The sequence below is a fragment of the Ictidomys tridecemlineatus genome, chromosome 4, assembly GCF_052094955.1.
Source record: "Ictidomys tridecemlineatus isolate mIctTri1 chromosome 4, mIctTri1.hap1, whole genome shotgun sequence".
NCBI classification, from domain to species: domain Eukaryota; kingdom Metazoa; phylum Chordata; class Mammalia; order Rodentia; family Sciuridae; genus Ictidomys; species Ictidomys tridecemlineatus.
Window position 1 is genome coordinate 176,832,721 of NC_135480.1, and position 497,491 is coordinate 177,330,211.

The window sequence follows — 497,491 nt, forward strand, 5'->3', positions numbered from 1 at the left end:
TTTCCTCATCTGTGAAATGAGTGCAATGCAATCCTTGATGGTAGAGCCCTTCTCAGTGACTGACACACAGAATAATTCTATGCTCAGAGACCATGTATTATTTGTTTTCGATGTGCTGGGCACTGCTAAATGCTTTATATGCACTTTTTCATTCAGTTTGCCCAATGACCCAATAAATTATTATCCCATTCTTCAGATTAAGAAGCTGAGATCTGCAGCTATTATGAAGACAAACAACAATAAGTGTTGGCGAGGATGTGGGGAAAATGGTACACTCATACACTGCTGGTGGGACAGCAAATTGGTGCAGCCAATATGGAAAGCAGTATGGAGATTCCTTGGAAAAGTGGGAATGGAACCACCATTTGACTCAGCTATCCCTCTCCTTGGTCTATACCCAAAGGACTTAAAAACAGCACACTACAGGGACACAGTCACATAAACAACATCAATGTTTATAGCAGCATAATTCACAATAATTAAACTGTGGAACCAACCTAGATGCCCTTCAATAGATGAATGGATTAAAAATGTGGCATATATACACAGTGGAATATTTCTTAACAATAAAAGAGAATATGGGGCTGGGGATGTGGCTCAAGCGGTAGCTCGATCACCTGGCATGCATGTGGCCCGGGTTCAATCCTCAGCACCACATACAAACAAAGATGTTGTGTCCGCAGATAACTAAAAAATAAATATTAAAAAATTCTCTCTCTCTCTCTCTCTCTCTCTCTCTCTCTCTCTCTCTCTCTCTTTAAAAAAAAAAAGAGAGAATAAAATCATGGCATTTGCAGGTAAATAGATGGAGTTAGAGAAAATAATGCTAAGTGAAGTAGCCAATCCCCAAAAAACAAATGCTGAAGATTTTCTCTGATATAAGGAGGCTGATTCAAAGTGGGGTAGGGAGGGGAAGCATGGGAGGAATATATGAACTCTAGATAGGGCAGAGGAGTGGGAAGGGGAGGGAGGGGGCATGAGGTTAAAAATGATGGTGGAATGTGATGATTATTATTATCCAAAGTACATGTATGAAGACACGAATTGGAGTGAATATACTATGCTACAAGCAGACACATGAAAAATTGTGCTCTACATGTGTAATCATCACATTCCACCATCATTTTATGTGTAATAAGAATTGTAATGCATTCTTCTGTCATATATAAATAAAAAAATTAATTAAAAAACAAAGAAGCTGAGATTTAAGAGGCTGAACCCAGTCTTATCTGTCCCAAAGTCTGTGCTCTTAACCATGATGCCACATTGGTTTTCAGAAGGCACACAAGCAATTGTCTTCCCCACCATGCCCACCTCTGGACTATCACAATTGCACGCCCCTTCTCTGTGTCCCCATAGCCTCTGTATATCCAGTGCCACTGTATGACCACAAAAGACACAGTGTCAGTTCTTTCCATATGTTTCTGTCTCTTCTAGCCCCCAGCATGGAATCTGACCCAGAGCTAGCATAGAGCACCTGTTGTGCAAATGGATTAATGAGTCATCTTGAGGTGGTTTTTTTTTTTTTTTTAAATAAGTGATCAGAGTATGATTTATATAATGAAATGACTTGGAGTCACACATGAAAAAGAGAGTCAGGACTGCCCCTTCCACTCCTCTCTCCCCTCCTCTCATGGCTGTATCTCAGCAGAAGCTACAGGCCCCATAGGAATCCAGCAACAGGCAGATGAAAACATCAAGGCCGCCCAGCTTCACGCCAGACCCTGGAATTTAATTTAACTGCTACAGTCAGTGGCGTTGACATGCTCCGGGGCTCCCAGAGCAGCCGGGGGACAGCTGGGAACGGCTGTGAAGGGTCTGATTCACATCTCCCGAGTCCCCAGGGAACCGCAGAGGCAGGGCCCTGGAAACCATTCCAGGCAACAGCTCTCAGCTTGGGAGGGTGGCTGTGGTCACCCAGGGAGCCCCTGTGGAGCCCGGGGATTCCCCCAAAGGCACAGGCCTTCCCCAGCTTTGATGAGCAGCCTTCAGGACGTTAGGGACACAAGTGACTGCTGCATTGGGGCTTGAGGGTGCCCTCTGCCCTCTTCCACTCCTCGGGGTGCAAAGCCACAGCTGAGGGGAGACAGGCAGCCAAGGGCTCCCCCCCCAGCTCCAGATACCGTCCCCACATTGTCATTTCTATATTAAATTCTGACTTTGTCATATTAAACCGTGACTATTTTTAGATTAAACTATGACTCTTCCATATTAAACTCTGATTCCGCCAGCAGATAGTTCAGTGACAAAAACAACTTTTAAAGCGAAACAAATACTGAACACGTTTTTTTTTTGTGATCTTTTTAATAATTTTCTATTAAAAGCTGAGTTTCGCCCTGACCTCATTTCATTCATCGATTAAAATTACACTTTCTAATTCACCATGCGTTTTGGTTTATAGGCCGAAGCACTTTGGAGCTTTTCTCTCTACCTCGGCCTGGGAATCACATTTTCTGTGCTTGCTTATTTGACAGCACAATGTACTCCCGTCAATTCGATGAAATGGAAAGACGTGTTTGTTTATTGAGTACTTATGGTAGCCAGGGCTCTAGGGTGAGTGATTCCTGGAGAAAGAGTTGTGTTAGGAAGAAAAGGTAGCCTCCAGTAACTCATGATTAACTAAAGAGTGAAATCATTAACAGATCATTAAAAACAAGGTTGTAAAAGGAAAAATAAGGAAAGGAAGAAGGAAAGAAAAGGTTTAACTGCATAAATATCTGAAATGTCAGGGAGGCAAAAGATATCATCAATAAAACTAAAGTGCAAATGACAAATTCGAGAAGAGCATTTTCCACATTTACTACGTATTAAAGGTTAATCGTGTTAGTGTATAAAGAACTTTCTACAACTCAATTAAAAAGGAAAAAAAAAACAACCTCGTGGTAAATGTGAAGACTTGAACTAGAAATTCCCTTAAAAGACACCATGCTGAAACTAACGAAGAAACACAGAGTAAGACAACAAGGATATATTTTCATTTATCAGATTAGCAAGATACTGCTAAAGATTAATAAAACTTAATGTTTTAAGGGAAATATATATTCACTTGGGAAGAGGGTAAATTGGGACACCGTTTTAAAGGCAATTTGGCAGACTCTTATCAAAGACTAAAATGTGAATTTCCATTGACCCAGACATTCCATTTCTAGAAATTTATTCTGCAGACTTTCTCATTAAACTGCACAAAGATACACGCGTTCAAGGTTGTTCGCTGCAGCTGTTTCTGCAAGTGGGAAATTTGAAACATATGTCCATTAAAAGATGTGCTAGATGAATTAAAATACAGTCATAAAAGGTAATGTGTCTATGTTAAGAAGGGCTGATATGGAAAGATAACAAAGTATATTAAGTGAAAAAGCAAGAAACGAGATAGTATGTATAACATACTCACAATTATGCAAAAAGCTGAGACATAGGTATACACATGCCTACGGAGGCATATGCATTTAGAAGGTCTGGAAGGACAGACACTATGACAGTGGTTGTTTTTGAGGAGCTACAATCTTGAATGGCTCTCAAGATTTACTATGTGCATCTCTTTTTTGTTTGAAGTCTTTATAATGAGAGGAATTACAAAAATTTTAAAGAATGTGCTCTAACTTGCTTTGCTGATTCCTGTCTCCTAAGCCTCTTCCCAAACACCATTTGGCTCACCAGGTTGATTTGCTGGGCAAAGACTGGTGGGTGCTGCCCCACGGTCCACTGGAAGACTCCTAGTTGTCTAGTTCATGTGATGAGCTGATTATGAAGATGGGGAACACAGGTGGAATTGTGGGGAGGGAGCTGGGAGGAGGAGTGTGGTCTGGGAGGAGCTCTTGGGAGTCCTCAGCTTGTAGGTGACCACTAAGGATGGAGGACAGAGAGGTATATACAGCAAGAGGAGAGGATGCCTCTTCATGGGTACTTTAGAGCCACACTGGCCATCTTTCTGTGCCTCCAATTCATCCAACTTAGGCATTTATATAATTTGAGACTTTATGTTTTTCGCATCCATTTTTCTTTTATCACTGGGTAATGACCACAGTTAACCCTAGTAGTGCTTTTGGCACTAATTTTGTCTAAATATCTATGCTGCCTTTCTTTTGGTCAATATTTGCCTAGAATCGATAGCATAGGGCCTACAATAATTTCAATCTAAGAATCTCTGTTGTCTCATCAGATAGTTCAGTCTATTTATATATACTGTTTCTATATATCCAAATATGTGAATTTATATTATCTTATTTAAGACTTTTTCTTAAAGCCTTTTCCATGAATTATTTTTCCTTCTACCCATGGAATTGAGTTTTCTTTTATTACATGTTTTCCTGTCACTCATTTGGAGATAACACATACTGTTTGTATTGGTAAACCTTGAATTTTTTTTTTTTTTTTTTTTGTACCAGGAATTGAACCCAGGGGCATTTAACCACTGAGCCACATTCCCAGTCCTATTTTGTAGTTTATTAGAGACAGGGTCTCACTGAGTTGCTTAGGGCCTTACTAAGTTGCTGATGCTGGCTTTGAACTCACGATTCTCCTGTCTCAGCCTCCCAAGCTGCTGTGCCTGGCTCCTTGATTTTTTAAAATATGCATATTGGATGAAATGAATCACTGTATCTTCTTTTCAGAACTTGGTTCTACCCTGCCCCTCCCATTTTATAGCTGTCTGGTATCTTAGGCACCTTATAAGAGGTACCTTATAAGGTGCTCCAGATTATAATTAGCATCGCATCCATTCAGTGCAGGGTTAGATTTAACTGCACATTTACTCTTTTGTTTCTGAAGCAGCTTCTTACATTCTACTTCTCTTTTCTGGGTTTGAATTTCTTTTTATTGAAATATATTCTAGCATAATTCTTGCAGAAAGGGTTTATTGGAAGTAACTCTTGGTGTTTCTCTGAAAATGCTTTTATTCCAACCTCTTTTGAAGTTTAATTAGTATTAGGTTTTGGGGAGATTTTTTTCTTTGTTTGTTTTTAGTGAATGGGTGAGTTACAGAATTGTAGAATGATCCCAGACAAACAGGAGTTGTGGGAGTTCATTACCACTAGATCTGCCTTACAAGAAATGCAACAGAATTCTTCAAGTAAAAAGAAAGGAGGCTGATTGACGACATGAAGACAGAGGAAAATATAAAACTCACTGCAAAGGTAAGAATGTAGTCAAACTCAGAATAATACCACAGGGGTGTTGCACACATTAAAAAAAAATCCTTTTAATAGTATAAATGCTAAAAGACAAAGGATTAAAAATAATTATAGCTATAATAATTTGTTAATGGATATGTGACGTACAAAAAGTATAAATTGTAATACCAAAACTAAAACATAATGGGGGGAGAGGAAGTAAAAACAGAGATTTTGGTCAAAATTAAGTGGTTGATAGCTTAAACTGTCAAAATTATAATATATTTATGTAAGTCTCGTGACACTCACAAGGAAAAAAAAAACCTATAGTAGATATGCAAAGGAAACAGAACCAAAACATACTTCTACAAAGAAAAATCATCAAATCATGAAAGAGGACAGCAGGAGAAGAAGGAGCAGAGAACTACCACAGTCAGAAAGCAACTAACAGATGTCAGTAATAAATTCTTACCTCTCAACAATTATTTTAAACATAAATGGGTTAAATTCTCAAATCAAAAGAAAAAGTGACTGACTGGTTAAAAAAAAAAAAAAAGCAAAGATCAAGATACAACTTCATGCTGCCTCAAGGGATTTACTTAACCCCCCCAATCCTGTGATTGGACCCAGGGCTTCACACAGGCTGCACAAGCACTCAACCACTGAGCTACATCCACAGCTGAGAGATTGACTTTAGATTTAAGGATGATCATAGGCTGAAAGTGAAGGTATAAAAAAAATTACTACATGCAAACAGTAATCATCAAAGAGAAGAGATGGCTATACTTTTTTTTTTATATCTTTATTTTATTTGTTCATTTTCATGTGGTGCTGGGGATCCAACCAAGTGTCTCATGCATGCTAGGCAAGTGCTCTGCCACTGAGCCACAGCCCCGGCCTAAGATGGCTATACTTATATTAGACAAAATAGACTTAAGTAAAAAACTGTCACAAGAGACAAAGAAGGTTATTATATGATGATAAAGGAAACGATTATCTAAAGGATATGGCAATATAAATAAATATGTACCCAAATATCAGAGCAAATATTAGCAGAACTGAAGGGAGAAATAGACAGTACTGCATTAGTTGTAGGGAACTTTAACATCTCACTTTCAAGAATGGACACATCCCCCAGACAGACTTGAACAACACACCACCCTGGCAGACACACACGGAGCTCTCCATCCAACGACAACAGAAGATCCGTTTTCTCTCTTGCACACACAAAACATGCTCCAGGATAGATCATATGTTAGGCCACAAAACAAGTCTTAGCAAAATTAAGAAAACTGAAATCACATCCAGTGTCTTTTTTTGATCACAATGATATAAAACGAGGAAAAATAGGGAAAAAGTGGAAAATTCCCAAGTGTGTAGGAATTAAGCCACATACCTCTGAACAACCCAATGGGTCAAAGAAAAAAAATCAAAAGGAAAATAAAAAGGTAACTTCAGACACCAAAGTTTATAGGATGCAGCAAAAACAATTTAAAGAGTGAAGTTTTTAGGGATAAAAGAAGGGAGCTGGAGGCATCCCACTATCAACTACAAAGCTACAGTTATCAAAACAGCATGACTGTGGCCCTAACAAACACATAGACCAAGGGTACAGAATAGAGAGTCCAGAAATAAATCCACACATTTCTGGTCAATTCATTTTTGACAAAGGTGTCAAGAGCCCACAATGGGGAAAGGGCAGTCTCTTCAATAAATGGTGTTGGAAAAACTGGATGCCCAAATGCAGAAGAGTAAAATTGAACCCTTAGCTCACATCATGTTAAAAAATAGATTCAAAATGGATTAGAGACTTAAATGTAAGGCCTGAAACTATAAAACTACCCAAAGAAAACTTCTTTTTTTCCGTGGGTTGGGGGGCAGGTACTGGAGATTGAACTCAGGAGTGCTTTACCACTGAGCCGCATCCTCAACCCTTTTTATTTTTTATTTTGAGACAGGGTCTTGCTAAGTTGCTGGGGCTGGCTTAGTGATGCTCTTGTCTCAGCCTCCAGAGAGACTGGGTTTACAGGTGTGCACCACCACACCCAGATAGAAAAAGACTCTTAACATTGTCTGGGAAATTATTTTTTGAATGGGAGCTCCAAAGCCCAGATAATAAAAATAAAAATGGGCAAATGGGACTAAATCAAACTAAAAAAAAAAACTTTTATACAGCAAAGAAAACTATTAACAGAGAGAGGAGACAACCCACTGGATGGGAAAAAATATTTGCAAATTATACATCATTAAGGAGTTGACATCCAAATATATATAAGAAACCCAGACAATTGAATAGCAAGGAAACAAATAACACCATTAAAGAGTGGGCAAGGGCCAGGCATGGTGGAACAAGCCTGTAATCCCAGCAACTCAGGAAGCTGAGACAGGGGGATCGCAAGTTCAAAGCCAGCCTCAGAAATGGCAAGGCACTAAGCAACTCAGTGAGACCCTGTCTCTAAATTAAATACAAAATAGGGCTGGGGATGTGGATCAGTGGTCAAGTGCTCCTGAGTTCAATCCCCGGTGCCAAAAAAAATTTTTAAAAGTGGGCAAAGGGCTGGGGTTGTGGCTCTGTGGTAGAGCACTGGCCTAGCACGTGTGAGGCACTGGGTTTGATCCTCAGCACCACATAAAAGTAAATAAATTAAAGGTATTGTGTCCACCTAAAACTGAAAAAAAAAAACAAAATAGAATAAGTGGACAAAGGACTTAAATCAAAAGACAGAGAGTGGCTCTAAAGAAGCCATACAAAGACCAACAGGCACATGAAAAAATGCTCAGCATCACTAACCATCAGGGACATGCAAATCAAGAGTACAATGAGGTGTCACCTCACACCTGTTAGAATGGCTGTTATCCAAAAAACGAAGATGACAGGTGTTAGTGAGGATGTGGAGAAAAGGGACCCTGGGACCCTGGGACTGCACTGAACCCACCTGGACAATCTCAGATAATCTTCCCTCTTTAAAGTCCTTAACCCTAACCACATCTGCAAAGTCCCTTTTGTCACATAAGGTAACAAGTTCCCAGGCTCCGCTGGGGATCAGAGTGTGGACCCCTGCCAGGGGCCATGCTCCCGCCCAGCTCAGTAAGTATTCTAGCCACTCAAATGAGTCCAGATAAAGTGCACGGGAGCGGTCAGGGGAGAAGGTCCAGGTGTTCCCCAGAAGGAAAGGGAGAGGAAAACCCAGAGCCAGATGCTGCCGGAGTGCATTTGGAGTATGCAAGCAGTTCGGGGGTGGGTGAACAAGGGGGTGGGGTTGAGATGAGGGCAAAGATGGTCTATAGGCATCTTAGGAGGGCCTTAACACCAGGTGCGGGCATTCTCTGTCTAGGCACAGGCTCTGAGCAGGCTGCAGGTGGGATGCGCACAATCCTGAAAAGGAAGCATGGCGGCGGGGGGGGGGGGTGGGGGTGGGGGGGGTGGGTGCCCGTGGTGCCTCGTGACACCGGTCAACCCACTGAATTGGGCTGTGAGGAGCTGGGGGCTAGGGCAAAAGTGGGCACACGCCAGCTTCTGTCCTTATGTTTTCTCTCTTCAGGTCTCTAAAGCCAACATTCCACAAGAGCCCCCTGGGCTGCATGCTGAGGGAAGCAGTGGTTGGAAAACAGAGTAGACCACTGTAGTAGGAGGAGTCTCAGTTTGCCCCTCCACCACAGGGGAAGAGAGCAGACCCCTGGCAGCCATGGCACTTGGCCATTGAGAACCCGAAAGTCGGGGACCGGGGATGTGGCTCAGAGGTAGCGCGCTTGCCTAGCACGCCTGAGGCACTGGGTTCAATCCTCAGCACCACATAAAAGTAAAATAAAGGTATTGCATCCACTAAAAAATAAAAACTAAGAACCAACGAGCCTGGAGGTCCCATGGGAAAAAAAACCAGCGAGGCTGCTGCGTCCTATTCCAGAATGTTTAGAAACCTTCTCAAGACGATGGGGGCAACACCTTGGAGGCTGGGGAAGTGGCCTTGGCTCTGGAGAATAACCTAGATCAAGCCATTCTGGATCTTTGTGCCTTGGATCCTACCCACACAGACCCACATCTCCGTGACTTTCTGGAGAACCACTTCCTTGAAGAGGAGGTGAAGCTCATCAGGAAGATGGGGGACCACTCGACTAACCTCCTAGTCTCTGGTGGGCCCCCAGCCTGGCCTGGGCGAGTGTCTCTTTGGAGGACTCATCCGCAAGTGTGACTAGAGGCCTGGGGCATAGTGGCCTTTGATGGGGCTCCTTTGCATCTACAGGCATCAGGACTTTGGCCTGAGCCTCTCCCTTTAACCCCTAAGCAGCTTTTTAACCACCGTGGAGCCCCTCCCAAGCCTTGGGCCTAATAAAAATAAAGCTTTATCCAGCAAAAATATAAATAAATAAATATTGAAAAAACCTGGGAGTCTGGGGCTGGGCTGTGGCTCAGTGATAGAGCACTTCCCTCCACCATGTGTGACACATTGGGTTCCATCCTTAGCACCACAATAAACAAAATAAAGGTGTTGTGTCCATCTACAAATTTTAAAAAAATCAAAAAAATAAAAGAACCTAGGAGTCTGCCTTCCAAGATTGGACCATATAATGATGAAGGTCATTGGCAGGGATCCATCCATGGACAGACATCCCTGGCCAGACTGAGACTGAGTCCTCTACCCTGCTTCATGACCTTCTTCAGCTGCTCCATGCCTGCTCGTTTTCCAAACACGTTCCTCTAGCTTCCCATTAATTCTGTAAACCCAATTATCCTTCCAATAGATTCTTTAAAATAGATTTTTGCTTGCAATGGGGGAACTCAGATGGAGTCGGTGACTCTTGCGATAAGCCTGAGCCAAACTAAAGAGTCCTCCCCAACTCCTAAAGGACCCAGATTCTCTAGTGAAGGACATGGGCACCAGCTGAGGGTGCAGACTGACTTCTAAGTTTCTCATCATCCAGAGACACTGGTTCTCATCAGCCCAGGTACCAACAAGGAAGATGTCCCTTCACCCCCTGCACCCAAGTCCTTGCTGGGGCATCTTGTTGCAAGATGCAGGCATGAGTTTGTGAATCAATGGCAAACAGCACCTGCACGAGTGTTATGGTTTAGATGTGAGGGGTCCCCCAAAAGCTCACATGTGAGAAGAAGCTTCAGAGGAGAAATGATTGGGTTATAAGACTCTTAACCCCGTTAGTGAATTAATCCCCAGATAGGGATCAACTCAGTGGCAACTGAAGTAATAGGGTGTGGGCTGGAGGAGGTGGACATTGGGGTGAGGCTTTGGGGTGTATATTTGTATCTGGCAAGTGGAGACCTCTCTCTCTGCTTCCTGGTCATGATGTGTGCTGCTTCCCCCCACCATACTCTTCCACCATGATGTTCAGCCTCAATTCGAGCCCCAAGGAATGAAGCCAGCCCTCTATGGACGAAGATCTCTGGCACCTGGAGCCCTTTACAGTTGTTCTGATCAGGTCTTTTAGTCACAGCAGCAAAAAAGCCGGCTAAAACAACAAGCCTTACTATAAGCCACTGGTAGACCTGAGACGGTCTAACGGTCGTCCTCTGCTCGGAGAATTGTCCCCAGGCCAGGCTTTCTGAGCCCATCTACCCTACAAAATGTGTGTTCTCTTCCAAGTTGGAGTCACGTGTCCTCATCTTTAGATGAGGCGTGTGCTTGGGCGGAGAGTATTGTCACCCCTGAGCCGCTCTAGTGACAAATAGTTCACCTTCCTGAGCCTCAGCATCCTCCTCCAGACGACAGGAGAAATAAAACTGTATCTCGAGGGGATTGTGACACTCAGATGATCTAATGCGTTTTTATTTTTTAAAAAAGAATTTTTGAAAAGAGTAAAGAGCTAATACAGGCACTTGAAAGTAAAAGTAAGCCATTCAGTGTTCTGCAATAGGAAACCAAATAACAAATTTTCCTTCTGTGACTTAGTTCGGGGTGAGGGGAACTATCGTTGCAAAAACAGTGATCCATGTGGTCCCCGCTCTCAGAAATGAAAGACGATAGCTCTGGTAGCCAGAGCTCCTTTATAGGCAGTGATGGAAACCCAAGTTGAAGTGGTGCAAGTCAGCAGGGGGATTTATTGGCTCATGCATCTGGGAGAGGGCAGGGGCCAGGCTGGGCTCAGCAGTGACGGGAGCCAGGGATCAATCCATCCATCGACACCTCTGTCACTCGGTCCTCCAGCTCTCGCCCTGTGTCTCTCTGCATATTGGTTTCGTTCTCTCCATCTGCAGAGGGTTTCTCTGAATGCTGGGGGAGGAGCGGGTCAGCGTTTCCAACTCTCCAGACTCTTCAGCTCAGTAACCGTAGAAGAAAAGGAATCTTCCCATCCAGCCAGCTGAAAACCAAAAACTCAGATTTGTCAGTCTAGATTTGATGTGTGACCGAGTGAAAATAGTCTCCTGATATCCATTCTCCCCTTCATGCTGGATCCTCTGTTTCTGAGATGGGCACCGTGTCATCCAGTTAACACATTCCCTGGGCTCTCTTGCAATTAGGTGTGGCCAACTCGTGTCCAAGTTCTGATCAATGAGATGTAAGTAAAAATATCCTGGAAACTCTTAAAAGGGAAAGACTGCTCTTTTCTCTTCTCTCTTACTTTGTTATTACTTGGCATGTGGATATGATGGCTAGAGCTCCAGCAGCTATCCTGTACCATGAAGTGGCTTTGATGATAGAGGCTACATATAGAGGAAGAACAAGACCAAACAAGCCTGGGTCCCTGATGCCATGTCTGTTCCCTACCAACCTTGAACTGCCTCCTCTATACAGCTTTATGTGAGAGAAAAAAATACTTTTATCTGGTTTATTGTGGAGTCTTTATTTGCAGCCAAATCTAATCTTAAGTGATAAACAAGTCAGGTTAGAGGGAGAATAACTTAGAAGAGGCCAGGGGAGAAAATGTCCCATGGAACACAAAATAATAGCTGTCGGATAGCCCAGTGCCTCCCTTTCTGCGGTGACTGAGGGTTTGCTCCATAGCTGTGGGAGTTTGCTGACCAGGCTCCCCGCAGCCTTGTTCTGAGATTTCCTCTTTTTCAATTCTTGGGTTAATGCCAGTCCTTACAGAAGTAGGCAGGGTGTAAAAAAAATCCACCTTTTCGATGATGTGCTGCAGGAAGCCCTGCTCCCCGGAGGGGCTCTGGTGGGAACCTGGACCTGTGGCCCTGAGTCGGGAAATGCTGCCTCCTCCCTTCTTCGAGACTCACAGGAGCACATTAAAGGCTCTGAGAAGTCATTCCATTAAAGAAACCTAATTCTTTCACACAACTTTTCCCATATCATTTTGCTATAGAAAACACCTTCCTCTTCCCTAACACCTATCCCACAGGGAAAGATGTTTTGGGAAATGCTGGATTAGGTCAGCCATGTAAAAGCAGTAGCCGTCACAGCGGATGATGGGTGGGAGCAGGTGACGTCACTCCACCCTCCAGCCCTGAGGACCCGCTTAGAGCCTTGGTGTCGGTTCTACCTGGAACGTGAAGTCCTAGCTGTGGCCACGGTGGGACGGTGACCTCTTTTGTCCTGGACCCTGTGTTCCAGTGTTCACCAAGACAGTCCACTTGCTTTGTCTTTTCATCTATGGGAAAGCTGGGGACCGTGCTGAGCTTGTTGTTCACAGGATGAGAACCATTTAACCTCAACCAAGAGAAAGGCCTCCCACTAGATGCTCCTGCAGACCCAGCCCAGGGTGGGGCTGAGGGAGGCAGACGGCCACCACCTAAGACCTGCGCATCATGTTCTCTGGGGTCTTGGCCAGACCGAAGCCAGAGCCCCCTGGATTATCATCTCCAACCACCACAGAAACGCCAGCCCTGCTTCGGGGTGGAGCGGCCGGCAGGCCATGGCTGTGCGTTACAGTGGGCACCAGCAGATGCCCTGGGCCTGCAGGGCTGGGGGTCCTGGGTCCTCGCCCTGCCAGCTGCTGGGAGGAGATTTCCAGCTCTGCTTTTCCCTGTCTGGGAGCACAACTCTGGCTGGAGCCTCCCCCACAAACTGACAGACCGAGGGCTGCCAAGGAGAGGGACTGAGGACCAAGTGAGGGAGAGAAATCCCCGAGGCCCGTCTGCGGGGAGAGCCCCCTTCCCTTCTGTCACGGAGACAGGCGGCAGCAGGCGCCTTCTGCTCTTCCTCCCAATCAAACTTCTCCTCCTGCTGCTCCCAGATATCCAGATCCTTGGGATCTGTCTCACTGTACCACGGACTGGCCTTAAAACCAGAAGGCCTGCCGAGGAGGGCCCTGGATTGTGGGCTGGTTGCAGGGAAGTCCCTTCCCCTCCTGGACCACGGGGGTGTGAGTTCTTAGGGGGAAATGGGTGAGAGCCAGTGGGGCACATGGCTGGGGGTGGGGCGGGGCTTACAGGCAAGTTTTAAAGGTCTCCCCCTCCCTCACTTCCAGCTTTTTTTAATTCTCCCAAAGCAACTTTCCGACCCCCAGGTCTTTCTTAAATATAACTTGATGCATCGAGCTATCGGGACTTTCCTGTTCTTTGGGGACACCGTGGGGACACGACGTCCACATCTAAAATGGAGCTTCACGTAAGCAGGACAGAATCCTGACGTAGGCAGTTCTGGAATCCATTTTTGTGAGTGCAAGAAGTCCATCCTCGGAGATGAGCTCTGTGATTTGTGCTTTGCAGGAGGACTAGGGAGTGGGTTTTGTTTTGTATTTTGTTTCTCCAGGAACCTGTTCCTATCATAGTTCTGTGAAAGATTATCCTGGACCAGGGACAAAATCCACTGCCTTTCGCTATGGGGATTACCGGAACAAAGAGAAGCCGATTCCCAAACTAGACTGACTTCATATGCTGCAGAGAGAGAGAGAGAGGAAGAGCCTAGAGAGAGCAAGGGAGGGAGGAGAGAGGGGGCGAGGGAGAGTGGGAGCCAGCCGGCGAGACTGAACCAACAGTGAGCGGGGAGGATGGGGAAGACAGAGTGATTGGTTTTCAGATCTGTCCTGAACCTCTAAATTTTATTCATAGAAATCAGAGCCAGTCTGGGCTGTGAACGCAGCAGGTCATAAAACCACCGGCTGGCTTTTCCTGAGCTCTTAGGCCGAGCAGGGCTCACAGGCTGTAGAGAGATCAAACCCTGTTTGCATACAAGGACTCGCTTTCTCCTTTCTTGGTAATAAAATCCAGAAACGGACTTGGAGTGGGTTTCAATATTCCTGTTGCCCAGGATGCCGACTGCTCTCAGCCTCTGGGGATCCCTCCTCCCCAGCACAGCACAGCCTAATTCCTCAAATGCAAATGTGACCAGAGGCCTGGGGATCAAAGCCTTGTCCCTCTGACTGCCACAGAAAGTGAATCCCACCCTTGAGCAAGGTTCCCTCTGTGCTTCTCAGCAGACCCAGAAGAGAGTGGCTATCTCTTTGGCCCAGTCCCCATCAGGAGGCCTCCTGGGAAGAAGGCCCCGAAACTTGAACGCAGCCAAATCCCTGACTGAGACACAACTTTAGGGGTCCCACGTGTGCTTATTCACCACCCCCCCCCATCTAAGCTGGAACATCCAGGCCCATCAGGAAACCCAGACAGGCCTGGACACTTTGAGGTCACTTAATGTTGGATGCATGTTACCATAGTAAAGGCTCTGAGGAGTCCTGCAGGGTACCGCACACTTCACATTGTTTAACTGAGTGATTTTTATGCTTAACTGACTCTGGGCCACTTTCCCATTATCCGTGAGTGGTGTTCACAGGGAAAGGGTGTGCTGGAAGCATCCCCTGCCATGCCCAGACCCAACAGGATTCCCAGAGGATCAAGGGAGTGTCTGATTCAGCTTTGGGTCCACAGAACTTACCCTGGACCTGGACAAGATTCATGTGGACTAATAAATGAACAAATCAATGAATAAATAAATGAATTAATGAAATCTCTCTCTCTTTTTTTTTTTTTTTTTTTGCCCAGGCTGAACCTGGCAATATTAACTGCATGCCACTCTTTTCCAGAGCAATGAAGTCTGTGGCCAAGGCACAGCCTTGTTAAGACCAAGCTCCTCCCCGCAGCATTTATACCAGTTATAACCTGGCAGGCCTTGAACCAGATCTGTCTAACATATGTGTTTGGCTTGGCCGGCACAGGGCTCATTGTTTCTCATGCCTGCTGCTGGGGCCTGGGCTCTGCTGCAGCCAGACTCAGCCTCTCCCTCACCTGTCCCAGCTTCCCTCCACATTCCCGTCACCTGCTAAGCTCCTGAAGGCTTTGAGTTTGCCATCCCATGTTTAAATCTTCTTGGGAAGCTGCTTTTTCAATACGATCATGAACATCTCTCAAGTTTATTTAGAAGTGGATTTTCTCAGGTGAGAAATCTTGCAGACCACTTGACACTTAACACCCATTTGCCATGAAATGTCTATGCGACCATGTGCGGCCCAGGTCCTGGTACATTTGAGGCCACCCCTGAGCCAATACGGAAAGCAGGGAAGCTGGTCTTGACCTTGAGTTCATCTTCCCAGAGCTTCTAAATGTTGGTGGGAGTCAGAGACACCAGGAGCTTGAGCAAAACCACACTTTGAGACCTGCTGCTTTACATTCACAACGCTCCTTCAGCATCATCATTATATTAGACCTCAGCAACCAACCTAGGAAGTGAACAGGGCAGGAATGATGGCTCTCAGGTGACAACTAAAGAGGTTAATTGATAACTCAAGGGCACACAGCTTGACATGAACAGAAGAGGTCTTCAAACTTCCTGCAGGTGAGGATGCAACTGAAAGATTGACTTGGGACCCAGGAATTGGACAGGTGACTCACAGAGCTAGCGTCTCAGGGTGCTACTGTCTGTAGAGAGAAGAGAGAAGCTGACAGCCTCCCTTGTCCCTCTCAGCTCTGGGACTCCACACTGCGGCTCCATGTGGACAAGAAGGGAGAGGGTCCAGAAGAGCCTATGCACAGCCCCCACCACCACCAGCTTTGGCCCCCATACTTGTCCCAGGCAAGGAAGGAGGGGAACAGAGTCCCGCTTCCTCAGAGCAAAGACGCCCCTCACTCCATTCTCCGTGTAGCTGCTGAGGAGGAGTGAGAGACGGGCACAGACTGCGGGATCTGGGAGGGAAGGGGGAGCACGGACCATATGGAGCAAGAGTGACAGAATTTGGCAGTGCAGCCTCCACAGATGGGCCTGCTTACGTCCAGACGCAAGCTGAGGCCAAGGCCTGAATCATCTCTCTAGCAATTTCTTGTTTCCAAACACGTCTTTTGAAGAATGCGGGGATGCTCTGTGCATGTATCAGAAACCCCTGCTGGGATCAGAAAGACAGACAGACAACAGAAAAGAAGGAAGGTGGGACAGAGGGGAACTTGAGTGGGGTGAAAGTCCCGGAAGCTGAGGGGGGTGCTGTGGTTGGGTAGCATGGAAGAGATGTGGCATCAAGGGCGTAACATATGCTTCTTGGGGGGGTCCTCACAGCCCTAGAATGGAGTCAGTGTCACCAGCCACTCCCATTTCCAGGAGGCAGGACTGAGATGACAGAGGTGAGGACTTACTCAAGGCTCCTGCCTGGTGAGTGGGACGTGACTCACACCCTGTGCCGAGAGCTAAGATCCTTGACCCAGTCCCCTGGGTGGTCCTTCTGCCCTAGCACCTCGCCATGGCCTTTTAGTAGGTTACTGGGACCCCGCAAGTGCTCCCCAGGATGCTCCTGCTTCACGATGAAGTCTGAGCGGCTCTACCTGACGTTCCAGGTCCTGCGAGCGAGGCTCTATCCCCCCTTCCACCCTCATATGCACCCCTCTCCCGAGGGCCCAAAACAGGAGAGTCACTGTCCCCGAGCATCTCAGTGCTGCCATGGCCATGGATGCCCTCCAGCCATGCCACCCTGTGGTTCTGCTATGTGGTCTTTTCTCGTACCTGTGTCTTCTCTCCTTGTTGAACGATCTGGTCCTCAAGGTCATGCTCTTCCTCCTCCGGGCCCTCCTCTGCTCTGTAAAGAATATCCTCACACATGACGTGGGTACCAGCTGGAGAGCGCTTCCCGTGGCCAGGCGTCATGGGGTGGAGACTAGCTCCATGCCAGACCAGCCCAGAGAAGGAAGGGGCCTGCCCAATATCACACATCTGGCTGTCACAGCAGCAGAGACTCAATCCAGGTTTCCAGCCCCCAGGTCTGGGTTCTTTCTGCTGTGTCCTGGCCCTTGTGAGGTGGGCAGAGCCAGCATTCACGGTGCCCGGCCCTCCAGCTGAGTCAGAACTGTAGTAAGAAGAGTATGAATCCGGAGGGCCATTTTGAGGGGGAGGTTTTGTTTCGGTTTTAAGTAGTCTACTATGTGCCAGGCACATGCTGGGCAATTCGAATTTTCCTCTAGTTCTCCCAATAGCCCCATTTTACAGATGAGAAAACCCAGGGCAGGCTGGTTTACTTGGCTTATCCCAGGCCACCTGGCCTATCCACTGAGAAGTCAGATGAGAACTGTGTTCCCCAAGCCCTTCACGGAGGTAGTCATAGTGACAAAAAATGCTTCCCATGGACACAGCAGTTTACAGAGCTCTTGCCCTCTGCTATTGTGTCTGACCGTCACTCAATCCCTTGGGCTGAGTGTTATTGTCCCATTTATACAGATGGGAACACGGAGAGTCGAGCAAGGAGTGGACCAGCTCACATCACAGGTGTGTGAATCTTCCGTTGCTGTGTACCCAATCACCCAAAGACTCGGTGGCTTCAAACACACATGTTTATTATGTTCCGGTTTCTGTAGCTCAGGGATCTGGCAGGACTTAGCTATATCTTCTGCTTTGTGGCCTCTCTGAGATTGTAATAAAGGTCAGTTGAGTCAGGGTTCATGTGATAGCTGGACTGGGAATCTGCTGCTCATGTCATTCGCATGATTGTTGCTAAGACGCAAGTCTTGGTGTGTTGCTGGGCTGGGCACGGTGCTGCATGCCTGTATAATCGCAGCAGCTCGGGAGGCTGAGGCAGGAGGATAGCAAGTTCAAAGTCAGCCTCAGCAATTTAACGAGGCCCTAAGCAACTCAGTGAGACCCTGTCTCTAATTAAAACATAAAAAAGGGCTGGGGATGTGGCTTGGTGGTTAAGCTCCCCTGGGTGAAAACAAGTCAGTAGGTCACACCCTGGACACCTCAGCATTCCAGCCCAGGGGAAGGAGTCACACGGCGCATGCTCCTAGCAGGTGGGGATTGCTGGGGACCTCTGTGGACAGCTGGCTGGAGCCATGGGTGTGCGTCTGAGTTGGGACCCTTCCTCCTGGTTCTGGGTAACGTGTGGCCCATGCACCAGTGCCCAGTTGGCGGTCAGCAATCTTGCCCTCCCAGCGTGCTCCAGGAAGGCTCTCAGGAAGGGCAATGGCTGTGTTTTAATCACAGTGCTGCCCCCAGGGAAGCCCGTGCTCTTCTCCGGTCGTCTTTCTCCCCCTTTCCTGCCAGTCCTGTCTGTAAATCAGAGCTGCTCTCTGTTCGAGGGCTCCCAGCCCCAGGCAGGAGGAGGATTTATGAGTGGGTGATCCGGAAATGTAATAGAAAGGATCAGGACCAGACATAATGTAAACGGGGAGGTCCTGGCAGGCGGGTGGCCAGGACCCTCTGACCTCTTAGGCCCGGCAGCCACCACAGCTCGTCCGTTATGAAAACCTTCCATCATCTTCCAATGCCTCCCCTGCCGTCCCCGCCGTCCCCGCTTCCCTTCGCCGTCCTCTGCCTCCCCACCCTCCTTTCTTGCTGCCTCCAGGGCAGCACCCACCTGCAGCCAGAGCCCTGGTCACCGCATCTCCCAGACCCGCCTTCCCAGAGCTGCTTCCGCCGTCCTCCTCCTCCCTCTCCAGGTCCTCCTGGGCTCGGGGCTGCATGGGTAAACTCCTACACCTCCGTCCAGCCTGTTTCATTGTCTTCAGTTCCCTGAGAGTGGGTTCCCTGATCCGTCACCCTGTCCCTGTCTCATGGCACTGGGCATTGTGGGTCTTAATGGCATCTCCCCCAGGCACGCCATTCTCCCCCATTAGCTGGAGACCTCTGAAGGACAGGGCTGCTTCTGGAAGCTGCCATGCTTCTGCCACCCCCTTGGCACGGGGCCAGTGCTCACTGGTGATGGAATGAGGGGTGGAGAGGGCCCTGGGGGAACGGCCCTTGAGGGGAAAGGACGGTGCTCCCCTTCACCCACCTTGTGAAGCTTGGTAGCTCCACATCTTGGCTCCCACCCACCACTGCCTCCTTCTCTTTTCCTGGAAGTCCCTCCCAGGTCAGCCTGGGTCTGCTGGGTCAGCACCTAGCCCTGCCACGTGCAGCATGCCCCAGGCACCTGCTCTAAGCCCCACGTGTGCTTGGGAGACCAGGAAGGACACAGAAGGCAACAGAGGCTTGCCCAGAGCGAAGCCATCGCCCTGACACACCCGGGACCACAGTAAAGGCCTCCTCACACTCTCCCGCTGTCTATCTGACCCAGCGTGGGTGGCCCTGGGGTCATCTCTGATGGCTTCTCCTTCAGCCTTTTGCCATCAGTGCCATGAGCCATGAGTTCTTCCATCTGTTGAAAGGAGTTTTCACATGCGCACACGTGTCCCCCTAACAGCCACTGCCCAGTCTGGCCACCAGATATCTCCTGCTGGAGTCCCTGCCTTCACCTCACCCGCTGATCCTATTCTCTGCTCCAGTGATCAGTGGCATCATCCTTATTAAAGTCACTCCCCTGTTCCAAAATACGTCCTGGCTCCCCATTGGGTAAGAGACCAAGGTCTCGCTCCTCAGCCCTGAGTCTACCATCCTGCGGGCCCCATTTCCCCAGCTGTCCACTGACACTCTGAGGGCCACTCACACAGGGTCCCCAGACCCAGAGTTGTTCCAGTCCTTTCCTGTTGGTCATGCGGTTTTCCACAGGGGACGATTTTCTCCCTCATCTCTGCCTGCCTAGACCACTGTCCTGCAGGACAGCTCGAAGGCCACCTCCTCCACGAAGCCCTTTCTGACCACCTTCCGGAAGGCCATGAACTCTGTCCTGCGAGCTGCCCCTCCCCTGGGCCAGGGCTGACTCAGCTTCCAGAGGCTGCTGAGGAAAGACGTCTCTGTCCAGCCACCCTCTCGGCCACCCCTCCCTCTCGAGGCTGCTTCCTGGGTGCAGGGACAGCCTCGGTTCCCTCTTCCAAGCCCACCTCCTGCTGCTGCTTTGCAGAGAAGACGAAGACAAAGGCGTCCCTGGGGGAGGGGAGGTGCCTGACAGCTCTGTCCCAGCAGGCTGCGCTCCAGGGAGGCGCTCACCAGAAGGCCCCTGCTGGGCCTGAGCCAGGGGGTGTTTGCAGGCCCAGGGGCGCGTGTGTATGTTGGGGGGCGGGGACTTGGCAGCCGCCTGTGTGGCTTCTGATAGCTCTAGTTCTGGTTCCCTGATGTCTTTGTTTGGAATCCCTGGGCCACTGCTCACCAGGAGACGGGGAGGGTGGGGCAGCTCAGAGACTGGGCAAAGGGGCCCCAGGAGACCCACTCCCTCCTTCACAGGGAAACCTGGGCAAAGGAAAGGGCCCTTTTGTGACAGTGCGTCCTCCACTAGGGGCACCGCTGGCCATGTCCCCTGGACCTGTCCACTCTAAGACCTCTAAGGCCTCTCGATCTGTGTTATTGTAACTCTTTATAGGAGCGGAAACCGAGGCTCCTTGGACTCTGGCGCCTGCTGGTCAGATTTTCCCTGTCCCTGGTCCTGCGTCCCCAGCCTCTCTGGCCCTCTGGACTGCTCCTTCTCTTCAAACAGTCCCCTGAAGTCCTCCTCCCCCTCCCTCCCATCCCTAGTGCTGTCCCCACCAAGGACATCCCCAGGGTGGAATTCAAAGCCCACAGCCCTCCTCCTGGGCACCCAGTCCCTGTCGTCCCTGCCAACCATTCCAATCTCTCACTTGTCCAGCTCCAAGGGACAGTCCAGGTTTCATTACCACCTCTGAGTGACTTTGGGCGTGACCTTTACCCCTAATCCACCTGAAATGAATGCAGTGGTATCTATCTCCCAGCAGGTAGGTAGGTGACTGATGAACCTAAGCCCTCACAGCAGGACCAGAAATGGGACAGATCCGCAGAATGTGGCTTGTACAAGAGGGCTACCCCGGCATCCGAGTAAGTGTCACAGCCACAGTGGCTTCTGCCCCACAAACCCTTCCTTGTGAGGACTCACCTTCCCAAGGCAGTCCTGCTGGGTCTCCTTGCCAGGATCCTCCTAAACACCATCCCCTAAATGCCACAGACCCCTCCCACCCCTCCTCTTGCTTAGGCATCTCAGCCACAGGTCAGCTTCTATAGCTTCATCCCAGGGCACCTCTCTGCTGGGCTCCACGGGCCCTTCTTGGTCCTCTCACACACCTCCACCCCATCCTCTCCAACAGCCCAGAGGCCAGAGGTGGCAAATTCCCAAAGGTCACCACCTGCATGATTCCATTTATGTAGCATCTTTGAAACGATGATGTTTTAGGGATGGGAAAGACATTAGTGGTTGCTGGGAAGAGTGCTGGGCCGGAGGTAGGGATCATTGTAAAAGGGTATATTCGTTTCCTATCGCTTCTTTAATGAATCAACACACACTTTAGTGTCTTAAGACAGCACAAATTTATTCTCTCACAGTTCTGGAGATCAGAAGTTCAAAATCGATCTCACTGGGCTAAGGGCAAGGTGTTGGCAGGGCTGGTTCCTTCTGGAAACTCCAGGGAGACCCCCCTTCAGCGCCTCTTCCAGCTTCTGGAGGCTGCCTGCATCCTGGTGGCCCTTCCCCGTCACTTAGGCTCTCATCACCTTCTTGCCTACCTCTTACATGAGCTCTCGTGAGCCAGGTGTGGTGGCACACGCCTGTAATCCCAGCGGCTCAGGAGGCTGAGACAGGAGGATCACGAGTTCAAAGCCAGCCTCAGCAACTCAGCAAGACCCTAACCCTACAAAAAATATAAAATAGAGCTAGGGCTGTGGCTCAGTGGCCAAGTTCAATTCCTGGTTAACCCTCCCCCCCCAAAAAAAAGAGCCCTCATGATCACATTCAGGTCTCACTTCCATAACCCAGGATAATCTCTCCATCTCAAGAATCCTTAATTTACTCACAACTGCAAAGTCCCTATTGCCATATAAAGTCACTCATAAATTCTAGCCGCTCGGACATGGCTCTCTAGTGGGATGGTGGTGGCTGTGTTATTTAGCCCACCATAAGGACAACACAGGGACTGTTGTGGTGTTGGAACAATTCGGTGTCTTTGGCTGTGGTGTGAGATACACAGACCTTCACGGGGGTACAAGTGTACAGAACTTAATATACACACTTGAGAACACATGAAACTGGTGAAATTTGAGTAAGAGTTAGTGGTTATATCAATATCAGTTATCCTGGTTGTGATATTGTGCTCTAGTTTCGAAAAACATCATTATGGGCGGGGGTGGGGGGCGGGGGTGGGGGGCGGGGGTGAGGGGAAACAGGGCCAAGCACTCTCTGTGCATTATTTCATGCAACTGGATGTAACTTGCAGCTATCTCAATAAACATTTCTATTATTAAGAAAGTGCTTAAGCAAGGCTATGGTAGACACCATGTGGTTCTCTCTCAATGCACCTTCCTTGGAGTCTCCTGCCCTGACCACGCTGGGAGGGCGGGCTCTCAGCGGCCAGGTGTTAGGACGTGAGCTTACTCTCTCGGCTGCAGGAGGCTGAGCTGGGAGCAGGTATTTGGCACCCCTTGGGTCCATTAGAGCTCATTTCAGAATTGGGACACCCTGTCGATGGCTATGGTTATGTCACACATAAACATGACACTTTGGGGGTCCATGTTCCAACCTGCAGAGGGAAGAGTGGAGGACACACAGTCACAGACAGGTGGTCACAGCCCCTGTGCAGATAGAAGCAGATGCGAGGGCTGGACTCAGCAAATGTCCAGCTTCCTGTCAGCTGTCCACAGCCTGCTTCAGTCCTCTCCGGGGGTATGAAATGATCCAGCCTTGGATTTCATGAGATTGTTTGCATCTTGGTACCAGATCCCGTCTCCTGTCCCCTAGCCTCCAACAGGTCAAGGAGATTTCTGTGATTTACAACCAGGACTCTGAGCCACACGCATTGTCCCAAACTCCATGTCCCTGTGCCATCCCTTTAGGGCTCAGAGGGGCCTGTCAGCTGCCCCAAAGGCTCTAAGCTTTTCTCCTTTTAACTAGCATCCCCCACGCCAGGCACACAGTAGGTGCTTGACACCTGTTGGTGGGACCGGGAGGAAGCTGTCCTGAGCATCCTTAATCTGGCCAAGGACAGTCTGAGAAAATTGAGTGAGCCCCAAAACCTGTCACATCTTAGAGAAAAGGAGAGTGAGAAGGGCCCACGTCAGCTCCCCCAGGCAACCAGGAAACAATTTGCAAGATGGAATTCAACAAGCAATGCCAACAAGATCATAATGACCATATTTATGGGAGACTGTGGAGGCCCGTCCGCGGGTTTTCATTATCATGTGTACAAATGTGATCGTCTCCGCGCAGCCCGCCTCCCGCTCCGGGCGGCAGCTGTTGGCTGGTGCATGGTAATTTGATGTAAATTGCCCCCAAATATGGTAATTCCCTCCTCTGCCAGGGGAGTTTGAAGTCACAGACCTGGAGAGGTTGGCAGCAGATGTTTTCTTACTGCTCTGCTGCCTGCTGGCCTGGTGGGAAGAGGGCAGCGGACCCAGAGACAGCCACTTCCCCTCCTCCGCCCTGCACGCCCATGGTCCACCTGCGCAGAGCACTGGCCTCTGGGAGCCTCTGGGAGCCACAGCTGTAAAATAGGCATCATGTCCTCCCTACTTTCTTTGAGGAAGTGGAGAAAATATGCCCAGAGCAGCCAGGACGGTGCTTTCATCAATATTATTCTTGGGGACCTCAATAGCACCAGTTATGGGGGCCGTTGTCAGTGACCAGCATCGTGCTGTGGTCCTCAATGATGGGCACAAAGCAGAAAGAATAAGATGATTACAATAAATAATAAAAGTGAATGGCTGGGAGGGAACATCTGACAGACAGACTAAGGTTTAATGTCCTTCGAGGCTGAGAGCTCATTGGAGTTTGTAACAAGAAACATCAATACCTCAATATGCAAATGAGGAAAAGGTACAGACAATTCATTCCAGGGTAAGACAAATAGTGCCCACAAGGAAAGATGTGTTTTTCTTTTTAAATCAATCGTGAAAGACATCACATTAAAACAACCTGAAGATGTCTTTTATTCCCACAAAACAGGAAAAAATATTACAAAGAGAATACCTGGTGCAGGACATGTTTCTAATGGAAACGAAATACCCTGGTAGTGGGGAGGCAGCCGCCTGGCATGGACATTTTCTAAGGCTAGCTAACAGCTTGTACCCAGACTCGAATCAAGGTAAGTGGGCCAGGCAGCTCACTATTGTGAATTTCTCCCAAGGAAAAGGCAAATGAACAAAGATGCCGTGAAGACATCTGAAAAACAGGGTAAGCCAAGTGTGATGGTGCAGGCCTGTCACCCCCGCAGCTTGGGAGGCTGAGGCAGGAGGATTGCAAGGTCAAAGTCAAGGGCAGACTCAGCAACTTAGTGAGGCCCTAGGCAATTTAGTGAGACCCTGTCTCAAAATAAAAAGTAAAATGGGCTGGGGATGTGCCCAGTGGTTAAGTGGTCTGGGTTCAGTCCCTGATACCAATAAATAAATAAAATTAAATAAAATTAAAATTAAAAGCATGTATCATCCATTAGTGGTGGGTGGTAAAGTGGTCATGGGGCTTCTACCTGAAATACTCCTGAGCCACTTGGAGGGGCTCACCACATGGAATCAGACTTATGGAATTTTTTGGTTTTTTTTTTTATTTAAAAAAGAGAGAAGAAAGGCTATTTATAACATGGTGGAGGCTGCCTGCCCGTGTGCCTTGTGTGAGACAAGGAGGGCGTCCATGCAAAGAGGAGACATGGGGAGCAGCAGAGTGTTCTGCACAGAGGGAGGCTCCCTGGAGCATGAGATTTCTGCCTCTTGGTCCCAAAAGGTCATCACAGAGCAGAAGCCCATGGCCTTCGAAGGACCCTGAAATGTGGGCCTAGGGTGTGGGGGAAACTCATCTCAGAGAAGCTTCTTCTTGTGCTCAGAGCCTTCAGGCCATGGCAGGGCTGGCTGGTGAGGCAGTGAGCTCCCAGGGTCTGGGGGTAGGCAAGCACAGGCTGGAGTGGAACGTGGCTGGGCAGTGGGAACAGATGTCACCTAAGATGGCAAGGTGACCCTGGTCGCAGGCCTACTCACATCAGCCCCTCTAGGCAAACATCCCCCCAAAGAGAAACAAGGCAAGTCTATTTATTCATGAGATTCAGAGAAAGAAAGAAGGAGGCAGAAGAGAAAGAAGGAAGGGGAGGTCAGGAAGTAGAGGATGGAAGGAGGAGGAGGGGGAGGGGCAGCAGGGCCTGTCACTGCTGAGCAGGGACCTAATCCCTCCGTAAACACTGGCAGGAACTTCTCTTCCTAATTGAAAAGCCCATGTGGGCTGATTAATCCAGTCCATGTTAATGAGACCAAAACACATTAAAGCAGGTATCGACTCCAGTCGTCCCTGCGCCAGGGCTGGGGACACCAGGCGGAGGTATTGACGGGAGTGCGGCTGGGGTCGATCCTGGCCCGTGGCTGGCATCTGGCTGCTCATGGGCTCAAACCCTTCCGTCCCAGTCCCAGTCACTCAGCGGGGTCTGCAGGAGTTTCATGGGGAATAGTGCACCCTCTGTCACTCCCAAGGCCAGGACCAGAGCAAGTGTGGCTGAGATCGAGTCACGCATGTTCCTTTTGCCTGTTTGATCACTTTGAAGAAATCACGACCAAACCCAAGCTGGGCCTTTTGCGGGGACAGGGGCCAGGCGATGCCCAACCAATTCTTGTCTCCTGCTTGTGACTCGTAACCCCTCCTACCAAAGGGAGAGCCTCTCATCCTCAGCCTTGCTCTTGACAGAAAGTCCCTGGTCACACAAGCCATGGAGGCCCCAGAGTCACACAGACCTTGTTGGGGCCTTACCGCCGTCACTCACCTGGAGACCTCACCTGGTGCCTCAGTTTCTCTGCCCCAGTATCATTGTGCCTCCTCACGGGCTTCCAGATATTCTTTCTCTTTTCTTTTTTTCTTTCTTTGTTTTTGTTGAGGGGTATACCTGGGATTGAACGCAGGGCACTGGACCACTGAACCACATCCCCAGCCCTATTTTGTGTTTTATTTAGAGACAGGGTCTGTGAGACCCTGCTTCGAGCCTTGCTGTTGCTGGGGCTGGCTTTGAACTCGTGATCCTCCTGCCTCAGCCTCCCGAGCCGCTGGGATTACAGAATATTCTTTCTAATATTCAGTCCTGGTCGGGTGAAAGAGCGGAGGCCCACGTGGCCCTCCTCTGCTCTTGCGGAAGAGATTTGCAGTGAGTTTGCTTTCAAGCCAGACACCTCGCCATGGCACGTTTTCAGGAGGCTGAAGGGGTGGAAATGTCTGTTTTCCCCAAGGCCAGTTGAAAGAGCCGGCCTCTGACAAGGTAGTAATACATCTGTGTTTACAAGAGAGATAAGGGGGATCTGGCAGCTCTGGGCCTCTGTGGCTGCCTCTCAAAGGTGTCACCTCCAAAGATGGTCAGAGGTGGAGCCTCAGAGGCCAGTAGCCTGCACCTGGCCACGGCCCTGGGTGCTGGGCTCTTCAGGATTCCATCTCTTGGGCCCCGACCTTGGCGTGTGTCACAGACTCTGGAAGGAGGCCTGGCCTGTTGAATGGTTGCTTCATGGATGAATCTCATTTCCTCTGGGCCTTTCTATGACGCTCAGCTGTCACAGAGACAGAACGTTTAACATGGACTTGCTGTTTCCATGTCCTGAATGACCATGTGGCCCTCCTCCTCCTCCTCCTCCTCCTCCTCCTCCTCTTTGAGACCTTTCCCTAGGCCCAACTTGCTAGTTTCATGTGTCCTGTTCCCACCCTCCTGCATTCCATGCAGATCCCAGATCAAAATTCCTGTTGTTCCCAAACAACAGGCTTCTTTGCTCTGAGCCTTTACCTAGAGTGTTCCTCTGGCAGAACGTCCCTCCCTGACCTTCCCTGCTTGTCCTGTACGATCCTGCCTCTTCCCTCTCTAGGCAGACAGAACTGGCACCTCCTCTCTGAGCAGCCTTTGAGGCCAGCACTTAAACCAGTGGAGGATGCCAACGTCTTTGTACATCTGTTTGCCTTATCGGGCTGTAAGGGCCCTGAGACGGGGCAGGGGCTCAGCCTAGTGCCCTTTGGGAGGGATGGTCAGGGAATGCTGGGTGGATCTCCAAGTCCGGCAGGGGGGAGACTTGATTCTCGCTTGCCGATGGTACAGAGGGAGAAGACAAAGCTGTCATTCTCCTGAGCGTGTCCCTTTTCCACACCACCTCCCATGCTCTCGGGTGACACCAGCCATGAGCCGTGTGGAGAGGCTCTGGCACGCAGCTGCCAGGGTGGGTTTGGAGGCCCTGTTCCCACAGTGTCATCAGCAAAGGTCCAGGGCTTGGTCCCCAGATGGCTTGGTCCAGGGCCTGTGTGGATAAGAAGATGGGAAGGAAGGAAGAATGCCAGCAGGAATCCCCAAGGCCCTGGGTTTTTATGGAAGTGGGAAAACACTGAAGGGCTCACGAGGGATTCCTTAGTCTGGATCTGTCTGTGGTTTACAGTTGGGCTCTGGGATGGCTGGTCCAGCCCCGTCCCCAGGTCTTAGGGCAGCAGGGACCCAACTCAGCCCGACACGCTGATCCCACCCCTTCCACCACCTTCCTCCAGCCCTGCTTGGGCTGCTTCTTCTGGAGGTAGGAAAGGCTGTCCACCCACACCACCTGCTGTGCAGCCAGGCAGAGGGGCAGGAGAGGACTCGGGGGACAGCACTTTCTAAGACAAAGCCCAGAGTTCCAGGGAAGGAGTGGGTTCAGATTTAATTAAGATGGATACAGACCCTGAGGGACGGCCGGGCACTTCCACAGAGCTTTTCCTTTCAGAGATGATGAAGATTTCATGAGAAAACTGAAGAACCCAAGAGGTCTGTCTCTGACGACGCCATTCTCTTCGTCCAACTGTCTCCTGAAGAGAAACAAATCCAGACCGAAGCCAAACTGAACCACCTGCAACAGGAAGCTGAAAATAGAGGGGAGATGAATTTGGAATCCAACCCTTATCCCTGGATGCATCCTCCACCATAATATGGGCCAGAAAGAAGGACCCTCTGTGCCCTGTGAAACCGTCCAGTCTCAGGACTCAGGTGCCATCTCCCCATTTAGAGGATCAGGAAAGCAAGGCTCAGAGAGTTGAAGTCACCTGCCCAAGGTCACACAGCCAGTGGCTGAATTGGGACTTAAATTAAGTCCATCTGGCTGATCACTGTGCTATTCAATCTCCGGCTGGCACTGGTCTGCTTGTAAGCATGTCCCCTGTAGTGGAGTCCCCCTTCAAGGGCAAGAGCTAGGAGGACTCGGCTCTGTGGCCGAGCTCAGGCACAGGGCAGAAGCTCAGGAAATGGTGGTGGGATGGAATTAACTGCATTTCCACCAGAGCCCACACGACTCTTGAAGTTGACGGACAGGTGATCCCCATTTGGGCCCTGGTGTGTATCATCTCAGCGGTGGCTCTTGGGGAGTTGGGCAGACAGGCAGAGTGTTTCAGTCCCAGCAGGAGGCAACAGGGCAGACTCTTAGAAGGAATTAATAATATCCAAGGAATTCCGCTGGAACAGTGGGGGGGAATAAAGGTTCTTCAAAGAGGGCCTAATAGCAAATTTTCTGGATTTTCCAGCTAATTTGAAGGTACCTACTTGGAACATTTTCTTGTCAAAAAAGATTTTAAAATACATTCATTCAGTGTGACATGATAATTGGGCCTGGCTGCCTGATGAATGCCTTTTATCTATTCCTGAGCTATTGTTCCCTGGGATCGAGCTGATGGGCTGGAACGGGCACTTTGTTAAATGCACAAATAGAGTCACTTGCAATGATTCCGGTCACAGGAGGCAGCCGGGTCTGGGAGGTGCAGGGAGGGGTGGTGATGATGAAGTGTCAGGGAAGGAAGGAACCTGGGAGGTCAGCAAAGGCAAGTTCCTCATTGTCCACCTGGGGAGACCCCGGTCCAAGGAGGAGCGGGGACCTGCCCAGTGTCGCTGAACATGGAGGTGGCAGAGGCGGGACTTGGACCTGCATGTCCTGAGTGGGCTCCATTCCTGTCCCCCGCCTCCTGAGGATTGTGAAGAGAGAGAGAGAGAGAGAGAGAGAGAGAGAGAGAGAGAGAGAGAGAGGACAGTGTAGTCCACACAAAGCCACCCACGCTCACAGGATCCTCCCGCGCCCTCTCCTCTGCTTCCTGGCAGGGCTTGGCTGGCAGACCGGGCTGCATTTCTGACATCTGACTCTTCTCAGCGATGCCGTGCTGCTATCAAATCAGCTCTTTTCATAGGCCCTTTTCTCTCTCTCGCCCCATTTTTTAATGTTTTCCTTTATTTTAATGCTTTTGTCTTATCAAAGGCAAATTTCCAGGGCTGGCCATCTGATAATCATTTGCAAAGGCTCCATCTTGCTTTATCTCCCTCTGAGAAGCAAGGACTTGTTTGGATTTATTATTCTTCAACTTTACATGATTTTTTGGTGGGGGGGGCTTATCTTGATTTTTCTATTGAAATTGCAACAGATTTTTTTTTTTTTAACAGATCTCTTTTAGAGTGGCTGGGAGCCTTCCATATGTTAATGAGGTGTTTGCAAAACTGTAGCTTAGGTTTTTCTGCTTTGTCGGAGCAGGGCTACTGTTTTTCTCTTAAGAGACCCCGTGTATTATCTGAAATGCCGTTCATTAACATTTAACGAATAAAACAGTTCCGTGGAGATTAAGAAGTTGACATTTCCATTGTTTTCCTTAGAAAACAACACAATGTTAATCATCCCTTTGGGGACTGCCTTTCCCACAAAAAGTGAGACAACAAAGGCCCAGGCTAGGAGAACATGTACGTGCACGTGTGTCGGTTGTTATGATGTGTCTGTCCGTCTGTCTTTTCACGCTTAGGTCTCTGTGTCTGAATGCGTATTTATGACACTGTACACGTGGCTGTGATCGTCTGCCAACGTGTAACTGGCCATATGCATGTCTGAGCGAATGGTCTGAGTGTGTGTGTGTGTGTGTGTGTGCGTGTGTGTGTGTGTATGTGAATCTGTGTGGATCTGTGTGTGCCTCTGAAGGAATCTACTGCATATGGCCATGTGACTGTGTTCATGAGTATGTTTGCCCACGTGCTAGTGTGTATATACACAGATACACAGATGTATGTGGGTGTACATGCTATGTGGGTGATTTGTGAGTTTGTGCTTGCCCCTGTGTCTGGATGTCAGCACCGAGTGTGGCTGTGTCTTTGTCCCTGTTTCTCTGCTTGTTTGCTGGCTCTGAAGATGCTCAGGTGTCAGCAGGCAAAGCCTCCTTCATAAACATGTACACAGCACCCTCCAGTGGACGTTGGTGGAAAGACTGCGGCAAACAAAACCAAACAAAACCAGCCGGGCTCTACGTGGCATGGGGTGAAATTCTCAGGTGGAGCAAGCAGGGAAGGGCCTTGCTTCTGCAGTCAGGCCCGCGCTCACAGAGAGCTCCAGCGGCAAGCAGTTGCCTCCTCTGGTTTGGAGACAGAATCACTGGGTTTCCACACAGCCAGGAAGGTGAGCTGCACACAATCAGACTGCAGACAGGAGCCACCCCACTCAGCGCCACGTTTCTGGGCCCCTAATTTCTCTATTGCCTCTGTTCTGTCCCATGCCCTTGTACCACACCAAGATCCCCTGGTCTGAGAACCAGGGCTCCTTCACCTGAGAAGCGGTGTTGGTCTCCTGTTCCTCTTGTAGCACAGACTGCCCTGACCTTAGTGGAAGTCTGACATCTCAAGTAGGTCTGCAGGGCTGGTGCCTCTGGAGGCTGTTTCCCATTCCCCTCATCATTCCGACCTCTGCTGTCCCCACACACCTCCTCCGACCCTCCTGATTCCCCCGTTCTAAGAACCCTCGGAATTATATCCGGCTCACCTGGACAATCCAGGATGATGTCCCCATCTCAAAATCCTTCCTTCGCTCCATCTGCAGCCTCTCTTGCCTTGGAGGGTAACCTGCACGGGGCTGGTTACTATGACTATATAATAAGTGAGACCAGTGCTAGAGTTTGGATCTCGAGTGCCTCCAAAGGCCCATGTGTTAAAGGTGTGGTCCCCAGGCCCTGGCACTTTGGGAGGTGGTGGGGCCTAGTGGAAGGAAGTTAGGTCATTGAGAGTGTGCCCTTAAGAGGAACATTGGGACCCTGGTCCCTTCCTTTCACTCTGTTTTGCATCTCAGTTGGCAAACAGGCCTCCTCTGCCATGTGCTCCCACCCTGATGTACGATGCTGCCACAGACCCAAAGCAACAGTAAACTTTTCCTCCTTTTAAGTTGATTATCTCAAATATTCTGTCACAGTGACAGAAAGCTAGCCCAGCCAGTAAGGTTAAATCATGTGCCCAAATCACACAGCTGGGAAGTGGAAAAGACAGACTTTTAACCCAGAATTTACAAACTTTGAAAACATATTCTTCTCCCCTAGAGGACATTTTTACAAGGACCAAATCCCCACTTTACAAATGGGAAAACTGAAACCTAGAGGCAGAACACTTGATGATAATTTGATATACATCCATCAATGTCTTGGGAAAAATGTGGGCTTAGGAAGAACCAAGTAGTCATGGATGATCCAGGTTATAAAAAGGTTTTAAAAGTCAGGTGTGTTGAGGTTTTCCACACCATAAAATGGGTGCCCAGTTCTGTGGCTGCTGCTACAGGTAGGAAACCGCATGTTTCCATCAGCTCCAGTGCTACCTCCAGACTCTTCAAACTCCTTCCTCCACCTCCCGCCTCTGCAATCTAGGCACATTTTATTCTTTTTAGTTTTGCTTTTCCTATTATGTCAAAAATGGAAGCATAGATGGCCTTTTAGTTCTTTTTTAATGGAGACATGATTTACATAAAATAAAACAGCCATCATTTACATATAATATTCACATATAATGCATGTGTGATAAATACATGCTTTGGGAGTGTAGAGTTCTGAGAGTCTTCACCCACGATCATGTAACCATCACCATAATCAAGACACAGAACTATCCTCGTTTTGGGCGGGGTGAGTGTGGGTACTGGGGATTGAACCCAGGAGAGCTTTACCACTGACCTACATCTTCAACCCTTTTTTTTTTGTTTTATTTTTTGAGATAGGGTCTCACTAAGTATCTCGGGGTCTTGCTAAGGTGCCCAGGCTGGGCTTGAACTTGTGACCCTCCTGCTTCCTGAGTCACTGGAATTACAGAGATGCACCTGGATTTTTTGAATTTTTTTTATTGGTCCATAATAATTACGCACAAAAGTGGGATACATTGTGCCGTGTTTGTACACGGACATAAGACCCGGGACTATTCTATCACCACAAGAAATTCTCTCTTACAGGGTTGCTCTGGGCACCCTTCTCATCCTGGCAAGCAAATGATCTGTTTTCTGTTCCTATAATTGCATCTTTCCAGGAGCCCACCTAGAGAAGATCACACAGTCAGTCCCTTTTTGAGTCTGCCTTCTCTCACTCTCCATAATGTATTTGAGACTTCGCCATGTCCTTGCCTCTCTATGGGTCATTCCTTTCTCTCCCAGAACAGTGTCCCATCACTTGAAAGCCCTGCAGTTTGTGTGTCTGCTTGAAAGACTGACTACTTCCCGATGTGGCAATTATGAGCTCTTTGCTGTATGCAGTGCTTTGATAATATTTTGCTAAGGATTTTTTGCATCTATATTCATGAGGAATTTTAGTAGTTTTCCCTTTTTTTTCTCTTTTGATATCAAGGAAGTATTGGGCTTCGAAAATGATTGAGAAGTATTTCCGCCTCTTCTATTTTCTGTAAAAGTTTGTGTGGAATTGGTATTATTTCTTCCTTAAATAACTTGGTGTTTGAATTCACAATGCAGCCGTCAAAGTCTGGGATTTCCTTTGTTGGAGGGTTTTCGGTTTGGAATTCAATTTATTTAACATGTATAGGGCGATTCTTGTTATTGACTTCTTGAGTGAAGCTTTGGTAGTTTGTGTCTTCCAAAGAATTTTTCTGTTTCATCTAAGCTATTAAATTCATGCTAACATTGAGGAGAAATCAGTGCTGGATTAACCAAACACATGAGTGAACGGCTCACCTAAGGAGATCACAGAGAGCAAAGAACAGAAATCCTGGGTTAGAAATGGTCAAAATGTCATGCAAAACCTTATGTTTTTTGAAAAGGTAGACCAGGGGCTGGGGATGTGGCTCAAGCGGTAGCGCGCTCGCCTGGCATGCGTGCGGCCTGGGTTCGATCCTCAGTACAACATACAAACAAAGATGTTGTGTTCGCCGAAAACTAAAAAAAAATAAATATTAAAAAATCTCTCTCTCTTTAAAAAAAATTTTAAAAAAATAAATAAATATTAAAATTCTCTCTCTTTAAAAAAAAAGAAAAGGTAGACCAAAAGATAGACCATAATTGAAAAGTACAATTATGCATGAAGATGGAAAGCAAATTCTTAATATAAAATATTGGAAATCACACAAGTGATCAAGTAAATATGGTATATTCACTTGATAGAATACCTATGATTTAAACAGTATAAAAATACGCATAGCAAAATCTAGGAAGAAATACAACAATAGTATAATAGTTATTTTTTGAGGCTTGAGTCTATCATATGGAGTACTTATCTTTTCACAATCCTTTAACTTTCCTGTGTAATATTTTTTAAAATATTTATTTATTTAGGTGTAGATGAACACAACCCAATGCCTTTATTTTTTTTATGTGGTGCTGAGGATCGAACCTGGGTCCCGCGCATGCTAGGGTCTCGCTCCACCACTGAGCCACAATTCCAGCCCCTCCTGTGTAATATTTTTAATGGGGAAAATCTATTAGGAAAAAAAAGCAATTTCTTCCACCTCTAATGGGACACATTAGAGTCCCTCTAAACAAGAAGCAATGGCCAGGCACGGTGGCACATGACTGGGATCCCAGTGACTCGGGACTCAGTATCACCTCTGGCCATTGACACTCTGCCCCTTTGGTCTTTTCTGGGGCTCCAACACCCCTCCCCACAGCCCACCACGAGCACTACCACCCACAGCTCCCTTCTTCTTGGAGACACCCCCCCCATGGGCATCCCCCTCCCAGGGTCGTCAACCCCTGGAAGAAAGGCTCTGTGACACTGCATTGTCCTCACCGGTGCCACCTCTAGGACTCAGGGCCTCTCTGGGTCACTAGACTAGACCCCTGGAGCTGGAACCCTGGCCAGGCCCTGACTGATCAGTGTGAATCAGGAGGGAGGAGGGGTGTGGGGGAGGGGATAGAGGGAGGGGAAGGGAAGAGGAAGGAGAGGAAGAGGAAAAGGGATGGGAGAGGAAGGAGAGGAAGAGAAGGAGGGGAAGCGGAAGGGGAGATGAGGAAGAAGGGGAGGCGGACAAAGGAGAGAAAGAGACTAGTGGGAGGAAGAAGAGGGAGGCAGGAGAAAGGAGGGTAAGGGACAGGAATGGTCCCTAGAGAGTTAGATGACGGGGCTCCCGTCCTTTCCCTGGGGCTGCAGGAGGCCCATCCACAGGAGATGTCTGGGCCTGGACTTCCTCCTAGGATTGTCCTTCGTCTCCAGAATCAGGCCCAGGACAGTTACATGCTCCTGAGCTCAAGTGTTCTCAGTGCCATAACGACAGTGCTGTCTCCAGCTGAGCCTGGCCCTGCACAGCAGTGGACACGGACTGGGCTTTACCATGACCTTGCTGCCTCACCTTTCATCCCGGGACAGAGTCACTGAAAAAGGCTCCTTGTCCTTTTACCTGGGCTATTTTTGCTAGAGACTGTTCCCCGTAGTGTGGAAACCAGGGGGTCTTGCTCACGGGGTGTCTCCTAATCCCCTGGCCTGGGCAGGGAGACCCCAACTCTGCATCCCCTGCTCCACGCCCTCCTGCTCCAGGGCCTCTAGGAGAGTTGGTTATATAATTTGCAGCGTCCTGAGCAAAATGAAAATGTGGCATCCCTCATGGAAAAAGTAGGAAAAGAAGTAGTTAAAGAAGCATTAAAAGCACTTTAAAAAGAGTAGAAAAGCACTATTGAAAAAGTACTAAAGTATAAAGTTTTCCTTTTAAAATATTTTATTTTGCTGGGCTGGGGTTGTGACTCAGTGGCAGAGCACTTGCCTAGCACTTGTGTGAGGCACTGGGTTCAATTCTCAGCACTGCATATAAATAAATGAAAAAAGGTCCATCAACAACTAAAAAAAATTTTTTTAAATATCTTATTTTTAATGTAATCTTTAAATGCAACCTATATGTAGAGTGAATATAAGTATTTAAATTAAACATGTAATTTATTTTGCATAACATAGTTATGTGTAATATTTAATTTACAATCTCTATAGAGAGAGCAGATGTGAATAGAAAGTCGGTTTATTTTTTTGTCGGTGGAATCAGGGATTGAACCCAGGGGCACTCTACTCACTGAATTTCATCCCCAACCCTTTTTTTTTTTTTTTTTTTTTTTTGAGATAGGGCCTTGCACTAAGTTGCTGAGTCCGGCCACAAACTTGTGATCCTCTTGCCTCAGTTTCCCAAGTCCCTGGGATTATTGGCATGCAACACTGTTCCACTGCCCCCTTCTAACTTGTTGATGCCCATTGGTCACCTTGATGATGCTTACCACCTTTATACCAGTGTGTGTGCTCTCTGACAACTGGGAGAACAGGGACCAACTCTATCCATCTTGCTCACTAATCAGATCCCAGCATTTGGCACAGAGCATGGGAGACAGTAGCCCATAGCATATATGGGTAGAGGAAATCGTAAATGAATGAATGAGTCAAATGAATTAATGCACTCCAGGCAGAGAGAAGGCTGGGCTGTCACACCTCCAGGCAGCCTCTGAGCCTCTCATCACCCAGATGCAGCTTCCCACATTTCCCAGCAGCTGTCAGGCCATCAAAACAGACTCCGGTTTTGAAAGAAGAGCAGGAAGTTGAATGTTGAAACTAAACAAAGCAGCAGTCTGAGCCAAACCTGTCTGGAAGCAAGCTGCTCTGCCCTGCCATCAGCCTGGCCCCTCAGAACCTGCAGCCAGGTCTGTCCCACAGCCAGCCCTCAGCTTCCAGAACTCACACCCAGCCGGGGGCTTCCGGACACTCACCATCCCCTTGACCCACATGGCTGGGGCAGATCACTCCACTAACACACTTGATCCTGGTCCTGAGAGTGGAGGTGGAGAGAAGTCTGCATTCAGCAGTGGAATGAGAGGAGGGAGGAAAGGAGACCCTGCCCTCTGGGCATCCATCAGGAGTCCAGGAGCATGGCTTAGTGCCACAGCACCTTACATGTGTCATCTTCCTTACAACTTACTAGAAATCTCAGAGGAGCCAGGCGCTGTGGCTCATGCCTATAATCCTAGTGTCTCAGGAGGCTGAGGCGGGAGGATCGTGAGTTCAAAGCCAGCCTCAACATCTTAGCAAGGCCCTAAGCAACTCAGTGAGACTGTCTCTAAATAAAATAGAAAAAGGGGCTGGGGATGTGGCTCAGTGGATAAGTGCCTCGGAGCTCAATCCCAGGAGAGAGAGAGAGAGAGAGAGAGAGAGAGAGAGAGAGAGAGAGAGAGAGAGAGAGAGAGAGACTCAGATAGATATGGAAAGTGAGGCTCAGAGAGGTTACTAATTTGCCAGGGCCACAAATGTGGCCTGTGGCAGAGCTGATTTGAACCCAGCACTGTCTGATTTCAGAGCAGAAGCCTCACCTCAAGCTGTGGAAAAGAGGCTTTCGGTCCCAACTCATCTCCCTCCCATATGAGAAAAGTTCTCTCCTCTCCTTCAGTGCACAGAGTACTTGTATCTGTAAGGTAGCATCAGTATCCAGGGAGCAGTGATGAGTTACTAGCTGTCTGCTCCTGGTGTGAACCGCTCCAGGCCATGGGCTCCCCCTCTGCAGCTTGGGCTGCCGTGCCTACAGCAGGTGGGGAGAGTGGTCATGTGGGATTCAGGGTCACTTCAGAGGCTTCCCTGAGTCACTGTGTTACCGAGCCATACCCCTAGCTCTTTTTTTGAATTAATTTAGAGACAGGATCTCCCTAAATTGCTTAGCACCTTGCTTTTAAGCTGAGGCTGGCTTTGAACTTGCAGTCCTGCCTCAGCCTCCTCAGCTCTGTTAAATACAGAGTCCTTACTGCCCAGCTTTGAGTGTGCAGATGGGGAAACTGAGTTCAAGAGCCAGAAGGGGAATGTCCAGGAGCCAGTTAGGAATGTAGCCAGAGTAACATCCGGCTTCAGGAACAAATGTGGTTCCCAGCACCACTGCAAGCACGTCTCACCAAGTTCCCCTGTGAAGTGAAGGTTAGGGCAAAGGGGAAGGCGGTGGGGGTGAGAGAGACAGGTTTTACAAGGAGCGGATCTTGCTAAAAGGTGCCATGGGCCACCCAGGATACAACTAACTGTCCTCATAAAGGAGGCACCACACGCCCATGTGTCCCCCGCACCCACCCACTATCTGGAGACCCTGCTGTAAGGAGTGTGGGCAATCTGACCCTACAGCAGGTGGCAGCCTTGTGCCTTCGATAGTTCATGTGCTCTCCCTGGTTCCAACCCTTGCTCGGCCACTGAGCTTGTGGACTTGTGAGTCCTCTTTTGTAAAATGGTGGTTTCTTTGTAGAGTTCATGACTATAATGCCTGCAGTACACCTAGACACAGCTCGTGCTCATGAAAGAAGAGCCTTTGGTCAGGACTGGAAATGGGCTTCTTGGTGCTCACTCCAGCCACCTCCCAGGGCTGAACTTGCCTCTGATTGGTCTGCACAGCAGAACACCCCCAGGTGGTTCTAGATTCCCAGATCTAGAACCCAGGAAACCTGGGTCAATTCCAAGTCTGTCTGACATGGGGCCCTCCAAAGAGTCTCTCCTGGAGGACCTCGGGGCAGAAGGGAGGAGGCTCATGGTGGGCACGGCGAGCCCTGGGCAGGCTTGCCAGTCTGTGACAGATTTGGGAAGGCACAGGACTGGGAAACCAAGGCGGCGGGGTGGGGGGCATGCCTCCTGACCTAGGTCACTGCCAGGAGAGGACTGGGGGGTTGGAAGGCCCAAGGAAGGCTGCTGAAGCAATGACGAGGGACAGAGGGGTCCCTTTGTGAGACTGCAGGTTCTGTGGGCACAGAAGTGAGCCTTGGGCTGAAGCTGGAACGCCTGGTTTTGATCCCTAGCTCTGTCTGGCGGGCACGGTGACCAGGGCAGATTCCTTTCTGTCTTTGGCTCTCCGTTTTTCCTCTTTGTAGACTGAGAGCAGATCTTGGAACTCCTCAAGGCTCTTCCCTGGGCCTGCAGCCTCCAGAGGTGGCCCATCCCACAGCAGGAGCCTGTGAAGTGCTTACAGAAAAGAGGGAAGCCTGAGCTGGAGGGTGGGGATTAGGGCCAGGCAGGGGGTCGGCTTAATGGAGTCACGCCCTGGGATCTAATGCTGATTAGGCTCCTGATTATCGTGTATTTACAGCCCTGTTTCTCTTCACCAGCAATTTGCAGACATTTATGAGTCAATCCTCCTGGTGTTCTGGGGAGGTAAATAAGGAGGGTGAGGCCTGTTTTACAAGCTTTGGGGGTGGGTATGTGGTGGGAGTGGAAACCCACAGACTGCAGTTGTCCGCCTGAGCTCTCCAGCCAGAGAGATGTCAGAGATGCCGAGAGTGCTCTGGGCTCATGGGCTGCTGGGTCATCTGAACTCTGTCCACTAGAGAGACTGGAAATGGATGGCCACAGAGAAACACTAAGGCCTGCAAAAGATGTTTAAAATTTTGTAGTTAATATTTAAACATGGAACAATTGGGAACAGTGAACTCGCACACAGCTTTGGGGGTGTAATGGATACACCTACCCCTGAAAGGGGTAGAAAATGCCGAAGGAACGCTGTCCAGCACTGGGCACATCAGCCACCCATGAAAGAATCCCCCATGATGCCGAGTAAAAGACTCAAGAAGCAATGCCCTGTGATTCCTGGTTGTAGACTCCCATTTATGAAAAGTGCAAAACCAGGCTTATCTAGTTCAAAGGCAGTCATAGAGCCGGGCGCTTGCTGCGCATGCCTGGAATCGCAGCACTTGGGAGGCTGAGGCAGGAGGATCCTGAGTTCAAAGCCAGACTCAGAAATTTAGTGAGGCCCTAAGTGACTTAGTGAGACTTTGTCTAAAAATAAAATACATAAAATAAAATTAAAACGGCAGCAATGGTTGCCCTGGGTGTGTGTGAGTGGGGGAGAGGGTGACCGGAAGGGCCCCTGGAGCAGGCAGGGGCTTCTGGCTTCTCCATTCTGTCTCCTGACCTGGATGCTGGTCTCACTAGCGTGTTCATCGCAGAAAAGTCCTTGAGCTACAGCTTATGATGCACTTTTCTCTATGTTCATCTCACTTCAATGAGAAATTTTTAAACAGCATGAGTGCTTATGGAGATACCTCAGAAAACTTGGAATGGAAACACCATTTGACCCAGCTATCCCACTCCTTGGTTTATACCCAAAAGACTTAAAAGAAATCAGCAAACTACAGTGATGCAACCACATCAATGTTTATAGCAGCTCAATTCACAATACCTAAACTATTAAACCAACCTAGATGCCCTTTACAGAGGAATGGATAACAGAAATGTGATAAATGTACACAATGGAATATTTCTCAGCCTTAAAGAAGAATGAAATGATTAGATTTGCAGGTAAATGGAGGGAACTAGAGAATATCATGCTAAGTGAAATAAGCCAATCCCCAAAACCCAAAAGCGGAATGTTTTCTCTGATAAGCGGATGCTGATCCATAATGGGGCAGGGGGACAGGGAAGAATGAAGGAACTTTGGTTTGAGGGGAGTCAGAGGAGGGGTAGGGTTTTGGGATGGGAAGGAGGGTAGAAAGAGACAGAGACATTATTACCCTATATACATGTATGATTACACTAGTGGAGTGACTCTGATCCATGTTCAGCCAGAGGAATGAGAGGTTATGCTCCATTTGTGTATAATGTGTCAAGTGCATTCTACTGCTAAATAAATAAATAAATAAATAGCCCTGATTTCTAACAACCCAGATGTCCTGCGTCTCTGGAGAGTAGGGAGTACTGCCCACACTGGCCTGGCTGTCTGCAGGAAGCATTCTTCCCTCTGAGAGGTCTGTGAGCTGTCTGCCAGCACCCCTCCTCCCCTCCTGTTACTAGGCTGGGGCTGGTGCTGTTGATCCTCCCAGTAGCACTGTTTTTCTCAGAGAAAAACTCTGAGAAAAACAGTGCTACTCTGCACCATCACATCTCTCAAAAACAGGGGGAAGGGCTGGGGTGTACTTAGTGGTAGAACCCTTGCCTTGCACATGTGAGGCCTGGTTTCCATCCTCAGCATGAAGGAAAAATAGGCCAAGAGGGCCACATTCTCCAAGAAACAATGAGAAAGATGATTCTCTTTTTTACCAGCTGGACTAGGTATCATCAACAAATAGAAGTTGTATATATCCAGGTATTGGATCCAACGTGTGATGTTTTGATATATGTATGTGTTGTGGAATGATCATCTCACTTCCCTTCCTCACATTGTTGTCCCTCCCCCCCAAAAAACACTTAAGATCTCCCCTCTTAGCAAATCCCTCCCTTTGTTTTTTTCTTCCCTCCCTCCCTCCCTTCCTTTCTCCCTTCCTTTTCTTTTTGCAGTGTTAAGGATTAAACCCAGGGCCTTGTGCTTGCCATATAACACTCTACCACTGATCTACCTCCCAGACCTATTCTTTTTAATTTTGCTAAGTTGTCCAGGCTGGACTTGACCTTGAGATCTTCCTACCTCAGCTTCCAGAGCTGCTACGATTACAGGTCTGTGCCACGGCACCTGGCTGTAGTTTCAAATATATAATACATTATTGTTAACTGCAAGCAGCTTGCTGTGCATCAGGTCTCCAGAACCTACTTATCTTTTTGTGTGTGTGTGTGTGGGGGGGGCGTGAACTCAGGGACACTTGACCACTGTGCCACATCCCTACCCCTATTTTGTATTTTATTTAGAGACAGGGTCTCACTGAGTTGCTTAGCGCCTTGCTTTTGCTGAAGCTGGCTTTGAACTCATGATCCTCCTGCCTCAGCCTCCTGAGCCACTGGGATTATGGGCATGCACCACTAAGCCTGGCTAGAATTTATTCATTTTGTAACTTCAAGTTTGGACCCTTTGACCAGTATCTCCCCACTTCTCCCACCCCATCCCCTGCTAACCACCCTTCTACTCTGTTTCTGTGAGTTCAACTTTTTCCACATATAAGGGAAATAACGCAGCATTTTTCTTTCTGTGTGATAGTGGATGAATAAAAATTGTGGGTATATATAAACACTAAAATATTATTCAGTTTTCAGGGAATTCTGGCATTTGGGACAACAGGGATGAACCAGGAGGACATTATGCCAAGTGAATTAAGCTGGAGAGAAGATCCTTATTTGCAGATGTAAAGAGCAGCCCCCTGATACACAAGCTCTTGTCACGACCAGCTCACCAGCCAGCCTCTGAACACACTTTGGTTTGCAACCTCTGTTCTACAGTATCCCTGCAGATGGTTTGTCCAGCTTTATTTACATGCTCCGAAGCCTGGGAGCTCATTCCCTCCCAAGGCAGTGTCTTCCCTCCAGGATGCTGGTTACAAATTACTTTCTCAAGCAGATTTGAAACTGAGGGATTCCTAGATGGTCAAAGACCAAAGACGGACAGGGCCTGGGAGACTTCCAAGCCCAGAAGTCTCACCCTGTTTATCCCCAGAGGCGCCTGTCATTACCCATTCCCTGGAGCTCCTTTCTGGAATTGATTTTGACTCTTAGGTTACATTTATTTCCTTCTCACCTGAGAGGACATATTTCTAAGTGACCGGATCTTCCAAAATGTCTCAACAGAGAACCACTGGTCTAGTCTGGTCCCCTGGCTTTAGCTGACATCTAGGGAGGAGAAGCTACACGTCCAAGGTCATATAGCAATTGTTTGGGGAAAAGCAGGTCTAGGCTGTATGAGAACCTGCAGCTGAAGGTCAAAGGTGGCACGAGACTCAAGAAGGAGGCTGACAGACCCAGGATTGCACAAAGCACAATTTCTTGGGGACTTAAAGAGAGAACAAGTCTTAGATGGTAGCACTCCAAGGCAGGGGTTTATGTGCTACGTTGGACAAAGGTGGGCTGTAGCCAACCAGAATATACCTAGCCCTTCTAAAACCTGTTAATAATCCATGTCAGTTAAGAAATGTTTAGTACAGTGTTCAGCACAACCCACTCAGGTGAGTGTCTTAATGATTTTGTCCCACAGGGCTTGGTAGGTGCGTCAAGGTCACCTGGTGGGCACCATGACTGCTATGACCAAGATGGCTTCAGTCATGTCAAGTTACATCCTCACAGTGACAAAACCTTAGCAGATATGAGCTCTCTGACTGGCACATCTGACAATTCCCCTCCTCGTCTGTCTCAGATTGTTCTCATGTCACCTAAACGTAGCTGACAGCAGATGGGGGAATGACAAGGCAGGGGTGAACTCTGACGGAGATGAGGAGAGAAAGGTGTCCAGGGCAGTCAGAGGCTCTCAGAGAGGACCAAGGGCAGGCAGGCCAGGTGCCCTGGGTGTGGTGTGGGGGGACAGATGTTGGATGGGGACTGAGTGGGCAGGCAAATAAAGGGACCATCACTCCTTCAAAAAAGCTCTCTAATAGGCACCGTGGTGCACACTTACAATCCCAGTGGCTCAGGAGGCTGAGACAGGAGGATGGAGAGTTCAAAGCCAGCCTCAGCAACTTTTGCAAGGCCCTAAGCAACTCAGTGAGACCCTGTCTCTAAATTACATACATATATAGACAGAGCTGGGGATGTGACTCAGTGGTTAAACACCATTGGGTTCAATCCTCGGGGCCAAAAAACCCCACAAAAACCTCTTCAATGCTGCCCATAACTACTGACCCCAACTGCCTGCCCTCCATACTCTCTCAGCTCTAATCACTCTTCTCTGCCTAAACCCCTCTTCCCGCCATCCCCTTCTCACCTCCAGGTCTTTTCTCCACTGTTCCTCTGGCTGATGTTCTGTCTGCCCCACCCCACACTGCCCCAACTCTTCTGCTACTCCTCCCATGTATCATCAGGGAACGCATTCTAAGCGGGTCTGTGACCTGTAATGTGCTGGTCACTTTTTAAAGCCGCGGACCTTTTCGTACTTATCATACCCCCCAAAATGACTCTTTTTATCCATGATTTGCAGACAAGGAAATGAAGGCTCAGAAAAAGTTTTAATAGATTTCAATTTTTTAAGATCACAAAATACAGTGAAGAAATAAGCCTCAGACCCCAAGTCATCAGGCTTTAAGTTCAAGGTTCTTTCAAATACACTTCAAGATCCTGCTTTTCTTTTGAAAAAAAAAAAAATATTCCCAACCAGAGGACCTCATATATTTGCAAGGAAAGCATAGCTGTAGGGAAAATGCACCCAAATAGGAAACCGTGGTTACCGCTGCATGATTTTTATTTTCCTCTTCACTGTAATTTTTTTTTCAGTGTAATCTAATTTTTCTACAACAAGCATGAATTACTTCTATAATTAAAGTATGCGGAATACCTCATTGAAAGAACTAAAAATTACAGATACTAGAAAAAATCAGGCTGAGAATATTAATTATATTTAATCATCTGTTGCTGCATAACAAATGATTCCAACTTAGCCCCTTTAAATAGCAGTCTCTGAGGTCAGGAATCTAGGCGTGGCTTGTCTGGGCAGAGCTGGCTGCTCCCTGGGGTTGTGAACAAGCTGTTGGTCAATACTGTAGCCACCTGAAGCCTCACCTGGGCTGGAGGATGCACTTCTGAGTTCACGGGAATGTCAGCAGCCTGGAAGGAGGTTTCAGCTTCTTGCCATGTGCCCCTCCAAAGTTCACATGGTATTCCTCATGTAATCTCAGATAGGACATGCCCCAACACCACGAGAGACAGAGGTGCTGTTAGTCCATTGCAACTGAACTCTTCTCAGAGCAGTCTCTGATCTCTTGTAAGCTTTTCCCAATAAACCATCTCTCTCTGGTACTGTCTTCAGGCACCTTCTTTGGCTTATCTGCAACCTACTCCACGGCTCTGGCACCACTGGGCTATGGACATGACACAAGTGTCCTTATAAAAAGATGCAGAGGAGGAGTTGACGCAGGTAAAGAAAGCAATGCTAAAGTCCAGCAAGACCCTGGGCTGCTGGCTTTGAAGATGGAGGAGGGAGCCAAAAGCAAAGGGATGCAAGAAAAGCAGCTCTAGACACTGAAAAAGGCAAGGAAACAGATCCTCCCACAAGCCCTGGGAAGGGGCAAGGTCCTGCTCACACCGTGATTTTGGCCCAATGGAAAGTATTTGAGGCTTCTGACTTCTAGACTATAAGGTAATAGATGTATGTGTGTTTTTTTAAAATTTTTATTGTTAGTAGTTCAAAACATTACACAGTTCTTAATATATCATATTTCACAGTTTGATTCAAGTGGGTTATGAACTCCCATTTTTACCCCGTATACAGATTGCTGTATCACATCAGTTACACTTCCATTGATTTACATATTGCCTTTCTAGTGTCTGATGTATTCTGCTGTCAGTCCTATTCTCTACTGTCCCCCCTCCCCTCCCCTCCCCTCCCCTCTTCTCTCTCTACCCCCTCTACTGTAAATCATTTCTTCCACTTGTATTATTCTTCTCTTACCCCTCCTTTCCTCTTATATGTAATTTTGTATAACCCTGAGGATCAACTTCCATTTTCTTGCAATTTCGCTTCTCTCTCCCTTTCCCTCCCACCTCTCATCCCTGTTTAATGTTAATCTTCTTCTCAAGCTCTTCATCCTTACCCTGTCCTTAGTTACTCCCCTTATATCAATGAAGTCATTTGGCATTTCAAAACCACCCTAAGATACCATCTCACTCCAGTAAGATTGGCAGCCATTAGGAAGTCAAACAACAACAAGTGCTGGAGAGGATGTGGGGAAAAGGGTACACTTGTTCATTGTTGGTGGGACTGCAAATTGGTGCAGCCAATTTGGAAAGCAGTATGGAGATTTCTTGGAAAGCTGGGAATGGAACCACCATTTGACCCAGCTATTCCTCTTCTCGGTCTATTCCCTAAAGACCTAATAAGAGCATGTTACAGGGACACTGCTACATCGATGTTCATAGCAGCACAATTCACGATAGCAAGATTGTGGAACCATCCTAGATGCCCTTCAATAGATGAATGGATAAAAAAAATGTGGCATTTATACACAATGGAGTATTACTCTGCATTAAGAAATGACAAAATCATAGAATTTGGAGGGAAATGGATGGCATTAGAGCAGATTATGCTAAGTGAAGCTAGCCAATCCTTAAAAAACAGATGTGTGTTGTTTTAAACCACAATCTGTGGTAATTTGCTACAGTGGCGATTGCAACAGGATTGCAAATGAATACACTGTTGCATCTACTTGGTACCATCAGCAAAATTTAAAGCAGGAAATAAATATCTCTGGTTCCAGAGTTGGACCTGCTAGAGATTTTGGGCTTCGTAAGTTTGTTTTGCTACTGAGGATTAAAACAGTAAGCTACTTCCCCAATTCTTTTTATTTTATTTTTTATTTTGAGACAGGATCTGGCCGAGTTGCTGAGGCTGGCCTTGAACTTGGATCCTCCTGTCTCAGGCTCTTGAGATGCTGGGATTACAGGCATGTACCATCATATCCAACAGAGCCCATGTTATTAAGGGAGAAAGTATGTAACAGCAGAGCTCCGGTTCTCTTGGGAGCATGATGAATTACACTGTTTCCAGTATGTTCAAGTGAGATCCAGTGGAGTTAGACCTCCTGCGGCAGAACCCACCACTTATTTGTGGTCTGAAGTGGAGCAAATTATGCAACCCCATCTTAACTCTGGCACACATCAGAATCACTGGGGCACTTTACATCATACCCACAGCCAGGTCCCAGACATTTCATTCACCACATCTGGATGGGACTTGGGGATCACTTCCCTCAGGTGATTCTAAAGTGCAGCTGGGAGAGCATCATCTGCACCTGTCTGAATCTGTTTCCTCCTCTATGCTGAACTGCTTGGGAGGTCCACTACCCATGGGTGCAATAAGCCTTAAAGGAGGTGATCTGTACAAGCCCTTAACACACAGTAAACCCTCAATAAACATGCATTACCGTTACATTTTAATCTGGACAAATGGATCATCTTTTTAGCAACCTCTGCTGTATGTTTTCTTAAGTTTCTCAGAATGAGTCAGATGGTTCAGTAGGTCATTGACATGGTGACATTTTCAGGCACACTGAAATCAAGCGTTTCAAACCCCAGGGGAACACAAGGCAGGGTCTAGTCAGGAGTCTGTATCCCCCTGGGCTTTGACATTGTGGTTCCAGAGCCAGACTCGAAGCACAGTGTAGGCCATGAGCCAATGTCACCTTGGCAGGTATCTTGCTCTTAAGTCACCTTAAGGTGGCAAGAAATGCCCCCAAGTGTATTCTGCAATGACAGGCAAACCAGCCTCTTAAAAATCCTCCCTCGGGGTTCTCACAGCTAAGAGCAGGAACTGAGTTTACTATAAACTCCACAGTTTCCTGAAGGGATGCCCTTGAGTTATTTTAAATAATTGCTTTCCTCTTCTATGCTCAGAGGCATCTCTGCTCCTCTGCTAGAGAGAGAGGGAGCTGCCTTGCTTCAGAGAGCTTTGGGAAGGGAACCCAGGGGACTTTGAGCCCAGAGAGCAGGAATCAGGGGAGTAGACAGGGCCAGACCCATGTTTTTAGGGGACTGAAGCCAGTACGATTGTGGGTGAGGCATTTTCTTCTGCACCCCATGCTTATGAAGTAGAGGATGGTAATAATAATTGTAAGAAGGTAATCATTATGCAGGTTTGCACACACCGGTGAAGGAACAGCCTAATACAGACCACTCGCTCCTTAGTCTCCCACCAGTCATCTGCGATCGTTTTGATGCACAGGATCTGAGACACCAGCCTCCACAGGCGCAGGACTGCCTGCTTCCTATCACCCCTCTTCTTTCCTTTCCCTTTTGCTGGAAAACAAGATGGAATGATCTTTTCTTTTTCTCTGGGTGTTGAGATTCAGGAAGGCTGTTCAATAAACACCTCTCTTAAAGGCGTTGATCTGTCCCGCAGGCAGATCAGGAACTGCACCTCCCAGACTGCAGATACCACAGCTTCCACTGAACCCTGCCCTCTGAGTCCCTCTGCCTTCCCAGGAGCCTCTTCTGCCCTGTACCAGCAGAACCCGAGTCATTGCCACACCCAACACCAGGAGAATAATAAATAAGACAGCAGTGAAAGTGGGCTTTCCCCGTGGGTCCCCTCCTGGATCACGGGGTCCTCCCTCCTCCCTGGGGGCTGTCATTCCCCTTTTCTTGGGGGATGTTATTTTTCATATCCTTGAATAGGCACGAGCCGCTGAGCCCAGCCTGAGGTCTTCTTGTAAAGGCAGCATGTTAAGGGGTGGGAGTGGGAAGGTATGTAGGAACGACATCAGTCTGGTGATTTCAAGGTGTCTGCTGGTGGTCTGGTCAGTCTCTGGGTCCTCAGACTGATGTGGTTGTCATTATTCAATTCATAAATAGCACTGAAAAGTCCCCTCAATTATAGGATCCTTAAAATATCATACCTCTTCTTGCTTAATCAATTTATTGCAGGGTTGATTCACAGTTATACACAGATTTCCCAGGAACTGGGGAGGCCTAGAGAGACTGGTTAGGGAATGACAGGCCTGCAAAAGTATGCAGCGCTTCTGAATTAAAAGCTCTTTCCTTGTCCTTCCTTTACGTCTCCTTTCTACCAATTTTTATCCCTTCAATCCTACCTCAGGGGAATCCTCTATAGATGGGCTGCTCACCTTGGATGACCCAGCAGGGATCTTGGGAACCTGATTTGGGGAAGAGACATGACACCACCTCAGTTTTCTCCACTAGCTTGCCTAGTACTCGAGAGCCTGGCATTGATGCCAAGTTTTGTAACCCTAGCAGCGCTACAGGTGAGCCAATCACAGTGTCCTTATCTGTTGATTAAAGCTGATAACCCTTGTTCTCACAGCAAAGTCCAACAGGTCAGTGGCAGAGCCTCCTAGTTATTCCCAGTGTGTTTTTCCACTGAGTCACAGAAATAGAAGCCCCAGTATTTTGGCCACCCAAAATAAGGACTACATTTCCCAGACTTCCCTGCAGCAATTTGTACCATGTGATTGAACTCTGGCCAATGGGATAAAAGTGAGTTTGGGGGCTCTTCCTTTGAAGCAGTGGACAATCCCACTTGGCTCTTTTCTCCACCCCTCGCTGCATCCTGCTGCCTAGAAGGTGGATGTGGTAGCTGTCATTTTGAAGCATCCCACTGCTAGGGATGAAAAGGAGAAACTGGAAAGTGTGTATATCCTTGAGAATCATGGAGCTAGCTCCCTCGACGGCTAAACTCTGGGTTTCTTGTACTTATTTAGAGAAATCAACTACCTTTTGCAGTAAGCTATTGCTATTGGGGTCTTAGGATATGAACCTAACCTTCACTCTCAGCCACGAGATTTCAGTGAAACCAAATGGTTCTCACCTAACTAAGCCACCCTCCTGCCTTAATATCCCTCTGGGTCTCCTCAGGGAAACAAACTTGTTAGCGTGACATACCAGGCCTTTGTGGTCTGCCCATCATGTACTACTCCAGTCCAGGCCCTCATGTTAGTCATGCCCCAGGCCCTGCCGGGAAGAGCTGCTCCCCGATTTCCAAGGCACCAAGCTTCCTCTCACTCCTGCCATCTGCACCTGCAGCTCTGTCTTCTAGAAATACCATTTCTCTCTCCCTCTTTCAGTTTTCTGAATGAATTCAGTTCCAGCCTCACCTCCTCCAGGGACCTTCGCCGACTGAGTTTTGGGGTTCATTTTGCTCCTTAGTCCCACTTCCTGTTCCCCTGCTCTCTTGGCACCGCTGGGCTTTCTCAAACTGTTGGAGAGAGAAACTTGCCAGGTTCCACGTCTGTCTGTCTGCCTCCCCAGTCTGTGAGCCTCCTGAGGCCCGTGTCTGCCTCATCTCGGGCCTGGCGCAGGGCCTGGCCTAGGCGGGTTGTCAGTCACAGGAGCTGAGTGGAGGCAGGCACTGTGGATGGCAGACGCTTGCTAATGTGGAAACTGCTGCCTGGTGAGGGACTGCGATGAGGAAACTGTCTTTGAACCTGATGGATCTGGCTAAAGACAGAGTGGAAGGCAAGGGTGTCCTCAGAGGCTACTAACTACCATTTTCCCCCTCTGGTCACCTTGACATCATCCCTGCTGGATCCCAGAGGCCCTGTGTGTTCCTTGGCAAATCTGCACTGCGTGTCATTAGCGGTGGGCAGCACTTCAAGTTGGCTCAATCAGCAAATGTGTGAAGATACACTGGGTCCCTGCCAACACTTTGTACTTCAACCAGCGCTTCCTAATGGCTCCTAACCAGCCGTGATAACAGGCTGGGAAAGTCAGTTAACTGAGTTTCACAAACAACGTGCATTCAGGGTCCAAAGTGTGTAGCTCAAGGTCTCTGCTAACAAAGAACATTATTTAACAGCTGGACTACAACTTTCTTGGGTCTGATCCTCCTGTAGCTCTTTGGTCCTTTTCATATTCCCCTCTTCTTACAATGCAAAGACCCAGCTTAGAGGGAGGAGGTCGCCCAAGGTCACACAGAGGGGCTGGAGTGGCGACTAGGATCCAGATGCTCTGACATCTAGCTTCCTGCCCTTTGTACTGTACCTGTCCATTGGGTCATTGCTGTTCAATAATTAACTTTGGATTTACATAATGACAAGGACCCCTTGAGCCCAATCATGATGGTTACAAAGCGGGGGAAATCCGTACAGAGCCTCTGAACCAGGAGGATGCATTCTACTCATTTGGAAACATCATCTTTTATTAAGCTTCTTATTATGAACAAGTTAAAATATACACACAAATAGGGAGAGGGTATAATGAATCCCTTTGTGCCCATCAGCTGCCAGCTTCAGTAATTAACAACACCTGCTGCTCTTGGTGCCATAACTTGGATTCTTATTGCCTCTTAGGAGCTAGAAGAGACATACACTGCAACCAAGTGACCTCTTCAAATTGCAAAGTGGGTATGTCACCCTCCCCTCCTTCCTCAAAGCTCTTTAGCAGGATGCTCTGCTCTTGGCATAAAGATAGAGCGGAGCACGCCCCCTCCTGCTTGCCACCTGGACAACTTACCTCTGAACTTCTAAGTGAGATAAAAATATTTTTTTTTCTCTGATTTAAGTGCATAATATTTGGAATTTTCTCTTGCATTGATAATTCTCAAACCTGGCTACACATTGAAATCCAAGGAGGAGCTTCAAACAAAACAACCAAATCATAAAACCAGGTTCCACACTGGGATCCCTGTTGACCTGGAGCAAGATCAGTTAAGGTTTCGATATGAGGTGTCACCTCAAACTCATTCCTGCTTGCTTCCATCAGGAATGTTCAGAGTTGAAATGACTAGATTATGAGGGCTGTAATCTAATCAGTGGATTAATCCATTTTATAGATCAATAACTCGAAAGGCCCACTACACTGGGCGGTAACTGTAGACAGGTGCAGAAGGCTGAAGGAAGTAGGTCACTGGGTGTGTGCCTGCCCTTGGGGTGGAGCTGTCTCTTGCTCTGCCTCCTGGCTGTCATGAAGTCAGCAGCTTTCCTCCACCATCTCCTTCTGCCATGAAGCCCTGCCTCACCTCCTTGGGCTAGAGCTACAGAATCAGCTACCATGGACTGAACCTCTGAAACCATGAGCCAAAAGAAACTCTGCCTCCTCTAAGTTGTTCTCGTCAGGTTTATTTGTCACCGAAGGGCAAAGCTGACTAATGCCTAGAGCTCAGGCACCTGAGTTACCTTTTTTTTTTTTTTTTCTTTTTTGATCCTGGGACTGAACTCAGGGGTCACTCTATCATTAAGTTACATCCTCATCCCTTCTTTAAAGTTGTTTTTAAATATGAGTCAGGGTCTCACCAAGTTGCTGGCCTCAAACTTGTGATCCTCCTGTCTCAGCCGCCTGAGTTGCTGGATTTCAGGGTGCACCACCACACCTGGCTCCCTGTGTTTCTAAAAGCTTCTCCAGGAGATACTAATGTGCAGTGCAGCTGAGAACCACTGCTCGATTGCATAATGTCTGAATTGATTCTGATGGATACATGGCTCAGCTGAAGGTCATCCTCTCCCAAAGGATTCAGGGAGGAACTCAGCACTTCCTCCTCTGCTTCCACAGCTTGGCGCTTGCTAACCTCTATCATTAGAAGGAGTCTGGCAGTTTATTGCAATCTTTTGGTTTGGGTCAGCTTCCCCACTGTCCTCTGAGCTCCTCCAGGGTGGAAGCCTGTGAGATTTATGCAAGGTGCCTGACCCACGAGTCAGAGCTCTTATCTGGCCTCTGCATGGTGTGGCCCTGCCTCTTCCATCATCCCTGGCCCCCTCATTCTTCTGGCTCCTGCCACCTTGTCTTCTTTCAGTTCCTTGCCTGTACCTCGCCCCTCCTGCCTCATGGCCTGTGCATGTGCTATCCTACCTGCCTTTTTGACCTCTACTTTTCCTTTAGATCTCGCCCTCTACTCATTTCTCAAAGCATGATCTGGACACCAGTAGCATTAGCTTCACTGGGGAATGGGCTGGAAATGCAGCACATAGCCAGGTGCCGTGGGGCATACCTGTAATCCCAGCAACTCTGGAGGCTGAGGTAGGAGGATCACAGTTTCAAGGTCAGCCTCAGCAACTTAGTGAGGCTTTAAGCAACCTAGTGAGACCCTGTCTCAAAATAAAAAATAATAAAAAAAAAAAAAGGGCTGGGGATGTGGCTCGGTAGTTAATCCCTGATACCAAAAAAAAAAAAAAAAAAAAAAGAAAGAAATGAAAAAGAAAAAAGCAGAACATAAGACAGTTACACATAGCAAGCTTTAACAAGTTCCCCAGAATATGCAGAATATCATGATAGGAAGTTCTCCCTCAAAAGTATGACTGGGGTGGAGGTAGGAGCAGTGAAGTACTATTTGCAGGGGAAAAGAAAAGGTGTGATGTTGGGCAAACAAAACAGAAGCTGTCCACTCTAATTATGGTGTGTCTACACAACAGAATGCTGCTGGCCACCCGTCCTGCCTGTGTAGACCAGGAGCTGCAAACTCAAATGCTTGCAAGGGCTATGAGTGAGTGAATTAGTGTTTTAGTTTCCTATTACTTAGTGGAACAGATGTTCACAAACTCTGACTTAAAACAATATGAATTAATTATTTTACAGTTCTGGAGTTCGGAAGTTTGAAATATGTCTCACTTGGCTGAAATCTGGGGGTTGGCAGAGCTATGCTCCTCCTGTAGACAGGGGGAGAATAGGTCCCCTAGCCTTTTCCAGATGTTCACATTCTTTGGCTTGTGGCTGCATCACTGCAACCTCATCTTCTATCACCACATCTCCCGATTCCCGATTCCCTTTGATCAGTACCCTTGGGACTATATTGGGCCTCCCATATACTCCAGAATAACCCCCCACTTCAAAATCACTGGTTGCAAGGTCCCTTTTGCCATGTAAAGTAACATATTGATAGGTATCGTGAAACCAGGCATCAGGGCTTTGGTATCTTGAGGAGGCCATTATTCTGTCTACCACAATCTTGAACGTGATGTGAAGCCAAAGGGAGAGGCCCGTGGGGGACTGGAGAGTGAAGGCCTTATCTAAAGGGGGCAGCTGTTACCCACGTCCCTAACTGACCAGTTCATATGGGAGGGTAGACCTAGTAGGCCAGGTCTTCCAAATTTTCATGGAAAATTAGGAATATAAATTTTTAATGTAAATATCTCGATGTTTAGCCTTAGAAAGCATAGAAGGGAAAACAGTAACGACAAAACCCCCACAACTCTGCGGGGACAGACAGAGCCTGTGAGCTGGCCAGATGCTCGGGAGGCAGCTGCAGCCTCTGATCTGGAGTTTCCTCATTGGGACAGTAGAGGCATCGCTGACCTATCCTGTGCTGCTCGTCGGCGGCGGGAGAAATGACTGGCCTACGGGAAGCCCAGGCCTCCCAGGCCCCCAGGGCAGGGTTGGCATTTCCCCTCTGTGTACTGCCCATGGTCTTCCCTTTATAATTTCTCCCTCTGACCTCTACCCAAGTTCCCTCAAACTCCACCCTGTCCTTCCTCCAGGATGGAATGTCCCAGGCCACGTGTGGCACACTCTCCCTCTAGGACTCAGTTCATGTGTGTGTAGCTTTTGTCCTTGACCCTAATGGGAAGAGGGGAGCCACCATCAGGGCAGATCTGTCATGGCTGGGACATCAGCTCTGCTAGGCCAATCTCCAGCTGTGCTGTAGGGATGGATGCTTCGTAGTATGTAAACACTCAAGCCCTTGCGGCCCCCCACCACCCCATTATGTCAGCTGGGTCTTCACAGTCTCAATGGTTGTGTGATCAGGAAAACTGAAGCTGCTGTAGGTGTTCTGAGCAGGAAGAGATTTAATACAGGGAATTAGACTTACAGAGGGCTGGAAGCCATTTTCAGGAAATCTAGAAATGCTGGGATTTATGGGGGAGCCTCCACCAGTGTTCTGCCTATAGCCCGGAACTGGAGGCTTCTTATCTGTAGAAACCCAGCTGTACAGATGCCCACACACCTGCCACGGGTCCTGCATCCCTGCTTTGTGTGCTTGTGCAAGGAGCTGGCTCCTAATCTGAACTGGATTCTAATATCCAGTGTGACCTTGGGCAGATCCCTTTCCCTTTCTGGGTCATAGTCTTCTCAGCTATAAAATGGGGTACAGAAGGAGAAAAGAGGAAGACGGGTAGAAAGGGAACAGAGTTTGTAGCCAACACGCAGGGCTGGTTTTGTCGACAACATCCAGACTTTGGTCATTTTTAGATGGTGTCGGCTTCCCTCAGGAGCTGAGGAAACAAACATACATTTAGGTTTGGTTTTAAATTCATCTTTACTTTTTGATGCCCAATTCCCTGCAAATCTAGCCAAGTGCATAGTGCTGTGTGACCTTCTTCCATCTTCAGTTCAAATAGAGAGAATGATTATACTCAGTGTACAATAAATAGGACAGTTCACATTTTTTTTTTTGAATCTGGCTGATCTGTTCATCATTCTCAGAGATGGAATTTTCTTCAGCAATTTCCTAGACATATAAGGTTCTAAAATGCTGAGGAAGAGAAGTAGTTTCCCTTCCCCCACCAGCCTAGTGTAATCACACCCCTGCTACACTGACGGGTTATCTCACTCTTTCCCCTTCAAGCTTTCTATTTAAACACCCACAGTGGCTCCAGCCCCAATATCCATTACAGAGGTTCTGATTTTTTTTTTCCTCCCTAATTAAAAAGCTGAATCCAACACATTCCTGAAAAATAGTCAACACTCTGCATCACGATGGAGTCCTAGAATCCCCAAAGACCGCTTCCCAAATATGGTTGCACATCAGATGCACATAGGGAATTTTTTTTTAATCCCCAGGCTCTAACCCATACCTAATAATGGCTGAGGGTAGGGCCCAGGTGATGGTTATTCTTCCTTAAAGCTCTCCATGCTATTCGGATGCACAGCTAAATTTGAGAGCCACCTATATAGTCCAGTCCTTATGTGATACTCCCCTCCACCGTCTTCTGCCAAATGGTTTCCTACCCCTCTTTGTCCTCCTCCATCGATGAAGGGCTCCTTTCCTTTCAAGGCAGCCCTCCTGTCCTTAGCCAGCTCTGCTCTGCCAGGAAGTTTTCTCTCTGCTTCACTGTAACTCTACCTCACTGATCTGGTTTTGCCTTCTAGGATCCCACAAATCCTGTCTGGTTTTGTCCTTCACAGAGGGTACACCTTGTCCCTCGCGTTGTAAAGGGCCAACACCCCAGGTTCTTCTGCTGTTCCTCACAGACACAGCCCCCAGCCTTCCACCGTGGGGGCCACTTCCTGTCTGCCACTGGCCTCTCAGGCCTACTGCTTTCCAATGCAGTCTGACCACACCAGGATTGATGCTTGACTTGTCATGAACTCACCTCCCTCCATCAATAAAGCCTGTCAATGATTGTCCAACTAATCATTAAGTCAATTCACCCCGGAGTGCCTCCGTGCCAAGTGCCCAAGGAGTGTTGACTGTCCATGTGCTATGGGGAAGAGAAAAAGGGCTTTGCAAGAGGGTGACATGATTGCTGGGGACCCTCTCCACAAAGGCATGGATATCAAGGTGACAAGATACAAAACATAGGGCCTTAATGAAGGGCTCAGTTCTGCAGCAAGCGCTGTGAATGTCCTGAGGAGGACATGGAAATAAGGATTCCATAGTGATGTAGCTTAATGAAAGAACTGTGGGAGTTAGGTTCAGCGGGTAAATGTCCTGAGCACTCTAAACACAGTATGTGGAGTCGTGGGGATTTAAAACAGGGAATTGGTGGAAGGGCCAGAGGAAGACCAGGACTGACCTCCAGAACACCTTGGAGGAGACCTGAAAACCTCATTACTATCTGAGGCTCCCTGGGGTTATTTGAGCAAGATACACTCCTGATTCAACCCAGGGGTCAAAGAGCTGAAGCCACAGCTGCCACTCCAGAAACCCAGGGAAAAGACAGGAATTCTCCTGCAGAAAATCCTTACCTTTCTAACATTCTGTGAGTGATGCCTTGAAGGGGCAGGACAATACCCTGCCTGTTCCGGATCCAGCAGTGCTGATTGGCAGCCCCTAGTCCACATCCAGAACTCTGAGGAGGTGGCTGAGAAACACAGCTGTTAGCTTTCTGACCTCTCCACCCAGAAGGTGGGTGTGTGGCTGTGGAGCGAGAGGCGCTCAGGTTGCCCATCTTAGCATCCTTTACAGCACTAAGATGGAGAGCAGCAGGCTTCAGAAACTTCACCCCTCCAGCAGAACTTTATGCCACCTAGCAGAGGATGGTGTCATCCGAAACAAGTGATAGGACAAAAGTTCGTGATACAGTGCTAAGATTGTTTTAAGCATTAGAATTCACTATATGATTTGATTTTTATTAAAATAATTGCTTTTAAAGATGCAGAGGGAGAAAGACTGGCAAGATGAACCCACCCAACCTTAAGAATGGCTACCTTTGGGTGAGAGGATTACAGGTGATTTCTTTCTTCTTTCATCCTTTTCTGTGTTTCCCAAGTTTTCTACAACCGTGTGTGTGTGTGTGTGTGTGTGTGTGGTCTTGGGACAAAGAAAATCGACGTTTAAAAAATGCGCAAATATAAAATCTTAAAGGAACCGGGGAAAGGGTAAAGAAAATGGAAGTCGCAGTCGCAGTCAGAAATCGGTGAACCCAGGGGGGCGGGGGGAAACAGGGAAGAGGCGAGGCAGAGGATTGTTAGGGAGAGGCTCGGGGTCGCCATCTAGCCAAGTGCACAGTGCTGGGTGACCTGGGGACGCCCCTCTCTCTCCAAGCTCTATCTTCCCTACCAGATGAGCACTTTGGGAACTGAGACGTGACAACGTGGCCGCCAACCCCCCGGAGAAGGAGCTAGGGAGCGCTGGAGTTGTGCGGGCTTCTCGGGGAAGGGAGGCTGGGAAAGGCGGGGCGCAGGCGAGCAGCAAACGGCTCAGCCCGGCTCCAGGGCGGAGCGGCCCCTGGCCAAGGCGAGCGCCCGGGGCGCGGGAGGAGCCTGTTTGCGGTGGAGAGTCATTGGCCGCCGAGCGGGGGCGCGGAGGCGGGGTCTGCAGCGCGTCCCTGAGGGGCGAGGTACCAGACTTTGGAGAGAGGTCTCATCTGAACCCGGAATTGGTCCTGAACCGGATCCCGAGCCTGTTGCAGGTAGTAAAGCCCTTCCTCCCTTAGCGCCCCGGGGCAAACCGCAGCTCCCTGCACCGGGGCTTCCCATCCTCGGCCCGGCCTTCCTGCTTGGCGCTCACTGCAGGACCCTCTTCCCGCCTTCTCTCCCTCTCCCTGTTCTCTGGTTGGAGCTGAACCGGAGGACACAGACCTTCCAAACCTTCCCTGTTACTACGACCCCAACACTCCCGCCCCCCAGGCTTACTCCAGCACAGGTCCTCTGGCCATAGCAAACTGGGACGCGCCCCACCCGCTTCCTCTAGAAGGGCTGAGTTAAGTGCTGCCTATGTCCCAGGAAGTCTTGGCCCTTAGCTCCGTGGGCGCTTAAATAGGATGATCTATAAGAAAACCCCTGCCTGTACTCGAGGAAATGCAAAGCTAGTCCTGCTCTGTGTCCTCAGTGAGTCCCTGAACCTCTCTGATCCCCAGCCTCTTCCAGTATGGGGATCAACATCTATCCGGATCGCCTAGGAGGTACAGGGAGGCTTGATGAATTTACAATGATAAGATGGGCTGGAAACTGTAAAATGAGCTGCACCTGTGAATAGTGAGCTTTCTATTTGGATCTGGAGTTAACTGGCATAGACTCCATCTAGGACCCCCGTGTGGGAATAGCCTTGGTGTGGACAAGAAGTAGTTTGCCAGCCTGATTAGTATCTCCAAGACCCCCTAGGATAATCCCCCTTTCCTCCCCCTCCCCACCTCCCCCTGGGATTCTCCCCTCCCATCGTTGCAAGTTTGCTTCTGTCTCAGTCTGTGGCAGAGCTCAGGGCCCAGGAACTTAGGTGCACCCCTGATAAGTGTGCTGTCTCAGCTGGCCCCCTTCCCACCCCACCAGGGAGGGCTTGCCCGGGTCAGCATTGTTTTTTATGGGTTTGGAGACCTGGCTGGAGCCTTGGTTTCCTGGATGAGTTCTTTGTTCCTTGCAGCTGCCAGTGGTGGAGATGGAGTGGGGTGGGGGTCAGGGGATTGCTCAATTGCTTCAACTAACCTAGGAACTTTAGACACTGTTTAATGTTTATTTAGTGACTCTTACATGCTGCTTAACTTTTATTGAAGTAGTTGTTTTAATAAAGTCTCCCTTGTTTTCAGAGTCATAGCCCAGAATACCCAGATTCTTCCTCCCAGCTGCTGCTTAACTGGCAGCACCCTTGGGCAAACTGAGGCTCCAACTGAGACCTGTGCTTGGGGGCTGGGCTAGGTTGGTTTTGGAGGCACTGACAGCTCTGATGTCCTGGGTGGAGTGTGTTGACTGTTTTATATGCAAGACCTCATTCCATATAACCTCGTGGGGCATTTCACATATGAGGTGACATGCAGCAAGTCACTCCCAGAAGGCAACTGTCTCCAAGTTCCTTTAGTTTCTACTAAAGTCTGAGGTCAATTCTTCAATGGCTTTTGTGGGAATTCCCCTGTGTCCTGAGTATATCACTCAGTGACCATCTGTTGAGCAGCTGAGCTGTTCTGTAGCAAGCATAATTCTAGAGATCAGGGACCCAGCCATGAATGGAACAATGACAAGCCCAAAGCCTTGTCTCATGGTGCAAGGGGGACAAAAAATAATAATAATAACATTACATATATAAATATAATGTTTGGCATGTGAGATGGAGAAATGCCAAGCAGGATGCAGGTATAGTGTGGGCTGGGAAGAGTCTCGGTTTTGTAAAGGCTGATCAGGGAAGGCCTTGCTAAGCAGATGATGGTATTTGAGCAGAAGAGGTGAGGGTGTGAGTCAGAAGAGAGGTGGGACATGATGGACCTGGACCAGAGTTCTTCAGGCCCTCGTCCCCCTTAGCAACCCATGTTTTCAGAGGCAGTACCCCTTTATGTTATAATCAGAATATCAGAATATGTGAATTGGTGGACCTTTGGGGTGTCCCCTTTGCCCCCTCCCACCTGCTTACCCCGGTTCCATCTGTCCCTCTGCAGAGTGGTCAGCATGCTGCGCTTCCTGGTTCCCCGGCTGCTTTGCCTCCAGGGCAGGACTGCCCGGTACTTCTCAGCAGCAGCCCTCCCAAGCCCAATCTCCAACCCAGACATCCGCTACAACCAGCTGTTCATCAACAACGAGTGGCAAGACGCAGTCAGCAAGAAGACCTTCCCCACTGTCAACCCCACCACCGGTGAGGTCATCGGGCACGTGGCTGAAGGGGACAGGGCCGATGTGGACAGGGCAGTGAAAGCAGCCCGTGAGGCCTTCCGCCTGGGGTCCCCGTGGCGCCGCATGGATGCATCTGAGCGGGGCCGGCTGTTGAACCGCCTGGCAGACCTAGTGGAGCGGGATCGTGTCTACTTGGCCTCCCTGGAGACCTTGGACAACGGGAAGCCTTTCCAAGAGTCTTACGCCTTGGACCTGGATGAGGTCATCAAGGTGTACCGCTACTTTGCCGGCTGGGCTGACAAGTGGCATGGCAAGACCATCCCCATGGATGGCGAGCACTTCTGCTTCACCCGGCACGAGCCTGTGGGCGTCTGTGGCCAGATAATACCCTGGAACTTCCCCTTGGTCATGCAAGGCTGGAAGCTGGCCCCGGCCCTGGCCACAGGCAACACCGTGGTCATGAAGGTTGCAGAGCAGACCCCCCTTTCTGCCCTGTACCTGGCCTCCCTCATCAAGGAGGCTGGCTTTCCCCCTGGGGTGGTGAACATCATCACGGGCTACGGCCCTACAGCAGGAGCCGCCATTGCTCAGCACATGGATGTTGACAAAGTTGCCTTCACCGGCTCCACGGAGGTGGGGCACCTGATCCAGAAGGCTGCCGGCGATTCCAACCTCAAGAGAGTCACCCTGGAGCTGGGTGGGAAGAGCCCCAGCATCGTGTTGGCCGATGCCGACATGGGTCACGCCGTGGACCAGTGTCACGAAGCCCTCTTCTTCAACATGGGCCAGTGCTGCTGCGCGGGGTCCCGGACCTTTGTCGAAGAATCCATCTACGATGAGTTTCTGGAGAGAACCGTGGAGAAGGCCAAGCAGAGGAAAGTTGGGAACCCCTTTGAGCTGGACACCCAGCAGGGGCCCCAGGTGGACAAGGAGCAGTTTGAACGAATCCTGGGCTACATCCGGCTGGGCCAGAAGGAGGGGGCAAAACTTCTTTGCGGTGGGGAGCGTTTTGGGGAGCGTGGTTTCTTCATCAAGCCTACAGTCTTCGGTGGGGTGCAGGATGACATGACGATTGCCAAGGAGGAGATCTTTGGGCCCGTGCAGCCCCTGTTCAAGTTCAAGAAGATCGAAGAGGTGATTGAGAGGGCCAACAACACCAGGTATGGCCTGGCTGCTGCCGTGTTCACCAGGGACCTGGACAAGGCCATGTACTTCACCCAGGCCCTGCAGGCCGGGACGGTGTGGGTGAACACCTACAACATCGTCACCTGCCACACACCCTTCGGAGGCTTTAAGGAATCTGGCAATGGGAGGGAGCTGGGGGAGGATGGGCTTAGAGCCTACACGGAGGTGAAGACTGTCACCATCAAGGTTCCTCAGAAAAACTCATGAGAATGGTCACCACCCAGACCCAGCCCAGCCCAGCCATGCTACAGCTATCTAGACTGGGCGCTTGCTTGCCAATTTTTTTTTTTTTTTGGCCCTGGATTCCCTTTATTTGTTCCAAATGAACTCTTAGAAGGGACTCCAACAAATAAAACAACTAAATCAGAGCTGTTCCTTTTAAAGCAGGCTGGAGGCTGGGTTCCATGTCCTTTGCCTCTGCTCCTCAGCCCCTGCACTCTTGGTGGCCCTTGCGTAACTTCTGGAGCCTCTGGAAGACATTAAAACCACTCATTGGGTGGACAGTCATTTTTGGTCATTCCTGCTGATCCAGGGACTTTCCAGTAGATGAATCGGTGGATTTGAAAATAGTCTTATCTCAGAGGATTTGAAGACAATAAGATTTTGACCTAGGTGGACAACAAGTCTTGGCCCTGTTTTTCATTGACTTAATCTCAAAATGAGGGATTTTTCTTTTCTAAGTTCCAATCCCTGGCTGCTTTGCTTGCTCTTCATTTTATTACTGATTTTCCTTCGTGTGAGGGAAAAGCGTAGGTGAGGAATGCATTTATATATAATCACACCTTTAAACTAAACTTGAACAACCCTAATGCCCATTAACTGATGAGTGGATAAACCAAAGGTTTCTATTCCTTTAACTATTCTCCAAACAAAGGAATGAGTGCCAGGCACGGTGGTACACTCCTGTAATCCCAGCTACTCTGGAGGCTGAGGCAGGACGATTGCAAGTGCAAGGTCAGCCTGGGCAACTCAGTGAGACCCTGCTTCAAAGTAAAAAATAAACAGGTTGTGGGACGTAGCTCAGCAGTAGAGCATTTGCCTCGCACATGCAAGGCCCTGGGTTCATCCCTAGTACCGCCCCCCACCCCAAATGAATTTCTGATACATGCTATAATATAAGTGAGCCTTGAAAACATCATGCTGAGTAAAAGAAGCCAGACATGCAAGATAACATGTTGTATGATTCCATTTATATGAAGTGTCCAGACCAGGCAAATCCCTAGAGATAGAAAGCAGATTAGTGGTTGGGTGGGGCTGGGGGAGGAGGGTTGGGGACTAATTGTTTGTGGATATGGGAATCTCTTTTTGGGAGGATTTGAAAATGTTCTGGAAATAGAAAGTGGTAATAATTGCCTAACTTTGAACATGAACTAGAAACAACTTAATTGTACACTTTTTAATTCCATTTAAAAATTAAAATAAATACATTCTATTTGCAAATCTTGTGTGTATTCGTGTGTGTGTGTGTGTGTGTGTGTGTGTGTGTGTGTGTGTGTATGGATGGATAGATAGATAGACAGATAGCTGTTGAATATTTTAGAGTCCTGGGGCCAGAAGGGACCCAGGTAGTTTTCTTGTCTACACCCTGTCAGGTGCCAAAGTCCATTCCACAGTGTTTCTTTCTCATTTTTCATTTTCTCTTGGCTGATGACAAATGTAAATTTGAGACCTATGAAGAAATTTCTCGTTCCTGCCCCGAGCAAGCCTATCTCATTTTGAGGCTTCCCTGACATTCTCCCCCAAACCCTCTGAAGCCCCACCCACCTCAACCCAAGTGCAGCACCAGGCCTGTTCCAACATGCTGGGGGTTTCCAGAGCTGGGAGCCTCAGAGTTCACTGTGAGGATTGCCAGTCTTGCTGCTTTTCTTCCCAAAGTGAGGAGTCAAGGTGGACCCAGCCAGCCAGGCCAAAGTCAGAAGCAGAAGGCTGAGCCTGTGTCCCCTTCCGTCTTCCTGGACCACGTTGCTCGGAGATCACCCCGTGTCGAAGTCCAGTCATTCTGTGTGCTGACACCCTGGCCCTGGCTTTAGCATCCTAGCCTCTGGGGGGCTTTATTTTAGTATCTTCATGTGGGTTTGGCCTGAAATGGCTTCTTGAGGGCTTAAGGTCTGTTGGATTCTCTCATCTCCCTTCCTAGGACCTCTTCCTATGTCACTTTAGGGTGAGGTGACCCTGACTCTCGGAAGTGCACCTTCCATTTGTTTCTCCTGGAGGCGGTTGGCACCTCTGCAGTACAGTATGGGGCTGTGGCTGAGGGAGGTTGGTGGGCATCTCTAATGGCTAACACGAAAGATTACACTGTTTAACAAATGCTTCCCTTATTTATTACTTCCAGACCAGGGAGGAACTTTGTAGAGGGTGTCCCATGAGAGGGTGGGATTAGGAAAAGACAATCTTTAAGAACCCTAATTTCAAGCCCTGAAATTCTTTATACTTTTTTTTTCTTTCTTTTTAAAGTCTTTTTATTCTTTTAAATTATACATGACTGTAGAATGTATTTTGACATATTATATATACATGGAGTATAATTTCCCATTTTTGTGGTTGTACATGATGTGGAATTACACTGATCGTGTATTCATATATGAACATAGGAATGTAATGTCTGATTCATTCCACTGTCTTTTCCATTCCCATCTCCCTCCCTTTCCCCCATCACCCCTCCCCGCTTTTAATCTGGTAAAACACCCCCCCCCCCACCTATTATGAGTTTGCATCCACATATCAGAACATCCACCCTTTGGTTTTTGAGGATTGGCTTATTTTGCATAGCATGATAGTGTCCAGTTCCATCCATGTACTGGCAAATGCCATAATTCATTCTTCTTTATGGCTGAGTTTGAGGCTGAGTAATATTTCCATTGTGTATATGTACCACATTTTATTAATCCATTTATCTGTTGAAGGGCATCTAGGTGGTTTCATAGCTTAGCTATTATGAATTGAGTTGCCATAAACATTGATGTGGCTGCGTCACTGTAGTATGCTGATTTTAAGTCCTTTGGGTATATCTCTGAGAGTGGGATACCTGGGTTAACTGGTGGTTCCCTTCTAAGTTTTCTGAGGAAGCTTCATACAGCTTTCCAGAGTGGTGGCACAAATTTCAGTCCCACTAGCCATGTATAAGTGTACCCTTTTCCCTCACATCCTTGCCAACATTTATTGTTGCTTATGTGCTTGATAATTGCCATTCACAGATTGCTGAGCCTGAGTCCCCTTCCGTCTTCCTGGACCACGTTGCTGGGAGATCACCCCGTGTTGAAGTCCAGTCATTCTGTGAGCTGACACCTGGCCCTGGCTTTAACATCCTAGCCTCTGGGGGGCTTTATTTATTTATTCTGACTAGAATGAGATAAAATCTCATTGTAGATTTAATTTGCATTTCTCTAATTGCTAGAGATGTTGAACATTTTTTCATATTATTTATTGACCAATTGTACTTTTTTTCCTGTGAAATGTCTGTTCAGTTTCTTAGCCCATTTATTGATTAGGTTATTCATTTTTTTTTTGGTGCTAAGTCTTTGAGTTCTTTATATATCTTAGAGATTAATGTTCCGAGGTGCAGGTGGCATAGATTTTTGTCCCATTCTGTAGGCTCTCTATTCATGTTCTTGTTTCCTTTGCTGTGAAGAAACTTTTTAGTTTGATACCATCCCATTTATTGATTCTTGATTTTACTTCTTATGCTTTAGGAGCCTTGTTGAGGAATTCAGTTTGTAAGCTGACATGATGGAGAAGTGGGCCTACGTCTCCTTCTAGCAGGTTCAGGGTCTGTGGTCTAATGCCTAGATCCTTGATCCACTTTGAGTTGAGTTTTGGGTGAAACATAGAGGTCTAATTTCATTTTGTTATATATGGATTTCCAGTTTTCCCAGCGCCATTTGTTGAAGAGGCTATCTTTTCTCCAATGTGTGTTTATGGTGCCTTTGTCTAATATGAGGTAACTGTATTTATGTGGGTTTGTCTCTGTATCTTCTATTCTGTACTATTGGTCTTCATATCTGTTTTTGGGTCAATACCATGCCATTTTTGTTACTATAGCTTTATAGTATGGTTTAAGGTCTATTGTTTGTTACTATAGCTTTATAGTATGGTTTAAGGTTTATTGTGATGCCTCCTGTTTTACTTTTCTCAGTTCGGATTGCTTTCACTATTCTGGGCTTCTTGCCAAATGAGTTTCATGATTGTCAAGCCCTGAAATTCTTATTCTGTGGATTCAGATAGATCCCATCTTACTCATTTTTACCACTGCTCTGAATGCAGACTTGTGAACTGAACTGGGGGGTTTAACTGGGCATCATCATTCAGCAGGACATGGCTCAGCTCTGGGCCATCCATCCTTTGACACACTTTCCCCAAGCTTTCACTCGGTCCAGCACTGTGCTAGGCAATTCACTTTTATACACCATTGGGACCGAAGTCTGGCTTGGCACAAATCAGGAGCCACTTGTCAAAAAGAAACTAACTTTATTTTTAGAACTACAAACGCCAAACAAAACAGCTCCAGGGAAAAACCCTCAGAGCCCAACTGCCACCACCGGCTTCCACAAGCCTCTCTCCCCCACACCAGCCTCTCAACCTCCCACAATCCTCCTCTCTTGAGGCCGATTGGCTGGGTTGCGTGGGCAGAGCCAAAGAAGTCACCCAATGAGCAGCTCCGTGGAGGAGCCAATCAGCTAGATGTTGCTGGGGCCGCTGTGAGCCAATCATCAGCTGGCAGTCTGAAGGGCAGGGAAACAGCCCAATGAACATCACCACAGAGGAGCCAATCAGCTAGATGTTGCTGGGGCAGTCTGAAGCTTGCTGGCAGCTGGAAGTTTGCTAGGGCCCCTTTGGCTGTGGCTCTCAACATCTCCCCCTCTCTGTTTAAACAACAAGCATGTGGCTTAGGGACCGTGCCTGCCTTAGGTTGTCTAATACATATGGTCCTTACCCGTCTTCGGATGAGCTGACCTCAGGGCGTCAGCCTCCTGTCTTAGGTTGGTACCATTGTAATTGGATCTTACCCGTCATTGACTACCGGTCCAGTATACAGCCACACCTGTGGAGAGGTCTCAGCGGGGGGGGGGGGGGGTGGTGAGGTTCTTTGCCTCACCTCTGTTGACCCCCAAATTTTAGCTGAATGATCATGACAAGCAGAAGGGAGGAAGATATACCAAGTCAATTGACGGCTCCTTTTGGGAAAATTGTACCACCGATGATATCATCAGCAAAAATACCCCAACACTACCACAAGTCGCTGCACCAACAGATAGTTCACAATGCATACAAGTGACACATAGTTCTGTAAGCAGTTCAGTGTAAGTTCTGTAAGCAGTTCAGTGATGGCTATTGCAGAAACTGTAGATTAGTTTTATCTTTGTCTTCACCGGCACAGGGATGAAGATAGGAATTCTGGCAATAATGACTAAAGAAAAAATTAGGTAACATTCCAGAAGACACTAAAAGAAAACAATTTTCTTAACAATTTATATTATCTTCATCGGCACTGGGATGAAGATAGAAATTCTGGCAATAATGGCTAAAGAAAAAATTAGGTAACATTCCAGAAGGCACTAAAAGAAAACAATTTTCTTAAAAGAAAACAATTTTCTTAACAATTTACATTATAGTGAAGAGAATTATTAAATATAATGAAAACGAAAGGTGAGAGTAAACAAACAGAACCTCCTTTTTTGTTTACATATTAAAACAATTCTTAACAGTTATTTACCCAATTTAAATTAAACCATTTAAATCACGTGAATAAAAAAAAAATATTTGGATCCATCTTTTCATGAGCGCTCATCATATATGATATATAGAAATACGTACATAGGACATACGTACATTCAAACATATAACACAAAACACAAGTGTGCACACATAATATAATACATACAACACATAACACAATAGTAAAGGCCTTATAACTTTTTACAGGTAAAATCTCTATTGCAATGTTTAAAAACTCTATAGTCAAAAAAAAATAGAACTGATCAGCAAAACATTAACCTAGGTCTGTATGAGCTCAAAAAAATAAAATAGAACTTCATGATATGGGAAAGGGCAATAATAAAATAGATATTGAAAAAAGCATCCTGGTTCTGTCGCAGATGTAAGGATAGCCAAATTGGAGTTTTGGATATCAGCTATTATGGATTTGAGCTAAATCATCTTCTTTTTGGTCTGTAGAAATCGCTTTAGTTAATCTCTCTGGAATCCAAATCGGCTGCTGTTCTCCCTGTGGAAACACAAAAACAGACCCCCGACTCCAGACAATCACTGGGTCAGGATTTTAGTTAATCTCTCCGGAATCCAAATCAGCTGCTGTTCTGGGTCAGAACCTTGGTTAATCTCTCTGGAATCCAAATCGGCTGCTGTTCTTCCTGTGGAAACACACAAACAGACCCCCGATTCCAGACAATTACTGGGTCAGGACCTTTCCATTGTCCTGTTAGAATATCTTTCCAAAGTACCTTGGGCTTATGTACATTTTTTGGACACATATGCCTTTCTGCAGCACTAAGTCCTGATGAATCCAAATTTAAAAAGTTTAGAGTAAAAAGCGTTATTTTAAGTTTATCTTTGGGGAATATATACCCCTTCCCAATTCCATCTTTTTGCTTTAATAAGTACATTTTAATAGTTTGATGAGCTCTTTCAACTATGCCTTGACCCTGTGGATTGTATGGGATTCCTGTTATATGAGTAATGCCAAATGATGAGCAAAATTGTTTAAAAGAAGTAGACGTATAACCAGGGGCATTATCTGTTTTTAACTGTTTTGGAATGCCCACAGTGGCAAAATTTTGTAAGCAATGAGCTATAGCATCTTTAGTTTTTTCGCCGGCATGAAGGGAGCCCATCAAAAATCCAGAAGAAGTATCAACTGTAACATGCAAATATTTTAATTTTCCAAATTCTGGCAAGTGTGTGACGTCCATCTGCCAAATATGGTTAGGCATCAATCCTCTAGGATTGACTCCAAGATTAACTTGTGGTAAAAAGGTCACACAATTTTGACATTGTTTTATTATTTGTCTAGCTTGTTCCTTAGTTATTTTAAAACGCTTTTGTAAAGTATTAGCATTGACATGGAATCTTTCATGAAAATTTATAGCTTCTTCTAGTACAGAGAAAATATGTATGTCACGTGTAGTTTTATCTGCTAAATCATTGCCTAAACTAAGGGCTCCAGGCAATCCTGTATGTGCCCTGATATGTCCTATAAAGAATGGATCTTTTCTGTCCCAGATTAAACTTTGTATAGTGGAAAACAAAGAGAAAACAGTAGAAGAAGGGGAAATTCTACCAGCATCTTCAAGGGATACTATAGCATTAACTATATACTGGCTATCAGAAAATAAATTAAATACAGAATCTTTAAACATCACAAAAGTTTGTAATACTGCATTAAGCTCTACTTTTTGAGCTGATTGTTTGGGTACTAAAAATGTAAAAGTTTGATCAGGTGTAACTATTGCTGCTGTACCATTATTTGACCCATCAGTGAATATATTTGGAGCATTCATGATAGGTGTTTTTCTTGTCATTTTTGGAAAAATTACAGGATGCAATGACCAAAAAGACAATAAAGGATTAGATGGTAAGTGGTTATCAAATGAAACATTAGATTTGCACATTATTATTGCCCAAGTATTTAACTCATTAGCTAATTCATCAATTTGATTCATAGTATATGGAGTAATAATTTTATGGGGAGAAATTCCAAACACTGCCTTTGCTGTTTTTATTCCTTTGAGTATTAATTGTCCTACAGCCTCAGGATACCTAGTAAGAATAGTGTTAGGAGAATAAGATAAATGTATCCATAATAATGGACCTTCTTGCCAAAATACTCCTGTAGGAATATTTTTTGTTGGTAGTACAATAAATAATAAAGGCAAACTTATATCAATTCTATCCAAATGCATATTTTCCATATATGTTTCAATGATTTTTAATGCCTTTCTTGCTTCAGGCGTTAACATTCGGGGTGAATTTGGATCTGATGGACCTTTTAGGATATCAAATAAAGGTCCCAATTCTCCTGTTGGAATACCTAGATAAGGCCTTATCCAATTTATGTCTCCTAATAACTTTTGAAAGTCATTAAGTGATTTGAGTTGATCAACTCGTATTTGAATTTTTGGTGGACGGACCATGGTTGAGGATAATAGAACTCCTAAATAATTAATTGGAAAATTTAATTGTACTTTATCTATTGCTATCTCTAGATTATAATTTTTTAATAAGTTTGTAAGTGTGGCATAACATTCTAGCAATGTGTTTTTAGCTTTGTGTGCCAATAACACATCATCCATATAGTGAAATATTTGTAGTTCAGGATTTTGATTTCTAAGTGGCTGGATTACTTTGTTAACATAAATTTGACACATAGTTGGACTGTTAGCCATCCCTTGAGGGAGTACTTTCCATTCATATCTCTGATCAGGACCTTCATGATTTAGTGCAGGGATAGTAAATGCAAAACGTGGACTATCCTCAGGATGAATTGGAATTGAAAAAAAACAATCTTTAATATCTATAACTAAAACATACCAAGTTTTTGGCAAAGCAGACAATTGAGGAATCCCCGATTGAGCAGGTCCCATAATGACCATTTCATTGTTAATGGCTCTTAAATCTTGCAGTAATCTCCATTTACCAGATTTCTTTTTGATGACAAAAATGGGAGTATTATGGGGAGATACAGAAGGTTGTATATGTCCTTCCGCTAATTGTTGTTTGACCAGATCATGGGCTACTTGTGTCTTTTCTTTAGTCAAGGGCCACTGAGGAACCCATACTGGTCTTTCTGATTTCCATGTAATTTTTATTGTCTCAGTGGCCCTTTGTGAAAATCCAACCCATGTCTGTCTGTTCCTTGATCTATTTGTATTGGTGCTGCTATACATTGTTCTTGTCTTTCTAATCTTTTTCCTTTCCTAAAACCTTGTCTAGCCATAATAGTGGGTGCATTTTGATTGATATTATTTGTTAATGTCAAACCTAATTGATCTAAGACATCTCGTCCCCATAAATTTACGGGAAGATGATCCAATACATATGGCTGTATAGTTCCTTCACATCCTTCAGGATCCTTCCAATCTAATAGCATTGCACTTCTATCGGGATTAGTCGCCACTCCTAGGCCTCGAAGCGATTGAGTGGCTTGTTGTAATGGCCAATGTTTTGGCCATTCTTGACGAGAGATGATGCTAAGATCTGCACCTGTATCCAGTAGCCCATTAAATTCATGTCCTTGAATATTTAGTTTTAGCATGGGGCGAGAATCTAAATTTAAAGAAAGCATAGCCCAATCTACACCTGTGGAGCCTAATCCCTTGGAACCTCTTTCTACAACATGACTGGAAAATTTATCATGTAGGCTTGGTATTATTAGTAACTGTGCTATTCTATCTCCTGGTGAAATTACTGATATACCCTTTGGAGAACTGGCTATAATTTTTATTTCACCTTCATAATTGGAATCAATTACCCCAGGACTTATCAAAAGTCCTTTTAGAGTAGAAGAGCTGCGTCCCAATAATAAGCCTACTGTTCCTTTGGGAAGAGGTCCTTTTACCCCTGTGGGAATGATTTGAACTCCCATCTCTGGAGTTAGTACTGATTTGGTGGAGGCGCAGATGTCCAACCCTGCGCTCCCTCTGGTTTGTCTGATGAGGGATCTGATGTGCTGGGCACTACCCTGATGGGGTTGCTGGGGTTGCTGGGTTCCTCCAGTGCTCCGTATATTTGTGGTTTGGGGCCCCAGAGCATTGGGGCCCCCTGTCCATTTTTTGGCAACGGAGCCCGATGCCTTTGTCCACGATATTGTGGATAAACACCTTGTCCTTGTTCGTTTTTTGATAATGGAGTACCCTCTATGGTGGTTTGAGGACGGTATTCATTAGCCCAATATAATGGAGTACCCTCTATGGTGGTTTGAGAACGGCATTCATTAGCCCAATGTCTCCCTCTACGGCATCGTGGGCAAATACCCGGTATTCTACTTGTTTGATACCTAGTTTTGTTAAACCCTCCTCCTATGGGGCAATTCCTTTTAAAATGTCCTGTTTGTTGACAATTGTAGCATGTTCTTGGCCTGGCATCTAAAGCCTGTTTTACTGCAGCTGCCACAATTTGCCCTTGTTCATTAATGTCTCTGGCATCTAAAACCTGTTTTACTGCAGCTGCCACAATTTGCCCTTGTTCATTAATGTCTCTGGCATCTAAAGCCTGTTTTACTGCAGCTGCCACAATTTGCCCTTGTTCATTAATGTCTCTGGCATCTAAAGCTTGTTTTACTGCAGCTGCCACAATTTGCCCTTGTTCATTAATGTCTCTACATAATTTAATATATGTGTTTAAATCTTCATGTTTCCATGGTCTAATGATATCTCTACACCAACGATTCGCTTGGTCATAAGCCAGTTGTTTTATAAATGGCATTGCTTGTTCTGTATTCCCAAAAACTCTGGTAGCTGTTTGAATAAGCCTATCTACAAATTCAGCATAAGGTTCATTAGCTCCTTGTATTATCTTAGATAATTGACCTTGTAAACCTCCATGTTCTTGTAAAGTCTTCCATGCCCTAACTGCATCTACAGCAATTTGTAAATATACACCAGGATCATATGCAAGTTGTTGCTGCCGATCCTCATAAGATCCCTTTCCTAACAACATATCTAGATTTCTCTGAGGATAACCAGCTGCTGCATTTCGACTAGCCGTCTCTTTGCAAAATTCCTCATTGGCAACCTTCCATAACAGGTATTGTCCTCCATTTAGCACAGCTTTACACAAACTAGCCCAATCTGCTGGCGTCATGCTTAAGTTGGTAATGGATTCGACCAAGCTTACAGTGAAGGGTGCTTGAGGACCATAGGTTGCTACAGCCTCTTTTAGCTCCTTCACTGATTTGAAATTTAAACCCTGGTAAGTTCGCTGCCCTCCTACCTCAAATACAGGGCATACTTGAGATCCTGTCTCAGGATCCAAACTATCAACTGCGGGGGTTGGGAGTCTCTTAGCATATGGAGGTGGTGCTGTTGATTGGACACTTATGCCCTCTGGTGATAGAGTGCTGTTAGTAGCAGTCTCCTGTAGAGGTGGCGCTGTTGGTTGAACACTTATGCCCTCTGGTGATAGAATGCTATTAGTAGCAGTCTCCTGTAGAGGCGGTGCTGTTGGTTGGACACTTACGCTCTCTAATAAAAGGGTCTTATTAGCAGTCTCCTGTTTTAACTTTTCCCCTGATAGATTTTTCTGCTCTAAACTTTCTTCCTCTGTCTCACTATCTCGAAAGACCTTCTCTTTCACTTGAATCTTTTCCTCTTTCTGACTAACTTGAGAGACTTCCTCTTCTACTTGAATCAATATGTCTTCTTCTTCCTCTACCTCTGTCTGAACTGAAGGCTTTGGACTAAGCAAATCAGATATGTACGTCCACAATGTCAATGTGCCAACTGGCAGAGTCCCTGGGCTGTTCTTTTCTATTCTTTTTAAATCTTCACCATGATGGTTCCATTGTGATATATCTAACAACTCCTCCTTAAAAAGCCATGGGCTATATTCTTGTATTATATCAACGTATGCCCTGACTGCTCTTGATTTTACTGGGAAGCTTCCTTCCTTTAACAATTTACTTAACACTCTTTCGGTTTGTTTTTTACTAATTGCTGATCCCGTATTTCTATTATAATACAACCCAGCAAGATAACAGCAAATAAAACCGAGACAGAATCCAATAAAAAGGGAACCACACAAAATCATTATAACAGCCTTTCTATCCTCCTGACATATGTATCCGTCCTTTCTCCCTATCTGTTCCTCAAACGCAAATAGTTTTTCCTCAGATGTGAGTGGTTTTTCTTCCCTCTTACTCATCTCCAGGGACAGGAAAGTTAAAACAAAAACGAAGCAAAACAAAAGAGGAGACTTAGAATGGCTCCCCATCCTCTCGCCCTGCCCTCAGGGGCGAGCAGTTTACTTACCCTCAGTTGCTCCCCGTGCGAGCCACCAAATGCCGAAGTCTGGCTTGGCACAAATCAGGAGCCACTTGTCAAAAAGAAACTAACTTTATTTTTAGAACTACAAACGCCAAACAAAACAGCTCCAGGGAAAAACCCTCAGAGCCCAACTGCCACCACCGGCTTCCACAAGCCTCTCTCCCCCACACCAGCCTCTCAACCTCCCACAATCCTCCTCTCTTGAGGCCGATTGGCTGGGTTGCGTGGGCAGAGCCAAAGAAGTCACCCAATGAGCAGCTCCGTGGAGGAGCCAATCAGCTAGATGTTGCTGGGGCCGCTGTGAGCCAATCATCAGCTGGCAGTCTGAAGGGCAGGGAAACAGCCCAATGAACATCACCACAGAGGAGCCAATCAGCTAGATGTTGCTGGGGCAGTCTGAAGCTTGCTGGCAGCTGGAAGTTTGCTAGGGCCCCTTTGGCTGTGGCTCTCAACATTAGAGCTGTCCTGCAAAATCCTGGGTCACCTTCCCCGCTCTCCCCAGATGAGGAAATGGAAGCCAAGAGGTTTAGTAAGCAGCTTGGTTGGGGCCAATCTCCCATGAGCTTGCCCTGGGATCATCCAGAAGCGGGGCATGCTGAGGAGCCTATTGAACCAAATGGCTAAGCCCAAAAAACCCCAAAGACACTGAACAAGCCCAAATCATCTGGTTTCTTGCTGGATCCCTGAGGACTGCTGCTCAGTCACACCAATACCTTATCAGATCTGAGGCCACTTAGGAACTTTAATTTGAGTGGGCTCAATTCTGGGCATGAGGCTGACCTCTGGTGGTCACTCTGTTAATTGATTTGCTAAGATCATTTATTATTTAAGGGAAGAAAAGTAAATAAATAAATAAAAAGTCCTGGCTCTAGGTCAATTGTTGGGGGAAAGAGAATTGAATAAGACAATCTCTGCCCCGAGGGAGGCTCACAGTCCAGCAGGGGAGACGGTTCCAGAACAGGGTGAAAAGTATAAAGCCAAGTAGAAGTACAGGGGCCAGGAGGTCCTGAGAAAAAAAATACTATTCATTAAGCACCCACTTATTAGGCTACCCCACTTAATACCCCACTACTCTCAGGACACACAGGACTAACACTCTACACTTGGAGAACATCAAGCCCTGGAGATGCTTAGCTGATAATTGGACCAGGACTCCATCCAGGGTCCTTTGCTCCTCTCTGTTGCAGCCACAGATTGTCCCCATAGACCTGGGTAGAAGCAGTCTGTGTGCAGGGGCTGGGAACAGAGCCACATTGACTTAGTTGAGAGTCCCAAGCCACAGGGATCTGTCCATGAGTGAGGAAGACCTTCCAAGGAGACGGAGTCATGTGATAAGCCCCTTTGAAGGCCTCTAGCATGTCCTCACCTTGCCTAACCAGAGAGGTGGACAGAGTAAGTGTCCAAGTGTCCTACAAGTCCAGATAGGACCAGAACATGGCATGAATCACAGGCCTCTTGGCTCCTAACCAACCTATGTGTAATAGGTGCCATAACAAATGAACCCCGTCCCTTTGAGGGTTTCAACACGTCCATGGCTCTTTGTTGACACTCGAATGCAGAAATCTGTTCACACTGCAGTTTTCCTCTAGGTTCAGGGGCACAGCTTAACTTCCATCTTGTGGCTGTGCCCTCTGCACTGGGTCTTAACCATCGGTATGTGGCATGATCCTAGGAGAAGCTAATAAAAATGATACTTCTTCACCAGACGAAAATGCACATGGGCACATGCACCCCAAATTTTGTACACTTTCAAGGATTTCACAGAACGTGTGAATTCACGTCTAGCATCCCAAGCAACCTCTGGGGTTAAGAGGTTAAAAACTTCTCCTTAGGGCCACAGAAACCCATGTCAGCTGGGAGATGGAGAGGAAGGTACAGAAAAGGCACAGTGACTTCTTAGAAGGCCTGACCTCTGAACTCCAAACCTTAACTGACATTTCAGTGGCAAAAATGACGTGACCCAATGTCCTTGGCACCTGACAACACGAAGCTGTGTAGGGGTTCAGGTTCTGGGGGACAGCACACTGACGGCTCTGCTGCCTGTGGCCACTCTAGGCAGCTGTGTGGGACGGTGAAGGGATTCTCTCAGGACGCATTCACAGTCAGTCCTGTCGTGAGCCATCTGACACCCAGCCTTACCAGTGATGCTCCTTTTTCCTCCTTTTTTCATCTCCAAAATCAGTCTGTTTTCGCCTCCTCTAGGCCCTTTGTCTGATCTTCTCAATGAAGCTACCTCAGGCCTTTTGGACTCACAGTGGTCACTGGTCACCTGTCACTTGGTCTTGAACTTAGGCAGCTCTTGCTGGTTAGCATGCCATCAAATGGATCTATTATTATTTTTATATTATTATTATTATTATTTTGGTTTGGCCCAGTCCCCCTAGACTGTCTCTCACAGACTCCAAGCACGTCTAGTTTCTCTCCCTGCCCTCTGCCATCTCCTGCAGAATGTCAGGAGTCCTCAAAGCAGCAGGCCAGTGTAGTGATGCTGATCTCCATGGGCTGATGGGGAAACAGAAGCTCAGAGAGTCGAGGGAAGTGACCCAGACCCATAGGTCATGACAGTGCTCCACCTTGGCTCCAGGTCCTCCAACAAATGCCCATTCTTCCCAAGCCACCCTGCCCATACCTTCCGCACGCAGTACAGAGCTGGCTCCATGCTTGGTACCACAAGCATGTGGTACCCTGTGCCAGGGCTGAGGCTCTGGAGCATGCAGTGCCTGGGGCACAGCGGGTACTCTGCAAATGAGTTCGAAGGGTCAGTTCATTCAGGGGAAAAGAGGCTTCCGTCCCCTCCAATTTTCACTCTGCTCAACAGTCAACCTCTCTTTAATATCATGGGTGGGGGGAGATTTAGGCACAGGAAGAGTAGTGGCCGACAAGACAGGTGTCTCTATCTCCTGGTACCAGGCACTTCTCAGCCCTGGAGGCAGTCAACGGAACTCCAAGGCAGCCCTGACCATAAAGGAAAGAGAAGCCGGCCCCACTGAGCCAGCCATCCAGTCCTGCCCTGGGTGATGGGCTCCACGTCCTGAATTCATTAAACTGCAGACACCAGAGTACTGTGATTTCCCTTAATTAATTAAAATATCACATAATAACCATTCTCTGATTTAATGTTCAAGAGGCCCAGGCAAAGGCTGGGAATGAGGAAATTCATTAGAGGAGACTCTGCTGCCGACTGATTTGCTCTTTCTTATTCGTTGTCCCTATATCACCCATCCCTGGGGGAGAGGGGAGAGCAATGGTTTTTAAAGACATAGGAATTAATTTCACCCTGAAACCTGAAGGAAAAAATCCACCTTGACTAAAACACCAGCCGTTTTTTGGTTTAAGGTAAAAAGTGGGTACATTTGGGATCAAACACTCACTTAAGAATTATTGTAGACCCTCCTATCCTTACGAGAGTGGACACCCAAAACTATGGAGTGTACCAAAGCCTCCATATACTGTGGGTTCCCTCTATGTACAATATATGCCTACAATGTTGAATATAAATTAGGCACAGTAAGGATTAAAACAATAACATAATAAAATAGAACAATAGTGATGTGCTGTAATAAATGTTACATGAATGTTTGTTTTCTCTCAAAACATCTTACTGGGCAGCCAGGCAGCCAGCTTCAAAAAGGCTCTTGGTATGTCGTGGCCCACTGGCACTTGGGCATGTGCCCTCCCTGCCTGGCGTCTCACAGCCTCCAGGCTCCTGGAGAATGCTGCTCAGTGTGTACCTGGGAGTTGACAGAGTTCAGATCAGTGAATGAGCTGGGAGCGGTGGTGCACCCCTGTAATCCCAGCAGCTCGGGAGGCTGAGGCAGGAGGATCGCAAGTTCAAAGCCAGCCTCAACAACTGAGTGAGGCTCTAAGAAATTTAGTGAGACCCTGTCTCTAAATCAGAAAGTAAAAAGGGCTAGGGATGTGGCTCAGTGGCAAGTGTCCCTGGGTTCAATCCCTGATACAAAATCATCATAATAAAATTAACTTCAGTGAGTGAATGGAATATTAGAATGCTTGTATAGCTGGACATGCAAATTCAGGGGGCCTTAGAAGAATCCATAGTGTCAGGGGTTTAGGGCTGGTGAAAAATTGCAAGTAAGGGGGGCAGGTATGAAGTGTAAGGGGGGTTGGACTGAAGTAGCTGATGTAAGCAGGGAAAAATAGGACAAGATGCAGGAGAGATGGCCGAGAAGTGTCAGTGGGACCTGGAGTAAATCTACAGCCACATCCTAGGACAGAAACCGCAAAGACCATCCTTGAAAACATTTATTTTCAGGGTGCAGGAATTGGGACATCATGGCATCTATGAAAATATGGGTAGAAAACAGGCTTGACAGGAGGGCTGGGGGAGGGGATCATGCTTCATGTTCTAGGTCTGAGAAGAGGTTTGGGGCTCTCCCAGGTGACAAGCCATTAAGTTGGATAATCATATTAATCTGCTTTTTTTTGGGTCTTGGTGAAAATTTCAGACAATGCAGCATTTATTATTTTATTCATGTTTGCACGTAGATATACTGTTAAACCCAGCCCCATGCGGTCAGGATACTTGGCACTTCCACCATGGGGCTCCAGCCGCCCTATTTTCTGGGTCTACATCCTGCTGTCTAATTTTGACAAGGCAAATTTGAGGTGATTCTATATATTTTTTTTTTTGCATGGGACCATCTTGCTCTAAGATGGAAGGGCTAGAAGGGGCCCTGGTGAGTAGTATCTAGTCCAAATGTCACAATCACAGGTGGAGAGACCAAGGTCCAGAGAGGGGAAAGGACCTGTCCAGGTCATGCAGCAGGCCAAGGAGAGCCAAGGCCCTCTTCTCTCCTTCTGTATCACACACTAAGTCACAGAGTGCCCACTTATCAGTCACAGACTCATGAGGTAAAGAGTCACAGTGGACACATGCCTTGTTGTGAGCCCTTTAGAATGACAAATACTACGTGCTTTTCCCTGGGAGGGAACAGTTACAAAAGGATTCATTCCCAAAGTGTAAAAAAAGCTACATGCACCTCTGTTTCCCCACTGTCCGCCCTGCTAAAAACTACATCTGCATATGAATCTAGTTTGCATCCAATTTTAAAAAACATACAAAAGGGGTTATCTACAGACACAGTTTTTTCCTTAGTCTTCCCAAACAACAAGATCCGTGGCTGGACTTCTCCATCATCCCGTGATCAATGTCTTGGAGACCCTGGAAAGAAAAGGGGAGTGGGGATTAGAGAAAAGAAGACTGTTCTGTTACGACCAACCCTGTGTTTATTGGGAAGTGGAGGGAAATTATCTTTGAATTCAGTATCCTCAGCACAAAAGGTGCAGATGGAGGGACTGGGAGCCTGAGAAGGGCTTCGTGGGGCTGCCTACCTATCTATTAACTACCTATCTATTATCTGTGTATCTACCATGAATTGAACCCCAGGGCACTTAACCTCTGAGCTACATCCCAGCCCTTTTCATTTTTTATTTTGAGACAAGATCTCTCTCAGTTGCTCAGGGCCTCACTAAGTTGCTGAGGTTGACCTCAAACTCGTGATCCTCCTGCCTCAGCCTCCTGAGTTGCTGAGATTATGGGCGTGTGCCACTGCACCTGGCTCTGTGGGGCATGTTAGACCAATGGGTGGATTTTCCAGGGAGGTGACTCCAGCCTGATATGAGAGGAGACTTTTCAGCCAGTGGAAAATGCCAGGTGGTTGTCTGGTGAGAGTGAGCTCTGTGCTCCTGGAGGCCTGTGAGCAAGAGCTGCTCCATACAGCATGGTGTCAAGGAAACACAAAACCTCAAAATGAAACAATGTGTGTATTATCTATATGGCATATGTTATTACAATGCACAAAATAACCTATTTTATATAGATGGATAAAATAAAAAGTCAAGTATCAGGAAGGCCTGATTTCCTAACTCTTTGCTGAATTCTAACTTCTTGGTTACACTTGCACATCTTTTTAGCCATTTCTGGGACCTCTAACTGCCCACAGACACCTTCCCTTGAACCCTAAAGCACTTCCTTCCTTGTTTTCCCCCGTTCTGGATGTTTCTCCTGCCTCAAGCCCGCACAGCTCCCCTGTTCCCTTAGCACTCTTCCTGATACCATAATAATGTTCACTTTCCATTTTTCTTGCATCCCCTACAGACCTGATGTAAGGCCTTGCTCACAGAGTGGGTGCAACAGCAGAGGCCAAAGGCATCGTGTGGCTGAGGCCACAGCCAAATCCTTCTGCTCTTGTCCGTTTGGGTTTTGTTGGTACTGGGTATTCAACTTGGGGTGCTTGACTACTGAGCTCCATCCTCAGCCCTTTTTGCTTTTTATTTTGATATGGGGTTTTGCTAAGTTCCCCCAGCCAGCTTTGAACTTGTGATCCTCCTGCCTCAGCCTCCCAAGGCACTGGGACTATAGGCGAACACTACTGCACCCGGCAAAATCCTTCGGCTTTTAAGAAACATATCATACTTGTTTCTAATTTTTCCTGTTCTATCCAGACCCTGTTGGTCTGTCTTAGTGACGGAAGCTGTTCATGGCTCTTCTTCCATCCCTGGGAAGGGACCGTGCATCCCTGCCCATGGATTGTAAGGAGGCAGGATGTGTATCACATCTGAGCAGAAACTTCAAAGGAGATTGTGTGCCTGGCCCAGCTTCCTGCTCGTCCCTTCTCCTGGAGAGTGGACATATTACATGTTGGGGCTGCTCCTCCAGCTGAGTCCTGGGCGAGCAGACATGGGGTGGAGTCACAGCAAACCCGGATCAGTGGCATGGAACGTGAGCAAGAGCTAAATGTTTGTGGCTGTGAACCAGCCAGGTTTGGGAGTTGTTATATAGCAAAAGTGGGCTAATTAAAGTGATTCATTTCCCAAGTTCACAGTTGTCTGAAGGCAGGGGACAGATGTGACCCCAGCTGTCACCTGTGTGACTAGGAAGACTAAGCCACCTGGCCAAAAAGAGATGCAGCGATCCTGCCTCCCTTCCCCTTCCCCCTGAGAGCCGTTGCTAAGCAGCGTACAGTATTGGGGCCAGCAAGACAAGCCTGGAGCTGGAGGGCTGTCCCATAAAGTGTCCTGGGAAGAGACAAATGAAGCCTAGCAGCCTTCTCTGCAGGAATGTTTCCACCTGGATGCCGTCACAATGACACTGTCTGCCCTCTCTCAGGGCTCAGTGGAAGCATTCCCTCCAGCCTCAGAAACTGAAAGCACCAGGGCTTTTCCATCTCATGGACACCCATCGTGTTCATGGCTCTGGGCATTGCACACTGGGAAACTCAGAGAGAAACGTGTGTGGTACCTAACAGAGGGTCCGCCTGCTCATCTTCACACGGCCCTGCTTTCCTCTGCTCTCCCCACTTATGTACTGTTCTCTTTCCATTACACATCTAATGACTGCCTCCGATCCCTTAGACGTGGGTGTAGGGACATTCAATGACTGGAATGTATACATTACCCCATCACAGGAGGCCTGCTGGAGCCGGGGAGAGGGAGCTTCTGTATCTATTCAGATCCAGGACGGTCACTGTGCCGTGGGACCTGGCCTCCCCGACCATGTTGGTCGCATGACACTGGTACACTCCTTCGTCTTCCTTTTTCAGAGGGTTGATCTAGAAATACAACAGACATGTTTAGATAGTTGTATGTGGTAGACAAAAGTGACTTCCTTTTTTAGTTTTTTTTTTTTTGGGGGGGCAGGTACTGGGGATTGAACTCAGGGCTGCTTTAACACTAAGCCACATCTCCAGACCTTTTTATTATTTTGTTTTGAGACAGGATCTCACTAAGTTGCTGAGGCTGGCCTCAAAATTGCAATCCTCCTGCCTCAACCTCCCAAGTTGCTGGGATTATAGGCATGTGCTATTGCACATGGCTTCCCTTATTTAGTTCTTTTTTTTGGTACCAGGAATGGCACTCAGCCACATCCCCAGCCCTATTTGATGTTTTATTTAGAGACAATGTCTCACTGAGTTGCTTAGTGCCTTGCTTTTGCTGAGGCTGGCTTTGAACTTGCAATCCTCCTGCCTCAGCCTCCTGAGCACCTGGGATTGCAGGCATGCGCCAATGCGACCAGCCCTTATTTAGTTCTTAATGGTATGGCCAAACACTTGCTCCTCTTTAGAATAAGACCAAGCTATTTCTCTTTTGCTTTGGCTGCCGAAGAGCACACAGTGAAATTCCTTCTTAGGAACCCTCTTGAGGAGCATGCTCCCTATTGTGACTCTCATTTTAATGATTCCTTTGCATTCCTGCCTTTATGTATATAAGCTACTTGGCCCTTTTATTGAAGTTGACAGATACAGATTATGAGGAATATACTGCAAACAAAAAGAACAAAAATCTACTGTCCAAAGAAGGACCCCATAGCATGTTCCTTATGTGGGTGACCTTTACAAAACTCCACCAGATATAACCTTTCCCCATCTTTCCTTGTAAGAAAATGAGGGAATGCGCACTGCATTCTGAGTCCCTCAGCTGGGTGAAGCATCACCAAACCTCCCAGGACTAGGGAGGATAAGACTTCCTTGGGGAGTACCCCTAAGTGCTCACCACCAGATGTATAACCGGCTCTCTTCTCTTGTGCTTTCTCTTGCAGTCACCGCTTCTATCACTCGCAAAACAGGCTACGCATGCCATCCCCCTCTGAACACACCAGTTGAACATTTTCAGCAAGTATTCGGCCATACCATTAAGAACTAAATAAGGGCTGGTCGTGTTGGCACATGCCTGCAATCCCAGGTGCTCAGGAGGCTAAGGCAGGAGGATTACAAGTTCAAAGCCAGCCTCAGCAAAGGCAAGGCACCAAACAACTCAGTGAGACACTGTCTCTAAATAAAACTAGCATCATTTTCAGGCCTGCTAAGGTCACAAGAAACCGAGGCTCAGAGAGGATAACTGTGACTGCTCAACATGGACCCCTAGCTCCTTGCTCCATGAGCCTTTGAAACATATGACATTCTCTTATTTTGGCAAAAATGCTGCAAGTGACATAATAGAGCCCTGCAGGAGGACTTGAATGTGCCTCTTCCCTCTATCAGTCACATGGGTATATTCGTTTCTCAAGCCTGCTGTAACAAACCGTCCTGGGCTCCATGGTTTAAAGCTACGCAAATCCATCATCTATGGTTCTGGAAGTCAGCAGCCCAAAAGAGTCTCAGTGAGCTAAAATCAAGGTGTCAGCAGAATTCCTAAGGCCCTAGGGGACAATCTGCTTCTTTGCTTTGTATAGCTTCTAGAGGACAACAGTGCTCCTTGGTTTGGGGCCCATCCTCCGTCTGCAGGGCCAGCACTGGTGGGTACAGTCCTGCACATCACACCACCCTGACGCTGCCTCCCTCGTCCTCATTTAAAGTCTCACCTTTAAATTGGGCCCACTGGGTAATCTAGCTTACTCCCCTCCCCTTTGTTTTGGGGTTCTGGAGATTAAACCCAGAGCCTCCTGCATGCTAGGCAGGTGCTGCACCATTGAGTAATTCCCCCCTAGCTTTTTATTATTTTGAGATAGGGTCTCACTAAATTGCCCAGACTGGCCTTGAACTTGCAATTCTCCAACCTTTAACCTCTTGCGTTGCTGGGATGATGGGCATGCCCACTGCCCCTGGCTCCTCACCCCATCTTAAAGTTGGCCATTTAGCAACCCCTCCCCCTCCACAGGTTCTGCACTTTAGGACAAAGACATCTTTTGAGGGCCACAGCAGCCGACCTCTTGTGCTCTCAGGAGGTACACAACCTGCCCCACCCACCTCAGGGCCACTAGATGGTCTTGTGAGCAATGGATAGAAACAGCTTTTTTTTTTTTCTCAGCCCATATTAGGACTGATTTTTTTTAAGAGAGAGAGAGATGAGAGAGAGACAGAGAGAGAGAGAGAGAGAGAGAGCGAGCGAGAGAGAGAGAGAGAGAGAGAGAGAGAGAATTTTTTAATATTTATTTTTTAGTTTTCGGCAGACACAACATCTTTGTATGTGGCTCTGAGGATCGAACCCGGGCCGCACGCATGCCAGGCGAACATGCTACCGCTTGAGCCACATCCCCAGCCCCTAGAAACAGCTTTGAAAAGGGTAATGTGTTACCCAAGGATCAAGGGAGCTCCATAGGGTAAGTCAGTAGCACCCAATAATCCTAAACACTCACCAAAATCCAGGCTGTGGCCTCGTGGTTGGAAGCTCGCACCTGGACAGCTATATTGGCGTGGTCCCCAGGTAACTCCTCCAGCACCTCAGTACCATCAGGGGAGTGTGTGACCTATAGAGCACGCAGAAACCATGAGCAGTGTAGAGAGAGGACTTCTGGATCAGGACGCCTCTCAGACATCCTCGCCACCGGCACGCTCTCACTGTCTAAAAGGCTGAAACCCTAACACAGCTCATTCCTAAATGTGCGTAGAGACAGCACCCCCTGCTGGACATCACCACACATCACCACTAAGGCGGCCGCAGTGGCAGAAGGAATTCTGCTGGTCTTTACTAAGAGGGCTGCTGAGACAAGGGGACAGAAGACAAAGTTGACTGGTCTTCAGGAAGATTTGGGTTTGGAAGGGGATTGGGGCTTCTGCCATCAGCCAAGCCTGCCAACCATTTAGCTCCACAGTGAAGCAGTCTCTTGGGTCCTAGCAGCTCTTGTAGGATAGGTGACAGCAGAACTTTCTGGGCACCTGAGGGACCAAATGACACAGGAAGGATTGCAATCCCACTCCCTTCTCCGGGGAGAGTGCTGTGGTTTAAGTTTCTGAGGCAGAAAGTGACATACCAGGTACCTTTTCCTAATCCTCTGGCCCCCACACAAAGATAAGCACACAAACCACTTAAAGAAAAAATACTTCCCACCCACACCTGCCTGGCAGTTTCTGTCTCTGTCTCTCTCGCACAGACACCAACACACACACACACACACACACACACACACACACACACACACACACAATGACGCACAAGTCTTGGAGAGAAATACCTTCCTCCATGTGATGGCTGGGGTGGGCACGGCCCTCACCTCACAGGACAGGTATGCCTGCGCCCCGGTGACATTGTGAACACTCCGGGGTGGCAGGATGACTGCAGGAGCTGGGAGAAGAAGACAAGGGAACACACCCTTTACCCTGGCGGGCCCCAAGCACCCCACCTCCACCACCACCCTGCCTGCTGAGGGCCTGGCGGGGCCCTGCCCTGCGCGAGGGATCATAGATGGGTGCTCTCTTCAGACCGGGATGGTTCTGCTGCTCTTGTGATCTGCTGCCTTTGTTTCACCACCAGGAAACTGGCAAGTTCCCAAGCTCAGTGGCAGAGCCTGGGTCTCAGCATACCCCCTCCCTGGCTGCCATCTGCTTATTCAGTTACAGGATGGGGGTGGCGGACTCCAAGAGCACCCATGTCACATCACCGACGGCAGAGACTTCAAGCAGATGGGCGTTTCTGTTTCCATGTGCGGGGGTGTTCCAAAGGAGAATGCCATGCCCCGTGGCTGCCACACCCTGGAGCTGAGCCCTGCCGTCCATTCCAGATGCCACCGTCTGCACGGGCACCACATAGACACCATGGATTCCCAGGCCCCAAGTGCAGACCCAGAGGCCAAGGGAGCAGAGCCAGGGCTGCTCGGAAAATGGGGCAAATGCCACTCTAGGTTGCCGGGATATTACAGGGGGAGGGGGAGGGTGGGCTCTCTGGAGGGGACCCAGGAGCACACTGGCATCAAGTTAAAAACTGTTAGTTCATGCTCCCTGCCCTGCTTCCTCCTGCCCCTGGCTTCTGCCCCCACTGGGCTGTGTAATACCCAGTCCAGCCTCCTCAGCCTTCAGACCCCCATCCAGCCTCCCCCCAGTGCCCTGCTTTCCCTCCGATGGAATACAGCCACCCCCACAGCTCCCCGGGTGGGCATCTCCCCCAGCCCACAGGGCCTGGCTGGGAACTCTACACAGGACCAGGGGCTGCACCTCTTGGCTCTGCTGAGTCCAGGTGTATCTATGCAGTCTCACCTGTGCCGACGGCCAGCTCAGCACCCTGGCATCCAACCCAGGTGTCCTGGGCAAGGTGCAAGGCGGAGGCCTGGCCAGTGAAATGCTCTTGGCTCAGGCCTCCTCCTCTGTAAAACGGGGATAACAACCCTGCTCCCGGGCTGCTGAGTGGGTCTACCCATGGAATGAGTGACAGAGCGAGACACAGGGGACGGGGCTCAGGTCTGGCCAACTGAGGAGACTAGATGAAGAAATCCCTGGCAAAGAAAAGAACAAATTCGTTCACTCCAGGGCCATCAAACTACAGAGGCTTGGTGACTCCGAGTCAACCCTGCTCTGAGAGGGGAAGGTCTTGTGCAGTAAAAAAGGAGAACTCAGGGACAGAAAGAAGCAGGGAGGAGGCTGGGCTGGTGCAGAGATCACCGGAGACCACCTGCCCTCCTCGGAGGCTCTCCTGGTAAAAAAGCTCAGCCTTACCTGGAACTAAATCTGCGTCTCTGTAATGGCCACCTGCTGACCCCGGGACTGCCCTCCGGAGCCCACAGCCCCTGGGTGCCCCACAGCTCTCCAGGGACTCCCCTCCCCACTCAGGAGGCTCCCCGCCACTCCTCTGCCAGGCCCATCTGCCTACCCTGTGAAGGACCCCCCCAGCCCATGCTTACCCAGAAGCCATGGACTTCTAACCTGCCCGCAGCCACACAGAGCCCCACACCCAGGCTTGCTGGCAGGGACGCCATCTGCGATGACAAAGAGGCTAATTTATTCACATCCTCCTGCCAGCGCCTCCTCAGCCACACAGGCGCTGGGATGCCACCTTCACCAAAGCCCAAACCCGTCCCCAAATGTCTCACTGCGGGAACAATCAGAACCACCTCTTATTCCAGAGCCCCCGGTAGATTCCAAGGGGACGCTCGATCACCGCGTTTCACTTCCATTCATGTAAAGTCATAAATTTTAAATGAGATTTCATCACTCCCTTTCAGGCCTAAATGAATAAACCAGCAAATCACATTTCCTCTTCCTCTCTCCTCGTGCTTGACCCTCCCTCTCTCCAACAACGACAATTAAGGACGACTGCCTTGGCAATACTGGGTCTGCCTGGATTGCATGGCAGGAAACACTATTTCTTTTTACAAAAGAGACCCCGCTCAAAGGAACATTGAACAATTATTTATTTATAAATTTGCATGTACCGACAGGGCATTCTTCTTGGTGCGTGGTTCACAGTTTTGACAAAGGCAGATCCGCAACCATTCCATTATCTCAAAAAGCACCCTCATGCCGTGCTTTACCATGATCATCTGCTTTTAATTATAACATGGTTGGTTTTAAAACTGAAGACATTTTCATCTGTCGCAGCTCTTCATAGTCAATAATATTCTCAGTAACAATGGTAATGACTACCGGCTTAACGTGGCACTTGCTGTGTGCTGAGGGTCTTTCTTTTACAACCAAGCACTGAGCTGTTCATCTTTCCAAGAATCTTCTCGGTTGCCAGATGGGGGCACTGCTTAAGCTGCCCATATATGTATTTCTTTCCTTTTGCCGGGGGGGGGGTACTGGGGATTGAACCCAGGGCACTTAACCACTGAGCCATATCCCCATTTTTTTTATATTTTATTTTGAGATAGGGTCTCACTAAGTTGCTTAGTGCCTTTCTAAGTACCAAGGCTGGCTTTGAATCTGAGATCCCCCTGCCTCAGCTTTTTGAGCTGCTGGGATAACAGGCTTGTCCCATGCCATACTTTAAAGTGAAACATTTGTTATCTGTATGGACTCCATTCTACAATGAGAGATTAGTTATTTAGGGGTTGTGCTGGGGGTTCCAAAAAAGAATCCTCAGGTCCAAAGTTTTACTAGGAGGATTCCTAGGACTCAGCATATGGTCCTACGGATGGCTCTGATTGATTTCAGCCAAGCATAAAAAGCAGATCACCAAAGGGCAATGTTACGACGTGGGGGACCTATGCTCCTAAGAGCTCGTTCCTTGGGGTTGCACTGAACACAACCATAGACAGAGAAAATGCATATGATGCACTGTGTGCCTGAAAGCGCACAAGGGACTGTGCCCCTTGCTTGGACAGCCCAGTCCCCATTATTACCCTAAATATATGACATGGGGATGCTACCAGAGGCAGGAGGGACAGTGTGCTATCTGGGACAGAGGAATCCCGCTTTGAATTCTATCTGTACCATTTCCAGTGTCATGATTTGGCCCTTCCCCCTTTTTATTTATGTATTTGTTTGTTTGTTTGTTTATTTAGTAAGTACCAGGAATTGAACCCAGGGGTGTTTAACTACGGAGCCACACCCCCAGCCCTTGTATTTTTCATTTTGAGACAGGGCCTTGCTAAAAGTTGCTGAGGCTGGCCTCCAACTTGGGATTCTCCTGCCTCAGCTTCCGGAGCCACTGGGATTACAGCTTTCTTTAAAAAGGGCACAGGAGCCCCTTTATCCCCTTGCCCATTCCTCGTGGGCTGCTGTGAGAAGGAAGAGTTCCAAGACCTCCACAAGGTTACAGAGGGATCCAAAGTTGTGGCCGGCTGTCTTACCTCAGGGGCAGACTCTTCCATGGTGCCTGGCCTGACTGCAACCCTCTGCTGGCTTCTGGTGACAGAGCCCATCAGGGTTCTTCCTGGAGGCACCAGAGGCCATGACCCACACAGCCTTCACCCTGGCACCCACACATCTTCTCACCTTACCATTGCCAAAGCCTCCATAATCCCTGAAGAACCAGGTCTTTCCTTCCCACCTGCTTTTGTTAAGAATAACATGGCTCTTAGGAGGGAGACAGCACCTGGTCCGCCCAGCCTCTGTGCAAGCTTCATCTCTCTAGCTCCTCCTTGCTCAATGCTTCTGTCCTTCTGCTCGAGCCAACAATGGCCCTAGAAATAGAGAGGGCACAAATCCACCCACCGGAAGGCTAACCGGCAGGTCACATGGCTAGCCACCAGGTGCGCATGGTCACAGGAGGCAGTACCATAGTGTGGGCAAACAGAAGCGGAGGGAGACTCAAACACCTGGGGTCCAGGTGCTGAGCCTTCAGGACTGGGCAAGTTGCTAACCATTTCCTCCCTGTGTGCAAATGAAGAGAGTGTCCGCTGCCCCACCCTCTGGGGGGCAGGCAGATAATGGATGTGACCGTGGGGATCTGCAGAGATGAAAGGGATCAATATTATTATTATCGTGTGAGGTGATCGGTCTCCCTAGCCCGTCAATTAAATGGGTCCTCGATGGCTGGAATAAAAGATCTTCTCAAATGCCTCTGAGAGTTCTTTAAAGTTAATGGTGCTAGGGAAAGAGAGAATATCCAAAGTCATCCCCCAGGCCTCATCTGCTTGTATTAAGAAGTGCACAACCAAAGAGTTTAATAATCAACGCACTGAGCAGCCCCGGTAATTTATGCTAACAGTCACTCTATGACGTGGAACAGCTTAATCCCGCTCCCTGCAGCCCGTGCCTCAAATCCCCTCCCTTGGCAATGAAAGGCTTTTGAACATGAGGCCCCTTTCTTTGTCCCTCTCACAAAGTGGCATTTCGCTGCCTCTTCTGGTTACCTGGTAACACTGCGGTGCCTTGGGTTTCTAAGTGGAGCTGGAATTTCAACCAAGGTGAATTTTCTGAGATTCAGGATCTCAAGAGCTCACTGCCGCCACAGGGGCTTCATACACTGCAGGCAAGAGATGGATGGCAGGGAGCCACAAGGAGCCAGGCAAACCTGGGCTGCCTTCAGCTGGGGTGGCCAGGTGGCTCCCAGGAATTCCCTTCTGCATGCCTCAGTTTTCCCTTCTATTAAACGGGAGTGAGACTTCTCGGATGAAAACAAAATTATTTGCAAAAACCCAGTAAGAAGATGGGTGCAAAAAACAATGTCCAACAGTAAAGAATTATTTATACACGAGCCTTTAATCATTGTGTGGATCAAAGGATCACTGTCATTTTTAGGCAGTTTGGGGCATTTCAGAGCACAGAAGGAAAGAGCAGCATTTAAGTCCCCAAACTGTTTCCCACTGGCTCTCAGGGGCATGTGTCAGACACTTCTCTACACTGGGAGGAGCCTAATTAATACTTAATAACCCCTTGCTCTGGTCAAGTTAAGGGTGATTTTCTCACCAATATTAAAGCAGAACAGCTCAGCTCTGACTCCTGTTTTCCTTCAACCAGGGTCCCCAGGGGCATTGTTAAAAAGTGCTCCTGCTGTGTCTTCTGAATTAAAGATGGCTTTAGGGCAGCACAGAATGAGGTGTCATTGTGGCTAGGAAAAGGAAACATCTCCCTGTCTACACCTTCAGGCCTTACCAAGACACAGGCGGGGTGGGGGTGGGGGTGTCCCACAAGCAAGTCAGCACAGAAGGTGACAGGGCACGGGTGTCAGGTCTGACGGGTGTCAGGTCTGACGGGTGTCAGGTCTGACGGTGTATGACACAAATGCTGGTGGGAAGGACAGCTGAGCTGGGGAGCCAGGACGCCTGTCCCTGATAAGGTCATGAAAAGCAGCTTCTGAATTGCTTCCGTTTGGCCCCAAGTACATCTTTATTCCTGGGGACTGAGCCTGGGGAGGGCCTCAGAGCCCATAGATCAGAATTGAGAGGCTGTCACATTTACTTGTCATTTGGTAATTTTCAATGAATTAGGGGTCTGGGGTTTCCATCTGCCATCTGTCCTTACTCTGGTAACCATGACAACCACCATCTGCCTGACTATCAAGTCCTGTCCTGAAAGAGCACTGGATAGGGTATCCCTGGGAGCTAGTCAGCCTTCACTGGACATCCTGGACAAGTCCCCTGCCCTTGTTGGGCCTCAGTCTCCTCTGCATAATAGAAAATTTATTCTACATGTCTTTTAAAGTGTCTTTCTCTTAAGAACAGAATACCACTCTAGGGAGAAATGATCTGAGACCATCAGCACTGGGTGGATTCTGGGGGAACCAGGTCAGCATTTCTTACTTCTCCTGAATGTGGACTGTTACCTGTCTGCAGACAAAGAGAACTGCTGTCTGTGAATTTAATGCTGAGGAAAGCAGATTATTTAAAAAAAAAAAAAAAACCCAAGTGTTAGGCAAGGACAGGACCATTTAAGTGCCGCAGGACAGAAACAAGAGTTTGAGGGAGAAGGGACCTAAACAATAGCTCCCGGGGGCTGACCTGGCCAGAGAGGAGAAAGAAGGCCACTCAGAAAGCCCCCCAGCTCTGTCTTGCACTGGGAGCCCAAGGAGGAATAGCCATGGCCATTTCCTGTCAACTGCGACTGCACAGAGCGGCACATGGTCTTTGTTTCGCAGCCAGGAGACGTCCTGCCCCATTTCCAACAAGCCCTTGAATCTCCTGGACTTGAGTACATCTACCTGGAATACGTTGGAGAGGTAGGAATATCACAATATTAGATGCTTCTTAAGGCCTAGAAAAAGCTTCACCCAACCCTGAGGCTTCCATCTTGAAGCCTAAGTCATTACACTGACTTAGGCATTTAGCCTGTACTTGGTCTCCAGGTCCAGGCCAGAATTCCTCCCCAGAATTGAAGCCCAGGGTAAGCCACATTCCTGTGGACTCACCAGCCACAGACTTACTCGCCCTGAACTCTCCACTGCCCTCTCCAGGCAGAGTAGACATGAGCCGTTCTCCAAAACCTCATGGGTGGGTCATGTCGGCACTAAGGCAAAGTGGGCTAGCAGAGCAGGGTGCTTTGCTGGACATTCCTGTATACTAATGTTTTGGTTTATTTCTATTTGATTTTTAAGAATTACACAGAGAATTACACAGGCAATTATGGCACCCAGATATGGTTGTATTGCAATGTTAATGAAGTTTAAGTTTCTAAGTCCCTGGCAATTCATAATTTTCTATTCCTTTCCTTAAAGCAGGACTTTTCCAGTTGTATGTGTGTTAGACCCACAAAACCTGGGTCTGCCTCTGATTGTGCAATATCTTTTCAGAGCTTAGGTCTCCAAAGGGCTCAGCTGTTCTGGGTGGCAGCTCCCTTTCCTAAGGGAGCCTGGGCCTCCCACAAAACCAGGATCCCTGGTGTTCTGTCCTGACTACTCCCGAGTTCCTCCAAGGAGCTCCTGCTCGTCCAGTAGCCTCACCTCTTCTTCCTCTCCATTCAAACAATCCACCTGGCACAGGACACCTGGGAACACCCAATGAGAAACCCTCTCCTCAGTTCCCAGTTTCCCTGGGACAAAGAGGCCAGCCTGCAAATCACTGTATGAGCAGGCACCTAAGTACCAAAGAGGGCAGCAGGCTTATCAAAACTTCCTCTCTCTCCAGGGTTGGTGTCTCCAAGCACTTGATAAGCGAGCGCAGGATGTGAATTTCCACCCTGGTCTCCCCGAACAGCAGCAAAATGCGAAATACTGTTCCCCAAAAGGAAACTGAGGCCCCAGGCAGTCAGATCCACGGTTGTGCAGAAGGATCCTTTGCCCCCCATCCTTGAGAATTGGGGTCCCACTTTCTCTACCCGCCAGGGCCCTGGGACGCCAGAAGACTCACCAAGCTCGCAGGGGCCGTCGCGTGCCTTATGAAGGTGGCTGGAGTGCGCGCGGAGCGCGTGCCTGGCGCGCAGACGAAGCGCGCATACACTGGGGTAGGAGCGGCCGTCGGAGCCACAGACAGGACCGCGCTGAGCACACACGCAGAGCCCGGTGCCCTCGGGCGCCGCCCCTGCGGCCCGGCTGGCGCACACCAGGCCGGGGCCGCAGCGCGCGCCTGCCCGCCCCCCGCAGCTGGCGCCCTCCGCGCCCAGGCAGCGCACGCAGCAGCCGCACTCGTCGCGCGCAACGATCCCAGGCTCGGGGCAGCGCGCGGGCGCGGGGCAGTTCTCTGAGCGGCACGGACCGCACTCCGGGTGCCGACCGCCCGCGTCCCGGAGCCCGAGGCTGGGGACCAGCGGCGGCAGCATAAGCAGCAGCGGGAGTAGCGGCGACAAGCGCAGCATGGCCTGCTCCGAGACGGCAGTGGCGCCTCTGCTTCGCGCTCCGCTTCGTGCGTGCGGCGCAGCCACCCCGCCCGCCCCGCGGCCGCTGATTGGCCGGGTCTGCACCGCGGGGTGTCAGCCGGCTGCAGTCCGGACCCCGGACCCCAGCAGCGCTGTGGCCTCGCCGGCTGCCCGGGTCTTGGAGCCAAAGGCATATTGCAAGACCAGCTTTCCGACATCCGATTAAACTCTCAGGGAAACCAAGACCCAGTCCGAGCGGGAACTTTCCTGAGGCTGCTGGGGCATTGGATGCCCCGGCTTCAGCTGCAATGCTGGCTCCAAATTTTACATTACAGGAGGACGCGCTCTTTTATTTTACGTTCAGTATATTTTCAGAATTTTATTTTTAATAGGGAATATGTGGTTGAATTTTCAGATTTTACAAAAAGACGAATGATGAAAACAGGGTTTCTCTCTTATCTTGAATCCCACCCCCTATTCTGGTTTATAAAGGCCAGTCTTGCTATCAGGTTCTTAGATATATAATGTTTTGTGTCTATTAAAACATTTATGATTTATAAGCTCTCTCCTTTAAAATATTTCACAGCTTCCCCACCGTGTTTCATCTCTGAAATCCAGCTCTTGTACAATTGATGGCATGGTTTAATTGGTGGTGTGTGTTTCTTAATGCTACATAAATTCATGACGTATCTTATGGTCATGGGTGACTTCGTTTAGATGAGCTCCAGTGATATATTTTGGAGTTCAAGTGAAAGTAGCCTTTGGGCAGTTAAGTTTTGCAGTGTTTGGTTGCACACAATCGGAGTTATTGAAACTGGTTGTTTTCTGTTCTTTTGTTACTGCAAACAATGTTCCAATGAAGTCCTGGTGCACAAGTGTCAGGGTGCCTGAGGTCCCCTGGGGAAAGCATGTTGGAGAGATGCAGGTTCTTGCCGTCAGTTATTCCTGCTGCCCATAAACCTACTCTGATCTGGGCTCTGTACACCCCCTCTGGCCTTAAGGAAGTCTTGGCTGCTGGGATTTGAGGAGCAGCCAAGTTAAGATGCTGAACAGAGAGAGGAACTTGCTGGCCAGGCTCTCTGGGAAACTAGAAAATAGGTGGCTCCATAGGTAGTGAGCTCCCTGTCAATGGAAAAGTTCAAAGATGTCTTGCTACCTCATATTTGCCCTGGGCTGTCTTTTTGTTTGTCTTTTCCTTTCTTTCCTTTGCTGAGCTCCTAGAGTGGAGAAAGCCTCTGGTGCCTGGGAAGACCAGCTATAACACCGTTGGGTGGTGTCCAGTTTGCTCCCCAAGCCCAGTTCTTTCCGGGTTTGCAATTTTCCAGGGAGTGTTCATATTCTCAGAAAGGAGCTCCTTTGGAGGACACTTTTTGTGTTAGGCAGAGCAGAGCCACCTGGCCAGTCGACTCTAGTTCTTACCTCATAATCAGCCACCTAGAGTAGAGATGGTCAGGTGCCACAGGGGTGGGAGGAAGCAATGGTGAGGAATAAAGGTGACCATGTTGGTAAAGTGCCCGGCTCAGCTCTCAGTACTTACTAGTGGTTACTTTCCATCGCTGTCTTTACCTGGAATGGCCTTTTAACCGGTTCACATCCCTTGACTTTCTGTGCCCGTCTGCAAGTCTCTCCTTGGGAGATATTCATTCTGGGTGAAGATTTCCTCCTGGAGTTGGTCACTACAGCAAAAGCTGGAGCCAGGTGTGGTGATGCATGCCTGTAATCCCAGGAGTTTGGGAGACTGAGGCAGGAGGATGTCAAGCTCAAAGCCAGCCCCAGCAACAGTGAGACGCTAAGCAACTCAGTGAGACCCTGTCTCTAAATAAAATACAAAATAGGGTTGGGGATGTGGCTCAGTGGTCAAGTGCCCCTGAGTTCAATCCCTGGTACCCCCCCCAAAAGTTGAAACAACCTACCCGCGCACTGGCAGGCAATGATTAAATAAACTATGGATTATGCAGGCATTAAGGAAGGAGAGGAAGGAGAGGTAGGTTAGTTGGAATAAAAAGATGTCTATAGCATATCATTTAGTGAAATGGTAATTGTAAAGTGTACATCTGGTGTGGTAGCATATTTTTACATATGTGAATGTGTTTGTATGCAAAGAATTTTAAGATGGTTTAATGATGTAAAGGAAACACTTATAATGTTAGTGGAACAGAGCAGGACTGGGAAACAAAAAGATAAATCCTACACTGTATTTCAGGGACATCCTACCTGGTATGTTCAAACTTGAAAATGATTCATGATTGTCCAAAGAGAAAATAGGTGGCTCCATAGGTAGTGAGCTCCCTGTCAATGGAAAAGTTCAAGGATGTCTTGGCTAGAAGCATGGAAAGGGGGTCAAACCCTTAGGAGCTGAGCGGGATGATTTTTAGTCTCCTCAAACTAAACCACCATTCCCATAGTACAAACCCGACCTGAGAAATAGACCAGACAGAACGTGGCAAATGCATAGAGCAATGATTGGCCCCCTTTTTATGCAAATATTGAGGGAGCAGTAACTGAATGATGTTATTATTAAGAAATTAATGTATGCTTAATGCGAGTTGGAATATACAATCCCACAGCGGTACATTTACATACCATCTACATTCCTTTTAAATGGTAGGGAGAACATTATGTTTGCATAATGGCGCTGAGAATTAAAGCAAGACTCATTTTCCAACACTAAGCCTGGGGCATCAAAGTCTGAGTATCTGGGTGGAGAAAACATTCCAAAGCTTTGAAGGCAGATCTGCAGTGTCTGGTTTCTTTTTTAAATCACCCACAAACCTATTGCCATCAGATAGTTCTTTTCCTCCCCGAATCCCAAGGTACCTATTAACACTGTGGGCCACACCTGCGGTGCCCTGCAGGATGATGGGAAACAGAAGGGACAATTCTCCCAGCAGGGAAGTGGGTTGAGGTGCCCTATTGTCTGGCAGGTGGTAAGATCCCAGGCATGGGGGCGGGGCAGGGGTAGGGGGTGGAGGCTACTCTGCATGGAGGGTGTGACTTCCACCTCCTCTGCTTATGGTCTGGACACAAAGGACCCAGGGAAAACTAGTTAAAGCCCCACTTAGATGCGTGCACACCGTGTAGCTTCTGAAGCAAAAGTGAATGTCTCCATTCATTTCTCCAGTTTTGCATGGAGAGAAATGGCGGGAGCCTTTTATCCCTGTCCTTGGGGAGCTTCCAAGAGGAAGAGGACAGGAGTTCAAGTGAGCGGCCTCTCCATGAACAGGCCATGCCTTTGAATCTTAAGCTGAACAGACAGGCCACTCATAGAAGGCCCTGCTGCAGGCTGAGAGGCCATAAAAATCCATAAAAATCTTCAGGCCTCCCATGGGCCACTCCAGAGCAGGGGGAGAGGTGTGTTTCCAGAGGAAAGGCCCCTGAGTGATGGGCAGGGATTGTCAAGGGACAGATTTTGCTTCCATGCAGTGTACGAGGGACATGGCAAGATGCAGATGGGGAAGACAGGAATTCAGCTGCTGAGCAGCCAAAAAAGAATGACAGGGGACTTTCCCCCCTGCCATTAACAACTGTGAAATTGGATAAAATGAGTAACTCTACATGGGCAGGCACTGGACAGTGTTCCCACACAGGGCAGTGGTCCCTGAGAGGGAGGATGGGGCCACATTTCCTTGGGGTCACCCCTGGGGATGCCTTCTAGGCCACAGTGCAGGGAGGTGGGCAAGTGGTCCTCAGGGTCTGTCTTTACAGAGGCATCAGAGTTTTGGCTGGGGAACTGAGATTTGGGGGGTGTAAGACACAAAAGAGGGAGGAGCCACGGAGAGGTGGCACCAGAAGCTTAGACCTTCACTATCTCTGTATTGCACAAGTACTGGGTGACCTGGTAGGGAGTGGCTGCAGGGTCTGAGAGATTCTGGGGCTCACAGACTGCTGAGGGGATGCTGACAGTCAGGTCCACTCCAAATGGGCTGCCCCAGCCCCACAGGGTCCCTACTCCAAGTTCAAAAACACTCCTATAGGCCAAGTAGCAGACTCCTGCAAAGGTGTGTTTCAGCCCCAAGGACCCCTCCTATGGGCTTCCAAGTTTTAAAAATTTCAACTTTCCCTTTGTTCTAATCTTAGTGGTGGTGACTGTCTCTACAGTTGCTTACTAAGTTGATTCTTCTTTCTATTAAGCTGTGCGTGTTACCTAACTAGGCCCCGAGTGACATCTCTATGCCTACCAGAAGTGGTCCCGGGAAAGAACCCTCAAACAGGAGTCACCGTCAAATAACTGCAGAGCTCACCTAGAAATAAGCTCCCATGATAGTGTTAAGTTATTTATTTTTAAAAAATATAAGAATTATGTTTCTTGTAGCTGCAGGTCAGTATTCCTGAAAATGACAAATAGGATTTAAGTATGTGGGCTGCATGATTATAGCATAAGTTGAATTTACAGCCTTGCCAATCTGTTGGGACACTGATTAATGTTACAGAGTGAGATCCACCTCAGTGACCATGGGGGTCTGCATCCACTGGTTCTTGCAATCTTCCATGAAGAATTCATGAAAGTGAGTCACACATAGTAACAGCAGGAGTTCATTAGAAGAGAAAGGAAAAGGGATCCTCTCAAGGGAGAAAGAGAGTGCATCCTCTCAGAGGAGAGAGGGACAGTGTGCCTCTCCTGCCCTCCTGTTTCATCGGAGGTCCCAGGTCCCACTCAGGTCCACCTCTCCACTTTTGACTAACAGCAGGATTACATCAGACTTTCCAGTCCTCAGGGTGCATGGTGGCAGGGAGATTTTTTACCATTTTAATGACATGCTAAAGATCCAAGGCCCCTCTGGGTAACTTTGTCCCATGCCGACCAGTTCTAATTGGGACTTATTCTTACAGATTTTGTGGTTGGGGGACTTTGCTTCTAGTTATCTGGTCTCCTTGAGTCTTGGATCTGGTCTATGTAAAGGTCACAAAAGTCCCCCCCCCCCGCAGCCCCCCAGAGTAACTTATATTCTTCTTATTGGTACAGAGAATTCTTTGAATCCACATTTCTCCTACAGATAACATGTTGTTTGCTGAGGAATGTAACATATCCTAATGACTTCAGCCAGGTCAGGGCCAGAGTGGCCTCAGGTAAACTGATATGGAAAAGAAAGCATGTGGGGGTCAGCACAGTAGGCCCAGTCTATAGAGTCGTCCCCTTAACCTCTTGTTTCCACCTGTCGCATCTGTCTGCTCTCTGTCTTTAGGAAGGAGTGGGAGCCTGAGACTTGGAATGGGGATATCTGGGTGGATGAAGCTGAGGACCTTGAATCCTTGATTCATTCTGAGCATCCTTTGCCTTGGAACCAGCTTGGGCATCATGTCTGAGAAGATTCACTTTCCTTTGCCTAAGGACCCTGTAATAAGGTCACCCAGGCAGTTGCCTTGCAAGGAGTACCCTTTCTCCTCAACATCTACGTCTTGTGGCCACTAGATTCTCAAAGGGCATCAAATATGCTCGAGTAGCCTGACCTGAGAAGATAGAGCTTCTATGCCAGAAAGTGTGGCTACTGTAGAAGCCCAAGGAACATGTGCATGAATGGATTCCAATGGCCTTAGAGGGAGGAGGAGGGAATGCAACTCTGTATTAAATCAGATTTATGAATACAAGTGTCCCTTCCAGAAATTCAACATGGGAGCTCTGTAATTTATTTAACTCCTGGAATAAAACCAGGACTCAGTGATGACCCCCATGTAGTGATATTGAGATGCTAGAACTTTCTTGGTGTGTTGTACAGGAAGGAATATTAGGGCTTAAGTAGAAGTTAGGATTGATTTACTGTGGACAATCTGCACAGCCACCCACCCACTGTGTTCCCCAAGGGGTCACAGAAGATGTTCCCTTCACTGTGATACTGGGAAATCCACAAGTGAGAGGAGCACTAATATCCCTGAAAAGCTCCTGGTGGCCCCATGAGATAAGACTTCCACCACTGAGATGGGCTCTCTGACTCCACCACAGATGATGGGCTCCCGGAAGAGCAGGGGCCGAGTGGTAGCAAAATGTGCCAAGGACAGTGGGGCATGTATCCCATAATAGGCAGCAGGATCAGGTGGGCGTCCCAGTGTTTCGACTCACAGGGACCTTTGGCATTGACTAGTCGTCACCATATCCTTAAGAATGACATAGATGAGCATCCTACTGACGTGTCCCATGCTCCACATAACAGGAAAAACTGCAAGTCGGTGTCCACAAGTCAACTGGAATCACCACAGAGGACAGCGGGGGCCTCTCATCTGTTTTTCAGATCTAAACTGGCCCCCTTGCCTGAAAGGGAATCCAGATCCCCTTAAAGACAGACTCCGTATATTCTGTCAATCATCCCGTAAGCTCTTTCCAAGGGGACCACTGACATCTACTACAGTGAGCCTCCATCCAAGTTGGGGCTGATGGCACCCAGGGACTGAATTCAAATCCCAGTGACCCACCCTGTAGTTACTTCCCCAGCTCCTGAATATACAGACATACCTGGCAACCAGCAAAGTCTCAACGTGACTTTGACACACAACCTAAGGGCCGTTTTGAGAGGCAGGGCCTTGTGGAAGCTTCGACCGTTTTTGTTTTTTTTCCCCACAAATAATTGAATGAGATGTCATCTTGCCAGCAGGGGGATCCATTTTCTTAGAGGAGAGCCTTCTTTAGAGGGACCTGCCTCTTGGTGTGTTGTACAGGAAGGTAATAATGTGCCCTTGTTGTGCTAAGGAGCATCGGTGCTCTCCCCAGTCAGGCAAAACATTAGAGGTTTTTGGTTTTGTTTTTCTTATTCTCCACACATCTCCCCTGTTGGGGAGGAGAGCAGGACTCCATTCATATTTCTGCAGCACACATCTTAGTTTATAGACTCACTGATTCATGGACACATTCGTTCTTCATTCCTCAAACTTTTTGAGGCCCAGCCCTGTGTGCAAGGTGTGTGTTAGGCCCCGGGGATGTAGCACAGGGATAAACAGCTCTTGGTCAAGAAGAAAGAACAGAAACACACCAGCTCTATGATCAAACTAGTGGCATGAGGAAGCAATTTCAGTGCAGTCAATGTTGCCATAGAAAAATATGGAGGCGGGGGATGTGGTGGTGCACGCCTGTGATCCTAGCAGCTTGGGAGCCTGAAGCAGGAGGATTGGAAGTTCAAAGCCAGCCTCTCAACAACTTAGTGAGACCCTGTCTCTAAATAAAATACAAAAATGGGCTGAGGATGTGGCTCAGTGGTGCAGCACCCCTAGGTTCAATCCCTGGTATCAAAAATAAGTATGGGGGTGGGGTTGTCAAAGAAGGTCTGCAGAAGGAGATTTCTAAACTGAATCTCAAAGAGCTAAAAGGTGTTGGCCTGGAAAGAGAGTGGAGAGCCGTGTGCGGGAAGCCATGCAGTTCAGAGAGAGCACAGTGAAGTCGGGAAGCAGGAGAAAGGCACACAGCTGCAGTGGCCCAGGGAGTGGGGAGGAGTGGGGGCCAGGCTGGAAGGGTCAGTGAAGACAGGTCCCTAGCCTGGCCCCACCTGCTGGGAAACTTGGAAGTGGTGCAACCCCAATTTGGCCACAGTGCATCAGGTCTGTATTGCTGCTTGATAGACTGCCATTTTACAGGAGGGGGAAGGGGCAAGAGAGGATAGGCCTTTGCAAAAAGGTTTTCCTGCTGCTGCTTTCAGCATCTTCCTAGAACGTCAACCAAATAGCAGTGTCAGTCTTCTGTGGAAAGCGCCACCTTGTGTCCAATGTCAGAATTACAGATATGGGAATGGGTGTTCCTGAAACATCAATCCGGGCGTATTTCCTAATTATTAGGAGTCAGAGTATTGGGATAAACAGCTCTTGGTCAAGAAGAAAGAACAGAAACACATAGAGAAATTACAAAATTCTCAGAGGTATGAGTCTTTATGCAGCAGTGGAGTTGGCAGGGGAGGGGGATGTCTGAGGTTTCAGAGATGACAACTGAGCTGGCTCAGTAGGCAGAAGGATCTTCAAGGTCACCTGCTGACATCCTCACTAGACCAAGGGGGTAACTGCATCATGGAGTAGGAATGGAGTTGCTCAAGTTTGCTCTCTTAGTTTTCTGTAGCTATAACAGAATACCTGAGGCTGGGTAATTTATAGAGAAATGAAAGTTTATTTTGGTTCATGGCTCTGGGTCCAGGAAGTCCAAAAGCACAGTGCCAGCATCTTCTTAGCTTCTGTGAGGACCTTGTGCTGCTTCATGTATGGCAGGAAGTGGAAGTGTGAGTGAGTGTGTGTGAGAAAGGCAAATCATGAGAGGCACTTGCTTTATAACCAGCAGCTCTGACAGTAAGAAATCCAGTCCCAAGAGAGTGAAAACTCAAACGTATGAACCCCACTTAATGGTCTAATTGTCTCTTAAAGACCCCACTTCCCAACACCACCACAAAAGCTGAGTACCACACGTATATTGGAGGGGACATTTTATATTTAAACCTTAACACCACATAGCCCTTAGCAGAGTGGGGGCGAGGACCTAGGTTTCTGGGAGTCCCTGTCCAGAGCTCTTCTTCCTCACATGGTTGGCCTTCCTGTTCCTGGTGTGCTAGAAGTGGCCTTTGCAGGACCTGATCTTCTGCCCGTCTGTCCCCATGTGGCCCCATCACAGTGATTCGTCACTACCTGCATCCCAATACAGTTATCTCTTCCCTGTTCCCTGCAAAACACTAGTGTCTCCCCAGGGAGGACACTGCACACACCAGGCCATGGGCCTACCTGGGAAGAAGGGGCAGGCGAGACCCCAGAGCCTCTAACCTTAGGAGCTGGCCTAGTTCTTGGTGCATAGGTGCTTCCTACAGAGCAATGAAGGAGGAGAGGGGAGGTGGATGGGCCCTGAGTCCCAGTGTCTTTGTAGACTTTTCCAGAACTGAGCATTCTCTAGAATCATCTGGAAAGACAACCTGGGGCCAGATCACAAAGACACCGAATGCCCAGCTAAGGAGCTTGGCTTTATTCTTCCAAGAGGGAGGAGCTGAGCCTGCCTGTGTACAGAGAAGAGATGGGATGGGAATATAAATTAATTTGATTCTTTTTGATGGTTGTTCCTGACATTTATTTTTCTGGTTGTAAAACTTATACAGGAAGAACACTGGATTAGGTGAGCATGTTTTGAGCTCCATCTCTGCCACACATCACCTGTGGATTGTAGAACAGTCACTCCTCAGACAGTCCCACCCCTGACAACCACTGCACTGGGTCCTCTAGGATCTGGGCTCCGTTGTTTCTGAATTTAGTAACTGAGCCCTCTCTCTATAGGATAAATAGAGGCCATCCTGAGATAAACATCCAACATTCGGGAGACAAGCGGGGCCTTCATGAGGGGCTGTTGACTTTCCTTCTGTGGCACTGCCCACACTCTGAGCCCTGCTAAGTACAGGGGTCAAATATACTAACTTCCTAAACCGGTGTAGTTTGACATCTCTGCCAGCGGGTGGCACTCTTCCATAGCTCCTAGGAAGAGGTCTCTAGTGGAGGGCTGGAAGGCTCTGTTCTGCTCGGTGTCCTTTATCACCAAGCCAGGTGAAGTCAGAGTCTTCAAATGCCTCGGTCAAAAAATAGAATCAGTAAACATTGGTTAGAACAAGCAGGGTTCAAAAGGCTTGCATGGGTTTTCATGGGGGAGATAAATGAGATGTTGAAATGTTCTGGAGATAACAGATCAGATTCTGTTTGAATTCAACACTGAAATGCAAAAGCCTGGGAGAAGGAGGGAAATTCATCACGTCTGGAATTGTGCCGGGTCTCGTGTGGAGTGCGACAGCCCCTCAGCGCTGGGTCCTTATTACCACGGACGATATTTCCTTGAATGTCAGCATCTGAGAGTAAATGTCTTAGCTGTTCTCCATTTTAAAGTGACTGCCTTCCCAACCTCCCCGGGAGTTTGTGACAATCAATCATGACTCTTTGTTAATGGTGGAAAGAGAGGAATTGTAGGGTGCTGAGGAAGACCACGGTAATCACCCAAGACCTGAAAACATTTTGGGCGGCAGAGCCAGGAAGCATTGGCAGAAGGGTGCTCCGGGAAGAGAGAGCATCTCCCTGTGCCTAGGAGGAGAAGAGCTTCGGATTTTTTCTTCTGAGCGACGCAGCAGAAATGCACCATCAACGGACTCTCCGGGTGAAGCCGAGGGCCTGGGCTAGAGGAAGGAGTTCTGCTGCACTCAGTCTTCATGTCTCCTTTTCATCCTTCTTGCCTCATTTCACTTCGAGAAGAAGCATTTACAGAGCCTCTCCTGTGTCCCAGGTGTGCCGACTCACATCTGGTTGTGGCTTCCAAGTCACTAGGATCTGTCAGGGAGGCTGGGACTTGGATACTATCAGCTGTGATGTGACTATACACTCAGCATCCCAAGCTGTTCCTGGCACACAGGAGGTCCCCAAGAATAATAATGTTCCTGGAGTGCTTACCTGGGTGTCAATCACACTGCTGAGCATTTTGTGTCTTAGCTCATTTCAACGTTGCATGTTGTTAGGGTTTGGATTTGGAACATCCCCCCAAAGCTCATTTGTTGAAAGTGTGGTCCCCAAAACAGCAAGGTTCAGAGGTGGGGCTCTTAGGCAATGATTGGATACTGAGGGCTCTGACCTAATAATTTGGTGGATTAATCCATTAACAGCTGGATAAACTACTAGAAGGTGGAAGCAAGTGGAGGGAGTAGATCACTGGGGTCTTGACCTGGGAGCCCTCTCCCCATTTCCTGGCTGCCCTGAGCTGAGCCACTTTCCTCCACCACGCCCTTCCACCAGGACATTCTGCATCTCCTCAGGCCCAGAGCAATGGAGTCAGCCAATTGCACTGAAATCTTTGGAACCCTGAACCAAAATGAGCTTTTCTTCCTTTAAGCCGTTTATGACAGGTATTTTGGGCACAGTGACACATGCCCATGAAGTAAGTGTAACTCATCCCAGTTAAAACAGGGTCATGATGTAGCTTGCCTATAGTTGCACAATTAAGTCCACACTCTGAACCACTGCACCATAGTGATCTCCATAAATGTGTCTAAGTGAAAAAACCCAGAAGCCCTATATCCATGACACAAGAGGTGTGTAGACTAAGCCCAGATCACTGTATTGATCAGAAGACACTTCCAGGCAGTTACTATGTCAAGAGAAGACTCAATGAACAAAATTGGTGCTGACGATCAGGGTGGGTGGAGGTGTCTAGGCAGGGGTAAAGGAAGCAGGTGGGTGCCACAGATGGCCGGGCTTTGTCAGTTAGGGTATCTGTTCATTGTCTCCGAGGCCCTCTCCTGCTCCCTTGTAGCTGATTAGATCTGGGGTGTTATGGTCTGAATTGTGTCTGCTCCAAACTCACTTGCTGGAGTTTTAACTCCCATTACTCTAGAGCATGACCATATTTGGACATCGGATCATTAAAGAGTTATCTCAATTACAACAAGACCTTATTCTTAACATACAGGACCTGGACCACATGATGCTCACAAGTCCCCCATACTCTGTGCCACATTAAACAGCCCCATGAGCTATTGCAACAAATAAGCCCCCACATCGCTGGAGTATTACAAGAAGACTTTATTTCTTGCTCATGGGCTAGTCTATAGGAGGATGGTCCATAGAAGGCCATTTCCTCTACATGGTAAGTCAAGGACCCAGGCTCCTTCAATCTTATGATTTCACTTCCTGTACAGCCCTGGAGTCCGACCAGCAGATGGGGAAGGAGGAGGAAACCGAGAGCCTTGCTTCTTGACTACGTCCCAGTCCCTGGGTGAAACTTCGTCCTGTGCTGAGTAGGGTCCAGCCTGGGAAGGTCCCACCCAGCAGCAGCCTTATTTTCTGCACAGGGAGCAGGAAGGTCTGGCAGGCGAGCAGCTGGTCTGCATGCAGGTGAGGTTCAGTTTTGAACTATCTCCAGCTTCTTTTCCCAGCAAATGGGCTGCCTTGTTTCCAAGGGGAACCAGCAAGTCAGGGGGACGAGCTGCCCTGCTGTGAGGCAGATTCCTAGTCTATTGTCTATAATAATTTTCAAAGCTAGTCTAAGGGGCCACAGCTGCCGGACGAAGCTCTGACAACCGGAGGGCCAGGCGAGGGGGGTCCCGTAAGGGTCAGCAGCGAGGGGAGGAGAGGCTGCAGGAGAGCAGCTCCCTCTTTTGCAACATGAGAAGGAGAGGAAGAGCAGAAGGGTAGCCAGGGTGTTGTGAAACCAGGAAGAGGGCTGCTCACCTGCTTTCCTTTCTCAGGTAAATATTTGACTGGGTATTTGCCTGTTGGGTGCGGGGAAGAGACTTGGCGAGGACACCAGCCCAGAGGAAGCAGTCATAACCAGGAGCCCCAAGAACAATCCAGAGACACTTCGTCCGCTAGTGCATCGCCCACCCGGGCTTCAGGTGGCCCGTTACCAGCCAGATGTTCACTGCAAACGCAAGGTGAGTGCCAGGTAATGAGGCGGGACAACTGCATGTCCCAGGCACCTGTCTTCTGTGTTGATTGATGGAAACTGGGAGAAGGCAGGGGTTAGGTAATGTGCAGGCGGGCTGGTGTGGAGGAAAGAAGCAGGGGTCGGTTCCTGGGTCAATTCCTTTCATCTTTGGTTCAGAGCCACAAAGTGAGTGAACAGAGCCCAGACGTGGAATTAGAGGGTTCTGGGTTCAAATCCCAACTCTGCAGCTTCTGACCCCAGTTTGTTCATCTATTAATCAGGTGGAATAGCCCCCGTAACTGGTGCCCATGACCACTCTCTCCATCCCTGGGCTCCTTCTCCCAGGCTCTGGCAGACACTTCCTACCCTTTGCTGTGTATGAGATCAGCCTTTTTGGACTGTTGAGATGAATGATAATGAGCGTTTGCCTTTAAGTGTCTGGTTCCTTTTGCTTAACATGGTATCCTCCCCCGTCTTCTATGTTGTCTCATGTGACAGGACTGCCCTCTTTCCCTGTCCCGAATGTGTTGATGAACCACATTTCTCTACCTGTTCTTTGCTGTTGGACATTTAGGTCGATTCTCTATCTTGGCTCTTGTGAATAGTGTTGCCATCGGCATTGGCTTGCTGTATCTTTTTGACATAGCAATTTCATTTCTTTTGAATATATACCCAGTAAGTAGTGGGGTTGCTGAATCCTGTGGTTGTTCTATTTTTAATTTTTTTGAGGAACCTTCCTATTGTTTCCATAGTGGCTGTGCTGACTTACATTCCCACCAACTGGGTGTGAGTTCCTTTTCCTCTCTATCCTTGCCAATATTCGTTTTCTGTTGTCTTTGGTTATTGTTGTTGTTTTTGGTACCAGGGATTGAACTCAGGGACACTCAATCACTGAGCCACATCCCCAGCCCTATTTTGTAGTTTATTTAAAGACAGGGTCTCACTGTGTTGCTTAGGGCCTCCCTGTTGCTGAGGCTGGCTTTGAACTAGCAATCCTCCTGCCTCAGCCTCCCGAGTCACTGGGATTTCAGGTGTGCGCCACCGTGCCCGGCTCTGTTGTCTTTTTGTTACTAACTGTTCTAACAGGATCGAGGTTAGCCCCTGGCTTATGAACACCAAATGGGAAAGATTGGACATCTTCGAAGTCCTGCCCAGATGGTGGGAATCAAGAATTCTTACTCTAACAGGGAAATGTTTTAGATCTAAGAAGATATAACAACAACAACAACAACAAAGGACCATCACTGGTGTCATGGAATCTGCTTAGAATATTGGGGACATTTTGCCCTGTAGAGGACAAAAGAGAAAGAAGGAGCCGTGAACACCCAGCTTAAAAAAAGAAACCCCTTCAGTCCGATGACACTTAAAAAAGAGACCCCTTCCGTTCAGACACAATAAAGGAGGGAGAGAGCCCGAGAGGAGTGGGGGGAGAATAGCAAGGGGGTGATTCTTGAAGGACAGGTAGACAGAGAGCACTAAGTGTCCGCTGGAGGGGGGTGGGGGCTGCGGAGCAGAGAGTCTGAGGGGACCTGTCCCTTTCTCCTCTCTCTCCAGTGGTGCTCTGCAGCTGGGAGAGAAGGAGAAGCTGTGGGTGGAGCACAGGTGGGAGGTAGCAGGAGGGGCAGAAGGCCCCGGCAATAGTCTCATTGAAGAGGAAGGAGGCCTGGACTAAGGCGGAAGCTGTGAGTGTGGACAGATGGGACTGCATTTGGCAGGGAAGGAGGGGAGGTGACTCTGGGCCTCTTTTTGGACGGATGGGTATGTAGTGTGGCCCTCATGAGGCGGGGACTCCATAGGAGGAGCAGGCTGGTGGAGTATTTAATTGGGACAGGTTGGACTGGGGTACCTATGGGGTACCCCAAAAGATACCCAGGAGGCAGGCAGTTGACCCTGTGATCCGAGCCCAGAGACCTTTCCAGTTGTGCCCTCTGGGCCCTCAGCAGGCCTGAGAAGACAGAGCAGGTCCCCAAGAGCCTCCCTTCGTCCCTCCCAGGACCTCCTCACCATCATGGTCATCTCTCTGGACAAGGTCCCCGTGAGAGGTCCTTCTCATGGGGCAGCCTCGGGCCTGAGCGTGTTATTCAGATGGTTCTACCAGTTAAGAGTAGGGGACCCCTGAGGATCCCAGACACTAAGGCATTATCAGTATCTTCATGTACTTTTAGTGCGTAACGGGTTTCCTGTTTCGAAACTAGAAGAAGGGTTCCGATTCCAGCTCTGTCAGTCAGTCGGTAGCTGAGTGACTTTGGGCTTTCCTCAACCTGCCCAAAGCCTCAGTTTCCTCATCTGTGCAGTGGGGATAGGTGCTGCACAGGTTGTGAGAGGGCTCCGAGGGATAATAACTGGAAGAACCTGAGCCTAATATGCGGCACATGGCAAGCGTTATGTTTAGTCGGGGAAAAGAAATGAAAATAAGCGACACTCTATTTTACAGTTAAGGATGGTAGGGAGTATGATGGGGCTCACCTGTAATCTCAGTGATTGGGAGGCTGAGGCAGGAAGATCTCAAGTTCAAGGACAGCCTGGGCAACTTGGCAAGACCCTGTCTCAAAATAAAATAAAAAGGGCTGGGGTATAGCTGTGAAGTCATACCCAGGTTCCATTATATAAAAAGAAGAGGAGGAGGAGGAGGAGGAGGAGAGGAGGAGGAGAATGGTAGGTGAAAAATGGATTTTTGTCTTTTTCAAGCACCAATATTTTCTTTCATGGCAGCATTATCTGAGCCTTTTTTGGGAGCAAGGATTGAACTCAGGGGCACTTGACCACTGAGCCACATCCCCAGCATTATTTTGTATTTTATTTAGAGACAGGGTCTCACTGATTTGCTTAGTGCCTCACTTTTGCTGAGGCTGACTTCAGCATGAGCCTCCTGCCTCAGCCTCCCAAGCTGCTGGGATCACAGGCATGCGCCACCGCGTCCAGCTATCTGAGCTTTTTAAACACCAAATGAAAATACCCCATGCGTGTAGTCCAGAGGAGGGGCACCAACCCGGAGCCAACTGTGCCTCGATGTGCAGTTAACATGGGTGACAAGGTCAGAGCAAGGAGAAGAGAACAGAGATCTGGACACAGGGAGGGGAAAAGGAGGGGCTCTGGGAGGAGATGGGATAAAGACAGGGGGTGTGGGGGGCACTGCCATTTTCTCCCTGATTCCCAGAGTCACAGCAAATGACACCCACAGGGACAAACCAAGAAACAGAGCGACAGACTGAGAGTCACATAACAACCTGGGAGACCAAGAGGCAGACCTGAGGGGGAGGAAGGAACTGGAAAGAAAACAGAGAAGACTGTCTGCATTTTATGGTATTTCTGGGCTCCACTTTGTCGCATTTTAAAAACTCAAACTTTTCATTAGGGAAAAATCACACACGCATTTAAGAGAAGAGAGGATGGTGTGCTTGGTTACCCAGTTACACCTGGCCTGTTTGGTGACATCCCACGTCCCACTCCTTTCCCACCCCACTGTCCTGGCATCAGGGGCTTCATTATTTTTTATTTATTTTTTAGTTGTAGTTGGTCACAATACCTTTATTTTATTTATTATTTTACGTGGTGCTGAGGATCGAACCCCGGGCCTTCCCCGTGCTAGGCGAGCACTCTAGCGCTGAGCCCCAGCCCCAGCCCAGGGAATTCATTTTTGAAAGAAGGTCTGCTTTCTCCCGTGGATTCTCGCAGCTGTGCCCAGGTGACAGGGTGCACAAGTCACTCTGTCACCCCTTCTGCTGTTGTCTCATCTTTGTCCTGAGAGAGCTCAGACCACCTGTCCACAGGAGCTAGAAACTGAAGAGTCATGGAATCCCATGGCTGGAAGCCGAGGGAGTGTGCAGGTTGTCGGAGCTCAAAGTCTGCTCCCTCCCTTGCTAACTTGGACAGAGTTCTTTTCTTGGGTGCCTCGGTTTCCTCATCTGTGAAGTGAGGAGGTGAATAGTACCTTTCTCACAGAGCTGTTGAGGGGGTGAAATTAGTTAATAAACAACCCTTAAACCATAGCTGGAATCTCAGCACGCCATCTATCTGTTTAAGAAATAGCAGTGAGCCCTCTTCTGTGCCCAGGGGTTGGGCACCTGGAGATGAGGAGAAGTGTCCCAGCCTTCAAGGGGCTCCTCATCCAATGTGAGACACAGACCCTCACACAGTGGACTGACTGCTGTGACAGCCTGTCCCTCTCAATTCACCAGTGACCAAGCAAACCCAGGGTTTCCTGAGCCTAAGGAGGCACTGCATTGAATAACAGAGTTAGGACCCATTCAGTGCAGTTTTCCTGGCCTGGCCTCTTTGTCAGAGGCTCAGAGGAGGCCAGTGGATGGGGGCAGGGATCGGGCCATTCTGGGCAAAGGTATGGGAAGTGCGAGATTGGTCATGGGGCCAGGCGTGGGTCGTGCCTTTGGCTACTGGTTAACCAGGTGGGAGACTGCAATCCACTGCATGGTCAGGGGCCAAGAGCAGGGAGCCCCTGGCACTCCCAGGCCTGCTGGTCAGGACACACGCTGGGGGAGGCTGGGGAGGACAGGAAGGAAGACCGAGGAAGGGCAGAGGGTGCTCAGCCTGGAGAAGGGCCCGCAGGCTCTCAGGGGACACAGGTGCAGCCAGGTCTGCAGAGGCAGAAGCATAACTGGTGGTGTCTGCTTTCGGCTTCGCAAAGGGAGAAACACTTTTTTATTTTTTTGGTGAGAGCTGCCCACAAGCAGGGAGGACGGTGGGGAGAGAAGGATTGTGGTTCCTGTCAAGGTCACGAAGGGGCATGCGACTCTCCTTGTATCCAATCCTCCTGGCACCTTGAAGGGTGGCAGTGGACCCCTTTCCAGGAAGAGAAGAGCAAGGTCTAGAGAGGGCTCTCCCGGGGCCACACAGCAGCTGTGTGGTGGGACTTGCCTCAGGTCAGCCTAGCTCCAAAGCCAGCCCTTTCCCCACTGGGCCCCAAGGACCCAGTAACAGGAAGTTGGCCTTGGGAGGTCAAATGGGGCTTCCTGGCTGTCCCATGGGGGATAGGGGGTGCTCAGAGGCAGTCAAACCTCACAAGGGGTTGGATTCCAGAGCCCTGGATTCTGATCCTGTGAGCAGGAGCGGTTGGGGGTGTTTTACATCATGGTGGACGGGGGTGGGGTGGGGGCAGCTCAGCCACAGGCGTGCCATGTGCCTCTCCCTCGCCCTCCACCCTCTCCTTCCTCCTTCCCTCCCTCCCTTCCCTCCTTCTGCAAGCACTTGCCTGGATTTGTAATGTACTTTGACTCAAGTCAGAAGCCAGGGGTAGGGGTGGGTGGGGGATGATTCAAGTCCAATTTTGAATAAAACCTGCTTCTAGTTTTTGAAAAATCCCATGTCCTAAAGATGAGAGATGAGACACAGAAACCCCACATGTAACTTGAGGCAGAAGTGCTAATGCTGGAGAGGGGCTGGCAAAGGGGGGTGACCCTCCAATTCCCCAAGGAAAGGAGTGTCTCTGGTTGAGGGAGATGAGCCATGAGGCCTTGGCTCCAGTTCCAGAGAGAAAAGATAAGGCCAAGCTGAACTTTCCAAGTGACCTCACTTGCTATTTACACATCTGAGCAAGTCCTAGAGTTGGGGACCTGCAGTGCAGAGACACATGCTTGCTGAATGTGTCATGGAGTCAGAGGCCCTTGGGGATGGATGGGCCCCTAGCAGTCATCTGATCAGTTTCTTTCTGTCTTTTTTTTTTTTTTTTTCCAAATAGCTGGCTGCAACCAAAAGTGGGCTGTCGGGTGAATTCAGTGGTGAAACATTTTGCAAAATGAAATGGTCAGACCAGAAATGATTTGACTCAAATTAAAAATATCAGAGAGCACCAAGCATAGGAAGGACACTGTTTCATGAAAATTTATTATATATACACACATACCTGAACCGGGTCATCGCTATAATTGTGCGTTGTGTGTAACACATACGAATGTGACTTGTAGTCAAACAATTTAGAAAGCCCGACCTAGCCCAATCTGTTCATTTTACAGAGTACGGACTTGTACAATAAGGAGGAATGGCCCAAGAGGGAGGGCTGGCGCGGTGGCTTCCTCTGTCCTCCGCACCCTAAACTTGGCTTTCTCCTAATACATTCGTTAATATTGACCCCATCCTCCAGTTTTGGAAATCTCGTTCCCCTAGGCCATGCCCAAGGCCAAGATCACATCTGCCAGCGGTGTGCTGGGAAATGTGTCATATCGGACTCCCTGAAAGGAAGGGGGCATCCTTAGATGTAAGTTGATTGTAAGTCATATTTATACAGCAGATATGTCACACAATTCACAAATTATAATAAAATATGCCATGCTCTTTATTACATATTCCATCCCGCTGATTCATTTGCCCAGAATGCTTTCCATTGATTTTTGCCGTCCTCTCGTGCCTGTGGCCAGCCTATGTGACCACTGATAGATGAGGGTAGTTTTGACATGAACATTGGTTGACACTTTTATTTACATTAATGAGTAAGACAAGTGTGAAACAAGGAAGACGTCAGTCAGAATTTCACTTGTAGTTGACAGGAGCTGCTTCTTTGATGAGTGGGATAAAAGTTTTTGAGTCCTGAGGAATAAAAAATAGATAGTTTTTTGCTACTCACAGTGTAAAGGCTACAAACATAATATGTTTTAAAATCTGCATTATTAATAATTATAAAATTATTACAAAATTATTACTTTATAGACAATCTGCAAAACAACAGTCCAACCCCTGGTGGTAGTGACTGCCAGTTCTCATGGTGTAAGTCCTCCCACGTGACTCATGTCAGGCTGCATGATGCCCCTGAGTGTGGGAGAGAGGACACAGGCAGTCACCTACCCTGACACTGTGCTGCTCTCTGCTCCACACAATGTTGGTAAAGAGCCTCCAGTGCACAGGTGATAGGAAAAGGTAGAAAGTAATTGGGAAGGGATGAATTTGGAGTCTTTAGTACTTTTGTGTTTAATGTAATTGACTTAAATATAAGTTTCTATAATTTAATTTGGGGCAGTTGTGGTGATTAACCCCCTTGCGGAGTTCCTGATCGGGTGACAGTTGGTTCTTCCAATCTGGCTCCAGGCAGCCTCAGCACCACTTCCCAGCTCTGAGGTGGGATTCTGCAGGCTCCTGGGATTCACAAAGACGAGGAACCCCCAACACAGGGGGTGGGTTACCAGGCATCCCACAGATGCCTCATACACAGACATACAGACACACACACATAGATACACGCCCACACGGACACACACACACACACGTGGATGCACATACACATGCAGACACACTGTACCCACCTCTTCCTCCACCCCTGTCCCTCCTCTGTACCAAGCATCCTTTCTGCTACCCATGAGGTGGTCAGCACCCTGCCCACTGAGCCTGCTGACGGGAGCCTGAACTGGTCCTGGGCTGTGTGGCATTCCCTGGTCACTGCCTCTCTCTGGGCCTCAGCTTCCTGAGGGAAGTTTCCACAGAAACATAATAAACATTAATAAACATCTTCTCAGACTCTGCTTAATGGGCTCCAGACTAGACTCAGGGTCACTGAGGGGTCAACGGCTGCCTGGACGGCCAGGGAACTCTGGGAACTGGGGCAGGGAGGCGGGTGACTGCAGGGACACTGGCTCTAACCTCGCCTCCTCCTGGTTTTCAGTTCCTCATTTTAAAAAGGGGCTAATACAGCCTGCCCTGCAAGGTTCTTATAAAGATTAAATTAGTTAATACAGAGAGTGGAGTGCCTAGGACAGAGGGACACACAATAGAGTGACGTCAGTTGACGGAGGCTATCTATCATGGGTTTATCGCATTACTAGATGTCAGCACCGACGGAAGCAGGATTTTGGGGGACCCTCCACCCCCAGGAGACAATCCACGCTGGGGTGTTGGAGAGAGTGGATGGGAGTACAGGTGACTATGTTCTGGATTTACGAAGATACATGTCAATTCGCAGCCTGACCCCCCATAGCTTTATATTCAATTTCTTTAACTTTGATGAAAGATCTGTGCATTTTGCTCTGTCCTAGGACAAACCTTGCCCATGTCACATCACTTACCACAGATTTCACGGACAGTTTCCCTTCAGAATGGCCTTCCATTCTTTGGGACAGCATTCAGTCCTCCCCACTTGCAAATTCCACGTGTGTTCGTTGCTACCTGCTCTGTGCTACCCGCTGCTTTAAGCCCTGGGATACATACGCGGTCGTCGAGCAAAACATCTCTGTTGTATTTTAGGTGGAAAATTCAGAAAAGCATTAAGAAAAAGAAAGCAGAACGGCCTCCAATCCCACCACCAGAGATGACCACTCTCAACTGGGGAATGTTTTTTTTTTTTTTTTTATAATCTTTACATTTTTCTGGTGAACAGTGTCTCATAAGCACGTTTTTGTCATGCCACTCTCAGTGTTAGGCAGATCTTGTAGAGTGGCATTTGGCCACTGCCCAGTAACTTCCATAAGCCCACTGGAGCAACCCTGGGCTCACCAGGAAGCATATGAGAAATGGACTCAGGGGCCTTCTCCCTTGTGTCGACTCCAGCACGTGTGGATTCTGTGCACCACAGTGGCTGCTGGGCTGCGAGGTGAGTCAGGGGATCAGATTCTGCAGCTCTGGACTCCTGGAGAGCTACTTGTAGACCTCGCCTGAACAAACCAGGCGCTAAGATGCCACAAGTCTAACTCCTGACTTAGCCCCTCCACGCAGGAGACAGGCCCAGCCGCAAATCTGTCCAGGCAAGGTCACCCATCAAAAAGAATTAGATGAGTCTCTACATAGTGGCATGAATGATTTCCTTTATTTATTAAATGAAAAATCAAGTTTAGTCTGATTCTGGTTTTTTGCTTAAAAAACAAAGTAGGTTATAATCATAATTTTGGAAGGAGAAAAGATTTTTATTTACTACTTTATATACTTGCAAATATATTGAAGGTTTTGCAATGAGCATGTGTTACATTTAACATTTTATGCACACATATGAGAGAGGGAGGAAGAGAGAGCCCTCAGTCTTCCAGTTCATACCTTCAAACCCTTCTCAGATTATGTCCTTAGCTGATGTTTCTTAAAAGTAGAATTTCTGGAAATGGAATTGATGTTTCTTAAAGATTCTTGGTACATATTGCAAAACGAATCCTCAGAATGGCTAGACCAATGCACACTCTGACCCCCAGTAAATAAATACTAATTGTCTTAACTTTCAATATTGCTGGGTAACTATTTACAATAGTCCCCAATTTCATAGATCAGGTGGCATTTCATCTTAACTTTTTATTTCATGACTAGTTGAATTCTAGATACTTATTTATTTTTATTTTTTACTATTTAATTGACATATAATAATTGTAAGCATTTGTGGTACACAGTGGAATATTTCCATGCATGTACAATGTGTAGTGATAAATCAGGACAGATAAATCAGTCCCCTCAAACATTTATCAAATGTCTATCAAACATTTATCCTGTATGTTAGGAACATTCAAAATCCTCTCTTCTGGCAATTCTGAAATATCTAACAAATTATTGTTAGCTATAGTCACCCTTCTGTGCTATATAATACTAGAACGGATTCCTCCTATCCTACTGTACTTTTGCAGCCGTTAACCTATGTCTCTCTATCCACCTCTGCTTCTTAGACCTGAACGTCTATAAGTTCAGCTGCTTTAGCTTTCACATACAAATGGGATCATGAAGCATTGCTCTGTCTGTGCCTGACTTCTAACGTTCCCCAGGCTCATCCATGTTGCTGCAGATGGCAGGATTTCAGTCTTTTCTGTGGCTGGATGGTACTCCATTGTGTATATGCACCCTATTTTCTTTATCTATTCATCTGCCAGTGGACACCTGGGCTGCTTCCATATCTGGCCCATTTTGAACAACCGTGCAATGATCATGGGATTGCAGATGTCTCTTCCATACACTCTGAATTTCTTTCTTTATATTTTTGGTGCTGTGGTTGGGACCCAGGGCCTCGTGTGTGCTGGGTAAGTGCTCCACCACGGAGCTACATCCCCAGCCCTGCATTCCTTTCCTTTCCATGTGTCACCAGCAGTGGGGTTGCTGGGTCCCCTGAGAGTTCTGTATTAGTGTTTGGAGGAACCTGCTACTGTTTTCCCCTCTCAGCTGTACAAATGTGCATTTCCACCAACACCTTAAAGCCTTCTCTTTCCTCCTCATCCTCGCCAACATTTGTCATTTGTTGTCTTTTTGATCATAGCCATTCTAACGAGGGCGGCTAACACCCTTTGGAGAAATGACAATTCAGATCATTTGTCCATTTTAAATTTTAAGTATTTAAAAATATTTGTGGTTTTTCCCCTGTTGGTGGCTTACTCGTCTTTGGATCTTTTTGTCCTCATGGTGGGTCTCTGTTTATCTTCATTTTCTCCTCATCTTGGCCATTGGTTGGGAAGATTTAATTTTTCTCTCATACATACTTTTTAATATAATGGTTTACATTCTCTCTCTCTCTCTCTCTCTCTCTCTCTCTCTCTCTCTATATATATATATATATATATATATATATCCACTGAGCCACATCTCCAGGCCTTTTAAAAAATATTCTATTTAGAGACAGGGCCTCAATAATTTGCTTAAGGCCTCGCTAAATTGCTGAGGCTGGCTTTGAACTCAAGATCCTCCTGCATCAGCCTCCTAGCAGCTGGGATTACAGGAGTGCGCCATGGTGCCCTGCTGATAATTACTTATTTAGATCTTTAACAGTGTTTTACTAACTTCTTTGATGACGGTTGCCTTTAAATCCTTCTCCTTCCGCACAGATCCATTTTGCCTTGTTACCTGGGAATCCTGTCCTACTGCTGTCTTCAGAAGACCCCAATTCATCACTGTGCTCTGCTGCCGCCCCGTTCTGCTTCCCCCCATTGCTGTGGGCGTGGAGCCTTCCTGCGTGGCCCACGGTCTGTGGTCATGTTGGGTGGTGCCTTTTCTCTCTGCTAGAGTCCTAATTGCTCCCCACTGTTTTCTAGCAGTTTCTGTGTCCCTGGTAGATCCCTCTCTTGCTTGGAAACCTAACTGCCTGCCTGCCTGCCTGCCTGCCTGCCTGCCTTCCGCTTTGAGGGTTCACATGGAGTGGGGAGACTGGGGCATGGGCTCAGCTTACCTTCCTAAGAGCAGAAGTCCAATGATAGTTCCATTACATTTCCGACAGCTTGAGTCTCACCCACCTCCAACCCACCATTTACTGGATGTTTTAGAATTATGGGGACTCTTTCACATCATGGGATCCTGGAGAAGTGCTCTTCCCTGAGGCTTTGGAGGGGACAGTAGTCACTGCCAGAGAAGGAAGCCCAGGTGATGGCTGGGTGGATGCTGCAGGGGTCAGGGATGGCAGGAGTAAAGATGCAATAGAGTGGGCTTTGGGGGTGTTGTGAAGTCAGAGCAGCAGAACAGAGTATAGTGGGAACCCCAGGAAGGAGGGAATCCCTCTCACAAAGAAGCCATGAAGTTGAGTGCGTAGGTGCATGCCTGTAATCCTGTCTGCTCAGGAGGCTGCGGAGGGAAGATCTCAAGTTCAAGGCCAGCCTGGGCAAGTTAGGGAGATCCTTTCTAAAATAAAAAATTAAAAGGGCTGAGGAAGTAACTTAGTGGTAAAGCACCTCTGGGTTCGGTCTCCAGTACCAAAAAAGAAAAAGTCGTGCCACTGTGTCCATGTATCTCAGACATGAGCCCCACCACCCGTCCTGCTGACACTGGACCAGAGAGGTCAGTCTGTGGTGTAGTCCAATAGCCTCTCTCCTGCCCCAACAGCCCAGCTTGTGCTTCTTGACCTTGACCATGGAAAACCATGTCCACAAACAGATTTTCTGGGAAGCTAGTGATGATTCAGTCTCAGGTCTCCTTGTTTGTACACTTCCAGGCTCTGGGAAGGTGGAGGGACCCTAGTTAAGTTTCTATGTGGTCATATGTGAAAATGTAAGACCTTTTTGTAGTTATATTTTAAAAGAACACCCAGATTACATATTTTGGGGCTCACATAACCTGAATCTGTCCCTGTTTGTGTCATCAATAAAAGAAGGAATTCATTTCGGTTACCAGGGAAGTGGGGTAAATCATCAAGCTGGAGAAAGAAATATGAAAGAAAATTAATCCATTTAGGGAAGACACACCACAAAGGAGCAACCCTGACTCAGAGAAAGCAAAATTTTAAAAGATCAGGTGGTCTTCGTGGGCAACAAGCCAAACTCCTGTTGGGGATGTTCAAGGCTGAGGAGTCTGTAGCAGTGATTGACAATGTGGTTTTTGGCCCTTTTCAGGACCAGGCAGCTAAATGGCACCTGCAGCAGCTCAGTGGACATGGAGCTCTTTCTCCATTACTCCCTCATCCCATCAGTAAGTAAAGACCGGGGAGGGATGAAGCGGGGAGAGGAGTTGGGTGGCTGTGTGACACAGGCCCCCGGAGGGCTGACAGCTCAGGGGAGGGACATCAGCAGAGTTTCCTTCTAAAGCCTTCATTCAGTTTCTTACGTTATGCACCAAACTCATAGAAGAAAGATGTTAAGAATTCAACCGTCAGCAATACCAGACAGAAGACGGAGCCTGTGCAAAGGCCCTGTGGGGAGAGAGGAGATGGAGAGCATGAGGAGCTGAGAAGGCCAGGAGTGGGGAGCCCAGTGGAGGAGTCTGGGGAGCAGGGCAGGGCCCAGCCAGGCATGGCCCTGTGGGGCTCTCTGTTGAGTTCTGTTGTCAATCAGAGGACAAGGGAAATAAGTGAGGGGTTTTCAGAGTGAGGGTGGCATGGTCAGATCTGTGTTTTTAAAGCTCACTCTGGTTGCAATGTGGAGAGGAAGCTGGAAGAGCAATTAGGACTCATTGTGGGGGCTCAGGGAGGGCAGCTTAGGTCCTTCTATATGATGGTGGACAACTTGAGACGTTGGGAGTGAGAGGACCTGCTCATGGGTGAGGGAGGGAGGTTAGAATGAGCAGAGGTTGAGGATGACTCCTGGGTTTTACTTGCACGTCTGGAAGGGTGGTGGCAGCTGCCCTTCACTAGTTATGGAAAATTAGAAGAGATCCAGGTTTGGGGCGGATGAAACCACAAGGCAGGGAGAAGAATATCATGAGTTCCATTGAAGACCCACTGAATTTGAGATGCTTCTTACAAAGAAATACCGAATGTGTGATTGTTGTATAGTTATGAGCTTTGGAACATGAGAACATGTTCCATGTATGAGGACATGACCAAATCCACAGAGCAAATCCCTGACAGTCACCACTGCCTTTTCACAGATGAAGAGACCGAGGTTCAGGGAAGTCAAGTCTCCCTTCAAGCCAGTGTGTGGGAGAAACCAGGTTGGAACCCACATCTTCTCAGGGCAACACAAAAGAAAGCTCAGTGCAAAACATCTGGTAGCTCAGGGCCACAAAGTCAGACCCTTGACTCTGCAGTGTGAGGTGACAGGGACACTCTGCATGCTGGGCTCAGCCACACACCCTCTCTCAGTGGGGACACTGAGGCCCGGCTGAAGATGAACAGGTCCCACTGACTCTCCATCTTCTCTTCTACAGCTTTTCATCATTTTGGTCTTGTCCCTCCTACAAAGACGAGAGCACTGTAGACAGACAGAGGACACCTCCTACCTCCTGGGGAACCACTTTGGAATCATCGTGTGAGTTGAGTCGGGGTCAGCCCCTACAGCTGGGGGTACTCTCTAGTTGGAACCAACATCAACTTGAGGCCAGGTAGCTCCTAGGATCCATGCACACTCCTGGCGTGTCCCTTCCCCAATCCAAACAACACCTGAGAGATGAGAATCCACTTCTAAGCCATCGCAGCCCTGGGTGCTGAGATCTGCAGGGAGGAGACTAAGAGGACTCGGACTCCTGTGGAAAAGGCCTTCCCACATGGAAGGTGTGGCCACCTCGGGGAACAGGAGGAAGAGCGTTCCCTGTGACTGGGAGGGAGTCTTCCTGGCGGATGGTGCCATGAGTCATGTTCCAGATCTTGCTGCACCGGGGAGCTTCCTTTAATTTTCCCCCTCTGTATTTTTTTATTGGTGCATGGTGACTGTCCCTAATGGCGGGATTCATTGTTACATGCACAAAATATAACAACATGACTTGGCCAATATCATTCCCCCGTGTTGGAAGAGTCCACACCCAGTGCAGGTTTCCAGATGTGCAAGTTGTTGAATTGAATTGCATCGTAATCAAGACGCCCCTGGCAGTACGTACAAGCCACGTGAGACTCAGTTTCCCCATCTTTAACTCAGATGGACACCCCTAATCTGCTCATCACAGGGTCAATGTAGAGCAAATGAAGAATTGCTTTATAAGCTGTGAAGTGCTGCAGGCACAGGAAGGGTTATATTTCAGTAAATAACCCCTTTCCGCTACTCCACTGATCCCCCTTTGGTTTCCATGTGATTCCCACCTCCTTTGTTTTCCTGTTTCCTCTCTACCTTCCACACACCAGGGGAGCTTTCAGGTCCTTTCTAGTTCTGCCATTCTGAGTTGCTGTGTTCCTGATCATATTTTTTTCTTGAGTTCTATGTTGCCCCATTATCTCTAGTTATTACCATCACCATCACCATCACATCATCATCATCACCACCACCATCATAATCACCATCACCATTATAATCATTATCACCATCACCATCATCATCAACACCATTACCAACATCACCATCACCATTGTCACCATCACCATTGTCATCATCATCATCATCACTACCATCATCACCATTACCATCATCACCTCCACCACCATCATCATCACTACCACCATCATAACCATCACCACCGTCATTACCATCATCAACATCATCATCATCATCATCACCATCACCATCACCATCACCATCATCATCAACACCATTACCAACATCACCATCACCATTGTCACCATCACCATTGTCATCATCATCACTACCACCATCATAACCATCACCATCACCATTGTCGTCATCATCATCATCATCATCACTACCATCATCACCATTACCATCATCACCTCCACCACCATCATCATCACCACCACCATCATAACCATCACCATCGTCATTACCATCATCATCATCATCACCATCACCATCACCATCACCATCACCATCACCATCATCATCACTGTCATGCAGTTAACATTCATGGCACCCTGTTTGTGACCCGGGCCCTAAGCCACTTGCCTTGCATTAGTTTCCTAAATCCTCTTTTGCCAATATAGCGTCATGGAGGCCGTTGTCCTCACACCATGGATAAGAAAACTCAGACTCAGGTTAAATGACTTGCCCAAGGCCACAGAGATACAAGTGACAAGAGCTTTAACCCAGACTGGTTTGGTATTTTTTCCTTTCTCCCAGTGTCAACATGAGCAGGTTCAAGCTAGAGACACCCCAAGATCTCATCGCTGGGCTCTGGAGAAGGAAGAGAAAGCCAGAATTTCAGGACTGAGGCTGAGGTTGACTTGAGATGCAGAGAGGGAAAATCCAACCACCAAGTCCAAGGGCACTGCACACCAGCTCTGAGCAGCAGCTAGAGGAATTCTGGACTCCCTGGGACATTTGACCCCTCCCACAGCGCCAGGTGTAAGCCACACTGGTGGAGGCAAAGCTGAGGTTGATGGGTAAAGATCTCAGACCCCACCCCTGGCATGTGACATGAAGGGGCTGGTGCAGGACTTGATAAGAAGCAGGAATTCCACAGCAATTATATTAAACTTCTCTGAATTAAATTGACCAGGGCACATTTGAATTGCTCCTGGCCGCTTTCCCATCCTACTTCTTTTCATGATGTTTGCCTCCATCTTTACTGAACAGTAACTCCATGTGCGGTTGGCCCTCCACAGATTACCATTTGCTCTCCACAGTGGCACTCTAGTGAGCAGAATGGGGTGTCCATTCCTGTTTTAAAGATGGGGAAACTGACTCTCACATTGCTTATAAGTACTGTCAGTGGCATCTTGATTGGAATGCAAATCAGTTCAACAACATGCACATCTGAAAACCTGCACTGGGTATGGACCCTTCTCCAAGGTCCTGGGCTAGGTCCCGCCCCAGAGGAGTTGATAGTTTATAGCTGGAGTTGTTTACTCTGGTCTAGACCAAACTCTCCTGGCTGGAAGAGACAGACGTGCATTCAAGCTTTGTTTCAGGAAAAAAAAAAAAAGAAAAAAAATTGAAAATAAAAAAATCCACAGAAACCAGAGTGGCCTAATGAGAACTGGTCTCTAGAGCTGGGAACCTATAGGAGATTGACTCTTTGTCTTTTTGCCCCGTGTCACCAGGGCCCCTCAGCATTATTTTGCTGTGTTCCTCTCTGGTAGCTAGGATCTCTGACTTAGGATCTCTGTGTGGCATTGACTCTGATCCCAACTTGATGTGACTTTCCAAACTAGGACTTTAACAACCTACTTGCTCATAGCCCAAGGGCCACAAATCCAAATACAAGAACAGGCATCCACCCGGCTCATCCAAAGTCAGGCGGTGACCCTGTCCACGGTGGCCAGGAAGGCATGGTCGTATAGGGAAGGCAAATTTTTCTCTTTACCCTCTTAAGGTGATTCAGCTGGGTCCCAGAATTTAAGTTGACATAAAAGAGATCCACAGGACAAAAGCATGCACATTTATTTAACATAAATTTTACGTGACACAGGAGCCCTCCTAAGGAAATGAAGGTCCATAGAGACAGCTAAAGTGGAACATGGATATATTGGATTGGATCCAAAGTAACACATTGTGGAAAAGTAACTAAATGATGTGAAGATTAGAGTTATGTTAATTAGTTCTGTACAGAATTCTCCAATCTCAAATTCTTATCTTTATGAAAAGAATGCTATTTTCCTCCTATAGAGAGGGAAATTTCATGTGGGAATTTCACCTCCTGTGTTGAAGTAGCAACATGAAGGTCAGAGTTAATATTCTTGTACCTGCAGGTTTAAAAGTGTATTTAACTCAAAATAATTAATGGGCTAGAGTGGTAGAGGCTTAGTTCCTTCAATCACCTGGCACCAATGTGGCCAGAGATACCCAGACCCCATCAGATACACTGAAGAGAGAATTCTCATAGGACATATTTGGGTCCAGAGAAGGTTCCCCCAAACCCGTATAAGACACGTTTATTGTTCTACCATGTCAGTCATACAGTCTGTGTCTCCTAGACCACACGTGTCTCATTTTGCCTTATGTTGTGGCTACTAGTGTCCTTGCTGTGTCCTCTACTGAACTTGGAGCTCCTGTAGGAAAAGAATTTTGTCTTCCTCACTTCAATCTCTGGAGTCTGTGTCTAGCTCTGAGGGTTGCGTTTTGGTTATAATGAAGAGTTTACTCTCCAATCATCCCTCTTCCAGATGAGATGGCTACTTTGGAAACCGTCTGTGGGAGTGTCTCAGAGTCATCTTCTGTCCTCATGAGCTGCTTCTGTTGTCTGCAGGCCTCTGGACTTCGTGGGGACTTTCAGTAACCGGTGGTCCTATGGAATCGCCTTTGGGGCCACAGCCAATAAGATCATGTTCTTGTTCTCAGAAGGCTACCAGCCCCTGCAGGTCCCGCAGTGGGCTCAAGGTACAGGCCGCCTCACTCCTGCTGGGACTTCACCATGGACATTCCTGCTATCAGGGGCCACAGGGGTTCTCTGGGGACAGGGGGTTAACATTGTGAACTGCCATGTTCTTCCCGGCCTGTGACTCGCCCAGGGTCAAGACCTAGCCCACAAAGCCCTAAACCTGGTTTGTGGGGCTTTCCCCCAGCGAGGTTCAGAGACCCTTTAGACGTGAAGTAACAAGGGAGCAGGAAGGGGGATTGTCCTCCCCTACACCCGGCTGCTCTCCTGAGTCCCAGCCTCGCTGCCTCTGGTTATCAACAGGCCTGGGATTCCTCCTCAAAGCATAACGTTTGCTCCTTCGGCCACTGGCTCAGCTTCCCATCCACCCCTACCTCCCGCCTCCTGCTTCATCTGAAGGAGCGGGTCTAATTTACAGGTTCAGGGATTTCCTAGACAATTCCTGAACCTCTCTGCCCAGCCCATTTCCCTCTCGGGGACTCTAACTTAAAAGATCAAATGCCTACTAGGCTCTCGTCCATCTCAGAACCCAAACGGCATCTCACTGGACACCTATCAGAAGTACCCAATTTGAGTACCCAAGTTTTGACCAATATTTATTTATACCCATGAATCCAATGCCAAAATCAAGATAAGGGACCCCAGAAGTTTCCTTATTACCCTTTGTGACCTCTGATTCCCTGTGGCCTCCTGTCACTGCTCCATCTCCAAGAAGCCACCTACCTGCTTAGTTTGAATTTCCCAGGATTTTGTATATATGGAGTCATCTGGAATGCCCTTTCTTTTCTTTTTTTTGACCTGGCTTCCTTCACCTAGCATAATTATTTTGCAATTCATACATGTTTAGCGTTCATCAATAGTTCATCTTTTTATTTTTTATTGCTGAGCATATTTCACTACCTATCACAGTTGATCCACTGACCTGTTGATAAACATCTGATTTATTTGCACTTATTGGCTATTGCAAATAAAGCTGCTAACAAAACGTTTGTGTACAAGTCTTGGAATCTGTCCATGTTTCCATTTTCCTCAGGTAAATATCTATGAATGGAAGAGCTGGGTCATATAGATCATACAGTAGATCATGCTTTTTAAGAAACTATGTAACTGTTTTTCAAAGTCATTGTAACCATTTTTAGATGGCCACCATGGTATATTAATTGTAGAATTCCTACATCAGCACTTGGTATGGCCAATCTTTATTTTTAGCCATTCTGCTTGGTATGTAATGGCACCTCATGGTGGTACTCCTTTGAATTTTCATAGTAATGGTGCTGAGAGTATTTTCATGTGCCTATTTGCTGTTCTTATATCCTCTTTGATAAAGGTTTAATAACAATGATTCTGTCCAAGTCACTTACCTAGTTTTGAAAATTGGGATTTCTGTTTTCTTATTGAATTCAGGGAGTTCTTTATATATTCCAGGTATAAGTCTATTATACGATACATGAATTGAAAATGTTTTCTCCCATCTGTGGCTTGTACTCTCATCCTCCTAACAGACTTTTGAAAGGCTGACCCCTTTAATTTTGATGAAATCTAATAGACTCTGTTTTTCTTTTATGGTTCATACTTATGATGTCATTTAGGAAATTCTTGCCTAAACTAAGGTCATGTAGATTTCTTGTTTTTTTTTTTTTTTTTTAAACATTTGGAGCTTTGATACCTTTTCTTCTTATGTCCTCGGAGCCTCTCCCAGGATCAGCTCAGAATAGACACTTGGTACAGGCCCTCCTGCATGATTGGATTCTCCTAGATCCTGTTAGAACATCTCAGAGCTGGGGAGTGGCAGGACCCGTATGTAGAGGGCGTGCTGTAGTGTACATGCATGTCCCTCTGTGTTGCTACTGAGCGCTTGTGGTACTGTATTCTCGTAGTTTTTGTGAGTGTCTTTCTGTGGTCTGTCTCCACCTGACATACTGTGAGCTAATCACCTGCAGGGATCGAATCTTCTCCATCTTTTTAGAAAGCCCCCTGCCTGCCCAGAGCAGGACCAGGAAGGGCCTGTTGCAGGAATGACAGGCTCTGCTCCTCCTTGGGTGTAGCCTGGAGCTTCTCCACTTACCCCCACTTGAGGTCTGTACAAGCACCGCAGCTCCCGGGGGTGAGGAGGGGAGCTCACCGTCTCTGGCCTTTCCTCTGCCAGCCTTTGTGCTTCTGATCGGAGGCTTCGAGGTCGGCCTGTCCTTCTTCCCCTTCTTCGCCTGCCTCTCGTCCGAGTTCCGGCTGACCAGCTCCATCCTGGGCTTCTGCTACTCCCTGCTCTGGTAAGATGGACTCTGCCGCTCCCCTGCACCCCCTGACTCCTTAGGCTGGAGGTGATCTGAGTGCAACCCTTGAAGGACACCTTTGCCCAGAACTGGGACCCAGAGTGGGCAGGGGTGACCTGTCCAGGGTCCCATGAGACCCCCTTCTTGAGATGCACTTGAAACTTCCAAAGGTTAGAGCAGCATTCTGTCTGCCCCACCTAAGGCTGCTCATTATTAGAATATTCCTAGAAGTCGAGGACTTAAGCTACAAGAGTCCCCCTGGGGTAAACGAGAACCCCATTTGATGCTTCTCTTTAACACTATCATGGCTTGTCTCAGGATCCTCAGAGAAAGCGCATGTGCCCTTGCTTGGCATTTAAGGGCACCGAAGCTGGCCTCTTCCTCCCTCTGCAGTCCCCAGCAGTGTCTAGCACACACCTCCACCCCACGAGACCACACTCCTGCACTCCTGCACCGGCTCACCCAGCAACCACTCTTACATGCCCACCCTGAGCCAGGTGAAGCAAGACAGAGCCGTGGGCCCGTGTTCTGGCCCTTGGTCCGTGTGTTCCTGTTCCTGGTGTGGGTCATCTGCCCTCCACCGGGCTCAGGGGCAGGTATGAACTCCTGTCCATGCACAGTGGCTCCCGCCAGACACCCAGCTGTCTCACCTGCCTGTTGTGCTCCGTGCCCTCAGCACGGGGCACCAGACTGGCACAGAGCTGGCACCAGGGAACACTGTTGACTGAGTAACACCAAGAACGATTCTCCAGCTCCCAGGGGAAGGCTCATTTTCTTGCCTTCAAATCCCTCCAGAACTTGCTAGTGTTTTCTAGGGGGCAGGTCCTCAGTCCATCCGCCAGGGGTGGCTGGCAGGGCCTCACAGCAGCTGACACCAGTGGCCACAATCCCAAGTTTGTCAGTGACGTGCTTCTTAGAAATTTAAATTGAGAGCTTCCAGGGTTCGATGTGGAGCGCTATCCTCCATTAGCCGGTGACAAACCCTGGACAAGGAAACAGGAGCATGGGACTCACTCAGCAGCTTGGCTGCCATGGGCTGGGGCCCGACCTTGAACGTGACCAGGGCAGTGTGTTGAGCCAGGGTCACAGCTTCAGAGGGGGTTTACAGACAAGGCCACAGAGAGGCCAAAGAGCCTCAGCTGCCCAGTTAGGAGATCTGGGTCCGAGTCCTCGCTTGCCCCCGCATCCCTGTGCCCTGGATAGACCTTGTCAACTCTGGACGTCCACGTCCCACCTGAATGATGGGGGAAGGGAGGACGAGCTCCCCACATCTTCCAAACTGGGTGCCTGAGTGGGGAGGGACATGCACGGGATCCAGGCACCAGCCCTCCCCAGGGGGCAAGGAGCCGGAGGCAGGTCTGGGCTGGTGGGATCTGGGCTGTTTTCACTGGAGCTAGTGGTGGGGCTGGGCTCGGAGGGAACCCAGTGCCCTAAATCCTGTTTCTGTTCCTACAGGTTTGTTGTCACTGTTCTTCAAATCTCAGAGTGTCCTCATGGGCAGGTAAGCGTCTGCTGACCTTACCTGTCACATCATCATGGCCTACCTGCTGTGTGACCTTGGACAAGCCTCTGTCACTGTCTGGGCCTCAACTTCCTCATGTGCAAAAAAGGGGAGTTGGAACCACTCGTGATGCTTCCATTTGTGCAGCACCTTGTGTTCATTCACCAAGCGGTCATCAGGGTGCCTGTTCACAGGCAGGTAGGGGTCTCACAGCAGCCCCACCTGGTGGGGAAGTTCATCACACCTATTTTACAGGTGAGGAAACTGAGTCCCAGCACATTAAGTAACTCATAGGAACCTAGAGTTGGGAATTGAGGTCAGGCCTGGCTGACTCCAAACCCCATTTCTTTCCATTCCGTGTAACCTCAGTTTCTCTGTCTATAAAATGGGTGGATTCCACTAGGGCACCCTTCTGGCTTGGCCATGAGTTGTCCTTCCCAGAGTTGGTGGAAGTTGGTCTTTAGTCCTGGGGCCCAGAAATGGAGAAAGATGCAAGAGGCCTGCTAGGCCTCCCTCTCTCCTTCCCTGCTCCGGGGCTACTTCTCCCTCTCCCTCTCTTCCTTCCCACCTCGACCGTCCACCTGGCTAGCTGCCTCTCAGTCTCTCATATTTTTCAAAAAGAACATCTAATTTCCTAATCAGGAAAAACAAAAAAGCCACGCACACTGTTTTCATAAAAGAAAACGGGGATGGAAAGACCCGCAACCCGGGCTGCGGGACTCCAAGTTCAGGGCTTCCCGGAGCATCTCCTCGGGCGGGCGGGACCGCGGGGACTGGCCGCAGGGAGCGGGCGGGCCTTGGTGGGAGCTGCTGGGCCGGCCGAGCCCGCGTCACAGCGCCCCCTGGTGGCCAGGCCCTGCCCCGCTGCAGCCCGCGCCCTTGCTCTGCTTCCCTTGCAGTTTGTGGGGAGGTACGAGACCCTGCTCTTCTACTGGCCCTCGCTGCTGTGCCTGGCTTTCTTGCTGGGCCGCTTCCTGCACATGTTCGTCAAGGCTCTGAAGGCCCTCCTGGGCTGGGAGCCCCACGCGGTGAGTGTACTGGTTGTGTGCACCACAGGTTTAATCCTCACAGCAGCCCTGGGAGGTGGGTATCCTTATAACTTCTCACTTCCTGGATTCAAAAACTTGGACCCAGAGAGGTGAGGTGAGTTGCCTAAGGTAACCCAGCCAATATATGGCAGAGCCAGAATTGGAACCCAGTCTCTTAGCCCCTGTCATACACAGCCTCTCTGGCTTGGGGTAAATGTCTGTAGCCTGGGGTCATGCTGGGGTTAGATAGGTCCTCTTCTCTCCCCACACCTTCCTGTTGAATCAGAATTTGGGGTTTCTAGTGACACCTGGGACTCATTTGCTGCAGCTTTGGCCTTTGTCATCTCCTGAGTTTGAAGGAGTTGTGACTAGTTTGTTTTATTTAACTTGAAAATTTCTTGTCATTTGGTTATCTTTTCAAAAGGAATACATGGCAGTCAGGACAAGCTAGGTTATGCTGTAGTAACGAACAAGCCTCCAGATCTCAGTAGCTTAAAACAATAAGAGCTCACGTCTCACTATTGCTGCATGGCCATCAAAGGTGTGCTGGGGGCTTTCTCCCAAGTTCTCTTCTCTCTGTGACCCAGGATGATGGAAGAGCCATCACTGAGAATGCTACTGATTGGCACAGAGCAGGGAAAGAAAACATAGTGAAGAATGCACTAGCTTTTCAAGTCTCCACCATGATGTCACTTGTCATTCAGACATTTTTGGACAAAGCCACCCTTTGGTCGTGCACACCTTCAAGTGGGTGAGAAGACACAGCATTATGTATTGTATCTTGAAGGACGTAGAACCAGGGTGTTGGTGGATGGCCGCAAGACTCACGCATAGAGACCTGCAGCTGCCTAAAAATAGCACAAGAAAGAAAATGACATTAAGGTGCCCTGGCTATGACAAAGAGCTTCAGAATGTTTCATATTTGAATATGGAAGTTAGGTCTTCCTGGACTCCCCTCAAATACAGTTGCTGGTAGAGTGTTTTTTCCTAAAATATAAATTTTATCTAAACTTTTTTTTCTGTAGAGAAAAAAAAGGCCAATTTGGATGCTTTTGCTTAAAACTGGGGGGAAAAAAGGAATTTTTTTTTTCCTGAGAAAATAGCTGTCACTAGTTGGGGGCTTTTCCTGGACAGGCATTGTGCAAGTGCTTTGTAGAGAGTGTTTCCTGAGTCCCCACCATGACCTTCTGGAAGGTATTATTTTCTCCATTTGCTAGGGAGGGGCCCAAGAGCAGAGACGCGAAGCTTGTCTGAGGCACACAAATCCCGATCTCCAGTGGGATCCTAACCAGATCTTTTGGACTCTACCCCAAATCCTGGATATATAAGATCTCTCAAAGTACAGAAAACGTACACACTACTGTGGGAAGCTCACTGCCCTTGGAGAAAACATTTCAAACCAGACCACTAAAATTTCTTTTATTTAAATGCTGAAAAGGTAAGCAATGAGCCAGAGAATCTCCTTGTCATCAACAATGAGAGCGTTAGGATTTGGGGTGCATCTTTCTTAATTCAGGACTTGAACTATGATGGGAAATCGCCAGTGTCTCGGGAAGTCAGTCCTCTGACACAGTGACACAGTGGCTGGCAGTCAGGGGACAGCAGCGAGAGCCTGATCCACAGAAATGGTAGCTAAATTGCATTCCCAGAGTCCTGCCCTCAAAAGCGATAGCCCCTCAGAGTCCTAAACCCGAACCAGACAGGTGCCTTCCTGTGTCCTTTCCCACAGGAGGAAAAGCCCCTGCTGGAAGCTCACCAGGCCGAGCACGTCAAACAGCTCCTGAAGAAGGCCTGCCCACGGTAAGCCGGCTTCTGCCCTTCACCCCCAGGCTCACTGAGGAGATCCCTGGGGACAGGCCCTGGGACCCGTGGGATGGCGCTATAGGAGCCAGGGCTCTTGTTGGCTAATTACAGAAAACAACCTCAAGTGAACTATCTGTAAGAAAGGAAATGAGTGGGTTCACACGGCTAAGAAATCGGGAGGGACTCAAATCTAGGGGCGTATTGTTTTGTTTTGTTGGTACCAGGGATCGAACTCAGGGACACTCAACCACTGAGCCACATCCCCAGCCCTGTTCTGTATTTGATTTAGAGACAGGGTCTCACTGATTTGCTGAGTGCCTCACTTTTGCTGAGGCTGGCTTTGAACTTGTGATCCTCCTGCCTCAGCCGTCCACTGGGGATCACAGGTGTGCACTGCTGTGTGCGGCCCTCCAGGGACTTATTGATATCATCAGAACTAGGTCTCTTTCCCTCACTCCTCTCCCAGCTAGGCTTTCACTGTTTGGGCTTCACAGGTAGGTGGGCTTCCTCCACGTGATGCTCCCAGACTTTTAAGTTTATATCTTCCTGACTTGAGCTCAGAAGAAAGAAAAATTTTCCTTTCCAGTTATGCAGATAAAAGTCTCAAACTAACTGGGGATAGTGGCACACACCTGTAATTCCAGTGACTGGGCTGAGGCAGGAGGATCACAAGTTGGAGATCAGCCTCAGCAACTTAGTGAGACTTTGAGCAATTTAGCAAAATCCTGTCTTAAAATCAAAAATAAAAGGAGTTAAAAATGTTGTTCAGTGGTAAACTACCCCTGGTAGCCTCTCCAAAGTCCCCCTTCCCCATTCCCAATGCAACTTTTCAAATTGCATTGGCCTGAATTTAGTCTGATCACTCTTCACTGCCAAGAAGCTAGGAATTTGATCATTTAGCTTAATAAATTACTGCCCCCCACCCAGAAAACCCCTACAGTTTTTGTAAAGGTAAGGGATTATGGGGGCTGGGCTGTGGTTCAGTGGTAGAGCACTTGTCTAGCATGTGTGAGGCCTTGGGTTCAATTTTCAGCACCACATATAAATAAATGAATAAAATAAAGGTCCATCAACATCTAAAAAAACTTAAAAAAAGATAAGGGATTATGAAAACAGTAAAAACTACTAATGCTCTTTCTGTACCCTAAATTCCAAGACAAAGAGAAGATGGTACTGTTGGAAGAATCAGGTATTTCTTTACCTACGTCTCTTTTCTTGGTGTTTATTCATTCACAGAGAGAGAAAAAAGTCTTGGTTCCAAACCAGGGTATATGACTGGGACCCCTGTTTTCAATTCCCAAGCAGAATGGTTGGAACTATCGTGTTGGCTTTCATCTGCCTGTACCTCGTAAGTAGCTCTGTGAAAATCCTTTTTTATATTTTATAAATGGAGCAGGGCAGGGGCTGGGGTTATGGGGCCTTTGAGACATGGAATCTGTTGAATAGGTTCCTGAAAAGCTGGGTCAAAATCAAATCTTGGTAAGTCAAGGAAGTACAGGGCTTCAGTGCTACTATTTTGCTCCCAAAGGACATGTTTACCCACAGGGTGAATATCACTAAGAAAATGAATCCACACAAAATAAAACTGATATGCTTACAACTCCACGTGGTGAAATTTATCATTAACTAAGAATTAACGGAAGAAAAAATACATTTGAGACAATTTCATATACAATTTGACCCAGGAAAGTTGGTAGAGTTAATGATCCCTAAAGAAAACTTATAATTAGGGCTCAGGTTGTAGGTCGGTGGCAGAGTGCTTGCCTGGGATGCCCAGGGTCCTGGGTTCAATCCCCTGCACCACAAAAATGAAAATAAAAGAAAACATAATTATATAATCTAGTTAGTAAACTGTGCTGTTAACAAAATTCATATCAGTTAAATAGTAAATAATTGATCCTGCCAAATTATTAGTGAATTAAAAATAAAAGTGGATCGCTGGGTGCGGTGGCACATGCCTGTAATCCCAGCAGTTTGGGAGGCTGAGGCAAGAGGATCGTGAGTTCAAAGCCAGCCTCAGCAACTGCGAGGCATGAAGCAACTCAGTGAGACCCTGTGTCTAAGTAAAATACAAAATAGGGCTGGGGATGTGACTCAGTGGCCGAGTGCCCCTGAGTTCAATCCCTGGTAGCAATAAATAAATAAATATATAAAAGTGGATAAACTAGAATTGGTTTATGGTACTATATTTTTTAAATGGAACAAAATTTAAAAGTCCTATTTTAATTTGCTTTCTTGCCCCCCAATACTTTTTTAGTTGGAGATGGACACAACACCTTTATTTTATTATTTATTTTTATGTAGTGCCAAGGATTGAAATAAGAGCCTCACACATGCTAGGCAAGTGCTCTACCACTGAGCCACAGCCCAGCCCCTCACCCCAAATTTTTAAATGTTGACATGATTCTGATTTCGGTGTTTATTAACTATAGAATCAAAACTTGTGTGGTCAAAAGCATCTGAAGTAAAATGATAGTCAAGAGAGTGTCAAATAGAATAAAAATGGTAAAGGCCAATCATCTTTTGCTCGTCTCTACGTATAGGGATGATCCTTATTTAAATTAATCCTGTGATTAAGTTTTCAAGTGAGTGTATTAATTAGGTTGTGCTGAAGTCCAGTAATCCCCTAAATCTCAGTGGATCAACACTCTACGTTATTTGCCCATACAGCAGTGCTGAGGGGGTATTCAGAGGTAATTATGCACCATGTGGTCATTCAGGAACCCAGTAATCTTCCATCCTGTGTCCCTGCTTCCTGAGGACCTCATTATATCTGCATGCTGTCAACAGAAAGGAAGGAGCATGGAGAAATGCCTATGGGAGTTTTCTCTATTTTTTTTTTCTTTTGATAGCAGAAATTGAACCCAGGCTGCTTAACCATCAGGCCACATTCCCCAGAACTTTTCTTTCCTTTAATTTTGAGACGAGGTTTTGTTAAGTTTCTGAGGCTGGCCTCTAACTTGTAATCGTCCTGCCTCAGGCTCCTGATTTGCTGGGATTACAGGTGGGTGCCACTATGTTCAGCTTATAGGAAAATTTCATGGACTGGGTGGCAAGTATCACACGTCCCTTCTAGTCCTCTTCCATTGGCTAAAATTGGCCATGTAGCCACATCTAATATAAGAAGCTAGGAAATGTGGTCTAGCTTTGTACCCAAAGAAGGGAGAATGGATTTTCAGGGACACCTAGAGTTCTCTTCAATATTGAACAACTCCCTAGGAGTTACGGCATTTCTTAAGTGTTCATTGAGCATCAATTGTATGTTCAGCACTGTGCCAAGAATCTCATGTTCTGAGTGATGGATATAAGACATGGTACGGATATATAAGACATCTTATAGTCTAGGATAAAAAAGTGGATAAGATGAATGTGCTCTGGAAGTTCAGTGAATTCTTCTAAATTGAGATACTGCTTGTATGTGATAGCATTTGAGCTCCACTTTCAGAGACAAACATGATTTGGTTGGCAGAGAAAAACGGCAGCAGGAGCCATAGAAACAATGTGCGATGATAGGAAGGCAGACTGGTGGGTAAGCACATTTGTATGGAAACACCTTTTCCTCTATGGCTCCTGTCAGGATCAATGAAGGCTAGAGCAATGGGAGTGGTGGTTGTACCGGTCCCTAAGGCCAGCCCTTTGTCCTGCAGGGGCTCAGACCCTGGGAAACAGATTTGGCATCCATGCAGGTAAAAGAAAATGCAAGGTGCAGTTGGGATAGTAGGCATGCTCTACTTGGAGACAGCAGGAGCCTCTAGCCACCAGTCCTTCCATATGCATTTTTATATGCAGACCAAACAAAGAAGGCACATTGCCAGCAGGTTACATAAGTGCGTGCCCACAAGAAGACGTTTTTGATCTGAGCAAAAGTGCTGAATCGGGGTGTTTATGACCTTGACTACATGCTAAAACATAGCTGGCTGGAAGTCTCAGCGAGGGAGCTTAACTGTAGCCATCTGGGCTTGCCCTACACCCTCACTCAAAGTTAGCTATTCACTTCACGCTGATCCCATTAATGTTTGAGGAGTTCCTTGGGGCCCAGTCTTGTGTGCTATAAGGTGAGAACAGAGTGGAAAGTTTTCTATCAGCTCCTGTTTCATTCATTTTAAAGCAGCCAGGGTCACTTTTGGAAGCTGAAATGCCTGTAAGAGGCTGATTTCAAAACCAAAGGGAGTCCATATGCTATTCCCCTGCTGAGCCAAACTCAGGCAAGACCTTGAAACCTTTGCTCTGTGTCCCCAGTTCATCATCATTGAGTTCTGCATGTTCGTGTTCGTGAGAGACAAGCTGGATGTGTTTGAAGGCAAGCTGGAGAGTTATGTCGCCTTAATGAACGAGACGGGGACCCTGACCCCAGTCATCTTGCAGGTGAAGGAGCTGATCAGCGTCTCCAAAGGTAAGACCATCTGCTACCAACATTCCCGCCACCAGCATGGGAAAGCAAGGGAATTTTAAGTGTGGCAGTGCACACTTGTAGTAATATTGCTGTTAGTGTCGAGATCACCTGGCGGAGATGTCTGGCCTTGGAGCAAAATGTGCTAGAGTTGATTTGTGCCTCCCTGGGTCAACAGAAAGACACAGGGGTCGGGACACAGAACATTTTGTCAGGATCTGTTTGGGGCTGAATTGAATATGCCCTGAGAATTTTCTTATCTTAAATAGCCTATTTTTTTCAATTCCAGTGGGAAGAATTAAAATGTTCCTTTATTTTCCACTTGGAAAGTAAAATAAAACACCGAGTCTTCACTTTTCTTTAAGATAACATGAAAAGTTCATTAACATTTTTCAAAATTTGCCCGAAGGTCACTTTTTAAAATAGATCTCTTGTTATAAGTTGGAGGCCAGTGTAGGCAATTTGGTGAGACCCTGTCTCAAGATAAAATTTAAAAAGGCCCTGGATTCAATCCACAGTACCATACATGTACACACGCACACAAACAGACTCTTGAATTTATTTCTTTTGTCCCACTGAATTTTGTATCCTTAGATTAACAGCTCCCTGAGACCTTCCCTCTGCCACTGCCCACCTCTGATAACCTCCATTCTCTACTTCCTGCTTCTATGAATTCAACTTTTTAAGATTCCACATGTATGTGACACTATATGGTATTTGCCTTAATAGCCTCCAGGTTCATCCATGTTGTCTCAAATGACAGGATTTTCTTTTTTTTTATGGCTGAATAGTGTTCCATTGTGTACACAACTTTTTTTTTTTTAAATCCATTCATTAGCTGATGGACACTTAGGATGAGTCCATATCTTGGCTATTATATTATATTATTTATTATTATAAATAATACTGCCATGAACATGAGAGTGAAGCTATCTCTTTGACATACTGATTTTATTTTCTTTGAATATATACATAGTGGTGGCATTGCTAGATCATAAAGTAGTTGTAATTTAAATTTTTTTTGAAACGGCTTCCATACTGTTTCCCATAATGGTCGTTCTAATTTATGGACCAACGGATAGTATGCAGAATTTCCTGTGTCTCCACATCCTTCCCAGCACTTAAGTTATCTTTTTGATAATATTCATTCTAACAGGTATGAGATGATATCTCACTGTGATTTTAATTTACATTCCCTGATAACTAGTGATGAGCAGTTTTTACTATGACTATTGACCATTTATGTCTCCTTTTGAAAGTCCTTTGCCCCTTTATTGTGGGCGACAGAGAAGCCACGTCCTCTTATAAAAGCTTTCTTATAAAGAAAGCTTTCTTGGAAAATGATAGATCCTAATGACGTGCCCATTGTCTGTGGAGGAAGGAGAATTGTCTTCTATTTCCAAATGAGAAAGCACCTGGACAAGGCGTCAGGATAAACTTGTCCTTGCTGCAGGACAAGTTGGAACCCTTCTCTTGGCCTCGATTTCCTCATTCGCAGAGTGAGGCTTGTAGTGGCTTGCTAAATGGTTTGCAAAATCTTTTAGGACTCTGATATTTAATGGCTAATGTTCCCTAACTCATGAAACAGACGTGGCAAGTGACTCCCCCTCCCCCACTTAAGACTCATGAGCTGGGAGAGTATAAAACTTGGGGGAGGAGGGCCTTGATACGAATTACTCTTTTACACCCAGGTATGTCATGGACATTACCTTCCAGGTGATGCTGAGGCAGGTACTGCTCCTTCCATAGTCCCATAGTTTACTGTTGCCCTTGAACATTTCATTCATCTTCAGTGCAGATTTATGATCAGCATGGTGAGATCCTGGGCATAACACAGAGAGCATATGCTACCCTTTAATTCAGGAGTACCCATTCTAAGTCTTATTGGTGACAGTCCCCATTGTGTTGATAATAGATTGACCTATAAAGTATAATGGTTTATTTTTGATACTCAATTCTATTCCATTGATCCATTTGCTTATCTTTCTGCCAGTTCTATACTAACTTTATTACTGTAGTTTTGTACTAAGTTTGAAATTAGGAACAGTGAGTCCTGAAATTTTATTCTTTCTCAAGATTATATTGACTATTCTGGGTCTCTTAATTGTAAGTGATTTTTAGGATTAGCTTTGTTAATGCAAAATGGCATTTGGATTTTCAGTTTGAGTATGTAGATCAATTTGGAGAATATTGCTATAACAATTAATATCCTATATGTGAGCAAGAAATGTCTTTTCATTAATTTAGATCTTCTTTAATTTCTTTCAAAATCTTTTGTAATTTGCAGTATACAAGTTGTATATTCTTTCACTATGTTTATTCTTAAGTATGTTATGCTTTTTATACTATTATAAATGCAACAGTTTTCTTCATTTTCAGATTGTTCATTGTATTATTACTTAATGTATTATTGTAATAATACTTAATGTATTATTCTTATAACCTGAAAATTTTGCAGAACTCGCTTATTAGTTCTACTAATTTTTTGTGTGTATCCCCTAGGATTTCCTATATATAAGATCATGTCATTTGTGCATAGAGATGGTTTTACTTCTTCCTTTCCAACCAGGATGCATTTTCTTTTCTTTTTTTTTTTTGAATTTTTTAATATTTATTTTTTAGTTTTCAGCGGACACAACATCTTTGTTTGTATGTGGTGCTGAGGATCGAACCTGGGCCACACGCATGCCAGGCGAGTGCACTACCGCTTGAGCCACATCCCCAGCCTGCATTTTATTTTCTTTTTCTTGACTAATTGCACTGGCTACAACCTCCAGTACAATGCTGACTACAATTGACAAGAGCTGACATTGCTTATCTTGTGCCTGATGTTGAGGGAAACTTTCAGTCTTTCACCATAAAATCTGATACTTATTGTGGGTTTTCAGCAAATGCCCTTTATCAGGCTGAGGAAGTTCCCTGCTATTACTAGGTCACTGAGTGCTTTTAATCATAAAGAGATTTGGATTTGTCAAATGCTATTTTTTTCCTGCACCTATTGAGGATTAGCTTCTTCAGAACCTTTTAAACCAACAAGTCACCTTCCTCCCCTGATTCCTACATCCCTCCCTCATTAATGCATAGAATCTCTCTGAAAGCAAGTTATATTCTAAATATAAAAAACTTGATTAAGGGTGAATGAGTGAATAGCCAAGACCTCTTGATCCCCATTAATCCTTGTATCTGGTTGCTGTGTAACCAACGCACTCCCCAGAAGTGGCAATTGTAATTCAAACATTAATGATGTTTTCCATCTATGGAGGCTATCAATGATGTGTGTACTCCACAATTTTCCCTTCCTTTATTCACTACAGAGTGAAAAATATAACACTAAAGGAGAGAATTAGGAAGGAAATAAAGTGCATCAAGGGCATTTGTGGTTAAAATGAAACAGAAAAATGAGTAGAAGTTATCAAGAAATGTATGGATAAAGGAAATGTATAGATAAAGGAAGCATAATTTTGCTTAGACCTTTTGGGTATGAGATTCTGCTTCTTGAATATTCCATTCCAAGTTTATTTTTCAAGGCCTCTCATCTCCCTTTTCATATTCCAGGAGTCTGGGTGGCTACCATTTTGCCTGCATCTCTCACGAGTGTGAGCTATCTGTTCCATATTTTGGCTTGTTACAGGTAAGAGGACTCTGGGAGTCATTTGTGTGACTTTAGCCAGAATGTTATCACCGACTTCTCAGAACTCCGGGGCGGTACCTGCAATACCAATCTGTGTCTAGGAATTGAATACAATGTCCAGGGTAGCCACATCTTTTGATAGGAAGGAAGAAAAAATTCAACTATGGATTTGAACTTCTCTGATGAACAGGCATTAGGCTGAAATCCTCATTGAATGTCTCCATTTTTACGCTTTGAGAAAGCTGAGACTCAGCAATTAAATAATATGCCCAAGCAATTAGCAGATGGTTCAGTCTTTCTGGCCACAAGATGTTATCTGGCATTTCCATTGGGCATCAGACCTACTCAGCTATTTGAGGTTGATAACTGGGGGCTCCCAACAGGTAAATCTAGATCAAGGGACATCAGTGGAACTTGGGTCACGCGGACCAGGAGCATCAGTCTCAAGAATGACAGTGCAGGGGCAGCAGTGCACAGAGCAGGAGGAAGGGATGGCCTTAAACATGCACAAGCATTTACTTACAGGCGTCAGTTTTGGTGTAACTGCTACCTTGCTCCCCACAAACCCCACAGGCTCACAGAGATTACATCTCTGAAGCAGCGTATCTTAAGATTCTCCCCAATTGCCTGCCCAAAGAGACCCAATGGGCAGGTGTCTTGCAGGTGGAGCCCACAAGAATATTCTCCTGGCATGAAGGGACCCAGCTCTCCACCAGCCCTGCCTTGCTCCCTTTCTGTGGACCTGGTGGGTGGTCTACCTGTGGCTGGAGATATTCTGTGAGACCTCTGAGTGTAACCAAGGGCAACCACCCTGCAGAGAGGCTGATGGATTTGGAGGAGGGTGGCTCAAGAGGAGGGAGGAGAGGGTATCTGGAGAGAGGAGTCCAGGCGGCTCCTTGCCTTCCACCGGTCCTCCAGGACGACCTTGCCTTGCCTTCTTATCAGGACAGTGGGGCAGAGGAAATTATGGGTGAGGAACCCCCCTACCTACTTCAGGGCACTAGCACTGTGCCAGCATTTTAATTGCTCTTGGCATTAACCTAAGCTACATGTAGACACTTAAAAAAAAAGTATTATGAAGAACATTTAGTGTTAAAGTAAGTCTTCCTCACACTTGGGTTCCTAAGGTCTTACCCCCAGATATCTACTGTTAACTGTTTTCTGTGTATCTTTCCAGAAATTTCTTATGCACAGTGCAAATATATGCTGTGTTTGTGTGTGTGTGTGTGTGTGTGTGTGTGTGTGTGTGTGTGTGTTGGTGGTAGTGTATGACTCCAGTGCTACCAAAAAAAAAAAAAAGAAAAAGAAAGAAAAGAAAAGAAAAAGAAAGTCATACATGCAAATTTGAAATTTCTGGTATCACTATTAAAAAAGTAAAAAGAAACTAGTTACATCACATATTTAATAACACAGTTTATTTATCTCATTATAGCCTAAATATTCTCATTTAAAAATGTAATAAGTATGAGAATTATTGACGAGATTCTTATATTCTTTTTTTTATTCTAAGAGTTTCAAACTTAGTGATCATGAAAAGTGAAAAAAAAAAAAAAGTCCTGGAAAAATGCTGGAGGTAAAATGTTAAGTTAAAATAAGAAGCAAACGTGCCCTGGGACTGTGACGACGTCAGCCTGATCTCTATGTCCAGGGCCAAGGCCTAGAGAAGGGAAAGGAAGCAGTCTGTGCGGGTGGGTGGCGCGAGCCGCTGGGCTCTTGTTCCCCTCCGCACTGTTGTAAGGCCATCCCCACCACCGGTCTCTGTTTTCACCTGTTCTCTGAATCTCATCACCTAAGCAATAGATATTCCTGGTAGCAAAATACAACAGCGTAGAAAGCAAACTGAAGAAAATAAAAGCTACCCACAACGCATTGATCAGATTCAGTTGCCATTAGGACTCAGTCATTATAAAAATCATTTTTACAAAATACATTAAACTTGTAGGTTTGGAAGGCAGATCAGGTGGTGCTGTGAGCTGGTACTGAACACAGCGGACTCCAGGCCGCCTGCCCCCCACGTCCTCGGGCCTTTCTGTTTCTGCCCACGGAGGTCGTTCATGCAAAAGGAGCCGTGGTTATGGGCATCACTTAATTATTTCACACCTTTTCTCCAGAAAGCACATGAAGAGGCTGTGGGCAGGAGATAAACACTTTCTCCCTTTGCGGTTCCACAGTCCTTCCCCGTCCGAGAGTGTGGTGAGTCTGAGACTGAGCCTTGTACCCAAACCTGCCTCTTTGGGTTGTGGGGAACCTCTGAGACTGGTAAGGGGGTCAGAGGGCACGAAGGTTCTCTCCTGCTCTGAGGTCACTGTTTCCTTCTACATCTCAGGTGGCCATTGCAAGGTACTCCGGCTGGCAAATAGCTTATATTCTGTGGGGTAAGTGCCACCTGGGGCCTGTGCAACCCAACACATGTTTCCTGGGAGGGAGGAGAGGGGAGTGGGAAGCAGCCCTGCCCTCAAGGGACCTTCAGGATGGGGGAGAGACACACAGGTCCATCATCCTGTCACCCTCCCCGCCTGTCCTGAATGTTAAGATCACCAGAGGAGGAAGTGACTGACCCCAGCCAGGACAGGGCTCTGAGGCTCTCTAGGGGAGTCTGCAGGTGGGAAGAGAAGAGTGGGAAGACAGGGGAGGCCATGCCAGGCAGCAGGAATAGCATCAGCAACCATGCCAGGGCCTCGCGTGGACTGCCAGGAAGACATGGGGGCAGATCATGGCGACCCCCAAGTGAGCCTTACTCCCCTGTCCCCAGGCTACCTCATCATCCATGTGATGCAGAGCCTGTGTGGCCTGATGATCATGTATGGCCTGGTGCTTCCTGTCACCCACCACAGGGGCCTGGAGATGCTCCGAAGGCTGGGACTTGGGATGTAAGTGCTGAGTGGGTGGCCTGTCCTCCTTGAGTCCTGAGAGCCAATCCCTGGGCCCCTGATCTTGGGCTGTCACCTCAACTGACCAGGAAGGGAAACTTCCAGTTTGAAAAAAAGCTTTCTCTCTCACCGTTACAATGAGCCTTTATAACTCTGTGTGTGTGTGTGTGTGTGTGTGTGTGTGTGTGTGTGTGTGAGAGGGGGCGGGGAGAGAGGGAGAGAGAGAGATGATGTGCATTTTCCATCTGGGAAAACTGGGTTCTCAGGAGGTGAGGGAGAGACAGGACAGCATGATGGAAGGAGGCAGGGAATAATCCTGGCTAAATTTTTAGATGTGCTGTGTGACTTGGGGCAAATGCCTCCCCTTCTCTGAGCCTCAGTTTACCCATCTGGAAAACGGTGAATGCTGGTATCCTTGAGCATTTACTATGTGTCTTTCCTCATGTCAGCTCTGTGAGTTTGGTGCTTATGCACAGTCCAGAAAACAATCACCGAGCAACCAAGTGCTCTATCCAAAGAGAGGGAGGATACAGCATCGAGGGCCAGGCAATCTGAAACCAAAGGCTTCTTACCATGACCTCACACTGTCACTCAAGAGTGTCCACATTGCATGTGACACTCTGGGGACCTCCCTACCAGAGCCCCATGCGAGTCTGGGGTGGAGCCCACCTTGTGCACTTTCCCACAGCTTCTAAGGCTCTTCCCAAGCACCATTTATTTCTCTCATTCTCAAACTGTCAAGCCACTCACCGGCTGCCACTCCTGGTAAGAAGGGACATCGTTGAGAGCCATGGGTTATGATCTGGAGCCAGAAGCTCTGGCCATGGGGCCTTGGTAAAGCCACCTCCCACGTTTGAGCCTCTGTTCCTCACCTGCACAGTGGGCATAGGATGGCTCCCGAGCACGGAGCTCACACGCTGGGTGGCCAGCCTCTCCCTCCTCCCTATCTCTGGACATCTGAGATGAGCCTAGAAGAGCAGGGAAGGCCACCTCAGGTGCCTGCCCTGTGTTTCAGCCTCACCATCTCCATCATCCTGGGCCTCATGATCCTGCAGATGTGGATTGCCGCCAGCTTCTTCCTGCAGCCCAAGCTGGGCCCAGGGGACAAGCAGAAGCCCTTGGCTCTCAATAACAGGTGAGATGAAGACGAATGGGGACGTGGCTGGGCTTAGGCTGTCTCCCAGTCCTTCCCCTTCACCCTTGGCAGGTTCCAGGGCCTCTCTATACTCTGAGAGGTGATATAATGGGCAGGGCTGAGCTCTGGAGTCAGAATGCTTGGCCCCCAATCCCGGCTCACCCCTTAGGAGCCCTGTGACCTTGTGTGAGCTTACTAAACATCTATGAACCTCAGTTTCCCCCTTATAAATCATTTTGCATATCTTAACAACATGTTATAAGGTTGGAATGTGTTCAAGTATGGACTTAGAACAATAGTGCCCAGCTCCTGGTGACCCTTGCTGATTCTAATTGGGGAAACCTGGGCACTGAAGGGAAAGAGAGAATCCTGACACCACCTGCCTAGAAGCTAACAGCCCATCAGAACAGACAGGCACACAGACAGCAAGGGCAGCAGACCCCAGAGGGTGCAAAATGATCTCCAGAGAAACATGGTCAATGGAGGAGGAGAGGCGTAGGTGGAGGAGGAGGAGCTGGGGTTGAAGGGTGGGGAGAGGGTGGTAATTGCACTGCAGATGGGAAGTTTGAGTAGGATGGTAGAATTTCTGCACTTATAGTAGAGGACATGGCCAGCAGCTATCACAGCATGACTGTAGGCAGGGAGACCCCAAAAGTAGGGTGTGTTAGGAAACTGAGGATATAAAATTGTCACCATACAGGGGTCTTAGATGCTGTGCGACAGGAAGGAGACACAAAATGACAAGATCAAGAGATGTCCTCTCTGAGGGGGACCTGACACTCAGAATGCAAAATTTGGGTTTTATCTCAGAGACAACAGGAACCATGAGATCCAGCAACCCTCTAGGAGATTTCCTCTGGGGACTGGAAACAGCTCCAGCTGGGGCAGATCCTAGTTGCAACAGATGGGGGGGAAGCCCCACCAGCTGGGACAGCCCTTGCACCAGCTGTAGCACCATTGAGATTTCCTCAAACCCTAAGGATCACATAAAACAAGTATAGTCCCCCCAACATTTGTCCTGGATTCTGCCCTGTGTCCTCTGCACTGTCCAGGGCTGGGAGATGGGGACTTAGCTTCCCCTACAGCAGAGTGTGAGAGCACAAGGCTAGGAAGCAGAGTCATAGGGTTTGGTTTTTCAGTGCTGGAGATTGAACCCAGGGCTTCATGCATGCGAGGCAAGCGCTCTACCCCTAAGCTATGCCCCCAGCCCTCAGGGTTTGATGCTGGCTATGGAGGACTCCAGAGCCCGCCTGCCTAGCCATCTTGTTTCTGTGTGCAGGAAAGCCTTCCACAACTTCAACTACTTCCTATTCTTCTACAATGTGCTGCTGGGCCTGGGCGCCTGCCTCTCCAGGTTGCTCATCAGTTGCATCCTGGGCACGTGGCTGATTGCGCGCATCGACAGGACCATCATGCAGAGTGGCTATGAGGGAGCAGACATGGGTGAGTGACCAGCCCCTGCTGGTTACCTCCTTTGGGGAGGGCTGGACTTGCATCTTCCTGATGGCTGTCTGGAAAGACAAGACAGGTATGAGAAGCCTGGAGTGTGCACCTTCACTTATGCTCAGAGTTTATCCTCAGTGGAGACCATAAAACTGGAGCAATAGAAATACATGCTGCCCCATGGTCACAGGGAGTTCAAGGCTAGTCAATCCTGCCTCTTCAGCAGACATTTCCGGTATAAAGAAAAGGACGATAGTCAGAGATAGGCAAACTTCTTTCTGAAAGTGAGAAGTTTAATTTATGAATACACAGTCCTGAAGATTTTGAGAAAGTCCACATGTCAGAAACATTATTGTTGTTCTTCGGAACTTATTTAATGAAGAAAATGTTCTGTTCAGTCGGACACTCCCAAATCAAAGCCGTTCCTGAAGAAGCAAAGTTTTTGTTCTGCTTTTAGGCCAGATCACTCAGTCCCTCTGCCCTTCAGGGCCTGTAACCAAGGCTTTCTCAGTTGTAGCTAGGCTGCTGCTGGCCTCCTGGAGCTTCAAGTTCTCCATAAGGTGAAACAGATTAGGATATGATCTCAAAGCCTCCTTTCAGATGGTTATACCTCATTTTCTAAATTCTCAGCAAAGACTCAGGCACCCCTGGAGCTTATCATTAAAAGCACCAACTGGGCCATGCTGGGAGGTGTGGCCTGGCCTGATCTGCCACTGGGTTTCAGGGTTCAGCGCGTGGATCGGCATGCTCTATGTGGACCATTATCACACCAACCCCGTGCTCGTCAGCTTTTGCCACATCCTGATCACAGGCCACAGGGAGAGGAAGCAGCAGAAGGCCATCAAATACTGGTGCCTGGACCAATCAGCAGGTAATGTCTCCTGCTTGAACCTCACTGGGTTCAAGGAGCAGGAAATGAACCCCCAGAGGCTCCCTGAGATGCTCCAGGTTTTCTCTTTCCTGCCCCTTTTTCTCTGCACTCTGTGTCCTGGGTGTCCTTCATCCAGGGAGCTTGGGAGGCTTAGCCAACTAGGGGACCCACTCAAGCTTTATGTCCTTGTCCTGCTGAATGGCCTCCACTGTTGTTCCTGGAAGTGAGCTCTAGTTCTGCTAGTGGAGTCTTCCAGATCCCATTTGTTTGAGATTCCAACTCATATTCCAGGCTGCATGCCAGACGCCTGCCAAGATGGGCTTCAGTCTGGGTTATTCTGCTCTAGGGCGCCCCTGTATGTTCATTGCTACTCCAAACACTGTGGGGATCCAGGACCATGGGATGACTCACCTCCCTCATGTCCACACAAGTCCCAAACCAGCTCCTTTACCATATCTCTCACACTGAAGGCAACTCTTCCAAAACCCTTTGAGAACGGCAGAGGCAAACTTCCAACCAACCACCCCGCCTCCCATGCTGTGGTCCATCTGCTCTGATTCTATCCTAGGTCCCCGCATCTCAGCTAGGTCCAGGACGAGGTGGCGCCTGCTGCAGACCCTGATCAACAACCCCAGACTCATCATGCTCAGAAAATCAAAATCAGGACATGGTTCTCAGGAGTTTACCCAGATTCTGTTGACGTGCTCAGAGAGCTGACACTGGCTACTCACATCTGCTCCAAGGCCAGGTCAGGTCGTCTGCTCCTGAGAGAAGGCTCAGGCTAACCAGCAGCTGTTCCCTGTGATGGGAGGGGGTGGCACAGGCACTGTCCACGCACATGGCAGACAGCATTGTGGCATGGCCACCTGGACTGAGGGTCGAAGTTTCAGGACTATTTTGCTCTTTTATGAAAAAAAAAAAAAAGATAAAAAACTAAAGAAAAGGTTTTTGAGCAAACTTTATCCATGGATACTTCTACTATCCACCATTGTTAAGAAGCCCAAAGCTTGACTCCGAGGCAGAACTTTGTCACTGAAGAAGGTGGTAAAATGTTTACATCATAAAACTCTGATTTCCTAGAACAGAGTGTGGTCCTCAATTCTATGGGGTCCTCATGGCTTTCTTCTTTCCAGTCTTTAGGGTGGTGGGAGAGAAGGAAACCGAACACCTGGGAAGATGAGCAGGTACAGAGCACTCTGTCCCATGGCAGCTGGGGGTGAGGAGTGGATCAGAGCTGACCTGGGCCTTGCTTGCAGAGAAGATGCTCAGACTCTCTCTGACCAGGGTGGGATCACCTGGGTGAACCACCTGTCTGAGGAAGCAGAGACGGGGTAGGCAGGCATTTCAGGCAGGGGACACTAAGACCAAAGTGGTAATAAGCAGACATGCCCCAGCATGTGTGATGAGGGTGAACTTTGACGCATATGGGGGTACAGGGTGCCATGGGTTGGTTAGGACCACTCCAAGCACCCACAGATGCTGGGTCAGTAGGCTTGGACATTTGTTTTTGTGCAGAGTCCAGAACTTGCCCAAATTTTTAATGCTCAAGCATAAAGTATCTGATGACCCAAGATCTGTGTAAAGTTTGATCAACCATTCAAAGTCCCTCATGAGCCTGGGAAAGTGCCCTGAGGACCCCCCAACATTGTAGAGGAAAATCCCCATCCACCACATGAATCCCAGAGCAACTGTAATTTGGTTACCAGTATGAAGTACGTGGTGTAAACTTAGTCCTGTGGCTAGGTCTATTTGCCAGAGTTCTCTCTGTTAGCTTAATCTCCACAACCAAGCTTTGCCATTCTGCATTTAACAACAAAAAAACAAGGACTCCCATACCACACTTTGAAGCTGTTTGACATTGGCCAAATTACTTTGCCCTTCTCCATGTACTTTCCTTATCTATAAAAAGAAACCCCGTAAGATAATACCTCTAGCAGCCAAAATTATTTTAAGGATAAAGTGAGTTAATAAATATGAACACTCTGAAGCTAGTCTCTATCTTATCCTAAACTCTTAAAAGCAAAAGACTTGACTTTGTAGGTTGCTGTGACTTGAATATGGGTTGTGTCTCCTAAAGGTTCATGTATTAAAGCCTTGTTCTCCAGGGTGGCACCTTTGGTGAGGCCTAGTGGGAGATCCTTAGGTCATCTGGGGTGTGCCTTCAAGGGGACTGTGGGACCTGGGTCTCTTCTCTCTGTTTCTTACCAGATGGAGTGGGTGTCACCATTTGCTCCCACCATTTGTGCTGCTTCCTTGGAGGCCCAAGGCAGTGGGCCACTTGACTGTGGACTAGAACCTCCAAAAACACGAGCCAAAAGAAACCTCTGTTCTTTATAAGTTAATTATTTTAGATATTTTGTTACAGTAACAGGAAGCTGACTTAAACAGATGTCATTTTCACATAAAGATATCCAAGTGGCTAACAAGTACAAGAAAAGGTGCTTCACGTTATATTATAACACATCAGAAGACACAAATTAAAACCGTGCTGTTATACCACCACATAATGACTACGATGAAAACTGGTGACACTATCAAGTGTTGAGGAGGATTCAGAGCCACTGGTACTTTTGTGCACTGTGGTTGTGAAAACTGTTATAACCACTTTAAGAAATTCTTTAATGGTTTCTTCTAAAGATATACAGATACAGACTCTATGACCCAACAATTCCAATCTTAAGTATATGCCCAAGAGAAATACCTACATATGTTCACCATGCAAAAGAATGGTCAAAAACATTATAGATATAGTCCCAAATTGAAAAAAAAAAAAACCAATGTGGTTCAATACTAAAAAGGATAAATAAACAAAATGGATTATGTTTTCAAATAATGGAATACTACACAGAAATAAACTATACTCATATTTAAAAATGTATGGAATTCGGGTTGCTTCGCGTCTGCTCTGCAGGCGCCAGGGCGCGGGGCCATGGGCTTGGGGCTCTTGGTGCGTGCGCGTGTGCGACGCTGCGAGCCTCCGCCACCTGCAGCCGGCGTGCGCCCCGTGACACCGAGCGGGGGCAGGGGGCTGACCGCCATGACCCCCCGGAGCCCCGCGTGAGGGGCCAAGATGCAGAAGTCTGCCAGCATCTGCTGCAGCCTCCATCTGTGAGTTGCCCCATCTCTCCACACCCCTTGACGCCCCTGACACCACCGCTGGGCACCAAGTGGACCTTGTCCCTAGGGCGCCAGATGAAGAACATTGTCCACAACTACTCGGAGGCAGAGATGAAGGTCCGTGAGGCCACAAGCAATGATCCCTGGGGCCCGTCCAGCTCTCTTATGTCTGAGATCGCCGACCTCCCCTATAATGCTGTGGCCTTCTCGGAGATGATGAGCATGACCAGGGCAATAACTGGCGGCACGTTTACAAGGCCATGACCCTGATGGAGTACCTCATCAAGACGGGCTCAGAGCGTGTGTCCCAGCAGTGCAAGGAGAACATGTGTGAATGTGAGTGAGAAGGCCAAGCAGCTAGCTGGTGGCCCTGCTGCGTGATGAGGAGCGTGCCCACGCACTCGAGATGGAGGAGAAGCTTGCACAGAGCGCCACGGTCTCCTCAGCAGCAGTGGGCTCTGGGCCCCTGCCTGAGGCGGAGCAGGCCTGGCCGCAGAGCAGAGGGGAGGAAGAGCTGCAGCTCCAGCTGGCCCTGGCCATGAGCAAGGAGGAGGCTGACCAGCCCCGGTCCTGCGCCCCGAGGATGATGTCCAGCTCCAGCTGGCCCTTAGTTTGAGCCAAGAGGAGCACGATAAGGAAGAGAGAATCCATCGTGGGGACGACTTAAGGCTGCAGATGGCAATGGAGAAGAGCAAGAGGGAGACTGGAGGCAAGGAGGAGTCATGTCTCACGGATCTTGCTGATGTCTTCAGGGCCCGGCCTCTCCACCGGCTTCAGACCCATCAGGCACCCAGCACCCATGGCTGCCCCCATCCCCACTGCCCCCTGCCTCAGACCCCTGGGGGGGAACTGTTGTCCCTCCAGCTGCTGATCCTTGGGGTGGTCCAGCCCCCACACCAGTCTCTGGGGATCCCTGGAGGCCTGCTGCCCCTTCGGGACCCTCTGTTGACCCTTGGGGTGGGACCCCAGCCCCTGTAGCTGGAGAGAGCCCCATGCCTGTCCCTTGGGGAAGCTCTGATGGTGGATCACCAGCTTCTGATCCCTAGGCTCCTGCACCTGCATTCTCTAACCCCTGGGAGGAGGGGGGTCACTTGCAAAACCCAGCACCAATGGCACCGCAGCAGCTGGAGGCTTTGACCCAGAGCCTGATGAATTCTTAGACTTGGACTGACTCCCACAGCCCTGCCAGCCTCTGGGAGTAGCACGGAGGAGCTGGAGCTGCTTGCAGGAGAGGTGCCCGCCAGCAGCCCTGGGCGTCTGACATGAGTGGGGTTGGTGGGTCTCTGGCTGAGGCTGTGGGAAGTGCCCCACCTGCCACTGCCCCAACCCCCACATCCCCCACACGGAAGACGCCAGAATCCTTCCTGGGGCCCAATGCAGCCCTCATGGATCTGGACTTTTTGGTGAGCCAACCTGGCCCCACTCCTCCAAGAGCCAAGGCTTCCAATCCCTTCTCGCCAAGTGGAACCTCTCAGCCCGTGCCCCCAGCCCCTGGAGCACCACCCACCTACATCTCTCCCCTTGGTGGGGGCCCTGGTCTGCCCCCAATGATGCCCCCAGGTCCCCCAGCACCTAACACTAACCCCTTCCTCCTATAATCCAGGTCAGGAGGCAGACCTGGCCTGGCCGACTTCCCCCAACTCCTGTTCCCTGGGAGACAGTGTTATGAGTCCATGTGAAATGGGGGCACTCCCACCCCAGCGCCCTTCCACCCTTCTGTGGCCCACTCACACTATGCCCTCTTCCCACATCCCCAACCCATTTCCCCCAGAGAAACTGGACATGGGGGATAGGGAGGGGAGCCAGCCAGAGGAGGACCCCTTTCTGTGGCATTAAAAGAGGGAGGGACAGCTAGGGTCCCCCCACCAATCCCCCTCCCTCCAAATTCCTGACCCCTATCAGTGTTTGAGCCTCCTCATTCCCCCCTTTGCACCCCATGGTGAACTCTTGGGCAACTTCGGGAATAAATGGCAATTCTCACAAGTGTGGCTCCCATATTAAAAAAAAAAAAAGTATGGAATTCACAAACATAATGAAAGAAGTCCAACATAAAAGAATCTAATCTGTGTGATCTCATTTAAATAAACATTTTTAAAAAGAAAAACCAACTTGAGTTAAAGTATTTGATGGCATTGGGGAAGACAGGGAAATGACCTGAGAGGGTACTTAAGGGTGGCTGCTGGAGGGTTGGTAATGCTCTGTTTCTGAGGCTACTGGTTCCTTTCAGATAATTCACTGGGGTATACACATGAGTCCCATACTTTTAGGTATGTATGTTATGTTTGATAGGTGCAGGTTCCACCAGTTGGACACAAAACTTTTTTTTTTTTTTCTGGTTAGTCTCAAAGCCACATGGCATGGTGGTTAGTTCAAGATTTTTGAATTGCAGGGTCTAGATTCATATCTTGAATCCAACTTTTTGGTGCCTCAGAGATATAAGCCAACTTGCTAATCTGAGCATCTGATTCTTCATCTGTAAGATGGGTTAATGGTGGTATCCCCTCAGTTATTTGGGGAAATTGAATCTTCTCAATAAATATTAGCTCTTGGTGCCTCTGTTGTTCAGTTCCTTCTATACACTTCAGAAAAGATGGACAAGGGTAGAGGAAAGAGAAGGATGGGCTTCAACTCCAGAGACATTTTAAAGAGTTATTTTGTTATTTTATTTAATTGTTAATTGATACAATTTAATTGTTAATTATACAATTTATGGGGCACAGCGTGATATTTTGATATGTATATACAATATGTAGTGATCAAATTAGGGCAATTAGCATATTTTTATTACTTTATATTGGGAACATTCTCTCCTAGCTATTTTGAAGTATCAATACTATTTCACTATAATCACCCTACTTACTACATAGAACACTAGAATGTATTTCTCCTCTCTAACTATAATTTTGTACCCCAACCAACCTCAAAAGACATCTGTAAAATTAAGATTGAGAAGGGAAAAAATCAGAGATACAGAGTGGAGGTGCAAGAGAGTCCAGAGCCTCGGGCCAATTTTTCATTCCCTGTCTTTCCCTGGCCCATCCCTCAACACGAGAGGAGACTAAAAAGGTGATCTATAACTGGTTAGTTTTTCTGGCTAGGACATTGTGGAGTTGGAAGGAAACAGACATGCTATCCAAAAGCCAAGCACAAGCCTGAAGTGGTGGTGCATGCCTGTAATCCTAGTGACTCAGGAGTCTGAGGTAGGAGCATCACAAGTTCAAGGCCAACCCTGGCAACTTAGCAAGACTGTCTCAAAAAATAAGATGGCTAGAGATGTAGCTCAGTGGTATAGCACCCTTTCAATCCCCAGATCTGCAAAAAAGAAACAAACAAACAGCCACACACATATTTGTACATTTGATTCAAACACAAAACCAAAGGCCCAGAAATTTGGGAATAAAGTATGCTACATTCTTAGCAGTTAGATTATGGATTACTTTTGTTTGTTTGGATTTTCCCCCATTGAATTGTTTTCCATTTTTTTGCAATAAGTATATTGTTTAATCAGAGCAAAACACCACACATCATATATCCATGCCTATATATTTAAACCCATGACATTCTGTATAAAAAGGAATAAAGAAAACCAAAATTGCAGATGTGCCAGGAACCAGAACCTAGAATGTGTCTGGGCAGGGAAGACAGTGTGTTTCTGGTGTATAAGGCTCAAGCCAGCAGTGCCTCCTTGGATGGGAAGGAGAAGAGAGACTGCAAATGATTCCTGGACGCTTTCTATTTTATATCGTGTTTTCCACCCCTTCCCTCAATCATTGACATTTTTTCTTTTTTCAGCTCAAATGAATTCAATTTTTATTATAATATTTCACCTTGCTAAAATACCAGACCAAAGAATGAGAACAAAAGGGTTTTCTACTCACTGTTTCTTGATTTCTGGAGCTGGACTGGACAGAACAATCGCTTGCCCTGGGAAGTTGGCTTAGGGAATATCTATTAGCAGTCTGTGAGGGATCTCTGCCAAGGGAGGGTTTCTCTAAGAAGGAGCTGGGTATCCCATACACAGCCCAGGGGAAACTTTGACCACCCTTCGGTCCCAACCACGAATATTTTCAGTTCTGGCCAGGCAAGTTTGAGCCTTGAATTCTCTGAATTCTGGTTTTTGTTTTTTTATGTTTTTGTTTCTAGGAGGAGACAGATTGATCTTTCAGAATCTTTCAGATTTCTTCCCTGCAAAGATTGATTTTCAACCAAAGCAAGGAAGAAACGATGGATTTTCTTGACCATGATGGCTCAATGCCACCTCTCAGATACTTTTCAGGACGTTTGGTGTACTGCTCAGGACAGCTCTGGGGTATTCTCTTGTACGGAAGAGAGACTGGCGTTCAAAGAAGCAGTTGGTGAAGTTTCACGACTCCACTTCGGGCGCTCGGGTTGCTAAGGGCAACCCCTTTCCCCGCGAAAGGCAGCGAGCTGAGCCCGCCCTCCGCGTTGCCTTGGAGACCATGGGTGTCCCGCGGCAGCGGCGGCGGGACTCGCCCAGGCGGACCTCAGAGGTGCTTTCAGCAGGTGGGACGCGGCCAGCCCCGGGACAGGGCCTCTTTGCAATCTGGGCTCAGGGGGACGTTCAGGGGCTGCCCGGGCCGCTTGGGGGTCTCGGAAGGGGAGCGGGAGGACCCGGCTGGGTCTGGGCACGGAGTAGGCACCTAATTAGTGTGGCCAGAATCAGGCCTTTAGGTCACGGTCTCCGCGGCTCCTGGAGGCTAGGGTAGGGTCCTGGACCTAAGGACCCCTGGCTTTGGGGTTCCAGCCCCAGCAGACACCTTGGCGCGTTGACTTTTCCCAGAAAATCTCCGTAGGGTGAAGCGCAAGCTGTAACCCCGAACTTTTCTTGTCCCCAAAGTCCCTGTGGGATTGGCGCCTTGCGCTACTGGGAGCGTCTGGGCCCCTCATTGCCGCTCCTTGCCCCGTCCCCTCTCTGTTTTGTCTAAAATTTAAACCCCCGAGCTGCCCTCGACCCTCGAGGTGCGATCAGGACGTGCACTTGGGGCGGGCGTGAGTTCCCAACCTCGGGTGGGAGTTGACACCAAGCGCACGATTCCAGGACGACGGCTTCCGGGCAGGGGCGTCCCGCCAGCAGCCACCATGTCGTCAGTGGGGAAGGTGACCCAGGTTCAGAGCGGCAAAGTCTACCATCAGATCTTCCAGGCCGAGGTAGGACCTGCCCTTCCTCTTTTCACAGCCCTCTTCTCTCTGTTCCTCCAAACGTCCCTCTGCTCCCCTCCAAATTTCTCTTCCTTTAAGGGCTTTCCAGCTTGGGAGTCTAATGAATTAGGGCTTTGAAACAGATTTTTAAAAAAATTCTTATTGTATGCATGTATGCATGGGATATCTATTCTTGAAAAATTGGGAAAGATAAAAACAATAAAAACGTAAATTTAAATGACGAAGAAATATTCTGAATTAACTGTTTAGTACTCTGGAACCTTTTCTCATGCATAAAAGAATTTTATTTAGAGACTGGGATTCATTCTGTGTGAGTGTTTTGACACCTGCTTTCTCCGCAACAGTATCTCACAGACCGGTTCCCAAATCCAAGGCATTCCTGAACCTCAGTGGTTCCTAGAAGTTGCCTCACTACTCAGAAACCTCTCATATAGTGACAAAGTCAAGGCCTCTGGATGATGGCACCAGCTGACCAAATTGTGTGTCCTCTCCAATGCAATGCACAGACCAAACAAGACCTGAGGAGAAGCCCATAGACTTCCAACCCTTCCTTCAAAATTATTTAAATGGGATTTTCATTTCTAATTTGAGCCCTAAATGATGCTCTCTGTAGAACCTTTGTAAGTTACAGGTGTACAAAAAAAAAAACAAACAAACAAAAAACACTGCTCCCTGTAAGTGATATGCCATTCTTAACATGTGGCATCCTTCCTCCCACCTTGCCATTCATTTTTTTAAAAATATTTTTTAGTTTTCAATGGACCTTTATTTTATTTATTTATATGCAGAGCTGAGAATCAAACCCAGTGCCTCACATGTGAGAGGCAAGCGCTCTACCACTGAGCCACAACCCCTATTCATTTGAAATGCTATTCATTTTAAATGCTATTCACTTTAAAACTTGAAATCATGTAATTTGGTTATAATTTTAAATTTATGCTCTTAATTAATATGTTTAACTATAATCATCTCATAAGAATTTCCTAGTGTGACCAAAAAAATCCTAAGTCTTATCTTTAATAAACACCTAACAGTCCATCAAAGGGACATACCATATTTACTTAACCAGCTTAAGTAAATATGATTTAAAAAGGCTGAGATGTGCATCGTGGGCCTTATTTTAATTCCTTAAAGCGAGCCTTCCCTGAAGTGGCTGGGTGGCTATTGAGGAGGAGGAGAGCCCTCCTGTACAGGGTCTGCAGGGGTCTGGAGCCTCCAGGCCTTCCTTGTGGCAGTTCCCAGGGGTCCTTCTAAGGTAGGCACGGTCACCCTGATGGTGCTGAGGGGTCTGCAGCTCTGACTACTTCCCTCATCTGTGGGCTTCCATGGATTCAGGTGCAGCTGGTCCAGTCCCTGGCAGCCTCCAGAAAGCGGTCTGCGGAACGTTCTGCGACCCCTAAGAGTGGCTCGATACCCATGATGAAAAAGGTGGAGATTCCTGAAGGGGAGATGATGTCTTCTCGGCAGCGGAAGTGGGCGCACAGCCTTCCTAACGACGGGGTTACAGAAAACCCCGTTCTCTACAAGTAAGTCCTGCCTCTCAGGCCACACACACACACACACACACACACACACACTGGGGCACCCCATCTTCAAAGACTCAGGAAGAGCAAAATGAGTGATAGGGAGGAAGGAAGTCTCCAGTGCCTGTCTGAAGCAGGGAGGCATTAACACCTATTTGGAGGGATTGCTTCTTTCTTTCTTCCCCTGTAATGGTTGAGTGCCTAAGGCCAGGTGCTGGGGAGAAGGATCCCACCTTCATGGAAAGGGAGGCCACTACAGAAACAAATAAGTAAGATGGGAAAGCCTGCCCTCAGGACAGGTTCAGGAAAGCTCTCTGAGGAGGAGCCTCAGTTGAGACCAGAGGGTGAGGAAGGGGAAGGATGGGGGCAAGACACTGAAATGGATGGTCTCGACCCATTCTAGAAAGCAAAAGATGAGTGGACCTGGAGAGAGGGCAGAGGTGGGGCTGAGAGAGGCCTAGCTGGCCATGGTCCAGGTGTTGGATTTTATTGCAATGAGTAGCTGATTTTGTGCGTCCAAGGTCCCTTGGGCAGCATGTTGGGAGAAATTACAGGAAAGAGGCAGGGAGGCCAGAGAGGAAGGCCCATAGTTGTCCTTGTAACTTTGGTGGTGGTTGGGAGAGGGAGAATAGGGGTGGACTTCAGGTGTCTTTGGAGGCAGAACCCCAGGGGGCCTGATGATGGGTCTCTGGCCTGAGTGCTGGTGTGCAGGGAGGTGCAGGGAGGCACTGTAACCTGAGATGAGGGCAGTATGTGAGGCAGGGGCATCTCACATTCCTTGTGCAATTCCAAGTTCGGAAGTTAAACTTGAGATTCCTAAACATGTCATTTCTGTTAGCTAAGCTCGGACTTCTCCACTAGGGAAAAGAAGAAAGGAAGACTCCATCTTTCTCCTGGCTTCTTGGGAGAATGAAGCAGGAGCCTCCTCAGGCTTGGCATCAGCCATAAACACCTTCCCTGGCCTGGAACTCAGGCTGGACAGTCTGGTCTCCTCTACCTGCCTTTGTCTCTTTCACTCCCTGTAGGGCAAGTTCTCTGCCCTGACCTGAGCCTCAGCCACCTAACTACCTACAATGGGTGCTCTACTGGCCACTCAGGCCAATGCAAGAGGCCAGCCTCTTGCAGCCACATCCCCTGCCAGATGCCTTGGCAAAGATCCAGAGGCATAGGCATCTGGGACCTGTCCAAGCTCCACCTCTGCTCCCAGGAGGGCCATGTGGCATCCTCACTGTGACTCCAGCTCCCACAGGAGTCTCAGCTGACCTCATCTAGGACCAGGCGTCTTTTATACCTGCCTCTTTTTCCTCAGGGTTCTTTCTTCCCCAGGGTTCAGCCTAGGCTCACCTGTCGTCCCAGATACAACATCAGTCAGGAGCTCTTGGCACCTGCAGGGTGGTTTCAGAAAGGCACTTCTCATGGGGGTGCTGGCATTGTGCTGTGCTGGCTTCCTGGGACAGCCAGATAAGCCCAGCTCTGTCCTGGACACAGGACCACAGCACAGATCCCTGTAGCATGGGCAGGAACAGAGGATGGGTTTATAACTTGTCAAAAGGACTAGGGCCACCAACTCCACATTCCAGAGTCTCCCAGAGGTCACTTGTTCCCTGCCTCTAAGAAATGTTTCCCCCCCTCCCTCCTCCGTCCATATCTTCTGCCTTCACTTTCCCTGCAACCAGCTTGGCCTAGTGGCCAGCTCACCAGCTCACCTTCCCGAGCCTCATCCTTCTTCCCACCCAGCAAAGCTCCCACCCTTCTTCCTGAGCCAGAGCAGCAGGGGAAAAAAAAATCACCTGTCTGTTGGGAGGGCTCCCAGATACAGCAACCAGCTCACCTGGACCGTCTGGGCAGCCCAGAGACTCACAGCAGCTCTCCTGACCTGCCACACTCCCTCAGGTCCTCTTCCCTGCCACACCCTCCCACTGTTCTCCTTTTACCAGAGGCTGTCTTTCCTGGTCTCCTGGGCTGCCCCGGCTACCTCCCAGGAGCTGGAGAACAGATAGGGGAGCCTGGCTTCCTGCCATTATCCTCTCCAGCTTTCTCCCCGCCCCCCCCCACCATCAACCCCACAGTCTCTCACTGACCCTGGCACACAGTGTCCCCTTTACTAGAAGGGAAGCCTGTCTCAGCCACTGCTTCCCTCCTGTCCTCACTTGTCCCTGCCTCCCCCACCCTTCCCTGGAGGCCAAGTGTCTGGGAAGAGCCCCTGCTGCCCAGATATCCTCAGCCTATGGCAGTCCCGCTCTGGTCTTCCTCTAGCCACTCTTGCAGAGGTCACCTGGGTATTTCTGTCAACTCTTCTGGGTGATTCTTTGGCAGCCACTCTCTCCTCAGAAACCCCGGGTCTCTGGGCGACCCTCCCTGGTTGCTCCCACTCTTCCTATGAGTCAGGGCTCTCAGGCCTGTCCTGCCACCAGGGCCAATTCCTCTGGATACTCTTCAAGGATAACTGAGGCCAGACTCAGTTGAACTGCTGAGTGACAGAGCCGGGATGTCCCATCTTCCTCAAACCTCAGAGCAGGTGCTTGAAAACTGGGCCAGAGAAGGCCAGTCCACAGGGCTGCTCATTCAGCCTGGCAGGGCCCCAGGTTGGGTGGAGACCAACCCACGGTAGAGGGAACCACTAGTGTAAACCAAGCCCCAAGTCTCCAGGGCAGGAGGCTGAGAAGCCAGAGTTGACAGCAGCTCTTAGGGTCCTGTGGGCTCTTATGAGGCTGCTCTGGTCCCCCATCAGCTGCAGCCCGGGCCCCGTGGTTTTCCTCCCTGCCCGGGTCTGAATGAACACCATGGGAAGATGGATGGAAAATACTGAACCCATGGAGGCCACCAAGGGTAGCAGGGGTCACCGAGAACTTCAGGATCTCTGTGGTGCCTGCCCTGTAGATGGTACAATTAAGAATTTTTATTCCAAAGCTAATGTCACATCCAATCCTATCCTCCAGCTGAGCAAGCTGTCCAGCTCTCTCCTCAGGCCTAAGCCTGGGGGCCATGAGGTCATGGGGGTCAGCTCTAGAATACAGGATAAGGATTACTCCAGCTGGCCCAAAGGATGGGCTGCTCAAGGAGAAAATGATGCATACCACTCACACCCCTGCTGACCCCAGTTTCCTATGTGGAAAATGGCTCAGGTGCACCACCCACCCTTGTACCACCAGAGCTGAAGTAGGCTCTGGGTGGGACCCAGGTTCCCATGTCGAGTCCGACAACGTCTGCTGGCCAAAGGTACTTGGCACTTCTCAAGGAACTCTGGAATCAGGGTGGGCGTGGGCCATTGTCGCTGCCTGGGCTCCCTCTGAGGAGTCCCCCATGTGCCAGAGTTGTCCTGGGTGGGATCTGGCAGCGCCTACTCCTCCCCTCTGCTTGTCTCTCAGGGAAAAGGAAATAGCCAGGATGGAAAAAGTGCAAGAGAACGAGGGAGCCATGGCTGCCCGAGAGGTGCAGGGCCTCATGGACACCATCGGTGAGTCCCCGTTCACCTGGAGGGCAAGACAGAGTCCCTGGGCAGGGGGCGGCTCCTGGGAGCCCCTCTCTGGAAGCCCCTGGTGATCGCACTGTGGTCCTCTGCTCTGTCGCCCAGAGGGTATTTCCTGAGCATCTTCCCCAAGAGTTCTCCCTGGCTCTGGTGCGCACTTGCTGAGGAAAATCTGGGCTAAAGGAGGCACCTTGCTTGCTGTGATTTCATGGTAGCATGTCCCAAGCCGCATTTTCTTCCTCCCTACTCCATTGTTTTAATTTGACTCTATCTCAATATAGAAGCCCTTTGTCTTTGTGATTAAAAAAGTAACAGATGCTCACTGTAACAAAAAAAAAAAAAAAAGGAGGGAGATAAAGCAAAAAGTAAAAACTGCCCTTCCACAATAACACCCCTTCTGTACCCAGGAGAGCTCTCTGTCCTGTTAGCCCATTCCCAAGTAGATACAGGGCAGAGTGGAGCATGGGGTAGGAGTTCAGAAGGTCCGAGTCCAGATCCCTGCTCAACCCTTTACCCCCCATGCCTGAGTCTCCTGACTTGCAAATGGAGCCTAGTAATAGGACTTACCTCCTGGCTTCACTTCTAATCGAGTTAGATCTATGCCTGCTGTGCGGATGGTGCTCTTTGCATGTTTGGTATTATTATCTGTACAGACAATCCCTGATTTACTGTGGTTTACTTACAATGTTTCAATTTCTAGTAGTTCAGAAGCACACCCATACAACCATTCTGCTTTTCACTTTCAGTACAGATTTCAATAGATTAACTGAGATATTCAACACTTTATCATAAAAAAGGCTTTGTATTAGATGATTTCACCCAAGGCTAAGATAAAATGTTCTGAGCACATTTAAGGTAGGCCAGGTTAAGTCATGATATTCAGTATGCTAGATGTTTTAAATGCATCATTGACCTGGAATATTTTCAACATATGTAGGTTTCTCAGGATATAACCCCATTGAAATTTTTAAAAACATCTTATATGTATTTGTGCCTTTAAAACTTAAAAAAAATGGTACCTTATCATTTGGGAACTTTGCCAGATTATTTATTTATTTATTCATTCATTTATCTATCTATTTAGTGGTGCAGAGATCAAACCCAGGGCCTCATACCTGCTAGGCAGGCACTCTACCACTGAGCCACACTATAGAGTCATCATCTTGGGATGTCGTGGTCCCAGAGCCATCTCCACCCTCAGGAGCAACCCCAACCTGCTGTTTGGTTTTTCTAGCTGTCGCCTGTCCTCTTCCTCACCCGCCCCCAGGAAGCCTGAGACCTTGTTCCCTGAAGCATTCATGGATCCCCTTCATCTTTCTTCTTGCTTAAGCCTCAGCCGCACTGCTGGGCTGGCTTTGGGGTCCACCTTCTGAACCCAAGCCTGGCAGTGCAGGTGCTCAGTCTGCCTAGGAGCGCTTCCCTCTCCCTGGAGCTCTGAGGCAGTCTCCTCACCTCTGTTGTGGCTCCACAGTTTCTAAGGAGACCAGCACCGTCACCCTTCAAAGGCGACAGGCACAGAAAAAGAGGAACTATGAGAAGGCTCTGGCCAACTTTCAGGAGGAGATTGCAGAAATCACCAGGGTGAGACCCGGCACCCCCTCTCCTCTTCTGTTCCAGTGGCATTTCCTAGGCAGATATGACCTCCCTCCCCCTCCCCAGCTGGGAGGTCTTCAGTGGCTCAGCAAGACACAGAAGTAGATGGACTCATAGTGGCCATGGGTGAGTGACTTGGTAGGAGTGCCTGTTGTGAGCTCTCAACTCTTGGAAAATCCCCACTACTCCATTTTAAAGTAAAAGAGAGCTTGCATTACATAGCACATAAGGGACCAAATTGGAACTGCTCTCCAGGTCTGTGTTCACTTAGACCTGTTGATGACAGACCTGATTGGTGTGCCCCCACTGACAGCCCACCGCTGCTCGCCCCTGATACACTTCCACTCTGGGCTCCTGTTCCTCTCCAGACCACACTGGTGCCTGGAATGTTCCTGAAATGATCCCAGCCTTTGCCTCGCCCCCCTTTTTGGGTAGTATCAGGGATTGAACTCAAGAGCACTTGACCACTGAGCCACAACCCCAGCCCTATTTTGCATTTTATTTAAAGACAAGGTCTCACTGAGTTGCTTAGCACCTCACTTTTGCTGAGGCTGGCTTTGAACTCACGATCCTCCTGCCTCAGCCTCCCTAGCTGCTGGGATTACAGGCCTGTGACACCATGCCTGACACCTTTGCTCTTCTGATTCCTCTCTGAGCCCCGGGTTTTCACTCACTCCCATCTCCCTGAGTCTTCTCTGATTCATGTTACCCTATCCTGAATTCTGAATACTGACTGTCCCCAAAACACAAAAAATAGGCTCCCTCTTTCAGTCATCTTTTTCACTGCTGTGACTAAAAGACCCACAATTTTAGGGGAGGAAAAGTTGATTTAAGAGTTCATAGTTTTAGAGGTCTTAGTCCATAAAAGGGCAGCTCCTTTCCTTGTTGGCTCAGGGTGAGGCAGGATATCATGGTGGAAGAGTGTGACAGAGGAAAGCAGCTCACATGATGATCAGAAGCAGAGAGACTCCACTCTCCAGATACAAAATATATATGTACCCCACAGCCACGTCCTCAATGAACCATCTCCTCCAGCCACCCCCCACCTGCCTCCGGTCACCACTCAGTTAATCCCATCAGGGAATCGATTCACTGATTAGGTTAAGGCTATAACCAATTTCTCCTTCAAACCTTCTTGCATTATCTCACACGTGAGCTTTTGAGGAACACCACACCTCAACCATGACACTCCACCAGCCATGTTCTCAGAACAACCCACCTCGATGCCAGCGCTGCTTTCACCATGTGCTCCATGAGCCTTGGTTTCCCTGCTTGAAGTACATTTGGCATTCTCTCATTTGGTCCTTCCTCAGTTCATGTTTGGTGAGTGCCAGCCTTGGGCCAGGCCTGACGTCAGCACCCACCTCACCAGCCGTGATGAGAAGGTGGGCTGAGCACTGGCAGAGCGCCTGATGAACAGCGTGGTGCCATAGTCCTGTGTGCATGAGTTGATTATAACCCCCAACCCCTCAGGACCAGGCAGTCATGATCATTTGTGAGATGGGACTGTGCTTGGCACCCCCATTACAAGAATTGTCCTTTCATCCCTGGGGGATGATGATGCCGTCACCCTCCTGGCCTATTGCAGGAAATGGAACCTCAGATCTTAGAGACGGGGAAACTGTTTTTGAACAAGCTGTCCCAGTTTGACAAAAACATCAACCATCTCTTCAAAAAGATAGAAAATGACAACAGCCTTGAGGACTACACCATGCAAGTAGGGGTCCCTTTGTAGCTGGGTCTCCCCCTGCCCCACTCTGCAGCTCCCAGCCTGACTCAGCTCCTTGTGCAGACCCTGTTGGAACTGTGGGATGAGGTGGCCCACGTGTTCGTGCTCCAGAAACAGGAGATTAAGGCACTGGACAAAGTGCTGCTGTCCCTCGAAGTCTCTAGAGGCGATAAGGTAAGTTGGCAGCAAATAGGCTCCTTGGTGACACTCACTTGCAGGGTTTAAGGGCCGTCCTTCCCTTTTCTGTTAGTGCTCAGGGAAGTGGGAGTCACTAACTGGCACCTCGTCCTCCCCAGCTGAAGAGTGTGTTGAAGAAATATGTGGAAATCATAGAGAAAACGTCCTACCTCATGCAGCCCGACGTGTACAGGCTCATAGATCAGGAGGCCACGGTGAGTGGGTTTCCCAGGTGGAAACCAGCCCATGGGAGAAGGATCAGGACCCCAGCTCCCCAAGCTTTGTGCCTCAGGAGTGGTGGGGCTCTCATCTGTGACATTTCCAAGTCATGCTGCTTGCGATGGGAATTGAGGCTCTGTGATTGTAGGCACTTTCATGGAAACCTTTGCGAAGTACACTTTCTGTTTCCCTACCATCTTAAAGCAGGCACGCCTAACTTGGGCCATGATTTTGAGCTCTGAAGATTCTAGCTGGCACTTTCTGGGCCGAGTTTGAGCCACAGTGTGCAGTGGCATGGGGGCCACACGATGGAGTCATCATCTTGGGATGTCGTGGTCCCAGAGCCACCTCCACCCTCAGGAGCAACCCCAACCTGCTGTTTGGTTTTTCTAGCTGTCGCCTGTCCTCTTCCTCACCACCAGCAGTGTCTGTTGCTCAACCATGCCTACCTCTTAGCTCTGGCCCCTCACCCCCGGCGGCCTCAGCTGCTGCCCTTGGTGGTGGGAAATAAGCAATTCAGGGTTGTTCATGGTGTCTCCAAAGTCAGAGAAAAGCCCAAGGTCTCTTCTTCTGGCTGCCCAGAGGTACATTTTGCTACTGTGGGTTTCCTGGGCTTGCCAGATAACAGCCTCCCGGCAGCACAGCATCCTGAAGAGAGCCCTGTTCAGAATCACAGATGGGTCCAGCCTGGCTCCTATCTCTAGTGCCCTGGACAAAGCACAAGAGGAAGGGACACAGACTTCCCTCTCCACTGACCATTATGGAAGCTCCTGAAATGGCTCAGGCCCTGTGCCCAAAAGATCCTCATCCATAAAATGGGCATAACATTACTTAATGCCAGGACTTGGGGGATAATTACTTGGGATGCTGCAGGAGAGTTCAGTGGTGGTAGCTTTCTTTGATAAGTGAGCAGCTCCTAAATTTTAGATACTATGTGCGTCAGGAGAGTTGGAGTCTTCCGTGTCCAGATCATGCATGAGTTCCACTTTCCTGTGCTTGTTCTTCTCACTGTAACAGCCAGTGTCCGCTGCTTGCTCTGTATGCATTTATTTCATCTAATTTCACAAAATCCCCGTGCTGTAAATAGCTTCCTCCCCACAGCACAACTGCAGGCCTGGGGATGAGCTCCACCAAAAAGCAGCGATGGCTTTTGCCCATTGAGCCTGGTAGAGCCTCACCTCCCTAGAAGGCTTTGGGAAATGTGTGGCGGCATCTGGGATTCTAGTTGTGCCTGGGAGGAATGGGGGAAGCTACTCTCATTTGAGGGATAGGGCTGCCAAAGGGCTGAAGAGTGCCACATAGTGAAGGCTTGTCCCTACTCCCGTGCCAAGGCACTCAAGTGAGAGTCACTTGGAGAATCACCAAAGAACGTTCTGACTCCTGCTTCGTGGGTCCCTGTTCTCAAAGCAGCCACACATGGCTTGTTCCTGATGGCAAGAGCACTCTGCTTTTGGAACAAATTTGTAAAAAGCAGTGACCACTTACAGCCCACTAGAGCACCCACTCCTTCCACCTTCTTTAACAAACAACCCAATGTGTTCTGAAAGCTGGGTTGAAGTTCATGGTTAACACTTCAAGGAAGATCCCTGTCTCTTTCTGTGGCTGCTTCCTTGCCTGCTGACACCTTGGTGGTACTCAGACCCGCTCTGCCCCACTCAGGCCTGGCCTGCACCTCCCCGGTCCCCTCCCACCTCTCCCTGTCCCTTTAACTGAGACTTGCTCTGACCTGAGAGCGTTCCATCCCACCCGTGCCTTGCCTGCCTGTGACCACAGGTCATGAACTATGCCCTGCTGGGCAACCAGAGGGCCATCGCCCAACTGTCCCTGAACCTGATGGAGGCCACCCTGCAGAAGGAGCTTGATAGTCGCTACCGCTGGCAGTGCCTGGTGGACACCTGGAAGGCTCTCAAGAAGGAGACCCTGATGGAGAGCTTCAGGTTGGCGAAGCTGCTCTTCCCCAGCTCACAGGGGCCCACAGGCTGGCGGCAGCTCCCGCCCATTCTGTCATTGTTTAGAAGTGCTTCTCAAAAAGTTAAGAGTAAAGATATTAAGAAGAAATTTAAGCCCCCCTCCCCCACTAATCCTGCCCCACAGTGAGGAGCACAGCTCATACCTGGGCACAGTTTCTCCCAGCATTTTTAGACCCGTGTAGCATACGCAGCTTTAGAGCTTACTTTCTCGTGAACATTATTTTGCGAGCATTTTCTGAGCTCAGCACGAATTGTTGGAAAACATTCGCCCGATTTCTGTACACTTCCCAATTTTCCTTATTATTCATAACTTGGGATACTGGGCTTGGGACAGAGATGGGCAGGGACTTGCCCAAGGTCACAGAGCAGGCGGCAGCAGTCAGGATTCGCAACAGACAAGCTTGCTGATCCTATGCTGTTGGTGGCAGAACTTCAGTGGCATCCCTGCCCACCTTTCTCCTCCCACTGACTTCCTCCGCTCCTCAGTGTCCCAGAGAGGAGGCTGAGGTGGGCAGGGAAGGGCAGGGTGCTGGGCTCTGCGTGTTCTTGCCATGAGTCTCTTCCCTTCTCGCCCCTGGCCTCCCCTCCTCTCTCTCCTCTTCTCCACGGTGCCAACCTGTCTGGCTACCCAGAGAGTTCATGGCCAGTGAGGATATCCAGTCTCCTCCGGTGGTGAAGAAGGAGCTGGAGGAAATGCTGACCACCCAGGAGGTCCTGCAGCAAAAGCGGCTGAAACACCTCTGCACCATCTGGTAGAGCCTGGAGGGAGGGGTCACTTGGAATGGCACCTTTGGGTGTCCGGTGGGGAGATAGTGTGGTCCTTAGCCTGTCCTTAGCAGGTCCTCCAGAACAGGCCATTTCCTGGTTCTCTGGTACTGGCGCTGGATACTCAGCCTCATGGCAAGAGTGAACACAGCCTGTTTGCTGCAGAAAGCAACTCTGGGTGGCCATGCCAAAGAGCTTGACACAAGACAGTGTCCAGGAGTGAGGGAGGAGCAGGGCATGCAGGCCTGGGGAGCCAGGGTAATTGGTAGAACCTTGACCTGAGGCAGTTTGGAATCCTGGGTCAGAAGAGTCTTACACTGGAGGCCCTGGAAGTCAGTGAGGAGACTACAGCCATCAGATAGGGACCCATTAGAGGCTGTGGACACTCCCTCCAGATGTGGATCCACCAACTCTGATCCAATAATAAAGCTGTTCAGCTCACTGAATGTCCTAGATCCTAGAAGCCCACTATCCAGGGAGTCTGTAGCCTCTGCCATCAGAAGCAAGATGGAACTTGCAGGGTCCTGCAGAGTGGAGACTTTGATGTGGGGAAAAGGTTCCCCAGCTTCCTGGGCTCTTCAGTCACCCCTCCTGCTCTGGTAGTCATGGAACACAAGTTCTTCTAGTCTCCTCACCCTAGCTCCCAAGTTTCCTAGGACGTAAATGACTTTAGGACCGCACTGGGCTTGAGCCAGAGGATTTCCTCCAGGAAGATGGCTCCTGCCCCACGTGCAGCTACATTTTGATCCAGGTGTAAAGTCGATAAGGTGGATACAAATCCCAGAGCCAGCAAAAGTGATTGTGTTGTTTTCTATAATTTAACTTAGTTCTGATTCTGAGCCCTGCTTCTTTAAGTTAGGGAAAACTTGGTTTGGGGTCCCATCCCTTGAATTCTAGAATCTCGTGCAGTTCCAGGGCTAGTGTTGGGGTGAATGGTCCTCGGCCCAGGTCCCCCCAGATGCTGCTGGGCCCCTCCTGCCTCCAGACAGTTGGATTTTGCTGTCTCCTGAGCCCTCAAGCTCGGGCAGCTTTTCTCTCCAGGGCCTTGGGTCTTGAGGCTGTCCCCACATTGCCACCAGGTTGCCATTGCCAGGCACCCTTCAGCCCTGCTGTGCCTGCACTTGCCCCCTCCCTTTTCTGTTGAGTGGAGAAGACAGCTGGTTCCCAGCACAACCTTGTCCCCCTGGCTCACACCCCTCAAACACTTGTCCCATGTGTGGGCTCTCCTAAGAACTTAGGCATTCAAAAACAAAATCCAGCGAGATTTCCAGGCTGCTTCCCCCTCAGCCCTGCCAAACCTCTCCCACAGGCTGGCTACCTGTCTGGAGGGCAGAGATGGGGCCCAACACACGGGGGAAGAAGCATCCATGGACACTCCTGGCCATGTCTGCAGGTGGAACTGGGCTGCTTGACCTCGCCTGCAAGGAGTGGGGGCAACTCTGTAAATGAGATGCAGTGTGGGTGGTGGCAGGACCAAGTGGGTCCTTCACAGAGAGGGTACATAGACAAGTGAGGTCAGGACATGATTCAAGTGTCCAGAAGTGTGACAGCGAATGCCAGGCTTGAGCACACAAGTCTAAAGAAAGTGGCAAAGCCTTTGTCACAGAATCTCAGTGAACATCAGCAGGGAAGGCTTGGTTTGTGCTCCATCTGTGCAAGGGGGACTTGAAAGTAAACTGTAGATGACCCCTGTGCCCCCTACAGAAGATGTCCCAAGGAACTGCCTTGTAGGCAGCATGGAGAGTCCCAAACCCCATCCCAACCCATAGCTGCAGGCCCTTCCTCCAGAGCTCCCCATAGCCTGGGGTGAGGGGGTCCTCACCGCTGCACACACAGCCCTGGGGGAGGTATGTGGCCCTGATGACAGAGGGGGGACATCTAGCTGAGATTCTCCAGGGTCTCCAGAGGGAGTTGTCCAAAGGCCTGGGGGGAGCCCCATGGATTTTTTTGGCCCCAATAAAATACATGTGCATATTATTTAGAAATAATCATTCAAAAAAATAAAATTTGTATTTTGGAGTCATGTTAGCTTAACAGAAAAGTTACAATGACAGTGCACAGGATTTCTAATCCTTACTCACCAAGTTTCCCCTAAAGTTGTCACCACAGCAACAGAGGGCAAACATGGGTACAGCCCTTCCTCAGCCTCTTCCTGTTCTGTTTGCTGACCATCCCCATTGGCCAAAGCCAATCCAGACAGGCCCAGATTCCAGGGCTGCAGAAGAGGCTCCACCCCCCAAGGGGAGGAGCTAACAACATGGTGGGGAGGGGGGGAAGGGGGATTCAATCTGCCACACTGGCTTTAGACTTTACAGGAGGATTCACAGTTTTTTAGATGGTTTTCTACTGTTGAGTATGAAGTTTTTTTAGAAAAATCATTATTATAGGTTTTTATAAGTACTACTGTTTAATTGATGCAAAACTTAAGGCTTAATCTTAATGCATAAACTTTGTAGGTTTTTATATTGTCAGCCCACTTTAGGTTCCTAGAGGCGGGGGCTTCCTTGGTCAAGTCATGCGAACAGTTTTAGTTTTTTTTTTTTTTCCTCCCTCACTGGGAAAATTCAACTTCATTTTCTAAGAAAGAAACTCGTATTAACATTAAAAGACCTTTGTGTAAGTTAGGTTTTGGGTACCAGGAAGTCCCCAGCAGGTCCTTTGTCCCTTCAGTATTCAGTTGATAATACATCTTTCAAAGGCACTACCCATTGTGGCAGAAGGCCTTTTAGTGTGCAGGGCTGACTTGTCCTACCTTCCCTCGCCAGTGACCTCCTGCCCCCCAATTACAACATGGCTCAGCTGACTGAATGGCATTCTTCTCTCGACGCCCTGAACCAGGAACTCGGTGAGTGAAGTTTGTGGGAGTCTCTCAGGTCTCTCCGGAACTCTCTTCAACTAGTGGCTTTTTACTCTGTTCAACTAGTGGCTTTGTCGTAGCTCCACCACTCGGTCATTAATCTGAGAGGAAGTGGGTGGCACCTCCATCCTGGGAAGGAGGGAAGGGAATAGTGCACTCTGATGACCCGAAAGCCCCCTCCACCCCTCCCAGGACCTTCTGGACTCACTGCCCCGCCCACAGCCTCCATGCGCCACACTCTGACCCCTGGCCCCTGATCCAAACATGGAGAATAGAGATAGCTCCCATGATCACCTCTGACAGCAGCTAACACAGGGAGTGTTAGAAAGTGAGGCTAACGGCCAGCACTGCTCCATCCCAACTGTGTTCAGGAAGTCCAGGCCTCCTGTGTCCTCACGGTCCTCCTCTGTAAAATGGGAATTTTAAGAGGAATAATAATGGCCCCTCCCTCCTGGGGCTGACATCCAGTCGAGATTGGGTTCCTGGCAGACCCAGAGGGTACTCAACCATAAATGGGAATGTTCTAAAATGCCCTAGAACAAGAGTCACCACACTACAGCCCAAGGGCGAGCTGCCTGTTTCTTAATAAGTTTCACTGGGACACAGTCATGCTCTTTTGTCAGCTTGCTGTGTCTGACTGCTTTTGTGCCGTGACAGCAGAACCCTCAGAACGGCAGCAATAAAACTATTTACTCTCTAGTCATTTGTGGAAAAAGTTTGTCAAGCCTCACTGTAGATGATCTATAATAATTTGACCATTTCCTTTGAGGCTCACAGCAGCCCAGTGAGGTCAGCGGTGTCATTGTCCTCCAGTGATAGAGAAGGACTCTCTCGGTCACATGCATTCAGAACACATAGACATGAGCTCCTTATGTGAGGTCCTTATCCTAGGAACTCTTGAGGACAGAGATACCAGCCCCTGATCTGAATTGGGACCACCTGCCAATCTGCACCTAAATCAGCTTTACATAGGAGGCCTTTGTTGCAGAGAGCTGCCTCCCTGTGTGCGGAGGGGACTCTTTTCATTTCCCTCTTCCTCCTGGAAGAATGACTGACCTATTTTGTTTTCTGCACGTGGAGACAACTACCACATGGACCGCATGATGCGGATCCGCTTGCTGTACGAGAAGAGCTGGCAGGAGTGCCTGGCCTGTGTGCAGAAATGCAAGGTGGGCACCTCTTTCTGCAGCCCTGGGAAGAGGAACTACATGTGCTGATGCTGGTCCCTCCTTAGCCTTCTCACCCCTCCCCCACACCTTCAGCCTTGATCTAGACTCTTGTTCCTTCCTCCCAGTCCCAGGTACCCACTCACCTCTGAGCATTCTGATGCCATTCCCTCTGCCTGAACTCCCCAGCTGCCCCTGCCATCCCTTAGGGCTTAGCTTGGCGCCATCTTCTCCAGGAAGCCCATGTGAGCTGGAGTTGTGAGCTTTCAGGCCACCTCCTGCTTTACCCTTGACCGCGTCCCTAGTCGCACAAGATCTGTTCGTTATTGGAGGTTGCACCTTGGGGGTTATGGCAATGTCCCTTTCATAAGAGAGTGCTGCCCCGTCTTTTTCCCAGGCCACGCATACTTCAGGACAAGGTGAGACAGTGAGTTCACTCCCTAATCTCTCCAGGCCAGTGACTGGTTTTCTGAGGTAGGGGAAATATTTCGCAAAAATATCCCCTTCTTGAGTATCCTTTTATGCAACAGAATTTATTCCAAGCAGAGGAGATTGAAAGAAGTTTAAACTATAATCAGATAATTAAAAAGAACAATGGTTATTGAAGTTTGCATTTCGATGCCACCAACTCCAGGGAGCCGATACCTAAAGAATCTGAAAACATACGTTCTATTGTGAGAGGAACTGTTCTTGATCATTTCTCCTTGGAATTTCCATGTTTAAATGCTTTAAATAATCTAAATAGTAATCAATGGATCAGAAACAACAACAACAAAAATCCCCATCTTCCCTCCTTGGTAAGTTTAGGTGACAGAAAAGCTTAGTTATTTTGAAGAGCACCCACGCCCTGAGGACCCTACCTGCTGCCCCCTTTGCACCCCTGACAGTTTTTCTCTGTCACCCAACAGAGGGAGCCCACGTCTGATTTGCAGCCCATGGGGCCCCTGTAGGATGCAGTTCTGCCTGCTGGGGGGGGGGGCGGTCTGCGGCCCTAAGCCAGTCACCTTGATCTCCCTCACTCCAGAAGCAGCTGCTGCACTACAAGTCCTTCACCGAGGAAGAGGCGGAGAGCCTGGTGAACCCGACCTTCTTCCAGATGGTGGGAGAGCTCCAGAGCAAGGTGGAGAGGAAGCTGGAGCTCCTGGATGTGCGTGCCCCACAGGGACCAGGAGGTGGGGAGTGTCGCCCTGGGGCACCAGGCTGTAAGGAGAGTAGAAATCTGGGGACTTCCAACTGTGTGTCCCTGCTATGTCTGTTATAGAAGTCATAGGCCAGAGGCCAGACTCAGGGGTTCCAGTCATCCAGGTCCTGCCACTTGCCCCCTAAAACAAGCAAAATGGTAACAGTGAAAAGCAGGAAAGGAATTTTAATCAATATGGCCCCACTGGAAAGACAAAGTGAGATCGAGTGTCTTGGTTTTGTCTTCTGGCTGCTGACATGAGCTTCAGGTTTAAACAGAGAAAGAATTGTGGGGGGATGAGAGGTAATGCATAATTAAACAGTCAGGTCAGACTATGGTCTGATTGATCATTATCCCAGTTCTGGTTCTGTAAGGTGGCTCTGGAGAGGTCCTTATCACTTGAGGGGACTGTCTCCATTTGCTGCTCAAGAGGTTTATTGATCAGACCAGTGATCCTAGGACAATTCGGTTCCCATGGGATGGGTGCTCCTGCCAAGCGGGGCAGTCTCAGGGCAGGGTGATGTGTCTGCAAGGCTCCAGTGGCCCTGGAAGGTGTAGGGCAGTGACGGAAGGATTCTAGGCACCACTCCAGGGGTCTGGATCAAGATGCTGTAAATGTCCCTGCAAATCTTGAATTGGAAAAAATAGGTTAGGTAAGTTTAGGGCTAATAAAACTTGTATTACCAGTTGTTAGATGAATATTCCTTAAGCGACTAATATGCCTGCATGCAGAGCTGAGCAGGTCACAAAGTTGAAGTTAATACAGGAGAGAGATGCAGAATGAAGACAGAGATGCCAAGCTTTATCCTGCTTTTAGTTACCCATTGAACGTCTGTGGGCCTAAGTGTCACTGCTTTTAGCAAAGACAGCCTCTCTTTCGTCCCTATACATGTCCACTCCCTTGCCCTCCTCAGTCTTTCTCATAGCAGATCTCCTCCACTGGCCACTCCAGAAGTATCCCCTGGCCCCTCCCAGCTGCCCCTGACATGGGTGCTGCATAGACTCCAGGAAATGATCTCAGGCCATGAGTGCACCTGAGCCCTTGCTGACCCTGGGTGCTGGGAAGTGTGGAGGAGTAAGACATTCCCAGCCCCAAGACACTGACAGTCTTGAGCCGAGGTCAGCACATATTTTGTGTGTGTGTGTGTGTGTGTGTGTGTGTGTGTGTGTGTGTGTGTGTGTGAAGAACCAGATAGTGCCTGTCTTAGGCTTCGCAGGCCATCGGGTCTGTGTCACAGCTTGTAGATCCATAGCCCCAAGAGGTACACTACAGACATGACAATACAGACACGAATGAGCATGGCTGTGTTCTAAAAACTTTATTGATGGACACTGGGATTTGAATTTCTTAAAATTCTCACATCATTTTTTCTTTTGTTTTCATTTCTTTTGAACTTTTTCAACTATTTAAAGCTGGAAAATTTGTGCTTAGTTCACAGGTCCAAACAAAATAGATGGAGGGTGACACTCAGCATGCAGAAAATAATTTGCCAATCTGCAACCTGGATGGGTACCTAAGACATGAATATTATTTTTAAAGTGGGGTTGTTGGTGGTGGTGCATGGGGGTTGAGCAGCAGATATGGTGTTCAGTGCAGATGAGAACAGAGGTGCCCAGGCCCAGATGGGCATGGCAGGAGGGAAGTACCAGAACTCAGATGTGACCCAGATGTCAAACTTGAAGGATGGTACCCAGACAGTGATATCCCGTCCTAGGAGACATGGAGCTTCATGGACAGGCCTCTTTCTGGTCCTGGGCTAGTCAACCCGTAAGGCACCTTTTCTGGGTTCTTTCCCTGCAGAAATCCTTCGAGGCCCTGGCCAAACAGACCGAGTGGCAGAGCTCAGACCTCTTCAGGTATTTCCACGAGGCTGTACAGCTATGGGAGATGCACCAGAATATGCTGTCAGAGCAGGAGCTGGAACTTGAGAAGAATATGGAGCAGTATCGGGAGAAGCACAGCCTGGAAAACCAGGTGCTCCCAAGCCCGGGTAACCTCCAATGGGAATGAGAAATGGGACACACTGCCCCAGGCCAGGCCAGTAAACTCAGTCAGCATTAAGATGCAAAAAAAAGAAAACAAAAAAACCCACCACAAACAAAAATGAACTCAAAACAGATCCTAGACCCAAATGCAAACCCTTAAGTTATAAAATGGATGTGGATGGGGAAATGGAGGCTTACTTGGATCCTAGGACTAGATGGGAGGAACAAGGTTGCAGTTGTGTGATGGGTCTTCAGAACCAAGCCTGTCTGTACGAGAGTGTGCAAGGGAGAGACAAACAGGTAGAATCAGGAATACTCTCTGGATGACTAAAATAAGGCAATGATTAAAATATGATTTCATAAATCACAGTTTACTTTCATACAAAGATATTTTTGTCTGCTCACAGTGTTTGAAGAGGAGGAGAATAATGTGGAGGAACCATTGTGTGAATACACACAATAGACCAGGTTCATTCACTACTCTGTGAGTTCCAAAATTATTAACATCTAGTTGCCCAAGTCAGTGGAAGCAGGCCTCTGAGGGAAGTAAAGTCTAGTTGAAGGTTCTCCAAGGGGTTTCTTGGGAGAAACTTGCTTGACACCAACACAGCCGAGATGGTGGTTTCAAAGCTTCCAGGCCTGTGCAGCCTGAGTGCTCACAATGCAGCCCAACTCTTGGGTTATGTGCATTTTGAAGTCCAAGAGTTGAGGTCAGCAACTTACATGCACGGTCTGATAAGGTGTGATGTTAACTTTCCTGAGGGGTGGGGAGGGCTCCAATTCTCAAGCATGGTGTCTGATAAGACCTCACATCCTCTCACTGGGGCAAAATACAGCAAAATATATATCATTCACTGTCACATTCCCGGCGACAGAAACACTCAGGGTCACTCCAGGGGAACTGGGTCATGCAAAACAGCCACACAAGAGATGGAGATACCTTTTCCTTTGGGAGTCCTGTGATGGCTCCTCTGACCTTAAGGGTCCTCAGAAAGAGAGAGAGCCCGTGTTGTGCTGACCCCTTTTATTGAGGAGAAACCATTCAAATGAGGCAAGGGGTCAGGTTTCAAAGGGCTGAGTCTAGCTTCATGATATCTGCTGTCAGCAAGTTGACTGACATCTAGGAAGGCCACACCCAAGGGCAGAGCAAGAGAAGCGGACACACAAAGGGCATTTCCATGGAACATTCTATCCCAAACAGGGCAAGGGGTAATATCACAAAGGAACAGGTGAGCATAGCTCCACCCATGGGGCTGCAGGAAGGCACGCCTACGCATGAAGACACATTTTGTGACTTCCAAGATCAGGGCTGCCATCTAGGGCCACTTTGATGTGGCCAGATCACGGGAAGAGACAGACGAGTCTCAACCGATCAGGGAAGGAAAATGCTGGTCACATAGCGCGACGGCCTCCCACAATTCACATAGCAAATTCTGTACACGTTAGGTATCATTTCCAGGCTCTATTACATGGGAATGAAGTATGTGTGACAGTCTCTCTGACCCCCACAGATCAGTTGGTCCCTACCCCACTGCCCTCACAGTCTAGGAGGTGGTGGAGTGCAGGGGCTGGGGGACAGGATCAGCAAGTGATCTTGAATATGAATGATGACAAAAAGAGGGAGGAGAAGGCACTTGGGAATGTGTAGCCCAGACCTAACCACACTGGGTGGGGGTGAGGGAGATATTCCTGAAGAGTCCCACCTGAGCTGGGTCTTAGGGGAAATAAAATGGGCAAGAACATTTCAGGCACAGAGGGGAGGCCAGAGTCTGTAGCCGAGAGCCAGAGCAGTAACAGATCTGGTTCCCCTTTTGTGGACAAGAAGTCCAGGCCTTCCCCCGGCTGCCTAGACCTCAGTTCCAGGGGCAGGGGTTCTGGATGTCACTTACACTCTGGGAACTCATATTTGCTTCCTCTTGCTTTGGGGGAGGCTGCCAGGCCCAGGAGGCCAACCTTGATAAGCTCTTGGACCAACTGAGACAGCAAAACCATGAAGAAGCCTTGAAGTTATACCTGGAAAAGGCCAAAACTTTTCTGAAGAACATGAAATCGAGGTAGGTTGACCAGAATCCAGAAGACAGGTGGGGATGGCTTGGATTCACATTCAGGTCACAGGCAGCCTGAACAGGAGGCTGGGTGTGCCCAGCAAGTTTAAGATAAAAATTATAGTCGTATGCCAGGCGTGGTGATGCGTGCCTGTCGTCCCAGCAGCTCAGGAGGCTGAGGCAGGAGGATGGCAAGTTCAAAGCCAGCCTCAGCAACTTAGCCAGGCCCTAAGCAACTTGGTGAGACCCTGTCTCAAAATACAAAGTAATAAAAGGGCTGGGGATGTGGCTCAGTGATTAAGCGCCCCTGGGTTTAATCCTGTGGCTCCAGCATTGGAGATCATCATAGTCCTTTGTAGCTCTGCTTGAAACCAATACAGAAGCTTCCAGGGAGAGTCTTGGAAAGTTTGTGGAGAGAAGTTTCAAGGCAATGCAGTTTAAAGGTCAAGACCTTGGGCCCCTTTTTTAAAAATTTAAACATGCATGCTCTTTGTGAAAGGGAAAAGAAGTCAATGACTACAAACATAGATTTCTCCCTCATTCCCGCCCAACTTTTCCTTTATATGTGGATATATATGTGGTTATAGACATATTTTAAAAATAAAGAATGGATTATATTATGCAAATTGTTGTATAGTTGCAGATAAATTTCAATTTTTAAATGACCACAAGAAACTTATCACTACTGGTACTTTGTAATGATTTAACCATCTCACAATTGGTTAGCTCTTTTCAGTTGGTTCTGGTTTGTCAGTTCAGTATTACCAACAGTTTTTGTGAACTTCCTTATATCTTTGTGCTTTTGTACAACTAATTCTGTGTAAGGACTATTCACATAAATGAAATTGCACTCCCGTTGATTTCGGGACTTAGATCAAGAAGTATAACTTTGGGCAAGTCAGTGCCTGCTGAGCTTTGGTCTCCTTACCTGAGAAACATAAAATGCTGGGCCTTGGAATGTTTGAGGACTTGGTGGGATAATGTAGGTCAAGTCTGAGGTCAGAGAGAAGACAGTGGACAAGAAAAGGGGATCCACTGGACAAGCAGAAAACTCATTTATCTTCTATATTTTTCTACCAAGAGCATGTATTCCTTCCCCTTATGATCAGAAACATAGTAAAAGAAATCAAGGACTGTTTCTGTGAAAGGGATCCCCACACATATAACAGCTCTGTGCGGAGCTAATTGCCAGATCACTGCCCACCTTGTTGGGGTCAAGGGCATGGCTCCTGGCTAGGATCAGCCGAACTCCCCTTAGACCGTGGTCTCCCCTCCCTCTCTCCCTCCCAGGTATGAGTGTTTTCATGGCGTCCTGACCAAGGAAGTGATGGAGTACCCAGTGGTCGTACTGAAAGAACTCAACTCCTACAGCTCCACCCTCAGCCAACATTTCTTTGTTCGTGAAATCTTTGAGCAGGTATGGAGAGGGAAACGATACCCCTGGCCGCTCATGAAGAAGCAAGGGGAGAGGAAGCCTCTCAGTCTGGACTGCCCAACCTTTCGAAGTCATGCCTTACACTGCAGAGTGCAAATCCATGTCCAGAAGGCAAAGAGAGAGAGAGAGGCGGAAGGCGTCTCTACAGGGACCATCTCTTTCTGAGTTTAAAAGAGGTTGACAGGCTCCTGGGTTGCATGGACTTACAAAGAAAAGGCTAATTTATATGGCAGTCCCAACCTACTCACGCTGACCTCACCAACTCTGCAGACCCAGCTTACTATTCCTAGGTGACCAGGGACACCCTCTCCACCTTCCGCCCTGAATCCTACTGGCTCAGAAAACTCATCCCCCTCCTGCTTAAGCTCCCTGCTCACAGCCCTCTCTCTTCCTGCTCCCTGTGCTGGGATTTTCTGTCTCTTGGGTCCCAAACCCATCCCATACTCCCATTCCACTACCAGGGCAAGGATCCTACCTGCTCTCAACCAAACCCTGTCTCTCCTTGCTCCTGCACTGCCACCTCTTCTCCGAATTTGTTTATTCTTAGTTACTATTGGATCCAAGAGTGCGGAACACCCAATCAGAATGTGTTTCCTGAAGGGTGTGTTTTATTCAACTCTGATTTCCCCATAGCCCTGGGTCTTGCACATAATTTAGGCACAGTAAATGCTGCCGGTAAGCTCATACAGCCCTGGGAGGGGTTGTTTTGAATACTCCAGAGTGGCTTACCCCCCCCCCCCACATCCCCAGCCAGAGTCCTTCCTGGTCAGAGTGAAGCTAAACTTGGCTGAATGTTTCCCACAGGTATGGGGTACCCGGTTCTTCTGCAGAAGGGATGGATCCCTGTTCAGATTGCTAACAAATGTTCCCCACGTCACCTGGGTTGAGGCGGAGGCTCAGCCTGTAGGAGGGCAAGTTCATTGTCTGCCCTTTGAGACGGTTCTGTTGCCTGAGTAAAGGTGTGGACACCATTATGATCCCCATTTCACTGGAGAGGACACAGAGCCCACAGGGTTTAAGGCACTTGACCAAGGCCACTCTGTTTGTAAGGAGCTGGGATTCTAATCCAGACCTGCAAGCTCCACAGCTCACACCATCGTCCATAAAACAGCATGTCCACAGCTTCACCCAGAGTTTGTGAAACAGGAAATGGTAGGTTAACAATGAGACTCCCAGACCACGGAGACCAGGCCTATTCTGTCCGTCTCCATTCAGCTCCCAGAGCAGATTCTTTCTCCCTTGTTTGCACCCTTTGACTTACATTTTTCTTCCCTTTTCTCTAGATCACTACCAAAATATGTCAGGATGAGCTTTTATTTCATTACTTCCCAATGTGCACTGTAAAGGGTTGTTAGCCTGCATGAAATCAGGGGAAATCTTGTTCCCTGGGTTGGAAACGCCCTCATTACCCCAGTGAATGAAGCTGGTCAAGGCCTGCATCACACCTTGATGGGGAGGGGGAAAGAAGAATTGCTTTTACTTGAAAGAAAAGCGACACCCTTAGAAGTGGCACTCTGAAGAAAGGCTGTGCTGTTCCTTCAGTGACTCATGTTTTTTCCTTTTAGAACTTGGCTGGGGAAGTCATCTTCAAGTTCAGGAAACCAGGTAACACTTTTACATTTTGAGTCCAGTTCTCCCTGTGCTCCTGTGGGCTGGGAAACCCAGTCCAGCGACACCGCGTGACTCGTCTCTCCTTGTGCTTTGGTGTGGGACATCAACAGAAAAACACGAACTGTACTTCCTGAAGAAAATGAAGAAACTGAAGAAAAGACACAGGGCCCAAGTGGAAATGTACAGAAGTGAGGAGAGCCTAAGCAGAGGGCCAATTTCTATGGGGCCTGCAGAGGAGATGGAAGAAGAAAGAGGTCAGGACCGGGAGTCCTCCACAGAGGAGAGCGGGCTGAGCCAGCAGGACAGATCGGCATCGGGTGACCAGATGTACGAGTCCAGAGAGGACTCTCCGCAAGGGTTAGAAGAAATGAAGGTCGACAGGGAGAACTCCTCAAAACCCTCCCTGAACCAGGAAAGTGTGGGGGCCCAAGAAGAGGAGGAGGAGGAAGAGGAGGAAGAGGAAGCAGGGGAGATCGAGGAAGAGGAGGCAAAGGGAAAAGAGGAGGAGGAGGAGAACAAAGAGGAGGAGGAGAACAAAGCAGAGGAGGCGGCAAAGGAAGAACAAGAGAGATTGTCTGTGTGTGAGGTAGGCCAGCAGCTGGTTCTTTCTTGGGAAGGAGAAACTGTGCTGAGTTCACTCTGTGTGAACCTCTCATATAAACTGGGGTCCCCCTGACCTGGTCTCCATAGAGGTGCATGTAAATAACTAGAAAAGTTCTGGGCTGTACCACTATAATGCAATAATAATGATAATGATAATAATAATAATAGGTGGGGAGAATATATAAAACTAAAACAGAACTAAACAAAAATATGTGCTGGGCCAGGCACAGTGGTTCAAGCCTGTAATCCCAGCAGCTCTAGAGGCTGAAGAAGGAGGATTTCAAGTTCAAAGCCAGCTTTAGCAAAAGCAAGGTGCTAGGCATCTCAGTGAGACCCTGTCTCTAAATAAAATACAAAATAGGGCTGGGGATGTGGCTCAGTGGTCGAGTGCCCCTGAGTTCAATCCCCCCAAAACATAAATCCTTCAAAAAACATTAAGTGCTGGGCCCAGGGTTGCACACTTATAATCCCAGCGAATTGGGAGGCTGAGACTTGAGGCTGATTGCACGTTTGAGGCCAGCCTCAGCAATTTAGCAAGACTCTGTCTCAAAATACAAAATAAAAGGGACTGGGGATGTGGTTCAGTTGGTAAAACGCCACTGGATTCAAGTCCCAGTACTAAAACAAAACCAAACAAAACCCTACATATGTATTTTTTCCTTTTAATTGTTGTCAACAGGAATTCAATTCTTCAATCACAGCAATGATTTTTAAAAATGCACCTTCCTCTCCTACATCCCTGCAGCCCACTCTGAAGTCACCCTTGAACTTGGCTTTCTTCTTCCCTCCCTTGCTTCTGTCTTTCTCTGCCCTTCTGAGCTGTACAGGTGAACTCAGCCCTTCCTGCTCACCCCGGCGGTGTGCACAACCAGAGCAGCCTGGCGGAGACAGAGCAGTCATAGCTCCACCCGCCGGGGATGCTGGGTGGGCTTGGGCTCAGAGCTGACCTATTTCCTGATATTTGAAGAGAAATCAGGAACCCAGATTTTTATATGGAACTTCTCATTTTTAAAAGCACTCTGTGTACATTGGGGGGGTGGGCGGGAGGGTAGGCAATTATAGATATATTTGGCCCAAAGGTGTACAATCTTGCACGTCAGGTGATTGGCACCCTTAAGTCCCTTGGATGATGTGGATTCTGAAGTCTTGTTGCCTCTTTAGGGTGACGCCAAGGAAGACTATCTGGAGGAGTTCTCCTCCGAGGACATGGAGTCCTTCACAACCTCCAGTGGGAACAGATATTTTGTCTTCGTATCCCTGGAAGAAGAAGAAGAGGAGGGTTATAGGAGGCCCCATTCCACCTTCTCAACACCACGCTTTGACCACACTTTCTGCACTGAGCTCACAGAAAGAATGATAGTTCCGTCCACACTAATTTTAGAAATTAAGAAACAGTGAGTACAAAACTCTTTGATTCTCATTCTCTTGCTCAGAGATTTATTCACAGGTTAATATAAAAAAAATAGATTACCTTTAGCTGAAAAAAAATTAAATATAGGTAACTGAGGAAAACACAATAAAACATGATGAAAGTCCAGGAAATTATTTGCAGGCACAGACCTCCCAGGTGAGTGTGGTCCCCAACCCCTCCCAGGCTGCTCTGTGGGCCCGGGCCTCCTACGCAAAAACAGTTTTCCCTGAAAGTTGCTGCTGGGTTTCTGGTACATCTTCTTTTGTTTTAATTCTATAGATATAAACCATAGGTATGAATAGATCATGTATGGTATTTTACACTGATTCTTTGACAAACTCGTGGCAGAAAACAGAACAATGAAGAATAAGGAAATGATCCCTAATCCCCCCACTGAGGAGTGACCTCTTCTAAGTCCCAAGTTTCTGAGCCTTCGTACTAGAAGAACAACAAATCTGAAAGTATGGCAATCGTAGGTGTATCATTGAATGAATCAAAAGTGGAAATTTGCCTTTGGCTTTTGAATGGTACTTCCATTGTCCTTGCGCCTCCACCATGTCATAGGCGGGACTAATCAGCTCACGATCCCCCGCCTGGCCCACCTCCCATATTCACAGGTGGCAAGAGGCTGGAGATTGGGAGCAGGAGGAGGAAAGTCAGGCCTAAGGCTCTTTCTCCTGTACTTCAGGGTCACCTCATATCTAAAATGTCTCGACTCCAGTGTTATCCTGCCCACCACGGGTCTTCGCCTTGCCTCTCCAGAGCCCATACGACAAAGATCAACAGGGATCACTTGACAACTATTATTTACTGAGCATATTTAATTCCCTCAACAACTGTGAGAGAGGGACCGTAATGAACTCCGTTTTACAGATAAAAGTTAGTCATTTCGTCACGATCTCCATGATAGGAACCCAGTCAGATCCAAGACACAAATCTATACCCTATTAATTCCAGAGTCTGACACCAATCACTGTGCCATTTGACCTTGTAACTAACTAGGAAAAAGTTCTGTGTCCAACTGATGGAATCTGCATATTGAAGAATAATCAATCTGAAACTGTGGCAGTCATAAGTGTAGCATTTAATAAATTGTCCAATGACAGCACACGTGTTACCCAGAGCCCACAAGAAGCAGAACTGTTACCATCCCACTAGGATGCCATCAAATGGGCCCATTTCCAGTCCTGCCCTGTCTTTCCCAAGGATAAATATTTTAACTTCTGAGGTCATTTTACTTGCTTTGGAATTTTATGTAGGTGAAATCATTCAGAACTCATTTTTTTAAATGCCAGGCTTCTTTCTTTATGTTTATAAAAGTCATATAATATCTTTGAATGTGGCTAGAATCCACTTTGTATCTCTGTGTGGTATCCCATTATAAATGCAATTCATTTTAATCCATTTTATTTATCCAGTCCACTGATGCACATTTGGATCTTTTCCAATTTGAGGATATACCAATAATGCTGCTCTGAACATTCTCATTCAAGTCTTTTTGGTGACCATGTGTCTACATTTCCATTTATAACTCATAGAGAAAAGTCCTGAGTCATGGGGTATGTGTAGGTCCATCTTTAGGAGACATGGCCCAAAGGTTGCCATCAAGAGCTTTTGAAAGTGGTCCTAACAGTTTTACAATTTTAAACAAACAACATGTGAGAGTTCCACTTGCTGCACACCCTCAACAACAGTTGATATTGCCAGTGGTTTTTATTTTATTCCTTCTGGCATAATTGTAGTGGCATCTCATTGTTGGTTCAGTTTGCATTTTCCTGGTGAGTCATGATGTTATGCACCTTTTTGTACACTTGTTGGCCATCTGATTATTTTTTTTTATGAAATGCCTAATGAAATCTTGTTTATATTCTTTGTGATGGGTTGTCTGTCCTTTTTCTTATTAATTTATGGGAGTTTGTTAGATATCTCTGTATTTGTCTTTTATATAATTTCTTACTGTTTTTAAAGATGTATTTTTTTTTAAAAAAAATTCGTTTTAGTTGTAGTTGGACACAGTACCTTTATTTTATTTTTTATGTGGTGCTGAGGATCGAACTCAGGACCTCGCACATGCTAGGTGAACAGTCTACCTCTAAGACACAACTCTAGCCCCTAAAGGCATCTTTTGGTGAACAGAAATTCTTATCTTAAATAAAATCCAATTTATTCATTTTTTTATTAGTTTACCTTGGTCCTCTATGTGAGATCTTTGCTTGCCCCAAGGTCATGAAAAGATTCTCCAATGTTATAAACTAGAGATGTTATTATTTTAAACTTCCATATTTAGATCTAAAGTCTCTGGGAACTGATCTTTTTATGGTGCAGGAGTGGAAATTCTTTTCTTTCCCCTATGGAGAACCAGTTGACCCTGGTCCTTCGCAGAGAGACTGTGCTCTCCCCTACTGTCCACCATGCCTCTTCTCTATTTCTCTGTGTCTGTCTTTCCACAATGACTCCCAAACTGCCTGATTACTATAGCTTTATACGAGGTCTTAATATCTGGTAGCTTAAGTCCTCCAACTTTGTTCTGCTCCGAGGTTGTCTTCACAATTCTTGACCCTTCTATTTTTATATAAATTTTAGAATCAGCTCATCCGTTTCCATAAGAAGATACCTGCTGAGATTTTTTTTCTTGCTATTGCATTGAATCAGCAGATAAATTTTGGGAGAACTGGTATCTTAACGGTCTGTGTTCGAAAAAACACAGTACATTTTTTAAAGAAAAAATGATAAACTGAGAAACAATATTTATAATTCACATCACAGTGAACTGGCCTCACCTAGAAATTATTATTTTTTTAAAATAAAGAACAGCTACATAATAGAGAAATGAGCAAAAGATATGAAAGGATATCATACAGAAAAAGAAATGATGTCATCAAACTGCATAGACATATGCTCAGTCTCAATCAAACTATGACAAAATTGGTCAAATTCAGAATTTTGACAATACACACTGAGGCTGTGGAGAAACAGGAACTATTATTTCTTGCTGGTGGAAATACAGTTCAGCCATAGCAACCAGAACCACAAATGTATTTTAATCTCTGATCCAGCAATTCTAGTTCAGGGAATTTATCCTATAGAGTTGCCTCTTCACTTGACATATGTACAAGGTTATTCATCATCTGATAAGAACGAAAGGTTTGAAACCATCTGAAGTCCTCCAGCAACTGAGTAAATGATGGTGCCTCCACACACTGAGATAGGAGGTAATTGGGAAATAAAATGAGGGCAGCATCGGGTCTCCAAATGGAAAAGTCTCTTACTGGTCATGATGCTGGGAGGGCTGACCTTGCTGTTTGCTCCCTCAGACTTCGAACTGGCTTCTTTGAGCACCTAGAGAAGTGGTTTGATCAATGTGCCCTCAATGCCCGGGTCATCGTGGCCTCCAAGATTGATGAGTTGGATTCAGAGCTGGAGCTGCAACTGCACCTGCACCAGCCAAGACTCCAGCACATTGAGAAGGACATCCACAATGTCAGGGCAGGTGTGAACTGTCCCCAGACCCCTCTAGAGTGTCTGCTCTCCTGTGGCCCCGGGTTTGTTAACTGTCCCACTTTGCCCCATGTAACACTTAGGATGTTTCCTCACATCAGGGAAGACATGCATGGGGCCGTGGACCTCCCAGGCTTGAAAAGAAAGGGGGTGCTCAGAATCCCCCATTCAAGTTGATTTTTTCTCATTTGGGGGGACAGAACCCAGAGCCTATGTGCCCTGGGCAAGCATTCTACCACCGAGCTGCTCCCCCAGCCCCTCAAGATTTTTTTTATCATCTATTTCTTTCCCCCTCCCTCCCTTCCTTCCTTCCTTCCTTCCTTCCTTCCTTCCTTCCTTCCTTCCTTCCTTCCTTCCTTCCAAAGGGTATCAGAGGCTAAAATGAAGAGTGTTGTTCTGTTATAGCTCTTGGATTTCAGATCAGTTACACACCTGCATGGTGAATGTTCTAGAGACAAGTCCATAGCTTAGGAATTAGAATTCTTAGGGTCAATTTCCTTTGCCTGTGTGACTCTGGCCAGGTTACTTGACCTGTCTTCTCCCTCATCTGCAGAAAAGAGTGTTGGAGGTGGTAATTAAGCCTCCTAAAATGGTATAGCGAGGAGTTGTAAGCATGTTACAGCCTCCAAAATGTGGTGGCCCTTCTTTCCCCCTTATCATTTAACATACTTAAAAAGAAATGCCAGTTCTTTCTTATGTGGTGGACTTTTTAAATGGGGAAACACAATTCTAGTAGGATCCTTTAGTGAACCCTGATGGTTTTTCACTTGAATCATATTCCAAGGTTCACTATAGCCCTTCAGAGCTAGCAGAGATCCCTGACCCAATACCTTCCAAACCCTGCTGCCCAGAGGAGTGAAAGTCCAGTCCAGTTCTTCCTATTCCACCTTGGAGGCCAGTTTGAATTTGGACTGACTGGACTTGAGTATCCACTGGTGTCAAGGAACAAACCCAGACTGCCTGGCTTTGTATTGTGTTCCCTACAGACTCGCTCACCTAGAACAGTCCTCCATCCCCCTGTTGCCAGGATGCTCCTCGGGATCCTCCATCTCCCAGCCTTGTTCCCCCGAAGCTGGGAGCTCCCGTTTCCTGGCCCAGCAGAGCTCCTCTCCAGTGAGAGCTCCAGTGACCTCTCTGAGATCAGTGCCCATTTCCAGCCTGAACCCTGGTGAGGGCAACTGTGGCAGGGCAAGGGACCTAGATTGCCCTGGGAGAGGCAGCCTGTGGACACTGCTCCATGAAAGGAAAGCGAAGAGGTGGCTCAGGTCCCAGAGGACCCCATCCTCATCCTCATGTCCTCATCCTCTTGCAGCTGAGCTCTTGCTTCACCAAGAGCGGTTGGACAGACACTGCGCTGGAGTGACAGAGACGCTCAAGAAGGAGAGGCTGATGTTCTGCCAGTTCCAAGAAGAGCTAAACACGCGGAGCAAAAACTTCCGCCGCAAGATCTACGACATGGAGTACATCTTTTTGAATGCCACCAAAAGCCAAAAGTAAGGAGCTGTGATTCTCCCTCCCAGCTGCCTGGCTCTAGAAGCCCAGCCAGGCTGCTGCTTGAAAGGGGGCAGGAGGCACTCAGGGTCCTGCTTCTGAGCTGATCTCCTCCTAAGATTCAGAGTTGAACCCTGGACAACATCGGGTGGTGGGGGCAGTGAGCAGCCAGGGACAGGAGAGGCGCATACACACAGTAGCACGCCAGGTGCCGACACATGCCCTGAAATGTCAATGGCGGGAAAGACCATTACCCTGTGAGAGAGTCAGGGGCAGGAGGCACCCTGGCTTAGGATGGAAAAAGGGGGGAAGGGCTGAGTTCTCCAGAAAAGCAGCACTGGCCAGAAGTAGGGCTATGGTCAGGGCAGAGCAAGGGGCTCCAGGAAGGCCACTCGGGGATGTGAGACGGTGGCCTCAGTCAGATCACAGGAAGGACCTTGGCAGGTGTCTGAGCTGTCAAAGGGCAGTGAGTTCTGGTGGTTTTTATAAAGAGGACACCGGCGGGTTGGTCTTTTGAGAGAGCGTGGAGTAGGGGAGCCGTAAAGGAGCTGTGATAGAGCAGGTCAGAGAGTCGCTGGACTGGAAGGGCTGGGATTCTTTGACTGGTTTGCTGACAGAGGTCAGAGGGAAGAAGGGAAAGCCCTGTGCTCCCCAGAGTGACACGCTATGTCCTGCATACATGGGGCATTTGGGAATCCTTCCTAGCGCCCCTTTGTGAATCAGAGAAGCTGGGCGTGGTTTGGTGGCTCCACAGCTGGGCGCTGGGTGGAGCTCGAGCAGCATCCCAGGGTGCCCACCCACGCCCAGGACATCACCACATCTCCCAGGCTGGTCACCGTCTCCACCTGCCCCTTCTCTGTCCCCGCAGGCTGGCCATTCTCAACAGCACACTGCACCAGGAGCTGCTTAGCTATGTGGATGTCATCCAGGTGTCCCTGCGCAGCTTCCGGCAGTACTTGGAGGAGAGTCTGGGCAAACTCCGTTTCACCAACATTGACTACATCAAGCACTGCAGGTGGGAGCCAGCATCAGGGCCCCTGCTGGCCATCAGAGCTGCCCTGTGGGGAGGTGATCTTGTGACTCCCTTAACTTTTTAGCGTGCCAAAATATGTGTAACTTAAAGTTTGCCATGTTGACCATTTTAAAATGAACCTTCATTGGCATTAAATGCATTGTTGTGCAACTGTCACCACCAGCCACCTCTAGAACTTTTTACCTTCACAAGACTGAAACTCTGTTAGTCACAGTTTAAACATGAACTCCTCATTCCCTTCCCTGAACATTGGGCCACCAGCATTTGACCTTCCATTTCTGTTGATTTGACTACTCCAGGTACCTCATGTAAAGGGGAATCATGCAGTATGTGTCCTTTCGCGTCCGGTATATCTCACTAGCACACATAGCACCTTCAAGTTTTGCCTATGTTGTATCACATATCAAAATTTTCTTTTCAAGGTTGAATAATATTCCATTATGTATTTATGCCACATATTGTTTATCCGGTTGTTTATCAGTTGGAATTTGAGTTGTTTCTACCTCTTGGCTCTTGTGAATTAAGAATTTGAGGAACATTGGTGTACAATCTATTTGAAGTTCTGCTTTCCACCTTTTATATTTTGCCAGAAGTGGAACTACTGGATCAGATGGTAATTCCTTAATTTTTTTTTTAATTTCACGATTTTTAAAGGAATCATCATACTATTTTCCACAGCAGCTGCCCCATTTTACATTCCCACTAGTAATATACAAAGGCTCCAATTTCTCTACATCCTCACTAACACTTATGGGTATTTTTTTTATAGTAGATATTTTAATGGATATAAGGTAATATCACATTGTGGTTTTGATTGTATTTTCCTAATTATTATTCTTTCCCCATATTTTCCCCCATGATCTTAATTTGCTCCAATATGAAAATAATCCTGGATTTAGTCTTTGACATTTGTAGCTTGGTTATATTCTTTTTATAAAAAATCCTATTATTATTATGAAATTAAACATTTTTTACCCATTATAATATAATCAAACACAGAAGTGAAAAATGGAAGCCTTCCAAATATAAAATTTCTATGTGTTATACATAAGCAATGGTTGCTAGTTTTGTACAGAAATGGAATCAGAATCCTGGTACACATGCTGACTTGTGGTTCCCTTCCATTACAAACAAATCATGCAGGTGTCTTCCATGTTGGCATTTGCAAGATTGCATTTATTTAAATATTATTAACATTTTTATGAATATAAATATAGAGCTTTTAAAGAGAATTTGGAAAGTTGCAAAAACTAGAATTATCATTTGACATGTTATGCATCTCTATCCTGAGTAGCTTTATCACTCTTTTATAAAGCTTCATTCTTGCTTATTTCTTTTTAGTGTCCTTCCTATTCACTGATGCCCTCTATAACTGTGTTCAATCTCCTGATAAATGTTTTCACTGAGTTTTTAATTTTAATTAGTATAATTTCTACTTCTAGTTTTATTTGAGTCTTTTTTCAAAACTGGCAGCTCTCTGCTCATATTTTCAAGTTTCTCTTTTAAGGTCTTTAAAATCTTGCACTTAATTATTTATAATTTTGTAGGATAAATTCTAATATCTGAGGTCTTTGTGGGGAGTGTTTTCTGTTCTCTAATGTCTTTCTGGTTCTCATTTATGGCATCTTGTTTTCTTATAAGAGTACTCAATCTGACCAACCAACAAAAGTGGCAAGCCTGCTCCAGTCACAGGTGTCTCCTCCTGTGCTTGTGCCACCTGCATTTATTTTTTCATGATCTTGCACCTTTGATCTGAAACCTAGATTAAAAGTGTGTATTGGGCTGGGGTCATGGCTCAGTGATAGAATGCTCACCTAGCACATGTGAGGCACTGGGTTCTATCCTCAGCACCACATTAAAAAAAAATGAAATAAAGATACTGTATGTCCACTTACAACTAAAAAATAAATATTAAAAAAAGTGTGTATCTACCCCAGTGTTTGGGATGGGGTAGAACTTTCAGGTCTGATTGTTGGCTTTTATTTCTCTCCAATTATTTTCAGATTGTTTTCAGAGGGAGGCAACTTTTCCCCTGAGGAAATGAACTCACTGTGTAATTGTCTGGAGAAGGAAGCTGCCCGGATAGAATATGTCGAAAGTTTAATCATGGTCAACATGGAGAAGATGGAGAACGAGTACCTGGACCAGGTGGGGGAGCCCTGCCTACCCTCCAGATGGGCTTCCAGGACAGCCCATCACAGGTGTCACCTGTGAAGGAAGGGCTATGTTTCTGCCTAAGCAATAATTTAGCCTGTCCTCTCCTCTTCCAGAGTTCAAAGTTCCAGATTAACCAAGTCCCTGCTTTCTTTGTAGGCCAATGATATCATCAACAGATTTGAGAGTAAGTTCCATAACCTGTCTGTGGACCTTATTTTCATAGAGAAAATCCAGCGATTGATGACAAATCTGCAAGTGAACATCAAGTGCCAGGTAGGACAGATGTATTGTCCATGCAGTGGGTATCAATCGCACACACCTGCATGCTGAGCACTGCCCAGGTACGGGGAGGCCATGTGGTGTCAGTCCTATGGACTTGCATTTCGATTGAGAAGGCAGAAATGAAATCTTAGCCCCTACCATTCACTGAGTCATTGTGCACCATACATTGTGCTAATCGGCTCATTTTAATTAGCAGTGATAGTCTTCACAAAAACTCTTAGGAGGCAAGTGCTGTTTTTAATCCCCATTTTAGAGATAAAGCAGCTGAGGCATAGAGCAATTCCATCTTAGGCAGCAAGATGGAGCTCTTAATGGTGGAGCCAAGATGTGAACTCAGGTCTGACTGGCACCAGAGATTGTAGCCTTATGCTCTAAAGGGGAAAGACGGGTGTGGGAATTTAGAGGGGAGGATTGAACCTAATCTGGGAAAGTAGGGCTTCCTGAGACTTGAGGAAGCCAGACAGGAGAGTGGAGAACAGAATGTACTGGAGACATGATGGAAAAGTCCCCTGGCGTGCTGGTGCCAAGTGCAACCACAGTGAGATTGAACCAGGTGCAGTGGCACATGCCTGTAATCCCAGCAGCTCCGGAGGCTGAGGTAGGAGAATTGCAAGTTGAAAGTCAGCCTCAGCAACTTAGCGAGGCCCTAAGCAACCCAGTGAGACCCTGTCTCTAAATAAAATATGAAAAAAAGGCTGGGAATGTAGCTTAGGGGTGAAGTGCCCCTGAGTTCAATTCCCAGTACCAAAAAAAAAAAAAAAATGGAATTGAAAGGGAATAGAGAGCTGAGGCTGGAAAGATCAGCAGGTCAGCAGAGTCCTGGTCAGGCAAAGGGCCAAGGAGGGTTAGATGGGTCTGGGTGCTCAGGAACACATTTGAGGAAGGTCACCTGCCTGCTAGCTTCCCAAAGTTGGCAGTGAGCAGGTGTGAGGCAGGGGTATGAGGCTGAGACTGAGAATATCACTATCCTTGGCTGGATGAGGTATCAGCAGGAACATGCTCAATTCCAGAATTGAGAGGCTGTGGAAAAGGTGGGATATGGGTGAATTGGACATGAGGGGCCTGGACCAGCCACCTTGGTCAGCACACCATTCAGGGAACAGTGTTTGAGGACCCATTGGCTAGGACCAGCAGAGCTGAGAAGAACAGGCCTATCTTCTGGGAATGACAGGTGCATTCCAGTAAAAGAAGCAATGGCTGAGGTCTCAGGCTGTGAAGCAGTCCAGCCTCCTGTCCCTGTCACCCCAGGAGTGGGAATCATACAAGTAACTGGTAAGATTGTGGCCCCAGTAAATGAGCTAACGTCTGCAAAGCTCATGTTCCCTGGTGAAGAGTGAGTCTTCAGTGAAGTCAGGCCTTGGTGGAGGTCCCCCTGCCAGAAGTGGTGGAGAGGGTGCAGCTTTAGAGAACAGGACCAAGGGCCAGGGCACCCCTGCCCTGTTTAAGGGACACATTCCTAATGGACTTCCTGCTGGTGTTGGCACAGATTCCTTTTCTGAGCTGGTAATAGGCTGTTCACCATATGTGGGGCTTATGTTTTTAGTAACAAGTATCATAAGTAACATGCATTTCTACCATGCACAATATTAGAAATATAGAACAAATAAATACACCCAGGAGATGATAATTCCATAAGTCTACCACAGAGTCACAACTCCTGTTTAAAATTTGATTTATTGTTAAGACTCTTTCCTATGTGATAAGGTAGGGGTGTATCCAAGTTGGCTATTATACAACTTCATAAGCTGTGTACCCTTTAAAGGTCCCTCATAAACACCTTTTGAAGGGTTTCCCTCTTGTGGCTGTGCCGCCACTTTCCCTTGTGTATTTCTTTGGGGACTTGCATGGTGTTCCCTTTTTGTCAGGATGCCAGGACTGAGAGAGAGGCACTCTCCCAGGACACTCAGCCTGTGCCCTTGGGTGCCTCCTGCGAGTTGGAGCGTGGTGTCAGAACCTGGACATCCCAACGCTCTTTATGCCTTCTGCTGGTTTGTGCAGACTGGTGCTGCACTCTGGGGTTCCAGTTTCATTTAAGCCTTATCTTTTTGTTAGAAAAAAATTTTTTTAACAGGGCTGGGGCTATAGCTGGGTGGTAAAGTGCTTGCTTAGTGTGGGTTTGATTCTCAGCACTTCATAAAAACAAATAAATAAAATAAAGGTTAAACTCTTTAAAATTTTTTTAAATAAAAAATTTGTCTTGATCTGGTTTCTGGTATAACTGTCCATGGTTTCATATTTTTATATTTTATATTTTTGGTGCTTAATCAATTTCTCAGATATACTTTGCTGAACATTTTTTTCCAATCACAATATGTATTCTAGAAACAAAATCTTGGAACCTCTGTTCTTCTAGGTGGCAAAGTCCAATTTGCAAGCAGATGGATTAAATTCTTCTCTGAAACAGCTTCAACAACAAATAGAAACTTGTCGAGACCCAAAGGGAGATAAGGCAGTGAGTGCTCGCTAGATTCTACTTGGGAATATTCGAGGTGTTATGGTAGAGTCATAAATTTAAAAAAAAAATAAGCTTAAATCTGGGCACAGGATTTCTCTATTACAAGCAGGGTGTGGTGTGCTGAGTCTTCCTATCATCCCTGTGATGGAACCAAGGCAGGAGAAGAAGAGAATTCAGCTGGTATCCCCACCCATGACCAGCCAGGCACATGCACAGAGTCCAGTGGGAGCCTGTGTCTGGCTCTGTGGGCCCTGCTCCCCCTGTGGATGCCACCAAGCATCCATCTTTAGATTGAAGACTCAGCCTCGCCCCAAGTGAATGACAGAAGCAGGGCTCTGCCCTCCCATCAATATTTTTCATTTGAGCTTTCAATTTTTCTTTTGGTCACAGCTGATCCTCTTTATTTAAGCCACAAAAGTCTGAAAAAAAGCCAAGTTTAGCCCCAGTGTGGTTCTGAGATTCCCTTGGTCCCTAATCAGCAGGTCAGGTCTTTGGACACCTCCACGCTTGTCCTCCTTCCACAAGTGCCCCATTGCACATGTGCCCTGGTCATGCAAGGAACCTCATCTTGGCAGTTCCCCCAGATGCCACCAGAACCAGAGGCCCCCATGTCAGGATCCTGAGTGGGAGACTTCCTCCTCACCTTTTCCTGCCACTTTTCCTCTATCTCAGTGACTGGGAGTTGTGGTTCTGTTGTTGTTCCTACTGAAAGAACATTGATTTTTCTCTCTGTACTGCTTATTCTTGCACAGTCATGCATGAGCCTTAAGAAAAGTTCAAAAGTTCGAGCATACTGTGCAGGATAAATGTTCCTCTATTTTCACTTTCTATCAAGACCTCAACCCTGTTATGAACAATCACGCGTGTTTCTGCACATCTGCTGAGCTAACTTGCACTGCACAACCCACACGATGAGCTAAGTGAGCAAAGTGCTTCCTGTAGTTTGCCCAGGGCTTGCCTGGGCTTCCTTATAAGCCCACCCACTGAGGAGAACGGGTTAACCTGCCACGACCTTTCCACGGGTTCTTTAGGGCAAGCTCTGCCTCTCTGCAGAAAATGGTTTAGTCTCTCACATTTCCTCTCCTATCAGGGTGTCAAGGGGGTTTATCCAGCCTCCTGGCCAGGTGGAAAGAACAAGCTTGGGTGTGTAGGTGTTTCTGTGTTGATGGAGAAGTATCGTCTATGTAGCAGTAATTAGGAGTAGTTAGGAGGCCTTGGGTATGTAGTGAGGTGAAGATGGCTGAGGGCGCATCCCTGTGCACCTGCAGGGTGCTGCTTCAAGGGGGATGCCTGTTAGATGTTGCCATGGAGATGGCCAGTCTGCCCTCCTGCCCACTTCTACAACTGGACTAAATGTTTCCTTCTAAACATAGAACTGCAGAGCTAAAGGACACCCCAGAGAACATTCCATGACGTCCCTATCTTAGGTGGAGACTGAGTCAAGCAAGTTTAAATCCCTTGCCCAGAGTTGAACCTATGGCAGGGACAGAGCTCTCCAGGTCCCATCAGTAAAGGATTTGCTACCCCAGTGCAGCCACCTGAGAGCCCAGCCCAGCCCTGTCCCTGCGGTGCCAGTGGAACCCACCTGCCCTCCGCAGGCTGCCTCCTTAGAGCCTTGGTCTCCCGTGTTCCCTCTAGACGGTGACCGCCGAAGACCTCCTGGGTTTTGTCAGAACTTGGAAAGAACAACTGAGCCAGAGGATTAAGTACCTCAACTGCAGCCTGGCCATGGTGTCAGTGTCTCAGGACATCTATGTGGTAGGTGTGGCAGGGGGTGGTGGGGTGGTGAGCTGTCGTCCCAGTTCCCAGGAGCCCTGCAGGCCTTAATGGCACCTCCCAGACCTCCCCTGGATTTATAGGATGGTGTGGAAAGGTGACATGCCGTGAAGTCTGATAAGAGTTCCAGTACCAAATGGGTCACTTCCTTGCACTGGTGTCTTAGGAGACCCCTCACCTCCTGGCATCACCACCTATCTCTATCAGGCCCCTCAAATTAGCCTGTGCATAGGCTCTTGGGCCAGTCCCATGCCAGCCTCAGCCACTTCCTTTCAACCCACACCATGAACAGCTACCAGCTTCTCCAGTCTCACCCCACCATCTCATCCAAACCCCTGTCTTTTGCCCATCAGGCCAGACGTGTCCTCCCATATCCCCATATCATCCATTTCCTGACCTGCAACCAGACCAAACATCAGAAGAGCTGGTCTGCTGTGTCACTCCCCTGCCCTCAGAGTCAAGTCCATACCCTTTAACAGGATACACAGAACAGCCTCTGTGTCCCCTCCAACCCTCTCCCGTCCCCCCGCCTAGATATCACTTGCCATAAAATCTTCTCACCCTCTGATCTGGGTGGGGGGGTCTTCTGCCCTGTAACACCTTCCACTTCCCCATGAGCCCACAGAGCATGTGGCAAGGTCTCCAGGACAGGGGCTCTCTGCCTGAGACGGTAAGCTCTGTGATTGCAGAGCTTTTGCTCACCTCCCATGAGGATGTGACCCAAGGAGCACCCAGCCATCAGCCAGGGGAGGTCACAGAGCTGAATGCTGCAAGACCAGAGTGCCTCAGGGACTCACGCTGCCCAGCTCTGCCACCCTTCCATCCGTGGGAAGCTTTACTTACCCTGTGCTAACCATCCATTTGCTCTGTTACTGTGCCTGGCACGACAGAGGCTCCAAGGGTCCAGCCTGGGTCCTTCCTTCAGGGGGCTGGTGGGAGAGGAGATTTGGAGTAAAACGAAGAACAGAAGAACTGAGTGCTTGCAGGACTGGGGCTGGGGCTCAGAGGTAGAGCACTTGCCTAGCACGTATGAGGCCCTGGGTTCAAGCCTCAGCACCACTTAAAAATAAATAAATAAAATTTAAGGTATTAAAAAAAAAAGAACTGAGTGCTCGCTGTGGGTACTGCTTCCACCCTTGTTCTGAACTGGGCCCTGGATCAGCCTTGCCTTCTTTCACTTCCTCGCCCATTTGTTCCGCCAGCCATGCAGGTCGCACTCCATCTCACAGAAGATGCTAGAGCTTTTCCTACAGAGCACTGGTCCCAATTTTGACTAAGCATTTATTTGTCTTAAGTGTGCCTAAACTGTAAGCTCCATAAAGGCAGGACCCTTGGTGACTTTTGCACTTCTGTGTCCCCAGGATACTGGCAGAGCCTTGTGGAGAGCAGGCATTCAGAAAGCATTTCTAAAGGCATGAGTGAGTGAGTGAGTGAGGGAGGGACCACCACCCTTTGATAGGTGTGAAAACAGGCTCCAGGGGCCGCCAAGTTGCCTCCAGCCACCTCTTGGACCAGGTGGCAACAGTGTGAATCAGCCTGCTACCGCCATGGCACCCGGACTGGTCTCCACACACTCAGCCATTTTACTGGCCCACAGGACAGTGTCACGACCGACGCAGAGGAGGAGAGTGACTTCCAGATTTCAGAGATCCCAGAGGAGGAGGCCAAGTTGGGCCCGGTCGCCCCTGAATCCTTTGCACAGCCGAGCCGCTTAGGGAAGGCCATGATTGAAGACCCCGCTGTGATGGTGATCAAGAAGATCCTGCAGTGAGTGCCTATGCCACAGCCTCTGGCTCTGAGCTCCCAGGGGTTGTCTTGGGCTACTGAAGTCGGGGGTTCCCATGGGAGCTCACCCCTGGGAGCCTCATTTCCTCATCTGAACTCCTGAGCTCATGATGGAACCTATGGAGGACTGACTGGGGTGTTGCCAGAGCTGTCCTCTTGTCACTTGGAAAAGCTCATGTCATTTCCTTTGGTTTCAGAGTTCCTGACATAAAGTCAATTCACCAGTGTGAGAAAGATCGGTCACAGACAGGTAAAGGCAGACAGACCCGTGGGTCTTGGGACAGCTGGCGGAGGGGAAGCTGGTTGCATCTGTGGCCCATCTTCATCTCCTGTCCTCTGCTCTTGTTCTGGGCACTTGTCACCCAAAGTCTTGAAGCACCCTCGGTTCCAGCAGGAAAACTTTATAAAGAAGTCCTTGCACAGTGCCAGTGCCACCTCAGCAGCAAGGTAGGGACACAGCTGCCCGGAATCTTCCCTTCTCAGGCCCTCGTCTGAGCCCCCAGATAAAGGCCAGAGCCCATCCTGTCATTGTCCCAGACTCTTAGAACTTCCACTGGAGCTCATGCTCTGGGACACCATGGGTCCCGGCATGGACAGAAACTGTCCTGACACTGCCTTTGGTCAGACTTGAGTTCGCCCTGTAGAGGGAGACATGGCTCCCACACACCTCAAACCTAGAGAAATGTGTGGAGTTGGGTGGTAGGTGTCCATGGGACAGGGGCAGATTCTGGCCCTGCCATCATGCAGGGTCATAGTTAACAAGAGGGAAAGTCAGAGCCATGGCTACATAGTTTTCCTACAAAGGTGCAGGAATCCTAGGCCTTGGTACCTTGGCCATGTGCCCTGTCAATGAGACCCTGTAGTGTTCATTAGACTGAGTCTCTGACCACCAGCTCCCACACACAGACTTTTGAAAGGTGGATAACAGAAGCCAAGTGACTCAGCCAAATTTTTGGATCTTTTTTAAGCCCTGACTTCATCCTTGGCTTTGAGAAAGTGAGAGTTTTACCTTGACCTCAGACCCAAATTTCTGAGTCTTTATAAACTTGCATGGTGTCTGCAGTGTGTGGACAGACACCAAACAAGTGAGCACAGCAGAGGCTACTGTTGAGGAGCTGGCGACAGCAGGAACTGGCCACCGGCAAGTGCAACATGGCAGACTCAAGGGCAGCCAGGGGAGCCGGAAGCCTTACAGTGTAAAACAGGGAAGGCTGCACATGTGCCTGGCGGGGGGCTGTTGGCATAGAGAAGTCAGAAGCTGTCAGCAGAAAGCAGGGCGTCCTGGGTGTTTGGTCGGGTACAGATTTGGTCTTGGCCACTTGCGGCCTATTGTTATAGCAGGTATCGTTTAGCTTCCTGGGCTGTCACTGGAGATAGCACCCTGACTTGCTGCAATTCTGACTTGCAGCTGACCACCTTCGGGCTGTTTATTGTAGGCAAAGGGCTGATTTCCTGGGCAGGTTGCTGCAGCTATGGGTGGGTGAGAGATCCTTTTTTTTTTTTATATATATATGTGATCCAGCCATCATCTATTTGTATATTCAGTCTCTGAGAGGTTTTAAAATAAAGCCCATATGGGTGCAGAGCTTAATTTAAATTTCAGATCAATAATACTTAATTTTCAGTATGAGTATGTCACAAATATTGCATGGGACCTTACATATACTAAAAATTACTCGTTGCTTATATGAAACTCAAGTGTAACTAGCCATATCGTATATTTATGTGCTAACCTGAAGGTCTCACTGTGAGGCTCAACCTGTTTTTCTTTGGATTCTCACCTCAGGGAAGGGAGGATGCAAATTTCTGGGTCCATGACCCTTTGCCCCTTGCCTCTCTTAGTGGTCTTGCCTGGGCCTTATTGGTAAAGGCCTTGCCCCCAAATCAGGTTGTGTTCAGAGCAATTGAAAAGTAGAGAATTATCTTGAAAAGCTCAGCCCCAGAAATGAGCCAGCCTGCCCACAGGCTGGTCCAGCACTTCCAGCACCCCAGGAAGGGCTCCGGAGGCACAGACCTGCCTTTTGTCTGTCCCCAGACTGCAGACAACTCATGCACCTTTGTCCTACAGCATCAGCCGTCATTCCAAGCCCAACAGAAATGACAGAAAGTTCCTGGTGCTGGGGGACAGGTCTCCTCCATCAACCAAGTAAGTATTGACACAGTTCCCTTTAATTCCATTTAATTTGTCAGAGGAAAAGAAAAATAAGAAAGAGAAGGGGGAGGCCGATAAAAAGGAAGAGGAAGGGGAGGGGCCAGTTGAAGGTCAAGGTCAGTTTGTCTCAACCCATTCCCTGAAGTTTACTGAGAGACATGTCACCAAAATTTTACATTTTCCAGCTCAGCATTTTATGGTGGCCAGGCAGCAGACACCTTTCAGGTTTGGGGTATTTTTTAGTAATTTTTTCAATGCTACCCACCTCTTCTCCTTTCCTTTACTGTCATTGATTAAAACAACGGCTTCATTTCAAACAAAAACGAGCATATTATTAAGTTTGGAAAGTTAAAAGTCTTTAGAGAAATTCAAGCTCCACCCTGGAGCCTCTATCCCCCATGATCAGTATGGCACGGCCCACCTGTGTCAGCTCTTTCGCCCAGGGGACTGAAGCTGGCGAACCATGCAAAGAAGGATGCTGCTACACCAAGTGACCCAGGAACTGCCTGCAAGTCAGCTGCTAGAGCTGCCCTGTGCCCATACACCAAGGACATTTCTGTACCATTACAACCTTGACTCTCTGTCTTTTATAGATCTCTGTCATTTGATCACATGTATAGATTCCTGCACCCACCACCATCATCAAGACACAGAATTATTTCATCTGCACAAAGATCTCTTTCTTGCTACTCTTCATGTGCCACCCCTGACCCACTTCCCCTCACCGTCCCAACCCCAAGAACCAGGAATCTGTTCTCCATCCCTATAATTTTGTCACTTTACAGGATATCATATAAATAAATTTATGCAGCATTCAACCTTTTCAGAATGGCTTTTTGGCCTCAGCATAATGCCCTTGAGATATGTCTTGGTCCATTTGATTTGCTCTAACCGAATACCTGAGACTGGATAATTTATCAAGAACAGAGGTTTGCTTCTTACAGTTCTGGAGGTTGGGAAGTTCAAGGTTGACCTGATCTGGTGAGGGCCTTCTCACTGCATCATTCCATGGCAGGAGGTGGAAGGGCAAGAGAGTATAGGGAGCAGGAGTGAGAGAGGAGAGGAAGGGGACTGAAATAATTCTTTTCTCAGGAACCCATTCCTATGATAAGTAGCCCACTCCCACAATGCCACCATTAATCTATTCCAGAGGGCAGAGCCCTTATGACCTACTATCTCTTGATGGTCCCACTTCTCAGTACCATTGCACTGAGGATTAGGTTTCTAGCATATGAACTTTGGGAAATACATTCAATCCTCATCAAGACCCTTCCAAGTTGTCACATGTACCATACATAGTACATGTATGACCCAATAGTATTCCATAATATAAATACACTGCAGATTTTAAAAAATCCTAGGTCAAATAGAAAAAAATGAGTATTCATTAAGTCTCTAAAAATGGAGAGATTTCCCTGTCCTAGTACAATAGTCAGTTGTTCATAAAATAGAATCAGACTAATCCTGTTTGTATCCCCACACTAGGACCCTGGTTAAGTGACTTCTCCACAAGCTTCAGTCTTTCCAACCGCAGAGTAGGTAGAAGAGAACCCTCCTCTTAGAGCTGTGGATAAGAGCTAGTGAGTTCCCATGGGTCCCAGGCAGGGCTCCCTTCAGAAACACAGGATTGGCACCCTGAGAAGCACTAATAAAAATCTCAACATATGGGAAATTTGCCAAAGGAAAAAGAAAAGCAAATAAATACATCACCCTCTTCCCCTACCCCCAAGTAAATTGCTAAGGAAACCTCCGGAACTCAGTATGAGCTAGGCATATTGGCACATGCCTGTAATCCCAGTGACTCAGGAGGCTGAGGCAAGAGGATTACAAGTTCCAGGCCAGCCTCAGCATCTTAGTGAGACTCTATCTCAAAAAAAAAAAAAAAAAAAAGTAAAAAGCGCTGGGAATGTAGAGCACCCCAGGATTCAATGTTAAGTACCAAAGAAAGAGAGAGAGGGAGAATTCAGTAGGGATGAGGGTAGATTTGAAGATACCTGGCCCCAAAGAAGAAACAACTAGGAACAAACGTGAAGAAACACAGCCTCACTGGGATGCTAAGCAATGAAAGGGAAGCAAGTCCCCACACATCCCCACACATCAACTAGAGTTGCTAATACACAAATGGATTTTTGTGGAAGCTTCCAGGGGGTAAAGTGGTTCTTCCCTTGCACTGACGGTAGGGAGTCAACAGCACAGTATCTTTCCAGAAATCAATTTGGCAAAATCTAATGGAAGCCATTAAGACATGCCTTTATACAAATCTTCAGGCCTTTCTCCCAAGGAAATCATTCCACCATGAGGAGAAACTCCTTGCCTGAAGATATCTCATGCAGCATTTTTTTTTAGTTGTCAATGGACTTGATTTTTTTTATTTATTTGTGGTGCTGAGAATCGAACCCAGGGCCTCGCACATACTAGGCAACTACTCTACCACTGAGCCACAACCCAGCCCACATGCAGCATTTTTTTATGCCAATTGAAAAAGGGGGCGGAGCTAAAATTTCAAAATTAGAGGACTGCAAACTGTGATGCATATATACTTGGTGGTGTTCCACAGCCACTTAAGATGATTTCACAGAATGGGGACACTTACTGTTCAATAAGTGAACAGAACAGAATTTGAAACACTCATAAACCCAATTAGGACTGATTTTAAATAAAATCAGCCGAAGGAAATTCACTAAAATGTTGGGATGGATTTTCCCCTTGTTTTTCGATATATTTCTAATTTTCTTTAAGTATAATGAGTGGATTTTAAAATGAAAGATCAAATTACCCATATACTTATATTGTAGAAATTGGCAGTGATATATTCATACGTGTCACTATGACAACTTTATACAGATGAGAAACATTAGTGACCTGCAGTTACGTGTAATTCTAGTGCATCCATCCTTTATCTCACTTACTTTCACAATCGTTGACCTAACTGGGCAGGAACATCCATTGGGTCTGTGAAAATTTGCTTATAAAGCCCTGGTGTACACATGTGGGCCTAGTGACTAGAGAGAGCAGGTCAACATTTGGTCCTACAGGAAGTCCTGGTCATTTGATTACTATCTGTAAGTCATCATTCTTTCTTCTTTCAAGCAACACTGAGGCCCTGACAGGTGCAGGCACTGCCCTTGCACTGGGATTCCATGGTCAACAGAGACAGACAACCACAGTCCATGTTCTCTATCAAAAGATAAACTCAGACTCATTAAAATATTAACAGGTTTATTTGAACAGACAGCGATGCACAAATCGGGCAGCATCAGACTGCCGAGTGGTTCAGGGCTCCACCAAGGTGGGTGGCAGGGGAAAGCTTTTACAGGAGGCAAGGCAAAGAAAATATTTGATCAGCTAAACTTGATCATTCCCCCACCAGAAATGAGTAGGCTATTTCTGACTGATTAAACTTAGATTTTATTTTTCTAGACTATGTATGACTATTCTTACTGAGTTGGGTTGTGGCTTGCTAATGTAGGAACCCCAGATACTGAGCTTTTTCTGCCTAATAGCCTCTCAGTTCGTACTTTAAATGCCTAGTAGAATTCCCAGTCTGCTGGGAGAGATGGAATTCAATCAGCCAGACAAACAAATCAATCCTGAATCCACCTTCAGAACTGAAGCACACTCTGAAAGTATTAGCACTCGGGTTAGGAACTGGCACTGACCTGGGATCTGAGAAAGAACAGGAACAAATACGACCAAGAAGAAACATGCAGGTGCTCTTGGAGAGGAATCAGGAGAAGTTCCCAGGGCAGTAGTGATGAATTAATTGCAAGGAGGCCCAGGGCCCAAACAGAGCATTCCAAATGCTGTGCTGATTTGGTTCGTCCATGTTGGTATCTTTAGACAAGGAACCTCAGGGGTCTGCCTCTGTGTGTTGCAGGCATTTTAAAGGGATCATCCTGACCCTTCTCTGGGAGAGCAACCACTATCTGCTGACCGTTGTGGAGGTGAGGGCCACTGCTCACTACCTGGTGCCCATCCAGGAAGCGTGTCCCCAGCTGCCTTTGCCTTTTGCAGTCTGCTGATCGAAAGGAACTCAGGGGAAAATGACGAGAGGATTTCACCCTCCTCTTGACCTCCCCAGCTTCTGTAACCTCCTGGGTCCGACCCCCACCCAGGCCCATTTTCTGGAAGACAAATTTCATTTATTTGGCATTTATTTACTTAGTCACCAAACATTTCTTAGACATCATCTGCATGTCAGGCACTGGGTATGCCAAGAGAAACATGCCCCGCCTCTGTCCCTTAGGTGCCTAGCACCTAGCAGGAGTCCAGCGGACATGGCCGGGCACAGGGAGCCAGGGAAGCACTGGGAGCTGGCCCCTGCTCCCACAAACCCACACAGTGTGCTTGTGTTTTATCTTGGCTGTCCCCCACGGGGCAGGGAGTGGTGAAGGGCAGGGCCTCTGGCTCATCCCTCTCTGTGGCCCACAGTCAGGACCCAGCTGGGTGCTTCTAGTAAGTTCCCAACTCAGTCACAACTTGAGACTCCATTGATTTGGGTCTTGAAGGACAAACAGGATTTTGCCATTTACTCAGGAAGTAATGAGGGACAGTTATGGCCTCGAGTCACACTTTGGGATACAGAGGAAGTGACGGGGGCAGCAGGAAAGCACAACTAGGAGATGTGGAGATGAGGGTGGGCTGACTGGTGGAAGAGCCAGGACCAGAGTCCCACAGGGAGGGTCCTCGTCCACGCATGGTCACCTTTCTCTGGCAGGAATATTACCGCAAAGAGAGGCACCCAGTCACCAGACCTGACTGCATGTATGAAACCTTCGACCAGTGTGCCGACAGCATCGGCAGGAAGATCCTGGAGTACCAGAGCCAGACGAATGAGTACCACAACTCCTGCCTCATGGGTGCGTGTGGGCGAAGGGTGGGCAGGCTGGACGTGGGTATGACACCAACATACTGGGGTTGGGGGCTGGTCCTTGGCCCTGGCCCCTCTCACTTGGAGGTCACCAGGCAGAAGAGGAGCCTCCTGTGGAAGCCAGCCTCTTAGAATTAGGTGGAAACAATGATCAGATTTAACTGGGGTAAAACAACGCTAAAAAAAAAAAAAAAAAAAAAAAAGAATCGTTTTTCTATAGAAGGATGGTAATTTTTTTTAACCACTAAAAAATACTTTGTTCCTTCCACATTTCATTTTTTTTCTCTTTCTGCACTTTTTATTGGTGCATTATAGTTGTACATATTGATGTGATTTGTTGTTACAATTAACAATATAATTTGACCGATATGGCCCCCCAACATTTCCTCCCTCCCTCCCTTCTCCCACCCCAGGGTACCTTTCCTGTACTGATTTCCCTTTGATTTCTATAAGATCCTTGTACTACTCCTCACCTTTCTTCCCCTTTTTTCCTCTCTAGCTTTCACACATGAGAGAAAACATACAATCCTGACCTTTCAAGTTTGGATCATTTTGCTTAACATAAGGTCTTTAGTTCCATTCATTTTCTTGCAAATGACATAATTTCCTTTTTCTTTAGGTCTGAATAAAATTTCATATGTATCTATACCACATTTTATTTATTCATTCGTCTGCTGAAAGACACCTATACTGGTTCCCTAGTTTGGCTATTTTGAGATGTGCTGCTATTAACATGGGTATGCGTGTATCACTGTAGTAAGATGACTTTGATTCTTTAGGATAAATATCAAGGAATGGTGTAGCAGGTCATAGGGTCATGCCTAGTCTTTTGAGGCACCTCCATACTGATTTCCATAGTGGTTGTACTAATTTACAATTCCATCAACAGTGTAAAAGTGTTCTTTTTTCTCCATATTCTGTCTAAGATGTATTATTATTATTTGTATTCTTTATGACTGTCATTCTGAGTGGCATGAAATGAACTCTCAGTGTAGTTTCGATTTGAACATTTTTTCACGTGTGTATTGGCCATTTGTATGTTGTTGTTGTTTTTTTTTTTTTTTGAGAAGTGTCTGATTTATTTGCCCATTTATTAATTAGTTGTTTGGGTTTGGATGTTAAGTTTTTATGAGGTTTTTTTTTTTTTACAAATTCTAGATATAAATATCAGAAGAGTAGTTAGCAAAGATTTTCTCCCATTCTGTAATTTCACTCTTTATTTTTTAGTTTCCTTTGCTGTGCAGAAACTTTTTAATTAGATGCCATCCCATTTACTAGCTCTTGGAATTATTTCCTAAGCTTTAGGGAAGCTACTTCCCCTACTGAGGAAGTCCTTGCCTGTGTCTGTATGCTGGAATGTTGACCCTATGTTTCTTCTAGGAATTGCATAGTTTTGGGTCTAATTCCTAGGTCTTTGGTCCATTTTGAATTGATTTTCATGCAGGGTGAGAGATAAGGGTCTAGTTTCATTCTCTACATATGGTTAACTAGTTTTCCCAGCATCATTTGTTTAAAAGGTTGTTTTTTTCTCCAAAGTGTGGTTAGGTCACCTTTGTCAAGGATCACATGACTGTTAGTGTATGAGTTTGTCTCTGTGTCTTCTATTCTACCATTGGTCTTCGTGTCCAATTTTATGCCAGTATCATGCAGTTTTTGGACTACAGCACTGTAGTATAATTTGAAGTCAGGGATTCTGATGCCCCCAGCATTGCATTTTTGGCTTAGACTTGCTTTGACTATTTTAGGTGTTTTATTCTTCCAAATGAATTTTAAGATTGTTTTTTCTAGTTCTGTGAAGAATGTCATTGGTATTTTGATGGTGATTACATTGAATCTATATATTGCTTTGGTAGCATGGTCATTTTAACAATATTAATTCTGCCTATCCATGAACATGGGAAATCTTTCCATATTCTGAAGCCTTCTTCAATTTCTTTCTTCAATGTTCTATAGTTTTCATTGCAGAGATCTTTTACCTCCTTGCTTAGATTTATTTCTAGTTTTTTCTTTTTTTGTAGTTGTTTGGTTTTTTTTTTTTTAGGTTATTGTGAATGAAACTGTTTTCCTCATTTCTTCTTCAGCAGATTTTTTTGTTGGTAGGAAAGCTATTGATTTTTTTAAGTTGATTTTGTAGCCTGCTACTCTGCCAAATTTGTTTATTAGTTCTAGCAATTTTTTGGTGGAATTTTTTTTGGATCTTCTAAGTTAAGGATCATATCATCTACAGACTTCTTCCTTTCTTGATTTTATATTTTTATTTCCTATCCTTGCCTAATGGCTCTAGCTAAAATTTCTAGCACTATATTAAATAGGAGTGGTGAGATGAACATCCTTGTCTTGTTCTAGATTTTACAGGAAATGCTTTCAGATTTTCCCCATTTACTATGAGTTTGGCTTTGGATTTTTTATATATATATAGCTTTTATGATGTTGAGGCAGGCTTCTTTTATCCCTAGTTTCTTCAGTGTTTTTATCATGAAAGGGTGTTTAATTTTGTCAAATGCCTTCTCTATATCTATTGATACAATGATTAACTAGTTTTGCTGATTTGACAGCTAATATGACTAAGTGATTTTTGCCCTTAATTCTATTTATGTGATGAATTACATTTATTGATCTGTGTATGTTAAACCATCCTTGCATCTCTGGAATAAAGCCAATTTGGTCTTGATATACAATCTTTGTAATATGTTGTTGAACACAATTTGCTGATATTTTATTAAATATTTTTGTATGTAAACTCATTAGGGATATTGGACTATAGTTTTCTTTCCCTGATGTATCCTTGTCTGGTTTTAATATGAGTGTGATATTGACTTCATAGAATGAATTTGGTAGTGTTCCATTCATTTCTATTTCATGGAATAATTGGAGGAGCATTCGCATTAGTTCTTTAAAGCGCTGGTAGAATTGATCTGAGAATTAATCTGGTCCTGGGCTTTTCTTTGTTGGAAGGCATACAATTTTGGGGAGTATAAGTTTTCAAAATAGTCTCTCATGATCTGCTGGATTTCTGTGATGTCTATTGTGACTTCACCTTTTTCATTTGTAATTTTATTAATTTGGGTCTTCTCTCTTTCTTTTAGTTGGTTTGGCTAAGAGCATATCAATCTTGTTTATGTTTTCAAAGAACCAACTCTTCATTGATCCTTTATATTGCTTAATTCTCCATTTCATTGAATTTGGCTCTGATCTTAATTATTTCCTTCTTTATGCTGGTTTTGGAATTGATTTCTTCTTTTTCAAGGGTCTCAAGATGCATCATTGGGTTGTTTATTTGGGATCTTTCTGATTTTCTCATGTGGGCACTAATAGCTATAAACTTTCCTCTTAGAACTGCTTTCATAGTGTCCCAGAAGTTCTGGTATGTTGTATCATATCATATATTCTCATTTGAATATAAGAACTTTTAGTTTCTCCCTTGATTTTTTTCTACTGAATATTCTTTAGTCAAATGTGTACTGTTCAATTCTCATGTATTTATAAAGCTTCTATAGGATTTTGTTGTTGATTTCTAATTTTATTCCATTGCGATTTGATAAGATGCAAGGAATTATATCTTTTTTTTTGTATTTGTTAAGAGTTGTTTTGTGGCCTAAAATATGGTTTATTTTGTAGAAGTTTCCATGAGCTACTAAGAAAGTGTATTCAGCTGTTGTTGGATGAAATATTCTATAGATGTCTGTTAAACCCACTTAATTTATAATATTTTTCAGGTCCAAAGAGTCTTACTAAGTTTATGTCTGGATGATATATCTAATGGTGAGAGAGGTGTGTTGAAATTAGCCAGTATTATTATACTGGGGTCCATCTGAGGCTTCAATTTGAGTAGTTTCTCTTTTTATGTAATTAGTTTCACTGATGTTTGGGCTCTCATTTGTTTTTCCATCTTGAATCCTCCTGGGTACAGTCTTCTCTGTGCCTGTTTTCCTCATGTTCTGCTAGGTACAAGGTAGGTACTTGCCACATGGTAGGCACTTGCTGGGACAGTGTAGCAGTATTTGCTATGACCTGCAGTATGGCCACCTCAAGATGGCTCCTCCTCAGCTTTCCATGGCCAGCTGAGAAACACAGGGCACTTTTGAAATACCAGTTCACAGTGCAGCTTCTGGATCATCTAAGTTCAGGTTGCTTTTGGGTCTCAAGTTTTTCCATAACAAAATATTTCTGTTGTATTTCTCTCCATGTTTCCTCCCTCTATGGTGAATGTAAGAAATAAGTTCACCTGACCAAACCCAAAGAATGGACTAAGAGACATGAGATATTGCAGTAGTGAGGCTTTTTACTGACAATCTTGCAAGATTAGTGTCTGGGTGAGTAGGCACACTCAGAGCAGTTACAATCACATTTTATACCCTAGTACAGTGTCCCTTCCTCCACCTGTCCCTCATCCCTCATTGGCTGAGTACTAAGGGAGTCTTTCTTAGGTTTTGTTGTCTCCTATAAAGTCACCTAGGTCTTATCGTCTCTTATTGGGTCATTTAAAGAAACATACCTTTAGTTGTCCCCATCTCCCTTTGTTCTCCAGTGAAGGGAAGGCCCTTTGGGGGAGTGAGTGCATCATGGCCCATGCTGCAGTTTATCTCTGTTGAACAGGCTGGCCCCTTCCCTCTCACTTCCTGTTTGTCAAGGGACTGTGAATTTTTCACACTCTGGCATTAACTGCTTGTAACTTTCCATTCTGTTCTCCCCTACTGCTGCTTTTCTTACATCCCAATTTTACATTTAAAGCTAAATACCATATTTTTAAAATGAACCACTAGACTTTCTATTTCTCACAGTGAACCAGTGCTGCTACTGCTGCCTGTCTCAACCAATGGGGCTCCAATGTTGCCTTTCTTCTTCTTTTTTTTTTAAAGACAGAGAGAATTTTAATATATCTATATCTATATATATATATAGATATATATAGATATATTTAGTTTTCGGTGAACACAACATCTTTGTTGGTATGTGGTGCTGAGATTCGAACCCGGGCCACACACATGCCAGGGGAGTGGGCTACCTCTTGAGCCACATCCCCAGCCCTGCCTTTCTTCTTTAATACACAAATATCTGAGTCTCTAAGATATCCTGACTGTCCAATATTGAATTTTAGAGAAATCCTTTTTTTACCCACCTTGCTGAGAAGGAGGACTCCTGCTGCTTGAATCCTAAGCCATGAAACAACTAGGAATTCAGCCTTCCTCTAATCCGCCATCTTGATTCTCCTCCCTTCTGCCCTCATTTTTGACAGCTTTAGGGTATATTTCCTTACCAGTACAATTCATCCATGAAGTGTACGATTCAATGGTGTTTGGTTTACTTACAGAGTTGGCAATTGTCACCATCACTATCTCAGAACCCTCATCAGGCCATCCCCTCTTGAGTCCCTAAGCCATCAACAATTCACTTTCTTTTTTTCCCTTTGCTTTCTTTATTTGCCTATTTGGTGTGCTGGGTATTGAACCCAGAGGTGCTTTACCACTGTGCTATATCCCCAGCCATTTTTATTTTTTATTTGGAGATAGGGTCTTACTAAGTTGTTTAGGTCTTCATTAAATTGCTGAGGCTGGCCTTGAACTTGCAATCCTCCACCCTCAATCTCCTAAATCACTGGGATTACAGGTATGTGCTACCACGCCTGGTTCATTTTCTGTCTCTATGGAGTTCCTCTTCCTGTACTTTCATGTAAATAGGCCCACATGAACTTCTTTGTGACTGGCTTCTTTCAGTTTTTGTGGTATTTCCAAGGTTCACGCATGTCGTAAATTGTATCAATACTTCCCTTTGTCACTTTTAATGATATTTCACTGTACAGATCTACCACATTTGTTTTGCTTTGCTGTGTCATTCCAGAGGCAGTGTGGGTAGGAAGAGAGGATAACTGAGACCCAGCACTGCCATCTCCTAGCTGTGCTACTTTGGCCAAGTGATCTCACTTCTCTTAGCTTCAGTTCCCTTATCTGAAAGCTGGAGACAGTAACAGCACCCACTGTGAAAGAACTTTTTGAGGATTAATCCCTTGCATGGATTTACCATATATAGGGAGTGATCTATGGGAGCCCTTATCACTGTGCTTGTAGAATCACTGGAATTGAAAACTAAGACAGTATTTTGTTTCTCCACTCAGACTTTCCCCAAGTGAACTCTCCAAGATCCCATCCTACACTGAAAATGTGTCAAATGCTAGATAAAATATTTGGGGGACAAATGCACAAATGTAAAGTAAGACACACACAAATGAGCTAGTTGTAAGGTAAGAAACACAAAAGCCAAAAATTGAATGGAAATAAGAACTCTGCTTGATAAATTGAGCAGTAATTCTGTTCACTGCCTTAAAGCATTTGACGACTCCCAGGAAAACTTGAGCATTTTCATGACCTCCAGGGCATTAGGAACAGGAGACAAATCCACAGACTACCCAAGGAGGAAAGTACCATGTAAAACTGGAACTGCACAGGGCTCCACCTGCAGAATACAGTGAATGAGACAAACCAATCCCTTCTTCTAGCAACTAGAAAGAGATTGCATTATCAAAATCTTTGGTACTGGGGTTGGGTCTGTAGCTCAGCAGCAGAGTGCTTCCTAGCATGTGTGAGGCAGTGGGTTTGATCCTCAGCACCACATAATAATAATCAAATAAAATAAAGGCATTCTGTCCATCTACAATTACAAAAAAAAAATTTAAAAACTCCTTGGTACTGGTGAAGAAAAAAAAAAACCAAAACCAAAAAACCACCTGTGGAAATCCAGAACTGTGCCAGTCCTTATATGGCTTCTAAACCTGTATTCGTGCTTATTTAAACATGACTTCAATATTGTCTTTGTGGATCATTCAAAGGATCTTAACTTTATCTTAGAATCAAATTGAGCTTAATCTGGGTGCAGTGGCACACATCTATAATCCCAGCGGCTCCGGAGGCTGAGATAGGAGGATCGAATGTTCAAAGCCAGCTTCAGCAACTTAGTGAGGCCCTGAGCAAATCAGTGAGACCCTGTCTCTAAATAAAATACAAAAATAGGGCTGGGAATATTGCTCAGTGGTCGAGTGCCCCTGAGTTCAATCTCTGGTACCAAAAAAAAAAAAAAAAATGAGCTTAGAATGATCTTGAGTTGGTTATATCTAGAATTTGCTTGGTTGAGATTCCCACAACTAAAATTCCCAAAATAAGAGCTCACCATGATGAACAAACAACAATAACAAAACCCACACAAACACAAGGTCCTTGAGCAGGAAACACAGGAGGCCAGCAGAGACTTAAGTTATTGTACATATCAAACACAGGATATAAAATAATGTAGTTATTAGAGTTAAGTAAAAGAGGGAATTGTAAACATGAGCAAAGAGCAAGAGACTATTAACTGAGTAAATATAAAAGTGAATCAAATAGAACTTTTAAAAAGGAAAAATTTCAAGTTGAAATTTTATACTTGTAAATGATTTTGCCGCCAGGTTACATAGAGCTGAAAGTAAAATTGGTGACTGGAAGGTAGAACCAAAGAAAATACCCAGAATGCTACACAGAAAGACAAAGAGATGAGAAAAAGGGGAAGAGGTGAAGAGATGTGAATGACAGAGGAGGTCTGACATAGGCTGTTTTGAGGTATAGAAAGAGAGGGAAGAGCCCGGGGTCAAGGAGACATTTGAAGACATGATGGATAAGAACTTGTCAGATGGATGAAAGACAATGCATTTTAAATAGGTTGAGAAGTCCAAGGAATATAGAGGAGAGTCCTTTTGAACTTGTCTTACTAGTATTTTCTGTATTACCTTGACTGCAGGACCACATTGGAGACCAAGGTTTTCCCTTTGGGAAACTGCTTTGGGCCTTTGTAGAAAAAGATCACCTCAGCCACTTGGTTCTATGGTGTCCCCTCCCCTGACCCTCTATTCCCAATTCCTGCAGAATTACGAGTCCAGATGAGGAGATTTGAGGAGCTGCTGCCCCATGTGTGTTGGCTGGTGACAGAGGACTTCAAGGAGCAGCACTGGAAAAAGTTTTGCACCTCTGTGGAAAAGATCCAGAAACAATTTGAGGAGCAGAAAGAGCAGTTAGATAAAAGGAAGGTAAGGATCCTAGGACCAACCAGTCCTGTTCCAGAATCAGGAATGCTGGGAGTTCAAAATGGAGGCAGGTCACGGGCAGGGTCAAGCCCAAGGAAAGGAGGTGAGCTAGGTTTGGGATTATTGGATGGGGGCTGAGGGGCAGGAGGCATTGAAAAAAATAAGAATTGAGTCAACAACTTCTTCATGGAAGGTGTTCAGTAAATTCTGTGTTGGAGTAAAGGGAGGAGAGTCTGCTGGGCTTGGTGGAACCATGGTCTTGATCAGATCAACAATGACTCTCCACACTGTCCTTGGAGCCCTGGGACAGGATTGGTGCTGACTGTATTGGACTAAAGCCTTGACTCTGCTGGGGGATGTTCAATGCACCCTCTCTTCATGGCTTCATTCATGCTCCCATCTTGACCTCTCTGACACTGGCTCCTCTGCCCACCCATGGCCCCTCATACACCCAGATCATAGTTCACATTCGTCTTCCTATGGCCTTAATTGACAGAAGACCTAGGCCAGTGACTTCTTGGTCCTGACTTCAAGTCTGGGTCAAAAGCCCTGATGAATTCTGAATTGTTTGATCAAAGGATAGGAATGCCCAGAAGCTCAATCCAAATATTGGACACCCTGCACATTACCAAATAATGGAGTCTCTACACATACTAGAAGAAAAAAGACAGGAAGAGCTGGACCATGCAATCAAGAAGCACAAGGATAATCTTGAGGTCAGTGGTGCCCTTGACTCTCCAGTCCAGGGGCTGAGGGCCACACCAACCTCCAGGAAGATGGTGCCAATGGTCAGCAACAGCCGGTGCAGAGCATGGCCCTTGGTTGGCATGTGGGCCAGAGCAGGCATGAAAGTGGGTGGGTTTTGTAGGTGAAATGTCATTCCTGGGTGTTTCACTTTGCATTTCTTTGGTTTCTGAATTAGTTATTTATAAAATTAGTAACAGTAATTTTTTTTCATGATTCACGATCCATGTCTGGTTTTATTTCTTCTTCAGTGAATTGTCTACATGTGTCTCAGTCATTTCTGAATCATTTCTTATCCTCAAGCCCAAGCACCTCTTGAGGGAAGCCTTCTTGCTCAGACACCAGTTAACTCAGACACAGTGGGCACAGTGGCTTTAGGCTTGGCTCAGCAGCAGGATCCCCAAGGCTCCCTAGGTCCTCCTGCCGAGCCAGCCAGCCCTTCCTCAGCTGCCTTGGAGGGAAGTTCTTCTCCCTGCAGCTCTGCGCTCACCATGTTTCCTCCAGGAAGTCACCAGGAGTTGTGGCCACTTTTTCATAATGAGCTTGGCCTCCTTCACCGAGAAGTTCCTGCTGCAGCTGGACGAACTGATCACCATCGATGACATCCAGGTTGCAAGTAAGCGGCACCAACCTTGCATCTCCAGCCCTGGGGAGAGGGAGGGCTAGGCTGATGGGCACTGGGAAAGCTGCCTTCCCAGCTCCACCAAGGTGAAAATTTTCTCCATCAAGGGAATGGTTTGATTTTGTGTGTTCCTTTGTCTTCATTAAAAATAAACTTTTGACTAAAAAGGCCAAATGCCAGGTGGATCAAAGAATATATGTTAAAAATGAAACCCTAACAGGGAGTATTTTCATACTTTGGGGGTTAGGGACACCTTTTCTAAGCACAGTATGAGAACCAGAAGCCATGAAGAAAGCAGCTGGCCCTTCTCTCATGCCAAAACCAAAACAGAAAAGTGTCAAATAGGGAAAGATAAACCTCAAACTGGAAAACTAGTCCTCACAACCTATGAGTCAGGGAATGGGTAACTACCCACGTGGTACAAAGAACTCTCACAGGTCACATTTTTTAAAGAAGCCAAGAAACAAACACACGCATTTCCAAAGAGAAGCATTTCCTATGACCAGTGACAGTAAAAGGCGTGCCACCTCGCTGATGATGAAGAATGCAAACATGGACATTACTGAGATAGGTTTCTTACCAACAGGCTGCCAGAGGCTTAGCCAGCCCAGGGAGGGTGGTCGGAAGCAGAGGCACCACAGGGCCCTTAGTAGGAGCATTCGTTGATAACTGATCTCTTAAAGAACTCTTGTCACTTCCTGCCAAATCTTGCATGTGCATGCCTTTGACCTAGCGTTCCAATTCTAGGAATTTTCCTGACAAAAATATTTCACCCTTGTCCTAAGACACACATTCAAGAACATTCATCACAGCGCTCTTCAGACGGCAAAACAATTGGAAACAGCACTAGTGTCCATACATAGGGGATTGGAGGTGGGTGACGCTCTCTGCGAGGCTGTGACGGTGGGGTAGTAGGTCTGCACGTGCTAACGCCACAGGGCCCACAGGAGGACCTTTCTGGGATAAAATGAGGGACCAGGATATGCATATGAGTCCATGTTTGAAAAACATACATGATATCAACATGCATACTCTCAGGTATTTAAATAAATCTGTGTAAGAGAGACACAGAGAGTGAGAGACAGAGCCTGGGAGCTGGGCACAGTACTGCTGCTGAGGCTCTGCAGGGTGGGGCAGTGGGAAGCTCCTAACGTCTCTTTTAGTCCCCACGCTAGGTGACGATGTTTAAACTTTTTTTAATGTACATATTACTTTTATAATGATAAGATTACAATCATGTACTCAAATGTTATCCATTTATTGATAGTCTATACTTTTTAAATCCATTCTTTTTCTTTTTATTTATTTGTTTGTTTGTTTGTTTTGGTACCAGGGGCCCTCGACCACTGAGCCCCATCCCCAGCCCTATTCTGAATTTTATTTAGAGACAGGGTCTCACTGAGTTGCTCAGGGCCTCACTAAGTTGCTGGGGCTGGCTTTGAACTTGCAATCCTCTTGCCTCAGCCTTGAAAGCCACTGGAATTATAGGCTTTGCACCCCTCACCCAACTTTCTATTTTTAAAAATTATTACAGAGACAATAAGTGTTCTCTTCAGTAAAGTTAGAAATTCCATAAAAATTAAGAAGCAAGTGAAGAAATCAGGGCCCTTTGCCCTTGCTGTCCACCCTTCCAGGTCCCTCCTCCATGGGGGTGGGGATGGGTAGAGGGCCTATGAGATGTCCTGACTGAGTCCCTTCAGGTGGACCTTGGCCAGGCAATCCCTGCTTTTCTGCTTCAGCATGTTGGGTTGCTGCGCACTGTGATTTACTAAGCATCATCATGGACTAATTCATCCGCTGCTGTTGAACCTGCAATTTTTCATTGCTGCAATTATTCTAAAGAAAACTCCTGTATAGTGGCAGGACTCTGATGGAGTGACAGACTCTTGGCTTACATTTTCTGGGCCAAAATATATACAGCATTTTTGAGGTGCAGGCCACTTTTCAATATCAAAGGTGAGCCTCACCGGGGAAGGCAAGGACCCACAGAGACACTGAGGTTGAAGCCCCATGGAGAACAGGCAGATGAGCTGGCAGCAGACCCCCTAGTGGCACCTTGCACAGTACCACAGAGCTGGACAAAAACCCTGCACCAGGCCCCCAGGAGGTGCTTGCCTGCTCTTATCTAAGCGTTTTGACTTGGGTGGCCAGGTATAGACCTGTTACCATGGCAGATGAAGGTGCAGGTTAAAGAGGTGCCCACCTGCCAGCACACTCTCTCTCCACTGCCCACGTCCCCACCCCCACCTCCATACACACAGCCTTCTCTCCCTGTCAAGAATGCACATCCAGGGGCTGGAGATTTAGCTCAGTGGTAAAATGCTTGCCTTGCATGTATGAGGCCCTGGGTTCAATCCCCAGCACCACCAAAAAAAAAAAAAAAAAAAAAAAAAGAATGCACATCCAAAATGAGCCAAACATTTAATGGACAACCTTGAATGTGTTCTTTCTGGGGGTAGTGCTTAGTTCAGAGCTCATATGAGCTAGCATAAGTCAAAGAAGGCATTGCAAAGCATATTTTGGAACTCTTGGAAGCTGCAGGACAGTCAGAGCATCCAACTTAGGGATTTGGAGGTGAAACTGTCCAAACAGCTCCCCAGACTCCTCTTGCAATGACCCCTGCCACTGCCACTCTACTCAGCTGCATATCTGGTGCATTTAGTTTCTCTGTTTAGGCGGCTCTGCCTGTCACTCCAAGTGGGGAAGTAGAGAGTGAGCCCTACTATCTCTAAATATCGAGGGAGGAGACCCCTTGGTCTCATGCTGTTGGAGAGCCAATGGTTAGTAACCCTTCTCTTTCCTGCCAGGGACTGAGCCCTGCAAGCAGAAAACATCAATCCTCATCCGGAGGAAACTGGCCAGGATGTCCTTGGAGGAAGAGAGTGAGAAGCCCCTGATTGAACGAGGGAGCAGGTGAGAGCCCAGGGCAGCAGGTGGCACCATAAATGGCTGAATCTGCTGGGAGCTGGGCAGCGGAGTGATTAGGGGCACCAGCTGGGAACTTGGACAGACCTGCTAACCTTGGAAAGGCATTGTGTTCTGAACCTCATTCCTCTGTGAAATGAGCATGGCAGTATACCTCATGTGGCTTCATGAAGAGAAAATGAGACTGTTTGGTAGGAGTTCAAAGACACCAAAATGGCGGAGGCAGGGTACAAGAAAAAAACTGCTGGAGGACAAGACAGGGAGATGAGTCATTGTGTCCCTGTTTAGAGTGTCCCATTACTATGATGACTCCCACCACAGGCTTGGTATGGGAGCAAATAGGGTGAGGTCTTCAATCAGGTTCATATAGGGCAGAGACTGCCTCACAGCTCAGCATATAAGACACATATTTCCAGACATGGGGCCTTGAGTCTGCCTCTCTCTCTCTCTCTCTCTCTCTTCTCTCTCTCAGCCCACTCCAGTCTACCTTATGGACCTGGGCCCCAGTTGGACACCCCAACGATAATATGATGAAGTTGTCCATGAGTGCCCATGACACATACTGAGAGTTCAACAGCCACTAAAGTATCCCACAGAGGGAGGCCTGCCCCAGGGGCAGGGACATTCCCAGGTTGCTGCTGGCACCATGAACCACTCCAGCTGACTGTTGTGTGTGACATGAGCTGTTAAAGTGCCCGTCCCCTTTGCCCTGAGAACATGTCTCTGTGAAAGCAAAGAGCTGTGTTCTCAGCAGTGGCCTTTACAGCATAATAAGTGGGCCAGGAACCGCAGACGACCACCTGGCTGGCATACTGAGGAGGAATCTGAGGCCCAAGAAAGGGGAGTCACTGGAGATGTAGCATTCCTTCCCCACACAGGACCCAAGACCACACAGAACTGAAACAGAGAACTTAAAGAAGCACAATGTGAAATCCTCAGTCAGACTTTTCTTTTTCTTTTAATTCAGATATTTAAAACCATGATAGTTGTTGAACTCTTGCAACAGGGGTGGCGGCTAGGCTGGGAATGGTGAAGCCAAGTACTTTTGTTTGTAGGAAGTGGCCAGGAATCAAACCCACCGAAGTCACCATCCAAACCAAGATTCTTGATCGGAAAACATCCTCCATAACCACCTCTAAGACCACCCTGGGCCATCTGGCAGCCGTGGAAGCCCGAGATGCTGTGTACCTGGTGAGATGGGATGGGGTAGCTGTGTCCCAGGGAGCATGGGGCAGCTTAGTTTGGCTGCCTTGGAAAGGAGGGAATTCCCACCCTCAGGACACCCCAACATTTGGTCTGTGGAGTCAACAACCCACATCAGCAAGGCCAGAGCCACAGATCCCAATACCCATCAATATCCTTTGGCACATGACATGAGGGTCATGTCTAGTCTCAGTCCTAGCAGTGGTCTGAGGTGTAAGCCCTGGTGCTGTGGGACCCCACCACAGGACCTGTCACCCACACTGGGTGTGAGAAAGACTGCAGACGGACAGTAGAATCAGCTAGGGAACATGGCAGACAGGCACAGAGGTGACACGAGACCGTGGATCTGCAGTGGGGCATGGTAGCAACAGCACTCACAGCCACGGCTACCTTCTGTTCTTGGCATGAGGCATCTGACTGAATCCTCCTGGGAACCCATGAGGGTTAGTGTCCCCATCTCACTAAAAAGGACATTGATGCCTTAAAAGCACTTGCCCTTCTGTGCCACCGAGTGGCAGAGTCAGGATTTGAACCCAGTGCCTGTTAGACCCCTGTGGAGCTGGCCTGATGAGAAGCTGCTCCCAGAGCCCGGCTGCCATGCAAGCCCCAGACAGAGCAATGGCTGTGCCTGCTGAGTTCAGCGAGGGCTGGAGACCCAGAGGGCTCAGCCTCCTGAGGAAGCCAGGACCCCTGTGCTCCAGGGAGGCTCCCTTGCAGGTCAGAGTTTAGTAGGGTGCAGGGCCCAGAGCCAGAAAGACAGGTGTCCTAGTCCATGTTCCGCCCCTTCCTAGCTGAGTGACACCAGCCAAGTCCAGCCTCAGTCTTCTCATCTGTAAAACCAGGAAGACAATTGGACGTATCTGATGAGAGCTCTTTAGGAGCTGCTTGTCACAGGTGACAGTGTTGTCCCAGGGCTGGGAGTGCAGAATCCTCTCTCATGTGGCCACTCCTGCTGCTTTTTCCCCAGAAATATTTAGCATTGTTTGAGGCGGAGCTGAAAAGGATCCAGAATGACCACAACGTCCAGGTGGAGGAGGCCCAGCGCTGGAAGGAGAGCTGGAAGTGCTCCCTGCAAACCATCCACAGCCTCTACACCTGACACCCTCCCCCACCCCAAATAAAGCTTTATTCTGTGCTGGGCCGTGGCTACAGGAGTCAGTCACTTAAAATAGACACTAAGACTGTGAAGGAAATGACATCCAAAAGCATGCCTGGCACTTCTTTTCATTTCTCCTGAAAGGAGCTCTGCAAAGACAGGAACTAGCAGCCAGGGCATAAGGTATCAGGGGCCTGCCCGGCCAGGATTGCTGGAGAACACCAAATTCTGCCCCCCAGGTCAGGCCTTGAGGGGCACCTGCATGGGCCTACAGCCAGAGGAAAAAAAAATGAAATGAGAATTCAGAGCTCAGGATAAACATCTGGAGAGATGTGCTCCACCCAGCACTCACCTTCTCATCCTGCCAACTGTGGTCTTGGGCCATTGTACGTGACAGGCCTCCCAGGCCTGACAACCTCCTTCTGCGCAGGAAGGGCCCAGTCCTCATCCCCTGCCTCCCCCTGCCTACCAACCAACTTGCCCCTTGCAACCCACCAAGCGCAGTAAGAGGGAAGGGTATGGGGGTGCCCAGGTGAAATCACAGTTGTGGCCTGGATGGGCCTGTCCTGGGCTGCCCTATGTGGCCTTGAGGAACCTCTTGCCAAAGGAGTGAACCCTGAGCCAATGTTCTGCAGCAGTGGAAAAGACTCTCAATCTGGACTTTCCTGGGGCCAGAGTCTTGGAAAATGGAATATAACAGGAAAATCTCTCTCTCTCTTAAGGGTCTCTGCCTGAGTCAGCTGCATAGAGATCTGTCTCGAGACTGTGTGTTTCTGGTTGCCAGTGTTCTAAGTTCTGTTGGAGTTTATCACCAAGGAAGTGAGGTGACTTCAAGGTTCCATTATGTGGGCCCCTTCCTTCAATATGACCTACTCAAAGGCTTATCTGACTTTAAGGTGACAGACTCCTGGGTCAGTTTCTGGAGTATATACATTTTGACTGCTTACCCTCCTCCCCTGTGTCATCTCCTTAATGGGTCCATTTCACCACCACCGGGAGGATCTGCATGCACCCGAGGCCCCAGGGCTGAGCAGACAGAATTGGGTTTAAAACCTCTTTTTTCTTATGGGTTCATTGCCTCTCAGAGCCTCCCCAGTTTCCTAACCTGCACAGTGGGGATCATAGGAGCATCTGCTGCCTAGGGACATCATCAGGTATGTATAATACTTATAAAACCAAATGTGCAAACTTACAAATGGAAAAATTATAAGAATGGGTGGTGCACAGTGAGCAATCCAACTCAAAACCCGCCTGGGTTCTGCCAGTGTAATACTTGAGGCTACTTCCCCTCTGGGCATCACTTTCCATTCTGTGACATGAGGGGATAGAAAGGAAAGAAAATTCACATACTGTCCAATCAGACCATATGGCTCATCCCAGCCTGCATGGCGGGCAATTTCCACAACAGCTTATAATGCTCCCGCCTCCTGGTGTACCTCCATGTGTAACCACTAAGATGTTTGTGGCTCACTTCTGACAGATACAACATGGCAAAAAGTGATGGGATCCCACTCCTGTCTTGGTGAGCTTGGGCTGCTAGGTCAAGGTGCTGACATGGACTGGTTCTGATGAGGTCCCTCTTCTGGGTTGCAGACTGCCAACTTCTCCCTGAGTCTTCAGGTAGCAGAAAGAGAACAGAGCTCTCTGGAGTCCCTTTAAAAAGGTTGTGATTCACGAGGGCTCTATATCATAACTTAATTACCTCCTACAGGCCCCACCCAGCTCTTAATCCAGCGCCTTGGGGGTTAGGATTTCAATGTATGACCCTTGGGGGTGACATAAACAGTCTACTGCAACTTCCAAGATTTAATTACACACACACACACACACACACACACACACACACACACACACAGCTGCTGTTCCCTTGTACTTGCAACGCCCTATGTTCCTTTCTGCCTCTCCCCCTCTCACCTTCACCTACTCCCCCTCATCCCCTCCCTCCCCCCTTGTTTTTGCTTTGGCATTTTTTCTACTGAATTAATAAAAGGAAAGACTCCACCCTTGTGCTTTGTTTTTGATCAGCTTAGACTCTGGAGATGATACTTAATAATAGGAGGTGGAGGTTGGATCTGAGGCAGGAGAACATCCAGAATGACCTCAATGATTCTTCTTTCTCTGGCTCCAGTATGTCTCCAGTAAAAACCCAGGGGCACCAATAACACAGGATGCTTCACGCCCTCTGGTGGTTAGCATGAGCACTGCAGTCCCAGGCAGGAACACTGGGAGACAGTGCTCCTTCAGCTTCAGGGACAAAGGAGCTGTCTGAAGACTCCCAGGGCAGTGTGAGGGGCCTTGGAAGCCTCCCTTGTCCCCTCTTTGCCTACTCCCCTGATGTGTCCCATTCACGCATGAGGCATCCATACCTCCACTAGAACAATGATACCCCCACTTCTAAGTGGGATACCTCAAGGATCCAAAACGGACAGCTTTTATCCCTGAACCCAAGACTCAAGATCCAATGCTCTGGCATCTTCTTCCCTGTAGCAAATCTTCATCCATCCAAACTCCCAGGCCTCTTCTCTGAAGGACCTCCAAGGAGGGAAAAGCATTTTCCCAGGATCTGAGAACACGGTTGGCCAATGATGGAGAACTGGGGTGAACAGACACTTTCTGGGCATATGAAACACTTGGCCTTGCCCACTCCCACCATACCAACTTAACAGGAGGAAACGGGCTCTCTCGCCTGCAGCCCCATCCACGTTGTTGAGGTGGACTCATCCTACTTACAGCAGTCCAGAGCAATACACTGCAGGACCCCAGTGCTATCTTCTCAAGAGTGTCTGAGGACCTTAAGGGACCATAGGTTCCCTCTTTCCCATGCTCTGGGCCCCCAGGAATGTTGCTAGGAGACTGGATGCCACAGCCCTATTAGCAGAGTTGCTTCCAACCTCCTTCTTTCCTCATGGGAGAGGGTCGAGCACTGGCCTATGAAGCAGAGCCTTCTCTTATTGCCTGGACTCTGCGCATCTCCAATGGTGGAGGAAAGTCCCTGGCTCTTTCTGGAATTCGGTTTTCCAAATGTATAGTGAAGGGCTGGATGTGAAACCGCATGAGTGTGTGCTTGGTGAGGATTGGTGTTGGGCTCCATCAACAAGGAAGCGGTATTGGGTGAGATGCCCCAGGTGCACCTGGGTGCAGAAGTCTCTCTAACTCAGGCAGGTGCTGGGGGTCACCACTAGTAACATCCAGGCCTAGAGTCCATGGCCAGTCACACACAAGGGGCTTTGTTTCTGCATCAAGAAGAGAAGTGAGTTCCTGTCTCACCACACCTAGAAGCTCAATACCGAAAAGATCCACAGACAAGGTTGATCTCATGTAGCCGGCTCCACACTCCACACCTGCTGGATCCTGGGTCACAAGTTCACCCCTGGAGCCAGGAAGTGATGTAGGTCTCACTTAAGCCCTAGGACAGAGGGTGAGGAAGTAGTAGTTCCCCTGCAAAAATCTGAGGAGCTTTTCCCAATAGAAGAGGACTTGATGTTGGCCAGGCACCAGCACCAATCTCAGAATCATCTCCACATCTGCCTCTGCCACTGTATCCCAGAGAAAGGACCAGTCTTACCCAGGATTCCCTAGTGGCCAACTTAGGCTTAGGTTAGTACTAGATATGGTTACCCATCAGTCTTGTGTCACATGACAATGGGGACTGTTCTAAGGAATGTGTTAGGTGATTCCATCATTGTGTGACCATCATAGAGAACACTTAGACAAACCTAGATGGTATAGGTTACTTGCTTGATGTGGCGGATGATTCCTCCTCCTCCTCCCCTTCCTCCTCCTCCTCCTCCTCCTCCTCCTCCTCCTTCTTCTTCTTCTTCTTTGCTTGTAGTTATACATGACAATAGAATGTATTTTGGCAAATTATATATATACATAGATTATAACTTATTCTATTGAGGATCTTTTTCTCATGGTTATACATGAAATTACCCTGGTCATGCATTCAAAGACAAGGCCAGGAAAGTTATGTTCAATTAATTCTACTATCCTTCCTATTCCCTACCCCTTCCCTCCCCTTCATTCCCCTTTGTCTAATGCAATGGATTTCTATTCTTCCTCTCCTCACCCTCCCTTGTTTTGGGTTAGCATCCACATATCTGAGAGAACATTCAGTCTTTGGTTTTGGGGGACTGGCTTATTTCACATAGCATGATATTCTTCAGCTCCATCCATTTATCGGTAAAGGCCATTATTTCATTCTTCTTTAAGGCTGAGAAATATTATGTTGTGTATATATACAACCACATTTTCTTTATCTATTCATCTGTTGAAGGGCACATAGTTTTGTTCCATAGCTCCATACTGTTTTTCAGAGCGTTTGCACTAATTTGCAGCCCCACCAACAATGTATGAGAGTACCTTTCTTGCCGCATCTTCACCAACATTTATTGTTACTTGTATTCTTTATAATTGCCATTCTGACTAGAGTAAGATGTAATCTCAGTATAGTTTTAATTTGCATTTTTCTAATGGCTAGAGATGTGGAACATTTTTTCATATATTTTTTGACCATTTGTATTTCTTCCTCTGTGAAGTGTCTGTTCAGTTCCTTTTCCCTTTTATTGATTGAGTTGTTTGTTTTTCTGATATTAAGTTTTTGAGTTTTTGTATAACCTGGAGATTAATACCCTATTTGAGGTACAGGTGGTAAAATTTTTTCTCCCATTCTGTAGGATCACTGTTCACATTCTTGTTGTTTCCTTTGCTATGAAGAATATTTTCAGTTTGATATCATTCCCATTTACTGAAGAGTTGAATTCAAATTACCCCTATTTGCCAATGACATGATTTTATATTTAGAAGAACCAAAAACCTCTACTAGAAAACTTCTAGAACTTATAAATGAATTCAACAAAGTAGCAGGATATAAAATTAACACAAATTAATCAATTGCATTTTTTTATACATCGATGATATATCAGCTGAAAGAGAAATCAGGAAAACTATCCCCTTTACAATAGCCTCAAAAAAAATACTTGGGAATCAATCTGACAAAGACCTCTACAATGAAAACTACAGAATACTAAAGAAAGAAATTGAATAAGGCCTCAGAAAATGGTAAGATCTCCCATGTTCTTGGATAGGCAGAATTAATATTATCAAAATACTACCAAAAGCACTATACAGAATTGATGAAATTCACATTAAAATTCCAATGACATTCTTCATAGAAATAGAAAAAAGCAAACGTGAAATTCATTTGGAAAAAAATAAGAGGCCCAGAATAGCCAAAGCAATCCTCAATGAGAAAAGTGATGTAGGAAGCATCCCAATGCTAGACCTTAAATCATACGCCAGAGAATAGTAACAAAAACATGGCATTGGCACCAAAACAGACATGAAGACCAATGGAACAGAATAGAAGACAGAGACACCCACATAAACACAGTTATTTCATACTAGACAAAGGTGCCATAAACACACATTGGAAAAAAGGTAGCTTCTTCAACAAATGGTACTGGGAAGACTGGAAATCCATATATAAGAGGATGAAATTGAACTCTTATCTCTCACCCTACAAAAAAATCAAAGTGGATCAAAGACCTAAGCATTAGACCAGATACCTTGTGCTTACTAGAAAAAAAAAAAAAGGCCCAAATCTCCATCATGTTGGCTTAGGAACCACCTTCTCAATAAGACTCTTTGACGTAGCTTCTTGATGCAACCAAGAGATGAAGTAAACACAGGACGAATGAGCTGCTGTCTGTAACACTGCACACGGTTTTACGGTAAGCTTTTTTTCATGAGTTGAAGGAGTACAGTCTAAAATAATGATACAAAGGTGGGACAGTAAATATATAAATTAGTAACCGCCACTGATTATCAACATCAAGGATGAGGTACCGTACATGATTATATTGCTATACTTTTTGTAGGACGGGCAATGCAGGTTTGTTTATGCTACAATCACCACAAACATGGGGGTAATCTCTGTTGCACTAGGACATTACAATGCCTATGACATCACTAGATGATAGGAATATTTTTTTTTTGAGAGAGAGAGAGAGAGAGAGAATTTTTTAAGTATTTATTTTTTAGTTTTCAGTGGACACAACATCTTTATTTTATTTTTATGTAGTGCTGAAGATCGAACCCAGCGCCCCGTGCATGCCAGGCGAACGCAAAACCACTTGAGCCACATCCCCAGCCCATGATAGGAATTTTTCAGCTCCATTATGTAATCTTATGGGACCACTGTCATATATTGGTCCATTGTTGACCAAAACATTGTTATGCAATGCATAACTGTCTGAGAACCCCCAAAGTGAATGTGAGACCAAAAAAAAAAAAAAAGGTATTTCTTTCTTTTTCATATAAAAGAACTCGTGACAGGCAGACCAAACTGACCTTGACTAACCACTATGAAAGTTCACAGATTATCCTTCTGTTCTAGCATCTCAGTGTGTGGTTCCATCAACAACATGGTTGATGGAGCTGGTTCCTGGTTCCATCAAAAGTTGCTTGGACCAGTCACTGGAACCAGCCACCACATCTGCATTTCAGAGTACGGGCAGGGGAAATGGAGGCGGGGCAAAGGCAGCCCTCTCAAAGACACCAGTTCCCTCTGCACAGCCTCCTCCTAAGGCCCCCAGCATACTTCTTCCGGACACAGGCAGAAGCCAGAATCCAATCTGATTCCTCTTAGCTGTGAGAAGAGTTAGAAATTTTAAACTTTATTTTGGTGAATTGCTGCCCTGAATAAAACTGTGTCTCTGTATTTATGAATAAGGGGACAAAGAAAACTGTAGAAATCATCTCTCCCTACAGTAAACTCCAAGATGAAGAGGAGATGGAGATATTTTCAGAAGAATTGGGCCTTTGTTACCTAACAACAGCCTCTTTTTTCTTAGTTTTTGTTCATTTGTAGAGAGATGGAAACCAATCAACCAACCTGGTTCCAAATACATAAATGGGATCCCTGCAGCCAATTCCCAGGCAGAACTCATGGAACCACAGTGTCCTTCCTCTGCTCACACCTTGTGAGTAGAACTGAGAAATCCCTTCCTAGTTCATGAAGGGGACAGGGTCTGGAAGCAATGAAGCTTTCAGTCAAGCAGCATATTCTTAAAAAGCTGGTTCAACCTAAAGAGACACTTCTCAGAAGATGATGTACAATCAATCCACAAATACAAAGAAAAATGTTCATCATCATTAGCAATTAGAGAAATACAAATCAAAACCACTCTAAGATTCCCTCTCACTCCAGTCAGAATGGCAACTATTATAAACACAAACAACAATAAGTGTTGGCGAGGATGTGGGGAAAAAGGTACACATATACACTACTGGTGGGACTGCAAATTGGTGCAGCCAATATGGAGAGCAGTATGGAGATTTCTTGGATAACTGGGAGTGGAACCACCATTTGACCCAGCTATCCCTCTCCTCGGTCTATACCCAAAGGATTTAAAAACAGCATACTACAGGGACACAGCCACATCAATGTTTATAGCAGCACAATTCACAATAGCTAAACTGTGGAGCCAACCTAGATGCCCTTCAATAGATGAATGGATTAAAAAATGTGGCATTTATACACAATGGAATATTACTCAGCAATAAAAGAGAATAAAATTGTGGCATCTGCAGGTAAATGGATGGAGTTAGAGAAGATAATGCTAAGTGAAGTTAGCCAATCTCAAAAAACCAAATGCTGAATGTTTTCTTTGATATAAGGAGACTGATTCATAGTAGGATAGGGAGTGGGAGCATAGGAGGAATAGATGAACTCTAGATAGGGCAGAGGGATTGGAGGGGAAAGGAGGGGGCATGGGGTAATTAATGGTGGTGGAATGTGATGATCATTATTATCCAAAGTACAGGTAGGAAGACACAAATTGGTGTGAATATACTATGTATAAGAGATATGAAAAACTGCTCTATATGTGTAATAAGAATTGTAATGCATTCTGCTGTCATATATATATTTTTAAAAGCTGGTTCAAAATTGAATCTCTGTAAATCAAAGGAGGTCAATGCATTGACCCCTACCGTTTTGACTCCAAGGACTCTTTGTCCTTCATAGCAAAATAGTAAAATTAGTCTACCCCAAATAAACCTGTCTTATTTTCTACAGGCTGCTGTAACAAGGTAGCATAAATTGGGTTGCTTATAAACAATGGAAACATAGTTTTCACAGTTGTGGAAGCTGGAAAGTCCTAGATGAAGCACCAACAAATTCCCTGAGGGTTCACCTCCTAGTTCAAGGACAGCTATCTTCTCACAGCTGACTTCACATGACAGAGGGCCCAGAGGGAGCCTACTGAGGCCTTTTTTTATAAGGGCATGAATCCCACTCATCAGTCTTCCACCCTCACAACCTGATGGCCTTCCAAAGGCCCCACCTCCAATTACCATCACTAGGCTTCAACACATGAATTTGGGAGAAACACAAACATCCAATCCACAGCAACAACTGATAATGACTAAAAGTAGCAGTGCAAGAATTACCGATGGCTGACATTGAGGAAGAAATGTATTTGACATCTGACATGCATAAGTGGACCCAGGAAAACTGACTTGGTAGATAAAATGATCCCTAGAAGAATTGTGGTCGGTGGATTATAATGGAGACAAAAATTCAAATAATTAATATAAAAAATTGATACTGATAAAAATGATTTCAGTGAATCAAAAACAAAATGAGTAAACTAGAATAGGCTCACTCTGTGCTATGGCTGTGTGTGGCCCTCAAGGGTTCATGTGTTGGCAGCTCGATGCTTGGGGTGGCGATATTAAGAAATGGTAGGACCTTTAAGAGGTAGGCCGAGTGGAAGGTCCATTGGTCATTGAGGGTGTGCCCTCAGAAAGGATTAATGTAGCTTTTATAGAACTCCTGTTAGTACTCAGTTCCTCTCTCTAGCTTTCTCCTCATATGAGCTCCTGCCATGATGCCATCTGCCATGAAGTGACACAACCAGGAAGGTCATCATCAGGACTAGCATCACACTGTTTGAACTTCAGCCTCCAAAACTGTGAGCTAAGAAAACCCTTTTTTAATAAGTTATCCAGCCTCAGGTATTTTATTATAGTAATGGAAAATGGAGTAAGACACTGCACTTTGTTTTTCTTCCAATCTCATTTACTTTTTAAAAAATATTTTTAAAAAAAATATGGGGTTGTGGCTCAGTGGTAGAGTGCTCGCGTAGCATGTGCGAGGCCCTGGGTTGGATCCTCAGCACCACATAAAAATAAATAAACAAAATAAAGATATTGTGTCCAACTAAAAAAATAAATATTAAAAAATACTAAATATACTTAATTTTTGGAGCAGTTTTAGGTTTGTAGAAAAACTGAACAGATAGTACAGAACTTCCATACAACTCCTTACTCCCACACAGAGTTTACTCTATTGTTAACATCTTTCATTAGTGTGGTGTGTGCATTAAAGTTGATGGCTTTAATATTGGTATGTTATTAACAACTTAAGTCTGTAATTTATATTGGGGCTTGGTCTTCGTAATGTATAGTTCTATGAGTTTTGACAAATGCACAATGTCAATGAATCTAACATCACAGTATCTCATAGAAAAGTTTCACTGCCTTAAAAATCTCATGTGTTCCATCTACTCTTCCCCACAAGTTCCTGACAACCATTGATCTTTTTACATTCTTTATAGTTTCACCTTTATGCAAAGTAATATAGCTGCATTCCTATAGTATGCAACTTTTCAAGATGATTTCTTTTGCTCAGAAATATGTATTTAAAGTTCCTCCGTGTCTTTTATGGATGGATATCTCACTTCTTTTTATTTCTGAAATCATATTTTATTATATTAATGGTTAGCTTTCCATTATTATCTTAAATACCTGAGATAATCAACTTATTAGAAGAAAAGGTTTATTTTGGCTAATGGTTTCAGAGGTTCTAGTTCATCATCAGCTGGACCCTGCTTTTATTTACTTTTATTATTTATTTATTTAATTAATATTTTTTGCATTACAATTCTTAATACACCATCATACAATAATGTATCATATCTCTGATTATATATAAAGTATGTTGACACCAAATTCACATCTTCATACATGTATTTTGTATAATGATGAGGGTCTCCTTTCATCATCCGTATTATTCCCCTTCTCCCTCCCTTTCCCTCCCACCCCTATTCTCTATCTAGAGGTAATCTTCCTCCCTTGCTCTCCCTCCCAACCCCATTTTAAGTCACCCCCCTTATATCAGAGAAGACATTCAGCATTTGTTTTTTGGGGATTGGCTAACTTCACTTAGCATAATCTTCTCTAATGCCATCCATTTCCCTGCAAATGCATGATCCTATTCTTTTTTATTGCTGAGTAATATTCCATTGTGTATAAATGCCACATTTTTTTATCCATTCATCCACTAAAGGACATCTAGGTTGGCTCCACAGTTTAGCTATTGTGAATTGTGCTGCTATAAACATTGATGTGGCTGTGTCCCTGTAATATGCTGTTTTTAGGTCCTTTAGATATAGTCCGAGAAGAGGAATAGCTGGGTCAAATGGTGGTTCCATTCCCAGATTTCCAAGGAATCTCCAGCCTGCTTTCCAAATTGGCTGCACCAATTTGCAGTCCCACCAGCAATGTACAAGTGCACCTTTTTCCCCACATCCTCACCAGCACTTGTTGTTGTTTGTCTTCATAATGGCTGCCACTCTTACTGGAGTGAAATGTTATCTTAGAGTAGTTTTAATTTGCATTTCTCTGATTGCTAAAGATGATGAGCATTTTTTCGTATATTTGTTGATTAATTGTATATCCTCCTCTGAGAAGTGTCTGTTCAGGTCCTTGGCCCATTTATTGATTGGATTATTTGTTTTTGGGTGCTTATCTTGTTCAACTCTTTATATACCCTAAAGATTAGAGAGAGTTCTATCTGATTGTGTGAAGGATAAACATTTGTTCCCAGGATGTAGGCTCCCTATTCACCTCACATATTATTTCTTTTGCTGAGAAAAAAACTTTTTAGTTTGAATCCATTCCATTTGTTGTTCTTGTTTTTAATTCTTGTGCTATAGGCATCTTATTAAGGAAGTTGCAGCCTAGCCCCACTTGATGGAGATTGGGGCCTACTTTTTCTTCTATTAGATGCAGAGTCTCTGGTTTAATTCCTAGATCCTTGATCCATTTTGAGTTAACTTTTGTGCATGGTGAGAGGGATTCAATTTCATTTTGTTGCATATGGATTTCCAGTTTTCCCAGCACCATTTGTTGAAGATGCTATCCTTCCTCCAGTGCATGGTTTTTGGCACCTTTGTCTAATATAAGGTAGTTGTGATTTTGTAGGTTAGTCTCTGTGTGTCCTCTATTCTGTACCATTGGTATACCTGCCTGTTTTGGTGCCAGTACCATGCTGTTTTTGTTACTATTGCTCTGTAGTATAGTTTAAGGTCTGGTATCGCTATACTGCCTGATTCACTCTTCTTGCCTAGAATTGCTTTAGCTATTTCAGGTCTCTTATTTTTCCAGATGAATTTCATGATTGCTTTTTCTATTTCTATGAGGAATGCCATCGGGATTTTGATCAGAATTGCATTGAACCTGTATAGTGCTTTTGGTAGTATGGCCATTTTAATAATATTAATTCTACCTATCCATGAGCAAGGTAGATCTTTCCATCTTCTAAGGTCTTCTATTTTAGGGTTCTATAGTTTTCATTGTAAAGATCTTCTACCTCTTCTGTTAGGTTGATTCCTGAGTATTTTTTTTTTTTTTGAGGGTATTGTGAATGGGGTAGTTTTTCTCATTTCCTTTTCAGAGGATTTGTTACTGATGTACAGAAATGCTTTTGATTTATGGGTTGATTTTACATACTGCAACTTTGCTGAATTCATTTACTAGTTCTAGAAGTTTCTTGGTAGAGTTTTTTTGGGTCTTCTAGGTATAGAATCGTATCATCACCAAATAGTGCTAGTTTAAGTTCTTCTTTTCCTATAGTTATTCCTTTAATTTCTTTCATCTGTCTAATTGCTCTGTCCAGTGTTTCAAGAACTATATTGAATAGAAGTGGTGAGAGAGGGCATCCCTGTCTTGTTCTAGATTTTAGAGGAAATGCCTTCAGTTTTTCTCCATTTAGAATGATGTTGGCCTGAGGTTTAGCGTAGCTAGCTTTTACAATGTTGAGGTAAGTTCCTGTTATCCCTAGTTTTTCTAGTGTTTTGAACATAAAGGGGTGCTGTATTTTTGGACCCTGCTTTTAAACCTTTACTGAGGGTGCACATCAAGGCAGGAGTGCACAGTGGAGAAAAACCACTCCCCTCATGGCTGGAAGGTAACAGAGGAGAGGAGAAAGGGTTTGGATCACCTTTAAGAGCACACTCCAAGCTACCTGAAGACTTCCCTCTAGGTCCCTCCTCTTAGAGGTTCCACCACCTCCCAAGGGTGCCAAGACTTTACTACATGGACCTTTGGGAGATACATTAAGATTCAAACTACAGCAGATGTACCACATCTCATGTATCCATTCACTTATTGAAAGACATCTTGGTTGCTTCTGGTTTGGGGGCAACTGTGAAGACAGTGGTAAATATTTGTGTGTAGGTTTTTGTGCAGATATAAGTTTTCAAACTGGTTGGGTAAAAACCTAGTAGGACAATGGCTATATCACATCTTAAGACTATGTTTGGCTTTATACGTCACTTCTTCCAGAGTGACTGTATCATCTTGCATCCCCACTGGCAAGTGGAATCTCATTGTTTTAATTTGCAGTTCCTTAATGACATGATGTTGAACGTCTTTCTGTATGCTTATTTACCATCCATGTATCTTCTTCCATGAAGCCTCTGTCCAGATCTGATGGCCACTTTTCAATTGTGTCTTTGAATTCTTGTTGACCTTGCAAAGGTCTGTTTCATTAGTGGAACACTGTTGAGATATAGTTGCATAGTGTCATTTCCTTTGATAAGAAAGCGAGGGTCTCCAAAGCTGCAGAATGCCAAGGTTCTCTACCCAAGTCTGTTTCATCTTCTTCCTTCCCTTAGAACTTTATGTGTAAATGGATATGTTGATTTGCCTTCTTTGCTGAGGCGTCTGTCTATATCTTTTGCTTGTTTTCAAATTGAATTATTTTTATTATTGAGCGATAAGAGTTTTTTGTGTGTTTTCTTTCATAAGAGCTGTAGTTTTCCTCCCAGAGATCTTGAAAATATCTCTTTTTTCTTTTAAAGACCATTACATGGTTCTGTGGATGACTAATAACCTATATTCATTGGGGTTAATGCCACTACTTGATTCATTCAATTTAACACACATTGACATTTGAATTGGACCAGACAGGGCAAGTGAGAAGTTAACAGAAAGACAGGGGAAGTCATGTAAATGTGCCAAGGCAAGAAACTTAAGGGTCTTTGGGTAGGGAGGAGAGTATAAGGTAGACTTCAAGAACAGGTAACCCAGGATGGATCATGAAGTTTCTTGAGTGACCACCATCTCCCTTCTCCTGAAGAGTACCTTTTTGTCCACATGATGCAGAACCTCTGTGGCATGGCCATCATGTACAGTCTGGTGTTGCCTGTCATCTGCAACCAAAGCTGGGCACCTGTCTAAGTCCATTCAGGCTGCTGTAATGAAATAACATAGACTGGATAGCTTATAAACAATAGAAATTTATTTATTTCCATTCTGGAGATAGGAATGCCCACAAGCTAAGGCACCAACATATTCAGTGTCTGGTGAGAGCTAATTTCTTGGTTTATACTTGGGCAGCATGGTGGAGGGGAGAGAGAGTTGTTGGGGTTGCTGAGTTTATGATCTAATCACCTCCCAAAGGACCTACCTTCTAATACTATCACCACAGAGGTTAGGATTTTAGCATATGAATTTTGAGGGGGCACAATTGTTCAATCCATTGCAGAATCCTAAATTTATAATATTCCAGCTTGACACCAATTTAGCTTCAATAGTAATATAAAAACTGCTTCTCTATAGTTCAGTCTATATGCTATATAGAGAGAAAAGCTCTTTGGGGGGGTTAAATATTTGTATCATATAGATGGTATCCCACAGGCCCCTTAACCTCTGTTTACTTTTATTTATTCTTCTTTCTGCTTCTTAGACTGGATAATTTTCAGGTTCACAGATCATATTTTCAAGTTCACAGATCCTTTTCTTTTCACTTGCTCAAACCTGCTGCCAAATGCCTCCAGTGAAATTTTTATTTCAGTTAGTATTCAGTTTTGGAATTTTAATTTGTTTCCTTTTTATAATTTTTTGGCATATTTATATTCTTCGTTTATTTATATGTCATTTTAATGATTTCCTTTGGCTTTTTCTCCAGGTTTTTCTTTTTTATTTACATGTTTTAGGGTTGATTTAATGTCTTGGCCTAATAATTCCAATATCTGGACTTTCTCAGAGATGATTTCTGTCCAATTCTTTTTTTTTTTTTTTTGTAGGAGTGGATAAGGATTTTCTGTTTTGTTTTGTGTGTTTTTTTCATTCTTTGTTTAGAATTAGAGATTTTTAACTACTATGTTGTTGCAACTGGAAATACAATTCCCTCACACCTCACAGATTTATGATTTTTGAGGGCAAAAGTCATCCCTTTATGACTTTTCCAAACTGTTTTTTTTTTCAACATGTGTAGTGTCAATTCTGTGTGGTCACTGAAGTTATATTTTCTTTGTAGTCATTCAGTGACCCAAGAAAAATTTTCTTAAATGCCTGTCTCCCCAAGGTGGGAGGACATTTACCGTTTTTTGAAGTCCCCTGAAAGCTGCTTCAGTTCTTGGGACTGAAATAAATGTGTCAGCCCCTGTGTTGGCCCCTCAGAAACAAAAAGCAGAAATCAGTACTCAGACCACACAACTCAATATTTAGAGGATGAGATTCTTATTGCTTATCCTGCCCCTAGCAAATCATACTAGGAATGTAAGCTGTCACCCTAAGATTGCCTTCCACTGGGACGGACGTAGACTGTAGCCCAACTATACAAAAAGCTGAGATTCACCAAATTTTACCAGCCTCTTCATCAAGCCCTCCCATAAATACTGCAAATTTTGTTGGACTAGATTCCAGAGTTCCAAAATTGTTGTTTCAGACATTTTATGTACTTAATAGTTATTTCAACTTGTTATAGTCATTCAGGTGTAGTGATCTACTCTTGGAGATTCATACTCCACCATATTCCATGATGTAATTCTTGTTACTTTTTATATTGGCAATAGTTTATTATATTGATAACCCATATTTTGTTTATCTATTCAGTAGTTGATGGACATTTGACTTGAGTTATACATCATGCTATTATAACCATTCACAATAAGTTTTGGTGTGAAAGTTTTAATTTGTTTTAATCAGAAAATTACTCAAATATGTACCTAAAAAGTTCTTATGTTAGGGGCTGGGGTTGTGGCTCAGTGGTAGAGTGCTTGCCTAGCATGCATGAGTCCTGGATTCAATCCTCAGCACCACATAAAAATAAAATAAAGGTACTGTATCCACCTAAAACTAAAAAATAAATATGTTTTAAAAAGTTTTCATGTTAATAGTTCTTATATGATCCTTAAAAATAAGTTTAAAAATTAAATGTATGATTCCATTCAACAAGAACTTATTATTTATTCTGTGTTCTGTGTCCTGAAGAGTCATCTTTATGCAAGAAATAGATTAGGTGTTTGGCTTCTCCTGGCTTACATTGGCCACTAAGTGTTGAGACAGGCAATAAACAAGTAAGCAAACAGGTAGCTTTGGATGGTAATATGCTAACCAGAGGACACCAGTGGAAATTATATGGGCTGGATATGTACATATACATATCCTTACCTCACAGGACTGAGAATATTGAACAACAGGGTAATGGTTTAGTTAGAAAAATCTGTACAGAATTATAAAACAAATAAAATTGTCTGCATTTTCATTCTTTGTTGGTCTGACTTGATCTTGATGTTTGTGAACCACCATTACTTAAATTATTTTTCTTTTTGAACAAAAAATCCTTTTCACAACTGATCTACTATTGTGATGGACTAACCAACTCCATAACATATTCCAAAAAACATCACTGAAAAATACCACTAAAAATTTTCCTCTACTTACTACCCACTTACTATAAATTATTTATAGTGACACATGGAGGACCGAATTGGTACCAGGGCCACAATAAAAAATGAGCCCAGATCTACTACTGCTGATAGTAGCCACTTGGGCTGGTTGTGCTCATGTTATCATAGGACCATGTAGTTGCTTAGCCTTCTCATCATTTTTCGGTATTCAGCTACTATAAAACTTTCATTTATCCTAAATTCTGGGTTATTATTTGGGCTTCTCTGATATAAATGCATCATTAATATATTGATTCTTTATAAAAACATGTTAATTTTGCCTCTGTCATTAGCTCTTGACAAATTAGAATGCTTCTCCCTTGTGAATTATCATTTATGACTTATCTACAATGATATTTAATCGATTAAATAACTTAGAAAGTATAGAATTTTCCATGAATCTGCCTTCAACTATAAATTATCAGAAAGGAGAAATGGAAATTTTCCCTTTCACACTGACAAAATATTTCATAATAAGCAAAAATACAATTGCTGAGGGCTAGGCTGTAGTTCTGTGGCAAAGGGCCTACATGGCATGTATAAGGCCCTGGGTTCTACCCCCAATACCACACAGACACACACACACACACTTTGATTTTGACATTAGGATAGACCAAACCAACGACATCCAGACATACTTACCAGCCATTTAGTATTTAAGTGCTATCATCTTAGGTAACTATTTGTAGTTTTGACCTCATAAAAATAAAAGCAAATTCCAGCACTGAACTAACATGGCAACACTTCATTATTAAGTAGTCATCAATAAAATAGAAAACATGGTTATACTTATTCAGAAAAATCATCTAAATGAAAATGCAAATAATTTACATTCTTGTTGAGAACTCTCAGCCTCTTAAATAAATCCCAGGACACCAGTTTGCCCAACCCTAGCTGACTTCTATCAAGTCAGGACCACAGTCCAAAACAGCTTGCTAGTGAACGTTGCACAAAATTATAAAATCAACTTTGTAGTAACAGAGCTTTTGCAACTTGCCAAAGTCCCTGTCCACAAGATCAGAGTTTTAAATGAATACCTTTTGGCCTTCTCAGACATACTGGGTCAAGTTTGAAAGGGAACAATGACTAGAAATCATTCAAACTCATGCTTTTCTCAACCCCAAGGAAAGATCTTACCAATAGTTACCAATTCTGCTATTCAGAACATTCAGCCATTGTCTGAGTTACAAATACCTTCCAGGTAGGTCTTATTTATGTGCAAGGAAATGACCAAAACTACCATCTAGAATTTAGAAGTTTGCTCTGGGTTCCACTTTCAGGAAAGACTAACTAAAGCTTGCTCAAAAGATGAAAGCACAACTCTTAGCCAAAAGAAAATATTAGGAAGGCAGTGACATTTTCTCCAAATCCCAAGGGAGCCCCTCCATAGGGAGGAGTCTATTCTTCTTCAGCCCAGGAGTAAGAACAATGGCTCCAGGGGAAACACTCCAGTGGGAGTTTTTACAGCATTTGACATTCAGAGCGGCCTGCCCAATCAGCAAAGGGTTCACACACAAAGGGCAACTGCACCACTGAGACATAGTTTGTCTGTGCACAGGATCCACGTATTGGAAACAGTTCAGAAACGCTTTCTGCCTGGTTATTTGCCTGCCAATGGCAAAGGCATCTGGAGTGGTATCATTCACACTCCTGCAGCCTATTCTGCTGAACTTGGATGTGAATAGAGTGTCTGTTCAGCTTCCCCGGAGGGAAAGCATGAAGAGAGAAAACAGGAAGAACTGATTGGAAACTTTTGGAGATCTACCTAAAAAGAGAAACTCTATGGATCTAGAATGACAAAGTAAAGGTCAAGTCTCTGTCTGAACAATTGTGAGTTGTTATGGTCTGCGTGTTGGTGTCCCTCCCCTCAGATGTACATGTTGAAATCCTACCCCTCAGTGTGGTGGTGTTAGGGGGTGGGGCCTTTGGGAGACAACTTAGGCTCCACCTCATGAATGCCATTAGTGCTTTTATAAAAGAGACCTCAGAGAGCCCTCTAGCACTCTTGTCACTATGTGAGAATACAAGGAGGCCATGTTGAGGATACAATGAGAAGTCAGCAGTCTGCAAACCAGAAGAGGGCCCTCACCAGAACCCGACCATGCTGGCAACCTGACCTTGGACTTCCAGCCTCCAGAACTGTGAGAAATAAATTCCAGTTATTTATAAGAGACCCAGTCTGTGGTGCTTTGTTATAGCAGCCCAAAATGACAATGACATTAGCCTGCAACTGTTACTCAGATTTGGTACAAAATATTTGCTAACCTATATTATAGAATATGACTCTGCACAATTTTTTGTAGTGGAAAAAAAATATACTGCCCTTATGCTTTTTATACATTTTCCTGTGTTTATTTTTTTAAGTCTTTTATTACATTCATCAGATATAAAAAGAGACAAGCATGGTAGAGTAGAAAGGGGATGGACTTGAGCCTTTCACTCATTTTTTCATTCCATGCAAACATTTCTTGTAAGCCTTTGTGTGTCAAGAACTGGAGCACCACGGTCACCATGACAGGGAGATGTTGCAAGTACATATAGTGCCTTGTAAATAGGGCTCTATAATTGCAGTGATATTTACAAGCCATGTTATAGTTCAGCCTTCAAACACATGTTCAGGAACATGCTCTGTACAAAAGGAGGGGAAAGTCATGCTAGTTCTGAAGTACTATTTAGCTGTCAGATTAAGAACCACTTTCCAGGAGGAACTCACCTCAAGTGTTAGAATGTTCTAAGTGCCAACATAAGACATCCTGTTTTGAGGAAGTTGCTGCTGAAAGCAAGGACCCCCATTTTATGTTTTTCTTTTTTAAAAAAAAAGACTGTGAAGAGATGGTGAGAGAATTGGGAGGAAGGTGAGGCTGACTATCTCCTGTCCTTATTGTTGGAGAGATACAGTTTGGGGCTGCACAAACTCTAGGAATGCTCCCCAAAAGAATGACAGACCTAAAGTTGACAAAGGCTCTGTCTGAACAATTGTACATTGTTATGAACTGTGTCCTAACCCCCAGTGTGATGGTGCTTGGGGTTTTAACCACCTCAGCTGGTGTGAATGCTAGGGCACGTAAGGCAATTTTGTAATACAGTGATGCAGAATTCTAACAAAGATAAATACATGTATCCCTGTGTCTGTTGGGGAAAACTAGAATGTCTTGTTCAGCTTTTCTCTGGGAGGCGTTGGCTTTGGGGGCTTTCTAGCAGTAACATTCAAACCTAAATGACCTGCCATCTCCGACCTTTTATGGTAAATATTTTGTAACCCCTTTCATTTACTCTCCTGGAATAAAATTCAGAGAGAAAAAAAACATACCTAGAAAATTCATTGAAAATTTATGGGGGAGAAGTTATTATTTGTGTTTACTTATTTAAAAAAAAAGATTGGCTCTGATCTTTATGACAACCCAAAAATAACCTCATGTATGTCCAAAGTGTCCTGTGGGGTAGATATTGCTTCCCTAGAGCACCACTGATAAACAGGCATGGATCAAACAGCCCCATGAGAAGGCTCTTTTGTTGCTTATTGGATTAACTTTACACTGAAAAGGGAATCTGAGGCTGGAGCCAGAGCCAAGCACTCTGGAGTCAGTGCAACCTCTGAATTTAACAAAAGATCAAGGCCCAAGTAACTTACTAAAGATCAGTGACCATTCAGCCTGTAGAGTAGACTTCTGATCTGAACCCTCACTCCTTGAATACTATCTGCCTCTTCCATTTAGAGTTGGCAAAACTATGCTGAACCCCTGCTATGTATCTGTGTGGCTTCTTCTCACTGCTTCCCCATCCTTACCCCTAGCATCTTGTGCAGTATGATTTTTGTAGCAGTGTTTTTATCTACTGTTTTAGAATCAGTAATATTGTGGTTGATTGATTGCCTTGCATAATGTACTAGTTATTTCACCTCCCTACCCCACCCACAGCCGGCCTGTAAGTCACCTGACAACCTTGGAATCATCCTCATTTGGGGACCCTGTCTAAGGCCGAGCTCTATGACTAACTCACAGCCTGCAAGAGGGCAAAGAGGATCTCTGAGATGGCCAAGAGTCTACCCCATTGTTCTCTGCCCTTTCTCTATACAAAATCGCTTTAAGCTTTCACTGTCCTGTTTTCTACTGTTTGGTGGCTGTGTGGCCTCTAAAGCTTGGGTGATCAGTCCCTTCAGGGGATTAGTCCCTTTCAGCTGACTCACCTTAGAGGCCTTTGTGGGCAGATTAGGGGGTTTTGCTTGATCAGCACGCCTGTAGCTTTACCAGGGCCTGGACTTCAACAGGGCTCCGCAATCTCTCCCTTTTGTTTCATGTTTTGTTCTGTTTTTCCGTTTTTCCTTACTCAGTTAAAACAAATGCAGTTGTCTAGAAACATCTCTGTTTGTTCGTGAAGCAACAGCTGATGAGAGAGGGATGGACTAGGACATTAATGATTAACCAAAATTAGATCTGTCCAAAGATTTTTTTGTCATGGATCTATTTTTTCAGAACTTATGTAAGCAAAAAATAACCAATGCTGAGTTTCATCTGTATACACAACTTTGAGCCTGCTGTCAAGCTTCAGAAAGGAATATTGCTAAAATTCATTTGCAAGTAAGTATCTCTGAGAATAAAAATAATAAAATTTGAACTCTTTTCATACTGATAACCAGAGAGATGAGATGCAGAATCACTTGCTGTTTCCACTAAAACTGTATCTGAGGAACAAAGTTCTCTAGAAGCTCAGCTAAAGGAGCATCGTTTTGAGGTGGGGCTTCAAGGAAGGTTTCCTGGGAGAGTAACTGCCTGTGGCACAGAGTAATGCCACAACCAGTCCCTGTAGTTCTTTGGTGGCTCGGAAGCTTTACTTTTGGTTTGTTTTCTCTTTGGAGACAATATAGAGAAGAAATAGATTAATTTGGATGGGAAGTAAGATGACAGCACCTAGAGGTCTCTCAAATTGCTGCTTTAAATTTTGGAAGGAACGATTGCGGTCTCAGTTGTGACTGGAGAATGAAGATGGGAGTATATTACTGTGGCTGCTGTCTCCTCCTCATTTTGCTCACTGAACTAGGAGAAGGAAAAGGAGGACAGAGTGTCAACTCAACCATAAGCACTGGACCTGCCTTGGACTGGTGTCTTGGTGTTTTGCATCCATGTGGCTCTCTCCATATGAGCAGGGGCTCAAGGTGTGGATAAAATGAGTGAAGGGCTTCATATGAGATTTTCACACTGGAAATAGTTCCATTTTCTCATCCCAGTTAGGCTGGCAACAGGGCCATCTTCCTTCCCCACACCTGGGCCTTATTTTGCACCCTCTTTCCATCATAACCTCCATTGTGTGAAGTTTCTGGAAAGGCACAGATGATTTTTCAGGATGTTGCCTACTGCCACCATCCAAAGCCACCTGAGCAAAGAGCACTGAGGACCCTCTACAGCCTTGGGGAAGGGAAATCCATGCCCGCCTTTCCTGAAAGACAGACCCATGTACTCCCAGCATTTGCACCTATTGTTTGAAGATGAGCTTGGCCTTTGCTGAAGAGTAATGACTTTGACATGAGTTCTGTCAATTTTGAAAACTCTGCTTCTTGTCCCCAGATATATACTTTCCTCTGAGGCAGTATTCACAGTGGGCCCTTAAGGACTCGACCCTCTGTGAAATCATGTGCCAAATTTTGCATCTATATGTTGCTTTCATTCCCACACATGGATAAGAACCATTGTGCCTAAAGAGTAATCAATCTGTGTCATCTCTAATATCCGTTAATTCTCCTGAAATCCAATTATATACAAGGAATGGGAGTGAATTCTTGAACTCTCTGGGTCTTGGACCATTTGGCCAAAAAAAATAAATAAACACAACTTTTTAACCTGCCCTTACTAAAGGTCAGCCTCCCAGGGACTTTAAAGAATCTTCTGATATATCCTGGGCTAGAAATCTACCTGTACAATGAATACTTAACCCAGAACATATATGAAGGGCCAATACACACAAGATGGTCAATATCACTAGTCATAGAGAAATGCAAATTAAAGCTTCACTGTTATATCCCTATGCACTCTAATGTATAGGGATACATTGGCTAAAATCAAAAAGACCGACAATGCTAAATATTGGAGAGGATTTGTAGTAACTGCAACTCTTCTGTCTTGCTGAAGGTGGGGGCAGACAGAAGGAAGAGTCCAAAATAGTGCCACCCCTTTAAAAGTTTGTTTCTTATAAAGCATACACTTATCCTACAACCTGAAATTCTACTCCTAAGTGTTTATGCAGGAAAACCATCTGACCACACGAAGACCTGGGTGTGGTTTTTATAAAGCTTTGTTCATAATAGCCCCTAACTACAAATAATACAAATACATATCAAGTATGAATGGATAAACAGTGACATATCCATAAATACCACACAACAATAAAAAGGAACTGACTGCTTATAGGTAAATCAAGAGGGATGATTCATAAAAGCATTATGCTATGTGAAAGAAGCCAGATATGAAAGACTACCTACTATATGATTCCATTTATATGACATTATTCTAGAAAAAGCAGAGATATGGTAATAGAAATCAGATCAGTGGCTTCCAGGGGCTAGAGATAAGGGGAGAGAATTAAATGTTGAGGGTGTAGGGGAACTTTTTGGAATGATAAACTAGTCCTATATCTTGATTGTGGTGGTGGATATGCTATTAAATACATTTGTTAAAACTTGACAAACTGTGCACTTAAAATATTTGCCTTAAGGAAGCTATTTATCAATAAATAGCTGCAAATCATCATTTTCTTTTTCATATAAAGGACAGTCCAAACCTGGAACACCTTGCAAGGAAGGATAAAGGATCTCAGATTTGGCATCTGATTAATTTTGTATATTGAATGCTAGAGTTTTCTAATTTCCTATTCCCATTGGCACTCTTTCAATTCTCAGTGGCTATTTATATCTTTCCTATCTTAATGTGGAGCCAGGGTATGTAATGAGTACTGCAGAGTCTAAATTGGGAGCTGGTTGTATTTTAGGGTTATTAAATCCACTGCAAAGTTTGAAGTAGATCAGAGAGGAGAAAAAGGAGAAAGAGGTTTGAAATGGACTGAAATAGATTAGAGGGGATGCAGAGATGTTTCAGAGACATTTAGCCTTCATCTGGAATCACATTTGACAGTATGAAGAGAACAGTATTCAAAGAAGACCCCTATTCAAAGCCTTAGAACAGTTCTCCTGTGGCCTTTGGGGAAAAGCCCCAAAACTACTAAGCATGGGATATCAGAGTTTTTATGATTGACTTCCAATCTATTCATTGCCTACTGAATCTTTTCATTGAATCAAAAGCTCCTTAAGCACATGCTTGTGAGCATTGCATTAAGTTTTGTTAACAGCAAGTGATCAATATATAGTGGTTAAGTATCCATTCACCTGCTGAAGGATATTTATGTTGTTTCCAAATTTGCTTTCATATTTCTTGGGTAAATACTAGAAGTAGAACTGCTAGGTCATGTGGTAGATTTGCTACATTGATACAATGGAATACTACTAAGCAATAAAGATAAAATATTGGTACATGCAACAATGTGGACCAAACTCTAAAGGTATTTCTGCTGAATGAAAGAAGCCAGATCCTCCACTAGCCGCCAACAAAAAACAGTAACACTGTATGATTATATTTGTATATAAAAAAGCAAACAAATCTATAGCAACCAAAAGCAGATGAACAATTAGGGAGCAGGGGACAGGGAGGGACAGGAGGTAAGGATTACAAGGGACAGGAAGAAACTTGGGAGAGATGTATATGCTCATTATTTTGATGATGGTTTCACAGCTTTATACATGTCAAATTTATCAAACTACATTTTAAACATGTTCAGCTTACTATATGCCAGTTATACCTCAAGATGTAAAAGAAAATATGGGTTGATAGGCAGCAGGCTGTCCATAAAATGTACACAGAGCGATGCAGAAAAAGTTTTTAACGTTGGTTGAAGGAATGCAAACCAGGTGCTTGATAAGTTACTATGATTAATATACAAAAGCGATATGAATAAATATCAAATGTTCAATAATTTCAGAATGAATGAACAAATCTGATGAATATTTACTTAATGTTTATTATGTGCCAGGCTCAGGGATGGATTAGGAAACCAAGCAAAACTCCCCCTAATCAAATGAGCTTTAATTTTAGGATAGTAGAAAATTAAAACATAAATAAAACACATACAGTGTGCTAGATAGGTGGGAAGGAGAGGTAACAAGGCTGAGAAGTAGGATGGGGAGGTCAGGGAAGGAGGTTGACATTTTAAAGAGTGGCCAACCTCCTTGAAAAGTGATGCCTGAGGGAAAAGCTGGCATCTGAGCGGACAGGTGGAGATTTCTATCTAGAGGAATAAAAAGTAACTGTTCCAAGTGTTGAAGAAAAGGATGGGCGAGAGCAGAGTAACTTCAAGGTAGGAGAAGCTGGTAGCAGAAGAGCCAAGAGCTGGGGCACAGCCGCCACGCCTCCCAGCGGGATCCCGGGCCCTGCCGGCCGCGAGTACCTGCGCTGTCCCCGAGGAGGCGCGCCTGCGTCCGCCCCGCAGCCGTCTTCCGCCGCCGGACCATGCGTGGGCACGCGCAGAAACCGCTAGGCGGTGTCGGTTTCCCTTCCCACGCGCGGACGCCGGCGTGGGCCGACGCGACCGGGGCGCCCGCGCGTGCGCAGAGCCGAGCCGGGCTGCCCTGGGGGCGGGGCGGCGCGGCGCGGGGCGGGGCCGAACAGGGTGGGGCGGGGGCTTGAGGTGATTCCCGAGCCGCGGCGGCGGCTCCGGCCGTGCGGGAAACCGAAAGTGGGCGGCGGCCGCGGCTGGGCCCCGGCGGAGACGGCGGCAGGAGCCGAGCCCAGAAACGCGGAGACGGGCCGTGGGCCCCCGGGACGAGGTGAGCGTAGGTCCTGCCCGCGCTGGGCGCGACAGGTGCCGAGCGCCGGCGGTAGAGGTTTCGGGTGGGCGCGGCGCACCTGGGTCATCAGCGGGACTGAGGCCGGGCGGGGCTCCCGCAGGCCCGGGACCTCTTCCCTGCAGCCGCAGGGGTGCCCGGGTCAGACGCCCGGACAGCGAGCTGCGCGCTGGGGGAGTTGGAGTTCCAGAGCGTTGTGTTTCAAATCTCGGATGGGACCCTTTACCCCGGCCGCTCGGGGCTGGCGGGGCGCTCACCCGGGAGCCGGACGACCCTCCTGCCGGCTCGGGAGCTCGGTGCAGTGGGAAAATGCGGCACTGGGGGCGTGGACGAGGGCGGGAGATGCTGACCAGGAAGTGCTTCCAGTACCGGCGCGATGGGCCGCAGCTGCTCGCTCCTAGCCTCTGATCCCGGAGCTGCTGGTTCTTTGAACCCATGAATTTTACACCGCGGCTCTAAGTTTCTTAAAGTTGCCGACATCCTCAAGCATCTCTATAACTCACGAGACGAGCCCGTGCGGGCCGCTCAAGAAATGCAGGACACACACTATCCGTTCCTCTCAACCGTGAGCAACGGGTAGATACAAAGCACCAAGCCCCCGGAGAAAAGCATGGATCCGCGAATAAGTTGTCTCTTAACTTTCATCAACATTCCCCCAACAACTTGCTGGGTGGGAACTTGGAGCAGGCACATCTTCTCTTGCTCCCAACCATTTATGGGCTATAATATATTTCCATTAATTAAGAGTTACACTCCCAAATAATTTCAAAGAACAGGGAAGGTATATAACTGTTAGCAAAAGCCCCGTTCCGAAAGGATTCTGATAACCGTCCAATAAAATGAAACCAAAACCCCACTGATCTAGTAGTAAATTTACCGGCCACCAACACTATCCCGGTTGTGCAGATGGAAATACTGCAGAAAAGTGTTGCGCCTAGAGATCTGCACCAACCTAGTTGCAGAAGTGAAACTAAGACCTGAATTCTGGGCTACCTTGCTTTATAGGCATGACTATGTTGCATACTACAAATATGTTGCATTTTATAAATTTGTGTGTACTTTGCAGACCTGGATTGGAATCTGGTTTCTCTGCCTACTAGTAATGTGACAATGAATAAATTACATACTTTCTCTGGTTTACTATGTATCAAGGGGAAATATTTTACTTACTGAGGAAGATTTCTAGATAACCACTATACATCCTTTAGCTCATATTAATAGTCAAGCAGTGTTAACGTCGTTTTTTGCACTAATTGTTCATATTTTACATAATTGGATTTCAGTTTTTAAGTGTAGGGACACAAAATCTTTTAAGTTTTCTGTATTATATAAATTGACACATGGTGGAGAGATTTGCAATTCCACTCAACTGACATTCATTGAGCATCAGTTACATGTAGTGTACTTATGCTGGTTGTAGGGAATTCTCCCAGGGCCAGATGGGTTAGAACTCACATCTTCTATGCCTTGATTCAGGATTCTTTGGTGGCCCACAGCCTCTTTTTTGCTACTTAAAAACAGTGAGGCAGCAGTTGGCAGTACCTTTGGATTTCAGTCCCTGTAGGCTGGAAGTGAAAAGTAATCCCTGCTAATGCCCTTTTAAGTGCATTGGTTGAACATGGCTGAATGCACTATTGTATTTTGCATCAAGAGATTTAAATTCCTTGAAGTACTTCTCCTTTAAATTCACTGGGCAATGTAACCTATTTGGATACTTAATATTGAATGTAAAGAAAATATACTTAGAATCCAACTCTTTATATTTGATCCAGGGCTATTTGCAAGAACTGACATTTGATATGGAAAAGTGCATTGGATCTGGACCCTGTCATGGGATAGAAAGTTTCTTGGTGTTTGGAGTGATATTTAATTTCATATTTATGTTAATTGTTTTTTTTGTGCCAAACCTACTTTCTCTTCCACTACCACCTCTCTGCTTTTTAAAGCTTCATTCTTTTCATTATTTCCCCATAAGCCAAATATTTTTAAAAGTTTACCTTTCAAATAAACTAAAAATAATTAACTTTACAATTTTTAGTTGAAGGCATGTACAAATGCCAGTTAGAGCTTCTGATCAACCCACCATACCTGGCATGACTTCAAAGCAATTTTGGTATTTTTGGCTTGTGCTAAAATACAGGCTTTTGTCCTGAGTAAGCAAACCCTTGGTTTCCATTAGCTCTTTGGACCCATCTCAGTCTTGAAGGAAATCCAAAGAAATTGAGAATTTCACCTGTTACTCACCCTCTTTATCTTCCATGTGAAAAGAGACCTGAGGTAATTTGATTAAAGGGTAACAGGTAATTAGTAGCAAAACTAAAGTTAAGATGCAAACTCTAAGTCACTCTATTATCAGCTGTTTTTCCTCCAGTATGTAGATTTATAGAAATCCCTTATTTATACATTCATGCTATGCACTGAAAAAATGTACAAATAATTTGGAACTTGAAGTCACAAGAATAAAAAGGAAAACAGTTCCTTAAGAAAGCATACCACTCCTGGTGGATGTTAATTACTATCTTTCCTTTAAAAGGTGGTAGTAAGTAGACTGTAATTGAAAAAAGAAGATAGCATGTTTAACTGTTGCAAGATGAATAATCATTGGGTAAGGAACTTAGATAAAACCCTTTGTTCTCTATAAGATGAAGGGTTTGAGTTGGCTTAGATGATGTCTGAATCTTTTAGCACAGATGTTCTGGGACTTTAAGGTCCCGGCTAGTTGCTAAAATAATATCTTCAAGGAAAAAAGCAGCCAGCACCAGAAGTATATTCCCTAAAGAGATATTCAGATACTTCAAAGTTGAGCAGCTGAAGGTAAGAGAGCAACTAAAGAAGGTAAGAGAAATTATGTGTGATTTCACTTTACCCTAATAATTCTTAAGATGTATTCTGGGATTTAGTGTTAGCCTAAGGAAGTTGAGCCAAATAGTACAGTTGGAAAAAGTTGAGAAGAAAAAGCGTAGAAATTACTAGCTCCAGTAAAGGCCTTTGGGCACCATAGTTCTAGGACTGCCCAGGAAGGCTCAGTAGCAGGCATTTATCTAGGATACATCAAAACTAGATCCTTTAAAATGAGATTTTCTTAACCATTTTCAGGTGTGTTAAAGAGAAAAACTGAGTTTACAAAATACAGTTTTCAGATGTATTAAGAATTATGGTAGGCCATTTAAATCTTGTTTCCCTAAAAGTTGTTACTTGCTTCTACTCCCTGCCCTACTTCCTGTACATTAAAAGCATCTTGGGGCAGTCACAGTGAAAAGTAAAGAGAAAGGGTAAAGAATAAAAGGAATTGTCGGGTGTCATAATTGAATCTTTGTGATGATTGACAATTCTTTTGAATTTGGATGACACATCCTTCAATTAAAATATGGCAGGTCCCTTTTTCATGTTTTTAGGGCTAAACACTAAACATCCCTCCAGGTTGCTATTAGTGTTCTCTGTCAGCTTTGTACATTAGGAGCAATTGTCTGAAAAGAAGTCCTAGTTTGGGAAACAGAAGTTAGGGGTTCTTGTGATTCAGTTTCCTCACTTGTAAGCTGCAGAGTTTGGAGAAGACAGTGTTAAAAGTACCAACTAGTGTTTCATGCTTCCCCCAGCTCCCCATTTTAAAAAAAAATATTTATTTTTTGATTGTAGTTGGACACTTTCATTTTTATTTATTTATTTTTATGTGGTGCTGAGCATCGAACCCAGGGCCTCGCACTTGCTAGGCAAGCGCTCTACCACTTAACCACAATCCCAACCCTGAGCTCCCCATTTTTGAGATTGGGTTCTCAACCTTCCTTTGTCAGGCATAGAATTGTGGTCTAGCAGGGAACTCTATGCCAAGACTCTGTGCCAAAGCAGTAAGGAACTTTTTGCTTGTTAGGTGAGAAATCTTAGAGATCCACTGGCTTTCTAACAAACTTGGCAGTTCATAAGTGTGTTTATGGGGAAAAATAAGAAAATCTGGGAAAATTATGATATTTCAAATTTAATGGTGAACTAAAAACTTCTTTAGTATACTAGTGCTTCTGTCATTGCACTCTCAGCTATTTATTGCATATATTTACAGATCATTCCCCATCCACACAGTTCTTCTAGGAAATCATTTTATTAGGTAACTACACTGTGCATAAAATACATATACCACTCCTGATGCTTTTATTCAGAAAGAAAGACAAAGGAGGAGGAAAAAGTGAGAGGGAATGAAGTGAAGGACAAGTGCAATTTGCTGTGGCCAGTTCTTTAAGGTCTTTGCTTGCTGACTTTAGTCAGTTGAAATCAAAAGTGATATGATTTAATAATTCCCCAGACCTACTTCCAGTTTACGCTGCTGAATAGATCAAGTAGCCCCTGTGTTGTCTAGGAAAATCCTTAGAAATTTCAGCCTGAGACTCTGGTCTAAAATAGAGATGGCCACCCTCAGTTCTCCCAACCTAGCCAAACATGGTTACCAGGGCTTACATGACACGCTCAGTAAAAAGTGAAAATAATTTGAATTCTCTTACACCCCAAATTATATTTATCACAACATTTTTAGATGATAGAAATAATAGGAAATGGAATTGAAGTATTAAAATGAAAACTTTAAAAACTTGAGGAGCCACTTTAAGCAAACTTTTTGAACATTTTTTTGGGAGAGAGGGATGCCCAAGTTTGTTTTTGGAACACTAATAATTGAAATTCCCATGGCAAGCTTCCTTTTGTGCTTTTAATGGATGATGTCCAAGATAATACACTTGATTTTTATAACAAGAGTATAATTGTTGTCTTCAGCAAATCTCAAAAAATGCCATGACGACCAAGGATTTAACAAAACTCAAGAGCATTTAAAAAATAATATTTTTAAGCTTAACTTTCTTTTTATTCAGTGCCTAAAGTTACATACTAATGTAAGAATTGTAAACCAGACTGGAAGAGATTGACATGCATGAGAACAAGGCCTCCATCTGAGAGTCCTACTTACCCTGCTAGGTCTTGCTGCACTTAACTGCTTTTCACCAGCTTGAAGGTCCTCAGCTTACAGACTAATGGTCTGTAGGTCCCTCCAAAAAGTTGTTTCTAAATACAGAGTTATAGTAGCCCATGAATGATCATATACTTTGGAAAAAGGGTGAAGGAATTTAATTTACAGATTGCAGCCAGGCATTACTTCCCACTCTTCTCAAGAATAGGATTCTTTTGTCACTTTTTAAAAGCCTTTGTGAAACTTCATATGCTAGTATTTGTACTTCTAGTATTCATTGGTTGATGAAATATGTAACAAAAGCTTTGTGGATTTAGTAACAGTATGTATTTAATAACAGTATGTATGGATTTAACAAAGTATCTGCACACTGAAAGAGAAATCCGTGTAAGTGTGATATACTTAGCAGCATTTAAGCAGTGCTTACTGCTCAAAAGAATTTCTGGACTCCTTGTAGTGATGCTCTGGGCCTGGTAGGGGCTCCTCATTGTGAACTCTGGCTCTTGAATGGAAAGGCTTAGAAATAGATGGTTCTCCACTATAGTTTGGTGAGAGGAGCTATGTCATGGAATTTATAGCCATCATTAAAATTTTAAAAAACAATTGAAAGTTATCTTTCAGTAGTTTACATACATTATGCTATATCCAGCTGAGTAGGGGAGAAAAGAAGTAGCGCTAGGTAAATGGAGAATTTCTTATTTATTTAATGTATACTTATTGAGCTCTTGTTACAGGCTGGGCCTGGGGGTTCCACAGCAAACAACACAGATGCGAATCCCTGCTTTTGTGGAGGACTCAAACAGTAAAATTAAATAAAGAGGAGTGTTGAATGGTGATGATGAACACTAAGGAGAACAGTAAGGTAGGGTAGTGGAATCAAGAGTTCTGGGCAGCTGGCATAGCAGTTAGGATTTTTTAATAGGTCGGAGAGGGAAAGCCTTACTGAGAAAGTGACATCTGAGCAAATACCTGAAGGAGGTGAGATGGTGAGCCATGTGGACCTGTGGGGACAGACTTCCTAGTAGAGGTAATGGCCCTGAGGTGAGGCCATCCCAGGCGTATTGTGGGGGAAGTAGGGAGCCCATGGAGGATGGAATAGATTGAGTGGAAGGAAAAGGAAGGAAGAATTGAGGTCAGGCACAGATTGATGGGCAGGCACAGATTGTGAAGCCCTTAGGCCGCTATAAAGACTTCGGCTACTTTAAAGACTTCTTGTTTGAGACAGGAAGCATGAAAGGGTTTTGAGCAGAACAGTGATGTGATAGGATCTATAATATGAGAACATGACTCTGGCTGTTGAGTGTGGTGTGGAGAATAGATTCTAGGAGGCAAAGTGGAAGCAGAGGCTAGCTAGGAGGCAGATTCCCTAAGCCAGGCAAGAGATGTTGGTGAGGACCAAGACCATGGAGATGGTGAGTGTGGATATTAGCCTGTTCATTTTCATCGTGTCATTTAATAATGAGAGAAGAGGTGCGAGAACCACTAATACTGATTGCCCCCCATCTTATAGATAAGGAAACTGAGGCTTGGATGAAGGAGCTTGTTTCACAGTAGTGTTAAACTTGGGGCACAGAAGCAAAAGGAGGCACAGGCACAACCCTCTGCAGTCCCCTGTTTCTACCTCAAAACCAAATCAAAATATATTACCTATTTGTTAGCAACTTAACTATTAAAAGAAGTATTAAAATATGGACTTGAACTCTGATAATAAGTGCCTTAAAGGGAGTGTGAGAATGGGAAGAATGCGTGTGGCATGAGCCTTTCCAGTGTTAAGTCAGGGAATCTAATTTTTAAAAAATTCCCCAGAAGCCAAGATAGGCCAACATGAGATGTTGGATAGGGTGGGAAGGGAAAAATAATTGTACCGCGCAGATTAGCATGTTATTTAATTTCTTAGATACTCACTTGTAAGTGTATTCCTTATGTCTCCATGAAACTTAACCCAAGAACCTTGAGGCAAAAAGATAGGACAATTAGCTGGGGGCCATAGGATATTCGCTGTGTCTTGACAGAGTCTGTGGCCTAAAAAAAAGGAAATGTATTCAGAAAGGAAAAGATTAATGAAGCATTGGACACAGTTTCCCAGCTTTGACTGTGCTTTGTGACAGACAAGTGTGGATATGTGGCCTTCACTAACTCCCAAATTAATACTCTGGGAAATATCCTTGTCGGCCCCTGGTTCAGAGCAGAAATAAGAAAGCTAGAGAGGGCATTTCAGGAACAGTGATGAAAAACTGTTCTGAAGGTGAAAGGAGTAGACTTTCTTAAAGAGCCACCTGTAAGACAAGCTTCTGATTAGCTCTTAAGATGAAGTGAGGTGTGAGGCCTCTCTTTCCAAATCTTCCTCATATTGGGGGTTCTATTATGTTTTAATAATGGGATTTCCATTGATCAATGAGATGCATTTGGCAGAGATTTTCCCCCCATAAATAAAGTTGTTACAAATATTCATGCACATGTTTTTTCTTAATATTTATTTTTTAGTTGTATTTGGACACAGTACCTTTATTCCATTCATTTATTTTTATGTGGTGCTGAGAGTCGAACCCAGGGCCCCTGCACATGCTAGGCAAATGTTCTACCACTGAGCCACAATCCCAGGCCATGCATAGGTTTTTGGGGACACAAATAATCCTTTCTCTTAGGCAGTTACCTAGGAGTAGGATTGCTAGATCAAACTGCCAAACTATTTTTCAATGTACTGTTTTACACATTCACCAGAAATGTATCCGAATTCCAGTTATTCTGCACTGTCATCAGCATTTTATATTTTCAGTTGTTTACTATTCTAATATATGTGTAGCTATATAAAGTGACTTACTTGTAAATGATACTTCTATTACTTCATCCTGGATTTAATTTGTATTACTAATGGTTAATGCTGCTGGGCATCTTTTCATGTTTTTGTTTTTGTTGTTTTGACATCTGCCTCTGTACTTTAGTAAGTTATGTATTCAGATCTTTCACATTTTTAATTGGGCTTTTCGTTTTATTATCGAGTTTTGAGGGTTGTTTATATGTGCTGGTTTCCAGCCCTTTGCCAGATGTGTTATGAAAATATTTTCTCTCAGTCTGTGGCTTGTCTTCATTTTCTTAACAGCAGAAATTTGAAATTTTGTTGAGCTTCATTTTGTCAGTTCTTTTCTTCCGCAGTTCTAAAAAAATCTTTGTCTGACCCAGGGTCACAAAATTGATTCTTGTGTTCTTTTTTTTCCCTAGAAGTTTTACAGTATTAGACTTTTCATTTCTGGTCTAAGTGATTTTATTATATTTTGGTACTGGGAATTGCACTTTGAGGCACTTCACCACTAAGCCCCATCCCCAGATCTTTTTCTTTTTTTCTGAGATAGTGTCTCCCTAAGTTGCTGATGCTGGCCTTGAACTTGTAGTACTTTTGCCTCAGGCTCCAGAGTCACTAGGATTACAGGCGTGCACCACTATGCTTGGCTAAATTATTTTTAAGTCAATTTTTATGCGTGTTATGAGGTTCATTTTTTGCATATGGATGACTAATTATACTAGCACTATTCATTGAGTTTTCTCCATTGAATTTCCTTAGCACCTTTGCTAAAAATCAGTTGACATATATGGGTTATATGTATTCTAAATAATAATCTATTCCTGGATTATGTATTCTGTTCTATTGATCTGTGATTGTCCTTTTGACAATATCACACTATTTTGATTAATATAAATTTATAGTAAGTTTTAAAATCAGCTTTAAGGCATTGTCTAAGATAGGTGACCATGGACATTTCTTGCCCTGTTCTCAAAGAAAGCTTGACTATTTCATTGTTACATATTATATTAGTTGTGGAATTTTCCACAAATTATAATTATCAGGTTAAGAGTGTTTCCTTTTATTCTTATTTTCTGTGAATTTCTCATTGTAAATCAATTTTTAATTTTGTGAAATATATTTTTTTCACCAATTAATATGATATTGGGGTCTAGGTTTGATCCCCAATACTGAAATACCTCTTTTAAAATTTTTATTTAGTGGTTGCCATAGGATTTATAATGCATATATCCTTGTCACAGTCTTTATTGAAATAATATGCTTTAATCTCCTTTAGTCTGTGGATGTAGCAAATTACATTGATTGACTCATGAATATTGAGCCAACTTTTCATTATAGAATAAATCGTAACTGTTAACCCTTTTACTTATTTTTAGATTTGATTTGCTAATGTTTTGTTAGGAATTTTTGTATTCATATTCATGAGGAATATTGGTCTCTACTTTTCTTGTAGTGTCTTTGGTTTTAGTATAAGCATAATGCTAACCTCATAGAATAAGTTTAGAAATGTTCCCTTCACTCTCATTTCTGGAAGAGTGTGTTTAAGAGTGGTATTGATTCTTCAAAAATGGTGATTTGCCAGCATATCCATCCTGGATTTAAGTTTTCCTTGTGTGAAGATCTTTTTGAATATAAATTCAATTTGTCTAGTGGATATGGGATACTCATATTATCTATTTCTTCTTCAGTGTTCTTTGAAAGTTGTGTTTTTCAGTGAATTTTTCCATTTCACTTGTTACCAAATTTATTGGTATAACTTGTCATAATATTCCCTTTTTAATATCTGTAGGATCTGTTTTAATGACCCCCCTTTCAGTCCCACTAGTAGTAATTGATTCCCTCTCTTCTTTTCCCCTTAATTCATCTTCCTAGGAGTTCATCAGTTTTATTAATGCTTTCAAAGAATTAGTTTTGGTTTTATTATTTTTTTCCTATTTTAAAATTTCACTACTGATCTATTTCATCATTTCAGTATTGATTTCTGTTTTCATCTCTTATGCATGTTTTTGATATAATTGGTTCTTTTTTTCCCCTCAAAGTATATTTGGCTATTGATCTGGCACCTTTCTTCTTATTATAACAAAATGCATAATGCTATAAATTTCCCTTTAAATAATAATTTAATTATATATAGTTTATAATTTTTATATATAATGTTTTCATTTGTTTAAAACTGTCTTTTTCAGATAAGTGAGGAGCCTTCCTCTTTGACCATTGGTTATTAGAACTACATGTTGTTAGATTTGCAAATACATGAGATTTGTCCATTTATCTATTACTGATAACTAATTTTGTTTGGGTCACAAAATATTCTTTGTATAATTTTAATTATTTTAAATAAAATAAACATTGTTTTAAGTACCAAAATATATTCTGTTTTGGTGGTTATTCCATTCCATTTTGATGCTCTTGAAATGCATATATAATCTCCTATTGTTGGAGGAGGGTGTTCTATTGATATCAGTTGGGTCAGTTGAGTTGAAAGTGTTGTTCAGCTCTCCTGCATCCTTACTGACTTGTCTGCTGAATCACTGAATCACTAAGGAAGGCTTTTGAAGTGACCTACCATGGTTGTGAACTTATTATTTAATCTTTCATGTTTATGTGTTTTGAAGCTCTGTTGTATGGTGCAGCTGCGCTTAGGATTCTTAGTTGTTGTTGTGTAATGTGCCTTTTTAAATCACTGGTAATGCTCTTTATTCTGCTATTAATATAGTCAACATTTGCCTGGAACATCTTTTTCTCTATGTTTACTTTTAACCTATATACTTATTTTTTAAATAGGTTTTTTGAAGGTATATAGGTATGTCTTACTTTTATGTCCAGTCTGCCAGTCTCTGACTTTTTATTGGGCTATTTCAGTCATTTACATTTAATGTAAATATTGGTATGGATAGTGTTGAATGTACCACTTTTCTAGATATTTCCTATTTTCCCTGTCTTTTGTTGTTGCTTTTCCTTACATATATCTATTTTTTAAAACTTCTGCCTGCTTTTGAGTATTGTTTTATTTTTATTTATGAGTTTTATGGGGGTTTTCTTACCCTTTTTGTTTTATTTTTGTTTTTCAGTATTTGGAATCAAACCTAGACCCTTATGCATGCTAGGGAATTGCGTACTACCAATTTACATCCCCAACCGTTTTTATTTTGAGGCAGGTTCTTACTGAGATGCTCAGTTTGACCTCAAATTTGTGATCCTCTTGCCTCAGCCTCCTGAGTAGATGGGAATGAGTATTGTTTAATTCTGTTTTCTCTTCCCTACTGGCTTATTAGTTGTACCTCTTTTAAAATTTTTGTTTAGTGGTTGCCATAGGATTTATAATGCATAATCCTTGCCACAGTCTTTATTCAAATAATATACTTCTTCATGGGTAGTTTAAGAACCTTCCAAGGGCATTATTCCTATTCCCCTCTCTCCTGTTTTGTTTTACCATTGTTGTACATTTTGCTCATATATATTATGTACCCCACATGAGGGAACATTTTTGGTGATGGAAATAACTTTGCTTGTGGTGATAATTACATGGATATATATATCATTTTCAACATTCAAACACATAAAAAATTTACTTTAATAAATTAGCCTAAAGATTTGTATGTATATATGTGATTTCAAATATATGTAAAATCTGTGCATCTATTTCTCTGTGGAAAGAATATGAATATAAACCTAGTATAGGACTTTCCTAGACTGCTGTTGGTGACAATTTAAAAAGAGTTAATGTTTTTACTTCCATACATAATGAATGCTTGGATTTCCATTTGCTCTATAAGCCTTGCTATCATTTAAATATCATATTTCTAATTGAGAACCCCCCTCCAAAATGAGCTGATATTTTGTTTCCTTTTTTAAATGGACAAATGAGGAAATCCATAGAATTATATGCTGTTCTTCCTTTGTTTTCTAAGCCAGAGAAAGAGAAAAAAATCTGCTGGCCTGGAATTCTATGCTATTCAATACAGTAGCCACTAGCCACATTTAAATTAAATGAAAATTTTACCTCCTCAGTCATCTAATTGAGGTGCTGAGAACCACATGCCTAGGGCTACCTTATACAGCACAGATGCAAGGTGTTTCCTCATCACAGAAAGTTCTGTTGTACCCACTGTAGAAGGAAAATTAACAAGGCTTGCCTTCCTCTTTTCCTTAGTAAGAGGGTAAGCTGCTGAGCCATTTTTCCTGGCTACTTGTACTTTATTCTCTGAATATATCTTCATTCTGTTTTTCTCTGCAAGATGTAATCTTGCAAAGAAAACATAAGTGGTAAACCTTAAAAAATGTCTGCTACTGTCAAATAAAATTCCTTGCCAAGATCCACACTTTATTTCCTAGGTATCCAAATTCACTTTTTATTTTATTTATTTATTTATTGCTCAACTCCTATTCTGTTCATGACACATTTTAAAAATATATTTTTTACTTGTAGATGGACACAGTACCTTTGTTTATTTATCTTTATGTGGTCCTGAGGATCAAACCCAGGACCTCACGCATGCTAGGCAAGTGCTCCACCACTGAACCACAACCCCAGCCCTGTTCATGACACTTTTGAGCATGCCATTCTTCTTAACTTATTTCCCCCTGTATCTACAGGATTCCTCCTTTTATCTACATGACTTCCTCTTTTACTTTTTTCTCTCTGGTCCCTTTTTCTTGGTCTTTTATATGTTGTTCTTCACAGCCCAGCCTTTTCCTTCTGGCCTGGCTGATTCCTTCCTACCTGTCAGGACTCCATTTGGGCCTCCTTCCTTCTGGGAATGTTCCCTGCAGTATATGCTCCCAGGATCCTTTGTTCTTTCTGCCTGCCCTGTGTTCTCAGGTGGGCCGAGCTTTCCATCATAATCATACAAAAAGTACTCATTACTGATTTATGGTATACTCTGACAAGGTTGAGCTCTGAAATCTATTTGAATTCACAGACTAAGAAGCCTAATACAGTAACCTGCTATTGTGTTCTTTGTAGGTGAAGATGCTGGAGGCAGATCTGGTTTCAAAGATGCTACGAGCTGTTTTGCAGTCTCATAAGAACGGGATCGCATTACCCCGACTCCAAGGAGAGTACCGCTCCTTGACTGGAGACTGGATCCCCTTCAAACAGCTAGGTTACCCTACTCTGGAAGCCTATCTGAGAAGTGTGCCAGCAGTTGTCAGGATAGAGACCAGTAGATCTGGAGAGGTAAGAAAGCAATTGTGCATGTTAGAAGAATCCAACCAATTTGTAATGAATGACCTTCCCAGCACTTCCAATCCCATTCCTAACAGAAGTCAAAATGAAAAGTACTGGCTAAGGGCAGTAGTGATGAAGAGATCAGTGTCCAGATGCAGCATGGGTTCTGTGTCTTTTTTAACCCCTCCTTTCATTGTAGAAATGGAATTTTAACAACACCAAAAAAAAAAAAAAAAAAAAGTTTACCCAGTTTCAACATTTAAATAAATAGCTGTGCTGGGGCCTTTAACTGCCTAAACATAACATCTGCCCATTACAAACCTGTTGCAGCTGTTTTTGTCAAGGTCACTGATGACCTTTGCCACATCTCATAGGCAGGGTTTTTCCCCGTCTTTCAACATTAATAGGCAGTTGATAGTTGTAAGTTCTCATCCTTTGGCCTCACAGCGATACCTGCTATCTGGACCTAGGTCCTTCCCTAGTTGATCACTCATCACTTTATATTACAGGGGCCTCCCCGCCATTCTCCCTGACTGTCCCTTCCCTGTCCAGCTCATTCTTTCCTTTACTTTATTACAATCATTTTATTTTCCCACTTTAAATCCTTCCACTTCTCCAGAAGAAAATTATGTGTAGTATGGACTATGTGGCAACAGCAGATAAGTCTGCATTTTCACTCTGTCTCAATAATGTCACTTTTTTTAGAGAGAGAGAGAGAGAGAGAGAGAGAGAGAGAGAGAGAGAGAGAGAGAGAACTTTTTAACATTTATTTTTCAGTTTTCGGCGGACACAATATCTTTTTATTTTATTTTTATGTGGTTCCAACCCAGCGCCCCGCACTTGCCAGGCGAGCATTTTACAGCTTGAGCCTCATCCCCAGCCCAATAATGTCACTTCTTGCCCTTTGTACAGTATGATAGATGTGGACAGACACCACCCAAAAGACAAATACTCATCCCCAGTGCAATAATGTCACTTCTTGCCCTTTGTACAGTATGATAGATGTGGACAGACACCACCCAAAAGACAAATAAAAACGTCTGTATCTCTCGTCATTTGCTAGGTACATTTCTACATACATAAATATACAGAACAAGGCTAGTATGGTTCTCACACAAACTTACACATTGGTACTTCTTTTGGGGGGTGGGTGGGGGGCAGAGTGTGGAGGAAGAGGGAACCAGGATTAGGAGAGCCTTCAGAGGGGAAGTTTATCTATAGTAACTTTTATAAGAGAAAATATAACTTGGTTATATATTAATAATAAAATGTAGGGCTGGGGATGTGACTCAAGCAGTAGCGCGCTCGCCTGGCATGCGTGCGGCCCGGGTTCGATCCTCAGCACCACATACCAACAAAGATGTTGTGTCCGCCGATAACTAAAAAATAAATATTAAAAATTCTCTCTCTCTTTGTCTCCCTCTCTCTCTCTCACTCTCTCTTTTAAAATAAAATAAAATAAAATGTACTTTGGCTTCTTTAAGTCCTTTCTGTAGACTTACACCTTATATCATTACAACACGTGACACAATGTTTTCTATTTATATTCTTTGCCTTTCTCTTTTTCCTTCCTATGTCCTTGATAATGAAGGACTGGATTTTTTTGCTTCTCATAGTTGATTTGTAATATGTGTTGAATACATGAATGAATGATCATGTGTCAGGATTAATTAATAAATTCATCATGCTTCATATAGTTACTGTACTATAATTTACTTAACTCTTTGGAACCCCGTTTTAGACATTTCAAATGTTTCTAGTATTTGACTATTAAAATATCTCTCATTGCACATATTGGAGTAGATAGAATTTTTTCTTTTGAATTATGTTCTTGTAATATAGTCTCAGGAATAAAAATATTAGACTAAAGAGTAAGAACATGTTTTGGCTATGGTATAAAGTTTCATTTATTTTCCTGTTGTTGATTTCAATTCAAGAGTCCAAGCCTTATAAACTAAATGGGTCTTTAGAGATCATCTAAAGTCTCCATGCTTCAAATATTTCTCTGATATCCTATATATCATACCAAATTTTTTTATTATTATTGCTGTTGTTTTGGTGCTGAGCATTGAACCCAGGGTCACTCAACCACTGAGCCACATCCCTAGCCCTATTTTGTATTTTTTTTCCTTTGGTCAGATAATTTAATACATTTACATTAATCCATTTATATTTAAAGTGATTTTTTATAGGTACAGATTATTGCTGTTATTATATATATAAAGTTTTCTATTTTACAATTCCTTTTTTCCATTTTTTCTTTTTTTTGGCATTTTACATTTTTTAATGTGGGTATAAAATTTTACATATTGTAACCAAATTAGAAGTGACATTTGTGTTATAAGTTTGTTGAATATTTGACATGAGGCAATCTAACAATGTGACATTGGGAGATACCAAGTAGCCCTAAACAACTAAGTTTTTGAAAACAAATAGAGAAAATAATTCCATCCTCACATGATGGAGAGAACAGTGATTACATTAAATGAGGGTGTTCTGTGCACATGGATCACTTTTTTTTTTATCTTGACATATCATAAATTTGATTCAAATGGGGTATGAATTCTTATCTTTCCACGTGTACAGATTGCAGGATCACATTGGTTATATAGCCACATTTATACATACAGCCATACTAGTTTCTGTTGTATTCTGCTGCCGTTCCTATCCCCCCTCCCCTTCCCTCCCCTCCCCTCCCATCACCTCTCTCTGCCCAATCTACTGTGACACATTTCTCTTTTTTTTTCCTTCCCCCTCACACCATCTTATATGTAATTTTGTATAACAATGAGGGTCTCCTTCCATCTTCCGTGCAATTCCCCTTCTCCCTCCCTTTGCCTCCCACCTCTTGTCCCTGTTTAGTGGTAATCTTCTTCTCATGCTCTTCCTCCCTACTCTGTTTTGATTCACCCCCCTTATATCAAAGAAGACATTTGGCATTTGTTTTTTAGGGATTGGCTAACTTCACTTAGCATAATCTGCTTTAATGCCATCCATTTCTCTGCAAATGCTATGATTTTGTTATTTTTTAGTGCTGAGTAATATTCCATTGTGTATAAATGCCACTTTTTTAATCCATTCATCTATTGAAGGACATCTAGGTTGGTTCCACAGTCTAGCTTTTGTGAATTGTGCTGCTATGAACATTGATGTAGCTGTGTCCTTGTAGTATGCTCTTTTTAGGTCTTTTGGGTATAGTCTGAGAAGGGGAATAGCTGGGTCAAATGGTGGTTCCATACCCAGCTTTCTAAGGAATCTCCATACTGCTTTCCAAATTGGCTGTACCAATTTGCAGTCCCACCAGCAATGTACAAGTGTACCTTTTTCCCCACATCCTCGCCAGCAATTGTTGTTGTTTGTCTTCATAATGGCTGCCATTCTTACTGGAGTGAGATGGTATCTTAGAGTGGCCTTAATTTGTATTTCTCTGATTGCTAGAGATGGTGAGCATTTTTTCGTGTATTTGTTGATTGATTGTATATCCTCCTCTGAGAAGTGTCTGTTCAGATCCTTGGCCCACTTGTTGATTGAGTTATTTGCTTTCTTGTTGTTTAATTTTTTGAGTTCTTTGTATACTCTGGAGATTAGAGCTCTATCTGAAGTGTGAGGGGTAAAAATTTGTTCCCAGGATGTAGGCTCCCTATTTACCTCACTTATTATTTCTCTTGCTGAGAAAAAACTTTTTAGTTTGAATCCATCCCATTTGTTGATTCTTGATTTTAACTCTTGTGCAAATTCCTATTAAGGAATTTGGAGCCCAACCCCACGAGACGGAGATTAGGGCCAACTTTTTCTTCTATTAGACAAAGAGTCTCTGGTTTGATTCCTAGCTCCTTGATCCATTTTGAGTTATCTTTTGTGCATGGTAAGAGAAAGGGATTCAGTTTCATTTTGTTGCATATGGATTTCCAGTTCTCCCAGCACCATTTGTTGAAGATGCTATCCTTTCTCCATTGCATGCTTTTAGCACCTTTGTCTAATATAAGGTAGTTGTAATTTTGTAGATTGATTTCTGTGTCCTCTATTTTAAATTTAGATAGAGGGTCTCACTGAGTTGTTTAGCACCTCTCTTTTTGCTGAGGCTGACTTTGAACTCATGATTCTCCTGCCTTAGCCTCCCAAGTCTCTGGGATTACAAGCGTGCACCATAACAGTTGGCTCTCAGTTTTTTAAACAAAAGATCAGAAGCTGAGCCTCTATATTTTAAGCAGTTGTGGAGAGTCCAGGGACTCTATTTGTCCCGTTTTGCACTCACAGTGGCAGCCCCTGAAACCTTGGAATTCTGTGGCTTCATTGAATACAGTTTGAGAACCCTGGTTTATACTATCCTTGTTTACAGATGAGAATGCTGAAATTTATTCAAAATCACCCAGCTACTTTGTTGCAGGAGCAAGGCTAGGATTTAATGGTCTTGAGAGAAGTGATGCCATATAGTAGTTACAAGAACACACTTTGGAATCAAAAATTATGCCTTCTATATAACTTGGAAGGTGGTTTAACTTTCCTGAACTTCTGCTTGTAAAATGGGGACAGAGCATATCCTCATGGATTGTATGAGATAATAAATGTAGATCGTAGGTTTCTTTTAGATCAGTTATTAATCCCATAGTACCTACTATATTGTAGATGTCTAATAAATACTTGTTTGAATTTGAAGAAAGAATATTCATTGTACTAGTCTAGGCTTGAATCTTTTTGTAGAAAATATATTTTGTGCTGTTATTATCAAGGAGAGAGAGATGAGTTTTTGCATGAAGTTGAATTGGGACTGGTAGACTCAGTAAGACCCACTTTTACAAATTAGCCCCAAGGCAGCACTCACTCCTAAGAACTGTTTCTTTTCACTCTGCCCCTGTTGAATAGATTACCTGCTATGCCGTGGCCTGCACAGAAACTGCAAGGATTGCTCAGCTTGTGGCTCGTCAGAGAAGTTCTAAAAGGAAAACTGGGAGGCAGGTTAACTGTCAGATGAGAGTGAAGAAAGCCCTGCCATTTTTTCTAGAAGGTAGGACTTTTTTATGGTTAAAAATATTTAAGCCTTTCTATGAATATTTTTTCAAAAATAATTATGGAAATATTGCTTATATTCTTGATAACCACCTGTACTTTTTAACATCTGTACGTCAGGAGCTGGGATTTCCATTTGAAATGATTGAGTGATCAGGATGAGCATGACTTAGGAAGTCAATCAATTACTAACTGTATTGGCAAGGTGTAGTTTTATTCCTTTGGGTTATTTGAGGGAAAGCCTCATTCAGAATGTGGATAAACCAAGAACCTATGATTTAATGTCTTATTTAGCAAATTATGTCTTTGGTACAAGACCTCTATTTTCAGAAAAACATGAATTATATACTATGAAAAAGTGTCCTAGATCGTGCAGCCTGTGTTTACCACATTCGGTTCTAAAACTAAGTTCTCAATAAATAGTTGAACAATAATATGAAACAATAGATGACTAAATGCCAAAATGAGCATTTTGGACCAGGCAGCCTTCGCTGTGAGTAATGGCAGTGGAGGACTTTGTGGTGAAGGGGAGAAGAGCCCAGACTCGAGCAGTGGGTAGAGTTTGGATTGGTGGGGAAGAGATGGAAGGACCATGCTGTAGTTATGAGAATGTGAGGTGGCTGCCACAGAAGTGCCAAGGTGGTGGCTCGAGGGTGAATGAAGAGGCTGACCTGAGTACTTCTAATCCTCTATTTCTACTCCGTAACCCTCCGGGGCCCCTCCTCATGTTCTTACAGACTGTTCTGAGAATAGGGATCCACAGAAAACCTCTGGCCAGTGGAATGGCATGATGAAAGTAGGGTTTGAAAAACTGATGGATTCCATTATGTATAACTAACTTCACAGGAAAACCAAAAGCAACCCTCAGACAACCAGGATTTGCTTCGGATTTTTGTATCAGCAAAAAACCTAATCCAACACTGTTAAGAGACAAAGGAAATGCCCTTGGAGTTAAATCTGATGTTGAAATGCCACCTTATCAGATGCACACGACTCTTGGAAATGAAGTATTCAAAGACATTCCAGTGCAGAGGCATGTGACCATGTCCAACAGCAGGTATTTGAACTTTATCTGACTGAAAGGAGAAGTTTGATGAACCTAGGATCAAAAAGTGTTAAAAATATGCTCAGATTAAGAAAGACTTTCTGTCTTATATAATATAAATTCACATGTAGAGAAATTAATCCACTTTTCCTGGCTGCCTGCCGTTCTTTGAATGTATCTGTGTTCTGTGTTTTCTATGCACTGGGGGTAATCTCCTTGTAAAATTCATTTTAAAAGCTCTCACAAATTGTTCTAAAATGCTGTTTCAGTATAACTTACCTTTTTCTGAAAACCTTTCATTATAAATAATTTTGTAGGTAATTCTGAACAACTTTACATGCTCCACTTTGCTCCAATAATCATCCCCATTATTAAGCAGTTTCCCCAGGTGTCCATGCAGGAGAGGGCTGGACCAGCATTAACAAGATAATCTAGAAGCCTTAGTTTGGGTTTTGTCACTCGCTAGCTTGATAAAATAAATTATTTCATCTTTTGGATTTGTGGTTTCTCATTTGTCCAATGAAAACGTGAAATTAGATGATCTCAAAGTTTCTTTATGGCTCTAAATTTTGTGGTTTGAGGCAGCTCAGAGGTCAGCAAACTGCAGTGCACAGTTCAGGACACCTGTCTGTGTTTGTACATGCAGTTTTATAGAAGCGTGCCCATGTCTTCTTTACATATGGCATGTGGCTGCTTGTGCAGCACAGGGGCATGGTCCAGTGGTTGTGCAGAGCCTGGATAGTCTGTAAAGCCTAAAATAGCTACTGTAGTATCCTTCGCAGAAAAAGATTCTGCCTCTGATATAGATGAATCAACATCCCATCCTTCCATCCTTTTAATTTTAAAATTTTTGCCTTTTCACAATAAATATATTGTATTCTATCCCTTTAAACCAGTGTTGGAGAATTCCCATTTCAGGTAAAAGATAATTTCCCAGGAACCTTCCCCCTAGATGTTAGAATGTTTAGGAAGAATTAATTTAAAAAAAAAAGTTGTTGTAAAGAGTACTATATATTTTTGGAATCTTCTATTATTTACTTACATGTATTAATACCCAAATATGTTCTCCAAAGAACTGAATTTTTAGAGTCCTCCATACTGTTCAAAATTGGGAAATATGGGTATTGCTGAGCAAAATGCACTCATTGATTGAGTCATTCAGTCATTCTTCCAATGTCCAGTATGTTTTGTATGTACCATAAATAATTTAAATTCTTAGTGTCTAGTGGGGGAAGGAGACATGAACAAAAATGGAATTTGTGTGGGGATTTCTTTGTCCTCATATTTGGAAAATGTATATTCAATTCATATAAAATTATTTTGTTAAAGTGTATCAAGTAGGGATCTGTTTCTTTTTTTTTCAAATAGTTATTTGAACAATCCTTCCATTGTCTACTTTGAAATTCCACTTTTATCATGTGCTAAGAGAAAATATAAATTCAATGTTTGTAGTATTCTATTGTTTTATTTATCTGTCCAGTTATTTTAAATGTTTTAACTTTATAATGTATTTTGAAGTAGAAGTCCTTCATTTTCTGGTCATATTCTAGAATATTATTTGTATAGTTTTCTTCTGTTTTACTAGTCCTTTAAAGTTGATAATCTGGAACTCTTAACTACCATGTTCTCAAAAGAAGTTGTCAAAGGCCTAGTTTAAATTTAGCTTTTAACTTGGTTTTCTTGAGTTAAATGTAAAATATGAAAGATGAAGCTAGATTTCACTTTTCATTTTTTCCCCATTTTGGAGTGTGTTAATGACTTGTTTTGCTATTTGTGGAGATTTTAAGTGTTTAAAACTTGGTATTCTTTCACACCTTAGGTTTAGCCCAAAGGCATCCTTTCCACCACCTTTTCAGATGCATCCCTCAAGAACCTGTACTAAGGAAGTGAGTGGTATGTTTTCCAAACATCTTTGCGCGGTATATATTGGCTTCTGGAGCCTCTGGGCCCCAAGAAGAGTATCTGATGGTGGCTTTTGACACTTGTTCTCACCTTCCCCTACTTGGAATATGCCTCTTCCCCTTTTTTCTGAATCTTTTAAATCATGAATTCAGGTGATCTTAAGATAAAATAATACTTCCAAGGATGTTAACACTTGACTTCAGGCCTTCCTCATACCAGACCTTGTTTGTTTCATGTCCATGTGTCGTCTCCAGAGGTACTTGTGCCCCTCCTCACCCTCTCCCTCATTAGGGGTCAGGTCCCAAGACTTTGCTGTCTGAGACCTCACAGGAAATCCCTTGATCCAGATTTAAAGTACACAAATGTGGGATTTAAACTCATAAAAGAATTTCAGGTTTTTCTGCTGCTTAAAAGTTGGCACTGTAAACTGTGTGTAATGACCACTAAGCATCTAAATGTGAGTATAATTAATTCTTTAGCATATAAAATCCAGAAGTGCTGTTAAGAAAACAATAGGACACATAATAAAGTCATCCAAGTCACAAATTCATCCATTTGTCTTCTTGTCTTCTTCAACAATAAGGATTATAGTATTTTTGGAATCTGTGCTTATATATTGTAAGAAGCATCAATGTGATTTTTACATGATTTTCTGCTTTCAGTCTGATTGGTACTGAGTTGAAATTCTTTTTCTTCCCATAAGAACACAACTCCAGTGTTTTATGGAAATTGAACAATTTGATTTTTGTTTATTTGAATTATTTTCACAAATGTATTTTTCTAAACGATGGCCACTAAAAGTAAAGTCATAGTCTCTTTTAGAGTCTTAAATTAGTATAAGCTTATTCTGTGGAAATAAGAGGACTTGTTTCAGGAGGATTGCAGGTCATCCATCAGATTGAAATAGATACAAGTAAATACAACCTCCTCTCCTACCCACCGACAGCCTAGGGTTACTTCTTCATTTGTTTACCAACAGGTACAGATGATTCCAGTAGCCCCACAGAGCAGGTGTATTTTCAGGGTCAGCTGTCATTAAGGAGAGTCTGGCCAGTTTATTAGAAGCTGGTTGTTTTCTTCTTCCCAGTCCTTTATTGTTTGAAAAGAACCTAATTAATTAGCTACATTCCTAATAAGAAATATATAAGGACATCCTGAAACTTTGTTTTCCATGCCATTTCAGTCTGGGTCTTAATGGCCTCTGATGGGAAGAGCAGAGTCAATTTCTAAGCATCTTCAAGGATCAGCTCCCCCTTTGGCTTCCTGGCATCTTCAGAGGCTAGTGTCCCAATACCGGTCTTTGTGTATCTATTAGCCAATTTAAAACAAAATAAAAATTACTGGATCCTAGCGGAAATACTGTTTGATTAAAATATGAATCTATTTTGCACATAGATGGTAATTTTTAATAATCAGTGTCCCAGTGGAATTTTGAAGAGGTTTAGAACAAATTTTATAGTTCTTAAAATATCAGAGCTGTCAACTATAGTGAACTCTCAGATTTCTTTGCCTTAAGATGTCAAGTCAGGCATTCTGAGATTTAAATAAACGTGAGTAAGAAAGCTAGCCACAACTTTATAAATACAAACTTATGAAAGATGAATACTAAGGAAATAAAAACAATTCGGATATTTCTTATCTATGAGTTCAAATCTGTATTCATTTTTATAAATTGAAGCTAGTTTGATTGTTGTAGCTGGATCTGTTTTTGAACCTTGGTGTTTTGTGAAGTTGTTTTCATTGGTAAAGGAGAAGATTATAATCTTAAAATCAGGGCAACTTTTTATCTTCTGTAAATCCTTCTTTGAGCTTACTGTTAAGGCATAATTCTTAGGCTTTGTGAAATATAGTTTTAAAATCAGCATCGCATATATACCTATGTTCTAAAATTTTATCCTACATAGTTGCAGGAAGGAAGACAGTTGGTTAAATAATAAATTGTATTATTATTTACCTTCCAAGTTTGTCTTTATGTTTAAAGTGAACTATAAAGCATTCTTGCAAAATGGAGGGTCTGACATCCCCCATTGGGTATCTCTTGACCCCGCCTGTTATTTCAGGGATGGTAGAATGAGGTTGTCATGGTGCTACTGTGCTTAATCCTTACCCCATCTAAGATTCTTGACCCCCACAAGCCCACTGGAAAGCAAAGCCTGGAGGCATAAATGCTAGGTAATGGGGATAATCTAAACTGTTAAGTATTTTGGTTAATTCTATCATTTTTTTAATTTAAAGATAATTTTAATCAGACTGTTGAAAAACCAAATGTCACGCCTCCTGCCTCTTACACTTATAAAATGGATGAGGTTCAAAACCGCATAAAGGAAATACTAAACAAGCATAACAATGGCATTTGGATATCTAAGCTTCCACATTTTTACAAAGAGTTATATAAAGAAGACCTTAACCAAGGAATTTTACAACTGTTTGAACACTGGCCTCATATTTGCACGGTACGTTTTTCCTTATTCCTCCCTTCTGATGTCCTCCCTCCCAGCTTTCCAACATGAATTCTGGTCATCCCACCTTGTATCCAGGAAGCATGATGCGCTGCACATATGTTACCTTGTTAATCTTGATCTCCAAGATTAGCAGACGTCCATTCTTATTTATGTGAGAAGTGTGTCAAGGTTGAGGTCACTGTGTGTTATATTTGCTGCTGTTACATATTTGGTTTTAAGTTATTTTCAAAGTCCATTTAATGTTTGATAATATGTACCATATACCATTTTGTATTATTGAAATGCTACCATTGAACACCAAAAGCTTTGCCAATTTAATAACTTATTGGTAATAATTTTTATTAGCCTCAACTTTTATGTTCTTGTTTTTGAGCATTTTTAAAGACTTTAAGCTGAACAAATTTTGGTTATTTTGGTTAATTATGTATATAATACCTTATTTTTTATTTGGAAATTATATAATATTTAAATTTTTTACAAATTTTTACAAATTCAGAGTAAAAATTTTAAATGGAAAATGACTTATGAGTTTCCATACCTATTCATACTTGGGAGTTTATGATAATGGATCAGAATAGTTTATTAGAAAGTTCAACAAGAGATAGAGACAACACGTTTCTTAAATACAAGTAATTAACTTTTAGACATATATGTGCACCCCCACGCCCACTTCTTGGTGTTTCTAGTTATTTTATTCTCCATAACAATTACTAGTATTTGTGTAGCTTAATTTGTGACTTCTAGGGGATATTTTCATCCTTGCTACTCCGACTGCCCACAGAGTCCCAGAACATCTCTGACTGGCACTGGAGTTGAGGGGAGTACCTACCTCAAGGGTGAGACCTAAAATGCATTTCAATCTAAAACAACAAATTTTATTGTTGTTGCTTCTTTCATCACTTGAATTAATCTTTCTTGCATGATTATTTTCTACCAAGTCAGGGTGAACCATGAAACAGAAGTACAGTATACCTTTCCTCTCTGTATGCTATGTCTAGCTAAACTTTGGTAGGTTTTATATGGAACCACTAGTAGTTGTGAGGTGACAGTGATTTTTTTGTGTGTGAGCACTGTGTCTAGGATACTCCAAACTGCCAGTCACAGTGATGTCTACTGAGATTTTTCAGAACTGTTTTTTTTTTTTAATGAATATTTTTTGGCAGCCTACTGTTAAGTAGTTTTGAGCGGTTTTACCATGGTTCGTTCTTTTGAAAGAGCTTTAAATAGTTGCATCATGGTTATTTACCCCTTCTCCTAACTTGCTTTCTCCTTTCTGAAAAGCAGAAACATTGAGAGCATGGCTAGGGCCAATGTTATTCTGTAAGCAAAGCCAGACAGTCTCAAAGGCAGTGCAGAAAACAGGATAAGAAGAAACTTGGTAATGGGTGACTGTGTGGCTTGTCATAAACTGAAGAAGAAACCCAATTACAGTGTATTTCTTTTTTTAAAAAAAAAAGTATTGCTTTCAATCATATAAAACATTCTTTGTAAAAAGAAAAGAAGATTGAAAATTAAAATTATAAAGAAATTTTAAAATCTCCCATAGTTTAACCACCCAAAAATGACCACATGCAGGTATTTCCCTTTGAATGTCAGAGTGGGCAGCATCACTTTAGGGGCCAAATAGCAGCTCTGAATTTTTTCTTTCATGCATAAGCAGCATTCTAAGGATACTGGATGACATTTGCTGCAGGCAGAAATATGCTTTTAATCTGTTGTTCTTAACCTTTTGGATCTCTCAGAAAAATATGTACTGAGCATTTTTAAAGCTAAAGAGAATATAGAGTCATTAACGATGTTGAACCAGTTTTATGGTGTCCTAGGCAACTTGGGAGGGAAGAGGGCATTGTGCAAAAGCTGTCTTGGAAGCACAGAGCTCCCAAGGCCATAAGGCTACAGACCAAGAAAGCTGAAATCCAAATGTTCCCATTGGATCCTGGGGGAAGGACAGCCACACCTCCTGGCTGTTTCAGAGCTGTGGTCTTGTTAATTAGGTTCTTAACTGTTGTGTTAGGCTGGTGTTTATAAATGCCACCACTGACCTGAATGCTAGGGAGAAAACAGAAAACAAGACAGACATGGTCCTTGCCCTTAGGAAACTTTCTGTCTGGTGGGGAACAGAAGCACTAAGCAAATAATGATAAGCATATAGTTGTTGTTAGGGAGAAGAGGAGAGTGTGGAGGGAATGTGTAAACAGGACTTACTTAGTCTGCTGGGAGTGGGCAGGCCTGGTAAACTAAAGCCTGACAATTGGAGTAAACTAGGGAAGAAGATCCCAGACAAAAGAAATAGCTTGTGCCAGAGCCCTGAAGTTTTCAAGAAGCTGAAGGAAGTTCAAGAAGAGAGTGTCCCAGCTGCTCGGGAAGCTGAGGCAGGAGGATCGCAAGTTCAAAGCCAGCATCAGCAACTTAGCGAGGCCCTAAGCAACTCAGTAAGACCCTGTCTCTAAATAAAATATAAAAAATGCTGGGGGTATGGCTCAGGAGTTAAGCCCCCCTGGGTTAAATCCCCAGTACCCCCCCCCAAAAAAAAAAAAAACTGACAAGCAGGCAGAGGCCAACTTGTTTCGTTAGAGTCATCATTTGGTAGAAATGAGCAATTCCTGCCCTGAAGTCACCCAGGATCCTGGCCTCTGACTGACTTTGGTTTCTAATAAAATTCTTAAAGAAACTATGACTGTTGACTACTAGAGATTTGGTCAAAATTCTCTGAAACCTGAGTGGAGAGAGAAACTTCTCCTTTCCTATAGCCACCTGTCTTATGGAGAGCTGAGGGGCCCAGCTAAGAAGAGCTCCTGCCGTAGCTCTAAGACCTGCTGAGAGGCAGCTGCCAGACTGCCCCAGGAGGGTTCTAGGTTGGGCCCATGGCACACCAGGCATTAATCATACAACATGATATTTTGTGAATAGCAGCATAAAATTATAGAACATAAAATGTTATGAAGGGGGCAGATGCCTAATTAATTATTAGTAGCTACTATGAAGAGGTTTTAATATAAATTTTACTATTTACTTTTGTTATGTATCATTTTTTATCCATTTGGTGTCACTAGTTATAAGTTGTTTAGTACTCCTCAGATTTTTAAAAATTCCAATTCCATCCGTATAGCAACGTATTAAACATCAAAGGAAGCAACAGCAGGTCTGTCACTCACATAGGGATATTTTTATATTTTGTATGTTTAGGAATCTGTCTAAAGTTTAACTGTGATAATCAGTTGTATAAGATAATAAAGCACCTTTCAGCCCATGCAGAATGAATTGCCTTTAAAAAAAAAAAAACTGAATCTTTCTAGATTGATAGGAAACAACTCAGATTCCTGAGAAAGTGAAACATAAGTCAAGCAGTGGTGGACTCCTCACAGTCCCCAACAGTGCCAGCAGAAGCAGTGGTGGAAGATAAACTGAGGACTTGGAAGTATAGCCACATATTTTTAAGATGCAATCTGATTTCTTTTCCAAATTTTTACCAATAAAAAGAAATAGTTAATGAACGTGTTATTGGGTTGATGTTTAAATTGTGTTTCAGTGAACATCTGAATAGGAGAAAGGTGAAATAGCACTGTGGCAAAATCAGAGAAGTTGGTGTTGCTACTCTAGAATTTGAAGCAGAAACTACCCATAAGGCATTGAGTACAAAGAATGTGGGCTTTTAGATTTGCCCCTTACCATTTCTTAGCTGTATCACTTTCAGCATACCAACCATCTTCTCACAGCCACAGTCTACTCTAAAGTGTGAGTAGTTCTACCCATGTCATAGGGTGGTTGTGAGAATTAAAAAGATAAAATATAGAAAGCAGCATCATAAACAGAAGGTATTTAATAAAGGTAGCTGCTTTTGAGAGGCAGCCTAGCTTACAGCAGACCAAAACCAAAATGAATAGGGACGTGCCCAGCAAGTCTTACAGAGGATATCATCTCAGTGAAAACAGAGAAGCTAAAGAAAAAAGATTAAGTTTAAATTGAAAATAAATATGGAGGAGTGGATGAAATGAACTTGAGGAACTGATAGTTCAAGACAAATGTTTCTGTCATTGTAGGGACAGATTCCTCTCCTGTCCCCACCCTCACCAGAGGTAACAAGACCAGGGTAGGCCTCCAGTGAACCAGCAGGGATCAGGTACCAGCAGGGATCAGCCCAGAAAGCTCTGTACTTGCTTAATCAGAGGATTCCATCATCTTCCTGAAGGAACATGCAAGCAAGTGGCCTTACCTTGGGCCATGTGAAGGAAAATGGTTTGAAGTTCATTCTAATATAAATGGTCACACTGTGTGTCTGAAGAGGAGCGCATCAGTGAAAATTCTTTCTTAGGTGAAGGCATGGGAATGAGAGAGCATTGTCCTCAAAATATATAGAGTCTCTAAAATTACTCATTCAAGATGGTGGTGAAAGTTTCCCTGGGTAGATGGTTTGTAAACAATCAGGGTTACAATGGGAACTTTTTACATTCACCCTTGATTAAATCTGTGGAACGTACCACAGACTCTTACGCAGTCTTAAACAGAATTAACTGAAAAATTAAGCCAAGGCCATCTTGGGTTTATCAACTCAAAAGCCTCAGTGCTGCAGAGGTGAATGTGAATGTAGGTGGCATGAAACATCAAGTTGAATGATGTAGCTGCTATTTTCCTATGACACAGGATTACCATCCCCCGCCACTGCCTTTACATGCTTTGAATATGTACTTATCAGTTTGCCTTCCTTGTGACCCAGTGATGCCATTGGAGACCTCATCTCTTTCTTAATCCTCAACTTTCCCAGTATTTCTCAGATTGAGCACAAAAGCTACCTGTTAAGGAGTCCTTCAAACAATCACCTTTTCTGTAAATTGGCTAATCATAAGGTACAAGGCTCTGGTCGATGACTCTTCCAGGTTTTCTTTATTGCTGGTACCAGGAGGTCTTTTATTCATTACTGACATCAAATTGGCTTGATTTTGAGGGGGTTGTTTGTGTTATTTGATTTTTGAATTCGTAACCATTGCCAGTACCTAGAGTGCTGAAAAGCAGGTCTTCAGGTAAATGTGATTTTATTGCACTCAGTTTTCTGAGTGGTGACCATATAAATGAAATTTAGAATATAATTTAAAGCTTCAACAAAAAATGTCTACTCCGTGGAAACCAAACTGTGCTTCTTGATTTAGTTGGTTGATAAAAATTCTGTTATAGAATCCCAAAGAAAATTCTAATTCCATGGAGACGGTAAGCTCACCTTGGAAGCCCATGCTGCAGAATTAGCAGGTGAGCCTTCCGAGACTCAAAGGAGTTTGGCTTCAAGAGCTTTAAGTTTGCAGCACAGTAAACTATAAAGAGAGAAGCGAAGACCTTTTAGAGTTAAGGAGAAGAAAGTTTCTAGGCATGTAGGATGAAGACTTTTATTTGTTTGAACAAATAGATTCCTGAAGAAATTAATGTTTTAAGTCCTTAGCCTCATATCTATGAAATCTAAAGCAGCTACTTGAAACCAGACAGGTATGAGATTCCTGAGGAGGCAGAGATTAAGCTGAATATAATGAATTTGTGGGGACGGCAAGCTTAAGGCATATTTGATATTGAACCTTCTGATGATTACCATAGGAGGTGGCTTGTTTCCATGGCATATGCAGTTCATCTTTTATGTTACCTCTCTCCTGCTGGGAGGTGGGCATGGGAATCCATATGTAGTATATACATTGGATGTGGAATTACAGGTCATGATTGTTTGGGTGACATCCAAAGCCAGAGAAAAGATGTAGAGTTATAAAACAGAGTAAAACATGAAGGAGAAGGGCATGATTATGATCCTCAGTCTCACCTGAGTCAGTGAAGGAGGAAATCAAGGGGACTTGAGGAACTAAAAGCTGTGAAAGCCTCCTTTTCAGGGCTGGGACCTGTGGCACACTCCTGTAATCCCAGCAACTTGGTAGGCTGAGACAGGAGGATTGCAAGTTTGAGGCCATCCTCAGCCACTTAGCAAGACCTTCAACAACTTAGTGAGACCTTTTCTTAAAATAAAAAAATTTAAAAAAGGCTGAGGATGTAGAGTGCCCTGGGTTAGATTTCAAGTACCAAAAAAAAAAAAAAAAAAAAAGCCCCTCCTCTTCAGAGACCCATCTAAAATGGTTAGGAGCTGATTATCATACCAAGGAAATACTAAAAGCCATGTTGACTTATGTGACCATCTGTGAAAACCAGGAGGCAGCCTTTCTGTCTAGGGGGAGACAGGAGATGAACACGTGACACTTGTCAGATGCTTCAGAGCTCAGCAACATCACTTTGCCATACATAGAACAGCTCCTCTGTTCAAAGACTCTTGGAGGCTGGAGACAGAGCAGTAGGGTCTCTTTCCTAAGCCCATTATTAAACAATTAAAAAGAGATGACACATTCTAAGTGGGGGAGATGGCAGTCACAATAGGGTGCCTGGGAAAGCAAGTTTCCATTTGTATGAAAACTTTTAAACAAAAGAGTTTAAGGTTGGGGCTATGGTTCAGAGGTAGAGTGCTCACCTACCATCCATGAGGCACTGGGTTTGATCCCCAGCACCACATACAAATATGTGTCCACCTATAATTAAAAATATTTTTAAAAAGAGTTTAAGCTGGAAAAAGTCACATTTGTTTTAGGTTATATTTTTATATATAATATGTGTATTAGATTATACAAATCTATATATTTTTAACTCTAAATAATGTTTCATTAGTTTTTTTCCCTTTGAATTGAGAAACCCTTAAGTCATTCTCCAAAGATTGGTTAACCAAGTGTGTGGACCAGGCTTATTTTCCATAACACTAAATCCATCCATGAATATTTGTTTAAAGTGTTGAAGGATATCAGAATCAATTTAGTATCAGGTTTCATTCCTAATGTCAAATATGTATTTACTGCTCATTTTAGTAAAAATTGTCTGAATTTAAAGAGGCTAAAGCACTGGAGAATAAGTGGAATTTATGCACATAACCAACCCCTTTCCAGATAAAGAAGCCATTAAAAATTGGAAAGTGCCTACAATTCAAGGAGCTAGTCATTGGTGGGAATTATTATCTATCTTTTAAAAAAACTGCTGAAGAAAAAAATCTACCTTCTAGTTTAGATGATTATTTGGCTATTATTTTGGCTTTGGATGAATTTGGGATTACTGGTCAAAAATTTGCTTTGTAGGCTGATTGGTAAAGTTTGACTTAAGTGCTGCAGACATACCTGGAAGCTTATCAGCACTTCCAGTGGACTTTATCCTGGAATAAAGGCCAGAATAAACAGAATTCTGCTCCTACCCTGCACCAACACATATTAAGTGATCGTAGTGTTCTGTTGAAGACTGACTTCAAGCTGGGCACAGTGGCACACACCTTGTAATCCCTGCCACTCTGGTGGCTGAAAGACAGGAAGATCAGATTTGAGGCCAGCCTGGGCAACTTAGTGAGACTCTCTCTCAAAAATAAAAAGGGCTGGGGATGTAGCTGAGGGGTAGCGCAGCCCAGGGGGCACTAATAATAATAATAATAATAATAATAATAATAATAATAATAATCCTATTTGGAAGATCTTGTTGTACCGGTTATATTCAGAGATCATACTGAGAGGTTTGCTAAAGTTAAGCATTTTGTTAAGTCATTGGTCCTGATGACATCTGAGGCACAGATGGGAATTGAGGCTTTGAGACTGGAAGGGGGCAGACTGAATAAACACTGAGGCATCCCATATTCTTAGTTGACTCCTTGGAAAGAAAAAGAATCATTAAGCAGAAGAATCTTCTTATCCTCTTATGGGTTAGAAGAAGCCATATGGACAGTTGGGGGATGAGGCTTATGAAAGTCATTTAAGATGAATAAGATGGTCTGTCCCCCAAATTGGAATTAGCCTCTACTATCCACTCCAGAGAAAACCCTGAGAGGAGGTTGGGAGATGAGAACTGAAGTAAGAGTTTTAAGATGGGCCCTGCAGACTCACCTGGGGCTTTGGATACAGAGTGCTGCCATGTCTGGATCTCAAACTACACTCCTTGGGATTCTCTGCAAGTAAATCACTCACACAGGATTCGGTTTTCTTTATCATGTGGCAGGAGTTTGTTTTTCAAACCTCCTTTGGCTACCCAATCTAAATTCTTGTACCTTATCAAGCGCCTTAAAGCACAGAGCCTATTGGCATTTTTAGACTCTATATTTCAAGAAATGGACTAACCATGGAAAGAAGGATGAGCACACACCAAATGTCTGTGCTCTTGTGGCTAAACTTTAAGGACATAAATTAGTGACAGTTAAATGGCATACCATGCAGAGCTTGTGCCAGCAGGAGTCTACAAATGGTGGCAGGAAGTTCTTGCAGCTGGTAGAGGAGCCATAGAGCCCTTCTGCTGTCATTTTTGCTTTATGTTTTTCATGCAAGAACTTTTTTACTCATTCCTCAAAACTTAAGAAACACATTGGCAGAAGAATGAGGAGGGAAAACCTAATGTTTTACACTTGTATTAATATAATTTGCTTATGTATCATCTAGAATGTATAGTCAGACTGAATAAAGGGAATCTTTTAATATCAAGTTGTGCCTTTTGACCTATTAAAGCACTTTTCTGGTGACAAGGTGGTATCTTTCTTTGCACAGGCACATCTGTGTTCTTTGTAAGCTGTAAGGAGAAGTGAATGGTATCAGCATTTACTAAAAGTTTACTAAAAGTTGCCCACTCAGCATCCTTAAATACTCTTTTTTGGAGGGTGGGATTGCCCCTAGGTTTGTGTTATTACCCTGGTGGATCTTCCTCAGGGCTTAAACTGCAGCTAAGGAATAGCCGAATGGGACCTGATAAAATATGAATATTTCAGAAGGCAGTGAATATTAACTTCAGTCTAATGGCCTCCCTCATACAGGGTTTAAGAAACTGTTTTTATAGAGGGCCAGATAGTAACTGTCTTAGGCTTTTCAGGCTCTAGAATGTCTTAGAGCTGTGCAGCTATCACACATCATACAGGCTGTCACAACTGTTGTGCAGCTGTAGTGCAAAATACAGGTAATAGACCGATGGGCATGAGAGTGCTTCAGCAAGATTTCATGTACACTGAAATTCCTATCATTTTCACATCATCAAATAATTCTTCTTTTGATTTTTTTCAGCCTTTTAAAAATACAAAAATCAATGCTAGCCAAGCTGTAGTTTGTAGTTTGCCAGCCCCTGGACTAGCAGTAGAAAGGTCTAGAACTAAAACAATGAAGTCATATATCAGTTTCCTTATCTTTCTTACATAAAAAAAATGTATCAAGCTCTGCCCTCACACATGGTATGCACATAAAATTAGAAAATGGTTGGCATACAAATCACTTGTTCATTGTAGTGACAGCACTTTCAGCTAACTTTGTGTTACGCTACGGTGATTGTAAAAAATTGTACCTTGTCTTTGGGGCATCTTTTTCTAAATAATGAAAAGTTGAGGGTTGTCTTGGGATATTATAGAAAGAAGACAGAGAGCATTCCTATTTTGTCTTAATATTTCCTGATGTTCTTCCCAGTGGTTTAATCTGGACAGTGATGATACCTGTTCATAGCTTCGTTTCACCTTGGATTCAGTCCATTTTGTAAGCTGTTGCTTTAAATTTGGCAGAAAAGCCAAATGAGCAGAACACTTAAAACAGGGCAGAAGCACTCATGGTTTTCTAGGCAGTTGAAGACTGGATGCCTCATAAGGGAAGTTAATACTATTTTATTTTAATTGTTATTTACGGAACAGGGCTCATGTTATTTTCAGGAGAAGGCAATGCATTAAAATCATAGTAACTGAGAAGAATAAAATGCATGCTTTTATGTGTGATCTGATTGAAAACAACATTGCAAACAAATATAAAATGCACTAATGTGTTTCCAAATAGTTATAGTCATTGAAATGTCAGTCCTTTACTTTCTTTAAAATTTCAGGTGGAAAAACCTTGCAGTGGTGGTCAAGATTCACTTCTTTATCCAGCTAAGAGAAAGCAGCTTTTGAGAAGTGAACAGGACACTGAAAAAGTGCTTCCATCCCCACTACCTGCTCCCAAACACACACCACCATTGAAAGGAAGTGGAGCAGTCATGCCAATGGACATCAAAGAGAAAGTGGCGGAGCTGCTGGTGAAGTACACCAGTGGCCTTTGGGCTAGTGCACTCCCCAAAGCATTTGAGGACGTGTACAAAGTAAAATTCCCTGAGGATGCCTTAAAAAATCTTGCCTTGCTTTCTGATGTGTGTACCATAGACTACATTTCTGGAAATCCCCAGAAGGCCATTCTCTATGCTAAACTTCCATCACCCACCGGCCAGATCCTAAAGGATGAAGGGCAAGCACAAGGCGATTATGATATCAAGACTATGATTGAACAAGAATATTTGCAGTTAGAAAAAAACATTGCTGAAAGTTCCGAAACCTTCATGGAGGACATAACAGTCCCTCCTTTGGTGATTCCGACTGAGGCATCCCCGTCTGTGTTGGTGGTTGAACTGAGCAACACAAATGAAGTGGTCATCAGGCAAGTTGCATTTTCTGATTCTTTAGGATGCTTGTGTACTGTTGACTGTGCTTGTGGATGCCGGGGATCAGAGGAAAGAAAATGCATTCTTAGTTTTCTAGAGTTATAGTGAAGTATAATAACATATTTGTTAAATTTGAAAACATACAACTATTCTTATGAGAAATGATGACCAAACGTTTAAAAAATCAGGATGATAAAAATGAGCTTGAAAAAAATTCAATGTCAAAAGCATTTTAGTCCGTAGGAAAAGCAAACCCCACCCCCGACTGGGTAGTATCATTTCATCAGGGTCTATGGTATGTAGCATTTCCTAAAAGTCAGAATAGCTAAGCAGCACCATTAGCCCTTGAACCCAGAGGTGCTCTGGCAACATGAGCCTTTCAGTATCATTGCCAGGGAGGAGGAGTCAATCCCCAAGTGGCTGATGATAACTGGAATGACAAAAAAACAGCTCAGCTCCAGGCACTCACCTTGGACTTTGGAGAAACTGTACATACATGGAAAGTCTAGAGCAATTACAATTTTCAGTTTCCTGCTCAGGAAAAAGAATGGGAGCCTCTGTGGTGAAGCTCTGGAGCACCAGCCCAGGGTATAGCTTTGGCTGGCAGGTGAGGAAAAGGCTGAAGCAGAACAGAATCCAGGTTCCTTCAGCCCAAATGGCCCTGTGGTTTGAGCTGCCAGATACTCAGGGCCAAGCAGGAAAAGCTCAAAGAAAGACCACCAAAACCAAACTCCTTCAATAAAAGAAGAGCTAAAAATTATAAAAACTCTTGCTCTCTATGAATAATCTGAGTCTTGAGTCGATAATGGTGTGACCCAGTTTCTTGGAATGCTCAAACTAGAAGCAACTTTAGAGAGGGCTTGTTTTATACAGGGGTAGTGACCATATAAAGTGTTTATTCTGGGAGTGGTATGGCCTAATGATAAACATAGCTCAGGGAAGGCTAAGGAGTGCCATTATGGTCCACTAATAGATTGAGGTAAAGATGTCAAGGGGCAAATTGATAATGTTTACTATTTGATGTTGTAAAGAAAACTTAAACCTACTTACAACAGGGTTCTTTGGTATCTATTACCAGTAATCATTGGTGCCATTGTCAGAGATCATCCAGTGCTGGGCTGGTCAATTGTGATTTCTGACATTACTAAGGAAAGGTTGGCAGGAATCTGGATCAGTTCTAAGACATTAATTGAGGGTTCCAAACTATTCCAGGATTATTAGTTTCAGGGTCTTCAGATTTCTTAAACTTCTTTGTCCAATGTAAATTCAAATCCTGAAGTCTGTGTTCAGCAGGACAGCTGGCAACCAGCAAGCATTATAGGTCATATTTACTGTTAGGTTGACCCTAGGTCATTGGTCCCCCTCCTTAAGAGTTGGCAGACCCTGACCAGACTGTACCCTGTTGTACTCCATCTTCTTCACCTAGGCAGTCAGTAAGTAGGCCCTGAAAGATGGGCTTCTGGCTCATAAAGGTCCTCAAGGGGTGTTTTAGCAGAATCCCGAGGTCAAATATGGGAATCTTTGTCTCCAGTCTCAGAAATTAACTTTGTGAAACTTGTAAACAATTTGTAAAATTTGCCTATGTGCCTCCTTGCTCAGGTAATCTTGTCATTATTCATTCTCATTCTCTATCCTCACCCCAGCCATGTAGCTATCCTACTCTCCTCGCTGCCACAGAGAGCACCTGCATTTCTCCCTGCCTCCCTCTTCCCTACAGGAGCCTGTACCAGGCAGACTGCCACCTCAGGGCTGCAGCCCAGGCTCTGCCATTTGAGCTCCCAGGGCTGGAGCAGTGCTACCAAGGCCCTTGAGACTCCAGGAAATGGGTACTTAGGCAGAACTGCAGACCTCCCAGAGCTCAGGGTGTAGCTGCATTCCAGGCAGCACCTTAACATCTGCAAAGCTCAATAAATAAAAACTGGGAACAGTACAAAGAACTACGGTGTGGTGTGCCCCAGCCTCCTTTTGTGGTTAAAAGTCTCCATCTCCTGTCTGGGATAGCTCCTGTTTCATTATCCACATTGATTTTCTAGGTTTTATATCTTGGAACGAGGCCTTTAATGAAGGCAAGAAACAATAGCCTGCTTGTGGCAGAAAAGAAGCTAGTATGTTTTGAGACATAAACTGGGACAAGGTGACTGAAGTTGTCAATGCTGGAAAGCTGTAGAAAGGGCTAGAGCATGTCTGAAAATAATACTAGAAATAATTCTCAGAAAGTAGACCTTTTAGAGTATACACTCACCTCTTTTGAGAGTGTCAAAACTCAATATTTTGTTGTGATTTGTTCACTAAGTTGGGGGCAGTGTGTCATATTGTTGTGTTCAGTATGTTCAAGGCTGTGTGTTGGAGCCCAGGGACTAGCATGTGCTAGTTCCTACCATGGGCTTTTTTTTTCTTAGTAAAATTTCATTGCTTTGCAGAGCATGAGGTTCAGAGCCAGCCTTAGAGGGGGCAGAACTTTCTGGTAGATTCTCTTCTCAATATTGGACACAGATCCCCAGCACTCTTAGTGGAGCTCTGAGGGTGATCCCCACTTCCTTGGCTTCCCTTAGTATCTGTTTTCCACCTCTCTTCCTCCCTCAGATCTTTCCTCAGCCTTGTCCTCCCTGGGGCCTCTTCTGGGATGTTATATCCTCTGATTCTCTGGATGGTTGTGGAACATCTGCCCCATCGCATGGTGGGTTGGACCTCAGTTTTGTTTTGTGTGATCCCCATAATACTCTAAACTTGCTTTACCAGGGGATAAATGTTTCCTGCCTTGCCTCCACCATTGGTATAAACAAGTCTGAGACTGGAACCAATGATGGCAGTAGAAGAAGCAGAGTGACACTAAATGAATTCCTGAAGTTTTTCTCCCACTGAGTTGCTTCATTCATGTTCTCTTCCTTTTACTAATACAGGTATGTGGGCAAAGACTACTCTGCTGCTCAGGAGTTAATGGAAGATGAGATGAAGGAGTATTACAGTAAGAACCCTAATGTCACACCAGTCCAGGCCGTGCACGTTGGGCAGCTGCTGGCGGTCAATGCTGAGGAAGATGCTTGGTTACGTGCACAGATCATCTCAGTAGAGGAGAGCAAGCTAAAGGCAAGCACCGTCTGCTGTGTCATGGCATCACAGGGACACACACCTTATTCTGTTTCAGATATAAATGTTGCTTCTCATTTTATGTCCTTTCCAATCTAATCCTACATAGTTTTCACTGGAAGTTGAAAAAGTAATGTCAGTAAAAGATTATCCCTGTCAGCTTTTAAGTCAGTGGTAGGCATGTTATGTCTCAGGAGTTTGCTAACAAAACAAATAAATAAAGCACATGAAAAGGATACACAGAACCCACCATCTCATCAGGAAAAGGTGTGTATGCTCTCTCCTCATACTGACCCTCTCTGGGCAGCTCTTCAAGGAATGATCAGAGAGCTGCCACTCTTCCTCTCCCTCTTAGCAAGAACTCTTACAATTCTCAGGAGCTGCTCCTAGGGTCACCCTTTCAGTCCTCTTGGAAAGGTCAGAGGGCTCCTTCAGTGCCCTCCGCCATCAGCAGGCTCCTTAACTTCCAGCCTGGCCACATCTCGGGTCATCTCTGCCCCTTGCCTCTTCTCACTCTCAATGTAGGGTCAGAGAAACAGGACTCTCTCGCCCACAGTCCCAGTTTCCCTGAGGGATGTGGTGCCTCGGCCTCACAGCTCCCCATATAGTGTGCAGAGGAGCTTCGTGGGATCTCTGCTGTATCGTGATCACTGTCTGCTGTTTTTACTGTGTCATGTCTTCCTTTCTTGGTAAAAACTTTATTTGGAAATTATCCTTTGAATAGGGCTGCCTCCTGGATCTATCAGGCAGAGAGGCCTCTAAGTTCTGGAGAATCTGGAGGAGGAGAAGAGGACCTTTTCTTTCTTGATTGTTAAGATGTCTCCTTTTCGTTAAGCGAAAATGCACTTCAAGACTTCTGTGTGTCGCCGTGCTGCTTGAGAGCAGGAGCCCCTCGCCTCCCAGTCTCACAGTTCCTTCTGCTTGAGTGGAAGACTCTCAGGCTGTCAGGGGAATGTGTTTAGAGATCTTAGGGTTCTCTCTGGATTTGCAAACAGGAAAGCCCGCTTCTGTTTCAGCAACCCCTATTCCACAGTTTAAAACCAAATTCCATTTGCCATTTCACCCTCTGGCCATAATCCATGTGTACCATTGAGTGCAAACAGCCCACCCCAGAACCAGGCTCTGGTCCACCAATTACTCCCTGCTGCAACTCCTGCCCACACACAGCAGGAGGGCAGGGAGGGAAGCTTGGTGCTTCATACCCAGTTTGTTCCATAAGTAAGAGAGGCCTGGCCCTGTCCAGAAGTAAGGTCACCCAGCCAGTAGCCACATTCCCATTCATAGAGAAATTTAGAAAATTCCTTAATTGAATCTTTAGAGACACAACTTTTTAAGAAATTTGACTGACTTTAAAAATCTGAAACTATAACACTGATTGGCAATTGAAGACTTATCATATGACCTCTGAGCATTTGATAGAAGAGAGATGAAAACATGGGCCCACAAAAAGGCTTGTTATACAGTTTGCCACAGCTTTATTATTAATAATCTGGAACAACACCAACAGGTGAATATATAAACAAGTTATAAAGTTATAGTTAATTTATACAATGGAATACTATTTAACAATCAAAGGAATGATGGGCTGGGGATGTGGCTCAAGCAGTAGCGCACTCACCTGGCATGCGTGCGGCCCAGGTTCGATCCTCAGCACCACATACAAACAAATATTAAAAAAAAAAATTAAAAAAAAACAATTAAAGGAATGAAGCATTAATATTTATAATATTAATTATTTATAATGACATGGATAAATCTCGCATAAGTCCATGTAAGTGACATCTAAGAACAGGTCAGCTTCATCTACAGTGATAAAATCTGAACAGTGGTTGCTTGGGACCGAAATGGAAAGGAACTGGTTGCCAAGGGGAAGAGGGAGCCCTGTGGGGGCAGTGAGAAGAAGTATCTTGATTATGGTAGTGATTCTATGGACTGTTCATTGGTCAAATTAGACTACATACTTCCAATATCTTTTATTCAGTGTAAATTATACTTGGATCCAAGTTTTAAAAGAAAAATCTGGAAAAAGCTAAGGACCAAGTTGGTCACTGGACTAGAGAAAGCAAAGAGTTTATGTTTGTAGTATGGGCTCTTGCCTACCTGTATTTGTGTGCCCATGTCTGGGTCCCTCTATTCCTCTGGGTCTCTAGTTGATAAGGGGTAACCATCCCCAAACTTTGCTAGATAAGCTTATACCTCTGGCCATTTCTCTCCTCCTGTCCTTAGGGAGTTCAGTGGAAGCTAGTCCATGTTAAGGGATAGGGATTTCTTATGACGAGAAGAACTTTGCATAAGTCCTGGTGTCACATTAACAGTGCAACAGTATTTACAATAAACAATGCAGATATTCCACTAGGACATGCCCACTCTACAATCTACTGAGAGCGGATTGTTAGAAACAGGAAAAAGTAACTCTGTATTGGACAGTAGCATGCTCCAAGTCAGCGATGGTTGTAGCAAACCTGACTCATCTCATTCCCTACCTCCTGGTGGCGCTGACTGATTTCTCCCATTATCTGGAGAAGCCCTAACTATTTTACATGAACTTTGTTTCTCTGGAGCTACACTTGGCTTGGCAGCTCTTGGCTTGCTGTCTGACTGCGAGGTCCTTGGCGGATAGGAGGAACAGGACTCTCAAGTGGGGCTTTAAGACCTGTGGCCACTTGATGGTGCCAGAGAACCACAAACAGAGCCAGATACCTGAACTTTGTGAACTTGCTGGTGTTCCTCCCAGGGCATTAGAAACTGCAGAGCGCAGGATACAGGGCAGAGTGTGGTTACAGTCATGCAGGGCCATCCAGGGACAAGTGCTTTATAAACTGTGGCTGCCATACAAATACATGTTATCATGATTCAAATACAAGAAAGAGGGATGGAGCTGTAGCTCAGTGGCAGAGCACTTGCCTAGCATGTGTGAATCCTTAGGACCACAGAAAAATAAAGACATGGCACTACAATTTTTTTTAATATAAGAATGAAAAAAAGAAGCAAGCCACAGACATTACAGAAACACTCTGAAGAGTTTGGAGAAATCTTTTGCTGTGCCGAGAATACATCCTGAATTTCCCAGGAGTCATGCTCTCAAAAGTATGTCCTATAGTCAGACCACACTATCTCCATTTCAGTCTGGGAAGAACAGAATCCAAGTTGTGTGTGGCTGTAGCTATTAAAGGAAGTGAAAGCTGCCTGGCTCCTGAGGTCTATGAGAAGCAAGAACAGGTGCTAATTTAGAAGGGGAGAGATGAACTTGTACACTTAAATGGCTAGCCACCTGCTATGGCGACCCTGCCAGCAATCTGGGCCGTCAGCACTCTGGGCCCCCGGCAGCCTTGAATCAAGTGTGGACTCTAAGAAGCATTGCCACAGGGGACAGACCAGCCACAGCCCCACTTACCACATGGTCCAGGAAAGAGCAGTTTCTCCGCCTCCTCTCTTTTTCCTTAGACTCACTGCTGGAGAGAAGTTTTGATTTGTGCCATGATCTAGGTGCCAAGAAGCTAGCCTGTTCACTTTGTTTTCCTGCCAAGCCTCTGTCCCAGTTTTTGTTCTTTTGTTTTACTTATCTACGCATCTACTTTAATTGGAGAAGCTTGCTAGGTTTTCAACACTTTCAGATTCTTAGTTATCATTCTAAACCACAATTTAATATATCTAGATTTTTAAAAGGCTTTGTGTTTATGTGGGTCCTAGTCAACAGAAAGTTCTATATATACACTAAAAATAGCATTTAGGCTTTTACTGATCTATGCTGATTGTGAGGAGGAGTCCTGAAAACACAGAACTGTGGCAAATATGTACAACAAGCCTTGCTGAGCTGGATGAAGGTTGAACCCAGCTTCACATCCCTGAACCAAACAAGAATATATATTTTTCCAGTGTAGAATTTCATGTTGTCTGATCATGATATCATTGCTGTCACTGACAGAAACATCTCAGGCCCTGGAAGCACAGTGGCTGAGGCACTGAGTTCCATCCTCAGCACCACATAGAAATAAATTAATAAAGGTATTATATCCATTTACATAAAATCCCCCCCCAAGCCCAGGCTAAGTTTGGCTGCAGCCCTTTTGCAGGTTCTTGCATAGTCAATAAATCACTGTTCTTTTCTTTCCTCCTTATGGAAGCATAAAGGTGTATGTGTGAGTGACAGAGTAGGGTACACTTAAGGTCTGGAGAGCACATTGGTAAATAATGAGAGCAAAGCTGTCAAAAATACTGCTTTGGGGATCTAGACTCTGATGTGCTACCCTCTCTGGGAACAACTGCTGCTACCCAAGGAACAATAGGAAGACTAAGATTAAGCTAGCATTGGAACAAGAACGAAGGTGGGGGAAGGGAGGGCAGTAGATTTGGCAGAACCAGATAAGTGTGCTGCCGAGATACCAGTGTCAGCAAGGCCTGGAGTTGTCCATGTTCTTCCCATTGAGGAAGGGGCTAAGTAACAGACTGGGCCTGGAACCAAGAGCCCTGTATGTTAGTTAGCTTTCTGTTGCTATGGCAAAATACTTGAGATAATCAACGTAGAGGAAGGATCTATTTGGCTCATGGCTCCAAAAGTTTCAGTCCATAGTCACTTGGCCCTAATTGTTGTTCTGTGGTAAGGCATAGATCATTGCAGGATGTGGGTGGGCAAAGCTGTTCAACTTATGGCAGCAGGGAAGTAGAGAGAAAAAGAGAAGGTGCCAGGGACAAAATACCCTTCAAGGGTTCCTGCAATGACCTCCTTCCTCCAAGTAGGCTCCAACTCCTGAAGTTTTCACCACCCCCAATAGCCCATTAAGCTTTGAATCCATAAGTGGATTAATCCATTTATCAGGTCATAGTCCTCATGATCCAGTCATCTCCCAAAGGCCCTGCCTCTAAACACTGCTGTGGTGGAGACCAAGCCATCAACACATGTGCTTGGTGGGGGGTGGGTGCCATTCAAGATTAAAACTAGCAACCCAATGTCCTGGGCCCACTCGAGGCTTCTTTTTAGGGAGCAGCTGTCTGCAAACCACTTCCTGCTGATTGTGGCATAAAACGGACCCAGTTAAATGTATCAAAGTTTTGTTTTTGTTTTTAAGTAAGGATAAAGAACTTAGAACCTAAACATCATGGTGGTTGCTGTTTATCATTAGGTATGCTACGTTGACTATGGCTTTAGTGAAAATGTTGAAAAGAGCAAAGCATACAAATTGAACCCGAAGTTCTGTTCACTTGCATTCCAAGCTACAAAGTGTAAACTGGCAGGTAAGGTGCTTTCCATTTTGGTAGCTTATCACCACTACTTTTTGTTGTTGTTGTTGTTAAATGCTGAAATCATCTCTGTATCTCAAAGTGTTATAAAGTGTTATTTCTTGAAAGGTTTAAATGCACTCATGTTAATGTGTTATGTGTTTAAGATGTGATCATTATGAAAATATTATAATATTTTTATTTTATGATACATATAAAATCCACTGCATTGTATTTTTTTATTATATAACGTATTATACTATGTTTATTATTAGAATATTTGCTGGCCATCTGAAAGGGGTTTTTTGTCCTGATCACCTTAGTAATAACGAGGAGAGGCCCTATACCGTGGGGTTTGATCACTTTCAATCCCATTGCACCATGTGTCTTGAGGTGACCCTCAGCCCCTTTCCCAGGGAGATAGACTGTGGAGATGAGACCGCAAGAATGTGCCCCCCAAGCCCAGGCTGAGTTTGGCTGCAGCTCTTTTGCAGGTTCTTGCATAGTCAATAAATCACTGTTCTTTTCTTTCCTCCTTACGGAAGCATAGATGTATATGTGTGAGTGACAGAGTAGGGAACACTTAAGGTCTGGAGAGCACATTGGTAAGGTTAATGGAAATATATATTGTGCCAGGAAGGCTTGCACTCCATTGGAAAAGTGATCATAATTCTCTAAAGAAGTGCCCCTCCCGGCAAGGGTGGGTCCTTATATCACAGGATCCAGGTCTGACTCTGTGACACCAACCACAGTATCTTCAGGACCTGTGGAAAACCATATTAAGAGTGTAGGACAAGATGTAGGATGCTGAAGTGAAAGGTTTGAGTAAAGCTACAGTGTGTCTAGAAAATAGGAGAGTGAAGCACAGGAGGAACCTGTGAATTTTAGCTAATGGATTTAAAGGGGAAAATACAGAAATAGATATTATATTATAATTAGGGAAGTGATGAGATGATTAGTTTAATAGATGAACTTAAGTTGTCATATGTACACTATATTGAATTGCAGTTTTCAGAGAACTGGAAGAGCAATTGGACTACAACAAAATTCACCTAATACCTAAGTTATGTAAAACACTTAATTGTTCTTTGATAAATCTGAAGGGACTCTGTATCCTCAGGGTTATAATACTGTACAGGAATGAAAGAAGGAATGACGAGAGAGAATAATTATTGAATCAATTTCCAATAAATATGTCTTCATTTTATAAGAAAAAAGCAATTGTATTTATTTAACTAGAAAAATGGAAGAAATCAAGGGTAGACTTTTAGGAAGGACATTATACAAGTACGTGGAGATACATCGATAGCTTCCAATGTGCTCTAGTATCTGTTTTTTGTTTTGCTTTGTTTTGGCGAGAGGGCCACCGGGGATTTAACTCAGGGGCACTCGACCACTGAGCCACATCCCCAGCCCTATTTTGTATTTTATTTAGAGATGGGGTCTCACTGAGTTGCTTAGTGCCTCACTTTTGCTGAGGCTGGCTTTGAACTCAGCCTCCTCAGCTGCTGGGATTATAGGCGTGCACCACCACACCTGGCTACGTCTCTTTGTTTTAAATGTGTGTTTGTATATAAAGTGAAGGCTGTTTCCCCTAAAGGAGAAATTCTGATTGGTCATCAGTTTTTCATCTTGTTTTAAGATTGTCAGCCTTAGAGTATCAAAGGGTATTCACGTTGTACTTTTAAAAACCTATAGATGAGTAAGGTAAATAAGATTGTGAGGGCTGGGGTTGTGGTTCAGTGGTAGAGCACTTGCCTGGCATGTGTGAGGCACTGGGTTCCATCCTCAGCACCACATAGAAATAAATTAATAAAGGTATTATGTCCATTTACAACTAAAAAAATTTTTAAAAAAATAAGATTGTGAAACAAAGAATCCATATAAAATTTAACAATTCTGTGGTGGATTCATAATTCCAGTAGGTAATCCAAGCAGGCACAATCAGCTTCTCCATCTTAGATGATCCTGTTACAGCATTTGCTATTTTTCAGGACTGGAGGTTCTAAACGACGATTCTGATCTAGTGAAGGTGGTTGAATCTTTAACCTGTGGGAAGATCTTCGCAGTGGAGATACTTGACAAGGCAGATATTCCCCTGGTTGTTCTGTATGATACCTCAGGAGAAGATGATATCAACATCAATGCCACCTGCCTGAAGGCCATATGTGACAAGTCCCTAGAGGTTCACCTGCAGGTACTACCCTAACCACCCTTATCCTCTGAAACACATGCACCAGAGAGAAAATCATCAGAAAAAAATGTTACAGATTTTAGGCTAATGATTAATACAGACATAACATAAATATTGAGAAAAAAGAAGGGGGGACTGGAAGAGAAAAAACTGTCAATAGTAATTATTTCTTAGGAATGTGATTTTTTATTTTCCAGTTTCTACAGTGAGTATAAATTTTGTGTGAAATTACTCTGCACAAATAATGAAGGGAACTAATACAAAAAGGAAAAATTCAGTCCATGAAGATATTTATTATTATTTGCTTTAACATTTTTAAATGCATAGAACATCAGTGCCCCAAAAGAAAGAAACTTTTAAATAAATCCCAAAACATTTATCCTGAAGAAAAGTACAAGGTCTTTAAAATAATCATTGTAAAGACATCATAAAAACACTGGGGGAATGGTTTGAATAAGTAGAACTGAGAATTGTCTTCTTATTACAATTTGATGACAAACAACTAAAATTAAATCTTTACCTCAATTATAGTTTTTCAAATTGTTCAAGTTCACATGACCTGTGATCACTAGTTAGAGAGCAGGCTGGTCATGGGATTGGTTTTATGAGAGTTTTTTATTTTCATTTCTGTGAATGTTGCAAAAACATGGTTTATGGGATAATTCTTATTCTAAATAAGTGGGGAAAAAATAAACTAAAATTAACTACCTTTTTAGCCTTTCAGACAATGGAATGTGGTAATCTATGCAAAATGTCTTGTTTGTGCCTGACACAAGTATATTAGGTATTCCTTTTGGAAAGAAAAGGATCCAGTGTAATTAACTGTAGTTTTTTACATTTAATAATTTTATTTGATACTGTCATCTAAGTTAGATGATTTTAAAATACAAACTTTTAAATGGGATATTTAGGTAAATATCCCTTATGGAGAAAAGAACATTCTGTTCTGAAGCATTCTTGGTGTGCCTCTATCTGTTCCAGGTTGATGCCATGTACACAAATGTCAAAGTGACTAACATTTGCTCTGATGGAACACTGTACTGCCAGGTGCCTTGTAAGGGTCTGAACAAACTCAATGACCTTCTGCATAAGATAGAGGACTACTTCCACTGCAAGGTAATGTATAATATACACACACACACACACACACACACACACACACACACACACACATACATACTATTAGTCCTAAAATCACACATGTAAGTAGTTCACTAAACTGCAGAAATGGGAATAATTTTAATAGTTTGAGGTAGAATTTCTAGAAAGATAAGTAGGAGCCCCAGACTTCAGAGCTTTAAGAGAAAAACCCCACCATATTCTGCATTTTAAAATGGAGATAATGACAGTGTGTTCCTATGGGATTGTCCTGTGGATAGCTGCTTTACTGGTTAGTACAGTGCCTGGCATATAGTAAGACTTTGTTATTTATAACATGTAGTTGATGACCTAACAGTGCAGCTGCCCGAGACTCTGTTAGAGCAAAGGAAAAACCTTGGGATTTAGGACCATAAAACTCTGCCCTCAGGGGAGAGTTTTACATTCCTTCCCAGGCACCACTAACTAGGCTCTCTATGGTAAAAGCAGTTTTACAATTTAAATTTTACTAATAAGTTCCTTACCGTTTTATTCGTGTGTGTGTGTGTGTGTGTGTGTGTGTGTGTGTGTATTTATGAATCAGGATCAGTAGAGGTTTTAACTTCCAAAAGTTGTTTCCGCATATCCATTAGAACACTATAGTCAGAATATGCTGAGATTCCTAAGTAACTAAACCCTCTGGCCACTTTAGCCCTGTCCCCCTTGCCTTGGAAGTGAACCCTTACCTTCTAACTTATAAGGTGCATTGGGCAACTTGGAGCACTCTGTTCAGCTTTGTATTTTAGCTGTCCTTCTTGAGGGGAAGAGACTGTGCCTTGCCAGTTTTCTACATCCCCTACAGTACCTAATTTAGTAATGTATACATAAAATAAATATTTCCAAAATACTTGCTAAATCACATTAAATCTGTATTCAGATCACTATCCCCTCCTTCAGTGTTACAGATATCATTCGTGTGTGTGTGTGTGTGTGTGTGTGTGTGTGTGTGTGTGTGTGTGTAAAGCTATTTCAAGGTCATTACTTAAGTTTAATTGGCTAACGTGTCTTGGAGAAATCTGAGACCACCAGAGAGGCTGTCCCTGTTGACTCATTTGCATAATGTCCTATAACCTGTGGTGGTAAAAAGCACTCTTGACATTTTCTGGGCTCTGGTGAGCCACTGAAGGCATTTTCTTTGGAGAGAATAGAGGCACTCACCTGAATAGAAGGAGACATTCAAGCAGAAGAGGCAGATGAAGACCTACACGCCTAATTTGTTGGCATTTCATTGGCATGGGTAATACATATTTGTGTTGATAACATTTCTTTTGTTTTGGAATTAAATTCGTTGAGTCTTAATGTTAAAAGATGGAAAGAGGAGGCCTTATGGACAGCTGGCCCAGCCTCCTCACTTTTCATCCATCTGCTGTCCTACTCTTTGTGAGATTCAGCACCCATCTTAATGTGTTAAGTGATGGAGACAGAGCCTAAATGAATCATGCTGACCTCTCTGCTAACATGTTAACAGGGCTGATTTGTGAGCCTTGTACACTCAGGGAGAGTAAACCACTGTCATCAACAAACATGCAAATGACAAGACAGAAGTTCTTGTACCCCTTGTATGTTTGCTTTATCCACAAGGCTTATTCCTTGGAAGGAAAGGTCTCACAGGAAGTCTGGGTGAAACAGCTCCCCACCCCTTGGCAGTGTGTTTCTTCTAATGGTGTAGCAATGTGCTCTTTGCCAAGAGTAATGAAAGTATCTCATGTTTCTGTTTTGTAGCACATGACGTCTGAGTGCTTCGTCTCATTACCCTTCTGTGGGAAAATCTGCCTCTTCCATTGCAAAGGAAAGTGGTTACGAGTTGAGGTAAAATCATCACTTGACTTTTTAAAAACTTATTATGAAACATTTCACATATATACAAACATGATTTTAAAATAAAAGGAATAAGCCACATGGACTCATCACCAGTTTATGAAAGAAAAGACAACCGGAATGGTTCATCTCCTTATTTGCATTCCCTTTTTTCCTGCCCAAGAGAGATACCAGCTGATTTTGGTGTTTCTCATTCCTATTCATTCCTTTACATTTTTTTTTTTGAGAGAGAGAGAGAGAGAGAGAGAATTTTTATTTATTTTTTCAGTTTTTGGCGGACACAACATCTTTGTTGGTATGTGGTGCTGAGGATCCAACCCCGGCCGCACGCATGCCAGGCGAGCGCGCTACCGCTTGAGCCACATCCCCAACCCTTCTTTACACTTTTAATATATTTGTTTCTGTACATGTATACTTTACTATCTATGTTTAGTAGTTTGTTAACTAGTATAAACTATATAATTCTGTGGTTCTAGATACAAGAACTATATAATGAATATGTCTTTAGAATATGTAGTAAAAAATGAACGTGGCTAAATGAATAAATTTTAAAATTTTTCTGTAAATAGCAAAAAGTGTTGATTTTTCTAAAACATGTTTTTCACTTCCAGTGTTTGTGAGTTATTCACCCCTGTTGACGCATGCACCCCGGTCCATCTACATTCACACCGTATGATATAACAAAATGAATATGCCAGTATTATTATTTTCTTCTACTGATGATGAACATCTAGATTACTTGTCATTTTTTTGTTGTAAAAAGCACTGCTCTGAACTTTCCTACGCTTATCTTGCAGAGTATCTACCTAGAAGTAGTCTCTGGGTACAGGAAATGCATAGCTTCAGCTTTTACTAGATAATGCCTAGTTGTTCTCCAAAGTCTCTGTCCATGGATGGTGTAGCCCTTGAGAGATCTGGCTTGCTGGGGGAGTCTCAGACCCTTCTTTCCCCCTGCCCAGGTCTGAGGCCCTGTATTCACATATTCATCTATTTCCAGTCCCTGGCAATTTTAAGCTTAGTTACAAATTTGAAAGGAAGTTACATTTTATCATTTTTATATTTTTAAAAGGTGTGTCTTAGATTTTTGTAGTTGCTGATATTTTTTCTTGAATCTTCCTTTCTTCTTGCCCTTTTTTCCTCCCTTCCATATCTATTTTGCCCAATTACTAAAATCGAAAATCTCAACTTTATGTTATTTTTCTGTTTTTTTTCCTTGAGTACAGAGGTTCTTAACCTAGATGCAAGGACCTTTACTTTCAGTGTGGGGGTGGGATTCCTGAACCCTTCTGTAATTATATCCAAAGTTCATATGTGTGAACTCGTATTATATATTTGCAAAGGGAAGTATGCGTAATTTTATAAAATTCTCAAACCAACCCAAAAAAGATAAGAACCATTGCTCTATTCCTTTTTTTTAAATGCTGCACAGAAACATTTTAATAAATTAATTGATTTTACCTTTTAAGAAAACTCAGGCCTGTCTACATTAATTAAAGCAGTTTTAGAGTAATTACTGTCATTATTGTAAATGTGTCAGGAGGCCAAGCTCTGAAGTTATGTGACCAGGGCTTGTGTGCTATATGCTTAGCCATAAACTTCAAAAGCATGACTCACTAGAAAGAATGTGGCATTGTACATATCTTAAAGCTCTGTGTACAATATGTAAATATACAAATTCTTTATAAACTTTAAAAAAATAATTTCAGACTTTCTGAAGAATTGCAAAAATAGTACAAAAAGGCCCCATTTACCTTGTACTGTTCAACTGACATCTCACATGATCATCATATCATTTTAAAACCAGGAAGTTAACAGTGTTAGTACAGTGTTCTTAACTAACCTGCAGAACTTTTTGACATTTCCCAAGTTGTCTTACTAAAGGTGTTTTTCTGGTCCAGGATTCAAGTCAACATTCACACTGCGTGGTGGTTATGTCAACTCCCACCTGCAGTTGCTCAGTCTTTGTCATTCATGGCTTTACTAAACATAGCATCATTTTGTAAACTCTCTCTCAATTGGAGTGTCTTTGTTTAAATTCAGATTGTCCATGTGAGACAAAAACACTTTCTTAGTGTATGACTGTCTGGTGTTATGTGTATTGTTATCAAATTATGTATTGCCTACCTTTGAGGTAGGCAGAAGGTTTGAGTATTCTCTTAGCAATGTGTAGAAAGTTAGGGAGGAAGAAATTATGAGAAGCAGATCCTGTGTTAAATGATGTTTTTATTTTTGACAGTTACACAAATAATTACAAAGTAATTACTGTAGAAGTAATTGACTCTGTCATTTCTCCATTTTTTAAATTATTTGAAATTTGTTTTATCTCTCTAAAACTTTCTGAGTTTCAAAGGTTTTCAATTAGCAAAATGATAAAAATTAGGTTTTTCTGACAAAGCTATAAAAAGTGTCTTTAAAAATATACAGTATTAGGCTGGGGTGGTAGCTCAGTAGTAGAGTGCCTGCCTAGCACATGTGAGGCACTGGGTTCAATCCTCAGCACCACATAAAAATAAACAAATAAAATACAGTACTTATCCAATGCGAGTACAATTTTGTTTCTGAATTTCCTCCATTCTTTGTTTTCCTATTGCTAAAATATAGTAGTAAATTCCCTCACATTTTAATATCTTAGAGAACAGATTACATCTTCTAATCAGTAATATTTAGTAATGTATAAAGTCATTTTACAATAAATCACATATTGGAATTAGAAAATAGTAAACACCACTGTCCTTATGAATTTTACTGATGATTAGTTTATTGATTATTACTGATTAGGTGAATTAAAAACTAGATGTTGAAATCAATTTTGCTTTCAAAGAATACTTGATAAATAAATGCATTTTAAATTAGGAGGAAATATTAATAACATAGTTTTTGTTGTTTTTAATATGTAGTTTTGAATTATATAAAATGTAATTGCATGGAAATGTTGGTCTGTGGAGTATAATAAATCAGCCAGTACCTTTCTCATTTCAGATCACGAATGTGCACAGCAGCCGGGCTCTTGATGTTCAGTTCCTGGACTCTGGCAACGCAACGTCTGTAAAAGTGTCAGAGCTCAGAGAAATTCCACCTAGATTTCTCCATGAAATGATTGCAGTACCACCCCAGGTACAATATGTCTTAAGCCTGGAGATTTGCTGGAAGAGGTTTGGATGTGTTTGTGATCAGTTTATGAGATGCTTTCTCAGTTTTGATCTTGCCAATGATCAAAATCCTCATTTGTAAGAAAATTGAAATTTATCCAAATGTGGTTGTTTACCATTTCTGAAGTAAAACTTGGCTGACTTGGACAGAAAGCCCAGTCATACTTATACAGATTGTTTGATAAATGTTTGCATTTAGGTCCACTGAGGCTGTCCATTGGGCTGTGTTGTCCAGGTGGAGGTTCCATTTTAATTATTAGATGCCAATACCAATTCCTATAATTTCAGGATGTTCATACTTAATCATTTTCTATGACTTTTCCTCCATACATTTTAGTAAAAAGATTAATGACAGCCCTTTTTTCCTCTCTTATTGAACTTTTAAGTGATAAGAATTTTTAATTATCTTGAAAAATTGTTCAGGACTTTTTACTTTTTCGAGAAGTGGTGTATTTTGTATTAGAATTAGTATTTTTTTAAAGAGAGAGAGGAAAGAGAATTTTTAAAATATTTTTCAGTTTTCGGTGGACATAACATCTTTATTTTTTTTATTTTTATGTGGTGCTGAGGATCGAACCCAGCGCCCTGCGCATGCCAGGCAAGCATGTTACCGCTTGAGCCACATCCCCAGCCCTAAAATTAGTATTTTTTTAAATAGAACTATTTGGTATTCCGTAATTGCAAAATACCTTGACAGTGTTTTCTAGAAGACACCTCCTGCTCTCAGTATTCAGTGGATAAAACAGTAGCTGTGCAAACCTCACAGGGCTTGTAGCCTTTCTCTCACTCCGGCCTCCGTTGCCTTTTCTAGCAACAGCTATTACGCGGATGTTTAACTTTTATTCAAACCTGTTTTCAGAATCCTTTTTCTGAGTCCTTTTGCTCAGTTATAATATTGGAGGCAGACAGATCTTAAGTGCTGCTGTACTTTCGAACAGTTCTGGCCTCTTTATCTCCTTGGTGAAGCATTCATCCAGGGCTAGCCTTACCTCCAGGGGTTCCCTGCCTGGGAGGGAGGGCTGTGGCACACAGTAGTTTTTGTTATGCTGTAGCACCAACAGGTACTGAATGTTTTTTCTGTTAATCTTATCTGGATTTACTATTTAACATCTTTAAGACTACTGATAGGTCCTTAAAGGCTAGCTAACCCAAGCCTCTGGCTAACAGCATCTCCCCAAGAGGTTTAAGTCACAGTAGCAAACTAATGGTCTGTCAGCCAAAATTAATTCAAAATGTTGTGTTTTGGCTCTTGGCTCTTACCATAATTTAAACATGTAGGTTAGTTCCCAGGATTTAAAATTAAGATTTTTTTTTTCCACACAAAAGCCTACTTCTGTCTTTTCTTTTGGTAATACACAATATTGAGCCCTCTGCCCTATGGGCAGTGCCATGTTAGCCAACTTGCTGGCCCATTGGACCCCCCCATACTCCCCCCATTACTTGCCAGCCCCTGCAAATATTATAGTGCCCTCTCCCTCTGCTCTGAGTGACCCCTCCCCACCGCATGCAGCTGGCACTATGAGTGCTTGGACTGGAGGGAGGGGGAAGGACAAGAGAAGAAGGGGTTAGAGAGGAAAGGAGGAACCTGAGAGGTATAAAAAGGCTCACCTGAGGCTGAAGGGATCCCCAGGGTCACCTTTTGCTTCCTGCTGCAGTCATTCTACAGAAGCTTGGGAAATGGGGAAAGGCAGTAGTTTTGGAGTAAATGAGATGGCTGTGGATTTTAGGTTTCCCTGTCCCACCTAGTTCTTATCAAGGCATCCTTTAAAAAGTGAGCTCAAGTACGTGGTCCAACGAGTTACCCAGGAGATACTATAGAGCGCTGAAGCCTCTTGAAAGATCCTTGCAAAAGTTGTATTTTTTTCAAAAGATACTTCATTTTTAAGTCAAGCTTAGAGGGAAGGTCTGGATGTGTGTCCCAACCCTGTCTGCTCAGCTCTGTGGTCTTCCACAAGCTGGTTTCTCTGAGTTCTCACTGTCTATAAAATAGTGTCCCAGTGCCTGCCATGCAGAGGTGTTGTGGGACGGGAAGTGCCTGGTATAAGCAGGCCCTGGCTCATAAAAGAAATAAAGGTAGTAGTAGTGACATAAATAGAGCCAGGAACATAGGGACCGACACTCAAACCAAGAGCTCTTGCGGTCACTACCTGCAGTTGCTGTTGATGCCCTCTATCTGGACAGCAACTTTTTGTAGGAAAGTAATGCTGACATTACTCTTGGGTTCAAGTTAACTTTTCCATTGTGTTTTTTCCCCCCACAGGCTATAAAGTGCTGCTTAGCTGATCTTCCGCAATCTATTGGCATGTGGACACCAGATGCTGTGCTCTGGTTAAGAGATTCCGTTTTGAATTGCTCCGACTGTAGCATTAAGGTTAGTTATTTTACTGGTCCTGGTACTTCTAGAAAGGGATCTAGAGCCATTGATCAGAGGGCCACTAGTGGTTTGTGTGGAAGAATTTTGTTACTGTAAACTGGTGCTTTCACATTGGGCACATCTTTATGTTCAAAATATTGGTTACATGTGTAGCCCGTAAAATATCTCATGGATTAATTGTTTCTTATTTAAGAAGTTATCCTGTATGCCTGATATTACTTTTAAACCATTTATTTAATTTTTCCCATTATTAATAAGATAGCAGAGATGGTTCTCTATTTACACTTTTGTATTGTGATAAGGAATTAAGTCATCAACAAAAGGACATATCACTTGATAAATGTTTCTTATAATTGAAAATGTCCTTTTTTAAAAATTAGAATAGGTTATAATCATCTTTTGTTTATAACTTTGGTTATTTAAATTTCTTATTTCACTAGCTCTTGTTTCATTTTCTGCACTTTTGCATCTTAAAATGAAAAATCATGCTGGGCATGACAACACATGCCTGTAATCCCAGCAACTTAACTTGGAGGCTGAGGCAGGAGGATCACAAGTTGGAAATCAGCCTCAATAATTTAGCAAGATCCTGTCTCAAAAACAAAAAAGGACTGGGTGTATAGTTCAGTGGTAAAGCACCCCTGGATTCAATCCCAGTACCACAAAACAGAAAAGAAAAACCTTGTTCTTATTTCTAAGAGCAGAAATAAATGTAAGATGATGTTTTCTGTTATTAACTGATGCAGATATTGTTTTATATAAACATATAAACACACAATGCCCTCAAAAAATGTCTGCATGAAATCTCAGATTCACTCTAGCTAACACCATTCCCCTGTCTTTCTGTTCCCCTAGGGTTGCATTCCATGTGGCTGCATACTTAGTTCCACACTGTTGTATATTCTTCAGTTGTCATGTGACAATATTGTTTTCTCAGCTACTCATTTTTTTCTAAGCCACTTGTTAAACTCCTGAAGCTCTGGTATTTGATAGAAATTTTTAGTGTATCATTAATATCCAAACTAACTGATGGTCAGTATCTCATTAGTACCTCAAAACAAACTGATAGTCAGTATCTCTTTAGTACCTCAAAGGATGATTTTAAATGGAATCATCTCACTGGGAAAAAAACATTTTTTTAAGTAAAATACCTTACTGATGTTTCCCGCTCTCACTGCCTATATTCCTGCCTTTTCATTTCTAGCCCTGTCTGATAATTAGATGCAACTAGAAGTGTCTCACTACGATAAACCAGATAATGAAAGATAATGAAAGTCATTTACAGTCATCTAGCCTTTGGGACACATGGCAGTGTTGTCCCAGTTATCAGTACATGGTATTCCTGCACAGACACCCCTTAGCAGAAAGAGCAGAGGTGGCTGGGGAGTCAGAACGTCTTCTGGGAGAAGGTGCAAAACTGTGGTGGGGCTTTCTTTTCTTCTCTCCCCAGGTCTCTTCTCCATGTAGTAAGGATGAGGGGTGAGGACGTACAGTAGGCCAAACAAGGAATTGGACTCACGGGTGTGGGGATGTCCGAGCTTTTTCTTTTCCATTCCAGCAAGGGTATACCAGCCTGGAATGGTGACCAGGGCTTTTGCCATCCTCATGATTATGTAATTGTTGAAACTGGGTGATGGGAACTCACCATGCTATTCTATTTTTTTGGAATGTCATTAATTTAAAAGCTCTCATCATGACGTATGGAACCACTCTTCTCAGTGATAATGACCTCTGTCTAGCAAGTGGTAAGGTTTCCCCAAAGCTTTTCATTTCCATAAGACTGCTGCTGCTTTATAGATTATTTTGACTTGATTCTTTTTATTGCTAGGCTGTGACAGACAGTTCATCTTACCTTAAATAAAATGAATTTTAGCAGTATGTTTTGCAAAATGCTGTGCTTTCATATTTAAGATTAATATTATAACTGCCTCTCAAAATTCAATGTGAATTTGGATTTCTTATTGATCTTTGTATTTTCCAAAGGTTACAAAAGTGGATGAAAACAGGGGGATCACATATGTGTATTTATTTACTCCCAAGAACTTCCCTGATCCTCATCGAAGTATTAATCGGCAGATTACAAACGCAGACCTGTGGAAGCATCAGAAGGATGTGTTCTTGAGTGCCATATCCAATACAGTCAGCTCTCCCAGCAGCAAAAATGGTAACACACCCTTGTCAGGCCACACTGGAGAGAATTTCAGAAAGAGCTTCCCAGAAGTCATCAAAAAGCCCATGGCGGACCATACCAGCTCTTTCTCTATGGAAGAACTGCCACCTCCTGTCCACTTGTCGAAGCCAGGGGAGCACATGGATGTATATGTACCGGTGGCCTGTCACCCAGGCTACTTTGTCATCCAGCCTTGGCAGGAGATACATAAGCTGGAAGTGCTGATGGAAGAGATGATTCTGTATTACAGTGTGTCTGAGGAGCGCCACATAGCGGTGGAGAAAGACCAAGTGTATGCTGCAAAAGTGGAAAATAAGTAGGTCCTAGAACAAAGCTTTTTATTCCGCTCCTAAGAAAAATGTGTAGCATAATACCAGGGATTCTTAATCTCAACAGGGGTATTTTGAACCACACAAATGTATTTGGAATGTGAATTAAAATCAGTGAATTGTGCAGTTTTTCTAATAATTAAAATGTCATTTATCTAAAAATCTAGTTAACTATACTCCTGTTAAAGCCTAATTATATACCGAAAATGAAGGTTTAAATGTTTTCCCACAATACTTTTATCCAGAAAATGATTTTTCTCATTGACTTTTTTATTTTAAAAGTAAAATGTATGTTATACAAAATTTACAAAATATACAAAAGCATAAGAAACTAAAATTAGCTACCTAAACATAATAGTTGCTAAATTATTTATGTATTTTTCTGGTTTTATACGCATATTTATATATTGGTATATTATTATTATATAGAAATCTGTATCTGCTTTTCTTCCAACATTATGCTATGAACATTTTTCCATGTGGTAGAATTTCTTTAGTAATATTTTTCATGGCCAAATGATAATATGTCACATGGAGAAATCATAATTTTTCTCTTTTGTTATGTAGGATTTTTCTCTCAGATTTTTCACTATTATAAGTAATAATAGATTATTATTATAAACTATAAAGCTTTGCATCTCTGATGTTTATGGAATAGGTTCCTAGAAGAGAAATTAACCTGTTGAAATTACTTGTTGAATCTCAATATGTCTAGATCAATATACATTATACATTTCTCCCTAGCAGTGTGCCACCCTTTATAAGGAAGAACAGTGCATTACATCACTGTTCTTTGGCCTTGGGACTGTGAGAACCATACTTCTTACACATGTTTAACACTCAAGTCTGTTTTCCTATACTGTCACGCCTGGATCCACACTCTCCTCCCTGAGTCTCGTGGGATGTGCTGGTTCCATCCCAGTGGAGCCCAAGCTCTCCATTCTCCACTCTTCTGTCGGTGCATGCCATGAAGCCCTGGGAAATGGCACCTCAGCCCATCTTTTCCTCTTGTCATCCCTCTTAGGGGAACATACAAGCTTAACATTGATGCTGAACAAGAAGAGTTGTCTCCCCTCCTCAACACACACACACACACACACACACACACACACACACACACAGAGGGACCCCATGCTCAGGTTAAAAAGTCATACTGCTTATTTTTTAAGCATTTTAAAATATTAATTAATTTTTTAAGTATTAATTTTAAGAATTAATAAAATACTTTTATTCCTTAAGATAGAAAACATAGTCATGTATAAATGTCATTTTCATGGGAGAGAAAACCTAATTTGTAGCTCTCAAAAGTGAAAAGTATAATTATCATTTTGAAAAGCATACAACTCTACTTTTCACAAGGTTTTCATCTTCGAAAAATTATTTTTACTATGTCATATGTCATGTTATTTACAAACCATAAGCATAAATGGGTTTAATTCAGTTTGTGTAAGTTTGCCTTAATCAGAATTCTTTGCAATGTAATTTAAAAACAAACCATTGTTGACTATCATGAGGAGCAGATTAATGATGGCAGGGAGGTTCTACTTGGAGGAAAGGGGTTACCAGGGAAGGAGAACTGATAAACTGGAGGCCTGTAGTGTGGGCCCTCTGCCTCCCCACCCACCCTCTATGGATTTGAACAGTTCTGCCCAAGAACTCTTGGACTTTAACTAGTTAAGTTATTACCAGATAATCAAGGATTGTTTTTCTCTTTGTTTTTAGTACCGATACCAGGGATTCAATTCGGGCACTCAATCACTGAGCCACATCTCCGTCCTATTTTGTATTTTATTTATTTAGAGACGGTCTCACTGAGTTGTTTAGCTCCTTGCCATTGCTGAGGCTGGCTTTGAACTCGCGATTCTCCTGTCTCAGCCTCCTGAGCTGGTGGGATTACAGGCATGTGCCACTGTGCCCAGTTTTAAGTGTTGTTTTATAAATAAGAACAGATTATCCAATTTTTTTTAAAGCTTCGTGAACTGACAGTATCGTTAGAGTGTTTATCTTGCTTAAGAGTCAAGACTATTTACTACTATACCTTTTTCCCAACTATAGTAGGCTAAGACTTAGGAATTTTAGATATTTTTTTTTTATTAGAGTGGTTTCCAAATTGATTCCAATAAGAAGCACCTAGAAGCCCTATTTAAAATACAGATCTCCTTCATCACCCCAGGAATCCACCATCTCGGTGGTGGAGCCCCAGATCTGTGTTTTTAACAAACTCCAGGGGATGCCTTGCACTGAAGTTGGTGATCTAGTCAAAACGGAAGCCTTTATGAAGCTTCTAGTTTTGAGAATCAAAAGCTGAATAGAAATACATCACATTTGTTTTCTGAGGCTTTCTCCCCACTGCTCTGTACCTCTTTATTTATGGACTGAAAATACAGACCACCATCTTGTTGCCCTGTGCAATTTAAAGACAATGCTATTGGTAAAAATCAAATGTTTTTGTCTCTTTTTGCACTCACACAACTTAGCAACTTTTACAAAACTGGCATTTCTACATACTATGTCCTCTTCAATTTGATCAGAAATTTTTATTAATAGAGCTTATCTTCCAAATGATGGTTATTATAATGCCAAGTAATGCCCTAGGGACTGAGACTCATGCATTACTGCCTGTCACACTCTGAACCTGTCTGGAGGTTCCTTGGAGCTCCTCCAGTGGCCACCAGTCACAGAGAGTGCTTTAAAGTTGGCCTCTTTTTTGGTAGGTTCTTGCTGTCTACTAGGGCAGCTGAGTGGTTTGTAGACCCTTCTCGAAGTATTTGCTGGCCAGCCCCTGCCTAGCAGTATGTCACAGTAACAAGTCTGCCATTCCCTGGGCTTGGGGTTGGCAAACACATTCCAGAGAATGACTGGGCCTTCCACCTGAGGTGGAGTCCCTCTCTGACCATTCAGGTACTGAGACCACCTTCACAGACACTTTCATCTCAGCTGTTGCAAGGAGTGTTCCTTTCCTTAACTATAGGACTTCAAAATGGCACTTCATATTTTAACCTCCAAGTCTAGGTTTTTCCCATTTTATCAATGTCCCCAGGAGGGAAAAGTATTTTCATGTGAATTTCTTTTTGGTTCCTTGAATTCCAGATCTGAAACCAGGCTCCTATTGTTTCCCACCCTCTTGCCACATCCAGGTTCTTTATTTTAGGGATGAGTTGGGTTTTGTGCTTGGTTTTGGTTTTCAGTTTCCTCCCCTGGCATAAAATTATCAAGTTTTTGTTCAAAGCTTTTTTGATCTCTCCCCAGCCTCTGGTCTCAGGCTTTCTCCTCCATTCCCACACGCACCCCCTTCCACCGTGCCCTCCCTAGCCACCTGTGCTTTCATCTCAAGCATTTTCCACCTGTAGCTGGTCTGCACGCATCTCTCTTTTCACCTCCTAGACCATGGGCTACATACCAAATGTGTGGCTGTTCTCTGTCTCCCCAGGGTGAAGGGATCGCTGGTCTTGTCCTGACCGTCCTCCATGGCATGTTTCATTGTGCTTAAGGATGGTTGGTGGTTTATATATCAGTGTCCCTCATTAGCTCTGTGAGGCCCAGCAAAGTCTCCTGAATGAGCAGATTTCATCAGATGAGCCAGTGGCAAAGCCAAGAATCGCAACCTTTGGGAAAAGCAGCAGCAATGGCCTTAAAAACTTCTACAATTATATAGCTTCTATTTTGATAACCATTACTTACATTAGTTATTCTTTTTTAATATTTTTAGTTGTAGGTGGATACAATACCTTTATTTTTTTTTATTTTCATGTGATGCTGAGGATTGAACCCAGGCCCTCACACATGTTAGGCAAGCACTCTACCACTGAGCCACAACCCAGCCCTAATTATTCTTTTTCTCACAAAATGTTTACTTACCCCTAAAGCCATTGTTGACTTTGTGTGTTTTTTCTTTTTAATCCAATGTGAAACTAGGTGGCACAGGGTGCTTTTAAAAGGGATCCTGGCCAATGGACTGGTCTCCGTGTACGAGCTGGACTACGGCAAGCATGAGTTAGTCAACGTGAGGAAAGTACAGCCCCTGGTGGACATGTTCCGAAAGCTGCCATTCCAGGCAGTCACCGCTCAACTTGCAGGTAACTTCTGGAGAAGCTGAACTCCTGCTGCAACGTAGCTTACATTGTCCCTTTTATCCTGGGTACTTAGTTAAGTGCAGAGTCGTTGGCCCATTGAGTTTTTGGTGCTTTTTTCCTGTATTTTTTTTTAAACACTAACAACATCCTGACCATAGTGGAAATAATTTTAATGAACCTTTCAGTCAAGTTCTTCCATTATATCTACCGTTCCTAGTCTCTGTTTATGGTTTCGTGCATGAGTATATTTTTAAAGCTGCAAACCTAGTACAGGTGCATTATTGCATTCTGCTCTTCATTTTAGCATTTTGTTCCCTAATAGTTTGGGGGGGTGGTTATTTCATGGTTTTGCTCATTATTATTTTCCCCCCAGTACTGGAGATTGAACCCAGGGGCCTCATGTGTGCTATGCACACATTCTACCACTTAGCCACAGTCCTTGTTTATTTATTTTTGGCACTAGGGAGTGAACCCAGGGGGCACTTACCACTGAGCTATATCCTTAGCCCTTATTTTTAAATTATTTTTTTATTTTGAGACAGGATCTCACTAACCTACTAAGGCTGGCCTCAAATTTGTGATCCTCCTGCCTCAACCTCCCACATTGCTGGGATTATAGGCATGTACCAGCTGCGTCTAGGCCCTGCTATTAATTTTTAAGGTGTAAAATATTCCACTGAACTGACATTTCCCTGTTGTTGAATAATTAGGTCATTTACAGTTTTTACTGTAATATTAAGAAAAACTTTGCAGACATGTATACTAGCAAAAACAAAAACACAATTGAAGCAATCTAATAACCAAATGGAGACAATTTCATTATTATTATTATTGCACAAGTTTATTTGTTGCATAAATTATACTTTACCCAGTGAAGTATTACATAATCATAAGACACTGGTGGGTCATTTTCATGGCCAAGTGAGTTTCCAATTTGCATCACAACTGTCAGCATGCAATAGTATGAAATTTCGCCACATTCACACCTGCCTCTTGACATTAAAATGTGAGGTGCTAGGGCTGGGGGTGTGGCTTGGTAGCAGAGCACTTGCCTAGCACGCATGAGCTCCTTCCCCAGCACTGGAAAAAAAATTAAATCAAGGCTGGCCTCAAATTTGTGTACTAGATTTCATAACTGTTCAGTGATGCCTCTTCGCAGTCCCATCTAATGAGGTTCTTTGACCTTTTGTGAGAGCAGTGGAGATGTGGATGGCTCCCAGTGAGCTCCCACCATTAGAGAGCATGAGCTGTTGGACGGAGCTCAACCCGAAGGCCTGTCAGCATCAGCAGAGGACTTTGAGGCCAGGAGGCCTGAGGAGGGCAGACACAGGAGTCAGCTGGCTCTCTATGTCCTGCTGCACTGGGATAGGGGGCATTGTGACCATGACACAGTGCCATCCTGATTGATCCCTTTGCTACTGCCTGTAGTCCTCAGCCCCACTTAGCCCAATATGTATCACGGGGACAGAGTGATTTGATCTCAGAAAGAAATTATATCTTAGATTCTTATTTGTTAGAAAGCTACTTATTGCCTTATTTTGAAACATTTGACATTTTGTCTGTCTCTTTCTACTAGAATTCAAAGGACATTCTTGTGATAATGAGAACTAAAGCAAAAAATGATGCTTTGCACATGACTTGGTGCCAGTTAGTCAGCTTTGGACTCAAATCTCTTAAGTAGCTTTTTCAGATTTAATGGTTACTTGTTTCATTTTCACATTTAATGCTTAAGTTTTGCTAATTACACATTCTGTCAAACATGATCATCCAGCTGCCCAGAGAAGGAGTCCCTGTGAGGAATGAGTGCTTAAAACCATCATCCCCATCGCTGGCATGGCAACTAATGGTCCCTGTGCTTACTCCGTGCTAGGGACTCTGCAAGCCACTTAGATCTGTCTCCTCGTCTAGTATGTGCATCCCATGTTATAAAGTTCCCTCTAAGCACTGCTTGTGCTGCATCCCACAAATTCTGATATGCTGTATTTTCATTTTCATTTAACTCAAAATATTTTTAAATTTCTCTTGATATTTTTTGACTCATGTGTTATTCATTCTCCAAGTGTTTGAGCATTTTCCAGCTATCTTCTTGTGTTGATGTCTAATTTAACTCTGTTGTGGTCTGAGAGCAGACATTGTGTGATTTCTGTTCTTTTAAATGTGTTAAGGTGTTTTTTCTGTCCCAGAATGTGGTCTTTCTTGGTAAATGTTCTATGTGCTTGGAAAGAATTGTAGTTTGCTGCTGTTGGAAGAAGTAGCCAATAGATGTCACTTTTAGTAGTCAGAAGGAAGTAGTCTAGAGATGTCAGTGGATTTATAGTGCTGTTGAGTTCAATGTGTCCTTACTGACTTTCTGCCTGCTGATCTGTCCATTTCTGATAGGTGGCTGTTACAGTGTCTGACTGTGACATTGGATTCATCTGTATCTCCTTGCAGTTCTGTCCTTTTTTGCCTCATGTGTTGACATTCTTATGTTAGCTGCATGCCCATTAGGGATTGTTATATCTTCTTGAAGAACTGACCCCTTGACCATTATGTAATGCTTCTCTTTGTCTTGCACTGAAGTCCACTCTGTCTGAAATTATTACACCTATATCTGCTTTCTTTTGATTAATATCAGCATAGTATATCATTCTCCAGCCCTTTACTTTTCTTTATATTGTCTTTAAAATGGATTTATTTTTGATAACATATAAGTGAGTCAGTGTCTTGATCCACTCTGATAATCTCTTTTAATTTGTGTATTTAGACTAGTAACATTTAAAGTGATTATCAATATAGTTTGAGTGATACCTACCATATTTATTACTTTTTTCATTTGTAGTCTGTGTTCTGAGTTTGTTTGTTTATAGTACCAGAGATTGAATCCAGGGCCTCATGCTTGTTAGGCATAATTGGTCTTATTTTTGTCTTCCACATTTTCTGCTTTTCTTGATTTTAATTGAGCATTTTAAATGGTCCTATTTTTCTCCTTTCTTAATATATCAATCCTATTTCTTTTACTCTACTTTACTTTTTTTGGTGGTTGCCATAGAGTTTGACGTACACATTTAAAAGTAATCCAACTGGACTATTGTTTTCTTTTTTCTCTGGTGCTGGAAATTGAACCCAGGGTTTCACATATGCTAAGCAGACACTCTGTCACTGAGCCATATCCCCAACTCCAAAGTCTACTTTTTTATATATATTTATTTTTTAGGTGTAGTTGGACACAATACCTTTATTTCACTTATTTATTTTTATGTGGTGCTGAGGATCAAACTTGGGGTCTCGCATGTGTGAGGCGAGCACTTTACCGCTGAGCCACAACCCCAGCCCCCAAAATCTACTTTTAATAGTTATCCTGCTTCAAAGGTAGTACAACCTTGTAATAACAACCTTATAACCAAACAGTTCCTTCTTCCTGTCCTTGCCTTATTGCAGCTACTCATTTCACTTATTTGTACAGGCATATATAACCAAATATGCTGCTGTTGTTTTTATCTTGAACAAACAGTTATCTGTTAGATCAGTGGAGAATAAGAAAAATAAAATCTTACCTTCACTTATTCATTCTCTAATGCTTTTCCTTTCTTTATGTAGATCCAAGTTTACTTTTCCTTTCCTTTGCAGAGCTTCTTTTAACATCTCTTCCAAGGTGCCTACTGGTACCAGACTCCTTCAGTTTCCAGAGTTTGGCTTGGTTTTATTTTTTAGGTGGTCCCAGAGTCTGCACCTGGGCGCTCTCATCTGCTAGGTGAGCTCCACCCAGCCTCTCTCCTTCACTCTTGAAGGGTACTCTCACAGGTTGTGGGTTTCTTTCTCTCAGCACTCCACTCTCTTTGCTTGCATGGTTTCTGAGAAGGTAGATGTCATTCTTTTCTTTGTTCCTTTGTAGGTGAGGTGGTTTTCCCCTCTGCCTTCTTTTGAGATTTTTCTTTCTCTTTGATTTCCTAAAATTTCAACATGATATGCCTTGATGTTTTGGGGAGGACATTGAGCCTCCTTGGTGTTCTGAGTTTCCTGGACCTATGGTCTGGTATGTGACACTAATTTGAGGAAATTTTCAGTCATTTATTCAGATAGTTGCATTCCTTTCTCTTTCTTCTCCTTCAGTTTCCCGTCATACACATGGTGGCACCGTGTGTAGTTGTCCCCTGGTTCTTGGATATTCTGTTGCGGGTTTATTTCATCCTTTTTCTCTTTGCCTTTCAGTTTGGGAAGTTTCTATTGTCACATCCTCAAGAACAAAGATTTTTTTTCTCAGCTTGTCCAGTCTACACAGGCACCTACTAGAGAGACGAGTGACGTAGACGGGAGTTTCATGGGAGTCCCCTGTTGGGACAGGGGCATTTCAAGTGTTTTTGATCTCTTAATTTTTCTTCTTTGTTTTTTCTTAAAATTTACATCTTTCTGTCATCCATCGGGTGAGGCATAGGTTTCTTGGGTGTGAGTGCTGGAGCTGGAACCCAGGGCCTCACACACATTAAGCAACCACTGAGCTACCCGGAGCCCCAGCCCCGTGTCCTTACGCTGTCCACTTCATCCATTAAAGCCCTTAGCATATTAATCATAGTTCTTTTAAATTCCTGGTCTGATCTTTCCAGCATTCCTGTCATATCTGAGTCTGATTCTAATGCTTGTTCAAACTCTTCAAACCACGCTTTTTGCCTTTGGCATGACTTGTGAAAGGTGGACACAGTGTCCTGGGGAACGGGACTCTGGTAAACAGGCCTTTGGTAATGCCATGGCAAGGTGGTGTGGGGGTTGCAGTCCCATGTGTGGCTAGGGCTGAATCTGGTGAGCCTCTGCCCCAACTGTGAACTTGCCCAGAGCTTCTCAGGGTTTCCCCTTAGGTGGGGTAGGGTGGCTAGAGGAGAGAGGAGTTGGACAGTTCCCTTCTCCAGGTGGATTAGGCTCTAGTGGAACCCCAGCAGGTCACGTGCTATTAGAACCATTTTTTCCTGAGAACAGGGCTTATTAGGAGCCACCCCCTACTAGAAGCCCAAGGGGACTTTTCTCTGCTATTCACTGTGAGAGCCTGGAGAGAGGAGGTCATATTCTTGGAGGGAAAACTCTCAGACTTTTCTACAGGCCTCCAGCTGTTCATCATTCTGCCTCTTGGTCATTGGTTTGTGCTCCAGCAAGTTGTGACTCATAGTATCTGCCTGTCTCTCCAGTTTAGGGGGCAGAAGACTACTCTGTGACCCCACTTTTCAATGTTTTTAACATTTTACTTATTGTTAAAATGAAACAATAACTTCTGAATTTCTTGCACGCCGAGCCAAAACGCAGAAGTTCTGCCAGCCACTTCATTGGATTCTCCCTGTTAGGAGTCTTAGTCCTGTTACTGTGACTATAATGCAGATCAGGAAAGAGTAGCTGAGAGAAGTACCACCCCAGGGCCCAGAGCCTTGACCCTGCAGTCTGCCTCTCTGTGCTTGCCTTGTTTTACTGTGTGCTTCCTCCTCAGAGTGTAAGGTGTAGCAGACCTGGATTTGAGTCCCTTAACTGCTCAGCCTGTCCCCATAACAGTCAATCCCCATCCTCCTTGTGTCTCTGAATGTGTGGGTCGGTTGAGCAAGTGTGGATGAAATCAGCTTTGTAGACTAAAACTGCACAAACACATGTTTCTTTTACGCTTAACAGAAACTCGGTGCTGCTCTGGGGTCCCATCTCCAAGCCCAGTTCCTCTTCTAGGCTCACCTCTGCTAAGCCTTTCTTCCTACAGACTTGCTCTTAACTCTGAGCATCAGATGACTCACCTGAAGGGAGGAAAACAGCTAGAGTGGACGTGATGGATGTCTCTTACTCAAACGAAGGCACCCGCTAGAGAGAGTAGACTGGGAGTTTCATTGGAGTCACCTGTTGGGACATGGCCATTGACGTCATTACTTTGGTAGACTTGATTCACATCCACCCAAGTGAAATTTGGGAATACCCCTCTAACCAAATAATTCTGGAGCCTAAGTGGAATCCATAGGGTGTCCTGAGAGTATAAATGAGAGTACTTAAGGTTCTCTAGGGTCCTTGGGCCAAACCCCTTACCCACTCATAAAAGGGATCCCTGGGTGCTTACCTCCCAAGGCTCCCAATGAGTCATGGCTTCACTCTGTCTTTAAGGACAACATGACATCCTTTGCAGCAGTACTGCCTGGGTGTACATTCAGTTTCTGGATCATAAAGTAAAGGAGCCGCACTGTCGGGTCATTCCTTACCTTACTGATCAGGCTCTAAAAGGGTTACCTTTTTCCTTCTTAAATAACATGGTTCTAAAAAATTGTCAAAGCTGCTAAAGACAACGATGAGACTTCTAAACTTCTCGTGGGAAATTCTTAATAATCCAAGTCTTTAGCCCTTTTGCTATGTAGATAACAAGCCTTCTAAAATTATATCTAAAACCCCCAGACTTTCATTCCTTGGGACATAATTCATAGTTTGTCTAATCTAATATATGTGGTCTTAATTTATACTAATAGTTTCTTGAAAAATATTTTTTCTTATCTCAATTTTATTTTCAGATCTTACATAGAATTCTCTAACTTGATCTCAAGTTCAAAAGTCATAGAGATTTAAAGATGCACAGGGCTTAAAATTCATCTGGCAAACCAGTTTCTTTTGTGATAGGTAAACTGAGGCCTGAGAGAGGAGCCAAGTTGTTTAGGGTCATACCACTTGATAGAGGAAGGAGCTGGGAATAGTAACACATATCCTGACTTTGAATGCATGGTCTTTTCCATGGTGCTGGGTATAATTTTTAAAAACTATACTATAAATAGATCAGATATCAGTCTTTTCTATTTTAAACTATATTTGGTCCATCAGGGAAAAAACTTAGAAAAAAATTTTAATAATATCATTGACGTTTATTTCCCCTGGATATGTCAACTATTAGTTTAAATTTACATAGACTTTATGTATGGGAAATGTGTGTAATCTTTGTGGGGAGGGTACTGGGGATTAAACCCAGAGGTGCTTTACCACCAAGCACATTCTCAGCCCTTTTTATTTTTTATTTTGAGACAGGGTTTCACTTAGTTGCTTAGAGCCTCCCTAAGTTGCTAAGGCCTTGAACTTATGATCCTCCTGTCTCAGCCTCCTGAGAAGCATCTCAAAGTAAACTTGTGTTTGTAGGTAAAGCCTTATAGAAGTGGCTCCACTAGAGTAGAACTATAAGCTGGACGGGTTTATGATTGTTCTGCAAGCATCTTCTGGCGTAGACAGGTCTAATCTGGGATGCTCAAGTTACTCTGGAATTGACTGAATGTTTTTCCAGGATAATGGATCAAAGAAAGGCCGTTTGACACCTCACTGCTACCCTGCTCTCCCTGTCTTTCCCCTAGGAGTGAAGTGCAGCCAGTGGTCTGAGGAGGCTTCAATGGTGTTTCGAAATCATGTGGAGAAGAAACCTCTGGTGGCACTGGTGCAGACGGTTATTGAACATGCTAACCCTTGGGACCGGAAAGTAGTGGTCTATCTAGTGGACACATCGCTGCCAGACACTGATACCTGGATTCATGATTTTATGTCACAATATCTGGTAGAGCTTTCAAGAGTTAATTAATCACTGCTTCTGAGACCTTGATGACTAATTCAGATTTTTTTAGCAATAACAAAATGTAGTAGGCTTTAAAAACATCATATTTCTGCTACATGGCTCTGACTGTTGTGGGGGATTGAAACGAATATGCTTATGTTTGATGAAAGATATTTAACAAGTTTTGTTTTAACAGAGTTGACTTTTCAAAGAAAATTGCACTTGAATTATTACTATAATATTAGAATAAAAATGTTTATCAATATAAAAACTGACTACCTTGTAATTTCTAGGCTTTATGATCATAAGGTGAAAGTTTCCTTTTCTGTTCCTGCCTTCTTGCAGTGCTGAATTCCTCTCCAGTTAAACAGAATTTTATGACTTGACCATACCCTGATATGGTGGTGTATCCCAAAGCATGTGAAGATTTGTCCTGACTCATTAGCATATCAGCACTGTCACAGACCAGGCAAACTAGCACACACCCTTGACTCCAGACCTTCAGTGGCTTCTCATTGTCCACAGAATCCAGACCCAAGGACAGGCCTTCCACAGCCCCTGCCCAGACTTGTCCACACATCCTGCTTCAGCCACATTGAACCTTTATCTGGAACCTAACCTCACGCATTTTCATCCAGGACTGCTGACGTTCTACAGCAAGACTCGATACCCTCAAACCGTGTTTGTTTATTCCCACAACCTGCAGCTCATTGTCCCCATCTGTTTTCCATGCTTGACCCCCACGCTGACCACAAGCCCTCCCTGGTACCACTTTCTACTCCGTAATACTCTCCTGGTTCCCATATCTCAGTGCACTTCACGGTACACAACTAGTTATCTGTACCCACCACCTCAGGGAGGGGAGGGACAGGCTTAGTCATCTCTTTATCCAGCAGTTCTCTGTATAGTTTGACAGCTGGTCTGGCTGGTGAGAAGATGAGTCTTGATTTCTATTGTCAGACGGTTTGCTTGCTGTCTATACTCCCACCATTGTTGTTTTCTGGCTAATAATGTGACATCACTGGATGTGGAGTTAGGAAGGGAGGCACCTATATGGCTCTTATGGCCCTAGATGATGGACTCCAGCATACACTGTGTCATTGACAATGGACAGAATGGCATCTTCCCTAGTCAGGCACTTGTTATATGCTTGCTAACTGATGAGTAGATACAGGGGCTTTAACCCTGATGTAAAGATGGAGTGGAGAGGCCCCAGACTGAGTGGAGCAATGGAGACTGCTAAGGTAGCTCAGTGCTATTGTGCTTGCCTAGCATGCAGGAAGCCCTGGGGTCCAATACCCAGCACCAGAAGAAAAAAGAAAGAAAAATGTGATGGGAATGAAGGAAAAAATATTGAAATTTAATTTAGTTAGCTTAGGTAAGAAGACAAGAAAAAGTGAAGTCAGGTCTTAAGGACTAGGGTGATGATCCTTACCCAGTTTGAATGGAAGATTAATACTTTGGTTTTGCACAGACTGAATTTAAACCAACAGATCTCTGTGTGAAGATACATACAAATTATTAGAAATATGGGGTGAATTTAAGGGGAGAAAACCAGGCTGGAGATAACCACTCTTAAAGTCATTGGTGTTTACTCGAGAAAGTTTTTACTTGAGAAAACAAAAACAGAAAAGTAGAGACAAGATAACAGTAGAAATTATCTCTAGCTTTAAAAAAAAACATTTAATATTTACAATTAAAGTGGTTCAAAATCAAGAGTATTATGCCAATTGATTAAAATATTTATGATGAAATTTTAAAATTCTGATGTTTAAGTGAAATAAAATAGTGTGGATTTTTTTATAATGGTCTCTTTTCTTACCCCCCCCCCAAAAAGGCAAAAATTCTCAAATGTCTACAAGTAAGGAAGAAGTGGTTTCTACTTCACTGACTTTAGACAGTGTTTCCATTTTTAAAATCAATTAGTTGCTGATGTAAGTGTAAAATTAATCTGGTGTTAGGACAGTTTGATAAATTACTTGGCCTCTCCCTCATACCATATTCCTAAGTCAGTTCCAGGTGGATTGAAAACCTAAACAGTGAAAGCTAAGACAGAAAAACACCTTCAAAATTCAGGTCTAGGAAAGAATTCTTAAATGGAACACACAAAGTACTACCAATAAGGAAAAAAGATTGATACATTGTATTAAAACTAAGAGCACCTTTCCTGAAAAGACATTGTAAAGAAGGTGAGATAGCAAAGCAGAGTAGAGGATATCCCCCCTGAGAAGTATATTGAATGTTCAGTACAACTATTCAGAAGAATACATTTGAACAAATACCTCACAAAGGAGGAAATCCAACTGACCATATAAAAAGGCCACGGGGAAGGCAAGCTGGAACCTCAACTAGATACTATTACTCATGGACCAGAATGACTGTTTCAGTTTTCCTCAGTGGTATTGAAGATGTAAAACTGCTGTGTAAAACGGAACTTTGGAAGAGTTCAGGCTTCTCTCTTCTAAAGTTAAGGTTGGTCATATTCTGCAACCCTGTACTTCCAAAAGCAGTGTGTGCGCTGGTGCAGAATATATTGGCAAAAAAATGTTAACAGTAACACTTTTCATAGTAGTTACAGGACTCGATGTTCCTTAATAGTAAAATGGATTTTTTTCAACTAATGGTATATTCATATGATGGAAAACTCCACAGCAATAAGAACAAATTACAGGTACGTGAAACGTCATGGATTTATCTCACAGAGTTGAGCAAATAGAAACAAATTGTAGAGGCTCAGGAAATCAGGATAGATTACCCTAAGGGTCAAGAAGTTGAGCATCTTTGGGAGGGAGCTAAGACCAAGAAGCAACAGGCTGGTTTCTGGGCTTCTGACACGTCCTGACAGAGGATTGGTTTGCACAAATGTTCATGCCTTTAAAAGTCAGGAAATAGCCAGGCCAGATGGTGCACACCTGTAATCCCAGCAACTCAGGAGGCTGAGGCTGGAAGATCAAAAGTTCAAGGCCAGCCTCAGCAATTTAGGAGACCCTGTCTAGAAAAATCAAAAGGTGTGAGGATGTAGCTCAGTATTAAAAAAGAGGAGAGAATAGAAAAGAAAGATCAGGAAGCACATTTATGTTGTGTGCTCTTATATGTTTGAGACCACAACAAAAATGTTTATAAATAATCTGAAATATTAAATCACTGCTTTGTTTTAAAATATATGGCACATACGCCTTGAAAAGAGTCTTATACCTGTGAGTTTTATAATATAGAAATACATCTTTGTGAAAATATTTTTAAATGTTTTTTAAAGTGTTTCTCTCATTAGTAATCTATATTCCAGGATTAAAGAGCTTATTTTATTAGGGTTTCCTCCTTCAAAAACTTTTCCATAATAATCCAAATGGAGATGTGTCCCCACATCCCTACAAATTCCTTTGTATGAGCCATTTGTTTTGTTTATTATAATACTTAAAATTTCTGTTTGGGTTTAGGTGGTTTGTTCTGGAAAACACAGCCTTTTGAGAAAGTGGGACTTTTTGTGGTGGTTATTTTAAGACGTTCGTTGGACGCTCTATTCTCTCTCAGTAGAGTGGAGAGAATGATATTCGATTCTGTGTTGGAATTACACGTTCACCAAATGATAGTTATTAAAGCCTGGGCTCCTGCCAGACCTAGCTGCGCTGCTAAGATGGGATAGATCTCTACTTCAATGCAAGGAGAAGGTGCGGCAGCCGATGGGCTGGCCTTGCTCCGTCCACTGTGAGGACCTCTTAAAAATTCTAGACCCCGAGGGAATTAAAAATCTGCCCACCTTTTTCCAAACAACTCTACATCGCTTAAACTTCCTGGGGTAAGTGGGAAAGGGCAGATAACACATTCCCTCGGCTGCGGAGCCGGCATCCAAACCTTTTTTTTTTTTTTCCGCCCTGAGCTCCCACCCAGCGGGTGTCGTTCTGGGTCCCGGGACCTTGCGCTGAGCTCGGGCGACCCCGAGTTGGGGGTGGGGAGGGCGGCGGGCGGGGCGGGGCGCGGTGACAGCGCGGAGCCGGGCCCGCCCCTGGCTCCCACCCCCTGGAGCCCTCAGCGCCCGCCCGCCCCAGCTCGTCCAGCCCCGCGCTCCGCTCGCCCGCCTGCCGCCCGCGCTCGCCCCGCCGCCGCCCGCGCCCGCGCCCGCGCCGTCCTCGCCGCTCCGCGTCCCGGTAAGCCCCCCACCCTCCTAGGGTCCCTCTCGTGCTTGCGGGGCTCCCTGCCCCCGCGCCGGGGCCCCAGCCATATCTGGGCAAAATATTCAGCTGTCGCCGCCGCCGCCAAGAGGGACTGAGCGTGGCTCTCTCTATAAATAGCTGCCGCCTCGGATTGCCATCGGGACCGGGGAGCCCGGGTGTCGGGGTCCGGCGCCCCGCGCTCCGCTCCCCCGGCGCTCCGCTCCCAGCCGCCTGGCGCGCATGGCCCGGGCCAGGGCGCCCGCCCTCTGAGCCGCGCCTGTAAACGCCAGAAAGAGCCGGGGGCTCTGGCAGAGCAGCGCCGGGGCCCGGGGTCCTGGTGGAACGGACTCCCCGCCGCCGCTGGTCTCCGGTGCTGCCGGCCTGAGCGCCCGCGGGGCGCGCTGCTGGGTGCAGGTGCCCGCGGAGCCGGGCCCCGGGGCGCGGCCTCCTCCACCCGCGGAGAGTCTGGGGGTGGGAGTGGGAGCACGAGGCTCCGGGGACGCGGATCCCGGGTTCGCGCTGAACCGGCCTGTGGCAGGAAAAGTTTCCCAAACTGCGGGAGATGGCAAGGTTTAAAGCACCACCACACGCGCTTTACGCAGCCGGGCGGAGCGGGAATCAGCCTGGAGACAGGAGCCCCCTCGCTACGGTCAGCTAGTGGAGTGGCCCGGGTAGGGTCCTACCCTTCTCTGGACCTCGCTTTCCGGGTTTGCAGGGAGAGGTTAGGTCCCCGCAATGGAGCTAGGAGCGCGGCGGTGAGAGCGGCGGGGCGGGTTCGTGACCGCCTGCGCTCCCACCACCTGTTCACCAGCTCCAGGCCTGGGACACGCTGGGCACAGCCGCCCACATCAGGAGGGGTTGCAGAACTCAGAGACTGGTGGATCCCCGAATCGGGTGTATTCTAAAACCCACTAGAGCCCTCCAATACCCTGTGTCATACACTCCCGGGGGTGCTTACTGTCCGCTGGGTAGCCATCGCCTTGCAAAACAGCAAGGGACCCATACAGCTTTAGACCCAGTGAACTGGGCAGGGCCAAGGGTTCCAGTCCAGAGCTCCCTGGCCTCAGTTTCCCCGTCTGTAAAACACCTATGACATGCCCTCGGAGCTGCACCGCTCCCTCCTCTTGCCCACCCACCACTTCCGTTATCGGCCCTCTTTGAAGTGCTCATCTTTGCCCGCTCAGACTCTTGAAAACCACTTGGCCTAATATTAGGTGTCCACATCACACAGCCCGCCCCTGAACCCAGGTGCTAAGACCTCAGAGCACCCCGAGGGCTCCATCTTTCTCCCCAGGTGACGGCCATCTTGTCCCGAAGCGCCTCAGAGCCCCCTGCTCAAGGTCACGCTGCAGAACAGCAGGTCTGCAGGCTCCGCCTGTTTTTCCCCATCTCTTTCCGACCCTTCCCGCTGTGCAAGCAGGTCTTGGGACCCTCTGAGCACCTAGTCTATGCCCCTCTTTTGTGATCTGCTACTGAACAGGACTTTCCTTTGCTAGAGCAATGGTGCTGTCACCCTAGAAGGCTCAGTTTTGTTCCTAATGCCTCTATTACATTTTCTCCATAACCATCTCAAAGCCTCAGAGGTAAAATAATTAAGGAGAAATAGAGCCATGTAACAAGGTTCTCATCCATTCAAGCTGCACAATAAGCAGACAGATGAAAAACAAGGAGCACCATCCCTTTAGTGTGTTCTCTCTGGTGAGCTAGTCTTTTAAACCCACTTTTTCCTCAGTCATTGGCCCCTGGGTTCCTAGCAGCCTAAGTGGAAAGCCAGAGTCCTCTAAAAATAGCCTCCGCCCCATCTTATCAGGGTCTCACACCTTCTAGCTACTCTAGGGTAGGGTGGTTTCCTGCAGCTCAGCAAAATATGAAAACAGGGAGCAGGTAGTGGCAGCTGTGAGTATCAAGGGAGGTCTGGCCTGGGGGTCAGAATCCCTGGCTCCAGCCCCAGCTCTGCTGCCCACCCAGAGTGACCTTGAGCAATGAGGAGTGGCCAAATGGTCTCTAGTGGAGGGAATCAAGAGGGCTCAGACTCTCAATTGGAAGACTTTCCAGCATGAGGAACTTAAAGTGCCAGGCATGAAATCTGAGGCATTCCCTGGTGAGGAGAGGTTGGGAAAGAAGCAGCAGAAAGTGGCTTCCCAAAACCTCAAGAAAGAGAGAAGTGGGCAATAACATTTGTTTCAGAGAGAGAGGGTGGCGAGAGCTAGGGAAGGAATATTGGATTTGACAGAGGGCATGGGTGAATTTCACCAGGGCATTGCAGAGGATTCAAAAACACGATCTACCAGTGACCCTTGCCCAAACCTCAGTTTCCTGCTCCTAACAGTGGGGATAAGAACTTCATTCATTTCCTCCAGGTTTGCTGTGGGGATTGAGAGGATTCTGGGAAAGCCCTCAGCGCAGAGCTGGGCACCTCGTGATGGTATTATTATTGTTGGTGAGGGACAGAGGTGGGAGCTGAAATGGAAATAATTTCCAGCTCTTTTTAAAAGCTTAAATGTTGGAACAGGTGGCATATACCTGTAATCTCAGCAGCTCAGGAGGCTGAGACAGGAGGATCTTTATTTCAAAGCCAGCCTCAGCAACTTAATGTGGCCCTGAGCAACTCAGCAAGACCCTGTCTCTAAATAAAATATAAGAAAGGCTGGAGATGTGGCTCAGTGATTAAGCACTCTAGTGCCAAAAAAAAAAAAAAAAAAAAAAGCTTAGATAAGGAAGGGAGAAGGAAGGGGAAGGTGGTAGGAGCCAGGGACAGAGCACAGAGGGAGGAAGACTGTGATGGAGGAGAAGAACACAGGAGAGGGAAAGGCAATAATAGAAGAACCTAAGGGGTCAGAATTGAGGATCTTCCTTAATGACTTGCTAAATGTCACAGATCCCACAGGTGGTCTTCATCCTCTGGAACCAGGTTGAGCAAAAAAGGGTAAAAGAAGGCAGATTCTGGCTGGAGGCCCCTATGTCCCCTGGCAGATTTCAGTATCTGCAAAGGAGCTGGGTGATGGGCCATGAAGGGTGGCTTGACCTGCCCAGGGGCCTCCTGACCTTGGCTTGCTTATTTCTGAAATGACATCATCTATCAATGACTCCTACTGAGCCCAGTCATAATGGCCTTTTCCAGTCAATGTTTTGATTTTTCAGTCTTACTAATGGACCAGCCAGGCTGCCAACATTTCTAAAGATGCCTGCTCACTTTCCCTTAAAGCCAGAACACCAGATAGATCAATTATTTGGCTGCTAAGAGCCATTATCAGCTTAAAGCCACAGGCCTTCTACTATGGAGCAATGTGAGATAGCACAGTTCCGGGGTCACTTCCTCCCTTTACTTTTTTGGTTGATCGTGGTTGGACATGATTTGATTCTCTTTGCTTGTAATGATAATGAAAGAGTGAGCTCACTGGAGTCAACCTAGGACAAGGTCTGGACAGTTTTCTTGGTATTAGGAGGTGCTAGATCCTTCTCTGATCTGAAAAAATAAACAAACTCAAGCATTGTTTCCATTTCTCCTTCTCTAATGTCTTTTTGCAAAAAGGAGCTTTGTGAAAGAGCTGGACCTTACCTGGCCTGGGGAGAAAAGAGGGAGGGAGAGGGAGACGGACCTCACCCCTGTCTTATTTTATCTGCCCAGGGTCCCCAGCCCCAGCCACCCCTCACTCTGGGGTCAGTAGGATGGTGCCCCCAGGCTGGTCCTGGAGATGACTGTGGTGGGCGGTAGGTTATGACCACCAGATGTTTTGCCCAGAGGAAGCGTGGGAGCAGATATGTCTCTTGGCCTCCGTCAGCCTTCTTCATGGACTGGCTTTTTGCCTCTCCCTTCAAAGCTGGTGCCACTCATAGCCCTCCTCTCCTCCCAGCCCACACCCTCTCACAGTCTCATCCACTCCCATGATTCTGACCACCCTGTGATCCCGAGTTCTGTGTCGGCCTGGACCTCTGTCCTCAACTGCAGGCATCTGTAACTCCTGCCAGTTGGACAAGAGCAATAGGATGTCCCAAAGGCACTCCAGTCCAGCAGGCCAGACCCAGGCTCTTCCCCCGTCCTCTTCCTGTGTCCCCAGCTTAGTTGCCAACGACACCGTCCACCCAGCCACCAAGCCAGAAGCCTCCCTTTCCTTCCCCACCCTTACGTAAGGCCACCCAGTCCTGTCAGTTCTATCCACCACTCCAGTTGTCAGAAGATCTCTGTGAAGTGGAGCTGTGACCACCGTGTCACTTCCATTTCAAGGAGTCCCCTTTCCTCCTGCAGACCCGTTTCCTTACCATGGTCCCAATCTACTTCTTTGAAATCACACAGATTGGGGTAGACCCTCCTCCGAATCTGTGTGCCTTCTGATCATGGCCCAAGCCCACGGGGTCTTCCTGCTTCTGTTGTCCCTTCTGCCTGGAATGCCGTCATCCTTCAGAACAGAGCTCCTCGGTGCCACATCTGTGCTCCCACTGCCCTCGGCTCCAGTCACGGTGTGTTCTGACTGGCACCATCCACTGACCTGTCCATCTGTGGGGAGACTGAAACCCCCTTGAGCATGGGGTTTGTGGTTCATTTATTTCTGCCCCCCAGGGGTCTGCCTCATGGCTCAGCCGTTGACGTAGTGTGAGCACTTTAGGGCTGAATTAATGGCTGCCTGTTGGATGAATGAAGGAGTAAAGAACAAGCAAAACCAAGCTCTGTGATCTCCGCGACTGTCACTCAACACCAGCCAGCCCTTGCAGCAAGATTTCCTGTTCCAGCAGACCACCCGATCCATGAGGGCACATGCCACCCGTTCTGCTCCCTGCCAAGTCCCCAGTCCCTAAGGGCCCCCACACAGTGATAGCTAGTGAACCAATCCATGATTTCACTGAAACTCACAGGGAGAAACGGCAGGTATAACCACCCCCTTTATGTAACTGGACAGTGAACCCCATCAGGCATTGCTCCAGGTCATCTGGCTGGAGAGCAAATTCCAGAAAACTGAAGTGCTCTTTGGGGTTCCATCAGCTTGAGGGATGAGAGTCCTAATGTTGTGTCAGGACTTCCTAACTTTTTAATGTCCACTTTAGTTATTTGGGATCTCTTTAAAAAGAGCAAGTTCCGGTTCAACAGGTATAAGATGAGGCTTGAGATTCTGAATTTCTAATGAACTCCTTACTTCTAATAAGCACTAATATGTTTATTAGACAATAAGCCTCATTTCTCCTAACAAGCTCTAATAGTCATAATTAGGTGATACTGATCCTGCAGTCACAAGCCACCACAGGTTAAGCATCAAGGTGAGTGCCGGCCATTGATGTTCTCTTCTGCCTGTTGCATTTAAGATAGGGTTTTATAAAATCCACAAATGAATTTATCTAAGCCCTGGCTCAAAATCAAGGGCTCTTCCTGGCCAAGAAACTGCTTCCAAGTTTGATGTCTGTGAGCACAGGATGAATGTCTGGCCAGTACTGGGATGGGGACCCAAGACAGCTGACACTCTGAGACAGCAAAACCGCTCAGAAGTGAATACATGTGAAGGTGATGGAGAAGAGACAGGAAGAGACTTCCTCCATGCAAACTGGGGAAGATCTAAACGTTTGGACTGGATTGTGATATTGCACGCATCTGTTTATGGATTTTATATCAGGTTCCACCTAACCCCATTAAAAAGGCCTGAGATGGCTTAAAATAAAACCTATGCAGGCAATGTAACTGGTAAGAACAGGTCAATTTAAAAGGGCAGAAACCTTGAAGATGAGGATGGTGAAACTCTTTAAGGATCTAATTAGCACTGTGAACCCTTGCCCGGGAAAAGTGAACACATTCATACACACAACAGTAACCTTGTCATTTCAGTGGGCATGAGGGTCCCCCTGAAGTCCATTCAAAAGCAGGTTAAAGACACCAAACACAGGGAATAAGGAGAGAAAATCCTGCTGCATGCTGGCTGGAGACAGCCACTGTATTTGGACACTCAGATCAGCTCTGAGATGAGTCATGGAAGCCACGGGAAAAAGGAGTCAAGATGGATCGGAGGGCTCTTTATATCCAATAGAAGTTGGAACATCCATCTTTCAGAAGAGAGAAACGTTTCTGTTCTCCATATAGTATCAGGATAGGGCACTGGGTAGAAGGCAGTTTAGCAGAGTGGTTAAGAACATGGACTCTGCAGACCATCCCCATGGCTTCCAATCTCAGGTCTCTCAGTTACAGACTCTACACGCTGTGCTTTGGTTTCCCCATCGACAAAGTGGGGTGATTGTGGGGATTAAATTAGTCACGTGTAAAATGCTTAGGACAGCGCTTGGGACAGTGTCAGCGTTATGTAAGTGTGAGCTATTCTGGGAAGGGAGCAGGGATCACAGGTACAATCAGATTTCCTGCCTAGATTTGAATACGGCTCTGCTGCTGCTGAGCTTTCTGGATGGTCACTGGTGTCCTTGTAAGGAAGGTGAACACCCACACCGAGGAAGCCATGGAGGTAGGAATCAGAGCTCCAAGTGATGGGGCAGCAATCCCAGGAAAGCCAGGGCTTGCCAGCTCACCCGAAGCCAGGAGAGAGGAATAGGACTGATCCTCCTTTCCCTGATTCTCCCAGAAGGAGCAGGCCCTGCCAGACACCTCCATTTTAGATTTCTGGCCTTGTGAACTGTGACAGAATACATTTCTGTTGTGTTAAGCTGTCTCGCTTGTGGTCATTTGTTGTGGCAACCCTAGGATACCGACAAGAGTCCAGTTACTTCACTTCTCCACACTGAAATTTCTTCATCTATAAAATCGGGATGATAAAAGTTACTAAGCTTACATTAAATAGCCAGGCACAGTGGCGCACGCCTGTAATCCCAGCGGCTTGGGAGGCTGAGGCAGGAGCATCGAAAGTTTAAAGCCAGCCTCAGCAAACTTAGCAAAGCCCTAAGGAATTTAGGGAGACCCTGTCTCTAAATAAAAATTAAAAAGACTGAGGATGTGGCTCACTGGTTAAGCACCCCTGTGTTCAATCCCAGTACCCCACCCCACCACCCCCCAAAAATTACATGAAATAATGTACATAAGAGCTAAGCATGGTGCCTGGTGTGCAAGAATTATGGCAAGTGCTTGCTATAGAAGGTACAGTGACATAATGGTCAATTGCAGCCTGAAGGAGGGTGTGGGTGGTACTCCATTGCTTCTCTGTACTATAATTTATTTCTCCAAAATCCTGTTGATGAACTTCTATGGGGTTCCCAGGTTTCTTGCCGATACAGATTGTACCAGCCAATTTGGACGTTTATCTTTGTTCAATTCGGTGAGCAAACTAGTAGACTAAATTCCTAAAGTGGAATTGCTGAGTCCAAGGGTGTGAGGACCTTGACGGATGTGGCTTCTGTTGCGGTGAAGAGGCTACACCAGCATATACTCCAGTCCCTGGGAGACCGCAGATCTCCCCCTGGCTGGAACACTGGCAAGCGCCACGTCTTCTGTCTTTGTCATTCTGATAGATGAAGCTGATACTTCATTTTTGAATTTGCTTTTCTGTCATTCTGGGCCAGGTTTGTTACCTGTTCACATGTCCATTGGCCATTTGGACTTCTTTTTATGTGAATCACCTATTCCTTTCCTCTTCCCACGTTGCCCCAGGGCAGTTCTGTTTTTGTTGTTTGCTCTTGTAAGAACTCTCTGTCGAGTAAACAAATTAGCCTTTTGTTCTGTGTACAGCAAATATATATTTTTTTCCGATTTGCCATTTGCCTTTTGCCATTGTTCACGCTAATTTTCATATTGTTTGTTCAGAAAATACAAAAAAAAGTACGCTACCAGCTGCTGCGGGTTAAGGTGACAAGGTTTGCATTTATAAAACAAAGAATGAGAATAGGAGTGAGGCCCACAAGCTTTTCTACAAGTTCAAGTTTATTCTACCAGTGCTTTCTAGATTGTGGCTGTCAAATCCGATAATAATGCTGTGCATTCATTCATTCATTCATTCAATAAACAGCGCCTGATAGGTGTGGGGCTTTGTGCAGGCCCCTGGGACACGGAGATGCTTGCCCTCCAGCAGCTTTCAGTCTCAGGCGAGATGGGGTGCAGCAGGACAATGCAGTCCCCCCAAGGACCTCTGGCGGCCTCTGCCGTTTGTGCTATGATATTGGCTCCCTGGAACCCTCTCGAACTGGTGTGGAGGAAGGTGAAAGAGCTGGAGCTGAGCCTGGGGGAGCCAGGGGTGGCCTGGATGAGGGAAGCTGCAGAGAAGTGGGGGAAGGAGCCACCAAGAGGACGACAGCTGTTTCCAGGGCAGGTGGGCAGGCAGCTGGCACAGGGAGATGCTTTCAGAATCCTTTCCTGGAACTCTTGCTTACAATGACCCCTGTGGTGACTCAGACACTGCCTTGGCCCCAAGAGATGCAAAACAAAGATATGGGTTGCTTGCGCATATGCACACTCACACCCACACCCACACCTACCTTTCTAATTTAAACCATTTGACAGCTTCGACTCACTCACGCATGGACCTCCAAGGCTCACGGTGCTCTGGGATGGGGCTCACAGCAGCTGCAAAAATCGACAGAGTCAAACACTATGTTTAGTGTCCCTGCTTTTTTGGAAGGTGCTTTCCTGTATGACTAAGAGAATGAGCTCAGCCAGAGAAAATAAGGGCGGACAAGCCAGAAAAGAAGCCTTTTAACAAGAGCCGAGCCTCCTCTGTTCACTACGTCTTCCATGATAGTACCAGGCCTTACAGGGCCTTAAGTCTCATCTTGTCAGCTCCCCTATAGCCACCACCAGCCGAGGCACCTGCCCTCTCTGGAAGACTTCATCTAGTGCTCTGTCATCTCCTCAAGCCCATAGTGACAGGGCTCCCTCCCTCATGAGCCAGTCCAGTGCATCCCTGGGCATTATTATTGTTAGAAACTTCCTTAGGCTGATCTATGTCTTGGTGATCTCGGTGAATCCATGTCTTCTGCCCTCTGGGAAACCAAGACCATTTCAGTTACCTTTTCCCTGGGTCAGCCCAGTAGGGGTTACAGAGAGGGACCACGTTCCTCATGGTCTTTCTGCACACGACAGCTGCTCACCTTCTCTGTATCAGTCAGCATTACCCGAGAGAAGGCCACATGCACAGAAGAAGTCACCTATGTGGCCAGCGGACATATGAAATGTGAGCGCTCAGCATCCTTAGTCATCAGGGAAACAGTGAGGCACCCTACCTTCCACCAGAATGGCTAAGCTGAAAAGTACTGACAATACCAAGAGTTAGCAAGGACGTGGAGCAACTAGAACTCTCACACATTGCTGGTGGGAAAGTAAAATGGTACCATCACTTTAGAAAACTGACAATATCTACTGAAACTAAATATATGCCTACTCTATGACCCAGCATATCCTATTATGGGTACATAATCAAGAAAAAGTAAGTGGTTATTTCTACTGAAAAACAGACTCATAGCACTATTTCTAGTTTCCAAATATTAGAAATAACCTAAATGTCCATAACAGTAGAGCAAATACATCAATTATGGTACATTGCATATAATGGAATACTACAGAGGAATGAAAAAGAACAAACCATTGCTAAATGAAACAGCACAGATGAATCTCACAAACATAGGGTTGGGTGAAAGAAGCCAAGCCCAAGGACATACGATGTTCAACACAGTCAAAGCTAATCTGTGATTTTGAAGACCAAAATCATAGTTACCTGTAAGGGAGGTTGACTGGGAGGGCGGTATAAGAAAGTCTTCTGGGGTTAGAAATGTCCTGTATCTTCACCTGAGTTTTTCCATAAGTGTGTGTATATATATTGGTGAAAATTTGGTGAGTTTTACACTTAAGGCTTGTACTAGACTGTCTACAATCTATGCCTTGTGAAAAAAGAAAAAAATTCCCTCCCCAACAAAAGAGCAAAGGCCCAGAGTTGGGTTCTTGCACAAAAGCCAGCGACCGTGGCCCTTGTTTGACACCCTGCTTTCATCAGTACAGCTGAGATCTCCCCAGCTCTGGGGCCAACATGGCAATAGCGTGCCATGGACGGTCACTGAGAACCCCACGTCTTCCTCGTGGCTGCTGAGCCGTGTCTACCCATGCTGGGCTTGCAGGTGGCTTGTTGGGCCCAATCGGGGGACTGTGGGGAGGGGGAAGAGAGGAGTAATCTGAACTGCCGGGCCCCTTATCACGACCTCACACCCCCTGAGGAGAGCGTGCAGTCCAGGCTCCAAGCGCTGCTCTGTGAAGGCTGCTGTCAGAGGGGCGGGGCTGCTGTCAGAGGGCGGGGCTGCTGTCAGAGGGGCGGGGCTGCTGTCGGAGGGGCGGGGCTGCTGTCGGAGGGGCGGGGCTGCTGTCAGAGGGCGGGGCTGCTGTCGGAGAGGCGGGGCAGGGATCCTATTGCAGGTCCGAGGGAGCCCCAGGCCCAGGCTCATCTGTAACCAGGCTGACCCAAGGTGAGGTGTCTGTAAAGAGGGGCTCCTGGCTTAGCCCATCGCTCCCTCCTCCTCCAAGGGTGGTGGATGAAGAATTGGCACATGGGACACCATCCCAGAGAAATACAGCAACTGGCTCAAGATCACACCGCCAGTTTTCAACCCGAGTTAGGATTTGTAAGCAGGACCCCGACTCCTATCCAGTGCTCCCTCTGCCATTGTGCATTGACAGCTTCCTAATGCCCCCAGGGATTGGACATTTTAATGGGTTGAAAGTCACTAGGGAGGACTGGTCACAGCTGCAACAAGACTGAGTCTGGCTGTGAGACCTTCAGGGTGTGTGTCAGACCTAGGAACAGATTGCACACCTGTGCAGGTGCCCAGAACCCTGCTCTCAGAGGAACCTGGGCTTGGTTGAATGCTCAGCAGTCAATAACTTGAAATTATTAAGAATTTTTTATTTTTGAAGTTGAATTTTTTTTTTCTTGTACCGGGGGTGTCTAACCACCAAGCCACATCCCCAGCCTTTTTTTTATATTTTCTTTAGATTCAGGTTCTCCCTGAGTTGCTTAGGGCCTCACAAAGTTGCTGAGGGTGGCTTTGAACTTGCCATCCTCCTGTGCCAGCACCCTGAGCCTCTGGGATTACAGGTGTGTAATCCCTGCACCTGGCTCAAGTTGCATTTTTAAGGGGAAACCCGAGTGGACAATGGAGCATTCACCAGGGCTTCGAACCTCAGCTCACATAGGTTCCTCCTCCTGCTGCCTCTCTGCTTCCTGGCATGGGTTCATGGAGTCCCGCTCCCCTGTCACTGGACACTGTGGCCCTCCCCACTCCTGCCCAGCTGCCACTGGATCCCTCTGCATTCCTACCATGTGCATTCAGCTGGAAACCCTATAGGGCAAGCCTCTCAGCACCCCTTCCAGGTACCTAGTGTCTTGCCCAGAGGTTGCAAAACCCTCATTATATTGCAGCATCTGGTCCAAGACACTAGGGACCCAAGACAGGGATGGATGATGCTGGGGCAATGACCCGTGGGAAGGGAACTGACCTGGATTGACACCCCACTTCCAGGGCAGCCTGTGTCCATCCTGCATCTGCAGGAGGGGGAAACTGGCAGCCAGTGGACACCTGGGGCGGGGGGTCACAGCGTTAAATAATAACTAAAAAACACTTTGACAGATGGAGAGAGAGAAAATGAACAGAACAACCTCATAGTTTAGTATCTTCCCTTTTGAACAAAGGGCCCCACATTTTCATTTTGCACTGGACTCAGCAAATTCTGGGGGCCTCCCTGCCTGGGAGAGTTCTGCAAGGCAGGGTGAGAAGCTGGGCCACCTTAGGGAGGAGCTCCTGGGGGAAGCAAGCAGACATGGAACTTGGACCTTGGTGGTCCAGCTTAGTCCCCTCGTCCAGCTCTCTCCCTTTGCCTCTCCGCTCCCCATGCCTCTCCTCTGTCTGGACCCCATCATGGGTGACAACACACCCGGGGACATGGAACTGCAGCTGTAAAAGTGGTTGTTTTTATAAGCTGCAAAGCTCTCTGCACATGGGAAGGATGGCTATTGGCATAATTATCCAATCATATTTTATGACCTTGACCTCAACTCTGAACTCTGAGGAAGTGACACCAAACTTCCCTTACTCACTTGTCTACGCCTTAGACAGCCAGCCGAGTGCTGGCTGACTCTTCCCTTGCTGGTCTGCTGGCCTGGGGTAGGATTTGTTTGTTCGCTCTGTTCCCTGACAGTTCAGTTCAGTTTGCAAAAATCACACCTTTCTTCTGAGGCAGACCAGGGCTGAGATGTGGACAGGTGATCACGGCCCTCTCCTGGGCCCCACCTGTGGGCACAGAGAGGTGAGGGAGCCAGCGTCTCTTGCACTAGGCAGGGGAGCGCTGCTTCCATATGGCCACCCACAGAGGTTGTGCCAGGAGAGAGGGCTGGGAGCCTGTGTGGGGGAAGGAAGGCACTTTGAGGGCTTCCTGAGGCTTTGAGGGCACAGGGGTGGGGAGAGAACATTCCAGGCTATAGACCAGCATCAGCAGGACCTAGGGCTGGAATTCCAGGGATGCTCTGGGACAGGTAGTCTTTATAGTGCAAAGGGGAAGGCCTGCAGCGGGGTTAGGGGCTGGGAAGGCTCCAGAGGTCCCCAGGTCCCGAGGGTCTCAAACCCTAGGAGGGGAGGACGCTGTCAGTCTGCCCTAATGGAGAGCCATAGGGGCAGTTTGCCCCTGGGAACAGCATGGGAGTGACTTTCACCAAGATTATTCGGGGGCTAAGGTGAATGTGGCCAGGAAGGAAGGAGAGCTGAGGCAGAGTGACAGGCCAGGGTCCCAGGCACACCAGGCTACGATTCTACTCCTGTGAGCCCCATGCAGTCGTCCTAAGTTCACAGAGACAGGGAGGGACACAGTGGGTGCTGGGGGCAGGGCAGAGCAGGGAGTGGGCAGTGAGTGTGTAAGGGGCACAGGATTTCCTGTGGGATAGAGGAAAGCATTCCAGAATGCCCAGTGGTGATGGTCGCAATGATGGGAACGCGCTTCATGCTACAGAACTACACGCTGAAAATGGGGAAGGCTGGGGGTAGCGCAGAAGTGGAGGACTCCCGTAGTGTGCACAAGGCCCAGGGTCCCAGCTCCAGCTCCAAAACAAACATGGTAGAAAGTCTACGCGATGTGTGTTATTATCACAATTTAAAGAGAGAGAGAGAGAGAGAGAGAGACACTGTTAGACATGGGGATGGACAGAGGCGGGAGGCAGATGTTTGGCCTAGGTGGCTGAAGGCAACAGAGGTGCCAGAAGCCAGGTGTGGAGATGGGGACAAGGTGATCTGGGGGCAGTGGCTCAGGGCTAGCCACGTGGGGAGTGGGGGACTCTAGGAAGAAGTGCCTGGCAGGGAGCCATGACTCAGGAAGGCTGGAGAGCGGCCACCTAAGTCATCACCACCTGAACACTGGGAGCAGGGCATTGTCCAGGAGGGAGGAGGCAGGGTCACGAAGGAAGAGGGAAGCCATGGTTTGAGCTTGCCTTCTCGTTTAGCTGTAAGGAACAGAGACTCCTTCACGGTGTCTCGGTACAGCAAGGATGGCATGGGGACAGCGTGACCTTGTAAGGATTGTGGGAGGACAGGAGTCTGTGGAAACCAGACTTAAGCCATGGCCTTCCAGGCCTGAGGGAACAGGGGCCTGGTACCTGTAGGGCCCAGCCTTCGCCTTCTCTCAGGTTGCATGAACTGTCCCTCTCATGAGGACTATGGCCCCCTTGCCACATCACTTCCCACACAGCCTCAGTGTCCACACGGTCACTCCAGCCCCATGCTCTCTTTATGTCCCAGGTCAAGACTGTTAGAGGTTGAATTGTGTCCCCCTACTCCCACCAAGATGTACCTGTGAATGGGACTTTACTCAGAAATAGGGTCTTTGCAAAGGATCAAGTTAAGATTAAGGTTACTAGGGTGTCCCTAGTGCGGTCTGACTTACGTCTTTATAAAAAGGGGAAATGCTGACATCTACAGAGGGAACAGGACACAGGGCGCAGAGAATGTCAACTCTAGGCCTGAGGCTACCAGAGTGAGGAAAGAGGCCTGTAGCAGACTCTCCCTGGGGGCCCTCAGAAGGGCCCCCTGCCCACACCACCTGAGTTCCCTCCGCCAGGCTTCAGTGAAGCCACTCAGTTTGTGGAACTCTGTTAGGGCAGCCGCGAAACGAATACACAATCAAATGAAGAAGCTCACTGCCAACTCCCCTCCTTCCCCACTTTCCCCTTCTTTCCTTCCCAGTCCCCCCCATTCTCCTTCTTCTTCCCCCCCCACTTTGTCTTAGGCCAGCTCATAGGCCATAGACCAGCCAATCACTTGGCTGCTCTCCAGCCAGACACCCACTCTGTCCAATCAGCTGAGAGTAGAGGGTGTCCCATGATATAAAGTCTGGCTGCATGAGCCATGTTTCTTTTGGAGTTAGCTCTCTAGGGAGGGCAGGGGACATTACTAGCTCTCTCATGTCTCTGAAGCTAAAGTGGGAGCAGAGGGCAGAGAGCATAGTCCTGAGATGCAGGATTTAGGAATGAGGGATGGTGACATAAAATCCCTTTACCAAAGTGTGTTCCAAAAGAGACACCCATGCACCAGGAGATGTCTCTGAAGGGTCAAGTGGGGACCCAACCTTGCTTTGCCCATCTTCAAGATGTTCCCCAATGGAAATGAGAAGAGAGTGTAACTGGAAAATATTCTTTTGAACTTGTGACTCTGCTCTTCCTGCGCCTGGGGAAGTGCGGTCCATAAATCAAGACTCTTAAGTGACTCCTCCCAAAGCGTCCCCTCACAGAAGGTGCTGGAGGAACGCGGGCAGAAGTGAACGACGTGCTCACCTCCTGCGAGATGCAGGAGCACTGCGTACTAGGAGCACCCCCTTCTTAGAGCCTTCGCTTCTGCTGCTGCCCTGATGGATGGCCTCAGCCCTTGACCCATAATTTTTACTGTCCAATCTGCCAAGTTTTATTTCCTGGCACAGCTTGTAAATTCTATTTTTTATATTTAGCAGAGGCTTAAGGCTTCTGCCTTGGAGATGCAGGGTTGGCAGGATGAGCTGTAAGTATAAAATAGTCCACAGATTTGGAAGACTTACGTTTCACTTCATTGCGTTTTTAAATTTACCTAGCTGCCCGTTTCTTTTTCTCAAGAGCTTTTACTCAGGACCCAATTTATAAGGCAGGTGACAGAGGAGCTGTTCTGGCTCTGGAGGGTCATGCTTAGAGTCCCTGCCCCTTCATCATTCATACCCTTCCTGCTTGTCGCTCTGCTCTGGGATTCTCATCCCCCAACCCCAGGCCTGGTCCAATCCGTCCACAGTCCACATTAAAGATGGTAAATAGGATCTGAGAAGACCAGGAATTTTCCAGGGTCCCAAGGACCACAGACCAGAACCCAGGTGTCTGCATTTCCTGTACCTCTGGGCCAGACACAAGGCCAGGCCTCATTGTAATGACTGGCACTTGTTGAGACCAGGTGGACTGCGTACCAGCCACAGGCCCCGTCTCATCTGCTTAGGGACACTTAGCCCTGACGCATCCTATGGGATGAGCACTATTCTTCTCACAAGAAATCAGCCCAGTGACTTTTCAACTGTTTATTTGAGCTGCACAATTCTTTGTTCAAGAGAAATCTTAACCACAATCCCAAATAAAAATCAGGTAAAATTAGAGGTGGGCCCCCTCACTTAACCTTAAATCCCTACAGGGATCTGGAGGCACTTTCTCAGGGGTCTTCTGAGAGCTCAGTTTAAAAACTGCCCATGCCATCCAATTCTATCTATTCTAGAATTGGAGGCCCAGAGGAGGGGAGGAACTTAGTGTGGGTCACTCAGGGAATTTCTATTACAACTAGGCCTGCAACCAAAGTCCTGGGAACTTCAGTCCGTGTTCCATCCCTGACACCTCTTTTATTAGGAAACAGAGGCCTTATATTAACAGCTCTAACATGCAATCTCTTCCACGCTGTACTTTAAGCCTGGGCTTGCCGTGGGCTCTAGTAATGTGCTAGTTTCTTCTTCCCCCATTCCATGTCCTCCTTGCCTCTAGCTCTCCAGGCCACCAACCACAGGAGAATCCTACTTTCCAGAACCCACTGCTGGGAGCCAAGTGGATGAGCCATCGTTTACCTTCGGAGTCCTCCATTCTTCCCAGATTATTTAGTGCAATGCCTCATCGCTCTGTAATATTCACAGGACACTTGACACTAGAAAGGGCTTTTTAAATCCCATGAAATAGGGATTTTGAGTTCAGCCACACCTTGGGGTGTATAAATGGTTCTACCACTTCAACGCCACACTGGGGGCCAAGCTTCCAGTACAAGAACCTCTGGGAAACAAATCATTAACTCTCTTGGGTGCCATAAGAGGAAACTCAGGAAATTTGATGATCGCACCCCTGGGTGTGGCATCTCTGGGGGTGGCCTGCTGCCACTAGCAGACCCCGTATCCATCACCTCCTTTGCTCTCTGGCTCAGTCTTCAGTTCCTTCTGCCCCAGCTGGCTTTCCTATGGATTTCTTTCTCCCCGTTTCCTTGTCTTGGCTCACTCATTCCCAAGGGTCCCATCTATGATTCTTTATCTATGGTTTTATTGCCAGTCATCTAGAAAAGGAATTAGCTGACAAAGATATATATGATATATATACAAGCACAGGAAGCTCCTGGGGTCCTCAAACTGTTTGGTTTCCCTGGAGCTATATCCTGTCTGGTCCTGTCCCTGTAACACCCCTTCTTGGGTAGTTCTAAGAGGTTCCCTAGTATGTACCAGAGGTGACTGGGTTTTGTTTTGTTTTTCAAACTTTATTTCATGAGATTCCAATTCCGGGAGCAGTTTCTTAGAGACATGGTGACATGTCAAAAAGATTGGGGAACTCTGTTTGCAACCTACCCCTCTTGGAGACATCCATTGCAGAGTAGCATAAGAAAACTCAGAGAAGTGCTAAAGTCTAGATCTCGGAGAACCTGACACAACCTAAAACCTGTTCAAGAACTGTGTTAGCCTACTTTCTGTTGCTCGAACAAACTACCGGAGGCTGGGTACTTTATGAAGAAGTTTATTCAGCTCAATTTTGGAGGCTGAAGATCCCAGGTGAGGGCCCTCCTGGCCACGTCACAACATGATATATGACACGACGCTGGGAATGTATATGAGAGGAAGAAATCACATGGCAAGATAGGAAGCTGGAGAGTCGGGAGGGCCAGTCTTGCTTTTTTTATAACAACACCCTCTGGCAAGAACTAACTCCTTCCATAAAAGCAGCATTAATCCCTCCAAAGGGCAACACCTTCCATGACCCAATGACCTACTGCTCTGCCCCACTTTTTAAAGGTTCTACCACTTCAACGCCACCACACTGAGGGCCAAGTTTCCAGCACAAGAACCTCTGAGAGACAAATCATTAAAAAACTGTGTTTTGTAGTCCACGGGGTGCCAGTTTGGAGGCCCCTCCGGACATCTCTGTGAGTTGGTCTGGAAACCTCTGAGCCCTTCAGTAGGGTCCCTCTTGGCCTTAGGATAGAGATCACAGATCCTCCTTCTCTTCTGGCTTCACTTAGGAAAATCCAAATTAGGTTGCTTCCAAGGACCTCAAGGAAGGTTTTTCATCTATACCAAAGCATTGTCAGACAGCTGTGCTTTCTTTGGAAGAAAATGGAAATGGATCAAAGGGGGGCCCATTTATGGTCTGAACACTGCATTCTTGGGGTCTGGTCAAAGGAAGACGTCAGACCAGGCTGAGCCATTCTTAGAGGAAAGGATGGAGCTGGGGTTGCTGTATTTGGGAGGCAAGTCCTCCTTATCAAGCCGGCCGTCACGTCTTCAGATTTCTCCTAAAAATGTGCCCACACACGTGCAGACACACTAATAAAATGTACTCTCTCCTTGAAACGAAAACTCAGCTTTGCTTTTTTAGTTTATTTTAGGTTACTTTTAATTGCTTTCAATTAACAACCAATTCTAGGTTGTAGATCGGGTGGTTGTTTTCTTGTTTCATTTTTCTCTCCTGTGGAAAACTCCATTAGTCACTTCACAGCTGAGTCACAGGTTTTGTTTGTTTGTTTGTTTGTTTGCATGGGGGTCTGAATAAAGCTGCTGTGGAGATGGGGATAGCAATTATGTAAGTGTGCGAGGGCTGCTGGAACAAAGTGCCTCACACTGGGTGTCTGGAACAATAGGAATTTATTGTCTTGAAGTTCTGGAGGTTAGAAGTCCAAGGTCAAGGTGTTGGCAGAAATGGTTTCTTCTGAGGGCTGTGAAGAACAAGTTCAAGGCTTCTCCCCCAGCTTCTGGTGTTTTCTGGCTCTCCATAGCTCATAGAAACATTCTCCTGACTGTGCATCGTCACATAATGTCCTTCTCGTGTGTATGCCTCTGTCCGAATTTCCTCTATTAGGATACCAGTCACATTGGATTAGATGCTCATCCTACTCCTGTATGACCTTGCCTAAACTTGATTAATTATATCAGCAAAGACCCTATAAGGGTCACATTCTAAGTAAGGCTCCCTCCTTCCTTGTGTTACTGAGTCACTGAGGTACTGGGGGTTAGAACTACAACATATAAATTTGGAGGGGACACAGTTCAACCCATGGCACTGCTTCTGTCCCTCGGTACTTAAGGAACTTGCAAGCTGTTGCATCCCCCACCTACCCATCAGGAGAGATGGCTGGGGGCTCAGGACAGGTGGAGACAGATGCAGACGCAGAGATACAGCAGCTCTGCAGCAGGTTTACCTTTCCCAGGAGGAGACGGGCCCAGAGCCTCCTCCGGGCTGACTGATCAACAAAGGCAGGTAGGGGACTGGAATTGGGCTCAGTCCCATGAGAAACTTCTAGGGTGGGGAGCTCTGTGGGGACTCCCGATCCTGCCCATGGGAAGCCACGTGGGGGACATTCACAGGAGTTGCATGGAGAGGTGTGGGCCCAGTGCCAAGCCACGATGCACTTGGGTTTGTGAGGGGTCATCAAGGCTCCTCGGGGAGGTGAAGTACAAACTGGGATTCTCATGTTATTGGACAATTTTTGTCATGCTGATGGATAGAAGGACTCAATGCCCCATTGTCCCCCCAACTGCAAGAGACTGTGTGTGGTACAGTGGGAAGCACTCATGTACTGATATCAGGAGTCCCAAGTCAGGCCCCAGGCCATCCCTCCAGTTCTTCATGGATAAATGGCTTTAATTTAAAAATCTGGTTTACAGGATATGCTGAGAAGTTGGAAAGAGTTAACAGGGAAGGGAATCTCATGGCTCTAGAAAGTAGCAGACACAGAGTCTCAACACAGGAGCTGAGTTTCATCTGTGAAAAGGGAACCCAACGGCATCCCTCTCCAATGAGAGAGAACAGGCGCGGGCCCTGGCCTCCCTGGTTCCCATGAGCCAATCACTTCTTCCCTTTGGACCAACTCCCTCGAGAGTGAAATGAAGGGCCCAGGCTAGACAGTGTCCCCCGCCAGGACATTAAGTGACTCTATCAAAAATGTTTTGAGACAATACAGGCTTGAAAAGCCAACAGACTGAAGTAACAATTTGTACAATGTGATGTGGGTGACTCACTTAACCTAAGTCCAATGTCCCCGTCTCTGAAAGTGATGATAAATAGCCCTCATGGGTTAAGTTTGAAAATGTTCATGATGTGTTTAACATGTGGCTTGGCGTTTGGTAGTCAAAGTTAGCTCTTATAGAGCCTCTGTTTGGTCAGGATTGAATGAGTTGTGGTAGGTGAAGGGCCTGTCCACTGTAGGTCTTCAATGAATCACGGACACTGCATTTTCCCTTTAAAATGCAGTCTGGCGGAGCTGTCCCCATGATTCCCATTGGGGCCTCGGGTAGAGGGGGAGGGTTGCCTGGAAAAGAATGTGAACTATTTGAAGAATAAAATTGTTTTCAAGCCATTTCAATCACCCATTTGCTCATCATCAGTAGCTGTGCCCCTTACAACCAACGTGAACCCATTCAACCACCCACCTAGGGGTTCTACCTTGTTCAGTTTCTTAGAGAATTAGGCCCCAACCCAAAGAGCTATTTCCAGCATGATAATAATTATCCTGGCAATTCGTAAAACAGGACCAGGCCGCCTTGTGAGGGACAAGCATCCTTTCACTTGAGAACAAACCTAAGGAGAGTCTAAGATTTCTCTCTTTCCGGTAGGTCACAGATCACACAGAAACTCGAAGACAAAGGTAAATCCCACCACACCATGTCCTACAGACGAGAGCTAGAAAAATACCGTGACCTGGACGAAGACGAAATCCTTGGAGCCCTCACAGAGGAAGAGCTCAGGACGCTGGAAAATGAGCTGGACGAGCTGGACCCTGATGTGAGTGGACACTAGGGGAACATGCTGCCCCAGGTCAGGGGCCGCGCCCTCAGCACTGGGTGGGCAGGCGTGTCTTCCTCATTGCCACTGCCCTGTCCTTAAATGGCAGTGACACTGAATAATGATGTCTTTGTATGGTTTCTTAAAAAGTGCTGTTTAGAGTTCTCCAGGAAAACCAATCCGATGGGATAGGGGTAGATACAGATAGGTAAACAGAGGGTTACTATGAGCAGTTGGCTCAAATGATTTTGGAAATTGACAGATCTCAAGATCTGCAGAAGCTGGAGACAAGGAGAGCTGGGGTGCAGCTGGGGTCTACCTGCTGGTGAGCAGAAGGCCCGGGAAGAGGCAATGTTTTAGTTTGAGTCCAACGGCAGAAATCAGTGCCCCAACTTCAGGTGGCCAGACAGGAGGAAACAGGGCACCCTGACAGGAGGATTGGCTTCTTTGTTCTGTTTGAGCTTTGGACAGATTGGACTGGGCCCACCCCTGGGGGCAGCCTGCTGTCCTCAGTCTTCAGATGCAAATTGTAATCTCATCCAGACGAGCTCTCACAGATACAACCAGAATGAGGTTCCACCAAGTGTCTGGGAACTGTGGCCCGACAAGTTGGCTCATAAAACCAACCGCCACAAGTCCTCTTCTTGTCAACCTGGCATCTCTTTGAACCATAACTAATTTTCAAATAAAGGCAGTACCAGGTTGTACTTCTGCCTAACACGATACAACCAATCTGTGTACCACAGGGAACAAATGAACCTATTCCCCAGAAGGGGTGGTAAAGTTCTTGAATGCTGTTGACTCTTCTCCAAATTCTGTAACCTAAACATTATGATAGAAAATGAACAATACTTCATTACTATCAAATATAGTCAAGGGTGGTGGCATACATCCTGTAATCCTGGTGATTTGGGATTCTGAGGCAGGAGGATTGCAAGTTCAAGACCAGCCTGGGCAACTTAGCAAGAAATGAAAAATAAAAGGATTGGGAATATACCTCACTGGTAAAGTGCCCCTGGTTTCCCAGTATTCAGCGGGGGTGGGGGGGTATGGAACAAAACTCCACAATGGTGTAAAGTCAATAACAGCTTATGTTACATAATAATGAAATGAGAGGGGAAAACTAAAGATATTCACTACATATACACATTCATAAAACAAAGGAAATATTCATGATAATTATAGTCCTCATTCCTATAACTAGTCAGATGCAGGGCGGCTTGTATTTAAAATGACTTCTTTCTACCACCCGTTCTGTCATCCTGTTGCTTTTAGGAAGCACCTCAGCTGATTGAGGACTTTCATTCTGAAGGCTCTCAGCCGTGTGTAGTCCTCCTGGGGTGGGTGGTTGACTTTTCCATTGACCTTGATCACAGGGCATGGCGATACTGAGAGATGCCCACAGGACCTCCCATGTTCCAAGCTCAGGCTTTGTCCCCTCTACTGTGAACTGGGGGTACAGTTTCCACTTGGTGGCTGGGATCAGCCACCCCAGCCAGCACTGTGGCTGCCTTCTCAGCCTGTTGATTCCCAGGCACAAGGAGTCCAGGTAGCCAGGGGGAGGCCTTACCTTCCTGTCCAACGGAATCCTTATGCCTCCAGTGAGAGAAAGTATTCCTCTTGTTGCCCTGATACTTTTAGACAAGCAGAGCCTAAGGTCAAGAGAACAGGAAGCAAAAATGTTGCCAGGAGTCCCTGGGGACACTGTGAGTACTGCTACTCCCATTTCCAACCTTGACTCCTAAGCCTGTGAATCCTGCCTATGGCCATAAATTGGCCCCCTGATTCAGAGCATGCGCAGCCTCCTGGAGCACCTTGACTAGGGCCCTGCAGGCCACGGACACCTACCTGGCTGCTGCTGTCACTGGGTCTTCCAAGGGCCATTCAACTGTTCTGTCAAGTGCAGTGCTTTTGGATGGAGGGAAACATGCATTGTGGAATGAATTAGTTGAGAAATAAAGGACTAGAAGAATTCCTGTCACTTGTTTGATGTTTTATCATTGCATTTCATAGTTGGCACATTGAAGAAGTTTTAATTTAATGCTCAGAATTCACCTCTGTCGTCAGGATACCCAGTATTGATAAGCAGAAGGCTCCCTGGTAGTGTGTTCTTTGGCAAGCCATGCTGGAGTAAGGGGCAGGGTCTTCATGCTAAAATTATATCCCAGCACCCAGGTCTATGCTTAGCACAAAGAAGGCAGATAATGAATGCTACTGAATTTGGTGCATTTCTATTTGATGTATTTTTAATTAAAAATGGAATGTTTCATGCCTTTAAAAAATAGTCTTTGTTCAACTCTGGCCTAACAGTGATCTACCGAACAAACAATTTTTTTGAAAAAAGCACCTCACTATCGTTTCCCTAGCCCACAGATAATCTCACTGCTGATGTTTGGGGAGCACAGTACAGCAGGAGAAATGCAAAACTGGAGGTTAGAGGTCCCATTTCCACTCCTGTCTCTGATACCCAGTGTGACCCGGGGCCAGTTCCTGTCCTTCTCTAGGCATCAATGTCCCATCCATGACATGCTGGAGTTGGTTGGTCCCTTTCAGGACTAAGCTTCCATGAGCTTATCACCTGGTCTTATCCCCAGACTCCATGAAGTGGCTTCTTTCCAGATAACCCAGAATCCTCGACTAGGGTCTGGGACCCATGCCCCATGGGATGACAGATCCTTCCAGCAAAGTGTCCTCATCTTGCTTTTCGCAGCTTTCCCCTGCCCAGCCACGAGGAGACAATGCCCTGGAGAGGCAGCTTCTGCTGATCAGAAGGCAGTGTGGGTGGAGGGAGCTGAGGTTCCTCCGCCTTCCCGCCTGTCTCCTCCTGCTAGGCTGCACGGCTGCAGAAATGAGCAACAGAGGCCAGCAAAACAATCCAGCTTCCGCTTCTCTGCTGCAAAATTATTCTGTTCTAATTCTATCCTAGATTACTGTTCATAGAATTTCAAGAACAAACAGCTTTTGAAAGTTAGAACAAAAGGGGATGTAATGGCTGCTTCTAGTCAATTTGATAAATGTGACTCAGTTACCTGCCCAGCGCAGGGCCCTGTGTTGGGCACCAACAGGGATCCTGCCCTTCAGGACTTAGGGTGGTAAAAGCAGGTGTAATAATCAGGTCCTATGTGGGGCAGACAGGGGGCTCAGGATTACCTCTTGGTGGGAGGCTCCAGAGCAGGTGATATTGGAACTGGGCCCTAGATTTTCCAAAGTCAATAATTAAAAATGAAGAACTCCAGGTGAAGGCGTCTAGCACGGGCTGCGGAAGGGACGGTCCATGTGGGAAGAAACTGGGAGAGGGAGCCTTGGTGATTTCTGTGGAATGTTAGATGTGACTAGAAAGGGGTCAGGGGCTGGAGATGGGGCAGGGTGGCAAGGCAGACAAGAGTGGACTTCTCTCAGTAGCCTGGGGAGCCCTCAAGGAGCAGTGACTCCGTGTGCTTTAGTGACTTCAGGAGCTGACTCTCAGCACAGAGGGACTATAAGGGGTACCAGAAGGGACGGAGAGGGGGCTTGGGCGTGAGCCCCCGGTCCTGTCCACCTGTTAGTGGCAAGTGCTCTTGAAGGCAAGGAAGGGCCTGACCTTCTCCACAGCCCTTCCTGCAATGCCACAGAACACTTGCTATTCCCAGGGAGGAACCAGTGGACCCCCAGGGTCCCACAGGCCTGCTGTGACTGTCCTTTTGCCCTGTTGGAGTTTCCCTGAGCCACTGGGTGGGGATGTTAGGTGAGGCTGCAACTGTAAATAGGACATCTGATGACAAGGATCAGAGACCAGCATTCGTCCCAGGAGTGAGGAGGGGACAGGGGAAGGCGCCATCCCAGAACTGAGAGTGTAGCCCTAAGGACCAAGCCCAGGCCCCAGCTGGGAACCATGTCACTAACCTGGCAAAGATCCCCCACAGAGCCCCACGCCAAATATCAGGCTCTCCAGCCTCAGGGGCAAATTCCCAGGGCCTTGGTACCTCTTAGAAGCCAGCTCTGCTGTCCAGGTGACTAACAGGGATGGCTCTGCTGGTTCCCATGGAGGGAGGAGCATGGAGGCTCAGATTGCCACCAGCTTGCCTATACTCACACCACTAGAGTGACACCATGGGGCTCGGGCTCTGGGAGTCGGGTTGCAAGCAGGCTCCAGAGTGTGTACAGTCCACTCTGGCAGGAGGGGAGCCATTGTGCCAGTGGGTCTGGGAGTGGGCACAGGCCACCTGAGACCTGGCATTCTCAATTACTGGGGTTTCTAAAGAGACATTGTCAAACACCCCTTTCTCCCTCAGTGGAGGAAGAAACCAGAGCGAATGGGAGATAACAGGCCAAACCGGCTTTTTGTCCCCAACACACAATGGCCCCTTCACTTGGGATCATCTCTGTTACCTGATTTGCAAGACAGTATTCCTGTTTTGAAAGGCCTGGGGTAGGGGCTTCTTTCTGAGAGCTCAACATTCCAGCTCTAGTTTCCCCCTGCCTTGGCCCGCTCCAAAATCACAGCCCTGGGAGAGGCCAAAGTTATGTGGGCCGTGAGAGGACAGTCACCAGCGGGTATGCAACCCCCAACTCAGAGCAGGAGCCGAGCCCAGAGAGGGGAACAACCTGTCTTAGATCTGAGATGTCCAAACAGAACCAGAACAGAACCCAGGGGCCCTGATGCCCAGGCTGCTGCCCTCCTGTTGTACCCCATACTCCTCCTGTGTTGACTTTTGTGTCACACTTGGGACGTGCAGATGCTGTTCTGGGCACTTGGAATATGTAACTCAGCCATCACCCTAATCTTCTGAGGCAGGTGCTCTTCTCATCCCCGTTTTACAGATGAGGAAACCGAGCGGTGGGGGAACCTGTCCAAGGTCCCACAACTTGGCAGTGGCAGAGCCACGACATGGTTCTGGAGTTCACGTCTTAGCCACGCGGCCTGAGACTTCATGGGATCCTTTGGGTCCTGTCTCTATTCTGGCCTTGGGCACTTGCTTTTCCCTCTTTGGGTCTCAGTTCCCTTGACTGTCGATGGACATAGTTGGATAAAAGACCTCAGATGCCCCCTCCAGCTCTCCCAAGGACCGATCCAGCCCTTCCGGCTTGGACTCGGCAAGCCCTTCAGAGGGTGACGTTTTGGGTTATGCAATTAAGCCCCAGCATCACGTGACAGCATGGAGTACGAGAAGTTGGACAGCAGCTCTGTTTGCAGCAGAGGTTTCCAAACTTGAGCACATTAAAAAAAAAAAAAAAAAAAAAGTTCCCCAAACTTTCTCTCACTCTGGAAAAACTCGAGCTTATCATGAGATTGTTTTGGACTCCCGCGGGAAAGGAATGCTTCATGTGCTAAAAGTATCCGCTGTTGACTGGTTCCCCAGAGGATCTGCCCTTTCGCGTCTCTCTGGAGTTAAGTGGATGTTGCTCTGAAGCTGAGCCAACTCTGTCGTTCAGATCGCCTTTGTCCTGGGTAGAGGGGAAAATGGGCAGTGTGCAGAGCAGCGCTTCAGGGACTAGTCCCACACGGTGACTTGTGCCGGAAACAAGTTCTTATGTGATCAGTAGATACTTAACATTTACTGGGTAGAGCCCTGTTGGATTATCTCATTTAGTCCTCTGTGAGGGTTTGGTGTTTCGTCCATTTTAAAGGTTGGGAAACTGAGGCTTACAGAGAGGAGTAAACCTGCTCAGGATGCAACCTGGGTACTGCTGGGATTTCCACCTAGGCCTGAAACCTCTGCTACTAACCCTCACTCCTGTGAGCACTGTGGGACCGGACCTGGGGAACAGACCTCGGAATCACCAGCAATTTTTTTTTTCAATTTGATTTCCTTTGAAGATGTTATGTTATTTTCATCACAAATACTAATCTTTTTTCAAAAAAAAATAAATTAAGGCTCCACTAATACAAAGAAATTAACTATAAATATTGTTATTGAGGCTTTGGAGAAAAAGTAGAATATTTTAAAAATTCTCCCAGAAAAAGGATCAACGGATTTGCAGGAGAGTAGAGTAATCCCAACCTCATAAAAGAATTGGGGCCAATGGGTTGATTTGGCAGTCAGCTGTTGGGAATCTGTGATACAACATAACTACAAAAACAATAATGAGAAACATCAGGAAATCACAAGAGCTGCAATTCTCTGTCCAGGTGTTCTTGCACGCCGGGTCAGATGTTCCCATTTCATGGGCATCGTCCCAGGAAACCTCCAGAAGCACCCTAGGTTCATCTTCACAGGCTGGGGTCAATGCCATTCTGCAAGTAAAACTAGAGGCTACAAATACTGAGAGGATCACCTAGCTCTTAAGTGACAGATTCAACTCAGGCTGCCCCAGGTCTTCTACCCCTCATGCTAAGAGTCCTGAAAACAAGGAGCCATGAATTGCAGGAAGAAATGGTGGAGGTTAAATCCTGGAACTGTACTGCCCACCCATGCCCTGCATGAACATATCAAGTACATAGGTAAAAGACCCTGAGTGACAGTCTGTCCTGGACTCCTGTCCTTCACTTGGTACTTGGTGACTTTCACCAAATCCTCATACTGGTCCTATAGGTACTATTATTACCTGTTTAGTGGTGAAAAATCAGAACAATGATAAGACCCTACAATAGAGAGAGGGAAAAGGACTTGTTCAAGGTCACACAGAAGGTCATCAGTACCAGGGCAAGGGCCTGGGGCTTCCTGACCCACCGTGGGGCTCTTCATCAGGCTCCACACACTCCTACAACCCATCCTCCCTGTGCCCCAGAGCATATCCTATAAGGCAGAAGACACTCTTGGCCATCCTAGGAGCTGCCAAGTTTGGTCCACAGGGCCGTGGTTCTTCCTTGTAACACAAACCGGCAGAATCGCAAGCTCAGGACAGAAGTAAACAGTTGAAATGGAAAGAAATAAATCTCTTCTCTAAAAATAGGCACGCATCCTTAGAAACACTGCCGGCCGGCCTTGCGTGCCCAGGATGGGCCCGGTGGGGCAAGGGCGAATCAGGCCAGGCAGCGTGTCCCACTCTACCCTTGTCTTGTGGCCCTAGGACACTCACACCCACTCTTCTCTCCACCTCCTGTCTGCCCCCATGGCCCAAGAGACCTCTGGGACCTGAAGCCCTTCACTCCAGGTTGGCATCTCCCGCGTCTCCAGGACCAACTCCCGTCCCCTCCCATGGGATCCTTGCTGACTCCCCTCCAAACCCCAGCACAGCCTTGTCCACACTGCAGACCCTGACTCATCTTCCTTCCTGCACTGGGTTTGCCTCTCAGGCAGAAAGTGCTCAGAGGAGGAGATGCAGCTGCCCTGACAGTACCTCCAAAATGCAGGCTCTGTCTGGTTGAATGGAAGTAAACAATGAAGCCCTACGTGGTCACTCTGATGGGCAATAAGCTAATTTCATGTGGGGTTCAAACTTTTATTCTAAGGTTTCAGAATAAAAGGGTTTAGAGCCTCATTTTGCAGGGGGAACTCTAAAACCAGAGAGTACCAGTGACCTATCTGTGACCTTATGGCCCTGGGATGAGAATCCAGGGTGGTAGGCAAGGTTCAGCTTGGTTTCAAGCAACAAACTCAAAGTCACATGTGCTGTAGTTTGTTCATCCTTCAAGTGCAAGTTCAGAGGCAGGCAGTCTAGGCCTGGTGTGGAGCATACTCCCCAAGCTCTCCAGGACCCGGTGTCCAGCCAGCTCAGCCCCTGCCATGGCCAAGGTGTAGCCCTCATCCCCATGGTCTGTAGTGGGAGCCACAGCCCAGGCATCAGAATAGAGGGACAGAGAAGGAAAGGGAGGGGCGGAAGAGAAGGAGAAAAGCCAAAATTCAAGTGCCTTTTAAGGAAGATTACCAGTAATTGCCACTGTTTTCTCATATCACTGATCATGGCTTGACTTAGCTGCAAGGGATCCTGGGTAATGTAGTCTTTAACTCTGAGTAGCCAAGGGCTCAGCTTAAGAGTTGGGGTGTGTTTCTTACTAAAGAAGAGGAGAGAGCAACAGGGATAATTTAGAGTCCATCACCATGGGTTTGTCGGCTTGATGGCCTTATATTCTGCTCTGCCAAAAGCCCTGAGGTAAAATAAGAGATGTTGGCAAACATTTAAGCAAATTTCCCAAGTAAGACATCACAAAGAGCTCACTCTCTAGCTCAGCATTTCCCAAAATCCCTTTCAGAGAGCCCCAGTCCCATCACAGCCCCCACTCTAACAGCTTTCATGTGTCCCCTCCCCCAGACTTGCTCAGGGGCAGCAGTTGGGGTAGGCCTATGGGGTGTCCTAGAATACTGTCCTTTCCCCCACTGGAGAATTGGTGCTGTGTGAGTGACATGGATGATCCGACCCCACTCTCCTAGCACCCAGTGCTTGACGATGGATTCAGGAAAGACCAAAATATGTCCCAGCTGGCACTTGAGGGACACCCATTCTCCTTGGTGAGAGGGATATGGCTAAACATACTCTAGGACCACAGAGGGTGGGCAGTATATAAGAACTGGCAAGATACCAAGGGCAGTCTGGAAAGAGACTCACCAGGTCAATGTGGGTCACTGCAAAGACCTAACAGGGGTCCCAGGGAAAAGTCTGGAGAGGAATGCAGAGCAGCAGCAGGGTCAGCCCAGAACCAGACCCAGCCAAGGCATGGCAGTGTGCGAGACAGGGCAGAGCTGTGGAGCATGGAGGGGCAGAAGTGGCCAGAACCCAGACCACTCCCAGAGGGAAGAGGAGCAGGAGGCTGGAGAGTAGGAGCAGGTCGGGGTCAAATCCTGAAGCACTCTCTGCACCTGGCTTATGAATTTTGTCATGATTCTAGGTCAGTGAAGCTGCTGAGCCTCCAGGAGCACTTGGGGTCAGCACACATGTCACCAAGGTGTGGCCAGCTGCTGGAGGGGAATGGGGTGGAGGTGGAGAGAACTGAGCCTGGAGGACCAGCCAGGAGGTGGGTCTGATGGTCCTGGCAAGAGTTACAAGGCCTGAAGGAGGGTGGTGCCCATGAGATGGAGATGTTCAGAACACTCATTATCTCAGGTGGGACCGACCCAAGCTCCGGTGCAAGCCATGCTCCTGCCATTGGCCCAACCTCTGCCCATGCTGCACTTTCTGTCTTCCTATGGTCCCCACTCCCTCTCTTCACCTGGCCAAGGCCCAGGGAACCACTTCCTCCAGGAAGCTCAGGGCCGAGTAAGGTGACCATGCTGGGTGAGGTGCCTCCTCTCTGGCGGTGAGCAGGGATTGTGCACCCATTGTCTCAGGAGGCCCATGCCCAGCCCAATAGGGAACTTTTCTTTCTTGCATGAGGATTAGGAGAAAATAGGGCAGAGAAGCTTTCTATGCCATGAGCACCAGAGTCAGATGAAGTATGCTGCTATGTCCAGTAGGTCCTGCTGCAAACGAATACTGGCCTTGGGCCCTGGGGGCCTTCAGAGGCCAGCACTGATGTCTTATGAAGTTGATCATGGAAGGTGCGTTTCACCAGCCCTTCAGTAAGGTCAGGGTGGCTGAGCCAAAGGCCCAGCTCTTTCCAAAAAGAAACCAAAAACAGGAAGAGGTCCAGAATGTATGTGTCGGTGTGGGAGTATGTTTGGAGAGAAAGGGACCCTGAGAGGTTTCAGTCCTACTTGTCCCCTTTATCTATGACGTCAAGATTCTGCAGCTGGGGCATGAGCAAGCTCAGCCCTGCCTGTCCTGATATGGCCTGATGTGGCAGAGGGGAGACAGGAGGGCAAAAGCACAGGGCAAATTGTTTGAAATAGGACAAGCGGGAGATGTGGGTGGGAGTTTTGAGAACAGAAACTCCCACTGAGCCTCTGAGCCTCATTTTGTTCCCCTGTAGAGGGACATTAGCTCCATGAGGAAGAGCCCTGTCTTCTAACTTGGAGAGGGGACCTGGCTCTCACACAGGGCCACGCCCAGTTTCCAGCATCCTCTGCTAAGGGAAACAGTCAGTAGGGATGGAATGTCTGTCAAGGAATGAAGTCTACAGTCCTGGGTCAGGGTCCAGCATGTGACCTCAAGCAAGGCTCTGGCCCTCCCTGGCTCTTAGCTTCTCCCGGTGCCTAACACTGAGGTTGTGGCCCTCCTTCTCTTTTAAGGGGTCATGTGTGGTGCAGGCACAGAACAAGCACCCAGCACGCCTGGTGCTGGTTGAGGGAAGCACGGTTTACATCTCCTTGTTCTTAGACATGGTTGATTTATTTGGGAAAAGAGATCTAATCACTTTTTGGTTGTTGTGACTTTAAAGAATCGGGCTAAGTGATTTTTTTATTATTATTTTCATTGCTGGGAATGAAACATGGGACCTCAAAAATGCAGGGCAAGCCCTCTGCCACTGAGCTACATCCCCAGCCCAATAAGGGATATTTTATGTGTGACTAGCCACCAGTCTGAAAATAGCCATATTGACCCTTGAGCATACTAACTGCACACAGTGTCATCTGTTTGTAAAGTCAGGCTTCCTGGCTCTACGGCTATCAAACTGTGTGATTTCGGGCAAGTACTTCAGCTTTTTAAGCTCCAGTTTCCCCAAGTGAAAAAGTGAGAAACTTGGCTTAGAGGACCTCTTAGGGCTTTGTACCACCCAGCTACCAAGAGTCTATGATCCTTTTAAAACATTGCATGTGTGTGCACATGTGTGTGTGCTTGTGTGCGCATGCACAGTCGTTTGTGTGCATGTGTGCTCATGTGTGTGTGCATGTGTGCGTAAGTGTGTGCTTGTGTGCTTGAACACCTGAACAGGCCCACAGTTGTTCTAGCCAGGATGGCTTTTCACACATCCCTCACTATCTATAGCAGTGATATTTGTACAGGGACTTTTTCTTTAGCCATACTGGCTCTTGTTTGCAAGGGTGTGCAGGACCCTGACAGTACAGTTGAGGATGTGTCAAAGTTTCTGTTGTCCTTTGCTCAACTGGACTCCAGAGCATGGGTGTGAAAGTTAGACTAAGATTAATCTCTCCAACTGTAGTTGGAGTTTTAATGTGTTACAACATTGAAAAGGAGGTCACCATTTTAAAACCAGAAGTTGGGAACTACAGGAAGAGTTGCCGAACTTTTTTCCCCATGATCATTTCCAAGAACATATTTGAATTTTTGCTTCTTCATTTGTTTTTTTAATTTAAAAATTTCTTAGTTAAAAAATCATGCATAAACCAAACATGGTGGTGCACATCTATAATCCCAGCAGCTCAGGAGGCTGAGGCAGGAGGATTGCAAGTTCAAAGCCAGCCCCAACAACTTAGTGAGGCCCTAAGCAGCTTATCAGGACCCTTTCTCAAAATAAAAAGAATAAAAAATGGGCTAGGAATGTGGCTCAGTGGCTAAGCATCCCTGGGTTAAATCCCCAGCACAAAAAATAAAAAATTAAAAATAAATCATGTATACACGTCATTCTTCCTCTAGCCGGTGCCTGGAGAGGGTAGAACAGCCCATAGATGTTTGTGGAACAAGCAAATGACTATCTTGACCTCCTCAACATGGAATCTTAGTCTGATAGGACCCTAATGGCAGCACATGAGCTGAGTCTGGCTTGCAGTGTTTCATTTGGCCTGAACATTGTTTTGGAAATGTTTGGGCCACATGTCAATACTTTTAAATCAAGTGAGTTCACATAAAAACAAGCAGATCTAATAACACCATCCATGTTCCTACAGAACAACAATCACTGGTGCTGGGTAGTGTGGGGCACGAAAGCCCTACTGCACCGCAGTCCCCACTACCCCCAAGTGATAACAACTATAACTTTAGGCTAAGTTGTGAGCATCTGGGAATCCCTCCTCCTTAAAACACACACTAGGCTGCCTGTGGGGTGACAGGAAGATCACTTGGGCTTGAGTCACTGCATGTAATTGAGACTTTGCTCTAATTTACTTCACCTCCCCCATTCCCTCCCCCAGGACCTACCATTGCACATCCGAGAGCTTGGGTGTGGTCATGGCCATACCTCTTAGCACACTGTCTGGGCACAATACTTACCAGTAGATGTTTGTTGAACAAATAGGAAATAAAGAAATGAAAGAGACATTTCTACATATACACGATCATGAAATACCCTCCAGGTCAGAGCCAATGACAAAATACCTGTGAGAGCTCTTGGTGAGCCTGGGTCTGGTTAGGACCTCAGTGTGAGAAACCCCACTCGGGGTTCTCTCATCCATGGCTCCTCCATGGCTAATTTACAGACAGGCATGTCACACTGTAGATCAGGCACCATGGTCAGTGGGGGCTGCTCTAGCCCGCCAGACTCACCGTCACCCTTGGCCCTGGCACAGGAAGAGCCTTCTGTTCCCAGCATCCCATGACCATTCAGGTTAGTGATTGTATTAGCCATTTGGATAATTCTTTCCTAGATAACATACGACATTTTAAAAACAAGAGTTTTTCTGAAATATAATTCACACACCCTACAATTATTCCATCTGCAATGTACAATTCAGCTTTTTTTAGTATACTCAGAGTTGTACGATCATCAACACAGTCAGTTTTAGAACATTTTCAGCACTGCAGAAGAAACTTCATACCCATGAGCTGCTGCTCCCCATCCCCCTAAGTTCTACCAGCTCTCCTCCTCAGCTCAGGCTGCCATAGCAGAATACCACAGAATGTGGGGGCTTACTTCCTCACAGCTCAGGGGCTGGGAGGCCTCAGGTCAGGGCCCAGCAGGGTTGGTCTCTGGCAGAGAGTCTCTTCCCACTTTCTCACTCTGTTCTCTCATGGCAGGGGGCTGGGAGGGCCCACAGCAAGCTTTCAGGTTCTCTTCTATCAAGAACACTAATCCCATTGGCTCAGGGCTCCATCCCGGTGACCTCATCCATCCTTGCTTACCTCCATGTAGGCCCTATCTCCAAATATCGAAACATTGGGGGTTAAGACTTCAGCATGTGGATTTTGTAGGGTCAGAGTTCCATCCATAGCCCCAGCGACCCTCAATTTGCTTTCTGTCTCTATACATTCAACTATTCTGGACCCTTCATATACTGGAATCATATATTATGGACATTTTGTACCTGGCTTCTTTCACTTACTATGATGTTTTTAAGGTTCCTTTATGTTGTAGTACTTCATTCCTTTTTGTTGTTGTTGTTGTTGTTGTTATTGTTTCCTTTATAGTACTTAGGATTGAAGTCAAGGATGCTTTACCACTGATCTGTATCCTCAGCCCTTTTTGTTTTATTTTGGGAGAGGATTTTGCTAAGTTGCTGAGGCTGGCCTTGAACTTGTGGATCTTCATGCCTCAGCCCTTCCAGTTGCTAGGATTACAAGAGTGTAGTACCATGCCTATTTTTTTAATTTATTTGCCTTATGTCATTGAGTCATAAGAGAAATTTATGTATCCTGGCCACTAGGCTCTTATCAGATATACGATTCACAAATATTTTCTCCCAATCTGTCATTTCACTGATGTCTTTTGAAGCACAAGTGTTTTTAATTTTGTTGAAGTCCAAGACATATATTTTTTCTTTTGTTGTTTATTGTATTGTGTCATATCTAAGAAACTATTGCCTAATCCAGAGTCACAAAGATTTATGCATATGTTTTCTTCTAGGAGTTTAATAGTTTCAGCTCTTACATTTAGGTCTTTGATCCAATTTGAGTTAATATTTACATACAGTGTGAGGTCACATACTATTTTTGAAAACAAGCTAAAGTGATAATCAGGAATGTAACAACTATGCAGCTGTTATGGTTTCAGTTGAAAATCATAATTCTTTAAACATACATATTATTTAATGGAAAGAAAATAGACTTCAATTCCTAATGAGGCATATATGTTCAAATTTTATGTTTTATGTTCAATTTTGATATTTTTGTTTTTAAAAGTCAACTTCTTTCAATAAACATTTAAATAAAACAACTAAAATGTTTTTATTCCCTTGTTATAATTATATGTCTTCAGTTCAATGCAGTTGTTCTCAGCATTGGAGGACATCTCAGTATTTGGAGACATTTTTGGTTGTCAAGACGGGTGGGGGAGGGTGCTACTACTGGCATCTCTGAGGTAGAGACCAGAGAGGCTGCTGCAGTCTAGGTGTATAGCACAGCCTACACAAAAGAAGCATCTAGCTCAAAATGTTGATTGTGCTGAGGTTGAGAAAGCTAGCTGTCTGGATCGGTGGCATCCATCACAGAGATTTGGAAAGCTGTGCAAGTTAGCAAACCAGTTTCCAACTTTTTAAATTTCTTCCATCACAATACTGAGCCTTTGGGCAAGCCAGAATGTGTCCCAGCCCCTTACTGCCATCTTACCCTCGTGGCAATGACAATCTATGGGCATCCCCTTGAGATTTTTTGAGAAAACCCAAGCACCTGCTTTCAATCCTTAATTTGTTGTATATTTGCATGAAATCTCACATGCTCATATTCAAATATTTTGAACTTCAAATGTATTTGGATCATTAATTCTCTCTTAGCAACATATCTGGGTAACCAGTCTCCTGTCAAGATGTACTTGAACTGATGCTATAACAACAGCCCTAAGTCACACTTTGGGGGTGTTCATTACACCAGGCACCATGCTGAGCACTCTGCCTGCATTGTCTAATTTAACTTTCTCAACCCGCCTACAAGGGAGTCACTATCACTATTCACATTCTGCCGCCATAGAAACTGCAGCATTGAGCTTAGAGGCCAAGCCCCATCATATAGTTGGGTCATTGTTATTCTGAGTCAGCACTTGAGCCTTAGGTCGGGTCAATTGTGAAGTGCAGGCATGTCTCAGAACGGTTGGATGAATCATTTTGGACAAGCACATACAGACATTTGCAGGGCAGTGAGGTGGCCCTCAATCACACAGTAAGCCCCCTGCCATGGGACAGAAGGAACTAGCTGCAGGAAGTCCCCTCTAACCTTGCACCTGTCTGCGAAGCCTGGCTCTGCTGGGAGCCTGTCTGATGTGGCAGACAGTGTGTGAGAACTGCTGCTTCAGGGTGCAGTTGGCATCACACATTCCTGATGCTCTGTTAGGCTTGATTTTCTACCTATAGTCACCCTCTCACTACATCCTCCAGCTCCTAGACTCTCCCGACCTGTGGCCTTAATCTGTTTGCACCACCCTTGAGGCCCTTACCTGACCTCTGCTGTGCAGGCCTGCTCACCTATGCCCCCCCCCCCCAGGCAGTGATTCCCCCCTCCTCCCCCACCCCGTCTTGCAGCCTCTACTTTTGCTTACACATGGTGTGGTGGTAGACGGTGGTAAAACAACTTGCAAAAATTCCACGTCTGTTCAAGGTGGCCTCTCCTCCCAGCATCATCTCTCTGGGTGTCAGGCACGCAGCCATCTTTAAATGCCTCTTGTGCCCTTGTCAGAGGGGGATTTCAGGAGAGTTTGTGAGTGAGGGAAGATAAGTGGTACCAAGATTTGAGATGGAATGACTCCAATTTAGTGAATTTGTGGGTGCAGCAAGAAGTTGCACACCTGCACCTCAGGTGTCCTCCTCTAGCTCTCTGAATGAGTGCAAGGGGGTCAGAAGAATTAGAAATGCAGATGACCTCTAAGACGACTTTTGTTCTGATTTGTCCCTGAAATTCCTTGGGCAAATCTTTGCTTGTTCTGGAGGGAGGGGGATCTCTGAGCATCCTCACGGTTATTAACATCTTTGCCTCTCAAAGGTTTGGGGGGGTTGAATTAAAGGGAAGCCCATTGGGGTGATTGAAATCTACCCTAATGGGGAATCTGCTTCCATGGGAAGCCCATGCTTAATAGCCTGCCCATGTTTGAAAGAGAGCAAGCACCCAATTGGTGGATGCTATCTTTCTTGGAGACCCATCTCCAGGGGCAACGTTCAAAATATTTAACAACCAGCATGTCACAAGCACAGACCTGCTGGAGGCTGGAAGTAACCTATGGGAGAGCCACAGGCGCTACAGCCAGAGGCACCTTGAACTCCTCACAGCTCTGCTGGGCTTTTGGATTGCGTTTGGTGATTCTGCCTCTTTCCACCTGATTCTGCATTTGAGTCCTCCCTCAACCCCCTTTGGCTTCTCTTTCCAACACTTGAAACACAAACTGCTATTGTTCATACATCCAAACACAACTTAGTCTTATTTACTTCTTTTTAAAATTTTTTTTAATAGTTGTAGTTGGACATCATGCCTTTATTTATTTTTTAATGTGGTGCTGAGGATCAAACCCAGTGCCTCACACATGCTAGGCAAGTGCTCTGCCACTGAGCTACAGCCCCAGCCCAATCTTATTTACTTCTCTAGTGACACTCTGAACACTCCCTCTGGGCTCAGCCTATGTCAGTCACCCTGAACCCTCAGCCCTCACCTTCGGAAACTTTTGAGACAGGGAAACCAGAGAATTAAGAGATAGCCTTTGTCTGCCCTTCATCTGGGATGTGGATTGACCTTGGACAAGTCCCTGCTGCTCCTGGGCTTTCAGATTCTTTGCATGTAGAAAGAGAGACTTGGATGGAGTCTATAGCTCTGGGGTCCCCACTGGTCCAGGATGAGTTCCTAGAGATTTGCGAGTCTTCAGCAGCTGACTGCTCTCTCTCTCCTTCTCTCTCTTGCTCCCTCTCCTACCTCCACAACCTGCATCTAGAATGCTCTGCTGCCTGCAGGCCTGAGGCAAAAGGATCAGACCACCAAGGCGCCCACGGGCCCCTTTAGAAGAGAGGAGCTCTTGGATCACTTGGAAAAGCAAGCAAAGGAGTTTAAGGATCGAGAAGACCTGGTCCCCTACACGGGGGAGAAACGAGGTACTGAGTGATGTCATTCTTGTGCATACATCATTCCTAGGTGTGGCCGAGGGCCCACTATGTGCCAGGCCCCTCCCTGACTGGCCAGGAGACAAGTCCCAGTTCCTATGGCCCTGATGTATGGTGTGGATTTGGTTAAGTTTGGGGGTGAACAGAGGAAAGACACCCCACCTGGAGCAGCCACACTTCTCCCCTGGTCCCTTTTGGCTGGAGTGTCCTGGCCATTTTTCATCCAAACCTAGATCCCATTGAGAGTGAAAGAGGAAATCATTCCCAGGACGTGAGGCCTAACCAAGGACCACCCTGTGCATATGAGGAACCAGAGAGAGGGCCCCGGCCCTTCCCTCCCTTCATCTGTCTGTCCAGATGCTCCAGTCCAGGATGCATCTAGAAGTCCCCAGGGAGCAGAAAGGCTCTCCTGCCTGTGCGCCTTCCAGGGCCCCCATTGTGTATTTTGCCTGTAGATGCCATTGATATTTACTGTGAACAATTTAAAAAATAAAACAAAGCAAGTCAAAATAATTTCTGCCATTGAAAATAAGTTCTGGTCTCGTTTTAGTGAAGATCTTCCTGGACATTTCTCTATGTACTTCCTGCTCCCTCCCCACATCCACCCTGTGCTTCTGGCCCAAGTCACTATGATCTCTCACCTGGACTGTCACACCAACCCTGTGACCATCTCCCCACCTCCACTCTCTCTCCTCTTCAAGCTGTGCTTCATCAACAGCCCAAGTGAACAGGGTTGTTTCTTTTTTTCAATTGACGTAAAATTTACATGACATAAAATTAACCATTTTAAAGGCAAAAATTCAGTGCATTTAGTACACCCACAGTGTCACAACCACCACCCCTATCTAGACCCAAAACACTGTCATTTCTCCAGAACTAACCAGGTATCCCCTTTCCTCCACTACTCCACCCCATCTCCCCAGCCCCTGGCAAGTACTCTATGAACTATTTATTCTGGATATTTCCTATAAATGAAATCACACAGTACATGACTTTTTGTATCTGGTTTCTATCAACTAGTATAATATTCTACAACTCATGCATATTGTAGTATGTCTCAGTACTTGGTTTCTTTTTATGACTAAATGATATTCCATAATTTGTTTATCCATTCATCCACTGATTGATAGACATCTTGGTTGTTTTCACCTTTTGGCTATTGTGATTTCACCCTTTGGCTGCATTGAACATTCCTGTACAAGTATTTGTTTGAATGTCTGTTTTCAGTCCTTTGGGATATATACCTAAGAGTGGAATTGACGAATCATATGGTAACTCTATATTTAAATTTTGGGAACTCCCAACCTTGTTCTCCATAGCAACTGTTCCATTTTTCACTCCCACCAGCAATATATAAGGGATCCAACTTTCTACATCCTTGCCAACACTCATTTCCTGCTTTTTTTAGTCCTGCTCATGGGTGTAAAGTGGTTTCTCATTGTGGTTCCATTTGCATCTCCCTAATGAAGCATCTTTTCCTGGGCTCATTGGCCATATGTATATCCCCTTTGAAGAAATGTCTATTCCAGTCCTTCACTCATTTTTAAGTTGGGTTGTTTGTCTTTTCGTTGTTGGGTTGTAAAAGTTCTTTCTATATTCTGGGTACTAGACTCTTTATATATAGTTTGTGAATATTTAATTTCACTCTGTATGTTGTCTTTGTACTTTCTTGATAGTGTCCGTTAATGTGTAAAACTTAAATTTTGATGAAGTATGATCTTTTTTCCTTTTGTTGCTGGTAGTTTTGTTGTTGTATTTAAGTCTCCATTGCCAATCCTAAGATCATGAAGACTATCCTAAGATCATGCTTTTGCTTTCTGCTAAGAATGTTGTAGTTTTAGCTCTTATATTCAGGTCACTAATCCACTTTGAATTTGATTTTGTGTATGGTGTGAGGTAGGGGTCCAACTCTTCATTTGCATGTGAATATCCAGTTCTGCCAGAACTCAGAAATGATTCTTTCCAATTGAATGGATTTGGCACAGTTGTTGAAAGTCAATTTGCTATGGATGTTCAACTTTATTTCTGGACTTTCAATTTGATTTCATAGTCTATGTGTCTATCCTTACACGAGTATCACATTAGCTTTGTAGTTAAGTTTTGAAATTAATAAGTCTTCTAATTTTGTCTTTTTCAAGATTGTTTTGTCTATTTGTGGACCCCTGCAATTCCATATGCACTTAAGGATTGGCTTTTTCTTTTCTGCAAAAAAAGGTCATTGGGATTTTTGATAAGAATTCCATTGAATCTGTCTGTACATCATGTGGATCACACTGCCATCTTAATAATATTGTCTTTTAATCCATTAATTCAAGATATTTTTGCATTTATTTAGATCTTCTTTGATTTCTTTCAGCAATTTTTGTAGTTTTCAATGTAAGTTTATCCATAAGCACATGATTCTTTGGGTCCTATCGTAAATGCAAGTGTTTTCTTGAATTCCTCTTCAGATGGTTCGTTGTTGATGTGCAGAAACACCACTTATTTTTGTCCATTGATCTTATACCATGCAACATTCCTGAATTTATTAGTTTTTACAGATTTTTGTATGTGGAAATTCAAGGTTTTTCTCCATATAAGAATATGTCATATACAAACAGAAATAATTTTCCTTCTTTCTTCTCAGCTTGAATTCCATCTGTTTTTCTCGTGTCTTTACTCTGACTAGAGCTCCCAGGACAGGGTTGAATAGCAGCAGTCAAAGTGAGTCTCTTCATCTTGTCTCTCACCTCAGGGGCTCCTTTCCCCACTTCGGACAGGTCCCACATCACAGGCCGTCATCTCAGTGAAGTCTTCAAAATGACGATGCCACCTCCTCCGCCTTACACCTTGGCTTTTCCTAGTCCTTTGCCTGGCTGTGTCTTCCTGTGTTCATGATGCTTAATGCCACATGAGTGCTCATGTTTATTCTCTGTCTCCTTTCAATAACTTGTCAGCTATTGAAAGTCTTGGTCACTGCTGCTCATCAGTCCCTAGAAAGGTGTCTGGCACATAAGAAGCATTCTATTATTATTGCATGAAACACATACACACACACACACACACACACACACACACACACACGCACACACGCACACATGGGATTAGTTTTAGTCTCAGTCCATCTTCTAGAGCTATAATTGAATACCACAGACTGAATGGATAATTATGAAGAAGAGAAATTTATTTCTAGAGGCTCGAAGTCCATGAGCTGGTGAGGGCCTCCTGATTGCAGTGTAACATGGTGGAGGATATCACATGATGAGAGAGAGCAAGTGTGCTAGTTCAGGTCTCTTAAGAAGTCACTAACACCCAGGCACAGTGGTGCATACCTGTAATCCCAGTGGCGCAGGAGGCTGAGGCAGGAGGATCACAAGTTCAAAGCCAGCCTCAGCAAATTTAGCAAGACCCTGAGCAACTCAGCGAGACCCTGTCTCTAAATAAAAAATATAAAGGGCTGGGGATGTGGCTCAGAGGTCGAGCAACTCTGGGCTCAAACAGTACCAAAAAAAAAAAGAAGAAGTCACTAATACCACCATTAGGTCCCTCCCCTTGTGATTTCATCCACTCCTAATGACCTCCAAATACCATGAACACAGGAACTTGGGGATGAGGTTTCTAACGCTTGAACTTGGGGACACAAAGACCTTAACATGCTGTTTGTGAAATTTAATTCTTCACACACGTGTCTTGGGCATTTTCCTTCTTCATCCCAAGCAGCTACCCTCAGCACACTTTAAGAGCCCCTGGCACCCCTTGGGGGTGGGGCACCCTCACCTCTCCAACAGTGCTCACTAGTGGACCAGCAGCGGGCATTTGCACGTCTCCCACTTTACTCCCTCATTCTGTCATGAGCCTGACACTTTAAAAATAGAATGTCCCAAGAGGCAAGTGTGTATTTTTGCTCCCTTTTTGTGTTGTGTGAGTATGTGTGTGTGTGTTGCTGGGGACCAAATCCAGGGTCTCACACATGTTGGGCAAGCACCCTAACCCATAAGCTGCACCCCATCCCCCTTTTTGTCTTTCCACCATCTGAGTGTATTTTATTTATTTTGTTTAGGAATGTTTACAACTTTTTCTCTTACACGAGAGCCCTTAGTTAAGGCATCCCTATTTTATTCTATTATTTTCCCTTGTATTTTTTCTTGCTTGCAGGTGGTTTAAAGTCATGACTGATGCTTGAACAGAATGGTTTAGTTTGACCAAGTTATAAAACCCTTCTTTTCAAGTGCGAGTGAGGGGTGCCATGTTGGGATCCCTAGTCTCTGGGGAAGCTGTTTTCTGGAGGGAGAAGCCTAAAGGACCCCCTCTCCACGGCACTCTGCCATGGTCCACCAGGGCCAGTGTCAAAGGTGGTCTGAACATGGTCACACACCTTGACAGACACCATGTGTATTCACAGGAAAGATCTGGGTCCCCAAGCAGAAGCCCGTGGATCCCGTGCTGGAAAGCGTGACGCTAGAGCCCGAGCTGGAGGAGGCCTTGGCCAACGCCTCGGATGCGGAACTCTGTGACATTGCAGGTGAGGGGCCTTCCAGAAGCCTCCCAGTGCCTTCCAGAGGGTTTATTCACAGCTGCAGGGAGCCCTTGTTTGGTTCACTTTAACAGGACACCTTCTATTTCTACAAGGAGACCAAAGTGTTAAGATAAAACTCCTTTCTCAGGGTAGGGGTGGAGCCCAGGGGTGGAGCACTTTCTGACGGGTGCAAGGTCCTGGGTTCAATCCCCAGCACAGGAAGGGAGGGGGTGCATATCCATTATCAAGATGAGGGGGAGAGAGAAAACCATTTGAGCCCATCATATCACAGAGCCACTTGTTGCCATGAGACCCCCTCCCCCAGAGAGACAGGAATGTTTCCCAGAGAGGGCCAGTGCAGGGCCTTTCCCGGCCACTTGTATCACATCCTGTACAAGCCCCGGAAAGAAAGTAGAGGGAAACAAAGGGGGCCTGGCGTGACTGGTTTGGGAGACTCACAAAAGGATCAGAGTGAAGACACTTGGTTTTAAGTTTTGAGCAGGGCTGAGAGTGTCCCCCTTGTGTCTCATACTTCAGACATACCTCCAATGTGTGCCTCATTCCTCTGATGTGTGTTGCCATATCATCTTCACACACAGCCTGGAAAACTCCAGAAGGTGGCAGATGTCCAGAGTCCTTTGCTGCTCACCTTTCTACCTAGCTCCTGTTCCATCCCCACTGAGGGGTGGGCTTCTTCCTGAAGACTCTGGGGCTGCTAACCCTCACACAGGTGGTGGTGGGAAGAAGTCAGGGAGTGGAGATTCTGAGGGCAGAGGCAGGACAGAGGAAAGGAGGGGACCAACTGTAAGTGAGGTCCAGGGAAGAGTTGGCCCCAGAGACTAAGTGGCTTTTGGTGACTGTAATAAAGGAGGAACAGCAGTAAGGGAAACATTTCTGGCCTGTGACATTTCAGGTGCCTTGAGCCACCCAAAGGGGATAGTTGTCACAAAGTTCTGGAGTTCTGCAAGGAGTCCCTCTTTGGGACAAAGATCTGGGCATGATTAGTGTTGCCAAACTCCAAGAAGAGCAAATGGCAGATGGGGCCTGGGCTCTGGGGAGGCTTGTGCCAGGCTGGGGTAGGAGACTTTAGGGGCCAACCTAGCATGGTGGCATTAACCATAATGGGCTGGAAACCAGAGGCCAAGACAAGATGGGCAGACCTGACCCAAGAGCCAGGAGGCAGAAGGAGGGTTCAGGCCAGTGGAGAGTCTCTGAGGTACCAGGCCAGGGACTGGGTGGGGCAGCAGCTGTCCACCTCGTCGTGTCCACTGGTCTCTTGGCTTCTCCAGGATGCCTGTGCGTGACTCCTGAAGGCATTCCGGGCAGGGAAGGGAGCTGGGGAGGGCGCTCATCTGCAGCAGGGGGGCCATGGAAGGAGGGCAGCAACTTCAACTCTTCAAACACAGGCCAGGGTGACCCTGAGCAGTGGCAGGGGAAGCCAGGTTTCAGAGGCCTGAGGAGTGAAGGGAGAGAGCAGGTGTGTGGCCCTGAGTACAAGCAGCCCTTTCCTGAGGAGACAGGAAGTGTGCAGAAGGACCAAGGGCAGCAGCCAAAGGACATGGGCTGGGAGAGTGGCTTCCATTCACACTGCAGAGCAGGGAGACGGAGAGCTCTCCCCAGAGGGGAAGGGAACACTGAACTCAGGAACCTAGTTTGCTGTGCAGTTGAGAATTTGTTTTGTCAGAAGCTGCACAAGTCATATCAGATGGCCCGTGATGCCCATGTGTTCAACCAACCTCTCCCCAGCCGGGGTCCTCTTGAAGGAGCCCATGCAGAGGAGTGCTGATGCCCTGGTCCTGCAACCCCAGGCTGACTCGCCCTGGAGCTGTTTTTATCCTGGACTTTCTCCTGCAATCACCCTGCATGACATCACTCCACTCATTAGGCAGCTCCAGGGGATTATCAAATGACCGCTGTCAGAACCAGGGCTCCTGCCCATGCCTGAGCCAAAACAGATCCACAGCACTGGGTGAAGTTTCTGGGTTGCTTTCTTGAAGCTGTTTCTCTTTCCTTTTGTTGCTGCTGGGCTCGTTTTTATTATTTGCCCATGATACCATGCCCTTCTGATGTCTGTGAGGGAGCTGAGGCTGTGTATTCAGCCCAGTACTAACTGGATGTCCCCAGATTCTTGAAAGGTAGAAATGCCATTGGAAGGGAGGGATATTTGCTGAGCACCACCTGGGTCCCAGGTGCTGTGTGGGTCGCTCTCAGCCTTCTGTTGCTTCTAGTGATCACAACAATCCCATGAAGCAAATTCTGTCGTTGTCCCAGTTTCATACCAGAGACCAGTTGCTCCTAGCACTGGGTTGGAAGTTGGAGGGCCCAGATGATGCCAGGCTTGGTGGCTGGAGGCACCAAGAGCCATGGTGGTGTGGGTGTGGCTCCATTCTCAAGAAGGGTGTGGCTGAAGCCATTAGTGGGGTGACTCACCAAACGAAGAAACTAAGGGGACCCAGGGTCTAGAGGTCACCTCTAGTTCACTCCCAGGTAGGGATGGTACCTTCTATCATCCCAAGCTTTGGTCTCTCATGCACACAGTAAGCACTATGTTCCCAGGGCCTGCCTACCTACTATGTACCATGCCTCAAACTAGGCTCTGGTGAAATAATCCTAAGAGAACAGCCCGTTTCCTATCCTCATGGAGCGAACTTAAACAAGTACCTGGAAAATGTGATATGACAAATGAGGCCCACCCTCAGGCCACCTGCCCCCAAGGACAGTCAGCCAGCCCTAGCTCTGTGGCTCCTGGCCAGATCATCCCCTGGCTATTTTCATGCCCTCAGGCCCTTGTCCTAGACTCTCATAGTGGTGCTTATCTGGGCACTGAAGTCCTGGGCCAGAGCCACTTTCTCTCACCTGTTCCTAGGATGCAGGTGCACATCTTGCAGCTGTCCGCTGAAGCCATAGGCAGCTGGAGAAGCCGGGCATGTATGCGAGCTCACGCTGCATCACGAGTGGAATCACAAACGAGTGAGGCCTGCCAAGGCAGAGAGAGGAAGCAGAACTCAATGTTCTTTTTCTGAGTTCAAAAATAGTTCTTTTTGAGTTTTGAGGAAGATCTAGACTTAAAAAAAAACTAAAAAAGAAAGAAAGAAAGAAATCAAGTCCCCCAGTGCTAAATTCAGCTTTGCCGTAACTACAAAGAACAAAGCAGCAGACCGTGTGGAAGTGCTGTTTTCTTCCATTGCTCCCTCCTGGTGACATGGAGCACCCAGGACCAAGTGAGAGAGAAGGTCCCCATCTCCTACCTAGGGCTAGCTAAGGCAGCACTGGCTTCAGGACCACCAGGTGCCACATTGGACCCCTCTTCCTCCCTCCCTCCCTCTCTCCTCCTTCCCTCTTTCCTCTTTCCTTCCACCTTAATTTCTTCTGAGCTGCCAAATGGTTTTACCCCTCCTTAGGCCTGCTATTGACACATAGTACCTCCTAGCACATATGTGATGGGTCCTTAGAATTTCCTAGTAGAGCCGGGGTGCAATGGTGCTTGGGAGGCTGAGGAAGGAGGATGGTGAGTTCAAAGCCAGCCTCAGCAACATTGAGGCACTAAACAACTCAGTGAGATCCTGTCTTTAAATAAAATACAAGATAGAGCTGGGGATGTGGCTCAGTGATTAAGTGTCCCTGAGTTCAATCCCCAGTATCCGCCCCCTGCCTGTCCCCCACCCCCCAAAAAAAGAATTCCCAGGTTGAGGAGATGTTCTAGAACTCCAGGACTACTAGTGACCTCATAAGCAGAAATACTAACTTAGAAACCAGGAGAATCCTTGCCAAAAGGTCTTGGCAAACCATCTCCCTGGAAAGTGGAGGTGGGGGGTTTGACAGGGCCTGCCTGGATGTTTATTGTGAACAATCAAAACAGGAGAAACCAAGGGGAAGTGTTGTATGGCTGTTGACTGAGGCCCACGGGAAGGTAGGTGTTTAGCACTTACACACCTCCACTTTACAGATGAGAAAACTGAGTCCCAAAGGGGAAGCAACCTGTCCAGGGTTACCCAGGAAATTAGGACCAAGGCCCAGGCTGAAACCCAGGCCGCTTAGTCCCCTGCAACTTCCCTGCCTCTGCACCCCTCTCTAGACCATCCCAGGAAGCTGGCAACTGAGCTCCACATACTCTTTCCATTCTCCACCTCTGTCTATGTCCAGGGTGAGAGCAGGCACCATGTGAGGTTGCATCTTTCACAGGATTCCCCATAACCTTTGCAAACGGTGTTTCCAACCTGAAAACAGTCGCAGCCCAGAACACCATGAGCTGCTGCTGTGTGGGAGCCCTGAGCGCCAGCTCCAGGGGGTGCCTCGTGGTGATGTGACTCACCTGCCGCTGACTCAGGCCTCAGCTCCTGCTGCCCACGGAGATGCAGCCTAAATTAAAACCTGGAGAGCTCGAAAAACTGCAGCTGCCTCTCTCCCTATGGGTGCTCCTCAGTGATGAACAGGCAAGGATAATTTTAGGATGTGAGGAGCAGAAGGGACTCTCAGATCATTTCGTGTTGTGGTTCTTGGCTCCCCGGGGGCATCAGAATCACCCAAGGAGGTTAAAAAAATCTCTCTCCAGAGATTTGTATTGTCTGTCCAGGGTGAAGCTAGGCATTGCTGTTGTCTGAAAGCCTGCTAGGTGATTTGCAAGTGAGGCCATGATTGAGGAGGACTGGTCTTCTACTACCCCCTGGTTTGGCTGAGGAGACTGAAGCCCAGAGGGAGGAGGACTTTCCCAAGGTCACTCCAAGGGCATAATCAGGGCTGGAACTAGAGTCTCCTGGCTCTTCATCAAGGGCTCTCATGTTACCTCTTTAACTGGAAACCATATCTAATGAAATGGGTTTTGGATTTAAAAAAAAAATACCATCACCAAATGTTTACCAAATACCTACTATTTCTGGGAGGGATGCTAGAGAGACAAAGAATGTTCTTCCCTGACCTCTGGAAGCCCACAATCCAGCAGAAGAGCATGAATGTACTTGGATATCTCTCACAGTGGGTCATCTGTGGTGTAATAAGGACACCAGGCATTGGGAGAATGACAGAAGGAGAGGGAAGAATCCCAGAAAACTCCCTGGAAGAGGAAAGTTACCCCAAGTCTTCAAGGAGAGGGGGAGATAGAGAGGTTGAATAAAATACAGATGTCCATTGAATTTGAATGTCAGATAAACAATAAATAACTTTTTAATATGAGTATATCCCAAATATTGAATGGAACATACTTATAACACTAAGAGATCATTCCTTGTCTATCTGAAATCCCAATTTCTCTTGGTGTGGAGAATCACCAGCAGAAGGGACAGTGTTGGCAAAGGCAGGAGAAGCTACTGAGAGGTGATGAACAGTGCAGCGGGTAAGCAACGAGCTGTTGAGGCAGAGCCAGCCAGGGGGGCTGGTGTTTGGACTTGGCCATCACAAGCTACTGTCCTTCCATGGACAGCTGCACACCGAACTCACATCCATCACTCCCTCCATAGACCAGCTCATGCCCTGCTCAAGGCTTCACTGGCCTCCCCGTTCACACCAGGAAAAGACATCTAAACTCCTCATCTCAACCCAGAAGACCTTGTAAGATGCGGCCTTGCCCTTGTGAAGTAATTCTTCTCTAGAGGGTGGTTGTACAGATTAGTGTCAGACGATTGTTCTCAACCTCTGCTGTACCTTGAACCTTCTGGAAAGCTTTAAAAATGTTGCAGATGCCTGGGCCCCATCCCCCCAGAGAGTTTAGTTTAACAGGTCCAGGGTGGGCCTGGGCCTTGGGAGTTTCTAAAGAGTCCCTAGCCTTGCACCCTGCAACCAGCTTGACAATCACTGATCTAAGGCACCTTCCCTGGCCCAGAGCCCGTGGTGTTGCAGCCCTTGTTTTGACCACCGCAGGTCCCACTTCTGGCCCTCTCCTCTCACCTCCTTTACCCTCTAGCCCCACTGGCCTGCCTCGGCCTTTCCCATCCTCCATCCCTGTCTCCCTTCTCTCCACTTGGCCGACACAGTCACCCTTCCCTGCCCAAGCCCCCTTTGATGTTCTTCCCAAACACGCTGAACTTTCCAACACTTGTCACACCCCATGCTTATGTGTTTGAACGGTGTGGACACTCACTTGGTGTCCTTTCCCCCATCTGACCATCAACTACATGAGCAGAGACCCTGACCCTGCTATTCTCCCTGCCCTCTTCCCCAGCCGGGCCCTCAGCAGGTGTTCAATAAATGCTGAACAGTGATTGGGTGGAAGAATGGCCGAGCACGGGAGTGATGAGGTCCCACTGGCATTTCCAGAAAGATCTTTCTGGCTGCTCTGTGCTGAATGTTGGGAGGGAGAGGGTCAGAAGGATAGGACAACCATTGTGCCACAGCTGTGACAATACAGATGCTTCTGAATGAAAGATGGGGGGCATCCTGATAACCCTACTATATGTTGAAACAGGCTACATCAAAAATGTTAAAATGTAATGTTATCTTTACTTAATACCGGCCTTCCAGGCATCACGATACAGCACCCCGGAGAATCTTGGTTGTTTTCCCTTGTGATTGTGGGAGCTGGGGCTCACTGCCACTGCCCAGCTTCTTGAAAGAGTGTCCTCCCAAGTATGGCTAGCCTGGGAAAAATTCAAAATTCAAAGTCTGTTTTCTACTTGATGCATGTTTCTTTCATTCCATTGTAAATTCAAAAATCATAAATTGAACCTTTGTAAGTCGGGTACCATCTGTACAACCACGAAAGATAGGGCCTCAACCAGGACAGAGGAGATGGCTTGGGAGGTGAGACAACCAAGGCCTGGGGGGTGGAATGGGCTTGGGGGAGGGGGAGCCACGTGGCTGAGGTGTTGCACAAGGGAGAGGTCAGATGGCAAGTTGGAGAGAGATCCATAGGAAGATGGAGAGGCTGAGAAGGTTTCCTTCTATTAGGTCAAATTGGGTGGGGCATGCCAGTAGGAGCTTAGGGGGACCTGGGAAATCTGAAGGCAGTGGTCAGAGAAGTCTGGGAAGGATGGTGATCTGAGAGTCACTCACATGGAGGTGAGAGTAAAGATAACATTACATTTTAACATTTTTTGCACAAGTGTTTCTAGCCATTTCTGTGAACTAAGTTCCTGGGGTGGGGAAGGTGGGTTCAAGGGAGGTATCTCTGTCTGCAGGAACAGAGTCAGAGAACTTCCTCTGTCCCCACAGCTATCCTGGGCATGCACACGCTTATGAGCAACCAACAGTACTACCAAGCCCTGGGCAGCAGCTCCATTGTGAACAAGGAGGGACTCAACAGTGAGTACATGGCCCTGACTCCTGGTGGCTGTGCCCCTCGCCTGGCCCCCTTACCCCCTCACAGAGGGCACCTTGGAGGAGATGAGTCCTCCTGCATCTTGCCTCCTCTGCTCACTGATGCACTGACTCTTTGCAGAAGTTCTAAAATCTTGTGTAGCCAAAACTGTTCATCTTGTCCTTTGAATGTCCTGGAGTTTTCTGTTTTGTTTACAGAAAATGTCATAAAGTATTCTCCTACATTTTCTTCTCAGCATTTGGAGATTTACTTCTTATGTTCAACTTCTTAATCCACCTGGAGTTCACATTTTGTGTGTGGGATGGGATTAAACTTTCATTTTTTGAATGAATATCTAATTATATCACATCAGTGGTGACATTTATCCTCTCCCCACTGGTGTGAGGTCTTGCTTTTATCATCAGTCTCCACATACCCAAGCGGATCTGTTCCACTGATCCCTTTGTCCTTTCCTGGGACCATATCCCATTGTCTTAATTACTCCACCTCACTGTTCCAAGCTGACATTTGGACCCAAAGGGAAATAAAGGTGCCAGAAAAACAAGAACCCTTCCTTTGGGAAGATGTAGGCATTTCCTTTCTTCCCAGGCTTCATCGTGTCCTCACCAGAGTCCACTGAGATGAGCATGGCGAGGACTATCCCTACTTATGGAGGAGGGCTGGAGGGTCAGAGTTTGAGAGGTTCACCCAGTTCTTTCAGAAAGTCAAAGCCAGAGCCCCAGTCTCCTGGCTCCTTCACTGGGCTCCTTCTGGCACCCATGACGTACAGGCTCCCCAAGCCCCCAAACTGCTGATGCTCCCTTTCAGGGTGTCCTTGTGTTGAAAGAAAGTCGTCCCCGTCTTCCTGTGAGCCACCTCCCTCTCGCTGGTCACTCTAGGTGTGATTAAACCTACACAGTACAAGCCTGTGCCTGACGAAGAACCGAACTCGACAGACGTGGAGGAAACACTGGAGAGGATAAAGAACAACGACCCGGAACTTGAAGAGGTCAACCTCAATAACATCCGGGTAAAGTTCCTTTCTTTCACTTCACCTGTGTGTGCGTGGGGTGGGGGTTGTCCACGTCACCTAGATACCAACAGTCTAGGCCTGTTTAGACTCTGGATGTTTCTGAATCAGATGGCAGATGTCACAGATGGGAGCATCTAAGGGGCGGGAACAGTGTAAACAAGTGCATCCCACGGTCCTGGTTTCTTTCTGAGCACATCAGGCCCAGATGTTCACCGTGGGTCAACCCAGCTTCCATCTGGAAACCTGCCATGTTTTTCAAAATGTAGAGATTTTCTGAGATACAAACATTGAGTCAGACACACGCTTTAGCACATGATCTCGAGGCTGGCAGAGTCCAGGGCCCACAAGGTTCATGGGCCTGTCAAGCCCTGGGCAGGCCCTGCCCACAGCCATCACTCCTACCTCCTGCTGGCTCATGTTCAGACTCCCTCCAGCCTCGTTCTACAGCCACAGAAAGGAGCTGTTGGTCCAGTGTCCAAGGAAATAGCTGAGCTGTTTGCCCTCATCTTTGTGGACCTCTCCCCGGGTGGCCATCAGGGCAGAGGAGGGACAGGTGGACCAGGAGCCCCACCCTGGAAAAGGCTGTAGGAGGAATGCCGATGCGGGCACAGCTGCCCACCCACCTGCTCAGCCCCAGGCCAGCAGGATTAGTTTGGGGAGGTGGGGGTAAGACAAGAAGCCAGACCCCGCTCCAGGGTCCTCTTTCGTTCCTTCTCCACTTTCCAGTGTCGGCCAGCCCCCGGGCACAATCAGATTGGAAACCTGGGCCCCAGTGTTCTCCTCCACCTGGCTCCCCACTCTGCTCCCTTGGGAGCTTAAGTGACACTCACTCTGAAATGAGAGCTCAATAAAAATACAGCCAGGCACTCTGCCTCAGTTGTGTGCAGGTGTCCCAAAGGGACATTGGCACAACTCAGAGTCCTGCAATCTGGCAGCAAATGCCACTTGAGAGAGGCTGAGTGGCAGAGCTCCCTGGGAGGCCTCTGCTAAGGGCTCAGACTCCCTCCAGGCCTCAGTTTCCCTGATCTGGTCCAACTGCCTCATGACACAGTTTCGTCTGTGGTTTTCACCTGCGGACATTAAAAATATATGTACCAGCTAGGCGCAGTGGTGCATGCCTGTCATCCTAGAAATTTCCGAGCCTGAGGCAAGAGGATCCCAAGTTCAAGGCCAGCCTCAGCAACTAACAGAGAGCCTATCTCAAAATAAAAGGGCTGGGGGTGTGGCACAGTGGTAGAGCACCTCTGGGTTAAACCCCCAGTATTACACACACACAAACACACATACACACAAAAATGCCCAGATTCTGATTTTATTTGTTTGGGATAGGCTCTGTTATTAGCAATTTATAAATGCTCCCTAGAAATCGCCAATGTACCACCAGAGCTAAACCTTCTGTGTAGATGTCTCTGACAGAGCATCTAGTGCAGCCCCCACTTCTGATTTCTAGAAATAGGCCCAGAGAGGGGAAGGAAGTTCCCCAAAGTCACACAGAGAGTCAGACACACTGCCAGGGGCTAAGGCATAGACCAGGCTCAGCCCTGCCCCTCCCCACTGCACAATGCAATGCTGCTCTGTCTCTCTCTGTGTCTTGATTTTAGCTTCTTCTCTGACTTTCACATGCACAGAGGAGAGTTGTGGGTCCTGTCTGAAAATTCAGAGGTGATTTTCTCAATTTATGTGCCAAAAATTTCTCCCCAAATCTTTGCCTTCTGGGACAAAATCCATTTAGCCTTCTGGCTAGAGACATGTTGGGACTAGGATCCAGGCTGCTTATGTCAGAGGGTGACTGCCCCAGGTGCCTACCCACCTGTCCCAGGTGGAGACTGCTGGTCACCCTCTGCTGCCTTTCTCTCTGCAGAATATCCCTATACCTACCCTCAAGGCGTACGCAGAAGCCCTGAAAGAAAACTCCTATGTGAAGAAGTTCAGCATCGTGGGGACCCGGAGCAATGACCCTGTGGCTTTTGTATGTACCTCTTCATTCTGCTTCATTGAATTTGGGGGGGTCTGAGATGAGGGTTACGCTTGTGGCCTCAGGACCATCTGTATCCAGGTGAAAGAATGGCACTAGGAGCCAGAAGGGGACACGAGTGGGACCACCGTTGCCCAGTACTACCTGTCATCACCCCAGCCAATCCTCACGACCCCCCTGCTCTCAGAGGTGTGGGCCTCCCCACTCCACACCTGAAAAACTAGAGTGCAGAGAGGTCAAGCAGCTTGCTTTGTCCAAGTCACAGAATGAACGAGAGGCAGACATGAGACTCAAATGAAGTCACGGACCCATAAAGCCAGATCTGTCCACTCAGTACTTCACATTTGGGGCAAGGCTCTGCCCTCAATGGACCTGCTTCTCATTCCTAAACTCATTGTCTTCATCAGCGGGTCCCAATGACCAACTTTATTTTCCCACTTGTCCTGAAAGATATTGCTGATTAAATTATATATATTGGAAAATAACCATTAATTTAAAAAATATCTGATGCACATTTCCTGAGAGCCTCGATGTACTTAGCTTAGAATTAGGCTTTGGGAATTCAACTGTGACCGGTCTCAGCTCCTTTTTTTTTTTTTTTTTTTTTGGTGGTGCTAGGGATTAAGGGCCTTGTGCATGCAAGGCAAGCACTCTACCAACTGAGCTCTCCCTCCAGCCCCTCAGCTCCCATTTCATGTACATTCGGGTCCATTTGGCCACGCAGGCAACTAAAAGATAACAGCACAGTGTAACACCAGTAGCAGGTAAAAAGTGCAGGAATCAGCTTAATCCATTTAGTTGCAATAAGTTCTCTTCTGATTGTTAAAAAGAGGAGGGACAATTTTCTTCGCTATTTTTGAAATGATAAAAAGAGCTCACAGCATCCATGGCTGCCAGGAAGAACCTCTGGACTGATGACCTCTGAGTTCAGTGGGTCCTGAGTTTGTCTATGGTGACACAGCTGGCAAAGCCACACGCACCTTACACTACTAGGGCATGGATCAGAAACCAGGCATGTCCATGCTGGCACTCACCTCAATGCCACAAGTGTTTTTTGGGCACAGACTTTGTGCCAGACCGACAGCTGATATCAGCTTGTCTGTACCTGCAGACCCATTGTCGAATTCTGAAATGCCCCGTGCCAGTGGCTAAGCCAGGAATCCAGAGCCCTGTACGTGCCCTGCTGCCTGCCCTCGCTCTTCCCCTGTGCCCTTCACTGTGATCCAACATGCAAGGGGTTAATAAATGACATGACAGCCTCCAAGACCTACTCAGCCCAAGGTCTGGCCCCCCAGCCTAGTGCAGCTAATTACTTTGGTGATTAGGCCAGGCCAGGTCTTTCTGGGGAGCAGGGGCTGCTATAAGGACATAGATAGGGCCCCTCTGGAAGAGCTAGCCTCTTCAGAAAACAGGCATGGTCATAGAGAAAGCCACCACCCCATCCTGGGGACACACTAAAGTGTCATAGAGAAAGCCACCACCCCATCCTGGGGACACACTAGAGTATCACAGAGAAAGCCACCACCCCATCCTGGGGACACACTAAAATGTCATAGAGAAAGCCACCACCCCATCCTGGGGACACTCTAAAGTGTCATAGAGAAAGCCACCACCCCATCCTGGGGACACAACTAAAGTGTCACAGAGAAAGCCACCACCCCATCCTGGGGACACACTGAAGTGCCATGGGCAGGAAGGGGATGATTTTAGCATGGAAGATGTGCTGGGAGCTGAGCCTCTGCAGGGACAATGCCACACAGCAGGCGTTCCTGGCTCCGAGTGTCCCTTCAGGGCCCACTGATCACTGTGTCCCAGGCCTCTCAGCTGTTGGTGTCTTCTTTCCCCCATGACACATCGTTTCCACCAACTGCTAATTACCTCATTTCCTTCAGAGGCTCCGATTGCCATCTACAACCCTGGCTGGATCTCTCTGAAACGTGCTGAGGGCCACCTGAGCCCTCCTCCAGCTGGCCCTGCTCCTGCCTCATGGGGTGCTTTCCCAGCCTTCCTCTTCTGCTCCCTGGTGCTCGGAGAAAACAGTGGCTCTTTTCAACAGAGCAATAGAGGAGAAGCCGAGAGCACACAGGGGAGGCTGAGCCTGCAGTGGTCACCCAGCGAATGTTGCCTGAAGCCCTACTATGTGCTGGGCTCTTCATGGGCACTGTGGGCACCATGGGACACTGGGGCGCGTTTTCAGCCCAAGAGTCTGATGGCAGAGACACACGAGGATAGAAACAACTATGAACCTAGGGGCACAAGTTCCATGAGGGAGTTGTGGGTAAATCAAGAGGGCACTGAGCTCGCTGAGAGCCAGCAAAAGCTCTTACCGAAAGGGGCGTTGAGAATGGCCTTGAAGGACAGGCAGGGTTTGAGCGAGTGAAGCAGAAAGAACATTCCGGAGGCAGCGATGGCAGGTGAGGGAAATCAGTGGGAAAGCACTGAGCATGCGGGTCTGTGGGTGGCTCTGCTGGAAGAGGGCAGAGGAGGAGAGGCAGGCTGTGGAGACGGCGTAGATGTGACTCCACAGCATGTAGAGCTAGTAGAATGGGAAGTTACACTCCATGTATGTGTGATATGTCAAATTCACTCTACTGTCATGTGTATCTGAAAAGAACAAAGAAAAAAAGCCCCACTGGGTGAGGGGGGCGACTGAAGAAAACAGGGATGTTTGGAAGTGGCGATCGGAAGCCAGGGATGGTTGCAGGGGAGGAGAGACCCCTTCAGAGTCGTGTAGGTGAAGGAAGTTCCACAGATCATCTGGCCTGCACCCCGTGGAATTTGTGGATCCACCCACGAGGGGCTCCAGCCTACTGGGGTGATTCACAGGTGTCCCTGCTTTCCTCCTGTGGTCAAGGCCCTTGCTGAGATGCTGAAGGTGAACAAGGTCTTGAAGACGCTGAATGTGGAATCCAACTTCATCTCCGGAGCTGGGATCCTGCGCCTGGTGGAAGCCCTTCCACACAACACTTCTCTGGTGGAGCTGAAAATCGATAACCAGGTAAGACGGGCAGGTGTCCCCGTGCCCTTCAGTAAGCGCCCCTCGCCGATCTGCATTAGTCAGCCTGCAGCTGCGTGGAGCAGGTGACATTGATTATGGAAGCTCCAGGGCCCAGCTGTGGGGACTCCACAGTCCACTGGTCCACGTCCTCCACCCTGGGAATCTTCTCGCCCATTATTTCTACCACGTGCTCAGCCAGCTTCTCCTCGTAACCTCTTCTCGATGGGGAGCTCATTCCTTACCACCCTCGCCCTTCACTCTTAGGCTTCGAGAAGGTCCTTCCTTAGACTCAGACCAGCTGGCTGCCTTTCCATGCCCCGTTGTTGGATTTAGTTCTGTTCTCTGCTGCCCCCAGGCCATCTGATCACAGATCTCATAAACCACTAGATTAAACATCCCTGCTTTCTTGAGTCACCCCTCCCACCCAGTGGGGCTTTTTTTCTTCTTTTTCTTTGTTCTTTTAGATATACATAACAGTAGAATGTATTTTGAATATCATATATACATGGAATATAACTTCCCATTCTTGTAACCATTCTTGTGCATGATATAGAGTTACACTGGTGGTGTATTCATATATGAGCACTGGAAAGTTATGTCTGATTCATTCTATTGTCTTCCCCATTCCCATCCCCCTCCCTTCCCTCCATTCCCCTCCCAATCCAGTGAATCTCCCCCCCTGCCCCCCCCCGTCAGGCCACGCCCCCATGAGAGAACATTTGACCTTTGGTTTTGGAGATTGGCTTATTTCACTTAGTATAATAGTCTCCAATTGCATCTATCTCCAATTGCAAATGCCATAGTTTCATTCTTCTTTAAGGCTGAGTAATACTCCATTGTGTGTATATGTCATTTCTTTATCCATTCATCTGTTGAAAGGCATCCAGGTTGGTTCCATAGCTTAGCTATCGTGAATCGAGCTGCTATAAACATTGATGTGGCTGGTTCACTGTAGTATTCTGATATTAAGTCCTTTGGGTATAAGATGAAGAGTGGGATAACTGGGCCAACTGATGGAATCATTCCAAGTTTTCTGAGGTATCTTCATACTGCTTCCCAGAGGTTTGCACCAATTTGCAGTCCCACCAGCAATGTATAAATGCACCTTTCCCCCACATCCTTGCCAACATTTATTGTTGCTTATATTGTTCATAATTGCCATTCTGACTGGAGGGACATGGAATCTCAGTGTGGTTTTAACTTGCCTTTCTCTAATTGCTAGAGATGTTGAACATTTTTTCATATATTTGTTGACTGATCGTATTTCTTCTTCTGTGAAGTGCCTGTTCAGTTCCTTTGCCAGTGGGGCTTTTGATTGTCTTCACCATTCAAATTACTCCCTAGGCAGATCCTAGTTTGCTTTATAAAGTTACTGTTTCTATTGCCAAAAGATAAATGACTGTGGTTCCGTCATTTATCTTTTGGCAATTCTTACGATCCTGACTTTCTAAGAGGAGGTTAATAACAAAAGTCGAATGTAACAGTAGCTTGTACATGGTTGAGGGTCTGCTGCGGACAGCATCCACTGTCTATGATCTTCACAGCCCTGCAGGATGTGTGTATTACCAACCCCAGTCTGAAGAAAACTGCTCAGAGAGGGTTAGACAAGCAACTTCCTCAGGGTCTTAGTCAGGATTTGAACCCAGGCCTCTCTAACTCCAAAATCACACTTTATTCACTGCCACACCTGGCTTCCAACATTAAAATGCTTTTTTATAAACAGGGAACTCAGAGTTTTTTACTTTTTCTTTTTTTTTTTCTTTCTCTCTCTCTCTCTCTCTCTCTCTCTTTTTTAAGAGAGAGTGAGAGAGGAGGGAGAGAGAGAGAATTTTTCATATTTATTTTTTAGTTCTTGGCAGACACAACATCTTTGTTGGTATGTGGTGCTGAGGATCAAACCCGGGCCGCACGCATGCCAGGCGAGCACGCTACCGCTTGAGCCACATCCCCTGCCCTTGTTTTTGTTTTTGTTTTGTTTTGTTTTTGGTACCAGGGATTGAATTTAGGAGCACTCGACCACTGAGCCATGTCCTCAGCCCTATTATTTTATTTAGAGACAGGATCTCACTGAGTTGCTTAGCACCTCACTTTTGCTGAGGCTGGCTTTAAACTTGCAATCCTCCTGCCTCAGCCTCCAGAGCCCCTGGGATTACAGGCATGTACCACCACACCCGGCTTTTCTTTCTTTTCTACAAGAAACTTTTGAATGGATGTTGTGTAAATGGATACATAGGAAAAAGATTGGAAGGAAATATCACAAAATTATTAACAGTTGTTATTCCCAAGTAAGATTAGGGAGATTATCAGTACTTTAAACTTTTTTATTATAAAGTGTTGCAAACAGACAGAAAGTGCATAAAACATAAATACACCGCTTAACAAATCCTAACAACTGTGTGAACTCTATCCAGGCCAAGAACTAAACCTTGCCAGTTTCTAGAAGTCTTTGTCCACCTCTTCCCAGTCAGAGCCCTTTTTTTCCAAGCTCTTTGCAACTTGCTCCCACTTCTGTTCCTGCCTCCTGGAATGTTCTCTGACCCGTCTTCCTCGGCTTCAGCTAAAACCTCTCCTTTGCCCAAGTGATGTTCTAGAGCAGCTGGAATCAGCTGGCCAGGACTAACAAGCAAGTCTCCAGTTCATGATGGCACAGGGCATGTTGGTACCTTGAAATCACCCTGCTGGACACCACCTAGCAGGGTAATGGAGCACTGCCACCTTCTCTCAGCCTTCATATTTCCTCTGAGCCTCTGCTCTGGTGCTCCTCCTCTGTGTCCCGCTAGCACCTCAGCTTCCCTGTAAACTCTCAGAAGCTGAGCTATGTCTGAGCTATCTCCATATCCCAGTGCTCAGCCCAGGTCCTGGTCCTGTGGGGGTGCTTGGTAAGCAAGGTCGCCCTGGGTGGCTGTGTGGATTGTTCACTGCATAATGAGGTGGCGGGAAGAGCGAAACACAGTGCACAACCCACTCTCCAAGCTGGTGCCCCGGTCTAGGGCTTTGTTTATCCAGAGAGGGCACTTTTTTTTTTTTTTTTTTCTAATTCATATGAAGAGGCCACATAGGCCAGCAGCAGCCCTGCAGGATGAACTCCTTGCTTGGGACACCTGGCATCTCTCTGTCAAGCGTCCCAGCCCTCCCCCTCTCTACCCTTCCTGCCCCCTCCCTGATCACTGCTGACTCTGCTCTGTGAGGCAGGAGGGCCAGAGGGATGGAACAAAGGCATGCAGCGGACTTGGCAGAGGCCCCAGACCAGGCCCTGGGCATGAATGCTCATGTGACTCCAGGCCGGGCCAGGCAGGAGGCAGGGTCTTCCCAGAGTCAGCTGAAACCTGACTTCCAGGCAGAAAGTTAGCCCTCAGCTACAGGAGCACTGGCCTCCTGTCATTGAACTGCCCATCTTGCCTGACACTGCTGTCCCCCTAGAGCCCAAGACAGAGCCAGTGCTGACTGACCATTGCCCTCACCCCAGCTGAACACCCTGATTGCAAGAACATTTGCTTCCCTGAGCCTCAGTTTCCCGCCTTGGAAAATGAGAATAATAAGAATCTACTTCTAAGGAGATGAATTCTGGTAGCTTTTAAAATCATTCTAGGTGATCTAGGGAGTTCAGACATTATTCTAAGGGTTAATTTACCGAGCAGGCACTGCGTAAGCTCTTGGGAGCCATACTGAGCGCTTTGTATCCATCATCTCATTTAATGCTCACAATGGGTATCTGAGGCAACTGTGCCAGGCAGCCCTCCCCTGGGCCTGGGTCCCCAGAACCCCTCCTGAGATCCACTTCCACCTATTCCCTCTTGTCCCCCAGCAGCCCCGGTGTTAGCCAGGCCCCCCATCTTGGCAGCCATAACCCCTTCTGGTCTCCCAGGCCTCAGTGCCCCCTCTTACCCTAAGTCTCCCAGAAAATGTCTCCCAGGCCTGGGCAAAGCCGGCTCCCCTCAGGTGCCTCAGTCCTGGACTGGGGTGAGCAAGAAGTAGGACAAAGAGAAGGTGTTGAGTGGCCTCTGATTTATTCCTCATTCTCGGTTAGTCACTGAGGTCCTCAGAGGCCAGAGCTTTTGCCTCAGTCCTTGTGCTTGTAACCTGAGACTGTGTCCTTTTTCCTTATACGGCCAAAGAAAGGAACTTGGGGAGTTCCACCCAGGGTGACATGCAGCCCGGCAGGCTGGCTCACAGAAATGGGGAACTTGGATTCCGAGGCTGTTTGTTGACTCAACCGCATCTCCAACTGGCGATGTTGCCCTGACACCCGGAGAGGGTAGGAAGGGACTGAGCTAGGGCCAAAGAACACTGAGAAAATGTCCAGCCCACCTCCTTCTACAGGTAGGGAAACTGAGGCCCTGAGAAGGGATGGGACTTGCCTGAGGTCACAGATCAGGGGTATCCTGGCTGCATTTATGGACAAGAGAGACCCTGTCAGCCCCCAGGGATCAGACTCCCCGCCCAACTCATAGCCAAGTGGTGTTTCTATGTCCTTCCTGATTCACCCTCCTAACTCCCAACCCAGCTGCCCTTCAGAAGACGTCCTCAGAACAGACCAAGCCTGAAGGCATGACTCTCAAATGAGAAAATGTGTAAGGCTTAGGGGATATTAGCCAGGTTTCCCACTTCTCCTTTCAATATCTGACAAGGAAGGCTGTGCTTAACATTTTGAAGGGAAACTAAAGGAAATGGGTTATGTTTTCTTGCTTTTCCAGATCAGATAATTTGGTTTTGGCTTTTTTTTCCTCCTAACTAAACATTATTTGTAAATGTATCAGCTATCTATAGCTGTGTAACAAATTATCCCAAAATTTAATGACACAGCCCCAAAGTCCTGGCTTGAAACAAGAAACATGGATTAAGTCATAGCTTCTAAGGGCCAGGAATTCAGGGGCAGCTTGGCCACCTAACTTCTCCCAGAGAAAGTGATCCAAGACAAAGAAAGAAGAAAGCTTCGACCGTCTTTATGACCCAGCCTTGGAAGTCACACAGTCTCTTCTGTCATTTTCTGTTAGGAGGAAGTCATTAAGTACAACCTCTGCTTAAGGGCAGGGGAATTAGGCTCCACCTTTTGAAGGAAAGCTTATCAAAGAATTGTGCAGACATATTTTTAAGTCACCATAGTAAAAATCACTCTTACTTTGTGCTACAGGAGTCTGGCCAGAAAGCCCTTTCTTACCAGCAGAGTTATACAAGGTCAGAGCAGGATGTCTCAAAGGGGTGATAAGCTCCACTCCCTGGGAGTGTGTAAGCAGAGCAGAACAACTTGGAAGCTCAGAGATGGAGAGAAGTTTAATAACAGCTAGGGTTCAGAACTCTGGTGTTGGACAAGATAATTCCCAGAGCTACTTTCTTTATATTTTCAGGTATTTCCAGTTGTAAGTTATAAAGAAATGACGAGGATTTGGCCAATCAAATGTACAAAGTGAGATATATATATATATATATAGTAGAAGAATACAATATCTTTATTTTTATTTATTTATTTTTGTGTGGTGCTGAGGATTGAACCCAGGGCCTCATGCGTGCAAGGCAAGTGCTTTACCACTGAGCCACAACCCCAGCCCACAGAGTGAGCTTCTGGCCAGGTTGGGATCTCTCAGAGCCACCAGCACCAGGTCACGGCTCAAAAGATTTGAGGCATTAATCATATCCTCTGATGATGACCCTCAGCCATGGTAAAGGTGTGAGGATATGAGCTATCACACACACTGCCAAGAGCATGCCAACTTTCATAGGTTGTTTAGTTTTATTTTGGTTTTTGTTTTTAGCAACCAAGCACCAGTTTTATTGCAAAAGCAACAGTAACAGACTTCTCCAAAGAGAAGGGGCCCCTGCAGCTGGGAATCCCTTTCCCAGGCTATTGGCAGAGCCCTCACAAGTTTAATTCAAACCATGCCCACCTTTCATCCCAGCAATCCCAAATCTTTACAGCCAGACTGTGGAATACGCCCCCCCTCCCCTGCAAAGTCCAGTGCCACCTTGTAACACACACAAAGCAACCTAGGTGGCGGTGAGGGCTTCCCAGGAGGCAGTGAAAGGACTGAGGCAGGTGGCTACATACTAGATTTCCATCAAGTATTGAAGGAAACAGGCAAGTTGCAGAACAACAAATAAACTATGAATCCATTTAAAGAAAATGAACCAGTACAAGGAAACCATACCAACCCCTGCCTATTTGTGTCGGAAGTTTCCTGGCACAGAAACACACACCCCGCTGGCCATGGAGGGTGCTTCTGCAGAAAGTGGGTGGGGCTGGGAGGGAACGGTGTGACAGGGACTCATTTTACTCCAACTGCTGTAGAATCACTTGAGCTTTTAATGAGATTACATTTCTTCACAAGTGATTAATTCTCAAGCAAATCTGAAAGGAGGCAAGAGCTCTTCTCTGAAGGCCCTCTCCCTGGCCCTGCTGCCCAGAATCTGCTGTGGCCTATCCTGTCTGACCAGCCCTTGGTCTCTCCCCAGGGGCTTCTCAATGCCTTTCACCCACTGTCAAGGTCACCCTCCATTCTTTATGCCATCCAAGCAAGCTATTCATAGACTCACAGGACACAGGGCCCAGAGACCTTAAAGGTCATGAAACCTAAGTCTTCCCCATTCATGACAGTTTTAGGGAGACCCTTAACAGAGGTGGCTGCCTTCTAGTTACACACCTCCAGGGACAGGCAGCTTGCTCGCTTACCAGGCAACTCCGTCGGTGTATGCGCACTGGCAATGGTTGGACTGCAGTTCTGCACCAGAGACAGTCTCCATCTGCTACTGATTTCTCTGTCAGTCCTACTTCTGCCTTCTGAGATTTCTGAGGCCCAAAGTGGCCACTGGCACAGACTCTGAGCAAACTGTCCTCATTCAAATCCTTCTTCTACAGCTGACCAGTTCTGTGATTTCAGGAAAAAAAATGCTTAATATTTCTGTATGCCACTTTTCTGTAAAATGAAAATTGTAATCAAAAGGTTTCTATCTATATGTCGATAGTGAGGAGAAAATAGCTCATTTTCCCCTAAGTGCTTATGACATTGCTTGACACACAGCAATCACTAAATGGTGTTGAAAAATAAGCCAGAGAGCTGAGTGACATGAGTGAGTCCTTCCAGTGGCAGAGTCCCTGGGGTCTGAGAAAGAAGCAAGAAAGAAGCTTCTTTAAAATCTTATCACTTATTCTAAGAGGTATGCACATTTTCTATTTTATTCCTTAATACAAAAATGATGATCTGGGGAATGGGCAATGTTCTGGGTTCATTCTCTAGCTCCAAAACATAAAGGAAAGAAGGAAAGAAAGGAAGGGAGGGAGGAAGGAAGGAAAGAAGAAAGAAAGGAAGTTAAGTCAGTTCACGATTAACACTCCAAGAAGATTGACCATGATTATCTAATGGATTCTGTACCTTCTGAGACACTAATAGTCTGCATGTCCAGTATCCCTGAGATCAGGGATATTGGACATTAATTTGAGAATCTGGGGCCTCGAGGATCCTCTGCAGCCTTTCCACCCCCAAGTCAAGGTCAAACCCTGGGTTTGGCTTTAATAAACAGAGGGAGTGCGGTCCAGCTTCCATCCCAACATGGGCTCAACTTAATCACCTCTAAGATGGAGAGGCTGGGTCCTGCCTGCCTTGATTGCCTTCTAGGCTGCAGGTAGAGTGAGGTGATTTGTGTCAGAGTACCATGTATGCTTGGATGGAGCCGCACGGTGAGTGTCAGAGACAGCCTTTGCAGTCCCTGAGACTAGCCCATCCCAAGTTCCAGTAGCATCTTCCCAGCAAGTGACCTCGAGGACCGGCCAGTCTTACTGCTAGATGGGCTAGGTAGGGAGCTGCCAGTTCCTTCTTAGGACCTAGATGGTCACTATACCATCTGCCAGGCCACACCAGCCAGGGCCCACTCCTTGTGCTGAGTCTTCCAAGGATAGTCCCAAGCTCTTCCCAGCATTCTCAGGAGTGATGCCAGGCAGACTGGTGGAATTTCACCAGCATCTCTCCGCCCAGCGTGATCAGCTTTCCCGGCCCGCTCTGAACACAAACTAGCTCTGGTGGATTCAGAGGCCCCGGGAGATCTCTGGCAAGGGTTCAGCTGCAGATCACACTTGTCTGTTCAAATGCTGAGCTGCTGTGTCACTACGTGTGTTCCTCGTTCCTCCATCCACTCCAGTCCATCAGGTACTCTGTGCTGTCTGGAAGTCCCCTGTCCAGAGCAGCTCTGTCATGATGGGAATATTCTCTATCTGTGCTGAGCAGATATGATCGCCACTAGACTCTAGCCATTGAGCACTTGCAATGTGACTAGTGCCACAGTGGAACTGGATTTTAAATTCTATTTTAATTATTTAGATCTAAAGAGTCACATGTACCAAGTAGCTACACATAGGACAGTACAGTTCTGGTTGGAGAACACATAGGCAGGCAGGTGACCCAAGTAAGGTGGATGGACTGTGCTACACATAAAGAGGGATGTCCGATGTGTCCCTTGCATGTGGAATGGAAAGGGATCATTTCCAGGGGTCAGGATCAGGAAGGCTTCAAGAGGGAGGGGGAATCTGAAGTAGGTTTAAGCATTAGGGATTCACAAACAGGGCTAGAGAGGAGGGTGGGGACATTTCTTTTGGAGGAGGAGAGCATGTGAGCTTTAAGATGTAGATCTCCAGCTGCACCAGGCACCATGGGACAGGCCACCAGAGGCAAATAGGTGAGCAAGGAAGGAGAGAGAGAAGGAGGCAGGAAGTGAACTTTGCAGGCCTGAGGAATGGCGCTTTACTCCACTGGGTTATTGAAGGAATGCTCTCAGGTCATGTGAGTCAGACACATGGCCAGGCCTGGAACACAAGAAGCTCTCAGTAAATAGTAGCAGTTACTGACAGTGGGGAGCCTCTGGGCGTGGTTTGTGTGTTTCTGTTTGCTTTTTAGGCCTGGTTTTTAAATCACTTTTTAATTATGAGATCATTGTAGATCAGCATGTAGTCATAAGAAATAATAGAGCTGGGCGCTGTGGCTCACACCTGTAATCCCAGTGGCTCGGGAGGCTGAGGCAGGAGGATCACAAGTTCAAAGCCAGCCTCAGGAAAAGAGAGGTGCTAAGCAACTCAGTGAGGCTCTGTCTCTAAATAAAATACAAAATAGGGCTGGGGATGTGGCTTAGTTGTCGAGTGCCCCTGAGTTCAATCCCCAGTATCCCCCGCACCCCCCACAACACACACACAAAGAAATAAGAGAGAGAGACCTGTGTGCTATTCACCAAGCTTGCCTCAGGGGGAATTGTGGTTTTGTGTCCCAACCAGCAACACTGATACAGCCAAGATACAGGGGCGATTCCGTCGTCCACAGGACCCCTCATGTTGCCCTTTGGTAGCTAAATGCACTGGTCTCCTCCTCTTCCTCCAAACCCCAGGCAGCTGCTCACCTATTTTCCATTTTAATGTTTTTGTCATTTTAAGAATGTTGTGTAAATGAAACCATATGGATTGGCTATGTACCACTTGGGATTGGCTTTTTTCCCATTTGGCACAATTCTGTGGAGATTCATTCATGCATGTATTGACAGGTTGTTTCTTTTAACTGTTAAGTAATATTCCATGGTACAGATATATTGTTTGTTTGACCACTCACCCATTGAAGGACGTTTGGGTTGTTTCCAAGTTTGTCTCATACAAATAAACCTTCTGTAAACATTTGTGTACATGTTTTATGAAAACATTTTTATATCACTGAGATAAATACCCAGGAGTCCAATTCTTATATCATATGGCAATTGCTTATGGAGTTTTTTTCCAACTTTTGTCCAAAGTGACTGCCATTGTCCCATATCCACCAGTACCATATGAGTGACCAAGTTCTCTGCATCCTTGCCTACACTTGGTGCTGTCACTATTTTTTTTTATTTCAGTAATTCCTGCAGGTATGTGGTTTTGATTTGTATTTCTACAATACATATCACATTCCTGTGATTTTGATTTGTGTTTCTACAATAGTTAAATGTTAAACTTCTTGCCATGTGATTATTTACCATATGTGTGTCCTCTTCTGTGAAATGTTTCTTCATATTTTTCCTCATTTTCTAATTGGATTTTTTTAACTGTTGGATTTTTAAAAATTGACATATAATTCATATACACACAACTCATCCTTTTAAAGAGTACAATTCAGGGTTTATAGATTATTCACAAAGTTGTGCACCTATTACCATTAGCTAGTTCCAAAATATTTTTATCACTCAGAAAGAAACTATACCCATCAGCTTTTATTCAATTCTATTCCATTCTTCCTCCAGCCCCTGGAAACCCCTCACCTCTTTTCTCTTTCTATGGATTTATCTGATCTGGACATTTCATATGAATGGAATCCTATAATATGTGATCTTTTTGTCTAGCTTTTTTCACTTACCATGTTTCCAAGGTTCATTCACATTGAAGCATGTAGCAGTACCTCATTCCTTTCAATGGCTGAATAATATTCCACTGTAAAATCTACCATATTTTGCTTATCTATTCATCACTTAATGGTATTTGGGTTGTCTCACTTTGGGCTATTATAAATAAGATTGTTTTAAGGGCTGGGGATGTGGCTCAAGCGGTAGCGCGCTCGCCTGACAAGCGTGCGGCCCGGGTTCGATCCTCAGCACCACATACCAACAAAGATGTTGTGTCTGCCGAGAATTAAACAATAAAACATTTAAAAAAATTCTAAAAAAAAAAAAAGATTGTTTTAAGCATTCTTGTGCATGTTTTTGTACATTTCTTTTCCACCTAGGAGTGTAATTACTGGGGTCATATAGTAACTCCATTTTTATCTTTTCAGGGGAACTACCAAACTATTTCCCAAAGCAGCGGCACCAGTAGTATATCATGGTCCCGTTTTTTCCAGGTCCTTGCTGACACTTGTTATTGTCTTTCTTCCTATTACAGTTCATCTTAATGTGTTTAAGGTGTTATGATTTTCTAAATTATTAATGATGATGAGTATCTTTTCAAATACTTACTAGCCAATTGTTTATCCTCTTTAGGGATATATCTATTCAAATACTTTGCCCAGTTTTAGCCATTTGCATCTTTACTATTGTGTTCTAATGGTTCTTTTATATATTCTGGATGCTCATACCTAATAGATGTACAGAAAAGTTTTTCCCATTCTGCATTGTTGCCTTTTCACTTTATTGAGAGTATCTTTTGAAATACAAGTTTTAAATTTTGGTAAAGTCCAATTTACCTCAATTTTTTATTTTGGGGTAAAATTTACACCTATATTTTTTTCTAAGAATTTTATAATTTTAGTTTTTATAGTTAGGTCTTTGATTCATGTTTAATTTTTTATGTATGGTGTGGGTCTAAGTTCATTATTTTACAATCTTTGACAGTACTTCTTGCAAAGACTCTTCTTTCATTGAATTAGCTTGGTGCCCTTTTTGAAAAAGCAGTCTTTATAAATGTATGAATTTATTTCTGGACTCTCAACTCTATTCCATTCATCTATATATCTGTCTTATGGCAATACTACAGTATCTTAGTTATGACCACTTTGTAGTGATTTTTAAATCAGGGAGTGTGGGTCCTTCAACCTTGTTCCTGGAGCTGGGGATGTGGCTCAAGCGGTAGCGCACTCACCTGACATGCGTGCGGCCCGGGTTCAATCCTCAGCACCACATACAAACAAAGATGTTGTGTCCACCAAAAACTAAAAAATAAATATTAAAATTCTCTCTCTCTTAAAAAAAAAAATTTCTTAAAAAAAAAAAAAAACTTGTTCCTTTAATTCAAGATTATTTTAGCTATACTTGGCCCTGTGCATTTTCATGCAAATTTTAGGATCAGTTTTTCCTTTCTTGCAAAAAAAGAAGCTGGAATTTTAATAAGGTTGCACTGACTCCACAGTTCAAATGATATGAAATCTTCTGATCCATATATATGAGAGGTTTTCACATTTTTTGAGGTTTTCTTTAATGTCAATTCAATACAGTTTTGTACACTGAAAAGTATACAGGTCTTTACTTCTTTTGTTAAAATTTATTCCTAAGTGCTTTATTCTTTTTGAAATTATTGTAAGTGAAATCAATCATTTGTATAACTCTTTATTTCTAATGTATAGATATACAACTCATTTTTGTGTATCACTTTTATATCCTGCAATCTTGCTGAACTCATTTGTTAGCACAAATTTTGCATGTATTTTTTTTAAAAGCAACTCCTCTGCCATTCCCAGCTTCCTTACTGTGTGATGTTTCTTCACTCATAAGTTGAAGAGAAGTTCCTGGTTATCAACTGGCTTCCATATTGGAAACACCTGGGGAGTTTTAAAAAACACAGCTACCAGAGTCCCACTCCAGAGACCTTGATTTTATTAGCATCGGTATAGACTGGACAGGGGGGTTCTAAACATCTGTTTGGGACGAGATGATCTGGAGGTGCAAACATTCCTCCAAGGAGGAGCTGTTACCTAGATGCCTGCTCAGAGAAGGCTGCCATAGGGCCATGGGAAGAGCTGCTCCTGACACTTGGCAGACACCTGGCTCGATCCCAGCCATGTGCTTCTGCCCAGGCCACCATCTGACCCCTCTCTACTCCATTCCCTTGCTTTTGAAGGGAGGACTAAAATCCCCACTCACTCAAGGCTTCTGCCTATAGAGGTGGCTTAGGTCGAGGTGGTTTCTTTACACATGGAATGAATGGTGATTATTGTTCTTTTTTGATCAAAGAGCCAGCCCCTGGGCAACAAAGTAGAAATGGAAATCGTGAGCATGTTGGAAAAAAATGCAACGCTTCTCAAGTTCGGATACCACTTCACCCAGCAGGGGCCCCGGCTGCGGGCATCCAATGCCATGATGAACAACAACGACCTTGGTGAGTAGACATCTGCTTTCTGCCCTGCCCACCTGCCGGTCCTTCCCTCTGTCTGTGTGGAATAGTTAGGGAGAATCCTGCTGACCCCCTCTGAGGGTCTTCTGGAGCACGCCTCCTCTTTTCATGCTGGTCATGTCTTCCTATTTTTCTGTTTGTGGCTCCTGTCCTCACCTAGACTGAGTTCTCTGGCTTCTGGAGCCAAGGCTGAGTCCCTCCTATCCACCCCATAGCTCAGCACAAGCTGAGCCCAGCATCCATCAGCATGCTGGCCAGAGGCAGTGAAGTTTGGGGGCACAGGCTCAGCACGGGTCTTTTCCTCTCTGAATTCCTGGAGTCCTCTCCAGATCACACTGTCTGGCTTTATCCCAGGTTCCAAAGCTTCCAACCAACACGACTACCATAACCCTGAGCCTAGGAGAGTTTACACTGCTTTGAAGGAAAAGTTGTAAAGTAAAAGCAACTTACATTCATCTAATCTCAGTTAAAGGCATAAATTAGGGTTTTTTTTCCATAGAGAAAAATAAAGAAAATGTCAGTCTTTCTAGATGATGATCATCAAAAACATCAAGAGACACAAATAGATACACCAGTTGAATGAATGAAAAGCTGGATGGATCATTCACTTCCTTCCAGGTGCCAATTGTTCACAAGCTCCATGGATACTTATCTATTATGTATGTCCCTGATGGCTGCTAAAAATCCTCAATATGGTGTATAATAAAGGGAGTCTGACTGACAAGACCACAGAAAAATAGAGGAAAAATACAAATACAAATCCAGCAGTGAGTCTACATTGTTAACAGGGCTGATCATCATATGTGGCCCCAAATTTCATAAGATCACAATAGGAAAAAGACAAACCAAGTTACATTTACATTAATCTTACAACAAGTTATATTAATCTTACAGCAGAAGTAAAGGAAGGGTGAGTGTTTTTAAAAAGCTTCTTTCTGGGTGAAACCAGGGAATAAGTGTTTTAAAGGGCAGTGTCTTCAGTGAATTTTTCCTCAAATTCACACCTGCTCTGCCCAGGTTCTTTCTAGTTTCCAGTCCTCAGTAAAATGCAAACCTGAGGTACAAGTCACAGCCCAGGTATGTGGCTTCCTGGTGGTGATGAGGCAAGATCAGTGTGCAGGAGAATGGAGAGTGTGTAGAAGTGCAGGGGGCACGCCAGGGCACCACAGACCATGTGCGAAGATGACCACAGAGCTCAGGCACAACTCACACTGGGCACAGCTGTCAATCAAGTCCCTCATCTCCATGAACACTTCCAAGTGCTGTAAGAACAAACTGGGATTTGAAGACACTGGTTCCTGCTCTTTAGCATATCACACTCAGGGGCTGTTCATTCATTGCTCCCTCCAGAGGCCACTTTTTCTAAGAACCTCAGGTTTGGTCTCTTAGTTTACCTAAGAGAAAAGTGCCCTTGTTTGAAATTAAATTAGAACACACACAAATAACCAAACATCATAATCATGATTATCATATCACAGAGGTGACGACTGAACTGAATAGCTGAAGGGCCCCATAGGACTATGATCTGGCTGCAGACTTGGCATTTTAAAAGGCTCCAGTCTTATTCTAGAGAATAATCTCACATTTCCTCCTCCCAGCTAAAGATTAAGCTTCTTCCGTGCCCTTTAATGCCTGTTTCTGGGTTGATTCAGCTTCTGTCTTCCATGGTGTGATGGTCTAGAGATTTTTATCTTTTTTGATGATCAGAGGTCAGGGGTGCTGCAGGGGGCAGAATCATCTAGAAGCTGGACAAAGGACTGTAAGAATTCTCTCCCAATCCCGAGTCCAAAAGTCAAAACTCAGGGTCTCTCAGAAGTCACTCTGAGTCTAGAATGCTGGAACCTGAAGGGACGTAGGGCTCAGTCCCCAAATTATCTTCTGGAGAAACTGAAGCCTGGAGTGGTCAGGGGGATGGAGGCCCTGGCTCAGGCAGGTCACCAATTGTTAAGTTACAGCAAGCATTTCTGAAGACTTTGGTGTGCCCAGTACTGTGCCAGGTGACATAAGGGGCAGCAGAAAGGTCAGTTCTCTGATTCAAGAAGTTTTACAACCTTTTAGGGGAAAAATGACTCAAAGCCATGCATAAAAATCAAGAAATGTCTCCAAACTCTGTCCAAACAAAGTGAGGAAATGATTTATGAGGCCAGAAGCCAGTTAAGCAAAGCATCCTGATGGGGTAGGGCTTTAGCCAGCCTTGAAAGGAAGGGCTGGGTTGCTGGGGGAGGGCGGGAAGCATCCTTGCAGAGCTCTAGAAAGTGTTGGGACTGCCTACTGGGGTACTTAGGAAAGGCTGGGAGCCAGTCTACGGGGTGGCAGAGACAGGAAGATCTAAAGGGGTTGGAAGAACCTACAGGGAGTTAGGCCTAGAAGGGAAAATAGTCACAGAGAAGGAAGGGAAGAGTGTTCAAGCACGGGGTATAGCATGAGCAAACAGTGGGTGGTGTTCACAGTAGCAGGGCTGGTACATGTTGGGGAGGCTGGGGCCCCTCAAGTTCAGGCTGTTGGTAATGAAAGCAGGTAGAAGTGGAAACTGTGGCAGTTTCCTTGCAGGGGTGTCAGACAATAAAAATGGGCCTCTGGGTTATCCCAGGGAACTGTGTACAGCTGCTCCCTTGGGGTGTCCCACAAAGAATCAGAACCACATCATCTCAGTGACTACAGGCCACATTTGGAGTGCTAGCTGGCAATATCAATTTCTAGTCTTAAAAGCAAATTTGTGCCCATTTTCTAATTTTTATAAGAGAAATGCTTCTGATTTCAATGGTGCCTTGGCTCCTGCCCGCACAAGAGAATCGATTCTCTTCCCAACACTGTCTTCCTCCTTGCTTTCAACCTGTGATCTTGCAGCCAGGTTTCCATGTTTTCAATTGGGTGCTTTTACCGTGAAAGCCTCCTGTTGTCCTTAGGGCTCTGGGGGCTCAGCAGAGCTGCAGCAGGTAACAGAGCCAGGAAGGGAACAGAGCCAGGAAGGAAACAGGCCCCTCACGGGTCCCTAACACTTGGCCTAACTTGGGGCCTTGGGGCTTTGCTTGCCTGAGTGTAGGTGGACTCCTCCCTGGGGGATATTCGGTCTCCAAGGCTCCTAGGTCAGTCTTACTGCAGACAGGTGGGCTGCCTGGGACCCATGAGGTGCATTTTTGGTCTTTCTCCCACTGTGTGCTGATCTTTCAGCAGACAGTGTGTGGGTGGAGGACACAGAGGTGGAGTGGATATCAAGGAGCTGCTGAGCTATAGACCTGCGTTTCCCACAGCAGTGCCTCAGATGACTCCTGTCTCCACTCTATTTATAGCTAAGGCCAGGCCAATGTGGACCCCAGGCCCTCTAAACCTGCCACTAGAGCTCTTTCCACTTAACAAAATCTGAATTGCAGCCTCCAAGTTAAGGCAGCGGTAGAGAAGGGGATAACATGTTCAAAAGCAGAGAACGTCCTTCCCAGGAAAGTTGTTCATCCGCGGCATTCTGAAGGAAGACCCCCCCATCCACTTTTTATTTTTTAACTTCTTCTTTTTAGTTATTCATGACAGTAGAATGTATTTGGACATAACATACATACATGGAGTACAACTTCCCATTCCTGTAGTTGTACATGATGTGGAGTTACATGGGTCGTGTATTCATATATGAACACAGGGAAATTATGTCCGACCCATTCTACTGTCTTTCCCCATTCCCAAGCCCCCTCCACCTTGGGTGTCCAATCCAGTGACACCCCCACCTATTGTGAGTCAGCGTTTGCATATCAGAGAGAACAGTCAGCCTTTGGTTTTTTGGTATTTCACCTAGCATTCACTTATGCGCAAATGCCATAATTTCATTTTTCTTTATGGCTCAGTAATATTCCATTGTGTATATATACCATGTCTTCTGCATTCATTCATCTGTTGAAGGGCACCTAGGTTGGTTCCATAGCTTAGCTATCATGAATTGGGCTGCTATGAACATTGATGTCGCTGTATCACTATAGTATGCTGATTTTAAGTCTTCTGGGTATATGCGAAGGAGTGGGATAACTGGATCAAATGGTTTCAAGTTTTCTGAGGAATCTCCATACTGCTTTCCAGAGTGGATGAACCAATTTGCAGTCCCACCAACAACATACGAGTTACCTTTTCCCCCACATCCACAACATCTGTTACTTGTGTTCTTGATAATTGCCATTGTGACTAGAGTAAGATGAAATCTCGGAGTAGTTTTAACTTGCCTTTCTCTAATTGCTAGAGATGTTGAACATTTTTTTTTCATATATTTGTTGACCATTCATATTTCTTCTTCTGTGAAGTGCCTGTTTAGTTCCTTTGCCCATTTATTGATTGGGTTGTTTTTTGTTTTTTTTTTGGTGTTAGGTTTTTTTTTTTTAATTCTTTGTATATCCTGAAGATTAGTGCTCTATCTGTGGTACAGGTGGCAAAGATTTAAGGAAGCCCTAACAAGCACCCCAAACAGTGCACTAACAAGCACCCTGAAACCAGTTTTTAAAAGTTTGATTATAAATTGTCAATATATGATTGTATATAATTATGGGGTACAAAGAGGTGTGATAATTTAGGAATATGAAGTAGAATAATGAAATCGAGCTAGTTGACATACCCATCACTTGTCATACCATTTTTTTGATAACATTTGAAATTCATGATCTTAGCAATTTTGAAAGGTACATACATTACAAAAAGTATATTCACCAAGATGTGTAACAGGTCTCAAACAAACAAAAAAGTCCAATTCCTTCTGAGACTTCAGGCCCCTTGGCCATCAGCCCTTGTCCCTCCTGCTACCCTACAGCTTTTATAACCGTCATTCTACTCTATACTTTTGAGTTCACTTGTGAGAACATATGGGATTTATCTTTCTGTGCCTTGCTTATTTCACATAGTGTAACCTGTTCAAATTCCATACATGCATGCATGGCAAATGGCAGAATTTCATCTTTTTAAAGGCCAAACAATATTTTGTGTGTTTGTGTGTGGGGGTGTGTATGTCCATCCCACATTTTCTTTACCCTTCATCATTTGATGAAATTTTAAGATGATTCTGTACTTGGCAATTAGAAGTAGTTCTGCAAGGAACATGGGCATGAAGACAACTTTTTGACAAACAGATTAAAAATCTTCTGGGTAAATACTCAGAATTGGGATTGCTGAATCCCAAATCAATTTCTTCATATCCCCCCATAACCATCTCAGGAAAAGAGTACTTCCTTCCCCACAATCACCCATGTCAGAAATCTGGACCTCTTCTGCCCCGACTACTGCCAACCAGTCACCTCCTCACTGACCCCAACACTGGCCTCTCATGGAGCCCCATCACATTAGCTTGGGCTCTGGCAACTTCCTCAGCCTCCAGCTCCTGCGGGCAGCACTCATCCCAAAGCTTGCCACCCTATTCTCCTGCTTCAAACCCGGGCTGGGCTCCCACTGTTCCCAGGCTCAACTCCTTCAAGTGGCTCCCACAGCCCTAACATGACATGACTGTGTTAGGCACTGTTCTGAAGACTTCCCATCTTACAAACTATGTTGTCCTCCCCTCTACCACACACTATTATCATCCCTGTTTTTGCAGTAAGGAAACAGGTCTGCAGAAGTACAAAGTATATCCCATGGTTCATGGGCAGACCTGGGATTGGAACTAGCAGTCTGTGTCCAGAGCTATATTCTGGAACTCACTGGAGACCATCCCATCACGAGGCCTTGCCTTGCCTGATGAGGTCCTGCCAGACTCAAGCCATCCTCTTGCCATGCTATACCACCCATTCCAGGTATTCTGTGTGCCCCCAAGTGACTCAGAAGTAAGCTTAAAAGGGTCATTACTCCTAATGCCACGCACCTTTCCCATCCTCTGCCATTTCATTCTTTACGATTCAACTGACCTGTTACTGCCCATCCTGGGAAGGTTGTAGCACTCCATTAAAGTACCTTTCACATCTCACAGAGCTATGCTGGAGAAACTGTAATTTTTCTGTTACTATTGATATATTTTGGCCTGTTACACTGTATCATGATCATAAGAGCACTCAGTAAATGTCACTGAATTACATAAATGAATAGAAAGTGCTTCTTAAGGACATCAAAGACATGATTGGCAAGTTCAATTGGCCAAAAGTGGGAGTTTGGCAGTGGGATGGGGGTGTTCCTGGTAACTTGAGATTGCTTCTGGATCTGACAGTCAAAGATTCTCTGGCTGCTGTGATGACAGGTAAGGAGGAGTTTAAAGAAAGCCTTAAGATTGAGTTAGAGGATATCGAAAGTCTTGGCTTTGACCCCCAGCTGTCACTTAATCACTGTAACTTGGGCAAGTTACTCCCCTCTTGGCCTCATCATTAAAATGGAAAAAATAATACCTGAATAAACAGAACTCCCTCCTTTCTCCAATGCTCCAAGTTTGTGCCTATGGATCTAGACCAGTACTGAGGGTAAAAAATAGAAAAAAAAAGTATATGGGTCCCTTTTTATACCCACAGCCATGGGCTAGGGATTTGTTTTTGTCCAGGCTCCTCCAATGGCTCTTCTCCAGGAGAAGGGAGCTGGTCTTCCTTGTGAGAATCAGATGAGACAGGGATATGTAAGCTCTTTGTTGATAAGGCCAAGTTGTACTGAGCGAAGTGCTGGATGGACTCAAGATGAGTCACAAGCCACAAACATGCACTCTCTGCCATACTTTCATCATCTGTAAAATAGGGATGGCATGAACAACGCAGGATTGCTGGAGGGGTTTCAGTGGGCTGTGAAGTGTGAGGCCAGAGGACAGTCCTGCTGGTTTGCTGGTAGCTAACTTGGTGATGCTTCAATGGCTGGTTCATAGAAACTCTGTTCGCTTTGGACAAATTTCTTTTTTTATTTTTAGGACTGGGGATTGAACTCAGGACACTCAACCACTGAGCCACATCCCCAGCCCTATTTATCTAGAGACAGGTTTTCACTCAGTTGCTTAGTGCCCTCACCATTGCTGAGGCTTGCTCTGAACTCATGATCCTCCTGCCTCAGTCTCCCAAGTTGCTGGGATTGCAGGCATGTGCCACCATGCTCAAACAAATTTCTTCTTTTTAGGTTTTGGCTTTTGTTTCCCTACATCTATTCCTAAGCTAGCAAGACACTGATCACCTTCAGGAATTGGACTCAACACAGTGTCTTTTCCCAGAAAGATACTACTTGCATCCTGATTTTGCATTGCTTATTCTTTTGACCTGGGATAAAGGGGAGTACGTAGGGGCTCAGACACAGGCTGAACTCTAGGCTCCACACTGAGCACCTGTATTACTGAGAACTTCCCCTTCAGCTCCCAGCCAGGTGTTGAACAACACACCTTCTTGTGGGTCTGCTTTATATATTCAGGGTCATACACAGGCCAATTTGGTTCTTTTTGCAGTTTGTATGCCCCACTATGTTAGACACACATCAACCATCTAAGCTTGGGAAAGCATCTAAGTATATAAACGTATTCCCCCTGGGCAACAGCTTCCTGCCACATCAGCATGTCCCTTGACTGCCACCTACCAGTCTACCAATTTTCTAGACCTTTCTTTCTCTGATGGCTGATAGTTTAATGCTTGGTCTTCAACTGCCAACACTAGACATCAATCTATCATTCTCTAAGCTTTCAAGCTCCTGGATAGTGGTGCTTTCCTCTTAATGTCATAGAAACAGTGTTGAATAAAAATTGCCCTCCTCCTGGGAAATGTTAAAAATGTCACTGTTAAACATAAGGGACACAGATACTGCTGGAAATCTTCAGGGTGGAAACTTATTTATACAGGCAAGAGATAGGCATGGAAGGCCTCTATACAACTCTGCCTGCTAACAAAAAATAAGCGAGAGGCTTCAGAAGTGACAGTGGTGGTCCCTAGTGCACAGGCATGGCTTACATCTTATCTCCATTCCTTTTCAGTGAGGAAGAGGAGGCTCGCAGACTTGACGGGGCCCATCATTCCCAAGTGCCGCAGTGGTGTCTAGGGTGTGGAGGTGAAGACCGCGCGCTGCTGAACTGGACGTGTTCTACTGACAATCCGCACCTCGCAGTGCAGACCAGGAGGCAAATGCTGGCACAAAACTCTTTTTGTGGTTCAGTTCTTCATGCACTAAGGGTCTAGGTGAACTAGTGGTTGTAGTTGAAAATTTTATAAATTGTGGTTAATGTGAAGTTTTTCTTTAGTCACAGAAGTTCAGTCTGGTTATTATTTAAAAACTATGAAGCCCTCAAATTGGCAGATCTTCCTGTAGATGATGTGACAGTGGCAGTGACTTAACCCCAAGGAGCCCAGATTGGTGGCCCTGCTGTGTGGTATTTCAGGTTCACTTACAATGTGGAACCCATAAACTAAAAATGCACTCTTCTACCTGGTTTGCAACTATTAAATATTTTATTACAAATTTCATCTTAGCTATTTAGCAAAAAGAACAGATAAACACTCTTTATTAATCCTCCTTTAAATTTTAAGAACTTCAAGATTATTAGTTGCCAAATTGATTACTGGATCAGAGCCACAATTTTCCCCTTAAGAATACAAACTAAAGCCACAGAGCTCTGCCAGGAATCAAAAAACACCAAATTCCTTTTGCCGGATATGAAGTTAAAAAAAAAAAAAAAAAAAAAAAGCAATGGTGAAATTTGAAGTTTCAAAAACCCTCCTGGGCAACAAACATATTCCTGAGTTACTTATGAACATTTGAGATGTATGTACAATTGAATACTGGAGCAGAAAGAAGTTTTTCCTCACTGAATGCCAACCTTATGACAGATGTGAGAACTTCTGGCTAAACACTTGAAAACACCTTTCTATACAGCATAGTGGGCAAATGGCTCATGAAAGACCAAACACTAGAGGGGTGAATTTCCAGTCCACTGTGGATATGATGCTTATTATCATGGCCAACCTTACAGACTTAAACTACCTATCTCATCATTTATTAGACAAATCATTGAAGATCTCATGCATATAAATGAAGCCTCTGAAGGACAAGAGTGCAGAAAACTTAAGATATTAAAGAACTGGGAAATCCTGGCCAAGCTATGAAAAGATAATTATTCTTAAAACATAATCTTGGTATTTCTACTGGACCTTTGCCCCTCTTTTTTAACAACATGGCATCTTTTGGGAGTTGGCAAAAAGGTTAAGCCACATTGCCCTTGTGCCTTTAATATACCACAGTGCCAGTTAACTTACATTTTTGTTTGTTGCTTTGGGGAGTTATTTTTATTAGGGATTCAGCAAATCTTGTGATAAAGGACAAGGCCAAAGAGCTAATGAACACAGACTAGGAGGCTTCTGATGAAGAAGGAAAAATCTTGTGCACTGAACTGTAGCGACGTGGACAGTACAGGGTAACTAGAGGTGGAGCCAGGGCCTCACCACTATGAAGAGTGTCTACTGCGGCTGCGAATGGGCCCAGGAGGGCACCATGCTGCAGGGATGGCCATCCCCACTCGGCTTCTCCTTGAAACACAACTGCAGCTGCATTCTGCATCACTGGAAACTGCAACATAATATTAAATCTGTTGGTCAACTTGTGGCTATGTGTTTCTTGGGACCCATGTGACAGGGACATGTGCCTGGCATGCTGATCAGAAGGCTGGACAGCCACTGTGGTAGTAATGAATCATTAAGAAAGCGAACTGTGTTCCAGGTACTGATCTAGAAACTGCTCGTAAGATGCCAGTGCCATTGAGCCTCTCTGGATCTCTCAGAGATAACATTTAAAAGCTGAGAGCGTAAGTACTGGAGGAAGCAGGCCTGTGAGGAGAAATCTCACAGAAACCAAATCAAGTAAAATATGAAGCTTGGGCCACACCTTTAAGGGCATCTCCATCAGATGAGCTGTTGCTCTAGACCAGGGGATGGCAAACTTTCCTATAAAGGGCCAGGCAATAAATATTTTAGACTTTGTGGGCCCATGGTCTCTATTGCAACTACTCAGTTGTGCCCCAGATCCTATAGGAAGAAGCAGGTAGGTAGGTCTTTTCTGATAAATTTTACAAAAGCAGGAGGTGTGGGCCAAATGCTAGTATTGAGATCTTCTCAGGCAGTCAGAGAAGAGACAGAGGCAGGGGAGGGGAAGATGGCAGATGACCTAAGTGGCCTGGTTTAGGAACCCATTTTGAGGGCCCAAGATTCACAGTTTTGCCCCAAGATGGACAGGTTTGCTGAAAAGGGCAATGACTACTAATAGCCTGCTGCATGGCAGAGAGGGCACGAGTGACACAATCACCAGGCACAAGAGTATGCCTCACATGCTCTGGGATTCCATCAGCTTACCCATCTTCCATCTACCACCTTCTGAAATAGAATGCTTCAGTAAGTGAGGAAAACTTGACTCTCTCCCCTCCCCCTGTGAAGTGTAGGTGGTCAATATGGTGACCAGCTTGCCACAATGGCACTGACCAACAGGGAAGTTCCTGATTTCTGTTTCTGCAGCCTTGACAATCTCTTATACAAAGTCACCCCACTGACTTTGAGAAGGCCTGGGGAATGCTAAAAGTGCCACTTACACAAGCAAAGGCCCATCCTCACCAACACTGGGCTCTGGTGCAGGGTTCATAGAGAGTTGCGCATGCTGTGAGACTTCCCTTGGGATGCGTGGCCTTCGGGCTGTACACTCACATTCCTCTTTAAAACTGTCCTGGGTAGGGCTTGAAGCCTGCCTGTCCCCTTTGCCTTGACATGTGACACAACAGGCTGTGAATCCTTGTCCTTGACAGGCAGGACAGGTCAAAACAAGCTGGCGGCATTGGGGAGTGGAGCAGAGTTTATACTGGTCCCATTGGGCTCCACAGTATGAACATTCTAGATTCAGAAAGAAAAGCCCTTATTATTCACCCACACATAGACATGTACTTCTCCAGTTCCTAAATATAACTCTGAGCTCACCCGTATCTAATACATCCTGTTGAGCCAGGGAAGGCTTCTAAATAGTACATCTCTTATCTTCAAACAAAGAAAATGCTGCCCCCTTACTTTCTTAGGAGTTTTGAGGAAAGGTTGTTGTTGGGAATTATCTTTCTGATGCTAGCACTTACTGATCTATTTTTTTTTTATTGCATCCAGAAAAACAGGCCACAATGTTTCTCTTTTTCATTAGCTACTCCCAAAGTTGGCCAACCAGCCCTTATTCAATGATCTTTTCTCTTAGAACACTCACTTTTCCAATGGGGATATTCAGATGACTCCACATCTAAATTCAACTTCTGCAGTGTACACCATTCTCCCCCAGGCCAGAGTTTCTCTGGCTGCTACCAGAACACCTAACTACCTAATTCCTAGACAGCACATTATCTTCTTTCTCGGCTTGTTTTTCTCTGCTGACTTCCTGACACCACTGACACCAACCTTCCTCAAGTCTCTCACCTTGCTTATTTCTGGGCCTTTTCAGGTAATTAGTATCGGCCTGCCTTCCTACAGCAATGATGAACTGGGAATGTGCCACACGGTATGGGCGTCTGCACTTGTGGTGACCTACCTGATAACACATCACTGTTGTAGCACAGGGCATAGCGCTCATCAAAAACAAACAACTTCCCCTTGTAAAAACCATCAGGAAACTCTTCCAGGTACTTGTGGATACCACCCTTGAGCTGGAACACTTCCTTACACACTCCCTAGGAATAGAAAAAAAGGAAATCTGAAGAAACAAGCAGAGACCTAGAGGAAGATCCACAGAGCAGTGCCAAGTGCCCAAGTGAGGATTCCCCACCTCTGCTATCTATCAGGGCTCCTTGCTCCCCCTGCAGGACAGAGGAATTGCTAACCAAAGGGTAAAGGAACCAACTGGCCAGACCTGGCCTACTGGGGGGAGGGGGAATGGGGGGATGGGTGATGACAGCAGTAGGCGCCTTTACCCTCTAAGATCCTGGGAAGCCCAACTATTTTTGCTACCCCCTAAATATAGGAAGACATCTGCTGGGGCATGTGATATTACTGAATTTGCTCTTCTTAGGATCAAGCAAAAGGATTAGGAAAGTGGAGATGTTGAACTAAGCTTTCTCTTTTGTACTTGATGAGTCTCTAAGACTGTTAAGTGTTTTTCTCATCTTGAGATTTAAGAACCTCAGATTTTGCACTTGGAAACTCTATGCTGGAACCATACAAGGGAAAAACAAATCCTTTGGCTGGCTGGAGGGTGGGAGAGGACTGGGAAGGGGTGGAAAGCACCACACAGGCTGCTGGTAGAGACTCTGTCACCTCCATGTTGGCAGCACCTCCAGGACGGTAGCTCACCTTGGCCTTCAGGTAGGCTGAGCCGCGCTCACATCGGATGCCCCCAGTGCAATACATCAGCACCCTTTTCTCTCTGAAAAGTTCTAGATTTGTGTCAACATAGCTAGGAAAATAACTGAATTTCCTGATGTCTGGGGCTAAGCAGCCCTGGAATCGCCCCTACAATGTAGAACAGCAGAAGGAAAATTTTCAGAAAAACATACCAAAAGTTCTCTATATCAACAATTCCCATCCTTGGCAAAGAGCATTTGCCAGTTGCTCTTCTCATCCCAAACTCTGACCTTTTAACCTCAAATCTGGAACTAGAAACAAGGCTGGCAGACTGTAGATGACCTTCCTACTGAATCCACAGGGGAACTAGAGAGGCTACCCAAAGCCAACTTTATAAGATCATTGACACATGTCAGGAGAGTCAAAAAGTACATTATTTGCCAAGAGGTCTTTAATTCATATTTTCTTAGACATTCTCACCAGATTCTAAGTGGAAAGGCTTGGGTTTTCTTTGTAGCTGCTAGTAATAGAAGGTGATCTGTGTGGTCAGTGGTTCCCCTTGGGAAATATCCCATGCCACAGGAAGGGGGAGATTTACCTGTACTATTCACTAAATTCGATTCTGGTTGTTAACTTACTATTTTGCTTTCATAGAAGTTCCTGCAGTCCAGTAGGATAGTATCACTTTGTTCTTTATCTGCCTGAGATAAAAATTTTTCTACTTCTTTATGAAATTCACCTGGGGATAAATGGATTCCTAAAGCCAAACCAAAAAATTATGTTAAAACAATAGCAACAAAAGGAAACACCTAATCACAACTTATGTAGCCTGAATTTTATGTTGGCTTTGTTTCTTTCCACTCAAACCTCTTTTCCCCATAATGACAGACTCCAAATAATATTTGATAATCATAATAATGATAAAATAATTTAGTGAGACCTTCATCTTCCTCCTCCTAATAGGACTACAGAGAGCAGGTAGGTTAGAAATAATTAGCTGAATAAATTTGCTCATACTTGGCCTAATCAAGTGATAAAACCCATATAACTGGGACCTATTTGGGTTTGCTTGTTCATTGTATGCTCACTAGTGAGTGGGTCAGGAAATGACCACTGTTCTATTGTCACTGTGCATGAAGGAGCTCTGGAATATATGTGCTTGATTGTAAGCTACAAACAGTTTTATACCAAGACTGAATCCAAGTTCAAGGATAAGAACCTTGGCTTAGTCCACTGAAAACACTGAAGTTTTGAAAATAAAGTTAGAATATGTCTTTTAAAAATGCAAAAGGAAGGGGCCAGGGTTGTGGCTAAGTGGTAAAGTGCTTGCCTAGCATGCATGAGGCACTGGGTTTGGTCCCCAGCACCACATAAAAATAAAAACAAAGGTATTGTGTCCATCTACAACTAAAAAAATATTTTTTAAAAAAAATGCAAAAGGGTAAGAGGTAAGAAGAATGTGTCTAACTTTGTGTACATGATTAAGGAAGAAAGAGGTGGGAGGAGTTGATACAGGAATGACATATGAGAAAAGAAACGAAAGAAAGAAATGGATAAGAAAGTGAGAAGATGGGTGAGTGGAGAAAAATATTAAAAACCAGGGGACTATAGGAAAGAACCTTTGCCTGTAGGATAGAAATATTCCATATCCTGGAGGATCCAGACATCAGAGTAGATGGTGGGAACTTTTGGTGAATTTGACATTGTAGGGTGACTATGACTCATGCAGGGATTCTGGTGACTTACCACCATTCACGATGGAGTTTTAAAGCACTAAAGAAGCCTCACTCTGCCCTATAAGCACCCGACAATGCTCTGTACCCTGGAGAGGCTAAAGGCCCCACAGCACAGCCAAAGAGCCTGTGTTTCTACTAGTCTAAACTAGGATTATAGGGAGTATGTAACCAGGTCAGATGCTATTTAAGTCAATGTCATATGACTGCATGGATACCAAAAGAGTAGGGTAAAAAAGGATATTAAAATATGTGATGAGAAGTGTAGAAATTGGATAAAACTTCATCCTGCTTGGAGTCACAGGGACCCTAAGCTGTCCTTGCTGCTATTATTGCTGTTGCATTACTGGCCCTGAGAATGCCTGACTGGATCATGATCTAGACAGACATGTTTCAAAGGTCCCTTTGAACAACTTAGTTCAAATGAAAGCAGCATGGCAAGGCATGGAACCCACTCTTCCCTGAGCTCCTGAGTAGTGCCCTGTAGCACCAAGAAGAGCTTTTGTTGTTGGCACGGTGCTTTCTGTTAAGATGGGGCCACCAAGTAGACACAACCCTGTTTGGCTCTTATCTTCTCATGAAAGAGTTGTCTTCTCCAATATGCTGGTATCTTACTCCCACATTTCCCTCTGCCTTGACACTTAGCCTTCTTTTAAATAATGTGCATATTGAAAAATGAACACCTTAGAGTCAAGTGCCCTTTGCAATTCCAATGAAAGAAGGCAATACTACCTATGGAGTAGTCTTGTGGGGTGGAGAAAGAAAAGAAATGAAAAAAGTAAGAAACTCAATCTGATCATATCTGGTCCTGACTTAACATGGTAGCTACTGTACCTGTAGCTGACAAGCACTTGAAATGTGGTTTGAGACGTGCTAATAAGTGTGACATACATACTGAACTTCAAGGACTTGGATTAAAAACAAAAAACTGGGGCTGGGACTGTAGCTCAGTGGTAAAGCGCTTGCCTGGCTTGTGAGGCACTGGGTTCGATCCTCAGAACCACATAAAAATAAATAAAGATATTGTATGTCCACCTACAACTAAAAAAAATATTAAACAAAAAAACTAACTGAAGTTGAAATCAATGTTTTGAATATAGCACAGTAATACAATAAAACATTAAATTAATTTCAACTTTTTACATGCGGCTACCACAAAATTAAAAATTATATTGTGTGGCTTGCATAATTCTATTAGCACCATTCTAAATCTAATTACCAATTTGTAGGAAATACTGGAAACAGAGGAAAATTCCATGGGGATGCAATTAAAATTATCTGGATGAGAAACTCTATAGGCCAAATGACCTAGTTCATTCAAAAACTAAATGGTAAGGTGGGAAAAAAAGATGGAGGTGAATTTATAGATTTAAAGACACTTATAGAGGCACATTGATGAAATCACAATGAATGGGTCTCATCTGAATCTTAACAGAAATGTAACAAATAACAATACACTGGGAACTAATTAGGTATTTGAAATATTAAGATATTACCATTAAAATGTTTTAGGTGTCACAATAGTATTACTTTTTATTTTTTTCCAAACTTTGTCTTTTATGATTGAAATGACATGGCATTGGTATTTCCTTCAAAATGATCCTTCAAAAGGATGGGAGGGGGCTGGGGTATAGAGAGAAGCTGACCATGGATTAGTAATTAACAAAGCTGTGTGATAGCACACGGAAGTTTGCTATACTATTTTCTCTACTCTTTAATGTCTAGAAATTTTCATAACAAGTAAAATAAAATAAATTTTAAAATCCCACAAAATAAGTATCTTTCAACCATCCATAGGACAAAGGGAAGGGAGAAAGGAACATTCTAAAGCATTGTAGATTGCTTTGGTATTGAAAGCCACTTGGTTTCTGTGGCAAAAAGTGCATGCTCTATTCTGCTGGTGAACTATTTACAAGTAATTACACTCTTCACAAATTGCTGTCTTTGAAAATAAAAAACAACTTCATGGCTAAAAATAATAACAAGTAATTCTAAGGGGTGTGTTCCATAGCACCACAGAGAAGACCCAGGTTGTGAGCTAACTCAGAGCTGTTTTTATTAAAGAGAATATTCATCAAGACTCTTGCTGATCAGTGTCTAACTTTCCTATTAAATTTTGCCCCTATGACAAAAAGCATAACTCTTCTTTTAAAAATAAGCATACCAGGCTTCTTGTAGGAGATCTTATTGGGGCTGATCCCCATGGGCACAATTTCTTCAAATACACCAACACGCAATTCTGGAAAACAGTGAGCTCCTCCTCTGCTGATCTAGACAAAGGGAAACAAAAAAGAATACAGTCTTCCTATATCATCACCAGGTCTAAGTACTAAATGTAAATATTATGGTTTGTTGAAGTCTTAAGAAACCTCAAATTAAAACAAAGATTAAGAAACTACAATGGGCATAGAGTTAGGGCCCAGAATGTTCCAGATAATTCAAAATATTAATAAATAGTTATTGCATATCTCTCATGTGCAGGAATGTTATGTTTCTATGGGTATGGGCATTTAACTATAAAACTGAAGAACCCCTGAGCAATTCCCAATGTGTGATTATACCCCAGCTGCTAGTCTGGAGCAATGACTTCTTTTCCTATTGTCACTAGCATGAACACTTCTCAAGGCATTTCACATCATCTTATTATCTATTGTGATGAAGCATAAAATCACTCAAAAACTGCTGCACTTCTCTATGTGGTATGAAGTGTCAATCTTGATTTTAGGTTTACTAAAAACATAGTAAAATCAAAATGATCTGCTCAAACAGATAGTCCCACAAATGAATGAACACATCCACATTTTAGAGTCAAACTGTGTAAGAGTAACACCTTTATTGTGTAAAATGGGAGACTGAGATGTAAAGAGGGCTCAAGGTAACATGGTGACTCAATGGAAGAATGGAGATAGGAATTCTCCTTCTATTACACTGTGTTATAACTTAAAGGGAAAAGAGAATTTTTCTGGCTCTGTTTATTTCTCTACATTGGTCTCCTCTTCAATAACCTACACTGAGACAGAAGGAGAAAGCTCTAGATCCATTTCATTTTCAATTTTTCTTACCTTAAAATCTTCCTTACAAAGATAATCCTTAAATAATGGATAAGAAAGCATGGCTTCCACATAGAGTCTGGTGGCCAACTTGCTTCCTCCAACTGTCCCATTGATTCCTTCAGTAGCAATTCGAATCTGAGAAATAAGATGTTGAAAAATAGGGATCAGAGCATGTTCTTAGTTATTCTTCCAGGATAGAATGAAATGATCTTGCATATCAATGAGTTTAACAGGATACGCAGAGCTTCTGTGGACACTGAAGTATTACTGAACATATAAAGGTAAAATTTCTAAGCTGACTCTAAGCTGCAAGAGTCTGAGTTAAAGTGTAAAAGACTGGGGATTGTAAGGTTTCTAAATTGAAAGGCTTGGGCTAAAAATAATAATATAATAGGCCAGGTATTTTAAAATTCCTCTGCTACCCGTGGAACCTGTAATCTCTGTAACTGTTAGAACAATACCTGAACTGCCCAGTAAATATTTCCATTGATTCCCTGGTTGTTTATTAGCTAAGGGCTCCAAATAGCTCAGACGTAAGCATCCAGGCCACAAAACCAATCAGTTTAAATGTGTACCCCGCTCAGGGGTGACCAATCACCCCTGCCCAGATTGTTCCCACCAATAGATGTACTAATCATGGCTCAGGGTTGTTGTTCAATTTTCCTGCACCTCAAGATGATTTGTTCTGATGTATGCAAAGCCCCCCACTCTCTCCAAAAAGTGTACTTAAGCTCTGCTTGACCTCTGCTCGGGGCTCTGGGCTGCTCTCCCTTCCTGAGTGAGCCTTGAGCCCCAGCATGCTGGTTCAATAAAACTTCCCCCTGCAATTGCATGAAGCTGGTCTCTTGTGTGGTCTCTCCCTCCGACGCTCCCCCGGACCCTTACAAACAAAGGTACCCATGTTTCTATAAAATGGCACAGCCTGTAGAAGAGGCAAGGTATTTAGATCATGTATGCTGAACAAGAGAATGTGAATAAAACTCCTGGAAAATCCATTTACAGTAGAGCTCCAATCATCCAATGGCCAAACAAGTGAATTCTGAGCTTAACCTAAACCCAGGAAGTATAATAGAGTCAACAGATCAAGATTTAGCTCTGCTACTTACTTGCCATGTAGCTCTAAAAGAGTTAAATGACTTCTCTAAACTTCAATATATTTTTTATATTTGAAGTATGCAGTTTGGGCAGTTTTGACATGTATGTAACCAATATAATTAATATAAAAAGCATATCCATTATTCAATTCTTCATGTTGGTAAAAAGAGAATAAAAGAATACCAAAAATGGTGGTGCATGCCTATAATCCTAGCTGCTTGGGAGGCAGAGGCAGGAGGATCATGAGTTCAAAGCCAGCCTCAGCAATTTAGCCAGGCACTAAGCAACTCAGTAAGAACCCGTCTCTAATAAAACACAAAATAGGGCTAGGGATATGGTTCAGTGGTGGAATGCCCCTGAGTTCAATCCCTGGTACACCCCCCCCAAAAAAAAACCCACCAAAAATAGTGTGTGTCTCCTTTGTTTACTAATGTATCCCCAGAGCCTAGAATAGTACCTGCCACACAATGGACATTCAATATATATCTGCTGAATAAATGAATGGGTATCTCATGAGAAAGCAAGTACACACAAGTGGCTTTCACTATAGTACAGCATGAGGGTAAATAGGAACCTCCCACTTGGACAACTGAACATTTTGCTTATGGTGGATTCAATAAGACCAGGCAACAGGTCTTTAGAAGCTCTCTATATTCTCTTTGGAAGATTTCACTGATAAAGGGATAGGTCACCAACATTCTCTGGGGGCCTTGCAGAGTTGGTTGTCTCAGTACTACAAAGTCTTGGCATGGCTACAAAATGGGATTCATCATGCAAACGAATGTACTGGTAGTGGCTATCCACAGTTCCATGATTAAAATTCTAGATTACATCCAGATTTCTTAAAAAGTCTGCAGTCTAGTGCAGCTTATTCTGGGAATGTGCTATGGTTTGGATCTGGAATGTGCCTCAAAGGCTCATGTGTTGAAGGACTGGTTTGCAGTGCAGTTATATTCTGAAGTGGAGCTTTTGGAAAGTGATTGGACCTCATCAAAGGATTAATTCATTGATGGATTCATAACTGAATGGACTATTGGGAGGTGATTGAGTGTTTAGCCACAGCCCAGTCGGAATGGTGCCTGGCATATTACCATAAGGAGTGGTTGAGAGGTGACTGGCATGAGCCATTAAGATGATGAAAATTAAGTTAAGCTGTGTATAATTGCTGTGACTGGATGACACTGGATTGAAAAAGGCTGACTATTCAGTTGTATATTGACCCCTGCTGGCTGGCAATAGGGGGGCTCCTGCTGCCTCAGGCAGGAGCCCCTTGAGTTCTCCTGGAGTTCCCCTAGAGTTCCAGTTGAGCTCTCCGGGGGATTCCTGGAGAGTTCAAGTTGGTTGGTGAGGTTCCGGTGGAGGGAGTTCCAGTTGGTGTGTGGTGTTCCTGGAAGGGCCATGTGGGTGGCGTGCCCGAGAGTTCGGGCACTAAAGGAGTTCCTGTTTGAATCTACAAGTGCCTCATGGCGGCTAGATTATTTTGTGCCCAGCCAGACTGTGGCAATTGAGAACTGGAGAAGGGGCTAGTTGGAGGAAGTGGGTCACTGGGGATATGCCCTGGAAGGCTATTATCTGTCCCCAGCCTCTTCCTCTCATTCTCTCTCTGCTTCTTGGCTGCCATGAGGGTAAGCAATTTTCCTCCACTGTGCCCTTCTGCCAGGATGTGTGGCCTACCCTCAGGCCCCAAACAACGAAGCCAGCTGTTCATGGACTGAAATACCTGAAACTATGAGCCAAAATAAATCTTTCCTTCTTTTTCTCAGGTTTTGTCACAGCAACAAAAAGTTGGCTAACACAGCATGGAATAGTGAAGCAGGAAGCATATGCCATCTCTGCTGACAGTTACTGTATTTACTACCAATTTACAGGGGACTACACAGAAAAATAGATTTGAACCAATGTAAGATCAGGAAATGCATTTCCAGAATAGTTTGAGACAGAAAAGATAAAATACATACTTCTATATAGCTGTCTTTGAATAGGCTAGCAGATCCTTTCCTATTTTACTTTAATCTCAGAACCCAAATAAATGGCAAGCACATCTACTCCCCACATAATTAAAGCAGAGCAATTCTAAACTCAGGTGCTAGACTTTCAATCTCTAGGACTCTTCAACAAAAATCTTCAAAGGAATTCCTTGTTGAGATAGGCCTTATACCTATAGCATAAGTAGAAGTTAGTTATTAAGCACCCACTATGAGAAGGAGCTTTACATTATATCGAAAGGTAGATTTCATGATCACCATTTTACAGAAAAGGAAGTAGAGGTTCAGAAAAATCAAATAACTTGTGAAGAACTGGGGGGTGGGAGATCTGGGATTCAGAACCAGAACTTATTGGCTTTAAAACTTGTCCTTTGCAAAGTATCCAATGTACTTCCTCAAATTTCTTAATCCATATGGGATGTACAACGATAAAGGCAGAAGCTTCTTTCCTCAATCCTAAAATTGTCAGGTTTTCTTTCCTTAAGTTCCAATCAATATTCTGCCAAATCTACCAAAACAGAACTCTCACTAAACTGGGCATGTATCCTTGAAGCATAAGAATTTGGACCTGAGAGACAGGAAGATGGTGCCACCTTGTGTAGAGGATCCCTCACTGCTAGATTACTATTAGGTTGGACAGAGGATAAAAGTATGCCTCTTCACCAAGAGAAGAGACTGATTTCATATACTGCACATTCTGTGAGAGTACCCAACTTTCAAGATGTTCTCTGAATAGATATGGTGTATACGTTCATTCCACAATATCTACTAATTTTTTTACTATGTATCAGAAATTGTGATAGGAAGAAAGAACAGAGAGGTTGAAAAAAAATAATCCTTCCCCTCTTAGAGCTTGGAGAACAAGGAAGGTTATAGATATGAAGATACTGAGTTATAAACGGACAAGTGATAAGAAAGTAACAATAAGATGCTACACGGAGGGTCGCGAGTTCAAAGCCTGCCTCAGCAACTTAGTGAGGCCCTAAGCAACTCAGTCTCTAAATAAAATATTAACAACAACAAAAAAAATTGGGGGTGCTGGGGATGTGGCTCAGTGATTAAGTGTTCCTGGGTTCAATCCCTAGTACGAGAGAGAGAGAGAGAGAGAGAGAGAGAGAGAGAGAGAGAGAGAGAGAGAGAGAGAAAAGATGCATAAGAGAGTATACTGGGAAAAATGAATTTAGTCAGGAAAGGTCTCCGGGGAGATTTCATGAAGTTTGAGTAAAAATTAGCCCGGAGGAACAGAGTCGGTGTGGGAGAGTTCCTTTGCAAAAAGGCCCAAGATAGGAAAAAGCTTGGTATGTTCCAAGAAACTCACAGACCGTGTTGCTGGAGTATCAAGAGTGAAGAATGGCATCAGATATGTGGAAAAGAAGCTGAGTGCAGTGCACACCTGTAATCTCAAGTTACTTGGGAGGCTGATGTAGGAAGATCACAAGTTCAAGGCCAGCCTCAGCAACTTAGTGAAACTGGTAAAGCACCCATAGATTCAATTACTAGTAATGAAAAAAAGTTAAGTGAAAATGGTAGGAAGTGCCCAATCGTGCAGGAACCCAGGGCATGTGAAGGACATGGGTTTTACTGCACTTGTACTAGAAAGCAACTGAAAGATACTGAGGGACTAATATGATTTTATTTACCTTCTAAGACTATTCTAGCTGTTGTGTAGAGAATGCATAAAATGGTGGATAAGGATGGAGGACTTGAGACTAATTTGGAAGCTACTGCAAGGACTAGGTAAGAGAGGCTAGTGGCTTGGTCTAAGGTGGTGGAAGTGAAAGAGAAATGAATGGAGTCAAAGGCTATTTTAGAGGTAGAAATAATAGGACTTGGTGATGAACTGAATGAAGTAAATGAAATCCCGGCATGTTAGAAAACATGGGTGTGGAAAATAACAATAACTGGTTATTACCTTAGGAAACTTATTACCTTAGGAATCTAAAACTTAGAAAAAATTAGCTGCTTAGACAGTGTCATAACTGGATGGAGTCTCAGAGGAAACCTAGTTCACTTCTTTTGATTTAAAGTTTAGATATTATATAACAGAGAGAGAGATATGCATATTATGAATCACAGAGAACATTACAGAAAAATAAAAACCATCTGTCCTGTCATGCAGTCATGATCATTATTAGTATTTTTAAATATATTACCTCTCATCTTTACATACATACTATGGTTCTTTTATGAACATCCATTCAATTTTTTTATTGGACTAGGACAACATTCCTAACTTCATGAAGTTATATTCTCTAAGGAAGACAGAATATACTCTCAGGCATAATAAATTCTTTGAATAGCAAAAAGGGATAGGAGTGCGGTAAGGACTCCTCTGATTACAGTTCTGAGAAGACAACATTGAAACAGAGATCTGAAGGGAGGCACAAACCATGTGGAGATGTAGGGGAAGATGTTAGGACATTCTAGAGGGAAAGGTAAAAGCAAGCATCAATACCTTGAGATGGCAAAAGACCCTGGCATATTCCAGGAAAATTAAGAAGCAGCTTAGAATCACACCTGTATGTATGGTCTATAAAAGGGTTTGGGAGTTCATATACCATGAACATTCCTCCGTCCCAGAAGTCAGCAAATTATCCCTGCTTTTAAATATAGTTTTATCAGAACACAACCAGATCTACTTTTTATGCAGTCTATGGCTGCTTTCAAGTTCTAAAAGTAATGAGAAGTTTTTCTTTTTCTTTTTTTTTTTTGTAAAAGCCTAAAATATTTACTATCTTTAGGAAAAGTTGGCTGATTCCTGCTCTAATTCTTACAAAACACCAAGATTAACAGCTGTTTAATGCTCTACTAAAATGCACAGCAGGATTTCTCTAACTTCTAAGAACCCAAGAGCAAACTTTTTTTTATAGAGTATAGGCTCTGCAATCCAAAGTTGGAAGGCAAGATGAGGCCAATGCAGGGGGGCAGGTGGAGAAGGGTTACCTTGCCTGTGAGGTGCAAGTGCTGACACAGAGCTGTCTGCCAGGCACAGATCCATTGGGGATCCTCTAGGTCACAGTAGCAGTAATAAAGTAGCACCTCCCCTTCTTCACTGCCCTGGCCACTATAAAAGAAAATCAGAGGAAAAGAGCATTTGAGATGCTGGTGTATCAGGTAGAAGATGAAGATGGAGCAATTGATGTCTGCCGTTTGCTTCTACTACTATTCTCCTGAAATAAAAAGCAACTTCTTTTGGTATTTTCTCTGTAGAAGGCAGTATCTGCACTGAATATCCTACTTTACAAAAAGTTAGTTTACTTAAGTTTCAGTTCCATTTTTTTCAATCCTCTTACCTGTGAGGTTATTGTCCCTATAGGACAAACTTTCATACCTTAGCAAGTTCATGCTGTCAACAGTAAACACTCAAAAAGTGCAACCACATTTCCCACACTCTACTAGAGAAGAGTATACACAGTTTGAAACATACAACTTAAAAAGAAATTCATTAGGTGGGATATACATTCCCCAATAAATTCCAATAAATGATTTGTTTTGCCTGGGTGTACAAATGGATTCATTTGGTCTAATTTATGAGAGTCCTTTTGTTGTTGTTAGTTTTTACCTATTCCATTTATTTATTTAAAGAAATTTAAATCACCAGGCATAATGATGTACATCTGCAATTCCAAGACCCAAGAGGCTAAAGCAGGAGGATCATAATTTCAAGGCCAGTTTGGGCAACTGAAGGACACACTGTCTCAAAATAAAACAAAACAGGGCTGGGAATGAGTGCTTTCTTGGAGGGAGGTCCTGGGTTCAAACCCTAGTACTGACAAAAACAACAAAACCCAAAGATACAAATAAGCAAAATTTACAAGTAAAATACACAGACCGTAAGTGTACAATCTGATCAATTTTGACAGAGGGGTATACCTGTGTAATCCATACCCCTATCAAAACATAACATTCTCAACATCTCAAAAAACCCTCTTGCATATATTGCAAGTCAAATCTTCCACTACAGGCAACTTTTCTATCATCATAAATTTGTTTCTGAAACCAGAAAGTAAGTACTCTGGTTTTGGTCTCTCAGCATAAGGATTTTGTGGTTTACCCATACATAGCCCTTCATATCAACAGTCCACAGCTTGCTCCTGTGCAATATTTTTATGATTATACCAGTTTATATTGTTCTCCTACTGATAGACAGTTGTAGTTATTTCCAGTTTTTGTTGTTGTTATGAATAAAACTATGAAAATTCTTGTTCAAGGCTTTTTGTGGACATGTTTTTATTTCTGTTTGAAATATACTCAGGACTCAGTATATATATATATATACTCAGTATAAATATATACTCAGTCATAGGCAAGATGCTTAACTTTAAAAATATAATAAAATCTACTGAGGGCTGGGGTTTTGACTCAGTGGTAGAGTGCTTGCCTAGCCATGTGTGAGGCACTGGTTTTGATCCTTAGCACCACAAAGAAATAAATTGAAGGTACTAAAAGGAATGGGAAAAAAAAGGTGAACTATTAAGAGGGGAGAAAAAAAAAGAATATGCTGAACACTTTTCCAGAGTGGTTGTATCATTCATTTCACATTCCCACCAGCAACAACTGGGTGTTCCAGCTTTTCTACATTCCCATCCATATTTGCTGAAATTGGTCATTCTCATTTTAGCCAGTTTAGTGGGTGTTGTGTTGCTCACGACAAAAACACTCAGGGATTACTCCAGGGGAACTGGGCTGTGCGAAAAAACCACACAAGAGACAGAAATACCTTTTTCTTTGGGGGTGCTGTGGCGGCTCCTCTGACCTTAAGGGTCTGCAGAAAGAGAAAGTGAGCCAGCATGTGCTGACCCCTTTTATTGAGGAGAAGCCATTTAAATGAGGCAAGGTGTCAGGTTTCAAAGGGCTGAGTCTAGCTTCATGATGTCTGCTGTCAGCAGGTTGACTGACATCTAGGAAGGCCATACCCAAGGGCAGAGTAACAGAAGGGGACACACAAAGGGCGTTTCCATGGAACATTCTATCTCAAACAGAGCAAAGGGTAATATCACAAAGGAAAAGGTGAGCATAGCTCCACCCATAGAGCTGCAGGAAGTCACGCCTACGCATGAAGACACATAGGTTGCATTATTTCTACCCTCAAGATGGGGCTAGGGGGCTGGGGATGTGGCTCAAGCGGTAGCGTGCTCGCCTGGTATGTGCGCAGCCCGGGTTCGATCCTCAGCACCACGTACAAACAAAGATGTTGTGTCCGCCGAGAACTAAAAAATAAATATTAAAAAAAAAAATTGATTGTGGCAATTTTTAAAAAAAAAAAAAAGATGGGGCTACGGTCTTCAGCTACTTAAGAGTAACCAGATCATTATATGGGGGGGGGGGTGTTACTGACAGTGCCTCAACTTATCAGGAGGGGAAAAACGCTGGTCACATGACGTGACTATCTCCCACAAGTGGGAGGGTTGTAGTATCTCACTGTGGCTGGAAGAGTATTTTTAAGTCAAAACCAAAATACCAAATGGAAATCTTACCTTTTCAGTTCATCAGAGCTAAAGCAGCTTATGTCAGGCAGCCATGCAGACACCTCATGGCTATGAGTGAGATACTCTTTTAGTGGGTTCTTTTTGTTTGCAGATGTGACACTCTTTGAGGTACTCAATGTTGCAGCAAGTTGCTTTAAAATAAAAGCAGTCTCGTGATAAATGTCATCAGCATGTTGTGTTGCCACATGTCTATGGATACTGGTCTGGTTCATGAATAGCTGCTGACAGCATTTCCACCATTTTTCTTTACATTCATAAGAAGGTGCAGGAACTTGTTTGGTTTTGACGAAAAGGGCAAAGGCCTGCAATTACATTTCAAATAATATCACTATTAAGTAACCTTAAGTTTATAGGTAATACAAATTTTAATGAAATCTTTTATTTTGTTTATCCACAGGCATTTCTAGTTTTACGTCCCACTATTCTATGGACAAATTCCCCGAGACAGTAATAATTCTCTTATTAGTAAGCTTCAGAAGAGACTAATACAGAAATTAAAACCAAGTGCTTTACATTATGGAGCTTAAATAGTCCCCAGCACCATAAATTTATTCTCAGGATGCAAAATCTAAGTCACACTGGAATGAATATATACTTTAGTTTGGCCTTGTGTTGCATGCAGCAGCCCATACACTAAAGTCAGAATGGGAAGACATGGCATCACCTCCTGGCCTTCCACAGTTGAGCTCTCTCCCCCAACCTCTTTTGCTCTTCCTCTACCACATGTATCTGCCACATGAACAAATCGGGGCACCTTGCCGTTTTCATTTTCCAGTCCTTGCCCATGTTATTCCCTGTAGGTGGGATGTGCTATGCTAATCTCCTATTTTCCAGAATTACTTTATAAATTTCAGAGCCTACTTTAGTGGACACCTCTATGGTCTTCCTACTTCCTACTATTTCTCTATATTCTAAAGATAGAAATTTCTGGTTTTTTCCAATTATTTATAAATACTGGCTCTAATGTTCACTGTATCTTTAAGAATAGATACAAATCTTTTGATAATCAACCTTCAGGTGCTGAGTTTTCATCTAGACAAAGTAAGTCATAAAGAATCACACAAATGTTAAACAATGTAATTCGATTTATGCCCTTGCCTGGTATAGAAGATAGACAGTGGCATTCCTTTGCAATGTTTTTCCCCATTCTGTTTTTAGTCTAATCTTTCTCTTATAATATTCCTAGTTCAATTGAACCTATCTATTAAACCTTTAATATGACTTAAAATATTCCTGCCTTTATAGCTTTGCTTCTGCTAAATGTAGTGTCTAGGATGCTCTTTCTTCTTTGTAAGCCACTAAAATCTTATGTAAATGAAAAGATTAAGTATTATAATGATGTCAATTCTTTTTTTTTTTTTTTTGGTATTAGGGATTGAAATCAGGGGTGCTTAAACACTGGGCCACATCCCTAGCCCTTTTTTATTTTGAGACAGAATCTTGCTAAGTTGCTTAGGGCCTTGCTACGTTGTTGAGCCTGACTTTGAACTTGCGATCTCCTGCCTCAGCCACCCACACTGCTGGGATTACAGTTATGCACCATCATGCCTGATCAAGATATCAATTCTTTAAAGCATGTATTTAATGCAATTATAGTCACACCAGGTTTATAACCAATTATAGTCAAACAATTGTCCTTTAGGAACTTGACAAGATAGTTCTAAAATAACAAAGAACTCTTATTGCCTAACAAAATCCATTTTCTTTTCTTATAGGGCAAACAATCAGCTTGGCTGTATAACTAAGTTTTCTCCAATGGAATGTGAATAAAAGTAACTTGTGACAATTCAGGTCCATAAAAATCTTTTGTGTGTGTGATGGGCTGGGATTGTGGCTCAGCAGTAGAGCGCTCACCTAGCACGGCGGACCCGGGGTTCAATCCTCAGCACCACATAAAAATAAAGGCATTGTGTTGTGTTCAAAAAAAATCTTTTATGTGATCCTCCATTCCCTCTTACTCTTCTGTTTTACTGGGATGGAATCCCTGGAAACTATGTGTTAAGGACTGCAGAGATAATATCAGCCTGGGTCCCCAAAAACTTGTGTGTTAATGAGAATTCTCCCACCCCCAAGCACAAACTCCTTCTAATGGGTTGAATCCACTATCCAGATTTGGGTCTATTTGTTACTGCAGTCCAGGCCTTCATAATTAATAAATGAGGAAATTCCTGACAAAAGCAGTGAGGGAAAACTGGACATGCCAGATATAAATATCTATGATACGCAAACAGAGGTTCTAGCCCACTCTGATGAATATATTAAAAACTCAAAAACATTAATGGAACATCCTCAACTCCTACATCCTACATCCAACCCATCAACTCTTCCAAAATAATATCTAGGATCTAACCACTTCTCCCACCTCCCTTGGATACTACTCTGTTCATTTAAGCTTTTCTATCATCCTGTCTTCCCTGGATTATTACAATAGTCTCCTAGTCTTCCCCTTTCCATACTTATTCCCATGATTTCTTTTCCATTCAGCCAAAATGATTCTTCAAAACTTATATGAGTGCTGGGGAGGTAGTTCAGTGGAAAAGCCTTTGCCTCCTGGCATGTGCAAATGGGTTAAATTCCCATCACTGCAAATACAGAAATAAATAATTTGCCTTAAAACTTATACAAGTCTGGGTGCAGTGGAACATGCTACTCAGGAGGCTAGAAACTTCAAGGCCAATCTGGGCAACTCAGTGAGAACCTATCTCAAAGTATTAGAAAAAGGGGTAGGAGTATAGATAGTCTGTCTAGCACATACAACACTCTAGTACTGAAAAGGATAACAAAAACAAACAAAAATCTTAAATCATAATGTCATTCCTATCCTCAAAACCTCCAATGGCTCTCTTCATACTCTCTAGCAAAGTCCTTACAATGTATTACCAGTCCCTAGAAACATGGCTCCATATTATTTTTTGTTTGCTGTACAGAGGATTGAATCCAGGGGTGCTCTACCATGGAGCTACATCCCTAGTCCTTTTTGTTTTTTATTCTGAGACAGGGTCTCACTAAGTTGTTCACATTGATCTTGAATTTGTGATCCTCCTGCCTCAGCCTCCCATGATTACAGGCATGCATTCCTTATGTGGCAGCTCCCACAGCTCCTCATGCAGCTCACACCTAATCTCCTACTGTTCTAACATTCTGGCTTTGGCTTGAACATATTATGCAGGCTTCTGCCCCATGGCCTTTGCCTGAGATGCTCTCCCTCCAAATATATGAGTGCTTGCTCATTTGCTCTTCTTCAAATGCCAACTATTGAGGCCTTTTCTCGACCATCCTACATAAAAGAGCAAACCAAATCCTCTTAAACTTCTTTAATTTTTTTCTCCATAACACTTATCATCTGACATATTACATAGTTTTATTTATTTTCTTTCTATAAGATGACTTTCTAAAATATTTTAATTCTGTTACAGGTAAAATGAAGTGGGTTTTAAAGTATACTACCAATAGATTAAAATATACTACTGATATACTCCATTTCTGAGATACTTATTTAAAAGTAAATATCAAGAATTTCAACAGTATTCATATGCTTTAAGCCCTTTTAGGGGCTATTCTTAAGGAAAAAAATACAGAATTTTTGGCAAATATAAGTAAAATGCTGCAAGTATCACTAGAAGTTATTTTTGAAGTAAATTATGGAGTACACTTACTGTGGAATATTAAGCAGTTTTAAGTTCCATGAAAAATATACTTATGACACAATGTTAAATAAAAAAATTGGACAGAAATTGCTGATATAATGTAATCTCAATAACATTTAAAAGTACATTGAAAAAGACTGAAAAGGAACGTAGCAAAATATTTTGACTTGTTTCTTGGAAAATAACCATTTAAAAAAAAATATTTTTTAGTTATATATGGACACAATACCTTTATTTTATTTGTTTTTATTTTTAATGTGGTGCCAGGGATTTAACCCAGTGCCTCACTGAGCCACAACTTGGGCCCTAACCATGTTGTTTTAATAAAAATTATTTGGCTTTTGTAAAAATATTTAAAAAATTAAAAAAATTCTTAGTCAATTACCAACTGAAGGATATTTGAATTATTTCCAATATTTCCAACTATAAACAATGTCAAATGAACACTCCATGCATACATTCTTCTATACATTTTTAATAATCTATCTACTTATGATAGATATCTACAAAAAAAAGGGGACTCAAAAGGCATGAAATTTTAAATTCCGATAGTGAGTTTCAAAAAAATTACATTCATATTCTAATCAATATAGCATGTAAGTGGCTTTACTGAATTTTATTACTGTTTAATTTTTTATTGTCAATATTTTTAGTGGTGGTGCAAATAAAAAGAAAAAAAAAGGCTAATTTCCTTTTATTTCATGTCTTATCCATCCATAAAGGGCATTCTGCAGACAACATTATAGATGAAGAATATTACTGTTGGACCTTCCTCAACCTATGCAAAGTTGAACCTGAACTGTTTAGCACTGAAACAGTAGGATGGGGTACCATGAAACTGTGTTAATCTCTCATGACAGGCAAAAAGAAAAGGTCAATATACTTCCTTCCAAAATACTGATTAATAAGGAAAAAAAATAGTAATTTTATAGTGGAAAAACCTGGTAAACATTTCCTTATCAAGTAACCAAAGTTAACATTGCTAGTAATAGGATTAAATGACATAATAAATCACCTGAAAGAATGCAACAAGATGAATACAACATTTCTTCCAGCATAGTCTTGCTAATGAAAGTTTAGACTAAATCTAAACACAAGGAAACATGAGTCAAAATCAAACCAAGAGACACTATAAGAAATAACTCCTTTGTAGTTTTCAGAAGTGTTATGGTCATGGTTTAAGGGAAAAACTGAGAAAATGGTCCAGTTTAAAGAAGACTAAAGAGACATGACAACTAAAGGTATTATGGAACCCTATAGTGTATCTATTACGGTTGTTTTTAGGACAATTAGTGAAATGTGAATGAAACTTCTGGACACAGGGAATATGTGGTTTACAATTTTTCACAAGTTTGAAATTATTGCAAAATAATGTTGTTTAACATTTTACTGTACTGGTTGAGTTTCATTTTCAAGGGAATCTATATGAGATGAGTGTGGAGGGTGGCACAAGCTGAGATATCTACTCTTCATTGTTACAGAGTCAGAAAAGATGCCTCTCCAAGACAGGACAAAAGACTGAAGCTAAATCTCAATTATATGTCCTCAATCAGGTCACGTTCCTTCCCATGAACCCAGGTTCTCTGCTGTTAAGAGGAGGGAGTTTCAGTCAATGAATGGTTTCTAAAACCAAGGATAAATGGCACAGAAGAGGAGCATCAGCACAACCTTTATTACAGCCAAGTCCCAGCTGTACAAAGTAAATGTGCAGCATTTTGGGATGCTTTGTCTTTTCTCCAAAATAATGGGAGCCCAGCCAGCTGGACCAGTTCAGAAATCTTACCCCATTCACTATTTTATCTGTTCAATAAAACAGTCCTGAGATGGTAGCCTCACTAGATGACAAATGCCCTAACCTATATGTTCTCCTTAAGACTACATGTCCTGGGTGCTTGAGATTCCTCTCATGATCCTTGGTGAGGAAAGAAATCCAACCATCTGTCTAGGATATACTCTCTTCAAATACTATACCATGACTGTTCCTGAGCCATCCTATGCCTATGATCTCCTTTGCCTGGTGCTGAATTAACACCACTAATTAAGGCCCCTGACCAGACCATACTAGAGCTGGAGGGCAACCTCAAGAAGCTATTTTAGAGGCACCAGCATTACTATATACACATGATCAGAAAACATTGATAGTAATTTTACCTTTTTCTTTGCAAATGAGTATTTCTTCTTTGTACTGCCATCTAACTCTGCTTTGAGCGAATTGCTGGAATTAATAAGACTTTTATCTTTTAAATCCAGGTCAGAAAATCTTAAAATGCAGGCCTCTTGGTCATCTTCTTGGCCTGGTGCAGTTGAAGAAGGCATCTGGATTGATTTTAGCAGTGGGTAGAGATTCCTTTCAGTTTAGTATTTCCTAGGACATAAGCAAAAGAGAAAGCAATGTCAAAGTCTATTTATTTCCTTAAGTAAATATGAGCTAATCAATTATGCAAATCTGCACAGACCCAGTAGCCCAAGCTATCTGTTCATTCGACTGCTCAATTAATAATATCATTTAACCACTATTTAGTGCTACACACTGTTCTACACATTGGGGATATAGCAGTGAATGAAAAACAAGACTCTCCTTTTTCTTAGAGTTTACATTTCAGTGGAGAAAGGTAAAGAAATGAATAACCTGACTATTAAAAAAGAAAGATGTTGGGAAGGGTTATGAAGAAAAATAAGCAGGATAAGGAGGCAGAGGGATGGAGGGGCTCTTTAAACAAAGCTAGTAGGAAAAGCTTTTCTGAAACAGTAGCATTTGTGCAGAAACCTCAACCAGGGAGCAAGCCATGCGCACATTTAGGGTAAATACAGAAAAGCACCAGGTACAACCAAAATCAACCAAGCTGTGTGCTAGTATCTTCCATTATAACACTTTGTTCTTGCTGTCCCAAATTTCAGAGCCCATTTTAATAAGCCAGAAGAAACCTCAAAATGTTACTGTGGGGGCTGGGATATAGCTCAGTTGTAAAGTGCTTGACACGCATGCACAAGGCCCTGGGTTCAATCCCCAGGACCATCAAAAAAAAAAAAGGTGTTACTGTGGCCAAATCTTGTCAAGATGGATACACTACAACCAACCAACCAACTTACTGATTCTTTTATAAAACAACTGTTACAGGTTACAAATGCTAAGAGGCGAACACTGAGAAAAGCATGGACTTTTGCTTGTGCTCTCAAGCATCTGAACCTAGGCAAACCATTTACTTTCTTGGAGTTTTAATTCCCTGAATCTGCAAATTGGGGATGACAATATTTACTTTACAGCATTAGAAAAGAATATATGACACATCTGACACATACTAGGTTTTGATGAATAGTAACACTGTTGATATTTCAATTAAATGTAATGCCACATTTAAAATTTAACTTTAAATTGACTTATCTAAAAATCAGCAACTGTAGACTATATTTTCCAAAAATGATTGCAATCAGTATTTCTAGTCAATTTTCCTTCTCTTTAAGCCTAGGCAGCCCCATAATTGCTCCCCAAAATAAAGTATGGCAGAAGCAATGCTATGTAACTTCTAAGATTGGGTACTAAAAAAGGATACTGTCCTGCCTCTTGCTCTCCACACAGCATTTTCACTACCCCCAAATTACCTCCCTTTATTCTGAATCTTCTTCCAGTTTTACCTTACTTTATATCTATATTTGGAACTATTCTATATGGAGCCTCTACTATGTGCCTGGCACATAGAATTGTACTGGGAATGCAACTCTGAATAAAACTGCTGAAGTTTCTGTTCTCTTGGAGTCAGTAAGGGGAGTCTACAAAAAAGCAAATAATAAAAACATGAAAATACCAGGTAGTATCAGTTCCCTTTGCTGAACTCTTTACCATCCTAACCTTTAAATGTTGAATTTCTCTATTACATTCACCCTGTAGATGATATCATCTACTCCCATTACTTAAAAGAACTATATTTGCTTCAAAATAAGTGGGGAAGGGAGGTGAAATCAGACTGGCTATAAGCTGATAACTACTGAAGCTGGGTGATGAATACATGGGAGTTCTTTAGTTTCCCCTACTTTGGTAGATATTTGAACTTCCATTAAAAGAGGAAAGACAAATGTTAATAGAAAATTTGTATTTAGACTACTATATAATAAACAACTCCAAATCTGTTATCTCCAATCTGGGCCTCTTTCCCCACAATTTCATCTAACCACTAGCTAGCTTCACTTAATGTACTTCCTCCAAATGAAACATGCTCTTCTCCAGCCTTCCTTGTCTGGGTAAAAGACAATTCTATTCTTCCTCAGTCAAAAAACTGTGGGATGATTCTTGACTCCTGATTTTTCTCAAAGGATCATCAAGCCCTTTAGAAAATCCTATCAGCTTTGTTTTTGACATACAATCAAAGCAGACTTCTCTGTACCACCTTCACCACCACCTTTCAGTTCCCCAGCATTTTTTGCCTGAATTACTGCAATAGCCTACTAGTCTTCTTCCTGTAGAAACCAGGACAGTAACTTAAAAACTAATCAGGTTATCTTCCAAAGGCTTCTCAATTTATTCAGATAATGTCCAAAGTCCTCACAAAATCTCTTCCCCTTACCTCTCTGATCTCATCTTCAACTACTCTCCATTTGCTCATTAGACCTCAGATCCCACTACTTGTGCCCATTCCTTTATGGGTCATTTAGAACAACATTTAGCTCCAAGAGAGGATGGGTTTTCCTTTGTTCACCTCTGCATTCTCTGCATCTACAACACTGCCTAGAGCACAGGAGGTGCTAAATGTTAACACAATCCAATACTTATTGAGTGAAATAGAACAGTGATTGAATAGTCAAGAGAAATGCCTGAGAACCTGATAGTTGAGCTGAAACCCTTATGACCAGGAATCAGTCATATAGAGTTAGAAGACAACTTCAGGTAATAGTGACTGTAAACTGCTAAAATGGGAACAAGATTGACTCATTAAAAGAGGCAAAAAAGTGGTTGGAGCACAGTGATGAGGGCAGAACCTTACAGACCCTGGTTTGTAGCTTGCAAGATAAAGTTTACGGGAGAATTGTGAACAAAGGAATAGAGATCTGATCATATATTTGATTTGAAAAGTACAGCTGTCACGGTTTATGGATAAGAGTTATATAGGAAATGAAAGACCTAAGAATGATTCCTCCCTACATTTTTGGGTTAAGCAACTGAAGTATGATGCCATTTACTGAAATAGGTAAGACTGGGGGGAGAAATAGCTTAGGCCAGGAGGGTACAATTTCAGATGACCATGGACAAGGCAGTGTGGTGCTCATCAAAGACGTCAGGGCAGAGGATGTACATATACTGCACACGCAAATAGGAACCCAAGGACCACTGGAAACAAAGTACTGAAACCATCACGTGTCCCTATTAATCAGCTCAGACAGGTGGGAGGTAAAGCCGCCAAGACAGCAGCAGGCCTGCCCACATCCCAGGGGTTTGTCGGAGCGGCTCCGCCTCCCGCCAGGCCGCACCCCACGCGCCAGACCTGGCCCAACCTCTCGCCAGCTTTCCCGAGGCGGCAAAAGCCGGGAGGAGGGAGTAAGATGGCCACGTACCCGCCAGTCCAGAGCCTTTCCTAGGTTTTTCTTCGAGGAACTGCCTCTGCTTAGCAATGGTTACCTCTCCCCGCCCTCTAGCCCACACCCACGCCGCGCGTTTGCTAGCCTCGTGACGTCACCTCGCTCCGGAAGTCCTCGCGGGCGCCGGTGCAAGGGGCGCCGGCGCAAGGGCCGCCGGGAACACGAGGGGGGCGGGGCAAGGGAGCCCCGTGGGCGTGCCCGGAGCCCGGGCGGGGACTGAGCGGGCCCTGCACCACTAATTCCCAGACTTGGCTCGCGGCCGGCGCGCTCTGGCTGGCTGGAGCGGCGGCCTCTTCCGCGTGGCCCGGAAGGACACTAGGCGGAAGGCGGGAGAGGGAAGCCGCCGGCCGCGGAGGAAGCCCGAGGGGGCGGATGCGTGCGGACCGGACGCCCGTAGACCAGTGAGCCTCCAGACGCCGGCTTTACGCTCACCGGCAGCCTCTCCCTTCGGGCTTTCCGTGAGCCTTCGGGAGCGAGTGCGCCTGCGCGCTGTCCTCTCCGCGTGCCTCGCTGCTGTCCTCAACGCCGGCCGGTGGCTCGACGGTTCCCCCCCGGCTTCTAGGGTCGGCAGCGCACGGGCCGGCGGCATGTCGCGGCGGCGGCACAGCGACGAGAACGATGGTGAGTGCCCTCGGCCGGCCGCCGAGGACGCGTCCAGTGGAGCTGAGTTGGGCTTAATTGGTCTTTGGGTCTGTGGGAAGGGACTGGAAGCCCGTCCCCCCGTGCGCATTCCGGGGGCCTTGGAGGGAAGGGTGTGCAGCGCGCGGCTGAGCCTGGGCGGCTTCGGACAGCGATGCCAACTCCCCGCCCCGTGGGGAAAGGAGGCCTGGCAAGTCCCTGAACAGATCCTTGGTCTCTAAGGACTCCTGGATCTGGCCGTGCGCCGAGGATCAGAAAGTGCACCCGTGCCTGGGCTGCCGCCTCTTATGGTCAGTGTCGGGGACCCAAAGACCCAGTGCTTGTTTTAAACCCTCAAAGCTGCACGTGAAACAGGTTCACGAAGACTTCACCGAAAGAAAAGGAACAAAACCTTGACCGAGATCTGATGAAGTGCATGCAGTCCCAACTCAACACCTGTAGTCATGTGATTTGCCCTCTTTTAAACTTAAGGGAGAAAATTTTGTCTGTTTTCCACACCCAACAGATCACTAGTAAACAAACCCATGTAGTTACATTAGATTAGTCTTAAGCATGTTTTTCCCGTGTAAGAAAGAGTGCAGGAAAACTAACAGAAGACCAGAGGTTCTCAGGACCATTTTGGAATGGTTGTGTTTATGAAGGTCATGATGTTGTAATCGTAAAATTAAGAATAATTTTGCTAGTTTAAACAGGGAAAATGCTTGCTTTATATAAAGCATTAAAACCAGTGGAGAACACACAGCCATATACAAAGGAGTGAAACTAAAGAGTAATTCTTTTTAGTGTTTTTCCCTTAAAGAGAGTGTATCAAATAGTTGAAGCAAGATTTTGGAGCCAGAGCATTTAGGTCAAAGGCAGACCCTGCTATTTATCTACTTTGTGATCTTGCCCAGATTGTATAACTTCCTTAAACTTTAGTCTGTAATACAGAAATACTGATATTTATCTCTTCTGATTTTGTGAGGGTTAAATGAAATAATACATGTACCCAAACTTTTTGTTATCTGTTAATGCTTCAGAAGTGTTAAAAACTCTAGCAGATACAGTAAGAGAAAAAAAAAAAAAACAGAATAGAAATTTTAAATTGAATGTGTTCTCCACTAACATTTTTCTCTCCTGAACTGTGGAGGCAGTTAGGGATAGAGGCAGAATCACATGTATTTAGTTTTAGCACTGAAACACCAGATTTCTGCAAGGGCAGGACTTGAGAGAATATTCTAGCCCAGCCTTCTTATCAGACACCCAATTATCAGTGCTCTTACAGCAGCAAGAGCAAGTCCAGGGCTTTCTCCATTGTATAAATGTAATTGATGCTTTGAATTTTAAGATGAGGCTTCTTTTACAAGATACAGAAAATATAGTTTGTGTATGCTATGTATTTGCCTAATCAAAAACTTATCTGTTTGAAGTCATCTCTTGTGTTTTAGAGAAATTTTAGCTCTTTCTTCCCCCTTTTCTTTGCTTATTTGATGTTTTCTTTTCTCTATCCATTATGTCCATCTCACTTGTAGGGCATTCCTAAAGGGAGGGAAGATGTCACCAGAGGGCAATCTGGAAAACGGAATGTGAATATGTGGAAAATAATTTGCTTTGGTTAGTAGGAGGCTTGCAGGGGTTTTGGAATTGGCACCTCTTTTACTCCAGCTGGAAGCTAAATCATTATTCATTTTGATCATGTAGGATCTTCCGAGTAAATAAGACAAAGACATGTAAAGAAGGTCATTATTATGAAGGTCTATAACCTTCCTTAAACAAAGGTTATTATGTTGAATAGTTTAGTAGTGGAGAGGCAGTTAGTAAGTTCCTCTTAATAATATGCTAAATCTAGAATTTTTGTAAATTGCCATAATTTGTATAATGATCCACCATGGTTTACCCTAACAGTGATCTGAATCAAATATATTGGAAGCTTTTCTTAAATTTACTTTGGCATCTACTAATTTGTTTTTAAATAAGAAGGAAGTTTAACTATTATAGAATGCTTTTAAAAGTAGGGTAGGAATTACTTCAATCAGAATTAAATGGGTGTATCTGAGCATTGTTGGACTCTTACCAGCTCTTAACAGTCACTGACCACTCTGACTTTCCATATACTTGACTATGTACAGTAAGCCAATGCATCTACAGGTTTTGCATCTGGATTCAACCAGCCATGGTTGAGAGATATTTTGGGAAAAAACTGTATTAGTACTGAATGTGTATTCTCTTTTCCTTGTCATTGTTTCTTAAATAATACAGTATAATAACTGTTTACATAGCAGTTACATTGTATTAAGTATTAATCTAGAGATAATTTAAAGTATGTTGTATAGGTTATATGCAAATACCATACCATTTTTTAATGAGAAACTTGAGCATCCTCAAATTTTGGTCTGTGGGAGGGGGAATGATATCCTGGAACAGGAACACCTTGGATGGACTGTATTGTCAGTCAGTTTAGGACTTGCCAGGTAAGTCTCAACTACTTGTAATACAGTGGTAGACAATATAAAGCTGCATCTTCCCTTTTAGATATGGAGAGACAAAAACAAGTATGTATTATAATATGGTTACTTTATTGAGGATGACATCTGATCAAGTACCTGCAGGATATATGGGAGAAAGCCATATGCTCTGTGGGAAAAAGCAGTGGTCCAAACAAAGGGAACTCTTCAGTTCAAAGACCTTAAGTCTAGGACATTCCTGTCATGTTCACCAAATAGCAGAATGGCCAGTGTTGCTAGAATGGAGTGAATGAGGTGGACTTTACGAGAGATAAGAGCAGAGAAATAGCAGAGCGTCAAACCTTTCAGACCTTATGGGACAATTGTAAAATATTTCTTTGTTGAAACTAGCATATCCAAGATTCATGGAGACAGGTTGAGACCACTATAATAATGAAGTTCATGTAGTAATTTATAGACAAGGAAAGGGATATCCTAAATGAAAATAATACATATAGATATTAGTCCAGTGCTAAATCTAACTCATTCCTTAAATTCCTTATAAATGTCTCTGAAGCTTTTTAGTTACTGTAGAATGTGCATTTAATAGGTATTAAATGCATTTGTTTTGTTTTGTTATGAATGGATTTAGAGTGTTCAGAATTTTACCAAAAAAAACCATTGGACCTAGAGTTAGACAGTTACTGATTTTTTTTTTTTACTTAATTATGAAAGAAAAAATTGAATAGAGTGAAGAAGTTGTTATTCTGAGGAAGAATATACTTTGTTACAGAATTGCTGGTTATCTCTGTACAAAACCTGCAGGGTCAAGATATATTGCTTACTAATTTTTAAAAATTTACTTTATTTTACAAGGTTTCCACTTTGTGGGTTCAAAATTTTTTGTAGCACATGTAATTCTAATAAGAATGTGGAAGTAGTACAATGAATTCATATAAGATTAGGTTGGAGAAGCTGTCTGTGATTATAGCTCATAGATAGAGTGCTTGCCAAGCTTGTATGGGTTTGATCCCCAGCACCCCTCAACACCCACCCCCCAAAGGGAGAAGTAGTGATAAATAAAACAGGATTGCCTACTAGTTTATTTGGGCAAAATTTATTTTGTGTATTAAGGCCATTTCAGGTGGGTTTTAATAAAGAACAGTTTTTCATTTCTATGCTAGCCAAGTCCATCCAAGTGAAGTAGCAGTATATAACTTTAACATACATTATAAGGTTTTTATGTAGTGATGTTTTACTATAAAATCTGTTTTTTGCTTTGGAGCTACCATAGACATGTTTTCTTGAGGGTACATGAAAAAAAAAATCAGCTAATTGCCCAAATGGTATTTTTAATTAAGGTGCTTCTCTGCTCTCACCCAGGTTTTGTTCTGAATTCAGTATCTGGTCTATAAATTCAAATTGTTTGTAGTGCCCCCCTCCTTCACCATATTCTCTGAAAAATCAGATCAGAGTGGGATGTCTCTTTCCTCTGTACCTTCTGCCTCCTCCCATTCTCCAGTTAACTCTTAACCTTTATTTAGCTGAAATGAAAAGAATTGTAGTTGAGAGAGATTACTATGCACCTGCATTTTCTCGTTGTTCCTCACAATTTTTCCTTCTCTCCCTTTAGCATTTTTTTCCCCTTGTCAAGCATATAAGAGGGCCTGGGAAGTTTGGTTTAAAGAAAGATGATTCCAAACTGGACAAGCCACGCAGATAGTTAAGTTAGGAAGGCTGTGGAGATGGGATAAAATGTTTGCAAATTAAATGGGCCAGAAAGAAGGGAACAGTGTGGTTAAGGTTTAAAAACTAACAATAAAAAAACAACTGTTCTCATTCAGCTCGTTTATAGCATCTGCATTCCTTCAACTTCACTGAAATCTCCTTCTGAAGAATCCTACTAGTAAATTCTGCTTTCTAGAACAGAGTTTTTCAACATCAGCACTATTGACATTTGGGGCGGAATTGTTTGTTGTTTGGCGATGTCCTCTGCAGTGTGGAATGTTTAGCAGCATCCCTGGCCTCCAACCACAGATACCAGTTGGATTCTACCAGCTGTGAAAACTAAGAATGTCTCTGGAGATTACTACCCAATTAGTAATTACTACCCAATTAGCACTGCTCCAGAAGGAGGCTGTTTTAACATCCTGACTGACAGTTTGTGCAAACATTGCGTCAAATAGGCAATTTTTTTTCCTAGTGAATGAATCTTGGGGAAAAAAAGACCTGTTCGTTGTTTAGGTAGTCAGCTTTTAATAGATGTTTTAATGTTTACTTAAGAATCAGAGTCTCTGATCCCTCTGTGCCATACATATCCACAATATTACACAGGCAGATATCTCCAGGAATACCTCTCAGCTATCCCTCTATATCCATGTTATATTTTTTGTGGCATTATTCCTTGAAAATTATATTCAGTGGTTATTCAAACCATATCATAATGGAAATTAAGAAAATAGGAAGTCAAAACACTGTATGTACCCTTTTATAATACATCCCTCTAGCTAGGACAGTAGTAGATTTCATTTAAATTAAGTTCATATGGTATCTGAAGATTATTTCAATCATTGAAGAGACTTTTAACATCCCAAACAGAATATTTAAGGGCTGTGTTTTATGAGAAGCACCATATATTTTCAACCAAATATTCCAGAGGCAAGTGAGGATTATAAACTCTATAAGAATAGTTCAATTCTATTAGATGTTCAAGTATGAAGAAAATCAAAATTATACATATATGTAAATGTATATATGCATAATATACATTTACATACATATAAAATTTGTACACATATATATAAGTCTTCTATGTAACCCAGTATCCAACTGTAGATGTTCATTATTAAGACAAATTACCAGCACAGTTACAGACTGTTTCCTTGTCCTTATGCTGTCCTAATAAAGAAATTGCTGGAAGTTAAAAATTAAATTATATTAGACTAGTCAACGTTGTTTAGCAACAAAATTGTGTTTCATACACAATGGTATTATTTTAATTTTTTAAGCTTAATGTATTTCACAAAAGGATTCAGATGCCTCTCTTGATTTCAAAGAAAATGGTAAGAAATCACTAGCAACAAAGGTAAATCTGAACAATAGGGGTTTAGAGCTTGAAGTTGATTTGTAGCACAGCTTCATTAGGTTAGAATTCTTCAGCAATAAACAGGACAGATGGTTAGTAATGATTTCACCTTAGTATATCAGGTCTTTGAATGATAAAGTTTTAAAGAAATCTTAAATTTTTATCTTCTCTTTCCCCAACTTTATACCACAGTTTTCTTTATTTTATTTTTTGTAGTTGTTTATTTTATTTGTTTATTTTTATGTGGTGCTAAGGATTGAACTCAGTGCCTCACACATGCCAGGCAAGTACTCTGCCATGGGCTACAGCCCCAGCCCCCACAGCTTTCTTCTTTTAACCAAAAATTTCCAAAGCATTAATCCTAGTTTTCACCTTTACAGTTTATGTAATAATTAACTTACATCATTAGATTAACAATACTACTCTACTTGTGCTAGGAATAAACAACTGAGGGTCAGTAAACAAGGTAAATAACTAAAGTTGAAAGAATGGAAATAGCAGTACCTGAGCATTTTGACTTCTAGTATAGCATGTTGTTGTTGCCATTCTAGCCTGTACACAGAAATGGACATGGCTACTGCGTTGTGTAGTTCCATGGATGCTTTTTATACAACTTAGCATAAATACTGCCTCCTGGAGTTATGATTTATGGTGGCCCTGGGGATGGGGACTCTTGCTTAATGTGGCATAGTTAGAAATGGAGGATCAGATAAGAACTTGAACTCCAGGTCAAAATAAAAGTAGAGTCTGGTATAAGAGATTAAAGACTAAAAATATGAAATGAAATTTGTCATAGCAGATTCATCATGTAATGTTAAATATTTTTATGTTGCTGAAATAGGTGGACAGCCACACAAAAGGAGAAAGACTTCTGATGCAAATGAAACTGAAGATCATTTGGAGTCTTTAATATGCAAAGTAGGAGAAAAGGTATGCACCATGATAGGCACAGGCTACAGTCGGTTTAGGTTCCTGGTTGTGCTTTGATTAATTTCTGCAACTGAAAACTGGATGATCTTAAGTTTTAGGCAAGTCTTGTATTGCCATGCCTCTGTATCCCAAAATGAATGCATATTGAAACTCATGGGATGCAGATTATTTTGATTTTTTGGTAATTAGTGATTTTCATGGATAATCCTTAGAAGGGACCTAGGGAGTAGTTTTCTCACTTTATAAATGACCTAAATTAGACCTGGATCCTTAATGATACTAATTTCCTAAAGTCACACAATGAATTAGTAAGATGGGATAGAGCTTATGGTATTCTCCATTTCTAATACTTACTCTCCTTAGACTGCATATTTTTAAATTTTCATTCATTCTTTTTGTGGATTTCTAAAGACAAATAACTACCTGAATTGATTTATAGTCATCTAGAAAATTTTTATTTTAATTCACTCATTGGTGAGTAGTTGATAGATACTTAATGTGATATCCTCTACAGAGTGCCTGCTCTTTGGAGAGCAACCTAGAAGGCTTGGCTGGTGTTTTGGAGGCTGATCTTCCTAACTACAAGAGCAAGATCTTAAGGCTTCTTTGTACAGTGTATGTATGCAAAAGATTTATGAATCCAGGTGATAATGTATTATCTACTCTTAAATGCTTTGGGAAATGTTCAAAAGATGTGTTTATATTCCATATATCTTTGGCTTTCTGTTGGGAAATTTGTACAAATGAAATTACCTCGGGCCTTTGAACTCTTTTTTAAGGGATAAATAGAACTGAGATTGAGCATTTTCCTTATGCTTTGTTACTTAGAACTTTAGAATCATTAATTGACTTCCATTAATAAAGTAAATGCTTCCTCATTCAGAGATTATTTTTTAAAAGCATATGTGTATGTGTATAAAACAGAATTTAGCTTATGTTTTTTTAAAATCAGAAGTACCAGACCATTTTGAGAACAAGTAATAGCCCTTTATGGAAGACTGAAAATGCTTTTTTGAAGCTATTAACAAGCATAATCTTTCTCTGAATTAGGTTATTTCGGTTATTTTAAAATATTCTTAAATGCTAACAACTCATTTTTTAAATTTAAAAATTATATATAGAGTGAAACTATCAGTGGGTTTCATTTAAACCTCTTAGTTAAAGTATAGTTAGATTTTTACTTTTTTTAAATAGAATCCATTTAATATTTGGGAAGACATATTCTTAGATTAAAAAACTATTAAGAAAATCATTTTGCTACAGTTATCAATAAGATAACCTTCTGTTTTGAAATTACTTTTATAGAGACAAATAGCATTTATTTTTAAACTCTGTTGGAAGTCATGTTTAAGTCTGAGCTGGTATTGCTTGGCAGTATTGTTTTTTAATTTTGGCTTTGAGAGGTCTTCGGGGAGCATGGCTTACTGTCAACACAAGTATTTTCTTAAGACCTAAATTATCTCTAATATTCTGGCTAGTACCTTAGGAAAACATAAAAGTATATCAGAATCTTTTCTCTGCTGAACTATCATGAGTTTTACTTGCTTCTCTTTTTGAGCTATTTTCTAAAGGCTGCCAAACTTAGGAAGTAGCGTTTGCTTTTCTTAATCCTTTTTTAAAATTGTGATCCTTTTCAATACTTTAACGAATTGACTTTAATGAAATCAACATACTTGGAGTAAGTAACTGAGATGTAACAAAATTTTAACTATATTAGTTTACCATGTTAAGAATTCTACAGTTTAACTGATAGGAACTTAGTTGAAATTCATTTAATTTTTTTGTTTTTTTAAATAAGCGAAGAATTTTAGTCCCATGACATTTGGTTAGCTAACTTTAGAAACTCAGAATGCTTTGTTCCCTTAATGATTCTGTATTAAAGAAACTTGATTCATCCGGCATTTTCATGATACTTTACCATGGAAACCATTTTATGTGGAATTGCTATTCGATTCCACTAAACACATTTGAAGAGAAACTGGTCTAGTATTTTTATTTCAGGGTGATAATTTCACAGTGAAACTGTTCTACTCTGTATGTGTGTGTGTGTGTGTGTGTGTGTGTGTATGTATTTGTGTGTTTTTTTATTGGAGTTGGGACCCAAGCCCTTGCACATGCTAGCAGTTGTCTGCCTCTGAGCTACAGTCCCAGCATGTTTTACTTTCTTAATTCTTGGATTAACTAGAATCAGAAAAAAAAATTGTTGGGCCACATATGCAACTCTTCTCAATGACTTGTATGACAGTTCTGAAGTTGGTTTAAAAACGTAGTTAAAAATCTCATTCCTAAGTTAATGGGATGATAAAAGGTTTATATGAAATTCAACAACTTAACAATGCCATTGTTTGGGGTCTTCTTGTTGTACGGGTTCTCAAATCAGTGCACGTCTGTTACCTGAGAAGCTGACAATTTATACAACATTAGTTGGACTGCTAAATGCCAGGAATTACAACTTTGGAGGAGAATTTGTAGAAGCCATGATTCGTCAACTTAAAGAATCATTGAAAGCAAACAATTATAATGAAGCTGTATATTTGGTAAGTTATTACTTTGTACATTATGACAGTGTCAGAATGGAAGGAAAGGGTGAGCTATAACCAATTTATCCTTTCTCTTGAGATACAAGGCCCTATTCACCCCATTGGCTGCTCTTTTGAAACCATTCTCATTAAAGGTACTACAGAACACAGTACCCAGTCTAGCAGCATATTTTTATTTACTCTGATTCCATGGTGACCTTCCTGCAGCATGATCATTTTCCTTTGTCCCTTAATTTTTTTGTGTTTCTAAGGATTCTGACCTCACTTTCCTTTCAACTTTGTCTCCTGAATCATTCTTATTCACTCTTAGAGCTTTATAAACCAAATTAATTTTGACAGTGCCCCCAGAACTGAACCGTATCTTTAACTTCACCATTTCTTCTGAATTCCAGACCTCTGTCCCAAATTTTATCTGTATAGCCTTTAAGATAACTTTACCTGCAATTCCTTAAATTAATGTATTGTTTACACCCCATTTCCTTCTTTCCTCTCCCAACTCACAGTGGCCACTGTCTGCTGGGAAACTCTTCTAGAAAACTAATTATTAATTTTTTTCTTCCCTTGCCTTCTTACACTAAGTATTTCTAAGCCCTGCCAATTCTGCCTCCTAAAATGATCTGAAATCCATCCCTTTTTTGTCTCTAGGGCCTTCTGTCATATTTCATGCCTTCATGCTCTTAACAGCCTCTTAACTGAAGTTTTTGCATCTAAATTTTTTGCCTTTGAGTTTACTTTCTATACTTGCACCAAAGTCATCTTTCTATAACTAGGCTTTGCTTATCTTAGTCACTAGCTAAAACTTCATTTTCTACCTGTGGTCTACAGTAGGTACTGTGCACAAAATTATTCATTGGTTGAAGGAAGGAAATATTAGAACCCGTGTTAATCTTTAATAGGAATGGAATTAAGCCCTACTAATACTTAGAACAGATTGGCAATGATCATAAATAAATATGCATGTTGGAGATCAAAATCTTTTGTACTGGGCACATAATCAAAAACCCTTGACTGAGCACAATGGTGCACTCCTTGAATCTCAGCAATTCAAGAGGCTAAGGCAGGAGGATCACAAGTGCAAGACCAACCTCAGCAATTTAGCAAGACCCTTAATGGCTTAGACCCTGTCTCAAAATAAAAAGGGCTGGGGATATAGCTCAGTGGTAGAGTGTCCCTGGGTTTAATTTTCAGTACAAAAACCAAAGCAAAACCTTAGACATTCATCAGTATAGGATTAAAGTTCATATTCTTTAACCTGACCTTTTATGATTGCCTTAGTTTGTTTCTCTCTCCTTAACTCCCATATCCTCTCCATATTTATCAAAATTACTTGCAGATCCCTGGGCACACCTTGTTTTTAAACCTCACTGCCTGGAATTCCCTCCTTGCATACCACTAGAATAGTACATCCTTTACGATATAGCACAACTATTATCTCCTTTATGGTGCCTTTCCCTGCTCCTTTTATTGATGTTCCTAAGGCACTTTTAAATTTACCTTTTAGTCTCTAAGAGTCACCTCTGTGTTAAGATTGTGCTTGTATCAGTAGACTGAGTCCCTTATAACAGAATCTTTAATAGTATTTAAGAGTAGCACACAAGGATACCCAATAAATATTTTTAATAATTTCCACTTCCATAGTTCAATGAAAATTGTTCATAGTCAAACAGAAAAGGAAATTTTGTAGGTTAAAGTAGCTAGAATATTTTACAGTCTGGGTTCTTAATGTAATAGCATGGAAACCTATAAATTCAGATTCCTGCCCATCATGGTGTCTTTGTTACAACTCTTCAACTCTGCTTTTTTTTTTTTTTTTTTTTTTTTTTTGTGGTGCTGGGGTTTGAACCCAGGGTCTTGTGCATACTAGGTAAGCACTCTACCAACTCTGCTATATCCCCAGCCCGAACTCTGCTATTTTAACACACAAGCAACCCATCAATAAATAACTGAATGAACTTGACCATGTTCCAATAAAAGTTCATTTATGGGTAATGAAATTTGAATTTCATATAATTTGTGTCTACACACACACACACACACACACACACACATCCCAGTATTAAAAATCTAAAAGCCTTTTTGGTTCCCAGGCTGTGCAAAAACAGGTAGTAGGCTAAATTTAGCTCTTGGGGTATAGTTTTTCAAACTGGGTTTTAGACTATACAAGATTGCTTATTTTGTAATTATTATGAAGGACATTGAAATTTAATAGCAGAAATTGTTTGCCCCAACAGGTCCGTTTTTTGTCTGATCTTGTGAATTGTCATGTGATTGCTGCCCCATCAATGGTTGCCATGTTTGAAAACTTTGTAAGTGTAACTCAGGAAGAAGATGTACCTCAGGTAAGAACAACACATATGCTGAATCTTGTCCCTATAGTACTATTTTATGAATTTTTTCACTTGTAACCCTTTGGCAATAAACAAAAGGTAATGACAGCAGATGATCACACTATAAATGCTTAATCAAAAGATAAGTCACCTGACATACTGATGGGTTCCCTTGACATTTGTATGTTAATTCAAATTATTCTGTCTACTAAGATTAGAATATCGGGAAATGCTCTGATTGAGCCAAATGTCTTATTTAAACTCTGTTAAATAACTTCTATAGGAATTCACTTTAAAATAAATAAGATACGAATGAAAATTTACTAGCACATATTTAAACTTACCTTTCTAAAAATTCTTTAGGTGCGACGGGATTGGTATGTGTATGCATTTCTGTCATCTTTGCCCTGGGTTGGAAAGGAGTTGTACGAAAAGAAAGATGCAGAGATGGACCGCATCTTTGCCAACACTGAAAGCTATCTTAAGTAAGGGCACAGCTCATAGTACTCTTTGCTATTTAGATAAAGGATATCTTACTAATATAATAAATGTATGATATTTTATGTTAGGAATACCGATTGAGTTTCATCTCTTAAGAAAGCTACGAGTTTCTGAAGGCATTCTCTAGGTAATCTCACTATTATTGTAAAACTCAGACCTCAAAATAAGCAAATAAGTTTGTATACTTTACCAGTGCAAAAGAGTTGCTTATTAAAAAGCTGCTTTTATAAATGGTTGTAAAAGGTATAAACACTCTAGTAAAATAGTTGCTCAAATGTTAGTGTGCATGAGTTACTTAAAATTCTCAGACCCTAATCCTCAGACCTAGTGAATTGTGTTATTTAGGAGAGAGGTTTGGGCATCTGTATTACAAATATATTCTGCAAACAGAAAACTGCTGCCCTAACACATATTTATTTCATAAAAGTTAATCCTAAACCAAGTCCTTGAAACAGCAGTTCTCTAATCTTCCACCCAGCTTACATTTCTTCAGCAATATGACATTTTAATTTCAATAGTCCTATCTTTCTACTGCCTAACCCTCCCAAGTCATTATAAATGTCTTGGTTTATCTTGTTAGCTATAATATTAATAATAGATAGGCCTTGTTAATAAACTTTGGTTTAATTAACCAACAGCATGATATTGGTTATCTCTTAAAGTGTTCACAAATTAATTTTGTTGTATGATTTTCTGCCTATTAATAGATACTTCTTTGGATACTGTGTTAATATTTGTTTTATTAGTTACAAATAAAGTTAAAAGAAGTCTGAAAGAATCTCTTATGTATGCATATGTAAATCTCTTTCCTCATTTTTATACAGATAGTCCAGTAGATACATGTGTTCTTCACTTGCTTTTTTTCCTTAATATAATATGGATTTGTTGTGTAAAAGTATATAGCTCTACCTCATTCTCTTTAACAGCTGTATATTATTCCACTGTTTTAAGGTACCATGATTTCTTTTAACCAGTTCCTTGTTGGTGGACATTTAAGTTATTTCCAGTCTTTCATTATTATAAATAATATGTCAGTGAATGTTCTTATATATATGTCTTTGTGTACATGTACATTTATGGGGAATGTGAATTCTTAGAAATGGCAATGTTGGGTTGAAGGTTGTGAACAATTTAAATTTTTATTGATTCAGTAAAATTGCCTTCCAAAGAGGTTATATTCTTCCAAAGAGAATGTGCTAATTAACCTCTCTGCCACCAATGTTTGAGATTGTAAATTTATCTGGTATCTTGATGATTATGCCACATTATAAGACTATATTGATGTATGTTTGCTGATCTGATAGATAAAAATGTTATTTAAATGCTTTAATTTGTGTTTTATTGATCATGAAAACCACTGAGTGTTTTTTCCTATTTTGAAAGCCTAAATATAGACTTTCATTTTTATCATTAGGAGACGCCAAAAGACTCATGTGCCCATGTTACAGGTTTGGACTGCTGATAAACCACATCCCCAAGAAGAGGTAAATTGATTTCAGTCTCTAGTGATAACAAACAGCTCTTTGGTAGATTCTCATCTCTATAGTGGACTTAAAATCATTTCATTTGTATACCATAGCTAGTTTTCCACGTTCCATGGCAGGTATTCAGTTCCTCATATCACTAGCCATAGAAACGATATTTAATAAATGTTAGCATGTACTTGAAACATTCCCTTTTTCTGTGAGATTCTAGCTATCACAGAGTCATACATACATCTACATATATATGACATAATAACATTTTATACAAGTAAAAACAAAAACTTTGTGCCATTGTTTTGTACCATACATAATTATAAGTAAGCTTACTTTTGTGTTCTATATGTTAGAGAATAGTGATTTTTTTTTATTTTGTCTAGTCAAAATGTTATTTATATTAATTATTAAAAATTAATCTGTCTTTAGTATTTAGATTGCCTGTGGGCCCAGATTCAGAAATTGAAAAAGGATTGCTGGCAGGAACGGCACATCCTAAGACCTTATCTTGCCTTTGATAGCATCCTCTGTGAAGCACTACAGCACAACCTGCCTCCTTTTACACCACCACCTCACACAGAGGATTCAGTGTACCCAATGCCAAGGGTCATCTTCAGAATGTTTGATTACACAGATGATCCTGAGGTATGTGACCAGTTAAAAATCCTAGAAAGGGGGGTATGAAGGGGATGCGTTGCATTCTACTTGTAGTTTAATCCTGTTTTACTTATGCCTGAGATACCTTTCCAGTAATTTTTATCTATTAGAGTTGGTGACAATGCAGGTAAATTTTAATTTCATAAATGATAATCACCTCATTCTATAAGAAATTATATTTAGCATATATAAGTAGATTAGAGGGACAGCATAGTGTGCAATTTAAGAGGGTAGTTTGAAGGCCAGATTAGATTGCATTTTAATCCTATTTAATCCAGATACTATTTTGTAATCTTGGTTGAATTATTTAGTCGCTCTGTGCCTCAATTTCTCTAAAGAAATAATAAATGTATTTATCTCTTAACGTTGTTTGGATTAAGTTATTAATATGTAAAAAGTTATTAACATGTAAAAAGTGACATGATGACCTCAATAATTGTAGCTATTATTCTTAATAAGGTTTCTTCAAGTAAAATAACTACTTTTAGAGATTGTCCCTATCTATATGTATCTCAGCTTGCCTTAAGTTAATCATTGTGTAATTATTAAAAATAAGTACTAAAAAAAGAAAACCCAAAGATTAATATAAACTGATATATTAATCATCTTTTTTTGTTGCTGTGACCAGAATACCCAAAAAGAACAACTTGGAGAAGGAAAAGTTTATTTTGGCTCACAGTTTCAAAGGCTTAGTCCATGGTCAGTCAGTTCCATTTCTCTGGGCTCAGGGTGAGACAGAAAATTATGGTGGAAGGGCATGACAGAGGGAAGCTGCTCAGGACATGGTGCAGGGGAAGAGGCCTGCAGGGAAGAAGAACCCTTCAGGACAAGCTCTCAGTGACCCACCTCCTGCAGCCACTGTGAATTTGTTTACAGTTACTACCTAGTCCTTCCATTCAAACTAGGATGGTGTGATGGGGTTACAACTCTCAAAATCGAATCACTTCATCTCTGAACATACTTGTGTTAGCATAGGAGCTTTAGGGGGACACCTCATATCCAAACCATAACAGCTGACTTCATCCTTCTTACCATATTCTTTATTATGAAGTTAAGTTGTTGGCAACCATTATACAATAAGAGTTTGGAAAATGTGTAATTTTGATGTTAATATTTGATTTAAAAATGTGTATTTTTAGCTGTGCATTTAATTATTTTGTATCTTTGCACTCATGTTGCTATTTTAGAGTCAGGAAGCAAGCACAGTGATTACTGGATTTGTTCTGAATAGAAACTTGTCTGGCTAAAGTACCATACTTCTTGTTAGTGTATCCCTATAAGCATGGATCAGTTTCTGATACTCAGCACAGATGACACTTTGGGATAGACAATTTTTTTATTGTGTGGGGCTGTGCTGTGTATTGTAAGATGCTAAGCAGCATCATTGGTCTTTACCTTCTAGATGCCAGTTGGCAAGTAATTAATTTTGTATACAAAATTATCAACTGCTGTCGGCTTTGCTATATTCTGTACGTAATTAAACACTTTTAGTCATAACTACATTATGGTCTAATTAGGTATATCTAACTGAATGTCCAGTTTAATTTAAGACTGCCAAAGTCTTTGTAATTAGGTATTTATGCACTGGAAACTAGAAAGTAGCCACCAAATTTATTTCTCCGGTGGTGGTTATATGTAATTGGTATTGCCTCTGCAAATGTGCTTACCTGTTTTCTTCCAGAAGAATATAAATATACAAAGTACATGTTACTCTAAAAAGAAGATTGGATTACTTTTTTGTTGTGGCCTTTAAACAGTATTTATTAAAAGATTTTAGGCATTACAGAGATCAAAGCAAAATCCCAAAATCATCATTAAGAAGTCTATTGTATACTCTTTGAACCTGTTTGCTGTGCATATACATACCAAAATGTTGAACAATGTCATTTTGGCAGTATTTTTAAACTTGTTGTAAACAATATATTGATATCTTTCAATGCATATGTCATTTTTATGTCTGGTGTTTGAATGGAATTTTCTTTTAAGGCTTAAAATATAAATCAGACTTTCCAGGGCTAGTAATATGTAAAAGTTACATTTTATAAAATAATTGGTATGTAAAATGGACACTGATAGCATCTGATGGTATCAAATGTAGAAAAACACTACAGTTGACACTAATTTCATTGTAGGTATATGAACAAAACAATGAAATTTTCTGAAATACAGAACTTTGACACTTCTTAATTTTTATCCCTACCATACAGCATAGTGCCTGGAATATAGTAAATCCTCAAATATTTATTGAATAAATGAAAGAAATCTGTTTTCTAGGTCTGTATGTGTGTATATTTGGGTTTTTTTGCAGGGTCCTGTTATGCCAGGAAGTCATTCAGTGGAGAGATTTGTTATAGAAGAGAATCTTCACTGTATCATTAAGTCCCACTGGAAGGAAAGGAAGACTTGGTAAAAATTTTCTTTGTGGTATTTTCAGAGGAGGGACAGCAATTTTGATGGTTTAGTAAGAGCAAAATGTATGTTAAGAATGTACAACAATCAGTTCATTTATTCTCCTGATGAATCTTGCTAAAATCAGTCTCCACAAACCCTTGATTGACTTTCTCAAGTCTCTTTGCCTTCGAAATAGTACTTTGTTGTGTGCTTTATAATAATGTGCCCATGGTGCCAGTTTTTTATTTTTTTAAAAGAAAGAGAGATAAGAGAGAATTTTTATGATTATTTATTTTTTAGTTTTTGGTGGATACAACATCTTTTATTTTATTTGTATGTGGTGCTGAGGATCGAACCCAGCGCCCTGCGAATGCCAGGCGAGTGCACTACTGCTTGAGCCACATCCCCAGCCCGATGCTAGTTTTTTATTGTGGATATTTGCCATACAATATGGAGAACTTGAATGGCGAGCTACTTTTGGTTTGGATGTTATGGGAATAAATGAATACTAGAATAGTTTTGCTCTGATTTCTAGCATTTATACACCACACTTTGGAAATTTATTTTTATAACCAAGATCTTGGAATGTTCTGGTTTAGATGTTAAAGTGGAAAGAAAAATATTTGGGGAATGAATCAATCTATTAAATTAGTAACCTGTTAAATTAGTAGACCTGAATATGCTTCCTTAGTATTATTACTTAAGATTCCTTTTTCTTATGGTAGACAAAATAACTTATGCCATGATTAAGTAATCAAAATCCAGAACATTTCAGAAAAGATTTCCTTCATATCTAAGCACACTTCTTTGGAAATCGCTTGTTTGATTTCTTACCTATCTTTGTTTACTTATTAAGCTTAAATTGTACTTTCTATAGTGCTGCACAACTCGTGAGCTATCCAGGGAAGAACAAGATCCCCTTGAATTACCACATAGTAGAGGTATGCATTCCACATGGCGTTTGTTTCTCAATTTTAGTCTTTCTGTTGACTTTAAAGTATAATATACTCTTGGCTTATTTTTTTTTTTTCTTGCTACTTGTCAGGCACTGAAAATTAACAGAGGAGCGAGAAAATTGCTGTCAGTTTTGGTGCTCTATTAGCCAAGTTAGTAAAGAGAAAAGAGGAGGTTGAGACCAGTAGCCAAATGGAATTTTGAGTTGCCTATAAATTATTTATATAGTATGCCTTCATTCATGGATAGTTATCATGGATAATGTAAGTTACCTCTAGCCCTGTCAGTACATTGTCCACTTAATAGATGTAAAGTGGCTTACATACTTTAAAATACTGTATCACTCTAGGCAGATAGCATATCTTTAACTGTGTTTATCTGGCCTCTTAATCAGCATAAACCTGACTAGTACATTATTTCCTGTAATACAGTTAGGGATGAATCCTTATTCTTTATTCTTAGAAATCAAAAGAAAGTTTGGAATTTGGAGGAATAGAAATGCTTTGGACCCCACATTAATTCAGACAAGAGGATGGTGCTGATAGTCCAGATCCTTAAAAGAGACCATGTCCTGATAGTTTCCACTTGACACAAGTCATACTGTTTATTGTACTTCTCCTTTATGTTGAAGTTTTTATGAAAGAGAGCATAGTGGTGGTGTATTATTTAAGTGTCACATTTTATTCATCTTGCATTTTTGTGCTTTTTTAAAAATACTTTTAAAAAATAGTATGTCTATTCTATCACAAAACTTGTGAGAGAATATACTTATACTGTGAACTTGACTTCGACTTGTCAGTTTAAATGTAAAATATGTCATTTTAAAATCTGTAGAATGTGTAAAAATTTATCAAAGTAAAGTATTGGCATCAGAGAGATGAAGAGTAAGAGGAAACAATTCTAGATTGATGGTTCTATAAGGAGGGAGGAAAGCAGAAGTTTCCAAACAAGCATAACAAGGAATTCTTTCACTGCCAAATACATCTAGCATCTTTTGAAATAGCAGTGCAATAACTTGACTATCTTCTCTTTCTGGTCCTCAGAGTGTACTAAGGATTATTGTCACTTACAGAAATAAAACTCAGTATGTACATCCCTGAATCAACTTAGGTACTTCCAGTGTTAGAATTATCGCATACTTGTCAAGGAGGAGTATGGATCAAATAAGCATTAATCTTATATGCTCTTATTTGATTGAGTTATATATACAGAGGAAAAAAATTCATTTTGGTATTTGTTATAAAAAGTAATTCTTTTTTCCATATGAGTGCCATGGATTTGAGTTTGAGTTTATTATTACATTAAAGTCTTTCTAATTGTTAAAATGCAGCAATAGCAATCGAGTTGAGTTCTGATTCATGATTCTTTTGTAGGTGATCTTTGCAGAACTGTTTCAGCTTCCAGCACCTCCTCACATTGATGTGATGTACACAACACTTCTCATTGAACTGTGCAAACTTCAACCTGGTTCTCTACCCCAAGTTGTATCCTTTGCTCTGTTTTTAAATTTATACTCACTGGACTGGCTTTAAAATATTATTAAATATCTGAGCTAATTTTTCTCAATTTTGTCTTTTTTCCAACTAAGCTTTAGGTTTTAGGAAGGGTGGTTCCAATTTGCCTTGTTTTATAATAGTGGATTCTATCATTTGAATAAGAGAGACGGACTGATACGCACATTGCAATGTTTGTTTACATATAACACCTCCCCCTTGTTATGAAATAGAATATATTGTTGTACCTTAAAAGTTCCCTCTGTTCTCCTCCCCAGTAGGGCTCCTTTATTTTCATCCCCACACTGTTCTGACATGATAATCATTCCCTTGCTTTTAAAAATGTAGTTTATTACAAATAAGAATGTATACTCTGTAGTTAAGGCTTTTCTATAAGTTAATTAGTATCCATTAATTGTAATATTTAATTACAATATCGGTATCTTTAAATTTTTTAAAATTCTTGGTCTGCTATTGCAGAGGAGGTATTACTCTCCCACTATGACTGTGAATTCACTCATTTCTCTACTTCTGTAGTTTGCCTTGTATGTTTTGAGTTAATATTATTAGGTTCATACAAGTTCAGATTTATATCTTTGGCAAAGTGAACTTTTTGTCACTCTGAAATGATTCTTTTTATCATATTTAGTTTTTGCCTTAATAAGTCTGTTTTGTTAAATGTTGATAAAGTTTCACCAGCTTTCTTTTTGTTAAAATAATTTTTTTCTCAGTCTTTTTACTCTAACTTTCTGCATCCTTACATTTTTCTGTTTTATATACAGCATATAGCTGGAGTCTTTTTGTCTTTTTACTGGGCTCTGTTTGTCATGCTTCTGTTTGTCATTTCTTTGCTGTCATGTCTTTTGTACTACATAAGGAATTTGGGATTTTATTTCATTTTTTCTCCTCTACTAGTTTACAAGTACATACATTTATACAGTATTCCTATATACATTTTGTCATGCATGCTTACTAGTCTTAATTTCTAACCTTTCTCTCAGATTTTAAAAAGATCAGGAAACACTTTCTTTTTTCTTCTTGATTTACATGCTACTCTTATAACAGAACTTAAAGGAAAAAAAATTCTTTCATACAGTAATGTTCATTTAAATGAATGTACATATCTGCCACTTTTAGGGATCTTCATTTCTCTTTGTAATTCCTAAATATTTCATCCAACCTTTAGAGAAGGTTCACTGCTAGTAGTCTCAACATATTTTTTTGGTAAAGTTTTTTATTGTTTTCATTTTCTGAAAAATAATTTGGATTTTCAGAGAAAGAGATCTGGGCATTAATGTTCAAAGACACTTGATTTGTAATAGCACAAAACTAGAAATAGTCTAAGCGTCCAACAACCCATGAATGGAGAAACAAACTGTTATATCTTTGAAACAGAATACTACTCAGCAGTATAAAGAACAACAGGAATAACAACACAATGCAGACAACACTTGAATAAATAGAAAAATAATGCCAAGTGAAAGGTATCAAAGAATCTATATACTATAAATTTACCTAAAATTCTAAAAAATGCAAAATAACAGCATTTATTCCCAGGCCAGTGGAAGCTTGGGAGAAAGGAGAAGAGGAATGGATAATAAAGAAGCAAAATATTCATTATCTTGATTTCATGGACATGTAAGGTCAGATTTATTATGCATTATTGATACTTTATAGCTTTTTCGAAAACAAAAACCAAAAGATCATTTGCATGAAAAGATGCTCAAATTTTCCTTATCTTCAAATTCTCAGCTTGCACAGGCAACTGAAATGTTATACATGCGTTTGGACACAATGAATACTACATGTGTAGACAGGTACAACAATTGCTTATTTCTGTACAGTTATGTAAATGTATGTAAGGTGCCCACACAAAATAGGTACTCAAATTATATGTTTCTTACCTAAAGAGAATGAATGTTAGTACTATTAGAAGAAGTGAGTTAAAGAACTATTAAAAATTAGTTATAATGGAGTTGAGGCTGTAGCTCAGTGGCAGAGCGCTTGCCTAGCATGTGTGAGGCACTGGGTTCAATACTTAGCACCACATAAAACTAAACAAAGCCATGCTGCCACTACACAACTATTAAAAAAAAAATTATAACATTTGCAGAGAAAAAGAATAAATCACAAGAAAAGATATAGCTGCAGATGGGGGTGGGGGATAGTTTTCATTAAGCATAAAATCAAGTTGATCTGTTTGAAAGGTTCATAAATTTCTGTTCTAAATTGCAATCATTGTTTTTCCCACTTCCATGTAGGTTTATTAATTGGTTTTCTCATCATCTAAGTAACTTTCAGTTCCGTTGGAGCTGGGAAGATTGGTAAGTGTGGTATGTTTTATCTTTTCCTTTCTCCAGAAGTCAAAAAAATTTAAAAATGTAATTTAAAGACAGTCTTTACTGTCTGAAATCTTTTATTTCTTTGATATTAATTTACTATTTATAAATGGAATAATAAAGAGAAATCATTTTTAGTTAGTACGGGTTAGGTATAAGTGCAGACCATATGTAAGAACTTAAACTATATTTCTTCATTAGGTCAGATTGTCTTACTCAAGATCTTGAAAGTCCCAAACCTAAGTTTGTAAGAGAAGTTTTGGAAAAATGTATGAGGTAAGTTCTTCATGTTTTCTCCTTTATTTAGGTCTCCTAATTTTGCTGGGAAGATATTTTTCTCTTCTTTGCACTTGATGTGTGATAAGTGTCCAGAATATAATTTGTAAATTCCAAGTATTTGCCCTTAGTCTCTCTTTTTAATTAGGATTTAGGCTTAAAAATATTAGTCAGCTTTACCATTTGTATCATATGAATTAAGCCAGTAAGTTTTACTTTAATGTTTCATAAGATGATATCAAACTCATACAGGAGTTGCTCCCCTGAAATACCAAAAACTCTGTATTCTGTTCATCTAGAGTCCCAAGTTGCTAACATTTTTGGTATTTGCTCTAATGATCACTCCTTTGCCTCCTCTCTCTATACCTGTTACAAACCTTAGAGAACAAGCAGCAGGAGGAGGTCCCATCATCTTTCAACACTTCACAACATATTTCCCCTCCTACATAGCCAGCAGACCGCCTTTCACATGAAAAGTCAGCTCTGGTACAAACTATCATACAATCCCCAGATAGCATTGCAATTTCACCAACAATCCCATCAATTTCTTTCTTTTTCTGGCATAGAAAACAGGGGTAACATTAGTTGTCTTTCTCCTTCAGACTTGAACAGTTACTGTTTATTTTCCACGTCTTTGTCATGTTAAAGAGTCTCTACCTTGCTTTCTTGGATCCTTGGGATATTCCCCCCCCCCCAGCTGACTCAGGTCTTACATTGTGGCTTTCAGTCTTGTCACCTGAGAAGGCACAGGAATCCAACCAGTGGTGATGTTATCTTGATCAGCTGGCTGTGTCAATGTGCCAGGTTTCTCCTCCTTAAACTCACGATTTTGCCCTTTGTTATTGATTAGCATTAATCACATATTGATTAATATATTTTGGGAAAATATTCAAAATATCTTTTTAGTTGTAGATGGACACAATGCCATTTATTTGTTTGTTTGTTTATATATGGTGCTGAAGATTGAACCTAGTGCCTCACACGTTCTAGGCAAGCACTCTACCACTGAGCTGCAAACCCAGCCCCCTAAGTTATATTCTTTTTTATTTTTTTTTTAAGATTTCTTTAGTTGTAGATGGATGTAATATCTTTGTTTTATTTATTTACTTTTTTTATGTGGTGCTGAGGATCAAACCCAGTGCCTCACACATACGCTGAACTACAACCCCAGCCCCTCTTATCTTATTCTTTATCAAACCTCCATTCTCCACTAATACTTCCAGCTTTTATCAGCCACCACTACAATGATTGCCAAGTGATGATTCTCTTTGTCTTTTTTTTTTTTTTTAAACATATATATGTAGGCATTCTGTTAGAACTATCCTTTCTGCCCATTTGTCTGGTCCTTCATTTATAATCAGGATTAGTGAATTTCTATTTCATCCAATGTGTTACAAACCATTGACTGTTATTATTTATTTTGATGCCTGAATTGTCCCCCTGTTTTGCCCATGGGAAGTCTGTGTAAGCCCTTTTTCTTTTTATTTATTTAAATCACATCCTCCAACATTCATTGAGCATTTTCTTATTTTCTAGTATAAGATTTTCTAAGCCCATGTGTTGTTTTCTTGACCTCCCCTGGAATCATCCACTCAGATTGCCCAAGTTTCTAAGAATAGAGTATGGTATTTAGGAACAAAGATCTGGGCCCTTGATATGCCCCTTGATATATTGGTGCATCATTGGTTCTACGCCCTCTTGGTGAACACATATACACATATGTACATAGTGTATATCTATAAATATTTTTATATCCACCAGTGTGTATGTTTGTGTATCCATCTCTTCAGTGTCAATCTATCATATTCCTTCTAGTTTTCCTCCATGGCATGATTTGTAAATACCTTCTCAGATAAAAAATTTGGCTCCTGTTATCTTCCATATTTATTTATTTGATGCAATATAATCAGTCTCTCAGCCCTGCAGACTATTTCCTCCGCCCTATTCCACTATCAGCCCACATCTTTGGCCAACAGGCTTGTGGACCCCCTAACCTACACATCAGTGAAAGCCAGTATGTTTTGAATTAGTCTTGAGTATTAGGGTGCTGGCTAAGACAACAGCCCAGAGGACTTCTCCACCCCCACCACCAGTTCACTTCTTGATAGTCAGCTAAGCTCAGGATGTTAGAGATAACCCAGGTAAATTGTGGGTTATCAAAGAATAAAATGATGAAAGACATTTTCTGAGGTTGTTATTTTTATCATAGGTTGTCTTACCATCAGCGTATATTAGATATTGTTCCTCCTACCTTCTCAGCTCTATGTCCTGCAAACCCAACCTGCATTTACAAGTACGGAGATGAAAGTAGCAGTAAGTAATAAAATAAGACAAATATTCCTCTGTCTTTAAAGAGTTTATCAGTGCAACTATAATGTGAAGTCAATTACTTAATGGTGGAAAATTTGTATTCTTTCCTTGGGGTTTATACTTTCTTTCTTTGAAGGTGGTCCTTCACTAGCCACTATGGTTTATTTGTTCTGCGATCATTTTGATATTGTTGAGATTTTATCATTGGCTTTTAATATTTATACTGTTTATAGTGTTGTATCTTTGACATCATTTTAAATATGGTGTCAAGTATAGCAAGGTAAATTTAGAGTTAGAATGTACTAAACTTAAAAATGTAATTGTTTTGATGATGGAGATTATGTGAATTGATTATCTCTGATAATAGTTAAAGTGTGGTGTTGGGAACATATGTGCACATGCCATATGCCTTTAGAGGTAAATTCATCAGTATGATTTTGTTACCTTTCATTCACATCATCTCTGAGATTGCACTGTAAGTCAGAAGGGCTATGGTTTTAGGTGCTATTTTGTACTTGGCATACTATGTGTAATAAAGGTAAGGTGTTGTACATTGGTGACACTAGTGCAGACTTGGGCATAGTAATTCTTCAAGTTGCCCTTTTGGGGTTGCACTGAGCACAGACAGCCCCTCCAGGACCCTTCATTTTGTGTTGCCTGAAGGTTCTTTGTTTCTGTGAACTCTGCTCTTATCTCTAATTTCTTTTTCTTCCTGGAGTATAGCCTAAGCTCTACTCCCATAAGTATTTTGTTTAACCTTTAGCAAGCCAGTTTTGTTTTGCTCTCTGGCTACCTCAAATGTAATCATCTTGGTTCCTCAGCTAGAATGTAAATTCCTTGGTGACAGAAGATTATGGTTTTTATACCATGTGTGTTTTCTTGTTTTGTTTTTCACTTACATTCCTCTCCCACTTTCAAGGAAAAGCTCATACAGGTCATATATGACTATCCTCCTGTGGCCTGTTGTAATTGACTTTATTCATTCCAAGTGCTTAATGACTCATAATCTATGAGCCAATGTCAGGAGTCCCTTTTTGGTTGCCTCTTATCTCCTATACATAACAAGTTAAATCTGTTGCTCTAGTGACCCTTTTATACAAGCACACGTTTTATACAAAAGGATTCAACAGATGTAAACCAATAGTAAACACCTAGGAGTCATATCACAAAAGTGTTTGCCTTATATAGATTCAAGCATGTCTCTACTCAACAAAAGAAAGCAGCAAAATACCTTCTTAGTAGGCAGCCTTTGTTCAAGGTCAAACTTAGTTTCTGCTGTCTTAGAGAAAGTGGGACAAAGGGGATAGTGGCAAAAATGAAAGAGAAGTACTTAAATTCTTGGCTTTTGAGGTTACAAAGGCTTAAGAAAGTTGAGGGTTGTTAAAGATAGTTGTAATCATATCACTTTTCCACTCACTGTTCATCTTGAGGAAGCTCAGTAGCCCTGACACTCTAGATTCAATTAGCTAAGTATCATTAAGAAAGTACTGAAATGAGAATCTTCTTTCCGGTTGTGTGTTGTTGTTAGGTTTGGTGTTTTTGTTTTGTTTTGGCTTATTAAAGGAAACCTTCACTTACACAATTTAAACACTGATCTTCATAGAATATGTTATTTTGGAAAGAAAGAGTTTTTTGGTTTTGTTCTTTCTCGGATATTCATTAGAATAGTTTTTTCAGTTTTATCTATCTTTCCCTCCATTCTGTCTTTAGATTCTCTTCCTGGACATTCTGTGGCCCTCTGTTTAGCTGTTGCCTTTAAAAGTAAAGCAACCAATGATGAAATCTTCAGCATTTTGAAAGATGTGCCAAATCCTAATCAGGATGATGATGATGGTAAGGGAATTAAATATTTCTTCAGTGGAACTATGTATATAGTCAAATTAAAATATAAATAACTCTGGCAACAGGAGTTCCTCAATCCCATTGGATGCTTATAAAGCAATGTATCTATTTGGTCTATTCAGCCTGTCAGTTGTCTTAGAACTCAAGAATTTCTCCCTTATCTAAAAAGAGTCTCTTAAATTCCTGTGAAATCATTTTATATTAAGAATATAAACTGCATTCCACTTACAAAGTAAAATATACTTTGATCAGTCAGTGATGTTTTAAAACATCTTTCACCAGAGAGAGATTCCTGAATGAAAAGACTTGTTGTGTTATAAAGCTGGATGTTTTCTCCAAATTAAGCGATTATCGTAGTAATGTTTAACGTTTCCTGAGTAAGTACCATGTAATTCCAACCAGAATTGCAGTTTTATGGACATAAGTTTACCTGATTAATAAATGGATAAGAATTTACCATAGCATATATTAAAATATTGTGAAATGTATAGTTATTATAGTAATTAAATCAATGTGGTACTAGCACCAAAAAAAAAAAAGCAAGAGAATAGAATGGGTGACAATCTGTTGGGAAAACTGGATAACCATTGGCTGGGGAATGGATTTAGAAAGCATAAATCAAAATGGCAATATTCAATTTAGGCATTGTCATGTATTTAAGGACATAGGCTTAAGTGTTCACTCATTTTGCTTTTAATTAACATGATCTTTCCATCTTATGGACGAGTATGAATAAGGAAATATCAGTGCTGTTGTTTAAAGAAATGGCTCATATAGAAGTATTAGGGAAACAGTTCCATAAAACTAAGAATTAAGATTGGTTTTATATTTTGAGTATTTAAAATCAGTGATCATCTTTTATTAGTAGTACTAGATGTTACATGAATTTCTGACTAAGCATTTGAATGTGGCATCTGTTTAGCATTCCAAGTGTAGCAACAAGAAATTGCTGTACCTATTTTTTTATATTACTCTGAAATATTTTTCAGATGAAGGATTTAGTTTTAACCCATTGAAAATAGAGGTCTTTGTACAGACTCTGCTACATTTGGCAGCCAAATCATTCAGCCACTCCTTCAGTGCTCTTGCAAAGTAAGTACTTACTATACCACCAGTGGTATAGTAATTTTTATCGTAATTTTTTTAATATGAAGATCTTAATACTATTATTGAATTTTGGTTTGTGGTCGCTAAATTCCCTATCCCCGGCTTTCCCAAAGGAAAGCAAGCAGAAATGGGAGCTACCTACATTTTTGAGAGCTGCCCAAAGGTTGGCATATAAAGGCAGATTTTTTTCTAATTTTAGAATCCAAGAGGAGGAGGAGCACATAGATATTCCTCTCTTTAAGATTTTGTGGCAGCTCCCTCACAAACTGTGACTTACTGTTCTTACCTTTTTAGCATCCTTAATGGTTAATATTTGGTTATTTTGTGCATATATATTTTTTATTCTAAATCTGAAAGGCTTTTAAAACAAAATGCTCATTGAATAAGTATGTGTGATATTTTTCTCCCATTATCAAAAGGTTTCATGAAGTTTTCAAAACTCTAGCGGAAAGTGATGAAGGGAAGTTACATGTGCTAAGAGTTATGTTTGAGGTCTGGAGGAACCATCCACAGGTAAAAATTATTTAATTAAGCATGTTGAGGTTCTAATTAGGTATAAAGATAAGGCAAGAGTTGTGTTAAAATCTATGAATTTTTTTGATGCTGTGAATGATGTTTAATTCATTTTTAAAATGTAAAAGTGTAAAAATTTGGTTTTAGACTATAATATCTCAACATGTTCTAAAAGTTCAGTAAGAATGCTTGTTGCTTGGCGGTGTATTCGTTTGATAGGGGTTAGTTGTCTGTTCTATCCAGTTTCTACAAATAAGCACATATTTCTCAAGCCTCAATATAATTGTTTTTATACTGTGTATTATGAAGAGGAATTGAACAAATTTTATAAGATAGTTAGGTTTTTCTATGATAAAGTTTTTATTTGGGGGACTCAGATGAAATTACATGCATTTTTTTTTGTACAGGCATTATCATCTAAATTTTTTTTTATTATCATTTAGAGTTTTTCTTTCCATTCAATCTTTTTTTTTTTTTAATTTATTTTTTTTTTAAAGAGAGAGTGAGGGGGGGGGAGAGAGAGAGAGAATTTTTTAATATTTATTTTTTAGTTCTCGATGGACACAACATCTTTGTTGGTATGTGGTGCTGAGGATCGAACCCGGGCCGCACGCATGCCAGGCATGGCGCGCTACCGCTTGAGCCACATCTCCAGCCCCCATTCAATCTTTATTAATATTATAGTATATCTTAGACTACTAGAACCAAGCAGAGGGCAGGATAAATGTTAAGACAAAGTGAACAGATTGCTCATTTCCCTTGCCACTAAAAATGAATTATACAACCCTGTTTTACTTTTGTAGCAGTAGTATTATTTTGGCTACTATTAGGTGATTTACTCTAGAGATTCTTTTCTCCCTGTAGATGATTGCTGTCCTCGTGGATAAGATGATCCGTACACAGATTGTTGACTGTGCTGCAGTAGCAAATTGGATCTTCTCCTCAGAACTGTCTCGTGACTTTACTAGGTTTGAAGCTCATATATAAGAAACCACATGTATACCAATTCTTAGAGAACACAAACTTTGTGAAATAATTCATAAAAATTCATAAGACATAAAAATCCATCATAGCCTTTTAACTTCATTGTATCTCTTATTGCCAGAGGTCACTGATATGAAATATACTGAATCCTTAGGGCTATAAGGTGTGATCAAATGTATGATCAGTCAAGTTGATATTCACAAATGAAGCCAATAGTAAAGCATTCTCAGATTTCCAAACACTCAGAAAACTGACCACCCATGAATGTGTTAACCATTATTCTGAATGATTTACATTTTCAACTCATTTCATGCTCACACACCAAAAAGGAGGTTCCCTATTGTCCACATTTTACAGAATAGGAAAATGTCACAGAGTGCTTCAGTAGCTTGCTCAGAGTCACATAACTAAGTGCAGAGCCCCGATTCAAACCAGGCCTTCTAGAATCAATTCATGCTCAAGAGCATCATCTTTTCTTCAACACTTAGCTCAAATATTTCTACCTGCAAAGCCTTCACTGACCCCTACCAAAGTCAGAGTGCTCTGCTCTTTTGCCCTATCTGCTAACGTTCTAGACTAACATTTTCTTTATGGAGTTTTATGAATAGATTGCTGTATTATCTTTCACTTAAACTGTCATCCAAGCCAAAATTTATAGAAGGAAATACTATTCTGTGCTGTATCCTGAGGTTAGAAGCCTAGTTCATAGACATAAAAATAAGTGGATATTTTTTAAAAATCAACCATTTATTTTAAAGTACCTACAAGATGATCCTCATTTTTTATTCTATTTGATGATAAAGATAGCTAACGTAAATTTGTCTTATTCTTAAAGCCTAATAGTTGATAGTCATTATAAACTAATAAGTTTCTGAAATCTCCCTAAGAGAATTGGCTTGAGTGGTTAAAGGTTGTGAAATGAGCCTTAGATTAATAAGTTCAGGGTGCTTGCTATTGACATTGAGAAGAGAGAAAATGTGTTTCTCTTCCTAATGTTAGTGGTTTTCATAGTTTGCCACTTCAGTGAATATGTACAGTACATATAAGAGATAGAAGTAAGAAAAATGGCAAGAATGTAGTATTGCCCTTGGGGAGCTTCCTTGAGTCTACTTGAGTTTAACAAATGGAGATGGATGCTTGCTGGAGAAATATGACTAATTGTGCCCAAATGGAGAAATATAGCAGCCCTTAAGGATGGAATAGATTAAAGAATTTGATTATAGGTTTTATTGTCTGCAAGCATAACCTACCATATAATAACCAATTGGCATATTTCTTTAAGATTGTTTGTTTGGGAAATCTTGCATTCTACAATTCGTAAGATGAACAAACATGTCGTGAAGATCCAGAAAGAGCTAGAAGAAGCTAAAGAGAAACTGGCAAGGCAACACAAACGGGTAAGTCTTGTGTCGATTTCAAAATGATTAAAGAAGATTTGGCAGCACCTGGAGAGAATATTCAAAGACTGTTACTTTGTGGTAATTCATTTTTTTCCTAGGCCAAGTTCTGTAGCTGTTTCCAGAAGCAGAGGGGAAAGGATCTGGTAGTCTGTTATGGGTAGTTATACTGCATGATGTAAGCCGTGAACTTTACTTTTCCCCAGTTCATCACCTGAGTCAACTTCTTTTGCACTTCTAAAAGGAAAGAGGACAATATTATTTCTGATTCTCTGGTGCACGGGGGAAGGGAGAAGAGTGTAGATGGCTTATCACTTCCTCAGTACTTTGGAGAGGGGTGTGACAGACACTCGTAGTTTACAAAAATAATTCTCATAGTAATAAAAAGTTTAGTATTTTAGGTGTTTTGAGGAAAATTAGGGAGCTGATTGCATTCTGTGATTTTGCATAATAGTACTGGTGTTCTCTATGACAGTACTTTCCAGTGTGAAGCATGTTTACCAAAGTAGAACGTGGGGAAAAGTTAAGTGACTTATATGAACATGCAGGAAGTTTGAGTGCTGGTCTCCAAGTAGACACACATACAGACACATGGGAATGTAAACATACATTCACTAACCTAAAATGCTATAAATGGTGTCATCCTATTTTTTAGATGTATAAATTGAGGGAAGCATGCTCCAGGGTCACATAGCATGTAAATGACAGGACCTAGTTTTGGCCCAGGTCTGTCACACTCCAGAGATTTCCCACATGCTACATTGTTCTCTGGAAATGTGCTACACGTAGCTGCTAGCACATGTGACTATTTAAATTTTAAATTATTTAAAATTGCTTAAATACAAGCTAAAATTTAGTTTCCTTGTTGCACTGGCCAGAGTTCAAGTTTCAGGAGCCATATGTGGCTAGTGGCTATTGTAACTAGTAGTGTGGATCTTTGTAGCATTTCCTTTATGGCAGAAAGAGCCATTAAGAATGGTACTCTAGGGCTGGGGATGTGGCTCAAGCGGTAGCGCGTTCGCCTGGCACGTGCGGGACACTGGGTTCGATCCTCAGCACCACATAAAAAAATAAAGATATTGTGTCCACCGAAAACAAACACAAAAAAAAAACTTAAAAAAAAAAAAGAATGGTACTCTAGCCTTATCTTACTGTAGGATTAAGAAGACAACTGTGCCCATGTGCTTAGACTATAAAAGGAAGACCTCCATTACAGGTGTGTGTAGAGTTAAAAGCAGAATTCTGTACAATCATTGAGTGGTTCTGATGATTTTGCTTGAAGAATGGAAGATGCAAGTATAGATGGGCCTTAGCAGTAAAGTAGTATCAAGAAGGATTACCAGGCTTTCTAGGTTCTGTGCGTGACACCCATCTTCATGCCAAAAGAAACCTGGTATGTAACATACTGAGAGCCAAGAATAGCTCAGCCATTTAACCTCTTACCCTTTCCCTTCTTCAGTAATATGAAGATTAAATCTTGCCTTTTATTCTGCCTTATTTTGTCAACCAAATAAGCAAATGCTGTATATTCTCCAACAGTGCTGCTTTAACTACTTGTCAGTAGGCCTTTTTCTTTTTTTTTCCCCCTTTCTCAACATTTTTATTGGTACATTATAGTTTTACATAATGGTAGAATTTATTGTTACATATTTAACAATACAATTTGACCAGGATCACTCCCGGCACTTCCCCCACCTTGCCTGTCTCCCACCTTGATCCATTCCTTCCACTGACCTTCTTTGATTTCCATGAGATCTTCTTTTCCTTTTTCCTTTTTCCTCTCTAGCTTCCACATATGAGAGAAAACACACTTCCTTGACTTTCTGAGTTTGTCTTATTTCATTTAACATAATGGTCTTTAGTTCTGTTTATGACTGAATAAAACTTATATTTTCTTTATCAATTCATCTGTTGATAGACACATACTGTTTCCATAGTTTCGGCTATTGTGAATTTCGCTGCTGTAAATGTGGGTATGCGTGTATCACTGTAGTGTGGTGACCCTAATTCTTTAGGATAAATACCTAGGAGTGGATAGCTGGGTCATATGGTAGTTCCATGCCTACTGTTTTGAGGGGCCTCTGTAATCATTTCCATTGTGGTTGTACTAATTTACAACCCCACCAATAGTATAAAAGTGTTCCCTTTCCTCCTCATCCTCGCCAGCATTAATTATTTGTATTGTTGATGGCTGCCGTTCCTGTTAGTATGAGATGAACTCTCAATTTAGTTTTGATTTAAATGCTATATACTCTTCAGAGGAAGTTGGAAGAAATAATTAAAGCTGTACAGGGGTAGATTGAACCCATTATTACCATCAGAGTCTTGAACAGTCTGCTTTAAATTACTACATGTCACTTGAAGCTATTTCTTATTTCTGATGAGAAGGAACAACCTAGGCTATGAGCTGCAGGAGGGCCTGTCCATCTTTTCCGTGTGGTCCATTAGAGATGAAAGATTAACAGGTTACCTTCCTGTTGTTAACTTCACACAGGTAGTCAGGCGGTATTATTTGATAGTCAGCACTCCCACTGCTGTTCCAAGACAAGTGTCACTAAATTTCGCTGGCCTAGCAAGTACGGATAAAACTTCAGTGAAAACATGTTTCTGTGGGATGGGGGTGGTAAGGGCCTTTTACCATACATATGTTTCCCCTTACATACACACATACCTCTCTTCGGGGATTGAATCTAGGTTCTCTACCACTAACGTACAGCACTAGGTGTATACTAATATACTAATTTTTTAAATTTTTTTTTAAGAGAGAATTTTGATATTTATTTTTTAGTTTTCGGCAGACACAACATCTTTGTTTGTATATGGTGCTGAGGATCGAACCTGGGCCACACACATGCCAGGCGAGCTCGCTACCGCTTGAGCCACATCCCCAGCCCTAATTTTTAAAATTTTATGGTAGAGTTTTTCTAAGTTTACTGAGGCTCACCTCAAACTTGGTGATTTTCCTGCCTTGACCTTCAGAGTACCTGGGATTACAGGCGAGTGCCCAACAGAATACAAGTCTTTAAATAGCAGTTGACTTGACACAATAAAATCCTTCCCTTTCTTTAATGGGATTTAATACACTGGAGTTGTAAATAATTCCCTTTTGTCCCTGTGCTTTCTGCAGCGAAGTGATGATGATGACAGAAGCAGTGACAGGAAAGATGGGGCCCTTGAGGAGCAAATAGAAAGGTTGCAGGAAAAAGTGGAGTCTGCTCAGAGTGAGCAGAAGAACCTCTTCCTCGTCATATTTCAGGTAACTTGGTTTGGCACATTGACATGTAGAGGGAATCAATACATCTCTTTCATTTAAAAAATAAAACTTATTTTCAATTATAAAAGGAATGCATGCTTATTTACAGAAAAGTTTTAATAATACAAAAATTGACAAAAGAAAATGTTAGTATTTGGAAGCCACCATGTGTTCTTAGTTCTGTGCTGTGTACTTAGTATTGAAATGTCTGTTTCATATTTAATTATTCCCTATTGTTGATTTAAATGATTGTTTTGCATCCTGATGACCATTTTTGCTCACAGTGTCCTCTTAACGTTTCTGATTATTTTCCCAGAATAGAGACCCAAAAGTAATATTACTAGAAAAATTTAGACATTGAATCATTATGTATTGCCCAAAAGGATGCACCAATTCAAATTATTACTGGTTTCCTTTTCTAGGTTGACAATATTCAGTGAATCATGAGAGTTAGCAGCACACAGCTCAAAGACTGGGTGGAACAGGCCATACTTGGAAGTCTCTGTCATGAATTTGTTTCTTAAGTATAAAATTACCCCTCTAATACTTCATCTTCATTCTTCCTTTCCAGCGTTTTATCATGATCTTGACTGAGCACTTAGTACGATGTGAAACTGACGGAACCAGTGTATTGACACCATGGTACAAGAACTGTATAGAGAGGCTCCAGCAGATCTTCCTGCAGGTTTGTGAGGAACATTGTTTATGATAAATACTATAGTCTCAGCCACAAAGGTTTCCTCACCAAATTTTCAAGGAGGTTATGTAGTAACCTGTAGGCCCTTTAGTTAATTCCATTTGCTGCTATTCTTCAGAACATTTAGGTTTAAATTGGCTTATTATCACATAGACTCCCAATTGAAATTTTCTATGCTAAGGATCTCAAATGTAATCTAAAATAAATTAAAAAAATAAAAGCTAAGCAAATAGTAATTGGTTTTATAAAAGTACTTAAAAATCTCATGTTCAGATGATAAACAGTGATCACAGAAGCAAGGTAAGCTGGAGGTCTGTGCTCTCAGCTAGATTTAAGTTAGAATGTGGAGCTGATTCTTTGTAACTTCAGAAACTAGTCTTCATTTGTTTGTTATTCCTCTAGATTTTTTTCTTATTCACTACCAATTTAAAAAGTTTTAACCTGTAAGAATCCCTAATTACACTCAAGTCCACCTAGAAACACATAAGAGAGTTTTTGTTGTTGTTTTCTGAAATTTTTATCTTCCTCAGTTAGTCAGTGTCTGCGCTGCTTTTTTAAAAGTCCTAAAATATTATGTCCTGACCAGTCTATACTAGTGATAGCCACACACAAGAGCCACTGCCACAGTGTGGCATCATGAGTTACACTTTGGACAGGCTGGTAATGACTGTGTTGGTTAGAAAAGCTCTTGGGACACCCCTTTTTTCACATCTCCCTGTACGTTTTCTTAATGCTGGGCTTTTGAAGAGTCTGTTATTCCCGTCAGCCTGGACTACTTGCCTTTTCCTACTTCCTCTTCTCAATTCACAGCATGGGTGGGCTGCTGAGGTAGATGTTCTCCATGATTGTTTACTTGCTATGACTGACCTGAACACCACTTTTCTGTGTCTACAGCATCATCAGATAATCCAGCAATATATGGTGACCCTGGAGAACCTTCTCTTCACTGCTGAATTAGACCCTCATATCCTGGCTGTGTTCCAGCAGTTCTGTGCTCTGCAGGCCTAGGGTCATATTTTTTTTCCCTCGTGTCAAGATTTTGTTTTGTTTTGTTTTGTTTTTTAATATCTTAAAGTAATTTGTCTTATTTTTTATGGTTTGAAGGCTTGATTTCTTATAATAGCCTTCACTTCTTAAAGGAAACAAAGGGGAAGAAGGACAATGAGGAATATGGAAGTACCTTTAATTTCCCTTAAAAAGCAAATATCTCTTAATGATAACAATGTGACAAGGACCATGATGTATTATATGTGACAGATACAACTTTTCTGTGATCATTTGATATGTTTTCTCCTTAAGGCACAAAACGACAGATTTGAGGTATGTGAGGCACTAGAGGTCAACCTTGCGTTATAAAGTAGTAAATAGAACTGATGGGTTTATTACCAGCTAGCATAGCTTTTCACAGCTCATGGATAACCTGACATGGCTGAAATAAAACTAAAAGTATGTTTTTTAATCTTGTTTATTTCATGATTTACCATCTTAGTTTACTTTTTAAATTAATGATTTACTATTGAAGGCACACTTTGATACTGTTTGAAATTTTCTCTTCAAAATATTTTTCTTAAGTATTTTGAGATACTACTACTTAGTATGTAAAAGTGTTACTATTTTGAGTGGTGATACACAAATTTGTCCATACCAACTTACCTAGGAATCTGAAGTTACTTTAAATTTAAACAATCTCCAGAGGTAGAAGCTGGACACCATCTTAAAGTTCTTAAAGCTCCCCAGTTGTTTCCAGTTGGAGAACCATGATCTTAGAGCATCAGGTCATTGCCTGTTACCTCTGAGAGGGATTTGTCTAAGATCATGTAGCAAACCGCATGCTAAGTGGAAATGGACACAGATTAGCTAAAACTGTATTTAGAATTAGATGTCAGCTTGGGTTTTGTCTCCATGTGTCTTGATTCAAATAACTAATTCCTGAGGGTTTTTTCCCTATGTGGTATTGAGACTTAAGAGCATTTTGTAAAATAATGTATCTGTATATAAGGAATTCTCTGACATTTCAAAGTTGTGGGATTTTTAGTCTTTTTTCACTAAAACAGTAATAATTCTATAGTTACTGGTAATATTTTTGTGCATCTGCACACCAAAAAAACGTATAGTAACTTTTTAAACTTATTACATCCTAAGTGTGTGATGCATTGAGCATTTTCCATGTTTTGATATATGGTCATATTAGTTTGCTGTACATTTTGGTGGCTATGAAACAGTCCATTTAATAGATGGGAATTCCTAGGATTTTAAATACCATACTATTTAAGGAAGGAAATCTTAGGTATACTGTTCTTCCTTCCCATTGCTTTACCACAGCACACAGTATGTAGTTTCAAGTGGCTTTTGTTCACAAGAAGCCAGTGGATAACGTTTAAGGCTCTGATGACTTTATTTGATCTTAAACTGCTTTGTAATACTTACACGTTGTCTAGCATAGGTTAGCTAGCTATACTTGGTCCACATTCTAGAGATATTTGTAGGTGTTCATGTTCATTTCCTTTCTCTTGATCCTCTTTTCATGTATAATGGTTGCTTCTAATAGTTCCTTCATGGATGGGACTGTGCTTTACCGAGTCCAACAGCTATGCATATGGAAAAACTGAACCTAGCAACTGAATTTTGAAGAAATAAAGGTGCAAGAGCAAACATTCAGCAATTGCTTTCCACACTAAGGAAGCTTACACAGACAAAAAAATGGCATGTCACTGTACCTCCTACCTTGCAATTAATCAATATTCTGTTAAATTGTACTGGTGCCATTTAACATGTATTTGTCAATATACTGATGACATATATTGTTTTTCCTAAAATACAGTTAGACCTGAAAGTGAAAGATGACATGAAGCCTTGTCAACCTGGGTAGATAGCTGGATACCAGGACTATTTTAAATTGATAAAGAATGAATAGAAGCAAACCTCAGCTAGACAAATCTCTCTGTGTATTGGCCTAGATTAGTGCTTATTAACTAGTGGCAGTTATGTGCCAGTTGTTAGATTGACCACATTAAATCCTCACAGGAATGCTCTGAAAGATGATTATACCTCCCTTCACAGATAAAAACAGGCCTATGGAGAAATTTGCCCAAGGTGTCCACAGCTAGGAAGTAGAATTTGTACTTGGCTTCATCTGGCCCCAAGAGCTTTTATCCCCCACAATGCAGTAGTGCTCTTAGCAACCACCTGAACTGCTAGTTACTCTCTTGTCAAAGGAGGAGGTTTTATGTAATCACAGAAATCTGGCTGCCCATTGAGTCAGTTTTACTGAGCTATAATATTTAGTATAGCACATATGAAAAGCCAATACTTAAATACACTGAACATTCCTGTTTTTATTACGTAGAGAACAATTAGTAATTATAGCCTCAAGCACCTAATTACTTGGGTTTGAGTTGTTTTGACTTTGGTCTTTCTCCAAGCAAATCTAAGGAGAAAATGGAAATGCATGAACCCTGTTTATAGTGACAGGATAAAAATCATGTCAGATAATTTGAAAAATATCCAGTTTATCTCAACTTGAATTTTTGTCTATAATTATGCATAGATCCTATAGTCAAACTACTTGATGATCTTTGAACAAGGTTAAGGGAAATTCCAATTAGCTAAACTTAATCCAAATGCTTGGGGTAAAGTGAGGTCCTAGGCTGTGAAGCATGGAGGCTAAATAAGAAGTGCTATAAGAAACAAGTTTCCTTCCCTCCCAGGATCAAAATAAGAATACCTATAAGGCACTCAGCAGTACTTAGGTAAACTAATATCTTTGATCAACAGTCAGTTACTCAACCTTCAAAGAAGCTGCTTTCCATTTTAATTCAGCATTTGAGTAGTAAGCCCTTAGTGAAAACATGACCAGAATCCTGCAATTTGTTTATTCTTGATGCTAGGACTTCTTCCAGCTTTGGCTCCTCAGGACTGCCTCACTGTCCTCACTGTCCTAGAGATAGAAGTAGTCCTTAAAGTCCTGACAGACTCTTACAACAGTATACCACCATCCCTGTTCAGTCAACTTTGACCTTTATTGAAAGCTCTTCTTTCTGCGCCATTGGAGGATTTGCTTTATCCTCTTGCTCCCCCATTTGCAGATCTGACCTGCCGCTTTAAACCCATTCTACCATTCACCTCCTACTCTGATATGCTGCCCTGGACCAGACCAGCTGGACTGTAACTTTCTCTTAAAATGAAGCATTTATGCAAGTGTGTCATTTATAAGGACTACATTGTGGTGAATTCTGAATAAAGCCAATCTAATTTCCTTTATTTAAATATAAATTTCTGTTAAAAATGTCAAGTGAAACTAAAAAAATCACATTTTTTCATATGTCAGTTCATGGCCACACACAGTACAAGTCTTGCGGTACATGTCATCTTCTAAGTTTTCTTCTGGTCCATACTCATGTTGATGAGCAGTCAATTCTCTTTTCCATACACTGCTTCTTACTGCCCGGCGCAATTCTTTAAAAAAAGCAAAATACAAAGTTTGTCAGCTGAACCCAAAAATAAATCCAATCAGACTTTCAGCCATGTCTGTGAATTTAAACCATATAGTTTAAATTTATGGCACATCAAAGTTGATTTCACAAACTTGGCAAGCTTTCTTACCTCCCTGCTTGGCTTGTGAAGTCAGTTGTTGGAGTAGTATGACATGAGAGATTGAGAAACAGGTATGTGGGACTAGGCGCAGTGGCACATATCTGTAAACCCAGTGGCTCAGAAGACTGAGGCAGGAGGATCTCAAATTCAAGGCCAGCCTCAGCAAAAGCAAGGAACTAAGCAACTCAGAGTGTGTTTCTAAATAAAATATAAAATAGGGCTGGAGATTGGCTCAGTGGTCAAGTGTCCCTGAATTCAATCCCTGGAACACCCCCTACCATCCCCCCAAAAAAGAAAAGAAAAACAGGTATGTGGTTAGAATTATAGCAAAAGAGAAACAGAAGTGACAGGAGATAGTGTTGACATCTGACTTTTTCCATGCCACAGCAGGAAAGGGGAATGTCTTTTAATCCAAGTTTACAAGTCAGGAACACTGCCTCTAAGAGACAAGACAAGTTTTTGCAAGAAAATTAGAAAGCCAAGAACAACCTAAAAATTAGAATCACAGAGTATAAATAGCAGGGGGAAAACTCCCTTTTTTTTTTTTTTTAACTTCATTTTATTTTGCAGGTGGGAAAACAGAGCAAAGATATATGTGAACCGAGGTTGTCTTATTCCAGTACTGATTTGTGCCACATCATACATTATGTTTAAGTCATTTTACCAAATGAGTGGGGGGGAGATGCTTTGAAAAGCAACTTAAGGCTATCACTTTTTTAGAAGTTCACATTGCAGATTACCTGAAGAAGAAACTTAGTACTCCACTTCAAATGTTTAAGTGGTAACTTCTATTTCTAATATAATGAATAAAAAGCAACGCTATACTTGTTGACATTTCTGTTCTCATCCAACCAGAGCTCATCAATGTCATTGACGGTGGTACTACCTATCTAAGAGTATGGGAGCTGTATTTTATAATTTCAGCCATAAAAAATATCCACCAATTATTCTCCTTTTCTTTAATCCATTATAGATCTGTGGTAAGTAGTACCAAAGTACTACTTGAATCTTTGTAATATCTGCTTTAATATGAGGGCTATATGCCAGGCACTGTTCTAAGTACTTTTAATGCATTTAATCCTCAAAATTATGAAAAAAAAAACAAGGCAGAGAGAAATTATAAATTGCCCAAGGCCAAACAGCCAGTTGCTGGCAAATTATGGCCTAGTGTGGGGTCCACATTCTTAACCAGACAGACACATTGTGTCTCCAGGCATGAGGCCCTGAGAAAGGTACATCACTTTCGTATTATCACTCGCCTAAAATGTTTTAATATTTTGGGTCCAACCAGCAAGAAATGACAAAACCCCAAGTGAGAAACTAAAAAGCCATGGCAGGAGAAGGGAAGAGACTTCTGACTTAGGAAGTGTTGATAATATAAAAGACAGGCTGTGAAAATCCAGAACAGGTTTAGAAAGACTTGGTAGCCAAAACCAGTATCGGATCTTAGAATGGACCCTGTAGAGCCAGTGAAAAAGACTAGGATGTAGATGGCAGTTTAGATAAATACTAACTCAATGCTGAGTCTACTCAAGTTAATGATGTTACATGGTGATGTTAAGAGAATACTTATGTTAGGAAATACTTAAGGGTCAAGAGTGGTGATATATATAATTTATTAAATGGTTCAGAAGAATATTCATTTGCATATAGAGGGGCGTGCAAATGACTGAATGGCACAGAGTATTAACAGATCAGCTGGGTAAGGGTGGTCTTTTGTTCTATTTCCCTAGCAACTTTCTGCGAGTTTGGAATTATTTCTAAATTAAAAGTTTAAAAAGACAGGTGCCACTTTGTAGAGGACTCCAACTGGCCAAATTTGGGACAGTTTGAGTATCAAATGAATAATGATGGGACTAAGTACAATACACTGATTTGAGAATAAGAACCCACGAGGCACTCCAACATGTTTTAAAGGGAGAGAGGAGTGTGATGGGGAGGTAGCTCAGTGGTAGAATACTTCCTAGTATCCCAAGGAAAAACATGACCTTTTTTTTTTCTCCTTTTTTTTTTAAAAAATGTTTTTAAAAAAACAGCCTGAGGAGCTTGGTGTGGGGCACAGGCCTGTAATCCCAGAAACCCCAGAAGCTGAGTCATTAGGACTGCAAGTTCAGGACCAGCCTCAGAAATTTAGTTGAGACCTTGTCTCAAAAACAAAAGTGGCTGGGGATATCTCTCAGTGATAGACTACCCCTGGGTCCAATCTAATACTGCAAAAAGAATTTTAAAAATAAAATGACTTTAGAGAGATGATTTTTTTTCCCAAAAAAGAGGCCAAATAATTGTAGAGGGAATGAAAGAAACAAAATTGCCATTTATATCTACATCAGTAATAACTGCCTCAGGCAAGACTCATCCCTGTATACTAAACATTGAGTAAAGCAGGAATGAAATTCAATGTCACATTCCTTATATTCAGTGACACAGGTCACGGGTTCCTGATAGTGGAATCTAGCAGACAGCCTTAACTGTCAAACTGACCCCTTCAAAGAGAACTGGAAGCATGTGTAAGCATGGGGTGACCAGGAGTGCTCCTGCTAGATCCACTCCACCTGAATCACATCAAGGAAATTGCAATCTAGGTGAAGGTACGTGGTGGACAAGAGCTGGCCTGACATTTTACAAGTGTCCGGGTATGAAAGATAAAAAGACTGAGGGACTACATCAAAATAATCCATTCAAATCCAATCCTATCCAAAGAAGGCATCATCCCTGAATGGCCCCTGGATCCAACAGCCAAAAAGTTACATTTTGAAACAGCTCAGGATCATTGAATGAGTATTATATACTAGATACAGCCTCACATTAGCATTACATTTCTTGAGTTTGTGATTATTTTTAGTTCCGGAGAAAAAACATTATTTTTTAGGAGAAACATGCTATAAAGGATTTATAAGAATCACAATGTCTGAAATTAACAAACTGTTCTGCAAAATGAGTATATATGAGAGTAAACTCAGCAAAATGTCAACACTTGGTAAATGAAAATTTTTTAGATTGTAAATTTCCTTCATTATTTCAACTTAGAAAAACAAAACTATCCATAGCTGAGACTAGGAAGAAGGTAGAAAAGTGGGAATAACAAGCCTTGGGGGAGCATTGGGAACAAAGGCAGAGCGACACCCTGCACAGCCTGAAAGCCAAAGTGAAGCCAGAGAACAAAACAGGCTGACACTGTGACAACCCCTAGTACTGTTGGCCCAGAGCTTCACAACACAGAGAGCTGCTACCTCTCCTGGAAATGGGTAAAAATGTCCAAGTCAACCAGTCGTGCTGATACCCGAGTAATTGCTTACATTATCTCCAAAGATTTCCCCCTAATCTTTGTTTCAATGAAAAATATAATACTACCCTAACACTTTCTAGTTTTAGATATCTTAATTTGCAAAGAGGCCATCTGTATACAAAGAAACCTGATACTGCTTATGAAGCAAACTAAGAAAAGAATTAGTTGAGAGACACCAGATACTTCTAATAGTGGATGGAGGGCAGGAAGTACTGAGTTAGGGTGCCTCTTGTTACCTGGAAGGAAGTTATCACAAGACGACAACATACGTAGCTTTGACCTTATTTTATCCTCCATCAACTAAAACCATTGCGTATAGGGCACTGTGTCCCTCAAGCTCCTCTGAGATAAACCCCAATAGTCATATGAATATAACCATAAGCCCCACATGTACAGCATCTATAACAGGGGCCTCAAAATGGAATTTTCTCACCCACCTCTTGGGGGGGAAATGCATAGTAACAATAAGACTAGTTCATTTCCTTTCTTTTAGTGGTGTATCCTCTACCAGTACTAAGAGGAGGCTGAGTATAACTGGAAAGCCTCACCTCTACCTTACTGCCGGAAAAGAGGCCTGCAGACAAAACGTTACACCAACTCCAACTTTCATCCAGTATGAAGGTCAACGCATACTGCATTTTAAAAAAATATTTTATTAGTTGTTGATGGATATTTATTTATTTATATGCAGTGCTGAGGATTGAACTCAGTGTCTCACACATGCCAGGCAAGTGCTCTACCACTGAGCCACAACCCTAGTCTCACATACTACATTTTTTGAAATCCAGTTAAGCTAAGCAACAGTGATGCCACCATTTCCACTTCTGCCTTCTTGGATCTAAGAGATCTATAATAAACCTTATCTTTCTCTACACATTATATTATTTTTACTTTTTTTTCCTATAACCAGCTGAATTCTCAAACTGCTAATGTCTAAGATCATACTCTAAAAGCAGATAAATATAATCTCTTATGTTCCTAAAAAGAAACTTTGTGCCTGCTGCTTTATTGATCAAAACAGAAGACCAAGAGGACTCAGGTTCTGATTTCAACTAAAGAACCTTTCTAACCTGATTTTATTCCTCTCCATTCTAAGCAAACTGCATGGTCAGCTCCTTGCTTTGACTTTGTGGTGCCTAGTCAGGAGGATGGGCACATAAACACCATCCTCTAGAAGGAAGAAACAAGAAGCCATAATTCAAGAAGGCTTCACCTCTGCACACGGACACCCAGAGGACAACTGAGTAATGTCCACAGCATGGAGAGAACTCATGTTCATGTGCAAAAATAAAAATCTTATTTGTAGAATCTTGGAAAAGACACCACTCATGTAACCACTTCAAAAAGCTTCCTCAAAAGGCACGTTTTACTCAAAACAAGAAATGAATGGAAATAAACCAATTTCAAGAGGTCCAAGTCTGTGAAAAACTTAAGGGAAAATTTGAACTCCTCAAAGATGAGGAAAATCCAGAGTAGTTTATCTGATGATTAACAGCAACTATTTACATTTCTTTAAAATACCAATGAAAATTGTGGAAACCTTTTTCAAAATTTCTGTTCACACTAGTATTTAAGTATATATGCTTGTTATCTTTTTATTTAAACTTTTTAGTCAAATTAAAGGAATTTAGTTTCCATTAGATAACATTTTGACCAAACCACAGAATTAGTATGTTAAAAAAAATTACAAATGACCCTCATTTTAAAAATATTTCATCAAGCCAGTATGATGGCACATGCCTGTAATCCTAACAACTTGGGTCACTTGAGCAGAAGGATCACAAGTTTGAGGACAGCCTGGGCAACTTAGCAAGATCCTGTTTCAAAAATTAGGAAAGGGCTGCGGCTGTAGCTCAGTAGAAGAATGTCCCCAAGTTCAATCCCCCATCAAAAAACTTAAATATTACATCACTATCGATAGAAGTTTCCAATGAATACCTTAGTTTTATCCATATATACCACTGTCTGCACCAAATACCATCTGGACAGTGGTTTAAGGAGGCAGCAGCGAGGGACAAGTTGTGATTTCAGGGAGTTGGATTAACAGAAACCCTGAGCTAGATGGTTAACCTCTATGTCCTCCTCTTTCATACCCTTTAATATGCCTTTTCATTACTTTGTCAGCAGCCCTCCTTATTGGAGGGCTGGAGTAGAACACATAAAAGATTACAAAAAGTCTCTCTGAGTCCTCTCAATTGGTCCTTGCTGCTATCTGAATATCATACTAATATTTAAGTGTATATGCTTAGTGCTGAGTGACTCATGGGAATGATTCCTCAATTAAATGCTCTTCTCTCAAATAATTTGCTGTAGAAAACCTGAGTACAAAGTCATAAAAGTGTGCTTATCTTCTATTCAGGAATTAATAAGTAACTAATTTACATAAAGATGAATATGAAGATGTTTTTCATGAGGTTATCTGTCTTAGTAAACTTCATGAATGTACAACTTTTTATAAAAAAATAAAATTTTAAGGGTCTATGCATAGAAAACAACTACATGGACATGAAAATAATGATTGTTTCTGGATAGCAGAATAGGATAGAAGTTCTCTGTAATTTTCTACTTTTTTGCATTGTTCTTGAATTTTACAATGAAAATGGTGGGGTGGGGATGGGAGACTCACGATGAGAAGAAATAAGGATTACATTCAATTTGGGGTTTTTGATTGTTTTTAAGACATCTGTGTTATCCCACTCACCCTCTAAAACCTTTGAAATTCTAAAAACAAGCAAAATTATTATGGCTAGCGCATTCATTTTAAATGGACCAATTTACTATACATATAACCCAAAATGTACACAAATTCGTGCCATCCACTTTATTTTATATTTTTAATATTTACTTTTTAGTTATAGTTGGACACAATACCTTTATTTTATTTATTTATTTGTATATGATGCTGAGGATTGAACCCACGGCCTCACACATGCTAGGCAAGCACTCTACCGCTGAGCCACAGCCCCCGCCCCAGACACACTTTAAACACCTGCATGAAGAACATTTGTGTGTGTGTGTTTATTTATTTATGGGTACCGGGGATTGAACTCAGGGGCACTTGACCACTGAGCCTCATCCCCAGCCCTATTCTGTATTTTATTTAGAGACAGGGTCTCACTGAGTTGCTTAGCACCTCACTTTTGCTGAGGCTGGCTTTGAACTTGTGATCCTCGAGCCTCAGCCTCCTAAGGCACTGAGATAACAGGCATGTGCCACTGCGCGAGGTGTGTGTTTATTAAATTCTCTTTTTTTTAGAGGAGAGAGAGAGAGAGAGAATTTTTAATATTTATTTCTTAGTTCTCGGCGGACACAACATCTTTGTTGGTATGTGGTGCTGAGGATCGAACCCGGGCCGAAAGCATGCCAGGCGAGCGCGCTACCACCTGAGCCACATTCCCAGCCCATTAAATTCTCTTTTTTAGAGATCCTGTTCTAGAGCAGGAAGAGCCTTCTATGCTCCCTCTATTATAATTTGGAGTTTCTCTCCAAACAAACTGAATAGAGAGCCACAAACACACAGCTGCATGATGAGGAAAGACTGTACAAATGATGACTTTCAGAACAGAAAGGCTGGTTACAGTCCTGACTCATTTAACAAGTCATTTCACCTTTCTGGGTCTTTTAGTCATATATAAAATAAAAAATGGTTAGATTAGCTGACATCCGAAAATTCCTTTTAACTGCGATGACTAAGATTTAGGGCACAATTTTTTCACTTTAAACAATCAGAGAGGTCTGTTGGTGAGCGTTTGTTTTTTAATACTGTTGATCATATTTAAGATTTAACTGACACCAAATTCTTGACCAGGGTACCATTCTCAATCTTAACACCATTCCTACATAAAATATGATTCATCTTAAAATGATGGCTTACATGCTTTTTGGAAATGCAGTTCTTTGAGGTTTAAACTGAGAACCTCAAACACCAATGTACTGAGGACAAACTTCCAAGTCATTTTTTTCAACCTCTAAAAAAACACTTTCCAATCTATTGGTGACATATCTTTAATAAGAAAGAATCCAGGTAAAGTAGTAAAACAATCCTTCATGATATAAAATGTAGCTACTTACCTTTTACTTTTTTATCAAACTTCTTTTGTTTCATTTTTTCTCTGTTTTCTTGTCTCACTTCCTTTGCTTCTTCTAGTGCTTCCTGACTACCCCAAACTTCAAGGGACCTCTTCACAATCTATAATACAGTCATCTGTAAGTTAGATGTGTGACTGAGAGTTGCAGGATATTATGCATTATAATTATCAAATCCATAGATACCAAAGAATGATCTAAATCAAGTACAAATGTTTTTTGAAATTTAAATGACTTTATTACCAATAAGAAACAACCCTAATAACACATCTCTCTAACCCTAGAAACCCTTAACAGATGTATCATGAATTAGATTATAGAGAGAATAGCTGTCCTCAGAAGGATATGTGGTCAGTGGGTTTGATGAATCTCAGCAAGCTCACCAAAGAAGTCTGTTAGCCATTTCAGACCTAAATCTGAGGTCATCTCCAAAAATCCAACCAAAGGAAATCACCAGTTACTACTATCCATCTCCTCCTAGCTCAATACTGGTTTCCATCCACTTGACTAACTTCTCATCTGCAGAATATGAATTTAAAAAAAAATTTGGTACCTATATGACCTAAAAAGTCTTCATTCTAGTTTTAAAACACGGGATTATATATTGGTACCAGGGACTGAACTCAGGGGCACTTGACCACTGGGCCACATCTCAACCCTATTTTGTATTTTATTTAGTGACAGGGTCTCGCTGAGTTCCTTAGCCCCTCACTTTTGCTAAGGCTGGCTCGTGATCCTCCTGCCTCAGCCTCCCGAACAGCTAGGATTATAGGCAAGCATCACTGCACCCAAATTCTGTTACATTTTTTTGAAGAATAGTCCCACATAGTAAGAATTATGCTCAGGATACTTCTCATAATGTATTATGGGTAATATCAATTAATGTAGCCAAATCCAAAATTTCTTATCCTTGAAGGGATATATTTCCATTTCATAAATGCTAAGACATCACATTTTCCACATTTTAACATCTCTGTAAATGCTACATCACCAGTGTATGTAATGGTCTTTAACAACAATGAATCAAAAGTGGATCAGATTGGGGCTGGGGTTGTGGCTCAGTGGCAGAGCACTTGCCTAGCATGTGTGAGGCACTAGGTTCTATTCTCAGCACTGCATATAAATAAATAAAAATAAAGGTCCATTGACAACTAAAAAATAAAAAGTGGATAAAGCCAGGCACAGTGGCACGTGCCTATAATCCCAGCAGTGGGAAGCTGAGGCAGGAGGATTACGAGTTCAATTCCAGCCTCAGCAAAAGCGGGGCACTTAGCTAAGCTAAGCAACTTGGTGAGACCCTGTCTCTAAATAAAATACATTAAAGGGCTGGGGATATGGCTCAGTGGTTGAGTGCCCTGAGTTCAATCCCCAGTATCCCCCACCAAAAAAAAAAAAAAGTGGATCAGAAGAACTGTACTCTGAATGTAAAGAAGAATATCTTTCTTTTGGTGGTGGTGGTGGGGATCAAACCCAGGGGTGCTTAACCACTGAGCCACATCCCCAGCCCTTTTTAGTTTTTATTTTGAAACAAGTTTTCACTAAGTTGCTTAGGGCCTCACTAAGTTGCTGAGACTGGCTTTGAACTTGTGATCCTCCTATCTCAGAGTGACTGGGATTAAAGGTGTACACCTTCATGCCCAACGGTTAGGAATGGCTATATAAATCATTTGTACTTACATTTTCCTTTTTACATATACACAAACATGATATATGACAAGAAAACTGTAATCTAATGGTACTATTTCAATAACTAAAAACTAAAAATACCAAGTGATAAGAATACCAGATTCAGTTTAATTACATTTTTTTTCATTTTTAATGTTATTATTTTAAAAATACATGGTGACTCTCCTAATTGTGTAAGTACAATGAAATTCAGTCTGTTTTGTTTCACAATGTGGTTTTTAAATTTTATTTAAAGATAGGGGAATTTATACTTTATTCCAATTTAAATTGTGCTCTGAAGCAGTATTTTCATATAATGGTACAAAGAGAATATTATTCAAGCATTCTGAAGCATATACAGGAGGCTGCTGTGACTCTAGGTAACTGGCCTAAGTGTCAGCAGCTTCAGCCACGAAGTAGATAACTCCATCAGCCTGAAACCTGCCTGTGGCAGAAGAGGCAAGCCGACTTTCTTTGAGATATACTGGAGGCACATGGAAGCTTGGCAGTACTCTAGGTGGTATCCCCAAGTACAAGTTAGAATTTAGGCCCAGTAGGGTGTTTCTGGGGATATGGAAATGAAGTGTGACCCCTTTTAAACTTTTTTAGTTTTAGAATCATACTCCTAACATCACCCACCAACAACGTATTTGTTCCAAAGTGCCACAGCAAAAAGCAAAGTAAGAAAACATTGTTATTAAATGTTATTACATGTTTATGTCAATGTGCAAAACAAGAAATCCTTTTCACTCTCTGTAAGCAAGAATGGAATTAATTACAACTAGTTTATTGTCAAAACTTCACCTAAATCAGTACTGAAAATTCACAAATATAATTCATTAGAGACCTGTAATTTTAAGTAGAGTTTCATATCACCCCACTGTGAATGATGAGGATTCTTCTTCACAATAAATTTAAGAGCTGGTTCTCTTTTTTCTAAATCACAGTCCTTCAGGAGGTATTCTTGTTTTGCTTCTGTTTTGGTAATAAGTTTGTGTTTCTCATCAGCATCTCTGAAAACAGATTAAACTCTATTATATAAATTAGTTATTTTAAGCAGAGGAGGTAGAGAGGGAAGATGGGAGGGGAGGGGAGGGGAGGGGGGATAGTAGGGGATAGGAAAGGTAGCAGAATACAACAGTCACTAATATGCCATTATGTAAAAACGTGAGTATGTAACAGAAGTGAGTCTGTATTATGTATTTGGGGAGTTCAAATCTCAATTGAGTCGAATGTATGAAAGATGATATGTCTTGAGCTCTGTAATGTTTTGAACAATCAATAAAAAAAAAAAAAACTAAAAAAAAAAAAATAAATAAATAAATTAGTTATTTTAAATAAATTAAGTTTTCAAATAGCCCAGTAACCAAGGGGTATGCACACCAAAAAAAGACATAAAACACTTGTTCCTGCCTGAAACCCCCACGTTCAAATTAGCAGCTTAAAAATTCTATCAGAAAAATACTTTATCTATTACTTGTTCTATTAGCAGCAGATCCATGTAATTTAACAATTTAAAAATTTCTTTAAAATCCCTCTTATTCTAGACAGGCCTTGAAATGACTTGTTAGAGAAAATGTAAATGAGAACAAGACTCAATGAGAAAGAAAATCTAAACTAAAAAAGGCCAAGATGGGCAAGAAATAAGAAAATATAGGGCTGGGAGTGTAGCGCAGTGGTAGAGTGCTTGTCTAGCATGTGGGAGGCCCTGGGTTTGATCCTCAGCACCACATAAAGATAAATAAATAAAGGTATTGTATCCATCTACAACTAAAAACATACATATATATTTAAAAAGAAAATATAAAATGCTAGGTCCTTTGCCCTCAATATAGCTGAATTTCCAGCTGGCTCTGAGCATTCTCAAAAGCAAGGCAAAAATAGAGACAGAGGCAATTACACAGTTCTTCTCATTCATTTGTTCTCCATCTACATGCCTGGTACATCTACATGCCTGGTACATGTTCAAAGAATACAGCCATGTTTTAATGAGAAATAAAGACTTGTTTAATGAGGCTTCCATTCTAGTTAGAAGACAATCAACAGATATAATGACAGGTGAAAGTGCTGTATGAATACAGATCACGGTGAAGGAACAGCAATGTTCAGGTAGGAGAGTAATCAGAGGCCACTGATGATGGGACACCAGCAGAGCCCTGATGAATTCAACAACCAGAGAAAACCTTCCTAGCAGACAGAAGCATGAGAGCAGAGTCTCAGGCAGGAGGGTACTATGCACTAGGAGCTCACAGGAACAGGCGCCTGTAACCACATGCTCAAAGTGATTGACTGTGAGGAGTGGTAAGAGGTAAAGCCAGACACACAGGGGCCTTGCAAGCAGTACCAAAGACAACGCTATTTTCTAGGGGTGCAAAAGTTGAGAGGCTGGGAAGAGACCAGTCAAAGACCACTGCAGAGTCCACGCAAGCACTGACAGTGGCCTAGACGAAGGCAGCAGTGACAGAGGTGAGAAGTGATGGATTCAGGATATGGTTTGAAGATACAGCCAAAAGGATTTGGAATTAAACAGGACAGTAGAGACATGCCAACGAATGAAGCTGACCTTTACCGAAAAGAGCAGATAGAGGTCAGGGAGGAGAGAGACCTAAGGTTCTAGCAAAGGATTCTATCAGAAAACCAATGTAGAATTAGGAATAACTTTAAGAAAGCTAGATACTTTATAAACAGAGGGAGAGGATACATAGATTCCTCCATACAAAACATAATCTTTATAGATGTTGAAAGGAAACAGAACTTTATGTTAAACAAAAGAATATTCTTTCCAGACTACTACACAATTCTCTTTATATATACATACATATACATACATACATACACAAAGATTGCTGAATTTATTGATTTACATATATCAATGCTAATATAATCATTGAAAGAGAGTTTCGAAGAAATATAATGTGCATAAAGCCATGATATTAACTCTAAAATAAATGTTGTTAATCATTCCCTATAGATAGCTACATTTTCTATTGAATAACAGAATAGAAAGCACAGTAAGACTGAAAAACTACTCAAATTGAAAATACCAAAACATTGTGACTTAAAATGTAATCAGGTATTATTTTTGTTGTTCTTTTTAGTTATATATGACCGTAGAATGTATTTTGACATACATATATGGAGTACAACTTCCCATTCTTCTGGTTGTACATGTTGTGGAATTACATTGGTCGTGTATTCATATATGAACATAGTATTCATAAATGAACATGTCTGATTTATTCTACTATCTTCCTATTCCCATTCCTCCTCCCTTCTCTTCATTTCCTTTTGTCTAATCTAAAGTACTTCTATTCTTCCCTACCCCTGATTATTTTGAAGTAGCATCCAAATATCAGACACAATTCTTTAAATTGATACAACAGTTGCTTCTGTTTTCTCATGGAAACAAAATTACATGTGGTACTTCAGTTCCCCAAAGCTACAGTGGCTTTTAAGTAAAGTGATGATAATACTAGACCTTCACCACTGGGTCAGCAGGAAATGGGTTTATAATTGATGGTCCCATCTGGAATGCCAGACAGAACATGACCAGCTACATATGTACCACAAACCAAGGCCATCATCTCCCACCCTCCATGCACTGAGGATTCCACTCAGCAACAAGTCAGCCATGGGGGCTCCAATATCTGTAGCGGGGACCCCCCCAGGGCGGGTCCTCTAGCTGGGAGATGATCTAGGGCTATAGGTACAAAGCTGGATCAGGGAAAGGTAAGAGCCAGAGAGTCCACGACAGGACTTTCCATGTGTGAGAGCCTTCAACATGGGAGCAGCTAAGTCAAGACAGGAAGAGCTTGTGGCATAAGAAGCATGGGGTGCTGAGAAAAGAAGATGGAGGCTAGGAGAAGAAAAAGAACGATTGAGGAATGTGATTCTCCCTTGTCTGTTCTCTTCACGAGAGGAGCAAAAGATGAATAAAAAGAGGTTTTCTGAGCCACTCTCCTCTCATAGCCCTCTGACCAAGGTAACTACACACTGGGCTAAGTAAGAAATAAGTAAGAAACAAGGATGCTTGGGGCTGGGTGAAGACAAGGGTTAGGAACCCGCTAGTAAGAGAAAGGGAAGCGGGGACCAGGACAACAGAAAGGAAATTTCCATGACACAACTAGGCTCACATCATAAGCTTTGATCAACACAGACTTCCTATACTTCTTTGGCAAAATGAAAACCATAGAAATTTTAGGGCCCCCAAAATAAAAATCATAATTACTAAGAAAAATTTCAAATCCAAACATATAACCATTATTTTTCCCTAAACCTATACATAGACGTGAAATTACTTAGCAATTAAGAACATGAAAAAGTACCTGCAGTTATCACAAGTTGCCAAATCAAAGTGTTTCATAAGATAAGAATCCATAAATTCTTTCCCACATTCTTCACATATTACATAATCAAATTCCATAACAGGTCCTAAAGAAAGGAAGATGAATTCCTGTAAGTTTCCTTTCTTGTGAATTTGAACAATAAATTTTCCTCTATTTTAATAGCTTATCATGTATTTTATGCCTGACATAAATACCTTTAAATAAGAGACAAAATAAAACTTTGATTAAATAATTTTATGTTTATTTAAAAAAAAAGAAACAAAATAATATGGTAGTGTAGTCTATTAATCCAACAGTATTTCAGTTTGGGTTTTTTTTTTTTTTTTTTTTTGGTACTGGGGATTGAACTCAGGGGCACTCGACCACTGAGTTACAGTCCCAGCCTATTTTGTATTTTATTTAGAGACAGTCTCACTGAGTTGCTTAGCACCTCATTTTTGCTGAGGTTGGCTTTAAATTCGTGGACCTCCTGCCTCAGTCTCCCTGAACCATTGGGATTACAAGTGTGAGCCACCACACCCAGCTCAGCAAGTATTTCTGGATCCCAACCATATGTACGATACTTGTATTAGTGTTAGGTTGCTGCGCTAAGAAATTATCACAAATTGAATAGCTTAGAAGAACACAAGTCTATCATTTTACAGATCTATACTTTTACTAAAGTAATTTATGGATTCTGACAGGGCTCAGTGGGCCAAAATCAACGTTCTATAGGGCTGAACTCCTCTCTGGAGGCTCTAGGGGAGAAACTCCCAGCTCCTAAGAGGGCAGCTGCATTCCCTGACTCAAGACCCCTTCCTCTGCCTCACATCAAGACAGAGGATCTCACATGGCATCATTTGGTCTTTCTGTGACCACATGCCCTTAGCAAGACCTGGGATTACAAAGAGCCTGCCTACTATCCAGGATAATCCCCAACCTCAAGGCCTTTAACTTGAAACATTTCTGTAAAGTCCCTTTTGCTTGGTGAAGTCACATATTCACAGTCTCCAGGGCAATTGGAGCATGGACATCTTCAGGAGCCATTATTCTGTCTGTACTGTTCAAAGTACAAAGCAGATTAGTCCCAAAATAGGAGGGAGAGGAAGGTACACACAGGGGTGGCACCAACATATAACATGGCTTAGAGCAATAAAGAGCAAGGGAACAACAGAAGACTGTCAGTACAGAATTCGTTTCTAAATGGAAAAATTATTTTTCTCTCCATTTCACCCCTATCAACTGAACAAACAGCTCTCTCTTTAGCTGTCTCAACTATTAGATTATAAACTCCTTGAGGGAAGAGATCCTATTTAATGAAGCATCCTCAACACCCAGCACAGAAACTTCTCTAGGTAGAGAAAAGCTAATTTTTTTTTTCTTACTTTGGTGTTTACACTGTCTCAGAATTAGCCAGTACCTCCTGTGTCCCTGTAACACACCTTCATCATTTTTGAACGCTTAACATATTTTCTGGCATTATTCTTGTAATGGTCCAAACTCATCTTGTAGCCATGTGCCCAAGCCCAGAATCAGCTTTTTCTCTGAATGTCTTGACTCTTTAATGGGAAATTAAGAAATATAATGTGCTTAAAACCATGATATTAATTCTTAGTGTCCAAGATCTGAACACCAGGTGTGTTCACTGATTCTGGGGTCTCTTTGGTCCAAGGCCCTTTGTGTGGACAGAGCTAGAAAATATACACATGTATAAACACAAACATACACATACACTTATGCATGCACAGACGCACACACAGAAATATTCACTGGTATGACAGTTTTCATCCACCTATAGGATTTGTTCTTCCCATCTCCCATTCTATATTTGTATAATTCTTCCACAGTGAAAATTCTGACTCCCAAAAACATCAAAACATTTATTTATCTGCTTGAGCCTATCATACTTTTAAAATACTTCCCCCATATCACTCTATAATATGAGCTCAGAAGTTCTGTGGTTTCCCCTGCTCCCATTCCACCCTCACAAACTAAGAACATATAGTCAGATACTGTTTACAAATGACTTGGACTCGTTCTTTCTGCCTGCCCTTCCCCTGCAGCATGGTCATGTTATTCATTTGGAAAAAGAGTTAAGTAGGTCTGTTTATTTGCTTTTAGTTTTATTTTGTTGACTCTTTCTATCCTTAATAGCTTAATCTTCTTTATTATTATTATTATTGGTATTAGGGGATTGAACCTAAGGGAACTTAACCACTGACCCACATTCCCAGCCTTTTTCAATTTTTTATTTTGAGACAGGGTCTTATTAAGTTGCTTAGGGCCTTGCTAAGTTGCTAAGGCTAGCCTCAAACTTGTCATCCTCCTGCCTTTGCCTCATGAGTCACCAGAATTACAGACATGTGCCATGATGCCCAGCTTAACTTAAAAAAAAAAAAAAGTCAAAACTTTTCAGAAATATAACTTCTTCAGTCATTCTCTTGCTATGAATCAGAGATCTGTACAAAATTTCACCTTCAAATATATACACTATAGCAATAATTATTAGAATAGAGAAAACAATAAACAAAATGGGCTGAATTTAAATGAATCATCATACTGCCATAAAATGGAATATTATTTAGCCACTGAAAAGCAAGCTCTTTAAAAATATTTTAAAATGAGAAAATACTCTCAACATTTTTATAAAAGACAAATACTGGACTGGGGATGCAGCTCAGTGGTAGAGCACTTTCCTAGCATGCATGATGACCTGAGTTCAATGCCAAGCACCCCCCCAAAAAAGAAAAATATTACATTCTCATTCACATATCAAAAACAGTCTCAAAGAAAATATATCAAAATGACTGCATAGGTAGTTAGTGTTTAATGGGTACAGAATTACATTTGGGGATGATAAAAAAAAATTCTGGAGATGGATGGTAACAATGGTCATACAACATCATGAATGGAGTTAATGCCACTGAAGGTATAGACTTTTAAAATGGTTAAAATGGTATAATTTTATCTTACATATATATATTTTATCACAAAGTTTAAAAATAAATACTTTTTAAAAAAGATAACATGAACAGTGAATGACCTATACACTTTTCTCCCCACAGTGGTGGGGTGCATTCCCCGACGGGGATTTCATCTTCTAGACTGAGGTTGTGGCCCCTGGGTCAGCAGCAGCATCTCCTCAGAACTGGATAGAAACTGATTCTCAGGCCCAATCTCAGACCTACTAACTCAAAAGAAATTCTAGAGATGGCCCAACAATCATTTTAACAAACCCTTTCTGAGGATTCTGAGGATCTATCTTCTAGATCCTAAAAGTATCAAACTTTGCTTTATAGACAGCAAGACTTCATGACCAAAATAAGCTGACTTTTCTCTATGCTAAAGAAACAGACTATCTTTCAAAATTAACAACAATAAAAATGGTAGAACATTAACTGCTCTTCTCCCTCTACCCATGTTGGTCAGTCCCTGTGCATGAGCATCTGGCCACAGGGGCAAATGGGGCCAAAATGCCACTCATGACCACTTGTTAAGCCATGAGCCCAGCACCAGGCTATGGTGGTCCATGGAAAGGGGAGCTTTTTCTAATTTGTCACTCAAAAGGGACACCATTCTAACTGGCACTAATTCACTACCAGAGTCCTTTGTGCCAGCAGCATGATATCGGTGCATGAATAACAGCAATGCTTAATGCCACATGCATATCCTAGTCAAGCAACAAGACGCTGTAGTAGGTTCTCAGTAAATATTCACAGCCTGTTAAATGAAAGCACAGGCTTTATAACCCACGGTGGACTCAGGAATCTATAAAAACAGTTATAATGAGTTCATATCCACAAAATCATGAAGTCCCTGAATTTAATGTGTTCCCTCCTAAGGCAGGACTGCTTCTCTACAATATTGTGGTCTTGGTCAAATTTTTCAATCTCTGAATCCCTCTAAAGCTTCACTATTAGGAGGCAGCAATCCACATGGCTAGGATGTTTCTCCATTTCAGGTCACTGTGAAACCCACAGGATACATATACCAACACTCGGTAAGCACCAACTGCTAACTACACCTAAGCTGCACCTTTAATTTACTGAACTGAAGTCTCCTTCTCCATAATTGTCCAGCCACTGTTTAAAGTTCTGTCTTCCAAAAACAAACCCCACAGTAAGTATAACCTCTGTGTCCCAAGAGTATTGCAAGAAGAACGAAGTATTCTCCAAGTTAAACCTAACCAGTTTTGACAAGTGTTCCTCATATGTCTATTTCAAGATTTCCATTCCAGTCACCTTACTTCAGACACTATGCACTTGCCTATATCCTGCCTAAAATAACAGACCCAAAATAAACACAAACATTTTAACCCTTTAAGCCTCAGCTCCTGAAAATAACAATTTAGACACACATGGAATAGGACAGGGTTACTACCGTCTATCTTTGTGAATAAACATTTCTGTTGCTTTAGCTGAAGATGGACTAGTTCTCTCAAGCCTCTATATTACACTATTAGCTATCAAATTGAGATCAATAAAATTTCTTACCTGTTTCAGAGTTTGAAAGTATTTCTCACCCTAAGAATATGTGTATATATAACTGATATATCAAAGCACTGACTTTAGGAGTAGATTTATATCTTTCTATCTGAGATCTTCCTCTACTTTGTAAATTGTTTTTTCTCTCCAAATATACATAAAAGAATATCCTAAATTTTATCTCTGTGTTCTGGATCCACATTGCAGCCTATCAAGACTTTTTATTGAGACTGGGTTTCACTGTATTTATTGTCCAGGCCGGTTTTTGAACTAGTCTTGTGCTCAAGAGTAATCCTTCTGCCTCGGCCTCCTGAGTAGCTGGGACTATAGGCACTTCACTGTGTCCAGCTTATCAAGATAATTTTGAGTATTAATTTTATCTGTCAACATATTGCCTGTAGCTGCCTATTATATAACAATAAAGAATATCAACCCCTATGTACTCAAACCACAAGTTAAATAATAATTTTCAACATATAAGTGTTTCTTTGATTTTTAAAACTGCCAAACATTATCACTCTTATAAATTGCTCACTGATCAAAACAAATGTGGTGTTATTTGACATCAATATGCAAAGAACTATGCACGTTACTCAAAATAACTAATCTAGATTTTTTTCTGCAAAACTCATACTTTACCTGGTTGATGAACAATGTTTCCAATTTTATGTTCTTCTTCTACTTCCTCTTCTAAAATAAAGCCTCCTTTTGTGTCAATTATTTTGGGGGCTGCTTTTACATTAGCCACACCTACAAAAAGAAAATAAAAGTGGTTATCAATTGAATTAGGTAAACCATATGTTCCTTGTACACAAACAGAAATTTTCTTTAAATTTAATATTCTCAAACAATACATAAATGTGGTGATCACTTCTATTCAAATCTGTACTGAAGGTCCCAGCTAGTGTACTACGGTAAGAAAACCAAAAAGGCATAAAGGTTGAAAAGAATGAAGTACAACTGTACTTATTTGCAGATGATGTGATTATACATATAAAATATCCACAAGAATATCAATTAGAATTAAGAAATAACAATAATCTAAGAAGAAATGTATAAAACCTCTAAACTGAAAACTACAAAACACTAAGAGAAATCAAAGACAATCTAAATAAATAGAGAAATAGACCACATATGGATCGTGGTATATTGTAAAAATGTCAATTCTCCCATTAATCTACAGGGCCACAGTGCTCAGGTCACTGTGGGATATGTACATCAGTGGGATATGTACAAGGGTGCTGATAATCTCACTCTAACAGTTATATGTGAATAGAAAAACCCTAAAGTAGATAAGAGAACCTTGAGAAACAAAATTGGAGGATTTTTACACCTTCATTAATTATGACACTAAGGTATTGCCACAAAGATAAATAGGTCAATGGAAAGAAGAGAGAGACCTGAAATAGACCTATACAAACTTGGTTATTTAATTTATGACGAAGGTTCTTAGTGGGAAGAGGATAATCTTTTCAATAAATGTTGCTGGGGTTTATGACAAAAGTGCCACTGCAGTGCAGTCACGAAAAGATGCTCTTTCAAAGAATGAACTTTGACCCTATTTCAAACAATACACATTTTAAGAACTTTAAAATTAATTGTAGTAATAAATATGAAAGGTAAAACAATAAAACCCTATAAGAACAACTTCATGAACTCAAGGTAGCTAAAAGCTTCTTAAACAGAACACAAAAAGACTAATCATAAGAGAAAAACTGTTAAACTGGACTCAATTAATTAAGAACTTCCATATATTATGACACTATTATGAGAGTGACAGACAGAAAGCAAAATGAAAAATATGACACGCAGTATGTCTAGCTCACAAAGGCTGCACATCCAGAATATATAATGAAATCCTAGAAATCAGCAGAAGACAAATAACACAATTTAAAAAAATAAGCAAAAGACCTAAATAAACACATCACAAACAAGGAATGGCCACTAATGGAAAGGTCTTCATCATCATTATTCACCAGGAAAATGTAAATTAAAATCATAATTAGGGGCTGGGATTGTGGCTCAGCAGTAGAGTACGTGCCTAGCAAGGGCGGGACCCGGGTTCAATCCTCAGCACCACATAAAAATAAAGGCATTGTGTTGTGTCCATCTACACCTAAAAAAATAAATATTTTAAAAAAACATAATGAAATATCACTGCACTCTCTCTAGATCTCTAGAATGTCAAAAATGATCAGTTTCTTTCTTTCTTTTTTTTTTGGGGGGGTACCAGAGATTGAACCCAGGGGTGCTTAACAACTGAGCCATATCCCCAGAACTTTTTATTTTTTATTTTGAGACGGAGTCTCTCTAAGTTGCTGAAGGCATCACTAAATTGCTGAGGCTGGCTTTGAATGTGCAATCCTCCTGACTCAGTCTCCCAAGCCACTGAGATTACAGGTGTGTGCCAACATACCCAGCAGAATGTCTAAAATGAAGACTGACAATACCAAATAGTGAGGATGTGGAAGTGCTAGACTGTCATACTCATATCATTGCTGGTGAGATTATAAACTGATAAAAATCACTATTTGGCAATATCTGCTAAAACTGAATATATATCTTCCTTTAACCCAGCAATTCCATCTCTAGGCATATGTATAATAGAAATTAGTTCTTAAGTCCACTAAAAGACAAATACAAGATGGTTCTCAAGAGGATTTATTCCTTATAGCCCCAAACTGGGGAAAAAAATCCATTAAAAGGAAAAATGGGAAAACTGTGGCATACAAAAGAATGTCATACAACATATAAATGAACAAACTAATAACAATGCAACAAAATGAATGACTCTCTCAGATGTTATGTTAAGCAAATGAAGCCACTGTATGATTCCACTTAAATTAAGTTCAAAAATAGAAAATGCCAAACAAATCAACAAAACAATAGTTACTTCAGAGGGAGGGGTCTGACACTGACTAGGAATGAACAACAGGGAAACTTCTAAGGTTCTGGAAGCGTCTTGAACTTTATCACTGTAGTTGAAGCCTCTTGGGTCTTTGTGTGCATGTAAACCCCATCATTATGGGGTTTACATGCACACATATCCAGGTAAAATTCGGAGGACAGCATTTTACATATTAATGAACTACACCTCAATTTTTTAAAAAAGTCAAATTTAACATGTATGCTTAAGTCACTTGCCTTGTCTGGTCTCAATTTCTCCTTCTATTAAATGAAAAGATTAGATTATAATAAGCCTGTTGCTACTGTCAATAGCAATTCTCACTATACAACATATTAGACTGAGTGCCTTTATATCTGACATTCTGACAAACAGTAAACATCTGAGTATCCACTGGATGAACACACAGGAATAAATGTTCCTAAGTGTATTATTTTTATTTCATGAATACTGTAGCAAGTGAATTGAATGACCACAAGGGCAATGTGAATCAAGAGAGGAAACTGGAGCCGAGCATGGTGGCACATGCCTATAATCCCAGTAGCTCAGGAGCCTAAGGCAGGAGAATCACAAGTTCAAAGCCAGCCTCAGCAACTTAGTGAGGCCCTAGGCAACATACAGAGACCCTGTCTCAAAATAAAACATAAAAAGGACAAAGCAGACTGGGGATGTGACTCAGTGGTTAAGTACCCCAGCTTCAATCCCCAGTACCAAAAAAAAATTTAAAAATACGGGGAGTTGGAGTAGTTGATGTCCTGACTTCAGCAGGATTCTACACAAGGCTGAATTCATGCCCAAAATGAAGACCAGTCTCTGCTGCTACCCTTGCACCTTCCCAAGACTCCAAGCACCACTTTAGCACCACAGCCTAAGCAAGTGCTCCTCAATCTTTTTCAGAGCATGTCACAGAAAATAAAAATTGTTTTATGCATTGAAATAAAATTACAGCAAAGATAAAAGTCTCAGCACCTGCATACTCTGGGTTGCATCCGCTGCTACGACACAAGTCAGCTCTGGGGTAACTACCTGAGAAATCTTCGTATGATTTCATTCTACCTTGCTTTCCATGATCAGAAGTTTAATATCAGTTTTTGCTCTCTACTTATACCTGGTTTCATAGCCATGTAGAAACCTTTAGGAAATCATGGATATGAATTAATTAATCAGTGCAAATAAACTTTTATCAGTGATGTAAAACTGACTCTTAGAGACTTAAATAGGACTTTGGAAAGCATCTAACATAACTCAATTGCTTTTTAGAGGAGGAAGGCCCAGGATCACTCATTGCCTACAACAAATCCACCAGAGCTCAGAGATCTCTCTGAGCTCCCAGGCGCATCTGAGGTTTACTAGAAATGGGATAAACACCACAACACAACATTTCTGATATAAGATGTGTGGTTTCCACACACACCCAGCAATTTTCTGTTGAAAACCAACTGGGTATCCTAGAACTCAACTCAATTCTGACACTATCTATCTAGAGTCAAATCCTACAAGATGAGGGCTCAGTCTCCAAGATTTTCTCTCTTCAGATACCAAATGCAAGCTCCAAGTGCTTCTGACCAACTGGCTATATATCAGGATTTCTACAACCCTTTCCTTGGATTAAAATTAATTTGCTACAGCAACTCACAGAGGAAAAAAAAATCACTCTGATTATGTTTACCTATATGTGTATGTATTTAGAGACAGGATTTGGCTAGGTCACCCAGCTGACCCTGAGCTTGGGAACCTCTTGCATCAGCCTTCCAAGTAGCTGGGATTAAAGGCATGAACCACCACGCTCAGATTTACCCTTTTATAACAAAACATATTTTAAAGAATACAAACAAACAACCAGATAAAAAGTTACACTAGGCTAAGGGTGAGGTGTAAAGAGTCCTGAGTAAGCACAGGAGCTTCCTTCCTTGTGAAGCTGCACTCCCAGTACCCCAAATCCTAGACTCTAAGAGGTTTAGGCAGATATTTAGGAAAAAAAAATATTCTGCAAATAATTTGTCACACTAAGCCACCATTTAGAGAACAGTGGGAACACACCATAATCTAACCTTCACAAGGTCTTTCTAAGGACAGATGTATATCTCGGGCCTGCTCTGTTAATCTGTTTCTGCACAAGAGACTCATGAAGACAGATGGACAGCATCTTTGACAGCATATAAAAAAAAGTGATAGTAATAATAATACCATATTTACTAAAAGTCTTCTAACTTTACTAAACACTGTCAAAATGACTTTAAGAGGATTATTTTAACCAGAACTAACAGTAAGCAAACAGGATAAACCTAATTGGGGAAATGTCTATTTAAGAACTGCCTTTAGGGTTTCAAGAGGTAGGAGAAACTTGAAAAGAAGTGATTCACTGTAACAGCAAACAAACTGATATGGAAAATTGCAAAACACATAATAATGAAGAGTTAAAATTCTCAAGTACAATTTCTCTCAAGTGCAAAAACCTTTCTAGAACTCAGGATGGTGAGCAAAATGGGGGTGGGGCATTCAAACAGGATATACAGACTCGTTTGCTCCCAAGAGTGCCAAGGCCTTACCAGTTGGACCTACCTAACACTGCGATAGCCAACCTTGCCTCCTTTATATTATTTTCTAGTTTCTTTTATGATCTGGACCTACTTAGAATTGGAATTCCTTACTTTCTCTACACACTCTGTCAGGCTGTTGAAAGTTGGAGAGAACCTGTACAAGTTCAGCTATTATCAGGAATTGAAAGGGATATACTTTCAAGCTACTTACCAGGAATTGGAAGGGATATACTTTCAAGGTACTTATCTGCCAATGTCTATGTGCCCATCTGGAAAATGGGAGAACAACTGTGGGTATACATAACTCTCAAGGTCTGCAATTATGAAAAGCCCTTTACACATTACAAAGTGTTACACAAATATATGGATTTTCAAATGGCTTGGAAAACTTCTCTAACCTGCTTTAGTTACAAGCAGATTCTCCACCTGCACACAGTCAAGGAGGAGTGTTTCTGGTCAGTAACAAAAGCTAATTCAACAATAACTCTAAAAACATTTTTAAATTATACACTCCTGTAAAACATAAGGGTTATTGTTTAATAGGAGTCATTGCAAGGACCACTTTGTTGTGGAAGGAGGAAATGTAACAGACACAAGGCATTCTCACATTTCACCCAGTCAAGAAAGACCTAAGCCTCAATTAGTATCATGCTTGTGTTAGGGGATTGGGGCAGAAAGTATCAAACCCAAGACCCAAGAGGCTTCAACTACAGTGATAAAGAAATCACATGAGGGCTCGGGATGTGGCTCAAGTGGCAGTGCGCTTGCCTGGCATGCGTGAGGCACTGGGTTCGATCCTTAGCACCACATAAAAATAAAATGAAGATATTGTGTCCATCTAAAAATAAAAAATAAAAATATTTTTTAAAAAAGAAATCACATGAGCTGAGGGTTCCAGGCACAAGCAACAGAAGACAAAACATGTGTGCTGGAAAGGTAAGGAGCTACACTACTGACAGGGTGAAAAAAAGAAGACTGGGGAAATATACAGGAGTCAGGTGATGATAAAGAACTTAGGGTTTGTTGTGGGGCAACAGAAAACTTCGGCAAGGCTTTAAATATGAAAAAAAAAGATTTGTAGGTTAGATAGATGACATTCAAAGATAGGGGGAACTAGAAGATTACTGCAGTAATCAAATAAAACATGATATAGAACACGGACAGAAAAGATTGAGGGATTTTTGAATTAATTACTTTGAAGAGCAACATCAGCATCTAGAAATATAACTGATAGATAAAAAGCATGAAGGGCAGCCAGGGGCTGCTGTAAGAAAAGGGACAGATGAAACCTAGCTCCCACAAAAGTAACAATCTTTCTTCCTAGAGATAAGATAGATGACTAATAAAGTAGAAGTAATGGTGGGCAAAGAAAAGCCCTGAATTCAGTGTCAGATGACCTAAGTTCTACTCTGATAAGCCTGTGCACTTGAATCTGAGTGAATCCCTTTCCTTTCCTGGTCTCAATCATCGCTTCTGTAAAATATGCACATCAAACCCTGCCATTTTTCTTTTCCAGGTCGGCTGTGAGGCTCCAACTAGGCAATCTGACAAGTGTGCAGCACTGCAGGTGTTACTCTGTTAGCCCCATGAAGGCAGTGGCTCAGCTGTTTACTGTCTTGGAACTCCATGAAAATGAGGGTCACTCAGTCGCTTTTGGTTGGATGCATGAACAAGGTGCAGGCGCAGGCTTATTATTTAAAAGGGTTACAGCTCTAAAAACTTTATGCAAGGGCCACCCTGTGGCTGGTGAAAGCGCAGCAGGCAGAGGACAACTGAGGCACAGACAGGTACTGGATGGCACCTCCCGGCGGGGGCGGCATCCGCGAAGGAAAGACCGAAGCTGGGCAGCCGAGGCGCAGGGAGAAAGCCCAGGACCGCGGGATCGCTCTGTGGAAGGGCAGGACGATTCCACAGGGCGGATTCCTGCCGGGACTGCAGGAGGATCTGCGCGCAGACGTGAGCGGAGTGGACACGACTCGGCCGCGCGAGCCCGTCTGGGGACCAGGGAGACCGAGAAAGGAGAGGAGCAGGAGGAAGGGGAAGGCGCCGCCAGGGCCCGAACCTCCAGTGGCCGCAGCCGCCGTCGCCGGGTAGGGCCGGGCTGCCAGCCGGGCCTGACGCAGCATCAGCGCCCGCTGCCGCTTCCGCTCGATGCTCGCCCGCACCGAGGCAGGCAGCTCCCCCGGCTGCTCCGAAGCCGCCAGCTCCGGCGAAACACTCTCCGCTGCCGCCATCTCCGTCCAGCTCGGAAGAAAGCGGCCCGGCCCCGCGCTTGCGCATTGCGTACGGAAGAGTGCCCACGGTCGGCTGCGACGCCGCCACCACTTTCATGTCCCTCGACCGAGGGTGCCGCAGGAAGGAGGGCGCCTGCGCAGTTCAGGGGGCGGGGCTCAAGGGCGGGGCTCAAGGGCGGGGCAGTGGGTGGGGTCTGGGCATGCGCGGAAGTCGGGACTAGGTACCTGCCCGCCGGGACCTGCTAGACTGGATGTGGGCGTCCTCAAAGTCGGAGTTTCGCCTGGAGATTCAGAATGTGGGCTTTGCACGCACACCCAAAAGGTTAAGTCCCAGCACTGACACAACCTGTGGTTAATGATTATGGAACCATTTCCAGGGTCGTGGGGAAAATTAGAGGGCAGCACAATGGCTGGGACATGGAAAGCTTCAAACAGTGATAGCGGTTGATAGGAATGGAACCATTCCCAGAGACCGGTGGGTGAGTGATGGAACTCTATGTTGGACCCATGGCCTTATGTCTGAGATGAGAAGACATGATTCAGGTTTTCACTTGTTGTGTGACGTCAGCAAATGCAGTACCTGGTACCAAGGCTGGTATGCAGGAGGTAGGCTATCTTTTCTGTGATTTTTTTCCTCTGTGTGGATGAGCTGGATGACCAGATAGACAGTAGGTTTGGACTGGGGCCAAATATACTGACTTTCCCAAAGTGTGGTAAGTGGAACAAAAGAAACACAAGCTGCTTTTTCAAGAATTTTGCTTTTTTCTTTTGACATGAAATTTAGTTAAAACCAGAAAAGATTATGTTCTAATCACTGCATACATCATTTAAGGCTAGTTTTTAGAGAGACCAATCTGACACACTGAGATTTTTCAACTGACACCCAAGGGTTAGAGTTTGAGAAGTCCAGCTGTTGTGATCAACTGCCATGTATATTATTACATACAGATGTATATGTCTATAGCTGAAGAACCTTGTAAAAATCATGTAGATATGCAGATCTTCTGATTGAACTGGAGGTAAAAATCTCAAGTCATCCTCATTCCCTTTCCCCTCAGATCCCTTTTAATTCCCATCTACTGATCTTGTCCGGGTTTAAAAAAAAAATCTCAAATTCTATGACAACAAAAACACAGACAACAAAGAAAAAAATTGAACTTCATCAAAATTAAAAACTTTTTAGATACCTGATAAGGGTCTGGTATCCAGAGACAATTAATTCAAAACAAAAAAGTAGACATTCTTCCAAAAAGGATATACAGATGGCCAAGAAGCACATGAAAAGATATTCATCATTAGCCATTAGGGAAATTCAAATCAATTGCATAGGAGATACCACTTTTAGTATGACTAGAAATTAAAAAGGAAAAAATGGAAAATAATAAATGTTGAGGATTTAGAGAAACTACAACCTTCCTACATTGTTTGTGGGAATGTAAAATGATGGAATCATTGTGGGAAACTCTTTGTTCCTCAAAATTTTTAAATCTAGGATTACCTTTTGAGTCAGCAATTCCACTCTTGGATGTATACCCAAAAGAATTAGAAACAGGTGTTGAAACAAAACTCCATTCAAATGTTCGAAACAGCACCATTTACAATAACCCCAAAGTGGAAACTACCTAAAATGTCCATCAACTGATGGATGGGTAAACAGAATGTAGTATATCCATACAATGGAATATTATTCAGCCATGAAAAGGAATGAAGTGCTGATGCGTGCTACAACATGATGAACCATTGAAAACATTATGCTAAGTGAAAGAAGCCATTCACCAAAGGCCACATATTGTATAATTTCATTTATATGAAACTGATTCAGAGTAAGCAAACCCATTATGACAGAAAGCAGATTAGTGGTTGCCAGGGCTTTGGGGGAGGGAGAAATGGAAGTCACCGCATAAAAAGTATGGTGTTTCCTTTTGAGATTATGAACGTGTTTTAAAACTAGATCATGGTGACAGTTGCACAAATTATGAATGTATTCCATATCACTAACAGTAAGTTTTATTTTCTGTACATTTTACCACAACAATAATAAAAATCCAAATTCTAAGTGGAGCAAGGTAGATAACAGAAGTTAATGAACCTGCCAGGTCAGAAATTTGGGCAAACTGGAGTGTGAAGTTCCCTCTCAAAGCAGGTTGCTATTATACAGCTCCACCTGGTAGTTGCAGAGAGAGATTCTGGGCCCATTGTTGCCAGTTTTTTTTTTTTAAAGCTGCTTCTCAAAGTTTAATGCATATACATGTTACCTGGTAATCTTGTTAAAATAGATTCTGGTTTGGTAGGTCTATGGTGAGACCTGAGAATGTGTCTTTCTAGAAAGTTCTACAGAAGACACTTTGAATACTAAGAGTCCAAATCAGAAGTTCTCCAACTTGGCTGAACACTGAAAGTACCTGGGCAGTTTTAAAAACACTGATGTTCAGGTCCCATGTCCAGAGGTGCTAATGTCACAGGTCAGAGTGGGGATCTGGGCAGAAGGATTTTGTAAAGCCCCACTCTCCTGAACCCAGGTAATTCTGATGGCAGCAAACCTTGAGTGCAGGCACCTGAAGTGACCTGTAGAGACAGTACAGAGCTCTCAGTCTTTGAGGCTATGGAATATTTCTGGAGGCCAAGGTAACAGCTTCCCTCTAAGGTGACCTTTTAAGAATAGTCAGTCCTCTGAGCTTTCTCCCTAGCAAAGCCTTCCAACTTGAATACGGGAGGACTCCTGAGCACAACTCGGACCCTGCCCAGTCCCTGGCATTTTGTAATTCTTGGCAACCTGCTGATCTTCTTTGGTTGGTAACTCCCTCTTCTTTGGTATGGGGACCTTTGTTAGAGAGTTTCGTGTAACTGGGTCCAAATTGTTAGCACAACCAAGCGAAAATGAGACTCCTTCTTTAAAGAAAGGAAGAGTGCGTGCCCCGATTTGTGTATCTCACAGGGTGACAGAGGCTGGAAGGCTTGCCCAAAGCAAAGCAGCATGAGTCATTTTGGTGGGGGCACACAAGGAAAATAAACCAGTGAATGTGTTCTTGCCTCTCCCCAGTCACAGTCTGGGGGAAAACCTGTGACTGCAGCTATCTTCCTGCTCTGTGCCTCTTTAGTCTCCCAGATCTGGGCTCCTGGCAGAAAGAAGTTTCTTAACAAAGAACAGGAAGAATGGAAAAGCCCTAACTCAAGCCTAAAAGAGAGCAGGCAGGCGAGAAGGGGATCCAGGAAGGGGAACGAGAGACTTGGCAGGGTTTCCGGACAGGGCCTTCTAAGTGCATGACAGGCTATTCATGCCTGAGATGACAGGGTGTATGCATGCTTGTCTTTATTATCTAGAAAATGTATGTGTGTGGCTTTCTGTTTTATTATTATCCACCCCCCTCCCAATTCCCTGGGGCTTTACTCCTTAATGTGGTCACTTTGAACATCATTGGCATCCATTTGAAATAGAGGAACATGTTTAGGGAGGAACACACCAAGTTTTGTGGAGGGTTCTTCTGGTTCAAGGACCCAGCAACAGAAATTAGTTTGATGATTTAGGCCATCAAACTTGTAATGCAGGAAACGTGGTTGCTTTTTGCTGTGATCAACCAACAAACTTAGTTCCCAACCTCCTACACCCACAAATAAAAGGATTGAGGCAAAAATATCATAACGTGCAGAGAGACGGAGAAACCTCAAAGACTGACAAGGCTCATCTTTTCAAAAACAGTAAGGACAGGAATGGTCCAAATGCTCCAACTAAGGACAGGGCCAAGAAAACTGATTCTCCATTCTGGAACCCAGAATCCTTCCTCACTCATAGACCAACAAGGCAGATCCTCCCCACTCCCTTATCCTGTATAGGGCCCCAAGGACCTTATTTCACACTGCCTCTCCCAGGAAGCCTGCCCTGTCCCTCCTCTGGCTGTCTCTGCACCTCCTATATGCTGAAGTTGTGGCACTTAGCTCACCAGAGGTGAATCCTGCCTGCTGTCCTTGCTTGATTATCATGTCCTGAAAGCTGGGACAACCTGATTCATCCCACTGTCTCCAAGGTCTAGCATAGAATCTGGCGCACACTAGCTACTCAGTAAATGTTTGTAGCATTAAATAAATGCACAGAGTAATGTTGAATAAGCCTAGTTGTATGTCTCTCTAACACTGAAAACTCAAGGTTCAGAGCTGAATCTTGCAACCACCTTGTCCCTGCAGTGACAGGAAATACTCCACTTTAAACAGGGCATGGTGGCGTACACCTGTAATCCCAGCGACTCAAGAGGCTGACGCAGGAGAATCACAAGTTCAAAGCCAGCCCCAGCAACTTAGCGAGGCCCTCAGCAATTTAGGGAGACCCTGTCTCAAAGTAAAAACTAAAAGAACTTGGGTTGTAGCTCAGTGGTTAAGTGCCCCTGGGTTCAACCTCTAGTACCAAAAATAGCAACAACAACAACAACATCAACAAAAAGGAAACACTCTACTTTAGAACTGTCTGTCCCATTGACCATTATGGTAATAATAACAATAATAATAGCAAGCAGTTTATAGGATGCTTACTAAATACAATATAGTTTTTAAGCATTTTATCTCAATTAATGTGATCCTTCTAATACTCAATAAGTGTATTCACTCATCCCAGTTTATAGATGAGACAACTAAAGCACAGAGAAGTTAAGGAACCTATTCAAGCTCATACAGCTAATGAGTTCAGAATTGGTTGAGTAGATGTGGCCCAGATCCAGGATCAATATTCTCAACCACTAAATTAAAAGTCTCTAAATTAGAACAAGTCTTCCTCCTACTTCTTCCACTAGACTTGTCCTGCCTGGGCTGGTGCAGAGCAGGGGTCAGAACCAGGGCCTCGCCAAAATCGCACGTGGCTAACCAAGTGGCTCAGGAGAAGACCGAGAGGCCTGTCTCTACCTGAAGCCTGGTCCTGGAGTGATCATTGCCAAGGGAGGATGAACATGGTCCAGGGTTCACCTATTGTGGGATGAACTCCAATCCACATAATGGGGTTATAGGCCTGTGGCTTCCTGTTTCTTATTACCTCCAATTGGGATTTTCAATTACCTTTATAACACGTGTGGTTGCAACTTCAAACCACAAACCACTTTTATTGCCAAGTGCTTCCTCTGCTAGTTACAGTTCTGTTGGGTAGGTGAAATATTTCCCACCAGATGCACTTGTTTTTGCAGTTTTCATAATGCCTGGAAAGAGGCTGAGGGTCTCTGCCTTGATTCCTTCTCCAACCCACTGGTACTGGCCCAGTGGAGTCCCCACCAGCTCTTCCCTGAATGGCTCTAACCTGGTCCCCCAGCTCCAGGTTGAGCCCTCAAATCCAGCTTCCAAGTGGCCTGGCAGCACCACCTTTCTAAAGTACAGCTGTGACCAGGCGTCTGCTCTGCTCAGACAGCACTTACAGACACCCCCCCCCCCCCACACACACACACACACACACAACTATGGACGATTCTGCCTTATCATCTAGTTCTGGCAGCTCTCTGGGGAGCTTTCCATCCAGAAGGCCTCATCATGAACTTAATGCTTTTACCAAACTGGATGAGATCACTTTTTCTGGACCTGCCCCACACCCCTCTGCACACTTGGGTGCCTTACTCCCACTCTTCTCTCCCCACTGTTCTTTCCTGCAGGCCTTCACACACACTTTGCTGTGTCTCCAAGCCAGGTCCTAAGGGAGGACCAGGAATACAGCAGCGAATCAGCCAACAGAGACTAACCTGAACTCCTTCTGCTCATCTCCATTACCTCCTGTCCCAGTCTTATCTGAAAGGATACTTATTCCCTGCTCCTGGAAGCCTTCCCCTGATGTTTCGGCTGGAAATGACTTCTTACTTCCTCTGAGGCCTATCCCTTACTGTCATGCCCATCTTCCAACCACCCCCGTTTTCCATTATAATTATGCATATCCCCCCCCCAATGGTACAAGATAACGATCTGACTTCTTATGGCAGAATCCTTTTGCACCAGGGACCAGAGTGACTGCTGATTACTCTGGGGAGCCCACCTCTCTGGGGGAGTGACTGCTAACCTTGTATGCATGAGCAGTCCCTCCCCTGCTTCCACTCAAACCTTCTCAGCTCTGCACAGCCACTAATTTGCTTTCTGTCTCAATAGATTTGACTGTCCTGGACACTTCCTATAAATCAAATCATCCAATACATGGCCTTTTGTCTCTGGCATCTTGGACATAGCGTGATGTTTACAAGGCTCATCCGTGCTGTGGTGTCTATTAATAAATCATTTGTTTTAACAGTTAACATTCCATTGTGTGTGTGTGTGTGTGTGTGTGTGTGTGTGGCTTTTTTTTTCCCATTCATCCATTGATAGGCATTGGGATGATTTTACTTTGGGGCTCTGACGAATAATGCTGCTATGAACATCCACGTACATGTTTTTGTGTGGATATACGTCATTATTTCCAGGAGTGGAATTTCTGAGGCAAATGGCCACCTGAAGAAATGCCACACTGTCTTCCAAAGTGATGCACTGTTTCCCATCAGTTGTGTTTGAGGGTTCCAATTTACCCACATCTTTGCTCATATTAATTATCTTCTTTTTGGTTATAGCCATCCCAGTGGATGTGAAAGAGGATTTGGGGTATTGTGGTTTTGATTTGCATTTCCCTAACAATCAATACTGTTGGCATCTTTTCAGGTACATAGTGACTATTGGTATACCTTCTTTGGAGGAACATCTATCAAATCCTTTGACTATTTTTGAATTAGGTTTTTTGCCCTTTTAAGGTAACCAGGGTGTTTAATTATCTTCTTTATGCTTTCTATAGCTTCTGAATTTTGTACAATGAATTCTCTTCAATGATTATTAATTACTTTGGTAAGCAGAATGCATAACCAATATGTAATATCAATACATATGAAAATATAGCAATTTCTGAATGACATAAAACTGGAAAGGTGATTGATGTTTCTTTTGACAAAATTGTAGCCTGTTTTTAAAAGACCAGAGTAAGGAATTGGATACAAAAGTAAATGAGGTAAGTGTAAACTTCCTCATTTCAGCTCAAACATTTGTTGAGGTGTTTGAAGGAGTCTCTCTGCCTGTTTGGGACGTGGCCTTCGATGACCCCCAGGACCATGTTCAGCCTTCAGTATCTGACCTTCAGTTTAGAGAGAGGCAGGGTGATCTTGAGAAAAGTTCATGAAATAACAATCCAAAGGTCTTCGTGTTTTTCAACTCAGTGGGAATCAACAATGTGAGGTGACTACTAAAAGAGATGGTGTAACTGGAGGTGACAAGAACAAAGGTAGAGTGTCTGGCTGAGATTCTTGCCGTTGTTTTGGGTTGCTAAGACTACATCTGGAGCTTGTGCCAGAGCCAGACACAACCCAGGGAGGGCCATCCAAGTGGACAGGACAGGGAAGACAGAGCTAAGGTGCCCTGATCAGCTAAGAAGGTGCTGGCAGGGGCAGTTCAGGTTCATGGTCAAGGTACCCCATCTCCAAGGCACAGATGGTCTGTAGCACCTTTATGCTGTCACTCAACTAGACACTCATCATGGTCTCACTGAGCAGGACATTTTATCCCTTCAAGGCTACACTTACAGCCTGCTCCAGTGGCCTCCATCTCTCAAAAGTTGAAGACAGAAGTGGCCACAGGTGATCCTATGACCCTGCAGTCCACACTTTAGGGAGCAGGCACTAGGACTCTGGCAGTGGGCTGGGGTTGTGGCTCAGTGGTAGAGCACTTTCCTTGCATGTGTGAGGCACTGGGTTCAATCCTCAGCACCACATAAAAATAAATAAAATAAAGGTATTGTGTCCCCCTACAACTAAAATGATATTTAAGGAAAAAAAAAAAGACTCTGGTAGCAAATACAAGGTGTTGTGGGACCCAAGCTTGTAATGAAAACATATGAGGTGAGTTGGACATTTGCCTTTTAAATGTAGAGAAAATGTCTTCACTTCCTTAAGTTTTTCCTTTAAATTATTTATTTAAAAAAATCTTTATTGTTTAGTTGTAGATGGACAATACCTTTATTATGTGGTACTGAGGCTTGAACCCAGTGCCTCACACATGCTAGGCAAGTGCTCTACCACTGAACCACAGTCCCAGCCCCTAAATTTTTTATTGAAATATTTTAATTGTGTATATTTATAGTGTACATTGTGATGTATTAAGTACATACATTATGGAATGTGAAATCCACAATGTAATTAACTTAATTTACATATGCATTACCTTACATACTTATTTTTCAATGGTGAGAACACTGACGATCCAGTATCTTGGATATAAAGCCAGTGGAAGTACTGGGTCACATGGTAGTTCTATTTTCCATTTTTAAAAAATTATTAAAGAAACACCCTATTTTTCTTAGAACACATGGTTCAATTTTTTATTTCTTCTTTTTTTATAAACACATAAGAAAAAAATGTTTTTGTTCTCACAGTAAAAAAAATAACAGTACATGTGCACGGAGAAATGGCATTTGCCAATCACCCAAGATGCTGGGGGGACAATAAGAAGGGGAATGGGCAGAAGTGACATGCTGCAGCAGGCCCAACGAGGCCTGTTTTGTTGAAGAGGAGCTTAAAATCTAGGGTTTTACCTTACACTTTACATTGTACATGAACATGGGGGCCACTTATGTGAAATCTTCCAATTTCTAAATATTGACACCAATATTAAAAAACATGCAGGTTTGAAATTCCTTCCCAACATTCCTACTGTGGTCTTCTGGATTCTGCTTGCATCTCCTTGGGTTGTGGAGCTGACTCCCATGGAAGCAACCCTCCCCAGCTGTGGGCTTCTGTGAAACAGACCCTTCCAATAAAATTGAAATTGATCTTCTGCAGTACACCTGTCCCAGCCTCTGCCATTTGCCCTCACCCTAGTCTCTAGGCCACTCACTCACTCACTCACTCATCCCTGGGCTCAGCTGCACTGCATCTGTTGAATCTAGTGGCTCATGGTGCTTAGAGCCTTCTTCCACCTATGACCTGGAACAGAGGAGGCCCAGAGATCCTTAGATTCCCCAGCAGGAACACTGCAATGTCTCCACTCCTCTTCTAGATGGAAGCTGCCTCAGGGAAGAAGTTCCTTCAAAATCTTTTTGTTTTTTCCTTTTAGGTGTAAAATTTTATTATAGTAAGAGTTTTAATGTCAATAATAATTATTCCACCCAAGCAACTAGCAGGAACAATTCTAACAGTTCACTAGCACAGATACAATTTTCTTTGAACAATGAAATGCTATCCCAGCCAGCTTGGGCACCAGCCAGATATATTTGCAGAATATCCTTTCGCTAGAAATTTATTGCTCAACCATCTGTTGAAAATCTTTACATGCAGCTCTCCTGGGCAGCAACCTGGCCCAGTGAACAGTGAGCACAAACTTTAAAGGACTTGTGGCCCCTGAAAGTTACTTATGACCCAGTCTCAGTCTCCCCTTGCGTTAAATAGGGGTGTTTTTACCCACTCCGTGGCATATTCTTTTTTTTTTTATTGGTTGTTCAAAACATTACAAAGCTCATGACATATCATCTTTCATACATTTGATTCAAGTGGATTATGAACTCCCATTTTTACCCCAAATACAAGTTGCAGAATCACATCGGTTACACATCCACATTTTTACATAATGTCATATTAGTGACTGTTGTATTCTGCTCCCTTTCCTATCCCCTACTATCCCCCCTCCCCTCCCATCCCATCTTCCCTCTCTATCCCATCTGCTGTTATTCAATTCTCTCCCTTGTTTTTTTCCCCCTTTCCCCTCACAAACTCTTATATGTAATTTTGTGTAACAGTGAGGGTCTCCTTCCATTTCCATACAATTTCCCTTCTCTCTCCCTTCCGTGGCATATTCTGAGGCTTTATAAAACATTTTTAAGGGGAAAGTGCTACACAGTGTGAGGACTATGGTGAGTGGTATCTACATTAAGGATGGAGAGAACATGGAGTCCCACAGGGCTAGGTTTGAATCCAGACTCAGTCAATCTCTATGAGACCCAATTTCCTCATCTATAAAATTGTAATAAATAATCTACAGACCTGTTTTTTTGATTCAAAATGAGAAATAATGGAGCATGTTCAGTGCCCTGCCCAGTGGGTGGCCTGGAAGGTGCCGTGATTGGTGGTGTTACAGCCAGCCAGTAGAGGGCAGCAAACTACTCCGTAAATGAAACCCGCCTCAGGTGTCCTGGAGCAAACCCAGAAGCCTTTTATACCGCAGGCTGCAGGAGATCCATCAAGTGCGTAGGTCTACAAACATTACACTATTCCTTTTTTATGGAAGAGTTAGAAATTACACTTTACATTGTACATGGGGGTGGGGGCCACTTGTCAAAATAAACTTGGAGTTGGCAGTGGAAAGACCTCCCCAAAGCAGAAGGCTCACAGGAAGTGGGTTCTTACCCTGGCCCTGTTCCTGTTGCTGTGTGACCCTAGAACAATCACAAGCTTGTGTTTGACCCGCTCTTGTAGCTGAGAGGGTCGGGCCATCTCTAAGGGACCTTCCAGCTGTCTCTAAGAGTCTGGGACAAATAAATGCATTCAGGGAATAGTGGTTGGGGTAGGGTCTCCCACTAAACGACCTGTGGATGCCAGCTGATGATTTATTCAGTCCAAGGAAGCCACATACAGCCCCATCCTGGCCTTACAAACGAGTGCAGTCGGAGCTGTTGGGTGGTGCTGATGTTTTCCTGCCGGAGCACATGATGCTTATCATCTTTTGTGCAGGTCGATGCTGAAGCCAGGAGACCACCCAGCCTGACAAAGAAAGGAATTCTTGTCTGCAGTTGACAGCCCTCAGGTTGACGGCTTTCCATTTGCCCCGGAGGCTGTCACTCGCAGAACAATGGCAGCGAGCAGGGTGGCTCTCACCTGAGACTGGCGCTGCCGCCAGAGGAGGGGGCAGCCGGGATGGGGGTGTTGTCTCTCTCTCCCCAAGATGCAAAGGTTGTAAGATCACTGCCGCCTGCAGCAGGCCTGCTCCGGGAGGCTGCGGAGGATTATTTTCTGCGTGGCTGGCGTCTCACTCAGCAGACAGAAAGCAGTAAACAGCAGAAGGTTACTCCTCATTTAAAAAAAATAACAAATTATAACTAATGACTGTAACAGAAACATGAATATATCTCAAAAACATCATGTTAAGCAAAGATGTCCGATGTAAAAAAGAATGCATGCTGTATGATTTGCATTTCTATGAAGTTCTAGAGCAGGCAAAATGAAGTTATGGTGATAGAAATTAGGTTAATGGTTGCTTTCTTAGGAGAGCAGAAGGTTGACCATAAAGAGATGCCAAGGAACTTTCTAGGGCATGGAAATATTCTATGCCCTGATTGAGCGAAAACATGAATGGACATACTTTTGTAAAATAGTAAACTATGTGCTTAAAATCAGCTCATCTTGCTGTATGAAAACTACAGTGTTAGCCTTGATTAACAAAGCTGAATTGCAAAATAAATTAAAAGACCTTTTCTCATTCTCAAAAGAAACACATGTTGACACTAAAAGACTGAGAAATACATTTTTAAAGAAAACTTAAAAATCATCCATAATTCTATTACCCAGAGGTAAACATGGTTATCAATTTTATATAGATAGTGCCAGTTATTTATTTTTACACACATACACACACACAAACGAGAGCAGTTACATTAGATGTGCAGTTAAAACTTCAGAAGAGGTAAAAGAACATAAAAAATCTGTCTTTCCCATCCCACTCTCCAGGATCAGTCACCACCACCAGTTACTTTTATGTTTTTCTAAAAATACATGTGTATGATTTTCCTTAAGTGGAAAACAGCATTCTACACACACACACAGCTTGCATCTATACTAACTTGCATTTTTAACACAATATGACCACATGAATCTTTCTATGCTATTAAAATCTTTGTACATTGTCATTTTTACACAGACTTTGGACTAAAGTAGAACATAGAAACAGAAATGCACAAAATCATAAGAGTGGAGTTCAAAGCACTTTCACAAATTGACTCTCCTATCTGGTACCAATATAAAAATAAGAGAACATTTTTCAGAATCCCCCCCAAATCTTTTGGGTCCTCTTCTACTTACTGCATCCCCTCCCCTCAAAAGTAATACAATTCTGACTTCTAGTTTCTAGTTGGTTTCACATGGTGTTTGAAATTTATATGGTCTACTTATACATTTTTAAAAATTTTTATGCCTATATTCTTGCATTTGGCAACATAAGAGTAAGACTTGTTCATGTTGCATATAGCAATAATTCACTCATTGCCATATATAGTATTTCTTTAAATAAATGTTTCACATTATTTATCAATTCTATTGTCAATGGACATGTGGATTGTTTCTGAATTGAGGCTATTTTAGCTGCTATGATCATTCTTTAGATGTCTTTTGGTGAACACATTCTGTTACCTTAAGAGCACAATTGTTTGTCGTAGTATATGCACATGTTCAGCTTTAGTAAAAACTACCTTTGTCTCCCAAACTGGTTGTACAAATTCACACTCTTACCTGTAATGTATGTGAATTCCAATTGCTCTACATCCTTACCCACAGCATCAATTTTAATAACTACATGGAATTTCATTATAAAGGATGCTGTATATTATTTACCAGATTCCTGTAGGTTAGGGGTTCTTTGCCCATAAACTTCTTACACTCTGATAAAGCCTGAGGACCCCCATCTCAGAATACAACACAGTAGAACATGAGTTTATTATTAACTCACTAAATAGCATCATCTTGTAAGACCCTGTTTCAGAATATGACATAGTAAAATATGAGCTTTATACTACTAGATGGTGTTATGACCTAAATAATACCATCTAGTAGAAGTTCTAATAATTATAGTAATTTCAAAATGAGCATAAATATAGAAATATGGGGTTGCTATAGCTCAGTGTAGAGTACTTGCCTAGCAAGTGTGAGGCCCTGGTTTGATCCCTAAAGCACTATGTATTATATAGTTTATTGGCTTTTACTATGCTTCTCCTATGAATGTATGTTCTTGACTTTTGCCAATTTTTTGAATGGTCCATTTATTTTAAAATTTTTATATAATGGCTCATTATTTACGGATATTGGTTCTATGCAATATTATCATTTTTTTCATTTGTCATTAGCTTTGCCATTTTGTGCTCTTCAGAATGCAGGAAAGCCCTGTTTGGTGAGATGACAGTTGGATTAAATAAAGGCAAAGAGGGAGAAGGGACTGTTTTATCCTTGCAGTGATCCTGGGAGGTTAATCGAGACCCAGGGCTCATTAGCTCCATTTTGCAGATGAAGAAACAGAACCCCAAGTGCGCAAAAGCTGAACTCACAGGATAAGGACATGTTAGAGCTGCATCTCAACAGCCCCCGACTCCTGACTTGAGGCCTCGAAATCCCCTATTCTCCAAGGAAAGGGAGTCAAAGGTCCAAGGTGTGTACACAGACAGCCCTTGAAAGGAATGTGGGGTTTTGTGCTTGGGTTTTTCCTCCCGTCTCTAAGCGCGCTTCACATGCCAGCAAAGGGCGTGCATGTGTGTGTTGGGGGGCAGGGGGAGTAGCAGGGCTGCATGTCATTCCTAAGCCATTTTATAGAGGAGGGCAAAGCCTGCAACCTGTGATGAAGCTCCCAAGTCCCTCCTGGTCTCCTGGTGTCTCGCCAGAACTGAATAACTGCAAGGGAATGGCTCAGGGCACCACATAACATCCAGGATGGGAACTGAGCTTGGGTTCATGTAATGTGACTCATGAAGCAGTTCACTGGCATCTGTACATGAGATTTAAATTCATAAATTACTCCTTTGATTACAATAGAGATAGACAAACTCTCTGCTTCATGACCTCAAAACTAAAAATCAGGACTGGGGTTGTGGCGCAGATGTAGAGTGCTCGCTTAGCATGCATGAGACACTGGGTTCGATCCTCAGCACTACATACAAATAAAATAAAGACATTGTGTCCACCTATAACTAAAAAATAAAAACTAAAAAGAAAAAGTCTTTGCATGCCTATGACATTGCATACATTAATGTAATCACTTTATGGTAATAAAAGATGGTGGGGGACATTAAATGCTTTGGGCAAAGGCTACAAGTTGCATACCCCTCTTGAAGATTCACAATGATAATTAGTATATTTGAGGCTCCACGAAGTTGTACAAATTTGAGTCTGTTGACTACTTTAGTCCTAGGGTTTATCTAATGTCCCACTGAAGCTTTTCTCAAATAACATCCAAGACCTCTTACCAAATGACACACAGTTCCATTTAACTTAATTTGGGGGCATGCCACTATAGAACACACATTTCTCTTACACACATTTACTAGTAACACTTGCAATATTTTAAAACAATATATTAGTCCATCTGTTCCAGTTTATGACTGAACAATGTTAACAGTGTTTTTGAACCTGAATATGATACAGGTTAAATTCTATCACAATGCCTTCCAGGAGGCTTCCAAAATTCTTTTACAGTTGTGCTGTCCTTTTAAATGTATCAAATATTCCTTACAGTGGGTGTACTATTTTCAGAAAATGCTTTTTTGATCATGTAGATATTTCATTGTGAGATTTATTTTAATATACTTTCATGATATTGCACTTTTCAGGTAACTCACATTTGCTATCTTTATTAGCATTCATAAAATTTCTTATTTTCAAACTTTTCAGTGCTATTTTTATGAAGTTGTTATATGGAATTTTCATGAAAATATGCAAATGGAATTTTCCTTTGGAACATTAAATTCCTTCTGAATAGATTTTTTTTCAGTATAAGAGTAATTGAGGAGCCCTGTAAAGTTTTCAGAAAATATAGAAAAGTAGAAAAAAAATTTCATTATCTACTCTCTCAAATACAACCACTAGGAACATCTTCACGGATCCTTTTCTTCTATGTGTATGTAGTATTTACATGAAGATCGAACTTCAACATGAAGATCGCACTTCGACATTTTGTCTCGTAATGTTCTAGCATTGTTTTAGATACATGTGTAAACAAAGAAAACAAGATGAGACTGTGCTTTCCAAGAGGTGTTGGTGGATTCAGTGACTTGGGTGATTGCTCTTTGTGAAGTGGAGAAAATGCAGGTTAATGGCTCAACCACCAGCTGTGTGCTTTGTGTCTCCTCCTGAGTTGGTAATAACATGAGCAATTGCATATTATTTTAGAGTTGGAAGTCAGGGTAAAATACAGAATCTGATGTGTCCTGATGAGAACCTCATGGAAATGAGGTAGTTGAGACCCAGGGGCGTCAGTGCTTTGGCTAAGATCCCTTGCAGTCGGCAAGTGACAGCTCCAGAATCTGAGCCTTGGTCTTTGCAAAGACCAAGGCTTTCTGCCTTTCTGCGCAGACCTGTTCCCCTGCTTTCAGGAGGCATAAAATGCATGCAAAATATCAAACAGAAGCGCAGCTATCTTTGGCTGCATGGATTGGAAGATATTTCAACCCAACAGAATGAATGGGCTTATTACCAAATCCTTCTAATTCCTCAGTCAACGCATCTGAACGCAGTCCTGGGCCTTCCGTGGCTGGGTTGTCACCTGTGGTTGATGGGAACTGCACATTCACAGGGAGAAGCACGCAGGCCTGGGAGGCGGCTTTGGGTTTCATAATGGCCACAGGTGTTCTGGTCTGCCTTTCTGCTTCACCCTCTTCACACTTTGCCAGACGACAAAGATGGGATGACAGGATGACTGAAGACTGCTCTGCCTTTCTCGGGTTTTACATGACTGAAAGGATTTGCTATGTGAGGCAACTTGCATTTTCCTGCTGTCTTCCCCTGGGAAAGTACGACTCTCAGAAACTTGGAATCCACAGGGTCATTCAGGCTTAAATCTGGGTAAGGAAAGTTTTTTTTTAAAAAAAAAATAGGGTGAAATGAAATTAAAAGCATGTTCTAACCAAGCCACATGTGAGATGGTAGGAATTTGCTAGTAACAGCTAGAGAATACTAAGAAAGAAACCAAATTCTATTTGTATTTCTTTAAAACAAACAAATTTCCTCATGAAAGGCATGCCCTTTGCCATTTGACAACATTACAAATGAATACGTTTCCAAGTCAGAGGTTAATAATTTTTTTTTTTTTTTTTTGGTATCAAGGATTGAACTTAACCACTGAGCGACATCCCCAGCCCTTTTTAATATTTTTATTTAGAGACAGGGTCTCACTGAGTTGCTTAGTACTTCTCTAAATTGCTGAGGCTGACTTTGGACTTGGGATCCTCCTGCCTCAGCCTCCCAAGCTGCTGGGATTACAGGTGTGCACCACTGCACCCAGTTGAGATGGGAGATTCTGAACACATAACCTCTGAGGGTCCTTTTAGCATAGTGTCTACTATATTGTTATATCAATCCAATTTAAGAAACATCCTCGATCATGTCTTATGACAGACCTTACCCTAGGCTCTCCTGAGGCACAAGATGCACGTTCCTGCCTGCACAGAGCCAGCTGTTCACTGAGAAAGCTGAGGCCAGGGAGAGGCTAGCGAGATCCAGCTGTGCCTGGCATAGGGCACAGGAGGCGTGGTGGCCAAGGGAACCAGGGAAGGGAGAGTCTGTCCAAATGAAGAGAGTCCATAGGAGAGGGGGCATTTGTTTGGCCTTGAAGGGTGAGAGGGATGTCACCACATAGAGACCAGGAGGCCAGGGGCTCTGGGCAGGGGAGGAGCATGTCCACAGCAGGGAGCAGGGCCCAGGTCCTCCCATCTTTTGCACTGATGTCACTGCTACTCATATGGCTGGTTGGGGGCACTTCTCAGCTCAGGGCTTTGTCCACTTGGAGTCGGTCAGTGTAGGCTTTGCTGACAGGCCTAAGAGAGACGGCTGCATTCTTGTCATTCCGGGGTCATTTCTGATTGTCCGCCTGTGGTATATTCTTTAGGTGTTGATGGAGACCAAGGTTACAGAGCATCCATGAGCCAACTTTGTGAACCACTAAAAATGGTCTAGTGAGCCTTGTGGGAATGCAGGGAATTAGCCTTGTGCATGAGGCCTCTTGTGGGGGAGCAGAGTTACCTGGGCAGCAAAGCAGGACTCCGGGTCTTGCCCAAACCGTTGCCTTACCCACAACATGTTTTGTCTCAAGTACAAAAATTCCTGCAGCAACAGTGCAATAGGGTCTTCAATAAAAGGAGTAGAAACTCAAACTCACTTCTTTACACTGCAACTTTGGCCAAGATTATTTTTCTCAGTGAGCCTCAGTTTTCCTTTTCTATAAAGTGGAGATCCTACTGTTTTCCTACTGAGATCAGAGTTATCACATGGGGTTACAAAGGAAGAATCAGAAACCAACTTAGATATAGCCTACCGCATCCCTTATTTTACAAGTGAGGAAATTGGGATCAGAAAACGTGAGTGACTTGCCCAAGATTCAGGAGAGAATCCTTTTTTAAATATTTTTACCCCCTAGGCAGGCTGGTAAGACATATATGCCAAACCAGAACAGACCATGTAAATGTCATTTGAGGACACCCATCTCAAAGGTGGCTAGACTTCAATCTACATGCTTCTTTTTCTAAAGTCCTGTCCAAAATGGATGAAGCCCAGGCCTCCTCTTCTTCGCCTTTGAAAGAAGGGTTGTGATATTTGAATTATCCTTGCAACTGTGGGCCTCGGGTCTAATCCTCTCCTGGCTCCCCAGCAGTGACTTTGCTCACCCCACCCCCCACCATGGCCCCTTTAATCAGGAATGCAGGGAATTAGCCTTGTGCATAAGGCCACTTGACCTTCTGCAGGGTGACATGGTGATGGGGACAGGCCGGGGGAAGCCTTTTAGCAGCAAATGATTCTTACCTGGATTGGGTAAACATTCTTTAAACCTACACATCACTCTCAAATATTTGTCTCCCTGACTTGTGCTTCATTCTTTCCCAGTTGCATGAAACTAGAAAACAATTTGGGAGGTTTCCAATCAATGTTTACCACAAGTCAAAATAAAATGTCTTCTTTTTTTCCTAGCGTTAGAAATAAAACAACAGAATATATTCTCTTAGATGAACAAGACCATTTTCATCATGTGAGAAAAAGCAGTGTTTAAATTAATAGGAATGGGCAGAAAGGAGGCCAGGCAACTGCCCTAAAACAGGGAAAGACACACAACACTCTCTGTTCATGTACAGAGACACCAAGAAATGCAGTAGAGTTTAAGGGAATCTACTTGTTTTCACTTAAAGCAAATAAGATGCCCTAGGATGAAATGGTCACTGCAGAGAGACCCCCCTGGGCACTCAGAAATGCTTTCCAGATGCAGGGCCAGGTATCAATGTGCCGCAGTCCTGAGGACAACATGTTGAAGCGTTGGTCAATCCGAATCAGCAGTTAGTCTCTATGGTTCCGAACAAAGGCAATCTGATTGGGTTGAAGCAGAAGTCCTGGCTGCTTTTCCCCCCCCCTTTTTTTTTTTTTTTGTGGTGCTGGTGCTGGGGATTGAACCCATGGCCTTGTGCATGCAAGGCAAGCACTCTACCAACTGAGCTAAATCCCCAGTCCTACTTTTCACCTTTTGATAACAGTTGAGGCTTAAATAAATGTAAGTGGCTGCAGTTTCTGGAAATCATGAAGTCTCCAGGCAAGAGTTTTGGTCCATGAGGCAACTCCTGCCATCTCCCTTTGAGTTCTTTCAGCAGCATCTGTTGAGAAACTGCTCTCTCTAGAGCGCTCCACCAGGGCAGAGGGATTAGATTTCATTCTCTCTCTCTCCTGAAGCACCCTGTTAGAGGGGAAGAAAGATACGGCAATGTTTGCTTCAAAAACAAGATACCACGAGGTGAGTGCTGGGTACAGGGGCCCGTGATGTAGCAAGAGTAACACAAGATGGAGACAGAATTGCTCTGACTGGGGGGGAAATAATCGGGGAAGCTTCATGGAGGAGATGGGAGCTGGGTCAAGAAGAATCCTGAGGAAGGGGGAATGCAATGCGTAGGACCAACTCAGTTTGAGGAAACAGAAAAAGATCACACACTGGGGGAGCAGGTGGAAGAATGGACCAGAAAAGATCCTTGGATCCATCCCCATCCTGGGGAGTTTAGGATGCCAGGGTGAGGAGCACCCTGTAGGTGCTAAGGACCCTTGAAGGCTTTTAAAGGGACATCCTAAGAAAGGAGAGTTAGGAATATAGTTCTGATGGCTGTGTGCAAGGTCGGGCAGAGCCAGGGGAGGGAAACCAGAGCTGCTAGGTGGTGGCTATGGAAGAGGGGGCAGAGTAGGACCGAGAGAATGGCAGTGAGGAGGAGGAGCAAGGAGGAGAGAATTCATTTCTCTCAAAATGAGCCCTCAGCCGTGGCTCCCACAGAGCTCTTCACAGGACAGCAGAGTCCCACCTGGCATGAAGATATTGGGATTTGAGGCCACCGATCTTGGGGGAAGGGCATCTCAACTTCCAAGTTTATCCCATCTATTTCTGGTCTTAGTTCATCACTTACTATATCCAGGTCTTTAGGGAAGGCATTTCACTTCTCTGACACTTTGTTTCTTCATCTGTAAAATGAGGAGGGAGGTGTGGGTAAGCAGGAATAATATGCAAGGCCTTTAAGAGGCAAAATGAAGAAGGGTGTGTTGACGGCAAGGTAACGTATGTAAAGCACTTAGCACGTGCCTGGCATGGGAAAAGCACTCAGCAAACTCTAGCTGATAGTAATGTACCTGAGACGTGATCTGAGAGGGCCAGAATGAATGGGCTGTCTTCCTAATGACCTTCCCCTGGTTGGCTCCAGGAAGGGAGGCTGGGTTCTCCTGATGAGGTCTCTTTTTGTGTGAAATTGCTCCCCTGCCCGCCATCTGCAGACCTGGCCACCTCCTGGGATATTTGCTTTTTCCAGTTGATTGATGGGATCATGAGGGCATGGAAATAGGTTTTGTAAAGCTCCTGATGGCTCAAAAATCACCCTTCTCTCCCTGGAAAGGAGAATAACATGTACATTGAGTCTGATTTTCCAACAGCATCTGTAGGGTTTCTGGTCTTGTCAAGGCCACACTCCAAGTATGTCAAACTTTCAGACCAAAGCTGTACATGCATTTCCTGGGAGGGTTGTCGCAATCTCCCAGATTCCAGGATGCCATGGAAACAGCCAGTTTCTTCTGAATCTGAAAGAGCCAGTAAACCACATCTTCTACATAGGGAAATATGGTCGTAAGGGACGTAAGGTCACTCACCCATTCTATCATTGTGAGTCTGTAGTTTCCTTTGATCTAGAATAGTTCCCCCAGCCTTTCTTTGTCTTTCGTTGACTTTGACATTTTTGGACAGTACGGGCTCTTTTCTTCTTTTTTTAACAGAATGTTTTTCACTTGGGGTGTGTTTGATGTTCCATCATCAGGTTAGGTTCAAGTTTTTGCATTCCCCAGCTACACTGGTGTCTGTCTGCAGGTGCATGACGTCCGTCTTCCCCCATTAGTGATGTTAACTTTCATTACTTGTTAAAGGTGAGGTCTGGATTCTCCAGTGCATCGTTATCTCTTCCCCCTTGCAACTAGTAAATAATCCATCAACAGACACTTTAAGATCATACAAATATCTCGTTCCACATCAAAATTTCAATCTAGCCATGGGGAAAATATTTCAGACACATCTAAATTGAGAGATATTTGACAAAATCCTTGGCCAAGACACTGTCAAGATCATGAAAACATGGGAAGGCTGAAAAACTGTCACAGACCAGAGAAATCTAAGGAAACACAACAGCTAAATGTGATGTGGTCTCTGGATACAATTCAGAACAGCAAAAGGAGCACAGAGCAAAAACTGCAAAAATCTAAAACAAAGCCGGAGTTCGGTTGATGTACCAATGTTACTTTCTTCTTGTTGTTGAGCCCCTGAAATATATGATGCTAACATCAGAGGACAGTGGGCTTGAGAGGGCATCTGGAATTTCTGCGTTACCTGTGTAACTTTTCTATAAATTAAAAATCATTCTAAACTAAGATTACTTTTTATAATTTCCCCCTCAGAGGCAGCATCCTTTGAAGATTCTTATTCAAATCAATTTTACCATGATGATTGCAAAATGATGAGCTTCCAGCTCTAGCAAACTTTCTTCAAGCTTACTGACTAGAATTCTACTTTAAACGAGACCCTCTCCTCTCCCTGATTTATTCATCCGTTTGTCATTGGTTTATTTATTATCAGCATAGACTCATGAATTCCTATTTTTTAATGTATTTTACTCATATATATTTTTAAATTATTTTGATACTCACATTGTTCCAAATTTGGCTTGGGGGGAATGTCTTTGAGTTGATCCTCTTGTCTTGTGACATTCCCCATCATTTTTTAAAATATTTTTTTAGTTGTAATTGGACACAATATCTTTATTTATTTTTATGTGGTGTTGAGGATGGAACCCAGTGCCTCACACATGCGAGGCGGGTGCTCTACCAATGAGCTACAGCCCCAGCCCCATCATTTTTTTTTTTTTTTGAATGTTGACTTTCCCTCTGCCACAAGATGTTCCAAGCTCATCTTGTAAAGGAAAAGCATGAAAGAGGGGGAAAAATGGACCTTCCTAGACCAAAACAGAAGAGTATGCACTGGAAATTGTAAGTGTAAGAGTAAATTATTCTAATTATAAAATCTAGAAAGAAATAACCATTCATAGAAAAAAGAAAAGACTAGAATAAAACCCAAGAAGACTAGAAGGTACTCTGTTGGAATTATGAGAATTTTTAAAAATATTTCTCTTTTTTTAATGTATTCCCCTGCCCCCCCCCCCTTTTGTACCAGGGATTGAACTCAGGAGCACTCAACTATTCCAATCAAAATCCCAATGACATTCCTCATAGAAATAGAAAAAGCAGTCATAAAATTCATCTGGAAAAATAAGAGACCAGAACAGCTAAAGCAATCCTTAGCAAGAAGAGTGAAACAGGTGGCATCACCAGAGCTTAAACTATACTACAGAGCAATAGTAACAAAAACAGCATATTATTGGCACAAAAACAGACTTGTAGAACAATACAAGGATAGAGGACACAGAGACTAACTCATATAGTTACAGTTATCTTATATTAGACAAAGGCACCAAAAACACACATTGGAGAAAAGATAGCCTCTTCAACAAATGGTGCTGGGAAAACTGGAAATCCATATGCAACAAAATGAAATTAAGCCCCTATCTCTCACCATGCACAAACTCAATTCAAAGTTGATCAAAGATCTAGGGATTAAACTAAAGAACTTGGACCTAATAGAAGAAGAAGAAGTAGGCCCAAATCTCTGTCATGTCAGATTAGTCCTTAATAAGACTCCTATAGCTCAAGAATTAAAATCAAGAATCAATAAATGGGATGATTCAAATTAAAAACCTTCTCAGCAGAAGACACAATCAGTGAAGTGAATAGAGAGCCTACAGAAAGGGAGAAAATTTTTACCACATGCACATCAGATAGAACACTAATCTCTAGGATATATAAAGAACTCAAAAATCTTAACACCAAAAAAAAAAAAAAAAAACAACTCCACAAATAACCCAATCAATAAATGGGCCAAGGAACTGAACAGACACTTCTCAGAAGATGATATACAATCAATCAACAAATATAAGAAAGAAATTTTCAACATCTCTAGCAATTAGAGAAATGCAAATCAAAACCACTCTAAGATTTCATCTCACTCCAGTCAGAATGGCAGCTATTAAGAACACAAACAACAATTAGAGTTGGCGAGGATGTGGGGAAAAGGGCACAGTCATACATTGCTATGAGACTGCAAATTGGTGCAGACAATACAGAAAGCAGTATGGAGATTCCTTGAAAAACTGGGAATGGAACCACCATTTGACCCAGCTATCCCCCTCCTCGGTTTATACCCAAGGGATTTAAAAACAGCATAGTACAGGGACACAGCCACATCAATGTTTATAGCAGCACAATTCACAATAGTTAAATTGTGGAACCAACCTAGATGCCCTTCAGTAGATGAATGGATAAAGAAAATGTGGTATATATACACAATGGAATATTACTCAGCATTAAAAGAGAATAAAATCATTGCATTTGCAGGAAAATGGATAGTTGGAGAATATAATGCTAAGTGAAGTAAGCCAATCCCAAAAAAACAAATGCCAAATGTTTTATCTGATATAAGGAGGCTGATTCATAATGGGAATTGGGAGCAGAGTGGGAGGAATAGACAAACTTTAGGGCAAAGGGGAAGGGAGGAAGCATTGGAGTAGGAAAGACGGTGGAATGAGATGGACATTATTACCCTAAGTACATGTATGAAGACAGGAATGGTGTGACTCTACTTTGTGTACAACAAGAAACATGAAAAATTGTGCTCTGTTTGTGTAATATGAATTAAATTGCATTCTGCTGTCATATACAACAAATTAGAATAAATAAAATAAAAAATAAAATCTCTGTTTGTTTAAAGAAAATTAATAAAAACATT

At 43.9% G+C, this 497,491-nt stretch overlaps 9 protein-coding genes, 1 long non-coding RNA gene and 1 pseudogene across 28 annotated transcripts; 7 read left to right on the plus strand and 4 right to left on the minus strand.

The window, feature by feature from the left end:
* Positions 1-56,666: 56,666 nt before the first annotated feature.
* Positions 56,667-61,550, plus strand: Aldh1b1 (aldehyde dehydrogenase 1 family member B1). Its single transcript, XM_005326302.5, has 2 exons — positions 56,667-56,803; positions 58,754-61,550. The coding sequence occupies exon 2, from the start codon at positions 58,764-58,766 to the stop codon at positions 60,315-60,317; it is 1,554 nt and encodes a 517-aa protein (XP_005326359.1). The 5' UTR covers positions 56,667-56,803; positions 58,754-58,763; the 3' UTR covers positions 60,318-61,550.
* A 14,806-nt stretch (positions 61,551-76,356) lies between these two features.
* Igfbpl1 (insulin like growth factor binding protein like 1) lies at positions 76,357-91,001 on the minus strand. Its single transcript, XM_005326357.4, has 5 exons — positions 90,501-91,001; positions 83,016-83,125; positions 82,200-82,310; positions 79,524-79,677; positions 76,357-77,288 (listed from the first exon to the last, which is right to left on the minus strand). Exons 1-4 carry the CDS (start codon positions 90,943-90,945, stop codon positions 79,528-79,530), a joined length of 816 nt encoding a protein of 271 aa, XP_005326414.2. The 5' UTR covers positions 90,946-91,001; the 3' UTR covers positions 76,357-77,288; positions 79,524-79,527.
* An 11,601-nt stretch (positions 91,002-102,602) lies between these two features.
* On the plus strand, positions 102,603-144,555 carry LOC101960288 (stimulated by retinoic acid gene 6 protein-like). 6 transcript variants are annotated; one of them, XR_013438183.1, is made up of 21 exons: positions 102,603-102,753; positions 103,107-103,292; positions 115,498-115,573; positions 116,750-116,850; positions 120,611-120,741; positions 122,886-123,006; positions 124,465-124,510; positions 125,410-125,538; positions 127,268-127,338; positions 128,578-128,689; positions 131,581-131,734; positions 135,287-135,362; positions 137,474-137,555; positions 137,689-137,737; positions 138,115-138,232; positions 139,113-139,367; positions 140,647-140,810; positions 141,535-141,681; positions 142,250-142,429; positions 142,815-142,865; positions 143,890-144,555. XR_013438183.1 is itself a non-coding variant. In XM_078047849.1 (20 exons), the coding sequence occupies exons 2-19, from the start codon at positions 103,273-103,275 to the stop codon at positions 142,396-142,398; spliced, it is 2,001 nt and encodes a 666-aa protein (XP_077903975.1). In that variant the 5' UTR covers positions 102,603-102,753; positions 103,107-103,272; the 3' UTR covers positions 142,399-142,429; positions 142,815-144,555. The 6 variants fall into 6 exon arrangements, 4 of the variants coding, with proteins under 4 accessions (XP_077903975.1, XP_077903976.1, XP_077903974.1 ...); XR_013438184.1 differs by having other exon boundaries at positions 144,047-144,555; XM_078047849.1 differs by having other exon boundaries at positions 142,815-144,555.
* A 3-nt stretch (positions 144,556-144,558) lies between these two features.
* On the plus strand, positions 144,559-147,176 carry LOC101960576 (epsin-1 pseudogene; annotated as a pseudogene).
* A 1,779-nt stretch (positions 147,177-148,955) lies between these two features.
* Ccdc180 (coiled-coil domain containing 180) lies at positions 148,956-211,897 on the plus strand. 4 transcript variants are annotated; one of them, XM_040286070.2, is made up of 38 exons: positions 148,959-149,322; positions 149,858-149,967; positions 151,315-151,505; positions 154,871-154,959; positions 156,443-156,552; positions 158,153-158,281; positions 158,357-158,467; positions 158,590-158,685; positions 160,463-160,626; positions 161,292-161,411; positions 164,190-164,269; positions 165,362-165,450; positions 166,472-166,594; positions 168,429-168,602; positions 170,552-170,667; positions 171,949-172,075; positions 173,659-173,698; positions 173,815-174,290; positions 175,469-175,701; positions 179,033-179,208; positions 180,529-180,709; positions 181,576-181,722; positions 183,744-183,888; positions 184,054-184,170; positions 186,533-186,631; positions 188,273-188,392; positions 190,008-190,177; positions 190,393-190,445; positions 190,564-190,642; positions 192,264-192,341; positions 196,225-196,291; positions 197,065-197,206; positions 205,107-205,267; positions 205,843-205,980; positions 206,513-206,624; positions 209,438-209,543; positions 210,611-210,746; positions 211,726-211,897. In XM_040286070.2, the coding sequence occupies exons 1-38, from the start codon at positions 149,259-149,261 to the stop codon at positions 211,855-211,857; spliced, it is 5,001 nt and encodes a 1,666-aa protein (XP_040142004.2). In that variant the 5' UTR covers positions 148,959-149,258; the 3' UTR covers positions 211,858-211,897. The 4 variants fall into 4 exon arrangements, 3 of the variants coding, with proteins under 3 accessions (XP_040142006.2, XP_077903972.1, XP_040142004.2); XR_005734021.2 differs by lacking the exons at positions 210,611-210,746; positions 211,726-211,897 and having other exon boundaries at positions 148,958-149,322; positions 205,848-205,980; positions 209,438-209,463; XM_078047846.1 differs by lacking the exons at positions 196,225-196,291; positions 205,843-205,980; positions 206,513-206,624; ... (1 more) ...; positions 210,611-210,746; positions 211,726-211,897 and having other exon boundaries at positions 148,957-149,322; positions 205,107-205,261.
* On the minus strand, positions 174,956-232,355 carry LOC144377313 (uncharacterized). The gene is made up of 4 exons (XR_013438185.1): positions 232,066-232,355; positions 225,289-225,398; positions 189,254-189,339; positions 174,956-175,564 (listed from the first exon to the last, which is right to left on the minus strand). It is a non-coding gene; the product is annotated as an uncharacterized LOC144377313 (long non-coding RNA).
* A 4,259-nt stretch (positions 232,356-236,614) lies between these two features.
* On the plus strand, positions 236,615-303,902 carry Tdrd7 (tudor domain containing 7). Its single transcript, XM_078047847.1, has 17 exons — positions 236,615-236,745; positions 249,478-249,690; positions 254,545-254,686; positions 255,535-255,745; positions 257,553-257,626; positions 259,871-260,088; positions 269,980-270,566; positions 273,471-273,657; positions 278,778-278,889; positions 280,869-281,071; positions 282,050-282,184; positions 283,928-284,014; positions 287,003-287,137; positions 289,433-289,543; positions 291,530-292,032; positions 295,961-296,121; positions 303,438-303,902. Exons 2-17 carry the CDS (start codon positions 249,484-249,486, stop codon positions 303,656-303,658), a joined length of 3,294 nt encoding a protein of 1,097 aa, XP_077903973.1. The 5' UTR covers positions 236,615-236,745; positions 249,478-249,483; the 3' UTR covers positions 303,659-303,902.
* Positions 303,903-307,270: 3,368 nt separating this feature from the next.
* On the plus strand, positions 307,271-384,649 carry Tmod1 (tropomodulin 1). Of its 5 annotated transcripts, none has more exons than XM_005326305.5 (10): positions 307,276-307,427; positions 327,800-327,968; positions 344,443-344,599; positions 348,990-349,109; positions 356,247-356,336; positions 357,231-357,361; positions 359,226-359,333; positions 362,194-362,337; positions 374,995-375,139; positions 383,034-384,649. In XM_005326305.5, exons 1-10 carry the CDS (start codon positions 307,312-307,314, stop codon positions 383,096-383,098), a joined length of 1,245 nt encoding a protein of 414 aa, XP_005326362.3. In that variant the 5' UTR covers positions 307,276-307,311; the 3' UTR covers positions 383,099-384,649. The 5 variants fall into 5 exon arrangements, with proteins under 5 accessions (XP_077903981.1, XP_005326362.3, XP_077903982.1 ...); XM_078047856.1 differs by lacking the exon at positions 307,276-307,427 and adding an exon at positions 307,663-307,776; XM_078047855.1 differs by lacking the exon at positions 348,990-349,109 and having other exon boundaries at positions 307,271-307,427.
* On the minus strand, positions 347,751-410,052 carry Tstd2 (thiosulfate sulfurtransferase like domain containing 2). 5 transcript variants are annotated; one of them, XM_078047853.1, is made up of 11 exons: positions 409,895-410,052; positions 406,502-406,715; positions 400,692-401,005; positions 398,158-398,278; positions 392,144-392,269; positions 391,246-391,351; positions 387,987-388,105; positions 387,358-387,516; positions 386,600-386,738; positions 385,632-385,926; positions 347,751-352,080 (listed from the first exon to the last, which is right to left on the minus strand). In XM_078047853.1, exons 2-11 carry the CDS (start codon positions 406,664-406,666, stop codon positions 351,966-351,968), a joined length of 1,659 nt encoding a protein of 552 aa, XP_077903979.1. In that variant the 5' UTR covers positions 406,667-406,715; positions 409,895-410,052; the 3' UTR covers positions 347,751-351,965. The 5 variants fall into 5 exon arrangements, with proteins under 5 accessions (XP_077903979.1, XP_040142009.1, XP_013214506.1 ...); XM_040286075.2 differs by lacking the exon at positions 347,751-352,080 and adding an exon at positions 374,620-376,416; XM_040286077.2 differs by lacking the exon at positions 347,751-352,080 and adding an exon at positions 376,425-376,548.
* A 92-nt stretch (positions 410,053-410,144) lies between these two features.
* On the plus strand, positions 410,145-445,513 carry Ncbp1 (nuclear cap binding protein subunit 1). 3 transcript variants are annotated; one of them, XM_005326307.5, is made up of 23 exons: positions 410,145-410,539; positions 416,907-416,995; positions 417,510-417,610; positions 419,376-419,532; positions 421,767-421,874; positions 422,226-422,347; positions 423,778-423,847; positions 424,271-424,486; positions 426,807-426,904; positions 427,767-427,830; positions 429,217-429,327; positions 431,089-431,153; positions 431,598-431,660; positions 431,877-431,951; positions 434,161-434,264; positions 435,972-436,094; positions 437,093-437,195; positions 437,630-437,723; positions 438,588-438,691; positions 439,990-440,104; positions 443,232-443,360; positions 443,929-444,042; positions 444,949-445,513. In XM_005326307.5, exons 1-23 carry the CDS (start codon positions 410,506-410,508, stop codon positions 445,060-445,062), a joined length of 2,373 nt encoding a protein of 790 aa, XP_005326364.1. In that variant the 5' UTR covers positions 410,145-410,505; the 3' UTR covers positions 445,063-445,513. The 3 variants fall into 3 exon arrangements, with proteins under 3 accessions (XP_005326364.1, XP_013214504.1, XP_040142008.1); XM_013359050.3 differs by lacking the exons at positions 410,145-410,539; positions 416,907-416,995 and having other exon boundaries at positions 417,508-417,639; XM_040286074.2 differs by lacking the exons at positions 410,145-410,539; positions 416,907-416,995; positions 417,510-417,610 and having other exon boundaries at positions 419,491-419,532; positions 424,363-424,486.
* A 2,778-nt stretch (positions 445,514-448,291) lies between these two features.
* Positions 448,292-474,307, minus strand: Xpa (XPA, DNA damage recognition and repair factor). Its single transcript, XM_005326308.5, has 6 exons — positions 474,001-474,307; positions 467,133-467,243; positions 462,010-462,115; positions 458,532-458,697; positions 456,005-456,122; positions 448,292-448,509 (listed from the first exon to the last, which is right to left on the minus strand). Exons 1-6 carry the CDS (start codon positions 474,170-474,172, stop codon positions 448,361-448,363), a joined length of 822 nt encoding a protein of 273 aa, XP_005326365.1. The 5' UTR covers positions 474,173-474,307; the 3' UTR covers positions 448,292-448,360.
* Positions 474,308-497,491: the final 23,184 nt, after the last annotated feature.

Coding starts and splice junctions, on each gene's coding strand:
- Aldh1b1 (XM_005326302.5), top strand. CDS start 58,764: ATGCTGCGCTTCCTGGTTCCCCGGCTGCTTTGCCTCCAGGGCAGGACT.
- Igfbpl1 (XM_005326357.4), bottom strand. CDS start 90,945: ATGCTGCGCTTGTCGCCGCTACTCCCGCTGCTGCTTATGCTGCCGCCG. Junction 83,126..90,500: donor CGACGGCCCCTGCGAGCTTG/GTGAGTCTTCTG, acceptor TTCTTCTCCCAG/CTCCTGCAGTCATCCTGCCA. Junction 79,678..82,199: donor AGGCCACAGCCTGGATTTTG/GTGAGTGTTTAG, acceptor TTGTATTTCTAG/ATCAACCCTCTGAAAAAGGA.
- LOC101960288 (XM_078047849.1), top strand. CDS start 103,273: ATGTTCACTGCAAACGCAAG. Junction 115,574..116,749: donor ATTACTCCCTCATCCCATCA/GTAAGTAAAGAC, acceptor TCTCTTCTACAG/CTTTTCATCATTTTGGTCTT. Junction 127,339..128,577: donor CTGAAGAAGGCCTGCCCACG/GTAAGCCGGCTT, acceptor ATTCATTCACAG/AGAGAGAAAAAAGTCTTGGT.
- Ccdc180 (XM_040286070.2), top strand. CDS start 149,259: ATGGGTGTCCCGCGGCAGCGGCGGCGGGACTCGCCCAGGCGGACCTCA. Junction 186,632..188,272: donor ACCCAAAGGGAGATAAGGCA/GTGAGTGCTCGC, acceptor TGTTCCCTCTAG/ACGGTGACCGCCGAAGACCT. Junction 190,178..190,392: donor GTGATCAAGAAGATCCTGCA/GTGAGTGCCTAT, acceptor CTTTGGTTTCAG/AGTTCCTGACATAAAGTCAA.
- Tdrd7 (XM_078047847.1), top strand. CDS start 249,484: ATGCTGGAGGCAGATCTGGTTTCAAAGATGCTACGAGCTGTTTTGCAG. Junction 282,185..283,927: donor AGGACTACTTCCACTGCAAG/GTAATGTATAAT, acceptor TCTGTTTTGTAG/CACATGACGTCTGAGTGCTT. Junction 287,138..289,432: donor TGATTGCAGTACCACCCCAG/GTACAATATGTC, acceptor TTCCCCCCACAG/GCTATAAAGTGCTGCTTAGC.
- Tmod1 (XM_005326305.5), top strand. CDS start 307,312: ATGGGCTGGCCTTGCTCCGTCCACTGTGAGGACCTCTTAAAAATTCTA. Junction 362,338..374,994: donor AGCTGAAAATCGATAACCAG/GTAAGACGGGCA, acceptor TTTTGATCAAAG/AGCCAGCCCCTGGGCAACAA. Junction 375,140..383,033: donor GATGAACAACAACGACCTTG/GTGAGTAGACAT, acceptor ATTCCTTTTCAG/TGAGGAAGAGGAGGCTCGCA.
- Tstd2 (XM_078047853.1), bottom strand. CDS start 406,666: ATGCCTTCTTCAACTGCACCAGGCCAAGAAGATGACCAAGAGGCCTGC. Junction 398,279..400,691: donor AGCTCTGATGAACTGAAAAG/GTAAGATTTCCA, acceptor TTTCTTTTATAG/TGGCCAGGGCAGTGAAGAAG. Junction 392,270..398,157: donor ACTTGCACCTCACAGGCAAG/GTAACCCTTCTC, acceptor CTTATTTCTCAG/ATTCGAATTGCTACTGAAGG.
- Ncbp1 (XM_005326307.5), top strand. CDS start 410,506: ATGTCGCGGCGGCGGCACAGCGACGAGAACGATG. Junction 426,905..427,766: donor TGGAAGGAAAGGAAGACTTG/GTAAAAATTTTC, acceptor TACTTTCTATAG/TGCTGCACAACTCGTGAGCT. Junction 431,154..431,597: donor AATACTACATGTGTAGACAG/GTACAACAATTG, acceptor ACTTCCATGTAG/GTTTATTAATTGGTTTTCTC.
- Xpa (XM_005326308.5), bottom strand. CDS start 474,172: ATGGCGGCAGCGGAGAGTGTTTCGCCGGAGCTGGCGGCTTCGGAGCAG. Junction 467,244..474,000: donor GGCGGCTGCGGCCACTGGAG/GTTCGGGCCCTG, acceptor TTCTTTTTGTAG/GTGTGGCTAATGTAAAAGCA. Junction 448,510..456,004: donor GTTTGATAAAAAAGTAAAAG/GTAAGTAGCTAC, acceptor CTTTTTTTAAAG/AATTGCGCCGGGCAGTAAGA.